Source organism: Coregonus clupeaformis, chromosome 10 (genome assembly GCF_020615455.1).
Source record: "Coregonus clupeaformis isolate EN_2021a chromosome 10, ASM2061545v1, whole genome shotgun sequence".
Lineage (NCBI taxonomy): Eukaryota > Metazoa > Chordata > Actinopteri > Salmoniformes > Salmonidae > Coregonus > Coregonus clupeaformis.
In genome coordinates, this window is record NC_059201.1 from 45,048,382 (window position 1) to 45,616,662 (window position 568,281).

Consider the following 568,281-nt stretch of genomic DNA (forward strand, 5'->3'; position numbering starts at 1 on the left):
TCTGTGCAAAGGTGAGACTCTCATGAACATGTACATGTCGGTTGTTCAACTATTTAATCAATTTTAGAATAAGGCTGTAACGTAACAAAATGTTGAAAAAGTAAAGGGGTCTGAATACTTTCCGAATGCACTGTAGATAAGTATAATATCATTCCACTGACTGCTCCATAGAAAACACAGTATAAGGAACATTGCTTTACAGGTCCAATCAAATACCCTTTATATCCCTGAAAATGTTATCACACGAATAGAGTTAATTTCTCAAGCCAAAAAATAAAAAACCTGAATACATGCCATTAACAGTTTTACACCTATTAACATTTCTGAAGAGATCCCTAAGGGCATCTCAAGGCCTTTTCTTACTATTTGGATTCAAGGTATTCAGCTATTAGAGGGCAGACAAGGGTACATACATAGAACACAAATTAAAATGTCTTAGATTAGTCCTCCACTTCAATATTCTAAATGCCCTACAGCATCGCCTATTGATGTTGAAATACATACACTATAAAGCGCTACGGAGCTACCTGGAGAAAAGGTAAAGATGTGAGATGTTGTTAATGCAATCCAGTGTTCTAATATTTGATATCAGGACCACGGGGCACGATTGGGCACTGAGGAATAGCAGAGATAGGATCATCTAATTGAGACTAATGCATCAGTGCACAATGACCTTGGTGCTACCTGTAGACACTAAGACCAAACAAGAACTTCCTACTATACCTCACATGATGCTACTTGAAAAGCCAGAGTATTATTATGGAAATTAAAAAACAAACCACATCTCACTTGGGGCCCCCAAAAGGCCCCCTGACAATATTTGCCTATTAGAAATATGCTGGGTTTTGAAGGACAATATTGAAACAACCTAAAATATTATAATCAAACATGGTCTATCTATACCATGGTCTGGAGTCCAACCATTCTAGATAACTTTTAATATTTTCTGTCAATGTTTCCAGTCTCTCTGTTTCTGCTCATCAAGGCACAGTGATCATAGACACAAATGGAACATCAAACACATCACATACCATCAAAATAACTGGTTTCAGAGTTAAGCCTGCGGCATACTGCACCATGAGGCTATAAACACAGACTGCATTATAAACACACACACCAATAACTCTGGAGTGAACAGATTCATTTGTTTCCCTTTTAGTGTGCACTACAAGGAGGACGACGACACATTTTTCAATAACCATCCAATATGTTAATGTGCATAACTTCATTTTAATAATTGCATTGCTGTATGTTTCTCCCCCCAGGGTTGCATACATTTGCATCCCTTTGCAGATCTCATAAATGTTATATCACTCACAAACGTCTGGTGGGTTGGTTCTGTTCGAAGCTAGGATAACGTTGTAGCTGTGGCTTTGCTTTCTTTTTTTCTGATCCCGTGAGTTGGGTAGGGTGGTGTAAATGCACTTCAGAATACACCCTCAGAGTAGGTAGAACCACAGAGGATAAAACAAGACAGATATTTCTCTTCACAATGTTATGTTCACTTTTAATTAATGTGGTCTGTTGGGGAGCTTTGGTTCTGATCGAATTCTTTATCTCATTGGAAGACGAAAAAACACAGGGAGTTGGAAATAACTACTGTATATAAAGAGTATGCCAAAAATGGAATTAGAAATGTATGTTCAAAGAGACTGGAGTTGTGATAGCTGTGGTGGGTTTTAATGATTCATATACAAAAGATGCACTATGATAAACGTGTTGGTACCCTTGTAGTATCCTTATAATACATTTATATTTAGTAGTAATGAGTAGTCTACCTTAGTCACTAACCATTAATGATGATCAAACGTAACCTTAGAGTGTGAAAGCATGTCTGGCTACTGAACTACTGAATTGGACAACCAACTCATAACACAGAGGAAGATGGCAGACTGAATTCAATCGGGTACAGGTTTAATTGAATGAACAACAAAGACGGAATGCAATATGACATTTTATGAAATAGTTTGGGGAATGGCCTCGTCTCCGAGGGAAGATCCTCGGAGCCAGATGATGTGGTGGCAGGTATTCTTATGCGGGCTGCTGGCTAATAGAAAAGAGGAGAAGAAAGAAGACTCTATGTTGATGATATGTTTGTATTCATTCCCACTATATCCGTAAATTAGGAAACATTATGTCATGCTTACTGGTGAAGTCAGACCAGCATTCCTGACTGAACTTTTGTAAACTACATTATGACTTAATTTCATGTCGGTAAGAATCTCCACCCAGAAACAAGCCTGCTTACTATCAGAAAAAAAATGCATAACACTACCCAGAGATTATTATTTTTCGTTCAAGTATCAGTATCAGGTTTTGAGTACAGGATGTTCATGATGTTGTTTTGGAATATTTACATTTCATGTGTACTATGCAGCATCCATGAATTCCACTCTGTTTATGCTTCCTTTAGTAGTTTTATGTGTTTATCACTCGTGCTGAAGTGTTGATACATTTTTATTCCTCAGTGACTGCAAAGCAACACACGCTGTTAGTGAGAGATTGAAATTGGTCCCTTAGCTTTGCTGAAAATATCCCAGGTGATGCAGGAACTAAGCAGGGGTATCAATTAAATTGAAAAGTTTGGTTAAGGCAAAGTTTGGTTAAGGTTACACGCTCGTGTGCGCTTGTGTTCGGGTGTGACAGAGAGCTTCTAGCACTGCACTGACTGATACAGCCCTGCTGTCCTACAGATCCCCCTCTATTGGTCTTAGATGGTATTACCAGTGGACTACAGACCACCTGTTAATGACAAAACCATCATCATCATAGCTATAGTCAGCCCACACAGACACACACATATACTGTAGAAGACCAAATTGAGAGGCTGAGCCAAGCCTCAGTCACATTTTGCACAAATGCTTCATTAAACTGGGCTTCGAGTGAATGCTGCTGTCAGTGTAAACTCTTGGATCAATGTCCAGAGTCCTCGTCATTCATTTGTTTGATATTAATCATTCAGAATGGGTCAACATTAACAGTTGAGTAACTAATGAATTTAGAGAGAAAACTGCCAGTTCTCTAGAGCAATTAAAATTTATGGAGCAATGCTTTGTTCTCCATTATTCATCAAACTTACTTAGTTTGCATTCCAAATGGCACCCTATTCCCTATAAAATGCACTACTTTTGACCAGGGCCCATAGGGTGCCATTTCGGACGCAGCCATATTAGACTCACTTGAAAATAGTCATCTTACCAGTCTGCTGTACCACATGCACATTTAAAAGGGAAATCATCTCACCTCTAAAATTTGATTTTGCCTGATTTTCTCATAATGTTTTGCTATTACAGCAAATGAATCTGTCACAAGCCGGGTTAGAACTCCGGTCTCAGATGTGTAGAGCTGGGGGTACTACCCCTTAGCCACAGAGGAAATGTTGTAGGACCCAAATGAAACACCCAAGGCAATACTCCAGGCAAGTAGATTTAATATTCCAAAACAGGAGGCAAAACAAAACAACTCCACGAGGGGAGAAAAACAAACTAAAGATAACTTCAACAACTTACTAGGACAGACACGGTGAGGCAAAGCAGGAGACACACAGTCAGGACGCAATAACCAAGTGAGAAACAAGGGGAAAACACACAGCTAAAATACTCAAGGGGAAACAAGGCACAGGTGACATAGATAAGCTAATTAGGACACATGAGGAAAAGCTAAGGCAAAAGGGGAACACAGCTGACCTCTAGAGGCCAGGAGACAAACAGGGGAAGCAGGAAGCTGACAGGACCCCCTCCTCTAGGAACGACTCCTGACGTTCCTTCCAGAACACCCTGGCCCCAGGGTGCGAAAATCTCGGATCAACCCTGGGTCCAGGATGTCCCTGGCTGGAACCCAGGAGCGCTCCTCTGGCCCGTAGCCCTCCCAGTCCACCAGATACTGCAGAGAGTTCTGGACCCTCCGGGAGTCCAGTATCCGGCGGACTGTGTAGGCTGGCTGGCCGTCTATGATCCTGGGAGGTGGCGGGGGTCTGTGTGGGGGGCAAAAGGAGAAGACAAGACAGGTTTAAGGAGTGAAACATGGAAAGTGGGGTTAACTCTAAGGGAGCGAGGCAGAACTAAACGATACGACACAGGGTTAACCTTTCTAGAAATGCGGAAAGGGCCGATGTATCTCTGGGAAAGCTTCTTGGATTCGACCCGGAGGGGCAAGTTCTTAGTGGCCAACCAAACTCTCTGACCAGCTCGGAAACTAGGGCGTCCGGCGGTGGCGATTAGCCTGACTTTGGTATCTCTGGGAGGTCCGAAGGAGGGTACACCTGGCCTTCTTCCAGGTCCGCCTACAGCGTTGGACAAAGCGCTGGGCCGAGGGAACACCAACTTGCGCCTCTTCCTCTGGAAACAAAGGAGGGTGGTAACCGAACTGGCATTCGAAGGGGGACAATCCGGTGGCTGAGGACTGGAGGGTGTTGTGGGCATATTCAGCCCAAATGATATAGGTGGCCCAAGACGTGGGATTACTGGCCGCCATACACCGCAGGGTGGTCTCCAGATCCTGATTAATCCGTTCCGTTTGGCCATTAGACTCTGGATGGAATCCTGACGATAGGCTGGCTGTGGCCCCAATAAGCCTGCAGAAGGCCCCCCCAAAACCGGGACGAGAATTGGGGACCTCGGTCAGAGACCACGTCCAGGGGAATGCCAAATATCCGGAAGACATGGTTCATGAGGAGCTCAGCAGTCTCCTTAGCCGAGGGCAGCTTGGGCAGGGAATAAACCGGGCAGCCTTAGAGAAACGGTCTACCACCACAAGGATGACGGTGTTGCCCTGGGATAGAGGAAGTCCCGTAACAAAGTCCAGCGAAAGGTGTGACCATGGCCTTCGAGGAACAGGTAAGGGATGGAGCAGTCCCTGGGGTCGCTGGCGTGTCGACTTTCCCTGGTTGCACACAGGGCAGGCCTCAACGTAGACCTGCACGTCCTTCTTGATGGACGGCCACCAAAACCGCCGTCGGAGGAACTCCAGTGTGCGAGCACTGCCAGGATGGCATGTCAAGGGCGACTCATGACCCCACTGCAAGACGCGGGCCCGAACCGAGAGAGGAACGTACAGGCGACCGGCAGGACCACCGCCTGGATCGGGCTCATGGGCAAGAGCTTCTCGTACCCTCTTTCTAGTTCCCACTGAAGAGGTGCGACGATCCTAGACCTCGGAATAATCGATGCCAAGGGCTTCTCTTGTACCTCGGGAGAATAGACTCGAGACAGAGCATCCGGCTTGACGTTCTTGGTGCCAGGTCGGTAAGTCAGGATGAACTGGAATCGATTAAAGAAAAGGGACCATCGTGCTTGCCGAGGGTTCATCCGCTTAGCCTGTTGGAGATATTCCAGGTTCTTGTGGTCTGTGAGAACCTGGAAAGGGTGCTGAGCCCCCTCAAGCCAATGGCGCCACTCTTCCAAGGCCAGTTTAACCGCAAGCAACTCTAGATCCCCCACGTGGTAGTTGCGCTCGGCCTCAGACAGGCGGCGAGACATGAAGGCACAAGGGTGTAATCTCCCATCCGCACCCCTCTGTGACAGGACGGCTCCCACCCCCACCTCTGAGGCGTCCACCTCCACCACGAAAGGTCTCTCTGGGTCAGGGGTCACCAGAATCGGAGCAGAAGTGAAGCGGCGCTTGAGATCCTCGAAGGCCCCTGCTGCTTCCGGACCCCAGTGAATCTTGGTCCCTCCTCCCTTGGTAAGCGTCGTCAAGGGGGCTACCACCGAGCTGAAATTCTTGATGAACTTCCGATAGAAGTTAGAAAAGCCAATGAACCGTTGAACCTCCTTGACCGTGGCAGGTGTGGGCCAATCGTGGACCGCCTTGACCTTCTTGGGATCCATCTCTAGGTGCCCGGGAGTGACAATAAACCCGAGAAACTGAGTCTGAGAAACATGAAATTCACACTTCTCAGGCTTAACGTAGAGGTGATTGTCAAGGAGCCTCTGGAGAACCCGGCTAACATGCCCCTCATGCTCCTTCAGTGACCTCGAGAAGATGAGGATATCGTCCAGGTACACGAAGACGAACAGATTAAGCATATCCCGGAGAACATCATTAATCAGGGCTTGGAATACTGCGGGGGCATTGGTGAGCCCGAACGGCATCACCCGATATTCATAGTGTCCCGTGGGCGTGTTGAACGCCGTCTTCCATTCGTCTCCTGGCCGGATCCGCACGAGATGGTAAGCATTGCGGAGATCCAGCTTAGTAAAAATGGAAGCCCCTTGAAGCAGCTCAAAAGCAGTGGCCATGAGAGGAAGAGGGTATCGATTCCGAACCGTGATCTTGTTGAGTCCCCGGTAATCAATACAAGGCCTCAGACCCCCGTCTTTCTTTTCAACAAAAAGAAGCCCGCCCCAGCCGGGGAAGTAGAGGCATAGATGAGGCCGGCTGCCAAGGACTCCTTAATGTAAGTGTCCATAGCTGCGTGCTCGGGGAGGACAAGGAAAAGATCCGACCTCTAGGAGGGCAGCACCCAGGGAGTAGATCAATGGCACAGTCATAAGTGCGATGAGGCGGTAAGGCAGTAGCCCGGGCCTTGCTGAACACTGTTTTGAACCGATGGTAAACACTGGGGACTCGGGAGACGTCAACAGACTCTTGAAACTGGGTACTAGGGGCTGAGGAACTCTGAAGCATGCAGGTGAGTTGGCAAGTGGGACCCCCAGCTAAGAATGGTGCCAGTAGGCCAGTCGATCTGGGGATTATGTCTGCATAGCCAAGGGTGACCCAGGATAATAGGATACTCGGGAGAGTCAATGAGATAGAAGGTCTCCTCCTGCTGGTGTTGAGAGATGGTAAGTCGCAGGGACTGAGTCGCCTCAGTAACTTTTCCTGGTTCCAGAGGTCGGCCATCTAAGGCTGTAACTGCCTGGGGTTGAGGAAGTAGTTGGGTAGGGATCTTAAGTTCCTTAGCCAAGGTTACATCCATAAAATCACCTGCGGCACCGGAATCGATCATAGCCTGGACCCGATGCTGGTGGCCCTCCCAGGACAGAGTGGCTGGAATAGCTAGGACCGCGTTAGTAGGAGGAGCTCTAATTTTCCCCATCACAACCCCTCCTGTAGCTGGGCGGGGACAGGCGTTTCCCAAAGCTCGGGGCAAGTGGAGCGGAAGTGGCCGGCAACCCCGCAGTAGAGGCACCGACGCTCCCTCATGCGACGTTCCCTTCGTTGGAAGAAAGCCTGGAACGGCCTAACTGCATGCTCTCCGGGGAATCTTGGGGCAGTTCAGGAGCCGGGGCAGCTCTGAATGACGGAGTCCAAACAGGAGAAACAGAGCTGCTCAGAGGAACTTGGGACTGAGACACCTGACGGCGAGCCGTTCTCCGCTCTCTTAGACGATTGTCCAGGCGGATGGCCAAGGCTATGAGGGACTCGAGATCTTCAGCTGGTTCACGGGTGGCTAACTCATCTTGAAGGGGCTCAGATAACCCTCCCTGAAAGCAGACCCTCAGCGCTTCATCATTCCATCCGCTCCTTGCTGCTATGGTTCGGAACTCAATGGCAAAATCTGCCGTGCTTCGGGGGCCCTGACGGAGAGACAGTAGGCGCTTGGAAGCCTCCCGCCCACTGACAGGATGATCGAACACCCGCTTGAATTCTTCTACAAATGCAGCGTGGGAGTCACAACAGGCCTCCTGGGACTGCCACACCGCAGAGGCCCAGGCGAGCGCCTTGTCTGAAAGAAGGGTAATGAGGTAGGCAATCTTGGAACGGTCTGTGGGAAAACTTGAGGGTTGGAGCTCGAAGGTGAGGGAGCATTGGGTGAGGAAACCCTGACAAGAGCTTGGATCCCCAGAAAAGGGCTTGGGAGGTGGTAGTCGGGGCTCCGCCAACCGAGAAGGCCTGTCGTCACTGGGAGGTGACCGGGGGAAGGGGGAGAACCAAGGAGGCGTTCAAAGAGCTGGTGAAGGGAACTCATCATTTCGGCCAGGAGTTGAGAATGTCTAGCCATCAGCTCCTCTTGTCGGCTGAGAACGGCTTCATGGCGCTGGAAAGAAGCCTCATGTCGAATGATCACCGCCAACAGGTCCTGGGAACTGAGTGTTTCTGGGTCCATGATTGACTTGGTTATTCTGTCACAAGCCGGGTTAGAACTCCGGTCTCAGATGTGTAGAGCTGGGGGTACTACCCCTTAGCCACAGAGGAAATGTTGTAGGACCCAAATGAAACACCCAAGGCAATACTCCAGGCAAGTAGATTTAATATTCCAAAACAGGAGGCAAAACAAAACAACTCCACGAGGGAGAAAAACAAACTAAAGATAACTTCAACAACTTACTAGGACAGACACGGTGAGGCAAAGCAGGAGACACACAGTCAGGACGCAATAACCAAGTGAGAAACAAGGGGAAAACACACAGCTAAAATACTCAAGGGGAAACAAGGCACAGGTGACATAGATAAGCTAATTAGGACACATGAGGAAAAGCTAAGGCAAAAGGGGAACACAGCTGACCTCTAGAGGCCAGGAGACAAACAGGGGAAGCAGGAAGCTGACAGAATCAGCTCTTTCAAATGCCTAACTCAGATTTTTATTGTTTTATTTAACCTTTATTTAACCAGGTAAGCCAGTTGAGAACAAGTTCTCATTTACAACTGCGACCTGGCCAAGATAAAGCAAAGCAGTGCGATAAAAACAACAACACAGAGTTACATATGGGGTAAAACAAAACATAAAGTCAAAAATACAACAGAAAATAGAAAATATATATACAGTGTGTGCAAATGTAGCAAGTTATGTAGGTAAGGCAATAAATAGGCCATAGTGCAAAATAATTACAATTAGTATTAACACTGGAATGATAGATGTGCAAGAGATGATGTGCAAATAGAGATACTGGGGTGCAAATGAGCAAAATAAATAACAATATGGGGATGAGGTAGTTGGGTGGGCTAATTTCAGATGGGCTGTGTACAGGTGCAGTGATCGGTAAGGTGCTCTGACAACTGATGCTTAAAGTTAGTGAGGGAGATAAAAGTCTCCAGCTTCAGAGATTTTTGCAGTTCGTTCCAGTCATTGGCAGCAGAGAACTGGAAGGAATGGCGGCCAAAGGAGGTGTTGGCTTTGGGGATGACCAGTGAGATATACCTGCTGGAGCGCATACTACGGGTGGGTGTTGCTATGGTGACCAATGAGCTAAGATAAGGCAGGGATTTGCCTAGCAGTGATTTATAGATGGCCTAGAGCCAGTGGGTTTGGCGATGAATTTGTAGTGAGAACCAGCCAACAAGAGCGTACAGGTCACAGTGGTGGGTAGTATATGGGGCTTTGGTGACAAAACGGATGGCACTGTGATAGACTACATCCAATTTGCTGAGTAGAGTGTTGGAGGCTATTTTGTAATTGACATCGCCAAAGTCAAGGATCGGTAGGATAGTCCATTTTACGAGGGCATGTTTGGCAGCATGAGTGAAGGAGGCTTTGTTGCGAAATAGGAAGCCGATTCTGGATTTAACTTTGGATTGGAGATGCTTAATGTGAGTCTGGAAGGAGAGTTTACAGTCTAACCAGACACCTAGGTATTTGTAGTTGTCCACATACTCTAGGTCAGACCCGTCGAGAGTAGTGATTCTAGTCGGGTGGGCGGGTGCCAGCAGCGTTTGATTGAAGAGCATGCATTTAGTTTTACTTGTGTTTAAGAGCAGTTGGAGGTTACAGAAGGAGTGTTGTATGGCATTGAAGCTTGTTTGGAGATTTGTTAACACAGTGTCCAATGAAGGACCAGATGTATACAAAATGGTGTCGTCTGCGTAGAGGTGGATCTGAGAATCACCAGCAGCAAGAGCGACATCATTGATATACACAGAGAAAAGAGTCGGCCCAAGAATTGAACCCTGTGGCAACTGCCATAGGTCCAGACAACAGGCCCTCCGATTTGACACATTGAACTCTATCTGAGAAGTAGTTAGTGAACCAGGCGAGGCAGTCATTTGAGAAACCAAGGCCTTAAGGCAGGCACTGACACATTAGAGACAAAATGTAAAACTAAGCTCAACTTCAGCAGCACAGCAGATCTCAGTTAAGGCATATTGACTTCCTGGCTGTTTACTTAGAAAAATGATAGTTTTGTGAGACCCTACGTAGTTTGGTGATATGTCTTTATTCTGTATGTGTGTGCCATATCACATGTGATTTCTGTGGCACTGGCAGATGTAGCGTAGGAGCTGGTGGTTGGCAACAAGATTACTCTAGCTTCACACTACCCACTGGGCAAAAACTGGTTGAATCAACGTTGTTTCCACGTCATTTCAACCAAAAAATGCTATATGATTACATTGAATCAACGTTGAAAATTTATTGGATTTGAAAAAAGTCATCAACATAATGGAATTTGAAGCAACTTTTAACCTAAATCCAATGACATAGTGAATTTTTTTGTTGATTTCACATTGAATTCCCGTTAGTTGACAACTCAACCAAATCAAAGCTAGACGTTGAACTGACGTCTGTGCCCAGTGCATATGGCGTTACCTTCCTCAACACCAGAGGAAACGGTCCCCTCTGGACATTAGAAGCTATAGCTTTTCTGGTCTAATGTTAAAGTATATGCATGACTTTGAAAAGCTGCTTACCTCAGATTACATAAAAAATTGCAGAAGTTACTGCAGTATCCAAAACATCCAAATACAGTACTATACTGCTATACAAATATATGCAATTCATAGAGAGCAGGGCAAAGATCTAAAATGCATTGACATTGGATGCTAGAATTAGATATTGAAGATGTATACTACCTGAGTTATAAAGTCCCTGATATAAAGTTCTGAGGATAAAGAGACAGATGAACCACAGAGGGTAGAGAACTCTCTAAGGTGGTTTTAGTCAGACATTTTCAATCTGTAGTTGCGTCCTTTTGGGAGGCAAGGTGAAAGATAATAACTGTGCTGCAGGAACTGCACCTATATGACCACAGACTCATCGGGACAGACATGAGAGACTTTAAAAGATACAATGCTGATGCTAATGACTCTCTTTCTAAAAACCTAATTTATCCAGCCATTTTACATGATAACCTGCAGCCCTCAAGTCTGGGTCCTACAATTTGCATCAATAGCTAAAAGGTAAAAAGCAGTGTTTTCTGCCGTCTGTCATTCCGTGTTTAATAATTTTGACTGAGTTTAAATTACCTGTCATAAAAGTGTCAAGAATTTTCCAACCATTTCACTGGTTTCAGACAGTCGTCACCCTCTTTATCATCCCTAACACTTTTTCCATTAAGGAGAAAATAGAAAAAGGTATTGCGATAAAAAAGTGAATAAAACACAGTATAGCAGATGAATACAGCAGGGAACATACAATGGACCATTAAATGTCCCCAAGGACGTTCCATTCTGAATTCATTCTATTATCATTTTGGCAAATCTCAAAACACTAATGTTTTCTTCAATAGCGTTTTTACAATAGGCTACATACTGTAGCAAACTATTGCCTAGTTAATCACTGTTTTTCTTTTCTAGAGAACGGAGTGAAGATGCCATAAAGCAGTGGAACAATGCCTACTATACACTAATACAACATACTGTTTAGGCTACAATAAACTTCAATAAACTTCAGGGGTCATGGACAAGGCCTTGACATAAGTCTGGTTTAACAGCAGACCCTCTTCTTCCTCTTCATTTCAGTAAGAAACATTTTGGTTCAACTTGATATGAACAGCCTTATATTGTCAAGACTTCCTCCGAAGCTGCCTCCCCTCCTTGTTCGGGCAGGCTTCAGCGTTCGTCGTCACCGGCCTTCTAGCCACTGCCACTCCATATCTCATCATTCCATTTGTCTTGTCTTGTCGTTACACACACCTGGTTCATATTCCCCTCATTAGTATGTGTTTAAGTGTTCCCTCTGCCCCCTTGTCCATGTGGGTGATTGTTCATTGTGTGGATTAGTAGCTCGGTTGAGCTCAGTATTTTGTATTGCCGGGGTGTTTTCCTGTGTGTATGTTTGTTCCAGTGCGCCTGTTTTGCGCACTGGACTGGTTACGCTGGATTACGGAATAAACTCTGTATACTGTGATTTACCCTCCTGCGCCTGACTCCTTCAAATCACGCATCACATATATATACTGTGGCTTTACTGCAACAAGCTGAACTCTTTATTTATATTTTAAGGACTGTGTGCATATTACACCCAAACTGTATGTCTAAAATATTGCAAATGTTACAGGTATTTTATTGACATGTAGTGCTGTTACAGCTTCCAGTAATACTGTAAGTGAACAGAATACAGTGAACACTATAAAGGATTAGCTTGGAGGAAAAGACAGATTGTGTACCAGACAATGGACTGTTTTGCATGTAATCGATACAACATTAGCAGGACCGTTTCCCTGTAAGCTGTGAGTCTGATTTATGCACACACATTTCCATATTGATGGACTAGACCAACATTGCTGTTTTGACTAGTCAGCCATTTCGCTGTAAATCAAAATCTCAATTTGTGATGATGTACTGAGCATTGTGGTGTGCTGAGAAATATTTCCTTGAACGTAGTGTCCTAATTGTTGTCTCTATATTGTCTTTGTTGCTGTACTGTATTGTACTTTAGTTGGGGTTGCAAAGGGAGGGTATATTACTGGAAACGTCCTGAAGTTTACCAGTAAACTACCAGAATGTTGGTAACTTTCAAGGTTTATTTGGAATTTTATAAGATGACATCTAGTGGCCTTTTTGGGTACTTCATTGTAAAATATAAAATAGAAAGACAAAGCCGTAAAACCTTATCCTAAATATAAACCATAAACTTAGTGAATACCATTGGTGTTTAATGTGAGGATTCCAGCATTAAATATCCTTTATATATTTATGTTACACAATTTGATGTATTCTACTATGTCAATATGAATTTGTTGTCAATGTTTTGGCCTCAAACTAGTTGCAGTTGTGAAATAAGTCAATAGTTGGAAGAGTTGCAGAGTTAATTGAAAATAATGCCATTGTTGATTTTTTTATTATACTGAACAAAAATATAAACGCAACATGTAAATTGTTGGTCCCATGGTTCATGAGCTGAAATAAAAGATCGCAGAAATTTTCCAAACGCACTAAAATCTTATTTCTCTCAAATGTTGTGCACAAATGTATTTACATCCCTGTTAGTGAGCATTTCTCCTTTACCAAGCTAATCCATCCACCTACCAGGTGTAGCATATCAATAAGCTGATTAAATGGCATGATCATTACACAGGTGCACCTTGTGCTGGGGACAATAAAGGCTACTCTAAAATGTGCAATTGGCATGCTGTCTGCAGGAATGTCCACCAGAGCTGTTACCAGAGAATTGAATGTCGTTATAGAAAATTTGGCATTATGTCCAAACGGCCTCAGAACCACAGACCACATGTAACCACGCCAGCCCAGGACCTCCACATCCGGCTTCTTCACCTGCGGGATCGTCTGAGACCAGCCACCTGGACAGCTGATGAAACTGAGGAGTATTTCTGTCTGTAATAAAGCCCTTTTGTGGGGAAAAACGTATTCTGACTGGCTGGGCCTGACTCCCAAGTGGGTGGGCCTATGCCCTACCAGGCCCACCCGTGGCTGCGCCCCTGCCCGGTCATGTGAAATCCATAGATTAGGGCCTAATGAATTTATTTTAATTGACTGATTTCCTTATATGAACTCTAACTCAGTAAAATCGTTGAAATTGTTACATGTTGCATTTATATTTTTGTTGAGTATAATTAGGCTATTTTGTCTTGAACCAAATGGTATATCTATTACAAACTCATGGACAATATGGACACATACATTATATAACAATACTGAATATGAATACATTAAAAAAAGTTATTCAAGTATAAATTACCAAAGATACCATAGATTGCCATAGATTTTCTGTTAATTACCAAAATTACAGAATATTCCGGTAGCTTTGGTAAACTACCAGTAGCTATGCAACCCTAACTGTGGTACAATAAAACATATCACAAATGACAAAGGACAAATCAGAAGAATCTCAATAATGAGTGCTACACACTGTATGTATGTGAAAGAAGCGATCACTATCTAGACACAGCAATGTTGTGATGGACAGAATCCAGCATCCAGAGTCCAGCATAACATGAAACATGATGTCCCATGTACAGTGTATTTGGAAATTATTCAGACCCCTTGACTTTTTCCACATTTTGTTAAGTTACAGCCTTATTCTAAAATGGATTTAAAAACAAAATATGGTTCCTCAATCTACACACAATCCCCCATAATGACAAAGCGAAAACAGGTTTTTAGAAATGTTTGCACATTTCTTAAATATAAAAAACAGAAATACCTTATGTACATAAGTATTCAGATCCTTTGCTATGAGACTCGAAATTAAGCTCAGGTGCATCCTGTTTCCATTGATCATCCTTGAGATGTTTTTACAACTTGATTGGAGTCTACTTATGGTCAACTCAATTATTGATTGGACAGTATTTGAAAAGGCACACACCTGTCTATATAAGGTCCCACAGTTGACAGTGAATGTCAGAGCAAAAACCAAGCCATGAGGTCGAAGGAATTGTTCGTAGAGCTCCAAGACAGGAAATGTCTGCAGCATTGAAGGTCCCCAAGAGCACAGTGGCCTCCATCATTCTTAAATGGAAGAAGTTTGGAACCACCAAGACTCTACCAAGAGCTGGCCGCCGGGCCAAACTGAGCAATCGGGGGAGAAAGGCCTTGGTCAGGGAGGTGACCAAGAACCCGATGGTCACTCTGACAGAGCTCTAGAGTTCCTCTGTGGAGATGGGAGAACCTTCCAGAAGGATAACCATCTCTTCAGCACTCCACCAATCAGGCCTTTATGGTAGAGTGGCTAGACGGAAGCCACTCCTCAGTAAAATGAACATGACAGCCCGCTTGGAGTTTGCCAGAAGGCACCTAAAGACTCTCAGACCATGAGAAACAACATTCTCTGGTCTGATGAAAACACAATTGAGCTCTTTGGCCTGAATGCCAAGGGTCACATCTGGAAGAAACCTGGCACCATCCCTACGGTGAAGCATGTTGGTGGCAGCAGCATGCTGTGGGTATGTTTTTCAGCGGCAGGGACTGGGAGACTAGTCAGGATCGAGGGAAAGATGAACAGAGCAAAGTACAGAGAGGTCCTTGATGAAAACCTGCTCCAGAGCGCTCAGGACCTCAGACTGGGGCAAAGGTTCACCTTCCAACAGGACAACGACCCTAAGAGCACAGCCAAGACAACACAGGAGTGGCTTCGGGACAAGTCTCTGAATGTCCTTGAGTGGCCCAGCCAGAGCCCGGACTTGAACCCGATCAAACATCTCTGGAGAGACCTGGAAATAGCTGTGCAGCGACACTCCCCATCTAACCTGACAGTGCTTGAGAGGATCTGCAGAGAAGAATGGAGAAACTCCCCAAATACAGGTGTGCCAAGCTTGTAGCGTCATACCCAAGAAGACTCAAGTCTGTAATCGCTGACAAAGGTGCTTCAACAAAGTACTGAGTAAAGGGTCTGAATACTTTTGTAATGTGATATTTCCGGTTTTTATTTGTAATACATTTTCAAAAAATGTCTAAAAAACAGTTTTTGCTTTGTCATTTTGGGGTATTGTGTGTAGATTGATGAAGAGAAGAAAAAAAACGATTTAATCCATTTTAGAATAGGGCTGTAACGTAACAAAATGTGGAAAAAGTAAAGAGGTCTGAATACTTTCCGAATGCACTGTAGAGTAATAGACATGATGGTCACTCATAGACCTGGAGCCTGAAGCTCAGACACACACACACAAAATATATAAACAGGAATCTATTTCGAGAGCGTTAGGGGTAAAATATAGCCCTCCGGTAAATAATGCAAAGGATTGAGAGAATTTAATAAATTATATATAGTCATGGCCTGAATTAATGGTAACGGCAATAACATTTCTAAAATTAATTTGCAATAGAATGTTAATCAAAATGATCACTAGTGTGCATGGTTCTAACTTTATTGCAGCTTTTTCACTATGTTTCAGTAGTGACAAATTTAGTGGGGTGGTGAATTCAGGTAAATATTTCAAATATGCAATACAAACCAAGTGTGTGAGTAGTATATACAATGAATTTACAAAACATTAGGAACACCTTCCTAATATTGAGTTTCACTCACTTTTGCCCTCAGAACAGCCTCAATTTGTCGGGGCGTGGACTCTACAAGGTGTCGAAAGCATTCCACAGGGATGCTGGCCAATGCTTCCCACAGTTGTGTCAAGTTGGCTGGATGTCCTTTGTGTGGTGGACCATTCTTGATACACACGGGAAACTGTTGAGCGTGAAAAACCCAGCAGCGTTGCAGTTCTTCACACTCTCAAACCTGTGCACCTGGCACCTACTCTCATACCTCGTTCAAAGGAACTTCAATATTTTGTCTTGCCCATTCACCCTCTGAATGGCACACATACACAATCCATGTCTCAATTGTCTCAAGGCTTAAAAATCCTTTAATCTGTCTCCTCCCCTTCATCTACACTGATTGAAGTGGATTTAACAAGTGACATCAGTAAGGGATCATAGCTTTCACCTGGTCAGTCTGTCATGGAACGAGCAGGTGTTCCTAATGTTTTGTCCTCTCAGTGTATGTCTACCTGACATATGTTGGAAGACATGTGTGCTGAAAGTTTGGAAGAAATAGGATACAAATGTGAAAACATTTCCAACCCACAATTTACCCATAGCCTGAATAAATGGTACATACTTGATGAACGCAGTCATACATTATGTACCAACCGTGAACGTGAAATTGTTTGAAAAAATAATAATGACGTACCATATATATGGCTATAAGGTAGGTGAGAGAGAGGTGAATGAAAGAGGAAGGGAGGGTGGAAGAGAGAGAGAGGAAAAGAGAAAGAGATTTCATAGATAAAAAATAAACTCCCCCAGCACTGATGTAAAAACTTGATCATCGGCACCCAGTCTTAGAGTCTTAGAGAGGAGGAAGCAGGCATAGGGGAGAGAAGAGAAGGAGAAGAGAAGTCTACACATAAAACAAGGCTGGGATTCAAAGATCACAGGGGTATGTAAAGTATAAGTGGCAGGGTTTGAATCAGGACGGTATACACAATGTATGCTGCATATTACTAAACAAGCATCACAAACCGAATCACAGGATCATGAACTGGACCTCATGCCAGTTCAGAGTTGCATCCTGAAATTGCCCCTTTGATCTTCAAGGTGTTAGCTAAGTGGTTCAGAACATTATCCCAGACAGGGTTGCGGGCTGGCTGACTGGCTGGGTGGTTTACTGTAGTAACCTACTGTACCCCAGACTGGGATCGTTATGGGTCCTTAAAGGATTACACTAGATCCCTCAGCACGGTTGCCCACAGGATTACAGGGCTTTGGGTCAGTGGCTACAACTGGTGTTATGGTCCAACAAACCTGGAGGAGTATGAGGAGAGGAGTGCTGAGGAAGCCGTGTGTGAGGCAGGCTTTTAGAGGAGGGCCTAGGAGGCAGTCTGAGGGGCCTACATTTAAATTTTAGCAGACGCTCTTATCCAGAGCGACTTACAGTTAGTGCATGCATTATTTTATCTAACCCACAACCCTGGCGTTGCAAACGCCATGCTCTACCAACTGAGCTACATCCCCTGCCGGCCATTCCCACCCCTACCCTGGACGACGCTGGGCCAATTGTGCGCGCCGCCCCATGGATCTCCCGGTCGCGGCCGGCTACGACAGAGCCTGGATTCAAACCAGGATCTCTAGTGGCACAGCTAGCACTGCGATGCAGTGCCTTAGACCACTGCGCCACTCGGGAGTACACATGGTGTTTGTGTTGGTGTGGTGTTCCACCTTTGGATAAGTGTGAGAAGAGAGGAGGATCTAGGAGGCAGACTGAGGAGGCTGCGTGGGAGGAGATGAAGGCATGAGAGGCAGACAAAAGCAAAGGAGTGTAAGGAGAAGAGAGAGCCTGAGAAGCAGACTGGGAAACCGTGTGTGTGAGATGCAGGCTTTGGAGAAGAGGACCTGGGACGCAGAGTGAGGAAGCTGTACCTTGTGAGAGCTGAAGCACGGAGGCATGCTTTTAATAGAGGAGGAGGCAGATGTCCCACATTAAAAGCAGAGGGCCCTTGTGATAGTCCTCAACAGCCCCGCTGAGAACAGGGTAATTAAATGAGGAATTTAATCGGATTCCTCAAATTAAATGTCCAGCTGGATACGTACTCCCAGACCCCTGCTGATTTCCACCTTTTCTGTCTCTGTGTCTGCGTCCCAAATTGCACCTTTTTCCCTATGGGTCCTGGTCAAAAGTACTGCACTATGTAGGAAATAGGATGCCAATTGGGACACAGCCTCTGTCTGTGGTGCTGTGGAGCTGGGGTGTGTCACACTGTGTCTCACAGACCTCTCTGATCAATACCCACTCATACCTGATTATAGTCAGGGTGATAATTGGTGCTAAAGTATTCCATTCACAGCTCTGACAGTAGGAGTCTGGAAAAGGAAGGGACCATCACACTATGGGGTCTCCTGAGGGTCATATTCATAATGGTTCTGGGTGGGTTGGAAAAAGCACAAAAGCACCACCATGAAACAATATGCTCTCTCTACAAGATGTAAAAGTACAGGAATGATGATTATGTGTACATGAATACAACAAATTAGGTCTGATTGAATTACCCAGTATTCATCAATCCCCCTAGGAATTTGGTATTGAGGACAGTGTGGACCATGTCAGCAAGACAGCAGGGTCAAGTGCATTGCGGTGTATAAGTTAATTGTGATATCACTGATTTAACTGATTTTGGAATGAATTTCAAGATTTCAAATGGCATTACTATGCAAACTAGATGACACAGATGGCAGAATAATACTAGCTCTGATGGAAGCCGAACATATTATGAATGTGATCTCTTTGTTCTAAATATACTCAGTTGCTGCAACCGCTAATATCTGCCTAACCCTGAATTCTGAAGATCTGCTGCATGGCGAAGCAGTTAGCCTAACTGCTATCTATCAAGCTAGCCAGGTTTCCTTGACAGTTTGAACACAGCCGGTGAAGCGGTTAGCCCTTGTGACAGCGGATAGTACCTGGCTTGTGGCTGTTTAAATCCCTGCTATTTGTTGGTGTTTCCAACAGCCCTGAGAGCTGTGCTGGCTAGAATTGCGTGAAATACTAGCGTTAGGGGGTGCAACTCAATATTAGGAAGGAGTTCCTAATGTTTGGTATACTCACTGCACATTTACACACATACACCAACTGACAATCACAAGCGCTTGATTGAGTGACTATTAGCTAAAGAAAGTTTTTATTTTACTTATAATTTTTTTATCCATATTATGTCTGTCTCCGATAAGCTACCCAGGAAAGGGCTAAGAGTAGCCCATATTAATATAAACTATATCTACGAAAGTGCTATCAGTCAGTATTTGGATAAAATGTGTGCAATGCTTGATAATGTGATGATGTTAACAGAGAGGTCTATTTTCTGGGTGACCTGAACATTGACGGTTTAGCAACTAGCTGTCCTCTTAAGAGGAAACTTCTAACTGTGACTAATGCCTGTAATATGACCCAGGTTATCACTCAACCAACTAGAGTGCATACCAATAGTGTTGGATCTGTAACATCCACTTGTATTCATCATATCCTCACTAATGCTGCAGAGCTTTGCGCCAAAGCAATATCAGTTCCCATTGGCTGTATTGACCATAACATTGTGGCAATAACAAGGAAAGCCAAACTGCCAAAGGTAATTTATAAGAGATCATCCAAAAATAATTCTCAGGACTCTTTTGTTGAAGATGTAAAAAATGTATGTTGGTCTGATGTGTATGGAAGTGAATCCAGATGCAGCACTGGAAGTATTTGTAAAATGATTCATGCCAATACTTGACAAGTATGCACCTATTAAAATATTAACTGTGAGAACTGTTAGAGCCCTCTGGGTTGATGATGAATTGAAAATTTGTATTGTTCAAAGAAATGATGCAAAAGAAGTGGCAAACAAGTCAGGCTGCTCAGCTGATTGGTCGACATAGTGTCAATTGAGAAATGTTGTAACTAAAAATAGCAAAGAATAATAAATTATAATACCAAACCAAGATAAATGACACAAAACACAATGGAAAAATACTTTGGAGTACCTTAAATGATATCATGGGCAGAAAACCCAATTAATCTCCATCGTTCATTGAAGTTGATATTGCCAATAATTTCAATTACTATTTCACTAGTAAAGTGGAATGACTCAGAAGTGAAATGACAACATTGAACCGTGAACCATCATATTTAAAAATAAAAAAATCTAATAATGAAAGAGAAGGATTGCTGTTTTGAATTTGGTCAAGTTAGTGTGGGAGAGGTGAAAAAACGATTGTTATCCATCAATAAAGATAAGCCACCAGGTATAGACAACCTTGATGGGAAACTATTGACAATGGTAGCAGACTGTATTGCCACTCCTATTTGCTATATCGTTAAACAATGCCTAAAGGAGTGTGTGTGTCCACAGGCATGGAAGGATCTAAAGTAATTCCACAGCCTAAAAATAGTAAAGCATCCTTTGCTGGCTCTAACAGCCGGCCAAACAGTTTGCTGCCTGCTCTTAGTAAACTGATGGAGAGAATTGTGTCTGACCAAATACAATGCTATTTGTCAGAGAACAAGTTAATCACTGACTTTCAGCATGCATATAGAAAAGGGCACTCAACTTGTTCTGCACTGAATAAGATGACTGATGAATGGTTAAAATAAATGGATAATAAGATGATAGTTGTAGCTGTATTGTTAGATTTCAGTGCAGCCTTTGATGGTATTGGTTTATCTGTTATAAATTCTCCCTCTAGTGGGCAAAGTTTGCACATTATTCAGTAGGCCTACATTTTGGTCCGTGTTTAGTAGGCTGTGTTTACACAGGCAGCCCAAATCTTTTATACACTAATTGGCCTTTTGAGCAATCACAGCAGATCTTTTCAAATCAGATCTTATCCAGAGCTGATCTGATTGGTCAAAAAAACTATTAGGGAAAAAAATATCATAATTGTAAACGCAGTCTACAAGTAGCATACATTAGTAGGTGGAATAAATAACGTACTGTACAGTATTCAGATTCTAGCCTAAAGCCAAAGATGCCCATAAATAACTTTTTTTGTGTGTATATTACTCAAAACTATTGACAACCCCATGTCCATTATGGATATGTAGGATAGACAACAAGCAATTTTTAGACATAATCGAAATAATCCAAAACACGAATATGATTGTTAAAGTACATTTATATAATAACCCACTCAACTGACAGAGCCTGTTTTTTTGTTGTTGTAGTGAAATAGAAAAACTTGACACAATTGTTTTGGCGCTGCTGTAGGCTTTTTAGAGAACTACAGCTTTCCTTCGGCGCTAGGATCCAGCGTCCTGAGCTCAGATTTTACCTCCCGCCCCGTACAGCTCGCTCTATTCTAAACGGTCCGCCAGAACACTCACATGCATGCCGCTACTTCCTGGATGGAAGAATGAAACCAAAGACAGTTCAGTAGGTTTAGAAAGTCTGTGATGGAACGCTTCCAGCACTGCCTTTGCAACATTCTCTCTACATTCATAAGTGGCGCCGCGGGTCACCGCTGAATGGACGAACATAATCAGTAGCCTATTCTTCGACCATTTTTTCCTCAAATTGACAAAATTGAGTCGGGGCTCGTTGGCTTTCACCTCTAGCATTCACTTTGGGAATGTAGAAAGAAAGCTTGGGTGCATGTGGCCGACTGTGACAAAACTATTTTTCTGCGGTTCACAGCCATAGATATTCCTCGAAACAGATGCTTAATTGGTTTAAGTGAATTGCCATCAAACTACACTCCATCTGGCACTGGAGTTGGGTTTGCGTCCTATGTGCTAACGTCTGTTTTCTGCAATCAAGTTTATGTAATTTTGTAGACCTCAAACTTTGTCACCCGGTGCCTTCTTATTGCTCTCGATGAGTATTCTGACATGCGGAGAATACTGGAACCAAGTCACTGGTGGACCTTACCCATAATTTGTTCAGCATTGGCCGTGTTTACCGACTGTCATCCTGGTAAGTCGTTGCATGGTTTGCAATATTGTAAAATATTTGAAAATGTTCACTGCAGTGTGTGTCGTGCATATGTAGGCAACAATGTTCTTCCATATTTTGTCGTATAATCAAGACCAGGGAAATAACATTGCCAATTTTGCCCCAATCACGAAATGATAACAGGACGAGAAGACTTGCTGCTGCTAGCTACTGCTGCATGGAAGATGACATATTCATCCTACATACATAAGTGATTCCTCACGAAACCCAGACAAAAAAAGCACATGATTTTGAGGGGTTTCATGAAATGTAATCCATAGAATAGTCATTTGGAGGAAGGATTGTTGACATATATTTGACATTTGTATCTAATTGCATAATTGAGAAATAATTTATAAAAATTGCCGTATTTATGACATTTTGGATAAATATGTCATAAATTAATTGTGTATTAATTATGTATTACAGCCTGATTATTCAGACGACTACAGATTAAACATTATGGACTGGAGTCTAAAAAGTTGGGTAAACAATACTTTCCTGTGGATATTTTGTCTCAAATTTCGAGCAGATGAATGGCACAGACATCCAACCAGTAAAGTTAAATGTAATTTATTCAGCATTCTGGCTTGTAAGGAACATTTACACGATTTTGCAGGAATTCGTTTCATGCTGTATATACCAATTAATTGTGTATTACAGCCTGATTAATCAGACTACATCTGTAGGTGCTACAAAGCAAACAAATCAAATCAAATTGTATTTGTCACATGTGCCAAATACAACAGGTGTAGGCCTTACAGTGAAATGCTTACTTGCAAGCCCTTAACTAACAATGCAGTTTTAAGAAAAATAAGTGTTAAGTAAACAATAGCTGTAAAATAACAGTAAGAATAACAGTAGGGAGGCTATATACAGGGGGTACCGGTACAGAGTCAATGTGCGGGGGCACTGGTTAGTCAAGGTAATTGAGGTAATATGTACATGTAGGTGGAGTTAAAGTGACTATGCATAGATAATAAACAGAGTAGTAGCAGCAGCGTAAAAGAGGGGGTGGGGGGACGACAATGCAAATAATCCAGGTAGCCATTTGATTAGCTGTTCAGGAGTCTTATGGCTTGGGTGTGGAAGCTGTTAAGAAGCCCTTTGGACCTAGACTTGGCACTCCGGTACCGCTTGCCGTGCGGTAGCAGAGAGAACAGTCTATGACTAGGGTGGCTGGAGTCTTTGACAATTTTGAGGGCCTTCCTCTGACACTGCCTGGTATAGAGGTCCTGGATGGCAGGAAGCTTGTTCCCAGTGATGTACTGGGCTGTACGCACTACCCTCTGTAGTGCCTTGCGGTCGGAGGCCGAGCAGTTGCCCTACCAGGCAGTGATGCAACCAGTCAGGATGCTCTCGATGGTGCTGCTGTATAACTTTTTGAGGATCTGAGGACCCATGCCAAATCTTTTCAGTCTCCTTTGTCGTGCACTCTTCACGACTGTCTTGATGTGTTTGGACCATGATAGTTTGTTGGTGAAGCTTTACCGCTTGCTCTGTAATATCAGTAGTATTTTGTTTTCAATAACTTATTATTTTACATTCATGTATGAATATAGAAAAATATAAACCTGAATATTGAAAATATACTATTTTAGATTTGGCAATCTTTTAAAAATATATTGTTAAACATAATATACTCTAAGGAAGGGTTCCTGGAGGCATTCGGCCCGCGAGTGGTTTTATTTGGCCCCCGTTTTTACTTTTTTGGACATAAAAACACCAGGAAATCAGCTCCAAGTGATTTTTATTTAAGAAATCTGTTCCCAAGTATTCCCATGCATAATAGAGAAACTTGTGACCGTATACATCAACTAGATTCGTATAAGCAAGCTTTAAAATGATTACGTTTTAGCCAAACATTGTATCTGTTTGGGATTCTTGCAGTCAATTTGCAGTCTACTAATTATTTGTCACTATGTTCTGTCCCCCCGATCATCCGCTCAAGAAGTAATCGGCCCATTAGCTGAATCTAGTTGATGATCCCTGCTCTACGGGCATATCAAAGTTCCAGAGTGGGATCTCTGCTACTTTGAGAGTTATGATCCAATTTGTAAGCATTACCAGCAGAGTGAATGTGAAAATGGATTTAAAATGGTCTTCCCTCTGCTGGTGATTTGCAGAATGTGCAATGATGCAAGTAAAAGGAGTGCTGTGATTGGTTACATTGCCTACAATGCAAATTACTCTGTATAAAAATGGACCCTAACTTTTAAAACTAGCAGAGATCCCATTCTGGAACTTTGATATGCCCGTAGAGTATATTATGTTCAACAATATATTGAAAAGTTAGCCAAATCAACAATGGTACACTTTCAATATTCATGTTTATATTTTTCAATATTCATAAATTCATTTTGTGTGTGTGTGTGTGTATATATATATATATATATATATATATATAATTTTTATTTTATTTATTTTTTATCAAATACTACTCATATTGCAGAGCAAGTGGTAAAGCTTCATATGACAATTGTATTTATTTGTAGCATCTACAAATGAAACATTTTGCAGTCTTAAAGAGGCCTGGGTAAGGCCAAAATGACATAAATATGTGAACTTTGATTAATTATTTCTTAATTATGCTTTGAGATACAAATGTCAGATATGTGTTAACAATCCTTCCTACAAAGGACTATTCTATGGATTACATTTTGTGAAAATCTCCCAAATCATGGTCTTTTTTTGTCTGGGTTTCGTGAAGAATCACTCATAATGTGATTGCTAAAATTGGCTGAAATTTCAACATGGGATGAAATGAAAAGATTGACATTAGTTTCAATGGAGAAGAATGAGTCTTTCATGTTTAACTCGTTGTAACCACACATGGGAAATATTAGGCTATGAAACGGTTTCAGTAAAGCAACTGAGCAGTTTTTGAGGGATGCTTGGCGCATGTAGCCTACAGAAGGTGTGACAGGGCAGCGGTGTCTGTCCGGTGCTTTGGCAGGTCTGATGCACACACATGCAGTGATGTAACAGCGGGACTGGAACCAGGCTGGTGCCCAGAGAGGAGGAGGTTCACGTCTCCTAAATTCCCGCGGTCCTTGCGCATGGCCGTCCAGAGCCAAGGTTTTAATGGTTCATCAGAGCCTAGCACTTTGATAGGCTAGGCTATAATTCTGAGTGCAAAACACAAAATAATGGCATGTTTGAGTGCATATAGCCTTTAAAACTAGCCTACCTCATTGTTTTTTAAACCTCACGTTTTGGACTTGACGTGTCAATGTGTGGCTCATACATGCATAATAAACGATCTACAGTCTTCTCTCAGCGGAAAATGCCACAGAATCCTTACGTTCTAACCTGCCTTCATTTACTGCATGAGATTATGCGCTTGTTCCTGTCATGTAGTGAACGTGCGCTCTGAAGCAAGTGTGATGAGTAACAGCATGCGCTTAACATTAGTTATTTTGATAACAGCGAAAATATATTGAATACGTCAATCAAATCCATACAACAGAAGTTAGAATGCATCCGAAATTATAAGTTAGAGCTATTAGACCGTGGTAGTAGTTCAATTTCTCTTTTTCAATAAATGTCTTTGCAAAACAGAAAATGTTTTGCGCTAAAGATGGCATTGTAGCCACACAAATACATTTAGAAGATAATTGTCAACCCGATCAGAAAAACTTTAGCTCCTAAATGGTGTCACTGGTAAATGTTGGAATATATTGCAAAGTATGCTATAAGGTTTTTACCAGCCACGTGTCCATCACCAATCACGACACAACACACATATTGATGCATTCGAGAAATGCATACTGAAGCAAACCTTCACCCACTTTTTAGGCAAGAAAATATCGGCCCACTTTTCTGTTGTGTTGACCATCCATCCAAATCAAGTAATTCCATGTGTCTACCTTTTGTCCTTTATAAATGTTCACACAAGTATTCCATGATATGGGGTAATACTCCAACACTGCAGTTGATTGCCAGTGATCATCATTCATCGCATAGGCATAGGCAAATGCTATACATAATCAATACACAACTTTCAAGGAGTAGGACATTTGATGCCCCACAGGGGGGCCAGTATGAAAAATGTATGCACTCACTAATAGTAAGTCGCTCTGGATAAGAGCGTCTGCTAAATGACTAAAATGTAAAAATATAACTATAACTTTTCCATTGTAGAAAATTACATTTTCACATTCGCTTGTCGTTTGCCGTACTGTTCATGCATGCAACTACGGAAGTCGGGAACTGACCTGCAACAACCAATTGTGATGGACAATGTTGATTGGCAGGCGGCATGGTGTCCAATGAGGTTGCGGGGTGAGCCCAACATGCACACCCAACTTCCACACCATATAAACACCAGAGTTATCTTTTTCTCTTTTTGGGCACACGCCACAGAGGCTCGAGAACAATGACGTGATAACGTTGTGCACAATTATCAGGGACCCGTTTTTGCTTGTGAACGCTACTTTCAAAACTATTGGCTGAAGTTATACAAAATGTATGGAAAATCTCTTTAAAGGAGAAGTTTGCTTTTTTACAACCAAATCTATTTTTTTGATGTGATGTAAATGACATGTTATAGAAGGGTACTTTTTTTGCAATTTCATTTGTTTTTGAGAAACTTACCCCAACCAGCAAATCACTTCCTCATCTTCTTTGTGCAGTACGTGGGCTCTGAAAAAACATGAACAAATGCTCTAAAACACCCAAATATGTCCTTTTATGGTGCTTTAAAGATAACTGGGGAACTCTGGGGTGGGGAAACGAGGTAAAATCATGACGTAAGTGATATTCAGGTTGGAAAGTCGGAGTTTATATGGGCTTCCGACATAGAATTCCGAGTTGGATGACCGTTCAAAAAGAAGTTCCCAGTTGTCTTGAACGCACTGAAGTCAGAAGTCTGAGATTTCCGAGTTCCCAGTTGTTTTGAACGCGGCAATAGAAACGGGAAAGGACTCAGTGTAGTGATGCTGGTCTTTAGATGTTGTACACATGAAATTGTGTCGTTGCGAACTTTATTCGCAACGTTTTATTCCATTTTGTGTGACTCGAGCTGTTTCCTCTCTCCTGCTGTTCCATTCTCTGTGTAGCCTGCTTCTAGAATGGATGGAAAGGTATCGCTCAAGTCTCAATAAAATTGAATATATCATTGTGGATAAAGTTCGGAATGACACAATTTCATGTGTACAATATCTAAAGACCTGCACCACTATACTGAGAGCTTTTCTGTAAGGACATATTTGGGTGTTTTTTGGAGCATTTGTTCATGTTTTTTCAGACCTCCCTGTACTGCACAACGAGGATGAGGAAAGGGTAAGTCTCTCAAAAACAATTAACATGCCATTTATATACTTAAAAAAAAAAAAAAATGGTTGTAAAAAAGCAACATTCTCCTTTTTAAGTACACAAAAACTTAATGGAGCAATTCAAGGGGATGCACTCATGACATTACATTGTTGCAACCTTTGGTTTCTAGATTAAACAGAGTACCATTTTGATGACCTTGATGGAAAGTTACATACTCCCATTGTGAACTGTAAATAAAGCATGCAAGTCAGCTTATTAGCTACATTGTTATAATATTACAATAATGTTATTAATGCAGTGACCTGTTCTCTGCACAGCTGCACTCTGAGTTAAACTCAGCTCTTCTTTGCTGTCCTCAGTAGCAGTATAGAAGGCTAAACAAGTCACTTTTTGAGATTCAGTAGTCAATCCTGTAATAGTTTTCCATTGTGATTGTACAGTGGGTCCTAGAGGAGCTATTCCTCAGGCCGAGAGATACATGCGGTAAAGAGGTCAATCGAACTCGAACAATGGAAATGCCATGGAAACGCTTTGGGGAAAGATCCCGAATCTCATCATTGCCCCCCAGAAAAATATGGCTAAATTTTTTGGCAATTGTTTATATGTGTATTTCACACTATGTTGAGGTAAAAATCGGAGTATAATGATTGTTTGGATGTCAACCCCAATACATGTTCATGTCCTCGTCACCAATAAACTGCATTACAGTTAAAAACGACTTTGAATACCACCACAAATTTCTGTATGCTAGCTATGCTACCAGCTTGTACGAACGGGAGTTAGCATTTAGCAGTCACTTCTACACCTGAAAAGGGACAACTTCTAAATCGGTCCTGTTACAATAAATCAATCATGACGGATTGGACGATGTGCGCCAATCCGGCATCCTTCTTCCATCCCCCACAGTCTGCGTTCCATTTACCTCTGTACCGCACCTATAAATCTATAGGGCGGCAGGTAGCTTAGTGGTTAAGAGCGGTGTGCCAGTAACCGAAAGGTCGCTGGTTCTAATCCCCGAGCTGACTAGGTGAGAAATCTGTCGATGTGCCCTTGAGCAAGGCACTTAACCCTAATTGCTCCTGTAAGTCGTTCTGGATAAGAGCGCCTGCTAAATGACTAAATAAATATACAAATAAAGTGTTGGTCCCATGTTTCATGAGCTGAAATAAAAGATTCCAGAAATGTTCCATATGCACAAAAAGCTTATTTCTCTCAAATGTTGTGCACAAATTTGTTTACATCCCTGTTAGTGAGCATTTCTTATTTGCCAAGATAATCCATCCACCTGACAGGTATGGCATATCAAGAAGCTGATTAAACAGCATGATGATTACACAGGTGCACCTTGTGCTGGGGACAATAAAAGGCCACTCTAAAATGTGCAGTTTTGTCACACAACACAATGCCACATATGTCTCAAGTTTTGAGGGAGCGTGCAATTGACATGCTGCCTGCAGGAATGTCCAACAGAGCTGTTGCCAGAGAATTTAATGTTCATTTCTCTACCATAAGCCGCCTACAATTTCGTTCTAGAGAATTTGGCAGTGCGTCCAACTTGCCTCACAACCGCAGACCACGTATAACCATGCCAGCCCAGGACCTCCACATCCGGCTTCTTCACCTACGGGATGGTCTGAGACCAGCCCCCCGGACAGCTGATGAAACTGAGGAGTATTTCTGTCTGTAATAGAGCCCTTTTGTGGGGAATAATTCATTCTGATTGGCTGGGCCTGGCTCCCCAGTGGGTGGGCCTATGCCCTCCCAGGCCCCCCATGGCTGCACCCCTGCCCAGTCATGTGAAATCCATAGATTAGGGCCTAATGAATTTATTTCAATTGACGGGTTTCCTTATGAACTGTAACTCAGTAAAATAGTTGAAATTGTTGTGTTTATATTTTTGTTCAGTATATGAGAGATGAGGCAGTAATTACATTTTATAGGATGAATCCGGGAGGAGCCCAGCCCACTGGACAGACACTAATGATGCTGCTGCCATGGATGTGCTAACTTAAACAACAATGCTCAAGTTCAAACAGCATAGCTACATGGTTGCAGTTTCCATATGCTGTGTCCTATCTGTCACAGGTCCTATTAGCAGGTTACTCACAGCCACATGGAACTGAGTAAATCCAACCATCCGGAATATTTATCTGTCAAGATCAGTTTGGTAGGTTACTTTCTGAATATAATCAGGTAGTTACTAGTTACCTATCCAAAATTGTAATTAGTAACGTACTATTTTCATTACCCAAACTTGAGTTAATGTAATCTGAATACTTTCAGTAACTATTTATTTATTACTTTCCCCTTAAGAGGCATTAGAAGAAGACAAAAATGATCCATTACGCATTTGTGTGTGTCATCATAGTGGCCACTGACTTTTGGTCAGACTCGCTCAGGTGGAACAAACTTAAACTTGCACCTTTTTTCAATGCATCCTTTCTGATTCCAATCCAAGAAGTAATCATCTAGTTTTTCAGAAGTATCTGTAATCTGATTACAATATTTTTGCTGGTTCTGTAACTGATTTGAGTTTTCATTTTCATGTAATCAATTACTCCCTAACCCTGGTCAAGATGATCACCTTATCCCTCTGGTCACATCTGGTTTGCACCGCATCCCATCACCTGTCCAATCATCAGCACAGAGATGAGGAAGAAAAGCAGGATTATTCTGGTACTGTCTGGGACACATTCAGATCATGTACAGTATTCATAAAGTGTCTCAGAGTAGGAGTCCTGATCCCCATGTCCATATAATATTATTCATGATGATCTAAAAGGCAAAACTGATCCTAGATCATTCAGTGCTCCTGCTCTGGTACGGTTTATACAGGTCCAGAGGGGTATACTACAAAGCAGAATCAATTACTTAGCCAGCTAACTTTGATAAACAAACATAAATAATTATTGATTTTCTGGGTCATTAAGAAAGCTTAACTTTGATGTGTTTTTTGTTTGTTGAGTATATAAGACCCTACCCATTCCAAGCGTATCTTTTCAAAAATATATGAAGTTATTTCAGAATATTTAGGCAAGTTAGCTGGCTAACTCATTGATTCTGCTTTGTAGTATACCCCTCAGACAGGGAGAGAGTAGAGCCATACTGTAGCCAGGAAAACATGCACTGTGTTCCATCCACTCTCCTCGAGCTTCATTAGAACCGTGATGAATGTCCAGGCAATAAGGCACTGTCACTAAAGGACGAATACCGCTGCACTCAAGGACTCAACCATATCAATAACTGTCCTCCATCCCTCCATCCCCTCCTCCATCCCTCCATCCTTCTCTTAAACAATCTCTCCCTGACGTGAGCTGTCAAGGCAGCTGTACTTACGGCTGAAGAGTCAGTATCTACTGATCTGGGCTGGGGAGAGGGGAGTATAGAGAGTCCATTCTCTGGCAGGGCTTTACGTGATATACATCCTTCCCTTTCTCAGTCTCAAGTTGTCTATTGACTGATTCTTACAAAATATAATTCAATCACTATAGATATCACTTGGAATTTTAAATACACAGTGCCCATATAATTTGTGTCCTTTTATTGTGGCTATATCCCAAATTGTAATGTTCATGTGTTAATTTTCAATGTGTGTCAGCTGTATTTTATAGGATGTGTTGTTGTGATGGAATGCTATGGGGAGATCGCACACATTCTTGTCAGTGATAATTGTTTTCTCTGTTATTTTCCTTTCTTCTGCTACTGTATTGCCTTTCTCTGCTAAATCCTTTTTCTCTTGCTGTATCAACATATTCTAACACAGTAACCCCTCTATTGATTTGGGTTTGATAGGTATAATCTTTCTCACTATATTATTATAGCAAAGCTGAAACCAAACTACAGTTTTTCGTCCCATGTTTAAACAAGGCAGTGTTCATGTCTATGGTCATTCACTAGTTGTTTTGCCTTCCCTCACATCAAACAATGGAGTGATTGAAGGGACATGGAGGATTTGGTACTCACAGTAATCCAAACTGTTCTCTGTACGGACGAGAAAGCAAAAAGTAAGCTTTTCAAAATACTGAAACAAATACAAATCAAGGGGCCAGTCATGTACAGCAGGAGTACAGTGCACAGAACCACTGTCTTATTAAATGCATGTCTGAAGTGAAAAGGCACATGTTATATTTGGCTTTTTTCAGGTAGGTTACCACTGTTTTGCCCCTGTTGATTTGATCTACCCTATGTTGTCCTGGGATGCAAAAGTCCATTGATGTTGGCTGTGTTTAGAAGGTTCCAGATTATTTTGATATCGCACAGCCCTGCTGAGAGAGTTGAGCATAGTGACATGCCTTTCTGATAATGTAACCGTCAACACTGAATCCGTTTCCCACTCATTGTTTAAAGGAGGCTAGAACGAAATAGAGTCTTGTTGGGTTTTCCGATGGTCCGTGTTATCCGGGATCCTTGGGATGTCCCTACCCCATTGAAGTTGAAATTTAAAATGGTTAGGGTTATAGGGGTTAGGTAGGGTTTATGGTAGGGACGTCCCAAGGATACCGGATAGCGCTGACCGTTTTCCGATGACATGATTGTCCTTTGTTTTGGAATTCTGTTTGTTCCATTGCTATATTTTTTACATGAAAGAGTTTCTTATTTAAACCGCATGAGAAAGTGATATTTAAGGAGATTTGGAAATTCAATAGGTGCACTTTGTAATGTATAGTATACATCCATTTAACCTGGTATTGTGCGTTCGTGTCTTGGCTGTGTGTAAGACATTGTGAAGTGTTTATGTGCACGGCTGCGTGTCTGCGTGTGCTCTCCGTCCCATGAGTGTGTGTGTGTGTGTGTGTGTGTTTCTGTGTTTCTCCTTAAGTTGTTGTGTGTTCTCCATCCTATTAGTTGCTGACAGGGAAAAGGTTGAACCTGTATATACAAAGTGTTCTGATGTGAAACTTCAATCAGTCTGACAGACTTAGATTAGACTGCAAAAAGCCTCTAATGTGCGCAATCGCACACACACTCACAGTACCTTAAGGAGCTCTTGTATACAGCCTACAGACATTGTTTGTGCAATGCATGAACGTGTATTTCGTTCTTTGGAGTGGCAGCTTCCCTCATGCCTAATGAGGCCTGAGCTCCATAGTGATTGAGTGGCTGCCAATATAATGAAATCAGAAAGGGATCATTCTTCCTCCTGTCCCATCTCTGCCTCTCTCTCCTCTCTCCTATCCCTGACCTGCATATTGAGAGGTAGTTAATAATTTAATTGAAAGCCAAAGGGATCAATAAGACTGAGGTATTGAAAGTAATTGGACACATTGATCGAAATACACATTTTTCTATTGAAGATCAGTTAGTTATTCTCTCATGTTACATTTAATTGGGGACATGTTGGATACTGTACTTTGAAAAGGGTGCTTGACATTAGGCCCTATCGTAAAAAGACTAGCTTAATGGGTAGACATGCTGAAACAGAAACAGAATGTACCATACTTTATCAGTGGGAAGCTCAAAGAGATGCACACAAGCTCTCAGTCTTTGAACCAGATTGAGGTGATTTATGCTAACTATTCAATCAAATTCATTTATAAAGTCCTTTTTACATCAGCAGATGTCACAATTGCTTATACAGAAACCCAGCCTAAAACTCCAAACAGCAAGCAATGCAGATGTAGAAACTATTGTGTTCCCTCCAGAAAGATGAATTGTCCAAAGACTGGCTATGAAGGTTAGTGACACTTGGACTCACCTTGTGGAAAGCACGTTTTTCAGGAATATCACAGTCCTCGTAGAAACACCCCCAAATAGTTTGGCTTGGCTTGCCTTGGTCAACCCAACTTATCTTTGAAGCCAGATGAGAACCCCTGAACTGGACAAGTAAAAAACCCTGCCTACTATGATTGTTTGATTTTAATTTAAATAAATATCACCAAAGCAACAGCAGACTTAAAATTGCTCAAAGTATCTGTAGGCTACTCGTTAATTTGCTACGTTTGACTTCAGCAGCGCACATGTATTAGGCCTAACCCCTGAACATGGATGAATTAAAGATTCCGATCAACATTGGAATGGACTGTAGAAAGATCTTGCTGGAAGCTACGAGCATTGAGTACACAGTTCAGTAGCTAAGTGCATTCCTCCCCAACACAAGTAATATATTACGATCAACATGAGGTTATTAGTTATGGTACTCATTACACAGTCACCTGAGGGGATATACTTTCCACTGATGCAAGTTGGAATGAAGTGGAGATCTGTAGAATTATCTTGCTGGAAGCTAAGCGCATCGAGTACACAGTTCAGTAGCTACAGTTGAAGTCGGAAGTTTACATACACTTAGGTTGGAGTCATTAAAACTATTTTTTCAACCACTCCACAAATTTCTTGTTAACAAACTATAGTTTTGGCAAGTCGGTTAGGACATCTACTTTGTGCATGACACAAGTAATTTTTCCAACAATTGTTTACAGACAGATAATTTCACTTATAATTCACTGTATCACAATTCCAGTGGATCAGAAGTTTACATACACTAAATTGACTGTGCCTTTAAACAGCTTGGAAAATTCCAGAAAATGATGTCATGGCTTTAGAAGCTTCTGATAGGCTAATTGACATCATTTGAGTCAATTGGAGGTGTACCTGTGGATGTATTTCAAGGCTTACCTTCAAACTCAGTGCCTCTTTGCTTGACATCATGGGAAAATCCAAAGAAATCAGCCAAGACCTCAGAATTATTTTTTTTTAGACCTCCACAAGTCTGGTTCATCCTTGGGAGCAATTTCCAAACGCCTGAAGGTACCATGTTCATCTGTACAAACAATAGTACGCAAGTATAAACACCATGGGACCACGCAGCCGTCGTACCGCTCAGGAAGGAGACGCGTTCTGTCTCCTAGAGATGAACGTACTTTGGTGTGAAAAGTGCAAATCAATCCCAGAACAACAGCAAAGGACCTTGTGAAGATGTTGGAGGAAACAGGTACAAAAGTATCTATATCCACAGTAAAAGGAGTCCTATATCGACATAACCTGAAAGGCCGCTCAGCAAGGAAGAAGCCACTGCTCTAATAATGCCATAAAAAACCAGACTACGGTTTGCAACTGCACATGAGGACAAAGATCGTACTTTTTGGAGAAATGTCCTCTGGTCTGATGAAACAAAAATAGAACTGTTTGGCCATAATGACCATCGTTATGTTTGGAGGAAAAAGGGGGTAGCTTGCAAGCCGAAGAACACCATCCCAACCGTGAAGAACGGGGGTGGCAGCATCATGCTGTCGGGGTGCTTTGCTGCAGGAGGGACTGGTGCACTTCACAAAATAGATGGCATCATGAGGAAGGAAAATTATGTGGATATATTGAAGCAACATCTCAAGACATCAGTCAGGAAGTTCAAGCTCGGTCGCAAATGGGTCTTCCAAATGGACAATGACCCCAAGCATACATCCAAAGTTGTGGCAAAATGGCTTAAGGACAACACAGTCAAGGTATTGGAGTGGCCATCACAAAGCCCTGACCTCAATCCTATAGAACATTTGTGGGCAGAACTGAAAAAGCGTGTGCGAGCAAGGCCTACAAACCTGACTCATTTACACCAGCTCTGTCAGGAGGAATGGGCCAAAATTCACCCAACTTATTGTGGGAAGCTTGTGAAAGGCTACCCGAAACGTTTGACCCAAGTTAAACAATTTAAAGGCAATGCTACCAAATACAAATTGAGTGAGTAACTTCTGACCCGCTGGGAATGTGATGAAAGCAATAAAAGCTTAAATAAATCATTCTCTCTACTATTATTCTGACATTTCACATTCTTAAAATAAAGTTGTGATCCTAACTGACCTAAGACAGGGCAATTTTACTAGGATGAAATGTCAGGAATTGTGAAAAACTGAATTTATATGTATTTGGCTAAGGTGTATGTAAACTTCCGACTTCAACTGTAAGTGCATTCGTCATCAACACAAGTCATGGGTATTGCATGAGGGACGAGTGTAAACATCTTATCCTGAGAACCCGAGATGTGCTTGTCTCTGACTGTAAAAATCCACTTGTAAGGGCACGTGAAGGAACAGCCTGGTCTAATAGACTATATGTAACATAGTAAATGTAAATCCGGGACACTCAAAGTAGTATGCTATGTTACGTTTGGTATGGTTGCATTAGACTGAAGGTTACTTAACGCAAACGAAAGTAGGATGGTTGGTCATATAACACAAACTTCTAGCAACCCAAAGTTTGTGTGTTCGAATCTCATCACGGACAACTAGCAACTTTGCAACTACTTACTACTACTTAGCATCTTTTCAACTACTTACTACTACTTAGCTACTTTGCAACTACTTAGCATGTTAGCTAGCCCTTTAATGTAATTCCTAACCTTAACCTTCATCCCAGGGTTGAAAGTAGATTTAATTTCTTCCCGGTACAGGACCTCCTATGGGTGCACGCTCTTGCGTTTTGGCCCTCAACATTTTTTATTGGCCTAATCATAGAACTACACTGAACAAAAATATATAAACGCAAAATGCAACAATTTTCAAAGATTTTACTTAGTTACGGTTCATAAGGAAATCAGTCAATTGAAATAAATTCATTAGGCCCTAATCTATGGATTTCACATTACTGGGAATACAGATATGCATCTGTTGGTCACATATACCTTTAAAAAAAGGTATATGCTTGGATCAGGATCAGAAAACCAGTTCAGTATCTGGTGTTTGCCTCATGCAGCACGACACATCTCCTTCGCATAGAGTTGATCAGGCTGTTGATTTGGACCGTGGACTGTTGTCCCACTCCTCTTCAATGGCTATGCATAGGCGGGAACTGGAACACACTGTCGTACACGTTGATCCAGACCATCCCAAACATGCTCAATGGGTGACATGTCTGAGTATGCAGGACATGGAAGAACTGGGACATTTTCAGCTTCCAGGAATTTTGTACAGAACCTTGCGACATGGGGCCGTGCATTATCATGCTGAAACATGAGGTGATGGCGGCGGATGAATGGCACGACAATGGGCCTCAGGATCTCGTCACGGTATCTCTGTGTATTCAAATTACCATTGATAAAATGCTATTTTGTTCGTTGTCCGTAGCTTATGCCTGCCTATACCATAACCCCACCACCACTATGGGGCACTCTGTTCACAACGTTGACATCCGCAAACCGCTCGCCCAAATGACGCCCTACATGCTGTCTGCCAACTGTTTCCGACAGTTTTTGCTGAAATTCTTTGATAGTGCAAACCCACAGTTTCGTCAGATGTCTGGGTGGCTGGTCTCAGACGATCACGCAGGTGAAGAAGCTGGATGGGTAAGTCCTGGGCTGGTGTGGTTAGAGGCGGCTTATGGTAGAGAAATTAACATTAATTTATCTGGCAACAGCTCTGGTGGACATTCCTGCACTCAGCATGCCAATTGCACACTCCCTCAACTTGAGACGTCTGTGGCATTGTTGTGTGACAAAACTGCACATTTTTAGTGGCCTTTTATTGTCCTCAACACAAGGTGCAGCTGTTTTAATGATCATGCTGTTTAATCAGCTTCTTGATATTCTACACCTGTCAGGTGGATGGATTATTTTGGCAAAGGAGAAATGCTCACTAACAGGGATGTAAACACATTTGTGCACAACATTTGAGAGAAATAAGCTTTTTGTATGTATGGAACATTTCTGGGATCTTTTATTTCAGCTCATGATTTTGCATTTATATTTTTGTTCATTACATATAGAATCTATTTTAATTGTGGCATAAACACAACCAGTCATGATGTTTTCATCTGATTGTGAAAAAATCACTTCAAAGGGCTCATTTACTAGGCTAACTGTGCACGTTCATCCACTCGTAACATATTTCCAAAGAGACATATTTTACATAAAACACCAAAAAGTGAAATGACATTTTGAATTTATGCGTCCACTGCTGTCCGCGCGCGTTTCAGTGTTGGCGACTCATCTCTGACTTGAAAAAATATCAGTGTTCTCGTCGAACCACATCGCATGTTGGAGCATAGGCTATACCACCCGTTTTCAAGTCCATTCGCTCATTTTTCATGCCTCTGACATGCAGTAATGATAAATAATGGTGTAATAGCCTACAGTTTTCAATTATTTTTTCTCTTTTTTTTTTACCTCTTTTTTTTTTCTCCCCAATTTTGTGGTATCCAATTGGTATTTACAGTCTTGTCCCATCAGTACAACTCCAGTACGGACTCGGGAGAGGCGAAGGTCGAGAGCCATGTGTCCTCCGAAACATGACCCTGCCAAGTCGCACTGCTTCTTGACACAATGCTCACTTAACCCGGATGCCAGCCACACTAATGTGTCAGAGGAAACACTGTACAACTGGCGACCGAAGTCAGCGTGCATGTGCCCGGCCTGCCACAAGGAGTCGCTAGAGTGCGATGGGACAAGGACATCTCGTCCGGCCAAACCCTCCCCTAACCCAGACGACGCTGGGCCAATTGTGCACCTCCTCATGGGTCTCCCGGTCGTGGTCTGCTGCGACACAGCCTGGGATCTGTAGTGATGCCTCTGCGATGCAGTGCCTTAGACTGCTGCTTCACTCGGGAGGCCCCAGCCTACAGTTTTTTTTCTTGACATTTTGTTTTCAATATTGTGATAGGCTCCTGTTTTACCGGTATGGCGTACCCCCACTATTTATTTTGCCGGGACGCCGTACCGGACCGTACTGCCTTGCTTAACCCTAACCTTAACCCCTAACCCCTAGCCTAGCTAACGTTAGCCACAACAAATTGGAATTCTTAACATATCATATGTTTTGCAAATTCGTAACATGTATGAATTGCAATTCGTAACATATCGTATAGATTGTAATTTGTAACTTCATACGAAATGGATTATGGACATCCACACATTAAGACATACCATACGAAACGTAACATATCATACTACTTGGGGTGTCCTGGATTTACATGTACTATGTTACGTCTACCCCTGAGTCCAGGTTAGAAGGAAGGGTGGAACAGAACACACACACACACTTAACAACACAAGCCAAAACACTGAGCTGATTTCTGTTGATTTGATATCATTGTTGTTGTATTACTAGGCGCATAGAGCAGCCGGCCAAGCGTCTCACTCCGATAGTTCAGCCGCTCTTATTCTGAGTGAACAGCCTCCTCATTAAATCATAGAAGTGATGATGTTTGTTTTTTCCACTTTAACGCTTTGAGACATATCCGTCCCTGAGGGCCTACTGTAATGCAGAGGCTGAGAGACTCTCTGCCTTGGGGATTGTGTGTGTATGTGTTCATGTGTTTAGTTACTGTCCTTGTGCATGTCTGTTTTGGTGCAGATTTTGCAGCAGTCACTGGGATCAGCTCAAATGTTCTCTGGGTGGTTTCGGCAGGGCCGAATGCACTGTATATGGATGCGATTGATATAACTAGCGGTTATACATACTGTACCAAATAGGACCATTATTCTGCATTGTGAATTGACGTGGAATTTTATGCATTTTTCTTATCATTTGTCACATCCTTATTACAGAGGCACATTTCAGATGGCAGTCATCCCAGTGTTGGAGTCTGGAGACGTAAGCAGGGAAGCATTTACATGATGTCATGACATTAGCATGTTGGCATCATATCACAGGAAGTAACTACAGTTAGACGGACCACGCCTTTTCCTGGACGAGTTAGACCCAACGGCTGTTGTTTACTAGATTTAGAGTTATTTTTGTGTTTTGTGTAACTTGCCATGAAGGATGAAGTTACAATATGCTATTATATTTCCATAAATGACAATCGCCTCTGTTGTAAATATGTGTCCAAATAGTTGAGGAAGAAGTGCTGAGGTAGTTCGTTTTGGAGGCAGAAAGAACAGTGTTTAGTGCCGTAGAGTTGGTGCTCTAGCGATTCTGTTGACATACCCCCTGTGGGGATAATGCAAATGTTTCACTTCCCCCAACACAAACATCTAACCCCCCTCTGGTAGCAAAGCCTTAATTAACGAGACATTTGAATATCATGGCCTTTTCTTCTGAGATTGTTGTCGATAATTTTTGTTTTATCGTCCCAGCTCTATTCTAGACACGCATACAAAAACACACACTGACACACACACTTACATTTTAGTCATTTAGCAGACGCTCTTATCCAGAGCGACTTACAGTTAGTGAACACATATATATATTTTTTTATACTGGCCCCCCGTGGGAATCGAACCCACAACCCTGGCGTTGCAAACGCCATGCTCTATCAACTGAGCTACATCCCTGCCGGCCATTCCCTCCCCTACCCTGGACGACGCTGGGCCAATTGTGCGCCGCCCATGAGTCTCCCGGTCGCGGCCGGCTGCGACAGAGCCTGGATTCGAACCAGGATCTCTAGTGTCACAGTTAGCACTGCGATGCAGTGCCTTAGACCACTGCGCCACTCAGGAGTACTGGATCCTAGAGATCTGCTGTCCCAGCAGTCAACCAGCAGGATGACACACTGGAGAACAGATTGAGCCCTCCTGCCTATTCACACACACTAACATCAGTGTAGAAAGCTATGGGTCATTTAAACACAGAGGTGGTTCATTGAGGTGTATTGAATGAGCTGTATTAAATGGGTTTCTTTCAATGTCATTGGTGCTGTTGGTTGTTACCTTTCACTCTGCCACTGTCCTTTTAGAAATGGAGGGGAGATTATTGCTATTAGAGAAATGAAGGCCTACACCTCTCTTGTGTCGAGGTATAATCATCAACCATGAGCACTGAGATCTCTGTTACTTTGGCTGTGCTCTTCAGGGCAGCCCACGGCAAGGTCATACCTTTTAATCTGGAACACATTCGGGTCCAGGAGGATCCAGAGGTCTGGTCCCTCTGCTCTGTTATGATCTGAGCTATTATTCACCTCTCTGGTGCCATGGAGCATCAGACATGAGCACTTGCGGCCATTCTCATGATGCGTCATTATTGTCACAATGTATGTAATCAACATTTTATAGCATAGTTATTGGACAATTGCTCTTTTGGATGGCAATTTATATGAACTCCCCTCTGTAAAACAGTATATCGGCAGATATATTGGTATCGGTATGTTTTTCCCCAAAAATCGGAATTAGTATTGGACTCCATAAAAAACATCTCGGTCGGGCTCTACAGATAAGTGATGACACATTTGTTTGCTTGTGTCTGTCTCCACCTCTTTATCTCAGTCTGTCTGTTTGACTGTCTGTGTAGGGGTGCAGTCAGGCCTATGTTTTCATTACACAAAAGGGAGATTATGTGGCCCAACTGATGGAACCAGATGGCTGGTAACAAAATATCATTACATTTCCGCTCCAAGTAGTGCTGCCGCACAGTCAAACAGTAATATAAGCCGTAGCAGCTTTCTCTGGATGGCCAGAGGATTGTGGCAGGGCATTACCAGCTAAGGGAAAAGAGCTGCACTTCTCTCACTAAGACCCTTCTTCCTTTTCCCAAGTTTTTCTTCTTCTTGTGTGCCTGTGTGTGTGTGTGTGTGTTTTGATGGATGGAGTAACTTTGGTATTGCATTCATGTCCAACATGCAGCCTGACCTTGTCTGTCTTGATGTGTTCTTGATGTAGACATCCTTCATCAATACACCTTTTGAGCCTGTACAATCTGTGAAGCAATGCATGGATATGGATGAGAACTTGGGCGTCCTTCCTTCAGACACGCAAACCATTCAACTTTCCAATAAACCTCTTAGAGAATGTGGAATGGAAGTTATTGAACATCTTAGATGACAGTGCCCACTGCAGGGGTGGGCAACATAACGCCCATTCAATCCAGCCAAGGGGAAAGGATTATTTTGGGTATAAAAAAACCCACTCCAGAATATATAGAAAGTATGTAGAAATTATAATGGACCTATACGTCTTCAAATAACTGCCCGTTTTCTGGCCGCAAATTGCTTTTGACCAACAAATCGGTTCGGAAAGAAATATACCTGAGAGTTCTCAAAGTGACTGCTGGGCCAGCCACTGTTCAATCAGTCAGTATCAGACAGCTGGTGTTCTCATTTGCTTGTAGCCTACAACAAGCATGTAGGCTACACTATTATAATAATTACAATTGACATTATAGGCCACCTACTGTGGTGCAACGGTAGTGCCGTTATCTGCTTGATCTCTTGCAGTGGAAACACTTGCCTGGAAAAGTCAACTCTCAAACTATAGCAGGGGTGAATTATAAAATAAATTAGCCATAAAAAGGTTGCAAGAGGAAAACGATCAGCCAGCAAAGTTAGCAAGTCCATTAATGTTTATTTGGCTGTAGGCTAATCACCCATCGGTAGGCTATGCACATTTGCAAGCAATGCGTGTGTGGATCTATCTGTTTACTAGCCAGCTAAATTAGCTTCACTTACCAGTAGCAGAGCTGGCTTTCGTGATTATTATCCAGTGGCCAGCATGCGGGCACTAGTTGTGGTGAGGAGTCAAAAATATGGTCCAACTCGCAGTGTTGCACTAGGGAAATATTCTCAATCCCTTACTGAATGAAAATCACCCGCAATTTCAGTTTTATTCAGAAGCTCAAGCTAGCAACATCAAAGCAACTTTGTAACAACAGACCCGCCAGTGTTCTCAAATCTGCACTCCTGTGCATCATCAGCTGTCGCATAGACAGACAGACACACAGACGGACTGACAGCCAGGAGCCAATATTATTAACCGATACAACATGCATTACAACCAGTCACTACAAAGATACAGGCGTCCTTCCACCTCAGTTGCCAGAGAGGAAGGAAACCGCTCAGGGATTTCACCATGAGGCCAATGGTGACTTTAAAACGGTTACAGAGTTTAATGGCTGTGATAGGAGAACTGAGGATGGACCAACAACATTGTAGTTACTCCACAATACTAATCTAAATGACAGAGTGAAAAGAAGGAAGCCTGTACAGAATAAAAATATTCCAAAACATTACATTTACATTTTTAGTCATTTAGCAGACGCTCTTATCCAGAGCGACTTACAGTTATTGCATACATTATTTTATCGAACCCACAACCCTGGCGTTGCAAACGCCATGCTCTACCAACTGAGCTACATCCCCTGCCGGCCAAATCCCTCCCCTACCCTGGACGACGCTTGGCCAATTGTGCGCGCCGCCCCATGGGTCTCCCGGTCGCGGCCGGCTACGACAGAGCCTGGATTCGAACCAGGATCTCTATGTATCCTGTTTGCAATAAGGCACTAAAGTAAAACTGCAAAAAAAAATGTTTTAATGTTATGTTTGGGGCAAATCTAACACAACACATCGCTGAGTACCACTCTTCATATTTTGAAGCATGGTGGTGGCTGCAACATGTTATGGGTATGCTTGTCATCGGCAAGGACTAGGGATGTTTTTACGATAAGAAACGGAATAGAGTTAACCACAGGCAAAATCCTAGAGGAAAACCTGGTTCAGTCTGGGAGACAAATTCACCTTTCAGCAGGACAATAACCTGCTGAAAAACACAAAACACAAGGCCAAATATACACTGGAGTTGCTTACTAAGATGACATAAAGTGTTCCTGAGTGGTCTGGTTACAGTTTTAACTTAAATCTACTTGAAAATCTATGGCAAGACTTGAAAATGGCTGTTTAGCAATGATCAACAACCAACTTGACAGAGCTTGAAGAATTTTATAAAGAATAATGTGCAAATATTGTACAATCCAGGTGTGCAGAGCTCTTAGAGACTTACCCAGAAATACTCACAGCTGTATAATGAGCGACGGTTGTAATGAGAGGGATATACAGTGGGTATACAGGCTCCGAAGAAGCATGTCAAGGTCGTGGAGTGGCCTAGCCAGTCTCCAGACCTGAACCCAATAGAAAATCTTTGGAGGGAGCTGAAAGTCCGTATTGCCAAGCGACAGCCCCGAAACCTGAAGGAACTGGAGAAGGTCTGTATAGAGGAGTGGGCCAAAATCCCTGCTGCAGTGTGTGCAAACCTGGTCAAGAACTACAGGAAACGTATGATCTCTGTAATTGCAAACAAAGGTTTCTGTACCAAATATTAAGTTCTGCTTTTCTGATGTATCAAATACTTATGTCATGCAATAAAATGCAAATTAATTACTTAAAAATCATACAATGTGATTTTCTGGATTTTTGTTTAAGATTCTGTCTCTCACAGTTGAAGTGTACCTATGATAAAAATTACAGACCTCTACATGCTTTGTAAGTAGGAAAACCTGCAAAATCGGCAGTGTATCAAATACTTGTTCTCCCCACTGTAGCTAGATATAGGCCTATGTATTGTTGATGTGTTGCTGGATAGATCAGCGGAACAGTTAGAACGTGCGCAAGATAAATTGTCAATAGGCCTATGCATTATAATTGCCTGGAGAAATCTGACCTGCAATTTGTACACAAAGCTTCTGTACTTATAATTAGTAAAACCTTCATTTGTATCACTTTGAAGTAACCCACATGGTAAATTAATCTTTCATTTAGGGATATATTAAACCAGAAAAAATTGTGACATTTTATTTGGGACATACTGAGTCTGGCTTTAATGTATCAGCGTTTTATTCAAGACATCCTGTAATAGTCTAGAAGATTTAAGAAGAAAGCAGTAGATACAGTATGAAAGCAGTCAAGGCATCAGTTCCACCCAACAGGCCTTCATCCCGAGTAGGCAGTACATAGTTTAAACTAATTGCATATCGTCGGCTAGGAAACAGCCTTTCCAAATGACAGCTTCACTTAATAAGAAGAGTATAGTTATTTGGAGCCTTATCCTAGCAATATCTCCAGATAGCTAACTTTACCAGCTATACACACACTACAGAACAGTAACAGTGGAGGAGAAGGCAGCTGAGGTTCAAAGAACACATCCCCTCTCATTTTGTCATTCATTCCGTGCTGTTCTAGAAGGTTAGTGTAGGGTCACCTCGAGGGGAAAAGTGAAAGGGGATACCTAGTCAGTTGCACAACTGAATGCATTCAACCAAAATGTGTCTTCCGCATTTAACCCAACCCCTCTGAATCAGAGAGGTCGGGGGCTGCCTTAATCGACGTCCACTGCTCCCGGGAGCAGTTGTTGTTGGGGGTTAAATGCCTTGCTCAAGGGCAGAACAACAGATACATCCACCTTGCCCGGCTCGGGGATTCGAACCAGCGACCTTTCGGTTGCTGGCCCAACGCTTTTAACTGCTAGGCTACATGCCACCCCAAGTGATACATAGTCCTGTTATAATCTGGTTAATTAAGTGTCATCTCTCCTGCACATCCCTTAGCTAGCTACCTAGCGCTGCCTGCCTGTGAGCCTGGCTGTTATTTTAAGAAAGTGTGGATATTAATATCTTAAAGCTAGACTCCTTAGGTGCTACATTAATTTTTTTGACGTATAAATTAATGATACATACCCATTTGATTCTTAGAAATGCCTCATGAGTTTAGGTCCACTGTTGTACCTCATCAGAACCCAAAATAAAAGCTTGTTTATATCGTATCCTATTCCCATAGAGGTCAAAATGAGTGAACTATGAAGGGAATATAGGGTGCCGTTTTCATACATACCCACTGTTTGGGGTTGGAGTGCATGCAGAGTTCTTCTACTATTGCGGTATTGTATTATAGTATTGATGGCCAGAATTGTAATTTAATAATTTGGCCAGTTGGCAGCCAGGCTAATTACCTCATCACCAGCAGCAGTAGAGAGTACTTGGGGAAAACGGTGCACTGACCTACAAGTTGCTAAATTAATATAACAAGGAAATAACATGTTATTGACCAAATTCACATTAATGTATAGTGGACTAACTTAAAAGTTGTTCTGATAACGAAGAATGAAAGTGTTATTGGCCAGCACAAGGGCCTGTTGTGGGTGTTATTTATTTTCCTTATTTATGGACAAAAGCCTACAGTATTTACAAAAACCTACAGTTTTCATCTTTAATGTCAGTCGTCCAACCTTAATTGTCCAGGTTACTCACAGATTGCAGGGGTGAACACCTCAATGATGTGCTGTGGATGTATGATATTATTCACTATAGGCTAGTCGCTACAGCAGAATTTATTTCTCAATCGATAGCTGGACAATTCCCACAGGGGGCCATAACTCCTGATAATGGCCTGAGAAATGACCTGGGAAGCATACAGCACTTAAGCACTATAATTTCCACACGTTAAAAACATCACTTTACTCCCAATAAATTAACTGTGGCAGTATGTGATACTGTGTACGTATGTATGCCCAAGAGGATGGACTGTATTCCTCTATTGTTGTGATGATGATGGGGGACACAGAACAGGCCAGGGAGTGTACAGTACAGTCTAGTGCAGTACAGTTAAGCCCTGGAGAGTTCATTATAGTCTCTCTAGGCAACTGGCCCGCGGACCAATCCCAAAAATAAAAAATAAACATATACATTTGTTGTTGAAAAATTAGGAAGGGAACTCAGTCGGGGTCTCAACTTACTGTTGAGAGTTAGAATATTAGAATACACAAGGTACAATTTCAAAATTTGGTTGTGCATCAGCAGTCACTCAATTAGCCCATGTCAGCATTTTATTTTTATAGTAAGCATGGTCGAATTACCAACCGGGCCCATTTGATCATCAGTTATCATATTAAAAACTGCAAACATTTGCCTCCACCCTACGGCAAAATGTGTAGAGTTGCAGGAAATTCGCTGTAAAACTGCTAACTTTTCTCTCCGCCCCATGGCAAAATGAGTAGAATTGCATGAAATGTGTTATAAAATTGCAACATCTTCTCTCCGCCCCATGGCAAAATGTGTATAATTGCAGCAAACTTGATTTAAAATGGCAACAATTTCTCTATGCCCCATGGCATGCAGGAAATGAACTTCATATATATATTCTCTTCGCTGCCACGAGGGGGGCCGCTATAATGTTTTGCTCACAAGGTGGGGAGGTATGGATGTGGGTATGCAGACCCACAAGCCACTGCGGCCCCTCAAAGTTGCCCATCCCTGCTCTAGACAGAATGGTTGCTTCCAGCAATGTATCAATGCTCCAGCTAAACACGTCTGTGCAAGTTGCGGCGTCAGTTAGGACGAGTTGGAAATGTGAAGCGCATCACCGGTAACGTCACTGCCATTTCCACTTGCTGCCCTAGCTAAGCATGAGCTCAACTACGCAAACTCGTGATTTGTTGGGAGAGTTGTCTGTCTGAAGAGGATCCTCCCCGGAACAATTTGATCCCCTTTCGAAATGTCAGAGAGAAGCCATCCTCTCCAGACCTTGTGCTGTTGCTGCTTACAATGCTCCAAGGTCTGGGATATCCAAGACTAAGTTCAGTACATACAAGTAGAGTAGACTTCAGTAGACTCTAATACAGTCTAGTAGAGTCCACAGTACATATAGTTCTGGGTGGGCGGGCAGAAGTGGTTGTTGTGAATGAAAGCAGGGAGACGTTTGTGACCGGTCGGTCATGGTTTTGACCTGTCATTATCCCCCTCGGTGTCTAATCTGGTTAATGGCTTTCACCAAAGCCCCTGATACACTTAATCACCTAGCTGAGCAGACCACACCATGAAAGCTACAGTATGGGATTTGTGAAGCTGTTTAATGGTCATTTTAATCAGTGAGCAAAACAGACAGGCTGTTTAGCTGTGACTGAATGAATCCACTGGGTGGGCTGATGTCTATCGTTACTAAGTTATGACTGCAAGTTAAGACCAGGAGACGTGGGGTCATTAGACCACTTACGATACAGAGAGATACGCAGTGCATATTTAAAGTCTGTTCTGTTTTTAGAGCACACATTTAAGTGTGTAGTTTAAATATAACTCTGTTTAATTCAACATCGACTTCTCCTCAGGAAGTCTTACAGTTTTTCCTCAGTCACACAATGGAACAATGGGTCATCAACAGTATCATGATGAATACAGAGGAAAAGCCAGGATGTTAGGGTTTTCTACACCACACTGTGTGGAGAGGGGAGAGGGGGCATGCTGGAGACTACATTACATGACTTGGAGCTTATTCCCGTTGAAGAGAGTAAAGTAGAGGTATCGGGACAACATTTCAATTTACATAATATGTACATAAACTTTTCAATTCACATTAGCAACGGGAATGTCACGAGCCGAGAGACGTTTCGTGACGTTCTTGCTTCGCAGCTCAATTGTACTGTAAATGTCACAGTAGCCACTAGCCAGTATGCTAAGCACAAAGATACTGGTAACATGCAAACTATTCAACTAGCTAATGTTAAGTAAGCAACTTTTCATGCATCTACCATACCACTCTTGAATAATGCAACAATTCACAGGCATGTGCGGGCATTGAAATGGTTTATTTTATCGTCCATACACAGCCAAAGTGGCATAGCTGCTAGCTGATGTTAGCTAACATTTGCGTCAAGTAATTTCAGCATAGCCAAAATCAACGTTTATACGAATATGAAAGTACAGTAACGTTATCATACAGTGTTATTCATATTATACAGGGCTAGCTAAACAAAATGTCTGCATCCTCCTTACATACTAACTTACTAGCTAAGTTAGCCAACATAAGCTAAATAATAGCTAGATTGCTCTTTGCCCTACCTTGCTTCATTTCATTAATATCATGCAAATTGATCCATGGAAAAAATAAAAATTGCGACTGAAAAAGTTGTTAATTCACTTGGCAGTTGATGCTTGTGTTCCTGCTTGCTTTTGCATTGAAATAAATGTGACCGACCGCCTCAATTCGGTCTTATGTAGCAAAATTTGAAATTGTGTTTTTTTCATTGGATAAAAATAGAGACTCAGAGCTAGAAAATTGTATATCATACACTACAGTTGAGGAACAATGGGAACGTAATTCTGCTTTAAACTTTTTGAGAAAATGGTCCTTGAATGTTTTGGTACACATACTGGAGAGTTCTTCTTTGTCTACACCCATTCAGCATTGTTCACACCCCCTTAAGCTTTAGCCCCACCCATCTCTTTAAGGATTCACATTTGAGGCCATGTACTAAACAACCAAAGATTTCAAGACTAAAGGCTGTTTTATACTACGGGTGTGTTCGTGAATTTAATCTGGAGTGCCAGAGTGTGCTCTGGGCGTTCGTAAACTCAGAGCATTGTCAGATTGTCCATTTGTAAATTCGGAGCGTTTCGCTCTCAGAGCTTTCAGAGTGCACACTGGATGCTCTAGCCGAGGAGTAGGGTTGATCCGAGCGTTCTGACCTAACAACAGCAGTCAAGCACCCAAGCTAACTGGCTAACATTGGCTAGCTTGCTAGCTACTTCCAGACACAAATGAGAGAACAGCTCACTCTGACCATTTTACTCGCCCTAGCAGAACTGGTTAGGCTGTTTTTATGTTATCCAGAGCGTTGGTGACTGCAACTGTGCTGCTGGCAACAATTTCATTACGCTTTTTTGCTAACATTTACTGACACGGCCATATTCAACGGGTGTTGAGCATTCGTAAATTCGTCAGTTATTCTGCTCTCTTGCACGCTCTGAAAGCGGAGTAGATAGACAGAGCGAATTTACCAGCTACGTCTATCGACAGTTGTCGCAGTGACATCATGAACATTCTATTGAAATGGTTACTTGCGTAGTGGAGTCTTTTGTTTAGACATGTAGCTAGCTAACTAAACAATGAACCATAATCCCAACTCATAGCGTTACTACCCTGCATGAATCTGCAGGTAGCTAACCAACCAGGTTCAATGTTAGCTAGCTAACATTAGGCTATAACTAGCAATGCAAATGAGTCTGAGATACAAATGATATTACTACACAGATCATACACGTAACGTTAGCTAGCGAGCCAGCCAGCTAACGTTAGCTAGCTAGCTAACAGCACACTTTAACTTGAAATGAAAACGACTTTCTGACAAAATTAGAAATGTGTAATATCTGAAAATGTAGCTAGCTAGACTATCTTACCCGTATACATGGATGGATGCTTCTCCTTCTCTGTCACGGATGCCATGGTTGCCCTTAGTTTGAAGATGTAATCCGGAGACAGGTGTTTTATACAACAGCCTTCTGTGTGTTCTCTTTTTGACTCTGTCTGCATACTTGCAATCAAACGGCAGAATTTTCTCCATCTCCTTAGCTATCATACTCTAATTCCACTGATTTCAAAACTCGGTCCTCCAGAAAGTGGAAAGCAACACTTACAGTGAGGGGAAAAAAGTATTTGATCCCCTGCTGATTTTGTATGTTTGCCCACTGACAAAGACAAGATCAGTCTATAATTTTAATGGTAGGTTTATAACAGTGAGAGACAGAATAACAACAACAAAACATCCTGAAAAACGCATGTCAAAAATGTTATAAATTGATTTGCATTTTAATGAGGGAAATAAGTATTTGACCCCTCTTCAAAACATGACTTAGTACTTGGTGGCAAAACCCTTGTTGGCAATCACAGAGGTCAGACGTTTCTTGTAGTTGGCCACCAGGTTTGCACACATCTCAGTTGGGATTTTGTTCCACTCCTCTTTGCAGATCTTCTCCAAGTCATTAAGGTTTCGAGACTGACGTTTGGCAACTCGAACCTTCAGCTCCCTCCACAGATTCTCTATGGGATTAAGGTCTGGTGACTGGCTAGGCCACTCCAGGACCTTAATGTGCTTCTTCTTGAGCCACTCCTTTGTTGCCTTGGCCATGTGATTTGGGTCATTGTCATGCTGGAATACCCATCCACGACCCATTTTCAATGCCCTGGCTGAGGGATTTGATGGTACATGGCCCCGTCCATCGTGCCTTTGATGTGGTGAAGTTGTCCTGTCCCCTTAGCAGAAAAACACCCCCAAAGCATAATGTTTCCACCTCCATGTTTGACGGTGGGGATGGTGTTCTTGGGGTCATAGGCAGTATTCCTCCTCCTCCAAACACGGCGAGTTGAGTTGATGCCAAAGAGCTCGATTTTGGTCTCATCTGACCACAACACTTTCACCCAGTTCTCTGAATCATTCAGATGTTCATTGGCAAACTTCAGACGGCCCTGTATATGTGCTTTCTTGAGCAGGGGGACCTTGCGGGCGCTGCAGGATTTCAGTCCTTCACGGCGTAGTGTGTTACCAATTCTTTTCTTGGTGACTATGGTCCCAGCTGCCTTGAGATCATTGACAAGATCCTCCCGTGTAGTTCTGGGCTGATTCCTCACCGTTCTCATGATCATTGCAACTCCACGAGGTGAGGTCTTGCATGGAGCCCCAGGCCGAGGGAAATTGACAGTGCTTTTGTGTTTCTTCCATTTGCGAACAATCGCACCAACTGTTGTCACCTTCTCACCAAGCTGCTTGGCGATGGTCTTGTAGCCCATTCCAGCCTTGTGTAGGTCTACAATCTTGTCCCTGACATCCTTGGAGAGCTCTTTGGTCTTGGCCATGGTGGAGAGTTTGGAATCTGATTGATTGATTGCTTCTGTGGACAGGTGTCTTTTATACAGGTAACAAGCTGAGATTAGGAGCACTCCTTTTAAGAGTGTGCTCCTAATGTCAGCTCGTTACCTGTATAAAAGACACCTGGGAGCCAGAAATCTTTCTGATTGAGAGGGGGCCAAATACTTATTTCCCTAATTAAAATGCAAATCAATTTATAACATTTTTGACATGCTTTTTTCTGGATTTTTTTGTTGTTATTCTGTCTCTCACTGTTCAAATAAACCTACCATTAAAATTGTAGATTGATAATTTCTTTGTCAGTCGGCAAACGTACACAATCAGCAGGGGATCAAATACTTTTTCCCTCACTGTATGCAGTTCTACTATGTGATGTCGTTCAAAAAAGCTGCGTTAGAAAGGATTACCTACACATACTGACCAGCTCATGTTATAGACCGAAGTATGCTACATGGCAGACCAATCCGAACTAATCTCTCTGCATGTCCAGCCCAAACATTAACTCAGCCAATCATGGCGAGCGGGAAGGGTGCTGTCTTTTTCCGTGGCTTAAACAACTAGGCTCGTAATTCAACAATTTCATTTGTATTTACAAATGTCATACAAGTTTGTTATTAAGGCACATGAAAGTTCACATGTTCCAGAAGGCATTTCTGCCATTTTACGTTCAAATGGCTCTCCTGTGAAGTAGTGACACGCAACATACGCCTTGTTTCCTGAAACGAGTCACAAATGGTATATCATACACTGCTGTTGAGGAACAATGGGAAAGTAATTGACATTTTAGTCATTTAGCAGACGCTCTTATCCAGAACGATTTACAGTTAGTGAGTGCATACATTTTTTCCCCATACTGGCCCCCCGTGGGAAACGAACCCACAACCCTGGCGTTGCAAGCACCATGCTCTACCAACTGAGCTACAGGGGACTGTAATCCCACTTTTGAGAATATGGCCCTTGAATGTTTTGGTGTACTTACTGGAGAGCTGTTCTTTGTCTACACCTATTCAGCATCATTCACACCCTCTTAAGCCTTAGCCCCACCCATCTCATTAAGGATTCACATTTGAGGTCATACGCTAAACCGAGTGAGTAAGGTAGTATAGTAAACAACCAAGGATTTCAAGACTAAAAGTGGTGAAAGTAGTAGCCTACAATAAGGAAAAACACCAGGTAAAAACACACTTTATCTAGTCCTTGGCCTATTTCCTAATCAAGTCCACGCAGCAATGTTCCAACATCTAGTGGAAAGCCTTCCCAGAAGAGTGGAGGCTGTTATAGCAGCAAAGGGGGGACCAACTCCATATTAATGCCCATGATTTTGGAATGAGATGTTCGGCGAGCAGGTGTCCACATAATAGGTCTACAATCTTGTCCCTGACATCCTTGGAGAGCTCTTTGGTCTTGGCCATGGTGGAGAGTTTGGAATCTGATTGATTGATTGCTTCTGTGGACAGGTGTCTTTTATACAGGTAACAAACTGAGATTAGGAGCACTCCCTTTAAGAGTGTGCTCCTAATGTCAGCTCGTTACCTGTATAAAAGACAACTGGGAGCCAGAAATCTTTCTGATTGAGAGGGGGTCAAATACTTATTTCCCTCATTTAAAATGCAAATCAATTTCTAAAATTTTTGACATGCGTTTTTCTGGATTTTTTTGTTGTTATTCTGTCTCTCACTGTTCAAATAAACCTACCATTAAAATTATAGACTGATCATTTCTTTGTCAGTGGGCAAACGTACAAAATCAGCAGGGGATCAAATACTTTTTTCCCTCACTGTAAGTGATAATATATCTCTAGGAGCTGATCCGCCGTCATTATTGTGGAATAATGATAATGTTAAGGTAATATGTGAATGGAGAAAGCTCATCCGAGTACAGTGCTGCCTTTATTTTTCTTTTGTTATTTTACCACCCTTTTCTCCCCAATTTCGTGATATCCAATTGGTAGTTACGATCTTGTCTCATCGCTGCAACTCCCCAATGGGCTCGGGAGAGGCGAAGGTCGAGTCATGCGTCCTCCATCGAGTCATGTTGCTTCTTAACACCTGCTCGCTTATCCCGGAAGCCAGCCACACCAATGTGTTGGAGGAAATTGTAGTCAGCTTGCAGGTGCCCGGCCCGCCACAAGGAGTCGCTAGAGCATGTTGAGCCAAGGAAAGCCCCCCGGCCAAACCCTCTCCTAACCCAGATGACGCAGGGCCATTTGTGCGCTGCTCTATGGGACTCCCGGTCACGGCCAGCTGTAACACAGCCTGGGATCGAACCCCATGCTGTAGTGACGCCTCAGCACTGCAATGCATTGCCTTAGACCGCTGCGCCACTTGGGAGGCCACAGCGCTGCCTTTCTTTCGATCCTATCAGTATCGACACGTGCTCCAACAATGCCCTTAGCAAATGTTCTTTCTGCGTGGTGTTTTGGGAAAAGCATGTTACATCTTCGACCGTTGTAGGAACGATGCATCATTAAAACCCTTTGCAAGCCTAAGTTCCATCGCTATCGGGAAACCAGGCCCAGTTCAGTGACTTCTGACCTGGAGTTAATAGTTTGCAGGGCATCCCTAGTAGGTATTGGTCAGGTAGCAGACGTCTAGGTCAGTGATTGGTCAGACAAGACGCCCAACTCAGTTCAGGTCTGTGTGTCGTTGAGAGGAAGATGTAACACTAAGGTGAGAGTGGTTGATTTGTTACTAAGCTTCTTGTCTCCTGAAGCTTTATCTTGCACAAACAAAAACAGATGATAGATCTTAAGAAGGGATAACAGGATCAATAAAAGCATGTTACATTATATGACAAGAGCTTGAAAACCAACAACCAAAGAATATATATTTGTTTATTATACTGGGATGGGATTTCCATAGCCATTCCTACTTGCTGAAACAGCTTGTTTCTTTACAGCATTGTACCTGTTTCCATTGAGGTTAGTTGTGAGATCCGATTATTGTTTGTTTGAATCATAATTTAAGGATAAGCCTTGGGGCTGTGTTCCCATCGCAACATCTTTGGCTGATCTCAGCAATCTTGTTTTTCCTGGCAGGCCTATGGCTGGTATAGTTCTGGGGTTCCCTTACCACATACACCCCCTCTACCTCAACACACAAACCCTCTCTAGCTGGAGATGGAGAGGAAGAGCCTGAGGAATGAGAAAAACACACTTCTTTTGGCATCTCGTTCTCCTCTCCCTCTGTCCTCACTCTACTCACTGTTCTTCATGCAATGTTCTCACTTTTCAGCTCAGTTAGGTTTTGTCTGTAGGTTTCAGTGAGGTTTTGTCTGTGGAGATGCCTGTAACAGTGTCCTTTCCGCTTATAAACACTTACCAAAGTACAGCAAACACAAGCGTACAGCCTCTAACCATGCAAAAATATAGACTGGGAACTTTGCCATGAAAACCTGTGCTAGCTGGATGTGATGTGCTGTAGCAGTCGATGGGTGAGTTGTTTACAGCACAGTTGGCATTCATCATTGGAGACTGCCTACTGTGGCTAGCCATACTGACAGCAGCTGCCAGCCAGCTTGTGTCCACTGTACATCTGTTCCCCACATGGCACCCAGGAATTCCACAAGAGCAGGGTCTCACAGTCTGATGACGCTTTCACTAAACATCTAGCAATGTTCTCACAGTGCTGCCTTTGGTTGGTAGGTTTGAATTAAAGTAATTTCTTAAGTCAGGAAAGACCATTAAACTTATTTCCATGATAACACTTTATTTGAACACAAGCTAATGTTTACGAACAGAACATAGGGCCTATTTAGGAATGCTATTGTGTAATGTTTTTAAAGGTTTTGCATTTGAGGAGATTCCCTTTCTTCCTCTTTGTTTGGCTCAAACATCAGTGATGTAATTAAGTAATGACATCACAGCTGGAGAATGAGATGCTGTTCTCAACTGGAGCTATGTCAATCATGGTAGAAAACTAGAAGAATCCAACATAACTACAGACAACCACTGAAACTCTTAGAAGCTTAAAAGCTTGAAATGAAGGAAAACTGTCTGTGGGTGTACATACAGTGGGGAAAAAAAGTATTTAGTCAGCCACCAATTGTGCAAGTTGTCCCACTTAAAAAGATGAGAGAGGCCTGTAATTTTCATCATAGGTACACGTCAACTATGACAGACAAATTGAGAAGAAAAAATTCCAGAAAATCACATTGTAAAATTTTTAATGAATTTATTTGCAAATTATGGTGGAAAATAAGTATTTGGTCAATAACAAAAGTTTCTCAATACTTTGTTATATACCCTTTGTTGGCAATGACACAGGTCAAACATTTTCTGTAATCTTCACAAGGTTTTCACACACTGTTGCTGGTATTTTGGCCCATTCCTCCATGCAGATCTCCTCTAGAGCAGTGATGTTTTGGGGCTGTCGCTGGGCAACACGGACTTTCAACTCCCTCCAAAGATTTTCTATGGGGTTGAGATCTGGAGACTGGCTAGGCCACTTCAGGACCTTGAAATGCTTCTTACGAAGCCACTCCTTCGTTGCCCGGGCGGTGTGTTTGGGATCATTGTCATGCTGAAAGACCCAGCCACGTTTCATCTTCAATGCCCTTGCTGATGGAAGGAGGTTTTCACTCAAAATCTCACGATACATGGCCCCATTCATTCTTTCCTTTACACGGATCAGTCGTCCTGGTCCCTTTGCAGAAAAACAGCCCCAAAGCATGATGTTTCCACCTCCATGCTTCACAGTAGGTATGGTGTTCTTTGGATGCAACTCAGCATTCTTTGTCCTCCAAACACGACGAGTTGAGTTTTTACCAAAAAGTTATATTTTGGTTTCATCTGACCATATGACATTCTCCCAATCCTCTTCTGGATCATCCAAATGCACTCTAGCAAACTTCAGACCGGCCTGGACATGTACTGGCTTAAGCAGGGGGACATGTCTGGCACTGCAGGATTTGAGTCCCTGGCGGCGTAGTGTGTTACTGATGGTAGGCTTTGTTACTTTGGTCCCAGCTCTCTGCAGGTCATTCACTAGGTCCCCCCGTGTGGTTCTGGGATTTTTGCTCACCGTTCTTGTGATCATTTTGACCCCACGGGGTGAGATCTTGCGTGGAGCCCCAGATCGAGGGAGATTATCAGTGGTCTTGTATGTCTTCCATTTCCTAATAATTGCTCCCACAGTTGATTTCTTCAAACCAAGCTGCTTACCTATTGCAGATTCAGTCTTCCCAGCCTGGTGCAGGTCTACAGTTTTGTTTCTGGTGTCCTTTGACAGCTCTTTGGTCTTGGCCATAGTGGAGTTTGGAGTGTGACTGTTTGAGGTTGTGGACAGGTGTCTTTTATACTGATAACAAGTTCAAACAGGTGCCATTAATACAGGTAACGAGTGGAGGACAGAGGAGCCTCTTAAAGAAGAAGTTACAGGTCTGTGAGAGCCAGAAATCTTGCTTGTTTGTAGGTGACCAAATGCTTATATTCCACCATAATTTGCAAATAAATTCATAAAGAATCCTACAATGTGATTTTCTGGATTTTTTTCTTCTCAATTTGTCTGTCATAGTTGACGTGTACCTATGATGAAAATTACAGGCCTCATCTTTTTAAGTGGGAGAACTTGCACAATTGGTGGCTGACTAAATAATTTTTTTCCCCACTGTACATGACTTACCACCCATGCATATGTCTGTCTAAAACACTAGTGCGTAGTGATGGGGGCGTGGGGAATTGATACAGTTACATGTCGCAATATTATTTTGGGATGATATTATATCGATATTTGACTCCAAGTATCAATTTGTAAAAATAAAAACATTCTACTGTAGGTAGCGTTAGCTAGCGCTAGTCGGCTGTACATTCAAAACTGTGGTATTTTTTATCCTATAGCTTGTTCACCATCTTCTTTTTAAATGGTGAGCCAACATGTTTTCAGCACTTTTATTTCCCTTACTGATCAAAACTTGATTTCTCATGCTCTCGCTTGTCTCTCTGCAGCAGACATATAGTGAGCAATATGTTTAGAACTACAAATAAACAGTATAACAATGGAGTTTAACCCGACAGGACATAAACTAAATATAAACCAACAGATTTTTGACATGTCCCCATAATTCACGCTGCAATCCACTAAACCACTACTGTTGTAAGCCAGTGTACTGTAACTAAAGCAGATTATTGTGCCATTCTTTGCCGTGCTGATTCAGACAGAGAGAACTGAAGTCAGAACTCTCTGTTGTATTATTTACTGTAGGATCGCATGCTTTCCCCCGCTTTTACAGGGTGCATCCCAAATGACACCCTATACCCTTTATAGTGCACTACTCTTTTCTTTTTTTTACCAGAGGCAAAAGTAGTGCTATAAAAAATAGTGCAATTTGGGGGACACCCTTGCAGTAATGCCCTCAAGATCCCCCTCCCTGGCTGATACTTAAAGCCAGACTCAGTAAGTCTCATTTACGTAATTTGTGTATATGAAATATCAAACTGTCGCCCCGACAAAACACTGGGTTTGACGTCATAATGTGCTCTAATCTGAGAGTTCTCAAGCGGCCGTTGGGTCAGCCACCCTTTGACCAGTATTAGACAGTATTAGTTACAACAAGCATGTAGGCTAATGTATTATAAAAAATTATTTGAGTCAGCTATGAACGTTAGAGCAATAAAATGTCATTCTAATTTACTTAGACAATATACTGTGGTGCAACGATAGAGCCGTTATCTGCTTGACCTCTTGCAGTGCAAACACAAGCAACTAGCCTATAGGGTTGAATTATAAAATATATTTGCCATCAAAAGGTTGCAATAGTAAACATTCAAGACGAAAACAATTAGCCAGCTAACAACCCCAGCAAAGTTTACAAGAAAGTGCACAAACATTAATTTGGCTGTATAGTACACCACCAATATGCACATTTAGCTAGCAATGCCTGTGTGGCTCTATCAGCAATTTGCTAGCCAGCTAACTTAACTATAGCTATACTGAACAAAAATATAAATGCAACATGTAAAGTGTTGGTACCACGTTTCATGAGCTGAAATAAAAGATCCCTGAAATTTTCCATACGCACAAAAGGTTAATTTCTCTCAAATTTTGGGCGCACATTTTTTACATTCCTGTTAGTGAGCATTTCTCCTTTGCCAAGATAATCCATCCACCTGACAGGTGTGGCATACCAAGAAGCTGATTAAACAGCATGATCATTACACAGGTGCACCTTGTGCTGGGAACAATAAAAGGCCACTCTAAAATGCCACAGATGTGTCAAGTTTTGAGGGAGCGTGCAATTGGCATGCTGACTGCAGGAATGTCAACCAGAGCTGTTGACAGATAATTTAATGTTATTTTGTCTATCATAAGCTGCCTCCAACATAGTTTTACAGAATACAAGCGGCCTCACAAACGCAGACCACGTGTAACTACGCCATCTCAGGTCCTCCACATCTGGCTTCTTCACCTGCGGGATCGTCTGAGATCAGCCACCTGGACATTTGATGAAACTGTGGGTTTGCACAAGCGAATAATTTTTGCACAAACTGTCAGAAACCGTTTCAGGGAAGCTTATCTGCGTGCTCGCCGTCCTCACCAGGGTCTTGACCGGACTGCTGTTTGGCATCGTAACCAACATCAGTGGGAAAATGCTCACCTATGTCCAATGGCATGCTGGGGAAGTGTGCTTTTCACGGATGAATCCCGGTTTCAACTGTACAAGGCGAGCGGTTTGCTGATGTCAAAGTTGTGAACAGAGTGCCCCATGGTGGCGGTGGGGTTATGGTATGGGCAGGCATAACCTACGGACTATGAACACAATTGTATTTTATCGATGGCAATTTGAATGCACAGAGATACCGTGACGAGCTCCTGAGGCCCATTGTCATGCCATTCATCCGCCACCATCACCTATTGTTTCAGCATGATAATGCATGGCCCCATGTCGCAAGGATCTGTACACAATTCCTGGAAGCTGAAAATGTCCCAGTTCTTCCATGGCCTACATACTCACCAGACATCACCCATTGAGCATGTTTGAGATGCTCTGGATCGACGTGTACGATAGCGTGTTCCAGTTCCCGCCAATATCCTGCAACTTCGCACAGCAACTGAAGAGGAGTGGGACAACATCCCACATGCCAGAATCAAAAGCCTGATCACCTCTATGTGAAGAAAATGTGTCGCGCTGCATGAGGCAAATGGTGGTCACCAGATACTGACTGGTTTTATTTAAATTGACAGCTGTCTTTATTTGACCTGTAACTCAGTAAAGTCTTTGAAATTGTTGCATGTTGTGTTTATATTTTTGTTTAGTTGAGATAGCTTGCTAACTTTAGCTTCACTTACCAGTAGACGGATAGCTGGCTTTCGTGATTATCATTGTTTACAGTCTCCAGTCATGAGTGAGTGTAAAACATGGTCCAACTATAGCAAGTGGAAAATATTCCCAATCCCTTGCTGAATGGAAATCGCCTACAATTCCCATTTCATTCAAAAACTCAAGCTAGCAACATCAGAGCAACTTTGTAACATTTGTTTGCTAAATTACACTTTTATTTCGTATCTCTCAACTCTCATTTATACAGAGTCTTGTTTATAATGACAAGGATATAGATGGGCCTATGTGTATTGTTGACGTGTTGCTGTTGTCATAGATGGATCAGAGGAATCAATAGGCCTAGAACATGCGCAATATATTTGTGACCCGTTTCAAGAAAATAGGCGTATGTCGCACGTCACTACTTCACAGGAGTGGCATTTGAACCTTTTTTGTTTATCAAAATGTGTTTTTTTGGGCAGAAGTGCCTTCTGGAACATGTGAACTGTCATGTGCCTTAATAACAAACGTGTATGCCATCTGTAAATACGAATACAATTGTTAAATAACGATCCTAGTTGGTTTAGCCACGGAAAAATACAGGAACCTTCCCGCTAGTCATGATTGGCTGAGATAATGGAAGGGCTGAACATGCCGAGAGATGATTTCAGATTGGTCTGCCATGTAGCATGTTTCTGTCTATAACATGAGCTGCTATGTACAGTGGGGCAAATAAGTATTTAGTCAGCCACCAATTGTGCAAGTTCTCCCACTTAAAAAGATGAGAGAGGTCTGTAATTTTCATCATAGGTACATGTCAACTATGACAGACAAATTGAGGGAAAAAAATCCAGAAAATCCCATTGTAGGATTTTTAATGAATTTATTTGCAAATTATGGTGGAAAATAAGTATTTGGTCACCTACAAACAAGCAAGATTTCTGGCTCTCACAGACCTGTAACTTCTTCTTTCAGAGGCTCCTCTGTCCTCCACTCGTTACCTGTATTAATGGCACCTGTTTGAACTTGTTATCAGATAAAATACACCTGTCCACAACCTCAAACAGTCACACTCCAAACTTCACAATGGCCAAGACCAAAGAGATGTCAAAGGACACCAAAAACAAAATTGTAGACCTGCACCAGGCTGGGAAGACTGAATCTGCAATAGGTAAGCAGCTTGGTTTGAAGAAATCAACTGTGGGAGCAATTATTAGGAAATGGAAGACATACAAGACCACTGATAATCTCCCTCGATCTGGGGCTCCACGAAAGATCTCACCCTGTGGGGTCAAAATGATCACAAGAAGGGTGAGCAAAAATCCCAGAACCACACGGGGGGATCTAGTGAATGACCTGCAGAGAGCTGGGACCAAAGTAACAAAGCCAACCATCAGTAACACACTACGCCGCCAGGGACTCAAATCCTGCAGTGCGAGACGTGTCCCCCTGCTTAAGCCAGTACATGTCCAGGCCCGTCTGAAGTCCATTTGGATGATCCAGAAGAGGATTGGGAGAATGTCATATGGTCAGATGAAACCAAAATATAACTTTTTGGTAAAAATTCAACTCGTCATGTTTGGAGGAGAAAGAATGCTGAGTTGCATCCAAAGAACACCATACCTACTGTGAAGCATGGGGTTGGAAACATCATGCTTTGGGGCTGTTTTTCTGCAAAGGGACCAGGACGACTGATCCGTGTAAAGGAAAGAATGAATGGGGCCATGTATCGTGAGATTTTGAGTGAAACCCTCCTTCCATCAGCAAGGGCATTGAAGATGAAACGTGGCTGGGTCTTTCAGCATGACAATGATCCCAAACACACCGCCCGGGCAACGAAGGAGTGGCTTCGTAAGAAGCATTTCAAGGTCCTGGAGTGGCCTAGCCAGTCTCCAGATCTCAACCACATAGAAAATCTTTGGAGGGAGTTGAAAGTATGTGTTGCCCAGCGACAGCCCCAAAACATCACTGCTCTAGAGGAGATCTGCATGGAGGAATGGGCCAAAATACCAGCGCAACAGTGTGTGAAAACCTTGTGAAGACTTACAGAAAACGTTTGACCTGTGTCATTGCCAACAAAGGGTATATAACAAAGTATTGAGAAACTTTTGTTATTGACCAAATACTTGTTTTCCACCATCATATGCCAATAAATTCATTAAAAATCCTACAATGTTATTTTCTGGATTTTTTTTTCTCATTTTGTCTGTCATAGTTGACGTGTACCTATGATGAAAATTACAGGCCTCTCTCATCTTTTTAAGTGGGAGAACTTGCACAATTGGTGGCTGACTAAATACTTTTTTTCCCCACTGTATGTGTGGATAATCCTGTCTACTGCGGCTTTTTTTGAAAGATAACATGGAGAACTGAAAAAGTTTTGCTACTGCTCTCAACATTGCTGCCCTGAAGTTAATAGCGCTATCGACAAAGCTCAGTGGGGAAATGTTGTGATAGACTACTTTCTGGAGGATGATCGTGCCATGCTGACTCTCTCTGACTCTGAAAAGAAATCAGACAATGAGGAAATCCCTGATTTTAGGTAAAAACATTTTTCATTGAATCAGACATTGTAGAGTTTTCTGATGAGTGGTGAGGAAGAAACTATGTCATTGTCATGGAAGAAGTTGACTGAGTTTTGAAATCAGTGGAACGCCCGGTGGAAGCAGAGAGATGATTGCAGAGAGAATTCCATTGCTTGTGTTTCTTGGCTCAAGCAAGTCTCTTTAGTAATGGTTTCTTTGCAGCAATTCGACCATGAATGCCTGATTCACACAGTCTCCTCTGAACAGTTGATGTTGAGGTGTGTCTGTTACATGAACTCTTTGAAGCATTTATTTGGGCTGCAGTTTCTGAGGCTGGTTACTCGAATGAACTTATCCTCTGCAGCAGAGGTAACTCTGGGTCTTCCATTCCTGTGGCGGTTCTCATGAGAGCCAGTTTCATCATAGTGCTTGATGTTTTTTGCGACTGCACTTGAAGAAACTCAAAGTTCTTGAAATGTTCCGTATTGACTGACCTTCATGTCCTAAAGTAAAGATGGAGCGCTAGTTGGAGATATAGTCAGGGGAATAGGAGGAAAATAATGAGTGCATGTGAGAGATGCTCTTTGGTCTTCACAAGTGTTTAGAAGTTGAAGTTTTGTTCAGGAACAGTTGTGTTTTAATGGGTTGCACGTTTTCACAATATTGTTATGTATATTCTCTTGAGAACTGGTGTCCAGCACTGAACATTCTACCACAGAGTTTTCAAACTGAGTTGCAACATCGCAATACTTCTGGGAATGCTAACGTCGCCATGACATCGCCTACAAGTGTGATCGGGGATTTCTATTGGAGAAGCAGTTTCTGTACTGTATTTGGTTCTACTGTAAGCATTCCCAGTTGGCGATGATGAAGATTTTATCTAAAGTCCATTATAGTGGCTTTGAAACACAATATTTCAAAAGGAGGCAAATAATTAGTAGGGAAACCTTTTGTCATCATTGTGATGTTGTCAGATTGACTTTAGATGCAGTACAACTTTAGCTTCCTAGCTAGCTAGCTAAGATTGAGGGTAGAGCACCGGATTCTAGCTTACTAACATTAACATTGCTAGCTATTTCTGACAAACTTTGCTAGCTATTGGCAACATTGCCATCTCTTTTAAAGTACATTTCACAACATGAAAATGATGACAGTTGTTTCCTACTATAGAGTAATTTAGACAAATCAATAATTAGTTAAGAATGACAGGGCACCACTCAACTTTTGGGAGCCACTATGGCTGACACCCTGACCAGACCATCTGCACACCAGATGCGATCATGATACACAGGTTATTAAAATACCAAAACCAACTGTAAATTGATTATATAAATCTGGGGCAGGTCGTAACACACATCAACATTCATGGACAGCTAGCTGTTGCTAGCTAGTTCACCTGGTAGATTAACATGGGGTTGTTATTTTACCTGAAGTGCATATGGACCTTTTTTTCTGGATATTTGTATAATTTTGACCCAGAGCTATACAAAATCATGTGTTTCTCTACACCAGTGATTTAAGCCACACAAAAAAGAGGAAACCTAGTTAACTTACTTAATACTATCTTTGATTAATCTTTCCTTGTTGATCTACCAAGTACCAACGTTGGTTTGTATGCTAGTCAAAACCAGTGAGAAGATGGAAACGGGACTTGCAGAAGGCTGCTGCTCGTCAAGTAGTGTAGTTGAAATGATTGAATAACATGTACACGTTAAATTGTTTTGCAACGCTCGCGCACACAAAGTGGCCGGTCTGGTTAGGGTGTGAGATGTTTTTAGAACGTTCATAACAATGGCATGACGTGACGGAGGTGCAAACCATAAATAGGTAGAGACTGTTTCTGGCGTATAAAAGGCCTAGGTATGCTCTACCATGCTTTTCCAGGCCTATAAACCTGAGCCCTGTGTAAGTAAGGGGTATTGAAGTAGGTTTATAAATGTTTATATGAGTGCTTGCTCTACCCAGGCTTCCCCAGGCCTAAGCCCCGAGCCCTGTGTTATTGTCTGCTCTGCTCTATGGCATCAGCTGGCTGCTTTAATCCTAGAGCCACAGGGGACTCCCTCCCGGCTCCGACTGAGGCTGACAAGGATGAGTGTAAACTGTTGACATGGTGTTGTCTCTTCTGCTCTGCTCTCTGATCAAAGTCTGACTGGCTGACTGGGAGGAACCCTCCTGTTCTGTTCCACTGCCTGCCTGTCTGTTGCCTTCAAGTAGTTAAACTGCTGCTGCTTGGCCTGCGTGCCATCCTTCCACACAGATGATCCCTCACTCTCTTTACCTTTAACTCTGCAATGTCGCTCGGTCTCGCACTCGCTTGCTCTCTCTCTCGCTCTCGCTCGCTTGCTCTCTCTCATATATATATACATACATACATACAGTGGGGAGAACAAGTATTTGATACACTGCCGATTTTGCAGGTTTTCCTACTTACAAAGCATGTAGAGGTCTGTAATTTTATCATAGGTACACTTCAACTGTGAGAGACGGAATCTAAAACAAAAATCCAGAAAATCACATTGTATGATTTTGAAGTAATTAATTTGCATTTTATTGCATGACATAAGTATTTGATCACCTACCAACCAGTAAGAATTCCGGCTCTCACAGACCTGTTAGTTTTTCTTTAAGAAGCCCTCCTGTTCTCCACTCATTACCTGTATTAACTGCACCTGTTTGAACTCGTTACCTGTATAAAAGACACCTGTCTAGACACTCAATCAAACAGACTCCAACCTCTCCACAATGGCCAAGACCAGAGAGCTGTGTAAGGCTGGGATGGGCTACAGGACAATAGGCAAGCAGCTTGGTGAGAAGGCAACAACTGTTGGCGCAATTATTAGAAAATGGAAGAAGTTCAAGATGACGGTCAATCACTCTCGGTCTGGGGCTCCATGCAAGATCTCACCTCGCGGGGCATCAATGATCATGAGGAAGGTGAGGGTTCAGCCCAGAACTACACTGCAGGACCTGGTCAATGACCTGAAGAGAGCTGGGACCACAGTCTCAAAGAAAACCATTAGTAACACACTACGACGTCATGGATTAAAATCCTGCAGCGCACGCAAGGTCCCCCTGCTCAAGCCAGCGCATGTCCAAGCCCGTCTGAAGTTTGCCAATGACCATCTGGATGATCCAGAGGAGGAATGGGAGAAGGTCATGTGGTCTGATGAGACAAAAATTGAGTTTTTAGTCTAAACTCCACTCGCCGTGTTTGGAGGAAGAAGAAGGATGAGTACAACCCCAAGAACACCATCCCAACCGTGAAGCATGGAGGTGGAAACATCATTCTTTGGGGATGCTTTTCTGCAAAGGGGACAGGACGACTGCACCGTATTGAGGGGAGGATGGATGGGGTCATGTATCGCGAGATCTTGGCCAACAACCTCCTTTCCTCAGTAAGAGCATTGAAGATGGCTGGGTCTTCCAGCATGACAACGACCCGAAACTCACAGCCAGGGCAACTAAGGAGTGGCCCGTAAGAAGCATCTCAAGGTCCTGGAGTGGCCTAGCCAGTCTCCAGACCTGAACCCAATAGAAAATCTTTGGAGGGAGCTGAAAGTCCGTATTGCCCAGCGACAGCCCCGAAACCTGAAGGATCTGGAGAAGGTCTGTATGGAGGAGTGGGCCAAAATCCCTGCTGCAGTGTGTGCAAACCTGGTTAAGACCTACAGGAAACGTATGATCTCTGTAATTGCAAACAAAGGTTTCTGTACCAAATATTAAGTTCTGCTTTTCTGATGTATCAAATACTTATGTCATGCAATAAAATGCAAATTAATTACTTAAAAATCATACAATGTGATTTTCTGGATTTTTGTTTTAGATTCCGTCTCTCACAGTTGAAGTGTACCTATGATAAAAATTACAGACCTCTACATGCTTTGTAAGTAGGAAAACCTGCAAAATCGGCAGTGTATCAAATACTTGTTCTCTCCACTGTAGGTAACTGCCAAAATAAAGGAAACACTTGAGTAAATGGTGGAAACAAAATATATTGAAAGCAGGTGCTTCCACATAGGTGTTGTTCCTGATTTATTTAAGCAATTAACATCCATCATACTTAGGGTCATCTATAAAAATGCCCAGTTGCCCATTATTTTGGCTACCAAAGCGAGAAGAAGAGATCTCAGTGACTGTGAAAGAGGGGTCCCAAAGGAGCATAGGAGGTTTAAAGGGTGTGTGTGTCTCAGTCACCAGATCTCAACCCAATTGAACACTTACGGGAGATTCTGGAGCGGCGCCTGAGACAGCGTTTTGCACCACCATCAATAAAACACCAAAGGATGGAATTTCTCGTGGAAGAATGGTTTCGCATCCCTCCAATAGAGTTTGACACCAAGGCGCATTGAGGCTTTTCTGGTGGCTTGTGCTGGCCCAACGCCCTATTAAGACACTTTATGTTGGTGTTTCCTCTCTCTTTCTATCTCCCATCTCTCCATCTTCTCTCACTCTCTCACACACCTGTCAGTATTTCTGCACATCTTAGAACAGTCTAGATCTCTGACATCTGTGTCTTACATCTCAAAAGCCATATATAAATTACCACATGCTTACCAACTGCTCATACAGTGGGGAAAAAAAGTATTTAGTCAGCCACCAATTGTGCAAGTTCTCCCACTTAAAAAGATGAGAGAGGCCTGTAATTTTCATCATAGGTACACGTCAACTATGACGTGTACATTTTTTTTTTCTGAAAATCACATTGTAGGATTTTTTATGAATTTATTTGCAAATTATGGTGGAAAATAAGTATTTGGTCAATAACAAAAGTTTCTCAATACTTTGTTATATACCCTTTGTTGGCAATGACACAGGTCAAACGTTTTCTGTAAGTCTTCACAAGGTTTTCACACACTGTTGCTGGTATTTTGGCCCATTCCTCCATGCAGATCTCCTCTAGAGCAGTGATGTTTTGGGGCTGTCGCTGGGCAACACAGACTTTCAACTCCCTCCAAAGATTTTCTATGGGGTTGAGATCTGGAGACTGGCTAGGCCACTCCAGGACCTTGAAATGCTTCTTACGAAGCCACTCCTTTGTTGCCCGGGTGGTGTGTTTGGGATCATTGTCATGCTGAAAGACCCAGCCACGTTTCATCTTCAATGCCCTTGCTGATGGAAGGAGGTTTTCACTCAAAATCTCACGATACATGGCCCCATTCATTCTTTCCTTTACACGGATCAGTCGTCCTGGTCCCTTTGCAGAAAAACAGCCCCAAAGCATGATGTTTCCACCCCCATGCTTCACAGTAGGTATGGTGTTCTTTGGATGCAACTCAGCATTCTTTGTCCTCCAAACACGACGAGTTGAGTTTTTACAAAAAGTTATATTTTGGTTTCATCTGACCATATGACATTCTCCCAATCCTCTTCTGGATCATCCAAATGCACTCTAGCAAACTTCAGACGGGCCTGGACATGTACTGGCTTAAGCAGGGGGACACGTCTGGCACTGCAGGATTTGAGTCCCTGGCGGCGTAGTGTGTTACTGATGGTAGGCTTTGTTACTTTGGTCCCAGCTCTCTGCAGGTCATTCACTAGGTCCCCCCGTGTGGTTCTGGGATTTTTGCTCACCGTTCTTGTGATCATTTTGACCCCACGGGGTGAGATCTTGCGTGGAGCCCCAGATCGAGGGAGATTATCAGTGGTCTTGTATGTCTTCCATTTCCTAATAATTGCTCCCACAGTTGATATCTTCAAACCAAGCTGTTTACCTATTGCAGATTCAGTCTTCCCAGCTTGGTGCAGGTCTACAATTTTGTTTCTGGTGTCCTTTGACATCTCTTTGGTCTTGGCCATAGTGGAGTTTGGTGTGTGACTGTTTGAGGTTGTGGACAGGTGTCTGTTATACTGATAACAAGTTCAAACAGGTGCCATTAATACAGTTAACGAGTGGAGGACAGAGGAGCCTCTTAAAGAAGAAGTTACAGGTCTGTGAGAGCCAGAAATCTTGCTTGTTTGTAGGTGACCAAATACTTATTTTCCACCATAATTTGCAAATAAATTCATTAAAAATCCTACAATGCGATTTTCTGGATTTTTTTCCTCAATTTGTCTGTCATAGTTGACGTCTACCTATGATGAAAATTACAGGCCTCTCTCATCTTTTTAAGTGGGAGAACTTGCACAATTGGTGGCTGACTAAATACTTTTTTTCCCCCACTGTATACTCATTGATGCTAACTAAACATTTGTCATGAATTATTTTCAGTATTTCCGCTTCAGTCATTTATATGTGGTGCAGCGCCACGGCAAAATCATTGCCACCACGGCCAAAAATATATGGATGGCCATATTTACTTTTCGTCTGCAAACAAAACGAGTAATGAATATAAAAATTAGACTACCTCATAGTAGAATAGTTTATCTAATTACCTAGTTGGCTTGTTGTTGTGTGTTCTATGCAAGATAAATATTAGTCTCGATGCGCATTCAAGTTACGAGTGCCATAGCAGTGTTTTTTCCATAAGCGCCGGCTGTCAGCTAAATAGCCGATAAGACTCATTGTCAGCCTGCTACTTTTTCCACTTAATTTATTAACTAGGCTTCTTTTCATTTAAACGTTTCAAATCGCTAGTCAAAAAAGTCTATATAGCCTTCTTCCGCTAGCATAAACGATATGCATCTTCTAGTGATCTATTGATAGGACAGGCGCCTGTCAGTCACAAAGCGAGCGATGACAGAGACAGTCTGCTGTCTGTCCTGCCTCTCTGTACCTGTGTTATTTATGTCCGCTCTGATTGGCTGCAGTCAAATGAATTGTCACAGAGGAGGGAGAGCATGATGCTTCTTCATCTCCTGTGAGTGAATTTACACGTCCCATGTAATGCAAGGGGTAACGATGAGTTGAAATCCACGTATTGTTTTATTGCACATTTATTTATTTTATTTCGCGTTTCATAGGCCTACTATAGCCAGCCACGGAGTTGGGGCACATAGGCTATTTATTGTGCTTTGATTGACAACCAAACAACAAGTGTTGACTAGTTCATAAAAGCTGTCGAACCAGAAATCTTGTTTGTGTTTTCCTAGGATTCAGTGACCGCTAAAGTGACTTGTCAGTGTAGCCTATTGATGGGTTTGTTCACCAATGAACAGCTCTTTTTGAACTGATCTTTTAGGTGAATGGAACCGAATCGTATCAGTGAGAGAGCTCATTCATTTGGCTCCCTAATTTGCGTACTGGTAGGCTACTACTGTTTTTTGACGATTATCTGCAGATAAATTATGAAAACATTTGAAGAAGATGTTGAATCCTCACTGTAGGAACAATAGGTAGTGGAGATAGAGCCTCATTCTAGTCCAAAATATGATAAAGGAAAACTGATTGAAGGTTATAAAAGCTAATGTCATGATACTTGGTATATGGTATTATTAAATATATTGATATAGGCCTACTGATTTGATTAAAGTGCCACTGAACACTCTGATTGGTACGTGTGTTTTTTTCTGTTTCTCAAAAAGATTTCAGTCTTGGATGTGTGTTTCCTGACAGATTTCGCGCTAGGTTAGTGTTTGTCCCCCATGAGACACTGTCGATGCAAAAGCCTAGTTCACCTCCTCAAAATCCCCAGAATGAATCTAAGATAACTCAAGAAATTTGTAATTAATTTTGATGTTTTTGCCAAGGATGTTTTAGTTGCACAAATCTGACTAAGGTGCATTATTTCTCAAGCAAAAAAATGTGCAACGTATTGTCTTATGCAAACAAAGTCGGAGCTGCTGGGCAGGTCTGTCTCACTGTCTATGCTATTGGATAGAGAGCAATCACCACAGCTGTTCACCCCATGTTAGTGGGCAAATGGACATCTTCAAATCAAAACCCAACCTTAATTTACCAGTTGTGACACACGGATGTTCCAAACACTGTTTTAGACGAGCCTGACTGACCAAAATTATCCTATTTACATTTTGTAGTCAATTTTGAGACTAGAATAACTGTTTCTGAGTCGTATCGATTTCACATAGGCTGTTTTCAAAGGGATTCGTTGCTTTTTAAAGGCAGTCGCTCTTTAAAGTGTTGACAATGGAGTAGTCAGCTGCTGCTTTCTGTGTAGCAAAGCCCATGTTTAACACCTGCTTCATTCTTCAATCATACCTGTAGGTCTATTCATGAGCGCCTGACTTTGTATAAAAGTGGGGGTGCACAAATTGGTGGGGGGTCTGGGGGTCCTCCCCCTGAACAATTAGCATTTTTAAAACCATTTTCTGCAATTCTATATTGTTTCTCAACAAGGAATCCATGTTTACTTGACAGAACACAACCTTTTTTCTTAGATATTTGCTACAATAAACTAAACTGAAAGAGCAGATTAGATTTCGTTTTTGCCACAATACATTAAATTGAAAGAGTAGACTAGACTAGTTTTTCTGACTAGATTACTAATCTACCGCCTTCCATCAAAGTCCGAACCACCTGGCTGGCTACTTTTTCTATTTGGCTGGTTACTCCATGTACTTATGGAAAATACTGCCATAGGGAGGGAAACATGCAGATTTTTGAATGGCCTTTGTTAAAAAGAGGGGGATCCCAGCTTTCCATTCCTACTCCATTTCTACATTTGTGTGAACTACACCATTTTAAACCCAGATTTTTTGGAAGCGGCATGGTTTTTGGGGATATAAATTGAATGCTAACTAGTTAACTAGTTCATCAATAGTATGCTAACTAGTTGAAAGGGATCTAGCTAATGATTAGCCCAATAGGTTAAATGCAGATAGGCTACCCCAAGCTTCAGCCTATTTATTTATAGCCACTATGCTGCATCAGTTTGGCTACAGTTGATAATGTGTATTGCTAATAGTATACCTGATAATATGGACCATGCATAACAAATAATTTTAAGAAATAATTTTAACAGTATGTTATTGGGCTCATTTCTGGAGGTAGAATATGTGTACGCGACCAATAAAATGTGATATTTTAAATGGTGTCAGCATCATTTTTTCCCCATACATTTTTGAGTAGAATGTATTTTTTATAAGTCACCAGAACTGAGCTTCTCGGTCCCCCCCGTTACCTTTTTCCCCCACTGCTAGACATTTTATTCATATATCATCATTGATTTTCCCCAGATCATAAATGTTAAATTCAACTAAATGACTGCGGTGTTGTGGTGCTAGTGCTACCTTTTTGATGATAACAGAACAGTGCGCCACCTGAAGCTAATGACCAGAGAGCAGAGACTATCTGAGGAGAGAATGAGTCAACTTGGTGAGGTGCCTTAATTAATCCCACTTCTAATGATGCAACTATCAGTAAGAGCTGAGCTGGGCAGAGAAGAGGCAGCTGTGGTGTGTGTGTGTGGGCACGCATGAGCATGTGTGTGTGCCTGCGTGCGCTTGTGTGTGTTTGTGCGCGTGCGTGCGTGTACCATCCTTTCCATTTAGCCAAGCTAAAGCTATGAGTCACTCTCGAGGGAGCTGTAGAATAATAATAAGGAATCCCCCTCTGACTCCTAAGGCAAAAGTTACCCCTCCTCCCAAATGACACAGTACTGGAGAGGTGTGGGTGTTCTCAATCAGTAGGCATGGTTACACTTACACAACCCTGTCCTGGGTAGCCTACATAGCCTGCCATGTGTAGTAGTGGGAGGGGTGGTGGTTGGTGGTGGTGGTGGTGTTGTTATTATTATTGTTATTATTATTTTACCTTTAAATGTTCTTGGCAGACGGAAATGTTTACCACCAAGTTGCAGCCTGATGTGTTGGCTTCACTGATCTTTGTTATCTGTTAATTGGAGTGAGGTTGGCACATTTAAGACTGCAGGGAAAGATGGATGAGTGAATTATATGTTGATGACTGATTCACTGTAACATGGAGGCATGCTGATGTTGCCCACTGTCGTGACGTGATTTACTTTAATGTATGACTGTTATTTATCGAATCACCTAACTATGTTTAATTGTCACTCGATTAAATTAATCATGTAATTGAATTAAATGAATCATGTGGGCATCGTGTAGCTCAGTTGGTAGAGCATGGCGCTTGCAACGCCAGCGTTGTGGGTTCGTTTCCCACGGGGGGCCAGTATGAAAAAATAAAAAATGTATGCACTAACTGTAAGTCGCTCTGGATAAGAGCGTCTGCTAAATGACTAAAATGTCAAATGTAATGTAACAATTAAATCATTAGGAATTTGGGGCACCACGGAAGAAGTTGTTTAACAAGTTACCATCTCCCGAATTAAACTCTTAGAAGATATATATGTTATATATTGATAAGTCACTTATCAAATAATTACCTCTTATCAGTCTCATTCTGAACATTGCATAATCCTTGAACGTGCAAGAACCCTAACCTTATTGATGAATCAGCAATATACAAATTGGCTTATTTATTTACTAACTAACTAAATAATAACACAATACAAACACACACAAACAGGTTATTGATTACTAACGTAATACAATGAAAACAGGTCCCTAGTGGACTGGACTAACAATAGCATGAATGCTTGGGTAGAAGGAGGGTCAGAGTGGAAGGGAGAGAGAGATTCAAACTATCATGGTTAATTTGGAAACTACACTCACGTAAATACAAATGCTTAAAACCCCACTAAAAGCTCATTCGGATTAGAAATGCAACATGTATTTACGTGTAGCTGTCCTCTATAGTTGAGTTGAAGATGTAGGACTCTGGTTTGCCCACCAGAGATCCCAATGTCCTTGGTAGAGTTTCTGGTCGTAGTAGTGGTTAGAATGAATACCAGCGGTTGTCTGAGAGGGATTGTCCTTCCCAACTCGTGTCTTTAGTGAAAGTTCTCTAGACGACTATACATGCCAGCTGCAGACTGAGATGATAAGGTCTAGTGCATTGTCTTCTTCTTCACCTCATGTAGAGGTTGAGAGTTTCAGAGTTTCTCCATTTCAAACGTCTCACGTTTTATGGTCTTTCTGGTCTAACCATTTTGTAACGTGTAGCTTCAGCTTCACACTTCTTGGTCTTGCAGAAATTCAACCATTTGCAACATCCGGCTTATACCGTAGTATGCTTGGTCTTCCTTTGGTAATGGAGTTGTAGTTTTAAACAATTTTGTAACGTTTATCTCACACTTCACGTCTGCTGGTCTGTAGAGTTTCAAACATTTAAAGCCGTGGGGCTTCTTGGTCTAATGTTAATTAGTTTTTCAAGGCTTTTTATGCACTTGGGGTAAAAGGGGCATTCCATCATGTTTGTGCTTATCTGGGCGTGGCCACTGACTGAGAACAAATCAATATGGAAAACAATAATCTCATCTAGAATGCTAAAATCACAATGTTATCTTCACAAAAGTATTATTATACTTAATCATTCGTTTGATACAACAATTAGATGCAAACCTCATAACTGGGAAGTGTACAACCCCTGAGATACAGTTATGTTGTTCCACCGTCTTTAATGACATCACAACATAGTAACGAATTTGACATGATTGTTCTTTAAGTCCCCACCGACCATTTCCCACATTATTTTAAGTAGGAATATTGTTTAATTATCCACTTTTGGATGTTGGAGTCTTGGCGGGAAGACTTCCTTTGTGTCACAGGGAAATTCCCTCTCCCAATACTGCATGCCACGGAAAATAAAGTTTCTGCAAGGAATCTACGACCGGTCATAAATCTGGCCCCCAGGAAAGGGGGTGTTCAAACCTTTGCCTAGCCGGCATCTTTGATCCGCAGCCCATGAGGGCAAGTCATGACACCACCTACACCACTTCTGTAGTACTAAACTGAGCTGAAGGAGAGAGTAGTCAGAGAACTTAGTAAAACACAGAAACACAATAGTAAATATTTCACTGCTGATAGAAAATAATTATGTTACAGACAGAGGCTGTAACTGAACTGTTAATAGGAGGCGACTGAGGCGAGATAGAGAGTAGATGGAGTAGTAATATTACGACAGTACAGTACCTGTGTAGCTAGTCTTTGAAAGGCAGGGATTGACAGCTTCCCCTGTGGCTCGTCTCTTTGAGCGGTTCTGGACCGATTCCGACTGACATTTTTGGTATACAAAGCGCTCCGTGAACATTGTAGGGTCCAGTGCCTTATAGTGCCAGAAAGCCCCATCAGTCTGCTCTCCACTACCACTCATTCAGCAAAGCTGACTTGGTGTCAGGTTTCAGACCCCACATTTGCATAGGGAGTGACCTGTCACATTTTCAGTCTTATTCAGACAAAGAATCAATTTGCTCTCACTCTGAGTTGCGGAGCCTGGGAGACGGCATGTGAAAGGTGACAGTCTAGCGAATCCAACACTTGTGGTTACATCTCGCTGTGATATTCTCAGCTGGATTTAGAGCTCTCAACATGAAAACATACTAAATCATTTCATAGCATTGAAACAAGACCACTTTCTCTTGGTCACAGACAGACAAAATCACTTAGTGCTGAACATAAACCCACATTTTCAGATTTTTCACATTTCTCTCCTTCATGAGGGAGGATAATGAAAGTTCACATATGTAAAGGTAGACCTACCAATTAATGTTTTTACTGATAATAATTTGGTTTATGATTTATTCACTGATTTAAGGACTGCAACTGTATTGGCTACAATGGGAGTTCATAGTAGTCACTTGCTATGGTCCTCCCTTCCGCTGGCATACTGTTATGTTCCGCTCATAACAGTTTTCTTTATTTTTCTGTCACTTGGTGGTCAAAGCAATTGTGTGAAAACGGTCTGGACAACCCCTCCACCCCTCTCTCTTTCTGTCTCATCTCTCTCTCTAGTTAATGTCACCTCTTCCGGCTCTTACTGACACCTACCCATGAGCCCCCTCTCTTTCCATTTACTATAACCAGCCCTCTCACCCACTGAGCAGCGCCGACACCAGACATCCATGGACGTTGAAATGTAGTTAGAAATTTGGTCAGTCCAAAACTGAACCAATTATAGACGTCGGTTTCACAAGTTTGGACAGTCCAATCTAGTACAATACAGTAAAGAAAAGTATAGGTCAGTACAGTACAGTGCTGTATTAGGGATGTGCATCTTTCCCTTTCAAGATGACTTGATACGTATCTAGATACATGGGCTCCGATACGATACATGAACGATACGTTTTAGTTTAAAACAAGGAACGAATCGATGCGTTTTGGCTCAATGTGATAAGATTAGATGCACTAACACTAGTTGCATGAAACACATTAATTTTCCATTCTAAATTATAATCTGCTGCTGATGGAGCTCATGAGCTGGTCCTCTCTGAGATGGATCTGTCTGAACTGATTTCTCTCTCTCTGTGTGTGTGTGTGTGTGTCTGGAAATATTTATATGGTGTATGTAAGCACCTGAGCTGAGCCATATAAGGCTATGCTTTTTGTCCCCCCACTTTTGATCTGAAATCACCATCACTCACTTAACAAAACATGTGCTATGACATAGCCACTGAATAAATAGCCCAACTTTGGATTTCACCCGTTTGAAATTTGTTTTGACCGTTTGGAAGTTTTTACTGAGTGAGCTTCTATTCTCCTCCCTCTTCGACCATGCAGTGGGGCTCACAAAAGTGACTGCTGTCCCCGTTATGAAATTATCAACTTTACCCTGTATATCAAAACATTACCATATACACTGATTGTTTAAAGCAAAAGTACTAAAACTATTGCTGATGGTCAAATCTAATGTAAGCCCCAATCCGTAAGTGTAGAGAGATGAGAGTTGTCACTGGAAATTTAGGGAGTGAATGCTATTTGTATTGAGGGATACCTGGAGGTAATTTCACCTCTTTGAAATGAAAATGGATGGCCCTCTCTATATTTTTACCTGCCCTCCCCAAGCGTTTGAAAGAGAAAAACACATAACCCTCCCCTCCAAAATGATAATTATAACCAAATAGCAGGGAATATTAAATCCCTTTTTAGTAGGCTGTCAATGTTGCAGGTGTAGTTTCTATCAAATCAATCTGTGGCTGAGAACCAGTGCTGTAGTCATACCATATTCATGTTATCCGCTAGATGGCATCATTTACCAATTTAAGCTAGAGGGCCGCATTTACCAATTTAAGCATTAAGGGCCGTCCACACCAAGGACGATAACTATAACGATAAATGATACATACTGTGGTTGATACACTGCCGATTTTGCAGGTTTTCCTACTTACAAAGCATGTAGTCTGTAATTTTTATCATAGGTACACTTCAACTGTGAGAGACGGAATCTAAAACAAAAATCCAGAAAATCACATTGTATGATTTTTAAGTAATGAATTTGCATTTTATTGCATGACATAAGTATTTGATACATCAGAAAAGCAGAACTTAATATTTGGTACAGAAACCTTTGTTTGCAATTACAGAGATCATACGTTTCCTGTAGGTCTTGACCAGGTTTGCGCACACTGCAGCAGGGATTTTGGCCCAGTCCTCCATACAGACCTTCTCCAGAACCTTCAGGTTTCGGGGCTGTCGCTGGGCAATACGAACTTTCAGCTCCCTCCAAAGATTTTCTATTAGGTTAAGGTCTGGAGACTGGCTAGGCCACTCCAGGACCTTGAGATGCTTCTTACGGAGCCACTCCTTAGTTGCCCTGGCTGTGTGTTTCGGGTCGTTGTCATGCTGGAAGACCCAGCCACGACCCATCTTCAATGCTCTTACTGAGGGAAGGAGGTTGTTGGCCAAGATCTCGCGATACATGGCCCCATCCATCCTCCCCTTAATACGGTGCAGTCGTCCTGTCCCCTTTGCAGAAAAGCATCCCCAAAGAATGATGTTTCCACCTCCATGCTTCACGGTTGGGATGGTGTTCTTGGGGTTGTACTCATCCTTCTTCTTCCTCCAAACACGGCGAGTGGAGTTTAGACCAAAAAGCTCTATTTTTGTCTCATCAGACCACATGACCTTCTCCCATTCCTCCTCTGGATCATCCAGATGGTCATTGGCAAACTTCAGACGGGCCTGGACATGCGCTGGCTTGAGCAGGGGGACCTTGCGTGCGCTGCAGGATTTTTATCCATGACGTCGTAGTGTGTTACTAATGGTTTTCTTTGAGATTGTGGTCCCAGCTCTCTTCAGGTCATTGACCAGGTCCTGCCGTGTAGTTCTGGTCTGATCCTTCACCTTCCTCATGATCATTGATGCCCCACGAGGTGAGATCTTGCATGGAGCCCCAGACCGAGTGTGATTGACCGTCATCTTGAACTTCTTCCATTTTCTAATAATTGCGCCAACAGTTGTTGCCTTCTCACCAAGCTGCTTGCCTATTGTCCTGTAGCCCATCCCAGCCTTGTGCAGGTCTACAATTGTATCCCTGATGTCCTTACAGAGCTCTCTGGTCTTGGCCACTGTGGAGAGGTTGGAGTCTGTTTGATTGAGTGTGTGGACAGGTGTCTTTTATACAGGTAACGAGTTCAAACAGGTGCAGTTAATACAGGTAATGAGTGGAGAACAGGAGGGCTACTTAAAGAAAAACTAACAGGTCTGTGAGAGCCGGAATTCTTACTGGTTGGTAGGTGATCAAATACTTATGTCATGCAATAAAATGCAAATTAATTACTTAAAAGTCATACGTGAATTTCTGGATTTTTGTTTTAGATTCCGTCTCTCACAGTTGAAGTTTACCTATGATAAAAATTACAGACCTCTACATGCTTTGTAAGTAGGAAAACCTGCAAAATCGGCAGTGTATCAAATACTTGTTCTCCCCACTGTAACTATAAAAAGTTGACAAGCATCCACACCAGAGGAAAGTTTATCGTTCTACAGTAGCCTGCACCTGTCAATCAACTGATCAAAGCATCCTACTGCACATTCTAGGTCTATTAATAAGGTGGTAACACAGACCATTCAGTGCTTCAGGGTGTGTTCATTGTCATAGTGACAACTGCAAATAATACTTAAATGTAGGCTACATGTAGCCTAATGAAAAATATATAATATAGAAACTCGTATATAAATTAAATATAGATATTCAACAACAAACGTTGTTTAGCCTGCACATCTTTTACATCATGTCATTGCTTGCCTCGTTGCTCAAGTGGTTTGCAAGTGATTTCTGTTTTTCTAATGGATGTCAATTCGTTTGGATCTTCTTTTTTACTGTGCTCATCAATGTCTGTCCTGTACAACCATTTAATACATCAGTGCAACAATGTTATCATCACTGGTGGCCAGTGATGCACTCTCTCTCCGCAACTTTCCCTGACAATTCATTTGGTCTATTTTACATTCAGCAATTAGCAAGAGCAAGCCTGCTTCTCTCCACAAAAAGCCTATTAGGCCTAGTATAAAACAATTATCTCCTAGAGATTTTGTAACCTATAGTTTTTCCTGGTTGTCACATGGAAGCCTTTAGCCTAGAGTATTTACTTCACATAAGACCTTCTGATAACCAGGTGGCGAATCGCATCTCTGCATGTCTGGCAGACATATCAGTATGGATGACGGATCACCACCTCAAGCTGAACCCTGGCAAGACGGAGCTGCTCTTCCTCCCGGGGAAGGACTGCCCGTTCCATGATCTCGCCATCACGGTTGACAACTCCGCTGTGTCCTCCTCCCAGAGTGCGAAGAGCCTAGGCGTGACCCTGGACAACACCCTGTCGTTCTCCGCCAACATCAAGGCGGTGACCCGCTCCTGCAGGTTCATGCTCTACAACATTCGAGAGTACGACCCTGCCTTACACAGGAAGCGGCACAGGTCCTAATCCAGGCACTTGTCATCTCCCGTCTGGACTACTGCAACTCGCTGTTGGCTGGCCTCCCTGCCTGTGCCATTAAACCCCCTACAACTCATCCAGAATGCCGCAGCCCGTCTGGTGTTCAACCTTCCCAAGTTCTCTCACGTCACCCCCCTCCTCCGCACACTCCACTGGCTTCCAGTTGAAGCTCGCATCCGCTACAAGACCATGGTGCTTGCCTATGGAGCAGTGAGGGGAACGGCACCTCTGTACCTTCGGGCTCTGATCAGTCCCTACACCCAAACGAGGGCATTGCGTTCATCCACCTCTGGCCTGCTGGCTCCCTTCCTCTGCGGAAGCATAGTTCCCGCTCAGCCCAGTCAAAACTGTTCGCTGCTCTGGCACCCCAATGGTGGAACAAGCTCCCTCACGACGCCAGGACAGCGGAGTCACTCACCACCTTCCGGAGGCATTTGAAACCCCACCTCTTTAAGGAATACCTGGGATAGGATAAAGTAATCCTTCTACCCCCCCCCAAAATTGTAAAGTGGTTATCCCACTGGCTATAGGGTGAACGCACCAATTGGTGAGTCGCTCTGGATAAGAGCGTCTGCTAAATGACGTAAATGTGCCCTTGAGCAAGGCACTTAACCCTAATTGCTCCTGTAAGTCGCTCTGGATAAGAGCGTCTGCTAAATGACTAAAATGTAAAATGTAAACATAAGGTCACCATAAATTCAAAGCACACATGTAATTGACACTGCTGGACTGCACACACGATCTGAATGCAGTTAATAAACCCTACAAGAAACCCCTACATTATAGCCTATAAAAGAAAGTGTGCCTTTTTGAGCTGTCATTATGACTCTTCAGACAGTCCCAGATTTGATAGGCCTATGCACGATTCACTACATAGGCATCTCTGTCACAGACATGACGTCTGTTAACAATGCAGAGGCATGAGGGAAAATTATATCTTCTCCTGTCCTAGAGCCTAGGCTATTTTCCTATCCAGTCCCAATCCCACTGAAACCCCAAATCAAATCAAATTTGATTGGTCACATATTTAGCAGATTGTATTGCGGGTGTAGCGAAATGCTTGTGTTCCTAGCTCCAACAATGCTTTAGTATCTAACAAGTGCAGTAGTACCCAACAAACTATCTTTGATCGCCAATGAAATTGTTGTGAATTGCGAAACAGGCCATTCATAAATTCAAAGCGTTACAATCCTGACTCCTGTCTCGCATGAAAATTCTTAACTATATTCTGTAATCCATAGGTTGCAAAATACAGCTATAACATTTCCCCCACTTCTCTGTGCTGTCTCGTACTTGCTGCCCATATGAGAGCATCGGTAGAGAATGTGTGATCAACAAACAGTATGAGAGTAGATATGGATATTCTTTTTACAGAATTGGTCAATTTATATTGAAACTTTTTCCACTCTTCATCTCCCCGTTATTCATGAGCTGATCTGCTATCTGTATAATCATCAACTCGATTTTGCCAAATATAGGAGATATTCTGTCATTCGTTGAAGAAGGCTTGCTAGCAAGCTTAGCAACTTTGGTCATTTGACTTTTGTTTGACTGCCGTTAAACTTTGTATGATTCGACAACGCTATACTCGGGGTGCGCTCTGTGTTGAGATGGCCTACTGCTGAAATGCGCTGAATTAACTGAGGAACATTGTAACGCTTTGAATTTATGAATGGCCTGTTTCGCAATTCACAACAATGTCATTGGCAATCAAAGATAGTTACTCTATCATTACTAAATATCTGTTTCATTTGCTCTGAAATCTTTACATTGTGACAAAGACAAGGTAGCGCGGTGCCCTTCTTATTTGGGGAGAACCCTGGTATAGTGACCATATCTTGGTTTAAAACGCTTTAAATTTATATTTTTTAAGTATTTCCCCGGGCTCTCGAGATAAATATGAATTATTCCCGGTATTGAAACTTGGTTGATTTCTGGAAAATATTAATCCCTACTGTACAGTACAGTAGAGTTTAGTACAATACAGTATAGTAGAGCACACTAGAGTACAGTATAATTTACTTGATGTACTGAACTCTACTTTACTGAACTCTATCCTACTCTGCTGTACTGTACTTTACTGTGCTGTACTGTGCTGTTCAAACTTGTGAAACTTAGACGTCTTTGATTGGTACAGATTTGATCCGTTCCGGACCAACCAAATTTGCAGGATCTGTAGCTACCACCTCCTGAGGTGCAAATTCATAGCCTACGCCATCAGAGCCCTACATCTCTGCTACTGCACTCTGGGAGAAGTTGGGCTACAGCATCTCTCTCCTGCAGACTGCAGCTAACACAGCTGCTCAACTACCTACAGTTGAAGTCGGAAGTTTACATACACTTAGGTTGAAGTCATTAAAACTTGTTTTTCAACCACTCCACAGATTTCTTGTTAACATTCTATAGTTTTGGCAAGTCGGTTAGGACATCTACTTTGTGCATGACACAAGTCATTTTTCCAACAATTGTTTACAGACAGATTATTTCACTTATAATTCACTGTATCACAATTCCAGTGGGTCAGAAGTTTACATACACTAAGTTGACTGTGCCTTTAAACAACTTGGAAAATTCCAGAAAATGATGTCATGGCTTTAGAAGCGTCTGATAGGCAAATTGATATCATTTGAGTCAATTGGAGGTGTACCTGTGGATGTATTTCAAGGCCTACTTTCAAACTCGGTGCCTCTTTGCTTGACATCATGGGAAAATCAAAAGAAATCAGCCAAGACCTCAGAAAAACAATTGTAGACCTCCACAAGTCTGGTTCATCCTTGGGAGCAATTTCCAAATGCCTTAAGGTACCACGTTCATCTGTACAAACAATAGTACGCAAGTATAAACACCATGGGACAACGCAGCCGTCAAACCGCTCAGGAAGGAGACGCATTCTGTCTCCTAGAGATGAACGTACGTTGATGCGAAAAGTGCAAATCAATCCCAGAACAACAGCAAAGGACCTTGTGAAGATGCTGGAGGAAACATGTACAAAAGTATCTATATCCACAGTAAAACGAGTCCTATATCGACATAACCTGAAAGGCTGCTCAGCAAGGAAGAAGCCACTGCTCCAAAACCGCCATAAAAAGCCAGACTACGGTTTGCAACTGCACATGGGGACAAAGATCGCACTTTTTGGAGAAATGTCCTCTGGTCTGATGAAACAAAAATAGAACTGTTTGGCCATAATGACCATCGTTATGTTTGGAGGGAAAAGGGGGTAGCTTGCAAGCCGAAGAACACCATCCCAACCGTGAAGCACGGGGGTGGCAGCATCATGCTGTGGGGGTGCTTTGCTGCAGGAGGGACTGGTGCACTTCACAAAATTGATGGCATCATGAGTGGCGCAGTGGTCTAAGGCACTGCATCGCAGTGCTAGCTGTGCCACTAGAGATCCTGGTTCGAAATCCAGGCTCTGTCGTAGCTGGCCGTGACCGGGAGACCCATGGGGCGGCGCACAATTGGCCCAGCGTCGTCCAGGGTAGGGGAGGGAATAGCTGGCAGGGATGTAGCTCAGTTGGTAGAGCATGGCGTTTGCAACGCCAGGGTTGTGGGTTCGATTCCCACGGGGGGCCAGTATGAAAAACAAAATAAATGATCATGTATGCACTCACTAACTGTAAGTCGCTCTGGATAAGAGCGTCTGCCAAATGACTAAAATGTAAATGTAAAATGTAATGAGGAAGGAAAATTATGTTGATATATTGAGGCAACATCTCAAGACATCAGTCAGGAAGTTAAAGCTTGGTCGCAAATGGGTCTTCCAAATGGACAATGACCCCAAGCATACTTCCAAAGTTGTGGCAAAATTGCTTAAGGACAACAAAGTCAAGGTATTGGAGTGGCCATCACAAAGCCCTGACCTCAATCCTATAGAACATTTGTGGGCAGAACTGAAAAAGCGTGTGCGAGCAAGGAGGCCTACAAACCTGACTCAGTTACACCAGCTCTGTCAGGAGGAATGGGCAAAAATTCACCCAACTTATTGTGGGAAGCTTGTGAAAGGCTACCCGAAACGTTTGTCCCAAGTTAAACAATTTAAAGGCAATGCTACCAAATACTAATTGAGTGTATGTAAACTTCTGACCCACTGGGAATGTGATGAAAGAAATAAAAGCTGAAATAAATCATTCTCTCTACTATTATTCTGACATTTCACATTCTTAAAATAAAGTGGTGATCCTAACTGACCTAAGACAGGGAATTTTTACTAGGAATAAATGTCAGGAATTGTGAAAAACTGAATTTATATGTATTTGGCTAAGGTGTATGTAAACTTCCGACTTCAACTGTATGTGTGTGTGACTCACTCAGCCCATAAGTGGGCGTAATGAATGAACAGTACTCTAAAACTCCCTAAACAAGCTTTTTCACTCCACCCTAAAGCAGCACTCGCTTTTTCCATTTGGATATTGCCAAATTGCAGTTCATATTTCTGCGTACGGTGCAGCCTCTTCATCATTTTCCAGAATATAGTTTGTTCAGGGAAGCCAGGCAGCGTCTGAAATGGTGTTGATGGATGGTGAGTGTGTGAGAGCGGGCTTAGCATATCTGAGGGATTTCAGTGAAACCATTCCTGTTGTTTCACTTCCCCCTTGGATCAACCCTGATGGTGGTGTTCATTACTTCTGATTAAGGTCTACACCGAGACACATACTGTAGGTTAGATGATCCACACAGGAGGCAATGAGAAGTAAAAAGGAGTACATTGTTTGTAGCGATGATGATACTTGGGGTGTGGGTACTGGGTATGGTGGTCTCGTGGGGGTCTTCTCCTACTGCTGCTGGTATGGTCTGTGAGCCAATCAAACTCCAGGTCTCTGGCCGTATACCCCCAGAGCCTGTTCTCTTATGCCCTGACTGAACTCTCTCTCCATCTTACTTTTCCTCCATCACTACAAGATGGATGGCTAAGTAGTGTTGCTTGATGAAGTGGAATTGACTTGAGCTGGGCGATATGGCCAAAAATCCATACCCCTAATTTTTGGTTTATCGTCACAGCTCTAGGAGTGACAGAAGAAGTGCATACAGTAGATATTGTTTGATATTTTCTATAAATGTTTTATTTAGGGGGTGGATCAGCTTTAATATTGTAAATAGATTGTGGCTTCTATCAATGTAATTGTCTGCATAATTTCAATTTCCCAGTATTTAAAATAAATAAATATATATATTATTTTAAATATATATATTTCTTTATATATTTTCCATTATTATTTACCCTTACCCTACCACCCCTCCCCCATTTTTGGAGTAAACTAATGGACAACAACACCAGCTTATACATACTATATACATTTTACGGACACAGTATATTTTACATTACTTATCTTCAGCTACCCTCAACCCCTCCCATTTATCTCTGAAGACCATCCAGTTTTGATTTCTATTTGCCATATATTTTTAAACTGTGCTGTGATGTTTAAAAAAAAGTTCTGAACCTTTCTATTCTCATAGTTTCTACAGATTGTAAATTAAAGATAAACATTTTTGCTAAGAGTATTATTATATTATTCATCAAATGACTCCAGGTAAATGTTGCAATTCTTCAGCCATTCCTGAACCTGCGATCAAAAACAAGCTACATATGGAGTGTACCAAAATCTGCAGAGCTGTGATGGTTGTATCCCACATATACAGTTGAAGTCGGAAGTTTACATACACCTTAGCCAAATACTTTTAAACTCAGTTTTTCACAATTCCTGACATTTAATTATAGTAAAAATTCCCTCTTAGGTCAGTTAGGATCACCACTATATTTTAAGAATGTGAAATGTCAGAATAATAGTAGAGTGATTTATTTCAGCTTTTATTTTTTTCATCACATTCCCAGTGGGTCAGAAGTTTACATACTCAATTAGTATTTGGTAGCATTGCCTTTAAATTGTTTAACGGGTCAAATGTTTCGGGTAGCCTTCCACAAGCTTCCCCCAATAAGTTGGGTGAATTTTTGCCCATTCTTCCAGACAGAGCTGGTGTAACTGAGTCAGGTTTGTAGGCCTCCTTGCTCGCACACACTTTTTCAATTCTGCCCACAAATGTTCTATAGGATTGAGGTCAGGGCTTTGTGATGGCCACTCCAATACCTTGACTTTGTTGTCCTTAAGCCATTTTGCCACAACTTTGGAAGTATGCTTGGGGTCATTGTCCATTTGGAAGACCCATTTGCGACCAAGCTTTAACTTCCTGACTGATGTCTTGAGCTGTTGCTTCAATATATCCACATAATTTTCCTTCCTCATGATGCCATCTATTTTGTGAAGTGCACCAGTCCCTCCTGCAGCAAAGCACCCCCACAGCATGATGCTGCCACCCCCGTGCTTCACAGTTGGGATGGTATTCTTCGGCTTGCAAGCAACCCCCTTTTTCCTCCAAACATAACAATGGTCATTATGGCCAAACAGTTCTATTTTTGTTTCATCAGACCAGAGGACATTTTTCCAAAAAGTACGATCTTTGTCCCCATGTGCAGTTGCAATCCGTAGTCTGGCTTTTTTATGGCGGTTTTGAAGCAGTGGCTTCTTTCTTGCTGAGCGGCCTTTCAGGTTATGTCGATATAGGACTAGTTTTACTGTGGATATAGATACTTTTGTACCTGTTTCCTCCAGCATCTTCACAAGGTCCTTTGCTGTTGTTCTGAGATTGATTTGCACTTTCCGCACCAAAGTACGTTCATCTCTAGGAGACAGAAAGCGTCTCCTTCCTGAGCGGTATGACGGCTGCGTGGTCCCATGGTGTTTATACTTGCGTACTATTGTTTGTACAGATGAACGTGGTATCTTCAGGCGTTTGGAAATTGCTCCCAAGGATGAACCAGACTTGTGGAGGTCTACAATTGTTTTTCTGAGGTCTTGGCTGATTTCTTTTGATTTTCCCATGATGTTAAGCAAAGAGGCACTGAGTTTGAAGGTAGGCCTTGAAATACATCCACAGGTACACCTCCAATTGACTCAAATGATGTAAATTCGCCTATCAGAAGCTTCTAAAGCCATGACATAATTTTCTGGAATTTTCCAAGCTGTTTAAAGGCACAGTCAACTTAGTGTATGTAAACTTCTGACCCACTGGAATTGTGATACAGTGAATTATAAGTGAAATAATCTGTCTGTAAACAATTGTTGGAAAAATTACTTGTGTCATGCACAAAGTAGATGTCCTAACCGACTTGCCAAAACTATAGTTTGTTAACAAGAAATTTGTGGAGTGGTTGATAAACGAGTTTTAATGACTCCAACCTAAGTGTATGTAAACGTCGGACTTCAACTGTATAAATTCCATTCGTACTTTATCAAAATCCTTTTCAAAGTCAGCTATGAATACCAGGCCTGGTTTCCCAGATTTTTCATAGTGTTCTATTGTTTTCAGTTTGTTTGATTAATCTTTGTGTCACTGGATGATATACAAGAAGTACACTATCCTACCAGTGTTCTGTTGCACCACAAACCTCCTCAAAGCCTTTGATCTCTCAGTAGTTATCCCACCCAGACCCATCTAAATCTCCACTCTTAAAAGTTGTGGTGTTAGAGGTGCACATAATCGTTCCTTTCTTTATTCATTCTCTTCATCTCTTTCTATGTGTTCCCAGACTGTTCTAGGTCCTACTCAGCAGTTTGGCTGAATTTACCTGCTTGAGTCTGAGACAGCAACATCTATCCCTAGAGTTAAACATACAAAGACCTGGAACACTTTCTTTAGTATTTTATTACTTTGCATTGCTGTTAGAAACTACAGTATGTCTTTCTTCAAGTTCATTCAATCTATATACATAAAATATTAGATAATACATTGCCATATTTCTGGGAAGTCAATGTAATTGTCCACCTACACTGAGTGTAAAAAACATTAAGAATAACTTTTGAATATTGAGTTGAACCCCCCCCTCCCCTCTGAACAGCCTCAATTTGTTGTTCTTGATACACATGAGAAACTGTTGAGCATGAAAAACCCAGAAGCGTTGCAGTTCTTGACACAGACTAGTGCGCCTGGCACCTACTATCATTCCCCGTTCAAAGGCACGTACATTTTTTGTCTTGCCCATTCACCCTCTGAATGGCACACGTACACAATCAATGTCTCAATTGTCTCAAGGCTTAAAAATCCTTCTTTAACCTGTCTCCTCCCCTCCTTCATCTACACTGATTGAAGTGGATTTAACAAGTGACATCAATAAGGGATCATAGCTTTCTCCTGGATTCACCTGGTCAGTCTATATCATGGAAGGAGCATGTGTTCATAATGTTTTGTGCCCTCAGTGTATATTTACACTGAACAAAAATATAATCGCAACATGCAACAATTTCAAACATTTTACTGAGTTACATCTCATATAAGGAAATCAGTTAGTTGAAATAAATAAATTAGACCCTAATCAACAGTGCATTGCAAAATTATTCATCCCCCTTGGTGTTTTTCCTATTTTGTTGCATTACAACCTGTAATTTAAATGGATTTTTATTTGGATTTCATGTAATGGACATATACAAAATAGTCAAAATTGGTGAAGTGAAATGCAAAAAATAACTTGTTTAAAAAAAAAAATAATTACGGAAAAGTGGTGCGTGCATACGTATTCACCCCCTTTGCTATGGAGCCCCTAAATAAGATCTGGTGCAACCCATTACCTTCAGAAGTCACATAATTAGTTAAATAAAGTCCACCTGTGTGCAATCTGTGTCACATGATCTGTCACATGATCTCAGCATATATACACCTGTTCTGAAAGGCCCCAGAGTCTGCAACACCACTAAGCAAGGGGCACCACCAAGCAAGCGGCACCATGAAGACCAAGGAGCTCTCCAAACAGGTCAGGGACAAAGTTGTGAAGAAGTACAGATCAGGGTTGGGTTATAAAAAAATATCATAAACTTGGAACATCCCACGGAGCACCATTATTAAAAAATTGAAAGAATATGGCACCACAACAAACCTGCCAAGAGAGGGCCGCCCACCAAAACTCACGGACCAGGCAAGGAGGGCATTCATCAGAGAGGTAACAAAGAGACCAAAGATAACCCTGAAGGAGCTGTAAAGCTCCACAGCGGAGATTAGAGTATCTGTCCATAGGACCACTTTAAGACGTACACTCCACAGAGCTGGGCTTTACAGAAGAGTGGCCAGAAAAAAGCCATTGCTTAAAGAAAAAAATAAGCAAACACATTTGGTGTTCGCCAAAAGGTATGTGGGAGACTCCCCAAACATATGGAAGAAGGTACTCTGGTAGATGAGACTAAAATTGAGCTTTTTGGCCATCAAGGAAAACGCTATGTCTGGCGCAAACCCAACACCTCTCATCACCCCGAGAACACCATCCCCACAGTGAACCATGGTGGTGGCAGCATCATGCTGTGGGGATGTTTTTCATTGGCAGGGACTGGGAAACTGGTCAGAATTGAAGAAATGATGAATGGCGCTAAATACAGGGAAAAACTTGAGGGAAACCTGTTTCAGTCTTCCAGAGATTTGAAACTAGGACGGAGGTTCACCTTCCAGCAGGACAATGACCCTAAGCATACTGCTAAAGCAACACTCAAGGGGTTTAAGGGGATACATTTAAATGTCTTGGAATGGCCTAGTCAAAGACCAGACCTCAATCCAATTGAGAATCTGTGGTATGACTTAAAGATTGCTGTACACCATCGGAACCCATCCAACTTGAAGGAGCTGGAGCAGTTTTGCCTTGAAGAATGGGCAAAAATCCCAGTGGGTAGATGTGCCAAGCATATAGAGACATACCCCAAGAGACTTGCAGCTGTAGTTGCTGCAAATGGTGGCTCTACAAAGTATTGACTTTGGGGGGGGTGAATAGTTATGCACGCTCAAGTTCTCTGTTTTTTTGTCTTATTTCTTGTTTATTTCACAAGAAAATATATTTTGGATCTTCAAAGTGGTAGGCATGTTGTGTAATTCAAATGATACAAACCCCCAAAAATCAATTTTAATTCCAGGTTGTAAGGCTACAAACTAGGAAAAATGCAAAGGGGGGTGAATACTTTCACAAGACACTGTTTGGATTTCACATGACTGGGAATACAAATATGCATCTCTTAGTCACAGATACCTTTAAAAAAAAAGGTAGGTGCGTGGATCAGAAAACCATTTGCCTCATGCAGTGCGACACATCTTCTTCGCATAGAGTTGATCAGGCTGTTGATTGTGGCCTTTGGAATGTTGTCCCACTCTTCCTTCAATGGCTGTGCGAAGTTGCTGGATATTTGCATCCCAAACAGGCTCAATAGGTGACATGTCTTGTGAGTATGCAGGCCATGGAAGAACTGGGACATTTTCTGAATTGTGTACAGATCCTTGCAACATGGGGCCGTGCATTATCATGCTGAAACATGAGGTGATGTCAGCGGATGATAGCACGACAATGGGCCTCAGGATATTATCAAGGTATCTCTGAGCATTCAAGTTGCTATCCATAAAATGCAATTGTGTTCGTTGTCCAAAGCTTATGCCTGCCCATACCATAACCCCACCGCCACTAAGGGGCACTCTGTTCACACCGTTGACATCAAGAAACCACTCGCCCAAATGGCGCCATACAAGCTCTGTGCCATCTGCCCGGTACAGTTGAAACCAGGATTCATCCGTGAAAAGCACACTTCTCCAGCGTGCCAGGGGCCATCGACGGTAATAATTTGCCGACTGAAATCGGTTACGACGCCGAGCTGCAGTCATGTCAAGACCCTGGTGAGGACAACAATCACGCAGATGAGCTTCCCTGAGACGGTTTCGGACAGTTTGTGTAGAAATTCTTCAGTTTTGCAAACCCACAGTTTCATAGCTGTCCGGGTGGCTTGTCTCAGACAATCCCGCAGGTGAAGAAGCTGGATATGGAGGTCCTGAGATGGTGTGGTTACACATGGTCTGCTATTGTATGGCCGCTTGGACGCTCTGCCAAATTCTCTAAAACAATGTTGGAGGCAGCTTATGGTAGAGAAATTAACATTCTCTGGCAACAGCTCAGGTGGACATTCCTGCAGTCAGCATGCTTTTTGCACGCTCCCTCAAGTTGAGACATCGGTGGCATTGTGTTGTGTGACAAAACTGCACATTTTAGAGTGGCCTTTTGTTGTCCCCAGCACAATGTGCACCTGTGTAATGATCATGCTGTTTAATCAGCTTCTTGATATGACACACCTGTCAGGTGGATGGATTATCTTGGCAAAGGAGGAATGCTCACTAACATGGATGTAAATGTAAACAAATTTGTGCACAAAATCTGAGAAACATTTATTGTGTCTATGGAACATTTCTGGGGTCTTTTATTTCATCTCATGAAACATGGGACCAACGCTTTACATGTTGCGTTTTATATTTTTGTAAATTATATATAAATGTAATGTTTTAGGTATTTATGCTAAACATTCTGTCTAACCTCTAACTTCTCTGTTCCTTAGCTCTACAGGGTGGCCAGTCGGGGTCAGTAGGAGAGGAGCATCATGGGAGCATGGGGGGCGGGGTGAGGGAGAGGAGGGCGACAGGAGGAAACTCCTACTGGGCTTATTCTGGTGAGTCCTCTTCTACTTCATAGAGATACAACTATGTCCCAAGGCAAGATGGCTGACCGCTACTGCCACAAATTCTAACCCTAAATCCTCTCTAAGGTTCTAACTCTATGCTCTACACTGATCACTGATCAATCTCATTAAAGAGGTCAAACCTAACTGGACTGTGGCTGTAGAGACATATTACTTAACTGTAACGCTCTCTTTCTCTTCCTTCTCTTTGATTTATTCTCTCTGTGTCCCAACTCTCCTCCTTTCTCTCCAGCTCCTTCCCTATTTCTGCTGTCCTCCAACTCTGAGTTTTTGCTCTTAATCCAACTCCTTCCCTTTCTATTTCCTCTCTCCCTCTCTCCCTCTCTCCTCTCTCCCTATCTCTCTCTGACTGGTAGCTACAGGGAGTAGTTGTGGATGTGTATTATGGATGATTCTGTGCTAGAGTAGGGACTTGTGTCGTCACTGTGAGCACCATTCAGCTACAGAGATCCATATTTATCACTCTGTTCCTCAAGCACTGGGCCCGTGGCAGAGAATTATCTTTAAACAGATATATTTATATAATTTCTGTTTTGCTTGTGTGCTCTCCATGCACCTTATAATCGCTACTTAAACTGATAGTCCTGGAGGGATGCACTGGCTGGAAGAAACTGTATCCCAGGAATAATCAATGTCCTAAATGGATGTGGATCCTTAATACCATGTTATACAAAAAACATCCCAGACATTTCATATTATGGTAAAATTATCTTTAGGGCACTGTTTACCTAAATTGGCACATTTTACAGTACAGTTGAGCCCAGAAAACTGTCACTCTCACACAAGGTCTGATGATGAGTTGCATGTTGCTGGGCAGCCTTCAATATTGTTTCAGATTTACTAGATGATTCATCATGCATACATTTACTTTGTGCCTTTGATTATTTACGACATGCCATGTTGTGGGTGTGCTGTGTGTGTGTGTGTGTGCATGTGTAAGCTCAAGTAGTGTTTGTGTGTAATTGATTCACTGAATATACAGTACCAGTCAAAAGATTCTTCAAATAGAAACCCTTTGCCTTGATGACAGCTTTGCACACTCTTGGCATTCGCTCAACCAGCTTCATGAGGTAGTCACCTGGAATGCATTTCAATTAACAGGTGTGCCTTCTTAAAAGTTAATTTGTGGAATTTCTTTCCTTCTTAATGTGTTTGAGCCAAATAGTTGTGTTGTGACAAGGTAGGGCGGGTATACAGAGGATAGCCCTATTTGGTAAAATACCAAGTCCATATTATGGCAAGAACAGCTCAAATAAGCAAAGACATTACTTTAAGACATGAAGGTCAGTCTATACGGAACATTTCAAGAACTTTGAAAGTTTCTTCAAGTGCAGTCGCAAAAACCATCAAGCGTTATGATGAAACTGGCTCTCATGAGGACCGCCACAAGAAAGGAAGACCCAGAGTTACCTCTGCTGCAAAGGATAAGTTCATTAGAGTTACCAGCCAAAGAAATTGCAGCCCAAATAAATGCTTCACAGAGTTCAAGTAACAGACATATCTCAACATTAACTGTGGAGAGGAGACTGTGTGAATCAGGCCTTCATGTTCAAATTGCTGCAAAGAAACCACTACTAAAGGACACCAATAAGAAGAAAATACTTGGTTGGGCCAAGAAACACGAGCAATGGACATTAGACCGGTGGAAATCTGTCCTTTGGTCTGATGAGTCCAAATTTGCGATTTTTGGTTCCAACAGCCGTGTCTTTGTGAGACGCAGAGTAGGTGAACGGATGATCTCTGCATGTGTGGTTCCCACCGTGAAGCATGGAGGAGGAGGTGTGATGGTGCTTTGCTGGTGACACTGTCTGTTATTTATTTAGAATTCAAGGCACACTTAACCTGCATGGCTACCACAGCATTCTGCAGCGATACGCCATCCCATCTGGTTTGCGCTTAGTGGGACTATCATTTGTTTTTCAACAGGACAATGACCCAAAACTCACCTCCAGGCTGTGTAAGGGCTATTTGACCAAGAAGTAGAATGATGGAGTGCTGCATTAGATGACCTGGCCTCCACAATCACCTGTCCTCAACACAATTGAGATGATTTGGGATGAGTTGGACGGCAGAGTGAAGGAAAAGCAGCCAACAAGTGCTCAGCATATGTGGGAACTACATCAATAGTGTTTGAAAAGCATTCCTCATGAAGCTAGTTGAGAGAAAGCCAAGTGAGTGCAAAGCTGTCATCAAGGCTAAGGGTGGCTACTTTGAAGAATATCAAATGTATAAAATAATTTGTTTAACACTTTATTTTGGCTACTACATAATTCCATATGTGTTATTTCATAGTTTTGATGTCTTCACTATTATTCTACAATGTAGAAAATAGTACAAATAATGAGTAGGTGTGTCCAAACCTTTGACTGGTACTCTATATAAACTCAGCAAAAAAAGAAACATCCCTTTTTCAGGACCCTATCTTTCAAAGATAATTTGTAAAAATCCAAATAACTTCACAGATCTTCATTGTAAAGGGTTTAAACACTGTTTCCCATGCTTTTTCAATGAACCAATTAATGAACATGCTCAGACTGTCCGTAATATGCGGATAGAGGCTGGACTGAGGGCTTGTAGGCCTGTTGTAAGGCAGGTCCTCACCAGACATCACCGGCAACAACGTCGCTTATAGGCACAAACCCACCGTCACTGGACCAGACAGGACCGGCAAAAAGTGCTCTTCACAGACGAGTCGCGGTTTTGTCTCACCAGGGGGGATGGTCGGATTCGCGTTTATCGTCGAAGGAATGAGCGTTACACCGAGGCCTGTACTGTGGAGCGGGATCGATTTGGAGGTGGAGGGTCCGTCATGGTCTGGGGCGGTGTGTCACAGCATCATCGGACTGAGCTTGTTGCCATTGCAGGCATACAGGGAAGAAATCCTCCTCCCTCACGTGGTACCCTGCCTGCAGGCTCAACCTGACATGACCCTCCAGCATGACAATGCCACCAGCCATACTGCTCGTTCTGTGCGTGATTTCCTGCAAGACAGGAATGTCAGTGTTCTGCCATGGCCAGCGAAGAGCCCGGATCTCAATCCCATTGAGCACATCTGGGACCTGTTGGATCGGAGGGTGAGGGCTATGGCCATTCCCCACAGAAATGTCAGGGAACTTGCAGGTGCCTTGGTGGATGAGTGGGGTAACATCTCACAGCAAGAACTGGCAAATCTGGTGCAGTCCATGAAGAGGAGATGCACTGCAGTGCTTAATGCAGCTGGTGGCCACACCAGATACTGATTGTTACTTTTGTTACCCCCTTTGTTCAGGGACAAATTATTCAATTTCTGTTAGTCACATGTCTGTTGAACTTGTTCAATTTATGTCTCAGTTGTTGAATCTTGTTATGTTCATACAAATATTTACACATGTTAAGTTTGCTGAAAATAATCGCAGTTGACAGTGAGAGGACTTTTTTTTTTGTTGAGTTTATATATACAGTGAGGAAAAAAAGTTTTTGATCCCCTGCTGATTTTGTACGTTTGCCCACTGACAAAGAAATGATCAGTCTATACTTTTAATGGTAGGTTTATTTGAAAAATGAGAGACAGAATAACAACAACAAAAAATCCAGAAAAACGCATGTCAAAAATGTTATGAATTGATTTGCATTTTAATGAGGGAAATAGGTATTTGACCCCTCTGCAAAACATGACTTAGTACTTGGTGGCAAAACCCTTGTTGGCAATCACAGAGGTCAGACGTTTCTTGTAGTTGGCCACCAGGTTTGCACACATCTCAGGAGGGATTTTGTCCCACTCCTCTTTGCAGATCTTCTCCAAGTCATTAAGGTTTCGAGGCTGACGTTTGGCAACTTGAACCTTCAGCTCCCTCCACAGATTTTCTATGGGATTAAGGTCTGGAGACTGGCTATGCCACTCCCAGGACCTTAATGTGCTTCTTCTTGAGCCACTCCTTTGTTGCCTTGGCCGTGTGTTTTGGGTCATTGTCATGCAGGAATACCCATCCACGACCCATTTTCAATGCCCTGGCTGAGGGAAGGAGGTTCTCACCCAAGATTTGACGAAACATGGCCCTGTCCATCGTCCCTTTGATGCGGTGAAGTTGTCCTGTCCCCTTAGCAGAAAAACACCCCCAAAGCATAATGTTTCCACCTCCATGTTTGACGGTGGGGATGGTGTTCTTTGGGTCATAGGCAGCATTCCTCCTCCTCCAAACAAGGCAAGTTGAGTTGATGCCAAAGAGCTCCATTTTGGTCTCATCTGACCACAACACTTTCACCCAGTTCTCCTCTGAATCATTCAGATGTTCATTGGCAAACTTCAGACGGGCATGTATATGTGCTTTCTTGAGCAGGGGGACCTTGCGGGCGCTGCAGGATTTCAGTCCTTCACGGCGTAGTGTGTTACCAATTGTTTTCTTGGTGACTATGGTCCCAGCTGCCTTGAGATCATTGACAAGATCCTCCCGTGTAGTTCTGGGCTGATTCCTCACCGTTCTCATGATCATTGCAACTCCATGAGGTGAGATCTTGCATGGAGCCCCAGGCCGAGGGAGATTGACAGTTCTTTTGTGTTTCTTCCATTTGCGAATAATCGCACCAACTGTTGTCACCTTCTCACCAAGCTGCTTGGCGATGGTCTTGTAGCCCATTCCAGCCTTGTGTAGGTCTACAATCTTGTCCCTGACATCCTTGGAGAGCTCTTTGGTCTTGGCCATGGTGGAGAGTTTGGAATCTGATTGATTGATTGCTTCTGTGGACAGGTGTCTTTTATACAGGTAACAAGCTGAGATTAGGAGCACTCCCTTTAAGAGTGTGCTCCTAATCTCAGCTCATTACCTGTATAAAAGACACCTGGGAGCCAGAAATCTTTCTGATTGAGAGTGGGTCAAATACTTATTTTCCTCATTAAAATGCAAATCAATTTATAACATTTTTTACATGCGTTTTTCTGGATTTTTTTGTTGTTATTCTGTCTCTCACTGTTCTAATAAACCTACCATTAAAATTATAGACTGATAATTTCTTTGTCAGTGGGCAAACGTACAAAATCAGCAGGGGATCAAATACTTTTTTCCCTCACTGTATATATTAGGGAGATAGGACACTGATCGCAGTCGGCGTTCCAATTCATCCCAATGGGGTTGAGATCAGGACTCTGTGCAGGCCAGTCAAGTTCTTCCAAAACCGATCTCGACAAACCATTCCTGTATTGGCCTCGCTTTTTGCACGGGGGCATTGTCATGCTGCAACAGGAAAGGGTCTTCCCCAAACTGTTGCCACAAACTCGGAAGCACAGAATAATCTAGAATGTCATTGTATGCTGTAGTGTTAAGATTTCCCTTCACTGGAACTAAGGGGCCTAGCCCGAACCATGAAAAACAGCCCCAGACCATTATTCCTCCTCCACCAAACTTTACAGTTGATACTAAGCATTGGGGCAATGTAGTGTTCTCCTGGCATCCGCCAAAACCAGATTAGTCCATTGTACTGCCTGATTGTGAAGTGTGATTCATCACTCAAGAGAACAAGTTTCCTTTGCTCCAGAGTCCAATGGCGGCGAGCTTTACACCACTCCAGCCAATGCTTGGAATTGCGCATGGTGATCTTAGGCTTGTGTGCGGCTGCTCGGCCATGAAAAACCATTTAATGAAGCTCACGACGAACAGTTGTCGTGCTGACTTTGCTTCCATAGGCAGTTTGGAACTCGGTAGTGAGTGTTTCAACCGAGGAATTATGATTTTGACGCGCTACGCGCTTCAGCACTTGCTGGTCCCGTTCTGTGAGCTTGTGTCACCTTCCACTTCGCGGCTGAGCCGTTGTAGCTCCTAGACATTTCACTTCACAATAACAGCACTTACAGTTGACCGGGGCAACTAGCAGGGCAGACATTTGATGAACTGACTTGTTGGAAAGGTAGCATACTATGACGGTGCCACTTTGAAAGTCACTGAGCTCTTCAGTAAGGTCATTCTACTGCCAATGTTTGTCTATGGAGATTGCATGGCTTTGTGCTCGATTTTTATACACCTGTCAGCAACGGGTGTGGCTGAAATGTCAGAATCCACTAATTTGAAGGAGTATCCACATACTTTTGTATATATAGTTTGTATACAGTACCAGTCAAAAGTTTGGACACACCTACTCATTCAAGGGTTTTTCTTAATTTTTACTATTTTCTATATTGTAGAATAATAGTGAAGACATCAAAACTATGAAATAACACATATGGAATCATGTGGTAACCAAAAAAGTGTTAAACAAATCAAAATATATGTTATATTTGAGATTCTTCAAATAGCCACCCTTTGCCTTGATGACAGCTTTGCACATTCTTGGCATTCCCTCAATCAGCTTCACCTGGAATGCTTTTCCATCAGTCTTGAAGGAGTTGCCACGTATGCTGAGCACTTGTTGGCTGCTTTTTCTTCACTTTGCCGTCTGACTCATCCCAAAACATCTAAATTGGGTTGAGGTCGGGGGATTGTGGAGGCCAGGTCATCTGATGCAGCACTACATCACTCTCCTTCTTGGTAAAATAGCCCTTACACAGCCTGGAGGTGTGTTGGGTCATTGTCCTGTTGGAAATCAAATGACAGTCCCACTAAGCCCAAACCAAATGGGATGGCATTTAGCTGTAGAATGCTGTGGTAGCCATGCTGGTTAAGTGTGCCTTGAATTCTAAATAAATCACAGACAGTGTCTCCAGCAAAGCACCCCCACACAATACACCTCCTCATCCATTCTTTACGGTGGTAAATACACATGCCGAGATCATCCGTTCACCCACACCGCTTCTCACAAAGACACGGCGGTTGGAACCAAAGATCTCAAATTTGGACTCCAGACCAAAGGACACATTTCCACTGGTCTAATGTCCATTGCTCGTGTTTCTTGGCCCAAGGAAGTCTCTTCTTTTTATTGGTGTCCTTTAGTAGTGGTTTCTTTGCAGCAATTTGACAATGAAGGCCTGATTCACACAGTCTCTTCTGAACAGTTGATGTTGAGATGTGTCTGTTACTTGAACTCTGTGAAGCATTCTTTCATCATATTGCTTAATGGTTTTTGCGACTGCACTTGAAGAAACTTTCAAAGTTCTTGAAATGTTCCGTATTGACTGACATTCATGTCTTAAAGTAATGATGGACTGTCGTTTCTTTTTGCTTATTTGAGTTGTTCTTGCCATAATATGGACTTGGTCTTTTACCAAATAGGGCTATCCTCTGTATACCCCCCCTACCTTGTCACAACACAAATAATTGGCTCAAACGCGTTAAGGAGGAAAGACATTCCACAAATGAACTTTTAAGAAGGCACTCCTGTTAATTGAAATGTATTCCAGGTGACTACCTCATGAAGTTGGTTGAGATAATGCCAATAGTGTGCAACGCTGTCATCAAGGCAAAGGGTTTCTATTTGAAGAATCTCAAATATAAAATACATTTTGATTTGTTAAACACTTTTTGGGTTACTATATGATTCCATATGTGTTATTTCATAGTTTTGATGTCTTTACTATTATTCTACAATGTAAAACATAAATAAAAACCCTTGAATGAGTAGGTTTGTCCACACTTTTGACAGGTAGTGTATATGTATTTATTTATTTAAAACATTGTGCTGCTAGCCAGCTTACCCCACTGTGATCCTCAAAATCGGCAGCTTGAATTTTAATTTGAAAGCTAGTTGTGTCCCTGGTCCTATTCATATCTACTAACTGAGCCAATTTTCCATTAGATGAGGACATGAACAGAGTGCTATCGGCCGTATGAGTAGGACAAGGCTGAAGTGAGATGGAAATTATTTATATTCTGCCCCTGAATTGTATATTATCCTTGAAAATTCACTCTCACTATCTCCCTCCTACTAATTTGAGCACTGCCTGCAGTCCTGTAATAACAACTCATATTTACAAACATTTTTAAAGGAAAGGATCATTCAAAAACTGTTAACCTCTTTCACATTCCATTTTACCTTAATGGAAAGAGATATCTGAATCAACTGATTTAACGGTTATATTCCCAATGTGGTTTCCCCTGGAGCATAAAGTAGGATGAAGTTAGTATTTGTACACTTTTCTTTCTCTTTGATGATGTACCTCCTTGGAGAGGAGAGGGAAAGGAGACCAACTGGTTGCAACTATAATACCAACTACCCAGAACATTTACTGCTGTACGAATCCAGATTTGCCTTGGCAAGAAAGAAAACACAAAGCAGACTAAACTCTATGGTCCTTTAAGACCTAATTTTGTAAACTATTGTGTGCTATAGCTTGCAAAAGTGACTCTGGGTGACAACACAAGGCAGTTTCTTCCAACGTTAGGACTGTTTTCCTTAAGACATTTTATCCGCTACATGTTTTCTTACTTCCTAGTATTACGATACTGGTATTGTGACAACACTAGTACACTGTTCTGACATTCATTGTGCAATATGCCTAAACACTCAAATAAAGCTATTGGATAAGTTGCAGTTCAGAATATGGTCAAGGTAGTTTTACTGTAACTGTAATTGCCTTTGTATTCATAGCACTTTGCACATAGCAAACCCTAACCTCTGCAGCCTGTAGGGGAGGCCTCTCCTTATGCTCTCTGAGCATTTAATGTATCATGTTGTCTATTCAAACCTGTCTTCGTGCTTTGACACTGAACCTGTGTTGACACTGAGCTATAGGGATTCAGACAGCTAAAGCTCCTTAGCCTCTGTGTGCTTGGTATTGTTAGGGGGAATATGTAGTCAGAAGCACTGTGAGTAAATGACAGCAGGGTTAAGGGTGAGGCAGCTGGCTCATTGTGACTGAGGTAATTAGAGCCATTGAAGACAGGGAACACAGAACAGTAATGTTGCCCGGTGTTGCTTTAGAGAAGGGCAATTCCATGATAACAGAAATACGCTGAAACCATTGATTTAAACGTTTAACAAACCATACAACTCTATGCATAAGGTCTAATTTTAACAATTTCCACTGAACATTTTACAAAAACACATGTACTGGACAAACTGCAGATGCAAAATTTGGTAACAGAATTTCTGTAAAATCTCCCTCAGTTCTTTATGTGACCATGTTTTCCAAAAACTCTGCTAAATATCTGCTCTCAATTAAGATTCAATGATGTTTGCAGAAAGAATTAAGTGTCAACTATGACATGACAGCTTGACTTAGAAACAAACTAATTTGGTTGTTGAACTACAGTAAGTGAAGTGCATTTACATCCGGTAATAGAATTACAGTAACGGAATTACATCATGGGTCCCTGATCTGTAATGTATAAAAATGTATATTATGGATATGAATATCATTCTCTTCATGGTGATGTATCCTGAATTGGGTATTATTCTACACACTTGCTATTATTCTAATGAGTTCCGCCCCCAAACAAGACCACATTTGGTTGGTCCGGACCAGACCAAATCTGAACCAATCATAGACCTCTATGTTTCACAAGTTTGGACATCACAGCAGAGCACAGCAGAGTTCAGTGCAGTACAGGAAAGTAGCTATGTTCAGTACAGTAGAGTACAGTCAAATGTACATTAAACTGAACTCTACTGTACAGTACTTTTCTTTACTGTACTCTACTGTACTGTCCAAACTTGTGAAATATAGACATCAATGATTGGTTCAGATTTTGTCCGACAAGGATTGACCTACCAACTTTCAGCTACTTTTCAATGTCCATGAACGTCCGGTGTCGGTCGGTGCTCAGTGGGTGAGGATGTTTGTTACAGTAAATGGAAAGAGGGTAGGTTTGGGTGTCAGTAAGGGCCGGGAGAGGTGACATTAAGGAGAGAGAGAGGGAGAGTGAGAGGGAGGAAGGGGTTGTCCAGACTGTTTTCACAGTCTTGTTTTGACCACCAGATGACAGAAAGAGAAAGAAAACTGTTATGAGCTGAACATAACAGTATGCCCGTGGAAGGGAGGACACTAGCAGGTGACCCAACTGTGGTTTGTGAGTACTATGATTTTCCATTATAGCCAATTCAATTGCCGTAATTCCGTAACTGATTTTCCGGAAAATCTGTTACGGATTTGCAACAGAATTACGAGTTTGAATCACTTAATAATTCATAAACAAACTTGGTATCAGTAAAAACACTAACTAATTGGTAGGTCTACCTTTACTTGTAAACTCATGAGGGAGAGAAATTAGAAAATATCTTAAAGATGCAGTATGTGGGTTTTTGGAAGCAGAATTAAAAAGCATAATGCAATGTTTCTTAACTTACAGAAGGCAAATAATTTATCCAAAACTAAATATGTGTTGATATTCGTTGGCAGGGGCCTTCAACATTATTGTGTTTTGACGTATTTCTTATACCAATACTTTTTCTAGGGCCCCTTTCCATCTGTTTGACCGGAAATGAAAGCCTTTGCTTATTCCAAATGTTTAGGATGGAAAATTGTTTATGTATGTATTTCAGGGAAGAGAGAATATACTATGAGAGGTTGAGAGGCTGGATGGTATACTGGATATCATGTGTTGTGAAAGAGAGAAAGGAGGAGAAAGCTGGAGAATTTGAGGTTGAGAGGCAGAGTTGGATGTTTAGATGGTATACTGGATGGCATATAGGTATGTTGGGAAAGAGAGGAGACAAGAAAAGAGTAGAAACAGAAAGAATGGTGGAGGTTGAGAGGCAGGGTTGGATGGTATAACGTCTGGCATATGTTGTGATTTATATCGCCTGCCACCAGAGTCAACAGTGTGCGTCTGAGCCTCCTCTATATTCCACTCAGTTCCCAGGAGACAGGCTTTTATATTATTTACCAGTCTGTGTCTCAGGTTCTATTGCTTTTTAGCTTTTAAACTTTCAATAAACCTCTCTTCTGTTGTGTAAGTAATTCACTGCATCAATCAGAAGTCTGTATTTCACATTTTATATGGACTTTTTCTCTGCCTGGGAGACTGCCTAATGCAGATGTAGGAAGTCACAACGTTGCAGGTGCAAATGACAGGATAGAAAATGCAGTACAGATTTTAATATTCTAATCTACACTTTACAACATTAAAAATATTCTCCAGTACTTTTGTATACTTTTTAGCCAGTAGTTCTGAAAGTAGCGCTCATGTGTACTACGTCACATATGTGCAGATATGTGCATCACGTCATTGCTCTCTCTCGCTTTGCTGTGTGTGCATCTTGCTAGCTGTCACTGAAATTGAGGCCCAGTCCTGGAGAACTAGGAATTTCGTGGCAAATTGAGGTAAGACATTCATTCTGCTCATATACAGTTGAAGTCGGAAGTTTACATACACTTAGGTTGGAGTCATTAAAGCTCGTTTTTCAACCACTCCACAAATGTATTGTTAACAAACTATAGTTTTGGCAAGTCAGTTAGGACATCTACTTTGTGCATGACACAAGTAATTTTTCCAACAATTGTTTACAGACAGATTATTTCACTTATAATTCACTGTATCACAATTCCAGTGGGTCAGAAGTTTGCATACACTAAGTTGACTGTGCCTTTAAACAGCTTGGAAAATTCCAGAAAATTATGTCATGGCTTTAGAAGCTTCTGATAGGCAAATGAGTCAATTGGAGGTGTACCTGTGGATGTATTTCAAGGCCTACATTCAAACGCAGTGCCTCTTTGCTTGACATCATGGGAAAATCAAAATAAATCAGCCAAGACCTCCACAACTCTGGTTCATCCTTGGGAGCAATTTCCAAACGCCTGAAGGTACCACGTTCATCTGTACAAACAATAGTACGCAAGTATAAACACCATGGGACCATGCAGCCGTCATACCGCTCAGGAAGGAGACGTGTTCTGTCTCCTAGAGATAAATTAACTTTGGTGCGAAAAGTGCAAATCAATCCCAGAACAACAGCAAAGGACCTTGTGAAGATGCTGGAGGAAACAGGTACAAAAGTATCTGTATCCACAGTAAAACGAGTCCTATATCGACATAACCTGAAAGGCTGCTCAGCAATGAAGAAGCCACTGTTCCAAAACCGCCATAAAAAAGCCAGACTACGGTTTGCAACTGCACATGGGGACAAAGATCATACTTTTTGGAGAAATGTCCTCTGGTCTGATGAAACAAAAATAGAACTGTTTGGCCATAATGACCATCGTTATGTTTGGAGGAAAAGGGGGCTACTTGCAAGCCGAAGAACACCATCCCAACCGTGAAGCACGGGGGTGGCAGCATCATGCTGTGGGGGTGCTTTGCTGCAGGAGGGACTGGTGCACTTCACAAAATAGATGGCATCATGAGGAAGGAAAATTATGTGGATATATTGAAGCAACATCTCAAGACATCAGTCAGGAAGTTAAAGCTTGGTCGCGAATGGGTCTTCCAAATAAACATAGACCCCAAGCATACTTCCAAAGTTGTGGCAAAATGGCTTAAGGACAAAGTCAAGGTACTGGAGTGGCCATCACAAAGCCCTGACCTCAATCCTATAGAAAATATGTGGGCAGAACTGAAAAATAGTGTGTGAGCAAGGAGGCCTCCAAACCTGACTCAGTTACACCAGCTCTGTCAGGAGGAATGGGCCAAAATTCACCCAACTTATTGTGGGAAGCTTGTGGAAGGCTACCCGACACGTTTGACCCAAGTTAAACAATTTATAGGCAATGCTACCAAATACTAATTGAGTGTATGTAAACTTCTGACCCACTGGGAATGTGATGAAATAAATAAGAGTTGAAATAAATCATTCGCTCTACTATTATTTGACATTTCACAATCTTAAAATAAAGTGGTGATCCTAACTGACCTAAGACAGGGAATGTTTACTAGGATTAAATGTCAGGAATTGTGAAAAACTGGTGTATGTAAACTTCCGACTTCAATTGTATTATGCATTTATGAACTACACATTGACACATCCAGCCCAAAGCGGGAGGTTTAAAAAATACTTGGTAGTCGCCAAAGTTCCGGAGCATGTCTTTAAGAGAAGGTTAACCTAACCTATTTGTTAATCTAGCCTAAACCTTTCACATTAGCATTACAGAAGTGGGGAAAAATACTGTGTGGGCACCGTCTCGCTCTCCTGCAGTGTATATACTTTACTTATGAACCACTAAATAAGGTACACAGAAACCCACACCCTGGAATGTTAATAAAGGTTATTCAAGGCGGGTGTGTATGGGCCAGTAGGCATTTTTCATAAGAGTTATGATATCTAACCCCATGAGACCCCTCAGGAACATAGTTCTGCATCGTTAATCTCTTCTTCTTTTTTTCTCTTTCTGCAGCTTTTTCATTATCCTCCTCTTCTATCTCCCTTTGTTTCTTCTCGTTTTACTCTGGCGGTGAGTGTCTAGTTATTACTGTTTATTTTGAGCTTTTATATTGCCCTGCAGTTGAATGAAACGAGTTGGATTCGAGATTAAAATCATATTCAAGTAGACATTATATCTGTTCCAAAGATACATTGTTGGGCACATTTTCAATTTCTGCATCCAGGCATTGTATTCTGATAAAAGCTAGCTACATTAGCCTTTGTGTAAGTATGTGAACAGAATGACTCATTCGCCTAACACTCATTCAAGTTTGTGCTGAATTCGACTGTAGAACGCTTGAGTTCCACTTGAACACACATCCAGCATGCAGTGCAGTCAGTCAGTCTGTCACGATCAGTGGAGCGTGATGGATCCACTCAGATGTACTGTCTCCAGTCAGTGTTTGCACTGCATCGTCATGGTGATGGAGAGATGGTTGGTTAGCTTGGTGTGCTGGGCCTGAGGGTGGGGCTGAAGGATACTCTCCCAGGCTGTGGATCAGCTAGGCAGGCCTCTAAGGGCCTCCTCTCCTCCCTCCACAGGGCTTCACCTCCACTCCATAGGGCTGAGTGTAGCCTGGCTTAGCATTGGGCTCCCTGCTGTCTACAGCTGCCTCTAATTGGGTGACTCCAAGTCAGGGGGAAGGTGGGGAGAGGGGGGGGGGGGGGGGTGTCGCTAACAGCTCCGTGCCCCACTGCCGAGGGTGGAGGGGGAGGGAGAGAGCAGGGGAAAGGGAGAACGGGGTGATGTTGACATGCCTACCCCATGAAAGGAACTGTGCTTCTAGAAGTGAATGACTGGAGGAGAGTTGAAAAGAGGAGAGGGGAGAGGAGTCACTCTGCTCTGCTCTCTCCGGGACTGCCTCAACTCACCTCTGGAGAGAGAGAGGTACGGTGGGGCACTACGCTCCTCCGCTACCATAATCTTAGAGAGGAGTAGAGTTCTCATCTTCTACTCCTAGGAGACCCAGCGAGGGATGGTGCCTCACAGTTAGCAACCCCTTACCTCACCTTTCACAAGGGTAATGAAGTACTAATAGAGCTGCCTATTCTTATGGCTAGCGTCCAAGTACTTACCTACCACCCCAATCCTCAGGCAGAGGGAGTACTGTCTGTTTCTCTGTGTTTAACTCTTGTTTACCCCTGTGTATGCTAGCCATGATTAAAGCAGACATTACATGTTGTTGAGGATGAGAACATTCAGAATGTCTCTACAGACCAGACTACCTTCAGGAAGCTAGTTTTGTCCCAGAATGCAACACTGCACAGAGGTCATACATCATTACATTCCTATGTGTGTGTTGGCTCTCTTACTCACTCACTCACTTGCTCTTTCCTTTATCCCCCCCTCTCTCCGCTCTTCCTTCCCCTTTATCTCTCCTCCTCCCCCCTCTCTCTTTCTTGCTGGTGGTTCTGCGGTGGTCACTGAGCCAAGGCAAATCAAGCCGTGGCTGAACAGAACAGAGAGTAGAGAGGAGAGGAGGTCTTCACTGTTACCACTGATTGACCCTAAAACTAGGCATTATGCTCTATATAAGGACTCACCAGGCTAGTTAAAGGGATGTTCCATTCAAAATACTATACAACCTTGACTTTGTCATTGTGCTCTATGGAAGGTGTCACCAGTGCGAATACAACTGGTGTAGAATTTACCATGAAATGCTTGCTTACAAGCCTTTCCTAACAATGCAGAGTTTAAAAATAAAATAGTAACATAAGAGGGATCAAATAAAATACTCAAGAATGGAGCTATATACAGGGAGTACCAGTACCAGATCAATGTGCAGAGGTACAAAGTATTTGAGGTAGATATATACATGAAGGCAAGGTAAAGTGACTATGCATCAGGATAGATAATAATAAGTGTAAAATAAAGAACAGAGTAGCAGCATTAAATGATGAGTGTAAAAGTGTGTGTGTGCGTGTGTTTTAATGTGTATGAATGTGTGTTTGTGTTGTGTCGGTCTGTGTATGTAGTGTATGTGAGTGTGTGTGTGTGTGGGGGTTTTGTATGGGAGTGTCAATGTAGTGTGTGTGTGTGTGTATATGGTTTGTATATGTAGTCTAGTGAGTGTGCGTAGGGTCAGTGCAAGATAGAGTCAGTGCAGATAGTTTGGGTGCCATTCATTGACTGTTTAGCAGTCTGGCTATTTAGCAGTCTTATGGCTTGGGGGTAGAAGCTGTCTCGGAGCCTGTTGGTCCGAGAGCCGATGCTCCGGTAATGTTTGAAGGACGGTAGCAGAGTGAACAGTCTATGGCTTGGGTTTCTGGAGTCTTTGGCAATTTTTCGGGCCTTCCTCTGACACCGCCTGATATAGAGGTCCTGGATGGCAGGGAGCTCGGCCCCAGTGATGTACTGGGCTGTCCGCACCACCCTCTGTGTAGCGCTTTGCAATCAAGGGCGGTGAATTTGCCATACCAAGTGGTGATGCAGTCAGTCAAGATGCTCTCGATGGTGCAGCTGTATAGCTTTTTGAGGGTCTGAGGGCCCATGTCAAATTATTTCAGCCTCCTGAGGGGGAAGAGGCACTGCCATGCCATTTTCACGACGGTACGGGTGTGTGTGGACCATGTTAGGTCCTTAGTGATGCGGACACCAAGGAACTTGAGGCTCTCGACCCACTCCACAACAGCCCCGTCGATATTGATGAGGGCGTACTCTCCCCTCTTTCTCCTGTAGTCCACGATCAGCTCCTTGGTTTTATTGACGTTGAGGAAGAGGTTGTTGTCCTGGCACCAAACTGCTAAATCTCTGACCTCCTCCCTGTAGGCTGACTCATCACCGTCAGTGATCAGGCCTACCACCATCGTGTCGTCAGCAAACTTGTGGGTGTTGGAGTCGTGCGTGGCCATGCGGTCGTGGGTGAACAGGGAGTACAGGAGGGGACTAAGCACACACCCCTGAGGGGCCCCCGTGCTTAGGGTCTGCGTGGTGGAGGTGTTCTTGCCTACCCTTACCACCTGGGGCCGGCCCATCAGGAAGTCCAGGATCCAGTTGCAGATGGAAGGGTTCAGTCCCAGGGTCCCTAGCTTGGTGATGAGCTTGGAGGGGACTATGGTGTTGAATGCTGAGCTGTAGTCTATGAACAGCATTCTCATGTAGTTATTTACCCTCTTGTCCAGGTGGTAGAGGGGAGTGTGAAGTGCAATTGAGATTGCGTCATCTGTGGATCTGTTAGGGCGGTATGCGAATTGGAGTGGGTCTGGGAAGCCGCTGTACGACCTTGACGCTGCATGGAGAATCCACCAATTACGACGTGCATAGTGCCATCATCCATCCACGTTTCAGTAAGACATATAATATTGCAGCTTTTCAAGTCTCTCTGATAGGAGACTCGAACGAAGCTCATCCATCTTATTCTCGAGTGACTGGACATTTGCCAATAGAACGGAGGGGAGCGCCGTTCGGTTTTCTCTTCGCATCAATTCCACCAGGACTCCACCTCGTCTCCCGCATCTACGCCTGCAGCGTTTTGGTAGCCCATGGAACAAAGGAATAGAGTCTGGTATGAACAGTGGAGCAGCTGATTCGGAGTTGAAGTCTTATTTGAAGTCGAAATCGAGGTTAGTAACTGTCGATCTGATGTCCAGAAGTGCTTGGCGGTCATATGTGATAATAGTATGAACTTTCTGTACAAAAAAAGGAAAGATAAACACAATAAAAGTCACAATTTTGCAAAGTTGAGTTGGAACTCGTAAGATGGTGCCCTTCTCCATCGGTGCCATCTTGACTTATTGAACGGTTAAGCCATGGGAGAAGAGGAGGCCAGTATTGTATTATCCCATCCACTTTACATACCAGCCGTGTAGGCACAGGTGGTCCATCCCACTAGGGAGCCAGGCCCACTCAGTCAGAATTTTCTTATGCTCTCTACTTGTCAGTGTTCCAAACGGTACATTATTTGTCTTTTTACCTAAACACTATCAGATAGAATTCATAGCAAGCAGTGCACTGGAATGACATTCACTCTCATGGGTGGACAAAAATAATTAATTGAAAGCCACACCCCCAAAAACCATGAATATGACCGCATTGAGGCATATATATATATATATATCACTGTGCTTCTATGGCTATATGCACCATGCCACCGCCTACTTCATTTGTTAATATATCAAACAAGACAGCTCATAATCCAGTGCCTTTATCATAGTCAACACACCTACACTGACTGTACAAAACATTAGCAACACCTTCCTAATATTGAGTTGCACATCCTTTTGCCATCAGAACAGCCTCAATTCGTCGGGGCATGGACTCTGCAAGGTGTCGAAAGCCTTCCACAGGGATTTTGGCCCATGTTGACTCCAATCCTTCTCACAGTTGTGTCAAGTTGGTTGGATGTCCTTTGGGTGGTGGACCATTGTTGATACACACGGGAAACTGTTGAGCGTGGAAAAACCCAGTTCTTCACACACTCAAACTGGTGCACCTGGCACCTAATACCATACCCTGTTCAAAGGCACTTAAATATGTTGTCTTGCCCATTCACCCTCTGAATAGCACACAACACAATCCATGTATCAATTGTCTCAAGGCTTACACTGATTGAAGTGGATTTAACAGGTTACATCAATAAGGGACCATAGCTTTCAACTGGATTCACCTGGTCAGTCTGTCATGGAAAGAGCAGGTCTGCCTAATGTTTTGTACATTCAGTGTATATTTTAGCTTAATTAGCTTTAAAATGCTAAATGTTCTCTCAGCCTCATAGCAAAATGTGTGGAATTGCAGGAAATTGGCTATAAAACTCCAAAATGTTCTCTTTGCCCCATGGAATTGCAGGAAGTTAGCTGGCCCACCCACATTTCAGCAGGCCCACTCACCAATGAATGTTTGGCTACGCTACTGTTACATACTATGTCTTTGTTGATGGCAATGACTACATAATAGTCCAGTGTTGATGACGGGATTTCAGACCTGTCGGTATTTATCAGATAGTAGTCTTATGTGCAGTAAGTGTTTTAAATCGATATTGCATCACCTCTTCTGTCCCATCTCTGGTCTATGAGGACGTTGGTGGTTTGGTACGGTAGGTAGGTAGGTAGGTAGGTTGGTTGGTAGCCTCAGGATCCTAACAGTGTTGCCATGCATTAGGCCTGACAGCCCAGTCAGAAAGGGTACTCTGTCAGGGTAGGGGACTGAGGTAATTCTCAGCTCCCTGGAGAGTGGAGAGACGTATTCACCTGTATGAGGCTGAGGCTGCTGTGGCAGCCGTGCTCCAATGTGTATTTACAATCACACTGTGGCTCAGACACATGGATGCACATATACACACATGGTTCCCTGCGATGATGGCAGTTTAACACCCATTGCTTATAACCCTCCTGTGTATGTGTGTTAGGCTTGGGCTGTATCCAGATTTTCATACCTTCATACCGACCTTGTGCCATACTGGGATATTCGGTAATACCGGCGCTGTTTTCAAATTCCACTTATACTCTGTAATCTGAAGGTTAGCAATGCTTACAAGTACATGTAAAATCCCATAGAGAATGCTAACTAAATCCTAATGAGCGCATTGCAAACATTATATACAGTGTGTGACCTAAACTATACAAGTAACTCATAAATGCTACTGTCAGTTTGATGCACGCACAAAACAAATATTAGCCAGCAAGGCTCTTGCTCCAGGAGGGGATTCTCTGCTGTTGCGAAGTGAATGCTTGATTTTGGAGGAAGCTGACCACTTAGCTAGATAGCTAATTAGCTACTAAATTAAGAAACCAAATGCACAACTGCAGACCATTTAGCACATTTTAAACAGTTAACTTAATAGTTATAAGATGTCTAGCTGGCAAACATTCAGTTGTTTATTCCATACTGTAATTAGATCACCTGGCACACATTGCACAACAGTGAGTGACTCACAAGGCTCCTGTCTCTCATCGTTGTGTGCTTGTAAACAAACACCACGTGACTGGGGACTACCGGTAAGCTTCATAATGAAAAGTTATGTGACAGGTGAAATCAAGAACACAATCTTTATCTCCTAATGTATTGCACAAGTTGACTACAGGTATTTGCTTAAAAAGTTGCTATTCAATTGTTTCAAAAAACTTGTGGCCATCCTGTGGCTTTTTCCAAATACCCCAGTATACGGTATACCACCCAAGCCTAGTGTGTGTGTGTGTGTCTGTGTCTGTCGCTGATGACGTGGAGTGTCAACCAACTCCTGGCTGTATGTACCTTCTACCTATCTGCACTCATTTCCTGTAGAATAAACTTTGGGGCGCTCGCTGGAAGTGAACACTAATTATAACAAATTTGTTCCACCGTGCCAATATGGCAGTCGACCGCCCAGGTTTTGGTGTGTGTGTGTGTGAGGTGAAGACGGAGACCTCTTAATTCTACATGATGTATCACCCTGGCAGGAACCAATTTGTGTGCACAATCGAGTCTCCAAATCATCTTCTGTCTCTGCCTCCCTGCCTCTGACAGTCTGTCTCCTCTCTCTCTCTGGATGGAGTAAATATATTAGGGGATGTAAATAAATGAGGGATTTGTTTGTCAGGACGCTGAGCTAATGTTGTGGTGAGGAGTTTTTGTGGTGGCTAATTAATTGATTGCAGTGTTGCAACAAGGACATATTGGGATGGATATTCTGGGCCAGTGCTGCCCAGCCGAGCATCCAGTAATGTCCAGACCAGCTTATAGGCTAGTAGCACACAAGGAGAATGCGGCTCAGATTGCCAGCCCACGGTGATGATGATGATGGTCCAGTGGGGTGGTAACCCTGTGATTGCCAGCCCAAAGTCTGCGCTGTAGAGAGAGAGAGAGAGAGAGAGAGAGAGAGAGAGAGAGAGAGAGAGAGAGAGAGAGAGAGAGAGAGAGAGAGAGAGAGAGAGAGAGAGAGAGAGAGAGAGAGAGAGAGAGAGAGAGAGAGAGAGAGAGAGAGAGAGAGAGAGAGAGAGAGAGAGAGAGAGAGAGAGAGAGAGAGAGAGAGAGAGGAGAGAGAGAGAGAGAGAGAGAGAAGAGAGGAGAAGAGAGAGAGAGAGAAGAGAGAGAGAGAGAGAGAGAGAGAGAGAGAGAGAGAGAGAGAGAATAAACTCCTAATGATAATGACTTACTTTGTAATGAGTACATAGCCTCTGTCCCAGAGGTGACTGCAGGGTGGTACATTAAATAACATTTCTTATTATTGTGGTTAGAGGCCTAAGGAGGAGCATAATGATAACAGAGATGTCTTCATCATAACAAATGTGGATGATCATTTGGTTTAAGGTGGCATGGCATAAGGGCTGCATAATCCTAGCATAAGAGTCGGCTAACTCTCTTTATGGATCATTACAGTTTATTTACACTTGACAAAAACTAGGCTATGGCTTACAACACCTGCAAAATGTGAAACTCTTTTAATCCCAGTTGATCATTGTATGAGTCACCTTCATACCCTAATCTATATTGCATCCACACCTGCTTATGTACAGTAGGGATTCATATTTTCCTGAAAATCTACCAAGTTTCAATACTGGGATAATTCATATTTTTCGCGAGAGTCCCGGGAAATACCGCAAAAATCGGAAGTGCCCATTTAAAGGATAGGAAGTAGTGATGGGGAAAAAACGATAGTTACATATCGGGGTATTATTTTTAACTAAATATCATATTGTTTTGAATATTGCAATATTATTTTTGCTAGTTGGCTGTACCTGTACCAAAACTCCAGTATTTTTCCTTCAAAGCGTGTTCTCCATCAGCCGGATGTGGAGGTCCTGGGTTGGCGTGGTTACACGTGGTCTGCAGTTGTGAGGCCGTTTCGACATACTGACAAATTCTCTAAAATGACGTTGGAGGCAGCTTATGGTAGAGAAATTAACATTAAATTCTCTAGCAACAGCTCTGGTGGACATTCCTGCAGTCAGCATGCCAATTGCACGCTCCCTCAAAATTTGACACATCTGTGGCATTGTGTTGTGTGACAAAAGTGCACATTTTAGAGGGGCCTTTTATTGTCCCCAGCACAAGGTGCACCTGTGTAATGATCATGCTGTTTAATCAGCTTCTTGATATGCCACACCTGTCAGGTGGATGGATTATCTTTGCAAAGGAGAAAGGCTCACTAACAGGGATATAAACAAATGTGTGAACAACATTTGAGATAAATAAGCTTTTTGTGCGTAAGGAAAATGTATGAGATCTTTTATTTCAGCTCGTGAAACATGGGACCAACTATTTACATGTTGCGTTTATATTTTTGTTCAGTGTATATATATAATTTTCTTTGCTCAGAAAACAAATAAAATCACCCAACGGCCAAATTCGGCCCATGGGCCGCCAGTTGGGGAACCCTGCTGTAGGGGTGCACTTTGAATTTCTGGCGACTTTGTGTGAAGTAAACACATTTACATTTACATTTTAGTCAGAGCGACTTACAGGAGCAATTAGGGTTAAGTGCCTTGCTCAAGGGCACATCGGCAGATTTTTCCACCTAGTCGGCTCGGGGATTAGAACCAGCGACCTTTCGGTTACTGGCACTAAGCTACCTGCCGCCCTAACACTCGGCTAAAGGCTTCCATGTGCCAACCTGTTTGGATAATGTGCAATTTTTTTTGTGCTAATCTGTTTTTTTCATTACATTTTTGAGGGGGAAATGTGAAGTGTTCCCGGGATCCTGGTTACCCATGTTAATCCCTAATGTACAGTACTTGAGTGCCTGACTGCAGAATGGGATTGACTAAAGTAGCTATTGCAGATGTCATCTGTAGCTTTATCAGGTACTGTGTATATTTATCGACACAGATGGCAGTGTTGTTAGTAAGACGCTGGGATTTAGTGGATGACTGCTTCCTGCAGCTTCGTCCCTTTTACCTCTTTGATTCCTTCCTTTGTTCATTATAGTCATTTTTCCTCTCTGGCTAAGTGAATTACACCACTAACTATAGACTTCTGTCTGGGTTCTAAATTAGTAGGACATTGTGTAAACCTAAGGTGGCCATTGTTTTATACGCTTAGCTTGTAGAAGCATGACCAGGGTCTATATATATATATATATATATATATATATATATATATATATTGAGCGACTCAGAGTAGGAGTGCTGATCAGAGAGCGGTTTTGCCTTATAGATCATAATGAATGAAGATTGTTATGGATAAGAAGGACCTGATCCTAGATCAGCACCTAGAGACGTTTGACAAATACAGGCCCTGGACAACAGAGGGACTGGAGGAGAACTCTGATCTGTTCTTAAAGCGATTGAACGGGATCCTAAGCACTAAAACAGGTACAACTAAAACAGACACTGCCATCTTGCAGATAAATGTTCAAGTCGTGTTCATACTTAGGCTGTGGTTGCCCCCACAGCCTACAAAAACTACTTGAGTTGGCTTTCTAGACTCTGGTTTTATCACATTACATCTCAGAAGTGTGTCTTCAGCTGACTCACTTAACGTGCAGGTCATAGACAGTGGGTCTATCAGAGCTTGAAGTTCTACAGTTTCTTGCACTATTACCGGAACATAGAAAATACTGTTATTAATGTCTATTTTCTGATAAATCGCATCAGTTTTCATGTTGTTTTCAGTCATTGTATCCATGGTGTTCTGTGGGGGTGTAACATGTTCGCCCACACTGCCCCCCTCTTGGCGTGAACATGTTAGTTTAAAGCGGGCCCAGGGGGAGTCTCTGCAGTTGCCTCTCCAACTTGTTTGCTTGCTGGACATTCAATGCCTCTGTGGCCTGTCATGTGACACTTGAAGCATAGACCCTCCTTAAAGCAGTGTGACTGAGTTGAATGGTCTGAGGCTTTACAAATTATACAGGAGCCAGCGGAAGTATTAGTTTGTGGCGTTCTGGACGAAGTTCTCTTTTGATTCTGTTCCTAGGTTGAGAGAAGCTTTTCCAGGAGAGAAATCACTTTGTTCAATGAAGCCTGATCACTGTTAGTGGGTGTGCTTGAATTATCATGACCGACAGCTTGTTGTTGAGTCATACACCAAGCGTTGGGGTCATTGCGTCTTCTACCTTGGCGGTACTCTGCGCCCTGTGTCTGGCTGACTGTTTGTCTCTGATGGCTGTCAATCATTGCTTGTAAATCGCCAACTGTCCAATTTTCAATAGGCTTGCACGTAAGGGCTTCGTATAGTTATGGGTCAGGGCAGTGCTTAACAAACATCATTGTCACCTCATGACCTGGATCATCCACTCATTTTCCCTGTCTTTGCAAGCACTCATTGGCAAGGTCAATTGCTTTGTTCAGTCTGACCCAATAATCCAAGCAGCTCTCTGACTGTCTTGGTAAGGTTTCATAGAAGTATCATAATGGAGTTGTGGATTAGCTTGCCTCTCCAAAGTGCTGCCTCTGGATATTGTACATGGCTTCAGGGTCTCTGCTTATGTTAATGAGGGGGGTTCCACGGAGCCCAATCCTGACTATGTCTTTAGCCTGCCCCATTAGTCTGTCCTGTATCTCTTGCCCCTGTTCTGATATACTGCATCCCTTCTATTTCAGGTAAACTTGCATAATTTCTTTCCATTCAGTCACCGTGCACCGGTCTGTGCTATCACCCCTGAAGTGGGGTGGTTCTCTGACGTCTGACTTCAGAATTAGGTTGACCTTTGATCAATCAGGTATTTGTGCTATGGCCTGGGGAGTGCTTGGAGCAGCCCGTGAGACTAGCAGCAACTTGATTTCCTATTAGACTGCCCAGTTGTTTGACTAACTCTGCTAGAGCTTGCAACTGGGTTTGGTTTTCATTTTCACCCTCTATGGGCTTCTGAGACTCTTCACTGTTATCATTGCCTGGTTGGCTACTGTTATCATGCTCTGGTTGGCTACTGCTAACGCTTGGCCCTCTAGTATTAACTGCTGGGTATCTAATAGGACTGTCTCTAGCACTATTTTCCACCATATTGGCCAACTGATCTGACATTCTATTTTGTTTTATTTTATTTTAGTAGGTGCTAGATCAGTTTTAATATTGCTGATAGATTGTAGCTTCCATCAATGTAATTGTCTGCATAATTTCCAATCCCCCATATATTTTGTTAATATATTTTCCTTTATTATTTTCCCCTAACCCTGCAACCCCTCCCCTAATTGGAGTAAACTAATGGACAACAACACTTCCAGCTTATACAGTGCATTCGGAAAGTATTCAGACCCCTCGACTTTTTCCACATTTTGTTAAGTTACAGCCTTATTCTAAAATGGATTAAATTATTTTTTCCCCTCAACAATCTACACACAATACCCTATAATGACAAAGCGAAAACAGGTTTCTAGACATTTTTGCAAATGTATTAAAAATAAAAAAAACTGAAATACGTTATTTACATAAGTATTCAGACCCTTTGCTATGAGACTCGAAATTGAGCTCAGGTGCATCCGGTTTCGATTGATCATCCTTGAGATGTTTCTACAACTTCATTGGAGTCCACCTGTGGTAAATTCAATTGATTGTACATGATTTGGAAAGGCACACACCTGTCTATGTAAGGCCCCACAGTTGACAGTGCATGTCAGTAATAACCAAGCCATGAGGTCAAAGGAATTGTCCGTAGAGCTCCGAGACAGGATTGTGTTAAGGCACAGATCTGGGGAAGGGTACCAAAAAATGTCTGCAGCATTTAAGGTCCCCAAGAACACAGTGGCTTCCACCATTCTTAAATGGAAGAAGTTTGGAAACACGAAGACTGTTCCTAGAGTTGGCCGCCCGGCCAAACTGAGCAATCGGGGGAGAAGGGCCTTGGTCAGGGAGGTGACCAAGAACCTGATGGTGACTCTGACAGAGCTCCAGAGTTCCTCTGTGGAGATGGGAGAACCTTCCAGAAGGACAACCATCTCTGCAGCACTCCACCAATCAGGCCTTTATGGTAGATTGGCCAGAGGGAAGCCACTCCTCAGTAAAAGGCACATGACCGCCCGCTTGGAATTTGCCAAAAGGCACCTAAGGGACTTTCAGACCATGAGAAAATATTTTCTGGTCTGATGAAACCAAGATTTAACTCTTTGGCATAAATGCCAAGCGTCACGTCTGGAAGAAAATTGGCACCATCCCTACCATGAAGGATGGTGGTGGCAGCATCATGCTGTGGGGATGTTTTTCAGTGGCAGGGACTGGGAGACTAGTCAGGATTGAGGCAAAGATGAACAGAATAAAGTACAGAGAGATCCTTGATGAAAACCTGCTCCAGAGCGCTCAGAACCTCAGACTGGGGCGAAGGTTCACCTTTCAACAGGACAACGACCCTAAGTACACTGCCAAGACAATGCATGAGTGGCTTCAGAACTAGTCTCTGAATGTCCTTGAGTGGCCCAGCCAGAGCCCGGACTTGAACCCGATCGAACATCTCTGGAGAGACCTGAACATAGCTGTGCAGTGACGGTCCCCATCCAACCTGACAGAGCTTGAGAGGATCTGCAGAGAAGAATGGTAGAAACTCCCCAAATACAGGTGTGCCAAGCTTGTATATTTTACGGACACAGTGTATTTTACAATAGTTATCTTTTGTTTGTTTTTAATCCCATCCTTCAGCTACCCTCAACCCCTCCTCTCGGAACACCATCCATATTGGATTTCTATTTGCCATATATTTTTCAACTGTGCTGTGATGTTTCACAAAAGTTCTGAACCTTTCTGTTCTCATAGTTTCTACAGATTGTAAATTAAAGATAACATTTTTGCCAAAAGTATGTTTATATTATTGATCGATTGACTATGACTTTTCAAAGCACTCAGCAGTGCTATTTGCAGAGTTAGCTCCAGGTAAATGTTGCAATTCTTCAGCCATTCCCGAACCTGTGACCAAAAGCAAGTTAAATATGGACAGTTCCAAAACAAATTATCTAATGATTCTGTCTCTTTGCAGCAAAATCTGCAGAGCTGGGATGGTTGTATCCCCCATATATACAGTGGGGAGAACAAGTATTTGATACACTGCCGATTTTGCAGGTTTTCCTACTTACAAAGCATGTAGAGGTCTGTCATTTTTAACATAGGTACACTTCAACTGTGAGAGACGGAATCTAAAACAAAAATCCAGAAAATCACATTGTATGATTTTTAAGTAATTAATTTGCATTTTATTGCATGACATAAGTATTTGATACATCAGCAAAGCAGAACTTAATATTTGGTACAGAAACCTTTGTTTGCAATTACAGAGATCATACGTTTCCTGTAGGTATTGACCACTGCAGCAGGGATTTTGGCCCACTCCTCCATACAGACCTTCTCCAGATCCTTCAGGTTTCGGGGCTGTCGCTGGGCAATACGGACTTTCAGCTCCCTCCAAAGATTTTCTATTAGGTTCAGGTCTGGAGACTGGCTAGGCCACTCCAGGACCTTGAGATGCTTCTTACGGAGCCAATCCTTAGTTGCCCTGGCTGTGTGTTTCAGGTCGTTGTCATGCTGGAAGACCCAGCCACGACCCATCTTCAATGCTCTTACTGAGGGAAGGAGGTTGTTGGCCAAGATCTCGTGATACATGGCCACATCCATCCTCCCCTCAATATGGTGCAGCCGTCCTGTCCCCTTTGCAGAAAAGCATCCCCAAAGAATGATGTTTCCAACTCCATGCTTCACGGTTGGGATGGTGTTCTTGGGGTTGTACTCATCCTTCTTCTTCCTCTAAACACGGCGAGTGGAGTTTAGACTAAAAAGCTCAATTTTTGTCTCATCAGACCACATGACCTTCTCCCATTCCTCCTCTGGATCATCCAGATGGTCATTGGCAAACTTCAGATGGGCCTGGACATGCGCTGGCTTGAGCAGGGGGACCTTGCGTGCGCTGCAGGATTTTAATCCATGACGGCGTACTGTGTTACTAATGGTTTTCTTTGAGACTGTGGTCCCAGCTCTCTTCAGGTCATTGACCAGGTCCTGCCGTGTAGTTCTGGGCTGATCCCTCACCTTCCTCATGATCGTTGACGCTCCACGAGGTGAGGTCTTGCATGGAGCCCCAGACCGAGGGTGATTGACTGTCATCTTGAACTTCTTCCATTTTCTAATAATTGTGCCAACAGTTGTTGCCTTCTCACCAAGCTGCTTGCCTATTGTCCTGTAGCCCATCCCAGCCTTGTGCAGGTCTACAATTTTATCACTGATGTCCTTACACAGCTCTCTGGTCTTGGCCATTGTGGAGAGGTTGGAGTCTGTTTGATTGAGTGTGTGGACAGGTGTCTTTTATACAGGTAACGAGTTCAAACAGGTGCAGTTAATACAGGTAATGAGTGGAGAACAGAAGGGCTTCTTAAAGAAAAACTAACAGGTCTGTGAGAGCCGGAATTCTTACTGGTTGGTAGGTGATCAAATACTTATGTCATGCAATAAAATGCAAATTAATTACTTCAAAATCATACAATGTGATTTTCTGGATTTTTGTTTTAGATTCCGTCTCTCACAGTTGAAGTGTACCTATGATAAAAATTACAGACCTCTACATGCTTTGTAAGTAGGAAAACCTGCAAATTCGGCAGTGTATCAAATACTTGTTCTCCCCACTGTGTATATATATATATATATATATATATATACTGCTCAAAAAAATAAAGGGAACACTTAAACAACACAATGTAACTCCAAGTCAATCACACTTCTGTGAAATCAAACTGTCCACTTAGGAAGCAACACTGATTGACAATACATTTCACATGCTGTTGTGCAAATGGAATGGACAACAGGTGGAAATTATAGGCAATTAGCAAGACACCCCCCAATAAAGAAGTGGTTCTGCAGTTGGTGACCACAGACCACTTCTCAGTTCCTATGCTTCCTGGCTGATGTTTTGGTCACTTTTGAATGCTGGCGGTGCTTTCACTCTAGTGGTAGCATGAGACGGAGTCTACAACCCACACAAGTGGCTCAGGTAGTGCAGCTCACCCAGGATGGCACATCAATGCGAGCTGTGGCAAGAAGGTTTGCTGTGTCAGTCAGCGTAGTGTCCAGAGCATGGAGGTGCTACCAGGAGAGAGGCCAGTACATCAGGAGACGTGGAGGAGGCCGTAGGAGGGCAATAACCCAGCAGCAGGACCTCTACCTCCGCCTTTGTGCAAGGAGGAGCAGGAGGAACACTGCCAGAGCCCTGCAAAATGACCTCCAGCAGGCCACAAATGTGCATGTGTCTGCTCAAACGGTCAGAAACAGACTCCATGAGGGTGGTATGAGGGCCCGACGTCCACAGGTGGGGGTTGAGCTTACAGCCCAACACCGTGCAGGACGTTTGGCATTTGCCAGAGAACACCAAGATTGGCAAATTCGCCACTGGCGCCCTGTGCTCTTCACAGATGAAAGCAGGTTCACACTGAGCACGTGACAGACGTGACAGAGTCTGGAGACGCCGTGGAGAACGTTCTGCTGCCTGCAAATATGATATCATTTACAAAGATTATATATATATTTTTTATTATTATCATAAAAAAAAAAGTAAATTACTATATTGGAGTTTAACCATAATATTTGTATTATTTGTTCTGTTCTTTCTGGTGGATTAAACTGAAAACTTTCTATGGCTTGTTTTAAAAATAGCGATATTTTGGAATAACCGAAAGTGAGAGGTTGTAATCTGAATAAAGTGAAAAAGGCCATTCTTGAACATGGGGTGAGACATTCTTACTAATCTGCTAGAGAACCAGTTCAGATTTAAGTATAACTTTTGTATGACTGAAGCCTTTAGTGAGAGATCTAATGCTTTAATATTTAATAATTTCTGCCCTCCGAATTCAGATTCATTATAAAATAGGCCCGTTTAATTTTGTCTGGCTTGCCGTTCCTAGGTGTAGGCAAGGCCAAAAAACAATAGGTAAATTGAGATACGACTAAAGAGTTAATCAGAGTGATTTTTCCACAACTGACATTCTAGCTCAGAGATTCTCAATTTTCAATTTAACCCCTCTGATTAAGGGTCTAATTTTGCCATACAGAAAAAGTGGTTATATTATCATAAGATAATATATTTTTTAGATGAGTGCGCTACAGAGTATATGATCTGATTTGTGCTTTGTCTGACTGTGAAAATATTGCTACTTTCTTTTCCTCTATGTGTGTTTGCGTGTTTTTGTGGACGTAGCCATACGTCTCTCTTTGTCTGTCTGTCTGCCTGTCTGTCTGTCTGTCTGTCTGCCTGTGTGTCTTTGTTTGGTTGATGGGTTGGTCAGTGAGAAGGAACCCTGCTATGACAGTCAGGTCCTGTCCAGTGAGAAGAACCATGACAAGCAGGTAGGTGTGAGACCTGCTCTAACTTAGACTCTGTGTCTCTAACCCTGCTGATCCCCTGCGACAGGACAATGTGGTTCATATGCCTAGCCTGGTGTGTCACTCCCTCCCAAGGTGTCACTGTGTGTGTGAGACCGTGTGTGTGGTTTGAGATGTGTGTCTCCTGTGACCGGTGGCCCTCTCTCCAGTGTTACCGCTGTGTCCCCAGGGTAGGGGCCCCTGCTGCAGGCATGCACCACCACTCACACCAAACCTCTGAGTGGCAGGTGCTCCATGTTGATATTCACACTGGCACTGCAGAAAGCACAGCTCAGTGGCAGACAGACAGAGAGAAAAAGAGAGGGAGGGAGGGAGAAAGGAGGAGGGGTAGAGAGAGAATTGTGGATGTAGCAGAGAGAAGAGGAAGTAGAGTGATCATGGTTACAAAGGGAGAGACAAATGGAGTGTGAGGAGAGGGTGGGAGAAAGTGAGGGATGCGCAGAGAGATAATGGCTGAAAAAGAGATTGGAGAGCTAAAAACAAAGGGATGAGGGAAGGTAGAGGGCTTGAGAGAAAGGAAGAGATAGGTGGATATGGAGAGGGGTGGAGAGCTAGTCACACCTTTGCACTTTCCTGCTTCTCTCGCTCGCATGCATGCATGCACACACACACATACACACACACACACACAAACACACAGTTCGAGAATGATCGATAATCGGTTGGGCCGATATGTTTGAGTATCGGCGCACAAAATGGCGCCACACACTCACTCATTACTAGCTGCCCTCGAGGAACCTCTGGCTGGACTGTGTCTTGTTAGCTACCCACTGATGCCTCGTATAACTTCACTTGATAGCACACTTGAAAATGAGACATGGCACGTTACATTGAAAGTAGGGTTGGGCGGTATCCATATTTTCATATTGTCATATCGTCCTTCTTTCATTCCGGGATTTACGGTATTACCAGCTTAGTACACAAGGGGGCGCCAAAAAAAGCCCATTGGGCGTCTATTACCAGAATGCTAACAAAATTAGCACAAGTAATAGCGAATTTCCATAGTGGCTGCTAGCTAAATATGCTAATGAGCGCAAAATAAACAAATAACAAAGACAGGCAATTCAGCTCATAAAGTTATACATATATAGGTAGGAGCTACCAAATGTAATTTTTGGTGAGTTTGGACATATACAAGCGAGTGAAAGTTTTGAAGCATGCTTGTCTGAAGGAAGAACAGTATGGCTCTGGAGCAGCATGTGTACACACTGTGTCTGTGTGGAGTCTGGAGTCACTAGGGCAACGGGCCTACCTGCTCTGCTCGGAAAAGACGGTGGAGGAGCAGACTGACCGAGAATGGAGAGGAGAAAAAAAGCAAAGAAATCAAGATAGCCTACAGATAACTCATCCAAAGGGCTTTGACTTCTCAAACACGGCATAAAGCTAACACAATATGATGCCCTGTCACCTTATTAATTCAGCCACTTACTTAGATAACTAGCAAGTTAAACTTAGGTCACGTTAATGCAGAATTCTGCATTTTTCACGCAGGAAAAAAATATAAAACTCTTAAACAATATCTTGCTGCATTTGCTAAACGCAGATCTAAAATGCTTCTTATTGTAATTTCTGCTCGGCATCAGACTAATTTTGTGCTTCAGTTGCACTTCTCCACTCGGATGAGAATTCACGAACGGGCATTCTATCGACAGACAGCGCTCTAACTGATGTGTAGCTACTTTTCTCTGGTACTTTTCTCAGTGTAGCCAGCCTACTTTTCTCCAGTACTTTTCTCAGTGTAGCCAACATACTTTTCTCCAGTAATATGCAATATTAACTTTAAGAAAAACATTAGGAAATGTAGCTGGCTACATTCGTTCATGCATCGATTTTGCCAAAAAAGAACTTGCTTTTTCATTGTAAGCTCATTTATTTGTGTGGCTGCCGAATGTGTTGCACTAAATTATTTTCTGTGAAAGAAAACTATAGTTGCATATCCCTGATCACTCTATTGAAGCAAAAACCACTGTTGGCTTTCAATATAAAATGCAACCCCTGTCAATACACAGCTGGACTCACATTTCTCACTCCCCGTTCTCCCGTTGTGCTATTTACAAACAAACACGTGACCGGCTCAACTGTTCTGGGGAACTACGGTAAGCTTCATGTGAAATGGAGAACACAATCTGCTTTATCTCCGTAATGTATTGCACAAGTTGACTGGGGGTATTTACTTAAAAGTAACTACAAAATTACAATTTATCGAAAAACATAAGAGTTTCAACGGTACTGACGGTTTTGAAAACCCGTCCCGTGACTGTTTCAAATAACCCAGTATATGGTATACCGCCCATGCCTAATTGAAAGTGTTCATTAATTTACTGTTCGGCAAAACAATGTCCATAACAGGCTAGAGCTCTTTACAAAACAATAATCCGGTAGCTTGCTAGCTAGCTAGCCAGGTAGCTAGCAAAATAGGTTACATTCAGTCACGGAAAGCTAACTTTGCTAGATAGATAGCTAGCTTACAGCTGAAGCTAACGTCATTTCACTACCCTAGAACTTTATTTGTGATAATATGCAAAGCATGCTGATTTCACAGCTGATTGTCTTCAAAAACCTTAAACGAACTGCTTGCATGTAATGTGAATGATTACCATTATGTTTTTCTGTAGTTAGATTGGTATCAAAAAAGACATTGAATATATGTATTGATTCATTAATGCATACATTGCTATCTCTGGGCAAAGTTGGCATCAACATTTTCAAATTAAATGATATTGAATATCGCAATAAAATATTTTACCCCCAAAAATTGGTATCAGCATCGGCCCTACATAATCCATATTAGTTGTTCTCTACACACAGTAGCATGGGAATGGATTGCTGCAGTATTTAGGCTGGTTAGATTTATTCTCTATGCCCTCAACCCTCCCACCCCATTCCAGCGACCAAAGTCCCACAAACACGATCAAATGCAAATCTCTCTCTAATTATAGCACTGTATGTGGTAATGTGTGAACAGCACAGACAGAGGAACGGAACAAAACTACAGATCTTTGTCTCAACATTAATCTTCCCTTTGTAAATGGAGGAAAAAACAACCCTCTGATAAAACACTTGTCAATCATTTTTCTCACTCAGATTCTTATGGTAATATTTATATTCTAAATTCAAAATTTCCATCACACAAGGAACTTCAGGATATTTGCTTGCAAACTCTGAGGTAAGGTTAGCTAGCTGCTCTGTTTCCAAGAGTGTGTTGATGTGAAACAGTTGCCCTTGGACACAGAGAGGTAATGTAGCGTTGCTAATCAGCGTCTCACTCCGCGGCGCCATACCACACACACACACACACACACACAGAGAAAGAGAGAAGGCAGGAGATCTGTGTTTTGCTTCACAGCACTAGCTCCCACCTCACTTCTCTCTCTACTGTTTACAATTAGCAATAGCTTCACTGATATGCAATATGTGGCTATCTAATAGCCTAGTCTAAGCCTTACACTGTTACACTAACAGAATAAGTGGCTCCTGGCTGATGGCTGATAACACAATGGGTATCAGTTGAAGGGGTCCTGATTGCCATGTGCCCAGTGTTTCTATTGAAATCTGATACAGTTTGTGTCTGCTGTAGCCTATACACCTTGGCATAAGCAATGCAATTGAAACTGCACATCTGTGTATGACTCTCATAAACTGCACATCTGTGTATGACTCTCATAAACTGCACATCTGTGTACTATACTTAGTACTGCCTAGTCATACATACAAACAGAGGGTTATTACCCTATACCAATGAATGTGTACCATTGCTTTATGAAATCACAAGTTGAAGCAGACTGCAGTGTCATTGTCAGACAGCAGTGTCTGTCACCTGTATCAGACACATTGTTTATCTCCTGGGGGGTCTGAGCCGTTCGTCATTAGCCTGACAGGTCCTGGATGGGCAGAGTAAAGGAGAGGAGAATGGAGGGTCTACTGACGGACTGAACCTGGCCAGGCTGTTTGTGTGGATAGACAGGATATAAATCCCCATGTCAGAGCAACAAAAGGCTACTTTACTGTGCATGGATGGATTATTCATGAAGCCAGAACATTGCCTGGAGGAGATATAGAGGTAAAGAGACAAACTACACACGGGTCTGGTCTTGTACCTCTCAGACCAAGCTATGTTTGAAGCCAGACCATATAGCCTGAAGGAGACAGAGGATAGGGAACAGAATACATTTACTGTATATATGAATGGGCAAATCACCATCAATCACGTGACACCATTCATTCCTATGTGAAGACTCAATAGCACATTGAAGCCAAATGCACACCTGCCAACCTGGACACATTTTGCGTACCATGGACGCAATTCGAAGTCAAAGGACACTGGTACGAAAAACAACCCTAAAATACGCAAAAAGAGGCTTCTAATTGGCACATTCAGATTTTTGACTAAACCGTCTGAAATTGGAGCTGAGCCAATCCAGAGGACTTGGGCGAGGAGAAAAAATATCTAACTCTCCGCTCTGGCCCCGTATTCATAGTACTATTTTCCTCCCTCGAGCTGCGTGGCAGATTTCTACTTCATCTATTGATAACACTGATGTGTGAGTAAAAAGAGTAGGAAAAATTGTGAAGTTGAACGAACCGTTTGCCAAATACATTTTAAAAAAATGTATGTGTTAGTGGAGCACATAACCAATATTATTTTGTAGTTAGCTCCTTAGCTAAGGCGTCATTACGACGAAGGTAGTTAACTACAGCATTTAGTAAACTAAGCGAGAACACTTTTTTGCCCGCACAATCTGGCGCCAACGAAGATGGCGGCCTCGCGACTAGCTCTTAGGAAACTTTGTGAGCTCGAGACCCTGGGTCTGAACCCCGCCCTGTGCAGCTGGGTCCTGGACTTCCTGACGGGCCTCCCCCAGGTGGTGAAGGTAGGAAACAACATCTGCACTTCGCTGATCCTCAACACTGGAGCCCCACAAGGGTGCATGCTCAGCCCCCTCCTGTACTCCCTGTTCACCCATGACTGCGTGGCCAAGCACGCCTCCAACTCAATCATCAAGTTTGCAGCCGACACTACAGTAGTAGGCTTGATTACCAACAATGACGAGACCGCCTACAGCAGGGTTCTTCAATTCCGGTCCTGGAGGGCCGAAACACCTCTGTTTTTCATCCTCTCCTTCTAATCAGGGGCTAATTCAGACCTGGGACACCAGGTGAGTGCAATTAACTACCAGGTAGAAATAAAAAACAGAAGTTTTTCGGCCCTCCAGGACCGGAATTGAAGAACCCTGGCCTACAGGGAGGAGGTGAGGGCTCTGGGAGTGTGGTGCCAGGAAAATAACCTCTCACTCAACGTCAACAAAACAAAGGAGATGATCGTGGACTTCAGGAAACAGCAGAGGGTGCACCCCCCTATCCACATCGACGGGACCGCAGTGGAGAAGGTGGAAAGCTTCAAGTTCCTTGGCGTACACATCACCGACAAACTGAAATGGTCCACCCACGCAGACAGTGTGGTGAAGTAGGCACAACAGAGCCTCTTCAACCTCAGGAGGCTGAAGAAATTCGGCTTGGCACCTAAAACCCTCACAAACCTTTACAGATGCACAATTGAGAGCATCCTGTCGGGCTCTATCACCGCCTGGTATGGCAACCGCAGGGCTCTCCAGAGGGTGGTGCGGTCTGCCAAACGCATTGCCGGGGCAAACTACCCGCCCTCCAAGACACCTACATTACCCGATGTCACAGATTTGTGTGAATTGGGTATATGTTTGTTAGATATTACTGCACTTTCGGAGCTAGAAGCACAAGCATTTCGCTACACCCGCAATAACATATGTTAAACACGTGTATGTGACAAATAAAATTTGATTTTACATGCTTTGATCTCCACAACAGTTTGCGTCGCTGCATGGATGCATACAGACATGGCAGAATGGAGATTTCCGCTAATACCATCCTTTACAGAAGCTTATGTTATGGGTGGCAGGTAGCCTAGTGTTGGGCCAGTAACCGAAAGGTCGCTGGTTCGAATCACCGAGCTGACTAGGTAAAAAATATGTTGGTGCCCTTGAAAACAAAACAAAATGGTTGTTAATCATTAAAAAAAAAAATAGCACTCTCCTCCCCTCATTCCGTTTCCATTTCTCTGCTCCAGAGGACACAGACACACAGGGCCAGTGAAGATTAGTCTCCTTTCTGATAGATATGACCTGGTTTTGTTTTGTCAGAGAGCCTCTGTTTATACATTTCTCAATTCGTTGCCCAATCAGATTCCTATCTCATCCTTTCTCTGTTAGCAGTAATTATTGATACCGTGATTATCTTCTAAACATTTCTTTATTTACACGAAGATTGCCATTTTTCCATTCACTATAATGGGGTATCACGGTCGGCCTTGAACTTCCGTAGTTTCATTGAGAGGGGGAAGTCATTATTCCCTGGTAGACATATAGACAAATGGGTCTAGTCTAGTACCTCAGACCAAGCTAAGTCAGAACATATAGCCTTGAGGAGATAGTGGCTCAGTTACAGTGAAAGGAGACATTTACCGTAGACAGACATATGAGTGTATCGGGTCGCTGGTTTGAATACCCAAGCTGACAAGCAGAAAAATCTGTCGATGTGCCCTTGAGCAAGGCAATTAACCCTAATTTGCTCCAGGGGTGCCCTATTACCATGGCTGACCCTGTAGAACATCACATTTCGCTGCAACTATCCGGTGTATATGACAATAAAACATCATTATTTATTTTATTTACTTCAGCTCAAACTAAGCCAGAGCATAGCCTTCAGGTGACTGAGGGAACAGTAGACTTCATACATAGAAGTAATTCTAGTAGTTCAAACAATGCTGTTCTGTATGGTAAGTTAAAATCCCCCCCTTGGGCCATTCCTTTCACCACATCAATGGCTAAATGTCTGTTTAAGCTCTACCAGCTCTACCTGAAGCCATTTCATTGGCCATTTGACATACAGTAGTTAGCTATTAACTGTTGTCAGACCTCCTACTGTATACCTCTCTGTTCCCACATACTGTACCTCTCCACCTATTTTTCACTTTGAGTTGTGTATAGATACTCTGTCTCCTCATCTTCCTCCATGTCAATTGAATTCATTCTATATCTGCTCCAAACATACAATCCTGCTGAGAGGATATGTATGTTGCGCTTAGCAACAGTGCTAGTGGTAACGTTTCCTAACGACCATTTGCAGGAAGTATGTAACAAATGTTTCCCACTGAGAGGACTTAATTTGCAAGTATTGTAGCTAAAACCTGGCATTGGTTAATAAACGAGTCTCAAACTTTAGCTTAGCAATGTTACTTATTGCATAGATTTTATAGGGCCTGTAATATAGGCAACCGATCTGTTTTATTGAGCCCTTGTAGACAAAACTTGTTATATTCACAGTTTGAGGCACTGTCATAAAATGTATGCACCAAAAATGTACAGCTCTGCCAGTTTGTCTCAGACAGTATGTTAATAACACCTAAAGCCATCTGAAGAGTGGTGGTACATTATCTTGTGTGCTAGCTAGCTGCTGGGTTTGATTTTGGGGGCAGAAGTATTAAGTAAACAAAACAGTTAGTTATTTACATTGATGTTAACGTTTACATTTACATTTTCGTCATTTAGCAGACACTCTTATCCATCATGAGATACAGAATGGATATGGCCTCTAGTCTAACTCCACTGAACACATTAGAAGTGATCTTCTACACATCATCGAAGTCATCTCCACATCACCACAGTGATCTCCACATTGGCAGACGTTGCTCCTCTATCCAATCAAATGCTGCCTGGGCGTCTAAGGGGGCTTTCACACCAAATTGGTTTGAACAGTTTTTCCAAACTCTGGTGTGTTTACCCCCTTAGTTTGGTTTGTTTGTACTGGTGTGAACACATTATCTTCACTCGAGTGTGCACTAAATAACACACTATGGTTCTCTCAAAAAGGGTGGTCTTGGTCCGATTCAATTCATACAGTGGTGCGGTTCGCTGCAGGTGAGAACGCAGTCCGGACCAAACACAGGAAAATAACCTGTTGTGCAATATTGTTGGTTGTATGACTGAGAGCATTTGATGACATGCACGCAGCATCATAACTTGATATCTCTGAAACATTCTGTGAGTAGCAGCGCATTTATGAGTGCAGGCGATGCAGATTAGGGGACTCGGGGAGATGGGGGATATAGACTGCTGAATACACCCTATTCAGTAGTGGTGCCTACATTCACATAATACATGAATAATATATGCCATTTAGCAGATGCTTTTATTCAAAGCAAGTTAGTCATGCGTGCATACATTTTCGTATGGGTGGTCCCAGCAGGAATCAAACCCACAATCCTGGCATTGCAAGTGCCATTCTCTACCAACTTTAAACCTGTTGCAAGGCTCACAATTGCCTCAGCAGAGGAGAAAACTAAACAAAATGGTTGATAATCATAAGAAATCTTAGCACTCTCCTCCCCTCATTCCGTTTCCATTTCTCTGCTCCAGAGGAGACAGACACACAGGGCCGGTGATGATCGGTGAAGATTAGTCTCCTCTCTGATAGATATGACCTGGTTTTGTTTTGTCAGAGAGCCTCTGAGGTTTTGTCATTGTACAGGGAGATCTCAGAGGTGAGTATGAAGGTCGTGACTCCCATGTCACATCGGCCTGATTGGTCTGACCTGGTTTAGCTGTTGATATTGGAGGAGGCTGGAGCTGAATGCCGCAATAGTGTTCAGATTCCTTTTGGATGCCTGTGACCTGGTTTTGAAGAGGTTGCAGAAACCATGACAATTTCGCAATTCATCTTTACTCAATTCCTTACATCCACTCTCCTCACCTCCTCAAAATGGTTCGAGGGGAGGAACATTGGACCTTTCCCTCTAATAATATGTTTGAGAAGGAGGTGAGGAGATGATAGGAATCACAGAAAGTCTTAATGAGTTAGAGGTCATGAGTACTTCAGTCAGGTTTGGAGAAACCTCTCTCTGCCTTTGAGGCCTTCCTCACTATTGGCCTAGCTCCAGGCTGGAGGAGGGGAGGAAACTGTGTTTCATTTAATTTCCTCACAGGACTGAATGTAGTTCTGGCCCCTTTTCTCTTATTTTCTCCTACAGAAGAGGCTCAGTGCGCTGAGATTATTTTTGCAGACCGACCAGGGGATGTTGAACATTGAAGTTTGAACATGTTCTGTGGCCAACACCCTGGAACAGGAAACCACAGTTTCTATGAAAGTATTTTCGATGGAAGCAGATAGCGCAGAGGGAAAACAATATTTTGTCTGGAGCTAGTCGCTCTGGCCAATTAGGCTCCAACGGCTGTTTGATTTCTCTCTCTCTCTCTCTCTCTCTCTCTCTCTCTCTCTCTCTCTCTCTCTCTCTCTCTCTCTCTCTCTCTCTCTCTCTCTCTCTCTCTCTCTCTCTCTCTCTCTCTCTCTCTCTCTCTCTCTCACTGTCTCTCTCTCTGTGTCTCTCTCTGTGTCTGTGTCTGTCTCTGTGTCTGTCTGTTTGTTTGAGGCCAGTGTTCTAAAACACAATAAGCTTTGATTTAAAAACTCTGAGCTTGGAACTGCCATGGTGCCACTCTAATCTTATCTGATGATAGACTTGGACTCCTAGTACTATAGTAGTACTCATAGTTCTGCCTAGGAATCCCAGTACTACAGTACTGCTCTTAGTACTACTGCCTATGACTCCAAGTACTAAAGTACTAGTCTTAGTATAGCCTAGGACTCCTAGTACTACAGTACTACTACTTGTCATCAACCAACCCTGCTAATTAGTTCATACACTGGTAATACCATAGGAATAGAATGACTAATGTAATACTATTTATATGGGTAATTATGTATTTGAAGGGGTTTACGTTATGCAGTAATATACTTTGCCTTTATGATGACAACTTTACACTGGTAGCTGTAAACCATTGTCTGTGTCACAGAGGAAATAAAGGCAATATATCAGAACCCTTAGATAAAGTGTTACTCTCATTTCGGTATGCTTTCATTGGGTGTTTTATTTGATTTTCTTTGACAGCCTCTGCGTTTACAGTTTCAGAAGTAAATGCTCAAGTAAATTAATTTCAAGGTGTACTTGGAAGAAATGAGAATCAGTTTCAGGTGGCAGCTAGGCAAATGTGTTATTTTACAAGACAGATCTTAGCGGCCTCTCTCTCTGGGAGAAAAGAGACTACTGACTGAGGAGACTAGGAGCTTATTCAGATTGAAGAGAGTTGTAGCAGAGGCATCGCAACAAAATTAAAATGTACATAATATGTATAGGTAAATTCCAAAATAATGGAAACACTTGAGTAAATGAGGGATACAAAGTATATTGAAACAGATGTGGTTGCTGAGTTAATTACGCAATTAACATACCATCATGCTTAGGGCCGGCCATTATTTTGGCTACCATGGCTATGTCCCCATAGGATGAAAATGCCCCCATCCACAGGGTACAAGTGGTCACTGAATGGTTTGATGAGCATGAAAACGATGTAAACCATGTGCCATGGCTGTTTGTCACCAGATCTCAACACGTATGAGAGATTCTGGAGCGATGGAATTTCTCATGGAAGAATGGTGTTGCATTCCTCCAATAGAGTTCCAGACACTTGTAGAATCTATACCAAGTTGCATTGAAGCAGTTCTGGTTGCTTCTGGTGGCCCAACACCCTATTAAGACACTTTATGTTGGTGTTTCCTTTATTTTAGCAGTTACCTGTACATTAAAGATGGAATCCGCAGTAGGGGAAACAGCGCCACTGGCTGCCCCACCACCACCATTTTTTTTGGTTGTTTTTTCGCCGAGCTGAGGAGCGTTGCGCAGCATGAAAAAAATAAAAAAGCAGTAGATATTGTGCTCTTCAATTGCGCGTGCAATGATGTCCAAGGGGAAAAAACAGTGTTTGTTGTTCGCAGTAACTTTTTTGTTGTTGTAATATCGCAAACGGACCTAGCTGTTTCGCCTTTTAAAGGAGAAGTTCACCCAAAATCCACAAACTCCCAAGTGATTCCATACATTGAAACTACACTGAATAAAAATCCCAGCCAATCCCGCAGGTGAAGAAGCTGGATGTGGAGTTCCACGCTGTCTGCGGTTGTGAGGCCGGTTGGACATACTGCAAAATTATCTAAAACGATGTTGGAGGTGGCTTATGGTAGAAAAATGAACATTTAAATTCTCTGGCAACAGCTCTGTTGGGCATTCCTGCAGTCAGCATGCCAATTGCACACTCCCTCAAAACTTGAGACATCTTTGACATTCATTGTGTTGTGTGACAAAAGGAGAAATGCTCACTAACAAGGATGTAAACAAATTTGTGCAGAAATTTGAGAGAAATAAACTTTTTGTGCGTATGGAAAATGTTTGGGATCTTTTATTTCAGCTCATGAAACATGGGACCAACACTTGTTCAGTAGAGTTTGCCTTCTCCCCCTCTCTTTCCCTATAGTGCTGTATTGAAACATCACGATATGGCGCTTGATGTCACAGATTCCAGGAGAAGGAGCTTGTGCTAAAGTTGATAGTTAGGCATATTGCAGGTAAAGTTAGTTGTTCAAAGTGGAACAAGAGATGGCAGCAAGAGCAAGCTGGTGTTCGGTCCCTGGCTGCACTTTATACAGGAAATCAAGGGAAGAATGCACCAAATTTCACCGTGTTCATGGTCCCCTGGAGTTTTTGTCTAGTTCCTGGTTGGTCCAGGGTACGTACCCAAGGACGTTTTTTAGGACTTTCTTTGGACGTTGTGTCATGGTCCCTGAAGGTCCCGTGAACGTTCTTGTGAAGTTCTGTCATTGTTCCCTGTAGGTTTTTGTCACGTGATGGTCTCAGGTGTCCCAAACCATTATAAGTAAATCAATTAAATGGTATGGGGGTTTTAAAGGTAAGTGTTATTCTGTTCAGCTAAAATAGTGTAAAAATCTTTAATCAATGACAATATGAGTACATTTGACATGATCACTACTGACTGTTCAATATGACCCCACCTGGGATTTGGACTCACAACCTCTGGATTTGGGGTATGCTGATCTTTCTGCTGTGCCACAAAGTCTGTAGAACTTCAGAAGTCCCCTACACATTCATTACCTATAATACATCTCTGCACTTAGCAAAAGAGTGCCATCTGCACTGCTATTTTAGTTAACTGACTATTCTCTCGTTGATTTCATTTACTTATTTCAGCAATTTGAGGTTGGGTTTTCACTATAGTTGTCTAATGTTGGTAGGGCATATTATTCTGTTTTAATGTTACTCCTGAATCACTATGATAAATATAATATTTTTTATTCAGTGTATTTTTTTTTACGGAGCTGAGATTTACTTTGAAGTGCAAAGTGAAGGAATAGGCCTACAGGTGAAATCAGTCATTGATACAGACATGGAGGTGTAGCAGGAAGATCGGAATGCAGTGAACCAAGAGGTTGTGAGTTAAAATCCCAGGTGAGGACATATTAAATAATAATTACTGTATGAATAAACACACAATGTAATCATGTATATCAAAGTGTGTGAAATATTTAAGTTGAAAGCACTGTGTTGTGTGTGGGTGTCGTGTCCCTAGCATTGCAAAAAGACAAAGAGCTGTGACTGGATCAGTGGTTCACCAATAAGGGCCATGATGGGCTTTGCAGCAGTAACAAGGGGTGATGTGTAGTGAAACTAGGGTACGGGTGCCCTGGGTCAAACATTTTTTGGGGGGAGGGGGATCGTTTCTTTTTGACCATCAGGGGATGTCCCCGGGACAACCCGGGGGCTAGACAAAAACTTCCAGGGAACCATGACACAACGTCCCAAGAACGTTCAGGGGGCCTTTAGGGGACTATTACCCAACATCCCAAGAAAGTCCTAAAATGTCCTTGGGGACGTCACCGGGACCAACCGTGAAACTAGACAAAACCTCCAGGGGACCATAGCACAATGTCCTGACGACTTCAGGTGGCCATTTCGTGACGTCCCAGGCACGTCCTAACGACTCATTATTGTTTGCAGGGTAGCCAGTAAGCACGCTTTTAACAAACTAGCTATTCAACTATGCAAGCAACTTTTCATCTTAACCGCTTTACCCTCTTGATTAATACACCAATTCACAAGCGTGTGCAGACAGGGTTTTATTTTCTTGTCTATTACATTTTAGCTTCAAGACAATAGCACAGCTACTGTTAGCTAGCTAGCTATGCTTCATCAAGTAACGTTAGCCTATCAAAAATGAATGATTACCCCTCGCATACAAATATAAAAGTACAGTAGGCCTACCTTACAACTTTCAAAGTTACTTTAGAACAAACCAGGCTTAATTTTGATCAATGTCATTCAAATCATTACATTTGGTAAAGGCTAATTGCGACTGAAAACGAGGGTAATTGACAGGGGAGTTGAACAGCTGCTTGCTGGCCAAATGTATGTGGCTCCAAGCACACCGTTTACCTATATATATATTTTTTGAGGACAGCGACAATTTCAGAATGTAATAGGCTGTTTTACTACAATTTCAGATAAAAACTCAGTGCACACAAGGCAACAGCATGCTGTACTGCCTCCCCATAGTTCAGATGTATTCGGTTGTGATACAGCCCGGGATCGAACCCGGGTCTGTAGTGACGCCTCTAGCACTGCGATGCAGTGCCTTAGACCACTGCGCCACTCGGGAGGCCCTTGGATTCCAACTTTGAAAGACTGTGTGCCAACATAATGCCCATGTATAGACTGCCCCCTTCACCCACATAGTATGGGATTGTCATCATCACATTGGCATGCTTTGGAGATGAGACAGGAAATATAAAGTGGTTCCTTCCCCTCCTTCCTCTCCTTACCCCTTCCTGATGTACTGAACTAGACTCTGACTAATTGGTCATTAGATTGCAGTGACATGCCAGAGAGTGTATAATTAAGTCACAGCTAGAAGAAGTAAAAATCTCTTCATACTGCTGTCTCAAGATTGCTTCCCAAATGGCACCCTATTCCCTTTATAGTGCCTTCTCTTTTACCAGGGCCCATATGGCTCTGGTGAAAGGTTGTGAACTATACAGGAAAAAGGGTGTCATTTCGGAAGCACACTATTTCTTCTATGAAGCTGACCCTGTTCTGTCAGGTCAACCTTGTTCAAGACAGAACACTTATTTAGCTGTTATTGACTCCTTGAGATCTAGTTGATGATTATATACTGCGAAGGCATAATGTATCGGTTATGTTCAAGTGGGTGTTGCATTTGAAAGTATATTAGCCACACAAGGGCCCTGCTTCTGAGCAGTTAGACTCCAAAGCAGCCATCTTTTGTGCCAATATTCCAATAAGGGCTATTGGTTGTTCTACACATCATGAACTACGTGAACGGATGGTTGTATCCATTATACACACACCAGGAAACAGGACCGGAAAAACTACTGCTATGGCTTTAATTTGAGCTGAAAGGGGATAATCAATTAAGCAACCTCTTGTCTTATCACATCGGTCAATGCTGAAATCTAAAATAACAAGCCTCCGGTTATGCAAGTCTTTAATTGAGCCGCTTACCCAACTCAGCCGGCGGGTCATTGGGTGACTCTCTGAGAGGACAAGGAGGGCATGAAACCAAACAACACTTTTTAGAAGAGCTCAATCCAAAACAACACTTTGCTAACACGTATTCATAATTCGTCTTGGGGTAGGAGCACTGATCTAGGATCAGATCCCCATGCCCATAATCGTATTAATTGTAAAACGTTAAAAACTGATTCTAGAGCAACACTACCCCAGATGGTTGATACATACGGCCCGTGATCTGCAAGGGGAACAATATTGTCAGCACAGGTTTTCAGATTGGGACAATTTTGCTCCGACCGACCTTGGGGTCAACTCTTTGGAATAACAATATAGTTCTGTCTCATCCGACCACCTCTGGCAGCTATCTCTCTTTCCCCCAGACAGCCCAACCAGACGTCTAAGCACCTGTGACAGACAGTCACTGTCTAGGTCTGAACTCCAAGGCAGCTTCCTGGATAAGGCTACTCTCTGTGTGGTATGATGAAATCTGGCTGATGTTTTATCAGGTGCTACATTTTTACTAAACTATCTTCCTTTATATGGTTTTGCTATATACTGTATGTAGAGTAGTCTTACGTGACATTTTAACAGCAGTGCCAAGTAAATCTACTTATGACTTTAAATTATTATTACTCTCCCTGACAGTATATATTGTATATGCCATTTAGCAGATGCTTTTCATAATACGTCATAATAGAATAGTGTTTTATATTTTAAAACTGGTAGATTGCCACCAACAATTCTCAACTCGTTCTAGTCTTGTCATTCTCGTGAGACATATTCATTACTTTGGCGGATTGAAAACAACAAAACAGTGTCATCTGATCTAGTCAATCTTATCAAATGTAGAATCAACTGCCATTTACCTCAGTCCCTCATAAGTTTTGTCTATTTTTGTGTGTGAACCATCCTTGATTTCTTTGGACAACCAAAAATGGTGAACATGGGTGATATGAGGTTTCTGCTCAATCTACCGTGTACTGTCAGATATAAGCTGGGGGTGTACAGTATATCTTCCTGTTGTGTGAAAGATGACATATTGAGGTAAACACACTTTATTATGAGATACATTTTTCACTTTTTATGGATGAGACCCAATTTGCCAACCCAGTTTTGTTATCTGGTGCCTTATTGAATGTGTAAATAACACGCATAGAAACAAGTTGAACACAACAACAACAATGACTGGAACCATATTTCCCTCCTCTGCTCGGAAGAGATCATTTGCAGCTTTAGAAACCAAAACCCATTTTCTCCCTAGTTGGATTTTCTAAATTAACTGAAAAATAACTGTATGGTACTATAACTCTAATCAGATATGACCTTGCATTTTCATATTATCTTGCCCTTAGTTTTCACACCGTCCTCCCCCATGATGACAAAACCTGCTATGTTTTAGTAGAGTGCTAAGGGCCATTGTAGTTGTCCTCCAAAGAGGGGGTGGAGGTTGGGCAAAAAAAAAAACTCCTTTATAGAGAGAGTTAAGTGTCACGGCAGACAACTATAGTCCCACTACATCACATTATTCTACACTTCACTAAATCATCCTCACGACTGAGGCTGAATCGGTTTCTAATGAATAATACATTAACTTCCTTCTTCTCCAAATGGTGTTCTCACTTCTCACTCTCTCCTCTCGCTCAGCTAGCTCAGTCGGACTCAGGTGATTCATCGCGAAGGTGTGAGGGAGAGGTACCACAGACTTGCATGCAAAGGCAACACAACATAAGACACAAATCAAATCAAATCAAATTGTATTTGCCACATGCGCCGAATACAACAGGTGTAGACATTACAGTGAAATGCTTACTTAAAAGCCCTTAACCAACAATGCAAAGTAAAACAAGTAACTAAAAAAATAAATAAAGAGCAGCAGTAAAATAAAATAACAGTAGGTAGGCTATATACAGGGGGGTACCGGTGCAGAGTCAATGTGCGGGGGCACCGGCTAGTCGAGGTAATTGAGGTAATATGTACATGTGGATAGAGATAAAGTGACTATGCATAAATGATAAACAGAGTAGCAGCAGAGTAAAAAAGGGGGACGGGGTGGGGGTGGGGGGGGCAGTGCAAATTGTCCGGGTAGCCATGATTAGCTGTTCAGGAGTCTTATGGCTTGGGGGTAGAAGCTGTTGAGAAGCCTTTTGGACCTAGACTTGGCGCTCCGGTACCGCTTGCCGTGTGGTAGCAGAGAGAACAGTCTATGACTAAGGTGGCTGGAGTCTTTGACAATTTTGAGGGTCTTCCTCTGACACCGCCTGGTATAGAGGTCCTGGATGGCAGGAAGCTTGGCCCCAGTGATGTACTGGGCCGTACGCACTACCCTCTGTAGTGCCTTGCGGTCGGAGGCCGAACAGTTGCCATACCAGGCGCTGATGCAACCAATCAGGATGCTCTCAATGGTGCAGCTGTATAACTTTTTGAGGATCTGAGGACCCATGCCAAATGTTTTCAGTCTCCTGAGGGGGAATAGGCTTTGTCGTGCCCTCTTCACGACTGTCTTGGTGTGTTTGGACCATGATAGTTTGTTGGTGATGTGGACACCAAGGAACTTGAAGCTCTCAACCTGTTCCACTACAGCCCCGTCGATGAGAATGGGGGCGTGCTCAGTCCTCTTTTTTTCCTGTAGTCCACAATCATCTCCTTTGTCTTGATCACGTTGAGGGAGAGGTTGTTATCCTGGCACCACACGGCCAGGTCTCTGACCTCCTCCCTATACAGTGAGGGAAAAAAATATTTGATCCCCTGCTGATTTTGTAAGTTTGCCCACTGACAAAGACATGATCAGTCTATAATTTTAATGGTAGGTTTATTTGAACAGTGAGAGACAGAATAACAACAAAAAAATCCAGAAAAACACATGTAAAAAATGTTATGAATTGATTCCCATCATGGGTGAACAGGGAGTACAGGAGGGGACTGAGCACGCACCCCTGAGGGGCCCCTGTGTTGAGGATCAGCGTGGCAGATGTGTTGTTACCTACCCTTACCACCTGGGGGCGGCCCGTCAGGAAGTCCAGGATCCAGTTGCAGAGGGAGGTGTTTAGTCCCAGGATCCTTAGCTTAGTGATGAATAGCATTGAATAGCATTCTCACGTAGGTGTTCCTCTTGTCCAGGTGGGAAAGGGCAGTGTGGAGTGCAATAGAGATTGCATCATCTGTGGATCTGTTGGGGCGGTATGCAAATTGGAGTGGGTCTAGGGTTTCTGGGATAATGGTGTTGATGTGAGCCATGACCAGCCTTTCAAAGCACTTCATGGCTACAGACGTGAGTGCTACGGGTCGGTAGTCATTTAGGCAGGTTATCGTAGTGTCCTTGGGCACAGGGACTATGGTGGTCTGCTTGAAACATGTTGGTATTACAGACTCAGTCAGGGACATGTTGAACATGTCAGTGAAGACACTTGCTAGTTGGTCAGCACATGCTCGGAGTACACGTCCTGGTAATCCGTCTGGCCCTGCGGCCTTGTGAATGTTGACCTGCTTAAAAGTCTTACTCACATCGGCTACGGAGAGCGTGATCACATAGTCATCCGGAACAGCTGGTGCTCTCATGCATGCTTCAGTGTTGCTTGCCTCGAAGCGAGCATAGAAGTGATTTAGCTCGTCTGGTAGGCTTGTGTCATTGGCCAGCTTGCGGCTGTGCTTCCCTTTGTAGTCTGTAATAGTTTTCAAGCCCTGCCACAGAGAATACATTAAAGATACTTCCTCCTGTTAGTCAGTTCTATCCTGGTGGAAAAGTAGGACGAGATATGTATTATTGACAAGCATATACATTGGGCTCCCGCAGTGGTGCAGTGGTCTAAGGCACTGCATCTCAGTGCTTGAAGCGTCACTACAGACCCACTGGTTCGATTCCAGGCTGTATCACAACCGGCCGTGATTGGGAGTCCCATAGGGCGGCTGTCACGAGAATGTTGTTATCTCAATGGTTGAAGTCAACTATTTCTTAAATCTTTGAATAATTCCCAGAGGTGTAAATCTCTAGTTTAAATAATGAATTAAACAAAGACCCCTTTCTGCAATGGTCAGCCTTTATTCATGAGAGCGCTCTGCCACAAAATGGACGTACAATATTTTTAAACACACACGTCAGAGGAAAAATCCCACCCCGCTTTAGGCTGTACACATCTTGTAAACTCACACCTGGGTTTAGCTCTTGTGGTTATCCTCTGCTCTCCTGACCATCAGGTCACACATACACACACACACACACACACACACACACGTTCTTATCATAGTCTACTCCTTGCTCAGGCAGGCTGGATTTTTTTCTCTATTCCCATACTTAGTTATTGCTGTTCTCACAATATCCTGCAAGCCTTTCACTCCCCTTCCCTGTTTGGGAACCAGTCTCCTGTTATTGGTTTCAATCGTTTTGCACTTTTGCTTGCCTAATTACAAGACACAAATACTCTGTTGCTAGGCATATATGCATCTTATATAAACACATTTGATGAACTCTCTAAGCTCTAGTCTACTAATAGTCATACATTATTAGTTTAACTGAGGGTGTAACATTTTAGTCATATCTTACTCACACATTACTTTATCAGCGGCGCACAATTGGCCCAGCGTCGTCTGGGTTTGGCCGGTGTAGGCCGTCATTGTAAATAAGAATTTGTTCTTAACTGACTTGCCTAGTTAAATAAAGGTAAAATAAAAATAAAAAATACAGGTTTCTTCATAAAAAAATTGATGTGCTCATGAATTCTATAGATTCCATTGTGGTGGCCCTCAACTTCAGTTGAGTAAACATTGAGATTGTGTATAGGTTAAGTAGCTATGGCACAGCCTTATTTCTCCATCCCTCAATTTTACAATAAGTTCCATGGGCATCTATTGTATGAATTCAAACATAAAAACTAGCGGAAGAGGTTATGCCATGGTTGTTAAGAAAAAAAAAGTGCTGAACTGACAAGGTCAAATACCCTTCATATTGCGAAGGGAGTGTACACTGTAGCAGTAGCTTCAGACTTCCGTAAACCCTTCACTCTGCGTGGGTTTATGTTGTTTGTGATGACGGGGATGCTGGCATGCACCCATGTTTCTGTCTAAGACTTCTCTGCTAAGAGTCATCCCAGAAAGTTATCTGTTAAATCTCTACACATTTTCATTTTGACTGTTCTGTCCTGTTTTCTCCAAGAAAAGAACGAAAATGCATTTGACATTTTAGTCATTTCTGACAGAGGATCTTGTCCAGAATGACTTACAATAAGGTTCTTGGTCAAGGAAGGTATGCTAAGCATAAAGCATGAGCTTTGTACTGTAGCTTTTATTCACTCGGTTGTGTCATGCCATTGTTATGAAGGTTCTCAAGCTGACCTCCACCATAGTGGTGCCCAAAAGTTGTGATAAGCCATTTTGAACATAGGCTAATGACTCTTTCACCAAAATTACATTATAGTGGCCTGGAAATACATTTAGTTATTTGGCTCCCTTTGATATGTCATTGTATTTCCAAGCCACTGTAATGCACTTTTGATTAAATCTTCATAAGCGCTCGTTGACAATACATTGAGTAGAATGGGAATGAGTCCTAAAATGAATGTTCAAAAAAGTAATGTGACGAAACATTCAACCCATGAATACTCTTTACTGTACAGTGTCCTTGTTTTTTTTTAAAGGCACTTTAAATCCCATTTATTATTATTATTATTATTATTATTATTATTATTATTATTAATAATATTATTTTAAAAGGATACTTTTATTGCCTATCTCTTTTTACGAGTCCTGGCGGAAGTCAATCACTGTTATCCATCAGATATCTGTTATTCCTTTGCTTGCTAACCTTTGAAGCTCACTGAACTGGTTCTGTTAGTTTTGCTTGCTGTATGTCTATCTATGGTCCAATGATGATTCACTTCTCATCCGAAGCGGCAGGACAATAAAATACTCTTGGTCCGCATCCCTTTGAAGGTGCAGGGCTTTCTAAATAGAAGATTGCAGACTCACACAGAGAAGGTTAATTAAGCTGTCACAAGTAGCGAAGAAGAGATTCCCTTTCATAAACATATTTAATTTTTTTCTAATATTTTACTTCACCTTCTAAGTCACTCTTTTCCCCTGTTTGTCAGAGGTAAGTCATCTGGGGTTACGCTAAAACTTTTCTGATGAAGAGGAGAGATGTTCTGGTTTGACTTTGGCTGGACTTCCCCAGGCTACATTTCCCAAACTGCTTACCTTGTTGAGCGCTAGTTCAACAGGGTTGTATTCAATAGAGCACTTTATAGTGCCCTAATGAATACAGTGGGGGGAAAAAGAGGCCTGTAATTTTCATCATAGGTACACGTCAACTATGACAGACAAATTGAGAATTTTCTTTCCAGAAAATCACATTGTAGGATTTTTAATGAATTTATTTGCAAATTATGGTGGAAAATAAGTATTTGGTCACCTACAAACAAGCAAGATTTCTGGCTCTCACAGACCTGTAACTTCTTCTTTAAGAGGCTCCTCTGTCCTCCACTCGTTACCTGTATTAATGGCACCTGTTTGAACTTGTTATCAGTATAAAAGACACCTGTCCACAACCTCAAACAGTCACACTCCAAACTCCACTATGGCCAAGACCAAAGAGCTGTCAAAGGACACCAAAAACAAAATTGTAGACCTGCACCAGGCTGGGAAGACTGAATCTGCAATAGGTAAGCAGCTTGGTTTGAAGAAATCAACTGTGGGAGCAATTATTAGGAAATGGAAGACATACAAGACCACTGATAATCTCCCTCGATCTGGGGCTCCACGCAAGATCTCACCCCGTGGGGTCAAAATGATCACAAGAACGGTGAGCAAAAATCCCAGAACCACACGGGGGGGACCTAGTGAATGACCTGCAGAGAGCTGGGACCAAAGTAACAAAGCCTACCATCAGTAACACACTACGCCGCCAGGGACTCAAATCCTGCAGTGCCAGACGTGTCCCCCTGCTTAAGCTAGTACATGACCAGGCCCGTCTGAAGTTTGCTAGAGTGCATTTGGATGATCCAGAAGAGGATTGGGAGAATGTCATATGGTCAGATGAAACCAAAATAGAACTTTTTGGTAAAATCTAAACTCGTCGTGTTTGGAGGACAACGAATGCTGAGTTGCATCCAAAGAACACCATACCTACTGTGAAGCATGGGGGTGGAAACATCATGCTTTGGAGCTGTTTTTCTGCAAAGGGACCAGGACGACTTATCCGTGTAAAGGAAAGAATGAATGAGGCCATGTATCGTGAGATTTTGAGTGAAAACCTCCTTCCATCAGCAAGGGCATTGAAGATGAAACGTGGCTGGGTCTTTCAGCATGACAATGATCCCAAACACACCGCCCGGGCAACGAAGGAGTGGCTTCGTAAGAAGCATTTCAAGGTCCTGGAGTGGCCTAGCCAGTCTCCAGATCTCAACCCCATAGAAAATCTTTGGAGGGAGTTGAAAGTCCGTGTTGCCCAGCGACAGCCCCCAAAATATCACTGCTCTAGAGGAGATCTGCATGGAGGAATGGGCCAAAATACCAGCAACAGTGTGTGAAAACCTTGTGAAGACTTACAGAAAACGTTTGACCTGTGTCATTGCCAACAAAGGGTATATAACAAAGTATTGAGAAACTTTTATTATTGACCAAATACTTATTTTCCACCATAATTTGCAAATAAATCCATAAAAAATCCTACAATGTGATTTTCTGGATTTTTTTTCTCATTTTGTCTGTCATAGTTGACGTGTACCTATGATGAAAATTACAGGCCTCTCTCATCTTTTTAAGTGGGAGAACTTGCACAATTGGTGGCTGACTACTTTTTTTCTCCACTGTACATCAGAGAGCGCAACAGAACAGAATGTCATCAGAGCGCGCAAAGGAATAGTCTACTCTCTACACTCAGTTGTTTAATCATAGCTGTTAAGTAGCAGTTAGCCTGCTCCATTTTCATGATGGCTAGCAGCTAACGCTAGCAGTGCTTGCCCACATGTGTTTTTATCCACGGCTGGGCACAAATACTTCAGGTGTGAGATGATTTCCACACAATCACAAGATAAAGATAAGGTGTAACTGAAAAATGGACAGGGATTTGTCTGCCCTAAATGCACCACCATCAAGCATCTTAGGGAAGAGTTCCTCCGGCTGTTAGCTCGGCTGCGAGAAAAGGGTAACGTGCTTTCTAAGTACACCGACCTTGCTGTAACCCAGACAAACTTTAATCTCCGTTTTAAATGCCTCCTATAGCAAAGCTGTCGATGAGTCGGGCGGCGTTGATCTGTCCCAATCCAATGGACAGATGTTAAGCTCAACTCCGTGGCCCATGGGAGACTGGACACTTACAAGGTGTAATTAATAATAATAATAATTGGTCATTTAGCAGACGCTCTTATCCAGAGCGACTTACAGGAGCAATTAGGGTTAAGTGCCTTGCTCAAGGGCACATCGACAGATTTTTCACCTAGTCGGCTCGGGGATTAGAACCAGCGACCTTTCGGTTACTGGCACAACGCTCTTAACCACTAAGCTACCTGCGTAGGAGATCAGGAAGGCAGTCTGGCCACCCTTCATCTATCCGAGAAGATCTGATCCAACTATTAAACAGCTTTGCCCCGCTTGAGATGGACCTACCAGCCCCAGGAGTCAGCACGGATCCTGGGTGTATACCAACAGCCGGCGACGCCCAGTTGTACCCTCCCCCACGGCCACCATAGTTCAGCATCTCGCTTCCCCAACGGATTCCATCACGACCACCATCGTGAGAGATTTTGGCCTGCCTACGGTCTGTAGACCGACCAAGGTCCACTGTCACCCAGGAGCCCGTTTCCATGACATCAACACCCTCCTGACCACGGTTCTGGCCAACTACTCCAATATTGACACCATCGTCACTCACGTAGGTTTTAACAACCTTAGTTTTAGGCGATCTGAGGAACTGCAGGAGGACAACAAACATTTTAACACCTTTTCTAGCATAGGGAAGAGAATAATTATCTCTGGCCCCCTCCCGTGCTACAGAGGGGTTCGGAACGTTTCAGCCAACTCTTTCCCCTAACCGAGTACCTGAAGAAACTTTGCAACGACAGGAATGTCTCTTTTTGTGACAACTTTGATTTGCTGTGGGAGAAACCAGCACTTTTTAAAAGAGACAGGATCCACCCTAATCACAGTCGTTCCAGGATTATTTCCAGCAACATCACAAACTGTTTTAGAGACTGACAGATAGGGTCTGGTAGTGCTCCAGTTTTCCCTGTCATAATAAGCAACAGAGGACTTAGAAACCATATCAACTCCTGTGGAAATGGCACTATGGTTATTGTAAGCAACCTAATGTATGTTCCTTTATCTTCGGCTTCATACAAACTGTCATCTCCTACCATTCTGATAGACTGGAGTTTGTCAGAAAAAGGTTGTAACATTAATAATTAGGTTGTTATTCCATTGGTTATTTCGAGGCAGATGCCCCAGGGGCAGTGGCCCACACTCATTGAATATGGCACTTTTAAATGTTAGAGCAATCACTAGTTAAACCTGTCTTGTGAATGACTCAAAATTGATTGCATGTTTCTGACTGAAACATGGCTGTCTTCAGTGTCGGTCTTACTTGGTATATATAACAAGGCAATTAGAAATGCCAGACAGACTCATTTTTATAACTTGAACACTAATAATCAGAATAATTAGAGAGTGCTCTTCTCGACCATTGATGGCCGGATAAATCCTACCCCCGCACACTAAACGTGATGAGTTTGCTGCATATTTCAGAGATAAGATAATAAACATTAGGCTGGGTATCAGTCAAGCAAGACCTGATGATTAGTTTGATGTGTTCCCTAGCCTACCACGCAAAGGCACTATGGATTTATTTTCCCTGGTTGACACAGACATGCTCAGGAAAGTGATACCACAACTTAAGCCTTCTACCTGCCTTCTGGATCCTATCCCCACCACCTTATTCAAAACAATTTTTAATTGCATCTGAAGAAGTGAAAGCTACAGTTAATCACTCCCTGTTCACAGGCACTTTCAACACTGCACTAAAATGTTGAAACCCCTTCTGAAGAAAAATCATCTATATTCTTCAGCTCTTAGCAATTTTCGTACGATCTCCAACCTTCCATTCTTAAGCAAAATTCTGGAGAAATTGGTTTTCAAACAGCAACATTTTTAAATTGCCAACTGTATTTTTGAAAAATTCCAATCTGGTTTTTGTGCCCACCACAGCACAGAGGCAGCCTTAGTTAAAGTGGTAAATGATCTTAGAGCCAACACAGATGCCAAACAGCTCTCTGTCCTTGTACTCTTGGATTTATGTGCTGCGTTCGACACTGTTGACCATGATGTCCTTCTGGACAGACTGGGGTAGTGGGTTGTTCTCTCCGATCCAGTTCTAAATTGGGACCTATTTAACCGGTCAAGAGTTTTTTTTCACCCTTGGTGAACATAACTCACAGAAAATACATATCACATGTGGCATTCCACAAAGTTCGATTTTGGGTCCGGTACTGTTCAGTTTATATATGTTACCCCTTGGCAGCATTACCAGAAACACTGCATTGATTTTCACTGCTACGCAGACGATACACACCTTTACATTTCTGTGTCACCAGAGGAGTTTAGCTCCACGGATAAATTATTAGACTGTATTAGTGATTTAAATACTTGGATGGCTCACAACTTCATCCAGCTAAATCAAGACAAGACCGAGGTACTTATTGTTGGAACCAAAGCACAGAGAGAGAATCTGGCTGCACATTTTAATTAACAGGCAATAAAGATAAAACACCAGGTAAAAAACCTAGGTGTTATTTTAGATTCTGAACTCAATTTCAAATCACACATTAGGGATGTACGAAAATAGTTTTTTACCACCTGAGGAACATTGCCAAGGTGCGGCCGTTTCTCTCTTAGGCTGATACAGAGAGACTCATTTATGCTTTTATTACAAGCAGGCTTGACTACTGTAATGCTCTCCTGTTTGATCTACCCAAGAAAGCCATTGGTCAACTGCAAAACATACAGAATGCTGCAGCATGGGTACTGACCAAGACCAGACGGAGAGCACACATTACACCGGTTTTATGGTCTCTGCACTGGCTGCCTGTGAGTTTTAGAAATCATTTTAAGATTATTCTATTGGTTTTTAAATCAACCCTTGAAAAAAAAAATCGAATCAACATTTATTTGCCACATGCGCCGAATACAACAGGTGTAGACCTTACAGTGAAATACTTACTTACAAGCCCTTAACCAACAATGCAGTTTTAAGAAAAATAAGTGCTAAGTAAAAAAATAAATAATTTTTAATAAATACAAAAAAAAAAAATTAAAGAGCAGCAGTAAAAAATTATATTGGTAGGGAGGCTATATACAGGGGGTACCAGTACAGAGTCAATGTGTGGGGGCACAGGTTAGTCGAGGTAATTGAGGTAATATGTACACTACCGGTCAAAAGTTTTAGAACACCTACTCATTCAAGGGTTTTTCTTTAGTTTTACTATTTTCTACATTGTAGAATAATAATGAAGACATCAAAACTATGAAATAACACATATGGAATCATGTAGTAACCCAAAAAGTGTTAAACAATTCAAAATATATTTTATATTTTATATTCTTCAAATAGCCACCCTTGCTTTGATGACAGCTTTGCACACTCTTGACATTCTCTCAACCAGCTTCATGAGGTACATTTACATTTACATTTTAGTCATTTAGCAGACGCTCTTATCCAGAGCGACTTACAGTTAGTGAATACATTATTATTTTTTTTATACTGGCCCCCCATGGGAAACGAACCCACAACCCTGGCGTTGCAAACACCATGCTCTATCAACTGAGCTACATCCCTGCCGGCCATTCCCTCCCCTACCCTGGACGACGCTGGGCCAATTGTGCGCCGCCCATGAGTCTCCCGGTCGCGGCCGGCTGCGACAGAGCCTGGATTCGAACCAGGATCTCTAGTAGCACAGTTAGCACTGCGATGCAGTGCCTTAGACCACTGCGCCAGGTAGTCACCTGGAATGCATTTCAATTAACAGGTGTGTCTTCTTAAAAGTTAATTTGTGGAATTTCTTTCCTTCTTAATGCGTTTGAGCCAATCAGTTGTGTTGTGACAGAAGATAGCCCTATTTGGTATATTATTTTAAGAACAGCTCAAATAAGCAAAGAGAAACAATAGTCCATCATTACTTTAAGACATGAAGGTCAGTCAATACGGAACATTTCAAGAACTTTTAAAGTTTCTTCAAGTACAGTCGCAAAAACCATCAAGCGCTATGATGAAACTGGCTCTCATGAGGACAACCACAGGAATGGAAGACCCAGAGTTTCCTCTGCTGCAGAGAATAAGTTCATTAGAGTTATCAGCCTCAGAAATTGCAGCCCAAATAAATGCTTCACAGAGTTCAAGTAACAGACACATCTCAACATCAACTGTTCAGAGGGGACTGTGTGAATCGGGCCTTCATGGTCGAATTGCTGCAAAGAAACCACTGCTAAAGGAGACCAATATGAAGAAGAGACCTGCTTTGCCAAGAAACACGAGCAATAGACATTAGACCGGTAGAAATGTGTCCTTTGGTCTGGAGTCCAAATTTGAGATTTTTGGTTCCAACCGCTGTGTCTTTGTGAGACGCAGTGTGGGTGAACGGATGATCTCTGCATGTGCAGTTCCCACCATAAAGCATAGAGGAGTAGTTTTGATGGTGTGGTGGTGCTTTGCTGGTGACACTGTATGTGATTTATTTAGAATTTAAGGCACACTTAACCAGCATGGCTACCACAGCATTCTGCAGCAATACACCATCCCATCTGGTTTTGGGCTTAGTGGGACTATCATTTGGTTTTCAACAGGACAATAACCCAACACACCTCCAGGCTGTGTAAATGCTATTTTACCAAGAAGGAGAGTGATGGAGTGCTGCATCAGATGACCTGGCCTCCACAATCCCCCGACCTCAACCAAATTGAGATGGTTTGGGATGAGTCGGACCGCGGAGTGAAGGAAAAGCAGCCAACAAGTGCTCAGCATATGTGGGAACTCCTTCAAGACTGTTGGAAAATCATTCCAGGTGAAGCTGGTTGAGAGAATGCCAAGAGTGTGCAAAGCTGTCATCAAGGCAAAGGTTGGCTATTTGAAGAATATCAAATATAAAATATATTTCGATTTGTTTAACACTTTTTTGGTTACTACATGATTCCTTATGTGTTATTTTATAGTTGTGATGTCTTCACTATTATTCTACAATGCAGAAAATAGTAAAAATAAAGAAACACTTCTAAAACTTTTGACCGGTAGTGTACATGTGGGTAAAGTTAAAGTGACTATGCATAGATAATAAACAGAGAGTAGCAGCAGCGTAAAAGAGGGGGTGGGGTGGGGGGGACAATGCAAATAGTCAGAGTAGCCATGATTAGCTGTTCAGGAGTCATGTGGCTTGGGGCTGCACCCCAATACATGTCAGACATGCTTTTAAGTTATGTACCCAGTAGGTCCCTCAGGTCTACTGGCACTGGCCTTTTAACTATCCCAAAGCCTAGGACCAAGAGGCATGGAGAGGCTACCTTTAGGTATTATGACCCCAGCCTCTGGAGAACCTGAGGGGGGCCGAAACTGTGGACATATTTAAAAGAGATAAAAGAGATCTTAAAATACACCTTTTTAGCGTTGCTTTTCCATAGGGTGCTTTTTAGTCATTCAATTTTAATTGTTATTCCTTTTTTTATCCTCTTATGTTTGTTATGTAGTAAATATTTCAGCTGTTATTTTCATTGTTTTTATTTGTTTTTTTTCCTGTGAAGCACTTTGATTTGATAGCAAAATATTTTTCTACAGAAAATTAAGAGGAGCATTTCTTATTGGACAAGTTCATGTAGTCCCTCCCTGTTTCAGTCCGTTTTCTTTCGTAGGATGCCAAATGAATACAACCCTGGAAGAGCTGTAGACTTGGCTCTGAGTTAGAGGGAGAGCCAGGTTATAGTAATTAGTTATTTGTACACTAATTATCGGCTTGGTAGTTGACGAGCTGAAGGGAGCACTGATGTTTGCCTGAGACCATTATCTAAAGTAATACTGAGCCTATTATTCTAAAAGAGAACTGTATGGGGATACGCTCTAAACAAGATTCTAATTTCTCCTCTGACCAGGCTTCATTTACATGACCCATCAGTTAGTCCATCATTTAACTCCATTTAAAGGGTCACATTTTTCGCCTAGTAAAATAAATGTTTACTATTACACCCATTCAAAATAATATTTTTACAGATTTTATTACTGATTAAATGCACAGTAATACAGCATATTTCAGTTATATCACACCCACATGTTATGAAACTCTTGTTTGTCTAATATGACAACACTTACTGAATGCCTGTGATAACATTGTCTCTGTGATGTCATTATCTAGGCCTTAATTTTGGTTAACCTATAACTATAATCCTGCGTAATTTTTATGTTTACGTAGTCTATGAGATTATCTAGGCCTAGATTTCATAGTGTGCTTTCTCTATGTATGATCCAGACAGGTAAAATAAGAGCCATTTGCTTTCTGGGAACACTCCATAACAGTCAATACTGTTTTCAGTGAGGCACAGGCAAGACTCTGTGCTGGCAGAGTGTGTTTTTCCCTTTACTTGACGCAGTGAGCCTATATTGAGCCTCTTCTCTTCCCGTGTCACGTTCTACACTGTCACACCACAGAGCTATCTGTCAGGAAGCATATAAAGATACACATGTCAGAGGTACTGGTGGGAGGTGTTTGTGTGAGTGTGAAAGAGAGAGAGAGCTTAAAAAACTGCTACCTTTGACTTGGCAGTGCGACAACAATGTTTAATTGTTCGCTAGGGCGCCAGCTAATTGTTTTTAGCTGCAACTCTGCCATCACATGTAGCCTACACTGTGCATTGTATAGTGCAAAAACACTGCTGGCCAATGGTCTCTTGCTAGGCACAATTTAATTAAAGGGCAACTACACCCTCCAATAGAGTTATATATATTTTACAGTATATCTTTTATAAAGTTTGTTCCCAGACCTCAAAAGTGGTCTCCTGATGTGGTTTAAGCATTCTTGTGGAATTGGAACATCTATTTACATATCTATTTATATATATTTATATATATATATATATATATATATATATAGTGCATCTCCCGAGTGGCGCAGTGGTCTAAGGCACTGCATCGCAGTGCTAGCTGTGCCACTAGAGATCCTGCTTCGACTCCAGGCTCTGTCGTAGCCGGCCGCGACCGGGAGACCCATGGGGCACAATTGGCCCAGCGTCGTCCAGGGTAGGGGAGGGAATGGCCAGCAGGGGATGTAGCTCAGTTGGTAGAGCATGGCGTTTGCAACGCCAGGGTTGTGGGTTCGATAAAATAATGTATGCGCTAACTGTAAGTCGCTCTGGATAAGAGCGTCTGCTAAATGACTAAAATGTCAATGTAAAAATGCATTTGGGAAAGTATTCAGACCCCTTCCCTTTTTCCACATTTTGTTACGTTAGAGCCTTATTCTAAAATGGATTACATTATTTCCCCCCTCATCAAGCTACACACAATACCCCATAATAACAAAGCGAAAACAGTTTTTTAGAAATCTTTGCACATTTATAAAAAATTAAAGTATTCAGACCCTTTGCAATGAGACACGAAATGTCCATTGATCCTTTATTATTTTATTTATTTTTTATTTAACCTTCATGTAACTAGGCAAGTCAGTTAAGAACAGTTTTTGCTTCGTCATTATGGGGTATTGTGTGTAGATTGATTGAAAACTATTTTATCAATTTTAGAATAAGGCTGTAACCTAACAAAATCAGGAAAAAGTCAAGGGGTCTGAATACTTCCAAAGGCCAGGTTCCTTCCCGACAGTGCAACAAAAATAAGAAATAGTAAAAACAGGGTTTGTTTAAAAGCTCATGTTCAATAATAGTTATGACTGAAAACACAATGTATAATGTAATATCTAGATGTAATGTATATCAAAATATTACTATTGTTAAAAACAAAAACAAAAAAAAGTGCCATGTATGTAAGATGTGTAACGACAAAAGAAAAACCTGTAAAAACAACGTTTATTTTCGTCCTCCGAAGAAGGGGGAGGAAAACAATTTAATCAATTTTAGAATAAGGCTGTAACGTAACAAAATGTGGAAAAAGTCAAGGGGTCTAAATACTTTCCGAATGCACTATCAAGTGTGATTTTTGGAGTGAAAACCTGAAAAAACTAGGAAAACTCTGAAACCTGGAAAAATTATATAGGAAAACGTAATTTACCAAAATATACAACTGATTTTATAGGACCCTACAACTGTAGAGTGACTGTTCAAAATTGCTAACAATAACATCCTTTTTGAGATTGCACAAAGGTTTTATTTTTTTCCCTCAATCAATGTAAATATGATATTGTCAAGTTAAAATGTAATCATTTTTGTATGGAGGGTAGGTCATTATAGGCTATAGGCTACTTGCTCAGCCAGCAGATTAAAGATAACATTTAAATGATGTGCGCATCATTTGCTTTCCCCGGCCAGTATAATTTTCATTCGGGCCAGTAGCTTTCAATTGGCACTGGCCCGGTGTGCCACTAGCAAATGTACCTGAATGTCAAGCCCTGCAAGGGCATTCTAATTTAAAAGATGGCTAGTCATTATTAGCCTGGTTCTGTATGGAGTGCAGGTATATTATGGGACACAGCTCAGGTCATTATCGGTGCGCAGTGGCGAAAAATTTGTGCGACCAAATCATGTGCAAGTGCCCTACTGAGAGCGAGCAGAGAGTAGTTGTCCAGCCTCACGGCGTGTCGTACAACCTCAAACACGTCCTGCTGGGTTTCTATTCCACTGTTGATGTTGTAGCAAGTTCAGATGGATTGTCATCACCTAGCAAGCATGATGTGGACACCTCAGGCTTCTATCTGTCTGTATTGAATACTGTGGGGAATGATGGTCTAACACCAGTGCCAGTCTAACACCATTGCCATTTCTGTCATTGTGAAAATGGATGGTCAGATTGTCTCCAGTTTCTGTCAGTCTGTCATATAAGCCGGTTTTATAATTTGTGTCTCTCCCTCTGGGACTGTAGATGGAGGAAGGGACAGACAGGTTATTTTACCTCTGTTTGGTAACATGATCTGTAGGGGGGAGGGTCTGCTGTGTTTTGGGAAACGACAGGTCAATATATTGTCCAGCTCTTGTCCTGCCTGACCCTTGTCATACGATCCAATAAAAGTACCCGTTTATTGGAACATGATAGACTTACAGCTCAATGATAAGACATTACTTTTGGGGATCTATGAACAAATTGAATGTGATGAATGTCACTTGCATTGTCACTATGAACCTAGACCATGGTGCTGTCTGTGCACACCTGGACCAGTTACGCTGTCAGTCTGACTCAAATCAACACTACTTGTTTGTTTGTTGTCGCTGGTCGTCTTATTATGTCCTTATTGGACTGGATGTGTGAGACGTGTGAGAACTGCTGTGCCAAACGCCCGCCACGTTGGAGGCCCTACCAGGCAACCAGGCTGTGTGTGTGCGAGTTGTGAGTCGACATGTCTGCTTTTCGCCCCCGAGGGACAAAACGGAAATGACAAGGCAATTGCCATTCTGTCAGCGTGGCCGTGGCAGCAGGGGCTGGCAAGGTTATTTATCGCCAAGGTTAATGGGATAGCGTCTGGTAGCAAAGGTGGCGAATCGAGACAAACATGTGCCTGTTTTACTTAAGCAACAAAGAAAGAGGCACAGCGGCTGGTGTCACGTCAAACTAAACCACTTTGATCCAACCATGAAGTAGTTGCTTAGATCAACAAACATTCTCTTGCACATTAAGAGTCAAGACTTAGGTCTAAATACCATTTTGAAGTCTTTCTCTGTCTGATGATTTCTCCTCAGGACTGAACTGAATAGGTGTGGTAGACTTTAAAGGCACATTTTCAGATAAATCCCTTTTGTTGTAACATTCTCTCCTGCATGTGACTTGGCATGTATGAGGAGGACACAACTATATTCACAGTTGGAGTAAATTACTACAACCCAGGATACCATAGGCCTGCATTAGAGATAAAAACTGATTTAAAAAGTAACCTATTTTAGCTGTAATTCCATCTAGCCTAGTTGTAAATGGCTGTGTTTGTGCTGTAGAAGCCAGCCAGGTAATTATTAGATTCTGGTCTCCTCTCACCTCTCTGTGAGAACACAGACTGGGTAATGGGCTATTTACATGGATATGGCTCAGTGCTACCGATGCTGTATGGTAATGATAGAGGTCATCAGAAAATGTGCAAAACAATGTCCCGCTGCAGAGCAGAGCGGGGTACTAGGGCCCTATAAAATTTGCGGATGGAATCACGGAATCGAGACATTAAAACGGAATAAAACAATATTCAAAAAAGTGTGATTTTGGGAAAAACTGAAACCTGGAAAAACAAAACGGAGAAAACTGAATTTGGGGAAAAAACTAACATAATCAGGTAAAAAATCTAACAGATTTTATAGGGCCATAACTATAGCTGTGTGATCATGCTCATGTAGCCTGCTGCTTTATGCTTACACCACAGCTTCAGAATATTGAGGTGTTTTTTTCACAAATGCAAAGCTAAATGTAGTACAGCGGTCTTTTCTGAGTAAATCATGATCATTTTCTCTGTGTGTGTGTGTGTGTGTGTGTGTGTGTGTGTTGTATGTGCATGCCTAAGTACACAGTACATATGTGTGTGTGTACATGCCTGTGTGTGCATACGTGTGTACACCCATGCATCAGTGTGTAATTGGCCAATCTATGACGGTAGATCTGTGCTATCATGACGCCCAGTGAGAACCTGTAGCGCAGCCCAGCACAGCCATAGCCCAGGGGCTCTCCTCATCCAATCGCCAGCTCAAGCTGAATTATCCACACCATTTACCTCTTAGTCTGGTTCATCGCCACTGTGTCTGCATCCCAAATGGCACCCTATCCCCTATATAGTGCACTAAATAGGGAATATGGTGCCATTTGGGATGCCAATTGTGTCAAACGGGTAGGGGTAAGGGATCAGCTGCAATGGGGCCCATCATTGTTGGCTACGGTTATGAGACAGGCTCACTGCATGGTACACTGCATTCTACATGAAATATGCTGTGTAACTGTACCTGTCCACCATTTAGTGTTTAGTGTGGTTCAGTGCCACCGTGTCAGGTAGGGACAGAGGAGAGTTATCAGTGGCCCAGGGTGGTGTTGCAGAGGTGGGGGGCAGTGGCAGCAAGAATTAGGGGGGTAGTAGCAGGGTGTTGTGTCATCATGGTCTATGGGGATGCTGCACTATCTCCATTCTACATGAAACGTGAGAGTACATGGTCCCTTGTTCCATCTAGAAATTCTCTAGAAATTCTCTTGAAAAGGTGTGAGTGTGTGTATTAGGTGTGTGTGTGTGTGTATTAGGTGTGTGTGTGTGTGTATTAGGTGTGTGTGTGTTACCTTGGTTTTATTAAACTGTCAAATGTCTTCTTATAAGTTGTAGGCCTAGGTCTTTTGCATGGTTAAGTGAAGTAGAATCAGGTTAAGTGAAGTAGAATCATGCTTTCATCGTCTGTCTCCAGGAATGAATTCAATTACTAGGGATGTAACATTGAGATACGAGCGATTCGGTCCGCGGGACCCCAAACCGATCCAAATGTAGCACGCATCGATTAGAAAATCGATTCAATCGTTACGAATCCTCTGTTCACTAAAATGTTTTGCTCATATTATTTTTTACTTTCCGAAACTACCTAATCTTTTTTGACAACTGATGTGTCCTCTCCTTCAGTGTCGAATCTAAGCATGTAACTGCGTTGACAGTCATTGATCTACAAGTAATTTTGCATGCCGTACAACTCCAGGCAACATCAGTAGCCTAGTCAAACTGCACAGTGTGTGCTGCTTCTCACGCTGACCAACGAGAGGTACTGTAGGAGGCCACTTTATCTCTGCAGCACGTTCAGCATTCAAATGTTAGTAAAATGTCTTGCACGATATTAGGCTTTATTAGTTGAGCGACAACCAATGTAATTTGATAGGTTATTGTTATCCAATGCACTTTTGAAAATGGTGTTTACCGGAATTAAAATAAGCTACCAGAGACGCAACTTTCATCTGGCTATAGTCTACCTGCTGATCGGGGCTCACATTAGATGTTATTTTGTTTGTTCAGCTTCACCATTGGCAATCATTTTGGTAGTTTTGCTTTAAACAATCAGTGTATATGGTCATTTCTAGATATACAGGCAACAATGAATTTCAGAACGAGTACAGCAACCACTTTTACGACCAGCACTGCATGGTCGAAGCCGGAGGAGAAGTGAAGCTCACTCCATAAAAACTTCCAAATGGTCAAAACCGTTCGATTTTGAGACAGGACTGAAATCAAACGTTGCCTATTAGCTATTACATTGCTGATGTCATAGCTAATTATCAAGATAAATTGAATTACATTACTATCTCAAACACTTTTAATCTGAAAAAATGACAAATGGGTGACAGTGATTTCAGATCAAAAACGTACATTACCCCCCACACACACTAATTTGATAGAGGGGTGGTAGATTCCCTTATGGCTTAGCTCAGGGGAGTACATACATACACCATAAACATATACATCATTCACTCACACACACCCACACACAGAGAAGTCAGCTCAGACAGATCCAGCTCAGAGAGGACCAGCTCAGACAGATCCAGCTCAGAGAGGCCCAGCTCAGACAGATCCAGCTCAGAGAGGACCAGCTCAGACAGATCCAGCTCAGAGAGGCCCAGCTCAGACAGATCCAGCTCAGAGAGGCCCAGCTCAGACAGATCCAGCTCAGAGAGGCCCAGCTCAGACAGATCCAGCTCAGAGAGGACCAGCTCAGACAGATCCAGCTCAGAGAGGCCCAGCTCAGACAGATCCAGCTCAGAGAGGCCCAGCTCAGACAGATCCAGCTCAGAGAGGCCCAGCTCAGACAGATACAGCTCAGAGAGGCCCAGCTCAGACAGATCCAGCTCAGAGAGGCCCAGCTCAGACAGATCCAGCTCAGAGAGGCCCAGCTCAGACAGATCCAGCTCAGAGAGGCCCAGCTCAGACAGATCCAGCTCAGAGAGGACCAGCTCAGACAGATCCAGCTCAGAGAGGACCAGCTCAGACAGATCCAGCTCAGAGAGGACCAGCTCAGACAGATCCAGCTCAGACAGATCCAGCTCAGAGAGGACCAGCTCAGACAGATCCATTTCAGAGAGGCCCAGCTCAGACAGATCCATCTCAGAGAGGCCCAGCTCATGAGCTCCATCAGCAGCAGATTATCATTTAGAAAGGAAAATGATTGTGTTTCATGCAACCAATGTTAGTGCATCGGATCGCATTGAACCAAATCACATCGATTCGTTCCTCTAATCAAACCGAATTGCATTGAATAGTTTTAAACTAAAATGTGTCGTTCCTGTATCGATACGTATCGGATCGTCTTGAAAGGGAAAGCTGCACATCCCTACCAATTACTGTATCAGTCAAGTTAATTAGCATGGGCTGTCAAGCCTGTAAAATAATTTACACATTTCTGTTTTTTTGAGGACAACCACCCACACTGTGTCAATGACAGCTTTTGAAAGGGCTGCTGGTGGCCAAGGAAATAATGCTGTTATGTGTTGCTTGGTGATGGAAGGACCGATAAAAAAAACCAACATAATTGAGTAGCATAACATGAGTCAATCATTATGTTAAGTCTTCCTACCCGTCAATTGGCCAAGGATTACAGGCTTGTGGCAAGGTACAGAGATATATTTTAAGTATGTAAGACACTGACTGTGTTGGCTGTACTGTTGCAGAGAAAAGTGCTAAGCTGGCCAAGCTACTGTAAAGTGACTTAACTAAGGCATTCACTTTTTAGTACTCGTCCTAGCATACAGAAGAGAAGTAAGGCTTTTGCTGACTGCAAGAACTTGGAATCTGGTGAAAAAGCCTATTGTTTTTAATAATTTGACCATCAGTATGAGATGTGGTCTGACCCCGTGAGGAGTACACAGTAGCACACATCCTCCTCTAGCATACAGAAGAGAAGACATGCCTTTGGCATTTACAGTCTATCAGGCCTACTTATATACATGGTAATATGGTGAAAAGGCCTATTGTTGTGTAGACTTTAGAGCAGCTCAGGCAAGAAGGGTTGATGCTGAGAGGTGCTATTTAATAGTGATGGGGGAAAAATCGATACAGTTACATATCGATATATCGGATCATATTGTTTTGTCAATATCGCAATATTATTTTTGCGCTAGTTGGTTGTACCTGCACCAAAACAACAGTATTTTTCCTAGCTCGTTCTTCCATAGCTTGTTCTCCATCTTCTTTTTAAATAGGGAGCCAATTTGTTTTCAGCAGTTTTATTTCCATGACTGATCAAAACATGTTTTATCATGGCTCTGTCTTGTCCCTCTGCAGCAGACATATGGTGAGCAATATGTTTGGAACATCGAATCGCAATAAAATCACATTATCAAATTACAATCCATATAGAATCGTGAGAATCACAATAAATATCGTAACGGCACATAAGTATCGTGATAATATTGTATCGTGAGGTCCATGACAATTTCCAGGCCTAATATTTAACCATTGGCAGTTAACTGAAGGTCTTTATTGCAGCCTGTAATTGCCTAATGAAATCAATTATCTGTGTGAAAGAAGATCACTAATAGGCACAAATTAAAGACAGCCTAACAAGACTGTTGACACATTGTAAATAAATGATTGGCATCATGAGAGCGCAGGGAATTTTGTTTAGTTTTTGGGAGCAGTCTAGCTGCATTTGTATATCAGAGCTGTGCTGAATACAGAGAGGGTAAAGGGAGAGTGAAAATGCTTCGGTTAACTTCGGTCCTCTATTGCCCTCCAAATAGTTGGATCTGCCAAGTCATGTGATCATGTCACACTGAGTTACCCAATCAATCTCACAGGACTGTTGAGGAATCCTCTATGGAAGAACTCAAACTGTCATCATAAATCTCTGAATATATTCTGTTCATTATTATCTCTAGCCCTCTGATGAGGCTCAAGTAGGCCAATCATGCAATAGGACTCAAGAGACAACACAAGACTGTAATCACTGTTTCAGTAGAAATGCTATTGCTGATGTAAGCATCCCCTGTGGAGAAATTATGCCACAACCCCAATGTTTGACAATGTAGGGAACAAGCAACACACTCTCTATTGGTGTTGAAAGATTAGAATCAAGGAGTGCCTGGTTGTTTTAAACTTCACAAGTATCAAACAGTTCACACTGTTGAGGAAATGTGACATGACCCATAAGAAGAGACAGGTCTGCTATCTGGGCAAAAACTTGAGAAAATGTTTCTGTCATTGAATTTTCTGTCTGACAGCCTTCTCCCCAAACTCTGTTACCTTTTCAACCTTTTCATATTCCCTTGAACAATTTAGAAAGTTTCACACAAAAGCCAGTCCTGAGTCCCTCATTTTCTCTCTCAATGACTTTTGACTTGACACTTCTCTGCTATTCCCAGAACCACCTCACAGATCTTCAGCATTGATGTAAATCTTAATCCAAGGCCAGAATCAGATCGAAGTCCTTGGCGCCTCAAAATGACATTAATTAGTATGAAACAGCTCTTTTGTTAAAACGTCTATATCCTGTTTCACTGTCTATCAGGAGATGCAAAGAGGTTGAAACTCCTCCAAAATGGAGATGAAATTGCAGTATTTAACAGACTCTCTCTATCTCTGTGGCTCCTGCTAAGTGACTAGTTGCCATGGGAAAGACAGAATAACCTGATTGAAGCCGAGAAGACCAAGCACTATGATTAATTACACAAGTTCAACTATAGAGTGAGAGAGATTTTGTGACAAAACTAGATCCATATGATACTTTGGTGCGAACTAAGCATTAACACTTGTAGAATTCCGTGAAGTGCAGTATGCTGGTGGACTCCTGTGGTGCAGATGTCACTGGACTGTCTTTGTAGAGAAGAGTCGTGTCACTGCTAAAGCCCCCTCCCTTCTCCCTCACACCTTCTGTCGTCCAGATCCTGTGAGATATCAAACCAACCTGCAATAAACTCATTCAAGCCAAGTCAACCATTTGGCTCGAAGGACCATATAGTGCAGTATAATTATTTTTTAAAGGAACTCAGTCTGGCTTTACTGTTCCCCAATGCTGTAAGGGGAACCCCTTATATAGTGAATGGTGGACTGTAGGCTAGTTTAGGGGAGCACTGCCGCTATGAGACATAATCCTCACATTTGGCTTCCTCATTGCATTCTGATAGAAGCTCCATAGTGGCAGTACTCCCTGAACTAGTCTACAGTCCATCTTTCACTATATGGTCTTTTGAGGTGGATGGTTGAGTTGGCTTGACTAGGTTTATTGTAGCTTGGTTAGCTGTTGCACACCCAAGTCCTCTTTACTGTAGTCTTTCTTCCAAAATGTTCCTTCCCTCCATTCACTGGCAGGCAGGGGCACGGCCAGCCACCACGATTATAGTCAGCCTGATGGATGGCATTGAGAAGGATTAATCGACTTCTCCGGAACCCTCAGTTATCTGATCCCAGCTCCGTTCCTCCCCTTCGCTGTTCCTTTGAAAGACCCACATTATATCATAGCTGGTAAATAAAATGTAATCTATTTCTGAATGGGAAATTAACACAAGATTAGACCCTGTTGCTAGTTGTGCTTGGACAAAACTGTCACGCATGAAATTTGCACTTGAGTGGTTACAGCGTTGGGTTTATTACACATATATATTTTTTGTATTGGCACTAACCAGCAGTTAATGTTTCGCTCCTGCTGGATAAACGGGATGTTGGGTAAACATGGTACAGTATCAGTCTCCTTGGAATGCTAAAATGTAACTGAAATAGACAAAGTTCCTACATGATGCTGGAATAGAGACAGAGTTCTAACATGGAACTGGAATAGGTCATTATCAATAAAATGTCACAATGAGGTACAGAGTGTTCAATTTGCCTGCTAGGGGGCAAGGAGACCCGCAACTCTGCTAAATCCATTGATAACTGTGTGCTGTTTTCAAGGGATTGCTAAATAAATGTTCAGAACTACACATTTTCGATTATTCCATGCAAAACAATTGCGCACATTTAGCTCTATCATCAGAGTTATGGGCCTACAGCTTTTCATGATCATTAAACATCAATTGATCATGTAGTTTCAGATACGTGAGGGTAGCCTCATGATATCTCTCAATATTGGCCACCATTAATTTGATATTTTAGTGATTTAAAATAAAAGTGAAGTATCCCTGACAAGTATGAGTGGTTTAGGTTAATTTATTATCCTTTGTGGGGTCTGCCTGTCAAGCAGCAGAAGGGCGCATTTGCCAATGTAACATTACTGTTGGCTGGAAATGTTTACTTTGCAACCTACCGGTAGACACTTTGTACAGTTGGCTAAACATAGTGGTAATTACTTTTTTATATACTTTTTTTTGCTAGTGAAGTTAGCTAACATTATCCCCTTTTCAACATAGTTTTTAAATAGTGTTGAATAATGTCAAATTGGCTAGCTAGCTAATAACAGATCATGTCAATAAGTCTAGTTAACAAGCTTACTTTCAGGAGGTAAACTAGATGGCTATATCAAAATATTGTTTGATTTGCTTGCCATCTATAGTGATGATGACAGTAGTACGACTGACAACTTTACCAGGACAATGTCAAGCTCTTTCCAAAAACCTAATCTCTGATGAAGCAAGCTAAATCACACATGTTGTTTGCTTTAGCTAGCTAGCTCGCTACATGCCAAATGCCTGGATCTGGCTAACCTCACATATCTGAAAATACATGATCAATTGATGTCTATTGATTGCTATAGAACTCTGATAGAACTAAATGTGGAATAATCAGAAATGTGTAGTTCTGACTATGCTCTTCAAGAGGTGATGATATTAAAACCAAATAGTTATTCCATTTATTTAAGAATCCCTTGAAAACAGCACATGGTTGTCAATGGTTTTAGCAGAGCTGGGGGTCTCCTTGCCCCACAGCTGGCAAATCTAACGCTATTGTGACATTTTATTGATAACGGCCTATAGAGACAGAGTTCTAACATGGAACTGGAATAGAGACAGACATGGCCGCGGGAAGATATTTTGGTTTGGGGGAGTATTTTTCTCTGCTCATTCAGGAGTTATTTTATTTTATTTTTATTTCACATTTATTTAACCAGGTAAGCCAGTTGAGAACAAGTTCTCATTTACAACTGCGACCTGGCCAAGATAAAGCAAAGCAGTGCGATAAAAACAACAACAACACAGAGTTACACATGAGATAAAACAAACATACAGTCAATAACACAATAGAACATCTGGGATGATAGATGTGCAGAAGATGATGTGCAAATAGAGATACTGGGGTGCACATGATGGGCTGTGTACAGGTGCAGTGATCGGTAAGCTGCTCTGACAACTGATGCTTAAAGTTAGTGAGGGAGATAAGTGTCTCCAGCTTCAGAGATGTTTGCAGTTTGTTCCAGTCATTAGCAGCAGAGAACTGGAAGGAATGGTGGCCAAAGGAGGTGTTGGCTTTGGGGATGACCAGTGAGATATACCTGCTGGAGCGCATACTACGGGTGGGTGTTGCTATGGTGACCAATGAGCTAAGATAAGGTGGGGATTTGCTTAGCAGTGATTTATAGATGACCTGGAGCCAGTGGGTTTGGCGACGAATATGTAGTGAGGTCCAGCCAACGAGAGCGTACAGGTCACAATGGTGGGTAGTATATGGGTCTTTGGTGACAAAACGGATGGCACTGTGATAGACTACATCTAATTTGCTGAGTAGAGTGTTGGAGGCTATTTTGTAAATGACATCGCCGAAGTCAAGGATCGGTAGGATAGTCAGTTTTACGAGGGCATGTTTGGCAGCATGAGTGAGGAGGCTTTGTTGTTCTAGATTTAATTTTGGATTGGAGATGCTTAATGTGAGTCTGGAAGGAGAGTTTACGGTCTAACCAGACACCTAGGTATTTGTAGTTGTCCACATATTCTAAGTCAGACCCGCCGAGAGTAGTGATTCTAGTCGGCAGGTGGGTGCAAGCAGCGTTCGATTGAAGAGCATGCATTTAGGTTTACTAGCGTTTAAGAGCATTTGGAGGCTAGGAGTGTTGTATGGCATTAAAGCTCGTTTGGAGGTTTGTTAACACAGTCTCCAATGAAGGGCCAGATGTATACAAAATGGTGTCGTCTGCATAGAGGTGGATCACCAGCAGCAAGAGCGACATCATTGATATACACAGAGAATAGAGTCGGCCCAAAAATTTAACCCTGTGGCGCCCCCATAGAGACTGCCAGAGGTCCAGACAACAGGCCCTCCGATTTGACACATTGAACTCTATCTGAGAAGTAGTTGGTGAACCAGGCGAGGCAGTCATTTGAGAAACCAAGGCTATTTAGTCTGCCAATAAGAATGTGGTGATTGACAGAGTCGAAAGCCTTGGCCAGGTCGATGAAGACAGCTGCACAGTACTGTCTTTTTTCGATCCTTGATCATTTGTGTGAGATTGAGGGCATCTAGTTTAGATTGTAGGACGGCCGGGGTGTTAAGCATATCCCAGTTTAGGTCACCAAGCAGTACGAACTCTGAGGATAGATGGGGGGCAATCAATTCACATATGGTGTCCAGGGCACAGCTGGGGGCAAAGTGGGGTCTGTAGCAAGCGGCAACAGTGATATACTTATTTCTGGAGAGGTGGATTTTTAGAAGTAGAAGCTCAAACTGTTTGGGCACAGACCTGGATAGTATGAAAGAGCTCTACAGTAGATTGCAACTTCGCCCCCTTTGGCAGTTCTATCTAGACGGAAAATGTTGTAGTTGGGGATGGAAATGTCAGAGTTTTTGGTGATCTTCCTAAGCCAGGATTCAGATACTGCTAGAACATCAGTGTTGGCGGAGTGTGCTAACGCAGTGAGTAACTCAAACGTAGGGAGGAGGCTTCTGATGTTAACATGCAAAAAACCAAGGCTTTTACGGTTACAGAAGTCAACAAATGATAGCGCCTGGGGAGTAGGAGTGATACTGGGGGCTACATGGCCTGGGTTAACCTCTACATCACCAGAGGAACAGAGGAGGACTAGAATAAGGATACGGCTAAAGGCTTTAAGAACTGGTCTTCTAGTGCGTTGGGTACAGAGAATAAAAGGGGCAGATTTCCGGGCGTTGTAGAATAGATTCAGGGCATTATGTACAGACAAGGATATGGAAGGATATGAGTACAGTGGAGGTAAACCTAAGCGTTGGGTAACGATGAAAGAGATAACGTCACTAGAGGCACCGATTGAGCCGGTCTCCACGTGTATGGGGGGTGGGACAAAAGAGCTCTCTGAGGCTGGTTGAGCGGGACTGGGCGCTCTACAGTGAAATTGAATATTAAGAACTAACCGGAACAGCAATAGGCAAGGCATATTGACATGGGAGAGAGGCATAAAGCAATCACAGGTGTTATTCGAGAGAGCCAAGACAACAACTGGTAATGGCGCCGAAAGTTTGGGCTGAGGCTAAACAGATAAACAGGACAGATAAACAGGATGAGGGTACCGTGTAAAGGAACAGTAAAGCAGGCATCAACTGTGCAGCTGAGTGATCGTAAGGTCCAGTGAACAGCAATAGGTGAGACCAGGAGCAGTTCGAATGGCTGCTACAGCACAGGCGAGCAGGAAGCACGGCTGTTGATTGCGTGTGCTAGCGGGCCGGGGCTAGCAGATGGCTCTTTGTGGTCGTCACCAACATTCTTTCCCATTGTTAAAGAGCCAACTTCATGTTGATTTTTTGTTATACGGAAATAACAGGAGAGAGGAAAAGCTGCTGTGTTGTTCAATGTATATGTAAACAAGTCAAAAGTCCCGACCTACGGTTGGCAATACTCCCACGTAGGGAAATAGAACCTGCGAGAAGAGCCCTGTGGCTTCAGGCTATTCAGCGTGGGAAATGTGGGGACCCGGTGTCTAAGTAGGCTACACATAGCTATGTGTGTGGAAAACATTTAATCACAGGTAAGACATTTAACTTGTTTAGTACAGTCGGTTTGTAACTCCTCTCATTACTTGTAGCTGGATAGTCCATTTGTTTGTGTTGTTGGTCTTGGCTAGCTAGCTACCACTCATTCACTCACGTGGCTGCTAGCACCTTGATGAAAAGGGGCATGAGGGAAGCCCTACAATATTAGTTTTTCTAAGTAGTGAGAACGATCGGGAGCAGGCAATGTTGAAAAGTAATCTTTAGACGTATTTCTTCTTCTGTGGGGTTTATCGACGGTTGGCATCCAACGTTATGGTGCATTACCGCCACCTACTGTACTGGAGTGTGGGCCAGAGACAGGGAGAAACTAAATCCTACCTGCCATCCCTGTTGCTCTTAAAAAAGATAACAAAATATTTGAGACTATATCTAATGATGTTCTACTCAACATACTCTTTAAACTATTTTCCTTTATCCCTTTCCCCCTCATACTACTGTAGATCTCAGCCTCTCTCTTTCCATCTGATACTGCCCACACTGTAGCAATACATGCTCTGCGGTCTCTGTTTCCTGGCAATAATCACACTTTCCTGTTGGATGCTTTCCTACCCTTAATCTTGTAAAAATAGCCTCCTCTCTTCTGTCCCTTCCTGCCGTCCTCCCCTCCCCGACTTTCCTCTGTACTTGAAAGAAATGCCTGCCCTTAGTATCTCTATTCCACTGCTCCTGCCATCTCTAGACCATCACTGTCCATATCAGGATTTTTGCATCTGCCTTGCTCATTGAAACTACAACATCAACATCCCCGCTACTAAGTGTTTGTTTAGCCAGTACATCAACTGCCTCGTTTCCTCCACCCTCACATGGGCTGGGACCCAAGTAAATTGTATCTGTATACCCATCTGTCGAATCCTGCCATGGGTTTGTAGTACATCATAAAGCAGGTCTTGTCTGCTACGTTAGGTAAGGACTGCAGACTCATCAACACTGCACATGAATCAGAGCAAATAACTGTCTGGCTTGACTTCCTCCACCCACTGCAAGGCCAAGAGTATGGCCATCAGTTCTGCCGTATATACAGCCAGATTATCTGTAATATGTTTCCTGACTGCCACCCCACATTCCTGTACTACAAATGCTGACCCAGTAAGTTCTGTCCTTGGATCTTTTGAACCATCTGTGTTAATGGCCACAAAATCCTGATACACAGTATCCAGACGTCTATTAAACAAATCAGATGGATCAACACCCTCCCTATCTTTCTGTAGTCTCTCCAACACTTCTAAATTAACTACTGGAGGCGGGGGTAGCCATGGTGGATTTACAGGAATAGCTACCGTTGGACTAAACTCCCTTCCATACGGTCCCATCTCATTCGCCTGGGTATTACCCACCCACCCAAAGCCTGTGTTCTGTCCTCGCTCATGTTCCCAGCATAAAATCACTTTCTCAGGATGAGACACCACACGTCCCTATAGATTCACCCAATAATTAATTGCCAGCTGCTTCTCCTAATCTGCAATGGCATATCCCCCATCTCCACCTGTAATGCAGCTACAGGGAATGTTGGAAACGCCCCACACCTTGCCCCTGTATGACATCTAGCCTTTCCAATGAGGTACGGGCTGCCGAACCATACACTATACTGCCATAGTCTATTACAGATCAGATCAATGTAACATACATGGTCCTCAATGAGGAACGCCCAGCCCCCCACTCCTTCCCCGTCAGACAGCGCATCAAATTTAGCACCCTCTTACACTTTCCCACCACGCTCTCAATATGTTCTGCCCAGGTCAGTCTAGTGTCAAAGTATACCCTAAGGAACTTGAAGGCCCCCACCCTCTCCAAGTTTCTCCCATATAACCTGACGAATACCTCATCTGCCTCCTGGTAAAGAACACTGTCTGAGTTTTCTCTACAGAGAACCTGAATCCCCACAATAATGCCCACCGCTCTACCTCATCAATTGCTTCCTGTACCTTCCTGACTATGTATGGCACATTTCTTCCCCTCTTCCATAAGGCCCCATCTTCTGCAAATAACGTCCTCCCAATATCCGGCTGTACCTGAAAGTAAACATCATTGATCATGATTGAGACCAACAGAGGACTAATCACGTTCCCCTGCGGTGTACCGTTATCCACCAGGTAGCTGCCTGATAGAGACTTCCCCACCCTCACCTGGATAGACCTTCCAAACAGTAAATCCTTTATCCGGTTGTACATTCTTCCTCCTACCCCCATAATATCAAGCTTGATTAACAACCCCTCCTTCCACATCATATCATATGCCTTCTCCACCTAAAAAAAGACAGCTACAATAGTCTCCTTGTTCACCTGAGCCTTCCTGACCTCTGCTTCTAAGCAAAGCACTGGGTCCATAGTTCCCCTCCCCTTCCTGAACCCACTCTGATGTGGTGATACTAGCCCCCTGCTCTCCAGGAAGTAAGTTAGCCTCTCCGCAATCATACGTTCTATAATCTTACATACATGTGATGTCAAAGCTATAGGCGGATAGCTTGTTGGCCTCGTTGGGTCCTTCCCTGGTTTCCAGATTGGTACCACTGCTGCCTCCTTCCAGCTGCCTGGTAGTTTCCCCTCCTCCCACACTCTGTTGTACAACACCAATACCTTATCCAGTGCCTCATCACTAAGATGGGCCAACATAACATAGCTCACCTCATCTTTCCCAGGTGAAGTTAACCCAGCCTTACCTATTGCCCTTTTCATCTCAGCCATGGTAAATGGTGAATTCAACGCATCATTTACATCCTCCCTCCTATCCAGCACTCCAGGGTGCTCCTCTCTCGTTCTCTCTCTCATCCTCTGCCCCTCCTCTGACAAATTTGCCAAGCTATGCACTTGGACAAACGCTTTGGCCATCATCTCTGCCTTCTCCTCATCTGTTACTGCCACATCCTCCCCACTCGTCAACACTGGATAATCCCACTCCCTTCTGACCCCATTCATCCTCTTAATCATTCCACACACTTCTCCCACAGGTGTCGCCCTTCCAATGTTGTCACAGAACTGACGCCAACATGACCTCTTTGCCTGACGGATCGTTCTCCTCACCTGGGCCTGCTTATACTGAATCAGATATTGGAAGTTATGCGTCAATTTCAGTACTCTAAACACTCCTCTGTCCACCATGGGACTGCTTTCCTCCTCCCTGAACTCTTAGGTATAGCCTCAGTAGCTTCCCCCACTAAAGCTGTTCTCACCCAGTTATCCATACTATCCACATCCCCTCACATATCCACCGAGCCATCACCTGCTCACTCATCTCCTGAAACTGATCCCATTTTGCCCTTCCAAAAATCCACCTGCCTACTCAATCCGCTGATGCCTCCTCTCTCCGGCCTACTGTGCAAACTATGGGGTAATGATCACTCCCTACTGTCAACTCCTCCCATACCGCCCACTCACAGATTCCTGCCATCACACTAGATACCAGATTGAGGTCCATGGCAGACCCTTTCCCTGTGGCTACATCAATCCTGGTCCTTCGGCCATCATTCAGGCCCACCAGCTCTTTCATTTCTATCAGATTTTCCATAACTTGGCTATTTCTATCCACCCACCCCCAGAGCGTGTTGTGGGCATTAAAATGCCCACACCACATGACCTTACTTCTATCCTGGCCCTCCACCCTCTCCACTTCTATCCTGGCCCTCCACTTCCAGGTCCAATATCTGACAAGGATTATAGTAGTTCAGTACCACTAGCATCCCTCCTCTCAACCACACCTCCACCACCACATATTCCTGTTCAATACCTTTGCCTAGCATCCTGTAAGGAAGTCCTTGCTTTATGAAGGTGGCACACCCCCCCCACACAGACACACAACTATGTCCCTACGAACCACTACATATCCCTGTGTGATAAACTCCACAGTCGGTTTGAGCCATGTGTCCTGCACACAAATCACATCAGGCTTAGCTGGCATATGCACAATGAACTGCTTGAACTCCTGCCCATTAGCCAACAGGCTTTGAGCATTCCATTGTAGTACTGCCACCATAACTAAGATCCAGTAATACATGACTCCAGCCCCGGCTGATTGAGGTAATCTTGAACCTCTTCCCATGTCAATACTGTCATACTCAGATGTCTCCCAGCCACTTTCACGATTAGCTGAATCCTCTCTGTTTTAGACTCTACTTTAGCAGTGCTATTGATAGCTCCTGCTATGAACGTCACCAGCTTTCTCTTCTCTACAGTACCAGTCAAAAGTTTGGACACACCTACTCATTCAAGGGTTTTTCTTTATTTTTACTATTTTCTACATTGTAGAATAATAGTGAAGACATCAAAACTATGAAATAACACATATGGAATCATGTAGTAACTAAAAAAGTGTTTCAAAGCACTTCATGGCTACAGACGTCAGTGTAACGGGTCGGTAGTCAATTAGGCAGGTTATCTTAGTGTCCTTGGGCACGGGGAGTATAGTGGTCTGCTTGAAACATGTTGGTATTACAGACTCAGTCAGAGACATGTTGAAAATGTCGGTGAAGACACTTGCCAGTTGGTCAGCACATGCTCGGAGTACATGTCCTGGTAATCCGTCTGGCCCTGCGGCCTTGTGAATGTTGACCTGCTTAAAAGTCTTACTCACATCGGCTACGGAGAGTGTGATCACCTAGTCAACCAGAACAGCTGGTGCTCTCATGCATGCTTCAGTGTTGCTTGCCTCGATGCGAGCATAGAAGTGGTTTAGCTCGTCTGGTAGGCTTGTGTCACTGGGCAGCTCGCGGCTGTGCTTCCCTTTGTAGTCTGTAACAGTTTTCAAGCCCTGCCACATCCGACGAGCGTCGGAGCCGGTGTAGTACGATTCAACCGCCGTGTCTCACAAAGACACGGCGGTTGGAACCAACAATCTCACATTTTGACTCATCACACCAAAGGACAGATTTCCACCGGTCTAATGTCCATTGCTCGTGTTTCTTGGCCCAAGCAAGTCTCTTCTTCTTATTGGTGTCCTTTAGTAGTGGTTTCTTTGCAGCAATTTGACCATGAATGTGATGGGTGATTTGAAGGAGTCAGGCGCAGGAGGGTAAATCACAGAATACAGAGTTTATTCCGGAATACAGAATTACGCAGAATTGCGTCAAACAGTCCAGTGCACAAAACAGGCACACTGGAACCAAACAGGCACACAGGGAAAATATACCCCGGCAACACAAAATACACAGAGCTCAACCGAGCTACACTCTCCTCACACTAAACAATCATCCACAAGGACAAGGGGGCAGAGGGAACACTTATACACGTACTAATGAGGGGATTTGAACCAGGTGTGTGTAATAGACAAGACAAAACAAATGGAATGATGAGATGAGGAGCGGCAGCAGCTAGAAGGCCGGTGACGACAAACGCCGAAGTCTGCCCGAACCAGGAGAGGAGGCAGTGACAATGAATGCCTGATTCACCCAGTCTCCTCTGAACAGTTGATGTTGAGATGTGTCTGTTACTTGAACTCTGTGAAGCATTTATTTGGGCTGCAATCTGAGGTGCAGTTAATTCTAATGAACATATCCTCTGCAGCAGAGGTAACTCTGGGTCTTCCTTTCCTGTGGCAGTCCTCATGAGATCCAGTTTCATCATAGCGCTTGATGGTTTTTGCAACTGCACTTGAAGAAACTTTAAAAGTTCTTGAATTGTTCCGTATTGACTGACCATCATGTCTTATAGTAATGATGTTCTTTGCATAATGTGGACTTGGTCTTTTACCAAATAGGGCTATCTTCTGTATACCCCCCCTACCTTGTCACAACACAACTGATTGGCTCAAACACATTAAGAAGGGAATACATTTCACAATTAACCTTTTAAGAAGGCACACCTGATAATTGAAATGCATTCCAGGTGACTACCTCATGAAGCTTGTTGAGAGAATGCCAAGAGTGTGCAAAGCTGTCAACAAAGCAAAGGGTGGCTACTTTTAATAATCTCAAATATAAAATAACACTTTTTTGGTTACTACATCATTCCATATGTGTTATTTCATAGTTTTGATGTCTTCACTATTATTCTACAATGTAGAAAATAGTAAAAAATAAAGAAAACCCTGAAATGAGTAGGTGTGTCACAACGTTTGATTGGCCCACCTGCCTCCTAATCCCTGGTCTAGATGCTGTCACGATCGTTGAACTGAGTAGACCAAGGCGCAGCATTATTTGCAAACATACTTAATCTTTATTATCTTTAGTGATAATACGAACAACCAAACAACAAACGATACGTGCAGTCCTACGGTTAACACAACCAACACGGAACAAACCAAACGGAAACAAGATCCCACAAACACTAAGGGAAAACAGACTGTTTAAATATGGTTCCCAATCAGAGACAACCAGCAACAGCTGACACTCGTTGCCTCTGATTGGGAACCACTCAGGCCAACATAGAAATACAAAACTAGATAGTGAACATAGAACAAAACACATAGAAACTACACACCCTGGCTCAACATATAGAGTCCCCAGAGCCAGGGTGTGACAGTACCCCCCCCCAAAGGCGCGGATTGCGACCGCGCCTCCACATGAACCAAACAGGGGAGGGCTGGGTGGGCATTCCTCCTCGGAGGCGGTTCCGGCTCCGGGCTTGCCCACCACCCTCCAATAATCCCCCCGTAGCGCCCCTGGTCCGGTCTGGCCCCGCTAGCTGGAGCTGGACTGGACATCGTAGGAGTGGATTGCTTAAGCTCCGGTGTGGAGCAGCTGACCGGTACCTGACCAGGCACCGGTGACCCAGGCACGGGTTGTGCCGGACTGACGACGCACACCCCTGGCTTGGTGCGTGGAGTAGGAACGGGCCGGACCGGGCTGACGATGCGCACCCCTGGCTTGGTGCGTGGAGCAGCAACGGGCCGGACCGGGCTGACGATGCGCACCCCTGGCTAGGTGCGTGGAGCAGGAACGGGCCGGACCGGGCTGACGACTCGCACCCCTGGCTTGGTGCGTGGAGCAGGAACGGGCCGGACCGGGCTGACGACTCGCACCCCTGGCTTGGTGCGTGGAGCAGGAACGGGCCTTACCGGGCTGACGACTCGCACCCCTGGCTTGGTGCGTGGAGCAGGAACAGGCCGGGCCGGGCTGGCGACGCGCACCCCTGGCTTGGTGCGAGTGGCAGGAACAGGCCGGGCCGGGCTGGCGACGCGCACCGTAGGCTTGGTGCGAGTGGCAGGAACAGGCCGGGCCGGGCTGGCGACGCGCACCGTAGGCTTGGTGCGAGTGGCAGGAACAGGCCGGGCCGATAGTGAACATAGAACAAAACACATAGAAACTACACACCCTGGCTCAACATATAGAGTCCCCAGAGCCAGGGTGTGACAGATGCTCCTACCCATCTCTCCCTTGAACCTGTATCTCCCTGGACCTGGACCACCCTCACTGCCTCAGCAGATGTCACCCTTCTCTCCACTCTCACTTGTTGCACCTCTGCTGCCTGCTTCATTGCCCCACACCCACTATGTGCCACACTATGAGCACCTCCAAAACTGCAGCACTTTGGTTGTACACCATCCCCACAGTTCCCATACGCATGCTCCCCTCCACACCTGGCACACCTCCTTTTTTCTCTTTTTAGGCTGTTGCCACATGCCCAAACCTCTGGCAGTTATAACATCTTAAAGGCTTTGGTACATAAGCCCTCACATAATAACTCAAATATCCTGTGGTTACTTTATTTGGCAATACCCGGTACTTGAAGTGTAACAGAATAGACGGGCTATCTACCCTAACTCCACCCCTTGTTGCTTGCAAACTTTGAACATTCACTAGAACACCACCTCTCAAGTTGTCACTTACTTCTTTAGTGCTAACACTCACAGGCACTCCTGTTATCACCCCTTTAATGCACTGCTTCCCTGCTTGATCAGTCAAGCTGCTCGACACCACCATACACTTCCCTATTTGCTTCACTCTGAGGGCTTTTTCCCTCTGCACTATGTCCTTACAGAACACCAACAAGCTCCCATCTCTTAACACTTTAGCATTGACAACTTCCCCAATCAACTCTTTTATCACAGCTGTCAACCTTATCGGACTCATCGCCCCAACTCCCCCTTCCTCCCTAAACTTCAGAATCACTTTATGCTCCTCCTCACCTCCATGCTCCCCTCGAGACTTATCTTGCCCTTCCTCGTCACTCTCTACCTCCGAACTGCCGCTGGCGTTGGAAACTATGTTGCCCTCCTCAAACTTCCTTTTTTTTCTTCATTTCCGCCTCCATAGACCTTTTCTCTTTCCTACCCCCCCCCCTTTATTTGTACTGCTATGCTCCATACTTGCTTCACTTTCTTCTCAATCACTATCTCCTACCATCTCTGACCCAATCACAACACAATCGTGCTGAACCGCCGCCACACCGAGTAAAGTTTGATTGTTTGTTTATCAACGATTGATACCGGAGCTCTGATCAACCGACGTTACATCTTTCTTTCTTGTGTCCCTGTTCTCCCCAAAATAACAAATTATTGATCAGCTCGCGAGTTAAGCGGAAGCTTGAGACGGCCTCGATACACAAGTCCTTTTCCCTTTAGATATGTACTTTTCTTAAATGTAGTTTTGTAAATGACTAAAAGAAGCAGACAAGACAATTGCGTTTGAAGAAGGTCAAGTTTTTGCTGTGAGCCAATGGGGTAACCGAGGTAAGCACAGGTTGTTTTCCCCATAGGCGGGCAGGCCTGAGACGTTCAATCTAATACCGACTGGGACTATTGGAGGTTTGTCAATCTGGGTTTGTGTTAAACTCTTTATAGAACATGGTGAAAGAACGTACTTTGACTCATACATTTTTGTATTTTTAAGAAAAAATGCATCAAAAGATATTTCAGCTATTTTAGAAACAGTGAGCAAATATAAATGTGAGGTACAGTGAGTAATATTTGAGGCGTTGTACTTCCTTCCAGACAGTTCTACCAAAAACGACTGTTTGCAAACAGATATGCAGGGAAGAGAGTTAGTCACCCTCAACTATAACACACACACACACACACACACACACACACACACACACACACACACACACACACACACACACACACACACACAGCCTTAAGGCTGTTCTTCCCTTTGAGGCATAAACCAGAGAATAATACAACAACTCTCAACAAACAGTGGTTTCATCGTGACAGTGCTAGCTACCATCTTTCTTTTGAGAGGAGAATAAATGTTGATTCAGCCAACGGCATTGTACTGTATAGCAGGATCTTCACATTCAGATGCGCCTCGTTGCCTCTTTTTCCCCTCTTCGAGTTCATTTAACATGTCCCTCCCCCTTTAACCAACATAATGGAGAAATCCTTTGATGTTTCACCAGCATTAGACTTTTCCTTTTTAGCTCAAGGAGTTCCATTATCTCTACAGTGTTAAGTAGGAAAAGGGAAATGTGCAGAGTAGAACAATGGCTCTGGTTAGTGAGGCGTGGAAAAGCCACTCCTGAAAAGACATGGCCTATTCCTTAATTATTCTACCAGGGCATGTACTCTATCACCCATTGTTTGGCTGTTTCATGTGAGTGAAGTAAATTGTGCATGCTAGACTAAAATCCTAGCTCAGATTTCCAGGCTTCTCGTCGACCACGGGATGATGGTGTCTGGCTATGCAACGCCAGCTACAATGCCAACTGTGTCGTTAACGTTCCATAACATGTCTGTCACTCAAGCCAACGGGACACATCACCTGTCTGTGTCCACATTGTTCACTAGGCCAGTATATTGTCTCTGGTGTGACGGTCAAACCTTTCCCTCCCACCAATTCCCAGTGTTACTGACATGGATCCATCTGCGTGCACTGTGTGCATGTGTGTGCATGTCTGGCTGACACACACCGTGTTCAGTCATCCCATGCCGATCGGCTTCCCCTCCTGGGTATGTGTGTGTGTCTTACTAACCTGAGCACAGCCGGTAACACACTGACTCATGCTGACTCACAGTGTTTGGCTCTATGTCACTGACCTGGGCCCAGCTGATCTGGGATTACATGGGGATAGTGGCAGGGGCTTCCTGCTGACAGGTGAAGTTGAGTCAAACTCCTGTGGATTGGAAAGGCCAGACAGCCTCATAAGAAAACAGTGGGACTGGAAGAACTTGTAGTATTACATGTAGTTATCATCAAAAATAGATAAGAAAATAAGAAGCAAATAAATACAATAATATTCAACATTTATTAATTAAATAAAAAGCCTAGATTTCCGTTGTGTATACATCGCTCATATGGGTAAATAAGCCAAGATTGTAATGAAGACATATATTTACCCATTGTTTAATCATGTTGTTTAATTGCCATGCTGAGGAAGAAATTGCATTCAGAGGGGAAACATTAATAAATAAATATTATGCATGCAGAATACAATTTTATCCTTAAAAAGCCCTCAACATTAGTCTTACATTTCTGTAAAGATGAGGTGGAAAAAGATAATGTAATTATTAGGTATGATAAAGGTTGGATACATAAATGTACTGTAACTCTTCATGATGACCAGTGGTGGAAAAAGTACTCAATTGTTATATTTGAGTAAAAATAAACATACATTAATAGAAAATGACTCAAGTAAAAGTGAAAGTCACCCAATAAAATACTACTTGAGTAAAAGTCTAAAAGTATTTGGTTTTAAATATACTTATGTATAAAAAGTAAATGTAATTAATAAAATATACTTAAGTATTAAAAGTAAAAGTATACATCATTGCAAATTCCTTATATTCAGCAAACCAGACAGGACAATTTTCTTGTTTTTTAAATTTATTTACGGATAGCCAGGGGCACACTCCAACACTCAGACATAATTTACAAACAAAGAATTTGTGTTTAGTGAGTCCATCAGATCAGAGACAGTAGGGATGACCAGGGATGTTCTCTTGATAAGTGCGTGAATTGGACCATTTTCCTGTCCTGCTAAGCATTCAAAATGTAATGAGTACTTTTGGGTGTCAGGGAAAACGTATGGAGTAAAAAGTACATTATTTTCTTTACACCACATCAGTCACTGGCTTCATCAATAAGTGCATCTGTCACGCCCTGGCTCAGGGGACTCGTATATGTTGAGTCAGGGTGTGTATATTCTGTGTGTGTATATTCTATGGTTGTCATTCTAGTATGTATAGTTCTATGTTGGCCGGTGTGGTTCCCAATCAGAGGCAGCTGTCGCTCGTTGTCTCTGATTGGGGATCATACTTAGGCAGCCTATTGGCACTGTTGAGTTGTGGGATCTTGTTCCAGTTAAGGTTTGTTGTGCGTCTACCTTAGGACTTCACGGTTCGTTTCGTTTATTGTTTTGTCGTATGTTTATTAAGTTGAATAAACATGTACATATATCACGCTGCGCCTTTGTCTGACCCGTCATTGAACGAACGTGACAGAAGATCCCACCAAACGAGAGGACCAAGCAGCGTGCCCAGAAGGAGCAAACGCCTGGGACTCAACGGGAGGTAACCTTAGTAGATGTCCTCCTCGGTTGGGGGAGAATTACTAAGGAGGAGGCCGTCCGTTATCGGGAGGCGATGAAGGTAGATGCCCAGGTAGGAGAGGAGAAACGGCGCCAACAGTGCCGACGACGGAGATCCGAGAGGCAACCCCAAGACATTTCTTTTGGGGGGCACACGGGGTGGACGACGAGGCAGCAGGAGGCCGTGAAAGGGCGGATCTGCAGGTTAGGAGAGGAGGCCACCATGTTACGGGGGCTGTTGGTTCAGAGGGAGCAGGAGTTATTCGGTCAGAGGGAGGCGCTACAGGAGGCTAAAAGGGAGAAGGAAATAGTGGAGGCACGGAGAGAGGAGCTGGTTAGGCAGCAGAATGAGCGGGGGTTAATAAAGGAACCCAGTCCTGCTCCTCGCACCAAGTCAGTGGTGCGTGTCGCCAGTCCGGTCCGGCCCGTTCCTGCTCCTCACACCAAGCCAGTGGTGCGTGTTCCCAGTCCGGCCCGGCCCGTTCTTGCTCCTCGCACCAAGATAGTGGTGCGTGTTCCCAGTCCGGCCCGTTCCTGCTCCTCGCACCAAGCCAGTGGTGCGTGTTCCCAGTCCGGCCCGGCCCGTTCTTGCTCCTCGCACCAAGATAGTGGTGCGTGTTCCCAGTCCGGCCCGTTCCTGCTCCTCGCACCAAGCCAGTGGTGCGCGTCGCCAGTCCGGCCCGGCCTGTTCCTGCTCCTCGCACCAAGCCTGTGGTGCGCGTCGTCAGTCTGTCCCGGCCTGTTCCTGCTCCTTGCACCAAGCCAGTGGTGCACATCGCCAGTCCGGCCCGGCCTGTTCCTGCTCCTCGCACCAAGCCAGTGGTGCGCGTCGCCAGTCCGGCCCTGCCTGTTTCTGCTCCTCGCACCAAGCCTGTGGTGCGCGTCGCCAGTCCGGCCCGGCCTGTTCCTGCTCCTCGCACCAAGCCAGTGGTGCGCGTCGCCAGTCCGGCCCGGCCTGTTCCTGCTCCTCGCACCAAGCCAGTGGTGCGTGTTCCCAGTCCGGACCGGCCCGTTCCTGCTCCTCGCACCAAGCCAGTGGTGCGCGTCGCCAGTCCGGCCCGGCCCGTTCCTTGTCCTCGCACCAGGCCAGTGGTGCGTGTTCCTAGTCCGGTCCGGCCCGTGCCTGCTCCTCGCACCAGACTAGTGGTGCGTGTGTCCAGTCCGGCACGGCCCGTGCCCGTTCCACCGGTGCCTGGGCCGGCACCGGTCAGCGGCTTCACTCCAGAGCCAGAGCAGTCCGCTCCACCGGTGCCTGATCCAGCTCCGGTCAGCTGCTCCACTCCGGAGCCAGAGCAGTCCGCTCCATCGGGGTCTAGTCCTACTCCGGTCAGCGGCTCCACTCCGGAGCCTGAGCAGCCCGCTCCACCGTCGTCTGGTCCAGCTCCGGCCAGCGGCTCCAGTCCAGACCATGACGTCAGCCCCTCTCCAGGTTCGGGGTCTCCCACACCAGGGTCCAGACAGGGCCTGGCGTATCGTGGGAGGAAGGAGAGGGGAAGCAGCACGCCGAGGTCCAGACCAGACCAGGGGCGCAACAGGGAGGCGGAGAGTAAGAGGTCGTCACGCCCGGAGCCGGATCCGCCTCCGAGGCGGAATGCCCACCCGTCCCCTACCCTGTTATGTTTATGTTGTGCGGTCGGAGTCCGCACCTTTGGGGGAGGTACTGTCATGCCCTGACTCAGGGGACTCGTATATGTTGAGTCAGGGTGTGTATATTCTGTGTGTGGATATTCTATGGTTGTCATTCTAGTATGTATAGTTCTATGTTGGCTGGTGTGGTTCCCAATCAGAGGCAGCTGTCGCTCGTTGTCTCTGATTGGGGATCATACTTAGGCAGCCTATTGGCACTGTTGAGTTGTGGGATCTTGTTCCAGTTAAGGTTTCTTGTGTGTCTACCTTAGGACTTCACGGTTAGTTTCGTTTATTGTTTTGTCGTGTGTTTATTAAGTTGAATAAACATGTACGCATATCACGCTGCGCCTTGGTCTGACCCGTCATTGAACGAACGTGACATGCATCGATGACGTCGTCCCCACAGTGACCGTACGTACATACCCCAACCAGAAGCCATGGATTACAGGCAACATCCGCACTGAGCTAAAGGGTAGAGCTGCCGCTTTCTAACCCGGACGCTTATAAGAAATCCCGCTATGCCCTCCGACGAACCATCAAACAGGCAAAGAGTCAATACAGGACTAAGATTGAATCGTACTACACTGGCTCTGACGCTCGTCGGATGTGGCAGGGCTTGAAAACTATTACAGACTACAAAGGGAAGCACAGCCACGAGCTGCCCAGTTACACAAGCCTACCAGACGAGCTAAACCACTTCTATGCTCGCTTCGAGGCAAGCAACACTGAAGCATGCATGAGAGCACCAGCTGTTCCGGATGACTATGTGATCACGCTCTCCGTAGCCGATGTGAGTAAGACTTTTAAGCAAGTCAACATTCACAAGGCCACAGGGCCAGACTGATTACAAGGACGTGTACTCCGAGCATGTGCTGACCAACTGGCAGGTGTCTTCACCGACATTTTCAACCTGTCCCTGACTGAGTCTGTAATACCAACATGTTTCAAGCAGACCACCATAGTCCCCGTGCCCAAGGACACTAAGATAACCTACCTAAATGACTACCAACCCGTAGCACTGACGTCTGTAGCCATGAAGTGCTTTGAAAGGCTGGTCATGGCTCACATCAACACCATTATCCCAGAAATCCTAGACCCACTCCAATTTGCATACCGCCCCAACAGATCCACAGATGATGCAATCTCTATTGCACTCCACACTGCCCTTTCCCACCTGGACAAGAGGAACACCTACTTGAGAATGCTATTCATTGACTACAGCTCAGCGTTCAACACCATAGTGCCCTGAAAGCTCATCACTAAGCTAAGGATCCTGGGACTAAACACCTCCCTCTGCAACTGGATCCTGGACTTCCTGACGGGCCGCCCCCAGGTGGTAAGGGTAGGTAACAACACATCTGCCACGCTGATCCTCAACACGGGGGCCCCTCAGGGGTCCGTGCTCAGTCCCCTCCTGTACTCCCTGTTCACCCATGACTGCATGGCCAGGCACGACTCCAACACCATCATTAAGTTTGCCGACGACACAACAGTGGTAGGCCTGATCACCGACAACGATGAGACAGCCTATAGGGAGGACTCCTGAACAGCTAATCATGGCTACCCGGACTATTTGCACTGCCCCCCCACCCCATCTTTTTACGCTGCTGCTACTCTGTTAATTATTTATGCATAGTCACTTTAACTCTACCCACATGTATATATTACCTCAACTAGCCGGTGACCCCACACATTGACTCTGCACCGCTACCCCCCCTGTATATAGCCTCCCTACTGTTATTTTATTTTACTTCTGCTCTTTTTTTCTCAACACTTTTTTGTTGTTTTATTTTACTTTTTTAATTAAAAAAATAAATGCATTGTTGGTTAAGGGCTGCAAGTAAGCATACAGTAAGATACGGGGGAAAAAAACGACTTAAGTAGTATTTTAAAGTATTTTAACATAAGTACTTTACACCACTGATGATGACTGTGTGTTGTTGTTGTCCATGATTTGAGGCTACAGGCATAACTGTTTTCATAAAGCTGCAGAAGGTTGTTTACTAAATAAGATGCCAACAAATAATAGACGTGGAAAGCTCTGAGCTAGCTTTTCATCAGGGATTGCTTTCCAGAAAGGTGAATTGAAGGCTACAGCTCAGAAAAGCAGAAGACGTTTACATTTTGAATGTGTGTAATTATCTTTCTGTGGAGTATTTTCTCTTAGAGCATATTGTTTTATTGCTTTTTGTCGTTCATTTGTTTATATCTGGGGTGGTTATATTATTTGCCTTCCTGAAAACATGGGTTTGCATGGAATTAGGTTGTTTTTTTATTTAGAAGAAAACAGAATATATTCATAGAGGATTCGATTTGTGGTTCCACCTCGTATATTTAACTGGATCAAGGCAGAGAGAGGAATATGTCAAACCGAGACAGCCAGGGTTTTATTTACAGAAGTAGAAAATACAGTACATTTCCTCAGAGCCTGCTCTCTCTCTCTACTGTATATGAACAGTATCCTGTTGAGAGACAAGCAGCCATCTTGGCAAATGGTATTTAAAACATTTATTTGAGCTATGGTCCTCTGTAGTTCAGCTGGTAGAGCACAGCGCTTGTAACGCCAAGGTAGTGGGTTCGATCCCCGGGATCACCCATACACCCAAAAAAATTATGCACGCATGACTGTAAGTCGCTTTGGATAAAAGCGTCTGCTAAATGGCATATTATTATTATCTTCTGTTATTACTATGGCTGAGGTGCGAGGGGACGTTAGCTACTAAAATACTTATTTTCTCAGGGCTTACTGTCTCTGTATTGGGATATGAACTGTGTCCTCCAGTCTGCACACAGTTGAGTGGCAATGAGATGTCCTTTATCTGCTCGTATTACTAGCAAGACTGGAGTATGTGTGTGTGTGTGTATAAAGGATGTCACGCTGCTTGCTTAGCTAGTACCACTTCCTCCTGATTCGGCTCACACCGAGGCTCGAACCCAGGACCTCTGATTTGCTAGTACATGTGACCGCCCTCCTGAAGTGTCTTACCAGTCGTGCCACGCGTATAGTTAGCTAGTCACTGGCACAAGTAGGGGCACTTCAGGCTGAGGATTAAGTTTCACACATCCCCATGTGCTACGTGTTCGCACGCTTTTCTTTAACGGTGTGAGATATTAGAGTGGCACTGGTACAGACAGACACAAGCAATGACTGATGACTTCACTCCAGCTTGCTGATGCAGCCATTAGTGAGAAGTACAGCCCAGGTACTTAGCGCCAGCTCTTCCATGGAATCCAGACCTGGCCAATCAATACACGCTTCCAGGCAATGTTTGGAACGGGGAGAAGATGATTCATCCAAATTTAACTCAATTGACAAATCTGTAGCACTCAAGGGTCTAGTTTACTGCTTCAGCATCAGAAACTGGCAGGGCCTAAAATGTACACCCGCCACCCGCTAAATGCAGGTAGATTTTGCCATTGGCAGGTAAGATGTCTATTTCACCAGCCACGTTGGCGGGTGCTCAGGGCTTCAAAGTGCGAGCATTTCAATCGCATTTGTGAATACAAATAGTCAAATATGATCACATTTATAGCAACATGAATGCTACGGTGACTGGTGGACCAAAAAGTTAATTTTAGGCCCTGGAAACTGGTGACAAATTAATCTGAAAAAATGCATTACTCACGTGAATTGCTCCTCAGTTAAAGTGTGTGTGTGCGTGCGTGCATGCGTCAGATCTGGGTTCAAATGCATGTGTATTTGAGTATCTGGTATTTAAAACAAGTACTTTTATTTGAGTATTTGATTGGTTATTTGTAAAAAGAAAAAGAAAAAAGAAAAAGAAAAAAGAGTTTAACAAATTTAGTATTCAAATAATTATTTCAAATACTATTTAAAAATTCCTGGGTTAAATGCATGGGAGTGTATTTGACTCAGTGTATTTGAGTATTTTAAAATAATTTCCATGTGTATTTCCAAATACATTAAAATATTAAACTACTTGTTTTTTCAAATACAATATATCTGAATACTTACTTCGAATGTATGTGAAAGTCATTGAGATATTTTAAATAGTATTTGAACACAGGTCTGGCGTGTATATGTGTGTGTGTGTGTGTGCATGCATACCTGCCTGCATGTTTGTGTGGGGAGTCCAAGGTGAGGTGACCAAGACATGGTCGAAGCAGTAGGATATTTTAAATCTGTAATAGTCATGTCATGCAGGAGGACATCTATTGAAGAACAGACAACTGTGTCCGATTCCAAAAATTTTTTTTACATTGCTTTCTTCCCACAGCGTGCCATAAAGCCAGCCCTGGTCCGGAGGGTGGTACTAAAAAGGAAGTCACATTTTTATTTCATGAACCACTTGAAAAGTTGACTCTAACCTTTAGGGAATGGGCTCATAAATTATTTGTTAATCGAGAGAAGTGTTTGAGTCTGCCTTTGCCAGTGATCCTTTGTCTGTGATCCTGCAGTCTTTTATAGTTCTATTGGTCCCATTGTAGTGGTGAACAGATCAAGAGCATCTCTGTCTGCCAATGGTGGATTATTCTGTAGTAGGATCTCTGCTGTGGGTGAGAGAGAGGATTAAAAGAGCAGACAGTGGATCAGGGAGGGTGCTGCAGGGTGGAAGTTGATTTCACTACTGGTTCTACTGTCTCTCATAATGCAAAGTGGGGTGAAACGTTTTCTCTCATGTCTCCGTTTAGGAACTGTAGAAGTAAAACCAGCTGGATTTCCGATGGGCTTCACACACATTATGGGTATCGGGACTGTGACATCTTCATAACCAGGGTCTCAGACTAGGAATGCTGATCTAGGATCAGAATAGCCTTTCAGATCAAAATATTATACTGTATGGACACTGATGGGTGGGGGACCTGATCCTAGATCAGCACTCCTACTCTGAGCACTTTTTGAATACAGGCCCAGATCTTAGTGCTGTGGATGGTATAACTGACTCTCCCTCCTCTCTTCTTCTAGGGACCCACAGTCCTGGGGGCTGGGCCTCCTCATACCCTGAGTGTGCGGAGAGGAATCAATCACCAGTGGACATCTCAGACGAGGATGCCAAGGTGTCTCAGGAGTGCCAGGAGCTGACCCTCAACGGGTTCAACGCAGAGTCATCCAACAAGACCTCCATGAAGAACACAGGAAAGACAGGTCAGCGTGCCTTCATTCATTCAGACAGAACAGGTTTTTACCTACCGTAGCAGGGTGTGACAAAGATGGGTGCTTTCCTTAATGCTCCGGTTAGAAGACAGGTCAGCATTCCTGCACTCACACAAAACTATTGGAGTAGAACAGGCTTGGGTTTTTAATTCTTCAGCATGGTGGGCCGAGGTGCAATCCTCAAGTGCTCCTTCATACTATGTGTAAGGATCAAGACGTGGGGGGTATGGAAGAAAAAGATCAGTCAGAATGAGAGAGGAGACATAAATACACACCATTCGATCATGATGAGTCAGCGTTCCGTTATGGCTTTACATAGTGTTAACCCCTTACACTCGTGGAAATGTGCCTATATTGATAGGGCCAAATTGAAATGTTTCTAACAGAATAACTATAAAAATAATATTCATGACCATGGTAGCAATTGAAAGAGAACACTTTGGAGATTGGGGGGAAATTATCAGATCAAAGGTGAGGACACAACCGTTCACCTGACACAAGACTGAATCCAAACATTACACTGTTGATTTTATGTGAATTTTACATTTACTGTACTTTTCTCAGCATTTGTCAATAATACAATCTGAAAATACTCTGGATACATTCAGTAACATAAGAATATTCATTAAAATGTTAGTAGGTGTGAGATAAGAATAAATTATTACAAGAGTTTGAGTGAGATGTCTAACTGGTGTCTCCAAGTGGTGACACACCTCTCCAAACTGTGCACAGTTCCTAAGTAATTTCAAAGCACTTTTTTTTGTTGCAATCTGGGTCATGTGGGCATTATTTGAAAGCTTATTGTATTGCCAACATGGCTAGCTAAGTAATAAAATATGATCTTACAGTGTTAGGCTTTCAAAAGGCACTTCAGACAAATATATTGTAATTTTGGTGCGCATAGAATGGATTCATGAGTGCATTCAAGTGCGTGTTCCGCAGCAAATTTTCTCGATTATAAACATTGATACTGTAAATTACATTTGTTTTTTTATATGGAAATGTGAAGTTCACATTTTGACTCACAGTTGTGTGGTTTGCCTATATGACATCAAAATTGTATTTATTATAGTCCTCAATGTCTCAGCTTTCAGAGCACATTGACTCCTCTCGATTTACAGCATTTCCCTCACTCAGACAACAACAAATGTGCAAAAGTATCCCAATTCCCGGGAGGGATGGGGGCATCTTCTTGTCGCGTGCTGTGCTCAAGTTTATAACGAATGTCAGTCAAAACCCATAAGGCGCTGTGAAGTGGAGACCCTGAGCTCTGACGTCATGTATAGCATGTTACTGTACAGCCACTGCGTTCCAATTTAGGCGCTTGTCAATTACAAAATCTGCCATTTCCAACCCATATACAGGATGATGGGCTGTGAGTGGAAAGGGCTACTCTTCACCTTGCATGATCCTGCCAACATTGTAATTAACCACAAAGGGACTAGATCTTAAAAGTTGATCCTGATCGATTTCCCTGCATGGTGCCTTGACCCATTTTGGCTTTGAATTGCAATTGATTGGCCAGCGTCCAGAAGTCTCCAGCTAAACATTTATTTTCCAAGCAAATTTCAAACAAGCCTTAAGCAAATTCATGAGGAAACGCTGGCCCTGGAGACATTTGCATTGATCAAGGGTTTCTTTCCCGTCTTTCACAGCCTGTGATTCAAGGTCTTTTTGGCTTAGCATCTTATTCCTGCCCTGCTCAGCTCGACTGCTGGAGTGCCAAAACACAGAGAGGGCAGCATGGCTAATCAAAGTCCCAAGGCCAGCCTCTCCTCTCCTTTGTGTGTCTTTGCATGTGTGTGTGACTGTTGTCCATGGCACTAGAGTAGGGGGATCGGTTTTCAGCTGTGGGGCTGTATTTTTACAGTGTGCTTGGTGGAGCTTGTGTGCTGAGCCTCATTAGCTTAACAAACCCTAGCCTGGGTTTGTACACCCAGATCCTCTCTCAGTTCCCCACAGAAGCTCAGCCCACTACACACAACAAGTCCCATCTACACATTGTATCACTGTCTATCTCTTGACACTTTGTGTGTGTCATCACCCTTTCTCTCTCAGTCTGTCCTCACTCTCTTTCTCTCTGTCTTCTCTCTCTGTCTCACACTCTAAAGAACCCCTCATTCATACTGTCCATCTCTTTCACTGTCCTTTGTCCTGTCTCTCTCTCTCTCCCTCCCTCCCCCCGTGACACAGTTTGTTCAACCTGCTCTGTGGTGTTTACAATCTATGTGGGTTTGTCCTCATGCTCATCCCTCTCTCCTCTCCTCCTCTGTTGGCTGCAGCTTCATCTCATCTGGAGGGCCTGGCTAGGTTAAATCCTCCTCTAACAGACAGGGGGATCAGGGGCCTAATCTGGCTAATGATGTCAGCTGGAGAGATGTTCAGTGGTTATGGATTCATCTAAATATGCACAGAGTACACTCACTTAGCTACCACGCCACAGACAGACAGGGGAAATGTCAGAGTTCTTCACACAATGGAGTTTCAGTGCCTGTATTCATAGTGTCTCCGCGTAGGAGTGTTGTTTTAGGATCACAACTCCCGTGTGCATGTCATATTTTTCATTATGATCTAAAAGGCATAACTGATCCTAGATCAGCACTTCACTCTTTGTGAATACATGCCCAGATGTTGCGTGACTCAGGCAAACTCAGCAGAACCTCGGATGGGAATAGGAGGAGGGTAGACATCCGGGAAAACACAAAAAATCCAGCATCAGTGTTTACACCACACACAGCTAAAGCCTTTACTTATGATTACGTTTCACAACTTCAACTCCTGAAGGGGGAATTCTTCAACAAGACTAGCTTTAACTAACTTTCAAAGCAAACTGCAAAGTCATGTTTTGTCTCTGAAATGTGCAAGTCTTCTTGCTTGAAGTCGTGAACCGTTTATGCTGTGGTAATTAAACTGTGTTTGATAATGTATTTAAATTTAGAAAGCCCAGAGAAGGCTGTAGCCAGCAAGCTAGCCCAAGCCCTTTGATGGAACACAGATATCTCCTTGACTTGACAAAGCGTGTTTATTGGAGGTTGCAGGGGTTAATTGATGGCTTAAGTCTCTGGGCAAAGCTCACTTTGTCACTGTAAATGTTCAAAGCTTTCACATTCAGCTGAGGGTTTCTAGTTGAAGAGTTTGACTACAGTAACAAAGCCTTATGAAGCATTTAACTGAGAATTAGCATGCCATCAGGGACCTTTACGGCCAATGATGACAGCACAGAAGAAGGCTCTTATGTGTCCAACTCCCTGAGTCCCTTAGCTTCAGATAGGCTTCGGCAGAAAAATACTTTAATTTAGGAGGAAATTAAACAGGATGTACTGGCATGCACACAAGTCAAGTCGAATATAAAGTGCATTTTACATTGGTCTTGGTCATAACAGTTCTGGACAATAATCATATTGGACAGAGGCACATTCAAAGAGAAAAGGCAAATTACAGATTGACATAAGACATTTTCCTAATTTTATCCCTCTTACTGATGTATCTCTTCTCTGCTTTCCTCCTCCTCTGACCTTCTACGTTTATCTGCCTTTTATCCTCTCCTCCCCATGCCCTCTATCTATCTCTCTAGTTGATGAAGGCTATTGACAGCCAAATTGTTTGGATTTTTGATTGAGGAAAAACAAAATATCAACTTTTAATTGTGAGTGAGAGTTGCGCCGATTTCTCTACTAATACTCCCAATACTCACTTGTATTTACTCTTTCACCCCTCTCTCAGTGGCTGTTCTGCTAAAGGATGACTACTTTGTACGGGGGGCTGGACTACCTGGACGTTTCAAGGCGGAGAAGATAGAGTTCCACTGGGGTCAGAGTAACGGATCAGCAGGGTCGGAACACAGCATCAACGGCAGGAGGTTCCCTGTGGAGGTAAGATCAGATGGGGACAGGGGACCGAGGGTGTAGGGGTTACATCATGGACACAGATGACAGGGGGTGTGGGGGTTACATCATGGACACAGAGGACCGAGGGTGTAGGGGTTAGATCATGGACACAGAGGACCGAGGGTGTAGGGGTTAGATCATGGACACAGAGGACCGAGGGTGTAGGGGTTAGATCATGGACACAGAGGACCGAGGGTGTAGGGGTTAGATCATGGACACAGAGGACAGAGGGTGTTGAGGTTTGAGGCTGATAAACTGATCCCAAAAGAGAAGGATGCATCAGTACATGCTCTGAACCTAGAGCACAGGAGATTACTGTAAGGAGCTACTACAACAGGATGAGTATAACCATGTAGGCCTCATGCTGAGTGGAACAGTGGATGAATGTAAGTTTCTTATTTGTGAGGGAGGCAGGAAGAGAGTGACAGAAAGACAGCCGCCGATACGGAGAGAGAGCGAAACAGAGACACAGGGATACAATGGCTGTCCTTTGCGATGCAGATCAATTCTCACCCTGATGGCAGGTTTGTGAATGTGATTAATCATTCAGACTGAGTCAAGAGGAGCCAGAAGTGGAGAGACACTTTCAGCATGTCAACTCAGTGAATGTTCCAGTACCTAAAGCACCATTCAGTCTACAATGTTGAAGCAGCGTTTTTTAATCCTAGGTACAATACATAGTAGTGAAATGGAAGGGAGTGCACTCCATGTGCTTCTTTTATATCCCCTGTCTCATGGACCTGGGAATTGTTCCAAGCTAGGTTTGTCTCTCTAGCCTAGCCATGTTCTTATACAGCTTTCAGACCCCCTTTCTTCCATACAGGCATGGTATGACTTCTGATTCTGAAAGCCTGTATAATTACATCAGTATACAGTGGGGAAAAAAAGTATTTAGTCAGCCACCAATTGTGCAAGTTCTCCCACTTAAAAAGATGAGAGAGACCTGTCATTTTCATCATAGGTACACATCAACTATGACAGACAAATTGAGAAAAGAAAATCCAGAAAATCACATTGTAGGATTTTTTATGAATTTATTTGCAAATTATGGTGGAAAATAAGTATTTGGTCACCTACAAACAAGCAAGATTTCTGGCTCTCACAGACCTGTAACTTCTTCTTTAAGAGGCTCCTCTGTCCTCCACTCGTTACCTGTATTAATGGCACCTGTTTGAACTTGTTATCAGTATAAAAGACACCTGTCCACAACCTCAAACAGTCACACTCCAAACTCCACTATAGCCAAGACCAAAGAGCTGTCAAAGGACACCAGAAACAAAATTGTAGACCTGCACCAGGCTGGGAAGACTGAATCTGCAATAGGTAAGCAGCTTGGTTTGAAGAAATCAACTGTGGGAGCAATTATTAGGAAATGGAAGACATACAAGACCACTGATAATCTCCCTCGATCTGGGGCTCCACGCAAGATCTCACCCCGTGGGGTCAAAATGATCACAAGAACGGTGAGCAAAAATCCCAGAACCACACGGGGGGACCTAGTGAATGACCTGCAGAGAGCTGGGACCAAAGTAACAAAGCCTACCATCAGTAACACACTACGCCGCCAGGGACTCAAATCCTGCAGTGCTAGATGTCCCCCTGCTTAAGCCAGTACATGTCCAGGCCCGTCTGAAGTTTGCTAGAGTGCATCCAGAAGAGGATTGGGAGAATGTCATATGGTCAGATGAAACCAAAATATAACTTTTTGGTAAAAGCTCAACTCGTCGTGTTTGGAGGACAAAGAATGCTGAGTTGCATCCAAAGAACACCATACCTACTGTGAAGCATGGGAGTGAAAACATCATACTTTGGGGCTGTTTTTCTGCAAAGGGACCAGGACGACTGATCCGTGTAAAGGAAATAATGAATGGGGCCATGTATCGTGAGATTTTGAGTGAAAACCTCCTTCCATCAGCAAGTGCATTGAAGATGAAACGTGGCTGGGTCTTTCAGCATGACAATGATCCCAAACACACCGCCCGGGCAACGAAGGAGTGGCTTCGTAAGAAGCATTTCAAGGTCCTGGAGTCTCCAGATCTCAACCCCATAGAACATTTTTGGAGGGAGTTGAAAGTCTGTGTTGCCCAGCGACAGCCCCAAAACATCACTGCTCTAGAGGAGATCTGCATGGAGGAATGGGCCAAAATACCAGCAACAGTGTGTGAAAACCTTGTGAAGACTTACAGAAAACGTTTGACCTGTGTCATTGCCAACAAAGGGTATATAACAAAGTATTGAGAAACTTTTGTTATTGACCAAATACTTATTTTCCACCATAATTTGCAAATAAATTCATTAAAAATCCTACAATGTGATTTTCTGGATTTTTTTTCCTAATTTTGTCTGTCATAGTTGACGTGTACCTATGATGAAAATTACAGGCCTCTCTCATCTTTTTAAGTGGGAGAACTTGCACAATTGGTGGCTGACTAAATACTTTTTTTCCCCACTGTATTAGTACCTCACATCTTTCTGTGACCAACGTACCATTAAAGGCCAATGATGGATGGATGATATACAGCCATTCTAACTGAAAGCTGTGATATTAGCTGTTGTGCATATGGCTGCGTTTGATAGTGCTGCTTTTACCCGTCGTGGAGGTTATTACGGCTGTATAATTCACTTTGTTATCTGTCTGGGTAGTGGGTGGGTCGTTAAGGGGGAGGAAGGAAAGATAACAGGAGAAGAGAAGGTAAAGAGATGTATGCTATTAATCTCTGTTAAAATGTATAGCATACATTTACTTTATGACTATAGAAGGCCCAGTGCAGTCAGAAATGTGATTTCCTGTGTTTTATACAGTGCCTTCGGAAATTATTCAGAGCCCTTGACTTTTTCCATAGTTTGTTAAAATACAGCCTTATTCTAAAATTGATTTAAAAAAAATATATATAAACCCTCAGCAATCTACACACAATACCCCATGATGACAAAGCGAAAACTGTTTTTTAGAAATGTTTTCTCATTAAAAAACAAAACAAACAGATACCTTATTAACATGAGTATTGAGACCCTTTGCTATGAGACTCGAAATTGAGCTCAGGTGCATCCTGTTTCCATTGATCATCCTTGAGATGTTTCTACAACTTGATTGGAGTCCACCTGTGGTAAATTCAATTGATTGGACATGATTTGGAAAGGCACACACCTGTTTATATAAGGTCCCACAGTTGGCAATGCATGTCAGAGCAAAAACCAAGCCATGGGTTTGAAGGAATTGTCCGTAGAGCTCCGAGACAGGATTGTGTTGAGGCACAGATCTGGGGAAGGGTACCAAAAAATGTCTGCAGCATTGAAGGTCCCCAAGAACACAGTGGCCTCCATCATTCTTAATTGGAAGAAGTTTGGATCCACGGAGACTCTTCCTAGAGCTGGCCGCCCGGCCAAACTAAGCAAACAGGGGAGAAGGGCCTTGGTCTGGGAGGTGACCAAGAACGAGATTGTCACTCTGACAGAGCTCTAGAGTTCCTCTGTGGAGATGGGAGAACCTTCCAGAAGGACAACTATCTCTGCAGCACTCCACCAATTAGGCCTTTATGGTAGAGTGACCAGAGGGAAGCCACTCTTCAGTAAAAGGAACATGACAGCCCGTTTGGAGTTTGCCAAAAGGCACCTAAAGACTCTCAGGCCATGAGAAACAAGATTCTCTAGTCTGATGAAACCAAGATTGAACACTCTGGCCTGAATGCCAAGCGTCACGTCTGGAGGAAACCTGACACCATCCCTACGGTGAAGTATGATGGTGCCAGCATCATGCTGTGGGGATGTTTTTCAGCAGCAGGGAGAATAGTCAGGATCGAGGGAAAGATGAACGGAGCAAAGTACGGAGAGATCCTTGATGGAAACCCTGCTTCAGAGCGCTCAGGAACACTCGACTGGGATGAAGGTTCAGCTTCCAACAGGACAAAAACCCTAAGCACACAGCCAAGACAACACAGGAGTGGCTTCGGAACAAGTCTCTGAATGTCTGTGAGTGGCCCAGCCAGAGCCCGGACTTGAACCCGATCGTACATCTCTGGAGAGACCTGAAAATAGCTGTGCAGCAACACTCCCCATCTAAGCTGACAGATCATGAGAGGATCTGCAGAGAAGAATGGGAGCAACTCCCCAAATACAGGTGTGCCTCGAGACTCGAGTCTGTAATCGCTGTCAAAGGTGCTTCAACAAAGTACTGAGTAAAGGGTCTGAATACTTATGTAAATGTGATATTTACGTTTTTATTTTCTATAAATTAGCAAACATTTCTTAAACTTGTTTTTGCTTTGTCAGTATTGGGTAGATTGAGGGGGGAAAAAATGATTTAATTAATTTTAGAATAAGGCTGTAACCTAACAAAATCAGGAAAAAGTCAAGGGGTCTGAATACTTCCAAAGGCACTGTACATGCCAGGTTCCTTCTCGACAGTGCAACAACAATAAGACATAGTAAAAACAGGGTTTGTTTAAAAGCACATGTTCAATAATAGTTATGACTGAAAACACGATGTATAATGTATGTCATATCTATATGTAATGTATATCAAAATATTACTACTGTTAAAAACAAAACAACAACAAAAAGTGCCATGTATGTAAGATGTGTAACGATAAAAGAGAAAGCTGTAAAAACAATGTTTATTTTCGTCCTCCGAAGAAGAGGGGTGGTGGATGGGCCAAATAAAACAACATAAAAAAGTAAAAAAAAAAACGAATAAGAACATAATATGATTTACCAGTCGTCACTAGCCTCAGACCATGGTCTGTATCAGGGGTGTCAAGCTCATTCCACGGAGGGCCGAGTGTCTGCGGGTTTTTGTTTTTTCCTTTCAATTAAGCCCTAGACAACCAGGTGAGGGGAGTTCCTTACTAATTAGTGACCTTAATTCATCTATCAAGTACAAGGGAGGAGCAAAAACCCGCAGACACTCGTCCCTCCGTGGCTTGAGTTTCACACGTGTAATGTAGATCTTTGAGTCCTTCTACTTTCACATCACTGTAGTCACCGGATATCACAAGTACCCCTAGATATCGCTTAGTAGTATGTCTTACTACTGTCACTTGAGAACAGAACTTCAGATAGTTATCTTGTTTATTGTTATTTTACTCAGAAAAGGGGCTGCTGTTCACTTGTCCTCCATCTTATCAAGTGTGTTCACTCACTGGCTTCCCTCTGAGCTATAGATTGGTGGAGCTTCCCCAACACAATGTCTGAGGAAAATCCAAATTAATAGAATGGCTTTGGACGAAATGTAGTGGGTGGGTGATTCATTCCACTGTTGTGCCCCATTGGACACGGAACAAAGAAACAAAGAACCCAGCTAAAATTAAGCCTAAACAAACAGTATGTTTGAATGTTAGAGCTCTGAAGGGCCTTCGTGTGTGTGTGTGTGTGTGTGTCTGGTGGTGTGGGTTGTTTGAATGTTAGAGCTATGAAGGGCCCTCGTGGGGATGGGAGATTGCGTATGTGCTACATAGCTTCTGCCTCTGTATCTTGTACTTCACAATGCAAACACCCAAAGGATACAGTTGTGCATGAGGATTTAACTTCAAACTCACTCACTTCAAAGTCTGTACTCAATGTACTGTAGCTATGTTCTATCTGGGCAGAGCGGGCGGATAACTTTGTGAAGTGAGTGTATTTTCAGACTGAGCTCATTCAGTGTCTTATTGGAATGATAAACGAATCGGATATGGAAGGGTGGATGACGTCTCATCCTCTGTGTGTGTGTGTGACCTGTCTTCCTCCAGAAGTTGTACTGTTTAGCATGGAGCACTTAGCCCAGATGGGGCTGGCTGGGGTTCTGGCAGCAGGGATTTGAGGTCCTGTTTAGCATGCAGCACTCAGCCCAGATAGGGCTGGCTGGGGTTCTGGCAGCAGGGATTGAGATGCAGTAAGTGACACCATAGGGGAATGACCCCTGACCTCTGAGATTGGCACACAGAGAAGCAGTGAGGAAGTGCAATAGCACCTGCGGAAGCCTCACTACCTGCGGAAGCCTGATTGTGTAAACACACGCACGCACTCAATCTCGTGCCAACAACACATGAAGTGAATTCAGTAGGAAAGCATTACTTTTTCCAAGGACTGTTACAAAACCTCAAGACTCCTGCTACTCTCTATGAATCACTCAATATTGTAATCTTATGAATGTACATTTTAGTCATTTTTTTCTCCAGTCTAAAAGCTTTGGGACAGTCAAATGGCATATTTGTCATTCAATGGAAAATGTTTATTTTCACCGTACATTTTTCATGTTTGAGAATAGATAGACTGGTTGAATCAAGTCTGTAACAGTGGGGAACCTTGAAGGCCTTCTAGATTTGTAAGACATTTGTTTTTGTTTTATGAAATTGTCTATTTCATCTTTTTAATAATTTTAATGAAATTCTGATTTCATCTCTTCAGTTTGTGTTGGAAAGAGAAGCGTTACTACTTAAGACAAAAAAAATATCCAATCAGGATTTTTCTTTGGTGGTCTCTGGGTAATTTTCCCACGCTAGTACGTAGCTTGTGTTGTAGTAGTGTGACAATGGTGACGGTGGTAGTGAGCGTGGACTGACTCATAATGTATAATTCTTGTGAAATTCATATCTATAGGCTACATTGAGGTTTTTCCTTCATTATTTTTATCTGCCGTTAGTTCGTAAGCCTAAGCTTTAGGGCTTAACTTTACTTGCGCCAAATATATGCCAATTGCCAAATACTTTTGGGAACTTGGACAGAAAAGGTTAACGTCGATCCACTGAGGCAAAAAGGTCAATGTCAGAGTTAATCCTTATGTTCCTTTTCAATTTGACCCAGAACTGAGTTTGAAATCACTAAAATACTATTTTATGTAATTTCTCCACCATGATCCTTCATCTACTTTAATAATAATAATAATAATATGCCATTTAGCAGACGCTTTTATCCAAAGCGACTTACAGTCATGCGTGCATACATTTTTGTGTATGGGTGGTCCCGGGGATCGAACCCACTACCTTGGAGTTACAAGCGCCGTGCTCTACCAGCTGAGCTACAGAGGACCTAAGTATGAGTCTCAAACTTGTAAAACACATCATTTGGCCCCCCAATTTGACCCCCGCAATTTCACCTTGACCTTGTTCTACATAACTTTTGAATGGTGTCTCCTAAAACCAAGCTGATTTCTGCACAGGAATGGTGTAACCATGCTGATCACATATATACACTGAACAAATATATAAACGCAACATGTAAAGTGTTGGTCCCATGTTTCATGAGCTGAAATAAAAGATCCCAGACATTTTCATTACGCACAAACATATTATTTATCGAAAATGTTGTGCACAAATTTGTTTACACCCCTGTTAGTTAACATTTCTCCTTTGCCAAGATAATCCACCCCCCTGACAGATGTGGCATATCAAGAAGCTGATTAAACGGCATGATCATTACACAGGTGTACCTTGTGCTGGGGACTATAAAATGCCACTCTAAAATGTGCAGTTTTGTCACACAACTCAATGCCACAGATGTCTCAAGTTTTGAGGGAGCGTGCAAATGGCATGCTGACAGCAGAAATGTCCACCTGAGCTATTGCCAGATAATTTAATGTTAATTTCATAAGCCGCCTCCAACATCGTTTTAGAGAATTTGGCAGAATGTCAAAGTTTTGGGCAAATGCCCACATTCGATGGCCATTGGCACGCTGGAGAAGTGTTCTCTTCACGGCTGAATCCCAGTTTCAACTGTACCGGGCAGATGGCAAACAGCGTATATGGCGTCGTGTGGGCGAGTGGTTTGCTGATGTCAACGTTGTGAACAAAGTGCCCCATGGTGGCGGTGGGGTTATGGCATGGGCAGGCATAAGCTACGGACAGCGAACAAAATTGCATTTTATCGATGGCAATTTGAATGCACAGAGTTACCGTGACGAGATCCTGAGACCCATTGTCATGCCATTCATCCGCCGCCGTCACATTGATTCAGGATTGTAATGCACGGCCCCATGTCACAAGGATTGTACACAATTCCTCGATGCTGAACATTTCCCAGTTCTTCTATGGCCTGCATACTCACCAGACATTTCACCCATTGAGCATGTTTGGGATGCTCTGGATCGACGAGTATGACAGCGTATTCCAGTTCCCGCCAATATCCAACATCTTCACACAGCCATTGAAGGGGAGTGGGACAACATTCCACAGGCAGCAATCAACAGCCTGATAAACTCTATGCAAAGGAGATGTGTCACACTGCATGAGGCAAAGCTTGGTCACACCAGATACTGACTGGTTTTCTGATCCACGCACCTACTTAAAAAAAATAAAAGGTATCTGTGATCAATCGATGCATATCTGTATTCCCAGTCATGTGAAATCCATAGATTAGGGTCTAATTTATTCATTTCAATTGACTGATTTCCTTATATGAACTGTAACTCAGTAACATCTTTCAAATTGTTGCATGAATGAATGAATGGATGAATTACATTTTATTTTCGTGTCATATCGCCAATTGGCAACCCATCCCTAATGGGATTAATTGACACATAAACAAACATTACAATAATTCACTGTGGTAATTAAATGCTAATTCTTCTTCCGGTGTTCTCTGCATTGCACATCACATACAGAGTGAATACATGTAAGGTGAAATTCAATATATAATAGTAAATAAGGTTATCCAAACAATAATTATATCCCTAGAACAGTAAAATAATATACAGACAGTTGAAGTCAGAAGTTTACATACACCTTAGCCAAATACATTTAAACTCAGTTTTTCACAATTCCTGACATTTAATCCTAGTAAAAATTCCCTGTCTTAGGTCAGTTAGGATCACCACTTTTTATTTTAAGAATGTGAAATGTCAGAATAATAGTAGAGAGAGATTTATTTCAGCTTTTATATATTTCATCACATTCCCAGTGGGTCAGAAGTTTACATACACTCAATTAGTATTTGGTAGCATTGCCTTTAAATTGTTTAACTTGGGTCAAACATTTCGGGTAGCCTTCCACAAGCTTCCCACAATAAGTTGGGTGAATTTTGGCCCATTCCTCCTGACAGAGCTGGTGTAACTGAGTCAGGTTCGTAGGCCTCCTTATTCTATAGGATTGAGGTCAGGGTTTTGTGATGGCCACTCCAATACCTTGACTTTGTTGTCTTTAAGCCATTTTGCCACAACTTTGGAAGTATGCTTGGGGTCATTGTCCATTTGGAAGACCCATTTGCGACCAAGCTTTAACTTCCTGACTGATGTCTTGAGATGTTGCTTCAACATATCCACATAATTTTCCTTCCTCATGATGCCATCTATTTGTTAAGTGCACCAGTCCCTCCTGCAGCGAAGCACCCCCACAGCATGATGCTGCCACCCCCGTGCTTCACGGTTGGGATGATGTTCTTCATCTTGCAAGCCAACTCTTTTTTCCTCCAAACATAACAATGGTCATTATGGCCAAACAGTTCTATTTTTGTTTAATCAGACCAGAGGACATTTCTCCAAAAAGTACGACCTTTGTCCCCATGTGCAGTTGCAAAGCGTAGTCTGGCTTTTGTATGGCGGTTTTGGAGCAGTGGCTTCTTCCTTGCTGAGCGGCCATTCAGGTTATGTTGATATAGGACTCGTTTTACTGTGAATATAGATAATTTTGTAACTGTTTCATCCAAGATCTTCACAAGGTCCTTTGCTGTTGTTCTGGCATTGATTTGCACTTTTCACACCAAAGTACGTTCATCTCTAGGAGACAGAACACATCTCCTTCCTGAGCGGTATGATGGTTGCGTGGTCCCATGGTGTTTATACTTGCATACTATTGTTTGTACAGATGAACGTGGTACCTTCAGGCGTTTGGAAATTGCTCCCAAGGATGAACCAGACTTGTGGAGGTCTACAATTTGTTTTCTGATGTCTTGGGTGATTTCTTTAGATTTTCCCATGATGTCAAGCAAAGAGGCACTGAGTTTGAAGGTAGGCCTTGAAATACATCCACAGGTACACCTCCAATTGACTCAAATGATGTCAATTCGCCTATCAGAAGCTTCTAAAGCCATGACATCATTTGCTGTTTAAAGGCACAGTCAACTTAGTGTATGTAAACTTCTGACCCACTGGAATTGTGATACAGTGAATTATAATTGAAATAATCAGTCTGTAAACAATTGTTGGAAAAATTACTTGTGTCATGCACAAAGTAGATGTCCTAACCGACATGCCAAAACTGTAGTTTGTTAACAAGAAATGTGTGGAGTGGTTGAAAAACAAGTTTTAATGAGTCCAACCTAAGTGTATGTAAACTTCCGACTTCAACTGTACATACAGTGGGGAGAACAAGTATTTGATACACTGCCAATTTTGCAGGTTTTCCTACTTACAAAGCATGTAGAGGTCTGTAATTTTTATCATAGGTACACTTCAACTGTGAGAGACAGAATCTAAAACAAAAATCCAGAAAAGCACATTGTATGATTTTTAAGTAATTAATTTACATTTTATTGCATGACATAAGTATTTGATCACCTACCAAGCAGTAAGAATTCTGGCTCTCACAGACCTGTTAGTTTTTCTTTAAGAAGCCCTCCTGTTTTCCACTCATTACCTGTATTAACTGCACCTGTATAAAAGACACCTGTCCACACACTCAATCAAACAGACTCCAACCTCTCCACAATGGCCAATACCAGAGAGCTGTGTAAGGACATCAGGGATAAAATTGTAGACCTGCACAAGGCTGGGATGGGCTACAGGACAATAGGCAAGCAGCTTGGTGAGAAGGCATCAACTGTTGGCGCAATTATTAGAAAATGGAAGAAGTTCAAGATGATGGTCAATCACCCTCGGTCTGGAGCTCCATCCAAGATCTCACCTCGTGGGGCATCAATGATCATGAGGAAGGTAAGGGATCAGCCCAGAACTACACGGCAGGACCTGGTCAATGACCTGAAGAGAGCTGGGACCACAGTCTCAAAGAAAACCATTAGTCACACACTACGCCGTCATGGATAAAAATCCTGCAGCGCACGCAAGGTCCCCTTGCTCAAGCCAGCGCATGTCCAGGCCCGTCTGAAGTTTGCAAATGACCATCTGGATGATCCAGAGGAGGAATGGGAGAAGGTCATGTGGTCTGATGAGACAAAAATAGAGATTTTTGGTCTAAACTCCACTCGCTGTGTTTGGAGGAAGAAGAAGGATGAGTACAACCCCAAGAACACCATCCCAACCGTGAAGCATGGAGGTGGAAACATCATTCTTTGGGGATGCTTTTCTGCAATGGGGACAGGACGACTGCACCGTATTGAGGGGAGGATGGATGGGGCCATGTATCGCGAGATCTTGGCCAACAACCTCCTTCCCTCAGTAAGAGCATTGAAGATGGGTCGTGGCTGGGTCTTCCAGCATGACAACGACCCGAAACACACAGCCAGGCAACTAAGGAGTGGCTCCGTAAGAAGCATCTCAAGGTCCTGGAGTGGCCTAGCCAGTCCCTAGACCTGAAACCAATAGAAAATCTTTGTAGGGAGCTGAAAGTCCGTATTGCCCAGCGACAGCCCCGAAACCTGAAGGATCTGGAGAAGGTCTGTATGGAGGAGTGGGCCAAAATCCCTGCTGCAGTGTGTGCAAACTTGGTCAAGACCTACAGGAAACGTATGATCTCTGTAATTGCAAACAAAGGTTTCTGTACCAAATATTAAGTTCTGCTTTTCTGATGTATCAAATACTTATGTCATGCAAACAATGCAAATTAAAAATTAAAAAATTAAAAATCATACAATGTGATTTTCTGGATTTTTGTTTTAGATTCCGTCTCTCACAGATGAAGTGTACCTATGATAAAATGACCTCTACATGCTTTGTAAGTAGGAAAACCTGCAAAATCGGCAGTGTATCAAATACTTGTTCTCCCCACTGTACATACACACTGTATATATATATATACACATACTTACATATATAGATAAATAAATACAGAAAAAAAGAAACATAAGGCATTTGAACCCAGTCTGGCACAAAGAGAATATTAATATGGGAGACAAGCCTAGACACAATATATATATATATATATATATATATATATACACACACGTGCCATTTACCACACAGAAGCTAAATATTTGTAGAATTTAATTATAGGTAGCCCTTTTTCTTTTATTCCAGGCTTTATCTAAATATTCCGCAAACTGAAATACACAATGGACAAAAAAACATTTTAGTTTCTCCTCATCGCTCAGTCACATCTTTTTTATTTTTTATTTATTTCACCTTTATTTAACCAGGTAAGCCAGTTGAGAACAAGTTCTCATTTACAACTGCGACCTGGCCAAGATAAAGCAAAGCAGTGCGATAAAAACAACAACAACACAGAGTTACATATGGAATAAACAAAATGTACAGTCAATAACACAGTAGAAAATCTATATACAGTGTGTGCAAATGTAGTAAGTTATGGAGGTAAGACAATAAATAGGCCATAGTGCAAAATAATTACAATTTAGTATTAACACTGGAGTGATAGATGTGCAGAAGATGATGTGCAAATAGAGATACTTGGGTGCAAATGAGGAAAATAATTAACAATGTAAATAACAATATGGGGATGAGGTAGTTGGGTGGGCTAATTTCAGATCGGCAAGCTGCTCTGACAACTGATGCTTAAAGTTAGTGAGGGAGATAAGTGTCTCCAGCTTCAGAGATTTTTGCAGTTCGTTCCAGTCATTTGCAGCAGAGAACTGGAAGGAATGGCGGCCAAAGGAGGTGTTGGCTTTGGGGATGACCAGTGAGATATACCTGCTGGAACGCATACTACAGGTGGGTGTTGCTATGGTGACCAATGAGCTAAGATAAGGCAGGGATTTGCCTAGAACTGATTTATAGATGACCTGGAGCCAGTGGGTTTGGCGACGAATATGTAGTTAGGGCCAGCCAACGAGAGCGTACAGGTCACAATGATGGGTAGTATATGGGGCTTCGGTGACAAAACGGATGGCACTGTGATAGACTACATCCAATTAGCTGAGTAGAGTGTTTGAAGCTATTTTGTAAATGACATCGCCGAAGTCAAGGATCAGTAGGATAGTCAGTTTTACGAGGGCATGTTTGGCAGCATGAGTGAAGGAGGCTTTGTTGCGATTGGAGATGCTTAATGTGAGTCTGGAAGGAGAGTTTACGGTCTAACCAGACACCTAGGTATTTGTAGTTGTCCACATATTCTAAGTCAGACCCGCTGAGAGTAGTGATTCTAGTCGGGCGGGCGGGTGCAAGCAGCATTCGATTGAAGAGCTTGCATTTAGTTTTACTAGTGTTTAAGAGCAGTTGGAGGCCACGGAAGGAGTGTTGTATGGCATTGAAGCTCGTTTGGAGGTTTGATAACACAGTGTCCAATGAAGGGCCAGATGTATACAAAATGGTGTCGTTTGTGTAGAGGTGGATCTGAGAGTCACCAGCAGCAAGAACGACATCATTGATATACACAGAGAATAGAGTCGGCCCGAAAATTGAACCCTTTGGCACCCCCATAGAGACTGCCAGAGGTCCAGACAACAGGCCCTCCGATTTGACACATTGAACTCTATCTGAGAAGTAGTTGGTGAACCAGGCCAGGCAGTCATTTGAGAAACTAAGTCTATTTAGTCTGCCAATAAGAATGCGGTGATTGACAGTGTCAAAAGCCTTGGCCAGGTCGATGAAGACGGCTGCACAGTACTGTCTTTTATCAATCGCGGCTATTATATCGTTTAGGACTTTGAGCGTGGCTGAGGTGCACCCATGACTTGCTCAGAAACCAGATTGCATAGCGGAGAAGGTACGGTGGGATTTGAAATGGTCGGTAATCTGTTTGTTAACTTGGCTTTCAAATACTTTCGAAAGGCAGGGCAGGATGGATATAGGTCTGTAACAGTTTGGATCTAGAGTGTCACCCCCTTTGAAGAGGGGGATGACGGCGGCAGCTTTCCAATCTCTGGGGATCTCAGATGATATGAAAGAGAGATTGAACAGGCTAGTAATAGGGGTTGCGACAATTTCGGCGGCTAATTTTAGAAAGAAAGGGTCCAAATTGTCTAGCCCAGCTGATTTGTAGGGGTCCAGATTTTGCAGCTCTTTCAGGACATCAGCTATCTGAATTTTGGTGAAGAAGAAGCGTGGGGGGGAGGCATGGGCAAGTTGCAGCGGAGGATGCAGAGCTGGTGGCCGGGGTAGGGGTAGCCACGTGGAAAGCATGGCCGGCCATGGCAAAATGCTAATTGAATGCTAATTGAAATCTCGATTATCGTAGATTTATCGGTGGTGACAGTGTTTCCAGGGGCTATATCTGTTCTTAGTTCTGCATTTCTTGAATGGGGCATGCTTATTTAAGATGGAGAGGAAAGCACTTTTGAAAAACAACCAGGCATCCTCTACTGACGGAATGAGGTCAATATCCATCCAGGATACCCGGGCCAGGTCAATTAGAAAGGCCGACTCGCTGAAGTGTTATAGGGAGCGTTTGACAGTGATGAGGGGTGGTCGTTTGACCGCGGACCCATTACGGATGCAGGCAATGAGGCAGTGATCGCTGAGATCCTGGTTGAAGACAGCGGAAGTGTATTTAGAGGGTAAATTAGTCAGGATGATATCTATGAGGGCGCCCATGTTTACGGATTTAGGATTGTACCTGGTAGGTTCCTTAATACTTTGTGTGAGATTGAGGGCATCTAGTTTAGATTGTAGGACGCACAGGGTGTTAAGCATATCCCAGTTTAGGTCACCAAGCAGTACGAACTCTGAGGATAGATGGGGGGCAAGCAATTCACATATGGTGTTCAGGGCACAACTGGGGGCTGAGAGGGGGCTGTAGCAAGCGGCAACAGTGAGAGACTTATTTCTGGAAAGGTGGATTTTTAGAAGTAGAAGCTCAAATCGTTTGGGCACAGACCTGGATAGTATGATAGAGCTCTGCAGGCTATCTCTACAGTAGATTGCAACTCCGCCCCCTTTGGCAGTTCTATCTAGACGGAAAATGTTGTAGTTGAATTTTTGGTGGCCTTCCTAAGCCAGGATTCAGACACTGCTAGAACATCAGGGTTGGCAGAGTGTGCTAACACAGTGAATAACTCAAACTTGGGGAGGAGGCTTCTGATGTTAACATTCAAGAAACCAAGGCTTTTACGGTTACAGAAGTCAACAAATGATAGCGCCTGGGGAGTAGGAGTGATACTGGGGGCTACAGGGCCTGGGTTAACCTCTACATCGCCAGAGGAACAGAGGAGGAATAGAATAAGGATATGGCTAAAGGCTTTAAGAACTGGTCTTCTAGTGCGTTGGGTACAGAGAATAAAAGGGGCAGATTTCCGGGCGTTGTAGATTCAGGGCATTATGTACCGACAAGGATTATGGAAGGATATGAGTACAGTGGAGGTACACCTAAGCATTGGGTAACGATGAAAGAGATAGCATCAATGGAGGCACCGATTTTGCCGGTCTTTGCGTGTATGGGGGTTGGGACAAAGGCGCTATCTGAGGCAGGTTGAGCGGGACTGGGGGCTCTACAGTGAAATAGTACAATAAGAACTAACCCAAACAGCAATAGGCTAGGCATATTGACATGGGAGAGAGGGATAACACAATCACAGGTGTTATTCGAGAGGGCTAAGACAACAGCTAGTATTGGCGACGAAAGTTTGGGCTGAGGCTAAACAGATAAACAGGATGTGGTACTGTGTAAAGGAACAGTCCAGCAGGCATCAGCTGTGTAGCTGAGTGATCATAAGGTCCAGTGAACAGCAATAGGTGAGTCCGGGAGCAGTTCGTAAGCTGCTACAGCACAGACGAGCAGGAGGCACGGCTGTTGATTGCGCGTGCTAGCGGGCCGGGGCTAGCAGATGGATCTTCGTGGTCGTCGCAATGGGAAGCCTGTTGAAACCACATCAGATGATTACGTCGGCAGACCAGTCGTGATGGATCGGCTGGACTCCGTGTTGACACTAGGAGGTCCCGTTCGGTTGACAGAGAGGTAGATAGCCGGGAAATGGGCCTGGCTCGAGGCTAGCTCAGGGCTAACTGCTGCGTCGGGACAGTGGGGATTAGCCAACAACAGCCATTCGGTTGCAGCTAGCTGGTGCTTCGGGACAGTGGTGATTAGCCAACAACAGCCATTCGGTTACAGCTAGCTAGTTGCGATGATCCAGTGTTAAGGTCCAGTGATTCCGTGATTCCGGCAGAAAATCCGATATGCTCTGGGTCGATAGCATGCTGTGCAGACTGGCCAATAATTGTCCAGGCTAGAGCTGGCTGGTAGGTAGTGCAGGCCACGGACAGTGGTGAAGACCGCTAACGGTGGCTAATAGCAAGTAGCTAGTTAGCTGGCTAGCTGGCTAGTTTCAGCCATAGGTTCTTGATAAAAGGTATAAAGAAATATTAGAATCCGTTCCACATTGGGTGAGGCGGGTTGCAGGAAAATATATTTAGTTAAAGGATGGAAAGTGAGATAGAGAAATATATACGAAAAAAAGACAAAAAACTAAAAAACAGGCTATTTACACGAGGACCCAACAGAATACACGACCGCACTGCTAAGCCATCTTGGATCTATATAATGCCAGGGTATATCTGGTGTGCTTTCTGGAATAAGAGCAAGCGTATATTGTGGTAGAAAGGGCAATAGAGGATAAAATAAGTTTCATTCTCTATTTCTTCGAGGTCACAATAGTTACATAGTCTTTCCTCTTCCATTTCACCACAATACCGACCTGTTTCAATTTGCAGAGGCAATATCCCTGATCTTACCTGTGCACATAGTGATCTCTTGCTTTTAGGTAAGTTATACATAATATATCTCTCACACACAAATTCACCCTTAATCAAACAAAAGGTTCTCAATTTAGGTTTTTTCATATTGCATCAACAGTTGTATTTTAATCATATCTATGTCTCCCTTAATGTGGTTTTCGTACAGATGTTCATAGTCAGACAGTTGCAAAAGGTCAGCCATTTCAGTTGCCCAGGCTCCCCTATGGATAGATCCCATTGAAAAACTTTACTGGCTATTCTTGCAGTAGGCATATCCAACAGTCTATTCCAAAGTCTCACCATACATGCTTTCCATCTCACCTCACAGGGTTCCCAGCCCATGTCCCCAGTTATTGCAAGTATAGGTGCAAACTTGTGGACACCTAAAAAGTAACGTACTGCTCTGTTATAATAATAATAATAATATTCCATTTAGCAGACGATTTTATCCAAAGCGACTTACAGTCATGCGTGCATAAATTTTTGTGTATGGGTGGTCCCGGGGATCGAACCCACTACCCTGGCGTTACAAGCGCCATGCTCTACCAGCTGAGCTACAGAGGACATGTTAATTTTTTTAAATACCTCTTAGCACCCCACACTCCTGCTGAATAGTCCAGAACAGGACACACAAATGTCTGATACAGTTTTGAATACCCCAAGAGCTCTACTTGCTGAGTCGGCCAGGGCAGATGTTCCGTATAGAAAGGTAATATGTTCATCAATAAGAATAACAACATATTTATAATTGCTAGTAAACTCAAGACTGTCTTCACCAAAACAAAACTGGAAAACTCTTCTCTTAGTACCTGGTTTTCTAAAATGCATTATCTGTGTTTTTGTCTGGTTGATCATGAGTCTCCATCTTTTACGCCAATTGACTGCACATAATAACATGTTCTGCAGGTCTTGTTCAGTTTCTGCCATCAAAATAATATAATCAGCATATAAAAGGATACTTACTACAATATTTAACTGTTTAATTTATTTTGCCAAATCATTTATAAACATAGCAAACAAATTCGGTGATAAGGCGTCTCCTTGTTTTACACCTGATGGTGTGGGAATCCAATCTGTACGATATTCATTAACACGTACACAAGCAATTGGTACTTTGTAAAGAGACTGGATTGCGTGATCAAATCTCCCATCAACCCCTGTCTTTAACAAACTATAGGCTAAAAGATCCCTATTTACAAAATCAAAAGCTTTTTGGAAATCAATGAAACATGCAAAAGTAGGCTTCTCTTCGTGTAATCTATTCCTGATTATTGTACAGACCAAGAAGATATGATCTATACAGGCTCTGGATTCACGAAAACCATTTTGTTCTTCAACTAGAATGTTTTGATCCTCCAGAAAAGTCATCAGCCTGTTGTTGAGGATGGATGAATATAATTTATAAACCGTACTTAATAAACTTATGCCTCTATAGTTCAGTGGCACCACCGGGTCATTTTTTGAAGATTTGGGAATTTGATTCACTATAGACTTATACCAAGTGGATGGCAGTATAATGTACTCAAAACAAATAATGTACTCAAAACAAATCATATTGGACGTCAATCAAGTTAGGGGATTTTAAAACTTCATTAGGCAGTTCATCAATGCCAAACACTTTCCAATTTTTTTGCAGCGTCAATCACCTTAACTTCTGCCACAGACAGCTCCTCATTTAAGTACAGGTTACATATATATGAGGGTTCTAACATTGTTCTCAGGGAACATGTCTTTATAAAATTATTCCTCAAAATACGCCACATTTTCGTTACCTGAGAACAAACTAGCATATTTTTGTTTACTATATAGTGACATCCCTATGATGGCTGAGCGACACTGATCTCAAGTCAATTTGAACTGAATTTGACCTTGACCTTTGACCTTGACCTTTGTGCTAGCGACAAATGGTATTCTGTGCAGTAACCATCTATCCATGATGATCACAAGTGCATTCGGAAAGTATTCAGACCCCTTGACTTTTTCCACATTTTGTTACGTTACAGCCTTATTCTAAAATGAATTAAATAAAATAAAATCCCCTCATCAATCTACACACAATACCCCATAATGACAAAGCAAAAACAGATTTTTTGAAATTTTGGCAAATGTTTTAAAAATAAAAACTGAAATATTACATTTACATAAGTATTCAGACCCTTTACTCAGTACTTTGTTGAAGCACTTTTGGCAGAGATTACAGCCTCTAGTCTTCTTGGGTATGACGCTACAAGCTTGGCACCCCTGTATTTGGGGAGTTTCTCCAATTATTCTCTGCAGATCCTCTCAAGCTCTGTCAGGTTGGATGGGGAGCATCACTGCACAGCTATTATCAGGTCTCTCCAGAGATGTTAGATCGGGTTCAAGTCCGGGCTCTGGCAGGGCCACTCAAGGACATTCAGAGACTTGTCCCGAAGCCACTCCTGTGTTGTCTTGGCTGTGTGCTTAGGGTTGTTGTCCTTATGGAAGGTTCTCCCATCTCCACAGAGGAGCTCTGTCAGAGTGACCATCAAGTTCTTGGTCACCTCCCTGACCAAGGCCCTTCTCCCCTGATTGCTCAATTTGGCTGGGCCGCCTCTCTAGGAAGAGTCTTGGTGGTTCTTAAGAATAATGTCACTGTGTTCTTGGGGACCTTCAATGCTGCAGAAATTTTTTGGTACCCTTCCCCAGATCTGTGCCTCGACACAATCCTGTCTCGGAGCTCCATGGACAATTCCTTCGACCTCATGGCATGGTTTTTGCCCTGACATGCACTGTCAACTGTGGGACCATATATAGACAGCTTTGTGCCTTTCAAATCCTGTCAAATCAATTGAATTTACCACAGGTGGACTCCAATCAAGTTGTAGAAACACCTCAAAGATTATCAATGGAAATAGGATGCAACTGAGCTCAATTTCAAGTCTCATAGCAAATGGTGTTAATACTTATGTAAATAAGGTATTTCTGTTTTTCATGTTTTATACATTTGCAAAAAAATTATAAAAACCTGTTTTCACTTTGTCATTATAGGGTATTGTGTGTAGATTGATGAGGATTATAAAAAATAAAATAAAAATTAGAATAAGGACTTAACGCAGGGCTGCCCAACCCTCTTCCTGGAGATCTACCGTCCTGTGGGTTTTCCATCCAACCCTAATTTAACACACCTGATTCTACTTATTAGCTGCTCAACAAGACATTAACTAGCTGAATCAGATATGCTAAATTAGGGTTGGACTGAAAACTTACAGGACAGTAGATCTCCAGGAAAAGGGTTGGGCAGCCCTGCTGTAACGTAAGAAAATGTGGAAAAAGTCAAGGGGTCTGAATACTTTCCGAATGCACTGTACTATTAAAAGGCAACATGATTATTAAGTGTGTATATTGCTGTACAATAATTTTTGTGCAGTTAAGCATACTGTAGCTGCAACTGTGTAAACCTCAAATTGTCCTAATATTCCACCCACTAAAACCTCCCCCCATATCTAGGTCTGTTGTCACTAAGACCATCAGACCATCTCCCTGACTCATGGCACACCTTTGCGTCCTAATTCAAACCCTTAGCCGCCAATTGCCGTTGGCCAGAGGGAAATATGGGCAGTCCCATGATAACATAATTCAATACTGCCACCCTTCACTCACACATTCATAGCCCTATAGGTCTATTGCATATCTATGAGGGTGCTTTTTAAGATAACTAACCAAATAACATGGAAAACCGTCAGAAAAAATACATAATAACAATAATAGATCATATTAATAGAAATAATAACAGCACAATATTATAGATTCATGCTCATATTTAGGAAGTCCTAGCAAAGGCTGTAAGCATTTCAGCCCAGCCTGCTCAGTTCATTGGATCCAATTGTTCGAAAAAATGATGTCCTTGAGTGGTCCCCAAGAACACAGTGGCCTCCATCATTCTTAAATGGAAGAAGCTTGGAACCACCAAGACTCTTCCTAGAGCGGCCACCGGCCAAACTGCAGAGAAGGATGGGAGAAACTCCCCAAGCTGTACCAAGCTTGTAGCGTCATACCCAAGAAGACTCGAGGCAGTAATCTCTGTCAAATGGTCTCATTCTTGCTGGCATCAAAAGTAAAATAAAATATATATATATATATATTAATAGGAGACCGAATGCGATCGGACCACCATCTAATTGGCCTCCATATAACTGTTACAGAATTTGCAAGTGAACGGGGATATTGGAAATGTAATCAAAGCCTATTGGATGAAAAACATGTCTTAACTAAGACAAAATAATTAATAATTGACTTATTTTTGCACAACATTAGTACAGCAGATCCCATTATTGTATGGGACACTTTTAAATGTACTTTTGGAGGCCATTCAATACAATACCCATCATTAAAACAAAAGCAGTTTAGGTCAAAAGGGATTAGACTAATAAAGGAAATGGAGGAAATAACAGCGCAGGTAGATGGTAATGGAAACTGTACTATAGAGGCACAAAATAGGTTAGAGGAAAAACTAAAATAATTTGAGGTACTTATTATTCAAGAACGATCAAGTGTAATCTATTACAAAAATAAAGCGAATTTGATGGAATATTGTGAAAAATGCACAAAATGTTCTTGCATCTTCAAAGATAATTTACAGAAACTCGTTACAAATGGAGTCATCTATGATTCACCAAATTATATTTTGAAAGAGGAAGCAAAATATTTTAAGCATATGTTTTCTTTTCAGTCTCCTCCATTTCCACTGAATGATGTTAACTGTAAGGATTTATTTTCTAATAATAATAATAATGTAAAATTAACACATTTACAGAAATACCTGTGTGAAGGCCAACTTACAGAGGAGGAACCTTTTGAGGCAGTTTGGAAAAACACCAGGGCTTGATGGTATACCAGTAGAGGTATAGCAGACCTTTTTCTATGGACTCAAAGATTCATTATTCACATGTTTTAATTACTCCTATAAAACTGGTAGACTTTCAGGTACTCAACAAGGTCTGATTTCATAACTACTGAAACAGGACCCAGGTGGTAAGTATAAAGATCCAGTCGATAAAAAAAAAAAAAAAAAAAAAAAAAAAAAAAAAAAAAAAAAAAAAGATTAAAAAAAACTGGAGGCCTCTTACACTTCAATGTTGTGATGTGAAATGCATAGCACATAGAATAAAAGGGGTTTTACCAGATATTGTTCATTCTGATCAGACAGGTTTTTGGACGATGTATTGGAGATAATATACGACAATTACTTGAAACAATTGAACATTATGAAACATCAAAGATACCAGGCCTGGTCTTCATAGCAGATTTTGAAAAGGCGTTTGATAAAGTACGACTAGAATTTATATATAAATGCCTGGATTACTTTAATTTCGGTGAATCTCTTATACAATAGGTTAAAGTTATGTACAGCATCCCCAGGTGTAAAATAGTAAATAATGGTTACTTCTCAGAAAGTATTGAGCCTTTAAGAGGAGTAAAACAAGGCTGTCCGTTGTCTCCATATCTATTTATTATGGCCATTGAAATGCTAGCTATTAACATTAGATCCAACAAGAACATCAAGGGGTTAGAAATCCAGGGGATAAAAAAAAAATCCGCAATCTGGATCACTGCCCAGTCTCATTTGGAGATATTGATCACTTTTCTAGCCTCTCTGGACTAAAACCTAATTATGACACGTTGACAATATTATGTATTGGATTGTTAAAAGACACAGTGTTTACACTATCTTGTAGTTTACCAATAAAATGGATGGATAGTGAAGTAGTCATACTTGGTATTCATATCTAAAAAAATATAAATGAACATACCACAATCAATTTCAATAGAAAGTTTGCTAAATGGATACGATTCTGCAACCATGGAGAGGTAAATACTTGTCTATTTATGGAAAAATCACATTGATTAACTCTTTGGCCCTATCACAGTTTACTTACTTACTAATGGCACTGCCTACTCCAGACAACTCGTTTTTGAATCATATGAGCAAAACATATTTCATTTTATTTGAAATGCTAAGCCAGACAAAATTTAACGTGCCTATTTCTATAATGAATATGAGTTTGGGGGGATAAAATTATTAACAATTACAGCTTTACACCTCTCACTAAAAGATTCACTCATACATACATTATACTTAAACCCAAAATTGTTCTCCAGTAGATTATTAAGAAAGGCTCATCCTTTGTTCAAAAATGGCCTTTTTGCCTTCATACAGATTACAACTTCTCATTTCCGACTAATTGAAAATAAAATGTTGTTTAAAGTATCGCACTTTCTTAAAGAAGCCATACAAAGCTGGTTACAATTTCAGTTTTATCTCCAGAAAATATATTATGGTTAAACTCCAATATACTGATTAATAAAAAATAAAAATAAACATTATTTATGGATACAAAAAATTGTATTATATTTATTAATGATATTATGAATAGAAACGGTGGAGTTATGTCACACATGCAGCTATCAAAATATATGTGAATGTCTGCTCAATCCAAACGTATAACCAACTGATTGCAGCATTACCACAAAAATGGAGGAGGCAAGTGGAAGAGGGAGAAGGTAGGGAACTTATTTGTCTGCCATATATTAAAGATAGAAATTGGCCGAAAATAATTGGCATAAATAGATAAATATACCAGTTTCATTTGAGGAAAAATTTTTTGACAGCTGCGCCATACCGGTTGCAAAATAAATGGGAAGTGATTTTCGATATACTGATTCCATGGCACATGGTTTATGAACTGATACAAAAACAACACTTGATTCAACACTTAGAGTTTTCCAATTTAAATTATTATACAAAATTCCTGCCACCAACAGAATGCTATATATTTATGGGGCATACAACAATCTCAGCTCTGTAGATTTTGCTCCGAAGAGACATAATCACTAGATCATTTATTCTGGTATTGCCGCTGTAGATACTATACGCTTAGAAAGTTTCAAAATGTATGTAAAACATCCCAGCACAATTGAAAAATATATGGCACATGGAAACCAAATGAGGGTGGTCTATGGTGATAGGTGGGATGGGCTGAGAGTGGCTGAGGGGTGGGATAAAATAGCTTAAGTTCAGTAATGTATTATTTTTATGTGATAGCTGTATGCAAAATGTGTATGTAAAATGTGTATGTAAAATGTATACAGTGAGGGAACAAAGTATTTGATCCCCTGCTGATTTTGTACGTTTGCCCACTGACAAAGACATGATCAGTCTATACTTTTAATGGTAGGTTTATTTGAACAGTGAGAGACAGAATAACAACAAAAAAATCCAGAAAAAAAGCATGTCAAAAATGTTATAAATTGATTTGCATTTTAATGAGGGAAATAAGTATTTGACCCCCTCTCAATCAGAAAGATGTCTGGCTCCCAGATGTATTTTATACTGGTAATGAGCTGAGATTAGGAGCACACTCTTAAAGGGAGTGCTCCTAATCTCACCTTGTTACCTGTATAAAAAACACCTGTCCACAGACCAAAGAGCTCTCCAAGGATGTCAGGGACAAGATTGTAGACCTACACAATGCTGGAATGGGCTACAAGACCATCGCCAAGCAGCTTGGTGAGAAGGTGACAACAGTTGGTGCGATATTTCGCAAATGGAAGAAACACAAAATAACTGTCAATCTCCCTCGGCTTGGGGCTCCATGCAAGATCTCACCTCGTGGAGTTGCAATGATCATGAGAACGGTATGGAATCAGCCCAGAGCTACACAGGAGGATCTTGTCAATGATCTCAAGGCAGCTGAGACCATATTCACCAAGAAAACAATTGGTAACACACTACGCCGTGAAGGACTGAAATCCTGCAGCACCCACAAGGTCCCCCTGCTCAAGAAAGCACATATACAGGGCCGTCTGAAGTTTGCCAATGAACATCTGAATGATTCAGAGGAGAACTGGGTGAAAGTGTTGTGGTCAGATGAGACCAAAATCGAGCTCTTTGGCATCAACTCAACTCGCCGTGTTTGGAGGAGGAGGAATGCTGCCTATGACCCCAAGAACACCATCTCCACCGTCAAACATGGAGGTGGAGACATTATGCTTTGGGGGGGTTTTTCTGCTAAGGGGACAGGACAACTTCACCGCATCAAAGGGACAATGGACGGGGCCATGTACCATCAAATCTTGGGTGAGAACCTCCTTCCCTCAGCCAGGGCATTGAAAATGGATCGAGGATGGTATTCCAGCATGACAATGACCCAAAACACACGGCCAAGGCAACAAAGGAGTGGCTCAAGAAGAAGCACATTAAAGTCCTGGAGTGGCCTAGCCAGTCTCCAGACCTTAATCCCATATAAAATCTGTGGAGGGAGCTGATGGTTCGAGTTGCCAAACGTCAGCCTCGAAACCTTAATGACTTGGAGATGATCTGCAAAGAGGAGTGGAACAAAATCCCTCCTGAGATGTGTGCAAACCTGGTGGCCAACTACAAGAAACGTCTGACCTCTGTGATTGCCAATAAGGGTTTTGCCACCAAGTACTTAGTCATGTTTTCCAGAGGGGTCAAATACTTATTTCCCTCATTAAAATGCAAATCAATTTCTAACATTTATTACATGCATTTTTCTGGATTTTGTTGTTGTTATTCTGTCTCTCACTGTTCAAATAAACCTACCATTAAAATTATAGACTGATCATGTCTTTGTCAGTGGGCAAACGTAAAAAATCAGCAGGGGATCAAATACTTTTTTCCCCTCACTGTATGTAAAATGTATGTACAGAGGGGAGAACAAGTATTTGATACTCTGACGATTTTGCAGGTTTTCCTACTTACAAAGCATGTAGAGATCTGTAATTTTGATCATAGGTACACTTCAACTGTGAGAGACGTAATCTAAAACAAAAATCCAGAAAATCACATTGTATGATTTTTAAGTAATTAATTTGCATTTTATTGCATGACATAAGTATTTGATACATCAGAAAAGCAGAACTTAATATTTGGTACAGAAACCTTTGTTTGCAATTACAGAGATCATATGTTTCCTGTAGGTCTTGACCAGGTTTGCACACACTGCAGCAGGGATTTTGGCCCACTCCTCCATACAGACCTTCTCCAGATCCTTCAGGTTTCAGGGCTGTCCTGTAGCCCATCCCAGCCTTGTGCAGGTCTACAATTTTATCCCTGATGTCCTTACACAGCTCTCTGGTCTTGGCCATTGTGGAGAGGTTGGAGTCTGTTTGATTGAGTGTGTGGACAGGTGTCTTTTATACAGGTAACGAGTTCAAACAGGTGCAGTTAATACAGGTAATGAGTGGAGAACAGGAGGGCTTCTTAAAGAAAAACTAACAGGTCTTTGAGAGCCGGAATTCTTACTGGTTGGTTGGTGATCAAATACTTATGTCATGCAATAAAATGCAACTTAATTACTTAAAATTCATACAATGTGATTTTCTGGATTTTTCTCACAGTTGAAGTGTACCTATGATAAAACTTACAGACCTCTACATGCTTTGTAAGTAGGAAAACCTGCAAAATCGACAGTGTATCAAATACTTGTTTTTCCCACTGTATATGTAGCAGAAAAGCAAAAAATAAAAAAAAGGTATGTGTCCTCCGAAGAGTGGGTGGATGGGTTAATAATAATAATAACAAATAATAAAACAATTGTTGTTGTTGTTGTTGATGTGCATAGGCAACTGAGGGAGAGAGAGCCTACCTGTTGGTTGTTTGATCAGTTAGAACTGTTAAGTTCCCAAATGTAAGATGACTCCCGTGGTATTTACATGTTTGCAGAAAACCATTCTGATGTAACGTTATTTTATGGCTTTTGCGACCGCTTTGATAATAATCTAAATGTGTCTGTTGCTGCTGCCTGTAAACACACAGTCCAGTTCAAAGTGAATGGCACAGGCCCATTTGTGGTAATGTCCTATTTTCAGGCCTGGACAAGACTGAAACATTTTTATTAGTTTTTATTTCCTGCAGTGTCTATTAATTGCCCAAACACACGGTCACTTTTCCACTCTGTATTGCTATTGAATTTTCACAAATACAAGACTCTATGTCATTCCCAAACATTCTATGAAAGTATACAACATTTGGAGAAAAAAAGCTCTCTTGAAAGAAAATATTCTTCCTGAGGGTGTACTCCTGAGTGGCGCAGTGGTCTAAGGCACTGCATCGCAGTGCTAACTGTGCCACTAGAGATCCTGGTTCGAATCCAGGCTCTGTCGCAGCCGGCCGCGAACGGGAGACTCATGGGCGGCGCACAATTGGCCCAGCGTCGTCCAGGGTAGGGGAGGGAATGGCAGGCAGGGATGTAGCTCAGTTGATAGAGCATGGCGTTTGCAACGCCAGGGTTGTGGGTTCAATTCCTACGGGGGGCCAGTATAAAAAAATATGTATTCACTAACTGTAAGTCGCTCTGGATAAGAGCGTCTGCTAAATGACTAAAAAATGTAAATGTAAAAATGGTGTATATGATTAGATTTTAATAATATTTAATGTTGCTAAAACACTGTCTAAATTTAAGTCTAAATTAGTCTTATTCACTTTCAGTGCTCAGCTACATCCTTCTCATTACAGACACCATTTTCTGAAGAATCAAACTATTGGGTTTAAGACAGACAGACAGACAGACACACACACACACACACACACACACACACACACATACAGACAAGTCCACACACGTACACACACGGAAACACTCTAATCATCCAATTAGTTATCTGTTTGATGCCTGGCAGACAAGACAAGCAGCACATTAATCATCTAAGACTTCCAGATCACCCCTGTCTTGTTTACATATCATGACATACATGGACATGGTCCAAGCCCCTATGGTGATCGACAACCTGCATGAGCCTGGAACTGGTGATCACTGAATCACATTGCCACATTGTGAGCCTGGACATTATGTAAAGACCAGTGGGCTTCCAAAGCAGTGAAGTGGTGGGATTGATACATGGACCACCAATTAGCTCCCAGTCAGCACATTGACTAATGGAACTATTTCCCCACTAAGATATATGTTATACTATTGTATTAAAGTGTTGTGTCCTGTTACATTCATTAAACATTAAATATGATATGAAATATGATGTACAAGGTGCAGCAGTTTGTGTTCAGGTGCGTGTACACGTGTGTGTGCGTACGTACGTGTGCATACATCTACTAATACTGTACTCCACGTGTCGGTCTTGGTGTGAGCATGTGCTTTGCTTTGAAATTTGCACAAAGTGAACAACAAGGTCTCATTAACATTGCATGTATTTCTGTCTTACCACCAAGTTGATTTAGAACTAAAGTGTCTCAAACGAGGTAGCACTAATGGCCGCTTGGGCACTTCCTGTTAAATGATAGAAACGTTGTTTTATGGCTGTTTATGGTTGTTGGTTTCCTCCCATTGGCCCCACAGACAGTAATAATACATGGACAACATGGGAACACAACATGGAATGTGACTCATGAATATCTAATGGACCATAGTCACACCAGCTATATATAAGGTGAATCACACCAGTCTGTTTACGTTTCACTTACACAATGACCCTTGTCTTGACGTTTAGCTGTAGCATTGTAGCGCTGCTTACTCTTGACATTATCCCACCGCTAACTTCACCAGACTTCCCTTGGGTCTGAGTCAGTGTGTCCTATTATGCTATTTATTGCAAATGTTTTGTGTGTTAAAGGTGCCATGACAAGTCACCTAATGACTCTTGACTTAGGCTAAGCAGCTTAATGTTACAGCTAGCTTTATGTCATGACTTCAACTTCTCCTGAATCAGTGTGAGTTGTATGTGCTCTATGTCCATCAAAGCAATATGTGTTGTAGTAGTTGCCCATTTTTATCACTATGAAAGTATGACTTTGACATGTAGCAGTAACATTGACACTCTTACATCCCTGACTGGAACTAACTTATTCAGTGTGACTTTTTATGTTCTTTAGTTTCAAGTTGTAATGTCACATGCACAAGTACAGTGACATGTCTTTCTTGCAAGCTCTAACCCCAACAATGCAGTAATCAATAACAATGTAATACTAAAAATAACACAAGGTAGAACAAAAACACACTATATATATATATATATATATATATATATATATATATATATATATATATATATATATATATATATATATATATATATATATAAATAAGGTAAGCATACTATATACAGGGTCAATTCCAGTACCATATTTAAAATGTGCATGAATACTGGATTGATAGAGGTAGGTATGTGTAGGGGTAAGGTGACTAGGCATCAGGATATATGATAAACAGAGTAGCAGCAGCATATATGATTGTATGTGAGTGGGTGTGTGTAGAGTAAGTGTAAATGTATGTGCATATTATGCAAATGATGGAGTGAGTATCTGTGCCTAGTGTGTAGGGCCCTGTGAATAAGAATAAATAATACAATACAAAGGTCAACTCAGATAGTCTGTGTAGGCATTTTGTTAGCTAATTAGCAGTCTTATGGCATGGGGATAGAAGCTGTTCAGGAGCCTGTTGGTGTCAGACTTGATGCACCAGTACTGCTTGCCGTGCGGAAGCAGAGAGAACAGTCTATGACACTGGGGTGGTTGGAGTCTTTAAACATTTTCCGGTCCTTCCTTTCACACCGCCTGATAGAGGTCCTGGATGGCATGGAGCTCGGCCCCCGTGATGTACTGGGCTGTCCGTACATCTGTAGCGTCATGCGATCGAGTGCGGTGCTTTTGCCATACCAAGCAGTGAGCTCTCAATTTTTTGAGGATTTGAGGGCCAAACCTTTTCAACCTCCCCGAGCGGGAAGAGGCACAGTCGCGCCTTCTTCACGACTATGCGTGCATGTGTGGAACATTTTAAGTTCTTAGTGATTTGAACACTGAGGAACTTGGAAGTTCTCGACCCGCTCCACTGCAGCCCTGTTGATGTGGATGGGGGCGTGCTCGCCCCCACCCCCCCATTTCCTGTAGTCCGCGATCAGCTCCTTGGTCTTACTGACAATGAGGGAGAGGTTGTTGTTCCGGCCCCACACTGCCAGGTTACTGACCTCCTCCCTATAGGCCGTCTCATCCAACTTAGGTAAATAACTGCAGATCTGATGTTCAAAAGTTATTGTCAGTTGGAAGAAATTATAGCAGAGTACAAATAAACAACAAAATAATCACAAAATAGCAAAGCTGTGCCAGAGCTTGCAAAACGGCGGTTATCCGGTATGGCACTATTTTATATAGCTACATCTGTTGTCGTAGGTGCCCTTTTTATCGCTATGAAAGTATTTGATAATTGAGTATCAGGTTTGCTCTAAGTGCACCATCGACAGGAGTGGTTTGTGTGTGTCTGTGTCAGACTGGGTGAAGGAATGAAGCCTGGGGGGCTAAAGCAACTAAGCTAATTGGCTAATGTAGCTAATAACGTTTGAATGCTGATGGATAGCCATCGCCTTACTCATTTTGAGTATGTTTGTGTGCCCGCGTGTGCTTGCACAGTGTGTCTGTGTGTGTGTATAACATTAGTGTGTGATAGATAGCCATTGCCCTGCTAGCTTTCAGACAGACAACAAATGGGCACCATTAAGGACTGCAGTTAAAGGATCTCTTGAGGAAAGGGATTACATTTAATTATCTGGGTTGAACCACTTGCGTTTGTACCTGTTATATGTATTAAAGGATGTACTGTTTTTATTTATTTTCTGCTCAATGCAATCTGTCGTCAGCACCAACATCTGTTGTCAAGGGAATTGTTGGGGTGTTCTGTTGCATGTTGTCTGGTAGTTGCTTCACTAGGATATTGATGATTGAGCTTAGCTTGTATTGTGTGTGTGTGTGTGTGTTAAGAGTTGTTAAGCTAGTGTGAAGACAAGCAGAATACAATATGATGAAATATACAGCTGTGGAAAAAATTAAGAGACCACTGCAATTTTTTCTTAAATCAGCATCTCTACATGTATGACAGCCATTCCATTCCAGTGTCTGTTGAATTCCAACACAGGCACACCTCATTCTACTGAATTAGATACTGATTAGGTGATCACATGAACCAAATCTTATTTAACGAGGAAAAGTATAAAAACCACTGCTGTGGTCATCACTATCCTCTTGCAATAGGACCAGCTGGATGGCAAAAACAGTGCTAATAGTACCTCAAAAGTAATTTTACTCAAAAAAGAACTATTGACCATGCCAAAAGGAAAGTTTTGAGTGAGGAAAAGAAGGGTTCAATTCTGGCTTTACTGGCAGAGGGATACAGTGAGCGTCAGGTTGCTTCCAAGAACAAGGTCAAGCAGCAGACATTGGAGATAACAAAGCTACAGACCGGCAGAGGGCGAAAACAACTCTCTACTGACCGGGATGACCGGCAACTCATTTGAATGTCACTCAACAACCGTAGGATGACATCAAGTGACCAACAAAAAGAATGGCAAACGGAAGCTGGGGTGAAGTGCACGGCAAGGACGGTTCAAAACTAGGGGCAGGGCTGAAGTCGTGCAAAGCTAGAAAAAAGCCCTTCATCAATGAGAAGCAAAGAAGAGCCAGGCTGAGGTTTGAAAAAAGACCATAAGGATTGGACCGTAGAGGACTGGAGTAAGGTAATCTTCTCCGATGAGTCCAATTTTCAGCTTTGCCCAACACCTGGTCGTCTAATGGTTAGACGGAGACCTGGAGAGGCCTACAAGCCACAGTGTCTCGCACCCACTGTGAAATTTGGTGGAGGATCGGTGATGATCTGGGGGTGCTTCAGCAAGGCTGGAATCGGGCAGATTTGTCATTGTGAAGGACGCATGAATCAAGCCATGTACAAGGTTGTCCTGGAAGAAAACTTGCTTCTTTTGCTCTGACATTGTTCCCCAACTCTGAGGATTGGTTTTTCCAGCAGGACAATGCGCCATGCAACACAGCCAGGTCAATCAAGGTGTGGATGGAGGACCACCAGATCAAGACCCTGTCATGGCCAGCCAAATCTCCAGACCTGAACCCCATTGAAAACTTCTTGAATGTGATCAAGAGGAAGATGGATGGTCACAAGCCATCAAACAAAGCCGAGCTGCTTGAATTTTTGCGCCAGGAGTGGCATAAAGTCACCCAACATCAATGTGAAAGACTGGTGGAGAGCATGCCAAGACGCATGAAATCTATGACTGAAAATCAGGGTTATTCCACCAAATATTGATTTCTGAACTCTTCCTAAGTAAAAACATTACTATTGTGTTGTTTAAAAATGAACATGAACTTATTTTCTTTGCATTATTCGAGGTCTGACAACACTACATCTTTTTTGTTATTTTGACCTGTTGTCATTTTCTGCAAATAAATGCTCTAAATGAATTTGGGAGAAATGTTGTCAGTAGTTTATAGAATAAAACAAAAAAAATATTTTTACCCAAACACATACAGTGGGGATGAAAAAGTATTTGATACACTGCCGATTTTGCAGGTTTTCCTACTTACAAAGCATGTAGAGGTCTGTAATTTTTATCATAGGTACACTTCAACTGTGAGAGACGGAATCTAAAAATCTAAAAAATCCAGAAAATCACATTGTATGATTTTTAAGTAATTAAGTTGCATTTTATTGCATGACATAAGTATTTGATCACCAACCAACCAGTAAGAATTCCGGCTCTCACAGACCTGTTAGTTTTTCTTTAAGAAGCCCTCCTGTTCTCCACTCATTACCTGTATTAACTGCACCTGTTTGAACTCGTTACCTGTATAAAAGACACCTGTCCACACACTCAATCAAACAGACTCCAACCTCTCCACAATGGCCAAGACCAGAGAGCTGTGTAAGGACATCAGGGATAAAATTGTAGACCTGCACAAGGCTGGGATGGGCTACAGGACAATAGGGCAAGCAGCTTGGTGAGAAGGCAACAACTGTTGGCACAATTATTAGAAAATTGAAGAAGTTCAAGATGACGGTCAATCACCCTCGGTCTGGGGCTCCATGCAAGATCTCACCTCGTGGGGCATCAATGATCATGAGGAAGGTGAGGGATCAGCCCAGAACTACACGGCTGGACCTGGTCAATGACCTGAAGAGAGCTGGGACCACAGTCTCAAAGAAAACCATTAGTAACACACTACGCCGTCATGGATTAAAATCCTGCAGCGCACGCAAGGTCCCCCTGCTCAAGCCAGCGCATGTCCAGGCCTGTCTGAAGTTTGCCAATGACCATCTGGATCAGGGGTGTCAAACTCATTTTAGCTCAGGGGCCACATGGAGGAAAATCTATTCCCAAGTGGGCCGGACCGGTAAAATCATGGTATATATAACTTAAAAACAACAACTTCAGATTGTTTTCTTTGTTTTAATACTATCAACATAAAACATAAAGCTGGAGCCTGAGGACAGTGTGTCCAAAATAGTACAAGCACAACATCACTATTAATCATAAAACACCTCAAGTTTATTTGAAAATTCTAAAGAAAAAGAACACACAAACACACAATGCCTCAGTGATTCACAGAACTGTTTCACAGATCACAGAACTATATCAGGGTGTCATTTCTCAGGCAGAAATGTAGATACAAATAATGAAATCCTGTTCCCCAAACAAGTGCAAGAACCACAGAGTCAAGAATAGGTTAAATATACAAATAAAATAAAATCAATTAAAAACAATAGCACATCAACATAAAAACATATAAACATAAAGCTGGAGCCTGAGGACAGTGTGTCCAAAAGCACAACATCACTATTAATCATAAAACACCTCAAGCTATTTGAAATTCTGAGGACAAACAACACACAAACACACAATGCCTCAGTGATTCACATAAGTATATCACAGATCACAGAACTATATCAGGGTGTCTCATGCAGCACTTTAAGTGGGGTTGCATAGTTTATTTGACTCCTGATACCTGGCATCTTTTAGCTTTCACCAGCGCATCAATATCAGGCGTCACATCCTGAGTGGCAGCCAACTTCAGGATGTGATTCAAGTACTTGTGCGTGAGCCTTGAGCACAGCTTTGTTTTATTTATGCTCATTACAGAGAACTTGCTCACAAAGATATGTGGTTCCAAACATGCACAACAGTTTTGCAGCGAGGGCTGTCAAGTTGGGGTAACCTGGCAAGAGATTCTGATAAAATGTGTCCAAGCCAGCTGCGGCAAATTTGCCCTTCAAATCCGAGTCACACTGCAAGTATATTATTTCAAGTTGGATGCTGACGGGCAGATCAGAGGGATTCACGGTTAATGGCGAACAAAAAACGTTGAAGTCTTTCTCCAGTTCACCAAAAATCTGAAAGCGTTGCTCAAACTCCCTTAACAGTCCCGTTATTTTATCTTTGAACCGCTTCATGTCTGCCACATGTTGGGTCGCGCACACATTTTTCAGACAGGGGAAGTGAGCTGCATCACCACCGGCGAGTTGCGTCTCCCACAAGGACAGCTTCAACTTGAAAGAACGTATGCTGTCATAATGCTGTGTGGCAACTTTGTTGCACCCTTGCAGCTGTTTGTTCAAGTTATTCAGGTGCTCTGTAACATCCACCATAAATGCAAGGTCCTGCATCCATTCTGCGGAATGAAATTCTAACACTGGTTTGCCCTTTTCTTCCATGAACTGTTCAATTTCTTCTCGTAAATCAAAGAAACGCCTCGGCACAGCACCTCGGCTTAACCATCTTACCTCAGTGTGGTATGGCAGGCCATAGATCTGGTCTTTCTCTCTGAGAAGGCTGTCAAACTGACGTTGATTCAGGCTTCTGGATCGAATGAAATTAACAGTTTGGATAATATAATAATATAATAATAATATAATAATATAATAATAATATAATAAAAATAATAACCACCTTCATGACGTTATCCATCTTTAATGACTTGCAACACAAAGCCTCCTGGTGCAAAATACAGTGAAAAGTCCAAAACGCCTGCTTTTTTCCAGATCATTGAGGGCGCACCATCTGTAGCCAGGCTGACAGCGCGGGACCAGTCCACTCCGACCCTGTCCAGCGCGCTGACGAGTGCAGTGAAAATATCAGCTGCTGTCGTTGTATCTGTCATCGGCACCAACTCCACGAACTCCTCGGTGACGGTCAATGTGTCATCAACTCTGCGGATGAAAATGGCCAGTTGTGCAACATCTGTAATGTCCGTGCTTTCATCAATTGCAACCGAAAACGCAATAAATTACTTTACTTTTTGCTTCAACTGGCTGTCCAAATCCACTGAAAGATCGGAAATCCTGTCTGCAACTGTGTTTCTTGTCAGGCTGATATTTGCAAAAGCCTGGTGCTTTTCAGGGCACACAATCTCCGCTGCCTTCATCATGCATGTTTTTACAAATTCACCCTCACTAAATGGTTTTGAAGCCACTGCGATTTCATTAGCAATGAGGTAGCTAGCTTTCACTGCAGCGTCACTGATGTCTCGGCTGTGAGTAAACACAGACTGCTGTTTCTTCAGACCCGCCAACAGTTCATCAACCTTCTCTCTTCTCCGCTGTCCTTGAAAGTTGTCATATTTGTCGGCATGAAGACTCACATAGTGGCGACGAAGGTTATATTCTTTCAGCACTGCAACATGCTGTGAACACACCAAACATACAGCTTTCCCATTCAATTCCGTGAATAAATAGAAGGATGACAATTTTTCTTGGAACACTCTGCACTCTGCGTCCACTTTTCTCTTTTTTGACAGAGACATATTGGGGCAATGAGGGTGCCAAAGCACATAATGTTAAAAGTAGAAGCCGTAATAAATATCGCGGGCAAAACAAAGTAGCTCATCCGGACTGGCTGCACTTGCTTGACCTATTTGCTCTACACCGGTATAAACAGTTTGCTTGCTTAACACAATTGCTATTGCGCCATCCAGTGGACACAATTGGAACAGCAGTTTCTTTTATTGAAAAATTGCAGCTCATTTTTATACTTTACAAAATCATCTCGCGGGCCAGATTAAACCCGTTTGCGGGCCTGATCCGGCCCGCGGGCCGGACGTTTGACACCCCTGATCTGGATGATCCAGAGGAGGAATGGGAGAAGGTCATGTGGTCTGATGAGACAAAAATTGAGCTTTTTAGTCTAAACTCCACTCGCCGTGTTTGGAGGAAGAAGAAGGATGAGTACAACCCCAAGAACACCATCCCAACCGTGAAGAATGGAGGTGGAAACATCATTCTTTGGGGATGCTTTTCTGCAAAGGGGACAGGACGACTGCACTGTATTGAGGGGAGGATGGATGGGGCCATGTATCGCGAGATCTTGGCCAACAACCTCCTTCCTTCAGTAAGAGCATTGAAGATGGGTCGTGGCTGGGTCTTCCAGCATGACAACGACCCGAAACACACAGCCAGGGCAACTAAGGAGTGGCTCTGTAAGAAGCATCTCAAGGTCCTGGAGTGGCCTAGCCAGTCTCCAGACCTGAAGCCAATAGATAATCTTTGGAGGGAGCTGAAAGTCCGTATTGCCCAGCGACAGCCCCGAAACCTGAAGGATCTGGAGAAGGTCTGTATGGAGGAGTGGGCCAAAATCCCTGCTGCAGTGTGTGTACAGGAAATGTATGATCTCTGTAATTGAAAACAAAGGTTTCTGTACCAAATATTAAGTTCTGCTTTTCTGATGTATCAAATACTTATGTCATGCAATAAAATGCAAATTAATTACTTAAAAATCATACAATGTGATTTTCTGAATTTTTGTTTTAGATTACGTCTCTCACAGTTGAAGTGTACCTATGATAAAAAATTATAGACCTCTACATGCTTTGGCAGTGTATCAAATACTTGTTCTCCCCACTGTACCTATAAATAGTAAATTTTGCAGTGGTCTCTTAATTTTTTCCGCAGCTGTATATACAATATAGGTTTGATCCGCAGCAGACATGGTGAGGTGTAAACCAGGTTCAAACTCATTGGAGGAAGGCCTATATCAAGTCTCTCGCGACTGACGAGTGCAGCTTGTACGTCTTGCAAAGCAAGTCTTGCCTAAACCAGATCCTATAAACTTAATCCAAACCATGAGGACACTTTTGTTTGTGTCTGTGGCAAACAAACATATTTTAATGACGTGCAATAGCTTATGTATAATACACAAAGCCTTGTGTGTGTATTAATGCACTAGACAGAGGACCACTCCTGAGCATTATCTACTGTCCCAGTAGATAATATGCATGGCTGTCTGATGACTGATTCATCCAATTATTCCTGGAAGAGAGGAGCAACATGCAGGGTTCGAGACGGTAACCAAAACACTCGCATTTGCAACCATTTGACTTAGCAGTGTGAAACCAAATTTTATTTGGCCGCAGGGTGCTAGTGAACATCTTTTAGCTGGTCACATTAGTTAAAGGAAAATTCCACCCAAAAACTATCTTTTGGTATTTGTTTCATTAATACATTGATGCTATATTCCCAAAATGTTTTGCATATCAGCAATCACATTTTCAAGATATATAACTAAAAAAATACAGAAATACAGCTGGTATGATGCATTTAGCATTACATTATATGATGCAAAACGCTGTATTTCAGTATTTTGAAAGTTATACAGTTGAAGTCGGAAGTTTACATACACCTTAGCCAACTATATTTAAACTCAGTTTTTCACAATTCCTGACATTTAATCCTAGTAAAATTGCCCTGTCTTAGGTCAGTTAGGATCACCACTTTATTTTAAGAATGTGAAATGTTAGAATAATAGTAGAGAGAATGATTTATTTAAGCTTTTATTTATTTCATCACATTCACAGTGGGTCAGAAGTTTACATACACTCAATTAGTATTTGGTAGCATTGCCTTTAAATTGTTTAACTTGGGTCAAACGTTTCGGGTAGCCTTCCACAAGCTTCCCACAATAAGTTGGGTGAATTTTAGCCCATTCCTCCTGACAGAGCTTGTGTAACTTAGTCAGGTTTGTAGGCCTACTTGCTCGCACACACTTTTTTCTGTTCTGCCCACACATTTTCTATAGGATTGAAGTCAGGGTTTTGTGATGTCCACTCCAATACCTTGACTTTGTTGTCCTTAAGCCATTTTGCCACAACTTTGGAAGAATGCTTGGGGTCATTGTCCATTTGGAAGACCCATTTGCAACCAAGCTTTAAATTCCTGACTGATGTCTTGAGATATTGCTTCAAAATATCCACCTAATTTTCCTTCCTCATGATGCCATCTATTTTGTGAAGTGCACCAGTCTCTCCTGCAGCAAAGCACCCCCACAACATGATGCTGCCACCCCCGTGCTTCATGGTTGGGATGGTGTTCTTTGGCTTGCAAGTACCCCCTTTTTCCTCCAAACATAACGATGGTCATTATGGCCAAACAGTTCTATTTTTGTTTCATCAGACCAGAGGACATTTCTCCAAAAAGTACAATATTTGTCCCCATGTGCAGTTGCAAACCATAGTCTGGCTTTTTATGGCTGTTTTGGAGAAGTGGCTTCTTCCTTGCTGAGCTGCCTTTATGGTTATGTCGATATAGGAGTCATTTTACTGTGGCTATAGATACTTTTGTACCTGTTTCCTCCAGCATCTTCACAAGGTCCTTTGCTGTTGTTCTGGGATTGATTTGCACTTTTCACACCAAAGTACGAAAAGGAGACAGAACATGTCTCCTTCCTGAGCGGTATGACGGCTGCGTGGTCCCTTGGTGTTTATACTTGCATAATATTGTTTGTACAGATGAACGTGGTACCTTCAGGTGTTTTGGAAATTGCTCCCAAGGATGAACCAGACTTGTGGAGGTCTACACTTTTTTTTCTGAGGACTTGGCTGATTTCTTTTGATTTTCCCATGATGTCAAGCAAAGAGGCACTGAGTTTGAAGGTAGGCCTTGAAATACATCCACAGGTACACCTCCAATGGACTCAAATGATGTCAATTAACCTATCATAAGCTTCTAAAGCCGTGACATCATTTTCTGGAATTTTTCCAAGGTGTTTAAAGGCACAGTCAACTTAGTGTATGCAAACTTCTGACCCACTGGAATTGTTAAACAGTGAATTATAAGTGAAACATTACTTGTGTCATGCACAAAGTAGATGTCCTTACCAACTTGCCAAAACTATAGTTTGTTAACAAGACATTTGTGGAGTGGTTGAAAAACAAGTTTTAATGAGGCCAACCTAAGTGTATGTAAACTTCTGACTTCAACTGTATATCTTGAGAACTTGAGTGCTGACATGCAAAACATTTTTGGACTATATCAAGAATGGACTAATGAAACAAATACCAAAAGTTAGTTTTTGGATGGAGTTGTCCTTTAAGTGTTGCATCATATCCCGAAACGTCGTTACTTTTTCAATACTAGAACATGAAAACGGTTCATTACTAGATTTTTTAAATGTCTCAGGTCGTCTACTGATTGAGAGAGGATAAAGTCTGTCAATCAGCGCAGCCAATGTCCCTGTATAGCGCGAGCGCACCTTGCCTGCTCCTTTCCTGCTCCACTTACTCATTGCTAGCTTTAGCCTGTCCTGAGGAACCACAGCAATGCTGATTTCAAAGCTGATTGTCACCAAAAACATTATTAATTCACTTAGTCTCTCTCGCCTCACATCCTTTCTGTCTCTCTCACTGTGTGTCTGTGAATGAAGTCATTAGAGACAGAGCACACTTTTATAAAAGAAGAGATTGCTTCTTCTATGCAAATGTTATGGATTAGTACAATAAAAGTCCCAGATGGAAGTGAAACAGATTGTTTTTCATCCCCACACACTCCTATTGAATATGCATTCACCTGTATTGTGAATAGGCCTATGCTACATCTTGATTTACCCAGTTTATCAATAGAGATTTACTATTCAAATAAATGACTACCGCTATGTCGTTAGATTGGTCAGGTCATTTTGGGCGCGCACAGGCAAAACATTGGTGCAACCATGTGCTGGTAACATCAACTGAAAAAGTTGGGAGCACCAGTGCCACAAGTTCGTCTAGACCCCTGCACATGGCTCAGTGCCTACTCATCTGATTAAAGACTAGAGAGAGACTAGGGAGGAGGGAGGGAGTAACAGACAAGTTGGGAGTCGTGATACAAACACACAGGGTGAGATCGGGACGCGGCGACCACAGCCGTTTGATGAGGGGGTAGCTTTTATATTTAGTTTGAGTGAGGAGTTTGTTTGTTTCAAAACTTTGGTTGAGTTTTGATTATATCGTTGTTGATGCCTAGAATGGTTTTAATGGTGCTGTTCTCTCCCAGCGTTGTGGTACACACACCACACACACAAACACACACACACACATAGGCCTACATTTCTTGCCTCAGAGTAGAAGCATTTGGAGCTGTGATTAAAAGCATTAGAGCATGACCCACGGTTAGATCTTAGTGCATGAGAAGAGTATAATCCTACTGTGGATCCCTGCTCACCATGCTACTGTAAGAAAAGCAGGATACAGTACAGCAATGGGATGGGAGATTATGTTACTGTAAATACAGCAGCATACAGTATTACAGTTTAAGTTTAAGGATTGCAGTTGGTTTGTGTGAGAGAACGAATGACAGAGAAGAGGAGGGAAAAGAGAATAAATAGTAATTATCAACAAATACTTACCGTACCAGTCAAAAGTTGGGACACATCTACTCATTCAAGGGGTTTTCTTTATTTTTTTACTATTTTCTATATTGAGGAATAATAGTGAAGACATCACAACTATGGAATAACACATATGGAATCATGTAGTAACCAAAATTAAACAAATCAAAATATATTTTATATTTGAGATTCTTCAAAGTAGCCACCGTTTGCCTTGATGACAGCTTTGCACACTCTTGGCATTCTCTCAACCAGCTTCATGAGGAATGCTTTTCCAACAGTCTTGAAAGAGTTCCCACATATGCTGAGCACTTGTAGTAAAACTAATGAATAACCCTGCATTGAGTAGGTGTGTCTAAACTTTTGACTGGTACTGAATATAACCATCGAAAGCCGTACTGTTTATTTGCATAACATACTGCTGAAAGGAAATATGTTTTGTGTACCTGACAGTGTTCTCTGCATTCTGTCACAATTATTGATTTCTTCTGACATGCTAGAGTCACTCAAGAGACAGTTAAGACTCTGGCTGTGTGTACACCTCTAATGTTCTGTCTGTTCTCTCTCCCCCTCCGTTCACAGATGCAGATCTACCTGTACAACTCAGATGACTTTGACAGTCTCAGTGCGGCCATCAAGGAGAAGCGCATCATTGCTGCGATGGCTGTGTTCTTTGAGGTACTGTAATACTGGCTTTGGCTGTGTTGTTGTTTGATTTGTTCTCTTGGTCTCAGTTGTTCCCAAAAACAATGAAACGGGTAGAGGCCACCAATACAGTGCTTATTAGGAAATATGAACAACAGTACACTGATCGAAAGCTGCTGGCTCTCTTGAGGCACATGCTATCTTTATTGCTTGTCATTTCTTTCCTTCCAACTACCCATGTCCCTATGATACATCTCTCTCTCTGTTTCTCTGTCTCTCTCTGTTTCTTGTGTCTCTCTCTCACTCACTCACTCACTCACTCACTCACTCACTCACTCACTCACTCACTCACTCACTCACTCACTCACACACACATACACACACATCGTCCATATCCTGAGAGCTGTGACTCTCTGTCAGTGCCACAGACAGGCAGGCAGTCCGACAGACATATGTCTCCAGGGAGCCATTACGGTGAAAGAGAAGCACAGACAGAGTCAGAGAGCAAGGGCTTCCACTGCCGCTATCCCCTTAAAAATCCCCTTAAACAACTGCTTCTCTCTAACTTACCGTACCACAGGCTTCCCTAAAGACTAGCACAGCCATCCTCACTCTCCAGTAATACTTCTGAAGGATAGTAAATGGCCTACAGTTGATTTTCAGTTGTAAACATCAAGGAATATTTCTCGTTCCGTCAAGGAAAATTATCTGTCTGTCTGCCTGCCTGTCTGTATTAGTACCTGGTTTGTTAAAAAAAGTAGTAAGTAGTGGTATTCTATACTGAACAAAAATATAAACACAACATGCAACAATTTCAAGGATTTTACTGAGTTACAGTTCATATAAAGAAATCAGTCAATCTATGGATTTCACATGACTGGGAATACAGATATGCATATGTTGGTCACAGATACCTTAAAAAATGGTAGGGGCTTGGATCAGAACACCAGTCAGTATCTGGTGTGACCACCATTTGCCTCATGCAGCGCGACACATCTCCTTCGCATAGAGTTGATCAGGCTGTTGATTGTGGCCTGTGGAATGTCCCCGTCATAACCACTCTTCAATGGCTATGTAAAGTTGAGCATCGAAGGTGAGCATTTGCCCACTGAAGTCGGTTATGACACCGAACTAGAGTCAGGTCAAGACCCTGGTGAGGGCGACGAGCATTCAGATGAGCTTCCTTGAGACGGTTTCTGTCAGTTGTACAGAAATTCTTCAGTTGTGCAAACCACAGTTTCATCAGCTGTCCGGGTGGCTGCTCTCAGACAATCCCGCAGGTGAAGAAGCCGGATGTGGAGGTCCTGGGCTGGCGTGGTTACACATGGTCTGCGTGGTTACACATTTTCTAAAACAACGTTGGAGGCAGTTTATGGTAGAAAAATGAACATTCAATTCTCTGCTCTGGTGGACATTCCTGCACTCAGCATGCCAATTGCACGCTCCCTCAAAACTTGAGACATCTGTGGCATTGTGTTGTGTGACAAAACCGCACATTTTTGAGTGGCCTTTTGTTGTCCCCTGCACAAGGTGCACCTGTATAATTATCATACTATTTAATCAACTTCTTGATATGCCATACCTGTCAGGTAGATGGATTATCTTGGGATCTTTTATTTCAGCTCATTAAACAAGGGACCAACAACATTTTATTTCTGCAATTTAATGAACATTCAACTGATCAAGCTTCAACTGAGCACACTCGAGGAGAGCTCCACTTTCTTTCCCTGTTTGTTTGCAGCTGTGCACTTAACCCAGCACCAACACTCTCCAGCTCATCACTCTCCAGCATTCACCCACAGTGATCACTGACTAGAACAAGGTCCGGCCCGGTTCACGCTGCTCTATCTATCAGACGTTCTATTTCTATTTCTATTATAGTGATGCGGTCTATGCAGTCTACTTATGAAGCACTCTGCTGAAGCACTCAGAGCCACACAGAGTGGCTAGGCCAGGGTCATTTCTCTCTCAGATCAGAGAACCAGGCAGGTTGGAATGGGGACACAGGTGTTTCTATGTAGGTCTGTGGATAGACAGTGATGAACCTTGTGTGTATGAATACCTAAATGCTACCACTGTGTTTCTGACAGCCTATCGCTTACAGCAATTAGCATTAGCACACACACACCTTTATCCTGCTGAATTGCATTTTACAGAGCAGGACACACACACCAGTTTACCATCTTTAATCGATGAGGAGGAGCTGCTTTTGGCTCCCTGAGGGTGTGTGAATGGTCGCTAAGGGGTTCATATTATTTTCCACATTCAACGGTTAGCAACATTTACACTCAGTTACTTTTACTCTCATTGGACTGACCTGAGTTAGGGAGGAGGAGGAGGAGGATTGGTCCCCATGTCCCAACACTGTTTTATCCCCCCCTCTAAGCGTAAATAGGACATTGGGAATAAATGATGAGTGTGCTAAACTGAGTGTGGGGACTGTAACTGCTGTTCTGGGCTGTCCTGTGAAAGAGCCTGTCTCTTGTTTGGTGTCATCAGGTGGGGCAGAGAGACAATCCAGCCGTAGAGCCCATCATCCAGGGACTGAAACGGGTCGTACACCACGGTGAGTAAACCCCTGGCACTCACACACACACACACACACACACACACACACACACACACACACACACACACACACACACAATCTCTCTCTCACTCTCAACAGTTTGCTGTGTTCTCACAGTGCTGTTGTTTGACAGCCTTAGTTCTATAGCACTTCTCACTTAGCCCTAAACTACAGAGCATCAGTAGAGCACCAGGTTCTCAGTCTTCACACAGAAACATTGATATACAGAGACACTAACGATTGCTAGAGGACCATGGCTTTATCACTTTCACTAAAGAGGGCTTTCAGTCACATAGAAGAGCATTAAATGAATATCGACAAAAAACATACACAACTAAAAAAGAGACTGAGAAATTATTTTCCAAGGACATAGTTGTTTATGTTGTTTGTGAGGTTAATGTGAAGTGATTGCTTCAGACCTCACGCGTCTCCCAGACTTAGAGATTCCGTGCCTCTCATCTGGTCATCCATCGGTTTGTTCAGGCTTTTGAAGATACTTAACCTTGGTGTTCATTTTTATTCCCAAATTAGTCTGACCACAAGCTCTGAGCCCAGTCTTGCATCAAGAGGAAGGCAGCACAGTGAGCTACCACCACTCCCTGCTTCTCTGTGTAGCGCCACAAAGAAGAGACGGAACTGTTAATTGCATCTAAGCCTCAATTAGTCAACACTCCATCGCTTGCTCAAATACACACACACACGGACAGAGAGAGAACTTACACAGTGGCAACATCAGATGCACGCTTGCTTGCACCATTCATCTTTAATGCTAGGGGGAGACAGATGTGCCTAGCTGCAGTGTGTGTTGTATCATTTACATTTACATTTTAGTCATTTAGCAGACGCTCTTATCCAGAGCGACTTACAGTTAGTGAATACATATTTTTTTTATACTGGCCCCCCGTGGGAATCGAACCCACAACCCTGGCGTTGCAAACGCCATGCTCTATCAACTGAGCTACATCCCTGCCGGCCATTCCCTCCCCTACCCTGGACGACGCTGGGCCAATTGTGCGCCGCCCATGAGTCTCCCGGTCGCGGCCGGCTGCGACAGAGCCTGGATTCGAACCAGGATCTCTAGTGGCACAGTTAGCACTGCGATGCAGTGCCTTAGACCACTGCGCCACTCAGACCACTGAGACCACTGCGCCACTTGTATGAAAGCAGAGTTGGTGTGAGCTGCGAGCGGAGTGTGGTGGGTAGCTGGCGTCTCGACACACACGAGTTATGTCGTCTCCACCTGCCCATATAAATGTGCTTCAGGATGTGTCCCTAATCCCTTGCTCCGTCTGCACACACACACACCGGCTATATTGAGCCATGCAGCTGTGTGTGTGTGTGTGCCTGCACGCTTTGTGTGCACCAACACATACTGCTGGGTTAACAATGTGCTACTGACGTGGTTCTCTTTATGTGGGTCCACTCAGAGACAGAGAGAAGACATGTTAATGGGAGAACGGAATAAACAGAGCATATAGCCGTAAATGCAGACCTCTTTACTCATGCTGATTAATCTCACACAACTGTATCCTTCGTGCTTCTCTGGGGCTCTCTCCCATTCATTACACTGACTCCCTATACTGGATGATCTGCCATGGTTGGAATGGGGCAAAAATGGGGCTAGCGTGCAGGTGGTATCGCTAGATTTAGATGTATAAAGTGGTTACTCTGTGAGGTAGGCCAATCAAGTCACTACACACGGTCTCCCGAACACAGATAAAGCCTACTCCTGGGATTAAAAAGCATGCTCAGTGGAGAATCTCCAATTAAAGTGTTTTTAGATCAGGAATAGGCCTCCGGGAAACCGCCCTCTGTGTTGAGCATTCAGACTTGTGTTGAATCTAGAGTCCCTCCCTGTTGGAGGAAGGGCTGGGTCCGGTCAGCCTGGGATGTGGTGTTGTTTTGATGGTCCAAGGGAGGCTCCGGGCGCTCTGGCTGGGTAATTAGGCTATGTCCCAAATGGCACCCTATTCACTACATAGTGCACTACTTTTGACCACAGCCAATAGGGCACTGGTCAAAAGTAGTGCAATACATAGGTAATAGGGTGCCATTTGGGACACACACTTAATGTCTTCTCTTCTAGCGGGGTGGCGGTGGTGGGGTTTCCGTTAGCTTGTTAGCGTCAGCCATCCATCCATTAGCAGGTCTGAGGCAGCGCCACGATACAACACGTACACTGGGCTGTGCTGTCTGAGGGCAGGCGGGTAGTAGAGATGCGGTGAATAGTGAAGCAGCTCACGATGTCGGGAACAGAAAGGTGGTTCCGTTCGGATAAGTCTTCTGTACAGTCACGTCCACTTTCCCGTCCCACGTCCCACCTACGCTCCATAGTCCACAGTGAGGCGCCCTCCTCATCCTTCGATAGAAACCTACATGACTGTTAGTAGGTTCTTCCTTGTACCCACATGGCATGGTTTATATTTCAACCCCAAGCTTAGAGTCCTGTTGCCACCCCAGATTGTCTTCAGCTCCCACTTTACTACCCCAGATTGTCTTCAGCTCCTAGCTACCTTACTACCTATATATCAAATGTGTCAAACAAGCCAATTAAATCCGGCCCACGAGTGGTTTGAGTAAAATATTTAAATTTGACCCACCACCTTGATTCGGTCTTACAGTGAGGGAAAAAAGTATTTGATCCCCTGCTGATTTTGTACGTTTGCCCACTGAAAAAGACCTGATCAGTCTATAATTTTAATGGTAGGTTTATTTGAACAGTGAGAGACAGAATAACAACAAAAAAATCCTGAAAACGCATGTCAAAAATGTTATAATTTTATTTGCATTTTAATGAGGGAAATAAGTATTTGACCCCTCTGCAAAACATGACTTAGTACTTGGTGGCAAAACCCTTGTTGGCAATCACAGAGGTCAGACGTTTCTTGTAGTTGGCCACCAGGTTTGCACACATCTCAGGAGGGATTTTGTCTCACTCCTCTTTGCAGATCTTCTCCAAGTCATTAAGGTTTCGAGGCTGATGTTTGGCAACTCAAACTTTCAGCTCCCGCCACATATTTTCTATGGGATTAAGGTCTGGAGACTGGCTAGGCCACTCCAGGATCTTAATGTGCTTCTTCTTGAGCCACTCCTTTGTTGCCTTGGCTGTGTGTTTTGGGTCATTGTCATGCTAGAATACCCATCCACGACCCATTTTCAATGCCCTGACTGAGGGAAGGAGGTTCTCACCCAAGATTTGACGGTACATGGCCCCGTCTATCGTCCCTTTGATGCGGTGAAGTTGTCCTGTCCCCTTAGCAGAAAAACACCCCCAAAGCATAATGTTTCCACCTCCATGTTTGACGGTGGGGATGGTGTTCTTGGGGTCATAGGCAGCATTCCTCCTCCTCCAAACACGGCGAGTTGAGTTGATGCCAAAGAGCTCGATTTTGGTCTCATCTGACCACAACACTTTCACCCAGTTCTCCTCTGAATCATTCAGATGTTCATTGGCAAATTTCAGACGGTATATGTACTTTCTTGAGCAGGGGGACCTTGCAGGCGCTGCAGGATTTCAGTCCTTCACGGCATAGTGTGTTACCAATTGTTTTCTTGGTGACTATGGTCCCAGCTGCCTTGAGATCATTGACAAGATCCTCCCGTGTAGTCCTCACCGTTCTCATGATCATTGCAACTCCACGAGGTGAGATCTTGCATGGAGCCCCAGGCCGAGGGAGATTGACAGTTATTTTGTGTTTCTTCAATTTGCGAATAATCGCACCAACTGTTGTCACCTTCTCACCAAGCTGCTTGGAGATGGTCTTGTAGCCCATTCCAGCCTTGTGTAGGTCTACAATCTTGTCCCTGACATCCTTGGAGAGCTCTTTGGTCTTGGCCATGGTGGAGAGTTTGGAATCTGATTGATTGATTGCTTCTGTGGACAGGTGTCTTTTATACAGGTAACAAGCTGAGATTAGGAGCACTCCCTTTAAGAGTGTGCTCCTAATCTCAGCTCGTTACCTGTATAAAACACACCTGGGAGCCAGAAATCTTTCTGATTGAGAGGGGGTCAAATACTTATTTCCCTCATTAAAATGCTAATCAATTTATAACATTTTTGACATGCATTTTTCTGGAATTTTGTGTTGTTTTTCTGTCTCTCACTGTTCAAATAAACCTACCATTAAAATTATAGACTGATCATTTCTTTGTCAGTGGGCAACCGTACAAAATCAGCAGGGGATCAAATACTTTTTTCCCTCACTGTATGTCGCAACATAAAACTTTTTTAATTTTTTACATTGGATAAAAGTAGACACTCAGAGCTAGAAAATGGTATATCATACACTGCAGTTGAGGAACAATGGAAAATAAATTCTGCTTTGAAAGTTGTAACCCCACTTTTGCGAAAATGGCCGTTTAATGTTTTGGTACACCTACTAGAGAGCTCTTCTTTGACTACACCCATTCAGCATCATTCACACCCTCTTAAGCCTTAGCCCCACCCATCTCTTTAAGGATTCACATGTGAGGCCATGTGCTAAACAGAGTGAGCTAAACAATTAACCATAATCCCAACCCACACTACTAGCAATACAAACTGATTGGCATAGCTAGCCACCATGCATGAATCTGTAAATAGTCCGGGTGGCCATTTGATTAATTGTTCAGCAGTCTTATGGCTTGGTGGTAGAAGCTGTTAAGGAGCCTTTTGGACCTAGACTTGGCACTCCAGTACCGCTTGCCGTGCGCTTGCAGAGAGAACAGTCTATGACTTGGGTGACTGGAATCTTTGACAATTTTTGGGGCCTTCCTCTGACACCGCCTAGTATATAGGTCCTGGATGGCAGGAAGCTTGGCTCCAGTGATGTACTGGGCCGTACGCACTACCCTCTGTAGCGCCTTACGGTTGGATGCCAAGCAGTTGCCATACCAGGCGGTGATGCAACCGGTCATGATGCTCTCGATGGTGCAGCTGTATAACTTTTTGAGGATCAGGGGACACATGCCAAATATTTTCAGTCTCCTGAGGGGGAAAGGTGTTGTTGTGTCCTCTTCACGACTGTCTTGGTGTGTTTGGACCATGATGGTTTGTTGGTGATGTGGACACCAAGGAACTTGAAACTTTCGACCCGCTCCACTACAGCCCTGTCGATGTTAATTGGGGTCCTGTTCAGCCCTCCTTTTCCTGTAGTCCATGATCCTTTGTCTTGCTCACATTGAGGGAGAGGTTGTTGTCCTGGCACCACACTGCCAGGTCTCCGACCTCCTCCCTATAGGCTGTCTCGTCGTCGTCAGCAAACTTAATGATGGTGTTGGAGTCATGCTTGGCCACCCAGTCGTGGGTGAACAGGGAGTACAGTAGGGGACTAAGAACACACCCCTGAGGGGCCCCAGTGTTGAGGATCAGCGTGGCAGATGTGTTGTTGCCTACTCTTAACACCTGGGGGCGGCCTGTCAGGGAGTCCAGGATCCAGTTGCAGAGGAAGGTGTTAAGTCCCAGGGTCCTTAGCTTAGGGATGAGCTTTGTGGGCACTATGCTGTTGAACGCTGACCACTACAGGTCAATGAACAGCATTCTCACATAGGTGTTCCTTTTGTCCAGGTGGGAAAGGGCAGTGTGGAGTGCGATTGAGATTGCATCATCTGTGGATCTGTTGGGGCGGTATGCGAATTGGAGTGGGTATAGGGTTTCTGGGATGATGGTGTTGATGTGAGTCATGACCAGCCTTTCAAAGCACTTCATGGCTACCGACGTGAGTGCTACGGAGCAGTAGTCATTTAGGCAGGTTACCTTCACTTTCTTGGGCACAGGGACTATGGTGGTGTGCTTGAAACATTTAGGTATTACAGACTTGGTCAGGGAGAGGTTGAAAATGCCAGTGAAGACACTTGCCAGTTGGTCTGCACATGCTCTGAGTACACGTCCTGGTAATCCGTCTGACCCCACGGCCTTGTGAATGTTGACCTGTTTAAATGTCTTGCTCACATCGTCTATGGAGAGTGTGATCACACAGTTGTCCGGAAACAGCTGGTGCTCTCATGCATGCTTCAGTGTTGCTTGCCTAAAAGCGAGCATAAAAGGCTTTTAGCTCATCTGGTAGGCTCGCGTCACTTGGCAGCTCGCGGCTGTGTTTCCCTTTGTAGTCCGTAATAGTTTACAAGCCCTGCCACATCCGACGAGCGTCAGAGCCGGTGTAGTACGATTGGATCTTAGTCCTGTATTGATGCTTTGCCTGTTTTGTTGGTTGTTGTTTGTTGTTCATCTGAGGGCATAGCGGGATTTCTTATAAGCATCCGGATTAGTGTCCCGCTCCTTGAAAGTGCCAGCGCTAGCCTTTAGCTCGGTGCGGATGTTGCCTGTAATCCATGGTTTCTGGTTGGGTTATGTACGCACGGTCACTGTGGGGACGACGTCGTCTATGCACTTATAACATATTCCAGTATGTGCTAGCAAAACAGTCCTGTAGCGTAGCATCAGCTTCATCTGACCTCTTCCGTATTGAGTGAGTCATTGGTACTTCCTGCTTTAGTTTTTGCTTGTAAGCAGGAGGATAGAATTATAGTCATATTTGCCAAATGGAGGGTGAGGGAGAGCTTTGTATGCGTCTCTGTGTGTGGAGTAAAGGTGGTCTAGAGTTTTTTTTTCTCCTCTGGTTGCACATGTGACATGCTGATAGAAATTTGAAGTTTAAATTTGCCTGCATTAAAGTCCCCGGCCACTAGGAGCGCCACTTCTGGATGAGCATTTTCTTGTTTGCTTATGTCCTTATACAGCTCGTACACATACTGAGCAGGTCATGTTATAGACAGAAGCATGCTACATGGCAGACCAATCTGAACTAATCTCTCGACATGTCCAGCCCAACTATTATCTTAGCCAATCATGGCTAGCGGGAAGGTCCCTGTCTTTTTCCGTGGCTAAACCAGCTAGTCTCGTAATTTAACAATTGTATTCGTATTTTCAGATGGCATACATGTTTTTTATTAAGGCACATGAAAGTTCACATGTTCCAGAAGGTATTTCTGCCCAAAAACAAATGTAGATGTTTTATTTTATTTTTATTGTCAAATGCCTTTCCTGTGAAGTAGTGACGTGTGACATATGCCAAGCTTCTTGAAACGGGTCACAAATTACTATTTCAAATTGAAACTGTGTAGAATTGATAATGTACCTACATTTATAGTCTCTTCACTCTGCCCAGCTTGCTAACAGTCATTTAAAAAAAGACTGTCAGGGAGCCATGAAAATTCTGAAAGCAATGGATAGAAAACATTTTTTTTATTATTTATTTTACAAATGTTGACCTCCGGACCTCGGTGAAGACTGAATGCGGCCCGCGGGGGAAATTATTTTGACACCCATTCCCTAGATTGTCTCCAGCTCCTACCTACTTTACTACCCCAGATTGTGACAGCAGCCTCTAAACACATAAGTATGTATCCAAGGAGGGATCTCTCTCTCTCCCTATGGTTACAGCAGGCTACAGCAGCCAACTGATGGATTAGCTGTCAGATCAGGACACCTTATCTGATCGTCCTCTCCTCCTCCTCTCCTCCTCCTCCTCATCTCCTCTCCTCTCCTCTCCTCTCCTCTCCTCTCCTCTCCTCTCCCCTCTCCTCTCCTCTCCTCTCCTCTCCTCTCTCTCCTCTCCCTCTCCTCTCCTCTCCTCCTCTCCTCTCCTCTCCTCTCCTCTCCTCTCCTCTCCTCTCCTCTCCTCTCCTCCAAAGCCTGATGTTGCCAAATAGATGCCAAAAGGAGGTTTTTAGGCAGGAAGATGTCAATGTTAACACGATGCCAGCAGTAAAGCTTTTAGAGTGATGTTCCCAATATATGTCACTTGTTAATAAACACAGAACCTTCTACCTGTTTTAAAATTAAAAACTAGACCTATGGGGGATTAGCACAGTAAATAAATCCACCATATTCTAAACATGTGGGGATTGACAAAGGCATAAAGATACAAAATAATGTATACATTTTCTATTTCATTATGTGGGAATAATTTTGCCTGCACTTTGTTTACAGTGTGTGGGTCTCTGTGTTGATGTGTGTGTTCCTGTGTCCTCTCTCCCCTCAAGACAAGGATGCTGTGTTAGTGTGTGTTTCACTGTGTTTGTGTTTCTATGTGTTAATGTGTATTTATGTACGCTCTCTCTCTCTCCCCCTCCAGAGAAGGAGACATTCCTGAGTTCATTCATCCTGAGGGATCTGCTACCATCATCGTTGGGGAGTTACTACCGCTACACAGGCTCCCTCACCATCCCGCCCTGCAGCAAGGTGGTCGAGTGGATCATCTTATCCAGACCCGTTTTCCTCTCCCACTCACAGGTCAGTTACACACACACACGCACGCACACACACACTATCATCCCACTGTTTCTGTTCACCCACCTACTCCTCCCCTCTTCCCCAACTCCCCTCCTTCTCCCCTTCCTCTCCTTCCTCCTCCTCCTCCTTCTCTTCCTCTGTGTATCAAACATTATAGTCCAGGTAGCAGGTAATGGACCCTAAGAGATATTTATGTAACTTTACAAGTTCTTTGTTAGTTTACAATTGTACAATTAATGCTCCCTGCATATAAAAACCACAAAAACTGCTGGAAAGCCCCGAACGCAAGATTGTAATTTTCATGACTCACACGGTGGAGGAACATATTGCCTGTAGCCTACTGTACATGGTAAGCTGTAGGTGGGATTTTTCTACAATATTCACAACATATTGACACAATTACAATCTTTATAGAATACAAATCTAATTTGATCAATTACGTGTGGAAATATGTATTTGAGTGAACTTTACCAAGCCAACAGCAGATTAAACAGAAAGTGAATTCTCTCCTCCCTCTCGGCTATCACCGTCCAGCTGGCTAGGTTTAGGATATTTACTAGCCCATACCAGTGACAAACTTTGCTATGTAATCGACATATGGCAGTACACAAACAAAATCTAGCTCACTTATTTTGCCAGCTAGAAAGAAATAGCCACAAATTCATTCAGTAACGGACGAAGAGGATAGCTAGCTATAGCAAGCTAACTTTAGCAGATGCCTCTTCAACAAGAAGCAACTGTGACAACATTGATCCTAAGTGAAAAAAAAATAAAAAATACTTCTCCATTGAGCAAAATTCACAATCCACCCCTCCAAAGAAAGTATGGCTCTGTGGCTTCCCCAAAATGCCACCACATCCACAATCTGATCTATGGCCGAAGCGTTGCATTTCAGTTTAGCCCCATAGAAAACTCCCCCGGAGCCTGGCCAAATTACCACAAAGCACAGCCCCCACAAACACCTTGAAAACCAGCTCTATACAGTAACCTCCGTCGCAGCCAAAACTACTCTTTCGCATAGGCTTGTACTGTCTATAGCAGGGAATCCCAAACTCGGTCCTGGGGCTCCCTCTGGGTGCACGTTTAGTTTTTTGCCATAGCACTACATAGCTGATTCAAATAATCAAATCTTGAAGATGAGTTGGTTATTTGAATCAGCTGTGTAGTGCTAGGGCAAAAAACTAAATGTGCACCCAGGGTGGTGCAGGCTTTTAAATTCCCTCTGACACCAGGTTGACTATTACACACCAAACCAGGGCTGTTTAATGTCTTTGTACTGTATGTGCAACACTTGGTCATACACATACAGTGGGGAAAAAAAGTATTTAGTCAGCCACCAATTGTGCAAGTTCTCCTACTTAAAAAGATGAGAGAGGCCTGTAATTTTCATCATAGGTACACGTCAACTATGACAGACAAATAGAGAATTTTTTTCTCCAGAAAATCACATTGTAGGATTTTTTATGAATTTATTTGCAAATTATGGTGGAAAATAAGTATTTGGTCACCTACAAACAAGCAAGATTTCTGGCTCTCACAGACCTGTAACTTCTTCTTTAAGAGGCTCCTCTGTCCTCCACTCGTTACCTGGCACCTGTTTGAACTTGTTATCAGTATAAAAGACACCTGTCCACAACCTCAAACAGTCACACTCCAAACTCCACTATGGCCAAGACCAAAGAGCTGTCAAAGGACACCAGAAACAATATTGTAGACCTGCACCAGGCTGGGAAGACTGAATCTGCAATAGGTAAGCAGCTTGGTTTGAAGAAATCAACTGTGGGAGCAATTATTAGGAAATGGAAGACATACAAGACCACTGATAATCTCCCTCGATCTGGGGCTCCACGCAAGATCTCACCCCATGGGGTCAAAATGATCACAAGAACGGTGAGCAAAAATCCCAGAACCACACAGGGGGACCTAGTGAATGACCTGCAGAGAGCTGGGACCAAAGTAACAAAGCCTACCATCAGTAACACACTACGCCACCAGGGACTCAAATCCTGCAGTGCCAGACGTGTCCCCCTGCTTAAGCCAGTACATGTCCAGGCCCGTCTGGAGTTTGCTAGAGTGCATTTGGATGATTCAGAAGAGGATTGGGAGAATGTCATATGGTCAGATAAAACCAAAATAGAACTTTTTGGTAAAAACTCAACTCGTCGTGTTTGGAGGACAAAGAATGCTGAGTTGCATCCAAAGAACACCATACCTACTGTGAAGCATGGGGGTGGAAACATCATGCTTTGGGGCTGTTTTTCTGCAAAGGGACCAGGACGACTGATCCGTGTAAAGGAAAGAATGAATGGGGCCATGTATCGTGAGATTTTGAGTGAAAACCTCCTTCCATCAGCAAGGGCATTGAAGATGAAACGTGGCTGGGTCTTTCAGCATGACAATGATCCCAAACACACCGCCCGGGCAACGAAGGAGTGGCTTCGTAAGAAGCATTTCAATGTTCTGGAGTGGCCTAGCCAGTCTCCAGATCTCAACCCCATAGAAAATCTTTGGAGGGAGTTGAAAGTCTGTAATGCCCAGCGACAGCCACAAAACATCACTCCTCTAGAGGAGATCTGCATGGAGGAATGGGCCAAAATACCAGCAACAGTGTGTGAAAACCTTGTGAAGACTTACAGAAAACGTTTGACCTCTGTCATTGCCAACAAAGGGTATATAACAAAGTATTGAGAAACTTTTGTTATTGACCAAATACTTATTTTCCACCATAATTTGCAAATAAATTCATTAAAAATCCTACAATGTGATTTTCTGGATTTTTTTTCCTCATTTTGTCTGTCATAGTTGACGTGTACCTATGATGAAAATTACAGGCCTCTCTCATCTTTTTAAGTGGGAGAACTTGCACAATTGGTGGCTGACTAAATACTTTTTTCCCCACTGTATCTATTTACATATCCACATATTATTTCCTTGAGTGTACAGTACATATTTTAAGAGCTCCGGAAGAGATATGTCCACAAACTTGCAGCAGAGGACAAATCCTTTGTTCTGTATTGGTTAGTGGGATGGAAAGTATTGACCGTGTTATGCAATGTTTCATGACGTTCACAGATGGTCTCTTATTAATCTGTAATTCCTTTTTCTGTGCATCCATGATTCCAGCCGATCTTTAATGTGTAGTCATTACAGCGCTCTGTAGGAGATCAGTCAAATCGATCCATGTCAGCAAATTTGCCCCATTGAAATGTTACACACTCCTGGGGCCAGTTGAGCGGAACAGCGGCCCATTTATGTCCTTTACTTCAGTGACACACAAATGCACCCCCTCCACCCAACACATGCACACACACATAAACACACACACACACAACCACCCCTGCTCCTGCCTTACTGAAAACGATATCTTTCTCTCTCACTCCCTCTCTCTCTGTGTCTAGCTGGAGGTGTTCTACTCTATCTTCACCACGGAGCAGCAGGATCATGTAAAGTCAGTAGAATACCTGAGAAACAACTACAGACCCCTCCAGGGCCTGGACAACAGGGAGGTGTTGAAGTCTGCTGTTAAAGATGCCTGGCAGAGGGACCTGACCGACAACCTGGGACTGGGTACAGACGGCACCACAGACGCATCCAGAGGTACCACACTACACAGTCTCTTATAGTCAGTCAGTCAAAGACGCCTGACTGACAGCCTGGGGACGGACCCCCACAGCACCACAGGTACATCCAGAGGTACCACTACACCTGATCTGATCTGACCTTACGCTGACTCTGTCTTTCACTCAGTCCCTGTCATTTATCCATATCATGTATTCACCCATACTCACTCACACGTTAATTCAGTCGATCAGTCTTTCAGTTGTTTATTGCCTTTCTCTCCCTTTGTATAAAATAAATGTTTTCTTGCTTTATTTTGCATCACAAACATTGTTAGTAGAGCCTCCGCTAAAACCGGTTGAGTCCATCCATCCAGAAAGGCTCCTGCCTCTTTAAACGTGGGCTCTCTCTTTGTTTTGAGTGTGGCTAGTAGAGAGAATTGATCAGGTGCGCTTGTGATGAAGTGGGCACTTGCGCTGTAATGGGCTACAGCAGTATTCATCATTAATATGCACACTAAAAATAAAGCCATACAAATTAAGTTGTGAAATTGCTTTTGTGGCGATTATGTCAATTGAGGCGGTGGGTGGAACAAGTCCTGGACCATCTAACGTCTCTCTCTCTCTCTCTCTCTCTCTCTCTCTCTCTCTCTCTCTCTCTCTCTCTCTCTCTCTCTCTCTCTCTCTCTCTCTCTCTCTCTCTCTCTCTCTCTCTCTCTCTGTCTTTCATCTTTCTATCGCCATTTCCTCATTCTTTTGTCCCATTTTCTCTCTCCTCACTCTCATAAGACAACTCTGTTAAGGGAGCTGCTCTCCTCTCCTCCTATCTCCTCTCCCCCTCTTCTCCTCTCTCCTCTCCTCCTCTCTTATCTCCTCGCCTCCTCTCTCCTCTCCTCCTCTCTTATCTCCCTGCCTCCTCTCTCTTTTCCTCCTCTCTTATCTCCCTGCCTCCTCTCTCCTCTCCTCCTCTTTTATCTCCTCTCCTCCTCTCTCCTCTCCTCCTCTCTTATCTCCTCTCCTCCTCTCTCCTCTCCTCCTCTCTTATCTCCTCTCCTCCTCTTTTATCTCCTCTCCTCCTCTCTCCTCTCCTCCTCTCTTATCTCCTCTCCTCCTCTCTCCTCTCCTCCTCTCTTATCTCCTCTCCTCCTCTCTCCTCTCCTCCTCTCTTATCTCCTCTCCTCCTCTCTCCTCTCCTCCTCTCTTATCTCCTCTCCTCCTCTCTGCTCTGCTCTGCATGTGGAGAGATGTGTGTCTGTGCCCTCTTTTCTGGCTTGCGGATGATAAGGTAAATGATGATTATGGTGGTGATGAGGGTCATAATGCCCTCAACTGGGGAATGACGTGTTGTGTCGAGCTCTCGAAGCAGTAACAGAGGACTTCCATTAGGTATCAGTCACATTGCGTTTCTCACCTTACCCATTCCTCGTCCAACCTAACCATCTCTTTTTTATTCTCCCCACCTCTACTCGCTATGCCTTTTCTTTCCCTTCTCTTTCCCTGCATGCCTCTCTCTCTCTCTCTCTCTCTCTCTCTCTCTCTCTCTCTCTCTCTCTCTCTCTCTCTCTCTCTCTCTCTCTCTCTCTCTCTCTCTCTCTCTCTCTCTCTCTCTCTCTCTCCTCACACCCCACCTCCATTTCATATATTATACATCATATGTTTCCAGTGATTTAGAAAGTTTGCTTACAAAATAGTTGCAACAATTACCCGCTAGGGTGCGTTTCCATTAAAATGTGTTTCCATTGAACTGATAAAAACTGCTGGACGTAATGATGTCACTCCAAAAAAATAAAAAAAACATTTTCGCTAAATCCTAGGCAAATTGACAACATCCTGTATGGCTGCTCCCACCTGTCTATTCCATGTCTCAGGTACCCCGCAAAAGCCAGCATGGATAGAATACAATAATTAACTAATATTTGCAATATTCTAATAATGCTCATGTGCTAACGTATTGCTACGGACCGTGCCATGGTGAAACTTGCACTCCTGTAGCCCTGAAATAATTTGATGGTGAAACTTTCACCCAGCCAACCAGAAAAGCAAGGAGAAGCATTTCAGGGATTCTTGAAAATCAAGACAATCCTTGTCCTGCAAAGAAACATTATATTTTATAGCCTAGTTTAATAAAAATTGATTTAGCGACCAGTAGGTATTTAGAATTAAATGTGGAGTGGAACTTTATAGTTACGGGATGACATCACGTGCCCCTCGTAACTTTATTCTGTTCATTCATTCTAATCATTATTTTTTTATTTTTTTTTATTCAGTTTCCATCATCATTTGTCGCAATAAAAAATAGTTATTGTGATGTCATGAGAGGCTGTGTCCTGGAGGGACGTTACATCCCCCTGAGATGGCTGCAAACCCAGACAGCTATGGCTCCATCTGCTGGTATGGTCGGGAACTCCAACCCTCTATGGCCAATCTTCCCACGCAGCTGAAACCAATCAGGAGCTGATGAGCTGAAGGTTTGTTGAAGGGAAGAGACACGGTCTCCAGGCTGGGCTCTCTGGAGGACAAGAGTGCTGCACGTCCACTTCCATGAGGAATATAAGGATTTGGAGATACTTACCTTTGGGAAATACTCACCTTTGGGATATATGCACCTGTGGAAATACGTGTGGGACATTTGGAAGGACGTTTTGCTGGGTTGGCCACTAGCTGCAACGTGGAATACAGTAAGACTGGGGAAAAGTTATTTGAGCGAGGGAGAGTTATGATTTTGGATGTGGAAGAGACATCCCTGTACTGTTAACCCTGGAAAGAGCCACCAGAGTACAGAATTGTGTTATACTTTCGTTAGTTTCCCAAGACCTTTAATAAAATCCTTGTTTTGGTTGAACCTGGTCTCCTTGCACTACTTGAGCAATCCCGCTGAAAGCTGTGTAGCCTCTCGTGACATCACAGATGGTGGAGAATACGGGCACGCTCAAGCGTTAATAGTGCATGTCAGAGGAGGATACCGAAGGTTTGATCACCCAGTTTTCCAAGTTGGCCGTAGGCTCCCCGCCGACTGAAATGGAGGACATATTGAAAGCCCTTGTTGCTGGCCAGCAAGCCCAGATGCAAGCAAACGTGGCTCTCTTGGAGGAGCAAAAGAAAGCCAACCTTCTGAAGGCAGAGGAATTGCGGTTGCAGAGACAGAGGGTGGTCCAAAATACCCGCCCAATAAAGGCAAGTGACTTTATATCTAAGATGGGAGCTACCGATGACATTGAGGCATACCTGCATGCATTTGAGGCCACGGCCACTAGGGAAGCCTGGCCCAAGCAACAGTGGGTTGGTCTGTTAGCCCCCTTTCTAACCGGGGAAGCGCTGAATGCTGTCCGGGACCTGGGCCCTGACCAGGTTACTGACTATGATGCCCTGAAGTCTGAGATCCTCAGCAGATATGGACTCACAAAGTTTGGTATGGCCCAGCGCTTTCACAGTTGGACCTTCCAACCAGACCAACCTCCTCGGGCGCAGATGCATGAACTTGTCCGAATCGCAAGGAAATGGCTGGATCCGCAGAGGAATACAGCAGCGGGGTGGTGGAGGCCGTTGTGGTGGATCGTTACCTCACGCGCCCTGCCTTATGAGGCAAAACGGTTCATCAGTCAACAGGCCTTGACCACGGCTGATCTGACCGTGGAAGCTGTGGAAAAGTACCAGGCCACAGCGGAGATGCTGAATGCTTCCCGAAAAGACCCCAGGAGTGCGGCCCCACCACAAATGGGGAAAACCCGTCCAAAGGACCCCCAAGGTCTCGAACCCCGCCGCGTCAGGACTTATCCCGGCTCCAGGGGGGAGCCAGAAACCAGGCGGGTCCAAGAAGAGTACACCAGGATGGGGAACCTCGACAGTGTTACCGGTGTGGGGAGATGGGACATATCTCCTGGCAGTGTGGGAAACCAGCCGATGAACCTATGCCCACTGCGGAGTCCTCCAGCTCAGCACCCACACATCGCTTTTGCCTCGCTCTTGGGAGTCGTAGATGGCGGCCCAGATCGACCCCCCACCTGCCCGGTAACTGTGAATCACCATGATGTGGAGGCCTTACTGGATTCTGGTAGCCGGGCCACCCTGGTGCGTAAGGATTTGGTGGGCCCAACGTGTCTGACCCCGGGAAAGTCCTCCCAGTTTCCTGTGTCCATGGGGACACCAGAGAATACCCCATTACTGAACTTACAATGACCAGCACACGGGGAACCATACACACGACGGCGGGGGTGGTTGATTCCCTCCCCGTCCCTGTCCTAATTGGACGAGACTGACCAGCCTTTTACCCACTCTGGAGAGAGTCTCAGGAGAGGATAACCCGAGTACCTCGGAAACGGAGAGGCAAGACTCATCCTGGGAAGGCTCCGGTGCAATCCTCCGAGTTACTCACTCCCGCCCGGGTTCTGATAGGGATGGCAGGTGCCCAGACCGACACAGAGACGGAGCTACAGAATCTGGACAAAGAACTGTCTGGTCTGAAGGGGACCGCTGAGAGGTATCGTTTGTTAAAAGCAACAGTTAGACATGAAGACAGAAGAGTTAGATATCCTCCAGGCTAAACTCCAACAGAGCTCCTTCCCTAAGCAACAGGAGGAGCTGGAGAGGCTGCGCAGGACCATCGAGGAGTGTGAGGAGACCCTGCGCAGTAGTAAGGAGGTCCAGAAGAAGGCAGAGGAGAAGTACAAGGTGTTGGAGAACAAGATGAAGAATGCGGAGGCAGAGAGAGAGAAGGAACTGAAAGCTGCTCAACAGAAGCTAAACTCTGCTAAAACCAAGGCTGATGCGTTCAGTAAGAAACTCAAGGAGAGACAACAGGAGGCTGAGTCCCTGGTCCTAGAGTTGGAGGAGTTGAAGAGAGAGCAGTCTGGCAAGCACCACGGCAATGCGGACGCCCCTCTCCCGGCGTGATGCCTTCTTCGCTGCCTTTACCCCGACGAGGACGTCGGTCCCGAGGGAGGGGGATGTGTGATGTCATGAGAGGCTGTGTCCTGGAGGGACGTTACATCCCCCTGAGATGGCTGCAAACCCAGACAGCTATGGCTCCATCTGCTGGTATGGTCGGGAACTCCAACCCCTCTATGGCCAATCTTCCCACGCAGCTGAAACCAATCAGGAGCTGATGAGCTGAAGGTTTGTTGAAGGAAGAGACACGGTCTCCAGGCTGGGCTCTCTGGAGGACAAGAGTGCTGCACGTCCACTTCCATGAGGAATATAAGGATTTGGAGATACTTACCTTTGGGAAATACTCACCTTTGGGATATATGCACCTGTGGAAATACGTGTGGGACATTTGGAAGGACGTTTTGCTGGGTTGGCCACTAGCTGCAACGTGGAATACAGTAAGACTGGGGAAAAGTTATTTGAGCGAGGGAGAGTTATGATTTTGGATGTGGAAGAGACATCCCTGTACTGTTAACCCTGAAAGAGCCACCAGAGTACAGAATTGTGTTATACTTTCGTTAGTTTCCCAAGACCTTTAATAAAATCCTTGTTTTGGTTGAACCTGGTCTCCTTGCACTACTTGAGCAATCCCGCTGAAAGCTGTGTAGCCTCTCGTGACATCACATTATTTTAAATATATATCCACCCGTCAAACAGATAAAAATGTTGTTGATCTTTAGAACATTTCTCATGTAGCTGCCGTTTCCATTAAACATGCTGCAATGTTGTCGTTTTTTGCAAAAATTGCATTTGTTGAATAAACCTGACTATTCACACTACTTTCATATTATTTTCTCTGTATGGGAAAAAGGGAGAAATCTCAGACAGACCGACACACCCTCATTAAAACACATATATATATATATTAGATTCCTGTCCAGTGGCCATACTGTGGCCTGCATCACCACCTTCAGGTTATGTATAGTACTGCTCAATTCCCATGACTCCTTGATACACAGGACATGGCAATGGTTACAGAATATATAGCTTGCCTTACCATCAGTGAAATAGTGGCTCCCCTGGTGTGATTCTGAATGTGTCTACTACTTCCTTTGAATCTGTGTTTCTTTCTAATTGGTTTGACTGCTGCTGTCATTGAAAACCAAGCCTTGTATTATCCAGCTTGTACTGCTCAAAATATGTGTAATGATGTAACTTTTCTCAGGTTAACAAAGTGATAAGTTTTTATTGCAGCCAGTGAAGTAGTTACGGCTCTTGAGGCTTGGGAAGCCTCCTCATTCATGTTTTCCTTTTCATGAGGAGGTTGTCTAAAGTGGTGTGTTGTCCTCCTCCAGTCTACAGCCCCTGGTCTCTCCATCCATCTCTCCATTCCTCCACCGCTCCAAATCCTTTGTCCCTCCTTCTTTCATCCCTCCTACCCTCTAGTCCTCCACCCTTCCATCTCTCCATTCCTCCATCACTCCATGGCTCCAACCCATCTATCTCAATATCTTCATCTCTCCACCCCTCCATCTCCCTATCCCTCCTTCCTCCATCCCTCCATCCAGTACCCCAGAGACTGGTTGGTTGGACTATACCAGAGCCATGTGTGTTGAGGCCTGGGGCTAGTGTCTATATGAGCTTATGTATTCTTTCAGTCTGTTTGAAGCTGCTCCTCTGGAAACCAACAGCTGGATGAGTCAGCAGTCAGACAGTAATAAAATATTGAGCTGCACACACACGCATAAAAACACACGCGCACACACAAACCTAACCCTAAACCTAACCACTAACCCCTTACCCTAACCCTAATTGTAACCCTAACTCTAATTGTAAACCTAAACCTAACCCTTAAGGTTAAAATAGGATGTGGGAAATGTCCCCACAAGGGAGAATTTTCTTTGTTTTACTATCCTTGTGGGGACTTTTGGGGATTTTAGCTCCCGATAAGGATAGAAGAACCACACACACACACACCTCTTGCCATCATCAGATCAGACTGAGAGCTGGTGAGATGTAAACACAGCCAGCAGTCCGCCGCTCCGAGCAAGGCCTTCTATTTTTACCATTGCTTCATTCGTAAGAAAAACCAGCCCATCAAGGCTCCCCCCCCTTCTTATATCTCTCTCTTCTATCCTCTTCCGCCCAGGATGGTTTTTATGTGACTTATGAGTCATTTGTTTACCTTTTTTCTCCTCTCTCCTCTCTCAATCCATCCCTCTCCTCATTCCTCCCCCCTACGTCCCCCTCCTTCCCCCACCTTCCCTTCCTCACCAGTCTGTAGCAGTGCCCCGGTCAACATGAAGATCCAGCCACTGAACGGCACTGCCCTGGTGGTGAGCTGGCAGCGCCCGCTAGTGGTCTACCACCCGCCTATCACCAGCTTCATGGTCTCCTACAGCTGGGTGAAGAGTGACGTGGCCTACGAGAAGACCTTCACCAAGACTGGGGACCAGAACATGGTGAGACACACAGACAGACAGACAGACAGACAGACAGACAGACAGACAGACAGACAGACAGACAGACAGACAGACAGACAAGACAGACAAGACAGACAAGACAGACAAGACAGACAAACATACAGACAGACAGACAACACTGTACAGTCTACAAGAGAACAAGCGTTTTCCCTGGTAAGAAACTATTCAGCTGCAATACTCAGGGCCAGGAGTTTTCACTCATCTTTTGATCTGACCAGGAACAACTCTGGGTCCTAGTTGTAGTCATTTTAGTTTTCTGTACACCAGAAAGAAAGAGTTTTTCTATCAGTCGGTCACAGTCACCTGGCTGGAAATAGACACTCCAAGCCTGTCTCACACACACTGCACTGATGACTCCCACTGTGATGTGTCTATTGGTGGGTTCAACTCCCTCCAGTTTAATGTGTCAGTGAGAGGTGAGATGGACACTTCCTCTGTCTGATACCATGACTATAATGTGTGAACTGGGTGAAGTTATGTAAAGACATCATGGCAGTCTGATATTTCAGGCAATGCTTGTTGATGTATTTCATGCCCTCACGTTAGTTACTTGGATGTGTTGATTATTGAGACATGCCACATGGAGACTAAAGCGCCCAACTATGATGTGTCTCATCTTCTAAAAATATGTTTTGAGATGAGGCCAGACAGAGGAGGCTTTGAACAATCATTTCATTTGAATAAACATACACAGCAGGAGAGACACTGTCTGAAGAGAGATGATGCAGAGACGTTCCCATGACATCCATCTCTCTTTGGCTACAGTCAATCACCACCGTCTCTCTTTCTTCCTTTGCCAAGTCACCACACTCCCTCCTTCTCCTCCCGCTCGTCAGCCCCCTCTTTCCATTCTCTGCCCACTTAATTTTCATTTTTATTTTCAATCTCTGTACCCGGACCCCCTTATCAGGGTCACATCAGGGACCTGCGGGCTTTCTGCAATCACAATTGAATCAATTGAAAACCACTCAAGCCCTTAGTTTCATGTCCCCTTCTCTCATCTCCCCTTCGGCCAATGCAATAACCTTCCATTCTGGAGACCATCTCTAATAGAATTAAGTTGAACCAGAATGGCCTCTGCTGCGTCAGACAGTGCAATGAGGGATAGGTACGTTTCAATTTCAGGTTTTATTAGTCGTATTCACGGGATACGCATGGTATACATCGTCCAACGAAATACTTACTTGCAGGTTCCGTCTCAACAATGCAACAACAATTAGAAATAATACAAGATAAGAATATGAACATAAAGTAATTGGCTCAGTAGAATATAATAAACATTTTATCATAAGTATAATACAGGAAGGCACAATTTATAGTCCAATGAATGTGGATGTGTGCATGAGTGTGTGCTAAGGTGCAGAGAATCAGAGCAGGTGGTCAGTCCAGTTCAAGTGTTCAGCAGTCTGATGGCTTGTAGATAGAAACTGTCTCTGAGCCTGTTGGTATCAGACCTTATGCTCCGATACCGTCTGCCCAACTGTAAGGGAGTGAACAGCTCGTGGCTGGGGTGTGTGGGGTCCTTGATGATGCTGCAGGCCTTCCTCAGGCAACGTTTCAAGTATATGTCCTGGATGGGTGGGAGCCTGGTCCCAGTGATGTACTGGGCCGTCTTCACCACCCGCTGGAGGGCCTTGCGGTCTTAAGGACACAGTTAGGGGTACGTGAGGACACAGAGGGGGGTAGGGGGTAGGTGAGGATAAAGCAGATGCTATAGATCCCTAACATGGCTGTGAGTTACCGGTATTGACACTCACTGATTGTAAATCATATGTGAATTGTTTCCTTAGGCCTTTGATGTACTATAGTGTGGATAGCCCATATCTACAGGTCTCAGTGGCAGTCTGTCTTCCTGACTCTCATTCTCTCTCTCTCTCATTCTCTCTCTCTCGTTCTCTCTCTCTCTCTCGTTCTCTCTCTCTCTCTCTCGTCTCTCTCTCTCTCTCTCTCTCTCTCTCTCTCTCTCTCTCTCTCTCTCTCTCTCTCTCTCTCTCTCTCTCTCTCTCTCTCTCTCTCTCTCTCTCTCTCTCTCTCTCTCTCTCTGTGTGTGACCAACTTACAGAAGGCGGTGATAACCCACGTGTCTTCAGACATCCTGTATCTGTTCAGAGTCCAGGCTGTGTGCCAGAGAGACCTACGCAGTGACTTCAGCCAGACACTGCTCTTCAGAGGTAACTACACCACATAACATAGCATATACAGTCCAGCCCTATGGATTGAGTCACATAATCCTAACCTCCAGTTTCAAAATGATTAGAGATACTTTAATACTAACAGCAGACACTTTGTTTCAAATGCATGTCTAACGTTTTCCTCGGTTTGCTATTCCAGCTAACACCACCAGGATATTTGAGGGAACACGGATTGTGAAAACTGGAATGGTGAGTGAAGTGGACATACGATAGCAACATAGTAATTTATGTTGTGATGTGCCAACATAATTTGATATGGCATGTTACTGACTTTCCCTTCTCTTTCCCTGCATGCTTCTCTCTCTCTCTCTCTCTCTCTCTCTCTCTCTCTCTCTCTCTCTCTCTTTCTCTCTTTCTCTCTGTCTCTGTGCCCCCCCCCCCTCTTTCTTTCTCTCTCCCTCCCTCCCCCAGCCCACTGTCTCCCCAGCCTCCTCGGCAGACATGGCTCCCATCAGCTCCGGATCCTCTACCTGGACCTCCTCTGGCCTCCCCTTCTCCTTCGTCTCTATGGCTACGGGGGGCATGGGCCCCTCGTCCAGCGGCAGTCAGGCCACGGTAGCATCGGTGGTGACCAGCACCCTTTTGGCCGGCCTGGGCTTCAGCGGAGGGGTCATCTCCTCCCTGCCTGGCTCTCTCTGGCCCACCCAGGCCTCTGCAGCCAGCCCTGGGTCTAACACCGGCCCGGGTCCCAACCCCAGCCGCCAGCCTGCCCAGCCCCAGGCCTCCACCGAGCCCCCCACAGCCCCTCAGGGTGGTTCTGACACGGACACCCCCACAGAGGAGAAGGAGGCGGGGGTGGACAGGGAGACCGAGGCGGAGGAGGGCGAGGGAGAGGAGGATGAAGGGGAAGACGACAGCAGGAGAAAGAAGAATAACAAGACAGCGCCTGATGAGGTGGAGATGCAGCTGAATGGCACTGTGGTCAAAGAGCCCACCTCCGTCCTCACCCCCACATCCACAGCCAAAGAGAAAGGAAAGCCTGTCGCTAACAGCACTACAGTGCCACCCAGTGGAGGGGAGGACCAACTGGTCAGAGTGGACAGTAACACAGGGCCCACTGTGGAGCAAAAGAACGACACAGCAGAGATACAGATTCCCCAGAGCCCAACACGCTCCCCAAAGACTGGCGGGGAAGAGAAGAGCCTTTGGCCTTTCTCTGTCCACACCGGTGAGTAGAACTCTCTGTATAGCCCATATCTTTGGAACAAGGGGCAGATTTAGGCAATAAGACATTACATTACATTTTTGTCATTTAGCAGACGCTCTTATCCAGAGCGACTTACAGGAGCAATTAGGGTTAAGTGCCTTGCTCAAGGGCACATCGACAGATTTTTCACCTAGTCGGCTCGGGGATTAGAACCAGCGACCTTTCGGTTACTGGCACAACGCTCTTAACCACTAAGCTACCTGAGGGCTAAGGGCTGTTTTTTCGCACGACGCAACACAGAGTATATTGGCAATATACCACAAACCCCTGAGGTGCCTTATTGCTATTATAAACTGTTTACCAACATAGTTAGAGCAGTAAAAATACATATTTTGTCATACCCGTGGTATGCGGTCTGATATACCATGGCTGTCAGCCAATCAGCATTCAGAGCTCGAACCACCCAGTTTATAATCCTCTTTTTAGCACTTGAGATATTCTTCACCATATTTAGACCTGTATAATGTCATTTTAGTTTTCTGGATCCCACTTCTCCCCTCTGCAGCTTGTCATGTTAAACTGTCTGTGTTATTATAGATGTGCATATCAACAGTAAATATGAGACAGGCGGGGGCACATTTTGAAACATTAGCCTTGGAATCAGCTCCTGCTTCAGTATGTGGCATATAGCCAGAGACAAATAGCTCAATTTCTGAGTGCCACCATGATACCACCTTGAGAGAGCCCTAGAGAAAGTAATGGAACTATTCTACAGCCTGAGGGGCCATTACCTAGCCTGGGGGGCCATTAGTTTGGGGCATTCTCTGAGGCATATTTCAGGAACAAACGGCATGCCTGCCTGACTTCCTGCCAGGGAGAAAATAGAGAAAGTAGTAACCAGGGTATTTGTTTTATGAATAACAATGTGTCTGTGGATGCTCCATCATACATTTCCTTATTCATTCTGAACTAAACGGATCCATTTAGTTGAGTTTTAAAGACTTTAAAACAGTCACAGAGTTTAATGGCTGTGATGGGAGAAAACTGAGGATGGATCAACAACATTGTAGTTACTCCACAATACTAACCTAAATGACTGAGTGAAAAGAAAGAAGCCTTTACAGAATACAAATATTCCAAAACTCAGATCCTGTTTGCAAAAAGGCACTAAAGTAAAACTGCAAAAAAATTGCAAAGAAATTAACTTTATGTCCTGAATACAAAGTGTTATGTTTGGGGCAAATCCAACACAACACATCACTGAGTACCACTCTTCATATTTTCAAGCATGGTGGTGGCTGCATCATGTTATTGGTATCCTTGTCATCGGCAAGGACCAGGTAGTTTTCTTATGATAAAAATAAACGGAATAGAGCTAAGCACAGGCAACATCCTAGAGGAAAACCTGGTTCAGTCTGCTTTCCAACAGGTACTGGGAGACAAAATCACCTTTCAAGAGGACAATAACCTAAAACACAGGGCCAAATATACACAGGATTACCAAGATTAGATTTAATATTCCTGAGTGGCCTAGTTACTTTATATATTTTCTTTCTTTAAAACAACAACAATTAAATACGATACAATACACAGACAATACAAATGGCCAGTGGTCAGTGGGTGTGCTCGCCTCCACCGGCCCCGAGACGCTGGCTAGGCAAGGCCCCACCCCCGGCCCAAAGGGATTTTCCAAGGGTGGGAAAAACCAAGCCCCGTCCCATAACTACCAGGACCAGCTCACTCACAGCATGAAACCAAACCACAAAACATAAATAACGATATGCAAAACATACAATAATCCCATTCCCACCCTCACCCCTGATTGGAGGACCTCGGACATTTATACTGTATATTTGTGTATATGATTATTCCACTCTTCAGACAGCCACAGATCAACCCATCTTTCCCAATAAATCATAATTCTGCCATTTCCTCTCGCAATACATCTCCCATGGTGTCTCACTAGGGACTTGAACCTCCCCATCTGCAACATTTCTGCTGAAATTGCCCCAAAAATAAACATTTTACCCAAGAGCTCAATTATATTTCCTATTGAATGACTGTGGTCCTTCAAATACCTCATGAGTTTAGTTCAACTGTCATACCCCATCAGAACCCAAAATATAAGCTTGTTTTACTCCAATGTTTGTAAACAATGTAAATGTAAACAAAACAAAGTATAGCCTCAAAATATGGTTAAAACTATACTTTTGATATCATGGATGGTCAGTCCTTGCACCCATAGCTATGTCTATGAATTTGAGAGTGGTTATATTCTCAAGGCCCATCCCTCAGCTTTTTACCAAAACAGAGGTGGGGTGTCCAATTTGTTATTGTTTCAATTAAGGATTCAACCTTTAAAGTGTTTTGTATGTAAATGTAGGTTGTGTGTTGAAGTGTTTTGTTTGTAAGTGTCTCCACCTCCATCCCTCCACCCCCACCCCTCCAGACAGGACCAGTGTGTCCAACATGACCCGCAGCCCTCACCCCGTGGTGGGCAGGATGGAGTGGATCATCCCCCTGGTGGTGGTCTCAGCGCTCACTCTGCTCTGCCTCATCATGCTACTGGCTGTCCTGGTCTACTGGAGGTAAGATATTATTAGATATTATTTTATTACTGTGTGTGTGTGTGTGTGTGTGTGTGTGTGTGTGTGTGTGTGTGTGTGTGTGTGTGTGTGTGTGTGTGTGTGTGTGTGTGTGTGTGTGTGTGTGTGTGTGTGTGTGTGTGTGTGTGTGTGTGTGTGTGTGTGTGTGTGTGTGTGTGTGTGTGTGTGTGTGTGGTTGAGGTTGGGTGTGTGTATTGTGTGGGGGTGGTTGTGTCTCTCTGAACCTACCTTGCTAAACGAACTCCGAAGAATTGAAGTGTCATTAACATTTGTCTGGTTTGCCGCTATAAGACAATGAAAGCCTTCCCAGGGCAGAAGATGGAGTTGCACCATGTTGTCCTGCATTCCTCTCCTCCACTCCAAGTGATAAGAGGTCCCGTTTATCTCCCCACTGCTCTGCTCAGTCACAGCTGTCAATTAACCCTCTATAACCCTGCCACAGAAACAGATAACCCTCCTCTCTCTCCTTTACCTAATCACACTGGCCCTTGGCCCTAGCTGTCCTCACAGACACGCACTCCTGTTTGGAGTGGGGTGACCTGTCCTCTTGTCCCCTGGGGACATCTACTTTCCTGTGTGTGTGCGCATGCACATCCGCACGCTTCTGACCACCAGGAACCTGCTTGGTGGAGGATAACTGCTTTTTTGGCAGCCCTCCCTCTCATCTTCCTTTTCTCCTCCCTCCATTCCTCCCTCCCTCATACCTCTCTCCTCCCCCTTCCCTCACACTCATCTCTGCAGGGGGGCCAGCCCACAGGGGCCATGGTGCCTGGAGGGGGCCCAGCTGTGTGTTCATCTGCAGTGTGATGCCAACCACACACACATGCACACACGCTACACTTTCACTCAGCCTCAGTAATTACACAGGACAGGCTAACGACTGGCTGCACGTGCTGCCTACTGCAGCCTAATGTGTTATACAGCACAATGGATCATTACTTGAGCTCCATGCATTCTGCTTTATTTATTTATGCACCGCTCTGCCTTGAGCTGTTTCATAGGAGCAAAAGCTTGGCCGGATTTAAAGATTTTTGACGATGGAAATGTATGGTTGATGGGCTTTCTGGGTTCAGTGTGTAACTATGGCTCCGTCTCACTGGTACTGGTGATGCCATTGTGAGAGTGTGTGAGAGAGAGAGCCAATGATGTGAATGTTGGAATGAGGAAAATAGAGGATGATCAGCTCCATGAAATACAAATTGAAGTAATTAATACATCTGTGAGTCAGTGATAGATCTAGTGAATGAGTGCCGTTGTGGTATGTGATGGGAGAGGGAGAGTAGCAGGGGGAGTGTGGGGATGTGACAGTGAAAGTCTGTCTGTCTGTCTCCCTCTCTGGGCTGTGGCGATGACGAGAGCTGACACCTCCCAGACATTGGCTTTCTCCCCTAGGGGAACAGGATCTGATGAAAGACCAGCTCAACCCGTTCACTCTCTCCTCCCTCTCCTCTCCTCTCCTCTCATCCCTCTTTCACTCCCCCATCTCTGCTCTGTCAGAAGGGAAAGACTATGTAATGGAGGAGATGCAAATAGATTTTTCAGAACACTGTCGCTATTCATCATGGTGAAATGCATACATGGTCGTCATTAGCTCAGCATCACGTTTTGTCTCTTTTTACTACAGTGAATATGATGTGATCACTGATTAGATTACATTTATTTCACCTCAACACTCAATTTGATGTTTGTATTTGTCTCAATAGGTTGTATTGTTGTTGGTCGAGAGTATATCTAAGTGATCTGATTTGTGTGTCAAATGGTTATTAAGACAATAATTGCTATGAAAGGGGAGGGCTCCATCTGTTTAGCTTGAGGATATGGTCATGGTTGGAGGGACCTCACAGATGTTTCACAGAGGTTTAAAGGGGAAAACAATAAATATATATTTAACTCAGGTAGGAGAGAGTGATTCTCAGTATCCACTCAGAGTCAGGGGTTGCTAGGGAAAGAGGTGGGCCAGGCTGTTTGGACTGGAGGATAATTTTGTCCAATGAAAATGTATCATCCTTCTATCACTACTTCTTTCCATCCATCCCACTCTGTCTATTTTTGAAGTATGGGAAGTGTTGAGAGTCCAGTGAGACAGTCTTCTACTTCTATCCCTCCCTCCCTCCCTCTCTCCTTCCATCCACCCCACTCTCTATCTCTCTGATGGGGTTCCCCCCTCCCCCAGTGTAAGGTGAGTTGGTGTTGAGGGGCTGGTTAGTTAACTAGCCACACCACACCACACATTCCCCATCAGGGAGCAATTAGCCAGGGGGGCAGGGTTGGAGGGGGGCAGGGGTGTGACACAAGCCAGGGGAGACCCTCCCCTAATTTCTTCAATCTCTCTCTCTTTCGCTCTTTCCCTCTCAATTCAACTGTATCTCTCTTTCTCTCCCACTCACTCACTCACTCACTCACTCACTCACTCACGCTTTCTCTCCCTCTCTCTCTTCCTCTCTCTTTCTGCAGTTGCCATAAGGCCACTCTCCTGTTTTCTTTTCCTTCCTCCTTCTCTTTCTCGACAAGAATGACCAGCATCTGCTCTCTCCTCTGCATCAAGTACCGGTAGGTAGGGGAACGTCAGTAGACATACTGGTAGGAGTAACCCAGATAGGAAAAGCTGGTGTATACTGAATGGATTTGTTTCTGTGTGAGTGCAGGTGAAGGCTCTGTGAGGTTAGAGAGTGACTCCTACTACTACTGTAGGCTGCAGCACTCCTTTTCTCCTTGCTGTCTGTCTTCACCTCTCTCTTAAGCTCCTAGACACAGAAGACGTTGGGTGACATTTCAAAATGCCTCGGACAATACTTTACCAAAAATTCTCAAGACTAGCGACTAGCTAGTCATTGAGGGATTGTGCTTGTGTGTACATGTTGGAGGCAGAGAGACTGCCAGGGCTGTATATAGTCCTGCTGTATTTAGTCTCTGCTGTGTGTTGCCTGTCGTCCAGCAGTCAGGGGCCAGGGCTAAATGTAGCATGGTGTTTGTCCCTGGGTCAGTGTTGTTGTTTACCTGTTCCTAATGGTCAGCTCACTGTGTGTCTTTACAGGAGGTTGTGTGTGTGCGTGCATGTGTGTGTGTTTGTACTTTTACTCTGTAATAGCAGGGTGTTGTTGTGTCTGGTGGTCATCATCTACCGAGTCATACCTATGTGACATCAGCAGGGTTGTAAATAGGGCTGGTTCTAATCGCCCTGGGGCTTTCAGGTGTAGTTTAACTGCCATCTTTGTCTGTGTAATTATATTTAGGGCAGTTCCATGAGAACAGAGTGACATTGAGACTCAGATTTCTCACTCTAAAATGTATGTCAAGCAAAAACCAATGATTGCAAAGTTAAACACACCAAGGACTACTTTTAACAATTTCCATGGAATTTTTTTACAAAAACAGATTTACTCAAAGAACAGTGCAGATGCAAAGTTTGGTAACAGAATGAAGGCACAAACAGCACAAACTGTCATACTGGTACCAAACTTTGCATCTGCACTGTTATTCAATGAAATGTGTTTTTGTAAAATGTTCAGAGGAAATTGTTGAAAGTAGTCACTGTCTATGGTTTGATTAACTTTGTAATGATTGGTTTTTGTTCACTTTTGTAAAGTGAAAAAGTCTGTGTCACTCTGTTACCATGGAATTCATCACACTGACGCCTTTGACAGTAACAACAACCTGGGAATTGTATATACAGTACCAGTCAAAAGTTTGGACACACCTACTCATTCAAGGGTTTTTCTTTATTTTTACTGTTTTCAACATTGTAGAATAATAGTGAAGACATCAACACTATGAAATAACACATATGGAATCATGTAGTAACCAAAAAAGTGTTAAACAAATCAAAATATATTTTATATTTGAGATTCTTCAAATAGTCACCCATTGCCTTGATGACAGCTTTGCACACTCTTGGCATTCACTCAACCAGCTTCACCTGGAATGCTTTTCCAATAGTCTTGAAGGAGTTCCCACATACAGTGGGGAAAAAAAGTATTTAGTCAGCCACCAATTGTGCAAGTTCTCCCACTTAAAAAGATGAGAGAGGCCTGTAATTTTCATCATAGGTACACGTCAACTATGACAGACAAACTGAGATTTTTTTCTCCAGAAAATCACATTGTAGGATTTTTAATGAATTTATTTGCAAATTATGGTGGAAAATAAGTATTTGGTCACCTACAAACAAGCAAGATTTCTGGCTCTCACAGACCTGTAACTTCTTCTTTAAGAGGCTCCTCTGTCCTCCACTCGTTACCTGTATTAATGGCACCTGTTTGAACTTGTTATCAGTATAAAAGACACCTGTCCACAACCTCAAACAGTCACACTCCAAACTCCACTATGGACAAGACCAAAGAGCTGTCAAAGGACACCAGAAACAAAATTGTAGACCAGCACCAGGCTGGGAAGACTAAATCTGCAATAGGTAAGCAGCTTGGTTTGAAGAAATCAACTGTGGGAGCAATTATTAGGAAATGGAAGACATACAAGACCACTGATAATCTCCCTCGATCTGGGGCTCCACGCAAGATCTCAACCCGTGGGGTCAAAATGATCACAAGAACGGTGAGCAAAAATCCCAGAACCACACGGGGGGACCTAGTGAATGACCTGCAGAGAGCTGGGACCAAAGTAACAAAGCCTACCATCAGTAACACACTACGCCGCCAGGGACTCAAATCCTGCAGTGCCAGACGTGTCCCCCTGCTTAAGCCAGTACATGTCCAGGCCCGTCTGAAGTTTGCTAGAGTGCATTTGGATGATCCAGAAGAGGATTGGGAGAATGTCATATGGTCAGATGAAACCAAAATGGAAATTTTTGGTAAAAACTCAACTCATCGTGTTTGGAGGACAAAGAATACTGAGTTGCGTCCAAAGAACACCATACCTACTGTGGAGCATGGGGGTGGAAACATCATGCTTTGGGGCTGTTTTTCTGCAAAGGGACCAGGACGACTGATCCGTGTAAAGGAAAGAATGAATGGGGCCATGTATCGTGAGATTTTGAGTGAAAACCTCCTTCCATCAGCAAGGGCATTGAAGATGAAACGTGGCTGGGTCTTTCAGCATGACAATGATCCCAAACACACCGCCCGGGCAACGAAGGAGTGGCTTCGTAAGAAGCATTTCAAGGTCCTGGAGTGGCCTAGCCAGTCTCCAGATCTCAACCCCATAGAAAATATTTGGAGGGAGTTGAAAGTCTGTGTTGCCCAGCGACAGCCCCAAAACATCACTGCTCTAGAGGAGATCTGCATGGAGGAATGGGCCAAAATACCAGCAACAGTGTGTGAAAACCTTGTGAAGACTTACAGAAAACGTTTGACCTGTGTCATTGCCAACAAAGGGTATATAACAAAGTATTGAGAAACTTTTGTTATTGACCAAATACTTATTTTCCACCATCATTTGCAAATAAATTCATAAAAAATCCTACAATGTGATTTTCTGGAATTTTTTTCCTCATTTTGTCTGTCATAGTTGACGTGTACCTATGATGAAAATTACAGGCCTCTCTCATCTTTTTAAGTGGGAGAACTTGCACAATTGGTGGCTGACTAAATACTTTTTTCCCCCACTGTATGCTTAGCACTTGTTAGCTGCTTTTCCTTCACTCTGCCGTCCGACTCATCCCAAACTATCTCAATTGGGTTGAGGTCGGGGGATTGTGGAGGCCAGGTCATCTGATGCAGCACTCCATCACTCTCCTTCTTGGTAAAATAGCCCTTACACAGCCTGGAGGTGTGTTGGGTCATTGTCCTGTTGAAAAACAAATGATAGTCCCACTAAGCCCAAACCAGATCGGATGGCGTATCGCTGCAGAATGTTGTGGTAGCATGCTGGTTAAGTGTGCCTTGAATTCTAAATAAATCACATACAGTGTCACCAGCAAAGCACCCCCACACCATAACACCTCCTCCTCCATGCTTTATGGTGGGAAATACACATGCGGAGATCATCTGTTCACCCACACCGCATCTCACAAAGACACGGCGGTTGGAACCAAAAATCGCGAATTTGTACTCCAGACAAAGGACACATTTCCACCGGACTAATGTCCATTGCTCGTGTTTCTTGGCCCAAGCAGGTCTCTTCTTCTTATTGGTGTCCTTTAGGAGTGGTTTCTTTGCAGCATTTCGACCATGACCATACTGGCCCCGTGTAGCTCAGTTGGTAGAGCATGGCGCTTGCAATGCCAGGGTTGTGGGTTCGTTTCCCACGGGGGGCCAGTATGAAAATGTATGCACTCACTAAATGTAAGTCACTCTGGATAAGAGCATCTGCTAAATGACAAAAAAATTAAAATAATATGAAGCCCTGATTCACAAAGTCCCATCTGAACAGTTGATGTTGAGATTTGTCTGTGACTTGAACTCTGTGAAGCATTTATTTGGGTTGCAATTTCTGAGGCTGGTATCTCTAATGAACTTATCCTCTGCAGCAGAGGTAACTCTGGGTCTTCCATTCCTGTGGCGGTCCTCATGAGAGCCAGTTTCATCATAGCGCTTGATGGTTTTTGCGACTGCACTTGAATAAACGTTCAAAGTTCTTGAAATGTTCCGTATTGACTGACCTTCATGTCTTAAAGTGATGATGGACTGTCGTTTCTCTTCGCTTATTTGAGCTGTTCTTGCCATAATATGGACTTGGTATTTTACCAAATAGTGTTATCTTCTATATACCCCTACCTTGTCACAACACAACTGATTGGCTCAAACACATTAAGAAGGAAATAAATTCCACAAATTACTTTTAAGAAGTCACACCTGTTAATTGAAATGCATTCCAGGTGACTACCTCATGAAGCTGGTTGAGAGAATGCCAAGAGTGTGCAAAGCTGTCATCAAGGCAAAGGGTGGCTATTTGAAGAATCTCAAATATAAAATATATTTTTATTTGTTTAACACTTTTTTGGTTACTACATGATTCCATATGTGTTATTTCATAGTTTTGAAGTCTTCACTATTATTCTACAATGTAAAACATCTTAAAAATAAAGAAAAGCCTTTGAATGAGTAGGTGTGTCCAAACTTTTGACTGATACTGTATATATATTATTTAGTTTGGGGTACTTTTTACCCCTTTTTCGTGATATCCAATTGGCATGGTTCTGTTATAATCTCCACCCGGCACAGCCAGAAGAGGACTGGCCACCCCTCATAGCCTGGTTCCTCTCTAGGTTTCTTCCTAGGCTTTCGCCTTTCTAGGGAGTTTTTCCTAGCCACCGTGCTTCTACACCTGCATTACTAGCTGTTTGGGGTTTTAGGCTGGGTTTCTGTACAGCACTTCGAGATATTAGCTGATGTAAGAAGGGCTATATAAAATAAAATTGATTGATTGATTGATTGATAGTTTACAGTGTTGTCCCATCGCTGCAACTCCCCTACGGACTCGGGAGATGCGAAGGTCGAGAGCCAAGCATCCTCCGAAACACGACCCTGCCAAGCCGCGCTGCTTCTTGACACACTACTCGCTTAACCCGGAAGCCAGCCGCACCCAATGTGTCGGAGGAAACACCGTCCAGCTGGCGATCAATTGTGCGCCGCCTCATTGTGAGACAGCCTGGGATCGAACCCGGGTCTGTAGTGACACCTCAAGCACTGTGATGCAGTGCCTTAGACCACTGCGCCACTTGGGAGCTGAATGATGATGTTTTAACCTGTCTCTGATGGAGTGTTAACTCTCTCTGTGCTGTTTTGTGTTAGCTAACTCACAGTGGTAAAAATGGGTTACAATTATGCAATTACAATGAGAACAGTGTAAGGGACGGACCAAGCAGGCAACGAGAGACAACTGAGTAGGGTGCAATGCAATTATTAGGGGGTTTATTTTCCTAAACTTTAAGTGGTTTACAAAGTAAGAGAAATCTAAAACCATAGTGCATAAAAAGAGTACTATAAGGTCTGTAAATAAAGAAAAAGAAAACTTAAATGTAAAAACTGAGGTCTACAAAGCAGAACAGAGTAAGCAACTCAAATGAAGGGTTAACTGAAGCCATAAGGGTATGCTGCGTTCATAAGCAAGTGGGAAGATGGTAATTACCAGTTGTGAAGTCGTAAATACCAGTTGGATGCATTCACGTGCATTGAACTTGTTGAGAAATGCCAATTGGCTAATGGCCAACAAGCTGTGTCAACCATAAACAAAAAATACAGCTAGCATGTTTGTAAACAAATTATAATGTTCAAAAACCATATTAATAGATGCTTTTTATAAATAATGTCAGAGGTCCGCATGTGGGAGAAGTCCGGAGCTCAGGGATGATATATACGTTTCCCACTAGTAATGATGAATTGGAAGGGCATTCACCTGGATTTTTCCCAGTCGTATATGGCAGAGAGAGACTGCCAGGGCTGTATATAGTCCTGCTGTATTTAGTCTCTGCTGTGTGTTGTCTTACATCCAGCAGTCAGGGGCCAGGGCTAAATGTAGCATGGTGTTTGTCCCTGGGTCAGTGTTGTTGTTTACCTGTTCCTAATGGTCAGCTCACTGTGTGTCTTTACAGGAGGTTGTGTGTGTGCGTGCGTGTGTGTGTGTGTGTGTTTGTACTTTTACCCTGTAATAGCAGGGTGTTGTTGTGTCTGGTGGTCATCATCTACCGAGTCATACCTATTTGACATCAGCAGGGTTGTAAATAGGGCTGGTTCTAATCGCCCTGGGGCTTTCAGGTGTAGTTTAACTGCCAGCTCTGTCTGTGTAATTATATTTAGGGCAGTTCCATGAGAACAGAGTGACATTTTAAAGATGTTTCACTTTTAAATGTATGTCAAGCAAAAACCAATGATTTCAAAGTTAAACAAACCAAGGACTACTATTAACAACATCCAAGAAAAAAACAAAATATATATTTACTTGAAGAACAGTGCAGATGCAAAGTTTGGTAACAGAATGAAGGCACAAACAGCACAAACTGTCATTCTGTTACCAAACTTTGCATCTGCACTGTTATTCAATTAAACGTGTTTTTGTAAAATGTTCAGAGGAAATTGTTAAAAGTAGTCATTGTTCATAGAGTTGTAAGGTTTGATTAACTTTGCAATGATTGGTTTTTGTTTGACATACATTTTAAAGTTACAAAATCTAAGTCTGTGTCACTCTGTTACCATGGAATTGCACTTCAGCACTCTGATGTTTTAACCTGTCACGGATGGGGTGTTAACTCTCTCTGTGCTGTTTTGTGTTAGCTAAATCACAGTGGTCAAAACGGGTTACAACAATCCATTTCCCCTATGCTGGACAGAGGTAAAAGGACATGCCAATTAGCGGCACGCCCTCTAACAAGTACACCTGGCCACCATGCTGCAGACAAGGCACCAAAAAGAGTGCTGCAATTACAGTTAGTATATGCAACAATTTAATAAAGTTACGGTTGTGATGTTTGAAATGTAGTCATTATTTGTTTGGACACGAAATGTTTGATGCAAATTAATGTTTAAGTGCAAAGGATGGGGATATTTATCTGTGCCACTACATGTGGCCTCTTTCGATGTGGTACTGATGGTACTCTGCATCATGTTCCTCTCTTCTGTGTGGTACAAGTGTTTATGTTGGGTTAACTATTTCCTCTCCTCTGTGTGTCTACAGGAGGTTTTTCCAGACAGCTCACTTTTATGTGGAGGACAGTAGTTCTCCCAGGGTGGTGGCCAATGAGAACATCCCTGTCATCCCCATCCCAGGTGAGACCCGCCCAATACGCTACATAACACATCCTAACACACCCTCAACTGGCATACACTGACAGTTTGTACTGAACGACACGTTTCCCCAAAACAGTGCCCACCGTTTTTCAAAAGCCTTTGAGGTATGTTTGCTCCAGTTTGGTGAGTGTGGCGAGGTGTGGCCTGATCAATATGGGTGTGACCATTTGAAATATCAAAACTCGTGCAGCACACTATACGATATTCGCCCTCGGGGCGACCATAATCACAATATTTGTCAATTGGCTATTCAGTAAATTACAGTTTCTGTTGAATTTAATGTAGCACACAGTTCTGAACGTGCACCCCCTATCTCTTTCTTAACACACCCTCTAGCCTGAGGGCCAAATTCAATTAAACCTTTATGCAGTGTTGGTGTTTACAAACTATTGCCCACTCACTCCACACACACCTTATTCTAGAAGTCTCTACCTGGTAGTAAATGTAAGGCTTTTGTAGAACCTACAACCATTTGGTGAGTTTATTTGACAACTATACTGAACAAAAATATAAATGCAACATCCAACAATTTCAAAGGTTTTACTGAGTTTGAAATTATCTAAAACGATGTTGGAGGCGGCTTATGAAATTAACATTCAATTATCTGGCAATAGCTCAGATGGACATTTCTGCTGTCAGCATGCCATTTGCACGCTCCCTCAAAACATGAGACACCTGTGGCATTGTGTTGTGTGACAAAACTGCACATTTTAGAGTGGCCTTTTATTGTCCCCAGCACAAGGGGCACCTGTGTAATGATCATGCTGTTGAATCAGCTTCTTGATATGCCACACCTGTCAGGCGGATGGATTATCTTGGCAAATGAGAAATGCTCACTAACAGGGATGTAAACACATTTGTGCACACAATTTGAGAGAAATAAGCTTTTTGTGCGTATGGAAAATATCTGGGATCTTTTATTTCACTTTACATGTTGCGTTTATATTTTTGTTCAGTGTAGATTGTACATGAAGTACAATTGGTGGGACTTGCTTTAACTCTTTAAAAGTAGTTTTGTGGTAGTGGTATAAGTTTCAAAAGTTTATCTTTACTATTTAAAGCAAAGCAGTTACATATAGTCAAAGTGAAATGTAGTAAAATAATTGGTCTGATTACTTTGATAGACTACTATATCAACCTTATTACTTTGGATTGTGGGGCAGTTCGATCACAAAAATGTCTAAACTACAACTAAAAGAAGAAAGACAGGATAAAGCGATCTTCTGGCAGAAGATGGAATAAAAAGCAAGATCATGTGGACAACACTCTTAGGAAAGCAAAGCAACTCTGAATCATTCATGCTGTGGGTTTCAGATAAATAGATGCACAATTTACTTTTGTAAAACGTTCAGTATAAATGAAGTTTGATTTTAGTTGAATGATGATGTAATGATTAGAAAGTTTTAGGCTATTATTTGAGGAGAGAAATATGATGGTGCATCTAGTAATGACATCTCTTTAAAACTATTCTTATGAAGAACTATGTAGAATAGTTTTTTTTTTTTTCTTTAGCACATGCTTTTATCCAGAGCGAGTGAGTGCATACATTATTATTAATTTTTTCATACTGGCCCCCTGTGGGAATCGAACCCACAACCCTGGCGTTGCAAACGCCATGCTCTACCAACTGAGCTACATCCCTGCCGGCCATTCCCTGCCCTTCCCTGGGCCAATTGTGCGCCGCCCGATGGGTCTCCCGGTCGCGGCCGGCTACGACAGAGCCTGGTTTCGAACCAGGATCTCTAGTGCCACAGCTAGCACTGCGATGCAGTGCCTTAGACCACTGCGCCACTCGGGAGGTCACTGCGCCACTTTGTATGTAGACTTACTGATAGATAGAACTACAGCTATCTAATAAATACACTCTAGGCTAACAGTGATCACTGAAAAGTACATTTCCTGAAGAAAATGTGGTGTGTTTGCTAGTTTGTTTGTAGCAGTAGTAATGGTGGTGTCTGGTTATAGTTGAAAAAGTAGGTAGATGAGAAGTTAGGATAGCCTGAACATGTGAAAGTTGGTTTGGTGTCTTTAGCTTGAACTGTTAACAAATTACTGTTTGGTGAGTTATTTCATGCAAAGTTGTATAGTTATAGTTGATCAAAAAAGTTTTAAAGAATTTGAAGTTAGGATAGCCTGAACATGTGAAAGTTGGTTTGATGTCTCTAGCTCTACCAGGTACAACCCTAAATCCATAAACATGGGCACCCTCATAGATATCATCCTGACTAACTTACCCTCTAAATACACCTCCGCTGTCTTCAACCAGGATCTCAGCGATCACTGCCTTATTGCTTGCGTCCGCCACGGGTCCGTGGTCAAACGACCACCCCTCATCACTGTCAAACGCTCCCTAAAACACTTTAGCGAGCAGGCCTTCCTAATTGACCTGACCCAGGTATCCTGGATGGATATCGATCTCATTCCGTCAGTAGAGGATGCCTGGTTGTTCTTTAAAAGTAATTTCCTCTCAATCTTAAATAAACATGCCCCATTCAAAAAAGACAGAACTAAGAACAGATATAGCCCCTGGTTCTCCTCAGACTTGACTGCCCTTGACCAGCACAAAAACATCCTGTGGCGTACTGCATTAGCATCGAATAGCCCCCGCGATATGAAACTTTAGGAACCAATATACAAAAGCAGTTAGGAAAGCAAAGACTAGCTTTTTCAAACAGATATTTGCATCCTGTAGCACTAACTCCAAAAAGTTTTGGGACACTGTAAAGTCCATGGAGAATAAGAGCACCCTGCACTGAGGCTAGGAAACACTATCACCACCGATAAATCTACAATAATCGAGAATTTCAACAAGCATTTTGCTACGGCTGGCCATGCTTTCCACCTGGCTACAACTACCCCGGCCACCCCCCCGCTTCTCCTTCACACAAATTCAGACAGCTGATGTTCTGAAAGAGCTGCAAAATCTGGACCCCTACAAATCATCTGGGCTAGACAATCTGGACCCTTTCTTTCTAAAACTAGCCGCCGAAATTGTCGCAACCCCTATTACTAACCTTAAGATCTGAAAAATCTGGACCCCTACAAATTACTAGCCTGTTCAACCTCTCTTTCGTAACGTCTGAGATCCCCAGAGATTGGAAAGCTGCCGCGGTCATCCCCCTCTTCAAAGGGGGTGACACTCTAGATCCAAACTGTTACAGACCTATATCCATCCTGCCCTGCCTTTCGAAAGTTTTTGAAAGCCAAGTTAACAAACAGATCACCGACCATTTCGAATCCCACCTCGCTCAAGGTCCTAAACGATATTATAACCGCAATCGATAATAGACAGTACTGTGCAGCCGTTTTCATCGACCTGGCCAAGGCTTTCGACTCTGTCAACCACCGCATTCTTATTGGCAGACTAAATAGCCTTGGTTTCTCAAATGACTGCCTCGCCTGGTTCACCAACTACTTCTCAGATAGAGTTCAATGTGTCAAATCGGAAGGCCTGTTGTCTGGACTTATGGCAGTCTCTATGGGGGTGCCACAGGGTTCAATTCTTGGGCCGACTCTTTTCTCTGTGTATATCAATGATGTCGCTCTTGCTGCTGGTGACTCTCAGATCCACCTCTACGCACACGACACCATTTTGTATACATCTGGCCCTTCATTGGACACTGTGTTAACAAACCTCCAAACGAGCTTCAATGCCATACAACACTCCTTCAGTAGCCTCCAACTGCTCTTAAACACTAGTAAAACTAAATGCATGCACTTCAATCGAACGCTGCTGGCACCCGCCCACCCGACTAGAATCACTACTCTCGACGGGTCTGACCTAGAGTATGTGGACAACTACAAATACCTAGGTGTCTGGTTAGACTGTAAACTCTCCTTCCAGACTTACATTAAGCATCTCCAATCCAAAGTTAAATCTAGAATTGGCGTCCTATTTCGCAACAAAGCCTCCTTCACTCATGCTGCCAAACATGCCCTCGTAAAACTGACTATCCTACCGATCCTTGACTTCGGCGATGTCATTTACAAAATAGCCTCCAACACTCTAGTCTATCACAGTGCCATCCGTTTTGTCACCAAAGCCCCATATACTACCCACCACTGTGACCTGTACGCTCTTGTTGGCTGGTCCTCACTACATATTCGTCGCCAAACCCACTGGCTCCAGGCCATCTATAAATCACTACTAGGCAAATCCCTGCCTTATCTTAGCTCATTGGTCACCATAGCAACACCCACCCGTAGTATACGCTCCAGCAGGTATATCTCACTGGTCATCCCCAAAGCCAACACCTCCTTTGGCCACCATTCCTTCCAGTTCTCTGCTGCCAATGACTGGAACAAATTGCAAACATCTCTGAAGCTGGAGACTCTTATCTCCCTCACTAACTTTAAGCATCAGTTGTCAGAGCACCTTACCGATCACTGCACCTGTACACAGCCCATCTGAAATTAGCCCACCCAACTACCTCATCCCCATATTGTTATTTATTTTGCTCATTTGCACCCCAGTATCTCTATTTGCACATCATCTCTTGCACATGTATCATTCCAGTGTTAATACTAATTGTAATTATTTTGCACTATGGCCTATTTAATGCCTTACCTCCATAACATGCTACATTTGCACACACTGTATATATATTGTCTGTTGTATTTTTGACTTTATGTTTTGTTTTACCCCATATGTAACTCTGTGTTTTTTTTTTTTTTTTTTTTCGCACTGCTTTGCTTTATCTTGGCCAGGTCGCAGTTGTAAATGACAACTTGTTCTCAACTGGCTTACTTGGTTAAATAAAGGTGAAATAAGAAAATAAAATAAAAAAAATTGAACAGTTCAAGAGTTGCTGTTGGTGGATTATTTTATGCAAATGTATATTGCTATAGTTGATACAAGTTGAACATAATTTGAAGTTAGGATAGCCTGGTTGTGGTCAATAGTTTTGGTAAGTAGTTGTGTGGTTCAGTAGTTGTGGTCAATAGTTGTGGTCAGTAGTTGTGGTCAATAGTTTTTTGCTTGTGGTCATTAGTTGGTGGTTGTGGTCAGTAGATGTGGTCAGTAGTTGTGGTTAATAGTTGTGGTCAGTAGTTGTGTTCAGCAGTTGTGGTCATTAGTTGTGTGGTCAGTAGTTGTGTTGTTGTGGTCAATAGTTGTGGTCAGTAGTTTTGGTAAGTAGGTGTGTGGTTCAGTAGTTGTGTAGTTGTGGTCAGTAGCTGTGGTGAGTAGTTTTGTGGTTGTGTTCAGTAGTTGTGGTCTGTAGTTGTGGTCTGTAGTTGTTGTGGTCAGTAGTTGTGTGGTCAGTGGTTGTGGTCAGTAGTTGTGTGGTTGTGGTCAGTAGTTGTGTGGTTCAGTACTTGTGTGGTCAATTGTTGTGTGGTTGTGGTCAGAGTCTAAAGTACGTTGTGTGTGAAAACTGATCAAAGTGCGATGAGAAGTTATCGGGCTAAATATGAAGCGAGTGAGTGGAGACAGCTTCGCTAGATCCAATCAGGGCAGCAGGATCAACGTACCGCCCACCCTTTTCTTTACAGACAGGCAAACTAGCCAGTTGAGTTATTTAGAGCACAGGGCATGATCTTGAGAAGGAGGATGATGCTAGTGAGCATTAGACATTTTCTCAGTATCATTCCAGGTTGTCCAGACCGGGGAAGCATTAGAAATCTTAGTGCTAGCTGTTCGGTCCGAAACAGATTCACAAATCATGGGAATTTGTTGCGCTATGAAGAGTTGTCTCCCTCCGAGGCACGTGTTGCTAGGCAACACTTGCCTTGGCAGGCCTGCTCCCTCCGTGGCTAAAGCCAGTGTGAGAAACATGCTAACAAATGTTTATGCTATGAAACTAAATAAATACTGCACTCTGACCCACAACACTTCTTTGCTAGATTCATGATAGTGTTGTTAGACAAAGCAAGGAAAGTGAACTTCAAAATGTGATGTAGTTTTATTGAATCTGCAGCTGTTGTTGGTATGTAATGAATTTTCTAGCTTCTGACATGACTTACTGCATCTATAATGAAAACAGTTGATGGTTACTAAAACAGCTCTATCTATTGATTGTCTAACTTGTTGGGAAAGTGGTCAAAATTTCAGTCGTTTATAAAAAGTTAAAGAAAATGGCAAAGTGGTCAAAGTAGCTGATTTGTGTCAAAAGTTGCTGGTTACATTTACAGTGAATGTAATGTTGGAAGTGATGATGTCACAATGGGACCTTTAGAATTTTGAGGAAATCCCATGAAAGTGGATGGAGGACAAAAAGATACAAAAATGTATAACTTAAAAAGTATAAAACATATCAACAAGTTGTATGTGAGCACACTGGTCCTGACCAGTGAACACGTTTTAAAGTTTGAACAGCGTTTCTTTTGCTTCGCAAGTCCCACCTAACTATATAGGAGTCTAAATGCTGAGAGTATGTTCATCCTGGTTCTCCATCCCTCTCTATATTATTCCAGAAAATGATTCACTATTCTCTCTAGGCATCTCTTATACAATGTTGTGTATTTGAAGCTGAGCCGTTCCATGTGGTTAAGTCTTGTTGAGACAAGTTATTCAATATCTGTACTCTGGTCAGATTTTAACACCTCAGATCCCTCTGGACAAGTGTAGACTAGACTGAGCATTTCCTCTGAATGAATCAATAACCATATGTGAAGAAGTCAAAGGAGAGAAAGAACAAAGTCATCTGACTGGAAACAAGCTCTGATATGCTCCCAATGATGTCCTCTCATTCTGCATGTGGTCTCATGGTTGATTTTATCATTTAGACTCACTCTTTCAGTGAAACTGGTGTCAATGTTTTATTTATTTTTATTTAACCTTTATTTTGCCAGGGAGTTATGCTGAGACCAAAGACTCTATTTCAAAAGAGCCCTGTAATTACAAAAATATACACAGTATGAAAAGCAAAACAGAGATACAAAACACAATCATAGAAAACAAACACATTCTTCAGTAAAAAGGTAATCAACCAGCCATCTGAATTGCCCTAGAGGCACCAAAACATCACATTTTTGAGAGTATTGGAGATTATTCCACAAGTAAGGTGCAAAACAACTAAAATCTTGATCTTTGTCAGTCATTATCTGCTCATGTTCTTGAAGATAGGATACATAGTGTGAGTCCAATACTTTTGATTGGGCCAATCTACTTCTGTTTTAGCTTGATTAAGTCTTCACTCAGCCACTCAACCACTCAGTGCATGTAAAGGCACTTGCGACTGCTCTATTAGGAGTGATATGAGGGGGTTCTTCTCTGGGAGAGACTTCAGAGCCCAGTGTAGTGTCATCTAGTCAAAAAGATGGTAAGAAGGCTGTGGCGTGCGTAGTGTATACCGTTCCTTTAAGAGAGCAGAGAGACTCTTCGCGACTATGGCACGACAGCCCATTTCCAAGCTCTGATGGTTCACTTAAAGAATTCAGCTGATGTCTGTATTGACTCCATCCAGTCTGCTCTTATTGTCTCTCCTCTCTCTCGCTCTCACTTTCTCTCTCTGTCTCCTCTCTCACTCCATGTCTCATGTCTCCTCTCTCTCTCTCCCTCTCTCATTCTCTCTCTGTCGTCTCTCGCTCACTGTCACTCTCTCTTTTGCTCTCTCTGTCTCCTTTTTCTGTCCTCTCTCTCTCTGTCTCTGTCTCTGTCTCTCTCTCTGTCTCTGTCTCTCTCTCTGTCTCTCTCTCTCTCTCTCTCTCTCTCTCTCTCTCTCTCTCTCTCTCTCTCTCTCTCTCTCTCTCTCTCTCTCTCTCTCTCTCTCTCTGTCTCTGTCTCTGTCTTCTCTGTCTCCTCTCTCTCATGTCTCCTCTCTATCATGTGTCCTCTCTCTGGAGACTAATTGCTTCTTTCTGTACAGTCAAGTCTATATGCCAGCTCAGAAAACAGTGTTAAGTGGGTGTTGGGGTTTACGAGTGGGCTTTATAGAACAGTGATTGTTTTACAGCTTCTGAAATGCTAAATCCATCCCCCCACTGGAAGGTTATGTGACAGGGGTTTAATTAGGAAGAGAACGGCAGAAGGAGAGGGGGCTGCTGGTCTGCTGTGTTCGCGTGTGTGCACGTGCATATGTCTTTATTCCCCCTTTCCTCATATCCCTTCTTGTTAGATTCTCTCCTGAATTAAGAGATGCAAAATGTGTGCACAGCTTCAAAGGTTTAATAAATCAAAATTGGCCCATAGTAGTTTAATCAGCTCCATTGATTAGTTTATAAATGGAAGACAGTTGACAAATGAAGTGAGTCAGGGAATGCCTGCCTGCCAGTGGTCCCATCTGTGTATTGGCTGTAATATGGATGTAATAACACGCTCCAGCAGACAAACCCAGCAGCTGGTTGATCTTTCCTGAACACACACATCCTTTGTCCTGATGGCTCTTTCTGTGTGACAGTGGCCACCTCATCCCCATCACATCCCCTCCCTAATGGGTAATTTTGGACTGATGTGGCTCATCTGACACAGATGCCACCCCCTCTAAACACCCACATTAGACAATTATGGCTTTGTCCGCCAGTGACTCTGCTTGTATCGCTGTGGTGTCATTCACGCCGCTCTGTGTGACATGGCTAATATGTGTTGTTCTCAACGTAAAGTACAACAAAACTAGCTGTGTCCACAGAATGATTATTTTTATCTGTAAGGATGTCGGTGGGGCATTTCAGTGTGATGAGTGACGCGCATGCTAATCATTTCTGTACTACTGGGGTAGTTATTAGTCTCAGTGGGACGCATAGTGGGATGTGCTGATTTAAGACTAGTTTCATGGACAGGGATGACCTGATCCTAGATCAGCACTCCTACTCTGTCCCCATATACAGTATGTTCTACTCTGACAGTGTCTGTGTGGAGAGGCAGTAAATGCATGGCAGATTGCTGGTTCATTTGTAATTCTGTGCCATACTAGTGGAGAGCAGTGTCACGTTGTACTGTACCTCTGAGAGATAGATACAGGCTGAAGGGACATCAATATACCTGGCCTTTAATTGGTTAGTCTAAAATATGGAAGATGTTATAAATGTAATGTTATTTATGTTCTGCAAGCTCATAACACAGTTATGCTAAAACACATTTGTGCACATTCTCTCTCTCTCTCCTCTCTCTCTCTCTTCTTTCTCTTCTCCCTCTCAAACACATACAGCCACACACGGGAACACAGGCACACCGTCACCCACATACATTTGTGGATGTGGTTGGTCTTTCTCTCTAAGTGTGATATGTCTTCCCTACAGATGACATGGATGCCATCCCTGTCAGGCAGTTCATCAAACACATCATGGAGCTCTACTCCAACAACCTGCACGGCTTCTCTGAGGAGTTTGAGGTAGGAACACAACACAGTCTTTCTCTCTCAGCCTTTCTAATATTGTTGAGAGTTGATAAGTAGGCTACCTCTGGGATGAAGAGGAGTGTGTGTGTCTAGATGTGTGTCTGATTAATCTCATATGTCTGGTGTATGTTGTTTGTAGGGGTTACATTACTGTCCATGTCTGTGTAAACATTATGAAGTGTGTACAGGGCATGTGTAGTATGTATTCATACAGAAACGTGTGTGTGTGTGTGTGTTAGTATTGTGGAGCAGATGGCTGAGTGTGAGGAAGGTTAATTAACAAAGGGTCTAGTTGCTGGTTGGCTGGACAGGAACACACTGTCTCTGTGACCAGGTTGAGGCACAAGGCTAACACACGTCCCCCCAGAGGCCCTTGTCAAATTGGGGTTATCCAGTGGGGTGAACGTGAACATACTTTATTCATACTAGGTCATTCAAACAGAGCCCCATGGTGCTGGACTAGCTGTAACAGATGTGTGTAGAAATCCCACCTCTGATTAAAACTCAGTTAGATACTTATCATGTATGTAATGCAATTCAAGCAAATCATTGAACTGAAAAACACTGTTCAGAAACAAATCATTTTAGATAGAGGGTTTATTTTGAAATTGTCATTCTTCACATAACTGACCCCACTATAACTATGACCACTCACCCCCCTCTCTCACTTTCTCACCCACCTCTCTCCCCCCTATCTCCCTCCCCCTTTGCTCTCTCTCTCTCTCTCTTTCTCTCTCTAGGAGGTCCAGCGCTGTACAGTGGACCTGAAGATCACAGCAGAACATTCCAATCACCCTGACAACAAGCACAAAAACAGATACATCAACATCGTGGCCTGTAAGTCCAGTTTCAAGATGTATTAGTCGTATGTACGGGATACACATGGTATAGATCGTCCAATGAAATGCTTACTTGCAGGTTCCTTCTCGACAGTGCAACAACAATAATAAAATATAAGAATACTACCATAAAGTAAATGGCTCAGTAGAATGTAATAAATATAATTAGTGTAAGTATAATACAGGAAGGCACAATTTTTGTCAAATATTTATACATTTTTGGGGGGATTGGGGGGCAAGTGTTTAAACTGTGCAGTATTTAGCAATCATAATAAAGGTATGGTATCAGCAGTTGTGATGTGTGTGTGTGTCTGTCTGTGTGTGGGTGTGTGTGTGCGTGAGTGTGTGCATGTGTGCTAAGGTGCTGAGAATCAGAGCAGGTGGTCAGTCCAGTTCAAGTGTTCAACAGTCTGATTGCTTGTAGATAGTTTCTATCTCTGAGCCTGTTAGTATCAGACCTCATGTTCATATTAACATGTGACGTTAAAAAGGCAATGCAGGATGAGGCTAATATTCATTTTCTATGTTGACAGATGATCACAGTAGAGTGAAGTTACGACCCTTGACTGGGAAAGATGCCAAACACAGTGACTTCATCAACGCTAACTATGTAGATGTAAGTCAACCTATTGATGTATTGAATACCTTTTATCTGTCTATGTCTTTATGTATGCTCGATGTTCTCTCTCTGTCATTATATATTGTCTAGTACTCACCCTATGTGTACTTGCTCTCTTTGCGAGTGTACTGCTGTTACTGAGCCCCCTCATTTCCTCTCAACAGGGTTATAACAGTCCCAAGGCCTACATCGCGGCCCAGGGCCCTCTCAAGTCCACCTTCGAGGACTTCTGGAGGATGGTGTGGGAGCAGAACACTGGTATCATTGTCATGATCACTAACCTGGTAGAGAAAGGAAGGGTAGGTGGCCTCCCTCTGGCATTCACAGTATTTTGACTGTAGGTGTTACTGTTGTCTTTTCACAGTTGAATCCTTGAGCAGACTAGGTGAAAAATCTGTTGATGTGCCCTTGAGCAAGGCCTAATTGCTCCTGTAAGTCGCTCTGGATAAAAATGTTAAAAATGAATACTGTTGCCTTTCACAGATGGAATTAGATTAATACTGTTCTCTTTCACAGAGGAAGTGTGACCAGTACTGGCCCACAGAGAGCAGTGAGGAGTATGGCAACATCGTGGTGACTCTGAAGAGTACTAATGTTCATGCCTGCTACACACTGAGACGATTCCTCATACGGAACACCAAAGTCAAAAAGGGTCAGAAGGGCAACCCGAAGGGGCGTCAGAACGAGCGGATGGTGATCCAGTATCACTACACCCAGTGGCCTGACATGGGCGTGCCGGAGTACACCCTACCTGTCCTCACCTTCATAGGGCGCTCCTCTGCAGCACGTACACCTGACATGGGCCCCGTCCTAGTCCACTGCAGGTACAATAGCTCTCAAAACAAATAAAAAGTGTTCTTACAGTTCTCTAAACATGAGCTGTGTTCGAATACCCATACTAACATACTGTATACTACATACTTAATGAGTATATACTACATACTATATACTATTAGTTAATTTTAGTATACCGTAAACAAACAGTATCCTTTCAGTTGAGTGTACTAGCACTTTGCCTGTCTACCGGAAGTTGATGCTGTTGCTATGCAACTTCTTGCTATCTTGTTAGCATAACAAATTACTAGCTAGACATCTTACGACTTCATTAACAATGTCCATTGAGACCACACAATGACTATACCATTTAGCTAAGCTAAGAATGAAGTGAATAATCAAGTCAATAAACGTTGGGTAGTTAGTTAGATAGCATATAGTTAATATACTGGCAAGTTCGATGTATTAGTAGCCAACTAACGTTAGGTAGCTAGTTAGCATACCGGTACATACAAGCAACTGCTGTAATGATATGCTATGTGGTTCATAAGGCTAGCGTAGCGTAGATAAATGTAAAATGTAAACATAACGTGTAATGTAACTTATTTGAAAAGTCATTACTTTTTTATTACATTGCTCAACATTTTCTTAACATTTGTCATAATTAGTTAAAGCAATTAATATTTACTTTTTGTACTTACATTCGTATCTGCGCTCATTGGATTTCGGCTGCATATTTTCCGCCATTTTCTACAAATCTGAAAATATTGGGAAGCCACGCCCATTTTCTAATGAATTGCATTATGGGCCCTAAAAGCACGGAAATAGTGTCCACTGATTGTATACTTTGAATTTTGGCAAATGTAGTACGACATCCGGGAACTTTTGGTATACTAACTATATCCATAGTTAGTATGCTCGTCCATTTATGTATATATTCTTTATTCATTCCTTACTTAGAATTTTGTGTATTGGGCATATGTTGTGAAATTGTTAGATATTACTTGTTAGATAGTACTGCACTGTCAGAGCTAGAAGCACAAGCATTTCGCTACACCCGCAATAACATCTGCTAAACACGTGTATGTGACCAATAAAATGTAATTTAATTTGATTTGATTACCAATAAGCATACTACATACTCATACTACATACATCAGAAATAGTATGGTTAGTGCAGTTAGTATGAGTATTCGAACACAGCTATGGATTCCGACCAAAGTTTACTGCAGAGAGCCGCTATCCTAGTGCACAAAATCATCTTCCTCATTATAAGAAATTACAAGAAACATGACTAGTTTGCTCATTGAAGTCTTTGGCTTTGTATTAGATCAGTATTACAGCTCCCTCTATGGGTCTCCTGTGGTAGTTAGTAGGTAACATACTACGTTTTGGTTGTGTAGTGCTGGAGTCGGGCGAACAGGGACGTACATCGTCATCGACAGCATGCTGCAGCAGATCAAAGACAAGAGCACAGTCAACGTCTGGGGCTTTCTCAAACACATCCGCACGCAACGCAACTACCTGGTTCAGACAGAGGTAACGTGTGCACGTGCATGCACACGTGTGTGTGTGTGTGTGTGTGTGTGTGTGTGTGTGTGTGACAAATGTACATACAGCTACAGTAACTATCAAAGAGATTTACCTCTTTTAGATATAATGTTATGCCAGCTAGAGATACACGATATATAAAAAAAAGTATGTGGACACCCCTTCAAATTAGTGGATTCGTCTATTTAAGTCACACCCATTAATTACAGAAGTATAAAATTGTGCACACAGCCATGCAATCTCCATAGACAAACAGTGACAGTAGAATGGTCTTACTGAAGAGTTCAGTCACTTTCAACGTGGCACCATCATAGGATTCCACCTTTCCAACAAGTTAGTTCTTCAAATGTCTGCCCTGCTAGAGCTACCCCGGTCAACTGTAAGTGCTGTTATTGTGAAGTGGAAATGTCTAGGAGCAACAACGGCTCAGCCACGAAGTGGTAGGCCACACAAGCTCACAGAACCGGACCACCAAGTGCTGAAGCGCGTAGCGCGTCAATATCTTCTGTCCTCGGTTGCAACACTCACTACCGAGTTCCAAACTGCCTCTGGAAGCAATGTCAGCAAAAAGACTGTTCGTTGGGAGCTTCATGAAATGGGTTTCTATGGCCGAGCAGCTGCACACAGGCCTAAGATCACCATTCACAATGCCAAGCGTCTGCTGGAGTGGTGTAATGCTCGCCACCATTGGACTCTGGACCAGTGGAAACGTGTTTTATGGAGGGATGAATTAGTCTGACGGACTAATCTGGTTTTGGCGGAAGCCAGGAGAACGCTACCTGCCCCAATGCCTAGTGCCAACTGTAAAGTTTGGTGGAGGAGGAATAATGGTCTGGGGCTGTTTTTCATGGTTCGGGCTTGGCCCCTTAGTTCCAGTGAAAGGAAATCTTAACGCTACAACATACAATGACATTCTAGACGATTCTGTGCTTCAAACTTTGTGGCAACAGTTTGGGGAAGGCCCTTTCCTGTTTTAGCATGAGATGCCCCCTTGCACAAAGTGAGGTCCATACAGAAATAGTTTGTCGAGATTGGTGTGGAAGAACTTGACTGGCCTGCACAGTGCCCTGATCTCAACCCCATCGAACACCTTTGGGATGAATTGGAACGCTGACTGCGAGCCAGGCCTAATCGCCCAACATCAGTGCCCGACCTCACTAATGCTCTTGTGGCTGAATGGAAGCAAGTCCCCGTAGCAATGTTCCAACATCTAGTGGAAAGCCTTCCCAGAAGAGTGGAGGCTGTTATAGCAGCAAAGGGGGGACCAACCTAATATTAATGGCCATGATTTGGAATGAGATGTTCGACGAGCAGGTGTCCACATACTTTTGGTCATGTAGTTTATCTTCCTTCTCCCTCTGCCCTTCCCCCTGGACTATAGGAGCAGTACGTGTTCATCCATGATGCCCTGATGGAGGCCATCCTGGGCAGTGAGACAGAGGTACCCGCCTGGCAGCTCCATGGTTACGTCAACAGCATCCTCACCCCCGGCCTGGGGGGACGCACGCGCCTCGACAAGCAGTTCAGGGTGAGCCTATATATTAGCATAGTAATTCACAAACTACTTATGTAATGAATAGCATCTTTAGAGAGTTGAAGGGCTATACTAAAGATTGTAGGTAGACATTGTCACCCAGACATTATAATACCACCAAGTATACATTGATGCCCATTCATATCCTTTCACTAGATGTTGTTCTAGTGATCTGATCCAACTCTTCTTCCCCCGCTGTCTCTCCAGCTGCTGACCCAGTGTAACGCCCACTTCATAGAGTGCTTCAGTGCCCAGAAAGACTGTAACAAGGAGAAGAACCGCAACTCCTCAGTGGTTCCATGTGAGTACATTATTTCTAGATACTATTCTAGGCTATATGATCCATTTCTCTTGTCAATTAACCACCAACTACTGAAGTATATGAGTGAGATAAGATGTTTCATGCTTTGCCAGTTCGCCTGAGACATTAGGCTATAAAAATAGAGTGTATGAGCTTTTTCAACCCACCATAGGACTACGCCATAGCGCAGGGCTCATCAACTAGATTCAGCCGCAGGCTGATTTTTTTCTTGAGCAGATAGTCGGGGGCCCGGAACATAAGTTCAAATAATTTGTAGACTGCAAATTGACCGCAAGAAGCCCAAACAGATATATTTGACTAAAACATAATAATTTCAAACCTTGCTTACGTTTGGATATAGTCACATTTCTCTCTATTATGTGCGGGAATACTTGGGAACAGATTTCCAAAATTTAAATCACTTGGAGCTGATTTCCTGGTGTTTTTACAGTCTTTTATGGCTAACAATGAAACGTTTTCCATTTTCTTGGGGGGCCAAATAAAACCACCCTCAGGCCGGGCCATCAGTTGGGGAACCCTGCCATAGGAAATGCATAGTAGTTGCAACAGTGCATAGTTTATAGTTGATATTTACATTTTAGTCATTTAGCAGACGCTCTTATCCAGAGCGACTTAGTTAGTGCATCCATCTTAAGATAGCTAGGTGGGACAACAACATATCAGAGTCATAGTAAGTACATTTTCCCTCAATAAAGTGGCTATCAGCAAAGTCAGTGCTAGTAGGAAAATACGTGTTGTATTTTGTATTTTTTTTTTTTGTAGGGGGGTGTAATGGGATTCATTTAAGATACTCTTTGAAGAGGTAGGGGTAGGACTGAGTGCTCGGGATGGCTGTGTAAGGTTTGAACATAGCCTGAAGGTAGGGAAGGGCAGTTCCTCCATAGTCAAGCTCTGTGGTCCTGTAGTGGATGCAAGCTTCAACTGAAAGCCAGTGGAGTGTGCAGAGGAGCGGGATGACATGGGATAACTTGGGAATGTTGAACACCAGGCCGGCTGCGGCATTCTGGATAAGTTGCAGGTTTGATGGCACAAGCAGGGAGCCCAACCAACAGAGAGTTGCAGTAGTCTAGACATGTGATATGTGCATTATTAGTTAGTACTGTACAGTAAAATGGCACCACAAGTCCAGTGGTGTGTTTGAATGCATGTATTTTGTCTCCCTCTCTAGCGGAACGAGCTCGAGTAGGACTGGCCCCTCTCCCTGGAATGAAAGGCACAGACTACATCAATGCCTCCTACATAATGGTGTGATACTGCTATACCACACACACACACACACACACACACACACACACAAACACACACATATATCTCCTGCCCACTCTGTCTGTCTGATAGTGGTGTCTGAACATAATGATATGTTATGTTCCCTTGATGATTATAATTACCCTGCATTTTAAACTGTTATTGCGTGAAGCCTCTTAATGAATAACAGTCCATAATTTAGCATAACGAATAATTCATACTGAGAAACTGAGGCAACATCATGATCAAGACAGTGACCTTTAAAACTCATTGATATGAAATGTAAATCCTAACCGACACAATACATTCCTTCTGGTGTTCAGACACTGTAAAAGTAATTGGTTAATAATGTTATAGAAGATTTTGTGAGAGCTGTTGACTATGTATGAGAGCTAACATGTTGACCTTCAACCTTTGGCCACGTAGGGTTACTACAGGAGTAATGAGTTCATCATTACCCAGCATCCTTTGCCCCACACAACCACAGACTTCTGGAGAATGATCTGGGACCACAACGCCCAAATCATCGTCATGCTCGCAGACAACCACGGTTTGGTGAGTAGAGTAGCTGGCCAGCAGGTTATAACATAAGTCTCTTATGCTTTTCACCCTACTTAAGTAAAACTGTACTGTCCTTGCCTGGTTATGCATCAGTGCTGTAAAGGGAAATATGAAAATAAGATATTCAAGCCAGCACAGTACGGTTTGGATCTGCTTACACAGATATACAGTTGAAGTCGGAAGTTTACATACACTTAGGTTGGAGTCATTAAAACTTGTTTTTCAACCACTCCACAAATTTCTTGTTAACAAACTATAGTTTTGGCAAGTCGGTTAGGACATCTACTTTATGCATGACACAAGTACGTTTTCCAACAATTGTTTACAGACAGATTATTTCACTTATAATTCACTGTATCACAATTCCAGTGGGTCAGAAGTTTACATACACTAAGTTGACTATGCCTTTAAACAGGTTTGAAAATTCCAGAAAATGATATCATGGCTTTAGAAGCTTCTGATAGGCTAATTGACATCATTTGAGTCAATTTGAGCTGTACCTGTGGATGTATTTCAAGGCCTACCTTCAAACGCAGTGCCTCTTTGCTTGACATCATGAAAAAAAAAAAAAAGAAGAATCAGCCAAGACCTCAGAAATTGTTTTTGTAGACCTGGTTCATCCTTGGGAGCAATTTCCAAACGCCTGAAGGTACCACGTTAATGTGTACAAACGATAGTACGCAAGTATAAACACCATGGGACCATGCAGCCGTCATACCCCTCAGGAATGAGACACGTTCTGTCTCCTAGAGATGAACGTACTTTGGTGCGAAAAGTGCAAATCAATCCCAGAACAACAGCAAAGGACCTTGTGAAGATGCTGGAGAAAACAGGTACAAAAGTATCTATATCCACAGTAAAACGAGTCCTATATTGACATAACCTGAAAGGCTGCTCAGCAAGGAAGAAGCCACTGCTCCAAAGCCGCCATAAAATAGCCAGACTACGGTTTGCAACTGCACATGGGGACAAAGATCGTACTTTTTGGAGAAACGTCCTCTGGTTTAATGAAACAAAAATAGAATTGTTTGGCCATAATGACCATCGTTATGTTTGGAGGAAAAGGGGGCGGTTTGCAAGCCGAAGAACACCATCCCAACCGTGAAGCACGGGGGTGGCAGCATCATGCTGTGGGGGTGCTTTGTTGCAGGAGGGACTGGTGCACTTCACAAAATAGATGGCATCATGAGGAAGGAATATTGTGGATATATTGAAGCATCATCTCAAGACATCAGTCAGGAAGTTAAAGCTTGGTTGTAAATAGGTCTTCCAAATGGACAATGACCCCAAGCATACTTCCAAAGTTGTGGCAAAATGGCATAAGGACAACAAAGTCAAGGTATTGGAGTGGCCATCACAAAGACCTGACCTCAATCCTATAGAAAATGTGTGGGCAGAACTGAAAAAGCGTATGCGAGCAAGGAGGCCTACAAACCTGACTCAGTTGCACCAGCTCTGTCAGGAGGAATGGGCCAAAATTCACCCAACTTATTGTGGGAAGCTTGTGGAAGGCTACCCGAAATGTTTGACCCAAGTTAAACAATTTAAAAGCAATTCTACCAAATACTAATTGAGTGTATGTAAACCTCTGACCCACTGGGAATGTGATGAAATAAATAATTGCTGAAATAAATCATTTTCTCTACTATTATTCTGACATTTCACATTCTTAAAATAAAGTGGTGATCCTAACTGACATAAGACAGGGAATTTTTACTAGGATTAAATGTCAGGAATTGTGAAACTGAGTTTAAATGTATTTGGCTAAGGTGTATGTAAACTTCCGACTTCAACTGTACCTTACACTCATCTAACCTATATGCATGTGTTGTCGTATGTGTATCTAGGCTGAGGATGAGTTTGTGTACTGGCCGAGCAGAGAGGAGGCGATGAACTGCCTAGCCTTCACCGTCACCCTGATCAGCAAGGACAGACTGTGTCTCTCCAATGAAGAACAGATCATCATCCACGACTTTATCCTGGAGGCCACGCAGGTACAGTAACCCTTCATCTTTGACCTTTCACCCCTCACAGGTAACCTTTATAAAAACCTCTCAGCCCCTGTTGTGCCAGTATGCAGATAGCAAGGCCATGTGTGTCCCGGGATGGTCCTTGGAGCCGGATAGGACCAGTGGGACTGGTCCCTGGTTGACCCCATCCGTTTTCAGATAGGATCTAGCTAAACTACGGTACTGGACTGCAGTACTGTAATTGAAGACATTTAGGGGAAGGTTGTTATTCCCATTTGTTTGTATTAAGTGTCATCAGATTGGGCTTTAGTTAAACTACAGTACTGGCCTGCAGTAGTGGTACTGTATTGTCAGTGTCCTAGTTGTGTCTGACTGTAATATGTCTCCCTCTCTCTCTAACAGGATGACTATGTCCTGGAGGTGAGACATTTCCAGTGCCCTAAATGGCCCAACCCAGACGCCCCTCTCAGCAGTACCTTCGAGCTCATCAATGTCATCAAAGAGGAGGCCATGACACGAGACGGACCCACCATCATACACGATGAGTAAGTGGGCCTGGTGTGTGTGCGTAGGTACTGAGCATTCAGTGGCCAGTTTATCTAGTACCGGGTCGGACCCCCTTTGCCTCCAGAACAGCCTGAATTCTTTGGGGCATGGAAACGTTGCTCAATTGGTGTCAAAGTGTCCCTCTCTGTCTCTGGTAGGTTTGGGGCGGTGTCTGCGGGGACTCTGTGTGCCCTCACCACCCTGTCTCAGCAGCTGGAGAGTGAAGGGGCTGTGGATGTCTATCAGGTGGCTAAGATGATCAACCTCATGAGGCCAGGAGTCTTCACAGACATAGTGAGTTCAACCATGACCCAGCCAGGAGGATTGGTGCTGTCAGGCATTAATAATCACCAATTGTCAATAACTAACTTCTTGCAACATCTCCATTCAGTCATAGGAACAAATATCACTTCCAGTCTGTGTAACATGGTGATTGTCATTGCTCGTTCTGACATGACCTCTCAACATGTCACCAATCTTAGACCTAGAAGTAACATTTGAAGTTGCAACATTTGTCAGTATTAATGCCTGCTGGACTGTTCCTTTATACGGTACCGCATCCTGTTTATGTTTAGCCTCAGCCCAAACTTTGTCGCTATTACCAGCTGTTGTCTTAGCTCTCTCGAATAACACCTGTGATTGCTTTATGCCTCTCTCCCATGTCAATATGCCTTGCTTATTGCTGTTTCGGTTATTTCTTATTGTACTATTTCACTGTAGATCCCCCCAGCCCAGCTCAACCTGCCTTAGATAGCTCCTTTGTCCCACCCCCCATACACGCGGAGACCGACTCAATCGGTGCCTCCAGCGATGCTATCTCTTTCATCGTTACCCAATGCTTAGGTTTACCTCCACTGTACTCATATCCTTCCATATCCTTGTCTGTACATAATGCCCTGAATCTATTCTACAACGCCCGGAAATCGGCCCCTTTTTTTCTCTGTCCCCAACGCACTAGAAGACCAGTACTTAAAGCCTTTAGCTGTATCTTTATTCTACTCCTCCTCTGTTCCTCTGGTGATGTAGAGGTTAACGCAGGCCCTGTAGCCCCCAGTATCACTCCTACTCCCCAGGCGTTATCATTTGTTGACTTCTGTAACCGTAAAAGCCTTGGTTTCTTGCACGTTAACATCTGAAGCCTCCTCCCTAAGTTTGAGTTATTCACTGTGTTAGCACACTCCGCCAACCCTGATCTTCTAGCAGTGTCTGAATCCTGGCTTAGGAATGCCACCAAAAATTCTGAAATGTCCATCCCCAACTACAACATTTTCCGTCTCAATAGAACTGCCAAAGGGGGTGGGGTTGCAATCTACTGTAGAGATAGCCTGCAGAGCTCTATCATACTATCCAGGTCTGTGCCCAAACAGTTTGAGCTTCTACTTCTAAAAATCCACCTTTCCAGAAATATGTCTCTCACTGTTGCCGCCTGCTACAGACCCCCCTCAGCCCGAGCTGTGCCCTGGACACCATATGTGAACTGATTGCCCCCCATCTATCCTCAGAGTTCGTACTGCTTGGTGACCTAAACTGGGATATGCTTAACACCCCGGCCAACCTACAATCTAAACTAGATGCCCTCAATCTCACACAAATTATCAACGAACCTACCAGGTACAACCCTAAATCTGACATGGGCACCCTCATAGATATCATCCTGACAAATTTACCCTCTAAATACACCTTTGCTGTCTTCAACCAGGATCTCAGCGATCACTGCCTTATTGCCTGCGTCCGTAATGGGTCCGCGGTCAAAAGACCACCCCTCATCACTGTCAAACGCTCCCTAAAACACTTTAGCGAGCAGGCTTTTCTAATTTACCTGCGCCGGCTATCCTGGATGGATATTGACCTCATTCCGTCAGTAGAGGATGCCTGGTTGTTCTTTAAAAGTGCTTTCCTCTCCATCTTAAATAAGCATGCCCCATTCAAAAAATTCAGAACTAAGAACAGATATAGCCCCTGGTTCTCCTCAGACTTTACTGCCCTTGACCAGCACAAAAACATCCTGTGGCGTACTGCATTAGCATCGAACAGCCCCCGCGATATGCAACTTTTCAGGGAAGTCAGGAACCAATATACACAATCAGTTAGGAAAGCAAAGGCTAGCTTTTTCAAACAGAAATTTGCATCCTGTAGCACTAACTCCAAAAAGTTTTGGGACACTGTAAAGTCCATAGAAAATAAGAGCACCTCCTCCCAACTGCCCACTGCACTGAGGCTAGGAAACACTGTCACCACCGATAAATCTACAATAATCGAGAATTTCAACAAGCATTTTGCTACGGCTGGCCATGCTTTCCACCTGGCTACCAATACCCCGGCCACCAGCTCTGCACCCTCCGCTGTAACTTGCCCATGCAACAGCTGATGAGCTGAAAAATCTGGACCCCTACAAATTACTAGCCTGTTCAACCTCTCTTTCGTAACGTCTGAGATCCCCAGAGACTGGAAAGCTGCCGCGGTCATCCCCCTCTTCAAAGGGGGTGACACTCTAGATCCAAACTGTTACAGACCTATATCCATCCTGCCCTGCCTTTCGAAAGTATTTGAAAGCCAAGTTAACAAACAGATCACCGACCATTTAGAATCCCACCGTACCTTCTCCGCTATGCAATCCGGTTTCCGAGCTGGTCATGGGTGCACCTCAGCCACGCTCAAGGTCCTAAACGATATTATAACCGCGATTGATAAAAGACAGTACTGTGCAGCCGTCTTCATCGACCTGGCCAAGGCTTTCGACTCTGTCAACCACCACATTCTTATTGGTAGACTAAATAGCCTCGGAGGGCCTGTTGTCTGGACCTCTGGCTGTCTCTATGGGGGTACCACAGGGTTCAATTCTCGGGCCAACTATATTCTCTGTGTATATCAATGATGTCGCTCTTGCTGCTGGTGACGCTCGGATCCACCTCTATGGGGACGACACCATTTTGTATACATTTGGCCCTTCATTGGACACTGTGTTAACAAACCTCCAAACGAGCTTCAACGCCATACAACACTCCTTCCGTAGCCTCCAACTGCTCTTAAAAAGTAGTAAAAGTAAATGCGTGCTCTTCAACCGAACACTGCTTGCACCCACCCACCCGACTAGAATCACTACTCTCGGCGGGTCTGACCTAGAGTATGTGGACAACTACAAATACCTAGGTGTCTGGTTAGACTGTAAACTCTCCTTCCAGACTCACATTAAGCATCTCCAATCAAAAGTTAGATCTAGAATCTGCTTCCTATTTCGCAACAAAGCCTCCTTCACTCATGCTGCCAAACATGCCCTCGTAAAACTGACTATCCTACCGATCCTTGACTTCGGCGATGTCATTTACAAAATAGCCTCCAACACTCTACTCAGCAAATTGGATGTAGTCTATCACAGTGCCATCCATTTTGTCACCAAAGCCCCATGTACTACCCACCACTGTGACCTGTACGCTCTTGTTGGCTGGTCCTCACTACATATTCGTCGCCAAACCCACTGGCTCCAGGTCATCTATAAATCACTGATTTGCAAATCCCCGTCTTATCTTAGCTCACTGGTCACCATAGCAACACCCACCCGTAGTCTGCGCTCCAGCAGGTATATCTCACTGGTCATCCCCAAAGCCAACACCTCCTTTGGCCGCCATTCCTTCCAGTTCTCTGCTGCCAATGACTGGAACGAACTGCAAAAATCTCTGAAGCTGGAGACTTGTATCTCCCTCACTAACTTTAAGTGTCAGTTGTCAGAGCAGCTTACCGATCACTGCACCTGTACACAGCCATTCTGAAATTAGCCCACCCAACTACCTCATCCCCATATTGTTACTTATTTTGCTAATTTGCACCCCAGTATCTCTATTTGCACATCATCTTTTGCACATCTATCATTCCAGTGTTAATTACGAAATTGTAACTATTTTTGCACTATGGCCTATTTATTTATTGCCTTACCTCCATAACTTACTACATTTGCACACACTGTATATATATTTTCTGTTGTATTTTTTGACTTTATGTTTTGTTTTACCCCATATGTAACTCTGTGTTGTTGTTTTTATCGCTCTGCTTAGCTTTATCTTGGCCAGGTCGCAGTTGTAAATGAGAACTTGTTCTCAACTGGCTTACCTGGTTAAATAAAGGTGAAACTTGTCTCTGTCTCTCCAGGAGCAGTACCAGTACCTCTACAAGGCCATGCTGAGCCTGGTGAGCAGCAGAGATAGCTGGATCAGCCCCCTCTACCTGGACACTAATGGAGTGGTTGTCATCATGGACGAATCAGACCCTGCAGAGAGCATGGAGTCGCTGGTCTGACTGACTGGTCACTGGTCTGACTGGTTACTGATCTGACTGGTTCTACAGGTTACTAGTCTGACTGGTCTGACTGGTTACTGGTCTGACTGGTTACTGGTCTGACTGGTTTGACTGGTTGTACTGGTCTGACTGGTTACTGGTCTGACTGGTTACTGGTCTGACTGGTTCCTGGTCTGACTGGTTACTCATCTGACTGGTTCTACTGGTTACTAGTCTGACTGGTCTGACTGGTTACTGGTCTGACTGGTTTGAGTGGTTGTACTGGTTTGACTGGTTGTACTGGTCTGACTGGTTCCTGGTCTGACTGGTTACTGATCTGACTGGTTCTACTGGTTACTAGTCTGACTGGTCTGACTGGTTACTGGTCTGACTGGTTACTGGTCTGACTGGTTTGACTGGTTGTACTGGTCTGACTGGTCACTGGTCTGACTGGTTGTACTGGTTCCTGGTCTGACTGGTTACTGATCTGGCTGGTTACTGGTTCGACTGGTTATTGGTCTGACTGGTTGGACTGGTTACTGGTCTGACTGGTTACTGGGCTGACTGGTAACTGGTCTGACTGGTTATTGGTCTGACTGGAGTCATTAGTCTGAATGACCACACCGTAGCTCACACCACCACCCGAAGGCACTTAATTTGTACAACTCTGAGAAACGGAGAGAACTTTGGCGGACTTTCCCGAGGCCTTTTTTGCCAGAACTATTGGTTAAATGAATACCTGTAACCTGATTACCTTTTTTACAATGATGATATAATGTTTTTTGATATTTATTTGTTTCTTCATTATTTTGTCTTAATTATTATCCTGCTGAGGGTTTGCACCTGTTGTTTAAGTTGTTTCACGTGGGGAAAAAGAAAGCAGCTCTGTCCAGTTTGCACTTTCAGTGTCACTGCCTAAAACCCTGTTAGATAATACAATACAGTTAGCTAAACCTTGGCTCCACTCTACACTACCCGCATTGGATCCCTTTTTTGGATTGTGGCAAAGAAAATACTTTCGCCTCAATTAATAAAGAATGAAGATCAAGGACGACCCTACAGGTCAACATGATCCTCCAGGCCAATAGATTTCTTAATAGAGACCATCCCAGTTCAGTACATTTTATTACAGTACAGCTCACCCAACATGCATTGCATCACTATCATCTGGTCAACACTTCTTATTCAGGAAAATCCACCTTATCCAAGGAAACTAAATATCTGTAGAGATACTATGTTACTTATACATATTATAACTAACTATATTACCCAAATATCCCCATTCATATTTGTAAAATTTACCCATTACTTTGATAAAAAAAAAGTAGTATTACAACAACTACTGTGAACATTTATTGCTTTATATTAAGATTTATATTGTTTTGTAATATACACTACCGGTCAAAAGTTTTAGAACACCTACTCATTCAAGGTTTTTTATTTATTTTTACTATTTTCTACATTGTAGAATAATAGTGAAGATATCAGAACTATGAAATAACATATATGGAATCATGTAGTAACCTAAAAGGTGTTAAACAAATCAAAATATATGTTATATTTGAGAATCTTCAAATAACCACCCTTTGCCTTGATGACAGCTATGAACACTCTTGGCATTCTCTTAACCAGCTTCACCTGGAATGCTTTTCCAATAGTCTTGAAGGAGTTCCCACATATGCTGAGCACTTGTTGGCTGCTTTTCCTTCACTCTGTGGTCCGACTCATCCCAAATCATCTCAATTTGGTTGAGGTTGGGGGATTGTGGAGGCCAGGTCATCTGATGCAGCACTCCATCACTCTCCTTGGTAAAATAGCCCTTACACAGCCTGGAGGTGTGTTGGGTCATTGTTCTGTTGAAAAACAAATGATAGTCCCACTAAGCCCGAACCAGATGGGATGGCGTATCACTGCAGATTTTTTATTTTTTTTTATATTTATTTTACCTTTATCTAACTAGGCAAGTTAAGAACAAATTCTTATTTACAATGACAGCCTACACCGGCCAAACCCGGACGTCGCTGGGCCAATTGTGCGCCGCCCTATGGGACTCCCAATCACAGCCGGTTGTGATACAGCCTGGAATCGAACCAGGGGGTCTGTAGTGACGCCTCAAGCACTGAGATGCAGTGACTTAGACCGCTGCGCCACTCTGGAGCCAAAGAATGCTGTGGTAGCCATGCTGGTTAAGTGTGTCTTGAATTCTAAATAAATCACAGACAGTGTCACCAGCAAAGCACCCCCACACCATAACACCTCCTCCTCCATGTTTTATGGTGGGAAATACACATGCAAAGATCATCCGTTCACCCACACCGTGTCTCACAAAGAAACGGCGGTTGGAACCAAAAATCTCAAATTTGGACTCCAGACCAAAGGACAAATTTCGTTGCAGCAATTCGACCATGAAGGATTCACACAGTCTCCTATAAACAGTTGATGTTGAGAAGTGTCTGTTACTTGAACTCTGTGAAGCATTTATTTGGGCTGCAATTTCTGAGGCTGGTAACTCTAATGAACTTATCCTCTGCAGCAGAGGTAACTCTGGGTCTTCCATTCCTGTGGCGGTCCTCATGAGAGCCAGTTTCATCATAGTGCTTGATGGTTTTTGTGACTGCACTTGAAGAAACGTTCAAAGTTCTTGAAATGTTCTGTTTTGACTGACCTTCATGTCTTAAAGTAATGATGGACTGTCATTTCTCTTTGCTTATTTTAGCTGTTCTTGCCATAATATGGACTTTGTCTTTTACCGAATAGGGCTATCTTCTGTATACCCCGCCTACCTTGTCACAACACAACTGATTGGCGCAAACGCATTAAGCAGGAAATCAATTCCACAAATTAACTTTTAAGAAGGCACACCTGTTAATTGAAATGCATTCCAGGTGACTACCTCATGAAGCTGGTTGAGAGAATGCCAAGTGTGTGCAAAGCTGTCATCAAGGCAAAGGGTGGCTATTTGAAGAATTTCAAATATAAGATATATTTTGATTTGTTTAACACTCTTTTGGTTACTAACATGATTCCATATGTGTTATTTCATAGTTTTGATGTCTTCACTATTATTCTACAAAGTAGAAAATAGTAAAAATAAAAAAATCCCTTGAATTAGTAGGTGTTCTAAAACGTTTGACTGATAGTGTATATGACTATATCCTTTATCAAAGTAAGCAGCTGGTTTTGTATACTGGATATCATTCCCCCTCTCGCCTTGTGTGGATCAAGACCCATAGTGTCCATTTTGTCCAACCAAGGTCTACATGTGGCTTGTCTTGCATCAACTGTTTTACTTTATATAAAGTTTACTTCATAAAACACAGCTTGCATCTTACCAAATGAATGGAGTTCTCGTAGTCTTAACATAATGTCGAGGGGGAAGTGTTTTTCTTTCATTATAACCAAAGACATGGTTGAAAATTGCAACAAGAAAGTTGTTTGCCCATAATTGGACTAAAACATTATATTATTACATGGTTGTTGCAATGTTACCACAAAGTTCTTAGAATGTGTCTCGGACAACGATCAGTCAGTCCTCCTATCATTATCAATTCACTAGAGATGGAACCAAGTGTCACATGAAGCCTTCATCCTAATGAAAGTCTATAGTGTAAGTCCATACTTCACCATGTTAAATTATGTTTGAACTGGGTTTTAACTAACCCCTACACCAAACCACAATAATATCTACTTTACTCATCCATACTGTACCCTGTAGCTATACCCTGTACTGATACATAGATGCTGTATTTTCCTTTTTCTTTCCTATTCTCTCTCGACGAGAAGCTTCTTAAATGAAGTCACAACTCTCCAACATTTGGAGAAAAGTCCTGACTTATTACATGCTCATGTGTGACATTGGGAACGGTTATTGGCAGCAAACAACCATTTTTTTGCATGTGTAACTTTTTAATTTATCTCGATCTTTATTATTATTAACTTTACGCTTTATACATATATCATTTATAACATGAGTGTGATTTACTATTTCGAAGTCATGTACATATTTACTTCAAGGATCAATCTTCTTGGAAGTTATAATCTTTGCTGTGTGATCATCATAGACCTTTATTTTCATATGAAGCTTTTTTCTTTGTAATAGTATCATTGTACTCATTGTATTCGTGGTGAGTATGTAGGAATCAAGTCTCTGTGGATACAAGTAGACTGCCATCACCTTCCAACACAAGTCCATGCTGCGTCTAAAATGGCACCCTAATATCTATATAGTGCTCTATTTTTGACCAAAAGAGGTACACTATATAGGGAATAGGATACCATTTGGGGCATTCACCGTAAATAATTTGTTGTTCTCTCGGGGTCAAGAATGTTATTCCTCCCCATTTTGAATATCAGACTTTTGCTATGGACTATATCAGACCAGTGTGTGCTATGGATGAAAAAGATCCCGGGAGTCACTGAGTAAAGCCTCCTCAACCCATCTAAGCAAGTTCAGCAGTCGTTCTATTTTGTAAACGTGAAGAAATGAAATGGTTTGGTCCATTTATTATATTGTCATTGTATGATAGTGCCATGGTGTTGTATTGCTATGGTACTGTCATACGATATAATATTATTATAGTGTAATAGTGTTATTTAATACGTAAATTGTATTGCTATACATTAAATAAAGTATGGGTTTTGATGTACTTCATCCTGGTGTTGTCTATTTGTGTCAGATTTACCGTAGTATGAGGCAGGGTTTTAATTGTTCTGTTTTTATGAGCACATTTCTCTAGTTTCTATCCCCTCAAGGTCAGTTCTATTTATGGTCACAATGTCGCACTCTGCTGGTTGTCAGTAGTTGGTTGACAGTTATCCCTAACCTCGCCATTATGCACATTAGTTTCTCAGTGTGCAGGTTGAAAACATCTCATGTCCCCTTTCCCTGGGTCAAATAGGTAAGTGACACAAAGAGAACAATTGTGTATTTGTACAGTAATTTTATTTAGAGGCCACAGCTCTTGCATATTACAACTTGGCTTTCATAAGGCAAAAGCAAGAATGAATCCACCAGCTAATTTCACACAAAACGGAAAGCATTCGGAGAGGGTGGGGACCCACGGGCATGCAGCAATGGCTCAGAATGCAATGTACAGCGTTGTGTATATACAAACAACAGTGAGACCCAAAGAAATGCCACACATCTCATCCTAATCAAATACGCAATAAAACTAAAAAGACAGACCAACTTTCATTTTGGTAAATAAAAAAACATTTTATTTTTAGCTCTCTTTTCTCTGTAAACGTGCAACTAAATTTAAAATAGATTAGAACCTGTTTCAAGGTCGTTTCAACAACGTAGAAATAAAAATATAATCTCCAACAAGATATCAAAATGGAGCTTTGAGAATATTGCATTTCTAGAATACCCACTCATTTTAGTTCAAGATGGCTGCTGGACGATGTCTCGTTAGTGATAGGGTGAAAGATTATGAGGTCACAAAGCATTGACACAGATGAAGAAATGGACGTTCTAGAACATACTATGGTGGTGAGAGTAGAGTGAGTAGACGAGATGCTTATCCTAAACAGCATTGAACTTAAATACAGAGGGTAATTTTCAGTTTGAAGCAGTTGGCATCCACTTAAAGACAGACAATACAAAGAAAAGGGTCTATACACTCATCGCCACGACAATGTACCATTATAATGAATGTAGAATACAACAAAGTGCCATATAGGTTTGCATTGGACAGGGACACACCTAATAATCTCACTCAACATTGTCAAACAAATGGTACTCCATATTGCTTAGGAACACAGAAATGAATTTAGAAATCAATGAGTCAAAGATATCATCGGTGCTATCTTCATCATGACACAGCTAAACTGTCAATCATGGTTTATTTTTTCAACATCTTTATTTGTATTATTTTTCCTCAGCATAGTAATTACTATTTTTATTGTTTATTATAGGTCCTTCATCGGCATTTCGAGATGACAAAGAGGTCCTAGAGTGGCTGTCTGAGTAACAGAGTTGGTACATGCATTGGTAAAGGGAGGCGTCGGTGCCAGTTCTGAGGTCGGGCGTCACTGGGCTCTAGTCATCGTCTTCATCCTCTTCGTCGCTGTCCTTCATGGAGATGCCCCCCATCCCTCCCTCCTTCATGGACGCGTTGGCCTCCTCCAAGGTCAGCCTGTTCCTCACCGTGTCATACATCTTACTGTTCAGGGTGGAGTCTAGCACCCCCTGCAGACGGAAGTCACGGTACTTTTTCTACAAGGAGTTGGGTGATTAAAAGAGGGATTAGCAGGTATAGAGGGATGAAGTAGCTAAAGGCTCGACAAAGAACGTGCCACTGAGCTAGCGGTAGACTTCATGCCATGATAATCAATAACAGTAAATATAAAGAGATGAGGTTCTCTCCAATCACCTTCTCCAGTGCACTATTAACCCCTACCATACCATTTTAGCTTTGTTCATACTGGCAGTTTGAAGTGACTCAATCCTATTTTTTTTGCATATTCGATTTGAATCTGATCTTTTTCCTGTAGTCTGAACAACCAAAACCACATGGAATCAGATATTTCAAGCCACATTTCATAAAAATCTGATTCCTGGCCATGCAACCTGTGTCTGAATGGTCAAATCTGATTAATTTGCTCTCAAGTGTTTTTTTGACTGTTTTTGGCATATCTTGATGCTTGCTAGCTACTCTGTTGACAGTTTGACAAGAACATGTGGTAGCTAACTAATAGGCTTGGACAATATACCATTTATACCATATACCGGGGTATTTCTAAATAGAGACGGTAGGACTTTCAATACCGTTGCAGGGGGTGCGTCCTACGCCACTGCTTATAAGTTAAGTATAACTATAAGAAATCTAAGATGTGTCAAATAAATTATATCCAGCTCAGGGCTCCAGTAATGCATTTGTTTTGCTAACTTGCTAACTAAGTGGCTAGATGTCAAGATCCAGCTTCTTGGCTACAGCAGAGACATGTGTGCACATTTGGTAATAGTGTATACCCAGGTATGTTACAGAAACAGTATGACGGTGTATAATCTGGATACCGCCCAACCCTACTAACTAGCTTGTTAATTGTTTACAAATAAATGAGTGAATGTGCTAGAAAGCTAAACAGCTACCTAGCATGCTAGTTGACTGCTGGGGCTAGCCAAAAATTACTTGTTTTGAAAGTTGGATCATCTTATCCTTTGAGGCTTTAAACGTGTTCTTACGCTATGATTTCGAACATTCAAAGCAGCTGGGAGACTTCCATGGCATGCATTGTTGTCACATTAGCTTGGTACACAACAACTTCTGACTGAGAGAGAGCATGAGCACCACCACCACCACCAATCAGCCTACACCACTGCACACACACCTGTCATTACCATGACAACTAGCGTAGCCATGACAGCAAATGACTAGTCTGAACACGCACACAAATCCAATTTCAAATAAAATAAAATCTAATTGTATTTGTAACATGCGCCGAATACAACAGGTATAGATAGACCTTACAGTGAAATGCTTACTTACAAGCCCTTAACCAACAATGCAGTTCTAAGAATAATAAATGTTAACTAAAAAATAGATAAGTAAAAATAAAAAAAGAGAATTAAAGAGCAGCAGTAAAATAACTGTAGCGAGGCTATATACAGTGGGTACCGGTACAGAGTCAATGTGCGGGGGCACAGGGTAGTCGAGGTAATTTAGATAATATTTACATGTGGGTAGAGGTAAGGTCACTTGTAATTTGCTGTTTGGACAGTCAGTAATCCAAAACGGTTTTGAAAAACAAAACTGATTTGAGCATTAAGGCCTGCAGTGTGAACAAGGCTTTTGTTCCCTTGAAATGTTTTCAACATACCCTTTCAATCATGTTCCCATTTTGACATCAAATAAAGCGACACTAGTGTCAAAATAGTTTTTAATCCCTGGGGTGCCAGTGAGTTACAGTAGCTGAGTTCCATGCAGATTATTAACCCCTCCCCTGGCAGTGAGTTACCTTGACGATCCTGATGAGGATCTTGAGCTGGTAGAGATGGAGCTGCTGGTCCATGCGCTCAGTGAGCCAGGTCCCCAGCAGGTTCATGGTGGCTGTGTACCATTGCTGCAACACACACAAACACAGCGTTCTCCAGCAAAACACACACACACACGTAGACGCAAACACACACACAAACTAGAGCTCTCTGCATATCAATATGCAGCTTGATATGTTCTCTAGTGAACACATACACAAGTCTTACAAGCAAAACACACTCACACATTGGGAAGTACTTTCCGACACTTAACGCACACAGACATTTACAGTATTTTCCAGGAAAGACAAGACAGACATTTCGGGAAAAAAAAGATACACACACATACACACTCTGCAGTGGAGAATAGAAAAACACTGAACATGCATAAAATACTTATTTCAGAAAAAGCACATTAATTATTTCAAAATTCCCATTTCTCCAAGCACTGCAGGGCACTAAGAAAATCAGAGGGAAACAATGAAATTATTAATACATTGCCAGGGTATATTAGTAGTGCTAGCTAGACATTCAAATATAAAATGTTCATGTTTTCTGGCAAACCTTCTGGCTCCAGTACAAACCTTCTGGCTCCAGTACACTCAGGGACAAAAATATCTACTTGAGCCAAGTTGTTCTTAGTAGCTAAATGTCTAGTATGCTATACTTTTCAACAAACTGAACATAGTATGGCATACCAATACATCATTTGTACAGTATATTGTAAGGGGATCTGAATTTATCAAATGATCTAGACTAGCGCTAAAGCCCTGTGAAGGCTCATCCATACATATAAGCAACACGACAACGTCGTAGAACATTCATTCTACATACTGTAACTCCACAGTGTAGTTTCAACTCGATCATTTGTGGAAATGAAATCATAATGAGAAAGTGAGTAAATGGTTAGGCAGGCAAGGAGCAGACAGTTGTGCTATTTTCTTATACCTTATTAGAAGAACGTTTAATTCATTCATTCAGAGTGTAGGATAAGATTGACCCAGATGATTCGTAGCAGAGATCAAGTTATAAGAGAACAGCACACGAGAGAAGAAGAGAGATGAACCAAGGAAGCTAGGAAACAGTTGTCCTCCTTCGAACGTCTAGAAAAAAGATCAACTTTGAGTCATGGAGTGAGTAGGCAGGGCCAGGAATGAGGGCCTGAATGGCTAGGATTGGACTTGGCTTAGTAGTTTTTTTGTTGGTTTGATTGGTCTAATTGCCCTAGCTCTAATTTGATTGGACCCAGGTTTGTTTTTGTCCTGTAGAGATGACTGGTTGGTCAGGAGGTTTTGGCTTGATGCTTGAGGTCAGATTTTAGCGGATGGATGCCTGTCCACTTCACACAGTCGAGTTGAGCCTATGTGCGTGCAGTGCATGCAGACCTGGAAGGCAGGTGGGTTTGGTGGCTGCGTGGGTGGCTAGGTGAGTGGCTGCGTGGGTGGCTGGGTGGCTGGGTGAGTGGCTGGGTGAGTGGCTGGGTGAGTGGCTGCGTGGGTGGCTGGGTGAGTGGCTGGGTGGGTGGCTGGGTGAGTGCGTGCGTGCGGAGGTTGGTTTGCTGTATGTGTTGTATAGTAGTATGACTGAAGCATAACTCTGAGAGGTGGAGGGTCATGCTAGAAGATGTACACAGGAAGATTATTTGACTTGAAATCATGCCATTCAACATAATGTGCTAAAACAACGCGACGGTAGAGATAAGTGCCACTTTTTGATGAAAAGAGAAGGCGGCAGGAGTTATGGGGTTAATAAAGAAATAAATAAAATAATTGAGAGTGAATAAGTGAATAAGTGAAAGAAAGAGAGAGAGAGAGATGCAGTATTGGGGAGTTTTGCCGATACATGCAGAGATGGATGGAATATAATAGCATTAATGTTTTTAAAACAACAAACTTAATCATCAAAGACACTCCAAAACTAACGGAAATACAACATTTAAAACCAAAACATCCACAACTCAAAAGACATGGAACAGTCAAATGTGGTAGTGCCAGGTAGGGACAGGTTAGAAGCAGCTATACAATCACACATCAGAAACTGTGGGGGGGGGGGGGTACTCTTTAGCAGAGTAGAAACACAAGGAGAGAGACAGGGACAGCCAGTGTTGACCTTAAAGACAGAATTAAACACACTTCACAGTAGTACAACACACCTTTCAAACACAAAACACACACCACTCTAGCACATAACAGCACACCTCACAAACACACAAAGCCAACACACACACAGTGACAGCGCAGGAACAGTAGACTACTGCACGAAGTAATACCTCTCAAACACACTAATACACAGCCAACACACATACTAAATCACTCCAGCACATTACCACACGCCTCTCAAACACACAAAGCCAACACACACACACACACACACACACATCTGTGCACCACAATACTGTACAGTTTATACATTTCAGGGGTATGAAGCAAACACACGTCACTGTAGTACACCTCACAAAAATGGTGGACACATTATTTCAAATGTACCACATAAGGATTATGTGCTTGTAAAACAGTGCTCTCATATCAATGGCTTTCGCTTTGCAAGACCGCTTCAAACGAGAACGGGTATTTTAAAGTACTATATATTATTTAGTATTACTTAGATAGAAAGGGAAAGTTAGTTATTACATATCCTAGTGTTGGAGTGAATTAGATGACCTGTACATCATCTTTTATCTTTCTTTACCCAGAGAGCACTGCTTTCGATAATCCTGCCTGATGGTGCTTGTTTGGACTCTTTGCTTGTAAATGATCCAACCAATCCACAAAGGTCCAAAAGCACTGTGGCAATGCACACCAGAATACAGTGGGCAGGAGCAGAGGTTCAGAGAACAGAGAAGAAGAGATAGAGGAGAGAAGAGGAGAAAAGCCTATAGAGGAAGATAATAAAACACCAAGCCTCTTCTGTACCAGGCTGTGGTAGGTATACACACAGCGCCTGGTCTTAAAATGTGACATATGATATCCCTTTCCTGTCACAATTGTTTTGCCACATTTTGGAAAGCTCCCTCCCTATTGGTCAGGAGGAATCGGCATCTTACTTACATCAAATAATCTTTCTATATACACCTCCTCATTGACCTTATCTCGTAGAATGTCCTGAGAGTGGCGGACACAGGTGACGTAACCGTCGGCAACGTCCATCCCAGGCTTCTGCAAACACACCAGAAACATAGACATTGTAAATCTGTAATTTATATTAGATTTAGATTAGATTGAGTTCATTAGTCACATGTACAGGGATGCAGATTGTAAACATTTATTGAAAATATATGACAAATATATGAAGAAATATTGAAAACTCTATGAATTAAATAAGGATATAATGTACTTTATACAGACTCACACAGTACAATAGTGTTACAGACAAGACAGAGAGGCAGGGTGGGGGGGACAGAGGTAAGGGGTTATATGTGAGAAGAATGTCTCAGCTCTGCATAGTACAGTTAAATCACCCCAAACACAAGATAATGTATTTTGATTTGAATTAAGTAAATGATAAGTACTTCCTTTCTGATCACATAGCTTTTTTACTGGTTTGACATTTTACAGAGATCAACTGGGACTATGGCACACTTACAGGGACGTCCACATACTTTGAGGCAGCTTTCACCTGAAATTACAGACAGATTGTGACAAGAAAATATGAGAATTCCAGAATTTGCACAGTCACCAACATACCTAGAATAATTTACGGAAACATAACTCCATCTGACATGATATTGGAGGCGATACAGTAGAGAAACCTAGTCTTACCGTGAATGACATGAAAGATGAGAATAGAGTGCCTTCATCGTATCGGGAGATCTTGGCCAACAGACCCTCCAGAATAACCACAAACTGAGAAGTGAGACACACAAACAACAATAAACAAACAAACAGACAAACAACAAGATTTATTCCAGACTACAAATCACTTTGTTCTACTTTTCTAGTGCCACAAAGCACTATGAGGCCAACCACAATACAAGTTACGTATCATTAGGGAGGACAATAAGAAAAATGAAGTGTACCTTTGCCACCATGAGTTGGATCATGTCCTTTACACTCTCCTCAATCAGTTCATCTATTTGGGTGTGGTACTGTTTCTGAAAGACGAAAATAACACACAGTTCATCTATTTGGGTGGTACAGTTCTAGTAGGTGATCCCTTCTGGGATTTGAACCCACAACCTTTGCATTGGTAGCGCCACATTCTTACCTCCTGGCCCATCTCCATGGCACACAGCTTGGAGGACTGGTCCTTCGCATCCACCATCACATTGAACATGGTGCATATTGCTGCAGAGATGCGGAAGTCTGTACCCCTGCTGCTCTTTGCCAGCTTGGACTCAAATGCCATCCTAGTGCTGCAATACACAGCAGGAAACATTTCTATGTAATGTATGGTATTTAGTTTGAGGCAGAGGCTCATGTCCAGCCACATGATCGAGAGACACACACACCAACACTGGCAGTACACAACACCACACACCAGTGTTAATTTTGGCAGCTATTTTAGATGTAGTTTTAGTCTTAGTCACATTTTAGTCATTTCATCCTTCGTTACTTTTAGTTATTATCAGTCAACAAAAACTTTTAGTCTCGTTTAGTCACAGCCATTTTAGTCATGTAATAGTCAGTGCATTTGTTTCTATTAAACACTCAGAATGTGAACATTCAGATAGCCTTGTCCAACTACGCCTACTATCCTCTCGTATACCTTAGCTGGCTACACTGATATTGTGGCAGATTGTAACCAATGCCAGCCATAATTAACCATACAGGCTATAAAGCCTTGGCTACAGGTTAAACAATTTACAGCTCTGATTTTCTCCCCATCATAACCGTCAAGGAGGTAAACAGTAGTTTCCTTAAAAAGGGGAGAATTTGAGCGAGATCGGCAACACAGATGAATACATAATATAAATATACATAACAGCGCGCATGTTATTTATTCAAAGCAAAAATAGCCTACATGAAAAGTAAACATAGCTCCTTTTTTAATCTTGTCAAATTCCTCAATGCGCTCAGGAGAGGCGAAGGTCAGGCCATGACCCGCCAAACCGCACTTCTTAACAATGCTTAACAGTGCTGCACCAACGTGTCAGAGGAAACACCATTCAATTGACGACCAAAGTAAGCATGCAGGCCCGCCACAAGGTGTCGCTAGAGCACAATGAGCCAAGTAAAGCCCCTTCCGGCCAAACCCTCCCCTAAACCGGACGACCAATTGTGCACCGCCCTATGTGACTCCCGGTCATGGCCGGTTGTGACACAGCCTGGGATCGAACCCGGGTCTGTAGTGACGCCTCAAGCACTGCAATGCAGTGCCTTAGACCGCTGCGCTACTCGGGAGGCCTTAAACATTGTTTCTAGTTGAGGTTAGTTACAAGTCAAGTGTCCTGGCTTCGCATCAGTTCAAAAGATTGACAAGTGACTGAAGTGACCGCCTGGGAGCTGTGTGGGTGAGAGCATTGCAGATCAGCTCAATCAGACCACGCAACTGAAAGATGTAAATTCTGCCAATGAGAGGATCGCATTAAATATTCTGCATGCATGCTTATGATTGGACAAAACAGATGCTTCATGTCAAATTAACATTTCCATTAGTCTCACTTGGAATTCTCGTCTCGTCACATTTTCGTCGACTAAAATGAAAAGTAATTTGTAATAGTTGTATAAAAAAATGTCAGGGATCACGTCTCGTTTTCGTCAAAAGTTTTAGTATGGAAAAATAGGTAGTTGACGTAGTAGTTATTGTTGACGAAATTAACAATGACACTGACCCCCACACACACCGATACCAATACCACACCCAGACATACACATACACACACACACAACACACACCGTTTGACGCAATTCTCAATCATGTCGCTGGACATGAGCTTCATGCGGTTCTCCAGGTGTTTGGCAAACTCCTCCTCGGGCCAGTGTAGGTCCCTGATGAAGGTCTGCAGTGCCTCCAGCTTCCAGAACAGGTCCTCCGACGTCCCAGAGCCATTGCTGCACTCCCACGGCAAACCCAAACACACACAGGTCAGAAACCAAAGGTCACAGAAGACAGAGGGGTCAGGGGGGTGTCCTTTATATTGACCACACACCGACCGACTGTTCCAAAGTAATTTCCTTTTTATTAACTTCACTTATAAATATCAAATAATCTCTTTAGACAGTCAGTGTATGGGAAAATAAGAGGACATGGTTGACTATAACATTTCAATAACCATGCTGTAGCACTTGGTTATTAATAACCTTTTAGGTGTGGGTTCATGCAGGATAGTCACTGCAGATATCGCACACACTGACTTGTCTGTAATACAACACAGGGGAGTGGAGAGGTGAGGGAGGGCGTGTCTTGAAACATGGCTATCATTGTGTGTTCATAAGTAGATTTAATTTATCTCTCTTGAACTTGTATTTGTTTGGGGTATACATGATCAATCACAGAAAATAAAACTCTAAAAGAGCAGCCCACTCTCTCACCCCCCATATCCTCAGGCTGGTGGTACTGGGTGGGTATCCTACAGTACAATAGCTATTAAACACACCATGCAGTCCTGTCTGAAGGTGCTGCCATCCTGGGTAGAGCTGACTGGGATAGGGGGATGCAGGAAAAGAAGGAGGAGGAGAAGAGGAAAGGAGAGGGGGCAGATCTCTACTGCATTGGATGCCAGCTGCACTGAAGTGGTGGTTGCTTCAGAGCATTGAGCTAACAATCCACCCACCCAGTTACAACCGGGCAGAATCTCTACCCACTTACCCACCCCAACCACAGAAATAACACCACTAGAACGAAAATACCCATTGACTTGAATGGGGGCTGTCCATTCTTGTGATTCAATTTCTATGATCCCACCATCTGACCACCTGACCCCGCCCACCCTATCCCACTGGCCACAGACAGTCATGTGAGCCAGGACCAGCAGTATTCATACAGGGTTCTGATGCGACGTTCAACTGTACCTTCCATAAGCAATCAGTGGTACAGTCAACTTTTTATGAGCATTACAGACTAACCACTGCATTCTTTACAGCTAGTGAAAACTGTAGGAGAGAGGCGGAGAGATACACATCGGACAGAAAATTCCAGATTATCATAATAATGTCCACTGTTACAATATATTTCAGTGCAACAAAGCCCAGAACTTCCAGTGAAACATGGTTTGATTTGGCTCTGTATCTCTACACCTCACAGCTCAACTGCATGCATGTTGAGGGGAAATGACAGCTTGTCATATAGCCACTCATTTCAAGAACAAACAAGTCTAAACAAGCCTAAACTACCGTACGTAACCCCCTTGCAGTGCTCTTGGCATGAACATGATAGGATCGGTAACGACTGTTTACCCAAGATTTTATTTGAGGAACGTAATGGTAAAGTAATCTTATCTGTAATGTGTGTGGTGTGCATTAACCTATGTAGTTGTGAAAAAAGGTATCTTCCCTTACATAATGCCTAAGCAGGTCGTTGGCAGAGACATTTCCGAAATCTAAATCAATATTTTTATTTGGTCTTCTATTGTCAATGACCTGCGACAAGGGGACCTAGGGGACATCTTCATACCAAGGCAACACGTTGCTGATGCACATAAATCTAAGGTGAACTAGTTGAATACACACTCAGGGTCATAGATAGCAGCCATCCATGACGGGGTGGAAAAACTAGGCATTGTTGGAAGGTTAACTGATAGTCCTGCTACTGGCGGCAGATTTGGTACTTTGGGAATTTGGAGGTTGACATTTGGTATTTGGAGATTCACATTGGGCAGATTACTTGTTAAACTCCTGCAGAAGAGACAGACAAAAAGAACAAAATAAATCCATAACAGTGGTAATGTAGATGCTGCTGCAGTTCAAAGCCATGTGAAACTGTGCAGTAAAAGTAATCAAATCCAGAACACAAGAGGAAAAGTAACACAAAGAAACGGATCATCTTCAGACATAATACATAATATGTAAATGGCACACATAAACAAGACCAACAGTTAGAGAAGCAGTTGTTTTCTGAAGCACATAGAAAAAGAGGACCTACTACATTCAGAATAAGCGGTGGATTGTACGCATATATAAAAGCAGCAGTAAGGCAAAACAGCAAAGTTATCGAAAACATAAGACCTATAGTCTATAAATATGTATTTTCCTTTCAGGTTTAGAGCTTCGTAAAGAGCTTCATTTAAAAGAAAGCAAAACAAATGTAAATGGCATGACAAATCAATAAGCATTAGTTATAAAGTGAAAAATAGCAAATTAGCAACACAAAATACACTGGAGAGCTTCTGTCCCTAGCAACATTTCAAAGCACAAAACAAAAGGATGGAAATATTGGAGATTGACTTCAACTAACCTACATGTGACCTAGTCTGGGATAAGGGTCCCGAATGTGGCAGAGTATCGCCCTCTTGCACTTTTGCAAGTTTACCGCACAATATCCGCTAAAGCTTGAAGCTTCTGATTACAAAACTAATATTTTTTAATAATACCTTATGAGTCATAGCTACCATCATATTCAGGTTTAATTTGTTTCTGGAGTTAGAAAAACTCATTTCCGAGACCATTGTCTCCTAATAAATGTTTTATGAATGCCTTTTGGGATATGTTTTCCTTATCAGAAAATTGTCCATTTAAGTCATTTAGCAGACGCTCTTATCCAGAGCAAAAATAAACTCCTTATCTATTACTCTCCTCAAACAGCTCTGACTGAGGAGTGTGCTGAGGCAGTCAAATAAGGAGTGAACTACATGACTGCTCTCCTAAGTATAGTAGTGTCTCTCTCCAGGCCTCTCCAAGAGCAGTCAGTTAGTGTGAGGAAGGAAGGACGGCCCCTTACTTTACAGGCACCCAAGACTCTCCCTCAAAGCCCCTGGTGATAGACTGAGCGATGGAGGACTCCATCAGGTCCACATATCTAACCACCAGGGGAGCATAGAGGTCCTGCAGGTGTTTGTGGAATTTCCCATTGCACAGGTGATCTAGAAGCAGAAGAAGAGAGAGAATAGAGAGATTATACAGTGGCTTGTGAAAGTATTGAACCCCCTTGACATTTTCCCTATTTTGTTGCCTTACAACCTGGAATTAAAATGAATTTTGGGGTGGTTTATATAATTTGATTTACACAACATGCCTACAACTTTGAAGATGCAAAATATTTTTTTGTTTTGAAAACAGACCCACCTTTTGCAGCAATTACAGCTGAAAGTCTCTTGGGGTATGTCTCTATAAGCTTGGCACATCTAGCCACTGGGATTTTTGCCCATTCTTCAAGGCAAAACTGCTCCATCTCCTTCAAGTTGGATGGGTTCCGCTGGTGTACAGCAATCGTTAAGTCATACCACAGATTCTCAATTGGATTGAGGTCTGGGCTTTGACTAGGCCATTCCAAGACATTTAAATGTTTTCCCTTAAACCACTCGAGTGTTGCTTTAGCAGTATGCTTAGGGTCATTGTCCTGCTGGAAGGTGAACCTCCGTTCAGGGTGATGAGAGGTGTTGGGTTTGCGCCAGACATAGCATTTTCCTTGATGGCCAAAAAGCTCAATTTTAGTCTCATCTGACCAGAGTCCTTCTTCCATATGTTTGGGGAGTCTCCCACATGCCTTTTGGCGAACACCAAACGTGTTTGCTTATTTTTTTCTTTAAGCAATGGCTTTTTTTCTGGCCCCTCTTCCGTAAAGCCCAGCTCTGTGGAGTGTACGGCTTAAAGTGGTCCTATGGACAGATACTCCAATCTCCGCTGTTGAGCTTTGCAGCTCCTTCTGGGTTATCTTTGGTCTCTTTGTTGCCTCTCTGATTAATGCCCTTCTTACCTGGGCCGTGAGTTTTGGTGGGCGGCCCTCTCTTGGCAGGTTTGTTGTGGTGCCATATTCTTTCAATTTTTTTATAATGGATTTAATGGTGCTCCGTGGGATGTTCAAAGTTTCAGATCTTTTTTTATAACCCAACCCTGATCTGTACTTCTCTACAACTTTGTCCTTGACCTGTTTGGAGAGCTCCTTGGTCTTCATGGTGCTGCCCCTTGCTTAATGGTGTTGCAGACTCTGGGGCCTTTCTGAACAGGTGTATATACTGAGATCATGTGACAGATCATGTGACACTTAGATTGCACACAGGTGGACTTTATTTAACTAATTATGTGACTTCTGAAGGTAATTGGTTGCACCAGATCTTATTAAGGGGCTTCATAGCAAAGGGGGTGAATATATATGCATGCACCACTTTTCCGTCATTTATTTTTTAGAATTCTTTGAAACAAGTAATTTTTTTCATTTCACTTCACCAATTTGGACTATTTTGTGTATGTCCATTACATGAAATCCAAATAAAAATATATTTAAATTACAGGCTGTAATGCAACAAAATAGGAAAAACACCAAGGGGGATGAACACTTTTGCAAGACACTGTAGCTATACATATTGTTATATAGTTTGATTGTTATTATAGCTATAAACACTACAGATTGGCAGTGATCTAGGCAGAAGAGAGAGAGAGAGAGAGAGAGAGAGAGAGAGAGAGAGAGAGAGAGAGAGAGAGAGAGAGAGAGAGAGAGAGAGAGAGAGAATACAGTATTGATATTACAGCATAAACTTCTCAGAGGGGCAGGACCAAGTCATGTGTGTGGCACAGTACAGTGTGTGTTTTATTGTTTTATTAGTCAAGGGTTAAAGGAATCTGGTCTGAATGGAAGAGTGATTCTATGGTGTTTCCTGGAAAAAAGCTAGAACCACTTTTAGCTATTTAAGGTGGGTCAAAACTTTATGACTTTTGACTGGGTGGTTAAGCACTTTCAGTCCAACTTTTTCCTTGATGTTTATTGGATGGAGAAGGCCATTGGTGTATATAGAAGAGAAACATGAAACATACAGTCAGTGCGGAGGAAGTCGTTGAGCAGCTGGAAGAGAGGGAAGCTGTCCCAGCTCTCAGGAGACTGGATTTCCAGAGCAGCATCCATGTCCACGGCATACATGGCCAGGAAGGTCTCAGCGTGCTCCGTCATCAGGTCAGACCACCAGGCAAAGGCCTAGACACATACACATACCACGGACAGGACAGGGACAGAACCAGGGAGGGGGTGAACGGTGAACACAAGCCCCAGTCAGGGTGTGAGGATGTGGGGATGAGCAGGCAGGACAGAGAGGAGGCAGAGCAGACTTGGGAGGATCACACACATTCTGGAGCTAATCAGAGCTCTAACAAACCCGCGCCAGCTAGCACTGTGGACTGATATATCATGTGTAGGTAGGTAGACCATTAAATGTAGTGATTATATGCAGTTAACTGTAGTAATAGATGTATGTAGCCTTGCAAACCCATGTGTACTCCAAGAATGAGTAAAACCAATCCACAGCTCTTTCTGGTGAAGACTAAAGGGGTTGGGGCTAATTGAAACCTTAGCTAGCCTCCCACCAATGTGAGAACAAGTTTACAATACATTTATACACAAAGCCAATAATAGCATAATAATATCATGAAGCTGATTAATTCTGTTCTATTCATTGATCAGATATCTCTAGATTGAGGGAGGGTCATAGCCGGGGGGTGGTGCCTTTTCTCATGCAGACTGCCGTGGAAAACTCCCTACATGCTCTCCAGGACCAGGAAGGAGCTCGGGTTTCCACCATTCACATCGTTGCCATACCAACAGAACACTCCTCATTAGATGTGAATGTGATACAGGTCATGTCCATGCACTGCATTCAGCCATATAATAGGAAGTAGGCACACTGACCGAAGACTGCAGCACATAGCTTATCTACTAGGTACAGGGTTTCCAGAGGGACAATTTGTGGACAAACCAATAAACTTGATATGGTTTCCCCAGATATTTTGGGACTACTAGTTAGGGTGAACAATGGTACTTAATAGGTCAGAAAGAGGTATTTATCCATGTCTGTTTCCATTGACCTTTCTGCTTCTATTGATTTTGCTGCTGTGCTTACAGTCTGGGCTTGGGTTATTTGCTATTCGTTGGAAAAACTTGACGGGACGAATAATCCTTCCTGTTATGCTGCATGCTTTTATTTCATATTGAATCAATCCTCCTGGAAAAACATCTGCCATAGAGGGACTATACAGTGGCTTGCGAAAGAATTCACCCACTTTGGCATTTTTCCTATTTTGTTGCCTTACAACCTGGAATTAAAATAGATTTTTGGGGGGTTTGTATCATTTGACCTGTTTGGAGAGCTCCTTGGTCTTCATGGTGCCGCTTGCTTGGTGGTGCTCCTTGCTTAGTGGTGTTGCAGACTCTGGGGCCTTTCAGAACAGGTGTATATATACTGAGATCATGTGATAGATCATGTTGCACTTAGATTGCACACAGGTGGACTTTATTTAACTAATTATGTGACTTCTGAAGGTAATTGGTTGCACCAGATCTTATTTAGGGGCTTCATAGCAAAGGGGGTGAATACATATGCACGCACCACTTTTCCGTTATTTAACTTTTAGCATTTTTGGAAACAAGTTATATATATTTTTTCATTTCACTTCACCAATTTGAATTATTTTGTGTATGTCCATTACATGAAATCCAAATAAAAATCCATTTAAAATACAGGTTGTAATGCAACAAAATAGGAAAAACGCCAAGGGGGATGAATACTTTTGCAAGGCACTGTAGCTAACACAGCACAGGGGGACAGCACTGCAGTCAAGTCCTCACTTACCTGTCTGACCACTTACATGCCCACCCCTTCACCGACTATTTACAATGCTATAAATCATTGGTGCTACAGTACAGGCAGCAGACCAAGTTGTGCTCCATCATCATCATCATCATCATCACTATCATCATACACAGGGCAGGGGAGAGAGTGTGGACTCAGGGAGAGGAGTGGGTGGGGATGGGGGGAGGGGGGTTATAGTTCCAGGGAGGAGGGACGGATGGACAGGTAAACTGGGGGCTCCATCCTATGTTGGGGGAAGGGAACTCAGGCAAGGCCCCGGCCTCTACAGCATGCCCAGCCCCATTGCTGCAGCAGGCACCATCATTCACAACAGTCCCAATACAACAGGCCCAAAAGAGCAGTCCTGGACTGTACCAACACTTCAGAGAAAGGGGGGCAGGGCATCTACTGGACATGCACAAACCATTACAGGGTTAGAGGGGGGAGGGGTGTTCTCATTCAACTTCACCACATACCTCTTTGCCCTGCAGGGAGCGAACATCACCGATCATACGGACAGTGAAAACACAGGGAGGATAGTCACATGAATGTATCTACAGCATCAAGCATTTATTTAAAGGATTACTGAGTGGAGGAACAATTCTTAGACGGAAGGCGGGAAAGCAGAGAGATGGAAGAGGAGAAGCCGGAAGGAGGAGGAATGTTCTAAATGTTCAAAGAGAGTGAACCGTGATTTGAAACCGAACTTAAAGCTGGATGGAGGAAGGAGAGGATATATGTTCATGGTGGAGTTTGGGATTCAATCAAACCCTAAAAGAACCACCCAGAGTATACTGTGGTATAGCTCACTTCAACATGCTGCTAGAGAGAAGAGGACTAGTCGTGGACATGCTCTATGATCAAAGTGATGTTGTGTAGCCTATAGTATGGCGGTGCATTACAGTCAGCATGTTAGCTGATGTTTCTGAACCAACACACAACAGCCACCCATCCCTCTCTAGTGTATTTCCCTCAGCCTTACAACACTAAGGGCAGCCCTAGCCTCTGTGCAGGCCAACATGCGATAGATAGGGAGAGGTTTGTGATGGGACTGAAGAGAAAGATAAATAATTATACTGTACCGATTGATCTCCAGAACTTGTGACTGCAGCCTGTCAAGCATATGTCAGAGAGATAGAATAAATCTGCTTATCTGCATTAATCTTATTGATCCCATAGGATCACCTGTAGATCTTCATGATCAACATGCTTTTACATTCGTTTATTATACTTTTAGGCAAAAAGATATCTATTTAGTGTTGTTTCTATTTCATGTTCCAACTTCTCAGCTAAAGTAACACTGAATGAGCATGCGTCACCTACTGTACAGTCCGACTAGAAGCAGCTAGCCTACATTACAGCTACCTATACTGTTCTGTACTCTACTGTACATACTGAGCTGAAATCAATCAGGCATTCCCATCTTTCAAGGTAACCAATGTTTTATGTAGCATTGCACCACTTGGATTATGAATGATGAATCCGTGGAGAAGGGAATGGCACACTTCACCACTCTCCCACTTTAAAATGCCTCCTTTGGTAAAAATTGTGCACTGGCACAATGTTAACATCCATTATTCATCTCCCATTAAGGATGTCTACCTGTGTAGTAAATCATTGATGAAAAAGTATATATTTTTAAGTTACCCATGCACAAAGACAGCGTTATATATAAACAGGAAAAGACTAGCTCCCTCCTCCATGCCCATGGAGGAGGTGTCGGAGGAGGTAATGAAGTGAGATAGATAAAGAGAGGGATGAGAGGAGGAAGAGTTACCCACTCACCTCCGCATGATGCTCCTGGTTCTGCTGGAGGACCTCTATGACTAGCTCGGCCAGGCGAATAGTGTCCTCAAGTTTTTTGGCGGGCGTGACTAACCGGCCTACGTTCTCTGGAGCGGAAGGATGAGGGGTAAGGAAGGGGTTAGTTAGGCAGAGAGGGGTTACTAACAGTCTCTGTTAGAATGTTTCCCCCCCCCCATCTATATCGTTAACTCCAGAAATGGTTGAAATGAAAGACATGATAAGTGCTTAAGCTGTGTTTTGGGTTCCCTCTCACTCACACAGACCCCACAGACCACTAGCACTAAAGATGAGAGTGTCATATGGTTTCTAAAGCATGCACGCAATATAAACTGGTACTGGTGCATTGTATGTAGACAGTCAATGTAAGGAGATATTGGACAACACAGTCAGGTAGAATCGACTGACTAAATTAATCCCACGGAGAAACCAAAATCGTTGTTATACTCATGCAAAATGCTCTTGTGCTGTTAATGCTTTTGCTGCCTGGGATAATGTTGAGTTTGTAACAAATATCGTTTGTAAGATCTACGGTGTACCTGGACACAGATTTGTTCATATATCATCTGCTGACATAAAATTAGTTAGGACAATTCAATGTGGTGAAATGAGGTAGTCAGAACATTAACGATAATGTGGCAAAATTAGCAAAACATTAGAACATTTAATTAGACGGCTCAAATTAAATTTGAAATAATGAGGACATAGAACTGTACATAGAACTGTACAGAGATCATTTTAGTAAATTTATCATACCACATTTATCACCTGTCTAAATTTAGAAAATATATGTTCAACGTAGCCTATTTATTCTCATAATCTTTTTGTCACGTCATACACTATGGTTTGTTGTGCGATTATGCACTACCTGTACTACTATGTAGCCAACTAGCCATGCATTCTAAAAAGGACCCTGAACCCCACAGCATAGTTAAAATGGCTGAAGGAGGTCATGCAGTGCCAGAGGAATGGCAGAATACTCCTTGCAAAGCCTTCATGTTGGTCCTTAGAAGTATAATGAGCAGAATGATAATGTAGTGATTATCATTCTCAAATGTATCATACTTCATCCATATCCAATGTGTTCAACTGTTTTATGAAATATGTCATGTTATCAGAGAATGGACTCATCATTTTGCATACAATCTTTCAGATTCTATGTTGTGTGACAATTAAATAATAATAATGCAGAATTTTCCTCAGTGTGTATTTGGATACTGATAGCCAGATATATTGAGGTAAACTCATATTGCATTATTTCTCTCAACACATTGGAGATGCTACCTTTTCTGTGCATATTAGTTTTTCTTGATCAGTTTGAGATATTTTTTTAGCTTTATTCAATACATGTATGATAGTATCAGGAAAAACTATGGAAAATAATTTCATGAATTGAAACACGCACCTCTATATTCAATTCATGAACTGAATAAAAATAAATTTCCCTGAAAATGACTGTTATAAAGTAATACAATCTCTCCACAAATAATTGTGTGCTACATGTTGGCATGCCAAGAAATTAGGGGGAATTTGAGAGGGTTTATGTATGTATTTAAATGTGTATGTGGTTACAGGAGATACATATATATATACATATACAGTGTGTGTGTGTGTGTGTGTGTTTAAGGTACAGTAGGTGTGTATTGGGGTTAAGCTAAAAGTCAAACAGGGCTTCACCTGGATCATTTGGATCCGGCTTTTTATCTTTCTCAACTTGAAAGAGAGAGAGAGAGAAGGAGAGAAAAGAAAGACAAGAAAGAGAAAAGAGGAGATATTTAGGATTATAACACACTATGGTTATTATTTTATGTTCCATCTGACCCTTGACCTTTAGAGAGAACACTGGAAACGTCCCAGAACTCTGCAGGAGTGTGTTAGGTAGCTAATTGACAGACATATCATTGACAAAACTCCCCAGACATACACGTAGGTACAGACACGCTGAAACGTTGAGAGATTAGCCTAAGGAGAAGTCCAAAAGTAAAGAAGGAACTACAACAGGATGTAGTTAACAGTAACAGAAAGACAAAGCTTTAGACCGTCGTAAACTTAGACGTAAGACGAACAACAGCTGCACGAACCAAAGACAGGACACATTGACTGGTGGTGGGTTGAGTTGAGCTGAGATAAAATACATATTATAGGAACACTGTGTGCGTACACCCAATCCTTTCTGTCCTCCTGGTATCTTAGCTCTGCCTGCAGCTGCTGCTCTGCTCTACTGCCTCCCTCTCTGGGTTTCTCTGTCTCTGGCAGTGCCATAGCTTCATACCTGTCTGTCCCAGCGCAAAGCGCGGCGTGGCGTGCCCACACTCACTGACACATGACCAGACGACTGAAGGAGATAACACAGAAGCAATGTAAAAAATGCATTCAAGTCACATGGGTGGGCATGGGCATATGTCCAACCAAAAGAAAGAAGCTTACAGACCAGACCGACAGATCATTCATGTTGGTCACAGACAGATGGGAGTCTGTAGGTCCCTGATAGTAGGACCGCTACAGTGCTGTTGCAGTGTCTCCCCAGACAGACCAGCTCTCTCTCTCCCCACTCGCTCTCGCAGACATGAGCGACAGATAAAAAAAGCACAGAGGAGGAAGGAGGAGTGGACATGGCTGAGAGGAGGGAGGGAGGAGAGACAGGGAGAGGATGAGGTAGGTACTCACGGATGGTTAAATCCATCACTTGTGACGCCAAGCAGAAGACAGGGTGCTCAAACATTTCCCTCTTTCTCCCTACAAAAGAGGAGGATTGGGGCATGCAAGAGGCTGGGGTCAGAGGTTAGGGTGAGAGGTTAAAGGTCAGAGGAGATGGAAAGGCAGAGAACTGCCCTGGGTTGTGTTCATTAGGGCAAACTGTAGCAAAATGTTTTGTAACAGAAAACAGTTCAGGAAGTTCTCCGCTGTTCAGTCTGTTTTCTTTCATTTTGTGGCCTAATGAACATAACCATGGTGAGAATTGACTTGGGTTGGGGCTGCAGATGACTGGGTTCAATTTTCTTAATATTGGACCAACAGCATCACAAGGATAGGGGAAAGAAGTCTACTTGGTATATCTTCCAGATAGTAAGGGATAAAACACCTTAGTATCTTTGGCACCCTAGGTATGTCTTTCTAGTTATTGACTACACATTTTGGATCAATCTGTTGACATGCATGTCAAAGCAAGCACTGCATATGACGTTGTAGGGATACCAAAAGGGTGTTGTGCAAGCAATAACAGAGTACTGTATATCTAATTGAAAGCTAAATGGTGATATGTAATGGCTAGTCCATGCCTATGAAGAAAAACCTTTCCATAATGTGTTGTAGTACATGCAGGTGACAGATGCTGAGTTGTCTGTGTCCAATCCAAGCATTATTTTTCATTGCCTTCAAAACCACTTATCACAGAAATGTGAGGTGATAAATGTGTCGAAGCCAATGAGATGAGAGAGAGGAAGAGGACAGCAGACAGAGGAACAGGGAGAGGAGGGTAATGGTCTGCAGGAAGAACAAGAGGAAAGAAAAGGAAAGAGAGACAAAGAAAAAGAGGGGAAAGGAGAGGGAGAGTAGGACAAGGGGCCCCAGGAAGGAGAAGAAGAGGGGACGAGTAAGATTTATATGATAAATCTTAGATTAGAGGCCCTGGAGTCTAGGGGTAAAGATACAGTCAGAAAAGAGTAGTTGATCAGGAAGTGGGGTTTGTTCAGGGGAAATCTGCTTCTAGCTACTATATACACTACATGACCAAAGGTATGTGGATACCTGCTCATCACACATCTCATTCCAAAATCATGGACATTAATATGGAGTTGGTCCTCCCTTTGCTGCTATAACAGCCTCCACTCTTCTGGGAAGGCTTTCCACCAGATGTTGGAACATTGCTACAGGGACTTGCTTCCGTTCAGTCACAAGAGCATTAGTGAGGTCGGGCACTGGTGTTGGTCGATTAGGCCTGGCTCGCAGTCGGCTTTCCAATTCATCCTAAAGGTGTTCGATGAGGTTGAGGTCAGGGCTCTGTGCAGTCAAGTTCTTCCACACCGGTCTCGACAAACCATTTATGTATGGGCTCGCTTTGTGCACGGGGGCATTGTCATCCTGAAACAGGAAATGACCTTTGCCACAAAGTTGGAAGCACAGAATCGTCTAGAATGTCAATGTATGCTGTAGCGTTAAGATTTCCCTTCACTGGAACTAAGGAGCCTAGCCCGAACCATGAAAAACAGCCCCAGACCATTATTCCTCCTGCACCAAACTTTACAGTTGGCACTATGCATTGGGGCAGGTAGCAATCTCCTGACATCCACCAAACCCAGATTCGTCCGTCGGACTGCCAGATAGTGAAGCGTGATTCATGATTCCAGAGAACACGTTTCCACTGCTCCAGAGCCCAATGGCAGTGAGCTTTACACCACTACAGCCGATGCTTGGCATTGCGCATGGTGATCTTAGGCTTGTGTGCGGCTGCTCGGCCAAACCCATTTCATGAAGCTCCCGACGAACAGTTCTTGTGCTGATGTTGCTTCCAGAGGCAGTTTGGAACTCGGTAGTGAGTGTTGCAACCGAGGACAGACGATTTTCACGCGCTACTCACTTCAGCACTCGGTAGTCCCGTTCTGTGAGCTTGTGTGGCCTACCACTTCGCCGCTGAGCCGTTGTTGCTCCTAGACGTTTTCACTTCACAATAACAGCACTTACAGTTGACAGGGGCAGCTCTAGCAAGGCAGAAATTTGACGAACTGACTTGTTGGAAAGGTGGCATCCTATGACGGTGCTACGTTAAAAGTCACTGAGCTCTTCATTAAGGCCATTCTACTGCCAATGTTTGTTTATGGAGATTGCATGGCTGTGTGCTCAATTTTATACACCTGTCAGCCACGGGTGTGGCTGAAATAGCCGAATCCACTAATTTGAAGGGGTGTCCACATACTTTTGTATATATAGTGCATATTTTTCTTTACTGTAGATATAATATACTATATATTCCAGATCTATACTGTTAAATCAGCACATGCCAGTGGCCAGGATACAGCTAGAATCAAGGTACAGATACATGGGGGCCAGGCCAGCACATCAATAGGGCTTTAATCCAAAACTTTGGATTTGAATGCATTTTTACTCACAACACCTCTACAAAAAGCCAACTTTACCTACAGTACAGTACAGAAGAGAACACCACAGCTAAAGCAGCCTGCCTGAAACAAAGGGGAGTGTTAATTGGCTGAGTGACAAACAAGTGACAACCAATCTGTCAAGTGGAAAAATACTGTATAGGCTGCTTCTCTTGAATTCATGTGGCAAAAAAATAAGAGATGTCAGTATGTTTCTTCAGTGCTTGTTTTCTCCAGGTTAATTTGGTCCAGGTTTATCTTGAAAAGAATCCCACTGTAGGATGCTAAAATTGGAATCAAAGTGGTCACGACAAGTCACTTCCAAAAGAGAGTAGAATGTTTGACGCGCCTGTTCCACATAGAAAGCCCCAGAATGACTGAAAAGTCACTAAAGTACTAAAACAGTTACCATCATCTAAAGAAAATCAACCAGTTACAGGTTTTAAAGCAACAACAACCAAGTACTTACCAACAGAGTTAGTAACTGCTATTGCATATTGAAGGTGTGTCCGTATATGTAAATCATGGCTAGTTACCTTCGATTTTGGCATATTCTGTGATTTTTGCGTAGTTGAGTTGAGCAGCCTGCTCCAGACATTTACGGATGACTCCCTTCACTTCCTCTTGTGGGACTGGAGTCACAATGTCCTTCATCAGCACCTGAGGATGAGGAACAGGACAGGACAAGTCTTCCTTAGAGTCTTTCCACTGAATTACACTTTATTACAGTTTCGTTTTCATTTTCAATGTCCTTTTTCAAGCATTTATATGAGCTTATATGAGCAATGAGATCTGAATCATTCATGAACTGAAAAGTTTCTGTAAAATGAGAAAGAAAAGATTGCAGTCATCTAAATGTACTAACCCTTTCCAGCAAAGACAGCGTGGCCTTCAAGGCTCCCTCTGGACGTCCGAACGGGAAGCAATATCTACACGAGAGAAGCGAGTTGAATCACAATGAAATATAAAAATCACTGCTGACAACAGAATAATGATGAACAGAACAATGGAATAGTATATGATGAGGCCGGATAGATGGATGGATGGCCAGTCGGCAGCAGCACTCACCTGAAGTTAGTGATCTGGTGTTCCAGGATCACACGCAATCGCTCTTTGATTTCTTCAAAGCGCTCCTTTTCATCCACCTTCACTGTTCCCAGCCCGTCAGGCCTGAGGATGACATCATAGAGTACAAACACAACATCAGCCCAGCGAATCATGCGGTATTAGAGCCGCCAGTTAGAGTCCATCAAAACAGGAACAATGCAACAATTTGCACCTAAACAGTGTCATCTTTCAGTTCTCCATGATTTTACTGCTGCTTGTGTGAGTGAAACAGAATCATTCTTCAGCATGTTTACCAAATTTAAATATTATTTCTTACACAGACAAACATCAAATCAAATTGTATTTGTCACATGCTTCGTAAACAACAGGTGTAGACTAACAGTGAAATGCTTACTTGCAAGATAAAACATTTAATAAAAAATACACGACAAATAAATACACAGTGAATAACGAATAACAATGACGAGTACAAATTACATGGCTATATACAGGGAGTACCAGTACCGAGTTGATGTGCAGGGGTACGAGGTAACTGAAGTAGCTATGTACATATAGGTACATTTTATCGTACATTATCTTACCTGATGGGCTCTTGGGCGAGCTGAAATTTGGAATCCCTTTTCTTCCTAAACTTCATTTTTTTGCTTCCCCGTTTCGAGCCAGCCCCTGGTTCTGGGGTCTGGGCGCCGCTAGGTGCCCAGGGGCCCTCAAAACCCATCAGTGGCCCCCAGTAACTGCTGCCCTCTCTGACTTTATAGGGATGCATGGGGGATGAGCAATATCGACATAATGAGACTGAATAAAGCAACAAAAGACAAGGAGGGAAAAGAAAAGAGGAATACGGTGGAAACCAAGGTAAATATAACTGATTAATAAAAAAATAGAACAAAATGATGACATGATAACAAAGTACATGATTAAAATCATAATAAATAACATGCAAAACATTCATGACAAACAAAGACATAACAATGGGAATCATAAAGCAATAGTGCTCTGCTGTGTTTGATGACTAACCCTTTTCTCCTCTTACTATGGCCAGCTTTTCTTTCCTTATATTTCATCTGAAGACCTTTGAGTGTGTATTTGTGGTACGAAATGTTTCCGTCTCTCTTGCGATAGACTATGGTGGTGATTTAGCACTGCCAGTGCTACCTCGTGATGAACATTGACTTGTCCAAAATGTCGCCCTCGCACCTTGAGGATGTCCTCTTGGTCTAATGGTTAAGACTTTGGATTGGCGAGCAGTAGGTCCGGGTTCAATCGGGTGTAGATTTTACCTGTTACCATGGACATGGGAGGCGCAGAAAGCGAAACTGTAGTGCAGCAGGGTGGGGTCGATCATGGCTCCTCTGTCCGCCCTCTCCAGCAGGTCCCCTAGGTAACCCAGGTGTCTGTGACACCCCCGCACGCCGTTCCTGGCACAGTACTCATCCAGGACAAACACCTGGCCCGGGCTGAACCATCCCTACACATTACATCAGAGAGGGGGTTTAACAGTTTAGATTAGAACACCTGGCCGGGGCTAAACCATCCCTACACATCACATCAGAGCTATTTTAAAGAGGTTAGCACCATGATCTCAATCACAAACAAACCCCTTTCCCTGACTGAACCATGACCTCAGTCATATTAACAGTGTACATTGTTCCAAGAAATGTCAGCATTTTGATAAAAAATACATTTTTAGTGCCCAGGACTGTATTTATTCTCATTCCACCGTACCGTGGGTTTGGAGAATGCCACTCACCAGGCAGCAGAAGGTGTCATTGAGCCTGTGGTCCAACGTGAGCCTCTGGACGATCTCGAACAGGGAGGTGTGGTCGAAGCTACAGGGGTTAGCCGAGATAAACTCATCCATGCCATGTTTCTGAGCTCTGTCTGCGTCTGTGTCCAACCAGCACAGGGAAAAGGACAGGATTCAGAGGAAGAGGGTGTCAGTAAGGCACAGAGAAATAGTACAGCATATCTCTCTATCTCAACACAACACTGGGCCTGTCTGGCTAAGGCTACTGCTAGGGCAAATTATAAACACTTACAGCTTTACATTGTCAACTTGCATCATATCAGACAGAGTCAATAGAGCTTATCTGGATTGTGAAATAAGGAGCTACTGATGTGAATCTGTAGAAGCTTCATTAATAGTTCCCGCAAAACACCAGTCTCAACGTCAACAGTGAAGAGGCGACTCCGGGATGCTGACCTTCTAGGCAGAGTTGCAAAGAAAAAGTCATATCTCAGACTGCCCATCTTAATCTTTTCTTTTTATTGGCCAGTCTGAGATATGGTTTTTCTTTGCAACTCTGCCTAGAAGGTCAGCATCCCGGAGTCGCCTCTTCACTGTTGACGTTGAGACTGGTGTTTTGCGAGTACTATTTAATGAAGCTGCCAGTTGAGGACTTGTGAGGCGCCTGTTTCAATAAACTAGACACTAATGTATTTGTCCTCTTGCTCAGTTGTGGGGCCTCCCACTCCTCTTTCTATTCTGGTTAGAGCCAGTTTGTGCTGTTCTGTGAAGGGAGCAGTACACAGCGTTGTACGAGATCTTCAGTTTCTTGGCAATTTCTCACATGGAATAGCCTTCATTTCTCAGAACAAGAATAGACTGACGAGTTTCAGAAGAAAGTTATTTGTTTCTGGCCATTTTGATCCTGTAATCGAACCCACAATTGCTGATGCTCCAGATACTCAACTAGTCTCAAGAAGGCCAGATGTATTGCTTCTTTAATCAGCACAACAGTTTTCAGCTGTGCTAACATAATTGCAAAAGGGTTTTCTAATGATCAATTAGCCTTTTAAAATGATAAACTTGGATTAGCAAACACAACGTGCCATTGGAACACAGGACTGATGGTTGCTGATAATGGGCCTCTGTACGCCTATGTAGATATTTCATAAAAAAATATGCCATTTGCAGCTACAATAGCCATTTACAACATGAACAATGTCTACACTGTATTTCTGATCAATTTGATCTATAGCAACTTGTGGACTAGACCAACAGACTATGTATCCCTGGTTTTGCTAGGCACTGACAAAAAAGGCCCTACCACAAGTTAAAAGGGAGAGAGGGGTGAACTAAGGTTAAGACAGAGGGGTGAGCACAGGGAAGAGAGAGGTGAGAGATGGGTGAGACAGGGAAGAAATGATAAGTGTGATAGAAAAATGGAAATTGTAGGGGGAGATAGAGTTCAAAAGTGAGGGTGTGAGAATGGGATGAAAAGGGAAACAGAGGGTGAACACAGAGAAAGAGAGAGAAGGGGACTGAGAAAGCGACTGAGACAGAGAGAGATAAATAGACGAGGGAGATACAGACTGTGCCAGGAAAGTGGGGAAGAAGCGATAACGGAAGGGGTGGGATAGTTACGGGGGCAGTGGGGAAGGGTTGGGGTGAGAGAAAGTTTGTGATAGGGCAGAGTGAGGTGCATGATGTGTGATAGAAAGTGCTTGAAGGTGGGCGGGAAGAAGGGAGTGGGGAATATCTCTTCTGTTTGTTTTAAATTAGGAAATGGAGGTTGATTTTGGAATAACAGACTGAATGGACTATGGGGGCTATCATATTTTGTGAGTTCTTGTCGATGATGACGTCATCATCTAAAGGCAAGAAGATTGGTTAAAAAGATTGGATTGTTTTTCCATAATGAATATACAGTAATTCATAAATGCTCAATGACAAACATAATACTATCACATGCTGTAGAACAGTGTGACTTTTCATTGTGCTTTCAAAAATGTTTCAAAATGTTATGTCATGCATCTGCAGATCCATTTTCAGAGTTTGGATTCAATTTTTGGGGCATTCCTTTTACTCTTACCATTTGCAAGTTGACAATACTTGAGTGTGTTGCAGTGTATTCATGATCTCTACAGAGCACAACTAACAGGCATACCAACTACCGGAGTACAATTTGGTGCAAGTACATGGGTTTATAGCATGAAGCCAACAGAGGCAAAACTACATGTAGATCATTCTCTGGGAGATGGCAAGGGGTAAATAAAAATAAAAATAAAAATTATGTAATTCCATCAACGCAATAATAGGCACATGACAAAGGTGTTCCCCTATTCAGGCAATCAAAGGGCAATCAAAAGAAACCAAAATGAGATCTGTTCCCTCCTAGAGGTGCTACTATGGGGGGCAAGCTGCTGTCTACAGGCCCATCTAGTAAGAGGGTTCTTCCAGAGTATTGTATGGTAAGGAGCGGTGCCATTGGCTACTCCTTGTCATCTGCATTCAGAATACTCCACGTACATATTTGCCAACTCTCGTGAACAGAGGACAAAAGAAAAGAACCAAAAGCAATTGAGCCATGGCCGCTGAGGAGTATTTTTCTCCACTCATTTTTTGGGGGATTTATCAGGGGGTGCTGTAGCACCCTCAGCACCCCTACTTCCCACGGCTATGAATTGAGCCCTCGGAAGTAAAGCATGACCCATGTTACCCTGCTAAAAGGGTCCAAACTAATCACAACCAAAATGTTCAACATGTCACAGCTTTCTAACTGCTCTACTCTGAAAAATGTATTGAACAATATGGAAATGTTCAATCATTTGTTAGTGATGTAAAGAATTGTAGGACTTTCTAAAACAAAACAAGCTTGATTACAAGCCCTGAAGTTCCCTTAGGGGGAAAAAATTGACTGTCCACTACTGCGCTCTAAATTGAATTTCCATAACTGCTGATGGATTCACAACTAGATTGCCTAAAGCAGTCATTTAGTGTATTTTATTTTCTGATGGCATCATGTCACATTGGGCCATCTCTCTGCTTTACTCTGAGGGGTCCTTGGACACCAATAAGATTAAGGAGAGAAGGCAATTATGCAACAAAAAAACATAATAATAACCATAATATAAACTACAACCAAATGATAAGTCTAAGAATCAAATACATGCATCCTAAACCGTCAAGAATGGAAGCTTATAGCTACTTCAAATCTCAGATTGAGGAGAAATCAAACATAAAAATACGTTTTCTACTGTCTAAAGACATGAAGCGAGGGTACTTAAGAGGAGGAGGATAGGGAAAGAGGAGAGAAAGCACGTTGCATTTGTCAGATAATCGTTGGGGATTATCTGATCTGTGCCAGCTATAGGGAAGCACTTACCCTTAAGTCCAGCTAGAAGACAGCGGGGTAAGAAGGGACAAACCAGAATAACATAAAGACTAGCAACAAGGCTGGAGGAGAGCAAACACGAGAGTCCCTGACCTAGCAGTTGCAATACTAAAGAAGGGTAACAAGCAAAGCATGAGTAAGAAAAACACAACTCAAAAAACAACAACCTGTACCAAAATGAGAGAGAGAGAGAGAGAGAGAGAGAGAGAGAGAGAGAGAGAGAGAGAGAGAGAGAGAGAGAGAGAGAGAGAGAGAGAGAGAGAGAGAGAGAGAGAGAGAGAGAGAGAGAGAGAGAGAGAGAGAGAGAGAGAGAGAGAGAGAGAGAGAGAGAGAGAGAGAGAGAGAAAGAGGTGTGTGGGCGGTGGTGGTGTGCTGAGCATGTGTGGATATGTGAGCTGGAGAGCGAGAGAGAGAGAGAGGGAGAGAGAGACATGTAGAGTGAAAGAGAGAAGATCAAGAGACAGAGAAGGAGAGGGCCAGTGAGAGCATGACAGAAAAAAAAAAGAGAGAGAAAGCGTTAGAGAGAAGGGTTATCATCACTCTGCTGCGGTTGATTTAGTCTGGATTCTGATCTAGTTATAGTACAGATGTAGGATCTTAATTTGAGCCAGTTTTCTATAGCAGGAAATTAATCCTGCAGCAACAGGAAATGTGAATTATTATGTGGATTATAATTATTTTCCGTAGTCGTTTTTACATTTTTCGTAAGGCAAAATCAAGTCTGAAATTTCAAAGTGGAATTGACAAGCCTTTTTAAACCTCAAACACACTGTATACAAGTGGTAAATGTCCTGCATTACAGGGAGGTTATCCTGCAACAGGGTGATCAAATTAAGATCCTACATCTGTATCTTATTCTAACATACATTATACATTACCATCACAATATGATAGCGTCACTTTGCTTTCTCCAGTTTATACTAGAGGAGGACTGGACCATCCAGCAGTCAAACAACAACTTCTAGTTCTACTATTATTATTATGTGTAAATGATGCCAGTGTCCTCTTCTGAATCTATGAAGGCACTGGACAGCTTACAAGATAATGTTTAGAGGAAAAATAGATGAACAGTAATAACATAATCTAAATAGATAACTCCATTGGAATTCACCTGACATATCCACCTAATGTCATTTTATCAGAATATTGTATTATTATGTGGATATGAATATCGGAGTCCACTTAAAGCAAAGTGATGCTGTCTGGTAATGAGCAGTGACACTCATAACTTCTCTGGTAAGTACTGTACTCTCCTATCTTTCCAAATCAGTGCTCCGGAACCTTCATAGCATCTAGATAAAATATCTGCAGCAGAGCTTTGATGGGAGAGAGAGAGACAAAGACTGAGATAGATAGAGAGAGAGAGAGAGAGAGAGAGGCGAATAACAGGGTGGTGTGGTGTATGTTATGGCCCCTGTGCCATTCAAGACCACCAGGGTGGGGTGAAACATGTACGTTTGGTGTGGCACAGTGTTTCAGAGAGGAGGGGGGTAGAGGGAGGAGGTCTGTGCCACTGTGAGGGGGCATTGAATGGCATCAGAATGGCTGGTCTTATATAGTGGAGGTAACCAAATAACCAGAAGAACGATCACATATTCAACAAAGACACCAATGGAGAGACCACAGGGAATTTTTGTCTATAGATTATGTTTATAGAAACGGATGAAAACTAGAGTGTAATTAATTAAAAACATATATTTTCTACAACCCATTAATTCTAACCAAACGGTTTGGACATTAGAATAATCCTTAAAATAACTAAAGGAGTTGAAGGAAGGATGCCCACCAAAATAAGTTATCGTGTTCGTTTTTGAATAGCAGGATCTATTACTGTGGAGTGTTCTTTAGTAGCCTGGTTAACCAGACTGAATGATGCACTCACCTTATTGAAACAATGGTGAGCACAGCATTCAGTCTGGTTTTACCAGGCTAGTTCTTTAGTGTTGTAAAATAACAGAATGAGCTGGCTACTAAAGGGTACTAATTCCCCAAGTTCAACCTGTTCAGGTTTCAGTGTGTTTACGAAGTGTAAAAAAAATCTAAGTGTATTACGATGCATGCATATCATGTTAGCTTAAAATCCTTTTGTCCTATTTCATTGTTAAACTGTGATTCAAAGTGAGGTTTTAAATAAGGGGCAGGGGACACAGAAGAGATGGTTACAACAGGAAGTAGGTAGGTACGTGTTGCAGAAGCCACATTACTAGAGACAGTCTTACCTTCACTTTGCTACTGTACAGTATATGACCAGTGGGGGTAGGTAGGCTGCTTAAAGGTACAAGTAGAGTGGCAAGTTGAGAAGCAGTTAACACTACAGAGAAGGCTGACTGAGCAGTGGCTGGACTGAGACAGGGCCGGGCTGAGCGGGGACTCAGAAAGTCATCACTCTCTGTTACAGCTGTTGTTTTCCACCATACAACATGCTGGGGTCTGGGGGTGTTTAGGCAATACTCCCTGACACCTTAGCAGTGTCACAAAAACAACACTTAAGTACCACTGTTAACTCAAAACATTCTCAAAAGATTCAAAAGGTTTCAAAAGGATTCAAAAGGCTAAAAGGTGCTAAGCTTGATGTTTCATGACCAAATCATCTTCTTAGTGGTTTAATCTAGATTCTACGTCAATGGCCGTCATTCAGTCTTTCTCTTTAGTTTGTCAGCTTGGTTGATGTTTAGAGAGAGACAGGGCAGACCGATGGGGGAAGAGTCATATGAAGTTGCACCTTTAAACACGTCATGTGTGACTGGTTGGTGACGATGAGTGGAGGCCCAAAAGATGCTGAGTACTCTGTGTGAAACAGCAAAGAGAGGGAAGTGTGTGCGTGTGTGTTAACTTTAGTTCTACAGAGCAACGTGTTTAAGTATGTGGCTGCAGTGTGGCGTGGGGAGAGACGCATGGCGTAGTGAAACGTTATGGGTGAGAGCTGTCACTGGATTGTGGGGATGAAACCTGAAACTGCCCGATGCTGAGGTTGTGTATTGGTTTACTTACAGAACTGGGAGATGGGCGCATCCATCTGAGCGGCGGCGCCCCCCTTGGAGTTTAGTTTCTGGACCTGGGTGGGGGGCACAGGCTTGTGGGACTGACCGGTGGCCCGGTACATGGCCTGGACCCACAGGATGCGGTCCTGCTCGTCATCACTGGCAAAGATCACAGTGTCGCCCTCCTTCACCGCGTTGAAGAACGCCCTGCCGCCATCCAAACCTAGAGACAGAGAGGAGGGTTTAGGGACAGGTTGTGTGTGTGCGTGCATTTGTGTGTGTGTGTGTGCGTGCGTCCATCTGTGATTGCGTGCATGTGTGCGTGCATGTGTGTATATATGTACCTGGCTGGGGGTCGGTGTAGTCCACAGTGTAGCCATCCAGCTGTAGCAGCTCCTGTGGCTCAGACTTCTTCTCTCTGTAGCTGCACATGGCAAAGGTGTACTGGCTCACCTACAACAGAGAGGACAGACACGTCATACACTTCATCTGCTCAGGAACATGGTGAATTGCTGTGATTTATCGAGCTTCTTTCGAGGTAAGAAGGCGATTAAAAAGTGATTATCTTTGTGTGTGAAAACGACCCCTTTAGGCAGATACAGTTACAGTCACGATTCACTATTTCTGCTAAAATAAGTTGAAATTGAAAAAACCTTTGGTGTTCACACGTGTTGTATTTGTTTGATTTACAACTGCACAGGACCAATAAAAAAATGGCCTGGACTAAATTATTCAGAATTCAAATTCATTTGGTTGGAGGCAGGTGATTCTCGTTTACTGTGTAATTTATCTCACTTGTGGCAAGTTGTAGTTGCCTACAGGGTAAACATAGCCATTCAACAAGTTTTGAAAAGAGAAAATAGAGCATTCTACTCCATTTTCACTCCATTGTGAAGTGCAAGGGTGCCAATACATTTGACCACAACTGTATGTTATTGGTTGTTTTGGTGATGTAATCATTTGAATGACCTTTCATTTGACCAGACCAAAGACCTGATATTTCAGAGGCTGATGATGTACCAACCTGCACCAGGACGAAGAAACGCTTCTTCCAGCGCTTCCAGACGTTTTTCCCAAAAGCCCACAAATACCTGCCAGAAAAAAATGTTTAACAATTGCTACATGGCAATGTAATGATTACATGGTAATGGTATGACAATTGGCTATTGTTGTTTCCTGTGTTGTAACAACAGCAACAGAATCAGAAGGTTTAGCCCACACTACATTCATAGCAAGGAGTGTATCCCCTACTACAAAGAAAAGAGAGGCTGACCTAATCACTGTTCATAATATGATGATGTTGTAAATGTTTTGATGTTTTATGCAGAGTGGATGACCCTGGGTTGGCGCAGTGAGAATGAGTCACGTTGGCCTGGAAGCTAGTGTCTTTGTTGCTCTCTAAATGTAAAACAAAGCCAGTAGTACCACCAGAGGGGGTAAAACAATACAATGCAAAGTATTTTTCCACTATAGCTAGAAATTAGGCCAGGAAGGAAACCAAGGAGGAGGCCGGAGGAGTTGTAGAGAAATGGATGAAAAGGTACAAATAAATCCCAAAAGAAAACCCTCGCTGGAGATCCTCCTCTGCTCCTCTGGTCTCATGAGAATGTTGAGCATTAAAGTAGCAGACTTTATTTATTTTTATACCAGGTCCCATTGGGATCAGAAGACCTCTTTCCTAAGGAAGACCTGCATGGCAGTTTTCCTTGCTTGCCCAGAATGCTTCATGTTCTGCGGCTTGTCCATGCTTAACCAGAATTATTCATGTTTTACAGCTTGTCCATGCATACCCAAAATGCTTCATGTTCTGCGGTTTGTCCATGCTTACCCAGAATTCATTTTTTGCAGCTTGTCCATTCATACCCAGAATTCTTCATGTTCTGTGGTCTGTGCATGCTTACCCAGAATGCGTCATGTCCTGCGGCTTGTCCATGCTTACCCAGAATGCTTCATGTTCTGCGGTTTGTCCATGCGGATGGCCAGTTTGATCTGAAGGTTCTGGTCGGGGCAGGCCTTGGTGAGGGCCATCTTATGGAGCTCTGATGCCTTGGGGCTGTTAGGGGTCGGGTGGAGGACCACCTGGAGGAGAAAAGTATTAGACAAATTAAGATTAAGAGAGAGATTAAGATATTAAGAAATCTGATGATGACTACACAATTACATTTTTTATCTTTTATTTTTTAAAGGGGCAATGCAGTCAAAAACTAGATTTTCACGTTTTTTTGTGTGGTATTTACAAACTATGACAGTGGTATTTAAAATGAGGGTCGTGACCCAGGGGAATTGCAGTGGGGTCGCCAAAAAATAAAAATAAAATAAAAAAGAGTACAGCCACTTGTATAGGACTATATTCCTTTTTTTTTTTTTGAGAAAGCTAATTTCAAAAAGATCAACAAAAAAATTGAAATAATATTAATAATAATAATAATAATAATAACTGCCATTTCAGCCTGTTCAGGTGGGATATATATATATATATATATATATATATATATATATATATATATATATATATATATAGAGTTGGTCCCCCTTTGCTGCTATAACAGCCTCCACTCTTCTGGGAAGGCTTTCCACTAGATGTTGGAACATTGCTACAGGGACTTGATTCCATTCAGCCACAAGATCATTAGTGAGATCGAGCACTGATGTTGGGCAAGTAGGCCTGGCTCGCGGTCGGCGTTCCAATTCATCCCAAAGGTGTTCGATGGGGTTGAGGTCAGGTCTCTGGGCAGGCCAGTCAATTTCTTCCACACTGATGTCGACAAACCATTTCTGTATGGCCCTCACTTTGTGCACGGGGGCATTGTCATGCTGAAACAGGAAAGGTCCTTCCCCAAATTGTTGGAAGCACAGAATCATCTAGAATGTCATTGTATGCTGTAGCGTTAAGATTTCCCTTCAATGGAACTAATTGGCCTAGCCCAAACCATGAAAAACAGCCCCAGACCATTATTACTCCTCCACCAAATGTTCTCCTGGCATCCGTCGGACTGCCAGATGGTGAAGCGTGATTCATCACTCCAGAGAACGCGTTTCCACTGCTCCAAAGTCCAATGGCGGCGAGGTTACACCACTCCAGCCTACGCTTGGCATTGTGCATGGTGATCTTAGGCTTATGTGCGGCTGCTCGGCCATGGAAACCCATTTCATGAAGCTCCCGACGAACAGTTCTTGTGCTGACGTTGCTTCCATATGCAGCTTGGAACTTGGTAGTGAGTGTTGCATCGATTTTTACACGCTACGCACATCAGCACTCGGCGGTCCCATTCTGTGAGCTTGTGTGGCCTACCACTTCGCGGCTGAGCCATTGTTGTTCCTAGACATTTCCACTTCACAATAACAGCACTTACAGTTGACCGGGGCAGCTTTAGCAGGGCAGAAATTTGACGAACTGACTTGTTGTGAAGGTGGCATCCTATGACGGTCCCACATTGAAAGTCACTGAGGTATTCAGTAGTCATTCTACTGCCAATGTTTGTGTGGTCGATTTTTTTCACCTTTCAACAACGGGTGTGCCCGAAATAGCCAAATCCATTAATTTGAAGGGGTGTCCACATACTTCTGTATGCATTCGGAAAGTATTCAGACCCCTTGACTTTTTCCACATTTTGTTACGTTACAGCCTTATTCTAAAATTGATTAAATAGTTTTTTTCACCTCATCAATCTACACACAAAACCCCATACTGACAAAGCAAAAACAGGTTTTATAAAATTTTGCAAATGCATTAAAAATAAAAAACTGAAATATCACATTTACGTTAGTATTCAGACCCTTTACTCAGTACTTTGTTGAAGCACCTTTGGCAGCGATTAGAGCCTTGAGTCTTCTTGGGTATCTCTGCAGTTCCTCTCAAGCTCTGTCAGGTTGGATGGGGAGCGTCGCTGCACAGCTATTTCCAGGTCTTTCCAGAGATGTTAAATTGGGTTAAAGTCCAGACTCTGGCTGGGCCACTCAAGGACATTCAGAGACTTGTCCTGAAGTCACTCCTGCGTTGTCTTGGCTGTGTCTTGGCTGTGTGCGCAGGGTTATTGTCCTGTTGGAAGATGAACCTTGAGGAATCTTGAGGTCCGCTCTGGAGCAGGTTTTCATCAAGGATCTCTCTGTAATTTGCTCCGTTCATCTTTCCCTCTCCCAGTCCCTGCCACTGAAAAACATCCCCACAGCCTGATGCTGACACCACCATGCTTCACCGTAGGGATGCTGCCAGGTTTCCTCCAGACGTGATGCTTGGCATTCAGGCCAAAGAGTTCAATCTTGGTTTCATCAGACCAGAGAATCTTGTTTCTCATGGTCTGGGAGTTCTTTAGGTGCCTTTTGGCAAGCTCCAAGCGGGCTGTCATGTGCCTTTTACTGAGGAGTGGCTTCCATCTGGCCACTCTACCATAAAGGTCTGATTGGTGGAGTGCTGCAGAGATGGTTGTCCTTCTGGAAGTTTCTCCCAACTCCACAGAGGAACTCTGGAGCTCTGTCAGAGTGACCATCGGGAGGCCATTGTGTTCTTGGGGACCTTGAATGCTGCAAAAAAATATGTTGTACCCTTCCCCAAATCTGTGCCTCGACACAATCATGTCTCAGATCTTTACGGACAATTCCTTCGACCTCATGGCTTGGTTTTTGCTCTGACATGCACTGTCAACTGTTGGACCTTATATAGACAGGTGTGTGCCTTTCCAAATCATGTCCAATCAATTGAATTTACCACAGGTGGATTCCAATCAAGTAGCAGAAACATCTCAAGGATGATCAGTGGAAACAGGATGCACCTGAGCTCAATTTCAAGTCTCATAGCAAAGGATCTGAATACTTATGTAAATAAGGTATTTATACTTTATTTAAATATGAAATTAGCAAACATTTCTTAAAACTTGTTTTCACTTTGTCATTATGGGGTATTGTGTGTAGGTTGATGAGGAATCAAATGTATTTAATCCATTTTAGAATAAGGCTGTAATGTAACAAAATGTGGACAAAGGGAAGGGGTCTGAATACTTTCTGAATGCATACAGAAGTATGTGGACACCCCTTCAAATTAATGGATTTGGCTATTTCGGGCACACCCGTTGTTGAAAGGTGAAAAAAATCGACCACACAAACATTGGCAGTAGAATGACTACTGAATACCTCAGTGACTTTCAATGTGGGACCGTCATAGGATGCCACCTTCACAACAAGTCAGTTCGTCAAATTTCTGCCCTGCTAAAGCTGCCCCGGTCAACTGTAAGTGCTGTTATTGTATATGTGTATATTTACATTTGCATTAACACGCCTACACGATCAGACTGAGCATTTCAATGGCAAAAGGAGGCTCAGGGAAAATAATGATAGAAAATTTTCATGAAATAAACACAAACAGGGATTTATTAGACATACAGTGATGATAAAAAAAAAGTTATATTGAAAGACTCCATGGGGGCTTTAACCATGTGAGTCCCATTGAGATATACATATATTATTTAAAGAAGCCCTGGCCAAGAGGAAGCAAACTGTGCTGGATACTACAGTTGAGATGTAACAACGTAACCACCTCTGAGAGATATGGATATACTGTACATGTGTAAGCAAAACATAATGTGCATATCCACAAGGTTTATTGGAGAGATCTCTGGTCTGTATCCATCCATCCATCCATCCAGTCAGTCAGTCAGTCAGTATTTAGCACCACGAGTCAGCATTCTCAAGGATTCTGAACACTCAATTAATTTAGAAGAGTTTCCATTAAATCGTGCTCTGGCAGCCCAGGCCCCAGTGTGCATGTGCTGCGTGTCACGTTTGAGCCGGTGGCTCAGCCTATCTGTGTAGCTGTGTTGCCATATCAAAGGAGAGAAAAAGCCAGCAGCCCCAAAGGAGAGAGAATCCCAGCAGCTGACTGACTGCCTGCCTGACTGCCTCTCTGCCCCTGCAGCAGGAGATCAAAGAGCCCCTGTCACAGCCAAGGTCGCTCCCACTGGGCTAAAACTGGTTGAATCAATGTTTTTTCCACATCATTTCAACAACAAAAATCAATGTGATGACCTTAAATCAATGTGGAAAACGGACTGAATTTGCAAAAAGTCATCGTAATGGAATTTTACCTTTTTTTAAATCCAACTTTTAAACTAAATCCAATGACATGGCAAATTGTTTTGTTGATTTCACGTTAGTTGACAACTCAACCAAATATAAATGAAGACTAGATGTTGAACTGACGTCCGTGACCAGTGGGCAGCCTAGCTAAGGCTGTCCGGCACACTGTCACAGGACGATCGATGGCTCTCTCTTTGCACTAGAGGATAGGAGAGCCCAGCAAAGCAGATGATTAAGACATCTCTGCATGACTTACATTTTAGTAATTTAGCAGACGCTCTTACCGAGAGCGACTTTCATGAGCAATTAGAGTTAAGTGCCTTGCTCAAGGGCACATCCGCAGGCTTTTTACCTAGTCGGCTTGGGGATTCGAACCAGTGACCTTTCAGTTACTGGCTCAACACTCTTAACCGCTAAGCTACCTACCGCCATGTTCCTGTCATACAGTGCATTCGGAAAGTATTCACACCCCTTGACTTTTTCAAAATTGTGATACTTTACAGCCTTATTCTGAAATAGATTAAATAGTTTTTTCCCCCTCATCAATTTACACACAATACCCCATAATGGCAATGCAAAAACTGTTTTGTTAGATTTTTTTGCAAAGTTATTAAAAATTAAAAACTGAAATATGACATTTACATAAGTATTCAGACCCTTTACTCAGTAATTTTTTTAAGCACCTTTGGCAGCAACTAAAGCCTTGAGTCTTCTTGGGTATGAAGCTACAAGCTTGGCACACCTGTATTTGGGGAGTTTCTCCCATTCTTCTCTGCAGATCCTCTCAAGCTCTGTCAGGTTGGATGTGGAGCATCGCTGCACAGCTATTTTCAGGTCTCTCCAGAGATGTTTGATCGGGTTCAAGTTCAGGCTCTGGCTGGGCCACTCAAGGACATTCAGAGACTTGTCCCGAAGCCACTCCTGCGTTGTCTTTGATGTGTGCTTAGGGTCGTTGTCCTGTTGGAAGGTGAACCTTCGCCCCAGTCTGATGTCCTGAGCGCTCTGGAGCGGTATTCATCAAGATCTCCCTGTATTTTTCTCTGATCATCTTTCCCTCGATCCTGACTAGTCTCCCAGTCCCTGAAAACATCCCTGCAGCATGATGCTGCCACCACCATGCTTCACCGTAGGGATGGTACCATGTTTCCTCCAGATGTGATGCTTGGCATTCAGGCCAAAGAGTTCAATCTTGGTTTCATCAGACCATAGAATCTTGTTTCTCATGGTCTGAGAGTCCTTTAGGTGCCTTCTGGCAAACTCCAAGCGAGCTGTCATGTGCCTTTTACTGAAGAGTGGCTTCCATCTGGCCACTACCATAAAGGCCTGATTGGTGGAGTAAAGGCCTGATGGTTGTCCTTCTGAAAGGTTCTCCCATATCACAGAGGATACTCTGGAGCTCTGTCAGAGTGATCATTGGGTTCTTGGTCACCTCCCTGACCAAGGCCAATCTCCCCCGATTGCTCAGTTTGGCAGTGCGGCCACCTCTAGGAAGAGTCTTGGTGGTTACAAACGTATTCTATTTAAGACTGATGGAGGCCACTGTGTTCTTGTGGACCTTCAATGCTGCAGAAATGTTTTGGTACCCTTCCCCAGATCTGTGCCTCAACACAATCCTGTCTCGGAGCTCTACGGATAATTACTTCGACCTCATGGCTTGGTTTTTGCTCTGACATGCACTGTCAACTACCTTTCCAAATCATGTTCAATCAATTGAATTTACCACAGATGGACTCCAATCAAGTTGTAGAAACATCTCAAGGATTATCAATGGAAACAGGATGCACCTGAGCCCTAGGGAGTTGGGGCTAGGGGTCGATGTGGAATCCAGCAAAACTGTGTACTAAGTGACATCACAGCTCAGTGTATGGATGGCTGGGGCAACCTGGGCTTCTAGTTCAACAACCAGGAGAAATATATTGGCCTAAAATGCAAAGGTTTAAAACAATACAAACAAGATATATACAGTACAAGTCCATATTATGGCAAGAACAGCTCAAATAAGCAAAGAGAAATGACAGTCCATCATTACTTTAAGGTCAGTCAATACGGAACATTTCAAGAACTTTTAAAGCTTCTTCAAGTGCAGTCGCAAAAACCATCAAGCGCTATGATGAAACTGGCTCTCATGAGGACCGCCACAGGAATAGAAGACCCGGGGTTACAGTTGAAGTCGGAAGTTTACAAACACTTAGGTTGGAGTCATTAAAACTCGTTTTTCAACCACTCCACACATTTATTGTTAACAAACTATAGTTTTGGCAAGTCGGTTAGGACATCTACTTTGTGCATGACACAAGTAATTTTTCCAACAATTGTTTACAGACAGATTATTTCACTTATAATTCATTGTATCACAATTCCAGTTGGTCAGAAGTTTACATATACTAAGTTGACTGTGCCTTTAAACAGCTTGGAAAATTCCAGAAAATGATGTCATGGCTTTAGAAGCTTCTGATAGGCTAATTGACATCATTTGAGTCAATTTGAGGTGTACCTGTGGATGTATTTCAAGGCCTACCTTCAAACTCAGTGCCTCTTTTCTTGACATCATGGGAAAATCAAAAGAAATCAGCCAAATCAGTGGTTGAAAAACTAGTTTTAATGACTCCAACCTTAGTGTATAGAGAGAGAGAGAGAGAGAGAGAGAGAGAGAGAGAGAGAGAGAGAGAGAGAGAGAGAGAGAGAGAGAGAGAGAGAGAGTGTGTGTGTTACCCTGCCCAGCTCTTTATCCTCCAGGGCCAGCACTCCAGTGCTTTCTGTAAACAGTTTCACCTTGACGGCAGGGAGGGGGTGTGTGGTGGTGAAGTCTCCCTGGGTCCCCCAGCTGAAACACAACACACACACACACACTTAAGAAGCATGTAACCTTCACTACATTATTGCATGACACAGCTCTCAAGACATGGACGCATGTCCAACATCTACAGGGCTGTAGCTTTAGGCAAGGATGCAAACAAACACAGACATACAACCTGTGCACAGTCATTTAATTTGGAAGGTGATTTATTTTATTTTTTATATTTGCAGACTTTACAGCAAAAGTGATATCAGCCAACATTCTGGAATTGCCTTTACAAGTCTATCCCTGTGCTCAGGTCATTTGATTGAATCCTAACCTAAATTAACATCTACCTGGCCCAGAGGTATTGCACAAGATCCACTAAAATCGCCTTCCCTCTTTTCCGTTTATCTCTCTCTCTCTTTCTCTCTGTCTGTCTGTCTGTCTGTCTGTCTGTCTGTCTGTCTGTCTGTATGTCTGTCTGTCTGTCTGTCTGTCTGTCTGTCTGTCTGTCTGTCTGTCTGTCTGTCTGTCTGTCTGTCTGTCTGTCTGTCTGTCTGTCTGTCTGTCTGCGGTTCTTTTTCTCTCATCCTCTTTCCCAAAAGTCGATATCTGCGCTCTCAGAAAGAGTGAGAGGTGGTTATTAAAAAAGAACACTTTAAAACCAAAGTGGAAAAGTAAAAAACAATAAACTGGGGCCGTGTAAGCTATGTACTGCTCAGTTATGAGACAGACTGAGAATAGCAGCTGACACTTTATTTGTCATGGCCTTTTCTCCTCCTGCTATGAGCTGCATCTGTGAGTGAAAATGTCTCCCTCCTCCGCCTCACTGACATTCCCACTCAACAACACCAGGGGGAGATAGTGGTGTCTCATCTCACAATGGGAATGTGAATGGAATGTTACTGTTTCACATTGGCCCCTTAGTTCTACTACCTATATTGATCATTTATTTAGTATGATTATATACAATAAGAATGAGAGCATTACTGTATTATATTCAGGGATCAACTAAATGACACCAGATCCTAGATCAGTCAGGACACGTCTCATCCTGTACAAGGAGTACACACAGTGCCTGTGTGCAGTATGTGTGTGTGATGGTGTATGCGATGAATAAGCAGACAGCTAGCTAGCAGCACGAGATGCTTGTCATTTCCAGGAGTGCTGGAGGGGGACTCTCTCCTGCTCCATTGAGATGCCGTGTCCTAATCACTCTACCCGCCTGGCTGCACTGGAGTAGGGCAACACACAGAGACTGCTCTCCCCATCTCTCTACCTCCATCTCTCCTTCGCTCTACTTCCATCTCCCCATCTCTCTACCTCCATCTCCCCATCTCTCTACCTCCATCTCCCCATCTCTCTCTCTTTACCCTCTCTCTTTTTCCCTCTCTTTACCCTCTACCTCTCTAGCTTCTATTTCCTCCTCTCTCCCCCCGCCTCTCCCCCGCCTCTCCCCCCTCTCTCTCCCCCGCCTCTTCCCCCTCTCTCTCCCCCGCCTCTCCCCCCTCTCTCCCCCATCTCATTCGCTCTCATCTTTCTCCCCCTTTTCTCTACCACTTTGTCTGTCATCCTGTCATTTTGTATTTTCATGCCTGTCCTTCATCTATCTCTCTCCTCTTTCTCCCTCTGTCCCCCTTCTCTCTCTCTACTATTTTTCTCTCATCTCCCTCTCATTATAAAATGGCACCTGAATCAGTGAGAGAGCAAGAGGACGAGTCTCTAAAACAGTTAATAATCACGAGCTGAACATCACATCACAGGAGAGTGGCTGGCATCACAGACACACTGTAACATTACAGACTGCTTCCTTTATAACAGCAGACAGACTCAGGATCCAGTCTGCGAACACCCATTCACATGATAATTCCTTCATCATCATCATCATCATCATCATCATCACCACTTTTAACATTCAGGAAGGGTTGACGAAAGGCTGTAACCACAATGAACCTGAACCAACTTAAGGTGTTGAACCCGAAGAGATAGTTTTGATATGTATCTATATGGCAGAGAAAGAGATAGAAGGTTCTTACGTTGGCTTGGAGGCCTCAGCCTGGTCTGTCTGCAGTTTCTCCCCTCCCTCCACCTCCATGGTGCAGTACACGATCCTGTTAGGAGCCAGAGACTTCAGGCCCACCACCTCCATGATCACCACCTGGAGGGAATAAACAGCAGGTCGTGAAACCACGGGTGTATGCGGTAAGGTTCACAATGTAGCAGAAATGTATCAAATATAGAGCTGACATTACTCTGGTCTAGTTTTTTATTTCTTTCTTTATTTAACTTTTATTTAACTAGGCAAGTCAGTTAAGAACAAATTCTTATTTATAATGACGGCCTACACCGGCCAAACCTGGACGACGCTGGGCCAATTGTGCGCTGCCCTATGGGAATCCCAATCACGGCCGGTTGTGATACAGCCTGGAATCGAACCAGGGGGTCTGTAGTGACGCCTCAAGCACTGAGATGCAGTGCCTTAAACCGCTGTGCTTCTCGGGAGCCTAGTCTAGACAATATATTTATATCTGAGTGTTCTGTTACGTTGCACCCTCCTGAACAGGCCCAAGCACTCACCCTGTAAAGCCATGAACCATTAACCCCTAACTGTCTATGGTGCCCTATACATGACTACAACACGCTCCGTGACCTTGTTGATCCAAGACATAAACCAACAAAGGTACAGTAAATGCATATAACCTCATAAAAAACCCATTAACGAATACATTTGTCACACCCTGATCTGTTTCACCTGTCTTTGTGATTGTCTCCACCCCCCTCTAGGTGTCGCCCATCTTCCCCATTATCCCCAGTGTATTTATACCTGTGTTCTCTGTTTGTCTGTTGCCAGTTTGTTTTGTTTTGTCAAGCCGACCAGCTGTTTTCCCCTTGCTCCTGTCTTTCTCAAGTTTCCTAGTTTTCCTGGTTTTGACCATTCTGCCTGCCCTGACCCTGACCCTGACCCTGAGCCTGCCTGACATTCTGTACCTTGTCACACCACCCTGGATTATTGACCTCTGCCTGAGACTGCCTGCCGTTCTGTACCTTTTGGACTCTGATCTGTATTACTGACCTCTGCCTGCCCTTGACCTTTCGCTTGCCTGCCCCCTGTTTTTGTAATAAACTTTTGTTACTTCGACACTGTCTGCATCTGGGTCTTCTCCTGAAACGTGATACATCACTCTAAAAGTCATTAACCCCCTAAGCTCTATTGGTCAACAACATTTACGGTATGTCTTAAACCAGTGATTCTCAACTGGTGGGTCGTGGCCCAAATTTGGGTCATGGGAGGTTTTGAATGGGTGTATGAATAAAAAATAATGTTGATGAAAAATACTCCAGTCTGAATGACTAAACAACTAAAACCAGGTAGAAAGTGGTAGAAAGTGATTACATAATTTCATCTCTGAATAATTTTTCTTCAATCACACTATTTTCAATATAGATTATCAGCTCTATTTAGTGGATTTGGTAGATTTTGTGGTCTCAAACCAGTGAGCTTATTACCATTCTCCATCAAGAATATGATCCATTTGTAATTATGGACAATGAAAAATGTTGTTCCCTTGTCATATAATTGCTCCATTCACTCCCAGCATAGCATAAAAAGTACAGTAGTTTTCCAGATTGTATTTTGGCAAAAAGAAAATTGAGATGTGAATATTACTAAGACAACCTGGTTCAATTTGGGTCCTGACCTAAAACCAGTTGAGAACCACTGTCTTAAACTACACTACACCCCGACTGAGAGAAAGATGCTAACATTTAGGCCTAGAACTAGAACTAGAACTCATTATCATTAAAAAGGGAAAGACAATGGGGGCCAAAAACCCCATCACTAAATTCCATGACAGAAGCTACAAATCAGGCCAGCCTCTCCAATCTATAAAGCAGTAGTTTCAGTCCTAGCACCATAATCACTGCATCTGCTCTGCTCCCCACTACAATCAACTGCTGAGACTGGGAGGGAGCAGTATTAATCTGCCCATGCTAAAATTATACTTCCTTCTCCTAAAGTAGCTAAGGGAACAGAAACAGCTCTTCTGCATATACTGAATTCTCTTAGATCATTCATCATAACAGGAGTTATTATGATGAGTAATGAAGTTGCTATGAAATGTTTTATTTTATTTCACTACATTATCCAGGTCTACCTTGTGATCTGTGATTTATAACTAAACAATGGAAGTATACCCCAGTGATTGGGGTGTACTCTAGAGGAGTCATTTAGGCAGATTGTTCTTCCTGAAAGCTTCCATCTATTTTTCTTCTCCTTCTTTATGGCTAGAGGGCCATCTGTTTGCAATCTATACTGGGTTTATATTCAAAAGCGTATCAGAGTAAGAGTGCTGATCTAGGATCAGTTTTATTTTTCATAATTTCATTATTAATCAACTTTATTTTATTTTATGTACTACGCAGAAATTCTGGTGTTTCTACATCAAACTGCTTTTTTATATTTCAGTCTTCTGTGATGTATATAAAGTGTAACATTGTGATGGAAACTCAAAATTGAATACATTTCAACTCTATATCTGACATGGTACAGGTGACTTCTTTTTTTAAACCCATACCATGTGTGTGAGGTGTATACTTTTGCTTCAAAGTAGATTTGTTTAAGACAACCAAGAAGAACTCTGTGTGACCCTGATTTAGCCCACTGCAGTAAAAGGTTAAAGAATGATGTTTAAGCCTTTAAGTACAATTCTTACAAGGTTGATTGGCTGGTAGCTTATTCTTTAGATTTTTGGAGCTGATGGTGAACCATGATGTGCAGGCTTAATCAAAGTGACACTGGACTAGCGCCCTTGCCAGAGTCTTTAGGGTGTCTATAGCTAGGTTTATATCCAATTGGTTACTGATTTTCATGTGAATATTCTAAAATCTTCTTAAAAACAATATGCCATTTCAGAGTTTCCTTTAGGAAAATTTGCACTGGACAACATGACAGGGAAGATTTTTATTTACCGGACATTTGAGAAGTTTTATGGAAATCCACATGCATTCAGATCCAAACTGTCGCATCAATAAACAAGGGATGTTGGCCAAATGAGCCACAATTACATGTCCTTAAAACAGCCTATAACAAATGACAAAAACACTATTCTTTATGTTTCGATGTGTAGCATATGCAAACATTTTATAGACTATTCTTTGGGGGGGGGTTAGGCTACTTTAATAACAGAATAATTGTCCACCTCACGGTTCAGCTGTCAGAGATTTTAGCACTAAATGTATCAGGGTATTGCATGCAAAGGCCTATAGGCTTAGGTGTCCACTGTATGACATTCATATTTGAATAAATATATATATATATATATATATATATATATATATATATATATATATATATATATATATATAAAGGAAGAGAAGCTTAGGTATAACCCCAGAGAGATAGAGATATGCCCGTGGCATGCTACGACACCGACATGCATTTCTTTATGTCAGATGGCTACTGCATCTGCTATACAGATATAGACGTACAAAAAGAGGGTAATCTGTTAATTTTCAATCCAAATATGTTGCATAAAGATAAGTATTATATTGTTAGATTATAGGAGTAACTCTGGTAGGTCTGAAACAGTCTTCCTCACCTCAAGTTTAACTGTCGGTGTCAGTTGGAGCGCCGGGGCGCACTGCCTTCATATCATAGACCTGCAGTAGCTAAAGCTTAATAATAGCCACACTATACCAAACCTTCACAAACGTTTCAAAACTTTATTAAGGTAATATCAAAAGTAAGTAAAAACATTGTTTATAGGGAAAATACGAGCAGAAGAGCAAATGTAAAACATGGAAAAAATGCACTACCCTCCCCTGTGTCCCAAAAAACCCACCGAACCCTCCCCAAAGCTAAAAATAAAGTTTGACATCCCTCCCCTATTTAGGACCACCCTCCCTCCAGTAAATTTAGATATGTCCCTAAGCAAACACACCTTGGGACTTTGGCCTGGAATGTATTAATGTGCTAAAATAATCAATAGACCAATGAAAATGCAGATTAGATCTGGTTTTCCAAAGGGCCAGCTGAGATATATATTGCTATATCATCACCACCACCACCACCACAGACATCAATAGATAGTGCTAAAGCATGTCAAGCTCTGTTTTCCTGCAGACAGTGAACATTGAGCCATTGTTAATAAATAGGTTGATAATGTTTATGATGACTCATTCTCTTTATAAAGACCGAGGTAGGTGAAAAGGTCTGTCTGACAGAGAGAACCTCAGGATAATAGGGTGGAGCTCTCTGAGAGGTAATGTTTCTATAGAAAATGTGTATGGTATTAATCTCTATTCAAATGGACTTATGCTTACGGTATTTATATGAGTGTTCTGTTACAATGCACCCTCCTGAACAGGTCCCAGCACTCACCCTGTAAAGCCATGAACCATTAACCCCTAACTGTCTAGGGTGCCCTATACATGACCACAACAGTCTCCTTGACCTTGTTGATCCAAGACCATAAACCAACAGGTAAAAGGTAAATGCATATAACCTCATTAAAAAAACATTAACGAATACATTACTCTAAAAGTAATTATCCCCTAAGCGCTATTGGTCAACAACATTTACAGCATTTCTTAAACCAGTGATTCTCAACTGGTGGGTCACGGCCCAAATTTGGGTCTGGAGGTTTTGAATGGGTCCCGGATTTCTGAGTAAAAAATAAATAAAAATGTGGTAGAAAGTGATTAAATAATTTAATTTAATCTCTGAATGATTTATCACAGTGTTTTCAATATAGAGCTATTAGCAGCGCTATTTAGTGGATTTGGTTGATTTTGTGGTCTCAAACCAGTGAGCTTATTACCATTTTCCATCAAGAATATTATCAATATGGAATTATTAACAATGAAAAATGTTGTTCCCTTGTCATATAAAAAAATTATATGCGAATATTACTAAGACAACCTGGTTCAATTTGGGTCCAGACCCAAAACCAGTTGAGAACCACTATCTTAAACTACACTACACCCCGACTGAGAAAAATATGCTAACATTTAGGCCTACTCAAGCAAACTAGAACTCATTATCATTGAAAAGGAAAAGACAATGGAGGCCAAAAACTCCATCACTAAATTCCAAATCAGGCCAGCCTCTCCAATCTATAAAGCAGTAGTTTCAGTCCTAGCACTATAATCACTGCATCTGCTCTGCTCCCCACCACAATCAACTGCTGGGACTGGGAGGGAGCAGTATTAATCTGCCCTACAGTAGCTAGGGTAACAGAAACAGCTCTTCTACATATACTGAATTCTCTTAGATCATAATAACTCTTGTTATGATGAATGATGAGTAACGAAGTTGCTATGAAATTTAAAAAGGAGGTTTTAATTTTGTTTCACTACATTATCCAGGTCTACCTTGTGATCTGTGATTTATAACTAAACAATGGAAGTCTACACCAGTGATCGGGGAGTACTGTAGAGGAGTCATTTAGGCAGATTGTTCTTCCTGAAAGCTTCCATCTATTTATCTTCTCCTTCTTTATGGCTAGAGGGCCATCTGTTTGCAATCTATACTGGGTTTATATTCGAAAGCGTATCAGAGTAAGAGTGCTGATCTAGGATCAGTTTGGCCTTTTAAAGCATAACAAATAAGAGGGAGGATCTGATCCTAGATCATTCAGCACTCCTACTCTGAGACGCTTTGTGAATAGGGGCCCGGGTCTAGAATTATATAAATCTATTGAGAGAGAAGAAAACTATAAGCAAACACACCTTGGGACTTTGGCATGGAATGTATTAATGTGCTAAAATAATCAATAGACCAATGAAAGTGCAGATCAGATCTAGTTTTCCAGATATATATTGCTATATCATCACCACCACCACCACAGACATCAATAGATAGTGCTAAAGCATGTCAAGCTCTGTTTTCCTTGCCCTGCAGACAGTGAACATAGAGCCTTTGTTAATAAATATGTTGATAATGTTTATGATGACTCATTCTCTTTATAAAGACAGAGGCAGGTGAAAAGGTTTGTCTGACAGACAGAATCTCGGGATAATAAGGTGGAGCTCTCTGAGAGGTACTGTTTCTATTGAGAATTTGTATGGTATTAATCTCTATTCAAATGGATTTATGCTTACAGTATGACTTCTTTGTTACTGGGAAAATCACGTTGGAGAAAGGGTAACATTGTATTTAGGATATTCTCTCATAATGCCAAAATGCTGAGGTCTTAACCTTCCTAGACAGGGTTAAGGCTAGAGTCAGGTGAAGGGTCAGGGCTAGGGTTAGTACCTCCATAGTCAAGAAGAGCACCACATCAGACTTGGACAGGGTTAGGGCTAGGGTTAGGGTTCAGATGGATTATGGTCAGGACCAGGGTTAGAAAGGGATAGGGTTCCTACCTCCAGAGTGAAGGAGAGTACCACGTCAGACTTGGACAGTGTGTTCTCGTCCTCCTGACCCATGTCCATGATGGAGGTGTTGTGTCCTTTCTTCAGCTTCTGCAGTTTGAACTCTCCTCCCTTAGACACAGGCATGCTCTCCAGGTTGGCCATCAGCTGGTTCACCGACGCCTTCAGCTCCTCTATGTACATCTGCTCCATCTCCTTCGACACAAACTTCGGGAATTTGCCTCCCTTTGAAGAAGAAAAAATAGAAGGGTTTTACCATAACATAAAAATAACATAAAAGTTTTCTACTATATTTCAAGTCAGCTTTTGTGTCCATGTGGGCTGGTCATCCCGACGGAGCAAGACATTATAATAAGAAAATAAATGAAAATCAAATTCAAATAACTTTTTGTATTGTCAACACTAATGTGAATACATGTCATTCAATAGATTACCAGATATCGCCTTGAGTATATTCATTGTGATGTTAAGCTGTTTCTAGAATAATGAAGCTCTTGGGGAACTCGCATAGTGAAGCCGTTTTTATGCTTACAAACTGTTTATTCAGGTTTCTGTGTGTCTCTGCACAATGTAACCAGTGTGTTGATGTTGTTCTGCTGCAGTGTGTATAGGCTATCAGACTCACCCTGGCAATCTGATCGGCCATCTGGAGACGTCCATCCAGCTCCCGTCTGATCTGGGCAGCCTGCTCATCCAGGTTGTCCAGCTAGAGCAAGGTCAAACACAGGAAGAAATGTTTTGTGCAAATATTTTAAAATAAACTTGTCCAGGTAATGGCACTCCCAAGTCTGGGTTTAATCAAGCAATGTTTTGACCCCAACTAGGCCTTCTTCAGGAGAACAGGACAGCAACACAGAGGAACGCATCGCACTCACGCCCAACTTTTCTAGAGATTGTTATAGTGTAGAAACTCAAATCCCTGCTCCCCATATTGCTGCCAACTTGCCAAGTTTCCAAATGATCTGTGTAACTTGTCTATTATTTTCCTTCCGTTTGTGCATTTATTTTGAATGCTTACTTTGTGTTTATCATGTGATTTACTGTATGCCGCCTCTCAAAGTTACGCTCGTGCACGCCCGCACTCTAAATCTAGGCATGGATGTGTGCGAATGCTCGAGAGGGGCACACCCCTTTTTACCGCGGATTCTGTCATTTTGTAAATGTGCTTATTTGTTTGATGAGAACTCTAATATAACATTTACTGGTCTGAATTAGAAAGGCCTTTGTGAATGTGATGATGACTATTAGTCTGGTTTAAATGTTTGTACAGCCTCTGTGTTGGTTGAAAGAGGTTTGAACCAATTAATTGGTTATGTGCCCCCCTGCTTCTTGTGGCAATGATTTTGCCTATGGGGTGTCTCAAGGTATTTCTACCTAGCTGTGCCAGTCAGTGTTCGTGTTCTGACGGGGAGTGTGTCTCAACAGTAGGCCTAAACTACCCTTACCTTGTTTACTACAGCCAAATCCTGTTTTGGATTGAATTTCTTTTGATTTTGATTTCTTTGGAGAAATGTGTTTGTTTCGCTCCGTTTGCCTATTTCTGTCATCATTATTCTTTACTCCAACCACTACCATTTACTGCCAGACATGTTTACCCTTTCACCCAGTCCAGCTGAAGGATGGTAAAACACAGCGAATCAGCTCAGAGACCAGTCGGACATCACCTCACCACACGGTAATAATCAATACAATCTGCATTTTGATCCTACAGGGCATGTATTCATAAAGTGTCTCAGATTAGAAGTACTGATCTAGTATCAGGTCCCCCATCCATGTATTTGTATCCATTATGATCTAAAAGACTAAACTGATCCTAGATCAGCACTTTTTGTAAATACTGGCTATGTCCCAATCATCTCTCCTTTCTGCCATAGTGTGCACTTTTTTCACTGCCCTTCACTGATTTGAATGGAAATAACTGGTATAAGAAATAATGGTGAAAACTCTGATAAGCCCATGCCTCCACCAATCCAATTATTTAAGATGTGGGGAAGTAGTGAACATACACTACTTCAGGAGAAAGGAGAGCTTATTGGGACGCACACATCGGCCCAGGAGGACATTACCACTGAGCTGGGCAATCAATACATTCTCCATTATGTTCCTACATGACCCCCAAAAGGCTCCTCTAGACAGCCTGGGGTCACGGAGTAAAAGGTCACCGCCCACCTCCCATGTTGATAATTTATCTCCTCTGATCTCAGGATGGGTGATTGGATTCACACTCCGTTAATAAATACTGTGTTGACGACTGACAGAAAGAAGGATATGAGGCTGACTTTAGATATAGGGCTGGTTTCCTAGACGCTAGTCCTGAACCAAAAAGCTCTCTGTGTCTGGGAAACCGGCCCATACTGTACGTTTCTATGTAGGTACAAAGAGCAAATAAATATGGATAGCTATCTATAATTGATAATAAATCTCCCTAATCTCAGGATCAGTCATTGGATTCATGCTGTGTAAATAAATACTAAGAACGTCCTGTACACCAGGGTTGGGGTCAATATCATTTAAATTCAGTCAAAACTTAATTTACATCCTGAAATGACTGAATGAAAATGGGATTGACCCTGATGTGTCCTGTGCTGACTTGACTGACAGAAAGAAGCACAAGTGAGGATCTTTTTCGTGCTATTTTTCTGTGTATGTAGAGTAATATATAAAAATGAATAGCCCTAGAGCACATGTGGCTAAACAGTGTGTGTGTGTGTGTGTGTGTGTGTGTGTGTGTGTGTGTGTGTGTGTGTGTGTGTCTTATATTTGTTCTATTTCACAGATGTAAAAGTGTGTATTATACGCATGTGTGAATTGAAATACTTATTTTCCACCATAATTTGCAAATAAATTCATTAAAAATCCTACAATGTGATTTTCTGGATTTTTTTCCCTCATTTTGTCTGTCATAGTTGACGTGTACCTATGATGAAAATTACAGGCCTCGCTCATCTTTTTAAGTGGGAGAACTTGCACAATTGGTGGCTGATTAAATACTTGTTTTCCCCACTGTATATATATATATATATATTTTCTATTTTAGAATAAGGCTGTAACGTAACAAAATGTGGAAAATGTCAAGGGGTCTGAATCCTTTCCGAAGGTAGTGTGCCTTTGAACGGGGTATGGTAGTAGGTGCCAGGCGCACCGGTTTGAGTGTGTCAAGAACTGCACGCTGATGTGATTTTCACGCTCAACAGTTTCTCGTGTGTATCAAGAATGGTCCACCACACATTGACATTTTAGTCATTTAACAGACGCGCTTCTCCAGAGCGACTTACAGTTAGTAAATGCACACTTTTTTTAATCTATTTTTTTTATACTGGCCCCCCGTGGGAAACGAACCCACATCCCTGCCAGCCAAACCCTCCCCTACCTTGGACCAATTGTGCGCCGCCCATGGGTCTCCCGGTCGCGGCCGGCGCGACAGAGCCTGGACTCGAACCAGGATCTCTAGTGGCACAGCTAGCACTGCGATGCAGTGCCTTAGACCACTGCGCCACACAAAGGACATCCAGCCAACTTGACACAACTGTGGGAAGCTTCGGAGTCAACATGGGCCAGCATCCCTGTGGAATGCGTTCGACACCTTGTAGAGTCAATGCCCCAACAAATTGAGGCTGTTCTGAGGGCAAAAGGGGGTGCAACTCAATATTGTGCAACTCAATATTGTTCTTAATGTTTTGTGCAGTCAGTGTATACCTCTCTAAAGTACAGCTGGAAGCCTGGCATGCCATTCTTCACAGGCGTATTGTGCCACCATAAGCAATTAAGCAATGCTTCCATAGACTGTAAGGAATAATGCCTCCCTATAGGAGCATCTTTCTTGAGACCCAGCTGTAGTGGCTTTAAGGTCCCCTGTAGATTAATGTATTGTGCCGCCATACGTAAGTAAGCAATGACTCCCCATTCCCAAGACGTGCATCTGCCTGTCTGTCTGCCTGCCTGCCTGCCTGCCTGCCTGCCTGCCTGTCTGCCTGCCTGCCTGCCTGCTGCATGCCCCCCTCCATCATAGCTGTGTTTGTGTGTGTGTGTGCATGTGTGTGTGTGTGTTGTAGCATTGTGACATGTCTACCCTCCACTCTGCCCACACACTCCCCCAGATCCCGCAGTAACATGATGGCTTAGCCAGGTTTGCCCTGTACAACAGTCACTTCCAGTCCTGTCACACATGCAGTACACTTACACCATAGGGAGGGACAGAGCTGCTAGCTACTACACACTGCTGCCTCCACTCTACTTACAGAGAACATGTGCAAAAGGCATAGAGGTTGATCTCTCTCTATTTGTGAAGACAAATAGGCTAAACGAGCCCTGTTGATAAAACAGGTGGCTTTATGGCAGTGCCATGTTACTGTTACCATGGTGGGTTGTAATGGCGTGTTATGCTGCTGAGCGGTTGTGTTGTGGCAAACCCCAGCTCTGCAATGTAACCGCTATAGAATGAAGGGAGGAAAATGTCTGCATGCAACCTCAAGAGAGGAATGTTGTTATAACTAGTGTGTGTGTGTTTGTGCTTGTGTGCGTGCCTGCCTGCATATGTGCATGTGTGTGCAACCACAGGAGAGGGGAATGGTGTTGTAACTAGATTTAGATTACAGAGGCCATGGGCTAACTGAATCACTCAAGCATGACGTCAGGTAGGCTCACAACAACCTGATCACATGACCCAGGTATCCAAGGCTCCTAACGGACGCTGACGGTGGTGGTGACTAAGGCGTGGAATTGCCTTGGACTGAAACAGTGATTAAAACCCATAGAAATAGAATTGCTAGAATGAAAATTCCTGATCGAGTCAATGGGTCTGTAATTCTGTTTCTATGAGTAAACCTTCTGTTTGTTCATGCAGCTGTTAGATTAGCTTGAACTGACTGACTGCATACCTGAATAAACACATTCAAAAGAGCATTTATTTTATTTTTTGTATCACTTCAGAACATTTTCACTTGATATTTAATTAGAGGGTTCACTCGCCTTTTGTGAGTCTGCTTTCATTCCCGAGGTGACTAAGACCAGAGGTATCTGGTGAGATGACGGAGATGTTTGTCTATACAAACTCAATCAATGACAAGCACAGTGATTCAGAAAATAATTGACATTAGTCTGTGAGAGACTTCAATAACAGTTCTACACTGTGTGTGTGTATATTACCTAGAGATTACCTTGTAAGTTAGAGGCATGGTAAGGTCACTATCGGGTTCATGCGTGGGAGCTAGTGTGGTTTGGTTCTGGTTAGATAGATGATATCTGAAGGAGGGCAGGGAGAGAAGCCTAGCGTCTGTTAGCCTAGCTTTCTACCCCAGAGTAATGTAAAGCAGAGGAATTCACAGGCTCCCTCACATCAATAATGAATGAAGAGATTTATATTAGCTGACTCTCTCTTCACCTTTCAGCAACAATAATGCTTTGACTCACTGCCACCCCCTCTGATGACTCTGACTGTGTCAGTCCGTCCGTCTGCCACTGAGGACACAGCAGAGCCCTTAGCACACATCTTGCAGACAGGGGCCTTCAGAAAGACAGACAGAGACAACGGAAAAGTCTAAAGCATATTAGGATAAATGAAACTGGGACTGACTTGGGCTTGCACTAGGGCTAGTGTGGTATTGTCTATGTTCTAGTACATTAACTGTAGTGTTATAGGGATGTATAGGAATAGAGCTATTGTGGACTTTTTCATTTGTACTTTCTACTGTAGAATTACAGACATGTTCCATGATGGATGTTAGAGAGCATAACGGTTGTTTGATGGGTCTTTGACCCCCATCTGAGAGGAAATCATCCATCCAGGCAACACAAGCTCCAGCATGGCCTCTCCTGTTAAGTGGGCCTACTCTGCTGATGTGACGTCTGGTAGGGGGGTCTAGAAGCTCTCAGCCTTAGTCTCCTGCTGCTGAGACATGGCTAGTGTTGACCTCTCCTCTCTTCTGCGCTCCTCTCCTCCCTTCCCCTCCTTCTCTCTCCCCTACTCTCCTGTCATGTCCTATCCTCCCCTACACCTTTCCTCTCCTCTCCAACCCTCCTTTCCCTTCTCTCCTGTCCTCTCCTCACCCCTTCTCCCCTCTCCTTTCCTCTCCTCACCCCTCCTCTTCTCTCCTCTCCTCTACTCTCCTCACCCTTCCTCCCCTCTCCTCTCCTCTCCGTCCCGTATTTCACCCACTCCTATTACATTAACCCAGTGTGTCTCTGAGGCTTTACTGTATTGATTCCCTGCTCCTTCCAGCAATCTCCTTAAAGAAAGAATGAGCTGCTACTAATGTGTGGCTGCTACAATAGGAAGGGAGGGGGGCATTAAGTGAAAGCTGCTGGACTGTTTTCAGACTAAACTGAGATGGAGAGATGTTGGAAGAGAGTATTGCCAGAGAGAAAGAATGGAGGAATAGAGAAGGACTGTGAGAGAAGGGAGGGGGAGAGCGGGGGACAGAGAGAGAAAGAACAGAGAGAGGAGGAGAAAAGGGGGAGATACCGAGAGGGGGAGACACAGAGGGAGAGGGAGAAATAAAGAAGGGGGAAAGAGAGAGAGAAGGAGGGAGAAAGAGAGAAAATGGGGAGACGGCTTTAAGCACACTGAAGGATTTCACTTAAATAATTGAGGAAGCAGCACGGAGCAGTCCTGTCCTCTGATTAAAATGGACTAGGAAAATGCAGCCACTCTCTGGATGAGGTCTATGTTATAAAATCCCAACAATCCTAACGTCAGTAAAAAAGAAGCAATAACTACAATAATTGGTATTCTGCATTCAATTCAAGTATTCACTTCATTAACTTAATATAATTAAGTGGTTTTTAATGCATACTCTTTACCCTCTTACCAGTATTGTACAGTCCCTGTGCTCCTTATCCATATCAATATATGATTTTGGCATGAGATGCTTACACGTCAGTACAGCAGGGTAAAGTGCATTCGGAAAGTATTCAGACCCCTTGACTTTTTCCACATTTTATTACGTTAGAGCCTTATTCTATAATGGATTAAATAGTTTTTTTCCCCCTCATCAATCTACACACGATACCCCATAATGACAAAACAAAAACAGGTTTTTAGAATATTTTTCAAATGTATTACAAATAAGAAACTGAAATATTCCATTTACATACAGCATCAGTCAAAAGTTTGGACACACCTACTCATTCAAGGGTTTTTCTTTATTTTTACTATGTTCTACATTGTATAATAATGGTGAAGACATCAAAACTATGAAATAACAAAAAACTATGAAATAACACATATGGAATCATGTAGTAACCAAAAAAGTGTTAAACAAATCCAAATATATTTGAGATTCTTCAAATGAGCCACCCTTTGCCTTGATGACAGCTTTGCACACTCTTGGCATTCTCTCAACCAGCTTCATGAGGTAATCACCTGGAATGCATTTCAATTAACAGGTGTCCCTTCTTAAAAGTTAATTTGTGGAATTTCTTTCCTTCTTAATGCGTTTGAGCCAATCAGCTGTGTTGTGACAAGGTAGGGGTGGTATACAGAAGATATACCTATTTGGTAAATGACCAAGTCCATAATATGGCAAGAACAGCTCAAATAAGCAAAGAGAAACGACAGTCCAACATTACTTTAAGACATGAAGGTCAGTCAATACAGAACATTTCAAGAACTTTGAAAGTTTCTTCAAGCGCAGTCGCAAAAATAATCAAGCGCTATGATGAAACTGGCTCTCATGAGGACCGCCACAGGAAAAGCAGACCCAGAGTTACCTCTGCTGCAGAAGATAAGTTTATTAGAGTTAACTGCACCTCAAATTGCAGCACAAATAAATGCTTCACAGAGTTCAAGTCACAGACACATCTCAACATCAACTGTTAAGAGGAGACTGCGTGAATCAGGCCTTCATGGTCAAATTGCTGCAAAGAAACCACTACAAAAGGACACCAATAATAAGAAGAGACTTGCTTGGGCCAAGAAACTCAAGCAATGGACATTAGACCAGTTAAAATCTGTCCTTTGGTCTGATGAGTCCAAAATGTGAGATTTTTGGTTCCAACGGCCGTGTCTTTGTGAGACGCAGAGTAGGTGAACGGATGATCTCCGCATGTGTGGTTCCCACCATGAAGCACGGAGGACGAGGTGTGATGCTGTGGGGGTGCTTTGCTGGTGACACTGTCTGTGATTTATTTAGAATTCAAGGCACACTTAACCAGCATGGCTACCACAGCATTCTGTAGCGATACGCCATCCCATCTGGTTTGCGCTTAGTGGGACTATCATTTGTTTTTCAACAGGACAATGACCAAAAACACACCTCCAGGCTGTGTAAGGGCTATTTGACCAAGAAGGAGAGTCATGGAGTGTTGCATCAGATGACCTGGCCTCCACAATCACCCGACCTCAACCCAATTGAGATGGTTTGGGATGTGTTGGAACGCAGAGATAAGGAAAAGCATATGTGAGATCTCCTTCAAGCCTGTTGGAAAAACATTCCTCATGAAGCTGGTTGAGAGAATGCCAAGAGTGTGCAAAGCTGTCATCAAGGAAAAGGGTAGTTACTTTGAAGAATCTAAAATATAAAATATATTTTGATTTGTTTAACACTTCTTTGGTTACTACATGATTCCATATGTGCTATTTCATAGTTTTGATGTTTTCACTATTATTCTACAGTGTAGAAAATAGTAAAAATAATTTAAAAACCTTGAATGAGTAGGTGTGTCCAAACTTTTGACTGGTACTGTAAGTAATCAGACCCTTTACTTAGTACTTTGTTGAAGCACCTTTGGCAGCGATTACAGACTCAAGTCTTCTTGGGTTTGACGCTACAAGCTTGGCACACGTGTTTTTGGGTAGTATCTCCCATTCTTCTCTGCAGATCCTCTCAAGCTCTGTCAGGTTGTATAGGGAGCGTCGCTGCTCAGCTATTTTCAGGTCTCTCCAGAGATGTTCGATCGGGTTCAAGTCCGGGCTCTGGCTGGGCCACTCAAGGACATTCAGAGACTTGTCCCAAAGCCACTCCTGCATTGTCTTGGCTGTGTGCTTAGGGTCATTGTCCTGTTGGAAGGTGAACCTTCGCCCCAGTCTCTGGTCCTGAACGCTCTGGAGCAGTTTTTCATCAAGGATCTCCGTTCATCTTTCCCTCGATCCTGACTAGTCACCCTGTCCCTGCCGCTGGTGCCAGGTTTCCTCCAGATGTGACGTTTGGCATTCAGGCCAAAGAGTTCAATCTTGGTTTCATCAGACCAGGGCATCTTGTTTCTCATGGTCTGAATGTCCTTTAGGTGCCTTTTGGCAAACTCCAAGTGGGCTGTCATGTGCCTTTTACTGAGCAGTGGCTTCCGTCTGGCCACTCTACCATAAAGGCCTGATTGGTGGAGTGCTGCAGAGAGGTTGTCCTTCTGGGAGGTTGTCCCATCTCCATAGAGGAACTCTGGAGCTCTGTCACAGTGACCAACGGGTTCTTGGTCACCTCCCTGACCAAGGCCCTTCTCCCCCGATTGCTCAGTTTGGCCGGGCGGCCAGCTCTAGGAAGAGTCTTGGTGGTTCCAAACTTCTTCCATTTAAGTATGATGGATGCCACTGTGTTCTTGGGGACCTTCAATGCTGCAGACATTTTTTGGTACCCTTCCCCAGATCTGTGCCTTGACACGATCCAGTCTCGAAGCTCTACGGATAATTCCTTCGACCTCATGGCTTAGTTTTTGCTCTGACATGCACTGTCAACTGTGGGACCTTATATAGACAGGCGTATGCCTTTCCAAATCATGTCCAATCAATTGAATTTACCACAGGTGGACTCCAATAAAGTTGTAGAAACATCTCAAGGATGATCAATGGAAACAGGATGCACCTAGGCTCAATTTCGAGTCTCTTAGCAAGGGGTCTGAATACGTATGTAAATTAACTTGACATTTCTATCGCGGAATCTGTAACACTATATATGTTTAGAGTGAGTTGGCCACTGTGTAGCCCAACAAGATCTCACGGTTTGACCAATTTGATTTCAGATTCTGCTGTTTATCTGAATGTATCCAAACGTCAATTTTCGAAGTTGCTCCAAATGTCAAATTTCTATGTGTTTTTGACAGCCTGGGTTGCTCCTCCTGCTGCAGTTCCTCCTCCATTCATCCGAATGGTTATGGGTTAAGATTTGGCATAGGGTTATAATAAAAACAACTCCATGGTTAAGTTTAGGCATTCATTCCGAATGGTTAAGTTAAGGGTTACAGTTTGGGATAGGGTTAAAACAAACAAACAAACGTTGTCCCTACTGGCTGGTTTTGAAGGCATTCCTGATGTCCTTGGGACATGGATGGATGTCCAATTTCAAAGTGAATCTTGAGCGACCTGACTGGCGCAGCCACCCACCCTGCCTGCTGTGTTTCACACGTTGAGTCCCAAATGGCACCCTATTCTCTTTTTAGTGCACTACTTTTGGCCAGGGTCTATAGGGAAGTAGTGCACTAAATAGGGAAAAGGGTGCCATTTGGGATGCATTCACAGTTCCTAGTTAGTAGAGCACATAATCAGAACTTTGCCACCAGCTGCAGTAGAACAGAATGTCTGCTCTGCCTCTGCATGGTCAGGGCTTTAGCCTTTCAGAGCCTCACACACACAGATATGTGAGCACACACACAAACATGCACGCATGCGCACACATACAGTGATGTCGCACACACGCACACAGCTTACACTCACACACACACACACACACACACACACACACACACACACACACACAGCGCTGTCAGACAATGACACCTCAGCAGACAGGGGCTTCATTTGACACCACCTTTATCTGACTATTAGGATTAAATACATTTCTCAGGTAGGAATTTACCCAGGCAGGGCGAGGCTAATACTAAGGGAGTGTGTGTGTGGTTGGATAAAGTGTTTCCCCTGAGGCTGGTTGCTGATGCCAATCCTCTGCTGCCCGTCCATCCGAGTGTGCCGTGCTGAGTTGTGAGGCACTAAGGGACTGTGTGTGTGTGTGTGTGTGTGTGTCTGTGGGTGCCTGTGTGCGTGTGTGTGTACAGTGTGTGTGTGTGTGTGTGTGTGTGTGTGGGGGGGACTGGTGTATATAAATGTGAGGCTAGCTAGTGACCTCTAACTGGACGGCATGGTGCAATCCAAGCAGAACTGTCACACTCACAGAGAGGGAGGGAAAGAGGGCCACGCCTGCCTGGAAACAGCAGCTGAGCAGGTTGTGTTAGCTGTGCTCGTCTGACTACATTCTGACAACAAATATTCCCTGAATACAAGGACAATGAACGAGTCCAAGGGTGAATTAATTTGCTGGATACATTTCAGGCTCTGATGTTTGTAGTTTTGAAGGCTCTATATATTTCAGTGGTATAACTGAAGTAGGTCACTGCTGTTACCAGCACAAAACAGGTGGACAGACACACATACACACACACAAATACAGGCTCCTCCAAGCTAAAAGGTAACGCTCCCTCAACGTTAGTGGAAGTGACAGCCCCGCTGCAGCGAACACAGATGTGACGTTGCCTGAACGTTAGCCGAGTTGACAGCAGTTCAGGGGTGATGGGGAGGGGTGACGGTGAGGTGTGATAGGAAGGGGTGAGGGTGAATGATGGTGAGGGGAGGAAGGGAAGGGGTGAGGGTGAGGAAGTGGGTGACAGGATGGGTGTAGTTAACAGCACAGCTGATGACAGACGACTCCCAAGTGGGAGGACAGAGATGGAGAAGTGACATCAGACAACACACAAAGACCAGTGGTGACTTCCTGCCCCGTGTAGCTCAGTTGGTAGAGCATGGCGCTTGCAACGCCAGGGATGTGGGTTCGATTCCCATGGGGGGGCCAGTATGAAAAAAAAATGTATGCACTCACTAACTGTAAGTCGCTCTGGATAAGAGCATCTGCTAAATTACTAAAATGTAGAGAGAGAGACTATTTATAGCTGAGCCTGTGATGCCTCTGTGTGTGAGAGAGAGAAAGACAGAGCCTCTGTTGTATGCAGAGCATGCTAATGAGGGAGCTCTCTGCCTGCCTGTGGCTACAGAATGTGCTCATCTCTATCTAGCTCGTGCTTGCCTCGTGGCTAGCTCGTATGCAGTGTGTATCTTCCCTTCTTCCAATCTGCATTGTGCAGATCCCATACCAGATCCCATGCAGTCAATCTTAACCCATGTGCCTTACCACATACACACACTTGGGCTGCACGATTTGGACAAAATATCAAATTGCACTATTTTGTTCCAGATATTGCGATTTTCAATGAATGAATACATACTGTGCTAACTGAATACAAAAACAAATTAAACAAATATTTTCCAACATTGTTATAGGCTACATATGATAATAGATATGATTACTACACCTACATATTAACAAACATATATTTTTAACATGATTATCAAAATATAGTGTGCTATCATTAATGAATGAATAATATTATGATTTCCTGTTTCCTATTTTACAATTTTATGAGTTAAATAAGTTAATTCTTTATTCAGGCAGCCATAGGCTGCAGATGGAATAGGAAGCGTATGATTGCGTAATAATGTATAAGTAGGCTCAATCATTATTATAATTGAAATTATAAGTCAAATTGCCTTAAAAACATGTAACACGTAGCACACCGGTTGCAAGGTGCAGCCTGTGTCCAAAACATTGGAGTCTGATCCAGTCATTCAACGCGACATTCAATGTTTCAACTTCTCCCTTAATTTTGTTATACAGTGTGTTGGGATGGCGACTTGACAGAAATATGTGCAAGATAGAATCTCGCCTCCAGCTTGTTTATCATCTTCTTAAAGTCGTCTTTGGTGACTGTGTAAATAGGAACCATGTCTTTGGCTATGTGATAGGTCAGTTGTTCCCAACCTTTTTTGGTTACTGTACCACCAACTGAATTTTGCTCTGCCCGGAGTACCCCTGAAGTACCCCTCATGTGCATTTTACCAGTAAGCCTACGGTCTGATGAGTCTTCTTAAGTACCCTCTGTGGATAGGCCAAGTACCCCCAGAGGTCCTAATACCCCTAGTTGGGAACCACTGGGGTAGGTAATAGCCTCTGTGATTTCTATGTGTCTGTGGGATGTTTTTTCTTAGGGTGTTACAATTGAAAACGCATCGGTAATCAATGCCTGTTTAACGTAGGTGGCTGGTTGTGGCTAAGGGGCTTTGCTGCTGACGGGTGCTTTTTTTCACCATGCAAAATGTGGTAAAGTAGGGTATGGTTATTCTTCAAATGACTGAATAAATGTGTCGTGTTGCCTCTTTTTGTCGCCACAACTGTGAGGCACTTTTTGCACAACACTTGAATTTGGTTGACATCGGTTTGCCTGTAGCCGAAATACTGCCATACCAATGAAGATGCGCACTTCTTTGGCACGGAATCGACGTTCCCGTTAGCACTAGCAGCACTCATGTTTCCGACACACACTCAGAGGTAAAGCCCTTTCTCTCCTCTCTAGCATCTAACTGCGCGCTCTTAGTGGGGACGCTTGTGATTGGCCAGCATGTGCATGCCATACAGAGAGTGAGAGAGCCCGCTTGTGATTGGTCAGCATCCTCTGTGCATGTATAGTAGAGAGTGAATGAACAGAGTCTAGTGCATCTCATTGGAGGAGGTACCATAGTCTAGTTTTTGTTGTATTAAAGGACTGCCAAAGAAAGGAGAAAATGGCACGTCAATATCGCACTTTCAATCTGAATTTGATTAATCGTGCTGCCCTAACACACACACACACACACACACACACCACTCTCCAATCTCCACTCCACTCCCACAGAGTAGCATGCCGGGGGCACAGGAAACAAGCTCATCCTTTCCCATCATGTGTGCAGTGAAGCATCTCGGCTCCAGAATCAGATCAGCTAGAGGCTGGAACCAGGAAGCACTCAGGCCTAATTCACCAGCTAACAGTTGCTGACGAAGCAAACTAAAGAGGAATGGGGCGGTGCCTTTCTCTTCCATCACCAGTAGGAGTGGGAGAGCTGTGTGTGTCTGTTTGTGTGTGGTGTGAGAGTGTTAAATTTAAACACTGTTCCAGTGTCTATATGGGTCAACACTTTTCAGTGTTAAAATAACACATCAATGTACCAGTGGTTGGCTGAATACCTGGGGCGCGGGGTGGTTGGAGTTGTCAACAAAGCAGCATGACAGAAATATAATTTTCAAACTACCGGTAGTTTCTTTGAGAAGCTATATAAAGCAATCTGTGATTTTGAACAACAGCATAAATACACCAATTTCACTTTTGCATGTCAAAAAACAAATGACCACTGCTGCACATGCTGCCACTGTTTTGATCAGATTAGATTATACAATTTAGAACGAGCAGCCAGCTCACAAAAACGAATGAGTGCACCAGGGAGAACGCAACAAGCATGCAGATGCAATAAGTGAAAACACATTATCTAACTGGGGAGTTAACATACTGTAACGTCACAAAGCATGATGCGCTAGTCAGTTAACTTTCATTCTGAAATAACTTCATATTTCTGAGTTAGTCAGGTGTTAGTTTAGAAAGACTTGAAATTGGCATGGGCGCTAACTAGCTAGCAAGCCACCAGCTTGCTATAGCTAGCTAGCTGCTTATTAAAGGTCAAAACGGGTTAATTTAACCCCCCAAAAATACCAAAATATTTCAAATATTTTCTCAAAAGAAGTGTAGCTGGCTAATTCATTTGATCATGCTTTGTGATACATATTTTTGCTTTAGCTCCATCTGTACCTGATAGAGCAGATCTAGTCTCACGTGCGGAAGTAAGCCGTCTGGCACGAGAGACTCATTGGGATGGAGACCTAGAAGTTCAGACTGAACGCACATGTGCGCGCCCCAGGATGGTCCATTTACTTTGTGCTGTTATAATTTATGCTAGTAAATCCTGTGATTTCATTGGGGCAGTTCCCCCTCATAGCAAATAGCTGGAAAAACAATCCCAGCAATTTTCACACGGCCTATGTGCCCGCGAAGCTGCTGGCAGTCACTGAGGGGCAGAGTACCGGTATTAAATAACTGAACAGCTTGTTTAGAACAAAATATTTTTGAAACTGGAAAATGTACACATTTACCACACTTTTATGAGCATAAAAAAATATATATATATATATATATTATTATTATTTTTTTTTATTTTTTTTTACCAATCACAAGTGGGGCGCCATCCCTAAAGCCCTAATGGGCGGGCCGCAACTGCAATGTACAAGCAAAAACAGAGATATTAAAACAAACATTCAAAAAATGTACCTGCAATAGAACATGCTGTGAATATAATAATGATGGGCATGGTTTTGGTTCAACACTGGTTATTATCACCCACACTGGGGTGCTTTTACGCCACTGAGTGTTAATTTACTCTTACAGAGTTACTTTAACTCATTAATCAACACTAGAAATTATACACTGGAAAATCAACACTAGGTAACACTGGCCAATTTGCTGTGTGCGTGCGTGCGTGCGTGCGTGCGTTCACGTGGTCCTCTGTAGCTCAGCTGGTAGAGCACGGCGCTTGTAACGCCAGGGTAGTGGGTTCGATCCCCGGGACCACCCATACACAAAAATGTATGCACGCATGACTGTAAGTTGCTTTGGATAAAAGCATCTGCTAAATGGCATATTATTATTATTATTATGTGCCCGTGCGTGTGGGTATGTGTTCTGTCTGTTGGCTGTGGGTTTGTGATTTGTTGTTTTAGAGTTAGAGGTTCAGTTTGATGTTGTCTGCTTTCTCTTACCTCCCTTTGACATTGCCCCGTGTGTATGATGCAGGTAATTGAATCAGCTGCCACTTGAGATTGGGAGAATAATTTCAGCCGGAGAGAGAGTTCATCCGTGCGGGTAAATATGCATGATCACACAGCAGAGCAGCTGAGTGAGGAGAGCGTGAGAAAAATGAGGGGTTTTCAACCAGTCAGCAACGTTGTTACACTGCATCATTGTATTACTGTATCAGCTTCACGCACCACCAACAGAACAGTTATTTTTACCCTGTTAATTGGTGTCATAGCACTAACCTGAGACCAAATCTGCTTTCATCGAATGCCTCTAGATGCAGTATTGAGGTTTGGCACTCAAAATGTTTCAAGTGCTTATCTATTTATATTAGAGGCATTAAGTGCAGCAGAAATGTCCTCTACTCTCAACCATTCAGGACATCTTTACTTGTATATGTAAACATGTATATGTGTTTCTTTATCTGCATATCTGTGTATGAATAAAACAGTCCATATTGAACCGAACCCCTTTCACAAGAAATGTGAAATCTTACAAAAGCCTTGCGATTCTCTGTTAAAATTATATTCCCTTCCTGTAGCTAGCACACGCAAGTGACTGTAACTAGCTCAGGCATTCTACATTTTAGTCATTTAGCAGATACTCTTACACAGAGCGACTTACAGGAGCAATTAGGGTTAAGTGCTTTGCTCAAGGGCACATCAACAGATTTTTCACCTAGTAGGCTCAGGGATTTGAACCCAACGGTCTTAACCACTAGGCTACATGCCGTCTCTCTCACCCACACACACACTGTGGTGGTGGTGAAGGTACCTCCTACGCCTCCGAGAGAACAGAGACTGTAAAGACTGCCAGCCTATCCTTCATGTGACTCACACAGCAACAATGGCTGAAGAGAGCTGAACATAATGTAAACTATTGTCAATGTGAACCCCACTGGCTGTCAAGGTCCCTCCTCCTGATAATAGCAGGTAGGGACTAGGGAGAGCAACTGTAAATTGATGGGAGAGCAACATTTCAGCATTATGATTATGCCATAGATTCTGTTATATAACTTTACTGTTGGGGCTAATAAATAAATAATGTGTCTTATGAATATGATTTTCCCCACTCAAGCCTCAATTGGAAACCCAGGCTATTGTCGACATGAACCCTACGCATCGACGGGAGAACAAAACAAAATAATAAAATCCAAAATGTAGCATTGTGAAAATGTCACAGATGAAATGCCAAATTATCTTATGTAACAGTACTTTAGAGTCTAAAATATAAAAATAATATTAATGCTATTCCTCCCACTCTCAATTTGAGACCCATAATCTTCAAAAACCAAATTTGTCAAATGGATTTGAGTTTGGCTATCTTTGTGTACTTTGTAAGTACAAATACCTTAGTTACTGAGTGTATACTATTATTTGTTACAAAAACCATATGGGCCCTGTTAAAAAGTAGTGCACTATATAGGGAATAGGGTGCCATTTGAGACACTGTGTGTTATTTAATCCATATGAAATGTGATTATGTGAATAATATTAACGTTTGCCACATCCATCCATAGTGCCCACAACTGTTCAGCAGCACCCAAGCAGCCTTATGAAAGGAGCTGAGAGACTAAACTGTTACTGTGGCACAGTAGAGACAACACACTGTAGACACATCACACTGTAGAGACACAACACACTGTAGACACATCACACTGTAGAGACACAACACACTGTAGACACATCACACTGTAGACACAACACACTGTAGACACATCACACAGTAGAGACAACACACTGTAGACACATCACACTGTAGACACATCACAGAGTAGAGACAACACACTGTAGACACATCACACTGTAGACACATCACACAGTAGACACATCACACTGTAGACACATCACACTGTAGAGACAACACACTGTAGACACATCACACTGTAGACACATCACACAGTAGAGACAACACACTGTAGACACCACACTGTAGACACATCACACAGTAGAGACAACACACTGTAGACACATCACACTGTAGACACATCACACAGTAGAGACAACACACTGTAGACACATCACACTGTAGACACATCACACAGTAGAGACAACACACTGTAGACACAACACACTGTAGACACAACACACTGTAGAGACACAACACACTGTAGACACATCACACTGTAGAGACACAACACACTGTAGACACATCACACTGTTGACATTTAATGATAAACAACCAGCAGTGTCATCGTTTGTAATTGAGTTACAATAATGCTAAAAACAGTATAACCACACCACTAAAGCTCAAAGCCATGTAGATAATGGGAGAGAACTGTCACTGAGGTGTGATTATCATCACATTTGTGATGACGTGTGATTATCATCACCTTCTGTGGCAACCTCTTCAGCAAGGCAAACGATCATCCAAGTATGTAAGATGGTAAATGTTAGTTAACATGTGAAAGAGATCTGCAAGGCCATCTCATCTCATGTCTGTGCGTGAGCACAAGGCAGGCAAAAGCACATTCATATTCTCTGTCTCTGACTGCGTTTGCTGAAGCCCGACAATTTCTGGCAATTATGTCTGATTGTGCTTTCATTAAATAAACTCCAGGTGGTGTATGAGTCGTCTACTGGCACAAACTCATTCGGAACGCCTCTTCAATGCCTCACGCCCCCGCAAGGCCACCTTTCTAGGGAGAAAATATGCCATTCAATCCATCACCATCAGAAAGGCTAAACTATGTGTGTTTGATCTGGATGGATGTGTTTGATAGAGTAGCTTGCTCATTGCTTGTAGTGGCTAAACGAACACACAAACTTGCGCGCACACACACACACATGCGCCTACACACACACACACACACACACGTGCACACACACACACACACACACACACACTAATGACTTTCACACGCCTCTGAGAGAGCCATTTAGTCAGGTCAAGCGGTTGTCCAACCCTGTTCCTGGATAGCTACCCTCCTGTAGGTTTTCGCTCCAACCCCACTTGTAACTAACCTGATGCAGCTGATCAACCAGCTTGGGGGTAGAAGCTGTCTCGAAGCCTGTTAGTCTGAGAGTTGATGCTCCGGTAACGTTTGCTGGACGGTAGCAGAGTGAACAGTCTATGGCTTGGGTGGCTGGAGTCTACATTTTCGGGCCTTCCTCTGACACAGCCTGGTATAGAGGTCCTGGATGGCAGGGATCTCGACCCCAGTGATGTACTGGGCTGTCTGCACCACCCTTTATAGCGCTTTGCGGTCAAGGGTGGTGCAATTGCCATACCAAGGTTACCTTGGCGCTCTTGGGAACAGGGACAATGGTGGTCAGCTTGAAACATGTTGGGATTAAAGACTGGGACAAGAAGAGATTGAAAATGTCTGTGAAGACACCTGCCAGCTGGTCTGCGCATGCTTTGAGAACGCGCCCTGGAATTCCGTCTGGCCTTGGGATTGTTAACCTGTTTAAACATTTTGCTCACATCGGCCACGGAGAGCGAGATCACACAGTAATCCGGAAAAGTAGGGGCTTTCACTAAAGGCACAGTGTTATATTCCTCGAAGCGAGCAGGAAAGGCATTTAGCTCATTTGGGAGTTCTGCGTCGCTGGTCAGCTGGGTTTCCCTTTGTAATCCGTTATCGTCTGCAAGCCCTGCCACATAAAACGAGCGTCGTAGCCGGTGTAATAGGATTACACCTTCCTCCTATATTGTCTTTTTGCATGTTTGATGTCTCGTCTGAGGTCGTAGCGGGATTTCTTGTATGCGTCCATGTCCGTGTACGTTCATTGTAAGCGGTAGCTCTAGCCTTTAGCCCAGCGCGGATGTTGCCTGTAATCCATGTTTTTTGGTTGGGATACGTTCTTATAGTCACTTTGGGGGTGACATCATCTATGCACTTATTAATGAAGCCCATGACTGTTGTGGTAGACTCCTCAATGTTATTGGATGAATCCCGGAACATATCCTAGTCTATACTAGCAAAACAGTCTTGTAGCCTTACGTCTGCTTCGTCCGTCCACTTCCATATTGAGCGCATGACTGGTAGTTCCTGTTTGAGCTTTTGTTTGTAAACAGGCAGCAGGAGAATGGATTCATGGTCAGATTTGTTGAAGGGAGGACGAGGGAGGGCCTTGTATGCATTTCTGTGGGTAGAATTAAAGTGGTCTAGAGTTTTAGTGCCCCTAGTGGCGCAGAAGACGTGTTGGTAAAGTGAGGTAGGACAGTTTTAAGTCTCCTCGTGTTAAAGACTCTGCCCACCAGAAATGCTGCCTCTGGGTGAGCGGTTTCTTGTTTGTTTATGGCCCTATATTATTCTATATCAAGTGAGCAAAGCTTGACATTTCCTTCACACTTGAAGCAGCACACCAGTTGTTATTTATGAAAAAACACACACACCGCCTCCTTTTGTTTTCCCCGAAGCCACCGTCCGATCCTGCCTCTGCATGGAGAATCCACTGAGTACTACGTGCATAGCGTCATCACCAGCCACGTATCATAAGACATAAAGCGCATTCAGAAAGTATTCAGACCCCTTGACTTTTTCCACATTTTGCCTTATTCTAAAATTGACACAAAAAAAGATCTGAGTGACCATGGGGTTCTTAGTCACCTCCCTGACCAAGGCCCTTCTCTCCCGATTGTTCAGTTTGACCGGGCGGCCAGCTCTAGGAAGAGTACTGGTGGTTCCAAACTTCTTCCATTTAAGAATGATGGAGGCCACTGTGTTCTTGGGGACATTCAATGCTGCAGACATTTTTTCGTACCCTTCCCCAGATCGGTGCCTCGACACAATCCAGTCTCGGAGCCCTATGGACAAAATCTTCACCTGCTGTATCCTGTGCATGTGACCAATAAACGTTGAATCTTTAAACTTTTGACCAGAGAAAGCCATATGGGCCTTGGTCAAAAGTAGTGCACTAATACTGTATAGGGAATAGGGTGCCATTTGGGATGCTGCCGAGGAAAGGCTGGCTTACTGTCACTGTCATAATATCATTTCAATATGAGGCACAGTCAGTCAGTCAAAAACACTTCAAAATGGTTAAAAGAAAATGTTCAAGGTAGAAGAGCAGCCAATAAAATGAGGTCTTTGATATTTAAAATATAGCAGCGTTTTCCTTGTCTGCAGCTCTGCAGTGCTTAGTGCATGTTTAGAGGGATTGCACACCACACCACCACACCACACCACAGCACAGTGTCCTCATTCATGACCCTCCACCATCGGCTGTACTCTGCTCCGCTCTGCCGCCAGGCAACAAAGGAAAACTAGGTTAGCCATCTTCAAAGGATGAGCAGGGAAGAAACTAAAGCAACTAAAGCACAGTGAATTTGTGGGGAGGCTACGGGGAGACTCAGAGGGGATGTGCTTTACCTCAGCGTGAGACAAACTTCCAACAAATGAAGGTTTGGTGAGAGAGAGAGCGAGACAGAGAGAGAGAGATGGAGTGTGGCTTGGGATTTACAACAACGATCAATCTATAACTTCACATTGTAACCCAGTCTACATTCACAATCTGCCATTAAACTTCAGTTGAAGGAAAAACACGTCAGTTGGTGTTTAAATATTCAAATTAGGTTCCATTGTTTAATTGCACCTGAGGATACGCCGTTGGGTTTGCAACCTTTCAGATTTTACACAACATTAATGACAAAGAAAAGAGTAAGATAATTTCTGTCTGAGCGAAGAAGTTAAGTCGTTTCAACAACTCATTGGTTTCCGAAGAGATTCTTCACTTGTGTGGTTGCTAATGTATTAAATTATGAGGAAATGTAAATGTATCTGAGCTCTGGCTCCAAATGCTTCCTGTGATCAGACTTTAATTAAGCTCCTGGAATAATAATTTATTAGCGCTGTTATCTGCTCTCTTAGTCTCAGCGTTCCCATAGTGTGTTGTAAAAGTGAAGCAGTGCTGCGGGGAGGGAGAGTTATTTTCTGACACGGGCACCCTGGTGTCCACCATTATCCTCTAGCAATCTCAACATGTCACTCTTAATAGGGTGGAGATCGAAGCGCTAGCTCTCTATGGGCGGTGCTATAAGTCAGATAGGCCTGTGATTTACCAGGGGTGTATTCATTACACCAATTCTGTTGCAAAATGTTTTGTAACAGAAACTGTTTACTCAAAATGAAAAAACATTTGCAACGAAAATGTGAGTTTCTATTGGACAAATTCAGGTAGGTCCCTCAAAGTTCCATTTACTCTGTTTGCTTCCCTTTGGTTCTTAAAAGGTAAGCGGTTTCCGTTGCAAGACGTAATGAATATACCCCTGCTTTGGGTTTGTGTTATCTCCCTCTTGAAAAGAAGTGTCAGGTGCATGTTATTTTATATTACTTCACCTGATGAAGACCTGAGGAAGGCTGTTTCAGCCAAAAGAAAAGAATAGGAACTGCCTGTTTGAATGGAAAACAGGCCCTCTAGTCAAGGTAAAAAAAAACGCCAAGAGACATCCACTGTAGCTGTACAGCTACAGTAGCAAATTATGTACAGCTGCAGGCATAGCCTAAACAACTGTAGCAAATGCTGCACTGTTCTTGGCCCTGCATTGTGTTTTGTTTGTTATTTTTACTAGGTGAGGCTTTGCTCATGAGGATAACACCTTACCCAGCAGGCAAAACTGGCTGCAACATCATGATGACGTTATTGCAACCAGTCAGTTTTGCCCACTGGGAAAGGTCTAACAGTAATTTTTCAACAGTGATGTACACACACATAGATGTGTCAGAAATAACAGCCGATGGGCCCTGGTCAAAAGGAGTGCAGGGAATCGGGTGCCATTTCAGACGCAACCATACTTCACAGTGATGCATACAAACACACCCTCCCTCTACTAACGCCTGCTCTTACCTGGCAGGCGTTGTAGAGCAGCTGGTGCTCAAACTTCTTGATACCCAGAATGTTCTGGAACATCTCGTAGAGCTGGTCCTTGCTGAGGATGAGCTCAGAGGCTGCACTAGCCGTCATGCGTTGCTGAGCCTTGCGTGGGTCCTCGTCCCCACGGTAGATGGTGTCAAACTTGGCCATCCAGGAGCTGAGCACTGTCTCCTTGCTCAGGCCATCGATCTCGGGCAGGCTGCGGACGCGCTTCTCGATGTGCCTCTTGAACACCTCCCTGCAGTCATTGGCTGAGAAGCCCCCGCTCTGGACCATCTTGGCAACGCGGTCGCTCTTCAGGAACACCTGTGGTCACAGAGAGACATGTTGGAAAGCATAGATAACCACAAACTGTTGAAAACATGAAAACCATCTAAAAAGGAGGCAAAAATATATTATATTTATTAGGACATGAAGCCCCAAAATGTGCACAGTGCAATAAGGTGCATAAATAAGGTAATATTTTGGTTGACTTAACCATCATCAGTGTCATAAAGGGTGAGCACACACACTTGGCTCATATAAATGTAGATTACATTACATAATCAAACCTACTGTAGGTACAATAAATGCAAGTAGAGAATCTGAAATTCTACTGCAACAGAGAGAGAGAGAGCAATGTGATGTCAATGACTGTCACCTAACAAGTATAGATTGATAGGGTCAAACTGCTGTTGCAGCTACAGATAATAATACATTTAATTTATCAAGCGCTTTTCATAACAAAGAATCCAAAAGCGCTAACGGTGGCATGTCTTCATCTGGAGCAAGAATGCAAACAGCAGACCATGTAGTTATTAAAATATATGAACGATAATATATAATATAAGAACTTAAACATTTACACTGCAACTGTAAGACGCTAACAGCTAAAATGGATCTTACAATATTACTGAAGATAAACAATGAATATCTTTTTGTGTGTTTTATTTAACATATTTATTGTATTGAGTAGACTCTATTGTGACTGTATAGGTTTAAGAGGAATTGACTTACAGTGAGGGAAAAAAGTATTTGATCCCCTGCTGATTTTGTACGTTTGCCCACTGACAAAGAAATGATCAGACTATAATTTTAAATGGTAGGTTTATTTGAACAGTGAGACACAGAATAACAAAATAATCCAGATAAAAGCATGTCAAAAATGTTATAAATTGATTTGCATTTTAAATTAGGGAAATAAGTATTTGACCCCCTCTCAATCAGAAAGATTTCTGGCTCCCAGGTGTCTTTTATACAGGTAACGAGCTGAGATTAGGAGCACACTCTTAAAGGGAGTGCTCCTAATCTCAGTTTGTTAACTGTATAAAAGACACCTGTCCACAGAAGCAATCAATCAATCAGATTCCAAACTCTCCACCATGGCCAAGACCAAAGAGCTCTCCAAGGATGTCAGGGACAAGGTTGTAGACCTACACAAGGCTGGAATGGGCTACAAGACCATCACCAAGCAGCTTGGTGAGAAGGTGACAACAGTTGGTGCGATTATTCGCAAATGGAAGAAACACAAAATAACTGTCAGTCTCCCTCGGCCTGGGGCTCCATGCAAGATCTCACCTCGTGGAGTTACAATGATCATGAGAACGGTGAGGAATCAGCCCAGAACTACACGGGAGGATCTTGTCAATGATCTCAAGGCAGCTGGGACCATAGTCACCAAGAAAACAATTGGTAACACACAGGACTGAAATCCTGCAGCGCCCGCAAGGTCCCCCTGCTCAAGAAAGCACATATACATGCCCGTCTGAAGTTTGCCAATGAACATCTGAATGATTCAGAGGAGAACTGGGTGAAAGTGTTGTGGTCAGATGAGACCAAAATCGAGCTCTTTGGCATCAACTCAACTCACCGTGTTTGGAGGAGGAGGAATACTGCCTATGACCCCAAGAACATCATCCCCACTGTCAAACATGGAGGTGGAAACATTATGCTTTGGGGGTGTTTTTCTGCTAAGGGGACAGGACAACTTCACCGCATCAATGGGACGATGGATGGGGCCATGTACCGTCAAATCTTGGGTGAGAACCTCCTTCCCTCAGCGAGGGCATTGAAAATGGGTTGTGGATGGGTATTCCAGCATGACAATGACCCAAAACACACGGCCAAGGTAACAAAGGAGTGCCTCAAGAAGAAGCACATTAAGGTCCTCGAGTGGCCTAGCCAGTCTCCAGACCTTAATCCCATAGAAAATCTGTGGAGGGAGCTGAAGGTTCGAGTTGCCAAACGTCAGCCTCGAAACCTTAATGACTTGGAGAAGATCTGCAAAGAGGAGTGGGACAGAATCCCTCCTGAGATGTGTGCAAACCTGGTGGCCAACTACAAGAAACGTCTGACCTCTGTGACTGCCAACAAGGGTTTTGCCACCAAGTAGTAAGTCATGTTTTGCAGAGTGGTCAAATACTTATTTCCCTCATTAAAATGCAAATCAATTTATAACATTTTTGACATGTGTTTTTCTGGATTTTGTTGTTATTCTGTCTCTCACTGTTCAAATAAACCTACCATAAAAATTATAGACTGATCACTTCTTTGTCAGTGGGCAAACATACAAAATCAGCAGGGGATCAAATACTTTCTTCCCTCACTGTATATAATTCCTCAGACGAGGAGGAGTCACCCCTTTAGTCTTAATCTATACCCTTCAAACTCAACTCTGAATCTCGAAACCAGTTCCACTGCATTTCTTTATTGTTCCCCTTTAATCAGGGACTGATTTAGACCTGGGAAACCAGGTGTGTGCAATTAATTATTACTTAGAACAGAAAACCAGCAGGCTCCGGACCTCGTAGGGTAAGAGTTGAGTACCCCTGGTCTATACTATAGCTCATACATGAATATCATATACTCATTATCACCGGACGTCTTGTACAATAGACACAAATTACTTTTTATGACTGTTGGGGTGATGTGAGACGTCTGTTGTCCATAACATTTAGGAATACACACCAAACCAAATAATACCATACACCACACACATCCGTTTGTTCATCATTGTGGATTCAATGTACAGAAGTACAAAAGTCAGGGTCATCCTGTGTGTGTCTGTGTGTCCGTGTGGACGCTAGCTAGCTGGGCGGATTGAAGACATGATTTCAACCACTCATACTCTCAGGCTGCAATGGAATATGAACCAATGGAAGGTAGCCATCCATGCAGGATGACAAAAAAAAGGGGGGAAAGTGTCTGACTGCAGTACCACACCACAATAATGGTGGAATACTGAACGATGCAGTGTTAGATTTCCTCTCTGTGCTCTACAGTGATATACTGGAGTAATATAACTACAGCCATAATAGCAAAGAGAGCAGCATATATAACATTTCAAATGTTTGGGAGCAACGTTGATGGCCATTGGATGGAAACGCACTCGTTATTATCAAGACTCTCCTTCCTGGCCTCCCTCTCTCCTACTCCTGAATTATTCAGACTGAATGGGGAGAATGCTATTCTTTCTCATTTACTCCCAAACTGTGTGTGTCGTGCGTGTGTTTTAGAGTAAATGCCTATCTGAGAACTACCTGCCAGACTGACTTTCTCTCTTGGTCCAAACCAACCTTACTTTATAGAGCAGCTGGCCTAGTAAAATACTGATTTATGTTGTTTCCAACAGTCGGTCTGAAGTCTGGCAGATATACTTTGCCTGCTCTCTCTTTAAACTATTTTCTCTCCTGTGAAAGTACAGGGAGAGTGATGGGGCTCTGAATTAATATCTGGTTCCTATCAGGCAGACGGCAGCCATTTTACGGAGAGCTACTCTACCTTGAGCACTCACTGTCACAAATGACCATCACCGCTGACACAAACCACTGCTGGAGAAGCATATAATCTCAATTCAATAGCTATGATATTCTGTGGTCATTATCTGGCAGGGATGGAACATCGACAGGCAGGCTTTGTACATCATTAGAAAAACATAGAAAGAAATGGTGGATTGATTTCCATCTGAGTTTGTTTCTGTTACAACAGGTATAGTAGACCTTACCGTGAAATGCTTACTTACAAGCCCTTAACCAACAATGCAGTTTTAAGAAAAATAAGAGTTAAAAAAAGATTCACTAAATAAACTAAAGTAAAAAATATAAAAAGAGTAACAATAAAATAACAATAACGAGGCTATATACAGGGGTACCGGTACCGAGTCAATGTGTGGGGGTACAGGTTAGTAGAGGTAATTGAGGTAATATGTACATGTACGTAGGGGTAAAGTGACTATGCATAGATAATAAACAACGAGAAGTTGCAGCGTAAAATGCAAATAGTCCGGGTAGCCATTTGATTACCTGTACAGAAGTCTTATGGCTTGGGGGTAGAAGCTGTTAATAAGCCTTTTGGACCTAGAATTGGCGCTCCGGTACCATTTGCCGTGCGGTAGCAGAAGGAACAGTTTATGACTAGAGTGGCTGGAGTCTTTGGCAATTTTGAGGGCCTCTGTAGCGCCTTGCAGTCGGAGGCCGAGCAGTTGCGATACCAGGTGGTGATGTAACCAGTCAAGATGCTCTCGATGGTGCAGCTGTATAACTTTTTGAGGATCTGAGGACCCATGCCAAATCTTTTCAGTCTCCTGAGGGAGAATAGGCGTTGTCGTGCCCTCTTTTCTTGTTTGCTTATGGCCTTATACAGCTCGTTGAGTGCAGTCTTAGTGCCATTATCGGTTTGTGGTGGTAAACAGACAGCTACGAAAAATATATATTAAAAGTATCTTGGTAAATAGTGTGGTCTACAGCTTATCATGAGATACTCTACCTCAGGCAAGCAAAACCTAGAGCTTCCTTAATATTAGATTTTGCGCACCAGCTGTTATTGACAAATAGACACAGACCACCACCCCTCGTCTTACCGGAAGCGGCTGTTCTGTCTTGCCAATGCATGGAAAACCCAGCCAACTGTATATTATCCATGTGAAGTGTGTGTGTGTGTGTGTGTTCCTACGTTCAGCCATAAGACAGGGTGGGATCAGTAGAAGGAGCCGGTACTCCTCCATGCAGCCAGGACAGACTGCTTGTGTGTGTCTGTGTGCGTGTGGCGGCCGCAGCAGCAGCCAGGGACGGGCCAGACAGTTCTCAGGGTCATCCTCCATCTCCTTAATGACAGAGGGATGGGGACCGAGCCAGACAAGGCCATTGTCATAGCACCGGACACATACACACATCAGAGTAACTGTCTATCAGGCCCCTGCATCCTCTTAGACTGTGACAGCCAAATTGTGGCCGCATTGTCCACTGTGATAAAACACTAGTGACACACTACAATAAGAAGACAGTAGAGTTTTAACCATGTTATGTTATGTATTCACAGCACTGAATGAAATAATGAAGTTGCTGTGGGTGGGTAGAGAGACAGCGAGAGAGAGACATAAAAGGAGAGAGAGGGAGAGACCTTTCTTGCACAAGCCTGTAACAGTAAATCTATTTGTCCTGTTTGACTTTGGCGCATTCAGAGTTCTTCAAGGCCCAGGAAACAGATTGACACCTGTATTTGGGCATGCCTCAGCAGAGAGGAAAAGTGAAGTGAGATGGATGACTCTGTACGTGCGAGAATACAGCGTGAAGCAGACCAAGTGTTTTTTTTTGTATGGAGGTCAATGAGAGAGTGTAGAATTTTGTCAACATAAAATGTAATTGCTAATTTGCTAAGTGTGGCTTATTTGATTGAATAGAAGTTTCATAATGTTTCTGTTGTTACAAATGTACTGATTTAAGTGGATATACGTGGCATCTTATAAAATACATAACACAGTGTTTATTTAATGATGGTATTAAATCAGGTTTTCTGGACATAACAATGGGTGTCCCACAGGGACCGATTCTTGGTCCGGTACTCTGTCAGAGCTTCAATCTGCCTTTATTGCCCTGCAGAAAGCCTTTGTTGAACTGAATTGGTACTTAATGCAGGTAAAACCAAGTACAGTGCCCTCCTGAATTACTGGCACCCTAGGTAAATATGAACAAAAAAAGGCATTGTTGTTTATCAGTTTGATCTTACACACAAAATATCATATGAATCCAACCTTAAATTGAGTTAAAATTGTAAAAAATTAAGAAAAAAGAATATCAAGAAATATTTATTTTATTCAAAAACATGTGTGTCACAATTATTGGCACCCCTAGAAATTATTAAGAACAAAATGTATTTGGTGTATATTCCGATTGAGATTGTACTTGTCACGGATTCTGCCAAGGCTGCTCCTCCTCCTTGCTCGGGCAGGCTTCGGCGTTCGTCGTCCCCGGAGTACTAGCTCCTGCCGTTCGATGTTATCGGTGTTTGTTTAGTTTTGTCTGTATTGTTTACACCTGTTCGTCATTATGTTAATTGTTTCCCTTATAATTACCCCTGTCTCTCATCTGTACTTTGTGTGTGATTGTTTTCCCCTTCACGGTTGTCTATTTTGTGAGCGGGTTATTTCCTCCCTGCGTGGAGTTATTTTCTGTGTCCTTTTGGATCCTTTTCGTATTAAAAGTACGTATCCGAGAGTTCTGTGTCCTGCGCCTGACTTCGTTTACCGCATCTCACAGACAGTCTTGACAGAATCACACACCTTACCATGGAGTCAGCAGGAGCGACGGCACCGACTGGATCACTCGAGGAGCGCGTCCTACAACAGGCAGCGATGCTCCAAAATCTTGGTGCCGCTATGGATAACGTTATGAACACTTTGGGACGATGGGAGAGAGGAGGTTTGCCCACACCTCCTCCAACGATACCACCACCATAGGCTACTCCTATCGTCTCACATCCGGAGTCCAGTGGGATTCGGCTCTCGCTCCCGAGGGCTTATGATGGCACTGCAGCCGGGTGTCAGGGTTTCCTGCTCCAGGTGGAACTTTACCTGGCAACCATTCACCCGGCACCCTCGGGATACGAGAGCGTGTCCGCCCTCATCTCCTGTCTGTCCGGCAAGGCACTGGAGTGGGCCAACGCCGAGTGGGGAGGGATAGACGCCGCTACTGTGAACTATGCAGAGTTCACCCGCCGCTTCAGGGCAGTGTTCGATCATCCCCCAGAGGGGAAGGCGGCGGGTGAGCGTCTATTCCACCTCAGACAGGGGAGGAGGAGCGCACAGGAATTCGCACTGGATTTCCGGACTCTGGCTGCCAATTCGGGATGGAATGAGAGGGCCCTCATCGACCACTACAGATGCAGCCTGAGGGAGGACGTTCGTCGAGAGCTGGCCTGCAGGGACACCAACCTAAGCTTTGATCAGCTAGTGGACATGTCGATTCGCTTGGATACCCTGTTGGCTACCCGCGGACGTCCAGCGCTGGGGCCGTCCATTCCATCCCCCAGCACCTCCGAGCCGAGCCCTATGGAGCTCGGGGGTGCTGGTAGTAGGGAGGCCAGGAAGGAGGCTGTCCCCTGCACCAACTGTGGCCGCCGAGGACACACGGCGGTTCGGTGCTGGGGAGGGTCTCCTCGGATTCGAGGCAGCAGGCAGCGCACTGATGAGTCATTCCCGGTGAGTAAGGTCCCAACTCACCCAGAGCTCTCTGCTGTTCATATGTGTATCCAAGTGATGTTTCCAGAAGTTTCTTCTTACTCCCAGCATAAGGCGCTAGTCGATTCAGGCGCAGCTGGGAATTTTATCGATCGCCATTTCTCATATAAGTTAGGGATCCCTATATTACCAGTCGATGTGCCCTTCCCCATCCATGCCCTAGATAGCCGGCCTTTGGGGTCGGGATTGATTAGGGAGGTCACAGCGCCACTGAAGATGAAAACGCAGAAGGGTCATGAGGAGACTATACAGTTGTATTTAATTGACTCTCCGGCGTTTCCAGTGGTGTTGGAACTTCCCTGGTTAATATCTCATGACCCCAACATTTCATGGCAACAGAGGGCTCTCAAGGGATGGTCTGATCAGTGTGTGGGGCGGTGTGTAGGTGTTTCCGTAGGGGCAACGACGGTGGAGAGTCCGAACCAAATGCCCACAATGCACATTCCTCCTGAGTATGCCGATTTGGCAAGTGCCTTCTGTAAGAAGAAGGCGACTCAATTTCCACGTCATCGACAGGGGGATTGTGCGATAGACCTCCAGGTTGGCACGGCGCTCCCTCGCAGCCATGTGTATCCTCTGTCTCAGGAGGAGACGGCTGCTATGGAGACATACGTCGCCGAATCCTTGAGACAGGGATACATACGGCCTTCCACTTCTCCTGCGTCCTCAAGTTTCTTTTTTGTGAAGAAGAAGGATGGGGGTTTACGCCCGTGTATTGATTACCGTGGTCTCAATCAGATCACTATGAAATACAGCTATCCTCTCCCTCTGATTGCTAGTATGACGGAGTCATTACACGGGGCGTGCTTCTTCACAAAATCAGGAGCGCTTACAACCTGGTGCGCATTCGGGAGGGAGATGAGTGGAAAACAGCCTTCAGTACCACCTCGGGTCACTATGAGTACCTCGTCATGCCATACGGTCTAATGAATGCTCCTTCAGTCTTCCAATCATTTGTAGACGAGATTTTCCGGGATTTGCATGGACAGGGGGTAGTGGTGTATATTGATGACATTCTGATATACTCCGCTACACGTACCGAGCATGTGTCCCTGGTACGTCGGGTGCTGGGTAGACTGTTGGAGCATGATCTGTATGTGAAGGCAGAGAAATGTCTGTTTTTCCAGGAGTCCATCTCCTTCCTGGGACACCGGTTGTCTGCGTCAGGGGTGGAGATGGAGATTGCCAATTACGCACGGCTGAAACGCAGTCAGACTCCAACTACAGTAAAGGAGGTGCAGCGGTTTTTGGGTTTTGCCAATTACTATCAGAGGTTTATCCGGGGTTTTGGACAGGTAGCGGCTCCCATTACCTCCCTGCTAAAGGGGGGCCCGGTGCGTTTGCAGTGGTCGGCTGAGGCGGACAGGGCGTTTAGTCATTTGAAGGACCTGTTCACCTCAGCTCTGGTGCTGGCACATCCGGATCCCTCTTTGCCGTTCCAAGTCGAGGTGGATGCGTCCGAGGCGGGGATCGGTGCTATACTGTCTCAGCGCTCGGGCACGCCTCCAAAACTCCGCCCCTGTGCTTTCTATTCTAAGAAGCTCAGTCCGGCAGAGCGCAATTATGACGTGGGGGACAGGGAGCTGCTAGCTGTTGTCCAGGCCCTGAAGGTGTGGAGACATTGGCTTGAGGGGGCTAACCACCCTTTTCTCATTCTGACTGACCATCGTAACCTGGAGTACATCCGGGCAGCGAAGAGACGGAACCCTCGTAAGGCTAGGTGGGCCATGTTTCTGGCCCGGTTTGTCTTTAAGATCACGTATATCCCCGGGTCACAGAACGTTAAGGCACAGAGGAGAGGTCCATTGAGCCCACTCCGGTGGTGTGGGAGGTCGACACGGAAATCGAGCGGGCGTTACGTACCGACCCTTCTCCCCCAGAGTGTCCAGAGGGACGGAGGTACGTGCCGCTCGAGGTCCGTGACCGACTGATTTATTGGGCTCACACGTCACCCTCCTCTGGTCATCCTGGTATTGGTCGGACGGTGCACTGTCTTAGCGGGAAGTAATGGTGTCCCACCTTAGCTAAGGACGCGAGAGTTTACGTTTTTTCCTGCTCGGTGTGCGCCCAGTGTAAGGCGCCTAGACACCTGCCCAGGGGGAAGTTACAACCTCTCCCCGTTCCACAATGGCCGTGGTCTCACCTGTCGGTGGATTTTGTCACGGACCTTCCCCCCTCCCAGGGTAATACCACGATCTTGGTCATTGTGGATCGGTTTTCTAAGGCCTGCCGTCTCATCCCTATGCCAGGTCTTCCTACAGCCCTACAAACGGCCGAAGCCCTGTTTACTCACGTTTTCCGGCACTACGGGGTGCCTGAGGATATAGTGTCTGATCGGGGTCCCCAGTTCACCTCTAGAGTGTGGAGGGCGTTTATGGAACGTTTGGGGGTCTCGATCAGCCTTACCTCTGATTTTCACCCTGAGAGTAATGGGCAAGTGGAGAGAGTAAACCAAGATGTGGGTAGGTTTCTGAGGTCCTACTGCCAGGACCGGCAGGAGGAGTGGTCGGGGTATATTCCCTGGGCAGAGATAGCCCAAAACTCACTCCGCCACTAATCTCACTCCTTTCCAGTGTGTGTTGGGCTATAAGCCGGTTCTGGCACCCTGGCATCAGAGCCAGATCGAGGCTCCTGCGGTGGATGAATGGTTTCGGCGCTCGGAGGAGACATGGAACGCTGCGCACGTCCATCTGCAGCGGGCCATCAGACGGCAAAAGGCGAGTGCCGATCGCCACCGCAGTGAGGGTCCGGTTTATGCACCGGGAGATCGGGTCTGGCTCTCGACCAGAAACCTGCCCCTTCACCTGCCCTGCCGGAAGCTGGGCCGGCGGTTTGTGGGGCCATTTAAAGTCCTGAGGAGATTGAACGAGGTATGTTATAGGTTACAGCTGCCTGTTAATTATCGCATTAACCCCTCGTTCCATGTGTCTCTCCTCAGGTCGGTGGTAGCTGGTCCACTCCAGGAGAATGAGGTACGAGAGGCCCCTCCGCCCCCACTAGACTTCGAAGGGGCTCCGGTGTACTCAGTCCATTCCATCGTGGATTCGAGGCGTCGGATGGGGGGTCTGCAGTATCTCGTGGAGTGGGAGGGGTACGGTCCGGAGGAACGGTGCTGGGTCCCTAGGAGGGACATCCTAGATGTGTTGACAGAGTTCCACCGGAGTCACCCAACTCGCCTGCTCCGCGTCCTCCTGGCCGTCCCCGAGGCTGGTGCCGCGCGTCAAGGGGGGGGTACTGTCACGGATTCTGCCGAGGCTGCTCCTCCTCCTTGCTCGGGCAGGCTTCGGCGTTCGTCGTCCCCGGAGTACTAGCTACTGCCGTTCGATGTTATCGGTGTTTGTTTAGTTTTGTCTGTATTGTTTACACCTGTTCGTCATTATGTTAATTGTTTCCCTTATAATTACCCCTGTCTCTCATCTGTACTTTGTGTGTGATTGTTTTCCCCTTCACGGTTGTCTATTTTGTGAGCGGGTTATTTCCTCCCTGCGTGGAGTTATTTTCTGTGTCCTTTTGGATCCTTTTCGTATTAAAAGTACGTATCCGAGAGTTCTGTGTCCTGCGCCTGACTTCGTTTACCGCATCTCACAGACAGTCGTGACAACTTTTTAAAGTTCATCTGAGTCTTTGGGAACTCTTAAGTGGTCATCCACGACTTCCTGTTTCACTGGGGTATAAATATGAGGTGACACACAGACTAAATTCCCTTAGTCATCCATCAACATGAAGTTTTTCTGTATGGAGGAATGGTCTCAAATCCCTTCCTATGTGTTCTCCCACCTAATCAAACATTATAGGAGACCACTCAGAGCTGTTATCTTGGCAAAGGGAGTGTGCACAAAGCACTAAATGCATGGGTGTCAATAATTGTGACATGCATGTTTTTGAATAAAATTATAATTTCTTGATAACTCTTTTTTCTTTGACATTTTTTACTCAATTAAAGGTTAGATTCATATGATATTTTGAGTGTAAGATCAAGCTGATTTTTGTTCATATTTATCTAGGGTGACAATAATTCAGGAGGGCGCAGTATATGTTATTTTCCAAATCACTTAAAAATGTATCTGATTATTTATGCATACGTACTTGGATGGTGCCCTCATTGACTGTGTACCCGCTTATAAATATCTGGGCATTTGGTTTGACGAAAAGCTATCTTTAAAAAAGCATGTTGATGAGTTAGTTAAGAAATTAAAAAGTTAAATGGGCTTCTTCTGTAGGAACAGGTCCTGTCTTTCGTTAAATAGCAGAAAACAAATTGTTACCTTACCTCATTGTTAACCTTCAGACATATAAGTTACCAGACCCGGACTCATGGATGGCTAGCACTGGAGATCCCTTCAATCTCCACCGAGGTACGTAAATCTGCTTTTAGTTTTTTTGCGCCTCTCATGTGGAATAATCTCCAAAACTCCTTAAAGTTGGTGGAGATGGTGTATCTAGGGCAATTCAGACGCATGTTAGAGGCCCTTTTAACTGAAGATTTTGTTTCTTTCACATGATTGTTTTTTGCTTTTCATGTATTGTGTAATTGATGTGTATATAGATACGTATAGTGTAATTGTTGTTTATTGATGTGTTCATGCATCTGTGAAAGAGACTGTAGTGTCAGCATGACTCCCTGCTTAAATAAAGGTAAAATAAAATATTTGAGAAAAACAATGTTACTATCGGAGTTGTGCCTGTTGTTCACGTGTGAATCTGCCCTCTCATTGGCTAGAATATTGTCTTTATTCCCATAGTTACAGTATTGGGCCCAGCCTCTTGTCAGTAAATACACTGAGTGTACAAAACATTAGGAACACCTGATCTTTCCATGACATAGACTGACCAGGTAAATCCAGGTGAAAACGATGATCCTATGATCACCTGTGAAATCAGGTTAATGAAGGACTTTTAAGCCTTCAGACCATTGAGACATGGATTGTGTATGTGTGCCATTCAGAGGGTGAATGAGCAAGACAAAGGATTTAAGTGCCTTTGAACGGGGTGTGGTAGTAGGTGCCAGGCGCACCAGTTTGTGTCAAGAATTGCAATGCTGCTGGGTTTTTCACACTCAACAGTTTCCTGTGTGTATCAAGAATTGTCCACCACCCAAAGGACATCCAGCCAACTTGACACAACTGTGGGAAGCATTGGAGTCAACATGGGCCAGCATTATGTGGGTAAAAACTACAGTATTTCAATCGAGTCGCCGTTTTGTCTAATTAAATAACTTGTTTGTTTTCAAATGGATTGCTTTGGTTTTGGAGCCCCTTCAAGGCATTGCATTATTTGATTTAATGCAACCTTATAATATCCATCATACAGTGCCCTATGTAGGTACAGTAAAGAAGCCCTCGGACAGTATAGTATTGGGGCTCTAAGTAGTGGAATAATGGACGATAGAAAAGGAAATCCTCTAAATGGGTATTTTTTATCTGCACCATAATTCTCCTATTGTTGAACTGGTTGAATTGTGACTGTAATGTAGGTGTGAGTACGATGGCAGCCTCACTAGCACCAGAATAGCGTGTTAGCTAATCCATATAGTCAGTGAATAGATGTGATGCGATGTGCACACAACACGTTACATCATCTCATCCACCATTTTCCCCCCACACAGCACAGCAGTTCCCTGGAATTCAGGCCAAAGCACCAGAGCGCCGAGAAACAGAGCAGCCGCTTCCATCCCACTTACGAGTGATTCCTAACCCTACAGTTAGAGAGAGATAAACTAATTTACTGAGCAGCACTGAGGAAGAGGTATCTCTCTCTCTCTACCACTCTGTATCTCAACTCTGCCTCTCTGTTTTCAGCAGCACGGACAGACTGAATCTGAACTCTGTAGTTGCTCGGATTTTGATTTATTAGGAGAAGCTCTGATAACAGTTCCGGGAGACAGAGGGAGCTGGGGGGTCTTTTTGGGACTCTCATGTCTATGCTAATTGAGTTACAGCAGCAAATGACAGCTAATCAGCCTGGTCTATTACACTGAACGCTAACACCATCTCAGCACCACAACACATAGGAAACACATGTACGGGATGAAAACACATCATATACAGAGTAGCTACAGATATGGTAGCAGTCTCTATAAAGAAAGAGAAAATGATTCAGATGGTTCATTTAACCAGCGTATTGTGACAGTGGTGAGAGACAGTCGACAGATGAGATGACATTTATAGGTTTGTTACAGCATTGTGTTACAGCAGAGAGGGAGAGAGCGCTAGATAGAGATATAGACAAAGACAGAGGTTAGGTTATCTCGGGATGGAGAGAGAGAGAGAGAGAGAGAGAGAGAGAGAGAGAGAGAGAGAGAGAGAGAGAGAGAGAGAGAGAGAGAGAGAGAGAGAGAGAGAGAGAGAGAGAGAGAGAGAGAGAGAGAGAGAGAGAACCTCGTAGTAGTTCTGGACTGACAGTAATTACTATGGGACTGTGACTGAGAGAGGGGTTAGGTTGCTGTACCTCATAGTAGCTCTGGACTGCGTTGATGAATGCTTCGTCAGCCACTATCTGGGTGTCTCCATTGAGGAAAGCTTTGAAGCGGTCGTTGGTCTGCCGGAGCTGCTGCTCTGTGATCTGGGGAGGCAGAGGGTGTACAGAGGATACTTCAATAACACAGCCATATCACACAGAGGACACCTCAATAATAGTCATAAAACACAGCCATGGGTAGGGATAAATCAACCTGTCAAAGATGGGAGATGTATGGGTTATGGCTATGGAAGACAGTTGACATACATTAATGAAGGTAGTTCAGTGTTTTGAGAAGATACATTTTTAGGTTTGTATGATAGCTCTTGATTTGATTGCTTCTAACGAGGGAGGGGTGCTTGCTTAGCATGAGGAAGCAATATGTATATAAACTGTATAACAATAATCTTAGCTTATCTGAAAACTATATCTGAATTATATATGAAATATGTTATGTTGCCCCTTCTGTCTATACTAAGATTTGTGTAACAATGTCTCTCAATGAAGTACAACTGAATAATTGTTATCAATAGTTCACAGAGAAATCTTGGGTTTTTAAGGAAGTGAAACATCTTGACCAATAATGACTGAGAACAGGAGAAAGAAGATCAGGTAAATGCACCAGTCACCTGTAGTAAACACCACAGGCCAGAGAGACAGGCTGTACCAGGAGCACCTCTCCTTTAAAGATTGACTGCCCCTTAAAAGCAACTAATCTCTTTGAAAATGGCCTATGTGGCAACGATATGAGTCAGAAACATTTATTCTAGTGTCAACATGTACTACAAAGTGTAAATAGCATAATTTTGGTCATAAAGTCAGTCATGTCTAAAACGGAGTTTAGAACCTCAGTGCGTCACAACAAGTAATTTAAGGTTGGGTTTGGATTACAATTATGTCAACAAATCATGCCCCCTTTTTTCAAAATTGCCCCTCCGCCCACTTCACTTCCCTTCATTGAATGGGGCTCCTTGTTTCATCGCCCCCAATGCATTTCAAGGACGGCAGACTGAAAAGCCTTTTACGGATTGACAATGCCTCCACAGCCAAAGTTCTATAGTTTGCATGCCCTGCCGAAGGACTCTAGTCTGGGTACCAGTCTTTTGAGCTAACATTCCAATCCTTGACACTCAAGGCCAGTTTCTTTGGCAAATGACAGGTGTGGCAAGGAGTGGAATGTAAAAGCTGAACAGAGACGCAACCAGGCTAGAAGGACCCTAGCTAGCATGTGGAATAGGTGCTTGGAGTTTGTCTTGAATTGAATGGTATCAGTCAATGTGGGGAGGGAGAAACCCTGTGTATTCTGCACCAGGATTAGTGAACCCCTGTTCTATACGGGACACCACACAGGAAGGTATGACCACGCTGACATGTTTGCCAAGGTAGCCCCATTACCACCAGACAAATTGCCAATAGGCACAGCATCTGCATTGGCTGGGAATGACAATGAAAGGTGAAAGGTGCACATTAGAAGCTTCTACGGTATTATGTAAAGCGGTGGAGGTTCCTCAGAGGAGGAAGGGGAGGACCATCCTCCTCAGTGAATTTCATAAAAATCTAAATAGTGAAACATTAAAAAAAGTTATCATTTTTAGATGAAAATATACAACATATATTCACGTCACCAAATAATTGATTAAAACACACTGTTTTGCAATGAAGGTCTACAGTAGCCTCAGCAGCACTCTGTAGGGTAGCACCAAGGTGTAGCCGGAGGACAGCTAGCTTCTGTCCTCCTCTGGGTACATTGACTTCAATACAAAACCTAGGAGACTCGCGGTTCTCACCCCCTTCCATAGACTTACACAGTAATTATGACAACTTCCGGAGGACATCCAACTTATCAGAGCTCTTGCAGCATGAACTGACATGTTGTCCACCCAATCAAAAGATCAGAGAATAAATGTTGTACTTAAAGCATAAGCTACAACTAGCTAGCACTGCAGTGCATAAAATGTGGCGAGTAGTTGACTCAGAGAGAGAAAGACAATAGTTGAACAGTTTTGAACAAATTAATTTATTCCAAAATTAAGGAGAAGCAAGAGAGAGAGCTAGCTATATTTGTTTCTATTTTATTTTTACTTTCACTTTCATGTTAGTTCTAGCAGTTCTAGTTGACTATGATGTGACAACAATGTAGGCTGTGTGTAGCGGTCATGATATGAAGATTTGGCTTGGAAAGGTTTTTTCGCCTGGTCAAAGACAGCTGATGTGTTGTGCACTGAAGTCCACAAGCGAAGGGAAAGGTTAGAGGAGGAGAGCACGTAGATAGTTGCAAGAAGGAATTATACATACAACGATCAAAGTCATCATGCTGTTTTTATGTGGCTGCTATGAAAGTGACCAGGGGTGAATTCATTCCGCAGATCCTGTTAAAATGTTTCTTAAACGGAAGCAAACGGAGCAAAATGGGGATAAACATTCCTGAATTTGTCCAATAGAAACTCTCATTTGCAACTGTTGGACTAATGATTACACCCTAGATCAGCTATATGCAGGCAAGAGTGTGCAAGGCAGTATTGAATGTGTCACTGTCTGTCACCTTGATTACTCAAAATTCTCTGACCTGTGCACCTATGTTGTAAACTTTCATTCATAGGCTATGTTGTAGCAACCTCATTATAGGTACAGGGAAAATGTGAGTATCATGTAGTAGCCTAAACCTATCAATGTTACATTGAGCTGGTTGAATGGAATATGAATGACAGTCATCCAATATGCTGTAATAGAAATAAGGCCATGCTCATAAAAAAAGAATAATCCTCCCTCATCTTAAACGGCACCGACCGCCACTGATATAAAGGGTTGTTTTTTCTACATGGACCAGTTACTACATTTGAAAGTTATCGAAACACTTAGTTTAGGAAGGGAATGTTATTTATTATAAGCGTTACATGGAGAAATTCAGACCTCTCTAAAATGAAAATGGATGGCCTGTCACGGTTTCGGCCGAGGCTGCTCCTCCTCCTGGTTCGGGCAGGCTTCGGCGGTCGTCGTCTCCGGAGTACTAGCTGCCACCGATCTATGTTTCATGTTCGTTTGGTTTGGTCTTGATGTTGTACACCTGTGTCTAGTTAGTCCTCGTTAGTGTTCTATTTAGTTCTCGTTGTGTGTGTCTGTGTTTGTGTGTTATTGTTTCGCTGTCGTGTTTTGTGCGCTACTGTTTGCCTTGTGCATTTCGTATTTTCCTCCTCTGTGTTCGGAGGTTATTTACGCACTGTTTTGTGCGCCTTTTGGTTTTCGCCTGTGTGCGGACTTTCTCGCCTCCGGGCGTTTGACTCGTGAATTTGAGTGTGCTGTTCACTAAAGTCTATTGGACTTATTTTTCTGCGTCCTGCATCTGATTCCTGCACCACACCCACCTACAGCACCCACTGACAGAATAACACACCATTATGAAATCAGCAGGATCGGCTGTGACACCTGAGTCGCTCGAGGAGCATATCCATTGGCAGGAGGGCCAGATAAGACAACTGGAGACCGCTCTACAGGACGTGATCAACACCCTGCACCGATGGGAAGCCAGCAGGGTACCCACACCTCCACCTACCCTGTCCACCCCATCGGCCGGTCCACCAGCCCCAGGTCCGGAACCCAGGAGGATTCGGCTCTCGCTCCCGAGGGCGTATGACGGAACAGCTGCCGGGTGTCAGGGGTTCCTCCTGCAGGTGGAGCTCTACCTGGCCACTGTACACCTGGTGCCCTCGGGACACGAGAGCGTTTCCGCCCTCATCTCCTGTCTCTCGGGAAAGGCGTTGGAGTGGGCTAACGCTGAGTGGAGGAAGATGGACGCCAACACCATCTCCTACGCCGAGTTCTCCCGCCGCTTCAAGGCCGTGTTTGACCATCCACCTGAGGGCAAAGCGGCGGGGGAGCGGCTAGTCCACTTGAGACAGGGGAGGAGGAGCGCACAGGCGTTTGCTTTAGAGTACCGGACTCTAGCGGCGGATGCAGGGTGGAATGAACGGGCTCTCATTGACCATTTTCGGTGTAGCCTCCGGGAGGACGTTCAACGAGAGTTGGCCTGCAGGGATACCCATCTGACTTTCGACCAGTTGGTTGATATGTCCATCCGTTTAGACACCCTGCTGGCCACCCGTGGACGTCCCGAGGGGGTCCGTCCATTCCGCCCTCCGGCACCTCCGAGCCGAGCCCTGTGGAGCTCGGGGGTGCCGGCGCTAGAGAACGGAGTAGGAGGAGCCCGAGGGGGCCTGTCTCCTGCACCAAGTGCGGTCGTGGAGGGCACACTGCGGCCAGGTGCTGGGGAGGGTTCTCCGGGGGAGAAGACAACAGGCCACGCACTGGGGGGGCCTCCCAGGTGAGTAGACGCCCCACCTACCCAGAGCTTTCTGTTGCGCACTTTTGTATACCTGTTGGTTTTCCACAGGTTGCACCTCATTCCCAGCATAAGGCGCTAGTAGATTCAGGCGCAGCTGGGAATTTTGTTGATCGAAAGTTTTGTTTAGAGTTAGGGATCCCTCTCCTACCCGTTGACAAACCTTTTCCCGTTCATGCCTTAGATAGCCGTCCGTTGGGGTCAGGGTTGATCAGGGAAGTCACAGCGCCACTTAGGATGTGTGCGCAGGGGGGTCATGAAGAGACTATACAGCTGTATCTGATCGACTCTCCTGCGTACCCAGTGGTGCTGGGGATTCCCTGGTTAAGCACCCATAACCCTGCTATTTCGTGGCAACAGAGGGCTCTCGATGGGTGGTCTGTTCAGTGTGAGGGGCGATGTCTGGGTGTTTCCGTGGGGCGACTTCGGTGGAAAGTCCAAACCAAGTGCCCGCACTGCACATTCCGCCTGAATATGGGGATTTAGCTCTTGTGTTTAGCAAAACTAGGGCGACGCAGTTGCCTCCCCATAGACAGGGGGATTGTGCGATTGATCTCCAGGCAGGAGCAGCGCTCCCACGGAGCCATGTGTATCCTTTGTCTCAAGAGGAGAGAAAAGCTATGGAGACCTACATAGCCGAATCTTTGAGACAGGGATACATTCGGCCTTCCACTTCCCCCGCCTCTTCGAGTTTCTTTTTTGTGAAAAAGAAAGATGGAGGGTTGCGCCCGTGCATTGATTGGATCTCAGGAGCTCGTATAACTTGGTGCGCATTAGGGAGGGCGATGAATGGAAAACAGCGTTTAGTACCACGTCAGGTCATTTCGAATATCTTGTCATGCCATATGGGTTGATGAATGCTCCATCAGTCTTTCAATCCTTCGTAGATGACATTTTCCGGGATATGCAGGGACAAGGGGTGGTCGTGTACATTGATGATATTCTGGTGTATTCGTCTACCCGAGCCGAGCATGTAACCCTGGTGCGACGTGTATTGAGGAGGCTGTTGGAGCACGACCTATATGTCAAGGCAGAGAAATGTCTGTTTTTCCAGGAGTCGGTCTCCTTTTTGGGTTATCGGTTGTCCGCGTCAGGGGTGAGTATGGAGGTGGATCGTGTGTCCGCTGTGCGTAATTGGCAAACTCAACCACTGTAAAAGAGGTGCAGCAGTTCTTGGGCTTTGCGAATTACTACCGGAGGTTTATCCGGGGTTTTGGACAGGTGGCAGCTCCCATCACGTCCCCTTCTGAAAGGGGGGTCGGTGCGCCTGCAGTGGTCAGCTGATGCGGACAGGGCCTTTGGGAGACTGAAGGACCTGTTTACGTCGGCTCCGGTGCTGGCGCATCCGGATCCCACAATTCCCTTTCAGGTTGAGGTGGACGCGTCTGAGGCTGGTATAGGGGCCGTGCTCTCTCAACGGTCCGGCTCGCCACCTAAACTCCGCCCCTGTGCTTTTACTCCAAAAAGCTCAGCCCGGCGGAGCGTAACTATGACGTTGGGGACAGGGAGCTGTTAGCTGTAGTTCAGGCCCTTAAGGTGTGGAGGCATTGGCTTGAGGGGGCTCAACACCCTTTCCTCATTTTGACTGACCATCGGAACCTGGAGTACATCAGGGCAGCGAGGAGACTGAACCCTCGCCAGGCTCGATGGAGTATGTTTCTCACCAGGTTCGTATTTAAAATCACGTACATCCCTGGGTCCCAGAATGGCAAGGCAGATGCACTGTCCCGGCGGTATGACACGGAGGAGAGGTCCGTTGAGCCTACTCCCATACTACCGGAGTCTTGCCTTGTGGCACCGGTGGTGTGGGAGGTCGATGCCGAGATCGAGCGAGCGTTGCGTACCGACCCCAGCCCTCCACAATGTCCTGAGGGTCGGAAGTACGTTCCGCTCGAGATTCGGGATCGACTCATCTACTGGGCTCACACGTCACCCTCCTCTGGACATCCGGGTATTGGCCGGACAGTGCATTGCCTTAGCACTAAATACTGGTGGCCTACTTTGGCTAGGGATGTGAGGGTTTACGTCTCCTCCTGCTCGGTGTGCGCCCAGTGTAAGGCGCCCCGACATCTGCCCAGGGGTAAGTTACAACCCCTACCCGTTTCACAACGACCATGGTCCCACCTCTCGGTGGATTTTGTAACAGACCTTCCCCTCTCTCAGGGGAATACCACCATCCTGGTCGTTGTGGACCGGTTCTCTAAGGCCTGTCGTCTTCTCCCTATGTCGGGTCTTCCTACTGCCCTACAGACCGCTGAGGCCCTATTTACCCACGTCTTCCGGCATTACGGGGTCCCCGAGGATATAGTGTCTGATCGAGGCCCCCAGTTTACCTCCCGTGTGTGGAGAGCGTTTATGGAGCGTTTGGGGGTCTCGGTTAGCCTTACCTCGGGGTACCACCCGGAGAGTAACGGGCAGGTGGAACGTGTCAACCAGGATGTGGGTGGGTTTCTGAGGTCGTATTGCCAGGACCGGCCTGAGGAATGGGCGCGTTACATTCCCTGGGCCGAGATGGCCCAGAACTCTCTCCGCCACTCCTCTACTAACCTAACCCCTTTTCAATGTGTATTAGGTTACCAGCCGGTTCTGGCACCGTGGCAGCAGAGCCAGATCGAGGCCCCTGCGGTGGATGATTGGATGAGGCGCTCGGAAGAGACGTGGAACGCTGCCCACGTCCACCTGCAGCGGGCCGTCCTTCGTCACAAGGCGAGCGCCGATCTCCACCGCAGTGAGGGGGCCGGTGTACGCACCCGGAGATCGAGTCTGGCTCTCTACCAGAAACCTACCCCTCCGCCTGCCCTGCCGGAAGCTGGGTCGGCGGTTTGTGGGGGCCCCTTTAAAGTCCTGAGAAGATTGAACGAGGTGTGTTATAGGTTACATCTACCTGTTGAATATAAGAATATTAACCCCTCGTTCCATGTGTCTCTTCTCAGGCCGGTGGTAGCTGGTCCACTCCAGGACAATGAGATAGGAGAGACTCCTCCGCCCCCATTGGACATCGAGGGGGCTCCGGCGTACACCGTTCGGTCCATCTTGGACTCCAGACGCCGGATGGGGGTCTCCAGTATCTCGTGGAGTGGGAGGGGTACGGCCCGGAGGAGCGGTGCTGGGTGCCGCGGAGGGACATCCTAGACCCATCTCTCCTGTCGGAGTTCCACCGGGACCATCCCACGCGCCCTGCTCCGCGTCCTCCTGGTCGTCCCCGAGGCCGGGGTCGGCGCACGGCTGGAGCCGCGCGTCAAGGGGGGGGGTACTGTCACGGTTTCGGCCGAGGCTGCTCCTCCTCCTGGTTCGGGCAGGCTTCGGCGGTCGTCGTCTCCGGAGTACTAGCTGCCACCGATCTATGTTTCATGTTCGTTTGGTTTGGTCTTGATGTTGTACACCTGTGTCTAGTTAGTCCTCGTTAGTGTTCTATTTAGTTCTCGTTGTGTGTGTCTGTGTTTGTGTGTTATTGTTTCGCTGTCGTGTTTTGTGCGCTACTGTTTGCCTTGTGCATTTCGTATTTTCCTCCTCTGTGTTCGGAGGTTATTTACGCACTGTTTTGTGCGCCTTTTGGTTTTCGCCTGTGCGCGGACTTTCTCGCCTCCGGGCGTTTGACTCGTGAATTTGAGTGTGCTGTTCACTAAAGTCTATTGGACTTATTTTTCTGCGTCCTGCATCTGATTCCTGCACCACACCCACCTACAGCACCCACTGACATGGCCCTCCCTTCAGCAAAATATATTTGACCTAAACCCTCCCTGAATACTTGAAGAAGAAAAACGAGTGATCCTCCCCTATAACCAAAATGTTAATTAAAACATAAAGTGGATAGCATTTAACCTCACTTCTTGGACAGACCAGAGCCTTAGATATGCAATTTTAGAAACTGTTCTTCGTCCTGTAAGCATTACATGGCAACTCAGGAATTTTGATAGAGCACAGTAGACCACAGTGGACAAGAGTAGGGGTCAAATGATCGGCTTTATAATAAAATAATTATCATCATGCTTGCAGGTCCGAGAAAGAATTACCTTTTATAAAAATGTAATGCAATTCTACGTCATTTTACATATTAGCAGAATCTTTTTTTATACTCCATCATTTACCAAAATTACAGGCTAAGAATGGACAAAGAGATAGAGAAATATTATAAAATGAACACATAGGCCTAACGCCAAATCTTGTTTGCAACGAAACTGTCCCTGTTTGCAAATAATTAAATCTGAGATTTTGTTAGGAATCTGAGCATGGTACTTTCAAAAGTTAGGCCTACCTTTCCACCCCAGCTTTAACTGCTGGCTACTCTTCTTCCAATACTCAACCCAACGAGAGAAGGTCACAAGTGTTTCCTAAAAGCTGTCTGGGTTTAAACATCTTCTATTGTACAGAAATTGAATAGCTTAATCAATTGATAGTGACAGAATTAGATTACTTCCCAAGCAAAGGCATTTTTTTTGTCTACTGTTTCTAGCATAAACCATTGCGGACCAAAGTGCAGTTATAGGCCTAGATCACTTTATACAATCGGATCCGTTTCATTTTCTTCAAAAGCTAACAATGTGCCTGTACTTTTTGCCATTTTCTTTAATAAAAGGTAAGCCAACGGCATACCCTCTCATACCCCCTCAATTTGAGTCTTGGTTTTAACTTAACAGCCCTTCACAGACACGGATGTAGACTATTTAAAGAGTGCATGGTGGGTGGTGGAATTGACCGACAAATCTATGGATATAGCGGCCTAATTTCATCTGTCAAACAGGTAGGCCTACCTCTTATTTCTTAAATAGGAAGAAATAGGTTACAACACAAAGAACTCTTGTTGTTAGTCTAATTAAAATGAAGACGGTTTAAATGAATGATGCCTACTCAAATTTGCCTACTTTCAGCACCATGAGCTGTCCATTTCTGATTGATTGTGCCGCGGCTGCTACTTCAAGTTTAAGCACCACAATGTAAGTTACTCGAATCTGGCTTATTGTGAGGTCAATAACTCTGATAAATACATCCTCTGCAAGAAACATATTGTATTTAATAAAATCTATTATAGTAGTAGCAAGCTATCAAAGTTGACCTCCAGTCTTCCTTCTCATCTTCGCGCTCTCCTACTCAAACTGAACAGAATATAGGATAATTGGCTCGTACACGCAAAATATAGTGCATTTTGGGACTAGGCCTAATCAAAAATTATTTTAGGAAGAAACCTTTGACTCTCCTCCTGAACTGCCACCATAGGCCTACACAGCACAGCCATTGGTTAAGCAGCACACAAAAAAGGTTTTGATCAGCAAGAGCAGAGCAGGCCGGGGCTCAGGTTGGAATATCCATTGCAGTGTGTAATGCAGCCTAGTTTTATTTACACCATCCCAGCAGCTATCTTATGAATATAACTTTGCTCTGTGGTTCTCCGAGCATGCAATTCTTAGCCTATAGCCTATAGTCTATGGATCATTTGATTGAGACCACACTAAATAGCCTATAGGCGTACTTGATATTGCGCACCCAGCGGAGAATTAGAGATGAGGGGAGGCATCAGGCACACGTCGATATATAGCCTAATAAGCAACTAGTTCTAAAATACTGAGAAATATTTAAATTTCATCAATTACAAATGACATGACCTTCCCCTGGACTAGATTTTAAAAATACTAAACCCTCCCCTTGACTGAAATTGAAAAAGCATGACCCTCCTCCATTTTACTCTAGGTAACCTTTCTGTAAACTTTGATCCATTCCTTAGAATATCGACATAAATTCAGCAATTGCATTCTTCTTATGTTACTCTGTAGACTACTGACCTATTCAAAGCTTCATCTGGCATCTCACCATACATCTGCCTGTAGTTATTGAACTCAACCTGCAGGAGGTTTGTTTGTTGTGATTGAGTGGGGGGAAACAGCTGCGGGCAAGGTTCTGACAGATGGGTATTGGTGGTGGCAAGGACACACCCCCCCCCCAAAAAAATACACATCAAACCACACCCCCAACCCAACTCACGTTTGGCTTCTATCATGTCCGCCAGCATTTCTTGAGGAGCAAGCCAAAAAATGAAGCCAGATCAGCGGGGGCAGTTCCCCTTTAAGATATAACTATACTAGACAACCCTGTCATGTTCTGTTAAACCTAGTTCATACATAGACTGACTGGTCCACACTGTAATAATAATTACAACATCTTTCTTTTTCCTTTTTCATTTCCTGTCGACGACAAGAAGGTATTTGAATAAATATTTTTTCTCAATACTTTATGAGTCCCTCAACACATGTAGCTATCTTTTATTAATACATTAAATCAAAGTCTGTGCACTTTAAATTTGTAATGTATGCTCTGCAGACATTATTTTGGATTAACACTTTAATTCAAAACCTGCCTCAGTGTCAGCGTGTGTAATGGCCTTTCATGTTCTCTCTGAGTTTATGTCTGTATGCACACAGGTCCAGATGGAAGAACTGACTCAGATTGATATGCATAATGGGTACAGTATATCAGCAGCTCCAGTGGCTTATACATCTTGACAATAGGCCTCAAAGGACCTGCTTAGGTCTGCTAATGTGTGCAGTTCAGCTCATAGAGTACAGTACGTGTGATCAATGCAAGTCAAGGAGTAACTGCAGTTTTACTGTTCAGTTCATACAGTACTCTAGGTGTGATGGCTAGGTTTGTTAACACAATACAAGACAAGCACTGCATCTGAAATGGCACCCTATTCCGTATATATATAAAAAAAGTATTTAGTCAGCCACCAATTGTGCATGTTCTCCCACTTAAAAAGATGAGAGGCCTGTAATTTTCTTCATAGGTACACGTCAACTATGACAGACAAATTGAGATTTTTTATTCCAGAAAATCACATTGTAGGATTTTTAATGAATTTATTTGCAAATTATGGTGGAAAATAAGTATTTGGTCACGTACAAACAAGCAAGATTTCTGGCTCTCACAGACCTGTAACTTCTTCTTTAAGAGGCTCCTCTGTCCTCCACTCGTTACCTGTATTAATGGCACCTGTTTGAACTTGTTATCAGTATAAAAGACACCTGTCCACAACCTCAAACAGTCACACTCCAAACTCCACTATGGCCAAGACCAAAGAGCTGTCAAAGGACACCAGAAACACATTTTGTAGACCTGCACCAGGCTGGGAAGACTGAATCTGCAATAGGTAAGCAGCTTGGTTTGAAGAAATCAACTGTGGGAGCAATTATTAGGAAATGGAAGACATACAAGACCACTGATAATCTCCCTCGATCTGGGGCTCCACGCAAGACCTAGTGAATGACCTGCAGAGAGCTGGGACCAAAGTAACAAAGCCTACCATCAGTAACACACTACGCCGCCAGGGACTCAAATCCTGCAGTGCCAGACGTGTCCCCCTGCTTAAGCCAGAATGTCATATGGTCAGATGAAACCAAAATATAACTTTTTGGTAAAAACTCAACTCATCGTGTTTGGAGGACAAAGAATGCTGAGTTGCATCCAAAGAACACCATACCTACTGTGAAGCATGGGGGTGGAAACATCATGCTTTGGGGCTGTTTTTCTGCAAAGGGACCAGGACGACTGATCCATGTAAAGGAAAGAATGAATGGGGCCATGTATCGTGAGATTTTGAGTGAAAACCTCCTTCCATCAGCAAGGGCATTGAAGATGAAACGTGGCTGGGTCTTTCAGCATGACAATGATCCCAAACACACCGCCCGGGCAACGAAGGAGTGGCTTCGTAAAGAAGCATTTCAAGGTCCTGGAGTGGCCTAGCCAGTCTCCAGATCTCGACCCCATAGAAAATCTTTGGAGGGAGTTGAAAGTCCGTGTTGCCCAGCGACAGACCCAAAACATCACTGCTCTAGAGGAGATCTGCATGGAGGAATGGGCCAAAATAGTGTGTGAAAACCTTGTGAAGACTTACAGAAAACGTTTGACCTGTGTCATTGCCAACAAAGGGTATATAACAAAGTTTTGAGAAACTTTTGTTATTGACCAAATACTTATTTTCCACCATAATTTGCAAATAAATTCATAAAAAATCCTACAATGTGATTTTCTGGAATTTTTCTCATTTTGTCTGTCATAGTTGACGTGTACCTATGATGAAAATTACAGGCCTCTCTCATCTTTTTAAGTTGGAGAACTTGCACAATTGGTGGCTGACTAAATACTTTTTTCCCCCACTGTATTGCACTTATTTTGACTGGAGTATGTGGTCAAAGGAATTGCACTCTTTAGGGAATAGGGTGCCATTCCAGATTGTAGCACACAAGGTGCAACTGCAGGTTTAGGCCCCTTTTTTGTTGTTCAGAGTTGGGTTTGAAATGCCAGACTGCGGTGGTGTACTGTAGGAAGAGGGAGAGATGGAAAAGTACCACGTCGTAGCATTGTGCCTGTGAGACGTTGTGCCTCGGCACAATATGTGTGTCCAAATCACCATTCCCCCCACTTCTCTCCACTCACCTGCATGAACACACACTAAAATTAAGGCGCCATCCCCCCCTTGACCACCCCCTCCTGTGTCCTCTTTTACACCCCAGTCCCATCCCATTCCCACTCCCAAAACAAAACAGGAGAGAGAAAGTATCTGGCTCTGTAGAGAACCTCTCTATTTTTGGTTGACATTCTGTCTAATGTTCAAACCAAAGAACTCTCCTCTGACAAGACAACCTTTTCTGAGAGAAAAAGAGACTGAGAGAATAGAGAGGAGAGAGAGAATATAGAGAGAATAGAGAGAGAGAGAATAGAGAGAGAAGAGAGAGAGAGAGAGAGAGAGAGGCAAAGCAGAAACACCAGAGGATGAAAAACATCAGTGAGATCAATACTTGAGATTCAGCCTCTGTGGTTTTGTCTCTCTACCCCAACAGCTGCTAGAACAGAGAGTAGAGATGCTCTGACTCGTCCTTGCTGTGTCCTAATACATACACGCACATGCACACACACACCCCCACGCCCTTGGCTGTCCTCTCTGGGAAGAGAGGGTGTGTCTTCACTTCACAGACTGAGACAGGGAACACAGGACACACCCCTTATTGACAGCTGTGCTCGGCTCTCATTGGCTCTTACATGATGAGCTTCATTGTCCAATGGTTACGTAATGTAATCAGTGTACCAACAAATACTAATTAGAATGTCTATGGCTAGGCTACTCCTGTAGCAAGCTGAATGTAATAGGCAGGCAGCCTGATACCATGTAGTTGCTCAAGGGGCAGACAATCTGGGAGCAAAGGAGACAGAAAACTTATAATTCAGAATGTCTTATGTTTGTGTGATACAAACCTAGATTCGCCACAGAAGTCACATGTCTCATAAAGGTGCAACTGCAGGTTTAGGCCCCTTTTTTGTTGTTCAGAGTTGGGTTTGAAATGCCAGACTGCGGTGGTGTACTGTAGGAAGAGGGAGAGATGGAAAAGTACCACGTCGTAGCATTGTGCCTGTGAGACGTTGTGCCTCGGCACAATATGTGTGTCCAAATCACCATTCCCCCCACTTCTCTCCACTCACCTGCATGAACACACACTAAAATTAAGGCGCCATCCCCCCCTTGACCACCCCCTCCTGTGTCCTCTTTTACACCCCAGTCCCATCCCATTCCCACTCCCAAAACAAAACAGGAGAGAGAAAGTATCTGGCTCTGTAGAGAACCTCTCTATTTTTGGTTGACATTCTGTCTAATGTTCAAACCAAAGAACTCTCCTCTGACAAGACAACCTTTTCTGAGAGAAAAAGAGACTGAGAGAATAGAGAGGAGAGAGAGAATATAGAGAGAATAGAGAGAGAGAGAATAGAGAGAGAGAGAGAGAGAGAGAGAGAGGCAAAGCAGAAACACCAGAGGATGAAAAACATCAGTGAGATCAATACTTGAGATTCAGCCTCTGTGGTTTTGTCTCTCTACCCCAACAGCTGCTAGAACAGAGAGTAGAGATGCTCTGACTCGTCCTTGCTGTGTCCTAATACATACACGCACATGCACACACACACCCCCACGCCCTTGGCTGTCCTCTCTGGGAAGAGAGGGTGTGTCTTCACTTCACAGACTGAGACAGGGAACACAGGACACACCCCTTATTGACAGCTGTGCTCGGCTCTCATTGGCTCTTACATGATGAGCTTCATTGTCCAATGGTTACGTAATGTAATCAGTGTACCAACAAATACTAATTAGAATGTCTATGGCTAGGCTACTCCTGTAGCAAGCTGAATGTAATAGGCAGGCAGCCTGATACCATGTAGTTGCTCAAGGGGCAGACAATCTGGGAGCAAAGGAGACAGAAAACTTATAATTCAGAATGTCTTATGTTTGTGTGATACAAACCTAGATTCGCCACAGAAGTCACATGTCTCATAAAGGTCTCATGTGTAGAGTACAGTTGTAACGATGGTTCCATTGAAACATGCCTTGCTTTACTGCAGGTTATACAGCACACCACTGAGACCCAGCCGAACTACTGCGGTCCATTCGGATAAAGAAGGGGGATTAAAAACAGAAAAATTGATTCTTGTGAATGCTCCAAAACTGGAGCTTGCAACTGCGGTGGATCATGCAAGTGCTCCAACTGCGCATACACCAGTCGTCCAGACAAAATGAAAATTGTAACGGTTTAGATGAAAATAATACATTGAGACATTTTATCAGGTAACAATAATGTAAATGCCAGCACCAAAGCCTGCAACCTTATCATCCAACAAATATATTTATTTAGAAGTGCCTAATTGTCCTTTTATCTACTGTACCTTGTTTTTTGTTTATGCATACATGTGTATAGATTATGTAAAGTATTATAGATGACGCCTGTACCATGTTTGACTATGATTGTTTTTAGTGTCTCAAAACTAAACTTGAGTGGTCCACAATGTTGTTGTTTTATCCGCATTTTGTATTATTGTATCATTATGGAGTGACACTTAAAAACATTTTTCTAAACTGTAAACTCTACAGTAGTCTGGGACGTTGTTTGTTGATGGGGGACCAGGCCTCTGGACTTCCATGTAGGGAGGAGAGAGTGTGTAAAAGACTTAAGGAAGCTGACGGAACACTCCAGAGGCAACGATGGCAAAGCTCCCACTAGTCCAGCAGAGCTGTGGTCCCGCGTACCCCTTTGAATACAGATACACACAGACAGATTCATTATAGCCATTATAGGCACACGAGTGACCTGTTGTGTGTGTGTGTGTGTGTGTGTGTGTGTGTGTGTGTGTGTGTGTGTGTGTGTGTGTGTGTGTGTGTGTGTGTGTGTGTGTGTGTGTGTGTGTGTGCGTGTGCGTGTGTGTGTGCGTGTGTGTGCCTGGAGGATGAGATGGAAAGAATACAGACATAATCTCAGATAAATTCTATTGGATTAAGGTGGGGAGTCCAAGTGGCACTTTCCTCAACAGGGAGTGAAGGGAGCTACGAAATAAAAATGAATTAGAGGAGACTTCAAGAGGGTAATTGTGTTTTGTTTCCCCAAAATCAATACAGCTGTCAGATGTTCACCTATTGTTGTTGTTGCTCAGCAAACGACCAGCTTTGTTTCCTCTGACTCTCCCCACCTCTGCACACACACACACGCACACATGACACGCATACACACAGACACACACCTAGGCTCTGTCTTCACCAGCTATTGGTATTGGCATAGTATTAGTCTGCCACAGATAGGCTTGGGCGGTATACCGTATATACACCGTATACCGGGGTATTTCGAAATAGCCACGGGATGGTTTTTCAATACCGTCAATACCGTTTAAACTATTTCTTTGACTTTTTTTTGTTTGTATATTTGAATATTTGTAGCTACTTTTTAAGTAAATACCTGTAGTCAACTTGAGCAATATGTTAGGAGATAAATAAGATCGTATTCTTAATTTCACCCGTCACATCATTTTTCATGATGAAGCTTACCGGTAGTCCCCAGTCACGTGATGTTTTGTTTACAAGCACACAACGACGATAGACAGGAGCCTTGTGAGTCACTCACTGTTGTGCATCACGTGCCAGGTGATCTAGTTACAGTATGGAATTCACAACTAAATGTTTGCCAGCTAGATATCTTATAACTATTACATTAACTGTCTAAAATGTGCTAAATGCCTGCAGTTGTGCATAGTAGCTAGTTAGCTATCTAGTTAAGTGGTTAGCTTCTTCCAAAATCAAGCTTCGCTTGCCGGTAACAGCAGAGAAAAACCTCCTGGATGAAGAGCCTTGCTGTCTAATATTTGTTTTGTGCGTGCAGTAAATTGTGAGTAGGATTTTTGACTTACTTGTATAACTTTATGAACTGGGATGTCTGTCCTGAAAATAGTTTAGGTCAGAGACTGTATAAAATGTTCGCAATGCGCTCGTTATCATGTAGTTAGCATTCTCTATGGGATTTTACATGTACTTGTTAGCATTGTTAACCTTTGGATTACAAAGGCTCAGTGGGGTTTGAAAATAGCGCCCCTTGTGTTCAGTGCCGTTATTACCGAATATCCCGGTATGGCACAAAGTCAGTATGAAGGTATGACAATATGGGTACCGCCCAAGCCTAGCCACATCTCCCCTGACACTCCATAATGTTGACCATAGTGAATAGTCCCCCCTTGTCCTAATATTAGGCAATTCACTGGTAGACTACAACTTTATTTGTTTTTTTTAGCAAATGCCTAATTTCTACCTGAAGAGTCACATGAAAATATTAAAATGCGTAAAAGATGAGGTAGTGGCATCCATTCATCTAGTCACCTTGTTGTTTTTCTACCAGGACTTGACTCTGAAAGGTCAATGCTAATAATAGTTGCTGCTTAGGCAGTCAGTTCTGTGTGTGTGTGTGTGTGTGTGTGTGTGTGTGTGTGTGTGTGCGCGCTGTATGATACTAGTAACACAGACAACAGATTGAATGCAGCATGACACCAGACCCATACAGTGACCTAAACCAGGCATAACTGAAACACGTATATACATACAATACAGTTAAATTACAGTCAGTCATTAGGTAAGCATAGCGTTAGCTTGTAGTGTTAGCTGGTAGTGTTAGCTTGTAGTGTTAGCTTGTATTAACTATAGCTGCACAGGACAGAACTACAAAGTCAGCAATGTCATTGTTTTGTGTTCCTTAGCCTATTAGATGTTTCTGCATCTACTGCTTACCAATAACTTATTTTAATGTGTAATAGGGGTTTAACGTACTGCAAGAGTAGAATAGCAGTACCTTTTTAATTACTATATAACTATCCTTTTTTTCCCTCATGGCCAGATTATGTCATTACTGGGTAATTTACATTCTATGAAAATACAAAGGAGCATATCTATTTCTGTTGTTCAAGGGTGTCTTTATATGAGAGAAAAGACAGAGGGAGAGAGAGAAAGATAGATTAAGAACGAGGCAAGAAATAGAGAGAAAGAGAGAGCATGGGATAGAGAGAGAGCAGGGGATAGAGAGAGAGAGAGAGAGCAGGGGATAGAGAAACAAAAGAGGGTGAGAGAGAGAAAGAGGGAGATGTGGGGAGAAAAGGTGAGTGAGAGAAAGGGAGAAGCATGAGGAGAGAGGAAGAGGAGAAGGGATAAAGAGAAAACAAAGACAGAGAGGGAGAGAGAAGGATGAGGAAAGAGTAGAGGGAGCAGTATCTCCAGTGATTCATGTTTTTTTCTCAGTGCGAGTGTGTGTGCCTGCATTTGTGTCGATACGTGCACATTATTATTTTATGTGTGAATGTCTGTATTATGCTTGCAGTTGTGTGTGAAAAAGCATAGCCAAAATTAACATTTGCATAACTCACAAGGCAAATTCTCATGCACTGTGCTTAATTTAACTCTAAACACCTCTGAAAAGACAACAATTTCACAACATTTTCCAGTGACATTTCTACTGATCCTATCCTATACAGTGGTCCAAATGTTTTTATCTTGCTCAGTGAGTGTTTTGCTAATTTAGGCATCACAGAGAGCTGTAGTCCAAAGCAGTAAACTTTTCACCTGACTCACACTCGTTACATAATTCCAGAGAGGGCGGGAAGCAAAATGGACGTTTATTCCAAAATTAGACCCAGCTAGGCTACAGTACAAAGGCTGAGCGGCTTTATAAAGCTTTAACCACCAAGCAGTAGGCAGTGGGCACATGCATAATCTAGACCTAAATGATGTCCCAAATGGCACCCTATTCCATATTTAGTCCACTACTTTTGACAACGGCCCAAACAGTTCTAGTCAAAGGTAGTGCACTATATAGGTAATAGGGTGTTATTTGGGATGCATCTCTAAAGGCAGTAACACACCCACACCTTCAAAGATCTACTGTATGGCGCAGAAAATGCCAATTCAATTTCACCATATGGGAATATAGGTGGGCGTACAGTGAGGGAAAAAAGTATTTGATCCCCTGCTAATTTTGTACATTTGCCCACTTACAAAGAAATGATCAGTCTATAATTTTAATGGTATGTTTATTTGAACAGTGAGAGACAGAATAACAACAACAAAAAACACATGTCAAAAATGTTATAAATTGATTTGCATTTTAATTAGGGAAATAAGTATTTGACCCCCTCTCAATCAGAAAGATTTCTGGCTCCCAGGTGTCTTTTATACAGGTAACGAGCTGAGATTAGGAGCACACTCTTAAAGGGAGTGCTCCTAATCTCAGTTTGTTACCTGTATAAAAGACACCTGTCCACAGAAGCAATCAATCAATCAGATTCCAAACTCTCCACCATGACCAAGACCAACGAGCTCTCCAAGGATGTCAGGGACAAGATTGTAGACCTACACAAGGCTGGAATGGGCTACAAGACCATCACCAAGCAGCTTGGTGAGAAGGTGACAACAGTTGGTGCGATTATTCGCAAATGGAAGAAACAAAAAATAACTGTCAATCTCCCTCGGCCTGGTGCTCGTTGCAAGATCACACCTCGTGGAGTTGCAATGATCATGAGAATGGTGAGGAATCAGCCCAGAACTACACGGGGGGATCTTGTCAATGATCTCAAGGCAGCTGGGACCATAGTCACCAAGAAAACAATTGGTAACACACTACGCTGTGAAGGACTGAAATCCTGCAGCGCCCACAAGGTCCCCCTGCTCAAGAAAGCACATATACATGCCCGTCTGAAGTTTGCCAATGAACATCTGAATGATTCAGAGGAGAACTGGGTGAAAGTGTTGTGGTCAGATGAGACCAAAATCGAGCTCTTTGGCATCAACTCAACTCGCCGTGTTTGGAGGAGGAGGAATGCTGCCTATGACCCCAAGAACACCATCCCCACCGTCAAACATGGAGGTGGAAACATTATGCTTTGGGGGTGTTTTTCTGCTAAGGGGACAGGACAACTTCACCGCATCAAAGGGACGATGGACGGGGCCATGTACAGTCAAATCTTGGGTGAGAACCTCCTTCCCAGGGCATTGAAAATGGGTCGTGGATGAGTATTCCAGCATGACAATGACCCAAAACACACGGCCAAGGCAACAAAGGAGTGGCTCAAGAAGAAGCATATTAAGGTCCTGGAGTGGCCTAGCCAGTCTCCAGACCTTAATCCCATAAAACATGTGTGGAGGGAGCTGAAGGTTTGAGTTGCCAAACGTCAGCCTCAAAACCTTAATGACTTGGAGAAGATTTGCAAAGAGGAGTGGGACAAAATCCCTCCTGACATGTGTGCAAACCTGGTGGCCAATTACAAGAAACGTCTGACCTCTGTGATTTCCAACAAGGGTTTTGCCACCAAGTACATTTTAGTCATTTAGCAGACGCTCCTATCCAGAGCGACTTACAGTTAGTGAGTGCATACATGATTTAATTTATTTTTTCATACTGGCCCCCTGTGGGAATCAAACCCATAACCCTGGCGTTGCAAACGCCATGCTCTACCAACTGAGCTACATCCCTGCCAGCCATTCCCTCCCCTACCCTGGACGACGCTGGGCCAATTGTGCACCGCCCCATGGGTCTCCCGGTCGCGGCCGGGAGTCAAATACTTATTTCCCTCATTAAAAATGCAAATTAATTTATAACATTTTTTACATGCGTTTTTCTGGATTTTTTTGTTGTTATTCTGTCTCTCACTGTTCAAATAAACCTACCATTAAAATTATAGACTGATCATTTCTTTGTCAGTGGGCAAACGTACAAAATCAGCAGGGGATCAAATACTTTTTTCCCCTCACTGTATTTCTGTGCTGGTAAAATAAAATAAAATAAATAACTAATTGTGTGTGCTGTCCTCTTTTTCTCAGAAACAGGTGGGCCATAGCTTTTAAGAAGACTGATTGCATTATCTTAAAAGGTTTTCTACACTCAAAAAATGCTGGGTTAAAACAAGCCAGTTTGGGTTATTTGGTAACCCAGCAAATATTGGACAGAACACATGCTGGGTTATTTTGAACCAGCCAGTTGGGTTGCGTGAATAACTAATAATAAATAATAATGGTTACGCTTACTTTACCCTGGCTAGCCCTGCCTGCTGATGTTGTCCTAGATTAGTACAGATGATTAATTCAGCATGGGAGAGTGTTAACAATACAGAGCCAATGACGACTCATAGCAGTCTGGCTCCTTCAATGCTCCACTCACAAACACCGAAGTAAACTTCAACCATCTCTTCTTCTTCAAGTGCTTTATGTGTGCTAGGAACCCAAATAATACACACAGTACAGTGTTATGTTCCCACCAGAGCATGTGAGTTGAGTTGAGCGGTTGGAAATCCTGCTCATTGCTCATGGAGTGGCGCTCTGGCGCTCCACGTGCTTTCCTACCGCTCCTGCTCTGTTAAAAACCGCTCTGCGCTCACAGGAAAATAAACTGCTGCTCCAAATTCGCTCCATTCATTAAAATCACAATTTAACCAACACCCATCTATTGTTGTGACTACCTGGACCTACCAATTGGTTAAGTATTGAAACCAAACCATATGGATTTGAATGAAAAGTATTTGAATAAACATGAAAAGGTGAATGTAAGAAGTGAACATAATTTCAAATGTCATATTAAACAGCATATAAACACTAATTAGGTCAGGAGCCAGACAGGGAGCCTAAGAAATGTAAATATTTAGCCTATATTATTTCAATTATGTCAAGGCGATAGCCTACAAAGAAATACATTGTGAAGCATTTGCGGGTGCGACACAATAGGCTGGTAGGGACATTGAATTCATTTTTAGAATACATTTTTAGAAACACGAGTTTGGGCAGTCTGTGGCTTCAGGCTCATGTGATGGTGCCTGGAGAGCCGGCCAGCAGTGGAGAATATCCTAAATGCCCTTTTGGCCACTCTTGCCAGGCTGGGAAGAGATGCAGAGTTGTTTTTACATTTTTCTATAGGTAGGCCTAAATGTTTTTAGGCAAAATAACCCAATAAAAATGGAAATCACCTTGAACGTGGGAATATGCCAGGCCTATTGGACCAAAATCAATGATGGCCTATTGTATAGATAATAGAACGAAAATGAACTAAACTTTTAAGAGATCAGATTTTTTGTTAATAAATACTTTGCTACAGTGACACACTTAGTTATCTACCCACCTCGTTCCTTTCTTTTAACATGTGCACGTAGCATGCTTTTGGGATATGTGTCTTTTCAGATTCCACAATGATTCTTAGTTGTGGACACTAAATCACTGCACTCCCTCTCTTGCTCTTGGTCCTCATCTTTGTAAGTCACCTTGATTTAGAACCTGTGTGTTTTATCAGTAGCTAAAGCAAGGGGCTATAGGAGCACACAAGTAGACTACAAATGCATGCTGGGGCGGGCATGCCCTGAGCTGGTGAAGTGAGCGCTACTGGAGAGCTACTGGAGCGAAATTGGAGCGGGCGAGAAGGCCAATGCTCCAGCCTTTGGGAATCTCGCTTCAAGCTCCAGTCAAATTGGGTACGCTCTGCTCCTCGCTCCGCTCCAGCTCCGCTCTGCTCATATACTCTGGTTCCCACACACATAGACATATACACATTGTGTACACACACATAGACATATACACATAGAGTACACACACAGACATATACACATCGAGTACACACACAGACATATACACAGAGTACACACACCTAGACATATACACATAGACATATACACATGCTAGCAGCACCCACATGCACGTGTGCCCAACACACACATACTCACTCACACTCACACAGGTCACTCGTATGCCTATAATGGCTATAATTAATCTGTCGGTGTGTATCTGTATTCAAAGGGGTATACAGGACCTCAGTGAAGGATCTTATAAAAATGAACAAAAAGGGTTCTACAAGCAGTGTTTACAACAACAGGAAAATAGCTTCAAGAGCGTTGTCCAAATACTGATGGGCTCAACTAACAAAAGAATGGACGATCTGACCAGAGAGATCCAGGACCTTAAGAACCGTTTGCGGTTTGATGTAGTTCTGTCCTTGAGCAGTTATTGTCTATTAATCTTCTATATTATGTCATGTTTCGTGTGGACCCCAGGAGAGAGGTGGATGTCCTGAAAGACACTTGCAGCAAGGTGACAAACTGTAAGTCCTCTCGAGATGACATCAGCACTGTCTTTGAATCATTATTAACAATGACTGGGAAAACAGACTATTTAAAGGGACAATCCAGGAGGAATAACATATACGGTATATATAAAAAGAATAACATTGTTGTGGATGGCATACCAGAGTCTTCACATGAGAACTGGCCCGAGTCTGAGGAGAAAGTAAGAAAAATTATAACTGAAAAGCTGCAGATGGATCATACGAAGATTGAGGTGGAGCACACCCACAGGTCTGGGAAACATGTAACCAGCCTAGGTGACAGACCCAGGCCGATATTGGTCAAGGTTTAAGGACAAGATGGCTTTTCTGGAGAGAGCCAAGAACTTGAGAGAAACCAACATCTTCCTCAATAAGGACTTCTCTGAAGCTGTGCGCCAGAGGTGGAAATAACTTATCCCAGCTATGAAAGCTGCCAGACAGCATGGGAACATTGCTTACATCCGCTACAACAGGCTCATTTTCCACCCTCCCTCCAAAAAGACTGGGAGGAATGAGAGATCCAATCCTTAGGGTCAGTAGCATCAGCCCAACATCACACACACACACACACACACACACACTTATCGGAGATAGACATAATATGGAGACAAAATAAATAAGCTACCAAGAATAGCTAAGAATAGCCATTATTAATATATGTAGTCTTAGAAATAATGTTCATGAAATCAATAACTTGCTAATCTCTGAAACTCACTTAGATAATTCCTTTGATGATACAGCAGTAGCAATACAGGGATATTACATCTACAGTAAAGACAGGAATGCCTATGGGGGAGGTGTTACTGTATATGTTCAGAGCCATATTCATGTAAAGCTTAGAGAGAAGTTCATGTCAAATGTTGTTGAAGTGTTGTAGTTGCAAGTTCACCTGCCTCATCTAAAGCCGCTTCTTTTAGGGTGCTGCTATAGGCCACCAAGTGCTAACAGGCAGTATTTGGATAATATGTATGCAATGCTTGATAATGTTTGTGATGTTAACAGAGAGGTCTATTTTCTGGGTGACCTGAACATTGACGGTTTAGCAACTAGCTGTCCTCTTAAGAGGAAGCTGCTAACTGTGACTAATGCATGTAATAACCAATTAGAGTGCATACCAATAGTCTTGGATCTGTAACATCCACTTGTATTGATCATATCTTCACTAACGCCGCAGAGCTTTGCTCCAAAGCAATATCAATTTTGATTGGCTGTAGTACCCATAACATTGTGGCAGTGACAAGGAAAGCCAAAGTGCCAAAGGTTGGGCCTAAAGTAATTTATAAGAGATCATACAAAATGTTTCTCAGTATTCATTTGTTGATGATGTAAAAAATGTATGTTGGTCTGATGTGTATCAGGAAGTGAATCCAGATGCAGCACTGGAAGTATTTGTACAATTATTCATGCCAATTGTTGACAAGCATGCACTTGTTAAGAAACTAACTGTGAGAACTGTTAGATCCCCCTGGATTGATGATTAATTGAAAAATGTTATGGTTAAAATAAATTATGCAAAAGAGTCAAGCTGCTCAGATGATTGGTTGACATACTGACATACTGTAAATTGAGAAATGTTGTGACTAAACTTAACAAAAAGAAGCAGATATTATATTACCAAACAAAGATAAATGACATAAAACACAATGGGAAAATACTTTGGAGTACCTTAAATGATATCATCATGGGCAGAAAAGTTCATGGGTCATTTATAACAAAACCTTCCGATATTGCCAATCATTTCAATGACTATTTCACTAGTAAAGTGGAAAAACTCAGAAGTGAAATGACAACATTGAACAGTGAACCATAATATTTTTGTATAAAATATCTAATAATGAAAGAGAAGGATTGCTGTTTTGAATTTTGTCAAGTTAGTATGGGAGAGGTGGAAAAACTATTGTCATCCATCAGTAATGATAAGCCAACTAGTATAGACAACCTTGATGGGAAACTATTGAGAATGGTAGCAGACAGTATTGGTAGCAGAATGTACTGTAATAATAATAATAATATGCCATTTAGCAGACGCTTTTATCCAAAGCAACTTACAGTCATGCGTGCATACATTTTTTGTGTATGGGTGGTCCCGGGGATCGAACCCACTACCTTGGCGTTACAAGCGCCGTGCTCTACCAGCTGAGCTACAGAGGACCACAGCCTAAACCAAAGCCTAAAGGAGGGTGTGTGACCACAGGCATGGAAGGAAGCTAAAGTAATTCTAAAAACAGTAAAGGACCTTTTGCTGGCTCTAACAGCCGCCCAATCAGTTTGCTGCCAGTTCTGAGTAAACTGATGGAGAGGATTGTGTTTGACCAAATACAATGTTTTTTTTCAGAGAACAACTTAACTACTGGCATTCAGCATGCATATATAGAAGGGCACTCAACATGTACTGCACTGACTCAGATGACTGATGATTGGTTAAAATAAATAGATAATAAAATGATAGTTGGAGCTATATTGTTAGATTTCAATGCAGCCTTCGATGTTATTGATCATAAAAATGCCATCACATGGTTGGAGAGTTATTTATCCAATAGAACCCAGAGAGTGTTCTTCAATGGAAGCTTCTCTAACATCAGATACAGTATGTACAGTGCGTTGTCCCTCAGGGCAGTTGCATTGGTCCGTTACTCTATTTTTACAAATTATTTTCCACAGGTCTTACACAAAGCTAGAATGACTATTTATGTGGTTGATTCCACACTCTACATGTCAGGACCCAAAGACAGTGAACTCACTGAAATTCTAAATAAGGAGTTACAGTCAGTATCAGAATGGTTGATGAATTTTTAACTGGTCTTAAATACATCTAAAACTAAAAGCATTGTATTTGGTTGAAAACATTCTCTAAGAGCTAAACCTCAACTGGAGTTATACATAACGTGTGTGACCATTGAGCAAGTTGAGGAAGCTAAACGCCTAGGTATAACATTGGATGGTCAATTAACATGGGCAAGTCATATTGACCAAGTTGTTGTGAAGATGGGGAGGGGTATGTCTGTTATAAAAAGATGTTCTGCGTTTTTGACACAAAAAATCAACTGTACTTGTTGTTCCGGCTCTGGTCTTGATTAGTGTCCGGTAATATGGTCAAGTGCATCAAAGAAAGACCTAGCAAAGCTGTAGCTGGCTCAAAACAGAGCAGTACGCCTTGCTCTTAAATGCACAAACAGAACTAATATCAACAACATGCATGCCAGTCTTTCCTGGTTGACATTTCATGAGAGATTAACTGCTTCTCTTCTAGTTTTTATGAGAAATATTACTGTGACAATAATTCCAGATTTCCTGCATAATCAAATAACATTCTGCACAGACACCCATAAATACCCAACAACATATGCCACCAGGGATCTCTTCAAAGTCCCCATCTCCAAAACAAATTCACGGCAACGTACATGTTTATACAGAGCCATGATTGCATGGAACTCACATCTCCAATTACTCAAGCAAACAGCAAAACTACCTTTAAATAACTGATTTTTTTTTCAACTAATGGAACGGCGTGGACTGTGAGTGGAAACACACACAAACACAGACACACTAACACACATTTGTTTTGTTGCATTGTTTGTATAATTTTTTTGTTGCCTTGTTTGTTACTTGTCATGTTTTGTGTTTTTTGTGGATCCCAGGAAGAGTAGGTGCTGCTTCTGCAAAAGCTAATGGGGATCCAAATAAACAAATCATAAACACACGCGCGCACACACTTCAAACTGTCTAAGACCTGCCAGCCACACCAGCTGTTAACTCCTATTCTCACTTCTATATTTGCTCAGTGCTGGTTCACATAGCAGATGTACAGTGCGGAAAAAAAGTATTTAGTCAGCCACCAATTGTGCAAGTTCTCCCACTTAAAAAGATGAGAGAGGCCTGTAATTTTCATCATAGGTACACGTCAACTATGACAGACAAATTGAGATTTTTTTTCTCCAGAAAATCACATTGTAGGATTTTTAATGAATTTATTTGCAAATTATGGTGGAAAATAAGTATTTGGTCACCTACAAACAAGCAAGATTTCTGGCTCTCACAGACCTGTAACTTCTTCTTTAAGAAGCTCCTCTGTCCTCCACTCGTTACCTGTATTAATGGCACCTGTTTGAACTTGTTATCAGTATAAAAGACACCTGTCCACAACCTCAAACAGTCACACTCCAAACTCCACTATGGCCAAGACCAAAGAGCTGTCAAAGGACACCAGAAACAAAATTGTAGACCTGCACCAGGCTGGGAAGACTGAATCTGCAATAGGTAAGCAGCTTGGTTTGAAGAAATCAACTGTGGGAGCAATTATTAGGAAATGGAAGACATACAAGACCACTGATAATCTCCCTCGATCTGGGGCTCCACGCAAGATCTCACCCCGTGGGGTCAAAATGATCACAAGAACGGTGAGCAAAAATCCCAGAACCACACGGGGGGACCTAGTGAATGACCTGCAGAGAGCTGGGACCAAAGTAACAAAGCCTACCATCAGTAACACACTATGCCGCCAGGGACTCAAATCCTGCAGTGCCAGACGTGTCCCCCTGCTTAAGCCAGTACATGTCCAGGCCCGTCTGAAGTTTGCTAGAGTGCATTTGGATGATCCAGAAGAGGATTGGTATAATGTCATATGGTCAGATGAAACCAAAATATAACTTTTTGGTAAAAACTCAACTCGTCGTGTTTGGAGGACAAAGAATGCTGAGTTGCATCCAAAGAACACCATACCTACTGTGAAGCATGGGGGTGGAAACATCATGCTTTGGGGCTGTTTTTCTGCAAAGGGACCAGGACGACTGATCCGTGTAAAGGGAAGAATGAATGGGGCCATGTATCGTGAGATTTTGAGTGAAAACCTACTTCCATCAGCAAGGGCATTGAAGATGAAACGTGGCTGGGTCTTTCAGCATGACAATGATCCCAAACACACCGCCCGGGCAATGAAGGAGTGGCTTCGTAAAGAAGCATTTCAAGGTCCTGGAGTGGCCTAGCCAGTCTCCAGATCTCAACCCCATAGAAAATCTTTGGAGGGAGTTGAAAGTCCGTGTTGCCCAGCGACAGCCCCAAAACATCACTGCTCTAGAGGAGATCTGCATGGAGGAATGGGCCAAAATACCAGCAACAGTGTGTGAAAACCTTGTGAAGACTTACAGAAAACGTTTGACCTGTGTCATTGCCAACAAAGGGTATATAACAAAGTATTGAGAAACTTTTGTTATTGACCAAATACTTATTTTCCACCATAATTTGCAAATAAATTCATTAAAAATCCTACAAATGTGATTTTCTGGATATTTTTTTCTCATTTTGTCTGTCATAGTTGACGTGTACCTATGATGAAAATTACAGGCCTCTCTCATCTTTTTAAGTGGGAGAACTTGCACAATTGGTGGCTGACTAAATACTTTTTTTCCCCACTGTATGAAAAATTTTACATTACAGTATATGGAGACAGTAGGTAAAAAAAACACAGTTAGCGCATCCTGACGTCCACTACAGAGGACATTTATTAACGACCTCTTATTTAGCTCTCATTTAATGTGAAAAAACTGCTCTGAAAACTCAAACTATTCCTTAGATATTTACCTATTAGAAACAATTGCGATATCAAACTCACAAAAAGTATTACACAATTACACACACACTTACCATAAAATGTGGTAATTGTGATGTTAGCCATTTTGAAGAACCAGAAATAAAACAATATCAAGGTGACACCCCCACACGTGATATCATTGAAAACCCTAGAATGTCTTCTCAAAAGTGCTACAGGACCTTACTGTAACGTATATGCTGGGAGTCGGGAAACAAGTACAGTGGATTTAATAATAAATTAAACAAAACAAGAAACACGAGTAGCGTACAGACATGAAACACAAACACAGAGTCAATAAGGAAGGAACCAAAGGGAGTGACAGATATAGGGGAGGTAATCAGGAAGGTGATGAGTCCAGGTGAGTCCCATAATTAAGCGCAGGTGCGCGTAACGATGGTGGCAGGTGTGCGTAATGATGAGTGAACTGGTGACAACGAGCGCCAGAGAGGGGGAGCGGGCGTAGACGTGACACTTACACAGTGACCACGTTTACATGCACACCAATATTCCGTTATTATTCGAGATAATCAAGTATTCTGTTTTTTTATAAACATCATATCCCGTTTACTATAACCCGTAAAAGCTTGTATCCCAGTTATGAGAAACCCGGATAAGATACCTGGGATATGCTGATCTAAGACGGGATACTGTGGCATGTAAACATCTTATCCCGTTTACTGTTCTTTTTGCGGACTTCACAGACTCAGTTTCGGATATCATGGGTGTTGTGCGATTATATGTTTTCAGCTGATTGTCAAACAAATAACTTCAAAAAGTAGGCTAATTGCGCAGTTCGATCCACCATAATAATTCCATAATAAGTTTGCCTACTACAATTAATTTACTATAATTTACCACTGGCTAATGTCACCCTTAATTTAGACAAGTTTCTGCTTATAATTTGGTAGGCCATATTATAATTTCTGACATTTGGTAGGCCGTTTGTTTGTCAACTATAGTTTGATACATGCAGCTTCTCTTCTGTCATAACTTGTTGTCCTAGAAGACTAAATAAAGTAGTGCTCACCAGAATGTCTTACATTGATAGAATACATTAGTAATCTAATTAACACAGGTAAAGTTGTGTGTTTCATTTAGGGACCGGGGAGAAAACGCAATAACTTCAAAACAGTGAAAAGATTGGTCCTGTGCAAAATTTCCAAATGTCATCAGTTTGACCGGTTTTAAGGAAATGAAAAGCTGAGAAAATGACAAAACATGTTTCTGATAAGACTTCAGTTGGTCTTAGCTGCATATTTTATGTGGTTGAAATACTGTCTGCTTGCATAACAGTGTCAAAGATAACACATTACACGCACATTCACATTTTCTCAAGAGATGCTGAAAGAACGAAATCATATTTCACCACTCCTGTTCACGAGGCAGAATTAACATTTGTTGTATAATTTCATTGCAAGAAACACATAATTCTGCAGGAGTTAATATTATTATATTATAACCAATATCCTTAAATTAGGAATATTCTGTTTATTCATGGGTACAAAGAATCTCATCAGCGGGATATCAAAGGTGCATGTAAACAGCTTATCCCAAATAAGACCTTAAGCGAGATATGAGCTACTATCCAGAATACTGTGCGCATGTAAACATGGTCAGAGGCATGTATGGCCTTAGAGATACGGACCCAAATCGAATTTCCATTAGAGGGGACAAAAATGAATTGCTGGGTCTCAGGAGGCTATATATATATGTGATTAAGTACTGTATGACCACATACACATTGAAACTTTGAGTGTCATCATGTACTTATACATATTATATTAGGTCTTGATTTCTATGACATGCATGCCAGTATTACTTAAACAACCAAGTCCAAAAATAAATTCCATTTGATTCTAGTATGAAGACATGATATGATGTATAATAAGCCTGTGCAATGATTTCCACACACTAATTAGCTATCACAACTCAAAGGAAATCATCACTTGTGTCCCTACTTTCCTATCACATAAGCTGTATTTACTAACCAATAGTGTTGAGTGTACAAAGAGAGTAAAAGGTTAGAGTGATTGGCTCTACCTGGTAACCTCTTTTGCCATTAGATGGTGGTTGGTAGAAAGGAGTGTGGTATAAAAACCCAACACTGCATTGTTGAATGGGAGTGATTATTGCTTCTAATGTAAAATGAGATGGCTATTGTGCAAGCTGAAGGTCATTGTGCAGCATAACAGCTATTGTGCTTGGTGAAGGCTGTTTCCACAATATTGACCAGAGATAACAGATGACTCCACCAGCTCACATCTGAGTAAACAACAAACAAGAGAGGTACAGCGTCCACTGACAGAAGCACACACCAGTGTTCATTTTGTCAACAATAACTAAAACTATGTCAACAACCTATATTTCATGACGAAAAATAATGACGACAACGAGACGAGATGCCCTGAAAAAAACCGGACATTAATGTTTTGTCCAATCATAAGCATGCATGCCTTGCATGCAGAATATTTAATGCAATCCTCTCATTGGCCGATAAGATATTTGTTGCGTGGGCTGCTTGAGCTAAGTCGGCTCTCTCACACAGCTCCTGGGCAGCCACTTCAATCACTCGTCTCTCTTTTGAACTGCTGTGCCAGGACTTTAATTGTAACTTACCTCAATTAGATACAATAATGTATTTGATAATCTTTGCTTTCATATACGGATGTAGGATCTTAATTTGAGCCAGTTTGCTACAGCAAGAAAATAATGTGAATTATTATGTGGATTATAATTAATGCCCATTTTCAGTAGGGGTTGATCAATTTTTTGCTATGGCAAATCAAGTCTGACATTTAAAGTGGTAATTGCAAACTTTAGAAACCTTTTTAAACCTTGAATACACCACAAGTTTGCATTTCCTGCTATACAGGAACATTCTCTATTTTGCCATGTGCGCTATTCCTCTCATCTGTGTTGCCGCACTCGCCGTCGGAAAATGCGAGCCGTGGTTGCTTTTTTCCGATTGTAAGTTACAATTTCCCACGGGGGGCCAGTATGATTTATATATATATAAAAATATATATAATGTATGCACTCACTAACTGTAAGTCGCTCTGGATAAGAGCGTCTGCTAAATGACTAAAATGTAAATGTAAAATATGTAAAAATGAATGTACTTAGTTGTTGGTTAAGGACCTGTAAGTAAGCATTTCACGGTAAGGTCTACACCTGTTATATTCGGCGCATGTGACAAATACAATTTGTTTTGATTTGATTTGATTGAATGCTATTTTCTGAATATTAGGAGTACAGTAATACTTCTGGCATTGTTTGAAAGCTCAGATTCTTTTGGAAATCATTGTAACCAAGGCAGGGTATGGTAGTGATTAATTATGGCTGGCATTGGTTACAACACAATAGCAATGTTGCCAGCTAAGGTACTGTATACAAGGGACAGTAGGCCTAATATGCACATGATGGAAGTTAGAGGTAAATATTACTGGGGAAAAAAATGCACTGACTATATGTGACTAAAATGACTGTAAGTAAAACTAGACTAAAATTGTCCAGTTGTAGTCGACTGATAATAACAAAAATTAACAAAGGATAAAATGACTAATGTGACTAAGAATAAAATGTATTTTAAGACTAAGACTAAAACTAAACCTAAAACTAAGACTAAATATAAATATAAAATAGATGCCACAATTAACACTGGCACACACACACAAATTCACAAGCATGCACACACACACACACACACGCATCCAGTCCTTGTCTGAGTCAGGTACTGTTTGCAGCACCCTCTGTGTCTGTGTCTGATACAGGCTCAACAAACAACACAGCACAGGAGGGAAATGGGCAAACTGCCCCTTTCACAACCTATAACCTATCCCCAGGGCAGACTTCGGCCCACAATTTATTCCCCAGGCTCCAGCCCATAACACAACCCTATCTCTCCGTCTGGCCCATATCAGGATCTCGGAAGCTGTGAGGCTCTATGCTCTATGAAGAGGAACACCATGTACAGCTCTCCCCCTCTCTTTTCCTCCCCCTTCTATCCTCCCCTCCCTCCGTCCCCGTTACTCAGCCCAGATTCACAGCTCAGAGCGCCCACGAAGCTGCTGCTCGTCAGGGCTGGTTCCTTCTCTGAGCTCTGTCTCTCTCTCTGTCTCTTTCAGACCACTGTGCTAGTTCACAGTTTCATCAGAATAGATACAGAAGATATTGTAAACTAAACAATATATATATTGGCTCTAACCCAGTTGCATTAACATCAGACTTCAGTTGCAATATGTCATGTTAAGAGTCAGCATCCATATTGGCTCTAACCTAGTTGCATGTAACGGACTTCAGTTGCAACATGCCATGTTAGTTGGATCTTGAGAGTGAATGGGAAGATGGCGGCATCAGGGCGGATGATATGTGAGGCTCAGGGAGAAGCAAGGAGAAGTAGGGGGCTGATGTAAAGTGATTAAAAGCCCATTGGCATGCTGCTGACGTACTGTAGCTACAGAGCATTGAGCTAGCTGGAGCTGACTGTGCATGGGCATGTTTGGCACAAATTCACTCTATTTGTGCACTTCCTACTTCAAAGAAACAGATCCCAGGGCCGCCCTCTCTCTATTTTCTTTGTCTCCATCTCGCTGTCTTTCTCTAGCTGTGTGTGAACGTGTGTGTGTGGGTGGGCGTATCATCTGCCTCCAATATGAATCCATTTTGATGTAGAACTATGGGTCCTGTTTGATATCAAACAAGGTTTGAGCGAAACGCAGGCTGATTCTTCAACAACGGGAGGCAGATCAAGTTTCCATTGGAAAGGCGAAGAAAAAAGACACGATGTAATATGCACCTGCTTGGATCAGCTATACAAACAAGATAAATAGTACAGGGTTTGAGTGAAAGTAAACAGAGAGAAGCTAAGCTAAACCCGACACAGATACACAGCTAAATGAGTGAGGCATCTTCTACAGTAGGTGCCACAGATATCAGGACAGCGAACGAAGCAGGAGACCTTGAGGAGGCTGCCTCCTCTTTCCTGAGTGAGTGAACAGTGAAAAGGCTCTGTTTAAAACGGGTTGTGGATGAGGGGAGAAGGCGAACGGGGGAATATTTGATAACATTTACATTTACATTTTTGTAATTTAGCAGAATCTCTTATCCAGAGCGACTTACAGTTAGTGAGTGCATACATATCATAACCAATGGGATAAAAGGGTGTTGAGGGAGTGAACCGCCCTGTACCTCACTCACACACACACACATTCACACACATTCACACACACACAACACACACACAGCCCCTGGAGGGCCTTGGCAGCTGCTCTACACTGGTGTTGTTGTTGAGAATGGGAGAAGGTGAGGGGAAGGGCAGGAGGGGAATGGCACTGGAGATACTGTATCTGTCAAGCAATGCATGGGAGGACACACAAATTAGGACTTCAAATCAACCGCTGAACATACTGTATATCATTTAATGGCTCTCCTAGCTCACTATAACCACAGCCTTTAGCTCAGTGGACTAAAACAGTCTTGTGGTAGGCATGAGTCTGTCACACTAGCTCAGTAAAAGCATAGCTATATTCTCCAACAGGACAGCCTTCATTTGAGCCAGTTTGCTACAGACAGAAAATAATCCTGCAGCAACAGGAAATATGAATTGTTATGTGGATTATAATTAATGGATATTTTTATAGTAGTTGATGCATTTTTTATAAGGGAAAATGAAGTCTGAAATTTCAAAGTGGAAATTACAAACTTCAGAAGCCTTATTAAACCTCAAATACACTACACGTTTTAAATGTCCTGCATTGCAGGAAGGTTCTCCTGCAACAGGGTGATCAAAATAAGATCCTACATCTGTAGGAGGTCTTCTGTTGCGATTTATATGTGCTTTCCAGAGCCACTGCCTAAGGTCTGTATTCTAGGGGTGAACCCAAACCGTAGGCATGGGTGGGTTCCAATTAATCTCAGTACTAATTGAGCTATCCGTTAGGGAGAATAACAAAGTAATGTACAGGCTTTAATGGGCGCCCTGGGGCCACATAAAGTGAACATAGGTTTACTAGTAATTAACGAGTTACAGTACACCTTGAATAATGCCTGCCTGATTTAGGCCTGTTATAAAACAGCTCAGAGCAGCAGGAGCAGGGGAACCGTGGCACGTCACTGCTGATATAAACATAGACACAAACGCACACACATACTGTAGGAACACGCACACACACACACACAATAGGAACACACACAGCAATTGCAAAAAGAGGCCTAAAGTGCATGCCAAAATCTATGTTCGCACACAATAAAAATGTATAAACAAAAGCACACACACACCGACCTCCACAACCCAAAGATGGAAACATAAACATACACACTTTCTGTGTCAATATCTTCATCTTTCAAAACATTAACCTTCCTGTACATGAGCTCTTGTCTTTTCACATTGCCTGTTTTGGTTTTCAGCTAGATTGCTGTCAAAACATGGTTTAACATTGCTAAACATAAACATGCTCATATGTTTGTTTTATTCATACAGTCATGGAATGATTATCCCTTATTATTCAATTTAACTAGCCCTTCACTATCATCTTGCGGGCCAGGGATGTTATATACATACACTACCGTTTAAAAGTTTGGGGTCAATTAGAAATGTCCTTGTTTTCGAAAGAAAAGCAAAAAATAACATCAAATTGATCAGAAATACAGTGTAGACATTGTTAATGTTGTAAATGGCTATTGTAGCTGGAAACGGCTGATTTTTAATGGAATATCTACATAGGCGTACAGAGGCCCATTATCAGCAACCATCAGTCCTGTGTTCCAATGGCACGTTGTGTTTGCTAATCCAAGTTTATCATTTGAAAAGGCTAATTGAACATTAGAAAACCCTTTTGCAATTATGTTAGCACAGCTGAAAACTGTTGTGCTGATTAAAGAAGCAATACAACTGGCCTTCTTGAGACTAGTTGAGTATCTGGAGCATCAGCTATTGTGGGTTCGATTACAGGCTCAAAATGTCCAGAAACAAATAACTTTCTGAAACCCGTCAGTCTATTCTTGTTCTGAGAAATGAAGGCTATTCCATGCGAGAAATTGCCAAGAAACGGAAGAGCTCGTACAATGCTGTGTACTACTCCCTTCACAGAACAGCGCAAACTGGCTCTAACCAGAATAGAAAGAGGAGTGGGAGGCCCCGGTGCACAACTGAGCAAGAGGACAAATACATTAGTGTCAAGTTTGAGAAACAGGTGCCTCACAGGTCCTCAACTGGCAGCTTCATTAAATAGTACCCGCAAAACACCAGTCTCAACGTCAACTGTGAAGTGGCGACTCCGGCACGCTGACCTTCTAGGCAGAGTTGCAAAGAAAAAGCCATATCTCAAGACTGGCCAATAAAAAGAAAAGACTAAGATGGGCAGTCTGAGATATGGCTTTGTCTTATTAGATATGGCTTTTTCCTATTATCCTTTGCGAGATATGAGACAGATCAGTGCAGGCAGAATCAACGCGCTATCTGACGTAAAACAATGCCGAAGTGGGAATAAGGGAATTTCGTCCCACCTTTTCTTTTTAACACTAGCTTGACACTGTTATGGTTTTATAGGATCTCACTATTTTCTGCCACGTCCTTCCCACACCTCAGTTTACATAATGAGGGAAACTAATGGCAGGACTTGCAGCCTCAACAATTTGTACTGTATCAGTAAGTAAATTGAAATCCTGTCCCCATTTATCCTAAATAATGCAGTTTAGGTTATTAATAGTGTAGGCAGCTAGGCTTGAACAATTCTGGTAACCTTCCCAGCATTCCCAGGGTTGCCAGAAATCCTGATTGAAACATTTCCAGAATCAGAACTAGGTTGTTTAAAGGTATGACCTATCCTGTCACTCCTGCCAAAAATCGCTCTATAGTAGGTCAGGACTGGATGCTGGAGTTGTGGCTAGGCAGACATAGGATACCTCTCGAATGGCACTGTATTCCCTATGTAGTGCACTACTTTTGACCAGGGCCCATAGGAATAGGGTGCCATTTGGGACACAGACCTTGTATAAATGTAGGTGAGGCTACTGCCTTCTACTGCATGACGCTACCTTGTTGTCAGGTGTGACGGTCGTTGAAGTACGGGTCAGACCAAGGCGCAGCATGCAATGCATACATGAATAAACATACAAAAACAACAAACGGCAACAAAACGTGACGTCGGAAGGCTATACACTAACAACCCAAACTCACCGAGCACAAACAAGATCCCACAACCTAGGCAGGAAAATTGGCTGCCTAAGTATGATCCCCAATCAGAGACAACGAGCGACAGCTGCCTCTGATTGGGAATCACAGCCGGCCAAACATAGAAATACAAAACCTAGATCTAAACATAGATCTACCACAACATCGAACTAAACATGCCCACCCTGACCAAACTAACTAGAGTTCTATAGGTCAGGGCGTGACATCAGGGCGGAGGGCAGAGCACAGGACTGGTGCTGGGTGTAACAGATAGTGCTGAACGATTAACCCAATTTTTGGAGGGGGTTGTTAAACAACTAATTGTCCCCCGTAGGTTCAATTACTTGAATTCCATTTAGATTTAGTTATTTTTAGTTATTTTTATCTAGAGAGGAATCAAATCATTCACAAGAAAAATTAAGTCAAGAACTATGTGAGACACTGGGCTGATTGGAAGTTGTAGATTTCAATAGCCAAATATTCAACCTAGTTCAGCGTAGAAACGTGGTAATTAACTCCAATGACCATAATCCATTGTGCCTGTTCTTTCCGGCCACGGACAGAGGCAGATATACACACAGACCATATGAGACCATATGAGAGAGGAATGACACATCACAATGACGAGAGGGATAGAGACAGTTCGTGAGGTACAGTGCTTTTTCAAAGCCTATTTCAGCAACTCCAGTGAGTGTAATGAGCTCCAATTAGCATAATTTGCTCAATATTAGGAGTTGAAAAATTCATTAGAAAGAAGATATTCTCCTCTTTTCTTCTGTATGTATGTCATTTAAAATTAGTTTATTCTGTTGTTGCTAGCGATATTCATAAAAACATTGAAATAATAAAATAGATTTGTTCCACTTTTTTATATATATACACTACCAGTCAAAAGTTTGGACACACCTACTCATTCAAGGGTTTGTCTTTATTTTTGCAATTTTCTACATTGTAGAATATTAGTGAAGACATCAAAACTATGAAATATCACATATGGAATCATGTAGTAACCCAAAAAGCGTTAAACAAATCAAAATATATTTTCTATTTGAGATTCTTCAAATAGCCACCCTTTCCCTTGATGACAGCTCAAATCCATATTATGGCAAGACCAGCTCAAATAAGCAAAGAGAAACGACAGTCCATCATTACTTTAAGACATGAAGGTCAGTCAATACGGAACATTTCAAGAACTTTGAAAGTTTCTTCAAGTGCAGTCGCAAAAACCATCAAGCGCTATGATGAAACTGGATCTCATGAGGACCGCCACAGGAATGGAAGACCCAGAGTTACCTATGCGGCAGAGGATAAGTTCATTAGAGTTACCAGCCTCAACGAGTTACCAGACACATCTCAACATCAACTGTTCAGAGGGGACTGTGTGAATCAGGCCTTCATGGTAGAATTGCTGCAAAGAAACCACAACTAAAGGACGCCAATAAGAAGAAGAAACTTGATTATGCCAAGAAACACGAGCAATGGACATTAGACCTGTGGAAATGTGTCCTTTGGTCTGGAGTCCAAATTTGAGATTTTTGGTTCAAACCGCCATGTCTTTGTGAGACGCGGTGTGGGTGAACGGATGATCTCCGCAGGTGTAGTTCCCAACGTAAAAAACATGGAGGAGGAGGTGTTATGGTGTGGGGGTGCTTTGCTGGTGACACTGTCTGTGATTTATTAAACATTCAAGGGACACTTAACCAGCATGGCTACCACAGCATTCTGCAGCGATATGCCATCCCATCTGGTTTGGGCTTAGTGGGACTATCATTTGTTTTTCAACAGGACAATGACCCAACACACCTCCTGGCGGTGTAAGGGCTATTTGACCAAGAAGGAGAGTGATAGAGTGCTGCATCAGATGACCTGGCCTCCACAATCCCCACGACCTCAACCCAATTGAGATGGTTTAGCATGAGTTGGACGGCAGAGTGAAGGAAAAGCAGCCAACAAGTGCTCAGCACATGCGGGAAATCCTTCAAGACTGTTGGAAAAGCATTCCAGGTGAAGTTGGTTGAGAGAATACCAAGAGTGTGCAAAGCTGTCATAAAGGCAAAGGGTGGCTATTTGAAGAATCTCAAATATAAAATATATTTTGATTTGTTTAACACTTTTTTGGTTACTACATGATTCCATATGTGTTATTTCATAGTTTTGATGTCTTCACTATTATTCTACAATGTAGAAAATAGTAATAATTAAGAAAAACCCTTGAATGACTAGGTGAGTCCAAACTTTTGACTGGTACTGTGTAAATATATATATATATATATATATATATATATATATATATATATATATATATATATATATATATACAGTGGGGAGAACAAGTATTTGATACACTGCCGATTTTGCAGGTTTTCCTACTTACAAAGCATGTAGAGGTCTGTAATTTTTATCATAGGTACACTTCAACTGTGAGAGACGGAATCTAAAACAGAAATCCAGAAAATCACATTGTATGATTTTTAAGTAATTAATTTGCATTTTATTGCATGACATAAGTATTTGATCACCTACCAACCAGTAAGAATTCCGGCTCTCACAGACCTGTTAGTTTTTCTTTAAGAAGCCCTCCTGTTCTCCACTCATTACCTGTATTAACTGCACATGTTTGAACTCGTTACCTGTATAAAAGACACCTGTCCACACACTCAATCAAACAGACTCCAACCTCTCCACAATGGCCAAGACCAGAGAGCTGAGTAAGGACATCAGGGATAAAATTGTAGACCTGCACAAGGCTGGGATGGGCTACAGGACAATAGGCAAGCAGCTTGGTGAGAAGGCAACAACTGTTGGCGCAATTGTTAGAAAATTGAAGAAGTTCAAGATGACGGTCAATCACCCTCGGTCTGGGGCTCCATGCAACATCTCACCTCGTGGGGCATCAATGATCATGAGGAAGGTGAGGGATCAGCCCAGAACTACACGGCAGGACCTGGTCAATGACCCGAAGAGAGCTGGGACCACAGTCTCAAAGAAAACCATTAGTAACACACTACGCCGTCATGGATTAAAATCCTGCAGCGCACGCAAGGTCCCCCCTGCTCAAGCCAGCGCATGTCCAGGCCCGTCTGAAGTTTGCCAATGACCATCTGGATGATCCAGAGGAGGAATGGGAGAAGGTCATGTGGTCTGATGAGACAAAAATTGAGCTTTTTGGTCTAAACTCCACTCGCCGTGTTTGGAGGAAGAAGAAGGATGAGTACAACCCCAAGAACACCATCCCAACCGTGAAGCATGGAGGTGGAAACATCATTCTTTGGGGATGCTTTTCTGCAAAGGGGACAGGACGACTGCACCGTATTGAGGGGAGGATGGATGGGGCCATGTATCGCGAGATCTTGGCCAACAACCTCCTTCCCTCAGTAAGAGCATTGAAGATGGGTCGTGGCTGGGTCTTCCAGCATGACAACGACCCGAAACACACAGCCAGGGCAACTAAGGAGTGGCTCCGTAAGAAGCATCTCAAGGTCCTGGAGTGGCCTAGCCAGTCTCCAGACCTGAACCCAATACAAAATCTTTGGAGGAAGCTGAAAGTCCGTATTGCCCAGCGACAGCCCCGAAACCTGAAGGATCTGGAGAAGGTCTGTATGGAGGAGTGGGCCAAAATCCCTGCTGCAGTGTGTGCAAACCTGGTCAAGACCTACAGGAAACGTATGATCTCTGTAATTGCAAACAAAGGTTTATGTGCCAAATATTAAGTTCTGCTTTTCTGATGTATCAAATACTTATGTCATGCAATAAAATGCAAATTAATTACTTAAAAATCATACAATGTGATTTTCTGGATTTCTGTTTTAGATTCCGTCTCTCACAGTTGAAGTGTACCTATGATAAAAATTACAGACCTCTACATGCTTTGTAAGTAGGAAAACCTGCAAAATCGGCAGTGTATCAAATACTTGTTCTCCCCACTGTATATATATATATATATATATATATACACTGCTCAAAAAAATAAAGGGAACACTAAAATAACACATCCTAGATCTGAATTAATGAAATAATCTTATTAAATACTTTTTTCTTTACATAGTTGAATGTGCTGACAACAAAATCACACAAGAATTATCAATGGAAATCAAATGTATCAACCCATGGAGGTCTGGATTTGGAGTCACCCTCAAAATTAAAGTGGAAAACCACACTACAGGCTGATCCAACTTTGATGTAATGTCCTTAAAACAAGTCAAAATGAGGCTCAGTAGTGTGTGTGGCCTCCACGTGCCTGTATGACCTCCCTACAACGCCTGGGCATGCTCCTGATGAGGTGGCGGATGGTCTCCTGAGGGATCTCCTCCCAGACCTGGACTAAAGCATCCGCCAACTCCTGGACAGTCTGTGGTGCAACGTGGTGTTGGTGGATGGAGCGAGACATGATGTCCCAGATGTGCTCAATTGGATTCAGGTCTGGGGAACAGGCGGGCCAGTCCATAGCATCAATGCCTTCCTCTTGCAGGAACTGCTGACACACTCCAGCCACATGAGGTCTAGCATTGTCTTGCATTAGGAGGAACCCAGGGCCAACCGCACCAGCATATGGTCTCACAAGGGGTCTGAGGATCTCATCTCGGTACCTAATGGCAGTCAGGCTACCTCTGGCGAGCACATGGAGGGCTGTGCGGCCCCCCAAAGAAATGCCACCCCACACCATGACTGACCCACCGCCAAACCGGTCATGCTGGAGGATGTTGCAGGCAGCAGAACGTTCTCCATGGCGTCTCCAGACTCTGTCACGTCTGTCACGTGCTCAGTGTGAACCTGCTTTTATCTGTGAAGAGCCAGTGGCGAATTTGCCAATCTTGGTGTTCTCTGGCAAATGCCAAACATCCTGCACGGTGTTGGGCTGTAAGCACAACCCCCACCTGTGGACGTCGGGCCCTCATACCACCCTTATGGAGTCTGTTTCTGACCGTTTGAGCAGACACATGCACGTTTGTGGCCTGCTGGAGGTCATTTTGCAGGGCTCTGGCAGTGCTCCTCCTGCTCCTCCTTGCACAAAGGCGGAGGTAGCAGTCCTGCTGCTGGGTTGTTGCCCTCCTACGGCCTCCTCCACGTCTCCTGATGTACTGGCCTGTCTCCTGGTAGCGCCTCCATGCTCTGGACACTACGCTGACAGACACAGCAAACCTTCTTGCCACAGCTCGCATTAATGTGCCATCCTGGATGAGCTGCACTACCTGAGCCACTTGTGTGGGTTGTAGACTCCGTCTCATGCTACCACTAGAGTGAAAGCACCGCCAGCATTCAAAAGTGACCAAAACATCAGCCAGGAAGCATAGGAACTGAGAAGTGGTCTGTGGTCACCACCTGCAAAACCAGTCCTTTATTAGGGGTGTCTTGCTAATTGTCACCTGTTGTCTATTCCATTTGGACAACAGCATGTGAAATGTATTGTCAATCAGTGTTGCTTCCTAAGTGGACAGTTTGATTTCACAGAAGTGTGATTGACTTGGAGTTACATTGTGTTGTTTAAGTGTTCCCTTTATTTTTTGAGCAGTGTATATATATGCTGAACAAAAATATAAACGCAACATGTTTCATGTTTCATGAGCTGAAATAAAAGATCCCTGAAATGTTCAACATGCACAAAAAGCTTATTTCTCTCAAATGTTTTACACAAATTTGATGACATCCTTGTTAGTGAGCATTTCTCCTTTGCCAAGATAATCCATCCAACAGACAGGTGTGGCATATTAAGAAGCTGATAAAACAACATGATCATTACACAGGTGCACCTTGTGCTAAGGACAATAAAAAGCCACTCTAAAATGTGCAGTTTTGTCACACAACACAATGCCACAGATGTCTCAAGTTTTGAGGGAGCGTGCAATTGGCATGCTGAATGCAGGAATGTCCACCAGAGCTGTTGCCAGACAATTTAATGATCATTTCTCTACAATAGGAATTTGGCAGTACGTCCAACCGTTCTCACAACCGCAAACCACGTGTAACCATGCCAGCCCAGGACCTCCACATCCAGCTTCTTCACCTGTGGGATTGTCTGAGACCAGACACCCGGAGAACTGATGAATCTGTGGGTTTGCACAACCAAATAATTTCTGCACAAACTGTCAGAAACCATCTCAGGGAAGCTGATCTGCGTGCTCGTCGTCCTCATCAGGATCTTGACCTGACTGCAGTTCGGCGTCGTAACCGACTTCAGTGGGCAAATGCTCACCTTCAATGGCCACTAGCACACTGGAGAAGTGTGCTCTTCACAGATGAATCCCGGTTTCAACTGCACCGAGCAGATGGCAGACAGTGTGTATGGCATCGTGTGGGCGAGCGGTTTGCTAAACGAAAACATTGTGAACAGAGTGCCCCATGGTGGCGGTGGGGTTATTGTATAGGCAGGGATAAGCTATGGACAAATAACACAATTGCATTTTATCAATGGCAATTTGAATGCACAGAGATACCGTGATGAGATCCTGAGGACCATTGTCGTGCCATTCATCTGCTGTCATCACCTCATGTTTCAGCATGACAATGCACAGCCCCGTGTCGCAAGGATCTGTACACAATTCCTGGAAGCTGGAAATGTCGCAGTTCTTCCATGATCTGTATACTCACCAGACGTCACCCATTGAGCATATTTGGGATGCTCTGGATCGATGTGTACGACAGCGTGTTCCAGTTCCCGGCAATATCCAGCAACTTCACACAGCCATTGAAGAGGAGTCGGACAACATTCCACAGGCCACAATCAACAGCCTGATCAACTCTATGCAAAGGATATGTGTCGCGCTGCATGAGGCAAATGGTAGTCACACCAGATACTGACTGGTTTTCTGATCCACGCCCCTGCCTTTTTTTAAAGGTATCTGTGACCAAAAGATGCATATCTGTATTCCCAGTCATATGAATTCCATAGATTAGGGCCTAATGACTTCATTTCAATTGACTAATTTCGTTATATGAACTGTAACTCAGTAAAATCGTAGAAATTGTTGCATGTTACATTTATATTTTTGTTCAGTGTATATATATTTTTTATAGTTTTGAAATCAGTGGAATTCGAGTATGATAGCTAAGGAGATGGAGAAAACGCCTGTCTCCGGATTACATCTTCAAACTAAGGGCAACCATGGCATCCGATGTGTCCATCCATTAATTATGTATATGGGTAAGATAGTCTAGCTAGCTACATTTTCTGATATTACACGTTTCTAATTTCGACAGAAAGAGCGATTTGCTTAGAATGTCAGCTAGCTAAAATTGAACCTGGTTGGTGAGCTACCTGCAGATTCATGCAGGGTAGTAACGTCATGAGTTGTGATTATGGTTCATGACATTGTTTACATACTAGCTACCTAATGTTAGCTGGCTGGCTCGCTAGCTAACGTTACATGTATGACCTTATTATTCATATCTCAGAGCCATTTGCTTAGCTAGCTATAGCCTAACGTTAGCTAGCTAACATTGAACCTGGTTGTTAGCTACCTGCATATTCACGTTACTATTTCGGGTGCGTTCCTAAATTCAGTCTGGCCATCTAACGTTACCTCCATTTCAGAACTCTCTCGTCTGAGTGTGCCAGAGCGCAGAATAACTGATGAATTTACGAACACTCAACACCTGTTGAATATGGCCGATGTCAGTAAACGTAGGCAAAAAAAGTGTTATTAAATTGCTGCCAGCAGAACAGTTACAGTCACCAACGCTCTGGATAACATGAAAACAGCATAACCAGCTCTGCCTGGCAAGTAAATTGTCAGAGTTGGGTGTTCTCTCATTATGTGTCTGGAAGTAGTTAGCTTGGGTGCTTGACTGCCGTTGTGAGGTCAAAACGTTCGGATGAACCCTACTCATCAGCCAGAGCGTCTGGTGTGCGCGCTGAACGCTCCGAGAGCGACACGTTTTGAATTTACGAATGGACAATCTGACAGCACAGTTGCAGTCACCAACGCTATGGATAACATAACAGCCTAACCAGCTCTGCTAGGGCGAGTAATGTTCAGTGAGCTGTTCTGTCATTTGTGTCTGGAAGTAGCTAGCAAGTTTGGGTGCTTGAGTGCTTGACATATGTTGTTAATACAGAACGCTCAGATCAACCCATAAAGAGATGGGTGGGGCTAAAGCTTAAAACGGTGTGAACGATGCTGAATGGGTGTAGACAAAGAAGGGCTCTAGTAGTAGTACCAAAAGATTCAAAGGCCATTTTCTCAAAAGTGAGTTTACAAGTTTATCAACATTCAAAGCAAAATTACTTTCCTATTGTTCCTCAACTGTAGTGTATGATATACCATTTTGTAGCTTTGAGTCTCTACCTTTATCCAATGTAAAAAACACAATTTAAAATTTTGCTACATAAGACAGGTTTGAGCTGGTGGGTCACAAGTTATATTGTATGCAAAAAAAAAATGGCGAAATTATATTTTTTATACCAACACAATTCCTCAGAGAAATGTATATTTTTTCTATACCTCACCTTGCGAGGATATTGGCACTGAGCCTTTTTATAAAATGTTTTATGAGATTGAAGAACACATTGGGAGGGATCTTAGACCATTCATCCATATAGAGTCTCTCCAGATCCTTGATATCCTTCATCTACGGTTATGGACTGCCCTCTTCAATTGAAACCACAGGTTTTCGATGGGTTTTAAGTCCGAAGACTGAGATGGCCATTGAATTTTTTTTGATTTTGTGGCCAATTAGCTATTGCTTTGTGGATTTGGATGTGTGCTTGGGGTTATTGTCTTGCTGGAAGATCCATTTGCGGCCAAGTTTCAGCCTCCTGGCAGAGGCAAACAGGTTTTTGGCTAAAATGTCCTGGTACTGGGTACAGTTAATATAATTTCCCCATTTTCTTTTGCATACAATATACAGGTAACCATTTATTTATTTTTCACCTTTATTTAACCAGGTAAGCCAGTTGAGAACAAGTTCTCATTTACAACTGCGACCTGGCCAAGATAAAGCAAAGCAGTGCGATAAAAACAACAACACAGAGTTACATATGGGGTAAAACAAAACATAAAGTCAAAAATACAACAGAAAATATATATACAGTGTGTGCAAATGTAGCAAGTTATGGAGGTAAGGCAATAAAATAGGCTAAAGTGCAAAATAATTACAATTAGTATTAACACTGGAATGATAGATGTGCAAGAGATGATGTTCAAATAGAGATACTGGGGTAAAAATGAGCAAAATAAATAACAATATGGGGATGAGGTAGTTGGGTGGGCTAATTTCAGATGGGCTATGTACAGGTGCAGTGATCGGTAAGGTGCTCTGACAACTGATGCTTAAAATTAGTGAGGGAGATAAAAGTCTCCAGCTTCAGAGATTTTTGCAATTCGTTCCAGTCATTGGCAGCAGAGAACTGGAAGGAATGGCGGCCAAAGGAGGTGTTGGCTTTGGGGATGACCAGTGAGATATACCTGCTGGAGCGCATACTACGGGTGGGTGTGGCTATGGTGACCAATGAGCTAAGATAAGGCGGGGATTTGCCTAGCAGTGATTTATAGATGGCCTGGAGCCAGTGGGTTTAGCGGCGAATATGTAGTGAGGACCAGCCAACAAGAGCGTACAGGTCACAGTGGTGGGTAGTATATGGGGCTTTGGTGACAAAACGGATGGCACTGTGATAGACTACATCCAATTTGCTGAGTAGAGTGTTGGAGGCTATTTTGTAAATGACATCGCCGAAGTCAAGGATCGGTAGGATAGTCAGTTTTACGAGGGCATGTTTGGCAGCATGAGTGAAGGAGGCTTTGTTGCGAAATAGGAAGCTCGATTCTAGATTTAACTTTGGATTGGAGATTCTTAATGTGAGTCTGGAAGGAGAGTTTACAGTCTAACCAGACACCTAGGTATTTGTAGTTGTCCACATACTCTAGGTCAGACCCGTCGAGAGTAGTGATTCTAGTCGGGTGGGCGGGTGCCAGCAGCGTTCGATTGAAGAGCATGCATTTAGTTTTACTAGTGTTTAAGAGCAGTTGGAGGCTACTGAAGGAGTGTTGTATGGCATTGAAGCTCGTTTGGAGGTTTGTTAACACAGTGTCCAATGAAGGGCCAGATGTATACAAAATGGTGTCGTCTGCGTAGAGGTGGATCTGAGAGTCACCAGCAGCAAGAGCGACATCATTGATATACACGGAGAAAAGAGTCGGCCCAAGAATTGAACCCTGTGGCACCCCCATAGAGACTGCCATAGGTCCAGACAACAGGCCCTCCAATTTGACACATTGAACTCTATCTGAGAAGTAGTTGGTGAACCAGGCGAGGCAGTCATTTGAGAAACCAAGGCTATTTAGTCTGCCAATAAGAATGCAGTGGTTGACAGAGTCGAAAGCCTTGGCCAGGTCGATGAAGACGGCTGCACAGTACTGTCTATTATCGATCGCGGTTATAATATCGTTTAGGACCTTGAGCGTGGCTGAGGTGCACCCATGACCAGCTTGGAAACCGGATTGCATAGTGGAGAAGGTACGGTGGGATTCGAAATGGTCGGTGATCTGTTTGTTAACTTGGCTTTCAAAAACTTTCGAAAAGCAGGGCAGGATGGATATAGGTCTGTAAGAGTTTGGATCTAGAGTGTCACCCCCTTTGAAGAGGGGGATGACCGCGGCTGCTTTCCAATCTCTGGGGATCTCAGACGTTACGAAAGAGAGGTTGAACAGGCTAGTAATAGGGGTTGCGACAATTTCGGTTTTAGAAAGAAAGGGTCCAGATTGTCTAGCCCAGATGATTTGTAGGGGTCCAGATTTTGCGGCTCTTTCAGAACATCAGCTGTCTGAATTTGTGTGAAGGAGAAGCGGGGGGGCATGGGCAAGTTGCAGCGGAGGGTGCAGAGCTGGTGGCCGGGGTAGTGGTAGCCAGGTGGAAAGCATGGCCAGCCGTAGAAATTTTCGATTATTGTAGATTTATCGGTGGTGATAGTGTTTCCTAGCCTCAGTGCAGTGGGCAGCTGGGAGGAAGTGCTCTTATTCTCCAAAATAATGGAAACACTTGAGTAAATTGAAAGCAAGTGCTTCCACAAAGGTGTGATTCCTGAGTTAATTAAGCAGTAATTATTAATATCCCATCATGCTTAGGGTAATGTATAAAAATGCTGGACAGGCCATTATTTTGGCTACTGTGGCTATGCCCCCATAAGATCACAATGCCCCCATCCACAGGGCACGAGTTGTCAGTGAATGGTTTGATGAGCATGAAAACGATGTAAACCATATGCCAGTCACCAGATCTCAACCCAATTAAACACGTATGAGAGATTCTGGAGCGGCAACTGAGACAGCGTTCTCCACCACCATCTACAAAACACAAAATGATGGACTTTCTCATGGAGGAATGGTGTCGAATCCCTCAAAAAGAGTTCCAGACACTTGTAGAATCAATGCCAAGGTGCATTGAAGCTGTTCTGGCTCGTGGTGGCCCAACGCCCTATTAAAACACTTTATGTTGGTGTTTCCTTTATTTTGGCAGTTACATGTAGCTCAGTATTTGAATTATATATTTTATACAGTAATTTTTGCTCATCTTTATCAAGGGTGTCAATAATTTCGGACCCCGCTGTAGATATCAACATGCACATTCTGTCCCATAATAACTTCCAAAGTCAAAAGAAAACACACAAACACTAGCCATGCTAATTTCCATACTATTTCCAGAAAAAGCCATTTTGGCACATTTTCACCAGCATCATTACAAGACCCGTGAGGACCAATCGGCAAGCGGAGGATTGGAGGAGCGAAGTGAATAGAGGCTTGACTACTATATTATAAGAATGCTAATTTAATCAAGCTCTCAATGCGCCACTGATTTGCATCCCAATCTGGTTCACAATGAAATCATCAGGCTTGCGTTGCATAGCTCCCTTGCTCCTGTTTCCCCGTTCCCAGGCAGCAGAGGAGTAGCAGTGGAGCAGTGGTGGGGCGCATGGACCCAGGAGTTAGGGTTTTAGCTCATCTGATGACGGTCTATTGTGGAGAGTCAGCGACTTATAAGCAGATGGGTTGATGTAAGTTTGAGTATAGTCTCAACTGCAGGGAATTGGTGTTTCTCAGATGGATGGATGAAGGGAGGGAGGGATGGAGAGAGGGACCCTGCACTGAGCATTGCACCCACCCCCCCTTCACATACTAAGGTAGAATTTGGTGTGAGTAATCCACTAACATCCCTAATACCCAAATAAACTCTAGTAGAAAGTCCAGCCATAGAGGCATTGTCACAGAGGTGGGTAGAGTACTGAAAATATGTACTTAAAGTGGAACTAACAGCATTTTAGCAACATGAAATCTTATTAAAATCGGACACTTTTTTAAAAACATTTTCTGACAAGCGAGCACTTAGATATGGTCATTTTCATAAATTCTTAGAATGTTTGGGAATTATGTATACTAAGGCATTTGTGAAAATTCTATAGCAATATAGAGTGGGAAAGCGGCTGTGCGTTTGGACAATTAATAGATACTGCAGTAAATAAAACCGAATAAAAACATCTGTCTCCCCCAGGACCGGAGTCTACGCAGACCGGTACGCCATAGCCAATCAGAGGTACAGTAGGCCTATAGGCAAACAAGCCATTTGCCACAAGGGCCTGCCATCATTCACTTTGAACTGGACTGTGTGTTTACAGGCAGTTGCAACAGCGTGACTTTAGATAATTAGAACGCATTTGGCAAAAGCCACAAAATACACTTGAATAGATTTCTGCAAATATGTAGCTAAATACCACGGGAGTTCTCTTACATTTGGGAACTTTACAGACCTATTGATCAAACAACCATCAAAATGTAGGCTATCTTTCCCTATATGCACATCATATACGCACATCAACAACAACAAGATCAACAACTAATGCTAGCCAAGGCAAGATGAGCTAAAATCTAAAGAAGGAACATTAGATAAACCCTCTCAAACTTTTTCAGCTACCTGACCATCAAAATTGCACTGATAAATGATGGGGAACAGCCTGCTTGTCCTTCTGCAGCTTGCCTGCTAATGCATGTGTTGTCCCAACCAAGCACCCAAGCTAACTGGCTAAAGTTGGCTAGCTTGCTAGCTAGCTACTTCCAGACACAAATGAGAGAACACCTCACTGACTATTTTACTCGCCCTAGCAGAGCTGGTTAGGCTGTTTACATGTTATATAGAGCGTTCGTGACTAACTATAACTTTTTTTGCCTACGTTTACTGACACAGGTCATATTCAGTGGGTCTTGCGCGTTCGTCAATTCATCAGTTATTCTGCGCTTTGGCACACTCAGACAATAGTGCTCTCAAATCGGAGTAGATAGCTAGCCAGAGTGAATTTGAAAACACAAGAGATATGCTAACTGAATAACAGTTGTTCAGCATAGCTAGCTAGCTAGCAAAGGGATTCTCATTTCTTGCTAGCTAACCAAATGACACATGCATCTCTAGCTGTGTAGCCACCAAAAAACGATATGAGGGGAAAAAGTCACTCACTCACCCACTCTTCCAATGACATGACGTCGTGCTAGCAGCTAGCTAGCTATCTAGCTAATGTTAGGCTTTGTGTTTTTAGCTTGCTACATAAATAGATATGCTAGCATATTAGCCACGTTATGACTGACTTGTGATCATTGCCCTTGCTAGTTTGATTGTATTGACATTCCCAGAGTAATTGAAACTGAAACAGTGCATCCCGAATGGAGGCAGCAAACAATGTACCAGGCCAGCTTTGATTAACAATCTGATAGCAAAAAATTGTGGACTACCAAGAAATGTATTGATTAATTATATTAATCATGCATTGAACTGCATCCATCTATTCTGCCAAAAATGCCTTCGTGTACATCATGGAATGTTGAGTCAAATATAACCTATTTTTAAAACCTCTTATAAAGTTGGTTTTGTAGCATAAACTAGGAATTTGATATTTTTGACTGATATTATGATTGTCTATTTGTTTCATACTGTCACGACTCCCTCCGAAGCTGCCTCATCTCCTAGCTCGGGCAGGCTTCGGCGTTCGTCATCACCGGCCTTGTAGCCACTGCCGCTCCTCTTTTCATCATTCCATTTGTTTTGTCTTGTTTTTCACACACACCTGGTACATATTCCTGCATCAGTCTCTGTATAATTATTCCCTCTACTGCCCCATGTCTTTGTGTGTTATTGTTCCATGTGAAGGTGTTGCTAGCTCGTGTTGAGCATTATGTTACTTTTATCGCCGGGTTATTCACCTGTGTGTTGTGTTTTCCCAGTACGCATTTAAGTCGCACTGTATTTGGTTTACGCATTGCTGCGGACTGCTGTATTGGCCAAATAAACCTTATTCTTTGATTCACACCTCCTGTGCCTGGCTCCGTCCTACTCACCTTGTTACACATACCTGCAAAGTAGTTAAAACGCTGTCAGTTCCACTTTAAGTAAAAGTACTGTTACTTAGAATGTAATTGACTCAAGTAAAAGCAAAAGTAGCCCTCTTAAGAAACTATTCAAGTAAGAATAAAAAAGTGTCCGGTCAGAAAACTACTTAGGTACTAGTTACAAATTGTGTTAGGTAATTTTTTACACCTTATGGTAAACTGACAGCAAACTAAAAGAACAACAACTTAGTGCAATTGATAATAAATGAATGTAATATTTAAACCTGCCAGCACCATGACAGCACCACTTGTTGACAGACAGTGCAACTCAGAGACAAACTCACAGAATAGGCTATTTTGACTGAAAAACATGAAAAACGATTAATAACATCGCATTCGTGTGTAGTTGCCCTTTAATTTAATTGCGCACATAGCAAGAGACAGTTGTGTTTGGTTAGCGGTGTTTCTGTAGCCTACTGTAGGCTACAATGTACAGCGATGCACATATGATGGCAGAGTTTGCAAAACAAATCGATCCGATCCGATTGATACAGTACAAATCATCATGATATCATTCTGCCAGGTAGGTCTACTTTGCAATCAACATTTAATTGGGAAGGTTTTTTGGGAAAGCCTTACAAAATGTAATTCAAACAGCACATGACTGAATTGTGCATCGCAAAGATTAAAGATTTAACCAAGACTTCAGACTTGCCTGACAATCAGACTGAGATACCTCTGGTTCACAGTCTGAGATTAATGGCATACATTTGTTTCACAAGCTCTACAAGCCAGAATGTTGAATACAATTATATTTTAACTTACTTTACCGGTTGTCCGTGCAGTTGGTCCTTTTTCAGGTAGGAATGTGAGACAATATATTCACAGAAAAGTATTATTAAATCACCTTATGAAAGCGCTGGTAGTGCATTCAGATTTCTATCAGCTGATGCATGCGCAGAACCATGTAAATACATGCACGAGCTCGGCAAGTATGCATGCATGGCGTACATATATTATCATCTTGTGTACATGCTTCAGGTGATAGAAATCTGAACGCACTACCAGCGCTTTGAAAAGTTGATTTAATTATACTTTCCTGTGGATATTTTGTCTCAGATTCCTACCTGCAAAAGGACTAACCACACAGACAACTGTTTAAGTAGTGCCTTAGTTAAAATATAATTTGATTCAACATTCTGGCTTGTAGAGGTCGTGAGAGGAAACATTCCTGATTCAAATGCTAATTTCTGCCCGTTGTAGAATTTAATGCAATTCAACGTCAGGTTTCCAGGCAAACTTCAGACCAAAGCATACCCATTGTTGCCTTAGCCTTTACTGGTATATGTCATAAATTGAAACGTCTTTCCTACCTACCAGACCACTGTCGTTCTTTTGTGTGCTGCTCCACGGACAACCAGTTGACAGCTGCGCGCTCTTGCTGCCCGACAGATGATAGCCTATTCTGCTTAGGCTGTGTGCATCATAAATAATCTACATAACGAACTAACAGATTCAGGAAGTCATCTGTTTTTTCATCAGTTACATAGTCTAGATAGAAAATAGCATTATTCCAATATTTGATCTCACTGACGTGCCTTATTGCTATTATAAACTGTTTACCAACCAACATGTCCCTCCCACATTCTGAAATTGCATTTTTGTCCCCCCCAGTTGTATAATTGGAATGTGATACAAACGAGGCAACGGTGTGCTTTAGGACCATGCGGACGCCTCCGAGCGGTCAGGTAGGCTATTTGGAGTGTTTATCTGACAGAAATAACAAAAATAACAAAAATATTATGTCCTCTCCACTTCTAAAACCAAAGTTGCGCCCCTGGTTAGAGTACAAGTATAGCCGACAGAGTAACTAGAAAATGACTACTTCCTAAAAAGAATGACTTGAGTACATGTAACGCGTTACTTGTAGCATGTTACTACCCACGTCTGCATTGAAATAATGTAACGTATGAATAATGCACATACGTCTATACTATATGAATATGCATACACACTGACTCAAACATGTTTGGTGTTTAATAACACACCCATTGACAGCACAGCACAGCAGCATTGTTTACAATATGCCACCTTTCCCTTTAGCTGAGAGAGAATAAGAGCTTTCAGACTGAATAAATTATTTTTCACGGGCCTCAAAAGGAAGCGACAGTCAGTAATTGCCCCATTATGTTGTGTCTTTCACAGGGTCACTGCACTGCACTTCAAGGAGCAACAGTCCGGCTCATTTTCCTCTGCCTTCGCTGCCTCCTCTGTCTGTCTGTAACCAGGCCTGTTTCATACTGATAGCCCCAGTGAACAGTTCTGTTGGTGTGCCAACCACAAGTCCTAATAACGGATTATGATGCTGCAGTCTAGCTGCTCCTCTCCTCTCCTCCGCCAGGCAGCTACACAGAGGGGCTTTCAAGTCCTTTCATTACCCAAATGCTTTCATCCTATTCCTGTGACTAATCTGGAACTATAGGAAAAAGCTATAGGCTGTATATTATTTCTGTATGTATCTACCATCGGGCAATTATGAAGAATTGCGAGCCATTGGGTTGTTTATCAATGGGCTTCCAAATGGAAAATATATTTAACGACAATTATAAATGTAAGTATGGATTCATGAGAAAGGGTCATGACTACACAACAGTTTGTTTTTTTGAGGAATGAATCGTGTGTAAATGGATGACGACTACAATTATAAATATAAAAACATTAAAAAACATTATAGCTTTAAATGTATTTGATCGGTGATCAATGTTCTTCCTTCTTTAAAAGGTAATATCTGAAACAAGGGGTTCTGGAGAACCTCCTGTTCCATCTGTAGTGCTGGGTAAGTACCTGTCATTTTACTCCTTTCCTACGACAGAAATGATTGTTACAGAAAATCACAAAATCTCATATTCTGTATTTCTTGTCTCAAATTCCTTTATATCAGTGAGTTTTGAGTGAGGTTTCAATCTGGAGCCATAGAAAAGACTATCTTTATTAAGTCCCACGACAAACTCAGTCACAACAATAGATCAGTTAAGTTTAGAGCAATGATTTAATCTTTTAGCTAATGGTCTCAGTCGGTAGTGACATTTATGAGTAGACTGAGTCAGAGGCTGTGTCTATTCCCTATATAGTGCACTAGGATCCATAGGGCTCTGGTCAAAAGTAGTGGACTATATAGGGAGTACGGTGCCATTTGTGATGAAGCCATGGTTCCACTGTGTGGTTCACCTGTGGGGCTCAAAGTGTAGGTAGGCAATACGGTAATGACTGGTAAATGTGTCTGTCTGGCTTATCAGTTCCCTATCTAGAAGTTGAGAATTAACATTAATGACTTACAGTAATATCTGACTTCAACCTTTATTTCAATAAAAAACCCTCTGCTCAGTGTCCAGTGGATTTGGTAACTCTATATCATCATACAGACATGGTTAGCTACAGTGCTCGACTTGGGCAGGAGCTCACCGGAGCTGAGTACCAGCACCTCAAATGTTCCACTGCTTGAGCTCCTGTTCCTCTTATAGAATATTAGCTCAAAAGTATTGTGGAGCTCCTGCACCTAAATGTAAACAATTTTGGCACCTAAAATGAGTACCACCACCTATTTCAGTCCTAGTCTAGCACTGATTGGCTATACAGTTCATGACCCCTTAGAAAATGTACAACTGCATGCAGAGATTTGTTTGAAAGCAGTATCCAAATCCATTGGATGTAGTGATCACAATATAGTAGCCATATCTAGGAAAACCAAAGTTCCAAAGGCTGGGAATAATATTGTGTATATAAGTGATTGCTATGTTGTTGATGTAAAGAATATATGTTGGTCCGGGTACTATTAAATGAAGCTGCCAGTTGAGGACCTGTGAGGCGCCTGTTTCTCAAACTAGACACTCTAATGTATTTGTCCTCTTGCTCAGTTGTGCACCTGGGCCTCCCACTCCTCTTTCTATTCTGGTTAGAGCCAGTTTGCGCTGTTCTGTGAAGGGAGTAGTACACAGCGTTGTACGAGATCTTCAGTTTCTTGGCAATTTCTCACATAGAATAGCCTTCATTTCTCAGAACAAGAATAGACTGACGAGTTTCAGAAGAAAGTTATTTGTTTCTGGCCATTTTGAGCCTGTAATCGAACCCACAATTGCTGATGCTCCAGATACTCAACTAGTCTCAAGAAGGCCAGTTTTCAGCTGTGCTAACATAATTGCAAAAGGGATTTCTAATGATCAATTAGCCTTTTAAAATGATAAACTTGGATTAGCAAACACAACGTGCCATTGGAACACAGGACTGATGGTTGCTGATAATGGGCCTCTGTATGACTATGTAGATATTCCATTAAAAATCAGCCGTTTCCAGCTACAATAGCCATTTACAACATCAACAATGTCCACAGTGTATTTCTGATCAATTTGATGTTATTTTAATGGACAAAAAAATTGCTTTTCTTTTGAAAACAAGGACATTTCTAAGTGACCCCTAACTTTTGAACGGTAGTGTGTCACGACTTCCTCCGAAGCTGCCTCCCCTCCTTGTTCGGGCAGGCTTCGGCGTTCGTCGTCACCGGCCTTCTAGCCCTTCAAATCACACTCTCACATAGTGTATATATATATTGAGGTGAGAGCATTGGAAATGCTTTTGGCGGTTGACCTGCTTCTGTTTTGTGTGCTGTTTTCGAAGGATGGGTCCTGGCCTCTCGGGGGGCCTAGGGATCCGGGGGAACGGGGGTTGTATGCTGATCACTGGGATGACAACACAACTTGGGATGGGGAGGGGCTTTAGCGGGGGGAATACTGGAGAACAATTGGAGGGTTACTTAGTAACATTGCAAATATCATGGTACAGCTACAGTGAGGGAAAAAAGTATTTGATCCCCTGCTGATTTTGTACATTTGCCCACTGACAAAGACATGATCAGTCTATAATTTTAATGGTAGGTTTATTTGAACAGTGAGAGACAGAATAACAACAAAAAAATCCAGAAAAACACATGTCAAAAATTTTATAAATTGATTTGCATTTTAATGAGGGAAATAAGTATTTGACCCCTCTGCAAAACATGACTTAGTACTTGGTGGAAAAACCCTTGTTGGCAATCACAGAGGTCAGACGTTTCTTGTAGTTGGCCACCAGGCTTGCACACATGTCAGGAGGGATTTTGTCCCACTCCTCTTTGCAGATCTTCTCCAAGTCATTAAGGTTTCGAGGCTGACATTTGGCAACTCGAACCTTCAGCTCCCTCCACAGATTTTCTATGGGATTAAGGTCTGGAGACTGGCTAGGCCACTCCAGGACCTTAATGTGCTTCTTCTTGAGCCACTCCTTTGTTGCCTTGGCCGTGTGTTTTGGGTCATTGTCATGCTGGAATACCCATCCACGACCCATTTTCAATGCCCTGGCTGAGGGAAGGGAGGAGCATTCCTCCTCCTCCAAACACGGCAAGTTGAGTTGATGCCAAAGAGCTCCATTTTGGTCTCATCTGACCACAACACTTTCACCCAGTTCTCCTCTGAATCATTCAGATGTTCATTGGCAAACTTCAGACGGCCCTGTATATGTGCTTTCTTGAGCAGGGGGACCTTGCAGGCGCTGCAGGATTTCAGTCCTTCACGGCGTAGTGTGTTACCAATTGTTTTCTTGGTGACTATGGTCCCAGCTGCCTTGAGATCATTGACAAGATCCTCCCAAGTAGTTCTGGGCTGATTCCTCACCGTTCTCATGATCATTGCAACTCCACGAGGTGAGATCTTCCATGGAGCCCCAGGCCGAGGGAGATTGACAGTTATTTTGTGTTTCTTCCATTTGCGAATAATCGCACCAACTGTTGTCACCTTCTCACCAAGCTGCTTGGCGATGGTCTTGTAGCCCATTCCAGCCTTGTTTAGGTCTACAATCTTGTCCCTGACATCCTTGGAGAGCTCTTAGGTCTTGGCCATGGTGGAGAGTTTGGAATCTGATTGATTGATTGCTTCTGTGGACAGGTGTCTTTTATACAGGTAACACGCTGAGATTAGGAGCACTCCCTTTAAGAGTGTGCTCCTAATCTCAGCTCGTTACCTGTATAAAAGACACCTGGGAGCCAGAAATCTTTCTGATTGAGAGGGGGTCAAATACTTATTTCCCTCATTAAAATGCAAATCAATTTATAACATTTTTGACATTTGTTTTTCTGGATATTTTTGTTGTTATTCTGTCTCTCACTGTTCAAATAAACCTACCATTAAAATTATAGACTGATAATTTCTTCGTCAGTGGGCAAACGTACAAAATCAGCAGGGGATCAAATACTTTTTTTCCCTCACTGTATATGGACACTCAATCACTATGGTATTTTTTATTGGTAAATTTACAAACATATATTATGATAAATAGATTTGAAACTTGTATCTCATTATGGTAAGTGGTGAAATAAGTATAGCCAGTTATAATTGTAATGGCTTAGCAGATAATAACAAAAGAAGAACAATATGTACATGGCTCAAAGAGAAGGAATATAATATCTATTGTTTACAGGAAACTCATTCAACAATTCTAGATGAAGTTGTGTGGAAAAAGGACTGGGGTGGTGAAATATACTTCTCCCATGGGCAAAGAAACTCAAAAGGGGTGATGATATTAATTAACAGTGATTCAGAATGTGCAAATTGTCCAAACAGATCTGTAATGTAGATGGATGATTTTAAATATGTTATTGGACCATAAACAGATATGGCTAATTAACCTTTACGGACCAAATAAATAATTACAATAATTAATTATTAATTATTAAATAATGATGATCCACACTTCTTTGACAATATATATAATAAATTATCAACCCTGCAAGCAATACAAAACTCTATTATTATGGTGGGAGATTATAATACTGTTTTAAATAGCTCAATGGACCGTAAAGGAAATCACACTTCAAACTATGCTCATGCTCTTAAGGAAATCATGAATGTCATGGATACATTAGAACTAGTAGATATATGGAGGCTTAAATATCCTGACCTAGTGAGATATACATGACGGAGACTCAATCAAGCTAGTCATCTTGACTTCTTTCTTGTGTCATTCTCGTTGGCACCAAAAGTTTTAAAAGTGTTGATAGGGGACAGAATGCGGTCGGACCATCATATAATTGGCATATACATTCCTCTTACTGAATTTCCACGTGGGCGAGGATATTGGAAATTTAATCAAAGCCTATTGGATGATAACTTGTTTTTAACTAGGACAGAGGAAATTATAACTGATTTTTTCCAACATAGGTACAGCAAATCCCCTTATTGTATGGGACACTTTTAAATGTGCCTTTAGAGGCCATGCAATTCAGTACTCATCTCAAAAAACAAAAGCAATTTAGGTCAAAAAAGTCTATACTAACAAAGGAAATAGAAGGTCTAACAGAACAGATAGATAACAATACAAATAAATTATAGGAAAAACAAAAAGAAATGGAGAAACTTATTCAAGAAAGATCAAGTGTAATATATTATAAAAATAAAGCAAACTGAATGTAATATAGGGAAAAATGCACCAAATTATTTTTTAATCTTTACTGAAACTGGTTACAAATGACGGATTCACCCATGATTCACCAAATTGTATTTTGAAGGAGGAAGCAAAGTACTTTAAGCATATGTTTTCATTTCAGTCGCCTCCATCTCCTCTAACTGAAGCTAATTGTAGGGATTCTTTTTCTATTGATAATGTAAACTTAACAGCCACACAGAAAGACTCACGTGATGGTGAAATTACAGAGGAGGATCTTCTGGATGCAATTAAATACTTTAAGTCCAGAAAACCTCCAGGGTTGGATGGCATACCAGTCGAGGTATACCAAACCTTTTTTGATATACTCAGAGGACCGTTATTAGCATGTTTTAACCACTCCTATGTAAATGGTAGATTATCAGACACTCAAGAAGAAGGTCTGATTTCATTATTACTGAAACAGGATACAAGTGGGAAATATAAAGATCCAGTCCATTTAAAAATTGGAGGCCCCTTACACTTCAGTGTTGTGATGCAAAAATTCTAGCAAAATGTATAGCGCATAGAATTAAAAAGGTATTGTCGGACATTATTCATTCTAATCAGACAGGTTTTTTACATGGACGATACATTGGAGATAATATAAGGCAAGTACTGGAAACAATAGAACACTATGAGAAATCTGGGAAACCAGGCCTGCTATTCATAGCAGACTTTGAAAAGGCATTTCATTTGATAAAGTACGACTGGAATTTATATATAAATGCCTGGAGCATTTAAATTTTGGAGAATCTCTTATAAAATTGGTTAAAATCATGTATAGTAACCAGGGGCGGTGTGTTCATTAGGGCGATATGGGCGACGCACTGCCAAACGGGAAAAGGAAGGGATTTTTTTTCTAATCAATTATATCACGGCAACAGTAGTTATCAGTGTTCTAATCTAGACGTCTGATCTGCCACTAAATGTCCAATCAGGCTAAAGTCGTGCTTCAAATGGCCCCGCCCCTTTTGGGGCGATTTCAGTCAGGTTGAAAATCGCCCCAGAAGTCTCTCATAGACTCTCATGTAAAATCTTTTTTTTTCAAATATCAGAGCTTTCAATACAATCTCTATGGGTTCCAGGAGGGCTTGCACTTACGCGCTTTCGTCATACGTAACATAACCATGAACGTAACTAAGAAAAGAGCGGGTAGCAGCGTCAATCAATTCACGTACTACTGTCAAGATGGCTAGCGTTCAGTGCAACTCGATTGTCTCTTTGAAATAAGTTCCTTTTTGTCGGGCGAACAAATCAAGATAAATTGGCAACGAAACAATTAGGACCTCCCAGACCAAATTTAATAATTCAACAGGTTTCTACTAAAGGGGGAAAGTCCCACACCCGAGGATTTTCCAAAAATTGGTACGAACGAAAAACCTGGCTAGCAGGCTGCGATGTAGCTAATGCAGTCTTCTGCTACCCCTGCTTACTCTTTCACCCTGAAGGCGGCACGGCAGACAGCACCGCTTGGACAGCGACTGGTGTAACGGACATGCACCATCTTTCAGAAAAGATTAAGAAACATGAGCTGTCAAAGACCCACATGGATAGCTGTTTGAGATTGTCTGCTTTGGGGAGAGTGAACATTGCTACTCAACTGGATGAGGGATACAGGCTAGCTGTCCGCCGCCACAACGATGAGGTTAGCAAGAACCGCCACATCCTCAGCCGGCTAATCCAGTGTGTGAAGTTTTGCGGAGTGTTTGAGTTAGCTTTGCGAGGCAAAGATGAAACTGAGGGCTCCACCAACCCTGGTATTTTTCTTGGACTTGTCAACTTTGTGGCACAATTAGATGAGGTGTTTTATGGAAATGCATATTGTTTATGCAGTGTTGAGGAATGTGAAAGAACACCCTTGATTATTTTTACTGTGATAACTTATTTTGCTTTTGTAAGCCAACACTTTTGAGATCAGTCAATAAATGCTTCTGGTATTGACTTATATGCTGCCCCTGTCTTCATGTTGTTGCTGGACATATCTTTTTTAAAATGTGTGTAGGTCACCTAAATCATCAGAAAAATTGCCCCCCCTGAGAATTTTTTGAGGAGCCGCCACTGATAGTAACCCTAGGTGTAAAATAGTAAATAATGGCTATTTCTCAGAATGTTTTAAACTGTCAAGAGGAGTAAAACAAGGTTGTCCACTATCGGCATATCTATTTATTATGGCCATCGAAATGTTAGCTATTAAAATCAGATCCAACAATAATATCAAGGGATTAGAAATCCAGGGCTTAAAAACAAAGGTGTCATTGTACGCTGATGATTCATATTTTCTTTTAAATCCACAACTTGAATCCCTCCACAGCCTCATAGAGGATCTAGATACATTTTCTAACCTCTCTGGATTACAACCAAATTATGATAAATGTACTGTATTACGTATTGGATCACTAAAAAATAAACATTTTACATTACCATGTAGTTTACCAATAAAATGGTCTGATGGTGATGTGGATATACTCGGAATACATATCCCAAATGAAATAAATGATCTCAATCCAATAAATGTTAATAGAAAGTTAGCAAAAATAGATAAGATTTTGCTACCATGGAAAGGTAAATACCTGTCTATTTGTGGAAAAATCATCCTGATTAACTCTTTAGTATTATTCCAGTTTACCTATTTGCTTATGGTCTTGCCTATGCCTAGCGAACAGTTTTTTAAATGATTTATATAATGAATATTAATTCGGAGGACAGAAACTATTATTAACATTAAAGCATTAGACCTATCACTAAAAGCTTCAGTCATACAACAGTTATACTTAAATCCAAACTGGTTCTCTAGCAAATTAGTAAAATTGTCTCACCCCATGTTCAATAATGGCCTTTTTCCCTTTATTCAGATTACAACCTCTCACTTTCAGTTATTTGAAAAGGAAGTAATCTCCCAAATATCACTATTTCTAAAACAAGCCATAGAAAGTTGGTTGCAATTTCAATTTAATCCTCCAGAAACGACAGAACAAATAATGTAACAAATATTGTGGTTAAACTCAAATATACTAATTGATAAAAAACCATTATTTTTGGAAAAAAATGTTTAAAAAAGGTATAATCTTTGTAAATTATATCATAGGAAGGACTGGTGGAGTTATGTCGCACATGCAGCTAATAAAAACATCTGGAAATGTCTGCTCTACCCAAAATTACAACCAAATAATTGCAGCATTACCGCAAAAATGGAAGAGGAAAGTGGAAGGGGGAAAAAAAGTAAGGAACTTGTCTGTCGGCCCTGCATTAAAGAATATAATTGGTTAAAGAAAATTTTGATAAATAAAAAAGTATACCAGTTTCATTTCAGGACCAACGAATTGACAGCCATCCCATATGGATTGCAAAATAGTTATGAAGAGATTTTTGACGTACCAATTCCATGGCATAGTGTTTATGAACTGATACGCAAAACGACGCCGGATCCAAAACATTGAATTTTTCAATTTAAATTATTATACAAAATTCTTGCTACCAATAGAATGTTATTTATATGGGGGATACAATTTTCCCAGCTCTGTAGATTTTGTTGCGAAGAGACAGAATCATTAGATCATTTGTTTTGGTACTGTCAATTTGTAGCTTGTTTTTGGTCACAGGTCCATGAATAGCTGAAGGATTGCAATATTTACCTTGAGTAAAGCCAGTGTCTATGTATGCGGATGACTCAACACTATACATGTCAGCTACTATAGCGACTGAAATGACTGCAACACTTAACAAAGAGTTGCAGTTAGTTTCAGAGTGGGTGGCAAGGAATACGTTAGTCCTAAATATTTCTAAAACTAAAAGCATTGTATTTGGGACAAATCATTCACTAAACCCTAAACCTCAACTAAATATTGTAATAAATAATGTGGAAATTGAGCAAGTTGAGGTAACTAAACTGCTTGGAGTAACCCTGGATTGTAAACTGTCATGGCCAAAACATATTGATACAACAGTAGCTAAGATGGGGAGAAGTCATAATAATAATAAAGAGCTGCTCTGCCTTCTTAACAGCACTATCAACAAGGCAGGTCCTACAGGCCCTAGTTTTGTCACACTTGGACCACTGTTCAGTCGTGTGGTCAGGTGCCACAAAAAAGGACTTAGTGAAATTGCAATTGGCTCAGAACAGGGCAGCACGGCTGGCCCTTGGATGTACACAGAGAGCTAATATTAATAATATGCATGTCAATCTCTCCTGGCTCAAAATGGAGGAGAGATTGACTTCATCACTACTTGTATTTGTGACAGGTATTGACATGTTGAATGCACCGAGCTGTCTGTTTGAACTACTGGCACAAAGCTCGGTCACACATGCATAACCCACAAGACATGCCACCAGAGGTCTCTTCACAGTCCCCAAGTCCAGAACAGACTATGGGAGGCGCACAGTACTACATAGAGTCATGACTACATGGAACTCTATTCCACATCAAGTATCTGATGCAATTAGTAAAATTAGATTTAAAAAACAGATTAAAAAACACCTTATGGAACAGCGGGGACTGTGAAGCAACACAAACATAGGCGCAGACACATGCATACACACACATAATAACATACGCACTATACACACACGTACATATGGATTTTGTACTGTAGATATGTTGTAGTTGTGGAGTAGGGGCCTGAGGGCACACAGTGTGTTGTGAAATCTGTGAATGTATTGTAATGTTTTTAAAATGGTATGAACTGCCTTCATTTTGCTGGACCCCTTGGCAGCAGCTAATGGGGATCCATTATAAATACAAATACACATTTCGTGCATACAGGGAATGTACAATATGCTATTGAGCTGGAAACCCATCATGTCAACAGGCCTCAGAATTGCTTGCATTCCATTATCAAAGGCACCATCTCTAATAAAGGATCACAGAGACCTGTATGTGGCTTCCATTCAATCTATGTTTAATGCACTCCATAGGAACTGTGGTGGCTTCCATTCAATAGGATTGACATACCTATAGATACAGTTTATACATTCATATACACCACTGATGCTAGTAGTGATGGGGATAGGAGACAGTGGTGGCTGGTGGCTCTTTGAATTGGAGGACGGGCTCATAGTAATGGATTGGAATTAATGGAATGGTATCAAACACACCAATCACATTTCCATGTGTTTGATGCCATTCCATTCCAGCCATTATTATGAGCCGTCCACCCCAAACCAGCCGCAGGTTGGCATTTATTGGGATGACTCATGTACTGGAAGCAGCTCTGAAGGGTAGTCACTAGCTGTCACAGCCACAAATTCATAAAATCCGATTTTAAACCTAACCCTAACCTTAACCCTAACCTTAACCACACTGCTAACAATATGCTTATAACCCTAACCTTAAATTAAGACCAAAAAGTACTTTTTTGTTTTCATGAATTATTACAATATACAGCCAATTTTGACTTTGCAGCTGGCCCATCTAGTGGAAATCGCTCAGCTCTGCCTCCAGCACAAGATTCATCCCAATAAATGTCAACCTGCTCACCAGCCTCCTCTAATAGGAGATAATAATATGTAAATATGCTAAATGCACTTTATCCCATCATTGGGTACAATGCAGTGCTGTGCTGACTGACTCACATGAGTCATCAGAGATATGAAGGAGCGTTCATCTGCCATTGAGTGAACAGGAATTAACTGAGGCTTCGTCCCAATAGGGCTCTGGTCAAAAGTAGTGTCGTACGGAATAGGGTGCCATTTGGGAAGTAGCCTGAATGTGTGCTGTGCCTCATTGAAGAACAGACAGATATTTATGAGAGCTGTACAACATTGACATTTTCCTCTTGTGGTGCAACGTCTCTGACATGACAGGAAGTACTGTATGTAGATATTCTTTTTGGAAAATGATTAATATAGGCTAGTGAAATTAATGTAAGACAGTAGAAAATTAAATATTACACCAACGGTGTAGAGTGGGGTTATTGCAACATTGAGGCAAAATAAGAAACATAGACCTATTGTGCCTTCAGAAAGTATTAATACCCCTTGACTTATTCCACATTTTGTTGTGTTACAGCCTGAATTGTAGTTTGTTTGCCTAAGCATGACCATCATGCTTTTGGTGAATATTTTCAAGCATTTATGTAATCAAAACAAGCACTTAACGCATATAAAGGCTTCATAAATCATAAAGGTGATGTTAACTGACTGATATTATCTCATAGAACAAAACGTAAAATATATCCTAAGCCTGTGTTAACCTCAGGCCTTATTTTTGGCGTATATCTCAAAACCACATTCTTTCCCCATTCATTTGCCCAACTGGAATGGCTAACGAACCAGAGGTAGAAAATGCTAACTAATTTCTGTTTTTTAGGACTACAAGCTGGCGAGTTCTATTGGTGTGGGTGTGTGCACTAGGTGGGTGGAGGTAATAAGATAATATAATGCTAATACCACAGGCTAATTGCACTAATTACATTTTGGATTTTGGACATTTATTTAGGTACCGTTGACTTAACTTGCAGTGTCACGCCCTGATAGAGAAAACTCTTGTTGGTTGGGTCAGGGTGTGAATTTTCTGTTGAGATCTATGTTAGTATATTTCTATGTGGTAGATCTAGGTTGTATTTCTATGTGTGGCCGGGTGTGATTCCCAATCAGAGACAGCTGTCGCTCGTTGTCTCTGATTGGGGCTCATACTTAGGTAGCCTGGTTGCCTACCTTAGTTGTGGGATCTTGTTCCGTTTAGGCTTGTATGTGTATAGCCTGAGGACTTCACGTTACGTTGTTTCTTGTTTTGTTTTATGTTTATTGAGTTAATAAACATGTACGCTTTTCATGCTGCACCTTGGTCCGACCCGTCTCTCAGCGATCGTGACATGTAGTTACCCCGGGGGGATAGTTACCCCACGTTACCCTAAGATCTCCTAAGCCTGTGTTTACCACAGACTGTATTTTCAGCATTTATCCAAAAACCCTACAAAAAAAAATTTAATTTCCCCATAGGCTTTGGCCAACGAGGCATGGTGGAGTTAGCCTCCGTTAGTGCTTACAAAATCACACCATTATGCAAACTGATATGATTATAGCTATTCACCATCGGTCAATAGTTTTGCTTTTTATCATAGGAACCATTGATAGATACACACTCATCCACAACATGCATCAAAATCTTAATTACAATGGGTATGACTAAATGTAGTGATGTACAGTGCATTCGGAAAGTATTCAGACCCCTTGACCTTTTCCACCTAATGTATTAAATAAATACAAATTCCTAATCAATCTACACACAATACCCCATAATGACCAAGCGAAAACACGTTTGTAGAAATGTTTACAAATGTATACAAAATAAAAAACAGAAATACCTTATTTACATAAGTATTCAGACCCTTTGCAATGAGACTCAAAATTGAGCTCAGGTGCATCCTGTTTCCATTGATCTTCCTTGAGATGTTTTTACAACTTGATTGGAGTCCACCTGTGGTAAATTCAATTGATTGGACATGATTTGGGTATGAAAATGTATGCACTCACTAACTGTAAGTCGCTCTGGATAAGAGCGTCTGCTAAATTACTAAAATGTAAAATGTTTAAAAATGTGGAAAGGCCCCTGTCTATATAAGGTCCCACAGTTGATGGTGCATGTCAGAGCAAAAACCAAGCCATGAGGTCGAAGAAATTGTCCGTAGAGCTCCAAGGCAGGATTGTGTCGAGGCACAGATCTGGGGAAGGGTACCAAAGACATGCTGCTGCATTGAAGGTCCCCAAGAACACAGTGGCCTCCATCACTCTTAAATGGAAGAAGTTTGGAACCCCAAGACTCTTCCTTGACCAAGAACCCGATGATCACTCTGACAGAGCTCCAGAGTTCCTCTGTGGAGATGGGAGAACCTTCCAGAAGGACAACCATCTCTGCAGCACTCCACCAATCAGAGTTGCCAGACGGAAGCCACTCCTGAGTAAAAAGAACATGACAGCCCGCTTGGAGTTTGCCAAAAGGCACCTAAAGGACTCTCAGACCATGAGAAACAAGATTCTCTGGTCTGATGAAACCAAGATTGAACTTTTTGGCCTGAATGACAAGCGTCACGTCTGGAGGAAACCTGGCACCATCCCTACGGTGAAGCATGTTGGTGTCAGCATCATGCTGTGGGGATGTTTTTCAGTGGCAGGGACTGGGAAACTAGTCAGGTTTGAGGGAAAGATGAACGGAGCAAAGTACAGAGAGATCGTTGATGAAAACCTGCTCCAGAGCGCTCAGCCAGAGCCCGGACTTGAACCCGAGCGAACATCTCTGGAGAGACCTGAAAATAGCTGTGCAGCGACACTCCCCATCCAACCTGACAGAATATGAGAGGATCTGCAGAGAAGAATGGGAGAAACTCCCCAAATACAGGTGTGCCAAACTTGTAGCATCATACCCAAGAAGACTGGAGGCTTCTGCCAAAGGTGCTTCAACAAAGTACTGAGTAAAGGGTCTGAATCCTTATGTAAATGTAATATTTCAGTTTTTTTGTTTTTATAAATTTGCAAACATTTCTAAAAACTGTTTTTGCTTTGTCATTATGGGGTATTGTGTGTAGATTGATGAGGGGAAAAAACTATTTAATCAATTTTAGAATAAGCCTGTAACGTAACAAAATGTGGAAAAAGTCAAGGGGTCTGAATACTTTCCGAATGCTCTGTAATATTGAAGAAACCGTTATTCCGTTAACCATTATATATTTTTCTGTTTATCTTGTGGACATGTTGCGTTGGTTGGGCAGCATCCCATGACCGTTGATAAGTGTCCACCGACAGACACCAGTACAATATGTTCTCAAAACCGCCATATCTAGCCAACACGGTAGCCTACACTGTAACAGAAAACTGTAAATGATACAGTAATTGTGGGTATTATCAACAGTAAAATACTCTGAAATGTTTTACAGCAGTATACTATAAATTATGGTGCATTGTGGGAAAATGGTGTGGCGGTGCAAATAATTGCTGTATTTCGAATGGTACTGTAATTCCACCCCACAAAGCGCAAAAAAAAACGTTGACCACTAGTGGTTGCATGGTATTGTTGTTTCTGTCTCATTAACATATTTTGAGGCGTGCCTTGTGAGAGGCTATATTTGTTGCACCCATGAGTAAGAATGCTGTACCAATTTAACTCCTATGTGGTTATAGTGCCCCATTAACTTGTGTAGGGTACAGATTGGAGAGGCAGCAAGCCTTAAACCTTCAACCTTAAATGGTTCAGCATTTTACCATGTCCTTTTGGTCTGTTTTGCCCTGTAGTTGCTGCCAGTTTAGAAGCCTTTATTAATATTTATTAATATACTGTAATGTGTAAACATTTCACCTAGCAGCCAACCTTATAATTACAGTAAAATACTGTGAAATACAAACTCCTCCCCTCAATGAATTTCATTAAATTATCCATCCATTCATTTCGATTACAGTAGCATGAACAATTTTTTTTTTTTACAGTATAATAGAGTCAATTTTACACTATTGTACTGTGTGTCATTACTTGCTTTGATGCCTTATATATAGTACATTAGGTGTACTGTAATATGAAATACAGAATTGTACTTGCCACCGAGCTGCTTGTAAGCTACTGTCAAATCCACAATAACCCTTTTAGAGGGTATAGGAACAGTTTAAAACTTTTGAAAATAAATATGAGGTACATATTTAAGGTTGAATGTATTCACCAAACAGGGCGAGAAATAAACCATAAAATGGCCCTATCTAAACAGTAGATATGGCACGTATTGTGGACACGTGACCAAATCAAATATTAACAGAAACGGATTAAATAATTGAATTTCTATGAATAAAAATGTATTAGGCCTTTGCTATATGCTGCCTGTATTATCCCCGCTAAACAGAAAATATGCAGGCCTTCCGAATGTTTTTCAACGTTGTCTGGACGTTTGGGTCTTACTATAAGTCACCTTGGGAAAATGAATGAACCCGGCAAGTACTGGCGCAAAAAGGCTACAATTTCATCCAACAACCAGAATAGCACACACAGCTCTAGACCTCGAATGAAAACTAGTCACATGACTATGGTGATGCCTAGAAAGGCAATAACACTTCTTTATTTTGGTTATATTCAACATATTCCCTTCCGCAATAGAAATGTATAAATGACACGGTGCTCGGTGCATGGTTTGGATGATGTGCCAGGCCCTGCCGTTGATGACTGTGTGTGTAGAACCGAATGTTTTATCTAACAGCCATCTGCATGGCTCTGCAGTGCTATGACGGTTCCATACGAACCCACATCATAGCTGCCTGCGCTTCAAATCCTTGCATTAGCCTATGCATGGCTGAATTCAGCTACATTCTACATTCATGTAAACAGTGTATGAAGGAGAAGGTCGGTGTTTGCAATGTATAGCTGTTGCTGTGATTTGATGGTAGGCTATTTAGTGAGAGTTTGTGGGATGGTATAGGCTTATTATTGATGTAGCCTTTATCCGGCCTTTTTGCAGGTCCTGTATGAGAGCATCTAGCTAATCATGGATGTGAAAAGTAGGCTATTCGTTTACATGTTGTGATTTACGTCCCTTCCACGGTGGGTGGCTTACCTTCTGTTGTCGCCTCGCCATATCGGTGGGCTGTTTTGCATTGAAAGGATATGCAATGCACCGCATCACAAAGACATATAGTTGCAACTTCTTTTTGCGCTCCTCTTCTTCCTTCAGCAAATTCGCCTCCTCCACCTTCTCCTGCTCGCTGGCAGCTGACGGGCTCGGGCTGGTCGGGCGAGCGCTACTGCGGCTGCTGCTGCTGGGCGCAAGCCCGCCGGAGATCTCGCTGGTCCGGCTTGGAGAGATGCGGGCTCCGCTCTGGGGTGCCGATGCCTCCTTGTGATGGTGTTCCTCCTCCACCATCCCACCATCCGATTCCTCCTCGCTGGATGACGGATCCAACATCTTGCTGCCTTACAGAGGATGTAGCCTCGCAGAACTCCTATTCTGAACAATTTTGAAATTGATAAGAATTCGGATTGTAACCTAAACTGAATTTAAACCGGTATCTGCTTTAGAATTGAATATAATCCTCGAATCGAAAGACACCTGAATTTGTTGAGCCTTTTCTGAAGGATGCCAGAAAATACAACTTATGCATGGAGAGAGAGCTGAGATGCTGCACGCGCACAGACACAGCACATCAATCTCAGCCTGCACCACGGACTCGTCGCTGCCTACGTGTTTTCTGTATTTTCTCTTCAATCTCCGCCTCGGATGCCAGAGAAGGAAGGAGGGAGGGGGGCGCTTATGAGTGAAAGCAGCTCCTTCAATGAAAAGCGCGAGCGATGGCCTCTTCCTGTCAGCAGAGCTCTAGAACAGGCACAGGTGCGAGAAGAGGAACCGGCCACGGTGCTGTATGCACTCACTAACTGTAAGTCGCTCTGGATAAGAGCGTCTGCTAAATGACAAAAATGTAAAAATGTAAATGCCTTCGGTGGTTCGCGTGAAGCAGGGGGTAAATCCGTTGACTTTGAACGAATGTCGATTATTGACCTCTGTATTTGTTGATGTTTTGTTACAGTGTACTGTATCCACTGTGCAGCTCACAGAAGGCCTAAATTGTTTCACATATTCCATTTCAAATTAATTTAAGTGAATTCACAATTCAATTCAGTTGAGGTCTAAGGTACATGTAAATACACTCCCCTATATGTATTTGTTTGGACAGTGAAGCTAACATGCTGACCACACCGCTGGCGTTATGTGCGAGAGCATTGAAAAAGAAATTTACACATACATGTAATTCAATAATTTCTTCTACACTGCTCGCGGACGTCAACAACTTCGTTCTATTTGTGACGCCTGACACGCTGCAAGTCCCGCCTCTCCCATCTCCTCATTGGTTTTTAGGAGCATATACCCATGTGGGTGATTGAAAGATGAACTGAGGTCCCCACTCCAGTACAGTTGGTGGTGGTAATACACCTTAAAGTTGGTTGCCAACCGCCATATAAAGTCCAAAGAAGAAGAAGAAGCCTGAAGGAGGAGAGATTACTAGAAACAAACTCGGTTTACCCTTTTATCTGTGGATTAATTGTCAGAGTAGAGGACCTTGTGCATTTCAGGTAAAATAACAACCCAATGTAGCAAGCGAAATTACCATAAATGTTGAATGATTTTCGACCTGTCCCCAAATTAGTATAGTTGGTTCAGAGTTCGTTTTGATATTTCAACCTGCGTGTCCTGATCGCATCTGGTGTGGGTGGACAAAATCGGTGTAGTCAGCATGTAATGTTTAATTTGGCTCTATATTCCAGCATTTTGGATTTGAGATCAAATGTTTTATATGAGGTCACAGTACAGAATTTAATATTTTATTTTGGGGTATTTTCATACATAGGCTATCTGTTTTATCATTCAGAAATGAAATAACTTTATGTATCTAGTACCCCCATTTGGTGTTTGGACAAATTCACTTATATGTGTATTAAAGTAGTCGAAAGTTTAGTATTTGGTCCCATTCCTAGCACACAATGACTACATCAAGCTTGTGACTAAAACTTGTTGGATGCATTTGCAGTTTGTTTGGTTGTGTTTCAGATTATGTTGTGCCCAATAGAAGTTTAGCATGTATTGGGGGTATGATCTCAAATCCAAAATGCTAGAGTATAGAGCCAAATTAAACGTTTTAGCTTCACTGTCCAAATAAATATGTAGAGGAGTGTATGCAGTCAGTGACAGTGGTGGATATATTACCATTACTCAACACAGATAGGCAATATAATTACCATTAGGAATAACATACGGTAAACATAACCTACTGCTCCTGCAGATTAAAAATCCTCTCAAATGAGAAATCAGTGTTGATCTCTGTAGATATGAGTAGGCCTAAGACATGCATACCAAACAGCAGCCTATTTATATAGTGCACTACTTTTGATCAGGGCCCATAGGGTTCTAGTCAAAATAAGTGCACTATATAGAGAATAGGGTTCCATTTGGGACACATGGTAAGACATGCACAACAACACTAACAAGACAATTTTAAGTCATTTATTATTTACAACGCCATTAAGAACGCATCAGTTCCTGTCCCTGCCTGTTAGGATTGTTCATTTCAGTTAGGCTATTCATATAAACACATCATTATGGCTTTACTCAGCCTTGTATAATACTGACTTAACCAAGTAAACCTTAGTAGCTTTGGTGCCATTATTCTGTAGACATCCTTGGTAGCTCTGTATGAAAAATATTGTAACATGAACATTACATGATATGTACTGTTATAGGTGTAAAGCAGTTATTATGCATTGTAAGATGTGTTATGGATGGGGGGGGGGGGCCGGTTTTGACACCTTAATACTGCCATAAATTAGAGAGAGGAGAATCTATCTCTGGCACTGTAGTATGGTGAAAGGAATGTATTTTGTTTCAGAGACTTTTGCCGCCCAAAAACGTCAACATCCAACAATGAACATTGGAACAATATATTTCAACATCCAAACGTTGGGAATGATTGAGAAATGGAATATGGAAAATTAATGTATATTTTGTGATGTCCTAAAAAATTGTATAAAGGGGTTATAACGAAAACATTGTGACAAAGAGATTTTTACACTGTGTATATCAGATTTACATCCTTTACCTTGTGTAGAAAATATCAAGGAGGAAGACAATGTTTCCGTGAAGATAGGAATGTGATTTTAGCTTTCTAACAAAATCATAGTGATAATAATACTTTTGCCTCGTAACTAGCCACGCCCGAGGGAGCTCAGAGAGCGTGTCAGTATGACGGAAATGCCCCTCTTTACCAGAGTGCATAAAAGACTGAGATAATTATCAGATCAGGCTAGATTGACCTCAAGCTGCAGCTGTTGTCCATATTGGTCCGACCCTGAAAATCAACACGAGGTGAAGACGACAAAGTTGCCTCCACTAACAATCAATGTTACGGCTGAGTAGCTGTTCTAAGTACTGTATCTAAGAAGGTGAATTTAAGTGGGACCATCCTGTTACTCTCTTCAAACCATCGTCTACTACGCTGCTCTCATCACCCCATAGGGGATCATCGACACGGCTGATTAGCCGTCCTCAGAAGACCACTTCCAGAACGAGTGAAGGTAAACAGACGACTAAGAAGAAGGACATTGTGACCTCTTGTGGACAATCTGAGCCTTACATCTGAGCCTTACATCTAAAAGGCCATCCAAAAAGAGAAGGCCCAATCGACCCTTCCCACGAAGGCCTGGGTCCAACAGAGACGACGAAGACAAACACGTAAATACATGCATTACTTCTTACCAAACGGGCGGCAGTTCTGGCAAAGTATTAGGATGACTATGAGCTTAGGTCCATGTGTTTCCAAGTGTTTCTCTCTCTCTCTTTAACTCGCCATCTTTTGTAACAAGTGTCATATTGTGTTAGTCCGCTAGGGACCCATTTTCATTGTATTAAGTTTCTAATCCCTACCTATACCGTGTATGTGTTTGTATCTTGTGTTATAATTTTTAATTAGTTAGTAAATAAGTAATTAAATCAATTTGTATGGTACGGAACGATCAATAAGATCTGGGTTTGTGCAGACTTAAAGAGCCTACAACTTTCAGAATGAGACTGATATGAGGTAAATTATTCATAAATGACTGTTAAATGATAAGAGATATCTAGATAGAGTTAATTCGGGAAACGGTAACTCGTTAAACAACTTTTCCCGTGGTGCCCCAAATTCCTAATTAGTTAATTGTTACATGATTAATTTAATCTAGTAACAATTAAACATAGTAGGTCATTATTCGATAAATAATAGTAATCACAATAATGAAAGGCACGTCACGACATGAGCATGCTGTATGACCCTCTTATAATGTCCTGTAAAGTGTTACCAAAAATATATTTGGATCAAGGTCATTCAAGTTAATTCCTTAATTGAAATAATAACAAAGTGTCGCCCTACCTCTGTTTTGGTTAAAAAAAACTGAGGGATGGGCCTGGATAAATGTAACCACTCTCAAATTCATAGACAGAGCTATGGATGCAAGGACTGACCAGCCATGATATCAAAATTATAGTTTTAACCATGTTTTGAGGTTATACAGTGTTTGTTTACATTTAATTTGTCTTCAAACATTGGAGTAAAACAAGCTTATATTTTGGGTTATGATGGGGTACGACAGTTGAAGTAAGCTCATGAGGCATTTATAAGTTATATTCTTAAAAATCCAAAATGGATGAAGCAATTAAGTATTCTAGCTTTAAGGATTAGTTGATGCAAGAGCATCCAACAGTGTTCACTTTTTTTTATAACACTGTACACACCATATTTATAATTATATGACTCATTATGCAAGACACACAGTAACAACACCTGTATAATTGCTGTCATATTCAACAAAGTTTCTCTTGATATGTTACCCTTTTAGCTGGGCCTAGACCTGCATCTGCTCTGTGTGATTGGAGGTGATGAAATCGCTGTCTAGAAGTTGCTTGGTTTACACACTCAAGGCCATGTCCCAAATGGCACCCTGTTCCCTATTTAGTGCAATACGTTTGACCAGAGCCCATAGGGACCAGGGCCCTTAGTGTACGATAAAGGAATAGGGTGCCATTTGGGATGCACACGAACAGGGTGTTTTTTTTACACTAGTTTTCCCTTTCTCCCATTTACTCTTTGCATTTCATGGTGAGTTTAAAATTCAGAGTTTGCCGTCCATACATTAAATGGAAAGAGGGCTATTTGGGATGCAGAATGTTTTGCTAAGGGACATTGTTTTACATATCATCAGATACTCTGCTGTTAACTGATTGAATCCAACTAAATAATGCATTACATACATTTTGAGTGCAGTGACCTAATGATAAATAAAATGATTTTTTCTCACTTACTAGTCCAAATTGTATTTATATTTTATAGTATGCTCAAAACCTACACCCAAGCACGCCGCGCTGTCACCTCTAGTCTCTTGGCCCTCCCACCCCTACGGGGGTCAGCTCCCGCTCAGCCCATTCAAAGCCCTTCTCTGTCCTGGCACCCCAATGGTGGAACGAGCTGGACAGAGGAGTCCCTGCCCATCTTCCGAAAATGTCTGAAACCCTACCTCTTCATATAGTATCTTATATAAATCCCACAACGAGAAAAAAACTGCACTTGTCTTTTCCTACTAGCACTGACTTGACTTCTTTATTGAGGGAAAATGTACTTGCTACGTCTGTGATATGTGGTTGTCTCACCTAGCTATGCACTAATTGAATGCACTAAGTGTAAGTCGTTCTGGAGAGAGTGTCTGCTAAATGACTCAAATTTAAAGTTAAATAATGTATGTGTTGCTTATTAGTAATTTCCTGACTCCACAATAACAAACATTAAAGGGAACCAAAACTTTGTAAGAGAGTTGAAAGGGTTTTTATTTTGAAGACACGTTCGAAAGTATTCAGACCCCTTGACTTACAGCCTTATTCTAAAATGGATTAAATTGTTTTATCCCCCCTCATAAATCTACACACAATACCCCATAATAACAAAGCAAAAACAGGTTTGTAGAACATTTTGCAAATGTATGAAAAATAAAAAACTGAAATATAACATTTACATAAGTATTCAGAATCTTTACTCAGTACTTTGTTGAAGCACCTTTGGTAGCAATTACAGCCTTGAGTCTTCTTGGGTATCAAATCAAATCAAATCAAATCAAATTTTATTGGTCACATGCGCCGAATACAACAGGTGCAGACATTACAGTGAAATGCTTACTTACAGCCCTTAACCAACAGTGCATTTATTTTTAACAAAAAAAGTAAAAATAAAACAACAACAAAAAAAGTGTTGAGAGAAAAAAGAGCAGAAGTAAAATAAAGTGACAGTAGGGAGGCTATATATACAGGGGGGTACCGTTGCAGAGTCAATGTGCGGGGGCACCGGCTAGTTGAGGTAGTTGAGGTAATATGTACATGTGGGTAGAGTTAAAGTGACTATGCATAAATAATTAACAGAGTAGCAGCAGCGTAAAAAGGATGGGGTGGGGGGGGCAGTGCAAATAGTCCGGGTAGCCATGATTAGCTGTTCAGGAGTCTTATGGCTTGGGGGTAGAAGCTGTTGAGAAGTCTTTTGACCTAGACTTGGCACTCCGGTACCGCTTGCCGTGCGGTAGCAGAGAGAACAGTCTATGACTAGGGTGGCTGGAGTCTTTGACAATTTTGAGGGCCTTCCTCTGACACCGCCTGGTATAGAGGTCCTGGATGGCAGGAAGCTTGGCCCCAGTGATGTACTGGGCCGTACGCACTACCCTCTGTAGTGCCTTGCGGTCGGAGACCAAGCAGTTGCCATACCAGGCGGTGATGCAACCAGTCAGGATGCTCTCGATGGTGCAGCTGTAGAATTTTTTGAGGATCTGAGGACCCATGCCAAATCTTTTCAGTCTCCTGAGGGGGAATAGGCTTTGTCGTGCCCTCTTCACGACTGTCTTGGTGTGTTTGGACCATGATAGTTCGTTGGTGATGTGGACACCAAGGAACTTGAAGCTCTCAACCTGTTCCACTACAGCCCGTCGATGAGAATGGGGGCGTGCTCAGTCCTCTTTTTTTTCCTGTAGTCCACAATCATCTCCTTTGTCTTGGTCACGTTGAGGGAGCGGTTGTTGTCCTGGCACCACACGGCCAGGTCTCTGACCTCCTCCCTATAGGCTGTCTCATTGTTGTCGGTGATCAGGCCTACCACTGTTGTGTCGTCGGCAAACTTAATGATGGTGTTGAGTCGTGCCTGGCCATGCAGTCATGGGTGAACAGAGAGTACAGGAGGGGGACTGAGCACGCACCCCTGAGGGGCCCCCGTGTTGAGGATCAGTGTGGCAGATGTGTTGTTACCTACCCTTACCACCTGGGGGCGGCCCGTCAGGAAGTCCAGGATCCAGTTGCAGAGGGAGGTGTTTAGTCCCAGGATCCTTAGCTTAGTGATGAGCTTAGAGGGCACTATGGTGTTGAATGCTGAGCTGTAGTCAATGAATAGCATTCTCACGTAGGTGTTCCTCTTGTCCAGGTGGGAAAGGGCAGTGTGGAGTGCAATAGAGATTGCATCATCTGTGGATCTGTTGGGGCGGTATGCAAATTGGAGTGGGTCTAGGGTTTCTGGGATAATGCTGTTGATGTGAGCCATGACCAGCCTTTCAAAGCACTTCATGGCTACAGACGTCAGTGCTACGGGTCGGTAGTCATTTAGGCAGGTTATCTTAGAGTCCTTGGGCACGGGGACTATGGTGGTCTGCTTGAAACATGTTGGTATTACAGACTCAGTCAGGGACATGTTGAAAATGTCAGTGAAGACACTTGCCAGTTGGTCAGCACATGCTCGGAGTACACGTCCTGGTAATACGTCTGGCCCTGCGGCCTTGTGAATGTTGACCTGCTTAAAAGTCTTACTCACATCGGCTACGGAGAGCGTGATCACATAGTCATCCGGAACAGCTGGTGCTCTCATGCATGCTTCAGTGTTGCTTGCCTCGAAGCGAGCATAGAAGTGGTTTAGCTCGTCTGGTAGGCTTGTGTCACTGGGCAGCTCGCGGCTGTGCTTCCCTTTATAGTCTGTAATAGTTTTCAAGCCCTGCCACATCCGACGAGCGTCAGAGCCAGTGTAGTACGATTCAATCTTAGTCCTGTATTGACTCTTTGCCTGTTTGATGGTTCAAGCTTGGCACACTTGTATTTGGGGAGTTTTTCCCATTCTTCTCTGCAGATCCTCTCAAGCTCTGTAAGCTTGGATGGGGAGTGTCGCTGCAAAGCTATTTTCAGGTCTCTCCAGAGACGTTCGATCGGGTTCAAGTCCGGGCTCTGACTGGACCACTCAAGGACATTCAGAGACTTGTCCTGAAGCCACTCCTGCATTGTCTTGGCTGTGTACTTAGGGTCGTTGTCCTGTTGGAAGGTGAACCTTCGCCCCAGTCTGATGTCCTGAGCGCTCTGGAGCAGGTATTCATCAAGAATCTCTCTGTACTTTGCGCCGTTCATCTTTCCCTCCATCCTGACTAGTCTCCCAGTCCCTGTACCTGAAAATCATCCCCACTGCATGATGCTTCCACCACCATGCTTCACCGTAGGGATGGTGCATGGTTTCCTCCAGATATGACGCTTGGCATTCAGGCCAAATAGTTCAATCTTGGCTTCATCAGACCAGATAATCTTTTTTTTTGTGGGGGTAGATCAGCTTTAATATTGCAGATAGATTGTAACTTCTATCAATGTAATTGTCTGCATCACTTCCAATCCCCCATATGTTTTCTTTTCTTCTCGCAAATATATACAGTAAATATATATATATATATATATATATATATATATATATATATATATATACATACTGTACATACAGTTGAAGTCGGAAGTTTACAAACAACTTAGCCAAATACATTTAAACTCAGTTTTTCACAATTCCTGACATTTTATCCTAGTACAAATTCCCTGTCTTAGGTCAGTTAGGATCACCATTTTATTTTAAGAATGTGAAATGTCAGAATACTAGTAGAGAGAATGATTTATTTCAGCTTTTATTTCTTTCATCACATTCCCAGTGGGTCAGAAGTTTACATACACTCAATTAGTATTTGGTAGCATTGCCTTTAAATTGTTTAACTTGGGTCAAATGTTTCGGGTAGCCTTCCACAAGCTTCCCAAAATGAATTTTGGCCCATTCCTCCTGACAGAGCTGGTGTAACTGAGTCAGGTTTGTAGGCCTCCTTGCTCGCACACACTTTTTCAGTTCTGCCCACACATTTTCTATAGGATTGAGGTCATGGCTTTGTGATGGCCACTCCAATACCTTGACTTTGTTGTCCTTAAGCCATTTTTCCACAACTTTGGAAGTTTGCTTGGGGTCATTGTCCATTTGGAAGACCCATTTGCGACCAAGCTTTAACTTCCTGACTGATGTCTTGAGATGTTGCTTCAATATATCCACATAATTTTCCTTCCTCATGATGCCATCTATTTTGTGAAGTGTACCAGTCCCTCCTGCAGCAAAGCACCCCCACAGCATGATGCTGCCACCCCCGTGCTTCACGGTTGGGATGGTGTTCTTCGGCTTGCAAGCAACCCCCTTTTTCCTCCAAACATAACGATGGTCATTATGGCCAAACAGTTCTATTTTTGTTTCATCAGACCAGAGGACATTTCTCCAAAAAGTACGATATTTGTCCCCATGTGCAGTAGCAAACCGTAGTCTGGCTTTTTTATGGTGGTTTTGAAGCAGTGGCTTCTTCCTTGCTGATCAGCCTTTCAGGTTATGTCGATATAGGACTAGTTTTACTGTGGATATAGATAGTTTTGTACCTGTTTCCTCCAGCATCTTCACAAGGTCCTTTGCTTTTGTTCTGAGATTGATTTGCACTTTTCACACCAAAGTACGTTCATCTCTAGGAGACAGAACGCGTCTTGGCTGATTTCTTTTGATTTTCCCATGATGTCAAGCAAAGAGGCACTGAGTTTGAAGGTAGGCCTTGGAATACATCCACAGGTACACCTCCAATTGACTCAAATGATGTCAATTAGCCTATCAGAAGCTTCTAAAGCCATGACATCATTTTCTGGAATTTTCCAAGCTGTTTAAAGGCACAGTCAACTTAGTATATGTAAATTTCTGACCCTCTTGAATTGTGGTACAGTGAATTATAAGTGAAATAATCTGTCTGTAAACAATTGTTGGAAAAATTACTTGTGTTATGCACAAAGTAGATGTCCTAACCGACTTGCCAAAACTATAGTTTGTTAACAAGAAATTTGTGGAGTGGTTGAAAAACAAGTTTTAATGACTCCAACATAAGTGTATGTAAACTTCTGTATATACATTGGGGAGAACAAGTATTTGATACACTGCCAATAAAATGCAAATTAATTACGTAAAAATCATATAATGTGATTTTCTGGATTTTTGTTTTAGATTCCGTCTCTCACAGTTGACGTGTACCTATGATAGAAATTACAGACCTCTACATGTTTTGTAAGTAGGAAAACCTGCAAAATTGACAGTGTATCAAATACTTGTTCTCCCCACTGTACATACATACACATACTTACATATACATACATACATACATACATACATACATACATACATACATACATACATACATACATACATACATACATACATACATACATACATACATACATATATATATATATATATATATATATATATATATACATACACATACACATACACATATACATATCCTTAAAAAATAAAATATTTCCCTTTATTACTTTCCAACTCCACCACCCCTTCCCTAATTGGAGTACACTAGTGAACAACAATGCTTAGGCCTCTACTTCCAGCTTATACATACTATATAAATTTTATGGACGCAGTCAATTTTACAATAATGCTATTTTGTTTGTTTTTACTCCTGAACTCCCTCTACTCTCAACCTCTCCGATCATTTTCATGATGTCCATCCGGTGTGCTTCTATATGCCATATCTTTCTAACTGTGCTCTTTCACAAAAGCTCTCAACCTATAACCTTTATACAGTGGGGAAAAAAGTATTTAGTCAGCCACCAATTGTGCAAGTTCTCCCACTTAAAAAGATGAGAGAGGCCTGTAATTTTCATCATAGGTACACGTCAACTATGACAGACAAAATGAGGGAAAAAAATCCAGAAAATCACATTGTAGGATTTTTTTGCAAATTATGGTGGAAAATAAGTATTTGGTCAATAACAAAAGTTTCTCAATACTTTGTTATATACCCTTTGTTGGCAATGACACAGGTCAAACGTTTTCTGTAAGTCTTCACAAGGTTTTCACACACTGTTGCTGGTATTTTGGCCCATTCCTCCATATAGATCTCCTCTAGAGCAGTGATGTTTTGGGGCTGTCGCTGGGCAACACAGACTTTCAACTCCCTCCAAAGATTTTCTATGGGGTTGAGATCTGGAGACTGGCTAGGCCACTCCAGGACCTTGAAATGCTTCTTACGAAGCCACTCCTTCGTTGTCTGGGCGGTGTGTTTGGGATCATTGTCATGCTGAAAGACCCAGCCACGTTTCATCTTCAATGCCCTTGCTGATGGAAGGAGGTTTTCACTCAAAATCTCACAATACATGGCCCCATTCATTCTTTCCTTTACACGGATCAGTCGTCCTGGTCCCTTTGCAGAAAAACAGCCCCAAAGCATGATGTTTCCACCCCCATGCTTCACAGTAGGTATGGTGTTCTTTGGATGCAACTCAGCATTCTTTGTCCTCCAAACACGATGAGTTGAGTTTTTACCAAAAAGTTCTATTTTGGTTTCATCTGACCATATGACATTCTCCCAATCCTCTTCTGGATCATCCAAATGCATTTTAGCAAACTTCAGACGGGCCTGAACATGTACTGGCTTAAGCAGGGGGACACGTCTGGCACTGCAGGATTTGAGTCCCTGGCAGCGTAGTGTGTTACTGATGGTAGGCTTTGTTACTTTGGTCCCAGCTCTCTGCAGGTCATTCACTAGGTCCCCCCGTGTGGTTCTGGGATTTTTGCTCACCGTTCTTGTGATCATTTTGACCCCACAGGGTGAGATCTTGCGTGGAGCCCCAGATCGAGGGAGATTATCAGTGGTCTTGTATGTCTTCCATTTCCTAATAATTGCTCCCACAGTTGATTTCTTCAAACCAAGCTGCTTACCTATTGCAGATTCAGTCTTCCCAGCCTGGTGCAGGTCTACAATTTTGTTTCTGGTGTCCTTTGACAGCTCTTTGGTCTTGGCCATAGTGGAGTTTGGAGTGTGACTGTTTGAGGTTGTGGACAGGTGTCTTTTATACTGATTACAAGTTCAAACAGGTGCCATTAATACAGGTAACGAGTGGAGGACAGAGGAGCCTCTTAAAGAAGAAGTTACAGTGTACCTATGATGAAAATGACAGGCCTCTCTCATCTTTTTAAGTGGGAGAACTTGCACAATTGGTGGCTGACTAAATACTTTTTTCCCCCACTGTACTTATTATGGTCACAGTATGCTTACATTATTAGTTATCTTCTTGTTATTAGTTGTTGTTAGTTGTTATTAGTCCCATCCTTCAACTCCATTCAACACCACCCATCTATCTCTTAACACCAGCCATTTTGGATTTCTATTTGCCATATATTTTCCCACTGTACTGTGATGTTTTACAAAAGTTCTGAACCTTTCTATTCTCATTGTTTCTACAGATTGTAAATTGAAAATAAAAATGTTTGGTAAAAGTATTATTATATTATTGATCGATTGACTATGACTTTTCAGATCACCCAGTAATGCTATCTGCAGGGTTAGCTCCAGGTAAATATTGCAATCCTTTAGCCATTCCTGGACCTGTGTCCAAAAACAAGCTATAAATGGACAGTACCAAAACAAATGATCTAATGATTCTGTCTATTCGCAGCAACATCTGCAAAGCTGGGAAGATTGTATACCCCATATAAATAACATTATATTTGTAGCAAGAATTTATATAGTAATTTAAATTGAAGAATTCTAAGTTTTGAATCCGGCGTTGTTTTGCGTATCAGTTCATAAACACTATGCCATGGAATCGGTACGTCAAAAATCTCTTCCCAACTATTTTGCAATCTATATCGGACAGCTGTCAATCCTTTGGTCCTTAAATGAAACTGGTATACTTTTTTATTTATCACAGTTTCTTCAACCAATTATGTTCTTTAATGCAAGGCCGACAGACAAGTTCCTTACTTTTCCCCCTTCCACTTTCCTCTTCCATTTTTGCGGTAATGCTGCAATTATTTGGTTGTAATTTTGGGTAGAGCAGACATTTCCAGATGTTTTTGTTAGCTGCATGTGCGACATATCTCCACCAGTCCTACCGATGATATCATTTACGAAGATTATACCTTTTTTAAACATTTAGTTTTAAAAAATGTTTTTTTGATCAATTAGTATATTTGAGTTTAACCACAATATTTGTTGCATTATTTGTTCTGTCGTTTCTGGAGGATTAAATTGAAATTGCAACCAACTTTCAATGGCTTGTTTTAGAAATAGTGATATTTGGGAGATTATTTCCTTTTCTAATAACTGAAAGTGAGAGGTTGTAATCTGAATAAAGGGAAAAAGGCCATTCTTGAACATTGGGTGAGACAATCTTACTAATTTGCTAGAGAACCAGTTCGGATTTAAGTATAACTTTTGTATGACTCAGGCTTTTAGTGATAGGTCTAATGCTTTAATATTTAATAATTTCTGTCCTCCGAATTCATATTCATTATATAAATAGTCCCGTTTAATTTTGTATGGCATGCTGTTCCAAATAAAATTGAATCTTTTTTTCTCGTATAATTTAAAAAACTGTTCGCTAGGCGTAGGCAAGACCATAAGCAAATAGGTAAACTGGGATAATACTAAAGTGATCCAATACGTAATATAGCACATTTCTCATAATTTGGTTTTAATCCAGAGAGGTTAGAAAATGTATCTTGATCCTCTATGAGGCTGTGGAGGGATTCAAGTTGTGGATATAAAAGAAAACATGAATCATCAGCGTACAATGACACCTTTGTTTTTAAGCCCTGGATTTCTAATCCCTTGATATTATTGTTGGATCTGATTTTAATAGCTATGGCCATAATAAATAGATATGCCGATAGTGGACAACCTTGTTTCACTCCTCTTGACAGTTTAAAACTTTCTGAGAAATAGCCATTATTTACTATTTTACACCTAGGGTTACATGATTTTAACCCAATTCATAAGAGATTCTCCAAAATTGAAATGCTCCAGGCATTTTTATATAAGCCCCAGTCGTACTTTATCAAATGCCTTTTCGAAGTCTGCTATGAATAGCAGGCCTGGTTTCCCAGATTTTTCATAGTGTTCTATTGTTTCCAGTACTTGCCTTATATTATCTCCAATGTATCGTCCATGTAAAAAACCTGTCTGATTAGAATGAATAATGTCCGACAATACCTTTTTAATTCTATGCGTTATACATTTTGCTAGAATTTTTGCATCACAACACTGAAGTGTAAGGGGCCTCCAATTTTTTTAATGGACTGGATCTTTATATTTTCCACTTGTATCCTGTTTCAGTAATAATGAAATCAGACCTTCTTCTTGAGTGTCTGATAATCTACCATTTACATAGGAGTGGTTAAAACATGCTAATAACGGTCCTCTGAGTATATCAAAAAAGGTTTGGTATACCTCGACTGGTATGCCATCCAACCCTGGAGTTTTCCCGGACTTAAAGTCTTTAATTGCATCCATAAGTTTTTCCTCTGTAATTTCACCATCACATGAGTCTTTCTGTATGGCTGTTAATTTTACATTATCAATAGAAAAAAAAACTCATGGTCTGAGGACTTTAGGTGCCTTTTGGCAAACTCCAAGTGAGCTGTCATGTGCCTTTTACTGAGGAGTGGCTTCCGTCTGGCCACTCTACCATAAAGGCCTGATTGGTGGAGTGCTGCAGAGATGGTTGTCCTTCTGGAAAGTTCTCCCATCTCAACAGAGGAACTCTGGAGCTCTGTCAGAGTGACTATCGGGTTCTTGGTCACCTCCCTGACCAAGGCCGTTCTGCCCCGATTGCTCAGTTTGGCCAGGCGGCCAGCTCTAGGAAGAGTCTTGTTGGTTCCAAACATCTTCCATTTAAGAATGATGGAGGCCACTGTGTTCTTGGGGACCTTCAATGCTGCAGAATATTTTTTGTACCCTTCCCCAGATCTGTGCCTCAACATAATCCAGTCTCGGAGCTCTACGGACAATTCCTTCGACCTCATTGCTTGGTTTTTGCTCTGACAACTGTGAGACCTTATATAGACAGATGTGTGCCTTTCCAAATCATGTCCAATCAATTGAATTTACCACAGGTGGACTCCAATGAAAGTTGTAGAAACATCTCAAGGATGATCAATGGAAACAGAATGCACTTGAGCTCAATTTCGAGTCTCATAGCAAAGGGTCTGAATACTTATGTAAATAAGGTATTTCTGTTTTGTATTTTGTATAAATTTGCAAACATTTCTACAAACGTGTTTTCGCTTGGTCATTATGAGGTATTGTGTGTAGATTGATGAGGGAAAAAATAATTTAATAAATTTTAGAATAAGGCTGTAACGTAACAAAATGTGGAAAAAGTCAAGGGGTCTGAATACTTTCCGAATGCACTGTATAGCTGGATACACAAGTGTTTGAAAGTGTTAGGAGATGCTTTGAAAACTAAACTGTGCAGGTTGACTGTTTTTCTGTGTGTGTGTGTGCGTGTGCGCGTGTGTTCAAGTCGACATCTTCTTCAGGTGGTTTTTGCTCTGCCATCTGACTTAATTAAGAATATCAGTTTGTTGTCTTGCCTGCCGGTTGATTGATAAATAAGATGACAGCACAGAATCTCATTTGGCAATTAACAATCAATATGGGGCAGCCAACTCAATAGAAGCCTCGGCCTGACGGTTTCTACATTACAAAGCTAGCTACATGTTGCCTTACCAAAATACAGTAGCAGTGTTTCGTCATACTTTATAAAACATTATCACATTTGAGCACATTTGCAGACTATATGTAAAATCCATTGCAAAATACAATGAGGTCCAGAATAATTGGATCCCTTGATAAAAATGAGCAAAAAATACTGAACTATATTGTATGCTCAAAAATTTAAAAAAAATTACATGAAAATAGAGCATATGCATGCACCAATTTTCTGTAATTAATTTTTTAGATTTTTTTTTAACAAGTTATTTTTTTCATTTCACTTCACCAATTTGAACTATTTTGTGTATGTCCATTCCATGAAATCCAAATAAAAATCAATTTAAATTACAGGATGTAATGCAACAAAATAGGAAAAACGCCAAGGGGGATGAATACTTTTGCAAGGCACTTTACAGTAGGCAGTAGGCAGAGATGGTGAAACAAGGATCTTTACTGGTGGTCCCGAAGCCAAAATACAAAATAACGGACTTATCACGATAAAATAATGGTGGAGCAAATAAGTCTCCAAAAACCGTCTGACAGCCAAAATCCGAAATACTACCTAAGACTGAAACAAATAATGAAACAGGGAGAACACTCCCCCCGACGAATGCCCCATCTGTTCACCTTGGCACCCCCAGGTGGAGGTGACGGAATGTTGTTATCAGCCCTGGGTCCAGAATGTCCCTCCTGGGCACCCAGGACCGCTCTTCCAGCCCATAACCCTCCCTGTCCACCAGAAATTGGAGACCCCTCACCACCCGCCGGCAGTCCAGGTTCTGGTCCACAGTTAAAGCCGGCTGCCCTCCAACGAGGTGCAGCGTGGGAACAGGACGAGGAGGGGGAGCCAGGGGACAGGTGGCGACAGACTTGAGGAGGGACACATGGAATGTGGGATAAACCCGCATTGTGGGGGGAAGTTGCAGGCAGTAGGCCACTGGGTTGACTCGCCGGACCACTCTGAATGGCCCAACGAACCGGAGGGACAGCTTCCTGGACTTCATGTGGAGGGGAAGATCCCGCGTGGAGAGCCACACCTTCTGTCCCGGGCGAAAGACCGGGGCCGGGCGACGCCTGCGATTGGCCTGTTGTTGAGACCTGACCGAGGCCCGCTTAAGCTCCGCCCGTACCTGCCTCCAGGTGCGGCGACAGCGACTGATGTGGGACTGACGAGACCGCCGCCTCCTCCTCTTGCTCAGGGAATAGGGGGTGTTGGTACCCGTATTGGCACTGGAAGGGGGACAGGCTGGTGGACAAGCAGAGAAGGGTGTTGTGGGCGTACTCCGCCCACGCCAGTCACTGACTCCACGTAGCTGGGCTGCTGGAGGCGTAGCACCTCAGCACCCCCTCCAGATCCTGGGTGACGCGATCCATCTGTCCGTTCGACTGGGGATGGAAGCCGGAAGACAAGCTGAGGGAGGCGCCGAGGAAGGTGGCGAATGCCTTCTAGAACCTGGAGGTGAACAGAGGGCCCCGATCTGACACCACATCTTGTGGAAGGCCATGGACCCGGAAAACGTGCTGCACCACCAACTTAGCCTTCTCCTGGGCCGACGAGAGTTTGGGAAGGGGAATGAAGTGGGCAGCCTTCAAGAACCGGTCCACAACGACCAGGATGACTGTGTATCCATCAGAGGGGGGTAGGGCAGAAATGAAATCCAGCGAGATGTGGGACCAGGGGCACTTGGGGATAGGCAAGGGTCAGAGCAGCCCTGCCGCGGGCTGACGTGAGCTCTTCGTGCGCGCGCACACCGGGCAAGCAGCCACGAAAGCGCGCATATCCCCCTCAGCAGATGGCTACCAGAACCTCCTATGCAGGAACTCCAACATCCTGGTGCCCCCCGGATGGGTGAGGTCGGACGTGTGCGGCCACTGAAGCAGTCATGAACGTGCAGCCTTGGGTACGTACATCCTCCCCGATGGACCTCCGCCCGGATCGGGCTCCCGCCCTACCGCTGCTCTGACCAGCCTATCAATTCCCCACGAAACTGGGGCAGCAATTGGGGACAATGGGGTCGTCCCTCTCCACCAGGTCCACAGGGTCGAACTGCCGGGAGAGCGCGTCAGGCTTGGTGTTCTTCGACCCCGGACGGTATGAGATGGTGAACTGGAACCTGGTGAAGAACATCGCCCACCTGGCCTGGCGCGAGTTGAGCCTCTTGGCCCCTTGAATGTAGGCGAAGTTCATGTGATCAGTCCATACAACGAATGGATGGGCGGCCCCCTCTAGCCAATGCCTCCACTCCCCCAGGGCGAGCTTGACCGCTAGCAGCTCACGGTTCCCCACGTCGTAATTCCGCTCCACCGGGGACAGCCGACGGGAGAAAGACGCGCAAGGGTGAGTCTTACCGTCCGTGAGGAACCGCAGAGACAGGATTGCTGCCACCGCAACGTCTGAAGTATCCACCTCCACAATGAATGGCAAGGACGGATCAAGAAGCCCGAGGACCGGGCCAATGTAAAGCGCTGTTTAAGCGCATCAAATGTGTTCCCAGGCGAAGGAGAGTACGCTTGTCTGGGTGAGGGCTGTCAGGGGAGCGGCTAGGGAGCTAAAATTGCAAATAAATCGGCTATAAAAATTAGCGAACCCTAAAAACCGTTGTAGTTGCTTGAGGGATGAGGGCTGGGGCCAATCCAGTACCGCGCTGAGCTTGGCTGGGTCCATCCGTAGGTCCCCCTGGGTGACGATGAACCCCAGGAAGGAGACTGTTTCTGTGTGGAACACACCCGGTATTCAATGCACGGCCGCTGCCCACCGTCCTTTTTCCCCACGATGAAGAAGCCCACGCCCGCGGGTGAGGTAGAGGGACGGATGTGACCCTGGACGAGTGCCTCGTTGATATAATCCCTCATGGCCAGTGTCTCCGGCCGGGACAAGGAAAACTATCGCCCTCGTGCGTGCATGACGCCCGGCAGGAGATCGATAGCGCAGTCATAAGGCCTGAGAGGAGGTAGGCCCTTGGCACGCCTCTTACTAAACACCTCCCCCAGAATCCAATTCTCCCGGGGAACGCCTGCCAGGTCTGGGCCGTTGACGGAGTCTGTAGCCGCCATCCTCCTGGTGGCAACCGCCGCTATGGCGGTAGGCGGTTCGGAATGCGGGACGTGGGGAAGAGGTGAGGACTGGTAAGTGGTGTGTGACAGTGGTTTGGGCTGATGAGTGGTCGGAGACCGGAACAGGACGTGAGCGGAGCCTCCCTCCAGGATGAGCCACCCCGTTGACCAGTCTATCCGGGGTTTGTGGGCGACCAGCCAGGGATGCCCGAGGACGAGGGGACACTCCGGAGAGTCCACAATGAAAAACAGGATATCCTCCCATAGCTCCCCCGCCACCCGGACACGCACGAGGACAGTGCGCCAGGTGATGGAGCCCGACTCAAACTGCCGGCCGTCCAGGCCCATGACCAGAACCGGCTCTGAGATGGAGTGTAATGGAACACTCCACCCTTGGACCAGCCCCTCGTCCATCAGGTTTCCCGCGGCCCCAGAATCCACCAGTGCACGCGCCCGACATGCAGCGCTGAACCCTAACGGGGAGAAAAGTCTGGAGTCTCTGGAGTTGGGGTTTCGGTTCCGGCTCGCTAGCTCTCCTCCCGATACTAGCGAGCCCTCCCGTTTCCCGGCTTCTCCGGGCATGAGTCGCAGTGGTGACCTGCCTGGCCGCAGTACAGGCTACGTCCATGGCGCAGATGCCTCTGCCTCTCCATCCTGGACAAGCACGCCACCCCCAGCTGCATAGCGTCCTCCTGAGACGTCTCCTCCCTGAATTGGTGGAAAGCCTCCGGGTTGATAGGGGGATGCGGAGGCGCGCCTTGCGTCATCCCTCTCTCATACGCCCTCTCACGACGCCGATTGTCTACCCGCACCGAGAGTTTGACGAGGCCGTCCAGTCACTCAGGCAGCTCCCTGAAGGAGAGTTCGTCCTTCATCCCTTCCGATAGCCCCTGGGCGTAAAGGACTACCAGGGTGGCCTCCTCCCATCCTGCCTCTCAAGCCTGGGTCCGGATCTCCACAGAGTAGTCCGCCACCGAACGGTCACCCTGCCGACAGGCCGTGAGCCGCCTCCCGGCCTCGTGCCCCGACACCACCCGATAGGTGTCGAACACTTGTTAAACTAAACCTAAGCTATTGTATTAGTATAAAATAACATACGTTTTATTTTTTTGCATATAATGTAGCTCAGTATTTGTATTATATATTTTATTCAGTATTTTGTGCTCATCTTTATCAAGGGATCGAATAATTCCGGACCACACTGTATCTTATAAACTATTTTTGTGTCAGTTCCTCTTTGTGTGTGTGTGTGTGTTATTTCTTTCCAGCCCTGCGGTTTTGCTAAATTAAATTATTAATTCACTCTACGGCTCCTTGAGCTGGTTTGCTGGAGATGTAATAATCCTGTAGTGTGTTCTATGGGTGTCCAGGCCTATTTAATTGTAAAGCATGGTACAGAACAAGTCTATGATACAGGAGGGCTGTGCAGCTAAGGAAAGGTGTCTGTTTCCAGCCATGTTCCTGAAGCTGGTACTGGTCACTCACAACTGTCATGAATTGTCATGTGACCACATACCGCACACACACACACACACACACACACACACACACACACACACACACACTGTTGAGACTTCTAGCTCACTCAGGAAAAGAAAAAACAAAAAAATGTATATATATAAATAGATAAAAGAGAAGCAAATGGGTCTGATGTGTTCAATTAAATGGGGAACGAGTGATTTCTTTAAGTTTCTTAGATGCTCAGATATGTTACGTTATGTGCGCATGCGCAGCTTCACTAGAGACTTAAATTATGGCAGCTGGTAATCAGACAATCATCAGGAGCACACAGCCCTTTGGTATGTACAGTGGGGAAAAAAAGTATTTAGTCAGCCACCAATTGTGAAAGTTCTCCCACTTAAAAAGATGAGAGAGGCCTGTACTTTTCATCATAGGTACACATCAACTATGACAGACAAAATGAGAAAAAGAAATCCAGAAAATCACATTGTAGGATTTTTAATGAATTTATTTGCAAATTATGGTGGAAAATAAGTATTTGGTCAATAACAAAAGTTTCTCAATACTTTGTTATATACCCTTTGTTGGCAATGACACAGGTCAAACGTTTTCTGTAAGTCTTCACAAGGTTTTCACACACTGTTGCTGGTATTTTGGCCCATTCCTCCATGCAGATCTCCTCTAGAGCAGTGCTGTTTTGGGGCTGTCGCTGGGCAACACAGACTTTCAACTCCCTCCAAAGATTTTCTATGGGGTTGAGATCTGGAGACTGGCTAGGCCACTCCAGGACCTTGAAATGCTTCTTACGAAGCCACTCCTTCGTTGCCCGGGCGGTGTGTTTGGGATCATTGTCATGCTGAAAGACCCAGCCACGTTTCATCTTCAATGCCCTTGCTGATGGAAGGAGGTTTTCACTCAACATCTCACGATACATGGCCCAATTCATTCTTTCCTTTACACGGATCAGTCGTCCTGGTCCCTTTGCAGAAAAACAGCCCCAAAGCATGATGTTTCCACCCCCATGCTTCACAGTAGGTATGGTGTTCTTTGGATGCAACTCAGCATTCTTTGTCCTCCAAACACGACGAGTTGAGTTTTTACCAAAAAGTTCTATTTTGGTTTCATCTGACCATATGACATTCTCCCAATCCTCTTCTGGATCATCCAAATGCACTCTAGCAAACTTCAGACGGGCCTGGACATGTACTGGCTTAAGCAGGGGGACACGTCTGGCACTGCAGCATTTGAGTCCCTGGCGGCGTAGTGTGTTACTGATGGTAGGCTTTGTTACTTTGGTCCCAGCTCTCTGCAGGTCATTCAATAGGTCCCCCCGTGTGGTTCTGGGATTTTTGCTCACCGTTTTTGTGATAATTTTGACCCCATGGGGTGAGATCTTGCATGGAGCCCCAGATCGAGGGAGATTATCAGTGGTCTTGTATGTCTTCCATTTCCTAATAATTGCTCCCACAGTTGATTTCTTCAAACCAAGCTGCTTACCTATTGCAGATTCAGTCTTCCCAGCCTGGTGCAGGTCTACAATTTTTTTTCTGGTGTCCTTTGACAGCTCTTTGGTCTTGGCCATAGTGGAGTTTGGAGTGTGACTGTTTGAGGTTGTGGACAGGTGTCTTTTATACTGATAACAAGTTCAAACAGGTGCCATTAATACAGGTAACGAGAGGAGGACAGAGGAGCCTCTTAAAGAAGAAGTTACAGGTCTGTGAGAGCCAGAAATCTTGCTTGTTTGTAGGTGACCAAATACTTATTTTCCACCATAATTTGCAAATAAATTCATAAAAAATCCTACAATGTGATTTTCTGGATTTTTTTTCCTCAATTTGTCTGTCATAGTTGACGTGTACCTATGTTGAAAATTACAGGCCTCTCTCATCTTTTTAAGTGGGAGAACTTGCACAATTGGTGGCTGACTAAATACTTTTTTTCCCCACTGTAACTGCGAACTACTCACAGTCTAGCATTAATGTTTAAGTCACTTATATGTTTGAGCACTGAACGTTTACCTCACTGTGTCGGTGTTAGTTGGCCGAGAGTAACTTGTAGCTCGCTGGGTGCGGTAGCTCAGCGACCCAGATGCTGTATAGCATTAGGCTATCATTATCAGCCATTTGCGTTGTGCTGATTGTTCGGAGCACTCTGCTGGTTTCTGGTGGCGGTGGTGATAGCGGTGGTTTGGTTCGGTGATCCATGGTGGAGTGCCGCGTTATGTTGCGTTTGTGCGTGTGTAAATCCTTTGGACGAGGCATGTGGTGGCATGGGTTCTATGTCCTGTGACAGCGTCCATAACAACCAGTGACGGCAGAGTCACTGTGCGCATGCTCCTCTGGCGCTAGGCATTCTGGGTGATGTAGTCAATGTTGTTTTAAGCCAGATTTGCCACATTTTTTATGGTGTTGCAGGCTTATTTGATTTTCATTATTTACATTATTATTATATTATATTATTTGAATAATATATTTACATTATATATTTGAATAATATATTGTCATTATTTGTTTGTTGTATTTCAGGTTTATGACCTGTGGTCATTTAATTTAAAATACAATTAAGGACAAAACACGAGTCATGACATTGTGTGCTTCCTGGTGAGCCTTTTCAGAGGGCTAAATAACGAAAAATCAGAACAGTCATAAACCACGGTTCTCTTTTTACATGGATAATGCAAGGACTAGAACATTCGTCATGAGACTAACTTCTGATAAGCTAACAGTCCACCCATAAAGCTGTCTGCTCATCTGCTGACTTACTAGGCAAATCATTAATGAGTGAAAGCCAAGAAGAGGATAGAGTCTACCAGTTGGCGGAAAACCCTTGAACTTGAGTTAAACGTTAGAAAAGTTGGCAAGATGGCAGCATCAGAGGAGGAGCTGGAGAGGCTAAAACAGAAGCGGTCAGCAGCCCAGACTTTGTTCACTAGAAGAGCCAATTACCTCGCCTCCATAGCTAGTGCACTGGGGGAAAGTGAAATGAGAAGTGAGTGGAGGAACTTTAAAGTGGATCACTCCAGAGTCAGAGATGCAGGGTTTGAGTATGCCACGGCCCTGACAGAAGTGGACGACGATGAAGTCAAAAAGAAGGTGGAAAACATTGACGGAAAAACAGCAGAATGTGACTGTAAGTTTGATGAAACTGAACAAATCATCCTGATCAGCTTCTGGACAAGGTTCGCTGAGGCGGAAATTACCACCCTCACTGAAGAGGCTGGATCAGCCATGGACCAGGCCGAGGCAACCGATCACCACCATATGACCAGGAGGGAATGTGAATTGATTCATAGGAACCTGGAACGGGAGGTCTACAACTCCGAACGAGGGTTGGATGAGTGGAAAGATTTGATCCCTCGGTCCAAGGCAACAGAGTCAAAGGACCAGATCCGGAAGTTGAAGAAAAGGCATGAAAAACTGTGGGATGAGTGGGCATGGAAAGGCGGTTCTCAATCCGACGACGAAGAGAAACTGGGAAAAGTTAAAATTGTGGAGCAGGAGGAGCCAGTTGGGGCTTACAACTACAGGCCCCAGATCAGCCTAGAATGTGCACGCTTGCCCATGTTTGCTGGTAATATGAGTGATTACTACCGCTGGAAAGCTGAATGGGAGGACTTGCAATGTCTGGGAAACCCTCATGGATTGGAAAATGTGAGGAAATTCCATCTCTTGGGAAGCCTAGATGAAAAAGTCAAGAGGGACCTCGTATTGTCCAGCTGTGGATCCGCCAACGATGTGTTCAGACTCCTGGACAACAAGTACGGAAATAAGCCAAAAATAGTGCTGCTGATTGCACAAGAAGTGCAAGGACTTTTCCCATCAAAGGAAACCATCCGAGGAAGACAATCAAACTGATTCAAGCCGTGGAGAGAGCTCTTCGTGACCTACAAGTCTTAGGGGAGGAAGATGCTGTAAAGAACCGAGTGGTTGAGCAGTCGATTGAAAGTAAGCTTCCTGACTCTCTGAAAGAAAAGTGGTTAACACACAAAAATGACCCTGGAAGCGGGTTTTCACCACGCAAACACTTCGACTGTCTACTGCAATACTTGAAAAAGCAGGAGGACATTCTCGAGGAACTAGACCAGCTACAGCCTAGCCCGGCGGACAATACTGAGAGGTCAAGCGAAAAGAAAAAAGAAAGGAGGGCATTCACCAGAGCCACATCAGGAAACACCCTAAAGGGCTCTCAACCAAGCTCATGCATTACATGTGGAGACAACGAGCACGGAGGTAGGCTGTTCGCCTGCAAGGTCTTCAAGAAGCTCAATCTGACAGGCAAGAAGGCTCAGCTTAGGAGAGCAGGAGCATGCTTTAAGTGCTTGCGCCTTCATGGTGACGATGGCGGCTTCACACAAAAGTATCTATGCTCAAAGGATGACTGTCAGAAAGAGGGCTCTTCAGACCACAATTACTTGCTCTGTCCAAAGCCACAGATCAAGAAGAAAGAGGAAAAGAGCGGAGAGCAGAGCGATGCAAAATTGGGGAAAAGGGGGCTTGGACTAACCAACAAACAGTAGGAGCTCCTTGCCAAACTTTCTCCAGAGCTGTGAGCAGAGTTCAAAGAAGCCTTTTCAAATAAGATCACGACAAAAGTGTGTGCTAGCACTGGTTGTGAGCCAAAAGAGTGCCCTGTCATAATGATGCTGTTGGATGTGACGACAAACTCTGGCCAGCTAGTCGGTACGTTGATTGATCTCGCTTCAGATACTAATTATATCTCTAATAAAGCAGCAGAGCGTCTCAAGCTAAATGGTGAGAACATTAAGTTGATTGTCCAAGGTGTTGGAGGGATGGAGAAAACCATTACTACCAAGAAGTATACCCTGAGGCTGAGAGTAAAAACTCCCAAAGGTACAGTAGCATAGCACAAACTCCTTTGTTACGGCTTGGAAGATGTTGCGAAGGTGAACCAAGCTGTCATGCCACAGCAACTGCAGAAGTTCTTTCCAAATGTTCCACTCAAGGACTTGGTCCAGCCCGAAAAGATCGACCTGTTGATTAGCCACAGGGAGGGTCGCCTGGTCCCACAGCCAGTCAGTGTAGTTGGAGACCTCGTCCTCTGGGATGGCCCCCTTGAGAAGACTGTTGGTGGAACGCATCCTGACCTCTTTGAAGTGATAGACCAAGCAGTGCACAGGTCTGAAACACATTTCGCTAGGTCAATGAGAACAGCTTCAAGGGCGTACAAAGAGATTCTCGTGAAGACGGAAGGACCCAGTGGAGTTTCGGTGGAAGAAGAAGACGCAATCCTCCGAAACACTGCAACTACCAACAAATACGTTTTTGAATGGTTCAAGTGGGACAGTATTGGCGCCGCCTGTGATCCTCAGTGTGGTGGCTGCAGATGCGATAGGTGCCCCCCTGGAGGCAAGGAAATGACCCTAGGAGAGGAAAGAGACTTGGAGAAAATAAAGGAATGTCTCACCTACGTGCAAGCTGACAAGCACAGCGAATCCCCTCACTGGAACGCAGCTTACCCGTGGAATGGAGACACCGCAACGCTGCCTGACAATCGACGTGCAGTGGAAGCGACCTTTTTAAACACTGAGAAACGACTGGAGAGGGAGCCGGAATGGAAGGCTGCGTACAGAGAGCAAATCCACGATATGGTCTCAAGAGGGGCTGCCGTTAAAGTCACCCAAGAGGAAATCGAGAGCTGGAAGGGACCTAAGTGGTATATCAGTCATTTAGTTGCTCCTAATCCTCACTCAACCACTATCAATCAATCAATTTTATTTTATATAGCCCTTCGTACATCAGCTAATATCTCGAAGTGCTGTACAGAAACCCAGCCTAAAACCCCAAACAGCTAGGAATGCAGGTGTAGAAGCACGGTGGCTAGGAAAAACTCCCTAGAAAGGCCAAAACCTAGGAAGAAACCTAGAGAGGAACCAGGCTATGAGGGGTGGCCAGTCCTCTTCTGGCTGTGCCGGGTGGAGATTATAACAGAACCATGCCAAGATGTTCAAAAATGTTCATAAGTGACAAGCATGGTCAAATAATAATCAGGAATAAATCTCAGTTGGCTTTTCATAGCCGATCATTAAGAGTTGAAAACAGCAGGTCTGGGACAGGTAGGGGTTTCGTAACCGCAGGCAGAACAGTTGAAACTGGAATAACAGCAAGGCCAGGCGGACTGGGGACAGCAAGGTGTCAGCATGCCCGGTAGTCCTGACGTATGGTCCTAGGGCTCAGGTTCTCAGAGAGAAAGAGAGAACGAGAGAATTAGAGAGAGCATACTTAAATTCACACAGGACACTGGATAAGACAGGAGAAGTACTCCAGGTATAACCAACTAACCCCAGCCCCCCGACACATAAACTACTGCAGCATAAATACTGGAGGCTGAGACAGGAGCGGTCCGGAGACACTGTGGCCCCATCCGAAGAAACCCCGGACAGGGCCAAACAGGAAGGATATAACCCCACCCACTCTGCCAAAGCACAGCCCCCGCACCACTAGAGGGATATCCTCAACCACCAACTTACAATCCTGAGACAAGGCGAGTATAGCCCACAGAGGTCTCCACCACAGCACAAACCAAGGGGGGCGCCAACCCAGACAGGAAGATCACGTCAGTAACTCAACCCACTCAAGTGACGCACCCCTCCTAGGGACGGCATGAAAGAGCACCAGCAAGCCAGTGACTCAGCCCCTGTAACAGGGTTAGAGGCAGAGAACCCCAGTGGAGAGAGGGGAACCGGCCTGGCAGAGACAGCAAGGGCTGTTCGTTGCTCCAGAGCCTTTCCGTTCACCTTCACACTCCTGGGCCAGACTACACTCAATCATATGACCTACTGAAGAGATAAGTCTTCAGTAAAGACTTAAAGGTTGAGACCGAGTCTGCGTCTCTCACATGGGTAGGCAGACTGTTCCATAAAAATGGAGATCTATAGGAGAAAGCCCTGCCTCCCGCTGTTTGCTTAGAAATTCTAGGGACAATTAGGAGGCCTGCGTCTTGTGACCGTAGCGTACGTATTGGTATGTACGGCAGGACCAACTCGGAAAAATAGGTAGGAGCAAGCCCATGTAACGCTTTATAGGTTAACAGTAAAACCTTGAAATCAGCCCTTGCCTTAACAGTAAGCCAGTGTAAGAATTGTAAGAATTGTCTGGAACAGTAGCCAAGAATTCATGGGAATAAGATTAAATGACCTACTGTACAAGGGTCCTGACGTCCTAAATCAGATAAGGGGCGTGCTTCTGAGATTCAGGACTGGGTTGTACGCCGCCCTGGGCGATGTGAAAAAAATGTACAACTCTGTCTGGCTAGAAGACAAAGAATTACACCTCCATCGATTCCTCTGGAGAGACAATCCTGAGGAGGTGATCGAAGTCTTTGCTGTCGGCAGGGTCAACATTGGCGATAAACCTGCTGGTTGTATCGCCCAGGTGGCAATGAGAGAAACAGCCAACCTGCCCCAGTTTGCAGCCATGGTTGAGGAGCGCAGAGTTGTGGTAGAATATAGTTACGTGGATGACATCTTGACGTCCCACAATGACTTGCGGATACTGGAGAAAATCACCAAAGGAGTGGAAAAGATCTTAAAGGCTGGAGGCTTCTCCCTTAAGCCATGGGTCTTATTAGGCCAAAGTGGGAGGTCCGCAACCACAACTGATGCCAGTATCAGTAAGACAACGGTGAGTGTGCCCAAAACGCTGGTGTTACCCAAACAGATGCGGGACGAAGAAAGCAAAGCACTTGGAGTAGGCTATGAACCAGAGACTGACAAACTTCGTTTGATGACCTCCGTAAATTTCTCAAAGAAGAGAGGAAGGATGAGGACAGGAGTCGATTTTCGAGAAGAGGAAGTCAGAGGTAAAACTCCAAACCCATTGACCCGTCGGATGCTGCTAAGCCAGATCGCTGGATTCTACGACCCCATTGGTCTTGCCACACCCACAAAGCAGAAAGGGGTGATGCTTGTGAGAGAAGCTTACCAAGAAGCGAGTATAAGCAGTCCAGTTAAGGACACTTGGGATGACCCACTCTCACCAAAACTACGGGAGGCTTCCATAAGACTCCTCGAAGAATATGTGAGACTTGCCCAGATCAGGTTCGAAAGAAGCCTCACACCAACTGGAGCCATAGGCCATCCAATGGGAGTCACATTTTCAGATGGGAGTGAGGCTTCCTACGGCGTGGTGCTCTACCTCCGTTGGGAGACGCAGAATGGGGTTGTAGTGAGGCTGGTTGAGTCAAAAGCAAAGCTTACCCCTCTCAACCAGAAAGGAGACGTGATTAAGGCAGAGGTATGTGGTGCTGTCTTTTCGATCCGTCTGAGAAAATACCTTCTAAAGCACTGCCGCATCAAGGTCGCACGCTGGGTCCACTTCGTGGATAGCCAAACAATCCTGGGAGCAATTCACAAGGATAGCTATGGCTACCAAACTTTCTTCGCTAACCGCATCGGAGAGATCCAGAAGGCTGGACCAGTGGAAGACTGGAGGTGGATTGAGGGCAACCTGAACATAGCAGACATCATCACAAGGGGAGCAAATCCTGAGGAACTCGATGAAGGGTCAGAGTGGCAACAAGGCCCAGAGTTCCTGAGTTGGCCTGAGGCTGAGTGGCCTGTGAAGACGGCCAATGAGATAGTGACCAGAGTGGCTGATGACGTTAACAGGTTGCAGAGAAGAGCGTTCTCAGCTGTAGTCACCAGGTCTCAGGCAGAACAATTCTCAGACCCCAGCAATACTGATGTTGGGGCAGACTTGCAAGACTCCGCACCGCGACCGCAGATGAAAGACCAAGATCCAACTCCAGCAGTAGAGAGGCCAAAGAGGAAGCCCTGGGGTGTAGCTCTAGTGCGCCTTGTTGGGCCCGAACGATTCAGTAGCTTGTCTAAATTGTGTGGAACAATCGCCTGGGTTCGAAGAGCTGCAGAATCCTGGCTGAGGACAAGCTACCAAGCCTCGAGCTCAGCAAAGTGGGAGGTGAGGGGCCCCAGGCTGTCTGTGGGAGAGAGAACGGCGGCTTTCCAAGACCTAGCCCTTGCGGCCCAAGACGGCGTGAATTTTCAGGATACGACCTTAAACCGCCTTGTTGTGATTAAAGATGACAACAATGGACTCTTACTTTGTGGTGGTAGAGTCTTGTCTTGGAATGAAGACGGAACCGCTGTACCTTTAATCCCGTTCCGGTCGTGGCTGGGGGCCTTGCTTGCGAGGGAAGCTCACGAAGCGAATCATGAAGGGGTGGCTGCCACACTGCTGCACACTAAAAGAAAGGCCTGGGTTGTGCAAGGTCGGAGGACAGTGAAGAAGGTGGTCAACAGGTGCATCACTTGCAAGAAGCAAAGAGCCCGGCTGTGCCAGCAAGTGATGAGCGCTCTTCCTCAGGAACGTACCAGTAGAGCGAACCCATTAGAGTATACTACACTAGACCTCTTTGGACCCTTTGAAGTGAGGGACGCTGTTAAGAAAATATCCAAGAAAAGGTCTGGGGAGTCGTTTATTGCTGCATGACTTCCAGAGCCGTCCATGCTGATCTCGTCGACGACCAGTCTTCTGAGAGCTTTCTTCAGGCCTACTCCCGGTTCACTGCTCTGAGGGGGCATCCCAAAAAAGCTATGGTCAGACAGAGGCACAAACTTCTTGGGCGCCAGGCCTGCTCTGAGAGAGCTACACAAGCACCTGGCCTGTTTGCATTCGTTGAAGACAAGGCTGCCAGAAATAACACAGAGTGGCAATGGGACTTTCATCCTACAGACTCGCCACACAGGAATGGAGCAGCAGAGGCAGCTGTCAAGCTCCTTAAAAGAGCTCTTAACAGTCTTGGCAGAACATCTGGCTGCTACACCTGGGGGGAGTTCGAGACCCTTCTCTACTCTGCAGCCAACTTGACTAATGAGCGACCCATCAACGCCAGGGCACAGGAACAAGAGGACTCAGTGGAGTACTTGACCCCCAACTCCCTTATCCTGGGGCGCACTGGACAGGGAGGAGACATACACGGAATCAACATGGAAACCCGCTCTTGGCGCAGACTGAGGGCTGTCCAGGCTGGAGTCAATAGGTTCTGGAAGAAATGGAGTGAACTGGCAGGACCAAACTTGTTCATACGACACAAGTGGCACCGAGCAGAGAGAAGTATCAAGGTTGGAGACATAGTCTGGATTGCGGACCAGAACGCTCTAAGGGGGCAGTTCCGGCTCGGCCGGGTTGCTACAACATATCCAGACGAGAAGGGAGTTGTCCGGGATGCGGACATAACAACCTGCATGGGTCTTCCTGCTCCTATGGTTCCCAGGGCCCAGAGAAAGGACTCTACCATGCACACGACAATCGTCATTCGCAGGGATGTGCGGAGGTTGGTGATCTTGATTCCTGCTGAAGACCAAGAGGAGGTAAGATAAGTCCTCGCCATGGGTACCCAAAGACTGTGACTCTGTGTTCTTTGCTTAGCTAGCAGGTAACCCTGGGAGGCAACTGAGTGCTTCAAGGGCAAACCTACACTCAGTAGGAGGAAAGGTGGTGGAGCCTACCTCCTTAGTTAATACATGTTTGTTTGTAAATGCCTACAAAGACTGGACTTTAGTTTGAAATTCTCACTGAGAGACTCAAGAGCCTGTGCCCTCCTTGGATCTTCGATCAGTCGGCCAAGTGGGAGGTGTTGAGACTTCTAGCTCACTCAGGAAAAAAGAAAGAATATATATATATATATAAATAGATAAAAGGGAAGCAAATGGGTCTGATGTGTTCAATTAAATGGGGAACGAGTGATTTCTTTAAGTTTCTTAGATGCTCAGATATGTTACGTTATGTGCGCATGCGCAGCTTCACTAGAGACTTAAATTATGGCAGCTGGTAATCATTTCACCACAGACAATCATCAGGAGCACACAGCCCGTTGGTATGTAATTGCGAACTACTCACAGTCTAGCATTAATGTTTAAGTCACTTATATGTTAGAGCACTGAACGTTTACCTCACTGTGTCGGTGTTAGTTGGCCGAGAGTAACTTGTAGCTCGCTGGGTGCGGTAGCTCAGCGACCCAGATGCTGTATAGCATTAGGCTATCATTATCAGCCATTTGCGTTGTGCTGATTGTTCGGAGCACTCTGCTGGTTTCTGGTGCCGGTGGTGATAGCGGTGGTTTGGTTCGGTGATCCATGGTGGAGTGCCGCGTTATGTTGCGTTTGTGAGTGTGTAAATCCTTTGGACGAGGCATGTGGTGGCATGGGTTCTATGTCCTGTGACAGCGTTCATAGCAACCAGTGACGGCAGAGTCACTGTGCGCATGCTCCTCTGGCGCTAGGCATTTTGGGTGATGTAGTCAATGTTGTTTTAAGCCAGATTTGCCACATTTTTGATGGTGTTGCAGGCTTATTTGATTTTCATAATTACATTATTATTATATTATATTATTTGAATAATATATTTACATTATATATTTGAATAATATATTGTCATTATTTGTTTGTTGTATTTCAGGTTTATGACCTGTGGTCATTTAATTTAAAATTAAATTAAGGACAAACACGAGTCATGACATTGTGTGCTTCCTGGTGAGCCTTTTCGGGGGGCTAAATAACGAAAAATCCGAACACACACACACACACACACACACACACACACACTCACACACACACACACACTCACACACACACACACACACACACACACACACACACACACACACACACACACACACACACACACACACACACACACACACACACACACACACACACACACACACACACACAGAGCCATGAAGACACTGACAGGGCTAAGAGCTGAACTAACCAGAGTGCTGAGCAGAGAAGAGATGATGTTAGCATGTGACTGATCCCTACTGTGGGTAAATAAGAGATAACTTTTTGTACCACAGAAAACACTGCTACTCCTACTGCTCTCTCCTCGTCTGACCATGTGTTCTCGCATACCCCGAGAACCCCGAGAGCATCTGGTCAGCGGGGTGGTGGCACAGGAATCCTCATCTCTCCCAAGTGGACATTCTCTCTTTCTCCCCTGACCCATCTGTCTATCTCCTCATTTGAATTCCATGCTGTCACAGTCACTAGCCCATTCAAGCTTAACATCCTTATCATTTATCGCCCTCCAGGTTCCCTTGGAGAGTTCATCAATGAACTTGATGCCTTGATAAGTTCCTTTCCTGAGGATGGCTCACCCCTCACTGTTCTGGGTGACTTTAACCTCCCTACATCTACCTTTGACTCATTTCTCTCTGCCTCCTTCTTTCCACTCCTCTCCTCTTTTGACCTCACCCTCTCACCGTCCCCCCCTACTCACAAGGCAGGCAATACGCTTGACCTCATCTTTACTAGATGCTGTTCTTCTACTAATCTCACTGCAACTCCCCTCCAAGTCTCCAACCACTACTTTGTATCCTTTTCTCTCTCACTCTCCTCCAACACTACTCACTCTGCCCCTACTCAGATGGTAATGCGCCGTCGCAACCTTCGCTCTCTCTCTCCCGCTACTCTCTCCTCTTCCATCCTACCATCTCTTCCCTCTGCTCAATTCTTCTCCCTCCAATCTCCTGATTCTGCCTCCTCAACCCTCCTCTCCTCCCTTTCTGCATCCTTTGACTCTCTATGTCCCCTATCCTCCCGGCCGGCTCAGTCCTCCCCTCCTGCTTCGTGGCTTGACGCCTCATTGCGAGCTCACAGAACAGGGCTCCGGGCATCTGCCTCTAACCCTAGGAAGCTCTTTGCCACCTTCTCCTCCCTGCTGAATCCTCCTCCCCCTCCCCCCTCCCTCTCTGTGGATGACTTCGTCAACCATTTTGAAAAGAAGGTTGACGACATCCGATCCTCGTTTGTTAAGTCAAATGACACCGCTGGTCCTGCTCACACTGCCCTACCCTATGCTTTGACTTCTTTCTCCCCTCTCTCTCCAGATGAAATCTTGTGACTTGTGACGGCCGACCGCCCAACAACCTGCCCGCTTGACCCTATCCCCTCCTCTCTTCTCCAGACCATTTCCGGAGACCTTCTCCCTTACCTCACCTCGCTCATCAACTCATCCTTGACCACTGGCTATGTCCCTTCCGTCTTCAAGAGAGCGAGAGTTGCACCCCTTCTCAAAAAACCTACACTCGATCCCTCCGATGTCAACAACTACAGACCAGTATCCCTTCTTTCTTTTCTCTCCAAAACTCTTTAGCCAACTCTCGTGCTATCTCTCTCAGAATGACCTTCTTGATCCAAACCAGTCAGGTTTCAAGACTGGTCATTCAACTGAGACTGCTCTTCTCTGTGTCACGGAGGCTCTCCGCACTGCTAAAGCTAACTTTCTCTCCTCTGCTCTCGTCCTTCTAGACCTATCTGCTACCTTTGATACTGTGAACCATCAGATCCTCCTCTCCACACTCTCCGAGTTGGGCATCTCCGGCGCGGCTCACTCTTGGATTGCGTCCTACCTGACAGGTCGCTCCTACCAGGTGGCGTGGCGAGAATCTGTCTCCGCACCACATGCTCTCACCACTGGTGTCCCCCAGGGCTCAGTTCTAGGCCCTCTCCTATTCTCGCTATACACCAAGACACTTGGCTCTGTCATATCCTCACATGGCCTCTCCTATCATTGCTATGCAGACGACACACAATTAATCTTCTCCTTTCCCCCTTCTGATAACCAGGTGGCGAATCGCATCTCTGCATGTCTGGCAGACATATCAGTGTGGATGATGGATCACCACCTCAAGCTGAACCTTGGCAAGACGGAACTCATCCAGAACGCCGCAGCCCATCTGGTGTTCAACCTTCCCAAGTTCTCTCACGTCACCCCGCTCCTCCGCACACTCCACTGGCTTCCAGTTGAAGCTCGCATCTGCTACAAGACCATGGTGCTTGCCTACGGAGCTGTGAAGGGAACGGCACCTCCGTACCTTCAGGCTCTGATCAGTCCCTACACCCAAACGAGGGCATTGCGTTCATCCACCTCTGGCCTGCTGGCCCCCCTACCTCTGCGGAAGCACAGTTCCCGCTCAGCCCAGTCAAAACTGTTCGCTGCTCTGGCACCCCAATGGTGGAACTCATCCAGAACGGCCAGAGGTGGATGAACGCAATGCCCTCGTTTGGGTGTAGGGACTGATCAGAGCCTGAAGGTACGGAGGTGCCGTTCCCTTCACAGCTCCGTAGGCAACTTGGGAAGGTGAGAGAACTTGGGAAGGTTGAACACCAGATGGGCTGCGGCGTTCTGGATGAGTTCCCTCACGACGCCAGAACAGCGGAGTCACTCACCACCTTCCGGAGATACATGAAACCCCACCTCTTTAAGAAATATCTGGGATAGGATAAAGTAATCCTTCTACCCCCCCTTACCCCACCCCAAAGAAAAAATAAATAATAATAATAATAATTGTAAAGTGGTTGTCCCACTGGCTATAAGGTGAATGCACCAATTTGTAAGTCGCTCTGGATAAGAGCGTCTGCTAAATGACGAAAATGTAAAATGTGAAAATGTTGTTGCTACACAAGGCTTGGAAGACGTCTGAATGGCCGCCAAGAAGCTAACATTGTGTGATGATGTCACTGTACTGAAACTGCCCTCTTTATAGCATCATTAGTGCAGTTCACAGCTTCAGAGAAAGATGCTATAGGTTTGGGATAGCACTTATCAGTGTCCAAATCTGCAATTTTCAACCTGTATATGGGTACGAGTGTAAAGGGCTACAGCTGGAAATACACTGAGTGTAGAAAACATTAGGAACACCTGCTCTTTCCATGACATAGACTAACCAGGTGAATCCAGGTGAAAGCTATGATCCCTTATTGACGTCACCTGTTAAATCCACTTCAATCAGTGTAGCTGAAGGGGAGGAGACAGGTTGAACAATTATTTTGAAGCCTTGAGACAATTGAGACATGGATTGTGTATGTGTGCCATTCAGAGGGTGAATGGGTAAGACAAAACATGTAAGTGCCTTTGAACGGGGTATGGTAGTAGGTGCCAAGTGCACCGGTTTGAGTGTGTCAAGAACTGCAACGCTGCTGGGTTTTTCACGGTCAACATCCAGCCAACTTGACACAACTGTGGGAAGCATTGGAGTCAACATGGGCTAGCATCCCTGTGGAACGCTTTCAACACCTTGTAGAGTCCATTCCCCAAGGAATTGAGGTTGCTCTGTGCGCAAAAGGAGGTGCAACTCAATATTAGGAAAGTGTTCCTAATGTTTTGTACATTCAGTGTATGTTTCTCATTCTGACTGTGAAATGTTTTGGTAATAGGATGCTCCGCATGACTGCCGTAGTATATGTTTGATATGTGTGTGCTGTGTGTGTGTGCGTGCGCATTTGGGTGTGTATGTGTGTGTGCGCGCGTCCATATGTGTGCAAGCATATGAACTGCATGTATGTGTGACATCGTGGTAGCATTCGTGACTCCATGGGGGTCTTTCACCATAGAAATAGAATATCTAGAATCTACAAAAAAGCCTCAGGAAAGTTGGCTTGAATGGGAATGTCCATTTTAGTAATTATATTTCTAAGTCTAGCATTGTGTGGATGTGTTAGATTATAACATCTCAATACAGTGTTTCCTGGTCCCCATAAGGAAATGCTATGGATCATTCATCAATGATTAAACATCTGTGCAGTTGAGGTTGATGGATTAGCTGTTTGGAATATGACAATATTCCTTTTGATTGATTAAGGCTTTGCAGTACCTAGCACAATCCATCCACCAGCTCTGACAATATTTGGGTTCCGGTTGGAAACTGCACTCTGCATGCTATTAACTAGAGTATTACATAATACCCAGCTAGCACATTTGTTCCTTGGAAGTTGTGGGAACGTATGTTTTTGGTTTCACGTTGGTTGTGTTAAACGAAGCCATTGTTTTGTAAATGTTCTGAGAACTGAAGTGAACATTTTGCCTGTTCTTGGAATGTGTATTTTTAAGTTGCAGGGAGGTTCAGATAACGTTTTACTCTGGTCCCTGGAAAGTTTTCCTGGGAGGTTTTATTAATGCTCTGAGCATGGAAATTATAGGTTATTTGGAGGGTTTTTGAATAACTTCCTTAAAACTTTAACTGAAGGTTTCAATCAGACTTTTAAGAACTCCAAGCACAGGTAGGACACATGGACATTTATTTCCTTAGGCACTTATCATGCAAACATTCTTTTTTTTTGTGCACTGTGCCACAAGGATGGAGCTAGCATGCCATGTTTTTTTACGCATAAAAAGCTATTCATTTTAGTCTGTTCCAACAGACCCCATTTCAAAGGAAACAAGCACTCATTAAGATCAGGTGTGGCCAATTAGTGGACGCGGCCAATACACCTGAACACACTTAACAAAATAGAGGATAGAGAGTTTTGTTGATGCTGAGAACGGAATGTATATGTTTTTAAATAACATTCTTAGAATGTTCTCTGAACGTTACAAATGTTTCTTGTGGTTTGTATGGAAAGTTTTCTTAACATTCTCATATCAAACCAACAACATTCTCTAAACTATTTGAGAACATTCCTACTGTCAAACCAGAGGAGAGAACTTTCTTAGAATATTACCAAAATTGAAATTAAATGTAACCATGTTTGAACTTTTAGGAAACATTCTGTTAAAGTAATGAAATATCAAGAAAATAAAGTTTTTTTGTCAAGTTCTTTAAATGTGGTGAGAATGTTCCAAAGCCAAGCAACTACGACATTCTCACCAAGCTCTAAGAAACATATGGTTCTCAGAACATTATGTGCTAGCTGGGTAGTCCTATATGCAATTAATTATACAATCTGAGTTTGTTTTTTCATTTGGGAGCTTATGAATGTGTTGCTTTTAGAAATCACCTAGCTAATTGTGGTCCTCTGTAGCTCAGCTGGTAGAGCACGGCGCTTGTAACGCCAAGGTAGTGGGTTCGATCCCCGGGACCACCCATACACAAAAATGTATGCACGCATGACTGTAAGTCGCTTTGGATAAAAGCGTCTGCTAAATGGCATATTATTTTATATTATAATCACCTAGCTAATGAAGTTACACAATGCTCCACCAAAGAAAACTGTACTGTATTGCATCATTGCTCCCTCTTAAGCAGGCTGTTATTGTGTAAGATAATGTATTCTCTACAGGTTACCTGGTTAACTAAAGGCAATAAATGAATCAATAGAACAAAGATAGCCATTTTGACACGGAAGAACATTTTGCTGAGGAGCCGTAAAGAGGAAAATAGGATCAGAGAAGGAGCCTCCTTGTATTTACACCATGGGGTTCTACAGTTCTAACTGGTTCCTTTAGCTGCTTGAGTCCAGCTCAGTGGATCCTTCTCCCCTGCAGTGTGCATGCAGGCACAGAGCAGTCAAGTCTCTCTCTCTCTCTCTCTCTCTTTGCACTTAGACTAAAAATAAGAAATCCCACTGGCCCTGATATGAGTGCCAGATGCTCAGTGATAGGAGGAGGTAGCAGGTCCATACCCACGTACGTTTACACTGTTTCACACTGTTTCTCACAGTCAGTCTGGTACTGTAGCAGAGCTTGGTTGGTTTAATGGTCTGTTAAACCGAGGGATTGTTCCAGATCGATCAATGGTGCTAAAGGAATAATAAAACCATAGAAGTGACACTTTGTTTACTCTACACTGATACACAAACACATTTACTGCTTGTGGGGAAAACAAGCTGAATTCACACCATACAACTCGTCTTCACCGTACTACGTCTACAGTGCAGGGCAGTGGACTTTGTCAATTTGTTAGGTAGTCATGAGTGAGATGAGATCTAATAGTAAAGTTTTGTTCTTTTTCTATCTAAAGACGCCACCTTCTCCTCCTTCTGGACCTTGCCCCTACTTCCTTCCTTCTCCTTCCCTCTCTTCCTCCCTTGTCCCCCCTCCTCCCTTCCTCCTCCTCCCATCCTCCTCCCCTCTCCTCTTTTAAATCTATTAGCTAGGTATGAGTGAGAATATATATATTAGTAAGGTTTTGTTCTCTTTCTAACTAAAGATACCACCTCCTCACCTCCCTCCTCCTCTCTCTGTGCTGGGTTAGTGCTACCCATGGTGCTGCAGGTATGAAGGCTCGGCTCAAGCTCAGCTCAGTGTGTGCTGGATGGGCAGGCATGATGCTTTCATCCTGCTGGCTGCTGGCACAGATGATATTGAATCTGACAGCCGGTCCGGTGAGCTGACTGGCTGACTCCTCCAGATGTTTCCCCAGTTAGCGCTTCTCTCTCTCTCTCTCTCTCTCTCTCTCTCTCTCTCTCTCTCTCTCTCTCTCTCTCTCTCTCTCTCTCTCTCTCTCTCCAGCTCTCCAGCTACAGAAACTCCCTGCAGGTAACTAATCATGCTTTCAAGGATTCCACATCCCCTTGACTACTCTTGGAGATGCTCTATGCCCTGGCAACTATATAATCTATGTGTACTGGAGTCTACACCGCTAGCCTAAAATGACATAGATCTTATGTAGATCTGAAAGGAGTGGACAGGTAATAATAGCTAGGACGATAGTACCCTTACAAAAATATGTCACATTATGTTTTTAATTTTTTTATTTTCACACAAGTCAGACACATCTGGTCTCTCATCCAGGGATCAACCAGGACTGACCCTGCTTAGCTTCAGAGGCAAACCAGCAGTGGGATGCAGGGTGCTATGTTGCTGGACCGAATGTGCCAAAACTTGCAACTGGAAAAAAACAGCGAAAGCAAAGGCCGGGTAACATAACCAAAGATAGGGAAAATTGTAGCAAAGAGAGAGGCACTTTATTTAATCGCGTTATCATTAAAAAATGATAACTGAAAACAGTTTTTTGCATCCATAAAAAAAAAAAAAACATTTAGAAATTGTTTAATTGCAATATTTTGTTTTGCTATCAATACTTTTGGGTTCATGTTTTCCTTTCAATATCATTATTTTTGTTTGCAATACTAAGAATTGTTTGCAATACTAAGAACCTTTTTGGGTTCCATGTAGAACCCTTTCCACAGAGGGTACTACATGGACCCCAAAAGGGTTCTACCTGGAACCAAAAAGGGTTCTCCTATGGGGACAGCCTAAAAACCCTTTTGGAACCCTTTTTTCTAAGAGTATAGCTGATATTTCTCTGTCAAATCAGTTATGGCAAGATAGCAAGAGCCAGTGTCTGGAATTTGTTTCATAAGACACTCTCTACAACGCCTTGCTATGAAAGTAGCTTTCAACTTAGTTTCAAAGTTTCATCACGTCATGTAAATACGTTACCATGGAAACAATATCAACTACTGCCAGTCGAATGCCCGCGGTCTTCAGTCAGCTCAGCTGTCCTACAACACAATATTCTATAACTGGCTAGTTTTGTCTCGTCTCGTCTCTCCTTATCTCCGCTGTTATATCTTTCCCGGAGACAAATCCCAGAACTAATATCACTACAGGTGTAGGCTACATGTGGACATGGCACAAACATCGCCCAGCTTGAGTGATGCATCAACTAAAAATCAATGGATGTGTTCATGTTGCAAAGATAAAACATTTTCTGCTGTAAATATCATATTGATGTGCTTATAAAGACAGTATGCCTACACCTAACAAATCAAAATCAGTTGTGTGGAGTACAACTTCAGCTGTCTAACAAGAACTAGAATGGCATTTCTATTTCTGTGGTCTATTTGCCCAAATCTAAGGATTTGGCTGTCTAACACACTGACATGCACAGCTCTCTGGGTGAGATTCTGTCTTCACGTCTCTAGTGGGTGATGAAGTCCCTTTCATCTATGTCATGTATTACAGGTTATGGACATGTGCAGGAGGGGTGGAGTGCATGACACTCCATACTGGATATGACAGTGTTTGCCTCATGGGTCCAGCAGGCTGAGTTCAATAACTACAGGCAGATATGAGATGCAGGAGGATGGCACTCTTCTTGTATGGAGTAGCCTACAGAGTAATATGAGAAGAATGCAATTGCTGAACTTACGTAGATATTCTAAACAAAATGTTTTGTTAACTTTCAAGTGTAACAGTTCCATGTAGAATAAACAATCCTTCACATAATATTGTAGAAACAGTGTTCTGCTAATATAACAATTAAAAATATATATATATTTCACCTTTATTTAACCAGGTAAGCCAGTTGAGAACAAGTTCTCATTTACAACTGCGACCTGGCCAAGATAAAGCAAAGCAGTGCGATAAAAACAACAACACAGAGTTACATATGGGGTAAAAAAACATAAGGTGTGCAATGTGCAAATATTACACTTGTCTTTCATCTTTTATTGTCATTCACAGCCAATACAGATATGTCTGTCAGTCTGGACTCCATCACATCATCTTTCCAGTCTCCCAAGTGCTGGCTCCAAAAAGTTACTGTATCTGTGAACACATACACACATAGTCACTGTTCTATTACCAATGGCAGTTAGAATATATGATATATGATACACAAACAGATACTATGGTGAACTTTGAAAAGGTCAGACTAAACTACCTAATTCTGTTCTCCCCATCGACGACCGTTGGTGAGCAGGCAAGAGATGAGGCTGGAGATGAGGTCTCACTCATTCCCACACAGACAGAGCACTGATTACATTATCAATGGTGGTTATGATTAGCATGGTGGAACCAAACTGATCGCTGCATTCAGCTTTCTATTTCACATCAGATATCATAAAATATTAAGTGAAATAGAATGGTGAACACAGCGATCAGTCTGGTTCCACCAAGCTAGGTTATGCCCTGGACATTATATGCATCTAAGAAGTAGAAAATAAGCAACAAATAATGTCAGTTTACATAAATTATGTTTCACAATTGGGTTATCAAATGTATCAAAGTAATGAAGTGGGTTACCTTCTGTATCTGTACAAATGATGAGCCTGTGAAAACTGTTGACCGCTGACATTAGCAATGCTAATGTTAACTAGCTAGCTAAAATACGGTGGTCCCCTCAATCTTAGTTAGCTGACTAAAGTTATACCGCATCTAAAGTCAATCTGGAAACAAAAGGTTTTCCTACTAATTATTTGCCTTCTTTTTAAATGTTATCGTGTTTCCAAGCCAAATCTGAGTTGTACTGAGCTAGGCTAACATTAGCTAGCTTGCTAGTTAAGTAGCTTGCAAGGTAGTTAGGTAGCTAGCTAGCTAGTTAGGTAGCTAGCTAGCTAGCTAGCTAACATAAACTATGCTCAAAATATACATAACCAGATACATAACAGCAGTCTATGGTCAAGCTACTGGTATATTCTCCACCATTGGGGACCAACAAACTCCAACCACCTGTTCTGCACGGTAGGGTCCTTCTGCAGGGCATGCAAACCTTAGTTGGCTGTGCATTCTGCTGGAAGCATGCATTATTGAACCGGAACCGGAGGTATGGTCAATCCGTATAGGTCTCAAACGGCCGTGATCCTATGAACGTGTTGGGGCGATGAAACAACAGAGCCCCATTCAATGAAGGGAAACAAAGGGATGATTTGCATGTGGAGCTTGGCAAAAGGGGGCATGATTGTTAACATAATTGTAATCCAAACACAACCTTAATTTACTGGTTGTGACGCATTCAGGTTCCAAACTCCGTTTTTGACAAGACTGACTTCATGACCAAATCCCTATTTACACTTTGTAGTCAATTTTGACACTAGAATAAATGTTTCTGACTCATATCGATGCCACATAGGCCGTTTTCAAAGGGATTAGTTGTTTTTTAGGGGCAGTCATTCTGTAAAGCGGCAATCTTTAATTAAAACATTAACAAAGTGTTGTCCCCGCCACAGTTTCAATAAAAAGCTGAGGGATGGGGCTGGAGAAATGCAACCACTCTCAAATCTATAGACTACGCTATGGATGCAAGGACTGACCAACCATTACATTTACTTTGTTTACAAACATTGTAGTAAAAAATTGATGGGGTACGACAGTTGAACTAAGCTCATGAAGCATTTAGACTTTATATTCTTCACGAATCACTGGGTACATATAATTAATTTATAAGTCAAAAAATGGATGCAGCAACTAACTATTTTTTTTGTAAGGGTACAGCCCTCTCTTTATCCCTCTGAGAGGTAGAGTCCTGCACGTGCCCGTTTTTTGGAGCTGCACCCCACTCGATAGCCGACCCACCTGCATAGAATTGTTCCGAGAGCCAATCCGTGACCTGACAAATAACTGACAAATGTCAATGACTCCAGAGTAGGCCCTACTATGCTATTAGGCTTTTCCCATTCCCCGCATTAATGAATCTGTCTAAATCTGTTCAACAATCTGATAAAAGGAAACCATGCCATGAATTAAGAACAATATCTTCTTATTTTCACAAGACCCGCCGCTAAAGCAAAACCGGTTATTGACTGAGGTCCCAAAGTGTCTCCAGCCATGTCTGTCAGAGAGTCATTTAACCCAGAGAGCTACGAGCTAGACAAGAGCTTCAGACTCACACGCTTCACTGAGCTCAAAGGAACGGGCTGCAAGGTGCCCCAAGATGTGCTACAGAAGCTTCTAGAAGCCCTGCAGGATAACCACTATCAAGAGGATGAACAGTTCCTTGGGGCCGTCATGCCCAGACTTGGCATTGGTATGGACACCTGTGTCATCCCCCTCAGACATGGGGGCCTTTCTCTAGTCCAGACGACAGACTACATCTACCCAATAGTGGACGACCCCTATATGATGGGGCGAATTGCATGTGCCAATGTTCTAAGTGACCTGTACGCCATGGGAGTGACGGAATATGTTGATGCTACTGGGGATCAGTAACAAACTGTCAGAAAAGGAGCAGGACAAGGTGATGCCTCTAATCATCCAGGGGTTCAAATATGCATTGGAGGAAGCAGGCACATCTGTGATGGGGGGACAGACTGTTCTTAACCCCTGGGTGGTCCTGGGGTGGGTGGCCACCACCGTCTGTCAACCCAACGAGTTCATCATGCCAGACAACGCAGTGCCAGGAGATATGTTGATTCTCACCAAACCTCTGGGGACTCAGGTGGCTGTGGCAGTACACCAGTGGCTGGACATTCCTGACAAGTGGAATAAGATCAAGCTGGTGGTGACTCAAGAGGATGTAGAGCTAGCTTATCAGGAAGCTACGATGAACATGGCCTGGCTCAACAGGACAGCGGCGGGTCTGATGCACACCTTCAATGCTCATGCCGCCACTGACATCACTGACTTCGAGATTCTGGGCCACGCCCAGACATTGGCATGGCAACAGCGTAGCGAGGTCTCGTTCGTCATTCACAACCTCCCTGTGCTCGCCAAGATGGCCGCTGTGTCCAAGGCCTGCGGGAACATGTTCGGACTCATGCACGGCACCTGCCCCGAGACATCAGGGGATCTGTTGATCTGTCTTCCCAGGGAGCAGGCAGCTCATTTCTGTGCTGAGATCAAATCTCCTAAATACGGCGAAGGCCACCAGGCCTGGATCATCGGCATTGTGGAGAAGGGCAACCACACCGCCCGCATCATCGACAAACCACTAATCATCGAGGTCGCTCCTCAGCTCTCCACACAGAATGTCAACCCCACACCCGGCGCAACCTCATAATACCTCCCCCCTGCAATGCAGACCGGAACCACAGAGCTCGGCCGAGTTTTTTTTTAGACTCATTCTAGAAAACCATCCTACAGTGCGTCAAATGTATACACGTACACTACCATTCGGAAGTTTGGGGTCACTTGGAGATGTCCTTGTTTTTGAAAGAAAAGCTCAATTGGTAGAGCATTGGTAGAGCATGGCGCTTGTAACGCCAGGGTAGTGGGTTCGATCCCCGGGACCACCCATACGTAAAAATTTACGCACACAGGACTGTAAGTCGCTTTGGATAAAAGTGTCTGCTAAATGCAAAGCAGTACATTGAAAATGCTAATTGCATTGTAAAATAACCTTCTAATTAGCCTTCTTTCCAATTCCCAGAATCGAATAGACTATAAGCTTTATTTATTTAGTAGGCTATAGGCTACTCAAACGTTTACCAGCCACACAGGTTTAAACTTTATGGCGAGGTTTCGCGGACAGAAATTAATTTAAGTCAGGACTTAATTCTACTTAAATTAATCCAAATAAAAAAAATGGCTTTCTGAGACGTTGCTTAACTTCAGATTAATTAGTGCTAGACTAGGGAGTCCCAGACTAAGGTAAGGACTAACCAGTTCATCTTTGTGAAGCCTTATTAGATTAACGATGTGCACTTGGTGCTGACCTGAGGATGCTTCAAAAACCAGGGATGGGACACTAATACATAAGCATTGTGTGGAATTGGAGCAAGTCTCCTAAACCAAGCAATGAACGGAGGTAAAAGAAAACGTTCAAAGAATTTCAGTGACTGAAAAAACCTTCCTGAGAGAATTGTGTCAAACCACCCAATTATCGAGAACAAACAGCATGATTCATCGACAGAAAACAAGAAAAAGATTGCCTGGACTATCATTTGTAATGAATTAAACTCAAATGAAAAAGTAAACAAAAGGACGCAACAACAACTTCAGGTAAGATACTGTATTTATTGTTGGTTCCCTTTTACAAATCAGAGTCACTTTAAAATGTTAGTTTTCTAGTGTAACACAACACAGTGGGGCCTAAATCCATTTGTGTGACAGAAATGTAACACAAATAATATCATACATATAGTGCATTCAGAATCCATTTTAGAATAAGGCTGTAACGTAACAAATTGTGGAAAAAGTCAAGGGGTCTGAATACTTTCCGAATGCACTGTGATTACTAATATCATGTCGATATTGTCTTGTCTTTCTAAGGTCCTGTGGAAAAACATAAAAATCTACTTAAAGAAGACAAATGCTGTTGCTCATAGAGAGCAACTTCTCCCAACCATCCAAGAACAGTTTGGTGACGACCAATGCCTTTTCCAGCATGATGGAGCACCTTGCCATAAGGCAAAAGTGATAACTAAGTGGCTCGGGGAACAAAACATCGACATTTTGGGTCCATGGCCAGGAAACTCCCCAGACCTTAATCCCATTGAGAACTTGTGGTCGATCCTCATGAGGCAGGTGGACAAACAAAACCCCACAAATTCTGACAAACTCCAAGCATTGATTATGCAAGAATTGGCTGCCATCAGTCAGGATGTGGCCCAGAAGTTAATTGAGAGTATGCCAGGGCGGATTGCAGAGGTCTTGAAAAATAAGGGTCTACACTGCAAATATTGACTCTTTGCATAAACTTCATGTAATTGTCAATAAAAGCCTTTGAAACTTATGGAATGCTTGTAATTATACTTCAGTATACCATAGTAACATCTGAGAAAAATATCTCATAACACTGAAGCAGCGAACTTTGTGAAGACTTTTAACTTTTGACCACGACTGTACACCTCTGGTACAGATATGAGCTTGGTTGTACCGTTGTTGCTCAGGTCCTATTGCATGAAGATAGGGGGTGAACAAGAAGTTGGTCTGTGTATACCCACTGTCACCAAGTATGATTCCACTATGTTGTCCTCCTTCAAGCTGAGCAGACAGAGGAGTTTTGGAAAATCCTTGAGTCTTGAGTGTCACCTTTCCAAAGTGCAACAATGTTGGAGAACTGCACGTTGGGAGTGCACACACTTTGTACATTTATTGAGAACCAGTTTTTAAGATTCCTGTACTCCTCAGCATCTGCTGTAGAGGGACACTTGATTGGAATATGACATCCATCTATACAGCCAATGACTCCAGGGAAGTTCCCATATTCATAGAACTCTACCTTGTAGTTGGCTTGGGCAGCAACATCAGGGAATTTGATGTAATTGTCTTTCAGTTCACATATAGCATTGCAGACTTTGTGGACCATTTCTGCATACAGTCGGTTCACTTACACCACACAAGAGAGTCAGATGAAAGCCTTGGCTCAAGCAAACAAATTATGTCAGCTGCATTTTCTTTGTACATACGGAAATGGTCACGGAAATTGATTTAATCAAAATCATTCAGTGGGTTGCTCCTGTCTATAACCCCCCTTCTGTCTGGCCTTTGTGGTACTCTTTGATCATCATTGAAATAGTCCAGGTAATCCATTTTCCTCCATTCCCAAGGTCAACCAAGCCTTCACTTAGATCTAAATTAACTCTAATCGTCCTTCTGGAAATCAGACTTTTAAAATCTAGACTATGGCAAATCTGAGACTATTTTACACCATCTCTGAGAAATGCAATTTCAGTGCTATTTAGTCTAGGATTATGCTTAATCTGTGTCCGCGAAACCGCCCCTAAATGGCCTGCGTATGGTCTAAATTAACCACTAAGCCTGAATTAACATAATAATTAACTGATAATTAACAGAATTATCTTAAATAAATACCTACTTGCACATTTTGCAGGTTGTGTATCAATCTACTGGGTTGTTGTCTTCCTTGTCCACAATCACTCAAAAATCCTTCCAAACCTGGGATTTCACTTGCGCAATACCTGTTTTCACGATGGTGTATTCCACCACCATAACCATACGTTTTTTTTCTCCGGTTAGGCTACGTTAGCCATTTTAGCTAGGCTAGCCAGGGAAAGTAAACTTGGCAATGTAGTCGTGCGTGGGGAGAGGAACATGAGCTCTGCACGTGGACAAATTAGGAATGTTTCAGCACCACAAAAATAATGGACAGTTCCCTGCTCCACTCCGTGCGTGGCTGGTAGCCTAGGCCTATAGGCTAGCCTACTATGTCTGCCTCACCACTCACAGAATGGAATTCACAACACAATGCAACACAAGCTCCTGGGTAAAAATTTGTTTTATTTAAAACGTTTCCTACTCGCAATGTAATTGTTCTGTACAGCGAGCCGACCCATGGGTTGAAATAATGTTTTCAGCAGCCAACTGATTTTTTCCGGGTCACCCACGGGGAACTGTGGGTATCCCACCCGATGCACAAATCTACTGGGAGGTCTAGCACTAGTTAGTGTAAAGCTGCAGCACAAACTCTCTCGCTCTCTCTATTTCTCTCTCTCTGCACATAACCACATCAATAATAGATTGAGGTTCACTCCCTGGGTCTACCTCAAACAGAGCGTGTAGACTTTAATGTTCGTGTGCATCAAAGTATGGCCAGAGGAATGCAAGAACTAACACAGACATTTAATTGCACTTAGTTTTTTATCAGTTGTGGAGTGGCAGGTAGCCTAGCGGTAAAGAGCATTGGGCCATTAACTGACACGATGCTGGTTCTAATCCCCGAGCTGACTAAGTGAAAAATCTGTCAGTGCGCGTAAGCAAGGCACTTAACTCTAATTGCTCTGGATAAGTCTGCAAAATACTTTTTTTGTTTATATGTATGTACGTTTTCCTATAGATACTGTACATACAGTGGACATACGGTATTTTCGATTTGGTAAGTCATGAGAACATGAAATGGTTTTTAAACTTGTGTGTAATGTGTAAAAAATGCTACATGAATCATACATAGTGCAGATGAATCATAAACACACAACATACATAAAACATGTCTGAAAGAAAAACTGACAGTGTGATATTTTATGTTTTGTTATACCTAAAGAACAGGTATTGGATATCTACAGTAATACTTTGGAACATATATTTACATTCCAAGTCACCAAGTCCAAGTCAAGTTCTAAGTACTTCGTAGAAGTTATTCTTCCATTCTCTCGACAGCTAAAAGGGAGAGGAGATATAGTGAGGGAGAGAGAGAGAGATCAGTTATTAATAGTGTGATTTAGGGTGGCCTTGGCCTTGAACCTCTTCCCCACCCCTACTCTCTATCTCATTTTACTCCCTCTGATGTGACTCTGCCTTGAACACCCCACTACTGACACTGCCATAATCACTTCCTTTATAGGACTTTTGTAATTCCCTCTCCCTCCCTCACCCCTTTATTTCCCCGCTCCCTCTCTCTACATCTCTCTCTCTCCCTCTCTCTCTCCCTCTCTCCTCTACATATCCAATTTCTCGGTTTGAATACAGAGGCGTACTAATTACATGGTTGAGAAGTTTAATATCTTTCTGAAACATTTCCTTCTTTTACACAGGCCAATATTGACTGTTGGTCAGGGTAGTGTGAATGTTAGCCAGTCTGCAGCCTCTCTCTCTTGCTGTCCTTGAATGTATGATTGAATCTCCTGGGTTCTGCTATAATTGTACAAATAAAGGACTAAAAAGCAACGAAAACACATTTGACCTGATCCATTCATAATTGTGAAATGGGAATTGAGTTAGTTTTTTGGAAAGAACACATTGTATTAATCATCAGTGCTACATGTTTTATGGAGAATGTACTTTATGTCCTAACAAAATTATATTCAACGAAAATACAAAGACTATTTCCTTTTGAAACTTCAAAGCTGTATGTTTTTTGTTCTCTCTTCTCTGTGATGTATTTTTCAGGCAAAGCCTCCAACTTCACCTTGCCTCTAGCTTTCTTTTCCCCATTCTATCCATCTCTCTTTTCCATCTCTCTGTCCCCCCGCCAATCAACATTGTCCATCACATTTGGCTGTTGCAGGCTAGTTCCCATTGTAGCTCCCGTTGTAGCGCGTGGTCTCATCAGACCAGTGACGTGCATTTCAACCTAAAAATGATATGTATTGACGTTGAATCAACGTGGAAAATTTGCAAAAAGTCACCAACGTAAGGGAACTTTTGACCTAAATCCAACCAACTAGTTAGCTGACTATATACAGCTAAACACTGCAACTATTTCCATGAGACAGAGAGTAATCATTTGAGCTCCTGCTCCACCACTGATGTGCTCACCTGTACATCACATGGTTTGCTGATCTGAGAGCTATTCCCCAAGATTCACAGCATCAAAAATCAACAACACCGTTGTATATCTGCTGTTTACTTATTTCACTCACCTCGAAATCATCACTTTCAATGTGCAAGGACGTGTCCAAATCCGTATCACCAACCAACATACAGTTGAAGTCAGAAGTTTACATACACTTAGGTTGGAGTCATTAAAACTTGTTTTTCAACCACTCCACAAATTTCTTGTTAACAAACTATAGTTTTGGCAAGTCGGTTAGGACATCTACTTTGTGCATGACACAAGTAATTTTTCCAACAATTGTTTACAGACAGATTATTTCACTTATAATTCACTGTATCACAATTCCAGTTGGTCAGAAGTTTACATACACTAAGTTGACTGTGCCTTTAAACAGCTTGGAAAATTCCAGAAAATGATGTCATGGCTTTAGAAGCTTCTGATAGGCTAATTGACATCATTTGAGTCAATTGGAGGTGTACCTGTGGATGTATTTCAAGGCCTACCTTCAAACTCAGTGCCTCTTTGCTTGACATCATGGGAAAATCAAAAGAAATCAGCCAAGACCTCAGAAAATAATTTGTAGACCTCCACAAGTCTGGTTCATGCTTGGGAGCTTTTTCCAAATGCCTGAAGGTACCACGTTCATCTGTACAAACAATAGTACGCAAGTATAAACACCATGGGACCACGCAGCCGTCATACCGCTCAGGAAGGAGACGCTTTCTGTCTCCTAGAGATGAACGTACTTTGGTGCAAAAAGTGCAAATCAATCCCAGAACAACAGCAAATGACCTTGTGAAGATGCTGGTGGAAACAGGTACAAAAGTATCTATATCCATAGTAAAACGAGTCCTATCTTGACATAACCTGAAAGGCTGCTCAGCAAGGAAGAAGCCACTGCTCCAAAACCGCCATAAAAAAGCCAGACTACGGTTTGCAACTGCACATGGGGACAAAGATCGTACTTTTTTGAGAAATGTCCTCTGGTCTGATGAAACAAAAATAGAACTGTTTGGCCATAATGACCATCGTTACGTTTGGAGGAAAAGGGGGGTTGCTTGCAAGCCGAATAAAACCATCCTAACCGTGAAGCACGGGGGTGGCAGCATTATGCTGTGGGGGTAATTTGCTGCAGGAGGTGCACTGGTGGACTTCACAAAATAGATGGCATCATGAGGAAGGAAAATTATGTGGATATTTTGAAGTAACATCTCAAGACATCAGTCAGGAAGTTAAAGCTTGGTCGCAAATAGGTCTTCAAAATGGACAATGACCCCAAGCATACTTTCAAAGTTGTGGAAAAATGGCTTAAGGACAACAAAGTCAAGGTATTGGAGTGGCCATCACAAAGCCCTGACCTCAATTCTATAGAAAATGTGTGGCCAGAACTGAAAAAGCGTGTGCGAGCAAGGAGGCCTACAAGCCTGACTCAGTTACACCAGCTCTGTCAGGAGTAATGGGCCAAAATTCACCCAACTTATTGTGGGAAGCTTGTGAAAGGCTACCCGATCCGTTTGACCCAAGTTAAACAATTTAAAGGCAATGCTACCAAATACTAATTGAGTGTATGTAAACTTCTGACCCACTGGGAATGTGATGACAGAAATAAAAGCTGAAATGAATAATTCTCTCTACCATTATTCTGACATTTCACATTCTTAAAATAAAGTGGTGATCCTAGCTGACCTAAGACAGGGAATTTTTACTAGGATTAAATGTCAGGAATTGTGAAAAACTAAGTTTAAATGTATTTGGCTAAGGTGTATGTAAACTTCCGACTTCAACTGTAGATACAGCCTTTTCCACAGTGAAAAGTTGTGGCCGCATTGGCAGCATCATTTTTAAAAATGAAGTAAAAAAACGTTACAAGTAAAATGACAGCATACCCTGTTTCCGGTTTCTGGTTGATGACAACAGCCACGCGAATACGATAACAGGTTGTTAGCAAGTTCATTTTTGATATTGACACAGATATTATTGTTAGAAAACGGCAGTTTGTGGCCGCTATAGTAATTTAAAGAAAGGCAATCGACGGCCACTTTGGGTTCTAAAGGGTTTAAAAAATAACGAGGTAGTTTTCAATCTTCCGGAACATCTCTTTAATAAACCAATAGAAAAATCCCAAAACTGCAAACCAGATTCAAGCAAACGCTCAAAGGATTTTTCAAGTATTTGAACCTGGATTAAACAAAAAGACAATCACATATCCTAGATTTATCTTCCCTCCAATCCAACATGAAGGTCAATTTCTGAAGGTTTCTCACACATCTTTAATTAAATACCCCTCCATATCCTTGAATCTTCTCCTCGTTGTTAATTTTCTTATAGTAAGTATTACAGGGAGGGGCTTAGTCATTATTGTGACATTTGCTATGTTTCATCTGCAAGATTTCAATTGCTTTTCATTTCTGTGTGGTTAATAGAGACATTTTGAAAACCCGGAGTAGAAAAAAATCACATGACGCTATACTGGTAATCAATCACCAGAACAAGCATTTACATATTCATGCTTTGCTCTGCTGCAGCTGCCTGCCCCATGTACAGGCTGAGACGATGCAGGCAGTGGCTCAGTGTTTTACAGCTAGCTTCATTCACTCTTTTTTCTCTCTCTCTCTCTCTCTCTCTCTCTCTCTCTCTCTCTCTCTCTCGCGCGCTCTCTGTCTCTCTCTCTGTCTGTCTCTCTCTCGCTCTCTGTCTGTCTTTCTCTGCCTCTCTCTGTGTCCTCTCTCTCACTCCGTGTCCTCTCTCTCACTCCGTGTCCTCTCTCTCACTCCGTGTCCTCTCTCTCTCTCTCTCTCTCTCTCTCTCTCTCTCTCTCTCTCTCTCTCTCTCTCTCTCTCTCTCTCTCTCTCTCTCTGTCACACACACACACACACACAGTCTATCTCTCTGCTCCAGACATTCATCAACGAGAACCATTTTAAGCATGCTGGGGATTTTCCCCATGCATTGTTTTTATGGCATGTGTGAAATCTACATACTGTATGTATCATCGTTATTTTACCTTACCTTACATTGACGTCTGGGCGTGCAATGTATATAAATAAGATGGATGTTTTTTTAAGTGTTTTTTTTTAAGTCCTGCACTTCATGAATTATGTATGTCACCTTTAATTTACCATCTGTGTTTTGGAAACGTTGTGCTGAAAGCTGTCTTTAAGCCCTAAGTTGTATAGACATTTATTCACATTTAGTGTTTGTTCTGTTTCATCAATGCATTTTTGTTTGTTATACAGTGGCTTGCAAAAGTATTCACCCCTCTTGACATTTTTCCTATTTTGTTTATTTTGGGGGGGTTTGTATCATTTGATTTACACAACATGCCTACCGCATCCTCCAGTATGATGCTGCCACCACCATGCTTCACTGTGGGGATGGTGTTCTCGGGGTGATGAGAGGTGTTGGTTTTGTGCCAGACATAGCGTTTTCCTTGATGGCCAAAAAGCTCAATTTTAGTCTAATCTGACCAGAGTACCTTCTTCCATATGTTTGGGGAGTCTACCACATGCCTTTTGGCGAACACCAAACGTGTTTGCTTATTTTTTTCTTTAAGCAATGGCTTTTTTCTGGCCACTCTTCTGTAAAGCCCAGCTCTGTGGAGTGTATGGCTTAAAGTGGTCCTATGGACAGATACTCCAATCTCCACTGTGGAGCTTTGCAGCTATTTTTGGTCTCTTTGTTGCCTCTCTGATTAATGCCCTCCTTGCCTGGTCCGTGAGTTTTGGGGGGCGGCCCTCTCTTGGCAGGTTTGTTGTGGTGCCATATTCTTTCCATTTTTTTATAATGGATTTAATGGTGCTCCGTGGTATGTTCAAAGTGTCTGATATTTTTTATAACCCAACCCTGATCTGTACTTCTCCACAACTTTGTCCCTGACCTGTTTGGAGAGCTCCTTGGTCTTCATGGTGTCCCTTGCTTAGTGGTGTTGCAGACTCTGGGGCCTTTCAGGACAGGTGTATATATACTGAGATCATGTGGCAGATCATGTGACACTTAGATTGTACACAGGTGGACTTTATTTAACTAATTATGTGACTTCTGAAGGCAATTGGTTGCACCAGATCTTATTTAGGGGCTTCATAGCAAAGGGGGTGAATACATATGCACGCTCCACTTTTTCAATATTTATTGTTTCACATTTTTTGAAACAAGTAATTTTTTTCATTTCACTTTACCAATTTGGACTATTTTGTGTATGTCGATTGCATGAAATCCAAATAAAAATGTATTTAAATGACAGGTTGTAATGCAACAAAATTGGAAAAACGCCAAGGGGGATGAATACTTTTGCAAGGCACTGTATGAAGCCTTCAGTAAACTCTCATTGTCTGTGAAATTATTGTGCAGCAAATAATAATCTGGTTTATCCTTGAGATGTGGATACTTTGTTTCTAAATGTCTGTGCATTTTCGATGGCTTCATAGCATTGTTGCTGAGGCAAGTCAGACATATCACACAGACCGGTTTTGGCGGGCAGGTCTCATTTGAAAAGGATCCAGCAAGAGAGAGAGCATGCAGGCTGCGCAGCAGGGTTAGCTTGTGTGTGTGTGTTTTTGGTGTAGCTATACTTAGTCATGGAAACACAATTTGTTTACTGTGGCATGCAGAGTTCAGTGCATTGGGCAAGTCTGCCTATGGCAAGTATTTCTTTCATATCACTTCACCAATTTGGACTATTTTGTGTTTGTGCATTACATGAACTCCAAATAAAAACCATTTAAATTATAGGTTGTAATGCAACAAAATAGGAAAAACGCCAAGGGGGATGAATACTTTTGCAAGGCACAGTACACCAATATGGTTCAGGGGCGGAGTCTGAGTGTTCAGGGGTGTGGTCTGAGGGTTCAGGGATGGAGTATGAGAGTTCAGGGGCGGAGTCTGAGGGTTCAGCTAGACGTTAAGGCAAATTAGTATCAGAGAGCAGCCTGGTTGGTTAAATGATGGAGAATGGTGCACAGAGAGAGGCTCTGAAACTCTGCAGAGGTTCAGTAGCTGTAGCTGAGGAGCTTTTTTAAATATTTAAATGCTGGGAGTGTTTTTAATATGAAATTGATGGAATGGGGTCAGTGTAGTACAGTAGCTATCTCACAGAGTGCTGCTTCGCTCTACAAACAGACGATGCAGGTCACTAGCTTTGGAAGGCATATTATTCACATGAAGGTTTATTCTACAGCTACAATACTTAAACGGTTCCTGTTTTGTGTTGAATGAGGCAATTTTGCATGTATGAGGTGAACACGACTGTTAACATTTGACAGCGTCTCAACTGAGGTGACTATAGAGCAGTAACCCTTATTTCAGAGGGGCTAACACAAATCCTTCTTCCTAGAGATTGTATCACCCTACTACCCACAATTCCTCATCATAAGCTAGTTTCTTATGTCTTATGTTTTCCCAATTCCCTGACCCAAGGTCCCAAACAGAGACTGGTTTATTCAAATCAAATCCCTATTCCCTCCTCTTCTTCTTCTCTCTCATTAATCTTGCATTGCCTTTAAGGTGGATTCTCAGGTCCACAGCAGCAGATATCATCATTCAGACCATTTGCTTCTTGGATTTCCCTAGTCCTCCCTGCCCCTGTTCTGTTCTGTTCTGCCTGAACAGAACACACATTGTCTCTCTCTCTGAAAGTAAACACACACACAGCCCATTATGCACGTTATTACATGCATTCAACATTTCTACCAATCACTAGGTGGTGTCTAGGTTGATAATGACAGTTCCACCTCTGTCATACTTTACATGACTTACTGGATACATATAATAGGTTATTTTAACCACATGTCCCTGAGGCAGCCGATCAGAACTCCTCTCAGCTAGCCCCTGACAAATCAAAACTCCTCTTAGCTAGCCCCTGACCAATCAGAACTCCTCTCAGCTAGCCCCTGACCAATCAGAACTCCTCTTAGCTACCCCGTGCTGTCCTTTATTCTTTCTGTACTTTTCACTCACAGTCTCCGTCATAAAACAGAAAATCAACACACACACACGTCCTTCTCTGACGTTTTTACATGAGTCATGAATGTGTGTCGATATCAAACCATAAAAAGATGTCCCCTGCATATTCTTCATGTGTTAGACTCGTTTGACTCAGATGTCTGTTGGTTTTACTCTCTTCAAAAGGGAAGGGCTTGAAGAGACATCTTTATAAGAGTCTGCATTCTGCTCCATTTTAATGTGAAGTGGAACTGGAAAGCTTTGAGCTGCTCCCCCTGCCTCCCTCTCCTCTCCTCTAACCTGAGCCTCAAGCCTGCTGTCAGCTGTTTTCTAAATATAGCGTTCCATCCCCCCAGAGCCTTGGCGGGTCTTATATACAGTTATTAAGACAACATTAACTCCTTTCTGTCTCATCTCACTGTTGTGCATTTCAGAACTTAGTGTGAATCATCATCTCTGCTCATCTCTACCTCCCCACAGCCCAGCCTCCCCACAGCCCAGCCTCCCCACAGCCCAGCCTCCCAGGCTCAACACAACCCAGCCAAGCCTCCCAGACTCCACAAAGCCCAGTCTCCCCACAGCCCAGCCTCCCAGCCTCAACACATCCCAGCCCAGCCCAGCCTCCCAGACTCCACAAAGCCCAGTCTCCCCACAGCCCAGCCTCCCAGCCTCAACACATCCCAGCCCAGCCCAGCCTCCCAGACTCCACAAAGCCCAGTCTCCCCACAGCCCAGCCTCCCAGCCTCAACACATCCCAGCCCAGCCTCCCAGACTCCACAAAGCCCAGTCTCCCCACAGCCCAGCCTCCCAGCCTCCACACAACCCAGCCCAGCCGCACAGCCTTCTTTACATGTCCTGGATATATGAAAGACATCAGTAGACAGCAGCGTTGTTGTGTTGGGCAGGTGTACCACAACACAAGCCACTGGAGAGAGAGAGAGAGAGAGAGAGAGAGAGAGAGAGAGAGAGAGAGAGAGAGAGAGAGAGAGAGAGAGAGAGAGAGAGAGAGAGAGAGAGAGAGAGAGAGAGAGAGAGAGAGAGAGAGAGAGAGAGAGAGAGAGAGAGAGAGAGAGAGAGAGAGAGAGAGAGAGAGAGAGAGAGATGAGAGGATACCCAACATTAGACTGTGCTGCAGCAAACCAAACTACATATTAGTGGCTAATATGTGGACCTTTAAATAAAGTGTTACCGTGCACTTTCTAACACATGAAAAGGAGAGCCTATTAATTGCAGGGCTCGTGTCTGGCGTGGGGTGGTCCAAGGCCCAGAGATTGGCCTCAGAAGGGTGGTGTTTTACATTTACATTTTAGTCATTTAGTAGACGCTCTTATCCAGAGCGACTTACAGTTAGTGAGTGCATACATGTTTTTTTGTTGTTGTTGTTTTTAGTTTATTTCATGTTTGTCTCCATCTCTACATGCAAAGACTCAATCATGGACACTCTTACTGACATTTGTGGTTGCTTCGTGTGATGTATTATTGTCTCTACCTTTTTGCCCTTTGTGCTGTTGTATGTGCCTGACAATGTTTGTACCGTGTTTGTGCTGCTACCATGTTGTGCTGCTAACATGTTGTTGTCATGTTGTGTTGCTGCCATGTTGTATTGTTGTCTTAGGTCTCTCTTTATGTAGTGTTGTGGTGTCTCTCTTGTCGTGATGTGTGTTTTGTCCTACATACCAAGAGGCCTTTTGTAAATAGGCCATCATTGTAAATAAGAATTTGTTCATAACTTACTTTCCTAGTTAAATAAAGGTTAAATAAAAATAAGAACATTCTCTTGATGTTGCAAGAACGTTCCTAGAACACATTTAATCTGTTCTTTAAAGGCTTGTTTCATTAGGTTGTGGGAGGAGTCTGGTGGAAACAATGTGGGGATCTGACGTTTGACCTGACGAAGATCAGTTTCGGATCGTAACGTAGTCAATAAATGGTGAATTGGGAGCTTAAAGAGTGTGCGGGCCTTCTTGTTATTTACTAGTATTCTTTATTAGCCCAGCACCTACTGTATGTTTTTAAGGATGTGCGTATGACCACAACATTTTCTATAAACAATGTGGGGACATCACAAAAGATATGTTCCCAAAACACAAAAACTGTCCAGTTGTGTGGATTATTCTGTAATGTTTCTTTTAGGGTGCAAGAAACACTCACCTGATGTTACAAGAATGTTCCCAGAACTGATTTATTCTGTTCTTTAAAGGTTTGCAGAATGTTTCATTAGGTTGTGGGAGGAGTCTGGTGGAAACAATGTGGGGACCTGACGTTTGACCTGACGAAGATCCATTTAGGATCGAAACCTTGTCAATAAATTGTGAATTGGGAGCTTAAAGAGTGTGCGGACCTTCTTGTTCTTTACTAGTATTCTTTATTAGCCCAGCACCTATGTTTTTAAGGATGTGCGTATGACCACAATATTTTCTATAAACAATGTGGGGACGTCACAAAAGGTATGTTCCCAAAACACAAAAACTGTCCAGTTGTGTGGATGATTCTACAATGTTTCTTTTAGGGTATAAAAAACACTGACCTGATGTTACAAGAACGTTCCCAGAACACATTTGTCTGTTCTTTAAAGGTTCCCAGAATGTTTCATTAAGTTGCGGGAACAGTCTGGTGGGAATATTGTGAGGACATCATAAATGATATGTTCCCAAAACACGAAAAATGTCCAACTGTGTGGATGATTCTACAATGTTTATTATGGGTGCAAAAAACATTCACCTGTTGTCCCGGAACACAGTTAATAATTATTTAATGGTTCCCAGAATGTTTTATTAGGTTGTGGGAACATTGTGTGGACATGACAAGAGATACTTTCCCAAAACACTAAAACTGTCCATTGGTGCTGTTTATTACAATGTTTCTATTAGGTTGCAAAAAACATTTACCTGATGTTGCAAAAACATTCCCAGAACACATTGTTTATGTTCCGTAAAAGTTAATAAAACATGTTTTTAGGTTGTGGGAACATTGTAGGGATATGACAAGAGATAGGTTCCCAAAACACTAAAACTGTCAGGTGGACAAAACATTTTTATTTTACCTTTATTTCAACAGGGAGTCCCATTGTCTCTTGAGGTCTCTTTTATAAGGGCGCCCTGCATTTTACAAATTACACATTTTATAGAATATAAGCAACAGTTTAAATAAACAATTCAGTGAAGACCCGAGGAACCTCAAGAGTTAACCAACCCTGCGAACGTGTTTTGTAACTCATGTCTTTATACTTCAACAATGAAGTGAGGTATGTTGGAAGCTTGTGCACTAGAGCTTTGTAAACAAAGAGGGAGTAATGAAGTGACCTACGGGACTTTAATGAGGACCAGCCAACCTTTTGATACAGGATGCAGTGATGCGTATTAAAACTGTCACCAGTGATAAAGTGAAGGGCGCTATGGTAGATGGCACCCAAAGGTTTAAGAGTAGTGGCTGCTGCATTCCGATAAATGGTGTCGCCATAGTCAAGAACTGGCAGGAAAGTTGACTGTACAATCTGCTTCCTGCTATTTAGGAAGAGTCAAGATCTATTTCGAAAAAAGAAGCCCACTTTCAATCTTAGCTTTGTAACTAGCTCATCCGTATGTTTTTGAAAAATTAAGTCTTTGTCAATCCAAATGCCCAGATATTTGTAGTCGGGAACCCGATCAACGGGAGAACCATCCAATGAATAAATATGTAGTCCATCTGAAACATTCTTGTGAGAACTAGAGAACAACATGCATTTAGTCTTGCCCGCATTAAGTACAAGTTTTAAACCAACCATGGCTTTCTGTAAGGTAACAAGGTCGGATTGCTGCTGTAACATAGCCTGGTCAACAGTTCTTTAAGGTTCTCAGAACATTTAATTAGGTTGTGGGAACAGTGTGTGTACATTACAAGAGATAGGTTCCCAGAACACAAAATATGCTCAGTTGTGATAACATTCATACAATATTTAAGTTAGGTTGGCAAGGACATTCCCTTAATGTTATAATAATGTGTCACGATCGTTTAAAGATTGGTCGAACCAAGTCGCAGCGTGATAAGCGTACATGTTTATTACAACTGTGCAAACATGACAAAACAACAAACAAACGATACGTGAAGTCTTAAGGTACACACAACAAACCTATACGGAACATACACACCCTGACTCAACAAATAAACGTCCCCTGAGTCAGGGCGTGACAGTACCGACCGCGCCACATAAACATAACAGGGTAGGGGCCGGGTGGGCATTCCGCCTCGGAGGCGGATCCGGCTCCGGGCGTGACCACCACTTTCTCTCCACCTCCCTGTTGCGCCCCTGGTTTGGTCTGGACCTCGGCGCGCTGCTTCCCCTCTCCTTCCTCCCACGAAGTACCAAGCCCTGTCTGGACCCTGGTGTGGGAGACCCCGAACCTGGAGAGGGGCTGACATCTGGGTCTGGACTGGAACCACTGACTGGAGCTGGACCCGACGACGGTGGATCGAACTGCACAGGCTCCGGACTGGAGCCGCTGACCGGAGCTGGACTGGGCACCGGTGGAGCAGATTGCTCTGGCTCCGGAGTGGAGCAGCTGACCGGTGCCGGACCAGGCACCGGTGGGACAGGCACGGGCCATGCCGGACTGGACACACGCACCACTGGCTTGGTGCGAGGAGCAGGAACAGGCCGGACCGGGCTGGCGACGCGCACCACTGGCTTGGTGCGAGGGGCAGGAACAGGCCGGGCCTGGCTGGCGACGCGCACCACTGTCTTGGTGCGAGGGGCAGGAACAGGCCGGGTCGGGCTGGCGACGCGCACCACTGGCTTGGTGCGAGGGACAGGAACAGGCCGGACCAGGCTGGCGCCGCGCACCACTGGCTTGGTGCGAGGGGCAGGAACAGGCCGGACCGGGCTGGCGACGCGCACCACTGTCTTGGTGCGAGGGGCAGGAACAGGCCGGGTCGGGCTGGCGACGCGCACCACTGGCTTGGTGCGAGGGACAGGAACAGGCCGGACCAGGCTGGCGACGCGCACCACTGGCTTGGTGCGAGGGACAGGAACAGGCCGGACCGGGCTGGCGACGCGCACCACTGGCTTGGTGCGAGGGACAGGAACAGGCCGGACCGGGCTGGCGACGCGCACCACTGGCTTGGTGCGAGGGGCAGGAACAGGTCGGGCCGGGCTGGCGACGCGCACCACTGGCTTGGTGCGAGGGGCAGGAACAGGCCGGACCGGGCTGGCGACGCGCACCACTGGCTTGGTGCGAGGGACAGGAACAGGCCGGACCGGGCTGGGAACACGCACCACTGGCTTGGTGCGGGGAGCAGGAACGGGCCGGGCCGGACTGGGAACACGCACCACTGGCTTGGTGCGGGGAGCAGGAATGGGCCGGGCCGGACTGGGAACACGCACCACTGGCTTGGTGCGGGGAGCAGGAACGGGCCGGGCCGGACTGGGAACACGCACCACTGGCTTGGTGCGGGGAGCAGGAATGGGCCGTACCGGAATGTGGAGGCAGACTGGAGATCTGGAGCGGAGAGCTGACACAACCCGTCCTGGCTGGATGCCTACTTCCACACAATATGTGTGAGGCATTAGCACAGGACGTACAGGGCTGTGCACGCGTACTGGCGATACAGTACGTAGCACCGGCGCAGGATATACGGGACCGAGGAGGCGTACTGGAGACCACGAGCGTTGAGCCGGCACACCCCGTCCTGGCTGAATGCCCATCTTCGCACGACACGTGCGTGGTGCTAGCACAGGACGTACAGGACTGTGCCGGAACACTCGCGGCACAGTACATAGCTCCGCATAACACGGAGCCTGCCCAGTCACACGCTTCCTTGCATGAGTACAGGGAGTTGGCTCTGCTCTAACACTAGGCTCCGCCAACCACCCTTTTAGCCCCCCCAACATTTTTTATTGGGGCTGTCTCTCGGGCTTCCTCCTCGGCCGTCACCTTCTGCGTTGCCGCTGCTCCTCTCTATAGCGCGCTTCCACTGTCTCCTCCCAAGGACGGCGATCCATTCCGGCCTGAATCTCCTCCCAAGTCCAGGATCCCTTCCCGTCCAGGATCTCCTCCCAGGTCCAGGCTGTCTGCTCCTGGACACGCTGCTTGGTTCTTAGTTGGTGGGATCTTCTGTCACGATCGTTTAAAGATTGGTCGAACCAAGGCGCAGCGTGATAAGCGTACATGTTTATTACAACTGTGCAAACACGACAAAACAACAAACAAACGATACGTGAAGTCTTAAGGTACACACAACAAACCTATACGGAACATACACACCCTGACTCAACAAATAAACGTCCCCTGAGTCAGGGCGTGACATAATGAAATAAGTCAGTTTTTAATGACATTCATTGCATTTTTGTTTTAGGTTTAACATAATATTCCATTGATGTTCACACAATGTACATTTTACCTTTGAGGTAAAAAAGCTAACTCAGCTCCATCCTTCATTGAGGCAGATGGCTTGTTCATAACAAAAACCTGTTGATATTGCCAACCACTTTAATAACAGATTAAATGTTTTATAAGAAATGTGTTATAAGAAAGTTCTTCCAACAGTTTTATTCAAACATACAAACTTTTGTGGTGGTTGTTACAGATGTTGTGCACAATATTTTAGTGAATGTTAGAACATTCCAAGGATATTTCATCTAAAACAATTTTGATAAATGAATAGAATGTTTTCGGAATGTTATATTCCTAATGTTATATAAAACTCTAACTAGAACTTAATGGGAGTCTTAGATAATGTTCTGGGAATGTTCCCGGTTTGCTGGGAACAGATCCAATACCTGTGTTTTTTCTTGATTATTTATTAAAACATATATTGTTTTGAGTGTGTACTCTCTTTATTTGCATGATGATTTATGATTATGTAGTGTTGTTTCCTTTGCAATACAAGGGATGGTTACATTGCACTTGATTCCTCCCAACCTCCTTTCAAAACTAGCCTCTAACAATTTAAACTTCTAAACTTCCACTAACATAAAACATATTTTCGACAGCTGAAGCAAGTCGCACAATTTTTCTTGAAGAATTACCCTTTCTAGTTTTGGTTAGAAATACCTCAAGGAGGACAGAGCACATTTTATGTGATAACAGACAATGTGGTCATGAGTTCTGTGTATGCTGCCATGTGGTCTTTCAATCCAGCAGGAATGCAGCTGGGTAAATTGCCCTTGGAATTCTATCATCAATCATTTTAGAAACAAAACTATCTTTAATGATATCCGGGAGATGGCAGCAAATATTTACTTATGTGAATTGTAATCAAAATGGGGACATGCAATGCAATCACCATAGCTGGCCTGGAGCATCAGGTAACCCTTTCAAGTCAGACCTCCAGCGTGTTCTCTGCCAACATAGGCTAATATCATGTGTTCCCAGTAAACCAATCTGCAACCGATCTGGTGCTCTGGGCCAGAACACACTCTATGCCAGGTATGGAGCTTGCATTGCGTGTAACACAGTTTCACACTGTTTACTTCAGATCTGCCTTCTACTGGACATAGTAAAACAAATATATATATATATATATATATTTTCGAAGATAATTAGCGATAATTTCAAGGACTGTTTTACGGCTGCAATTGTGGAATATCTTCCAGGTCAACTGTTATGTCATTTATTTATTTAAATAATCTATAAAATCAAGTCTTTGTATGAAACACCATGTTTATTTAAATAATCTATAAAATCAAGTCTTTGTATGAAACACCAACATTTTTACTAGTTAGACCAGGACCATACGTGCACATCCACAAATAATGAACAGTGGTCTGTAGCAGGTGAATGCTTAACAGAAAGTTAACACAGGTCTCAATTAAACAATCTCTCAAGCCTAGCCAACTTGGTCTGAGACAGATAGCTGCTATCCCTAGAAAGGTTACAAAATCTTTTCAAAAGAGCCATACATGTATATAAAATGTCTCTAGGTGTCCATATGACCAATTAGGATGGAGCTAAAACCCAGAGCATTGAATAAGATTTCACATGCTCTAAGTTTTGTCTAACTTGTTGGGAAAGTGGTCAGAATTGCTGATTTGTGTCAAAAGTCACATTGTTTATAGTGAATAGAATGTTGGAAGTCATAGCTTTTAGAACGGGAGTATTTAACAATGGGAAGTTTAGAATGTTAAATAAATCCTATTAAAGTGGATGAGGTTTTCTAAGAGGACAAAAAGCTTAATAGTTTAAAAAGTATACATGTTATCAAAATGTCATATACAACCACACTATTCCAGACCTGTCTCTACGTTTTAAAGTTTGAATGGCATTTCTAGCTTAAACGGTTTAAGAGAAGTTGCTTTCTAAATAATAACTGTAAGTCGCTCTCTAACTGTAACTGTCTACTAAAATGTAAATGTAAAATGTATTAACTATAAGAAGTCCGAAATAAGTGAAAGATTTAAAGTACAAATTCACATGAGTAAATATTTGCTGCCTTCTCACAGATATCGTCAAAGAGAAAATACTTGGTAAGGGCTCAGGGGACAATCAAGGGGATTTGGTTATCTGGAGCAGCTTCACTTGTGTATTAAATATGTTAAACTTCTTAACTTCTTCCACTGTCATAAAAATACTTTTAGACAGCTAAAACAAGTCAAACATTTTTCTTGAATAGTTATGTATTGCTCATGGTGTGTTTACATGTTTTGAGGTTTGGTCTCTGTGGTGTCTCTTCCCAACAAAAGGGCCCTAGATTGGGCTTAATTTAAACAGTTCTTGATTACATACAAATAACTGAACATGTACCAGGCAGGTTTACAGACCCCATTGAGTATCTAGACTGACAATACAAGGAAATCATGGGCATCATTCTGCCAACCTGCTCCAGTTAATGTGTGGTCTTAGGATGCCATCTAATGACCAATTAGGAGCACTACAGGGCAGCGCTTTTCATACTGGTAGGAGTTTGGAGTGGCCTGTGTGACCCTTTCCCCTAGACCCTCTGGCAGCTTTTTGAAGTGTTCCTACAAGAGGTGTTTTGGGTTGGTCTAGGGTTGGTCTAGGTCCTATGCGCCCGTGCACCCTGTCCCTCTCGTGGGTAACAGACCTTTAGTTCCCTTACATAAATCTAGTTTCATGTCGACATCCCGGTTCAACCCTAACCCTAGCCACAACCACAACCCTAACCCTAACTTCATGTCCACATCCCGGTTCAACCCTAACCCTAAACCACAACCCCAAAATTAGCCCTAACCCTCATAACCTTGTGGAGAGCTACATCGCTCAGGAGGAATAGGAAACCTCTACTAAGTACTTCTGCCAGGTAAAGAGAGAATAAGTTCTTCATCACTCCACTGAGTGAGGCTGAGGTAGCAGGGTCTAGAACAGAACACAGCCTTTGTCTGGTCATCAATAGTAGCCAACTGTCAGAAGGCTGGAAGCATCGGAGAGAGGAATGTCTTCACACCACTAGCGCTCCTTCAGACCTGGGTTCAAATAGTATTTGAAATATTTGAAATACTCTGTGTTTGCTCTAGCCTGTCTGGAGTGCCAGGAGGACAGGTTTTTCATTTGGACTATTATATTGGTCCATTGATAAAGTTGATGTCTGCATCAAAATCTGTCTGTTTAAGCTAGAGATATCCATTTTATTGCATGGGCTGCATCTCAATCCACCGCATCTGCTGATGTCTGCATTCCACATCTGCGGTGGAAGGTGGCAAAGCTACAGCGGGGGTTGTCAAACCAGGAGACATCCTGAAAATCTGTCTTCTCAGGAAAACGTCTGTAGTGTCCGAATAGTATGGGCTACAAACTAATATGACCCCCCGTGAGACTCTCACGAGCACCTCGTACATGTTGTTTTGCTCTACGATGCCCACAAGCCTAAAAAGCCTCATCTGAAGTACCAGTTTAAAATATGAATGGAAGTATGGAAGTACTTTAGTGCAAAAAAAGGGGTTAAATATGGGTTAAACATTTTTTGTCTGTCCTACAGTATATCTCTCTTCAAAGCATCTGTTTTGCCATGTATGAATATGTTTTTCAATGCGTTTCTACGGGCTAACAGCAGTAATGTTTGATTAAATATTATTATAATATTTTTGTCCTAAAATCCCAAATCAAATAGCTAAATTATCATTGGTATGACCTTCTTAACTTAAATCCAGACCCGGGCCCTTAGACCTTAGGGGGTACCTTATCCCAAACCTTAACCCTTACCATATTCATTTGGAATGAGTGCCTAAACTTAACCCTTTAACTTAGAAATGTGACGTTTGGAGAAATGGAACGATAGAGAGCAGCAGAAGCAGCAAATTCGAAATGTGATGTTTGGAGAATGTGAATGAACGTCTAACTCTGCAGTGAGACTATGAGAGCTTGTTGCAGAGACAGTCATAGATTACTTTACACATTAGGGCTGCCCTAGAGGAGTACTATTTGACATCATTTTGAATACTTTATCTGTGCTTGACTGAACTTGCCTGGTTTAAAACCAAAAATAACAAACCAGTGTCTAAGACTGGGATCAAACATGCAACCTTCTGATTTACAGTCATAGGATATTTTTGTTTCTCCTGCTGCTCTCTATCATTACATTTCTACACCAAATGTCACATTCTTAAGTTAAAATACTAAGTTTAGGCACTCATTCCAAATGGTTTAAGTAAGGGTTAAGGTTTGGAAGAGGGTTAAATATTAAGTTTAGGCACTCATTCCAAATGGTTTAAGTAAGGGTTAAGGTTTGGGATAGGGTTAAAAACAAAAATAACAAACCAATGCCCATGACTGGGAACGAACACACAACCTTCTGATTCAGAGTCATGGGATTAAGCCTACTTGATGGTGATAGCGCTCACTGTTGCCCCTAGTGGCCGTTTTTGACGGCATTTTCCGACGTTCTCAGGACATGGATAGACTTCCAATTTCGACTTCAATCTTGAACGACCTGGCATCTCTCTGTTCCTCCTGGAGTAAGGTGGGTTTCGCAACGTGCTTTTAGAGAAAATTGTTTTGTTCTCCAAATCCAACCTTTGGACCCATTATCAAATCCTCTTCACATGGCTATTAATAGGACAGGAGCTGAGCAGCCTCATCAAGGCAGTCTGCTAGGGAGTTAGGCTGGCTGGGGAGAGGTGTCCCTCACACCACCTAGCCAACCTGTTACTGTTATCAAAGACAAGGAAGCCGTAAAGGTTTGTCTTTGTCCCCAAATCATCAAGACCAAGACCAGCACAGTAATATTAATGATATTTTATCTGCACTACAGTGCAAAATGAATCAAAGATATACTGAACAAAAATATAAATGCAACATGCATACATTTCAAAGATTTTACTGAGTTACAGTTCATTTAAGGAAATCAGTCAATTGAAATAAATTCATTAGGCCCTAATCTATGGATTTCACATGACTGGGAATATAGATATGCATCTGTTGGATCAGAAAACCAGTCAGTACCTGGTGTGACCACCATTTGACTCATGCAGCGCGACACATCTCCATCGCATAGAGTTGATCAGGCTGTTGATTGTGGCCTGTGGAATGTTGTCCCACTCCTCTTCAATGGCTGTGCGAATATGCTGAATATTGGCGGAAACTGGAACACGCTGTCATACACGTTGACACAGAGCATCCCAAACATGCTCAATGGGTGACATGTCTGGTGAGTATGCAGGCCATGGTAGAACTGGGACATTTTCAGCTTCCAGGAATAGTGTACAGATCTTTGCCACATCGGGCCCTCTGTTCACAACGTAGACATCATCAAACCGCTTGCCCACACGATGAGGCCAGTTGGACGTACTGCCAAATTCAATAAAACGAAGTTGGAGGCGGCTTATGGTTGAGAAATTAACATTCAATTATCAGGCAACAGCTCTGGTGGACATTCCTGCAGACAGCATTCCAATTGCACGCTCCCTCAAAATGTGAGACATCTGTTGCATAGTGTTGTGTGTCCTTTTATTGTCCCCACTGCAAGGTGCACCTGTGTAATGATCATGCTGTTTAATCAGTTTGATGGCTGAGAGGTAGTTTCCTGTGTGTCTACTTACCTGACCAGCTGGAGACGTGGTATGCTAATGGGTGAACACCCAGGCTGAGCACCCTGCCAGATGGCCTCCGCTTGTTTGTTGACCTGGATGGTGTGTGTGTGTGTTCACTACTCCAAAAGGAGGTATCTGACAGAACCAATGCTGCTCCATCTCTTCTCCCCCTTGGCCTTGGCCTCTGGCTCACCTGACTCCCTCCTAATGTGGGCTCATCCCTGGGTGGTGAATAGTCATGACCTGGTCCTGGACAATCATCAGTGATGATCAATGTAATAATATCAAACAAAAGGAGCAGATGAAAAGGGTCACAGGTGTGTTTGTACAGTAGGTGCCTGTATTAAACAAATGATTGAACTCTCATTGAACTGTGAATGTATTGGTGGGGGCTGTTTCCATGGTTTCAGCACAGCAGGTCAGACACCCCACTCCAACTCTCGAATCCCATGTCATAATGTCATGATGTCCCACTGGATGGCCAATGTCTGACATGGCCGGCAAAGATTTGGGAATACATGTATTTATTGGGTCGACTTTAATGGTACAAAATTGACATCTTTTAACTTTAAAAGTTAATCTCCGGTACTTTTGTATACCTTTTAGCCAGTATTTCTGAATGTAGCGCCCACAAGCCAAAAGTGGTCCCCAAAAATTACGTACTACGTCACAAATGTGCAGATATGTGCACCACGTTATTGCTCTCTCGCTCTGCTGTGTGTGCATCTTGCTAGCTGTCATTCAAATGGTGAAGGGCTGAAGCTCATTGGCTGAAACGCGAATTGCTGGGGGGCTTGCCCACGTGGGGGAATATGTAGGGAAAATGGCGCTGCACAGCTTTCAGAAAACAGTCGCTTTCAAAATAGGGATCTTATGGCTAATTGAGGTAAGACAGTAATTATTCTCATAGATTATGCATGTACAAACTACACATTGACAAATCCAGAGCATGTCTTTAATAGCAGAGATAGTGTGTGTGTGTGTGTGTGTATGTGTCCCACTCAGTGTTCAGAGCCAGTGTAATTAAATCATAAAGAACACTCCCTGGGACAGGCTCGTTAATCAAACCACGAGCTCCATCCCTCTGCTTTTATTCTTCAGGTCTGTTTCACTCATAATTTCTCCAAAAGGCTCTGCTAAAGCCACAAAACTCAATATTATCATTACATCAAAGACAGACGGAGAGTGGAAAGAGCAAAGGGGAAAAATATTGTATGTTTGTTCTTGTTTTCCAAGCCTCTCAAGTATCCTCACACCGGCTTTAACTAGCACTACCAGAAAAATGGCCAAAAGCAAAGCTTCACTTCATTAACAACATTCTATGAACCTTCATATCCCAACAGGATTCTTCTTTGGTGTGTCTGTGCTCTTCTTTGATTTACTTTGAATCTTCCCTTGAGAAAGGGACAGGTCATTGATGAGATTATGTGTCCTGGCTTTGAAAGGCAATGTGGTTCTGTAGAGATGGAAGGTTTCTGATTGTGAGCCTGTTCACTTTAATTAGCGTGTCACTGTGAAGAAAACTAATCTATATTCATTAGGGGCAGAGTTGTGTGTGTGTGTGTTCATTAAGGCCAGAGTGGTAAAAACCCAGGACAGGATCTAATAGGACACATCGTTATATCACCTACTTCACAGAAGATTATTTGTACAAAAATAAATAAATTATTCTAATAAGGATCTGGTAAGATTTTGTATGTTTTACCTTATACACTGAGTGTACAAAACATTAGGAACATCTTCATGTAGTGAGCAGGTGTGAGCAGGTGTTCCTAATGTTTTGTACACTCATTGTATGTCAGTGATGTATTTGTATATGTGTTGACTTATATGCCTCATATGACATACACAATTGAATACATTATTGTGGTGAATTACCTACAAAGATATGGTATGACATAATTGAGACAAAATATATGAATTATATGAGTCATCTTCTATGATTTTATAAGAAAAGTGTATGTTCTGAGAATGTAACCTCTACAAAATAAATGCTTCCCTTATAGGTTTCACATTATTTTTTATAAGTCAACATACACAACTGCATCGCAGTGCTAGCTGTGCCACTAGAGATCCTGGTTCGAATCCAGGCTCTGTCGTAGCCGGCCGCTAACTAACTGTAAGTCGCTCTGGATAAGAGCGTCTGAAAAATGACTAAAATATAAATGTAAATAATATTTGTATATGCATTTTAATATATGAGTTTCTGTGGTTAAGACTGAGCAGTACCTCCTACTGGACAGTTTATTTATCTACAGCTATGCCTTTGGTCTCCCATCCAGGGTTTTAAACAAAGACCTGCTTAGCTTTGTTTTTTCTCACTGACTACTACTAACGTGCTATCGTGAGAATGATTGTTGAGAATTCTAAAAGCAGATTCACTGCTGCTATCAAAGTCATTCCTCTTCCTCCTCCTCCTCTTCTCTCCTCCTCCTTTCCTCCTCCTCCTCTCCTCCTTCTCCTCTCCTTCTCCTGTCCTCCTCTCTCCTCTTCCTGTAATCCTCTCCTTTCCTCATCTCTCCTCCTCTTCTCCTCCTCCCCCTCCTTCTGCTTTTCCCTTAGTCCTCCTAATCCTGCTCCTCCTTCCAGAGGACTTTGCTTATTTTTTCAACGTGTCACATTGTATGTTTCGATGACATCAGACAGTGGTATGCAAGTGCTTTGAAATGTGTATGTCCCATGTATATGAGACCTTAGAAGGCTTAGCTTACATGTCTCTTGTATGTTTTTTATATAATACATGCAACATTTCTGTTATGTCTAAATGTTAACCACCCATATAAGTCAGATATTACAGAATATTCTATGAATCGTGTTAAGTGTATTTGCTGCCATATGTATTACTTACAAGTTCCAGGTAGAATATATAAGAATCTTGTTAAATTCTTCTATATCTTTTCCATATGGGGAAACCATTTTGAAACGTATTGTGTCCATCATCCATCATCTTTCATTTGAACAATTCTCCTCCAATGGCCAATTTGGTTGGAAAGGATGAATGAGAAGATTTTGGTTCAGTTGTACAGTGGTTGTTTTTGGTATATGATGAATCCACTGTGTTGACTCCATATGGTGAAGTCAACAATTACACAAGTTCTTACATATTATACAGTGGGGGAAAAAAGTATTTAGTCAGCCACCAATTGTGCAAGTTCTCCCACTTAAAAAGATGAGAGAGGCCTGTAATTTTCATCATAGGTACACGTCAACTATGACAGACAAAATGAGGAAAACAAATCCAGAAAATCACATTGTAGGATTTTTTATGAATTTATTTGCAAATGATGGTGGAAAATAAGTATTTGGTCAATAACAAAAGTTTCTCAATACTTTGTTATATACCCTTTGTTGGCAATGACACAGGTCAAACGTTTTCTGTAAGTCTTCACAAGGTTTTCACACACTGTTGCTGGTATTTTGGCCCATTCCTCCATGCAGATCTCCTCTAGAGCAGTGATGTTTTGGGGCTGTTGCTGGGCAACATGGACTTTCAACTCCCTCCAAAGATTTTCTATGGGGTTGAGATCTGGAGACTGGCTAGGCCACTCCAGGACCTTGAAATGCTTCTTACGAAGCCACTCCTTCGTTGCCCGGGCGGTATGTTTGGGATCATTGTCATGCTGAAAGACCCAGCCACGTTTCATCTTCAATGCCCTTGCTGATGGAAGAGGTTTTCACTCAAAATCTCACGACACATGGCCCCATTCATTCTTTCCTTTACACGGATCAGTCGTCCTGGTCCCTTTGCAGAAAAACAGCCCCAAAGCATGATGTTTCCACCCCCATGCTTCACAGTAGGTATGGTGTTCTTTGGATGCAACTCAGCATTCTTTGTCCTCCAAACACGACGAGTTGAGATTCACCAAAAAGTTCTATTTTGGTTTCATCTGACCATATGACATTCTCCCAATCCTCTTCTGGATCATCCAAATGCACTCTAGCAAACTTCAGATGGGCCTGGACTTAAGCAGGGGGACACGACTGGCACTGCAGGATTTGAGTCCCTGGCGGCGTAGTGTGTTACTGATGGTAGGCTTTGTTACTTTGGTCCCAGCTCTCTGCAGGTCATTCACTAGGTCCCCCCGTGTGGTTCTGGGATTTTTGCTCACCGTTCTTGTGATCATTTTGACCTTACGGGGTGAGATCTTGCGTGGAGCCCCAGATCGAGGGAGATTATCAGTGGTCTTGTATGTCTTCCATTTCCTAATAATTGCTCCCACAGTTGATTTCTTCAAACCAAGCTGCTTACCTATTGCAGATTCAGTCTTCCCAGCCTGGTGCAGGTCTACAATTTTGTTTCTGGTGTCCTTTGACAGCTCTTTGGTCTTGGCCATAGTGGAGTTTGGAGTGTGACTCTTTTAGGTTGTGGACAGGTGTCTTTTATACTGATAACAAGTTCAAACAGGTGCCATTAATACAGGCAACGAGTGGAGGACAGAGGAGCCTCTTAAAGAAGAAGTTACAGGTCTGTGAGAGCCAGAAATCTTGCTTGTTTGTAGGTGACCAAATACTTATTTTCCACCATAATTTGCAAATAAATTCATTAAAAGTCCTACAATGTGATTTTCTGGATTTTTTTTTCTCAATTTGTCTGTCATAGTTGACGTGTACCTATGATGAAAATTACAGGCCACTCTCATCTTTTTAAGTGGGAGAACTTGCACAATTGGTGGCTGACTAAATACTATTTTCCCCCACTGTATCAACATGTTTTAAACCACAATGCTCAAAATCATATAAAAATATGTTAAACTCAACTCAGAAATCTGGAATCAAATCTTCTCTCTGTCCATAACATCAACTCCGTGCATGGTCCATAGTACGACACTAATTGAAATATTTTGATTTATTTTAGCTCATGTAAATTCCAGATGGACAGGGATAGCAGGAGATTTCAAAACATGCAAATTGGTGTCAGTTGAACACCAAGGCAATGGTTTGTTTTAACGTGTGTGTGCATGTGTGTATAGATGTAGAGAGTTGGTGTGTGTGTATAAAGGGAACTCTAATCCTAGGCTTAATAAGAGTTGTGTCTTATTTTATGACAGCACACTGTAATCCTAAAATGTAGCATTACTCCCTCTGTGTGAGTACACGTGTGTGCGTGCATATGTGTGTTGAATATTATTTTCCCACATATGCCTTTGCATTTAGGTGACAGTTTTTCCTGTAGACTGTATGTCGTCACCAGGTTTTGTCCAGGCGTCATTATAATCGGCCAAGATTATCAAGCTCCTTCAGAAGAGAACAGACAGAGACAGAGGCTGCTGGGATCCATTGTTATAATAATAATAATAAATTGTTGAGTTTCCATCCTGAATACAATGCCTATCATTGTTTATTCTGGATACTCCATCTCTGTAAATGTTCTCCTGTGGAGGTGATAGTCATTTCAATATATTTGCACACCAAACAGCAGAGCACCAGAATCTGGCACTGTGTTATCACAGTTTTAAGATTTTACAATACTTGGCCCTTAATTTAGCCTCAATACAAATACTCTGACCTGTTTTTTTTGTGTGTGTGTATGCATGTGTGTGCGTGTGAATCTGTTTAGGATGCATTTCCTCTGCCTCGGAAGTCTTGCCCTGAATTCCCTCCAAACACCCAAGATGCTCCAACTTCCTGTCTTTCCTGGGAATTCCCATGGCAACCCAGCCAGCTGGCATGAGTGGGCAGAGCTGGACCAGGAATTGGAGCTCATTCATATACAGTGTATCTAGCTATTCCACTAATCTGTTTATTTATCGATTTGTTTATCTATCTGTTTGCAGATTCACCTTTTTGTTTGAATCTGGGCCGCGGGGACACGAAAGGATATAAAAAATGTAGTTCATAATGTTATTTTTGTGTTGATCACCCATGTCTGTCTCTATCCCATAAAACTATCCCTTAAATCTAATCTCTCTCTGTGCTTTGTGGGATTTATAGGGCAACATCATAATTTTCCTTCACTTGACACCTTAACTTGAACTGTGAACAGTGTTGTAGCTCGGCTAGCTCTGCCACGGCTCATTGGTCAAAGCCTATGGGGAAATTAATGGTGTTTTTGGAGGGTTTTTGGATAAACGCCTTAAAAATAAGTTCTGTGGTAAACACAGTCTTAGGATATCTTATACGTTTTGTTCTTTGAGATAACCTTCATCAGCTAATGTCACTTTCTTACATTTAGAAGCATTTATGTAATCAAAACAAGCACATAAAGCACATAAAGGCTTCATAATTCATAAAAGTCATGTTAACTGACTGATATTATCTCATAGAACAAAACTTAAGATGTCCTAAGCCTGTGTTAAACCCCATTCATTTCCCCATAGGCTTTGACCAACGAGCCATGGCTAAATCATTTCAGTTTTTTAGGACTACAAGCTGGCGAGCTCTATACATGTTAAACAGGTATTAGAGATGACCACATTGAGAGCGGTTATGCAATGGATTTTTCTCCTTATATATGAAGTAAAGGACATGTTTTCAGAACAGCATAAACATAATTTCTTGCAAACAGCTCCTTCAGAAGTTTATTTCCACAATTAAAGCAAAAACAACTAGTCCATATAGAAAGAAATCCCCTTTGAGGGGGCAGTCTGCCATCACCTGTAAAAAGGTAGCCTATTGAATGCAATGTGCTCTAACTTATGATAAAATACACTGAGTGTACAAAACATTAGGAACACTTTCCATGACATAGACTAACCAGGTGAATCCAGGTGAAAGCTATGATCCCTTATTGATGTCACTTTCAATCCACTTCAATCAGTTTAGATAAAGGGGATGAGACAGGTTAAAGAAGGATTTTTAAGCCTTGAGACAATTAGGACATGGATTGTTTATGCGTGCGATTCAGAGGGTGAATGGGCAAGACAAAGTGATTGAAGTGCCTTTGAACGGGGTATGGTTGTAGGTGCCAGGCGCACCGGTTTGAGTGTGTCAAGAACTGCAACGCTGCTGGGTTTTCACGCTCAACAGTTTCCTATGTGTATCAACTATGGTCCACCACCCAAAGGACATCCAGCCAACTTGACACAACTGTGGGATGCATTGGAGTCAACACGGGCCAGCATCCATGTGGAACTCTTTTTACGCCTTGTAGAGTCCATACCCCGACAAATTGAGGCTGTTCTGAGGGCAGAAAGGGGTGCAACTCAATATTAGGAAGGTGCTCCTAATGTTTTGTACACTCAATGTATAATAACACATTGTTTTGTAAGAAACATACTGTATATAGTTAAGAATATTGCAATTAAACCTAAACGGAGAACCAAATAGTGAAATTATCACATTTGATATTGTGTAATAGAAATAGCTCAACTGTACACTTAGAGTGTTCAATGTTCACCGTATTGAACATGGAATAAGTAATAAATAATCAAAGTTGTTCAGACAGTGGATGTATGATACAGTGGAAATAACATTAGTCAAGTATTAATTTGTATTGTCTCTCAACTCAAACATTGTACTGGTAGTAGTAGTGGTAGTATAATATACTAGTAGTAATATAGGTGATTGGAATGGTTGGTAGTAGGTAGTAGAATTAGTCCCTCTATTAGTGGTAGTTGTAGCTAGAAATAACAAATAATAACAATAACTGTATTTTTCAGGACATAATGCACTTCAGGTATATGCTGGACTAATCTCTGAATGCAACAACATACAAAAAACTCAATCAAAAGAAACACACTCTACTTGTAGTCCCTTCAAGTGCTGTCTCTGTGTGTAGGGGGCAGTACGGTTCTCCACTGGACTGAGGTTGAAGTCCTTCATTAGTCCTGGTGTTGATGTGGTCTCACACAGGGCACAGACGTCAGTTCAACATCTAGTTTTGATTTACATTTAGTTAAGTTGTCAACTAATGTGAATTCAACGTGAAATCAACCAAAAATGCCACCCTGTCATTCATTGGATTTAGGTACAAAGTTGGGTGAAAAAAAGACCAAATTCCCTTACGTTCATGACTTTTTGCAAATTCTATCAGTGTTCCATGTTGATTCAACGTCATCACATTGAATATTTTGGTTGAAATGACGAGGAAACAATGTTGATTCAACCATATTCTGCCCAGTGGGCTAGTACAATCTATTAGTGTTTTCTCCTATGGTCATTGTCAGGCATAACAATTGGAGTTGGCAAGACAGCACAAACAGATCTGGGACCAGGGCCTCATTTCCCAGTTGCGATGTAACTTAAGCATTATGATGATCGTACCAGATGCATCGTTATTTACGAACTACGTTTTTAATTGTGTTTCCTAAACTATCACGTAAAGAGAACGTTCACTAAGTGCGTCGTTAGACCACATGTCGATACTGATAGGATCCAAAGAAAAGCAGCGCTGCTCTCGGATCAGCTTTCTCCATTCAAATCTTACCTTAACATTATAATTATTTCACAATACTGACAACGGATCAGCTCGTAGAGAGATATTACCACCTATGGCTGCAAATAGGCTATTGAGGCGGCATATTATGCTTACCCAATAATAATACACTAAATCACAGATTGGGCACATTATTGCGCACATGTTGTCACACACCATGAAACACATTGAGGCAAAATAGAACTAAATTGATCCCACTGGGCACATGCTGGTTGAATCAACATTGTTTTCACGTCATTTCAATGAAATTACATTGAACCAACATGGAATAGACGTTCAATTGACATCTATGCCCAGTGTGATTGAACATGAAATTATTTAAATATGATTGAAATAGCCTATATTGGCCCATGTAGCCTATGTATCTTTTAATGCAGTCATCTCGGTTTTCATTTGAAGCACCATTTTATCCTTCACTTGTTTGTAAAATTTGCTAACACTTTGGCAACTTTATATCTGTAGTCAACTTCATTCTGAAGTTATCGGCAGTCACAGTCAGACAGAGAGCCTAAACATCTTGATTCTATATTGAATAAAGTGACGCGGAAGAGCAAAAAAGCATCTAACAATGCACTTTGGTTCCTCTACAAGTGGTCTGGATCACTCGTAGATGTGCAAAGTTTTTTAATGGCCACGTTACTACTAAAAGCTCTGGGAAAAACCTTGGCTATTAAAGATACATCGTAAGAAGGTTCTAACGATGATCTTAACGCTACGAAGGCTCTGGGAAATGACGCCCAGGCTAGTTCTGCTGCTCTAGGTCAGTAGTCCTGGGGCAGTTGGCACAGCCATTACAGCAGTCAACTACAGTAGGTGCCAGTGGCATAAGTATCTAAGATTATTGTTGATTAACTGAACTCCTCAGGTATTTGCCCTGGTATCCTGAACCCAGCCGTCTGCCCAGTCTTGTCCAGGCTGTTCCTGCTTCTAGTATACCTGTGGTAAAGCCATTCAGAAGTCAATATGGTTCCAGTGGCCAGATATAAAGGTGTTTTAACAGTTTTAACTAAACTCTTGTGCCATTACAGCAGTCAGGTACTTGTGTCCATACAGTGACAGTATATAAGTGGCGTCCAGGTTAGTATATCAGGGGCGTTTTAATTGAACTCCTCAGGTATCTGTCCAGGTATCCTGAAGTCAGCTGTCTGCTGCGCTGTCTGGTCCAGGGTGTTCCTGGGGCTGGATGTGCAGGCAAAGCTGGCTCTGGTCTCCACCGTACAGCTGGTCCTCTGGAGGAACTGCAGGAAGTTCTCGTGGGCCGAGCCCTCGAGGCCACTGGACAGGGCCAGCTCGACGGGCTGGGCGGAGTAGCAGCGCCGCAGTTTACACAGCTCCTCCCTGATCTGGCGGTTCAGCAGCCCGTAAAAGAATGGGTTGACGGTAAAGGAGGAGTACGCTAGCCAGGTGACGGCCTCCTCTAGGTCAGGTGGGATTTTGGCCGGGTTGTTGATAGTCAGGTGCAGGTGGAAGGCAAAGTAAGGCAGCCAGCAGAGCAGGAACTGGCCCACAATGACCACCAGGGTGAGGGCGGCCTTGCCCCCGCCAAAAGGCCTTTGGTGGTGCAGCCTCCTGGGGGCATTGCGGGTGGTGATGATAGTGGTCTGGCTGCTGATGGAATCCGACCGGTGTTTAAGATGGCTGGCCGTCCAAGATGGTAACGGTCCGTGCTGTCTAGCCGCCACACGTGCCACTTTATATACGTTACAGTACACAGCGAAGATGACCGCAGCGGGAAGGCAGAAACATGCCACTGTGAAGAGGACAGAGAAGGCCCGGCGGTGGCCGCTGTGGCTCCAGTGGAGAGAGCAGTGGGCGGCGCTGATGGAGCTCAAGCTGCCATAGCTGGGCCAGCCAAAAACAGTGGCCAGCCCCAGGAGGGCTGAGGCCACCCAGACCAGGACCATGACAGCTGTGGCCAGCTTCAGGGTCATCTTTACCTCGTAGCGCATGGGGTGGACAATGTAGTAGTAGCGCTCCACGCTGATGGCTGTGATGGTGAAGATGGAGGCTGTAATTCATATCAAATAAAACTTTATAAATCGCTACACACAGTACAACAATCAAATTAAAGTGATAAAAAGAGATGAATATTAGAACATAAAAAACACAAAGGACGTCTAAATCAAACAATAAAACCATTGATTGATTAAAGGCCATGTGTCCGAAATGGCACCCTAGCACTACTTTTGACCAATAGCATGCCATTTCGTTTGCAGCCCTAAATTGTATCTGTCCCTTGTACTTTACCTGCGATGAGGAACACGTTGAGGAAGACGTACACCTGGCACTCCAGCACTGTGAACACCACGCTGGCGAAGTACGGCGAGCAGGACACAATGCCCAGGGGCATGAGCAGCACGGCACACAGCAGGTCCACCGCACACAGGTGGCACACAAAGGCAAACTTCCTGAATTGAATGATTTTAACTTTATTAATCCCCAGAGAGGAAACAATATACACCCCAAGTCCCGTTCAGATAATCCCAACCATAAATTATCAGCATTATCATCATACTGCAGGCCCGCAACAAGTAACCATAATTGATTATTGTTTTAACCCATGTCCTCGATCGAGGCATTGGCCCAATGGTACAGTTCTAGACAATTTTGTATATATTCCAATTCAAGCCAACCCCATGGTATTTTCTAGTAGGGGGTTACCTGTTGAACATTGCATGTTTGTATTAGAAACTCCATCTGATCAGTATGAAAAATGTATGCACTCACTAACTGTAAGTCGCTCTGGATAAGAGCGTCTGCTAAATGACTAAAAATAAAAAATAAATGGAAAGAAATTCTGAAATCCCGCAGCTGCGGCCTTGGACTGATTCATGAAAATGCCAGAAGTTTGATTTTGAAAATGGATTTTATTGCAACTCTGGCTTCTCAAACCTTCTGGTTATAACTGAATCTTGGCTTCTCAAACCTTCTGGTTATAACTGAATCTTGGCTTCTCAAACATTCTGGTTATAACTGAATCTTGCCTTCTCAAGCATTCTGGTTATAACTGAATCTTGGCTAAAGAAGTCTATGCCAGACTCTGATGTGTATCTGACAGTTTATAATGTTTTTAGATCTGATAGAGTCGGCAGAGGAGGTGGTGTCACCATATACATAAAGAGCAATTTAAATGTTTATGTATCCATCACCACCTCTGTCCATACGCAATTTGAATGTCTAGTCCTAAATGTGGAACTCTGACGCTAGTGGGAATTTATCGCCCTCCCTCTGCCTCCATATGAGCTCTTTGTCACGATTCAGACAGACGACCAGAGGACCACAATTGCGTCACACCAGAAAGTTTATTAAACTTAAGGGAAAAGGGAAGTAGGGAGTGAATGAAGGCTCCAGGGGTAACAGGGATCCCGTCCAAGGCGCTGGGTCTGTGCCCCCCCAGTGGCAGCGATGCGTCCTATGAAGCCGGTGGTGGGTGGTCCAGAAGTCCTGGGGGGAGACACAGACACAACAGGGCGGAATGAAACCAGGCAGCAGTACAGTTCAAGGGAAATCCAAAATACGTAGTAGCAAGGCAGAAGGCTGGTCAGAGTTACCGGGATTGAAGAGTAGTCAGGAGTCGTAATGGCAGAAGCAGGTCTGGATCTCCTGAGGCAGAAGAGTATCCAAAAAACAGGCAGGTCCGGGGTCACAAAACCAGGGTGAGCCAGAAGCGCGAGCAAACAGGTTCCGGGTGTGAGCTTTGCAGACGATCTGACACCGGAGAGCTGAAAGACAGGGCCTTAAATACTGGGAGAGGTTAGTGGGTAATGCAGCGCAGCTGGCAGAGTAATTAGAGCCGAGCAGAGCAGGGACAGGTGGAGCTAGTTAGGCTGAGTAGAGAGAGGGAGGTGAGCAGAGTGGAAGATAGTGGAAACCAATTAAGGTGGTAACCCGGTGGAGTGAGAGGGCTCATGACAGAACCCCCAAGGGACGGCCCCAGAAGTCCCAAGAGCAACACCACGCCGGGCGGGAGGAGGGGAGCCGGAGGAGGGCTAGGAACTCCTCCGAACGGTCCGAGTGAACGTCCTCATCCTCGGAGGAAGCCGGAGGGCCGTGGTCGGGAGATGGGACAGGTCCCGAGACAGGATCAGGCACAGGACAGGAAGCCGAGCGGGCCGGACGGTTAGGGACCCCTCTGGGGCGGCCCCTACGGATTGCAGGTTGATCAGGATGCCGTTGGTGGAAAGCGGTGATGAGAGTCCTATCCACAATCCGACTAGCTGGCACCCAGGTCCTTTCCTCAGGTCCATAGCCCTCCCAGTCAATGAGGTACTGGAGACCCCTACCCCTCCGTCTGGACCGAAGCAGGCGGCGGACGGTGTAAACCAGACCACCATCGACGAGCCGTGGAGGAGGAGGACCAGGCGCAGCAGGGACCAGCGGACTCTCATGGATGGGCTTAATCTTAGACACATGGAAAGTGGGGTGCACCCTCAGGGAATTAGGCAGTTGGAGCCGGACAGCAGTTGGGCTAATCACTCTTATGATAGGGAATGGGCCAATGAACCGAGGTGCCAGCTTCTGCGACTCCACCCTGAGTGGCAGGTTCTTCGATGACAACCACACCCTTTGACCAACATGGTAGGTGGGAGCAGGAATTCTCCGACGGTTGGCCCCGGTAGTGTAGCTGGCAACGGACCTGAGGAGTGTGGCTCGGGCTTGTGACCAGGTGCGGCGACATCGACGGGCAAAAGCAAGTGCAGATGGGCAAGTAACCTCCTCCTCCTGGCTGGCAAATAGAGGAGGCTGGTATCCATAAACACATTGGAAAGGGGACATACCGATGGCAGAGCAGGTCAGAGAATTGTGTGCGTACTCCACCCATGTCAATTGCTGCGACCAGGAGTGGGGGTTGCGTGAAGTCATGCATCGCAGTGCCTTCTCGAGCTCCTGATTAGCCCGCTCTGACTGCCCATTGGATTGGGGATGGAATCCGGAAGTCAGACTGACTGTGGCTCCCAGCAGGTGACAGAACTCCTTCCAAAAAGCGGAGGAGAATTGTGGACCACGGTCAGAAACAACATCCCTTGGCAGTCCGTGGATCCGGAAGACGTGTTCCAGGACCACCTGGGCGGTCTCCTTGGCGGTTGGGAGCTTGGGGAGGGGAATGAAGTGTGCCATCTTGCTGAAACGGTCAACGATGGTGAGAATGACGGTCATGCCACTTGAAGGGGGCAGCCCCGTGACAAAGTCAAGGGCGATGTGAGACCAGGGACGTCTGGGCACAGGCAGGGGCTGCAGCAATCCGGCTGGGGGCTGGCAGGACGACTTGTGTTGGTTGCAGATGGGGCAGGCTTGGACGAATTCCCCGTACATCCTTCCTCAGAGAGGGCCACCAGAACCTCTGGGCGAGCAGGTTGTAAGTGCGGGTGGAGCCAGGGTGACAAGCTAGGCGGGAGTCATGTCCCCACTGAATGACCTGGGACCTCAGGTCTTCGGGGACAAAAAGGCGGTCAGCTGGGCAAGTGCTGGGACCTGGCTGGTTACGGAGAGCCTCCAGCACCTGTTCCTCAACAGCCCAGGTCAGAGCTGCAACGATGCAGGGACTTGGCAGAATCGACACAGGGTCCTTGGAGGGGGTGTCATCCTTCTGGAATTGACGGGAGAGGGCGTCTGGCTTGGTGTTGCGTGATCCAGGCCGGTATGACAGAGTGAAATTAAACCTGGTGAAGAACAGGGCCCAGCGGGACTGCCTGGAGTTCAACCGTTTGGCCGTGCGGATGTACTCCAAGTTCTTATGATCGGTCCAAACGAGAAATGGAATGGTGGACCCCTCCAGCCAGTGACGCCACTCCTCCAAGGCAAGCTTCACAGCCAGCAGCTCACGGTTCCCTATGTCGTAATTGCACTCAGAGGGGGACAACCGACGTGAGAAAAAGGCACAGGGATGGAGCTTCCTATCCTCCGCAGCCCACTGAGAAATCACAGCACCAACTCCCACATCCGAGGCGTCCACCTCCACAATGAATTGCCGGTCCACATCAGGCATCTGGAGGATGGGAGCGGAGGTGAACCTCACCTTGAGGGTACTGAAGGCTTTGTCGGCTGCTGGGGTCCAGGTGAAGGGTTGCTTGGTGCTGGTTAGAGCAGTGAGAGGGGCAGCAACGGTACTGTAGTTCCGGATAAACTTCCTATAGAAGTTAGCAAACCCCAGAAACTGTTGCAGCTTCTTTCTGTTCTCCGGAACTGGCCATGAAGTGACTGCTGATACTTTGGCAGGATCCATTTGGATACTTCCTTCTGCCACTATGTACCCCAGGAAGGCCACTGTCTTGACGTGAAACTCACATTTCTCTGCCTTGGCGTAGAGGGAATTCTCCAGAAGACGGTGAAGGACTTGCTGGACATGGCGGGTGTGTTCAGACAGGTTTCTGGAGTAAATTAAGATGTCATCCAGGTAAACGAAGACAAACTTGTTTAACATGTCCCGCAGTACATCATTCACTAGAGCCTGGAACACAGCAGGAGCATTGGTGAGGCCAAAAGGCATAACCAGATACTCGTAGTGGCCTGTTGGTGTATTGAATGCGGTTTTCCATTCATCTCCCTCCCGGATCCGCACTAGGTGGTAAGCGTTTCTGAGATCCAACTTGGTAAAAACAGTGGCTCCCTGGAGCAACTCAAAAGCAGAGGTGAGCAGAGGCAGAGGGTAACGGTTTTTCACTGTGATGTCGTTGAGTCCCCTGTAGTCGATGCAGGGGCGAAGAGATCCGTCCTTCTTCCCCACAAAGAAGAAGCCAGCACCAGCAGGAGATGAAGATGAACGGATTAATCCCTGCGGACAGAGAGCCATTGATGTAGTCCTCCATGGACTTTCTTTCAGGAGCAGACAACGAATAAAGACGACCCCTTGGAGGAGCTGTTCCAGGGAGGAGGTCGATGGCACAGTCGTGACGGTCGGTGAGGGGGCAGAGATGTGGCTCTTGCTTTGTTAAACACCTCTCTGAGACCATGGTAGCATTCTGGGACATTGGAGAGGTCAGGAGCGGAGTTAGTAGGTACTGGCCGAGGGGTAGTGCGGCAGCAAGCAGGCAGGTTCGGTGGCAGTCCTCTCCCCACTCCCTGATCACCCCGGTCACCCAGTCGAGCTGAGGGTTGTGCCGGCGGAGCCATGGGTAACCCAGGATGAGGGGTTGGCCTGGAGAGGGGAGCAGGTGAAACTGGATAGTTTCTTGATGGTTTCCGGACAGACCCATCGAGACCGGGGCCGTGACATGAGTGACCGATCCGAGTAAGTGTCCGTCCAGTGCCCGGGCAGGAATAGGAGGTGTCAAACGGAGGTTCTCCAGTCCCAGTTGGCGTGCCAGCTTGATGTCCATTATGTTGGCTTCGGCGCCAGAATCCACCAGAGCAGCCAGGGTGTGAGTTGAGTCAGAGAGGCGGAGGTGAACTTGCAGCAGGGGTTTGCGGTCGGAGGACTGGATGGTCATTGAACTCAACCGGACTCCCCCTACGCCCGGTGAGCTTCGGCCCTTTAAAGGGCAGGTTACCACACGATGTCCATCACCTCCACAATAGAGGCAGAGGTTTGAGGTGAAGCGGCGCTGGCGCTCTGCAGGAGTGAGGGAGGCTCGCCCAATCTCCATAGGCTCAGACTGATCAAGCTGACCTGGGTGAGTGGCAGTAGATGACAGGAGCCCAGTCGGATCTCTCCGAATGCCGGTAGTAGGTGGACCTTGGCGCCCCCCTCTCACGACGACGGGTCTGTATCCTTCTGTCGATCCTGACAGTCAGTGCGATGGCTTCATCAAGAGTGGAAGGCAGTTCATGGGAGACCAACTCGTCCTTGATATAGTCAGCCAAACTATGGAAGAACGCGTCCACCAACGATGGTGTGTTCCAAGAACTTCGTCTAGCCAGGGTTCGGAAGTCGATGGAATGGTCTGCGACTGTACGTCTGCCTTGTCGAATACTGAACAGTTCACGAGACGCCTCTGCGGTGGGTGAATCCAGGTCAAACACCTTCAGCATCTCCTCAGCAAACAGGTCGAAGGTTGCACATGCGGGGGTTTGACGTTCGAACTCTGCTGTTCCCCAGAGTCGAGCTCGGCCCGTCAGGTGAGTGATGGCATACCCAACTTTAGCCCCCTCCGTGGCGAAGGTCCTTGGCTGCAAGGAGAACTGAAGTCGGCAGCTAGTCAGGAATGGCCGGACCTGGGTTGAATCGCCGTTGAACCGCTCGGGGTTTCCAATCTTGGGTTCCGGAGCAGCGGCTGCAATGACCGGGGCAGGTAACTCGGGGGCTGGGCTGGTGGGCAGACTGGCTGGGGTAAGGTTGGTGAGGAGTTGAATGATCATGGCGAGTTGCTGTTGCTGCTGCTGGAACTGCTGCTCATGCTCATCGGTTTCCATGTCGGGGAAAGTGTGCGCTGAGTCCATAATGGTCAGATCGTACTGTCACGATTCAGACAGACGACCAGAGGACCACAATTGCGTCACACCAGAAAGTTTATTAAACTTAAGGGAAAAGGGAAGTAGGGGAGTGAATGAAGGCTCCAGGGGTAACAGGGATCCCGTCCAATGCGCTGGGTCTGTGCCCCCCAGTGGCAGCGATGCGTCCTATGAAGCCGGTGGTGGGTGGTCCAGAAGTCCTGGGGGGAGACACAGACACAACAGGGCGGAATGAAACCAGGCAGCAGTACAGTTCAAGGGAAATCCAAAATACGTAGTAGCAAGGCAGAAGGCTGGTCAGAGTTACCGGGATTGAAGAGTAGTCAGGAGTCGTAATGGCAGAAGCAGGTCTGGATCTCCTGAGGCAGAAGAGTATCCAAAAACAGGCAGGTCCGGGGTCACAAAACCAGGGTGAGCCAGAAGCGCGAGCAAACAGGTTCCGGGTGTGAGCTTTGCAGACGATCTGACACCGGAGAGCTGAAAGACAGGGCCTTAAATACTGGGAGAGGTTAGTGGGTAATGCAGCGCAGCTGGCAGAGTAATTAGAGCCGAGCAGAGCAGGGACAGGTGGAGCTAGTTAGGCTGAGTAGAGAGAGGGAGGTGAGCAGAGTGGAAGATAGTGGAAACCAATTAAGGTGGTAACCCGGTGGAGTGAGAGGGCTCATGACACTCTTAGCAAATTGTCTGACCTGCTGTCTAACTATGCTCAATCTGAATGACTGATAATGATTGCTCTTAATCTAGATTGGTTGATGCCAGTATCTGATGGGCTGAAAGATATTTGTACTGAGCTAAATCTAACTCAGCTAGTTTTATGGATATTACAAAAGGTGTACGGCAGGGGTCGGTACTGGAACTTGTTCTCTTTACTAGTTACAGTTGAAGTCGGAAGTTTACATACACCTTAGCCAAATACATTTAAACTCAGTTTTTCACAATTCCTGACATTTAATCCTAGTAAAAATTCCCTGACTTAGGTCAGCTAGGATCACCACTTTATTTTAAGAATGTGAAATGTCAGAATAATAGTAGAGAGTGATTTATTTCAGCTTTTATTTCTTTCATCACATTCCCAGTGGGTCAGAAGTTTACATACACTCAATTAGTATTTGGTAGCATTGCCTTTAAATTGTTTAACTTGGGTCAAACGGATCAGGTAGCCTTCCACAAGCTTCCCACAATAAGTTGGGTGAATTTTGGCCCATTCCTCCTGACAGAGCTGGTGTAACTGAGTCAGGTTTGTAGGCCTCCTTGCTCGCACACGCTTTTTCAGTTCTGCCCACAGATGTTCTATAGGATTGAGGTCAGGGCCTTGTGATGGCCACTCCAATACCTTGACTTTGTTGTCCTTAAGCCATTTTTGCCACAACTTTGGAAGTATGCTTGGGGTCATTGTCCATTTAGAAGACCCATTTGCGACCAAGCTTTAACTTCCTGACTGATGTCTTGAGATGTTGCTTCAATAAATCCACATAATTTTCCTTCCTCATGATGGAATTTTCCTTCCTTCCTATTTTGTGAAGTGCACCAGTCCCTCCTGCAGCAAAGCACCCCCACAGCATGATACTGCCACCCCCGTGCTTCACGGTTGGGATGGTGTTCTTCGTCTTGCAAGTACCCCCTTTTTCCTCCAAACATAACGATGGTCATTATGGCCAAACAGTTCTATTTTCGTTTCATCAGACCAGAGGACATTTCTCAAAAAAGTACGATCTTTGTCCCCATGTGCAGTTGCAAACCATAGTCTGGCTTTTTTATGGCGGTTTTGGAGCAGCGGCTTCTTCCTTGCTTAGCAGCCTTTCAGGTAATGTCGATATAGGACTAGTTTTACTGTGGATATAGATAATTTTGTACCTGTTCCCTCCAGCATCTTCACAAGGTCCTTTGCTGTTGTTCTGGGATTGATTTGCACTTTTCGCACCAAAGTACGTTCATCTCTAGGAGACAGAACGCGTCTCCTTCCTGAGCGGTATGAAGGCTGCGTGGTCCCATGGTGTTTATACTTGTGTACTATTGTTTGTACAGATGAACGTTCAGGTGTTTGGAAGTTGTTACCAAGGATGAACCAGACTTGTGGAGGTCTACAATATTTTTTCTGAGGTCTTGGCTGATTTCTTTTGATTTTCCCATGACGTCAAGCAAAGAGGCACTGAGTTTGAAGGTAGGCCTTGAAATATAAGTGAAATAATCTGTCTGTAAACAATTGTTGGAAAAATGACTTGTGTCATGCACAAAGTAGATGTCCTAACCGACTTGCCAAAACTATAGTTTGTTAACAAGAAAGTTGTGGAGTGGTTGAAAAACTAGTTTTAATGACTCCAACATAAGTGTATGTAAACTTCCGACTTCAACTGTATATAAACAATGTTGGTCTATCTGTTAAAACTTGTCATATTCATCTGTATGCAGATGACACTGTTATGTATGCCATTGCCACAACTGTTGAACAGGCTATTTTAGAGCTGCCATTCATTTTATCACTGGTGACAGTTTTAATACTCACCACTGCATCCTGTATCAAAAGGTTGGCTGGTCCTCATTAAAGTACCGTAGATCAATTCATTACTCCCTTTTTGTTTACAAAGCCCTTGTAAACAAGTTTCCAACTTACCTAACTTCATTGCTAACGTATAAAAGAATGAGATACCAAACCTGTTCACAGGGCTGGTTAACTCTTCAGATTCCTCGGGTCTCCACGGAATTAGGTAAATCCGTTTTTAGTTTTCATGCTCCACATTGGGATCACATACAACATTCATTACATTTGGATTCCCTAGTGCCACAAGGGCATTTTAAAACCCTGATGTTAAATTTGTTCACTGATGTGTACAATTGTTTTGATTGATTTAGCAACTTGTTTATGATGGCTGTGACGTTCATGATGTTCAAATGTAATGTACTTGTTGATGTATCTTGTGTATATACAGTACCAGTCCAAAGTTTGGACACGCCTACTCATTCAAGGGTTTTTCTTTATTTTTTACTATTTTCTACATTGTAGAATAATAGTGAAGAAATCAAAACTATGAAATAACACATATGGAATCATGTAGTAAGCAAAAAACTGTTAAACAAATCAAAATATATTTTATATTTGAGATTCTTGAAATAGCCACCCTTTGCCTTGATGACAGCTTTGCACACTCTTGGCATTCTCTCAACCAGCTTCACCTGGAAATCTTTTCCAACAGTCTTGAAGGAGTTCCCACATATGCTGAGCACTTGTTGGCTGCTTTTCCTTCACTCTGCGGTCTGACTCATCCCAAACCATTTCAAATTGGGTGGAGGTCGGGGGATTGTTGAGGCCAGGTCATCTGATGCAGCACTCCATCACTCTCCTACTTGGTAAAATAGCCCTTACACAGCCTGGAGGTGTGTTGGGTTGAAAAACAAATGATAGCCCAAACCAGATGGGATGGCGTATCACTGCAAGATGCTGTGGCAGACATGCTGTTTAAGTGTGCCTTGAATTCTGAATAAATCACAGACAGTGTCACCAGCAAAGCACCTCCACACCATAACACCTCCTCCTCCATGCTTTACGGTGGAAACTACACATGCGGAGATAATCCATTCACCCACACTGCGTCTCACAAAGACACAGCGGTTTGAACTAAAAATCTCAAATTTTGACTCCAGACCAAAGGACAAATTTCCACCAGTCTAATGTCCATTGCTCATGTTTCTTGGCCCAAGCAGGTCTCTTCTTCTTATTGGTGTCCTTTAGTAGTGGTTTCTTTGCAGCAATTCGACCATGAAGGCCTGATTCACACAGTCCCCTCTGAACAGTTGATGTTGAGATGTGTCTGTGACTTGAACTCTGTGAAGCATTTATTTGGGCTGCAATTTCTGATGCTGGTAACTCCAATGAACTTATCCTCTGCAGCAGAGGTAACTCTGGGTCTTCCATTCCTGTAGCGGTCCTCATGAGAGCCAGTTTCATCATAGCGCTTGATGGTTTTTGCGACTGCACTTGAAGAAACTTTAAAAGCTCTTGAAATGTTCCGTATTGACTGACCTTCATGTCTTAAAGTAATGATGGACTGTCGTTTCACGTTACATATTTGAGCTGTTCTTTCCATAATATGGACTTGGTCTTTTACCAAATAGGGCTATCTTCTGTATACCCCCCCCTACCTTGTCACAACACAACTGATTGGCTCAAATGCATTAAGAAGGAAAGAAATTCTACAAATTAACTTTTAAGAAGGCACACCTGTTAATTGAAATGCATTCCTGGTGACTACCTCATGAAGCTGGTTGAGAGAATGCCAAGATTGTGCAAAGCTGTCATCAAGGCAAAGGGTGGCTATTTGAAGAATCTCAAATATAAAATATATTTTGATTTGTTTAACACTTTTTTTGGTTACTACATGATTCCATGTGTTATTTCATAGTTTTGATGTCTTCACTATTATTCTACAATGTAGATAATAGTAAAAATAAAGAAAAATCCTTGAATGAGTAGGTGTGCCCAAACTTTTGACTGGTACTGTATATAAATATATATATATATATATATATATATGGTTTTTTTACTTTATGGTCTTAGGGCACCATTTTTAGATACATTTTTTAGGATACAGGTGAATTATAAAACATTTGCCAAATAATGTATTTAAAAAAAATTCTCCATACATTTTAAATACATTCCAACATACATAAGCTAATTGACATCATTTGAGTCAATTGGAGGTGTACCTGTGGATATATTTCAAGGCCTACCTTCAAACTCAGTGCCTCTTTGCTTGACATCATGTGAAAATCAAAAGAAATCAGCCAAGACCTCAGAAAAACAATTGTAGACCTCCACAAGTCTGGTTCATCCTTGGGAGCAATTTCCAAATTGCCTGAAGGTACCATGTTCATCTGTACAAACAATAGTACGCAAGTATAAACACCATGGGACCACGCAGCCTTCATACCGCTCAGGAAGGAGACACGTTTTGTCTCCTAGAGATGAACGTACTTTGGTGCAAAAAGTGCAAATTAATCCCAGAACAACAGCAAAGGACCTTGTGAAGATGCTGGAGGAAACAGGTACAAAAGTCTATACAGTGGGGAGAACAAGTATTTGATACACTGCCGATTTTGCAGGTTTTCCTACTTACAAAGCATGTAGAGGTCTGTCATTTTTATCATAGGTACACTTCAACTGTGAGAGAGACAAAAATCCAGAAAATCACATTGTATGATTTTTAAGTAATTAATTTGCATTTTATTGCATGACATAAGTATTTGATACATCAGAAAAGCAGAACTTAATAGTTGGTACAGAAACCTTTGTTTGCAATTACAGAGATCATACGTTTCCTGTAGGTCTTGACCAGGTTTGCACACACTGCAGCAGGGATTTTGGCCCACTCCTCCATACAGACCTTCTCCAGATCTTTCAGGTTTCGGGGCTGTCGCTGGGCAATACGGACTTTCAGCTCCCTCTAAAGATTTTCTATTGGGTTCAGGTCTGGAGACTGGCTAGGCCACTCCAGGACCTTGAGATGCTTCTTACGGAGCCACTCCTTAGTTGCCCTGGCTGTGTGTTTCGGGTCGTTGTCATGCTGGAAGACCCAGCCACGACCCATCTTCAATGCTCTTACTGAGGGAAGGAGGTTGTTGGCCAAGATCTCGCGATACATGGCCCCATCCATCCTCCCCTCAATACGGTGCAGTCGTCCTGTTCCCTTTGCAGAAAAGCATCCCCAAAGAATGATGTTTCCACCTCCATGCTTCACGGTTGGGATGGTGTTCTTGGGGTTGTACTCATCCTTCTTCTTCCTCCAAACACGGCGAGTGGAGTTTAGACCAAAAAGCTATATTTTTGTCTCATCAGACCACATGACCTTCTCCCATTCCTCCTCTGGATCATCCAGATGGTCATTGGCAAACTTCAAACGGGCCTGGACATGCGCTGGCTTGAGCAGGGGGACCTTGCATGCGCTGCAGGATTTTAATCCATGACGGCGTAGTGTGTTACTAATGGTTTTCTTTGAGACTGTGGTCCCATTACTCTTCAGGTCATTGACCAGGTCCTGCCGTGTAGTTCTGGGCTGATCCCTCGCCTTCCTCATGATCATTGATGCCCCCGAGGTGAGATCTTGCATGGAACCCCAGACCGAGGGTGATTGACCGTCATCTTGAACTTCTTCCATTTTCTAATAATTGCGCCAACAGTTGTTGCCTTCTCACCAAGCTGCTTGCCTATTGTCCTGTAGCCCATCCCAGCCTTGTGCAGGTCTACAATTTTATCCCTGATGTCCTTACACAGCTCTCTGGTCTTGGCCATTGTGGAGAGGTTGGAGTCTGTTTGATTGAGTGTGTGGACAGGTGTCTTTTATACAGGTAACGAGTTCAAACAGGTGCAGTTAATACAGGTAATGAGTGGAGAACAGGAGGGCTTCTTAAAGAAAAACTAACAGGTTAGTGAGAGCCGGAATTCTTACTGGTTGGTAGGTGATCAAATACTTATGTCATGCAATAAAATGCAAATTAATTACTTAAAAATCATACAATGTGATTTTCTGGATTTTTGTTTTAGATTCCGTCTCTCACAGTTGAAGTGTACCTATGATAAAAATTACAGACCTCTACATGCTTTGTAAGTAGGAAAACCTGCAAAATCAGCAGTGTATCAAATACTTGTTCTCCCCACTGTATATATCCACAATAAAACAAGTCCGATATCGACATAACCTGAAAGGCCGCTCAGAAAGGAAGAAGCCACTGCTCCAAAACCGCCATAAAAAAGCCAGACTACGGTTTGCAACTGCACATGGGGACAAAGATCGTACTTTTTGGAGAAATGCCCTCTGGTCTGATGAAACAAAAATAGAACTGTTTGGCCATAATGATCAACGTCATGTTTGGAGGAAAAGGGGGGACGCTTGTAAGCCGAAGAACACCATCCCAACCGTGAAGCACGGGGGTGGCAGCATCATGCTATGGGGGTATTTTTTTTGCAAGAGGGACTGGTGCACTTCATAAAATAGATGGCATCATGAGGAAGGAAAATTATGTGGATATATTGAAGCAACATCTCAAGACATCAGTCAGGAAGTTAAAGCTTGGTCGCAAATGAGTCTTCCAAATGGACAATGACCCCAAGCATACTTCCAAAGTTGTGGCAAAATGGCTTAAGGACAACAGAGTCAAGGTATTGGAGTGGCCATCACAAAGCCCTGACCTCAATCCTATAGAAAATGTGTGGGCAGAAATGAAAAAGCGTGTGCGAGCAAGGAGGCCTACAAACCTGACTCAGTTACACCAGCTCTGTCAGGAGGAATGGGCCAAAATTCACCCAACTTATTGTGGGAAGCTTGTGGAAGGCTACCCAAAATGTTTGACCCAAGTTAAACAATTTAAAGACAATGCTACCAAATACAAATTGAGTGTATGTAAACTTCTGACCCACTGGGAATGTGATGAAATAAATAAAAGCTGAAATAAATCATTCTCTCTAGTATTATTCTGACATTTCACATTCTTAAAATAAAGTGGTGATCCTAACTGACCGAAGACAGGGAATTTTTACTAGGATTAAATGTCAGGAATTGTGAAAAACGGAGTAAAACTGAGTATATGTATTTAAAATGTAGGTATAAATGTATGTAAAATATATGTCACAATATATGTTAAATGCATCAGGAAATGTATTTCAATAATAAATCCTGAAATACATTAAATCATGTATTTTCATACGTATTTATCGATATATTTGGGAAATATATTCCAACATGCATAGAAATGTATTTGTAAGAGATATATGTTTATATTACAATGTATGGCAAATATAAAGAAATTGACATATCATACAGTAACAAAATTGTGACTTTCTTAACAATGATACCTTAGTAGGCTCTTTGATATCTCAGAAAACAACTATTACCTCAGAACACAACATAACATATTAACTGGCATGACAATCCAACTCATGGGAGGCCAAAAAGCACAAAGAAAAGCCCGCCCCCAACAAGCCACGCCTCCAAGCCTTCTAATATGCTACAATATACACTGCTCAAAAAAATAAAGGGAACACTTAAACAACACAATGTAACTCCAAGTCAATCACACTTCTGTGAAATAAAACTGTCCACTTAGGAAGCAACACTGATTGACAATAAATGTCACATGCTGTTGTGCAAATGGAATAGACAACAGGTGGAAATTATAGGCAATTAGCAAGACACCCCCAATAAAGGACTGGTTTTGCAGGTGGTGACCACAGACCACTTCTCAGTTCCTATGCTTCCTGGCTGATGTTTTGGTCACTTTTGAATGCTGGTGGTGCTTTCACTCTAGTGGTAGCATGAGACGGAGTCTACAACCCACACAAGTGGCTCAGGTAGTGCAGCTCATCCAGGATGGCACATCAATGCGAGCTGTGACAAGAAGGTTTGCTGTGTCTGTCAGCGTAGTGTCCAGAGAATGGAGGCGCTACCAGGAGACAGGCCAGTACATCAGGAGACGTGGAGGAGGCCGTAGGAGGGCAACAACCCAGCAGCAGGACTGCTACCTCCGCCTTTGTGCAAGGAGGAGCAGGAGGAGCACTGCCAGAGCCCTGCAAAATGACCTCCAGCAGGCCACAAATGTGCATGTGTCTGCTCAAACGGTCAGAAACAGACTCCATGAGGGTGGTATGAGGGTCCGACGTCCACAGGTGGGGGTTGTGCTTACAGCCCAACACCGTGCAGGACGTTTGGCATTTGCCAGAGAACACCAAGATTGGCAAATTCGCCACTGGCGCCCTGTGCTCTTCACAGATGAAAGCAGGTTCACACTGAGAACATGTGACAGACGTGACAGAGTCTGGAGACGCCGTGGAGAACGTTCTGCTGCCTGCAACATCCTCCAGCATGACCGGTTTGGAGGTGGGTCAGTCATGGTGTGGGGTGGCATTTCTTTGGGGGGGCCGCACAGCCCTCCATGTGCTCGCCAGAGGTAGCCTGACTGCCATTAGGTACCGAGATGAGATCCTCAGACCCCTTGTGAGACCATATGCTGGTGCGGTTGGCCCTGGGTTCCTCCTAATGCAAGACAATGCTAGACCTCATGTGGCTGGAGTGTGTCAGCAGTTCCTGCAAGAGGAAGGCATTGATGCTATGGACTGGCCCGTCCGTTCCCCAGACCTGAATCCAATTGAGCACATCTGGGACATCATGTCTCGCTCCATCCACCAACGCCACGTTGCACCACAGACTGTCCAGGAGTTGGCGGATGCTTTAGTCCAGGTCTGGGAGGAGATCCCTCAGGAGACCATCCGCCACCTCATCAGGAGCATGCCCAGGCGTTGTAGGGAGGTCATACAGGCACGTGGAGGTCACACACACTACTGAGCCTCATTTTGACTTGTTTTAAGGACATTACATCAAAGTTGGATCAGCCTGTAGTGTGGTTTTCCACTTTAATTTTGAGGGTGACTCCAAATCCAGACCTCCATGGGTTGATACATTTGATTTCCATTGATCATTTTTGTGTGATTTTGTTGTCAGCACATTCAACTATGTAAAGAAAAAAGTATTTAATAAGATTATTTAATTCATTCAGATCTAGGATGTGTTATTTTAGTGTTCCCTTTACTTTTTTGAGCAGTGTATATTATCAAAAATCATTTTTATTGTACTTGACACATACCGAAAGCATATCAAAAGCACTAACATGCATTTAAATGACTACAAAAATGATACATTATCGGTCATATAGTGACTCCATGTCTTTCATGTGCATGAATCTATCAACTGATAACCTATTATAAACGCATTTCACGCAATTCTAAGTCATTTTACATGACTGGAGATAAGCTGAATAAATTTTTTTATACCACAACAGAGCATGACAATGAATGAGCGCATGCTGCAGCACCGGAGACGTTTTGATTTCTATACAGGCAAAAAAAATTACGACGATAGTCTAAGGTTGGAACAGTGCTAAAGTTGTCTATCAAGTGTAAAAAAAATAATAATAATAGCACAATAGAACCAGTTACAACTGAAGTATCTGATCATCAATGATTTCGAGAAAAAAAACAGTAATTGTTTAACACAGCAGCCACATATCATCAGGTATGCACATGTAACTTTTTTTCATTTGGGAAACAATCATTTTATAATATATTCTATTTTATTCCATGATATTGTTGTTACAAAATAGATGTATGTTGATTGTGATTAGGGCATTGGAATATAAGAGAATCTTCTAAATTAACAAACTAGGCATGCATAGCTCACCACATGATCCTCAAACCAAAGACTGGCCAAACTCTGTTTCTAAAAGTGAATTCAAAGGCACTGTATAATGACTGCATAGCATAATAAGGCATTTTTCGTTTCATTATTATTGCCTTCTAAGTCATTTTTTTTCTTCATTTTATACAGCCTAAATGCTAAATTTATAGGCATGTTGTTGAAGTGCTGTTGTTGATGTGTTGTTGAAATAGTGAGCACTCATGCCAGGCTGTAGTGTGTCACAAATGCTTCACAATTGATTTCTTAAATGGCAGGCTATAGCCTTGAAATAATAATAATATAGCCTAAATAATTCATTTTCGTGCCTTCTTAGGCTACCTGGCTTGCTCCTGGCTGATTTAGAGTTAGTATGTTGTTTAATAGCCTGTTGAAATGTAAAACGTCAATTAGTGACAGACTCATTACTTCCCATGCAAAGTAAATTGTTTGGCTCCTCGTCCTCAGCTATAGAAGGTTGTAGCGCAGCCTCCGAATGTCATAGAGACAAACCAAATATATCCCATATGCATCAGTGTCACGTCTTTCCCCGGCATTTTACAGCTTGTTTCTAGCATAAAGCATTGCGGATTAAAGTGTCGTTATAGGTCGCTTTATATAATCAGGTCCATTACATATGTTTTCAAAATCTTAAATTAACAAGGGGTAGGCCTATGCTTTTAACCATTTTCTTTAACAAAAGCCACAATACCCTCCCATACCCCCTCAATTCAAGCCCTGGTTTTAACTTAACACACCAAGCTCTTCACTGACACTGAGATATTTAAGGAGTGCATGGTGACTGAAGGAATTGGCTGAACAAATCTATGGATAGCAGACTATTATTTCGTCTGTCAAACAGGTAGGCCTACCTCTTATTTATTAAATAGGAAGAAATAGGCTCCAACACTCTTGTTGTTAGTAGCCTAAATTAAAATTAAAATGAAGACTTAAGTGTGAAAAAAAAATTTATGCACTCACTAACTGTAAGTCGCTCTGGATAAGAGCGTCTGCTAAATGACTAAAATGTAAATGTAAATGAATTAGGTCTTATCAAATTAGCCTACTTTCAGCACCCATGCGCTGTCCATCTCCGCAGCTGCCACTTCATAGTAATGTATGCAAACTACTCAAATATGGTTTATTGTGAGGTCAATAATAACTCTGATAAATAGCTTCATTATGGGCAACGAAACATTGTTTTTATTAAAATAAATTATAGCAATAGCAAGCTTACCTCCTGTCCTCCTTCTCATCTTTACGGCTGAACAAGACATCAGTAGGCCTAGTCTGTGCGCACAGATATTGAATTTTTTGACAAATTGACTTGCCTCCTGAAGTGCCACCATACACAGCACAGTCATTGGTTAGGCAGCACAAAAGAGTTTACATCAGCAAGAGCAGGGCAGGCTGGGGCTCATGATTGGGAACGTCTATTCATTGCAGTGTGTGATGCACTGCAGCCTAGTTTTATATACACCATCCCAGCAGCGCAAAATCTCAGGAAGGAAGTACATTTTCTTAGAAATATAACTTTGCCCTGTGCTTCTCTTCTCTTTTTGTGCCAGGGACACCCCAGAGGTGTCAAGGTGTTTTCAACAGCTAGTCTGTTGCAATGTTTGGATTTTGTTGCAGCAAGAGAGGAGATGCTGGTCTCACATAAGTAGGTAGAATGAAGGGGGATTAATGTCTTCACTGCCATCTTGTAGAGTTGCGGGTATTCTCTGCTGCTGAACAGCCAGTGTGGACAGGCGCATCTCATTAAAACAAACGTGCAGGCCTTGGTCACAGGACAGCTCCAATAGTTTATCATCAAGAACCGTTGACAAGCTGTGAAATGCTGTCTAGACCAGGCACGCGCGTGAGTCCGTGTGCAATCGCACGCATGTTGATTTTGTCCATCCAAAACCAGACACAATCAGGACACGCAGCTTGAAATATCAAAACAAACTCTGAACCAACTATATTAATTTGAAGACAGGTCAAAACACATGAAACATTCATGGACATTTAGCTAGCTAGCTAGCTAGCTTGCTGTTGCTAGCTAATTTGTCCTGGGATATAAACATTGGGTTGTTATTTTACCTGAAATCCTTTTTTTCTGGATCTTTGTAGAATTCTGACCCATTTTGAGTCACACAAAATCGTGTGTTCTCTACTCCGACAATTAATCTACAGATACAAGGAGAAACCTAGTTAGATTCTAGTAATCTCTCCTCCTTCAGTCTTTTTCCTCCTCCTCCTCCCCTTTCTTCTTCTTCTTCTTCTTCTTCAGTGGGGTTTATCAGCAGTTGGCATCCAACGTTATGGTGCATTACCGCCACCTACTGTACTGGAGTGTGGGCCAGAGACAGGGAGAATTCTTCTTCTTCTTCTTTTTCTTCTGTGGAATTTACATGGCGGTTGGCAACCATCTTTAAGGTGCATTACCACCACAAACTGGACTGGAGTGTGGACCTCAGTTCATCTTTCAATCACCCATGTGGGTATATGCTCCTAAAAACTGATGATGTCCTCCCGACTGGCGCAGTGGTCTAAGGCACTGCATAGCAGTGCTAGCTGTGCCACTAGAGATCCTGTTTCGAATCCAGGCTCTGTCATAGCCGGTCGCGACCGGGAGACCCATGGGGCGGCGCACAATTGGCCCAGCGTCGTCCAAGGTAGGGGAGGGAATGACCGGCAGGGATGTAGCTCAGTTGGTAGAGCATGACGTTTGCAACGCCAGGGTTGTGGGTTCAATTCCCACAGGGGGTATGAAAAAAATGAAAAAAGAACTAACTGTAAGTCGCTCTGGATAAGAGCGTCTGCTAAATGACTAAAACATATATATAAAATATATGAGGAGATGGGAGAGGCGGGACTTGCAGCGCTTCAAGCGTCTACATTTATTTTGCAACGCTCGCGCACACAACAGTGCCTTCCCGGGTGTGGATCAGATTGTGAGGGGAAGTAATCCCGAGTTTTGCTCAGATGTGACCTCATAATTTTCCACGTCATCCATATATACATCACCCACGTCAGCCAGAGTTGAGAATAGGGGGAACATATCGAAAAGGCCTCTATATGCTCGGTCTCTCCAGACGCCCAGCTTTTTCTTGAAATCGGCAATTTTATAATTTGCTTGGGTAATGTCACTTGCGTGTCCCTGCATGGACAGGTTGAGCAGCTGTCTCATCCGTAGGCCTACAGATCCCGATACAACGGTCCCATTGTAATCCATGTCCCTTATGTACTCAAACAGAAAATGTAATGTTTCACCTGCAGTTGTATTCTGAGGCAACTCTTTGCAACAACGAAATTCTTCATATACAGTGGGGAGAACAAGTATTTGATACAGTGTCGATTTTGCAGATTTTCCTACTTACAAAGCATGTAGAGGTCTGTAATTTTTATCATAGGTACACTTCAACTGTGAGAGACGGAATCTAAAACAAAAATCAAGAAAATCACATTGTATGATTTTTAAGTAATTTATTTGCATTTTATTGCATGACATAAGTATTTGATCACCTACCAACCAGTAAGAATTCCGGCTCTCACAGACCTGTTAGTTTTTCTTTAAGAAGCCCTCCTGTTCTCCACTCATTACCTGTATTGACTGCACCTGTTTGAACTCGTTACCTGTATAAAAGACACCTGTCCACACACTCAATCAAACAGACTCCAACCTCTCCACAATGGCCAAGATCAGAGAGCTGTGTAAGGACATCAGGGAAAAAATTGTAGACCTGCACAAGGCTGGGATGGGCTACAGGACAATAGGCAAGCAGCTTGGTGAGAAGGCAACAACTGTTGGCACAATTATTAGAAAATGGAAGAAGTTCAAGATGACGGTCAATCACCCTCAGTCTGGGGCTCCATGCAAGATCTCACCTCGTGGGGCATCAATGATAATGAGGAAGGTGAGGGATCAGCCCAGAACTACACGGCAGGACCTGGTCAATGACCTGAAGAGAGCTGGAACCACAGTCTCAAAGAAAACCATTAGTAACACACTACGCCGTCATGGATTAAAATCCTGCAGCGCACGTAAGGTCCCCCTTCTCAAGCCAGCGCATGTCCAGGCCCGTCTGAAGTTTGTCAATGACCATCTGGATGATCCAGAGGAGGAATGGGAGAAGGTCATGTGGTCTGATGAGACAAAAATATAGCTTTTTGGTCTAAACTCCACTCGCCGTGTTTGGAGGAAGAAGAAGGATGAGTACAACCCCAAGAACACCATCCCAACCGTGAAGCATGGAGGTGGAAACATCATTCTTTGGGGATGCTTTTCTGCAAAGGGGACAGGACGACTGCACCGTATTGAGGGGAGGATGGATGGGGCCATGTATCGCGAGATCTTGGCCAACAACCTCCTTCCCTCAGTAAGAGCATTGAAGATGGGTCGTGGCTGGGTCTTCCAGCATGACAACGACCCGAAACACACAGCCAGAGCAACTAAGGAGTGGCTCCGTAAGAAGCATCTCAAGGTCCTGGAGTGGCCTAGCCAGTCTCCAGACCTGAGCCCAATAGAAAATCTTTGGAGGGAGCTGAAAGTCCGTATTGCCCAGCGACAGCCCCGAAACCTGAAGGATCTGGAGAAGGTCTGTATGGAGGAGTGGGCCAAAATCCCTGCTGCAGTGTGTGCAAACCTGGTCAAGACCTACAGGAAACATATGATCTCTGTAATTGCAAACAAAGGTTTCTGTACCAAATATTAAGTTCTGCTTTATGTCATGCAATAAAATGCAAATTAATTACTTAAAAATCATACAATGTGATTTTCTGGATTTTTGTTTTAGATTCCGTCTCTCACAGTTGAAGTGTACCTATGATAAAAATTACAGACCTCTACATGCTTTGTAAGTAGGAAAACCTGCAAAATCGGCAGTGTATCAAATACTTGTTCTCCCCACTGTATGTAGCAAATATATACAAGAAGCGGGCATTTGAAATGTCAGTCGTCTCATCTAATTGGATTGCAAACCAATTTGATGTGTGGGCTCTGTCTAAAACCTGCATGTGATTCAATATCATCTACCATATCCTGAATTCTACGTGCGACTGTCATTGGAAAGTGGAATTTCACTGATCTTTGTAGCAGCAGTTGTGCCTAAAACCTCTTGGCAGGCATCCACGACTGTGGGCATGACCAGATTTTCAACTATAGTGAAAGGAGCTTGGACAATGTTATGAGAGAGTAAGTACAGTGGCTTGCGAAAGTATTCACCCCCCTTGGCATTTTTCCTTATTTGTTGCCTTACAACCTGGAATTAAAATAGATTTTTTGGGGGGTTGTATCATTTGATTTACACAATATGCCTACCACTTAGAAGATACAAAATATTTTTTTATTGCGAAACAAACAAGAAATAAGACAAAAAAACTGAAAACTTGAGCGTTCATAACTATTCACCCCCCCAAAGTCAATACTTTGTAGAGCCACCTTTTGCAGCAATTACAGCTGCAAGTCTCTTGGGGTATGTCTCTATGAGCTTGGCACATCTAGCCACTGGGATTTTTGCCCATTCTTCAAGGCAAAACTGCTCCAGCTCCTTCAAGTTGGATGGGTTCCGCTGGTGTACAGCAATCTTTAAGTCATACCACAGATTCTCAATTGGATTGAGATCTGGGCTTTGACTAGGCTATTCCAAGACATTTAAATGTTTCCCCTGTTGCTTTAGCAGTATGCTTAGGGTCATTGTCCTGTTGGAAGATGAACCTCCGTCCCAGTCTCAAATCTCTGGAAGACTGAAACAGTTTTCCCTCAAGAATTTACCTGTATTTAGCACCATCCATCATCCCTTCAATTCTGACCAGTTTCCCAGTCCCTGCCGATGAAAAACATCCCCACAGCATGATGCTGCCACCACCATGCTTCACTGTGGGGATGGTGTTCTCGGGTGATGAGAGGTGTTGGGTTTACGCCAGACATAGCGTTTTCCTTGATGGCCAAAAACCTCAATTTTAGTCTCATCTGACCAGAGTACCTTCTTCCATATGTTTGGGGAGTCTCCTACATGCCTTTTGGCGAACACCAAACGTGTTTGCTTATTTGTTTCTTTAAGCAATGGCTTTTTTCTGGCCACTCTTCCGTAAAGCCCAGCTCTGTGGAGTGTACGGCTTAAAGTGGTCCTATGGACAGATACTCCAATCTCCGCTGTGTAGCTTTGCAGCTCCTTCAAGGTTATCTTTGATCTCTTTGTTGCCTCTCTGATTAATGCCCTCCTTGCCTGGTCCGTGAGTTTTGGTGTGCGGCCCTCTCTTGGCAGGTTTGTTGTGGTGCCATATTCTTTCAATTTTTTTATAATGGATTTAATGGAGCTCCGTTGGATGTTCAAAGTTTCTGATATTTTTCTATAACCCAACCCTGATCTGTACTTCTCCACAACTTTGTCCCTGACCTGTTTGGAGAGCTCCTTGGTCTTCATGGTGCCCCTTGCTTAGTGGTGTTGCAGACTCTGGGGCCTTTCAGAACAGATGTATATATACTGAGATCATGTGACAGATCATGTGACACTTAGATTGCACACAGGTGGACTTTATTTAACTAATTATGTGACTTCTGAAGGTAATTGGTAGCACCAGATCTTATTTAGGGGCTTCATAGCAAAGGGGGTGAATACATATGCATGCACCACTTTTTTAATATTTATCGTTTAGAATTTTTTGAAACAAGTTATTATTTTCATTTCACTTTACCAATTTGGACTATTTTGTGTATGTCGATTGCATGAAATCCAAATAAAAATCCATTTAAATTACAGGTTGTAATGCAACAAAATAGGAAAAACGCCAAAGGGGATGAATACTTTTGCAAGGCACCGTATGAAGCCTCCAGTAAACTCTCATTGTCTGTGAAATTATTGTGCAGCAAATAATAATCTGGTTTATCCTCGAGATGTGGATACTTTGTTTCTAAATGTCTGCGCATTTTCGATGGCTTCATAGCATTGTTGCTCAGGCAAGTCGGACATATCACACAGACCGGTTTTGGCGGGCAGGTCTCATTTGAAAAGGATCCAGCAAGAGAGAGAGCATTCAGGCTGCGCAGCAGGGTTAGCTTGTGTGTGTGTGTTTTTGGTGTAGCTATACTTAGTCATGGAAACACAATTTGTTTACTGTGGCATGCATAGTTCAGTGCATTGGGCAAGTCTGCCTATGGCAAGTATTTATTTGAGTCAAATATGCCGCAGACCACAAATAAAAACAAAATAATATTCAAGACAAATATGCTGCAGACCTGCAAGCATTCCTCCACAGAACTGCGCTGGGGTTTGAAAAAGACTGGTATAGGCTATGGATCATTTTATTGAGACCACACTAGGCGCACTTGATATTGCGTGCCCAGCAGAGAATCAGGGATGAGTGTCACGCCCTGGCTCTGGGGACTCTTATATGTTGACCAGGGTGTGTAGGGTCTATGTTTTGTGTTCTATGTTCAGTTTCTAGTTCATGTGTTTTCTAGGTTGGCCGGGGTGGTTCTCAATCAGAGGCAACGAGAATCAGCTGTTGCTTGTTGTCTCTGATTGGGTACCATACTTAGGCAGCCTGTTGTGCACTTGTGTTTTGTGGGATCTTGTTCCGTGTTGGTTTGTGTTGATAACCGAGGACTTCACGTTTCGTTTGGTTGTTTTGTATTTTGTATCGTGTTGCCAGTACACTATTAAAAAGATGTATGCATATCACGCTGCACCTTGGTCCAATCATTATGACGATTGTGACAATGAGGGGCATCATTGGGCACACATGAGATACTATAATAAGCAACTAATTCTCAAACCCTGAGCAATATGACATTGAATTGATTACAAATGGCATGACCCTCCCCCTGACTGAAATTGAAAAAGCCTGACCCTCCCCCATTTTCCACAGTTTAACATATATATTTTTTTACTTTTACCCCTTTTTCTGCCCAATTGGTAGTTACAGTCTTGTCCCATCGCTGCAACTCCCATACGGACTCGGGAGAGGCGAAGGTCGAGAGCCATGCGTCTTCCGAAACAAGACCCTGCCAAGCCGCACTGCTTCTTGACACACTGCTCACTTAACCTGGAAGCCAGCCACACCAATGTGTCGGAGGAAACACTGTACAACTGGCGAGCAAAGTCAGCTTGCCCAGCCCGCAACAAGGAGTCGCTAAAGCTCGATGGGATAAGGATATCCCGGCCGGCCAAACCCTCCCCTAATCAGGACAACACTGGTCCAATAGTGCGCCGCCTCATGGGTCTCCCGGTCAGCTGTGTCACAGCCTGGGATCAAACGCCTGGGATCAAACGTAGTGACGCCTCAAGCACTGCGATGCAGTGCCTTAGACCGCTGCGCAACTCGGGAGGCCCCTCAGGGTAACTATTGTGTAAATTTAGACCTCTCCCTTAGCCTATTTAATTAGGCTGAAGAAGGGCACCTACTATAGTCATATTTTTTTACCTGTTGAGATGGTAAAATTTGTTTTTTTATATGAAGTTGAACTTGTGCTCTTTATAACAGAATGTTAAAATGACAATTTTAATTATATCACTGCCAAAGTTTTGGCTTGGTGGCCCAAAATATTATCTACAGTAATTTAAAAAGCCGAATTAGGAACTACTTTGGCCACCCTGTAGTCTAGATGTCATAGCCATGCATTTCTGGAATATTGTCAGGCATTACATGCATTTGAGCAAAAATGCAAATGTTTGTACACGCATCTCTGGAATACATTTTAAGGTATTACATGCATTTTAGCAAAGATACAAATGTATCTATATGTATTTGAAATAATTGAAATGTATTTTTTTTCTGTATGGGTTCATTAGACCAAACTGAATTTAAGCACTGATGTCTGGTGAAACAAGTACAATAGATATATATATACATTCCATAAGATACAACTTTTAATAGTATAAGCAATAGAAACAAGGGAATTGTGCATACATTATCAGTGCATTAGAAAATCATAAGGGACCCAAGTTCATTTTATGTTTTCATGTATTTATAATCTGGTGTATTTTTTATCTGCCTGCCGGCCAAAACAAGATGACCACAATGGAAATAAGTTGTTAAACTGTTTTGTGTTATCCTTGTTGATTATGCATTGTATTCACTTGTGTGTTATCCTTGATGATTATCCATTGTGGTTGAATTATGTTTTTAAATGGTCAAATATATCAAAAAGTACGAAAGTACCTGAGGTGCGGGGCCTTGACCACCACCAGCAGCACGGCTGTGTTAGCCAGCAACGCCACCACGTTCAGGGTCACCATGAAGAATATCCCCGACAGGTCCTTGAAGCGTGTCTGGGCGTTGGGCAAGGTGCCCAGCTGTCTGCTTGGGGCTGAAGGGAGGGGTGCCCCCAGCCCCCCCCACAGGCTCTCATTGGCTGTCGTATCATTGAGGTCAGGGGTCAGCGGTGAACCTGAGTGTTCCATAGTTCACAATGAGAGTTCCAGAACAGACATAATGAGCATATCATTAGGCCTAGACTCCCCCATCTTTCACTGGTGTGGTGAGCCAGATGATTCCTTCTGCTTAAGAGTCAAACAGTTATACTGTTTCCCTGTTGGAAGAAAAATGAAGACGTCGTCAACGGACTGGGTTTGTTTTTGGGGATACTTTTTTATTGGCAGTAAATCATCATAAGCCAAGTTCTGTAGGCCATTACATCTTGAAATACACAGTGGTGAAAACAACACAAACACTGATATCATAATTCAACATTGCAAGAGACATGCAACAGGAGTTTAAAGTGAGATTACCTCTGCATGCGTAAACACTGTTAAGCCCTGTTCCGTTTTCATTATTGTAATGTCCCACTTAATACTGTCGAGGGATAATAACAACTATTTAACATCAAATCCACAATGGAAGTGACATTTTTCTGTTATTTAGGAATATAATCTGCTTTCATTTTGTAGACACTTTACAGTAGGCCTATCCCTTGTGTTCACAAGTATCCATAGATTTAACCCCTCTATGTTGTTACTGCCTATTAGTTTCAACACAGTTGATTGACACAGATGTCTACTACTATCTACCTTAAATATATGGAAAAGGACATCTATAACATTTCCCTTTGGATTGTGGGACTATTTATAAAAGAAAGGATGCTCTCTCTCGCTCCCCTCCCCCCTCGCTCTCTCTCACTCTCGCTCTCTCTGTAAGAGGATATTAGGACAGGGACCTGATCAATAGGAATAATTCATGGAGGAGAGGACACTCTCTCCCTCTCTCTTTTTCTCCTCCATCCTTCTATCTTTCCCTAACCTTTTGAAATGAAAGATAATGAGCTTGCTTGTTTTAGCCATGCAGCTGCGGGGAACTGGTACTGTTGATTGGTATGTGCCCAGTGTCACCCTGCATGCGTAGAGCCTGCATAGGGCCACCAAAGACACACACACACATCCTCTTACCAGGACAGACTTGCTCTCCATCTCCATCAAATACAATATAGTTCAGTGAACACTGTATTCAGCTTTTGGTAACAACAATGCACAACATAGGCCTCATCACATTAACATTTCACATGCTCCTGTTTATCAGAACCGTATGTGTGTATTGAGTGTCTTCTTATGTACTGTAGCATCTAAACCTTTTTAAGGTGTGTCACATGTCAGAGGGACAATGAAATCAGGTGTGTGGATGACTTCAAAGCAGCTTTACACATGTCTCACACATTATGCCCTGCTCCCCTTCATGTGCGTGCCATGAAGATAAGAGTGAAACAACCCCAAAAACCCCAACCTTTAATGTTTTGCTGTTCCTGTTTGTTTCACATACACACACACACTGTCACCTGAATCACTGCTGTGCTAGGAGCATCATCCGTTTCCCAGAACCTATGACTATGCATGCTGTTCTGTTGTGTCCTGTTTCCATGTGCTTGGTGACAGACTAGTGCTGCTCTACTGATGCTCTCTCCCTCTGTAATCGGCTCTGGTGGCCAACCGGCAGATTGGCATGCCATGTTAGTAATGAGATTTATCCACAGTACGAAAAGGACTAGTCAGTGCATGTACGTTCTCGTGTGCGTTATGTAAGGATGTCCCCGTTTTCATCCTGTCCTAGTATTAAGCCTACATACAGCATATGGCATCTCCTTTTAAGGTCTAAACTAGGCTTCTGAACTGGCCATTTTAAGCCATGCAATATCATTTGGTTCAATATCACTTCATTCTCAGGAAGATTACTTTTATAAAAGTCTATTATAAGTATTTTGTCCATCAAAATGTATGGTTTTCGAAAATGTCTAGACCAGGACAATTGAAAAAGGACTGTCAGTTTCGGGAGACCAAGAGGGTATTATGTACTTGAATGAGTGATCTAGTACAATTTGATTGAAATGAAAACATCTGCCACAAATAAATCACACCTCTTTATGTGAAACATCCTCTTGATGATCAGCATACAACAGCCTTTAGGCTGTTTTTGTGCATCGATTAACACCCAACACACTGAGCTCCAGCTAAATAATAGGCTACCTGAGCATATTTCAACATGTACGCTAAGAATGTTCATATATCTAAAATCGAATTACACAATAAGGGTTATCAATATAGGCACCACTTCAAAGTGCCAATAGTGTTTATTTCAGGCACCAAATCTATTTGGTAAACCTGGACTTGCTTACACACACAGGAAATACATTTTTTGATTAAAATAATTCTAATCAAATTTTTAATTATTAAATCATAACTCACCTGACATGAATTGTGAATGGATGTTTATCATAAACACATCAAATCCTCCCGTCCAACTTCCGCTCCTCAAGTTATATAGGGTTAACTACGTGGATGGTCCAGGGGTTCTTCTGTTCCCAGGTGGACTGGAATTCCCTTATGTATCTTATGTATCCAGGCGAGCCATAAAGCTTTGAAGTCTGGGTCAGTGCCAACAGATGTAAGACAACAGGTGTACCCTTCCCTAACTCTCCAGACCTCTCTCAGTACCCATCAACCTCTAGATCTGACACCAGGGACGGCTCGCTAAGGCTGGGCACTCCGCTCCTTCTGCTCCCCCTGTTCCTGGTCCTTGATTGATAAGTATCCCTGATGGATGGATATCCTGTGAGAAGGACTCCTGGGTAGGACTGGTGAAGGTGTCAGAGGAGAGGAGAGATAAACTGATAGGTGATGTGCAGACTAGGGACCTCAGAGATAGCACAGCTGGCTGGCTAGATGGGGGAGGGGCTAGCCACCGGTCAACGTTAGAATCACATTATCAACAGAGGATCATTGGTGAGGATGCTTTTGTGAAACCAAGCCCACCCTCATTGTCCCGCCCACACTCTGTTTCGCTCTCTCTTTCTCTCAGTCAGTATATGGCTGTGACTGTCACACATTGTTTGCTATGCATCAGCCTACACACACTTCTCTGTCCTCCTCCTGTCCTTCCAGGACTCCCCTGGGTCCTACGAGTACACACACAATTAGGGGTTCAACATGTTTTATTGTATTTGGATAAACAGTTGCAAAACATATTTTAATAGCATCAGTGAAGACCAGACTGGATATTGTGAGATGAGAAGGAATTGGAAATACATTTCTTTAATAGGCACACTCATTATAGTACAATGTGTTGTTAAGGCTACTATGTGAGTGAATATATCACAAATAAAATCTATAATACATTTAATCTACAGTACTCTTAAATCATACAAACTGAGACAAAGTCAAAATCCTTCTGATCAAAAGTGACATCCCACAACTAAACTGCTACACACTGTTGGAGGAACAAAACATTGCATTTAGAGGACAGAGTACAGTACTTGCAATGTCAACAATTGTGTGATTCTAACCTGGTATATGGTTGTTTTAACGGCTCCCAAGTCTGTTCTTCAACAGTTTGTCTTCATTATTCAACTATGTTCTGATTGCAGCTCGGATCGCACTGTAATCCTCAAACGCTATCCTCACGTGCTCTGGAAAATAATATTATTTAAACATGTTTTATCAATATATCTTATCATTTGAAATGAAAATAGGCTTTAATATGTGGTCTCCGAAAGAGGTGCCGGTTTAGTATAGGTACAACTGCCCCAGAGTCCTGGTAATTTAAAATTTGATTAGAATTATTTAAATCAAAAAATGTATTTCCTGTGTTCACACCCAAGACAGGCACACACACAATTTACAGAGGAGGGAACTAATGGTAATGGTTTCTATGAAAGAAGATAATAAAAGAGCATATTACACAGTTGTAATAAGGTGATAGCAATGTGCTGTGGTAACAGTAGCGTACACATATTAGGGTTGGGCGGTATCCAGATTTCCATACTGTGCCTGTGCCATCCGGTATTACTGGTGGTGCACACAAGGGGCGCACATTTTTTTTACCAGAATGCTAACAAAATGCTAACAAGTACTAAGGAATTCTCATACCGAATGATAGGTAAATGCTCATAAAGTTATGCAAGTATCTCAAAACGCAGTTTGCAGCATGCACCAAAAAAAAATTATGTTAATCTAGGAGGGGATGGTCTCTGCTGTTACCAAGCTTGATCTTGCAAGCTAATGTTCGCCACTTAGCTAACATTAGCAAGTTAGCAAAACCTAGTTGGAGAGAATTTATTTGGCACATCTTAGATAGTTAACTTAATAGTTACGATATATAGCTGGCAAACATTAGCTGTGAATTTTATACAAGTGTAACTTGATCACCTCACTTAAGTTGCGCTGCAGAAATGACTCATCTCACGAAGCTACCATTTTGCTCCTTGTGCTTCTTTGTAAACAAACACAGGTGACTGGCTCAAACCGCTGTTTTGGGAAACTAGTACCGGTAAGCTTCATAATAAAAAATAAAAAATAATCTAATGGGTGAAATGATGAACTCGATCTGCTTTATCTATTACCTAGAGCACAAGTTGACTGCAGGTATTTAAAAAGTACTAATATTCACTTACTAGAATGCTAACAGAATGCTAACAAGCACTACGGAATGCTCATAGAGAATGCTAACTAAATGCTAACGAGCGCATTGCAAACATTTTGTACAGTTTCTGCCCTAAACTATACAAGCATACAAGTAACTCAAAAATGCTACTGACTGTTTGCTGCACGCACAAAACGAATATTAGCCAACAAGGCTCTTGATCCAGGAGCGAATTCGCTGCTGTTACGAAGTGAATGCTTGATTTTGGAAGAAGCTAAAAACTTAGCTAGATAGCTAACTAGCTACTAAATCAGCAAACCAAATGCACAACTGCAGAGCATTTAGCAGATTTTACACAGTTAAGTTAATAGTTATAAGATATCTAGCTGGCAAACAGTTTAGTTGTGAATTCTATACTGTAATTAGATCACCTGGCGCATGCTGCACTACAGGTCTCTCGTCTTTGTGTGCTTGTAAACAAAAACCATGTGCACGTGACTGAGGACTACCATAAGCTACATAATAATGTGACAGGTGAAATGAAGAACGCAATGTTCTTTATCTCCTGACATATTGCACAAGTTGACTGCAAGTATTTCCTTAAAAAGTAGCTACAAATATTCCAATTTATAAAAAAACCCTCAAATAAATAGTTTCAATGGTATTGATGGTATTAAAAAACCTCCCATAGTTTTTTTCCAAATACCCTGGTATATGGTACATATGGTATACCGCCCAAGCCTAACACATACAGTGCATTTGGAAAGTATTCAGACCCCTTGACTTTTTCCACATTTTGTTACATTACAGCCTTATTCTAAAATTGATTAAATGTGTTTTTTTCCTCATCAATCTACACACAATACCCCATAATGACAAAGCAAAAACAGGTTTTTAGAAATGTTTGCAAATGTATTAAAAACGGAAATATCACATTTACATAAGTATTCAGACCCTTTACTCAGCACTTTGTTGAAGCAACTTTGGCAGCGATTACAGCCTTGAGTCTTCTTGGGTATGACGCTACAAGCTTGGCACAGGTTTTCATCAAGAATCTCTCCGTACTTTGCTCTGTTTAGCTTTGCCTCGATCCTGACTAGTCTCTCAATCCCTGCCGCTGAAAAACATCCCCACAGCATGGTCTGAGAGTCTTTAGGTGCCTTTTGGCAAACTCCAAGTGGGCTGTCATGTGCCTTTTACTGAGGAGTGGCTTTTGCCTGGCCACTCTACCATAAAGGCTTGATTGGTGGAGTGTTGCATGAGATGGTTGTCCTTCTGGAAGATTCTCCCATCTCCACAGAGGAACTCTGGAGCTCTGTCAGAGTGACCATCGGGTTCTTGGTCACCTACCTGACCAAGGCCCTTCTCCCCCGATTGCTCAGTTTGGCTGGGCAGCAAGCTCTAGGAAGAGTCTTAGTGGTTCCAAACTTCTTCCATTTAAGAATAATGGATGCCACTGTGTTCTTGGGGACCTTCAATGCTGCATAATTGTTTTGGTACCCTTGCCCAGACCTATTTCTCGACACAATCCTGTCTCTGAGCTCTACGGACAATTCCTTCGACCTCATGGCTTGGTTTTTGCTCTGACGTGCACTGTCAACTGTGGGACTTTATATAGACAGGTGTGTGCCTTTCCAAATCATGTCCAATCAATTGAATTTACCACAGGTGGACTCCAATCAAGTTGTAGAAACATCTCAAGGATGATCAATGGAAACAGGATGCACCTGAGCTCAATTTCGAGTCTCATAGCAAAGGGTCTGAATACTTATGCAAATAAGGTACTGCAGTGTTTTTGTGTTTTCTTTTTATAAATTAGTAAAGATTTCTACAAACCTGTTTTCACTTTGTCATTATGGGATATTTTGTGTAGATTGTTGAGGATTTGTATTTATTTAATCCATTTTATAATAAGGCTGTAACAAAATGTGGAAAAAGTCAAGGGGTCTGAATACTTTCCAAAGGCACTGTATAACACAGGCACAGAAATTTGACTAAATACACAAAACGTATTTTCATCAGGTCTGGAGCACTATAATTCAATTGTGTATTTGAATAAATAAAATATAAATATTGAAACCGTACATTAATTTCTTCCATCAACTTTTAAATCCATTAGTTTTACATGGGGATTAAATTAAAATAGGTTATTAGCACATTGATGATACTGCATCTTCAGTAACCATATTGAATCATCTCTGTGGATGCCATATCATGGGTCGTTATCAGGACGTGAGCTCTACGTTCGCAGCTTTTGGTATTTCCTAATAATTGGACAAGCAACACATTACAGATTTTAACACATCATATTGCTGCTAAAGTTACCCACCCACCAGTGTATAAAATGTAATTGCTAAGACAGTGAGAATGGATACAAATACTTGTAAGTACATAGAAAAGCTGGCACTAGCTAGTAGCGAGATTAAGTATTACTGCGGTGTGTATTTGGTCGCAGTAAGTATTTCAGTGTGTGCTTGATGGCAATGAGAAAATGTGCTTCTTAAATTAAATGAGATCATTCCAATTATTCTAGGTTTGTGCTTAACATGTAACCTTAATGTAAAAACATGATTTAATCCTGTTAATTATTTACTTGGTTTAACTGCGTTCTGCTAGGAAAAATGTGTCAGGATCACAACTTTTTGGGAAGGATTTTGCCACTGCATCTTCTTCTTCTTCTTCTTCTGTGGGTTTTATGGCAGACTACATCCAAAAGTTGTATTGCCGCCACCAACTGGACAATTTGAAACCAAAATAAAAACAAATAAATCCATACTTAATAGTGATTCTAACAATCCACCCTAATAAAAATAGTACATTGCCAAAACAAACAAAACTCCCACTTCTTCCTTCTTTTAGTTCTCCATATCTTGCTTCTCAGGCTCTAGGACCTGAGAAGGTGGTACGGCTTTTGCTAATATTCCATGTAAATCCTTTGCTGTGAAATCTTTCAGCCCCAGGAACCGCTCCGCCGCAATCACAATGATTTCAATCTTCCTAGATCTTTTCTCCACCTTGGCAGTGCCATTTATCACCATTGCGATAAAGGCCACAAAGTCCACCTTTTTAACCTTTAAAATGTCAGGATCCTCTTGGTGTAAGACAACCCCTGCAGTCTCAATTAAAGGCCTATCCCCTACCATGGACTCTTCTGGTGCAACATTCAAACCCTCAACCCTTTTCACAGCTTCTGCATATGAAATGCTCTGTACAACCCTGACTTTGGCCACCTCATTCTCTTTTACCCTTGTGGGGCATTCAGAAGACGTGGCTTCATGATTCCCACCGCAATTACAACATGTCACATTTGCGTCACTTTTATACCACATAATATGATATTTTCCACATCTTGTACATTTCGGCTTCTCCCTTCTGCAAACACTTTCTACATGACCAAAACCTTTACAATGTTCACACTGCAATGTTCTTGGGATAAATGCTCTAACTCTGTAGTTAATATAACCTAACCTCACTTCATTAGGTAGAGACTCCATTTCAAAAAACTAAAAGAACAGTTAAAATCTTCACTTTTCCCAATTCACCACTCGATTCATCCGAGGTGCTTCAATCACTCCAGGAATATTTTTAATATTTTCCAAATCAACTCCCACGAAACGCCAGATATAACCCCCTTAAGGGGTGCCCTGTTCCGAAGCGACACACACACAACACTTTCAAACTTATCAAATCGATTAAGACACAACGCACTTTCCTTCTGATCCGCAGAATCATTAAAAATCTAAACAAGCCCGCCTCTCGTGATCCTCACATCCATCACTTTATCCAGCACTCTCTCCACCAGGTTGGATAACTGAAATGGTTTCTTCAAGATTGGTACTCTGCTCAGCTGCTCCTTATTAACAAACCGTACTCCTACTAGATACGAAGGGTCATTCTCATGTACCCTCCTTAGGCAGCGGGGTAAACCAATAGGAGCAGAGCTTCCCAATGGGGCGGAGCTCCACGAGATAGAACCGATTATTCACAACCCTAATTCCGGTTATTTTGCTCCTGCACACGTTTCCTGCTGAACTTATCTGCATTCTCAGCCATTCAAATCTGGACTTTAGTTTCTACTTGCTCGATAGTCCAATGAGAGCTCTGTACTTGTGGGCGGGACAAACCAATGACTCAATATTATCCAATCAACACCTCTTATTGAAATGCGTGCGTTTGTGGTATCCATAGTTCGGTTGAATCAGAAGAGAGAGAACCCATGTGGGTCGTAGGTTGATTTGAGTGGACGAAATGTGTGCCAACTAGTGTAAGATTGTAACAGTGTCTCATAGTTAGTCTATCTATATACTTTAATCATGTCGTCTTTCTTTATAAAGAAAAAAGGACCTCCAAAGGTTTTCAAAAAGAACGAGAATTCAGCCGGTTCAAAACGAAAGGTACGGAGCTAACGTTTGCTAGCTACACTTAGCCTAGGACTTATCTTGCTATTTACATATTACAATGCTGTCTAACACGTAGCTTTCTTTTAATCTTTGATGTTTGTTTGTGTTTTGTTGCTTTAGAATGATGGAGACACAGGAAACAAACTCAAGAAAAAACTAAATTCAAAGCACAATGAAGAAATCTCCAGTGACTCTGAAACAGAAGGGTAGGCTAACTTACTCGAAGTGTAGTTGGATGGCTAGCTAACTAACTTAGCTAAGTTGGCTAACAAACTGATTAATTTTAGCCGTATGAGTGGACAAACCATGAGTTGAATCAATCTCTTTATGTAGCCCTTCACTGCACAGAAAAAGGAGGGCCAATGTCGAAGAAGAGTTTGATGAGACCCCACAGGAGAAAAAACTACGATTAGCTAAACTATACCTCGACCAATTGAGGGATGAGGGTAAGGGAATAGCTACTGTACCGAGCTATTATCAATTTCAACAAAACTCTCCTAAAATGGTTAACGTTTAATGAAATGTAATGAATCTGATGCATTACTGGTCTGTCTTCATGTCTTATCAACAGAAGAAAAGAAGGCAGAGGAGGAGTCTTTTGAGATGGACCTGATTGCTGGAAGACTTCAAGAAGAAGTGGTAAGTGTAACTAGCTACAGCATTATAATAATAATAAATAATATGCCATTTAACAGACACTTTTATCCAAAGCGACTTACAGTCATGCGTGCATACATTTTTGTGTATGGGTGGTCCCGGGGATCGAACCCACTACCTTGGCGTTACAAGCGCCGTGCTCTACCAGCTGAGCTACAGAGGACCACACAGCATTGTGTTGCTTGTATGGCCCTAGAAAATGTCACATGAGTTTGGTTGCTGCTATTTATCTCATAGTTAAAATTTTATTTTTTCCTCAGCTTGAGCAGAAAGGACAGCTCCAACGGATGGTTGCAAAAGATGTGAGTGTCTTTGTTTTGGTGTCTCCCATAAAAGCACCCTGTGCATGCCCACCATTCACTATTTTACTACTTAGAATGAAACTATATGTGTATGTATGTGTGGTATACTATTATTGATACTGGAACATGGTGTGCTATGAGTTTTGTATGGCCCGTAAAGTAAGTTGTCAGTCCTCTTCATGTGTCCCTATGTTGTCGTGGTCTCCAGCTCCTGCCACCAGATGTGTCAGAGATTCGTCTGTTGAGGGGCCACAAGCTGCCAGTCACCTGTCTGGTCATCTCTCCTGATGACAAACACATATTTTCCGCTGCCAAAGACTGCTCAATCATCAAATGTGAGTCTGGACAATATATTTGTTTGTATACTCTCTTCGCCAAAATAATCTATGTTCTATGTTTGATGAAATAGAATGTGCAAAATCAGTTGCATGTGACCTAAAATGCTACACAGTCAGTGGGCTTACTCATGCATTGTCTTCTGTAACTGCAGGGGATGTTGAGAGTGGTAAGAGACTGCATACGATAGCTGGTGGGAGGAAAGGAACAGAGGATCGCCATGTGGGACATACGGCCCATGTCCTATGTATGTCTATATCATCGGACGGCAAGTACCTGGCTACTGGAGACATGAATAAGTTGATCATGATCTGGGAGGCAGCAACATGTAAACATCTATACAAGTTCACAGGACATAGAGGCCCGGTATCGGTAAGATATACCCCCTTTCACCCCTTCCCTTATTCATTTTTCCATCTGCTTTTATTCTTGCTTTCTCATCCTTTCATATTTACCTTCACAAACGGTGCCATCTCTCCTCCACAGGGCCTTTCCTTCAGGAGGGGCACCCATGACTTGTACAGTGCCTCTCATGACCGCTCCATCAAGGTGTGGAACGTGGATGAAAATGCCTATGTGGAAACACTGTAAGTAGCTGAATAGTAATGTCTATGTTTCTTCAGGTTTGGGCATGTGATTTGTGTTTTATTGACTGTGTGTCTCCCTAGGTTTGGTCACCAGGATGTGATCACAGGGCTGGACAGTGGGAGTCGGGAGCGCTGTGTGACTGCAGGGGGGAGAGACCGCACTGTGAGGGTGTGGAAGATCGCTGAGGAGTCCCAGCTAGTGTTTCATGGCCATGAGTGAGTCCCCCTGGTCTTCTTCTCCTTCTCTGTATTAGTCAGTCTCACAACACTGTATAGGCCTAGTCTCTGTTGGTCTGCGAGAGTGTAATCCTTGTGTGTTAACCTACTGGTAATGCTCCTCCCACTTATTTTCGCTCTCTCTCAGGGGTTCCATCGACTGTATCCAGCTCATTAACGAAGAACACATGATAACAGGCGCTGATGATGGGTAAATGTGGATTTATACTCCACTAGGTGTCGTCGTACTCCACCTCTAGCGGTTCTGCAACCACTTTGTGAGGGAATGGTTCCTTACAAATGCACAAATATTTTCATTAGTCTAAAAAGCTTTCTCTTGTCCTCCCCCAGCTCTGTCTCCCTGTGGAGTGTGAACAAGAAGAAGCCCCTTAGCACGGTGAAGGCAGCCCACGGTCGGCATGGCGACTCGGGGCTGGAGCAGCCCTACTGGGTAGCGGCCGTGGCGGCTCTGCAGAACTCTGACACCGTAGCCTCAGGTACCAACGGCTGTGAGTCACCAGCTTTATAACACTCATCTACAGTCGTGGTCAAACGTTTTGAGAATGACACAAGTATTGGTCTTCACAAAGTTCGCTGCTTCAGTGTTATGAGTTTTGTCAGATGTTACTATGGTATGCTGAAGTATAATTGCAAGCATTCCATAAGTGTCAAAGGCTTTTATTGACAATTACATTAAGTTTATGCAAAGAGTCAATATTTGCAGTGTTGACTCTTCTTCAAGACCTCTGCAATCCGCCCTGGCATGCTGTCAATTAACTTCTGGGCCACATCTTGACTGATGGCAGCCCATTGTTGCATAATCAATGCTTGGAGTTTGTCAGAAGTTGTGGGTTTTTGTTTGTCCACCCGCCTCTTGAGAATCGACCACAAGTTTTCAATGGGATTAAGGTCTGGGGGGTTTCCTGGCCATGTTTTGTTCCCCGAGCCACTTGGTTATCACTTTTGCCTTATGGCAATGTGCTCCATCATGCTGGAAAAGGCATTGGTCGTCACCAAACTGTTCTTGGATGGTTGGGAGAAGTTGCTCTCGGAGGATGTGTTGGTACCATTCTTTATTCATGGCTGTGTTCTTAGGCAAAATTGTGAGCGAGCCCACTCCCTTGGCTGAGAAGCAACCCCACACATGAATGGTCTCAGGATGCTTTACTGTTGGCATGACACAGGACTGATGGTAGCGCTCACCTTGTCTTCTCCGGACAAGGTGTTTTCCGGATGCCCCAAACAATCGGAAAGGGGATTCATCAGAGAACATGACTTTACCCCAGTCCTCAGCAGTCCAATCCCTGTACCTTTTGCAGAATATCAGTCTGTCCCTGATGTTTTTCCTGGAGAGAAGTGGCTTCTTTGCTGCCCTTCTTGACACAAGGCCATCCTCCAAAAGTATTTGCCTCACTGTGCGTGCAGATGCACTCACACCTGCCTGCTGCCATTCCCGAGCAAGCTCTGCACTGGTGGTGCCCCGATCCCGCAGCTGAATCAACTTTAGGAGATGGTCCTGGTGCTTGCTGGACTTTCTTGGGCGCCCTGACGCCTTCTTCACAACAATTGAACCTCTCTCCTTGAAGTTCTTCATGATCTGATAAATGGTTGATTTAGGTGCAATATCCTTGCCTGTGAAGCCCTTTTTGTGCAAAGCAATGATGACGGCACGTGTTTCCTTGTAGGTAACCATGGTTAACAGCGGAAGGACAATGATTTCAAGCACCACCTCCTTTTAAAGCTTCCAGTCTGTTATTCTAACTCAATCAGCATGACAGAGTGATCTCCAGCCTTGTCCTCGTCAACACCCTCACCCGTGTTAACGAGAGAATCACTGACATGATGTCAGCTGGTCCTTTTGTGGCAGGGCTGAAATGCAGTGGAAATGTTTTTTGGGATTAAGTTTATTTTCATGGCAAAGAGGGACTTTGCAATTCATCTGATCATTCTTCATGACATTCTGGTGTATATGCAAATTGCCATCATCAAAACTGATGCAGCAGACTTAGTGAAAATTAGTATTTGTCATTCTCAAAACTTTTGACCATGACTGTACAGCTCTGCAGAACTTTGACACCGTAGCCTCAGGTACCAACGGCTGTGAGTAATCAGCTTTATAACACCCATCTACACTCAGTGTAGAAAACATTAAGAACACCTTCCTAATATTGAGTTGTCGGAGTAAAAACTGTTATTATTAAATGTATAAGGCCATTTAAAAAAAAATAGTTATAACGTAGTTATAACTTATATTCAACATGTACTGAGTATACCAAACATTAGGAACACCTTCTACCATACCCCGTTCAAAGGCACTTAAATATTTTCTTGCCCATTCACTCTCTGAATGGCACACAATCCATGTCTCAAGGCATAAACGTCCTTTAACATGTCTCCTCCCCTTCATCTACACTGATTTGAAGTGGATTTAACAAATGACTTCATTAAGGGATCATAGCTTTCACTTGGTCAGTCTGTCATGGAAAGAGCAGGTATTCTTAATGTTTTGTACATTCTGTATACACACAGCACTGCAGAACTATTGACACAGTAGCCTGGGCTGTGGGAGTGCTATTCACCAACTTTACTATACTGTCTCGTCTATATCTATCACACACCCCGTTTTGAGTTATTTAACAATCAACCCCGAACTTCCACCCCTCCTTGTATACTGTAAATCTATGCAGTGTGCATAGGAATATCAGCATGCTCTGTATTAGTGCATACATTCATAGCAAACCTTGGTCATATATTAGGAGTTGACTGCTAATATTTACTTGTCCAATTGATGATGCTGGAATTGAACAACTGTTGTCTCGTCACTCTGCAGGTTCCCACAACTCTAAGGTGCAGCTGTGGGGATGTGGTCAGGGGTTCCGTCATCTGGAGCCTCTCTTCAGCATCCCTGTGGTAAGCAAGTCCCAGCTACACTGCTCCATACATAATACACCTTGCATTGCATTCAATCATTGTGTAGCATGACAATATGTGGGAAGCGCCATTGGATATAATTCAACATTGGGCCTATTTGTATAGGCCTATATGTGTATGGGGAAGTGTCTAGTAAGGGTGTTCTGCACTAAAACATCTGTCTTCTCAATACAGCGTATTCTGTTTCCTCTCTCTTGTAGACTGGTTTTGTCAACAGTCTAAAGTTCTCCAGTTCTGGGAAGTTCCTGGTGGCAGGAGTGGGACAGGAGCACAGGTACGTACCCACCTACTTACCTGTCATACAGAGCTATAGCCCAGAGCATACTTACTAGCATTATACACTGACTGACTTGTTGATTGATTGATCAGAAACCTCACTATATTGATCATATACTCAGTGCCTACCCCTTTTTTTTTTTTTTTTTTTTTTTTAACAAGCCTGTTTTCAGTATTCTGTATGGAAGTAGTTGCAATGAGGACAGGTGCCCATGGGGTGGCACTGTTATTTCACGCTCAAATCCTAAGACTCCCTAGACTGCTTCAGTGGCAGTGATGGCATTACCTCCTTTCTGCTTTCCTTATTACAAGATTAAATGGCTTTTTATATACCGGATAATTTTACTCATAACTTTATTCATGCATTATCTCTGTTTTTGTTAAAGTCTTAGTTTTTGTTGTTTACAGGCTTGGTCGCTGGTGGAGATTGAAGGAAGCGAAGAACGGACTTTACATTATTCCTCTGAAAAGACAACAGCCAGAGCAGGAAGAGGTGAATGGAGAAGAAAATGGGGAGTAGCTGATCTGTGTATGCCTTAGAATATAATATGTATGACATTTGATTTTGTGAATTAAATTCTTTACAGAAAAACGATTTGTATTATTGCCTATCAATTAACTACAGTAAATGGTTTGTTAAACTACTTTTTCATTCCAATTTAGAACTGACTGAAGTCTTGTGCTCTGTCTGCGACTTATATCAGTCTGTGCTGTTGGTGCCTGTATTCTCTCAGCTACACAGCTTGTGGACTGTAGTTTGAGGAATCCCCTGTGATTTGGATATTTGAAAATGAAATTATTTTGACAGCTTTTGTCACCAGAGGTTGTGTTAATGATCTAAAATGCTTCTTATTGTAAATTCTGCTCGGCTTCAGTCAGGGTTCGCTCCAAATCATGAATGTAAAATGAGTAATTTCATGCTTCAGTTGCACTTCTCCACTCGGATGAAATTTGCTCTCATTCGATAACCAGCGGGTAATTTCCTCTGTAGTTTATCTCCGGTAGAAAGTTAAAATGCAAGAATAACTTCAAGCAAAACATTAAAATGTAGCTGGCTACATTATATGATAAACATTAGAAATATGATGGCCATACACCGTTTAGCAAAAAAAAATACCTTGGCTTTTCAGTGTAAGCTAATTTACTTGTGGCTGCTAGCCAAATAGCGTTGCACTTTTATCTGTCAAACTATTTTCTGCTGAATGTGTTGCACTAATGTATTTTGTGTGAAACTAAAGTGGCATGCCCCTTCTCTATTGAAGCAAAACAACTCTTGGCTTTAATTATAAAATGCAGGTGAAATTGATTAAAATGTAGATTTTGGCCTGTTGCCAATCTGAAGTGAAAAGGTTCAACTCTTGGGAATATAGGTGGTGCACAGACCATAGCTTTGGTGGCCTAGCCCATAGGGCTTAAAAACAGCACTAGCTAGATTTTTAGAAGGTGATGAAGGTGCTAATAGGTGTTCACACTGAGGTTGAGATGGGTAAGACCTTTTGGATGTTATGGCAAAATGTAGATTTCTGCCTAAATAGACATACCCAAAAGTAATTATTTTTCATGAGATGGCCATAAACAATAACTAGTAATGCTGCATAGTTCTAGGAAGATCTGGAACTCACCTGGTAAAAATAATTATAAATTGCTGAGGTGTACTCACTTGAGGACACAAACTTAAGTACAAATATAAAATATAATTTATTTTTCTATTCAGAAGTGGGGGAATAGGGCTTGAAATGCTTTATAAATATAGTACCAATCAAATTATTAACAACATACTATAAGATTTCACCTTATAACTAACTAAAATAAATATGAGCATATTTATTGACAGTTCAAATTTGACCCCTTTTTCATATGGATGATGACAGAGCATTTTCTGAGAGACGCAGAGACAAAATTTGAATGAATGTCTGCAGACTCCGCTTGATACACAAAGTGATTTCATCCCTCTGTGAGAAAGTGGGGTTGAATGAAGTTGAAGGATGGGACTAATAACAATTAACAGCAACTAATAAGATAACTAATGTAAAGCATACTGTGTACATAATACGTTTATAGGTTGAGAGCATTTGAGAAAGAGCACAGTTAGAAAGATATGGCATATAGAAGCAAACTGGATGGACATCATGAAAATGATCGGAGAGATTGAGGGTAGAGGAAGTTCAAGAGTAAAATCAAACAAAATTGAATTATTGTAAAATTGACTGTCCATAAAATGTATATAGTATGTATAAGCTGGAAGTAGAGGCCTAAGCATTGTTGTTCACTAGTTTACTCCAATTAGGTGAAGCGGTGGTGGAGTTGGAAAGTAATGAAGGGAAATATATATTTTTAAAGGATATGTGTATATATATATACAGTGGGGGAAAAAAGTATTTAGTCAGCCACCAATTGTGCAAGTTCTCCCACTTAAAAAGATGAGAGGCCTGTAATTTTCATCATAGGTACACGTCAACTATGACAGACAAATTGAGAAACAAAAATCCAGAAAATCACATTGTAGGATTTTTTTGAATTTATTTGCAAATTATGGTGGAAAATAAGTATTTGGTCACCTACAAACAAGCAAGATTTCTGGCTCTCACAGACCTGTAACTTCTTCTTTAAGAGGCTCCTCTGTCCTCCACTCGTTACCTGTATTAATGGCACCTGTTTGAACTTGTTATCAGTATAAAAGACACCTGTCCACAACCTCAAACAGTCACACTATGGCCAAGACCAAAGAGCTGTCAAAGGACACCAGAAACAAAATTGTAGACCTGCACCAGGCTGGGAAGACTGAATCTGTAATAGGTAAGCAGCTTGGTTTGAAGAAATCAACTGTGGGAGCAATTATTAGGAAATGGAAGACATACAAGACCACTGATAATCTCCCTCGATCTGGGGCTCCACGCAAGATCTCACCCCGTGGGGTCAAAATGATCACAAGAACGGTGAGCAAAAATCCCAGAACCACACGGGGGGACCTGGTGAATGACCTGCAGAGAGCTGGGACCAAAGTAACAAAGCCTACCATCAGTAACACACTACGCCGCCAGGGCCTCAAATCCTGCAGTGCCAGACGTGTCCCCCTGCTTAAGCCAGTACATGTCCAGGCCCGTCTGAAGTTTGCTAGAGTGCATTTGGATGATCCAGAAGAGGATTGGGAGAATGTCATATGGTCAGATGAAACCAAAATATAACTTTTTGGTAAAAACTCAACTCGTCGTGTTTGGAGGACAAAGAATGCTGAGTTGCATCCAAAGAACACCATACCTACTGTGAAGCATGGGGGTGGAAACATCATGCTTTGGGGCTGTTTTTCTGCAAAGGGACCAGGACGACTGATCCGTGTAAAGGAAAGAATGAATGGGGCCATGTATCGTGAGATTTTGAGTTAAAACCTCCTTCCATCAGCAAGGGCATTGAAGATGAAACGTGGCTGGATCTTTCAGCATGACAATGATCCCAAACACACCGCCCGGGCAACGAAGGAGTGGCTTTGTAAGAAGCATTTCAAGGTCCTGGAGTGGCCTAGCCAGTCTCCAGATCTCAACCCCATAGAAAATCTTTGGAGGGGAGTTGAAAGTCCGTGTTGCCCAGCGACAGCCCCAAAACATCACTGCTCTAGAGGAGATCTGCATGGAGGAATGGGCCAAAATACCAGCAACAGTGTGTGAAAACCTTGTGAAGACTTACAGAAAATGTTTGACCTGTGTCATTGCCAACAAAGGGTGTATAACAAAGTATTGAGAAACTTTTGTTATTGACCAAATACTTATTTTCCACCATAATTTGCAAATAAATTCATTAAAAATCCTACAATGTGATTTTCTGGATATTTTTTTCTCATTTTGTCTGTCATAGTTGACGTGTACCTATGATGAAAATTACAGGCCTCTCTCATCTTTTTAAGTTGGAGAACTTGCACAATTGGTGGCTGACTAAATACTTTTTTCCCCCACTGTATGTTTGTAGGCTGATGCTGCATCCTTTAGCCATTGGAATATACAGACTGTGCTGGCTAATAATCAGTGTTGTTTTGCTCAGTATTGATGGTCGATCCAGAATGCTGATACACTTGCAGCATTTATGGAAAGGAGATTACATTTCTGAGGTTATTAAGACGAGGTAGTTGCTCTTTACAGTTCATTGCTGGTGTCTCCGGAACCACTGTGAGAGAGAATAGTAATATTATGTAGATGTTGCATCCAATAGTCATTTGAAACAGATTCAATTCTTTGTTTCTCTAGGTCCCTGGGCTGGGATGATCACTGGTTTCGGAGATGCTTAGCCGACACTGATTTAGTCGATTCTTAATTGCTAGTTGTAATGTAAGCAGTCCCTAAAGGAGTAAGGACCCTAGCTTGCGAGTCCCTGGCACAAATTAGGGTTGAGGAACAATAATGTATACTGCTTCCATTCCGGAACACTTGATGTGCAAATACCTATTGGCAATGACTGCTTTAATCCATCCTGTCGAGCTACAACCAAAACTGCCTTGAGAGTTTTGTGAACAAAATACACACTGCCAATTTGTTTTAATAATAAAAAATAACACTTTATTTACATAAATTACAAGAAAGCACAAACTGGTTCACCAAAGTCTACGTTAAAACATTGTCCTTTATACTGATAGTAACCTAGTTTTTAATCATCACTTTCACTATGGTTAATCTCATGTCATTAAAATTTTACATTTTAGTCATTTAGCAGACGCTCTTATCCAGAGCGACTTACAGTTAGTGAGTGCATAAATTTTTTTATTTTCATACTGGTCCCCCGTGGGAATCGAACCCACAACCCTGGCGTTGCAAGCGCCATGCTCTACCAACTGAGCTCCACGGGACAAATGTATGCTGAAGAAAAATATAAACGCAACTTGCAACAATTTCAAAGATTGTACTGAGTTACAGTTCATATAAGGAAATCAGTCAATTGAAATAAATTCATTAGGCACTAATCTATGGATTTCACATGACTGGGAATACAAATATGCATCTGTTGGTCACAGATACCTTAAAAAAAAGAGGGCCTCACAATGAGCTTCAGGATCTCATCAAGTTGCCATCGATAAAATGCAGTTGTGTTCATTGTCCGTAGCTTATGCCTGCCCATATCATAACCCCACCGCCACCATGGGGCACTCTGTTCACAACGTTGACATTAGCAAACCGTTCGCCCACACAATGCCATACACATGGTCTGCGGTTGTGAGGCGGTTGGACATACTGCCAAATTCTCTAAAATGATGTTGGAGGCGGTTTATGGTAGAGAATGAACATTAAATTATCTGGCAACAGCTCTGGTGGACATTCAGCTTCTTGATATGCTACACCAAGGTGAATGGATTAACTTGGCAAAGGAGAAATGCTCACCAACAGGGACGTAAACAAATTTGTGCTCAACATTTGAGAGAAATAAGCTTTTTGTGCTTATGGACCATTTCTGGGATCTTTTATTTCAGCTCATTAAACATTGGACCAGCACTTTACATGTTGCATTCATATTTTTGTTCAGTGTAGTTTAAAAAGCAGGGGCAAAATGAATTCAATAAGTGTTTTGTGTTAATAATACTAACTCTAGTAGTTAAAAGAGAAGTAAAACATTTAGATATCGTATTCACAGCACTGTAATGACAAGATAAGAAAAACCTTTTGTGACACCATGATCGCTTCACATGAACCACCTCATTCACAAGACTGATTCTCTGTAAAGTGTACAGCTAGGGTTGCAAAGCTACTGGTAATTTACCAAAGCTAATGGAATCTT

General features: G+C 43.1%; 4 protein-coding genes and 1 pseudogene across 17 annotated transcripts; 3 read left to right on the top strand and 2 right to left on the bottom strand.

The window, feature by feature from the left end:
- The first annotated feature begins 21,413 nt into the window (after positions 1 to 21,413).
- On the top strand, positions 21,414 to 286,076 carry ca16b (carbonic anhydrase XVI b). The gene is made up of 28 exons (XM_041887847.1): positions 21,414 to 21,989; positions 89,356 to 89,466; positions 180,299 to 180,478; positions 184,211 to 184,359; positions 225,065 to 225,160; positions 227,627 to 227,693; positions 235,811 to 235,968; positions 239,367 to 239,565; positions 246,666 to 246,850; positions 248,934 to 249,042; positions 249,203 to 249,252; positions 249,475 to 250,231; positions 252,660 to 252,798; positions 262,381 to 262,472; positions 271,671 to 271,762; positions 272,509 to 272,605; positions 273,141 to 273,223; positions 273,391 to 273,525; positions 273,743 to 274,050; positions 275,404 to 275,539; positions 276,933 to 277,079; positions 277,293 to 277,386; positions 278,576 to 278,652; positions 279,079 to 279,207; positions 281,061 to 281,207; positions 281,586 to 281,728; positions 281,888 to 282,023; positions 285,873 to 286,076. The coding sequence occupies exons 1-28, from the start codon at positions 21,905 to 21,907 to the stop codon at positions 286,017 to 286,019; spliced, it is 4,248 nt and encodes a 1,415-aa protein (XP_041743781.1). The 5' UTR covers positions 21,414 to 21,904; the 3' UTR covers positions 286,020 to 286,076.
- Positions 286,077 to 290,923: 4,847 nt separating this feature from the next.
- LOC121575045 (calcium-dependent secretion activator 1) lies at positions 290,924 to 446,307 on the bottom strand. 13 transcript variants are annotated; one of them, XM_041887833.2, is made up of 32 exons: positions 445,198 to 446,294; positions 376,350 to 376,463; positions 362,384 to 362,716; positions 340,531 to 340,611; positions 339,897 to 340,130; positions 333,569 to 333,690; positions 331,466 to 331,577; positions 324,624 to 324,763; positions 323,709 to 323,775; positions 323,029 to 323,137; positions 322,695 to 322,907; positions 319,695 to 319,706; positions 316,337 to 316,473; positions 315,867 to 316,054; positions 314,587 to 314,688; positions 314,384 to 314,447; positions 314,055 to 314,178; positions 311,093 to 311,161; positions 308,408 to 308,514; positions 307,705 to 307,734; positions 307,099 to 307,107; positions 304,818 to 304,974; positions 302,788 to 302,929; positions 301,581 to 301,745; positions 299,808 to 299,963; positions 298,177 to 298,324; positions 297,989 to 298,063; positions 297,732 to 297,815; positions 297,556 to 297,588; positions 297,021 to 297,128; positions 293,958 to 294,062; positions 290,924 to 292,215 (listed from the first exon to the last, which is right to left on the bottom strand). In XM_041887833.2, exons 1-32 carry the CDS (start codon positions 445,543 to 445,545, stop codon positions 292,039 to 292,041), a joined length of 4,065 nt encoding a protein of 1,354 aa, XP_041743767.1. In that variant the 5' UTR covers positions 445,546 to 446,294; the 3' UTR covers positions 290,924 to 292,038. The 13 variants fall into 13 exon arrangements, with proteins under 13 accessions (XP_041743767.1, XP_041743770.1, XP_041743776.1 ...); XM_041887836.2 differs by lacking the exon at positions 311,093 to 311,161 and adding an exon at positions 310,103 to 310,138 and having other exon boundaries at positions 445,198 to 446,291; XM_041887842.2 differs by lacking the exon at positions 301,581 to 301,745 and having other exon boundaries at positions 445,198 to 446,307.
- Positions 446,308 to 487,726: 41,419 nt separating this feature from the next.
- LOC121575871 lies at positions 487,727 to 489,132 on the top strand (annotated as a pseudogene).
- A 31,254-nt stretch (positions 489,133 to 520,386) lies between these two features.
- LOC121575044 (probable G-protein coupled receptor) lies at positions 520,387 to 551,066 on the bottom strand. Its single transcript, XM_041887832.1, has 4 exons — positions 550,650 to 551,066; positions 548,140 to 548,509; positions 522,638 to 522,798; positions 520,387 to 522,398 (listed from the first exon to the last, which is right to left on the bottom strand). Exons 2-4 carry the CDS (start codon positions 548,379 to 548,381, stop codon positions 521,488 to 521,490), a joined length of 1,314 nt encoding a protein of 437 aa, XP_041743766.1. The 5' UTR covers positions 548,382 to 548,509; positions 550,650 to 551,066; the 3' UTR covers positions 520,387 to 521,487.
- A 5,927-nt stretch (positions 551,067 to 556,993) lies between these two features.
- On the top strand, positions 556,994 to 563,122 carry LOC121575870 (U3 small nucleolar RNA-interacting protein 2). Of its 2 annotated transcripts, none has more exons than XM_041889159.2 (14): positions 556,994 to 557,216; positions 557,343 to 557,428; positions 557,556 to 557,668; positions 557,794 to 557,861; positions 558,140 to 558,181; positions 558,390 to 558,516; positions 558,672 to 558,889; positions 559,004 to 559,104; positions 559,186 to 559,320; positions 559,469 to 559,531; positions 559,672 to 559,829; positions 562,151 to 562,230; positions 562,452 to 562,525; positions 562,936 to 563,122. In XM_041889159.2, exons 1-14 carry the CDS (start codon positions 557,136 to 557,138, stop codon positions 563,045 to 563,047), a joined length of 1,458 nt encoding a protein of 485 aa, XP_041745093.1. In that variant the 5' UTR covers positions 556,994 to 557,135; the 3' UTR covers positions 563,048 to 563,122. The 2 variants fall into 2 exon arrangements, with proteins under 2 accessions (XP_041745093.1, XP_041745094.1); XM_041889160.2 differs by having other exon boundaries at positions 556,995 to 557,216; positions 559,672 to 559,817.
- Positions 563,123 to 568,281: the final 5,159 nt, after the last annotated feature.

Bases quoted from the DNA above. Each gene is read 5' to 3' on its own strand.
- LOC121575044 (XM_041887832.1), bottom strand. From the start codon at position 548,381: ATGGAACACTCAGGTTCACCGCTGACCCCTGACCTCAATGATACGACA. The intron at 522,799-548,139 runs GTACTTTCGTAC...CATTCAATTCAG, and splicing joins GTCAAGGCCCCGCACCTCAG to GAAGTTTGCCTTTGTGTGCC. The intron at 522,399-522,637 runs GTAAAGTACAAG...TATGAATTACAG, and splicing joins CAACGTGTTCCTCATCGCAG to CCTCCATCTTCACCATCACA.
- LOC121575870 (XM_041889159.2), top strand. From the start codon at position 557,136: ATGTCGTCTTTCTTTATAAAGAAAAAAGGACCTCCAAAGGTTTTCAAA. The intron at 558,890-559,003 runs GTAAGATATACC...TCTCCTCCACAG, and splicing joins GACATAGAGGCCCGGTATCG to GGCCTTTCCTTCAGGAGGGG. The intron at 559,532-559,671 runs GTAAATGTGGAT...GTCCTCCCCCAG, and splicing joins ATAACAGGCGCTGATGATGG to CTCTGTCTCCCTGTGGAGTG.
- LOC121575045 (XM_041887833.2), bottom strand. From the start codon at position 445,545: ATGTTGGATCCGTCATCCAGCGAGGAGGAATCGGATGGTGGGATGGTG. The intron at 340,131-340,530 runs GTGAGTCTGATA...TCTTCTTCAAAG, and splicing joins TGGCCGATCAGATTGCCAGG to GGAGGCAAATTCCCGAAGTT. The intron at 307,735-308,407 runs GTGAGTGGGTAA...TATGCTTGACAG, and splicing joins ACCAGGAGCATCATGCGGAG to GCTGCAGTCACAAGTTCTGG.
- ca16b (XM_041887847.1), top strand. From the start codon at position 21,905: ATGCGGAGAATACTGGAACCAAGTCACTGGTGGACCTTACCCATAATT. The intron at 250,232-252,659 runs GTGAGTAGAACT...CCACCCCTCCAG, and splicing joins GCCTTTCTCTGTCCACACCG to ACAGGACCAGTGTGTCCAAC. The intron at 262,473-271,670 runs GTGAGACCCGCC...TCTTCCCTACAG, and splicing joins CCCTGTCATCCCCATCCCAG to ATGACATGGATGCCATCCCT.